Raw genomic sequence first — 576716 nt, 5'->3', positions numbered from 1 at the left:
TTTCTTAATTTTACTCTCTGACGATTTGTTATTAGTGTATAGAAACATGACTGACTTTCGTATACTCATTTTATAATCTGCAATTTACTGAACTTGTTTATTAGTTCTCCAGGGGAGTCTTTAGAGTTTTCTTTTTATACTATTAATTTATCTGCAAAAAGAAATAACTTCATTTTTTTCTGATTTAGAGGGTTTTTTATATTTAACCTTTTTTCTGCCTATTTATTCTGCCTACGACCCCAGAACTATGTTGAATGAAACACCTGATCTTAAAGGCAGATAAATCTCTCAGTTTTTCACTGTTGACCATGATGTTAGCTGTGGACTTGTACACATATGACCTTCATTATACTGAGATACCCTTCTTCTATATTATACTGATATGCCCTCCTTCAGAAAATAATGTTGAATTTTATCAAATGCTTTTTCTGCATCTATTGAGACGATCATATGATTTTTATTCTTCATTTTGTCAATGAGGTGCATCCCATTGATCGATTTGCATATGTGGAAGCTTACTTGATCATTGATCCTTTTAATGTAGTGTGAAATTTTATTTGCTAGTATTTTGTTGAAGAGCTTTATATTTACGTTCAATGGGTATACTGGTAGTTTTCTTGTAGTGTCTTTGTTTGGTTTTAGTATTAAAATAATGCTAGCCCTGTCAAAGGACTATAGAAGTATTCCTCCCTGTTCTGTTTTTTTTTTTTTTTTGGAAGAGTTTGAGAAGGATTGTATTCCTTTTTAAATATTTGTTAGAATTCACCAGTGAAGCCATCTGGTCCTGGGTTTTCTCTGTTGGAAGATTTTTAAGTAATGATTCAATCTCCTTAGTATTTAGTAACTAATTATTCAGGTTTTCTACTTCTGCATGATTAAGTCTTAGTAGATTACGTTTCTAGGAATTTATCTATTTTTTTCTGTGATTTGTTACTATATAATTGTTCAGAGTAGTTTCTTCTGATTTTAGTGTTTCTTGTTAGGACTTATAATGTCTCTTCTTTCATTTCTGGTTTTATTATTTAGGGCTACTCTCAGCCTTCCTTTGTTAGTTGATCCAGTTAAATGTTTATCCATTTTGTTTGTCTTTGAAAACTAGCTCTTAATTATATTTATCTATTTGATTGACTTTTAGTAGTTTCATTTCATTTATTCCTGCTCTGATCTTTGTTATTTTCTTCTTTCTGCTAACTTAGGGCTTATTTGTTTGGTTTTAGATCCTTCAGCTGTAAAGTTAGGTTATTTGAGATCTTTCTCTTTTCTTAATGGAAGCACCTAGCACTATAAACGTCTCTCTTAGGCCTGCTTTTTCTGTGTTCTCTAAGTTATGGTATGCTGTTTTTATTTTCATTTGTTTCAAGATTTTTCTTTAATTTCCCCTTCAACCCATTTGTTGTTTGGGAATATATTTGGGAATGTTCTAGTTTGTGAGTTTTTTTGTAATGGATAGCTACTTTTACATCATTACTCTCCACAAAGGTGGTTGATAGGATCGCTGTCTTTCTTAAATTTCATTTTATCCAACAGTAAAATAAAGATCAAGCTGAGGGGCTGGCACAGAGCAGGATCCAATGAGAAAGGGGCTGCTGGTATATATTTTTGAAATACAGTGAATACAAGTGTGTCATGAATACCTTCAACTCTCATGAATCCAATTATGTCTTTGAAAAAGAACAGAGAGGAGAGAGATGGAAAGACAGAAAGACAGAGAAACAGAGAGACAAGAGACACACACAGAGAGATTTTCAATAGCACAGGCTGTACCTGTGCCGATCTTTTTACTTCATGAATATATACCCTAGAATGAGTATGACATAGAGGACATCAAAGAAATGTCCCCAGTTGTTCTCAGTTCCTGTATGCTGTTCCAAATGTGAGCATTTTACTTTCTTAGGACTCCAGGGTTAAATGTTATACACTTTTATGTGAAAGTATAAAAATGAAGAGCAAATATTTTATTTTGAGCTCCCCCTACCCAACTAAATTCTTATAATATTTTGAAAAGAACTGTGTTGAATTTGTTGAAGAAAAATCATTTATGCACTCAAAGTTTGTATTATTATGAGATTCTCAAAAATAACATCTGATATCTACCTTGCTGGCTGACTTCAATTCTAATTCCTCAGTAGGATGTAATTTCTCGTAATACTTTACAATTTATGCCACATAAGATTCTCCAACTTAAATGCGTAGAACATAATTATAGATTCAATACACATTTACCAAAACTGGTCCTCTCTCATTTTTATTTTTAGTAAATAAAACAGGGCCCCAATCAATATAGTTGCCCTAGCTTCAGGCTAAAAACCTTAGGGTCATCTGAGATTTCTTTCTTTTTCACATATAGATCTAATCAGTCAACAGGTCATTCTACTTTCAAAATATTCCCCAAATTCAACAGTTCCCTTATCAATAACCCAAGTTTGGCATCATCAGCTTTTCCTACAGGACTTCCTATCATGACTAATTGCACAGTTTCCTCCCGCAGTCCCCAAAGTCGTCCTCTTTTCTGCCCCCAGACTCCAGATCCCTGTTCTTTCAAGTTGTAAATTTGATTAGGCAATTCTTTTGGTTAAAAATCTTCCACGTTTCTTTGCAGCAAAATAAAATCCCAAACCCTTACAATAGCTCAATTTAATGTGCCTGCTGCTTATAGTTCAAGACTTCATCTCTTTACATTACTTCCTGATATTTTGACAATCGTGCCCTGTGGACACACCAAGTTTATTCTTGCCTCAGAGATTTTGTTTTGCTGTTTTCTTGTGTCAAATTCTCCTCCTAAATGTTTTTACGTGCCCTCTGCTCCAGATGCTCATGCTCTATCACAGCACCCTGTTTTATTTTCTTTATAGCAATTAGAATTTATAGAAATTATAGTATTTGTAGCCAACACGCTATTAACTAGTATGTGAGGTCTGAGATAATAGGAAGTGGGTTTATCTTGCTCACTGTTGTAGTGTCACACATTTAGGAAAACATCTAGCAAAAATGCTGAGACTGAGCCAATCAGATGCACTGAGCCAATCAGATGCACGCAAGCTGCACTTGGACTTGGGAAGAATTTTCTGCTCCTGTCCTTCCCTCCCTCCCCTCACCCTATTTTTTTTAAATCACTTAGGATTCACAAGGTCAACCTTTTCTTTCATATATATATATATATATGAATATATATAATATATAAATATATATATATTTATGGAAGATAGAGATCTATAGATATATACCTTATAGAAATATATATCTATTGATATGTACCTTATAGAGATATACATCTCTATATTTCTATCTACCTATCTATTTATAGCTGCTCCCCAGGAATCTTTTAATACAAATACATAATATTACTGTAAATTTAAATCAATAAATTAACTCTTTTACAGAACTTTAATATTTTAAGATTTAAAAAATATAAGGCATAAAAGAACTTGAACAGAAAGAGGACACAAATGGAGGCAAAATGAGACATTTGGTAACCCTGAAAAGATCTCAGGGTTCAACAGCTTTCTTGGGAGCTCATGGACTGGTATTAGATAAATACATAATTTATATCCATTTTACTCTTGAGATATTTACTTGTCTTATGCCGGCTGTGATACAAGTCTAAGGAACCCTACAGTGCTTAGAGAGAACCCTGTAGTTCTCTCTACAGCATAATAAAGTGTTTTAGCTTGCATATTAAGAATTTAGATCACTGTTTATTTTTTAAATGTTTTATTTATTTCTGAGAGAGAGAGAGAGAGAGAGGGGCAGTGTGAGCAGGGGAGGGTCAGAGAGAGAGGGAGACACAGGATCCAAAACAGGATCCAGACTCTGAGCTAGCTGTCTGCACAGAGCCCGACGCGGGGTTGGAACCCATGAACCATGAGATCATGACCTGAGCCAAAGTTGGACGCCCAACCCACTGAGCCACCCAGGCACCCCTGGATCACTGTATTTAAAAAGTTACCATAGCATAATTCTGTAACTGTAGGAGAAAATGATATTGTCAAAAAATTCAACCACAGAGTTGTCTCTGTGGTGGAGAAAGGCAGATCAAGCATCGGTAAGTCAGTACTATGGTTCAGTACCAATATTCTCTAAATTTGAGGACAAAATGAGACTGAATCTATAATTAAACTTCCTGCTACAAAATGACATTTTTCCTTGCTATTCTTACCACTCTAAGAATGAAAATAAAAACATATCACCATAATGCAACATTACATTTGATTCTAATAATTTCTAATGCATTTATGGGGAAAAAAGGATTAAAAAGAAAAATCAAGGTAGGAGGGGCAAGATGGCAGAGAAGTAGAGGGCTCCGTGCATTGCACTCGCCCCCATATCTCACACGGAAAAGATCAGAAGCCATAGGAAACCTTACAGAACCCAAGAGACTGTGAGAAAAAGGATGCAGAATCCACTGAGAGAGCCTTCTAATGTGAGTTCGAACTGGGGAAGATAAAATCGGGCTGGATTGGACACTCCAGGGACAGGGAGTGAGAGGGGGAAGAGAGAGTCTGAATCTACTCAAGATACGGTCCCTGTCACTGGGGAACAGAAAAACCTCCGCTCGGGGCACAGAAGGACCGTGCGTGCCAGGTACCTGAGCGCCAACTTGTCCCTGAGGGGCTGCGCACCGACCCCCCTGCCCTCCGCGAAGGAGGGAAAGCGAAGGGCTTAACACTGAGAGATTTGCCTGCGAGTTTGTGTTTTCAGTGACGAGACACAGAAGGACCTGGTTTCCCACTCTCCAGCAGGCCCTGCACACCCTGCGGATAAACCCCCGCCCATGCTCGCCAACCCCACCCTGAGGAGAAGGGAGCAGTGATTCTGGCTCCAACCCCAGGGCTAGGCAAGAGGCTTAGAATTGGCCCAAGGGGATCACCCGCGAGGTTGTGTCTATGACAGTTTCAGCGGGGCCGTGGACTTGGATTTGGAAACTAGGCCTGGCCTGGGTTGAAGAGTGCAACCCACTTTGGCTGCGCCCCCGGGACGGGGAGTTTACACGCCCAAAACAGTGAGGTGCAGCGCTTGGTTCCAGAAGGGACTGGAGCGCCGCCACTCTCCTCCCCACAACCGCCGAGGCAGAGCTCCCGCCTGAGGCATTGGGTCACGCCACGCCCATCCCTGCCTGAGAGCTGCCCTCCTCCCCTTTTTTTTTTTTTCTCTTTTTTTCTGGAACACTGACCTGATTAACTCTGGTCACCGGCTTGCTTAAACAGTCACATTTAGTCCATTCTGTAGATGTAAATTCTACACCTACCGACCTTTTCATCTTTCTCTCTCAGGAGTAATTAGACTATATAGTTTCTCTGGATAATTCCAGCACCCTTCTCTCACCTAACCAACCATACTCCATCCTTTAGCTCTTTGAAAAAAGCTTCTTATCCCTTCTGCCTGTTCATTCTATTTCCAATTTTGCCTCATCCCTGCACTGTCTTCTCTCTCTTTCTCTATGCTCTTCAACCAGCACTACATACACACGGCTATTTAATTGTAGCTGGGAAATCTGGTTATGTGCCTTAAACCGTTCTTTGTCCATTGGTTTTCTTTTTTCCTTTTCTTTTCTTCTTTGACTTTTTAATGTATTTTTTATTTTCTATTATTCACCTTCCCTCCTCCGTCATTTCTCTTGTTTTCTCTCTTGGTTTGCATGTTTGTTGGATTTGTCTATGCATTTGTGTGCTTCTGCTCCCTGTGTGTTTGTATGTATGTTTTCTTCTCCAGAGCTACCTAAAGAAACAAGCCAAAGTACACATGATGGAGAGTCCCAAATATCACTATAAGTAGGAAAATAAAATAACCAAGGTCTCAACAAGAGAGACCTAGAGATACCATCCAAAAAACACTCTCTGAAAGGATAGGCCCTGGACAGTCAAAGAGTCTTTTTGGGTACAGCATGGCTCACAGGTGCAGAGAGCATAACAGGTCTTTAAAACTAACAAGAGACAGAAAGCCAACTAAGTGATGAAACTAAAGAGCTCTCCTCCAAAGATGCTGGCGAGGATATGGATAAACGGGCACCCTCCTACACTGTTGGTGGGAATGTCAACTGGTGCAGCCCCTCTGGAAAACAGTGTGGAGGTTCCTCAAAAAATTAGCAATAGAACTCCCCTAATACCTAGCAATAGCACTGCTAGGAATTTACCCAAGGGATACAGAAATGCTGAGGCATAGGAGCACATGGACCCCAATGTTCANATACAGAAATGCTGAGGCATAGGAGCACATGTACCCCAATGTTCATAGCAGCACTCTCCACAATAGCCAAAACATGGAAAGAGCCTAAGTATCATTCAACGGATGAATGGATCAAGAAGATGTGGTTCATCTATACCATGGAATACTACATGGCAATGAGAAAGAATGAAATCTGGCCATGTGTAGCAACATGGATGGACCTTGAGGGTGTTATGCTGAGCAAAATAAGTCAGGCAGAGAAAGACAAATACCATATGCTTGCACGTATAGGAGGATTAGGAGGAACTTAACAGAGGACCATGGGGGAGAAGAAGGAGGGAAATAGTGGGGGAGAGGGAGATAGGCAAACCATGAGAGATTCTTGAATGCTGAGAACTGAGGACTGATGGGTGTGGGGAGGGGATGGAAATGGAGGAGGGCACTTGTGGGGATGAGCCCTGGGTGTTATATGGAAACCAACTTGACAATAAACTATTTGTAAAAAGAAAAGAAAAATCAAATCTACTTGTATATCCAAACCTTGGGGCATTCAATGAGCTGCATAATACTAACTATGGACATCACTATAAATTACTGAATAGGATAGAAAGATATATAGAAGTCATAGTTCTTGCCCTTAACAAGTTTTCTATTATGTAAGTAGAACTCAACTTTATCCTGAGGCATCTACCAGGGCTAAACATTGACTGATTTGAATCTTATATTCAAGTGTCCCCCAAATTAAGGTAAATTAGCAATCAACAGAGGCTTGGGCAAAAGGAAGTCAGGAGGAAAAAATATGAGTCAGGGAACATAGAAATGCAATATTGAACAATCAGCCCCTGGTTACCTATAAGTATGACTTTTGGTATTGTTGCAGGAAGCCTCTAGCATGGCTTCACCTGACCCCAACTCTTTGTATTCCCTGCCTTATGTAATCATGTAATTCCTTTCTATTGAGTAACTTGCTTCTGGTCAGTAGAATATGATAATGTTGAAGAAACATTTTTTATGATTGGTCACAAAAGATGATGCTGTCTTTCTGATGCTAGACTCTTTCTTATTCTTTCTCCTCCCTTTCTCTTTGGCTTTGGTGAAGTAAGCTGGCATGTTGGAAAAGACTAGGTGTCAAGAAACTGAGAAGAGTCTCCAATACAAATCGTGCATAATTGAGGTTACACACAGTCAAATAATCCTGGAGAAATTAAATTATGTTACCAATCTTGTGAGGCTGGAGACACATCCTTCCTCAGGTGGGCCTCAGATGAGCCTTCAGCCTCGGGCATAGCCTCATGAGAGAATATTCATGATAGAGAGAGAAAGCCACCTAAGTTGTGCATGGAGTTTTGATCCACAGAAACTGACATAATATGTGACAGTTTAAGACACTAGAGGTGATTTTTAACACAGCAATAGATAAATAATGTACATATGCATAAATAGGAATTTATCTCTTCTAAGAGGTCAGATAGCTAATCTCAGGGACAAGTGGACTTCTCATTCTGCTTTTCATTCTTTTTCAACACTCTTCTGCTCGTTAGAAACAAGTTACTCAAGGGGAAGGAAGAACACAGTCAGAGGATACCTGGAGGTTGGGATAGTGTGAGGCCATCGTAGATGTATCTGCACAAGAGCAAAACTCACATTTTTAAATACTAGGGGGTTTTGGCAGTAACTATGAAGACTCATTTAAATGAAACAAGTATCAGAGGCACCTGGATGGCTCAGCTGGTTAAATGTCTGACTCTTGATATCAGCTCGGGTCATAATCTCAGGGTTGTGAACACAAGCCGCGCGTTAGGCTCTGCACTGAGCATGGAACCTTCTCTGGATTCTTGCTCTCCCTATCTCTCTCAAAATAAGTAAATAACCTTAAAATATTCAATAAAACAAGTATCAGATTTTTTAAATGTTTTACTAGTTTTCATACTGCTCAGTTGATTATCCGTCAGCACTATCTTTTTGAACACCACTGACTGTTTCCCTGAGCAGGTGACATAATGCTTTGCAGGTTCTAGTAAACTCATGTTTTTTTCCCCTTTGTTCTTGTTGTGACAGGACATTTACCTCTTGTTAACATTTTATTCCTACTTATATTTTCACTCTATATTTTATTTTACAACATTCTTCTCAAATTTCCATCTGACAGCTTTTACTTTAATTGTATATAAATATATTTCTGCATACTTGTGAGAGGTCCATGGTGCCCCAGTGAGTCCAGCACATCCAGCAAGAAGCATTCGTTGCTCTTTCCATGTTACACGACAATGCCTTAAAGGGAGCCTTAGGCATTGTGTTAAAAGAGAGTGATCACAAATAGCTCAGACATGGATTCCTGATGCAGAATGTTTAAATGATGAATAATTCTTTAGGAGAACCAATGATTTTTTTATGGGACATGGAGATATATGATGGTCACAGACGGGATATCATGTAATGTATGCCCACATCTGCTCACTGTGAAATCAACTGTTCTGTCATTTTATGAGTCAATTTTATTTGTCCAAAGATGAATGATTAAGATGCCTGGATTGCAAGAGTTTGATGTAAAATGAAGTTTAACTCTGTTATGGGAAAATAAAAATAAGCAGGAGAGATTCTCAATGACACACATTGCTTATTTTCACAGTTGATTTCATCATTTCAAATACACAACTATAAACACACGAGACCAACTAAAACATAGGAAAAGTGTCGTAAGGACATCTAAGATCTTGAGTAAAAATGCTTCTTTCTGCTGAATTATTTAGGACATGACTTATATTTCTAAAATCATTTGATGATCTATCCTTAGAGTCCATTCTTGTCAGATAGTAAACTATTGAGAGATCAACTAAATCTGTGTTAGTTTTATCTTAGTATACAATTAATTCTGATCAAAATGACTGTAAATTATCAGGATGGGGTGCCTGGGTGGCTCAGTCAGGTAAGCATCCAGCTTTGGCTTAGGTCATGATCTCACAGCTTATGGGTTTGAGCCCCACATCAGGCTCTGTCTCACTGCTCAGAGCCTGGATACTGCTTCAGATTCTATGTCTCCTTCCCTCTCTCTGCCCCTCCCCCACTTGTGCTCTGTGTCTCTGTGTCTCAGAAACAAACATTAAAAACTGTTTAAATTATCAGTATATGATAATTCATAATCTATTTTCTGCATTTGTATATATTTTAGATGATGTATGAATCATTATAAAATATGGTGCTCATAGAAATACAGGTTTCCAAAAATATGCCAAATAAGTATGTATCATAAGAGTAACAAGAATAGTGAAGTCAAATGTAATTAACGGTTATGGATAATTGTGATACCAGGTCCATAGAAATTGTCAAACAGGAAGATTGAATCATAATGATGCTAATATTTAAGTGAGAACACATGGGTTAGATTCTAGAGCAATAAATAACTATGGAATACAAAAAAAGGGAAGGGAAAAAGAAACAGAGATTGCATTTAAAATGTATTACGTCAGGGATGCCTCGGTGACTCAGTTGGTTAAGCATCTGACTCTTGATTTCAGCTCAGGTCATGATCTCACATTTCTTGAGACTGAGCCCTACTTTAGGCTTCAAGATGACAGGGTGGAGACTGCTTGGGATTCTCTCTCTCTCTCTCTCTCTGTCTCCCTCTCTGCCCCTTCCAGGCTTGTGTTTTCTCTCTCTCTCAAAATTAAGTAAATAAACTTTAACAACAAAAAGAACTTTTAAAATGTATTAGGTCAGAAAAAATCAAAAGATATTTGTGTAAATATTTAACATCTTGAGATTTATTAATTCAAACTAATTCTATACCATCAGACCATCTCAAGGGTCTGGATTAAAAAGTAGTACTGTCTTTAATGTAGAGGTAGAAGAGCCTTAGGTAATTATTAGATACTTGAAGCTTTAAAAATCATATCATAAATACTAATTTAACTTGGCAGAGAATTCTGAAAGATTCTCTGAAATCAAAATGGTCCATGAATGTGTTTAACATAGGAACCCTTTTGCTAACATACCCAAATACTCATGTAAATAAGGTTAAGGATTAAAAGTAGGAGTCACATTTGAACCTGAAGCTGCAAATGACTATGAGGATGAGCCACTTTTTAACTATGTGAATATGAATAGAATAAAAAGTCACAAAATCATTATCTTTTAAGGACAATATAGATATAGTGAATCAAAAGATAACTTTAATGAGTTAAGGTAACTAATTTGATCTGAAATACTCAGGTACTATTTTGATATTATTTCATGTCTATAAAGGAGATGCACCCGGATAGAATGAAGAACCCACAGACTGATGTTAGCAGTAATGAACGCTTATTCTGCCTGCAGAATATCCATGCCATGTATTTATCTCAATGTTTAGTATCATTGATGCATCTCATAAGTCACACTTGACTGTTAAAGAATTAGAGTTCCCTGTTGACATGTAAATATTTTAGATAAAAACATGTTGAACCATTACAAAAAAAAAATCTAGTAATGTATCAAAAGGCCGAAATGTAACAGAAGTATAATTATCAAGGAAAGAAAGCACTTTTGAGAAATACAGGGTTGGGATTTGATCTCAGGGTTCTGCAGTGACATAAAAAGGACAACAGGGCAACACAAATACCAAGGACCAAGAATTCATACACAGGTCGTGATTGTCCCTAAAGACCTAATTAATCTACTGTACTTTTTGTTAAACTGTCTAAAAAGAAATTCTCAAGTCAGTGTTATATTCTATTTTTCCATCTATAATCAACCATGCACTTTATGGGCTGTGTCTATGGGAAGCACCAGTGTCTTTACTTGAAGGCATGTTTTTAGAATCAAAGTCTGTTTTGACATTTGGAGAGAGGGACCAAGATGGTGACAGAGGAGACTCTTGGACTTCCCACCTCCCAAGGCTGTAGCAAATGTACATCTACATGTGGAGCAATTCACTGGAGAGAATTTCAGAAACTAGCTGCTGACTCCTGGACACTGGTTGAATGAGAAAGTACCCACATCAAAATGGGTAGGAAACCATTTTGGCTGTCTTAAAGGCTGAGACATAATCTCCCTATAAACCCCAAACCCTGCACAGTTCCATACAACAGGAGATAGCCCCCAAATCCAAGCTTCTCTCTTGGGAGAGGGTTTGGATCACACATGCAGCATCCCAACTTTTAAGACTCCCATGTGAGAGATGAGCCCCCAAATACCTAGCTCTGAAAGCCAATGGTAATTGAGTGTGAAAGTCCCAGGAGACTACAGCAAAGAAGTGCTTCCTAATGGGTCTCTCCAGAGCCTGGCACACAGGGAGCAAGTAAAATGCCCGTCCCCATGTCTCCAAGTCCTTTCCTGGAGGGGGTTTGTGACTTTACAAACCACTGCCTGAGGGTATGATATCTAATCAGAATACAACTTGGTGCTGACTACAATCCCTCCCTGAGTAGGAAGGAGCCAGTGTGCACTTCCCCCACCTTCTCCGCCTAGCTCTCCAACAATAAACCCAAATCACCAGTATCTTCCTAGGAGGAGCTTATCAACACATCTGGCACCCCAAAGTTTACAGATATCACTGGAGGGATGACTCCAAATCACCTAGTTCTGACCATCAATGGGGCTTGACTTCATGGGTCCCATAGGACTGTACAAAGAAGCAGTTTTAACCAGATGCAGGAGTCCTCGTGGCTATACACCCAGAATGTAATAGAGTTCTGTTTCTCTAGATGGCCACAAGCTTAATATAAAAACACATGTACACCAAACCACAAAAACAAAACAAATTCGAAAAGGTCATACATCTAAACCAATCCAAAATGAATTTCAAATAGCTTTTGAGAGTTAGAAAGTATGTAATAGGATTGTTCTGAAAAACTAGAACATGAACTTTTTCATGTTCAATTTTTTGGAATCTGATGTGTGCAATAAATTATTTGCACATATCTCTATCTATTCATCAATTGCCAAGGATTTAAATTTATAACTAATGTATGCTCTTAAGTAGAAGTGAAAAATTAATTCTCTAATATGTATGCTATTAAAAACAGTTTTCAATTAGAAATTGTAATGTAGCTAAATACTTTACTTATTTCCAATTAAGAACAAAGGAAACATTTTTTAGTGTTAGTTTCAGCATGAGAAATAGCTAGTTATTTAGCTAAAAAGGAAATTAGGTTTCATCCTAGAAATATTGGGTGAATTTAACAATGTAAGGAAACAGTATAATTTGACATTAGTAGAATGAAAAAATATCGTGGATATTTTGATACAGAAAGAAAAAAGTAATAGACTTCAACACATTTCTATTATAAAAATATGCATAATTACTTCTTCTAACAAATGGAGAATGCATGTTATTTTTAAGTATACTTGGAAAGCTCACCACCGTATGACAATTCACACACGTTTAAAAATGAAATCATGCAAAGAGTCTTCTCTGACCATAATGGAATTAAGAAGTCAATAATGGAAATATAACTGGAAAAGGTTCAAATGTTTAGAAATTAAGCAACACAGTTCTGAATAATGCATACTAACCTTCGCACTTAGCAAAAGATATTAGCAGTGTAGAAGTGGAAAAAGATTGTGTAAAATTTTTCTACTTGTACATGAGCATGTATATTTAGAACACCTAAGAAATGAACTAAAAAAAATGACCATTAGAAAATAAGTTAGTGGATATAAAATTAATATATAAAAATAAATATCATTCATATGCACAAACCATTTCACATTAGAGGAATAACGGAAGTAAAGTTTCCATTTATAGCAGTAATTATAAAGAATCTCCAAACAACTTAATAAAAAAATTGCAAAACCTGTATTATATGAGGAACATTTTGAAATAGTCCTGAAAATGCACCTGGACAAATGGACAGTATATCATATACTTGGAAGGGAAGATCCAACAAAAGAAAGATATGTTAATGTTATTCTCCAGTAAATTACAAAATACACATGATCCAATATAAATATATCCACTAATTTTTCCTCCTAATCCTACACAAATTGATTCTTAAAGTCACAGTTATAAATTTGAAGAAGGAAAATAGCCTGGAAAATTCTGAAATATAAGAACAACAAGATATACTAGCTCCATTAAATTCAGATAGTCCACAAAACCTCATTAATGAAAACAAGGCAGCATGAGAAGACACATGGTCAAAGAGACTAATATATTCAATTAGAAACTCCAGAAATAGCATCTAATATGTAAAGGAATTAGTTATAAAATAAAGATAGTACCTCAATGGGCTATTTTCCATATATGCTTTTGTGAAACAATTTTAGCTATTATAAGAGTAATCATGCAATGCATTAATTCAAATTGGCATTAGAGGGGACTTGAAAAATATCCAGTTTAAAGATAGTGAAGAAAAGTATACAAGGTATACTTTTATATAGTTTATAGTTTATACAAGGTATACATTAGACAACCAAATGCTTCACAGATATAGAAAAAGATGCTCAATATCACTAATAATTAGAAAATACTAAATATAAACAATGATGAGATACTACTTTATTCCTACTATCTGGACAAAACTAGGATATTACCAATGGCTGAATGGGGAAACTATTTTTATACACTATCGGTTTGAGTAAAAAGTGTTGCAGATGTTTTAAAGAACACTTCTGCCATAGTTGGTAAAATTCAGAATGCATACATCATATCACCCCACATCATCACTCTTGGGTACATTTCCCAGAGAAACTACAACTCTTTCTAGGGCACAGGGTCATTATGAAGATGTTCATGTCAGCATCACTTGTAGTAAGAAAGTAAATATTATATCATATCATATCAAGTGTTCATGCATATATAATATATCCTACAGCAGTTAGCAGATCTGAAAACCCTAGCATTGCACATCAGACTACTGGAGCAAATGTGTCTGGGAGGAACATGTTTTAGATTCAGAAAGGAGGGGTCAATAGGAAGGGGGCTTTCGATGACCATTAGCAGCCCATCTAATTGATGGGATAGAGTAATATAAAAACAAGAATCACTCACTGAAGTCAAGAGAGGTTGAAAGAGTCTAAGAAATTCATCAGGTCATGGGCATTAAAGGATGCTTGGTAGCATCCAAAGCAGCTAGGATCAAACTGATGAAGACAGAAATATTAAATCATACTGATGGAGAAAAGTACTACAGTTGTAGAACAGTAATACAAGAAGGGCAAAACATAGCACTCCTGGAAAGCAAGGCTTCCTACCAAAATCTTGGACAAGTCACATAACCAGAGACAGCAGGGTCTAATAGGGGACAGTCTTGAAATCAATTCATTTCAGACTTTGGGAAAATTGTGCCATTATCCTGGAATCATAGCTGGTAGGTCTACCAGTTGTCCTCAAGATAAAGGCACAATGATAATTTATAAAATACCCTAACGATTTGCCATAGGGATTTACAGAATGGGTATTAGTGTCAGGCAAAGAAGCAATGCAAGACCTAGCTTCCATGTGGCTATTTCAAAGGACAGAACACATGCATTCACATTTCCCATTTATCTAAAGACAAGCCAACCTGTTCACATGTCCTAACCCCTGCCTGTAAGCCTCTATCTCATAGGGAAAATTTCTATTTTCAGGAAACAGTGCTTAGCAGACACTTCTGCTCTAAATATTTTGCAACCTAAGCTTTTGTTTCACAGAAATTAAGCAGGTAACCAAAAATCACTCCATATTGTAATAGATCCTATAGCGTGAAAGATAATAAAAATCTCTAAGAACTGAAACAGCAGTGAACTTTAATATAAACACAATCCTCAGAGGAATAAAAAGATACCACAAGTTAAAAACACATAATTGCTTGAAAAAATGTAAGGAATATGAAAATACACTAAATAATGAGCTGGAGGAAATTCTTAGGATTTAGACTAAAAGAAGACAATGTTAATGGACACAGAGTTGAAGATTGTGGAGACAGATCTGGATAACCCTAACAGCCTAAATGGGGCTCCAAAATAAGAGAGTGAGGGAGAAGGAGAGAAAAACTTCCAGGAAGAACATTTTCCAGAAGCTGAAGCAGGATTTGAATCAACAGCCAAAGCAATATACACCAGTTGCCCTACAGGAAAACTTAACTAAGCCTGTACTTGACCGTGGCCTGGTAATATGAGAAAAGTGATTAAAAAAAAGAAAGTAGCTCATAAGAATGGAAATAAAAATATGGGTAGAAAGCCTGAATAGTCATTTTCCCAAAAAAGACATACAGATGTCCAACAGACACATGACAAGATGCTGAACATGACTCATCATCAGGGAAATACAAATCAAAACTGCAATGAGGTATCACCTCACTCACACCAGTCAGAATGACTAAAATCAACAACACAAGAAAAAAAAAAGGTGTTGGAGAGGATGTGGAGAAAGGGGAACCTTATGCACTGTTGGTGGGAATGCAAACTGGTACAACTGAGGTTCCTCAAAAAATTAACAAGTAGAGTTACATATGATCCAGTAATTCCACTACTGAGCATTTACCCAAAAAGAAACACTAATTTAGAAAGATATACACATCCCTATATTTATTGTAGCATTATTGATAATAGCCAAGATATGGAAGCAGCCCAAGTGTCCATCCACATGAAGGGAGAAAGAATAAGTAGTATGTGTTCACACACACACACACACACACACACACACACACACACAAACACACACACTAATATTAGTCATAAAAAAGAATGAGTAATTACCATTTGAAACAGCATGAGCAGACTATAAGGTATAATTCAAGTAAAGTAAGATTAATAGTATATAATTTTGGAGTGCCTGTGTGGCCCATTTGGTTAACTGTTGGACTTCAGCTCAGGTCATCATCGCACAGTTCGTGGATTCAAGCCCCGCATTGGGCTCTGTGCTGACAGCTCAGAGTTTGGAGCTTGCTTTGAATTCTATGTCTCTGTCTGTCTCTCTCTCACTCTCAAAAGTAAGTAAACATTAAAAAGTACCATCTGATTTCATTTATATGTGGAATTTAAGAAACAAAGAAAAAAGAGAAACAATATACTCTTTTTTAAAGTTTTTAATTCCAGTAAGTTAACATTAGTTTCACGTGTACAATATAGTGATTCAACACTTCCATACATCACACTTTGTTCATCATGACAAGTACACTCTTTAATCCCCATCACCTTTTTCACCCGACCCTCAACATGTCTCCTCTTTGAGACCATCAGATTGTTCTCTATAATTAAGAGTTGTTTCTTGTTTTGTCTATTATTTTTTCCCTTTGCTTATTTTCTTTTTGCTTCTTAAACTCTACATGAGTGAAATCGTATGCTAGTTGCCTTTCTCTGACTTATTTTGCTTGGCATTATACTTTTTAGCTCCATCCATGTCTGTATCCTCTAGCCTACCATATTCAAGATTTCCATTGTGGCTGGTAACCTACTGACCCTCTTGTACTGGCATTCACTCATCTTGTGATGAATTGAGGAGATAAATTGCCTAGGTGATGAAATGCAGTGACGTGTACAACCGGGCACTGTGACTAGTGTTGGACTACTAGTGACCTCCTGACCATAGGTTAGAAGGGGGAATCATCCACTTCCCCAATGCAGTTGACCACAAGAAACTGAAACCACAGAAAGCAAAAAAACATATAAGGGGTGGAGGAAATATTGTAAAGTGTAAGCTTATAAAATAATCTGATATGAGAATTACAGATTAATGTACAAAAACTGAGAAGAAATCTTTTGAGACTGAGTTAAAGCATAAGAGTGTTCTATTTTGGAGAGAGATTATTGGAAGAAAATCTACTTCTCAATACATGCATATTATTTATTTTAATTAGAAATTTGAAAATAGTCATTGGTAGGTTTACAAAAAAACAAATTTTCCTTTCGCTGGGCTACAAAAGATATAAAAAGAAATTCTGGGCAGTATAAAACAATGTATTAATACAATTTAAATGAAATATAATGAAAACAATAGGAACTAGAAATAGCTACCCAGCCCCTCAGCACATGAAACTCCTTCCCTCCAAAAGTAATCAGTGCAAAATGGTTTGGGTGCAAATTTTAGAAAATCTCAAAAAAATTCTATTATTTATATTTAGAAACTGTTTTAGAGATTAGAGATAGATAATACTGAATTTATTTCACTTGGCTAACCTAAATAACAAAAACCTAGACACATAGAAGAAAAAAAATGCTTGCCTTTATGTGTCACTATATTCACAAAGATCCAAAAAAGTTACCAGCATGTTTTAGGACATTTCAAATATACAAGATATTCAACAAACCCTTTTGTCTAACAGTAATGATTAGTTATAACTAACTATCAATTAGGAAATAGGTAATTAAATTGATTTTAAAAACTATAGCCATTTTAAAAAATGACATAGATCTGTGCATACTGATATGAATGTGTGTGGAACACATATTTTGATGGGAGACTTAGGGCATAAAACAGTAGGTATGGTATTATCCATTTTTTTATAAACTTATCTGTGCATATATATGTATATTACTTATCCATGCTAAAATGTATATAAAATAGACAAAATATTATGGTTTCCCATTGAATCATAAATGTATACACTTTCCAAATTATTTTAATTTCTTACAAATATTTGTAAATTTCAATGTTGAAAATTAAACCTTTCCCCAGAAGACTATACCAGAATAGCTATAGATTACAGAAAAAGTATTGAGCACATTCTCCTTCCCTTGAAGCAAATTTAAATGCTTAAAAATATTTCAAACTTATTCATGTGAAAACATAAATATTTTAATTTTTGTAATGTTTATTTACTTTCTGAGAGACAGAGAGACAGAACATGAGAGAGGGAGGGACAAAGAGAGAGGGAGACACAGAATCTAAAGCAGGCTACTTCCAGGCTGTGAGCTGTCAGCACAGAGCCAGACATGGGGCTTGAACTCAGGAGCTGGGAGATCATGACCTGAGCCAAAGTCAGACACTGAACCAACTAAGCCCCCTAGGCTCACCAAAAACATAAATCTCTTTTAGGGCATAACATTATTTCTGTACTTTGTTTCTTTCAATTTTTTATAATAGTCTCTCTTTTTTAAAAGAATTTTTATTTTATATTTTTGAGAGACAAAGAGAGTGAGCAAGAGAGAGAGCAAGCGAGAGAGCATGAATAGGGGAGGGGCATAGAGAGAGGGAGAGAGGGAATCCCAAGCAGGCTCCTCACTATCAGCGCAGAGCCCTACGTGGAGGTCAAAGTCACAAACTGTGAGATCATGACCTAAGCCATACTCAAGGCTGGGACACTTAACTGACTGAGTGAGCCACCCAGGCACCCCTATTTCTGCACTTTTTAAATATTAATGTCTGAGGCCTTCATGTGTGTATGACTATTACCCTTTCCAATGAGCTGAAGTGTTTTGCTAAAATTTCATCAATAGTTAAGCCAGGCCAAGATTTCTTTGAAGGACTCTATGATTTCACTGTAGATGTTCTCAACCTTGATATTAATTCCCTTGGAGGAAATAAACCTAAAATAATTAACCTTAGTTATTGAATACTTCAGAATTTACAGTAAAATTATAACACATTTTAAAAAATATTAGAATATCTGAACATAGTTGCCGTGACCTGCTTGAAGTGATCTTAATATATGTGAGATGATTACGGAGATCCCACAGAATTATGGTATAAAAATTGAAAGAGGAAATTTCCCTTAGCATACTATGTAGCAGGCAATATATTTTATTGATTTCAGGAGAACATAGGAAAGCCCTTCGCTGAGACTTTCTCTACAGCTTATGCTTTGACTTCAAAATTTAAAATATTGTTCACTAAGATCTGGGAGGTTTCCTAAAGAACAAAATCACTCAGGACATTGCCCATAAACTCTGTAATATACTATGCTTCATTTCACCTAATACTTTAGATTTCCTGGTAGCTGTTAAGCCTTTATGCTTGATAGAGAAAAGGTTTCATACCTTTACTTTGTCCTAGAGTGGCTTGCAGGTGTTCCAGAGATTACTGACCATCTTTCCTCCTCTATGTCCTCACAGGCCCTAGAATATAAAATAGAAGAAACACTCCCTGAATATAAGGTCCTTTATAAAACAGAGGTTCATTCTGAATAAGTGATTTGGTAATAGCAAAATATAATTCTTTTTCCTACAAATACATAATTTGTGAACAAAAATTATAAAAGGATTTTAATTTTTAAATTTTATTTTTTTATTTTTAAAAAACTTAATATTTTATTTTGAGGGTGAGTGGGAGAGGGGCAGAGAGAGGGAGACACAGAATCTGAAGCAGGCTCCAGACTCTGAGCTGTCAGCACAGAGCCCGATGTGGGGCTCAAACTCATGAACCATGAGATCATGACCTGAGCCAAAGTTGGACACTCAACTGACTAAGCCACCCAGGCGCCCCTTAATTTTCAAATTTTACATTCTAAACCCTAAAACAAAAGTAAACTAAAACAGCTTTGCATGGAAAACCCATTTTAGCAAAAAACTAATAAAGGGCAATAAAATGATCAAGACTTATAACCTGTATCTGTGTGCTCTTTGCAACATATCCAGTTCTGTCCACACAGTATGAATCTGTGGGCTCGAGGAATCAGGGGCATTTTCTTAGTCTTCTGCTCCTAAGCTAGCATTAGTAAGCTATATTCTAAGTGAGGAAATGTAAAATCTTGTTTTGATATTTTTATTACATTGTAATGACAAATTTTCCATAAAATGAGTTAACCATTAGTTTTAGGAGCTCTTACATTCACAGACCCACTTCCAAACTAGTAGTGGCCTACAAGGGTTCCTAAGGTCACATGTTACAAAAAAATTTAAAGGATTCAATAATTTACTGAAATTAGTAATTGTCACTGCTTTGCTCCATGCACCTCCCTCTATCATCCTTTGCTTCTGATGCTGTTGGAGTGGCCATGGGTACTTTCTGATAGGAGAAAAGTTAAGCATTTATTTAGTTTGGATTCAGGGGGATATCGTGATATGCTTCACAGCTACTACCATGCACTGTTAAGTTACTTTTAGCTGTTTCACTGTAGAAATGGCTACCACGATATCCACTATCTCCCAATGTGCCAACTCATCTAGCATTGGGACAAATAGGGGCAAGATCATATATTATTTTGTGACTTAAATGTGTCATAAGGTATGAACTACTAGAAAGAACAATTTGGGTATTAAAGGAAAAATAAGGACTGAACTACATAGAGCTGAACACTACCCTGTGGAAAATTCTTCTAAGCATCACAAGGTATAGTTGTATGTGGAGAATTTGGTTGTCATTGTCACCTAATCAAAACTGAAGTTATTTCCCAACAGCACATACTAAAAAAAATAGAGCACAATTAGAAATATGCCATAAAAATAGAAATTTCCAAGAATCCTTGTATCTGTAGGACAAAAATCTATAGCTGTACTACAAATAGTATTGTAAACATCAGGTCTCTTGGGTGTCAATAATAGATTTACATCAGCCATGCCAAATGCAGTCTACTCTAATTCCATAGAAAATATTACAAAATTATTAGCATGTGAATAAGTGAACATTTCATTGCCCAAATACCAAAATACTGAACTTTCTTCACTTTTCAATCTTTCGTCTCCAATTATTCCACTTCTAGGGAACACTGAGCTCCAGGTTCTGCCCTTTTTGGTCGTTTGTTCTTACCAACTAAACTTGGCCCTAAGTGAAGGAGAGGTTAGGCCCTTCACTGAGATTTAAAAGCATCAAGCATATGGCTTAGGCTGATCCAATCCACTGTTACAAGGGGTCCCCTTGTAGTCCTTCGCAGTGAAGAATATAAGACAATAGGTGTCAACTCTCTCAGGTTTCAAAATGAGGCACTATAGCATTATAAATGCTAGAGAGGAAGTTCTAAAAATCAATTTATGATACTAATCAGCCATCCTAAAACAATAGACGTAAAGGTTCAGAAGTCTGCCGTGGAGTTCAGAAATTAAGAAACAAAGCACATGAAGAATACTTTTGGAATATTGTGGCATTTTCTCAACATATCCTCCAACAGCGTGGGGAGAAAATTCTCCTCCCTCACCTCGATTCAGCAAGAAAGTTTTTAAGGGGTAACACAAAAGGTATAAGTAAGTCCCTGGAAATTTGGAAGTTTCACTTTCTGTTGTAATCCATACCAAGAACATTTTAAAAGACTGGCTGTTTTTGCCTATTTGGTGGAACACAGGGATTTTATATATATAATATATATATGTAAGGAATATAAACAGGACAGAATTAAGATTCTGATCAATTGATTCTGGCAAAGGTAAGCAGAATATTATTAAAATGGAAATTAAGAGCCACTAGGAATTTAAAATAGATCACATGTGAGCATACATGTTATAATAAAGAACATGTTTTTGCCCAACAATTACAGGATACAATTAAGCTTATTCATAATTTTTTAGACCGCCATCAGCCTAAAACCTAACCCCGAAGAAAGGATACTCACTGGGTAAAAGTTACTAGAGGGGATGTCAGGAATATATACATAAAAGGAAATGCTCAATTTTCTTTAGACCAGTGCCAAGTGTGTTTATCATAATGAGCAAATGGTTTGAGTCCATGTATCTGGTGACTTTGTCCAATCCTACTGTCAAAGAGACATTTAAAAGCATTAAGGCAGCTTATTTATTGGGAGAAAACATTATGATTATATGTAACTGGCAATAGGATGCTATGTATTTTAGTAGAGCTTTATAATTTCACTGACTTTCATAGAAAATGGTGACAAAAACCTTTGGCCTCAACCATCAATCAGCTTATAAAACATTATTTTTATGTGCTACAAAGTATAATTCATTATTTGCTCATAAAATCAATTTCAATGTTTATGAGTATTTTCTTAAATACTCATAGAAAATGATTAAGTCCACTTTTTAATCTTGTGAATTTTATATATGTGGAGGTTTCTGTATATTCCCACTTGTGACAAATAAAAGTACTTTGTACTGTGAGTAGCAGAAAAAATTTTAAAGGTCATTGACCTAACCTACTTAAAGGCCAAAATTGTCAATCGGATTTCTCTAAGTAGTATTTTAATTTTTCAGTAACACTAATTATAGGTGATATGTTTTATCATCACAAGCCTAGATCTAGAAACTAAAAAACAATGATGATTATTAACTCCAACATAATCAGGGATCAGAGAGTAGAACATGTAGGGAAAATATGAATTTATTTACTGGCACAAGACTGGGGAAAAATGAAGGCATTTATTACCTCATCTATTTGTGGAAAATTAAGAGAAAGCCACAAAATGCTTCAAATTCAGTTCATGGCACCTGCTTACATCTGAGCAAATTTTAGTTCATAATGTTAATCTATTTGTATCTTCTGATTTAACTGCTCTCATGAAATTAAAATCTCATTTTTTCTAAGAATCTTTTAAGTTGTTTTCACTACTGTAATTTTCAAGATTACAAATCTACCCTTAAAGTGATTAGAGGTGTCTATTTTCATTGACATGCCTGTGAAATAGTAAGTAGTCAAAGGGAAAAATAACACTGAGGCAGTCAATTCCAAGTCAGTTTTATTGTATCATGAGGTCTCTGAAACAGAAGCAATAGTAAATGCTCTAATTAAAAGACATTTCCTCAAGTGCCTAAATTACTGGATAGAATATATTTATTTTCTTAAATAATTGATATCAGAGACATTGATTGAGAGCCTACACTTTCCCAGGCCCTGGAGTAAGAGCTAGGGATTCAGAGATAAGCAATCCCACTCTCAAGATGATCTTGATTTCAGTGATACAGGTGTGAAAATTTACACTTTCAATATCGTATACTAAGCGTACAACTGCAATAAGAAAGTTTCGTTTCATGTTTATTCTGGGTGAATAAAACAAGTAGTAAAGCTACCAACAAGGAGAAAAAGGGGGGTCAATGGGTGGTGATGCTTGGAAGAAAAATTAGAACCAAATTCCAAAGGATCTTAGATATGATCTTAATATGCTTGAACCTCATTCCCAAAACATCTGGAGAACTGAAGTCTTCAGAGGAATGATTTAATCAAATTTTATTTCACAAAGTCTATTTGGGTTACAATTTGAAGAATGGAGTCAAGAGGGCAATGTTTAGTAGTGGAGAAGTGCATCAGTAAGGCCCAGTAGAAATTCTGATGCAAATGGTGTAATTATCACCTATGACACTATCAATGGTGATAAGACAATTGTCGAGTAATTCCATATATTTTGAGAAGGAGATAGGACCAATCTTCATGACCAACTTGATTCTAGTTATTAGGAACAATTTTTAAAAATTTAAACTTCTATTTATTTTGATTAGAGGACTATGACAATGGTAGCCTTCATCTAGTATAATTAAAAGTAAAGAAAAAAGTAGGTGTCCGAGTAGAATAGTAAACAATGAATTGAATTTAACTTCAATACTTTGACGTTAAGGGTGGGAATGTCCTACAGTTCACGATATGTAGCTTAAGAAGAAAAATATGTCCTTGACAGAAAAGATGGAGTTACCAATGTATAACTCTCAAATGGAAAGGATAGAAGTACCAGATAAGAAGAATACAAGTTCAGGCATAGAACAATGAGAAAAACTCACATTTAAAGCATAGTGGAAGAAGAGCTTAAGCCAGAGAATGTTAACATGTATTTAGACACATGGAAGAAAAAAAATCAGGGAAGAATGAAATGGAAGCTAAATCTTTCTGAGAGCTTGTTATTCTCAACACTATAGGTTTTATTTACCTTTAAGATCCCCCAAATGAAAAATAGCAGTCCTTAAAAAGAGATACATGAGAAGTACGATAACCAACCTGAGAATACTCTTTCAGCCTTAAATTCATGCAGACAGGATATGAATCCTGAAGAAGAATTCTATTATCAATCACCTGGAAACAGAGGAAAATTAGGATTGGTGAAGTCTAACATTTGATGATTTTTATAAATGTACTTTACATACGTACAATGTTATTTTAGTAATGGTGTAATTTTCATGTTTTATTCCTAATTTGCTTGGTCAGACTATCTGCTATGTTCATGTCTAACAATATTCTAGCTAGGCTGACCCATAAAGGCAGGCCCATATTATAGGTGTCCAGAGACCTTAATTTTATTCCAATGTGTCCTGTACTTTGGGGCATTCCTAAAATCATTCCCTGTTTTTGGCATTTTTAAACAATTCAGTCATGAGTTTTACCAGAGTAGACAAGCATGAAATGAATTTTCTATCACGGTTTATGAATGCCAGTAGAGCTCAGAGATCAGTAACATTAGTAGGCATTGGTGCTTGGTATTTAACTTTTCCTTTTTATTTAAGCAGGCAAATCCCTTCCATGATTATTTTGAAAGCCCAAGGACAGTGGTCATTCTAATTTTAGAAAGTATATTTACCTAAATAGATGACTTTTAGTCTTTGTTATTAGAAATTGTCCATCTAAGTTTTGTGATAACACTTAGCCATTATGCCATTTTTATCAATCTCAATATTGTATAATCTAGTGCCAATTCTGAAAATTATTTCATTATTTAAGGTTTGTAATACTTTAGATAACTCATTTAAAGGGTAATGGGTCATATTAGATAATTAATTACAGAGTATGGAAACAAGATTCTGTATTAAAAATTGAATATAGAAGGCAGATAAATATCTGTAAACATTTTTCATTCTGTTAAATTGACAAATTAGGATCATACTTGAAGAATACATAATTGGCCTGTATCTCTCAACTGACAACATATAAGATTGTCAAACCATACGTAGATCAGAACTTACACTGTTATTTCTCTTGCATTTACACATCCACATTAAACATTCATGACTATTATCCCAGAGGATTTAAATTCAAATTATTTGTTTAAAACCTACAAAGCAAACAAATGTTTTTATTGCTTATTTTGATTTTCAAGGGCACTTGGAAAAATTCCAAGGTCTTGATTGGAAGGAATCATTCCTTTAAGGTCATGGAAAGGGTGGGCAGATTGGTCACTGGGCATAATTACTGGGGTAGCCCCAAAACTCTATTTTCTACTCCAGTTGGCCTGAGGGATTACAAAATATACAATAGTAATAGAAGTAAAAGTAAATGTTCAGTTATTTTCTGTCATGGAACAATACAGGCCCCCTGTCCATTGGGCAGCATTTTCCTTAGTTTCTAGAAGATGAAGACAATTGTTGCAGAAGTCTGTAGAAGTGCAGCAAATTTTCTACCAGTCTGATTAAATTGCTACTACCTGAGAGGAAAAGCCAAATAGCTTAAGGCATATCTTATGCCAAAGGATTCTGTATATTAACTTTAAATGTCCCTGGATCTGTTTCCTCTGCCCTTCTGTAGAAACACAGAGCTATTCCCTGAATATTTGATTCTTCTGTAGTTACTCCTTACCCATTTATTTTATTTCTAAAACAAGATTTTTAATCATGTGGTTTCATTTTCTATTATAATCTAGAGCAACATGATAAAAGTTCCTTATTTGGATAATGATCCATTTAAGGTGGGTCAGTTGAAATTCTAAAACCATGTGGCTTAAACATTCTGCAGCTAAAATCTTTTTAATATTTGCTTTTGAATGGCATCCCAATAAGAGCACTTGACACAGTGTTCCCCAACTACCAAAGATGAAAACCAACACAATACAAAACTAGGGCACAAAAATCAAGGGAAGGGTTGGGAGAGAAAGCTCAAATTATTACTTAGGAAGCAATGTTCAATTGAAAGAAATCAATGTAGTTTTCCCTCAGGACATCCAGATAGCCTTCATGAAAGAGAAACCACTAGAAAAAAAAAAAAAAACATGAAAGAGAGATACTGAATCTATCTCATGCCTTAAAAACTAAAGTTGACAGAAATTGGAAAGATATTCCCTTACCCTGTATAACCTTGTTTTTTAGGTATCCAAAGTAGTGATCTTTTTGTTCCCCCAGCAGCCATGTTTATTAAAATTTCCAGTGAACAATGAAGAAGGAAGTTATGTGCGTAGTACTGGCGGTCGCAAGGCTAGATAGAAAGGGCACTTTTTTTACTTATTCACATGAAGTTATACATGTTATATTTTATATTGTATAAAACACAAAGAAATTAGACAACGTTCTTTCTTTCCCAAGGACTTAACATTCATATACCAGAAAGAAGGCACAGTGGTCTATATTACTCACTAAAAGTAAAGCCACAACATTCAGAGTCTACTTTAATTTTTGCAATGAAATTTTGAAGCAGGGCCATCTTTTATCAACTTTTGATAGGATAGATAAAACCATGCCATCAAAAGTTTTTATTTATAGTTTGCCTTTCTTTTGCCAGGATAAATAGCATCCCATAACAAATAATTTGCTTTCATCTTTGAACTCAAGTTCTGCAGATTTCTTTTCATTTTAAGTCTCAGAAGTACCTGCTGTGTCTTGAATATGTATTTTTTCTAGTACTAGTCTAGGAGGCTACATTAGTAATAAGAATTCTCATGATATTTTAAAGTATTCATTCTTTAATAAATATGTGTATCTAGTTCTCTAAGATACAAAAAAAAAAAAAAACAAAACAAACAAAAAAAAAACCTAAACCAAACTAAACCAAAAACAAGATACAGGGAAGTTTGACATAACAATGAAAACACTAGAAACAGTTTTATTTCTGAAACCAGAACCACAATGGAGGACTTTTCTAAGAAGTACAGGGACTTTTGTTAGTCCATTGTGTTTCAATTTATTTGCCACATAAATTCACTGAATTAGAAAGAATTCAGCTACATGTAATAGAAAAAAATAGAAGGATAAAACCCAAAAGAATTAGGATGATAATTTCTGGGCATTAAGATTTAGTCATTTTTTTCTGGCTTATCCACAGTTCAACATATTCAGAACATTCCAAAATTTCTCTTACAAGCATGTATGAACTGGAAGTATAAAAAGCAAAACAATAAAATTTAAATATTCAGCACAGAAAACCAGTGCTGTGAACCAGTACTGAACCAGTGACTAGAGTCTGAGGTAGGAGGATTATTTGTGGCTATAGAGGTTTGAAGCTATTTTTTAAAAATATTTTCTTTATTTCTAGGGGGGAGAGAGAGAGAGAGAGAGAGAGAGAGAGAGAGAGAGAGAGCGAGCGAGCGAGCAGGGGAGGGTCAGAGAGAGAGGGAGTCACAGACTGAAACAGGCTCCAGGCTCTGCGCTGGCAGTCAGAACAGAGCCCGACGCGGGGCTCAAACCCACGAACCACGAGATCATGACCCAAACGAAAGTCAGACGCCCAACCGACTAAGCCACCCAGGCGCCCCTGAAGCTATTTTTGAAGTAGCGCAGACAGAGCAGAGTGGTGGATGGGTTCATCAGCAATGTGGGTAATGGGTAGGAAAGTGTTTGGAAGAAAACATGGGAACAGATTTTAGAGTCTCATAAAAGCTTGCCTTTTGCAGAAGGGTGATTAACTGACTGTATTTTTGGGATGAGGAGTAAGCAGGTGAAACTGGTATTCAGAGTGGACAACGATGGGTTTCACGCGTGAATAAGGAAATACGTAATTGTTTTATCTTCCTCATGCTCAGAATGCCTGGGACTAGCTGTAAAATCAACAAATTAAGTGTGATAACATGCATTTTTCTATGTTCTTCCTGGCAGGGGCATGAATTAGCTTTTTACTTAAACGTTGCTCTGATTCTGTGAAACCAATGTAATTCAAAAGTTCATACCAAATAAAAGGATGCCTTTTCTAATTTTAAATTTGTTTTTAAAAAGATTTTTAGTTTTTAAATATTTTTCTTATTCTTATACAGTATAGATTTATTTTGCATAGATAAGTAGTATGTGGTTTTCACTAATGCAAATGTCAAAAGAGGGGCATTTTAATCAATCTTTGTTCAAGATTATAATTTCTTAGGTTGAAATTCATTAAATCTCTGAGCACATTTAGTTTTGATGTTTGTATTTAACAACAGACCTAGTCATACTCACAGCTTTCTGTTGCCAAACCTATGTTAAACAATGGTCATCATTTGCTGTAAGATACATAAAATGGCAATTCATAAGCTCTATGGACATTAATGCATATTCTAATATGACATATACAAGTAGTTGCAAGTATATTTATCATAAGGATTCAGTTTTCCTGAGATCCCTTGACTAAATTTATTTAGGTTCTTCCTTGATGTTTGAACTATATCCCGGTCTCTCCTCCTCTCCTTTCTGGTTCTCCTTTTCACATGTTCCTCATCTAGTTAATCAGAGGCAAGCTAGCAAGAATTTCCGTGGAAACACAGAATCTGCTAGACAGTTGCAGCAATGCTCAATGGCCTCTATACTGGAGGAGGCTCAAGGGTTATTATTAATATGAGCAGCAGCAAACATCCATGTTCGTCACAAAGACAATTCTTGCATCAAACACCATATTCACTATCTTGACATTCATAATTATTGTAGCGTCCATCATTCCTTAGCAGCATAGGAAAGTTATCATAAACATCTCCTATATATATGAACATCAATATTTATTTAACTTGATCCTTTAAAAGCTGTCAGTTTATTTCCATTTGTGACTGTCAAAAAAAAAAACCGACTAAAGCAAAAATCATTAATATGATTACTCTGTATACATTTGGTCAATGATTTTCTGAGCCTACTTCTTCAGTGTCACCTAAAAGTGGTGCTGCTGCCGTGGCTTTGTCTAAGTTATTTGAGATTTATATGAAAACTTTTAACTTGAGAAATCAACTTTTAGTTTTAGAAGATCCTAAAAGTGGATGAATTAATACATTAGCTCATGTTAATTAGAAACATTTTAAGGGGGTGCGTGGGTGGCTCAGCAACTTAAATGACTGGCTTTGGCTCAGGTCATGATCTCACAGTTCATGAGTCTGAGTCCCACGTGAGGCTCGGTGTTGACCGCTCAAAGCCTGGAGTCTGCTTTCGTTTCTGCGTCGCCCTGTCTCTGCCTTTCTCTGCCTCTCTCTGCCCAACTCATGCTCTCTTTCTCTCAAAAATAAATGAACAAGGGGCCCCTGGGTGGCTTAGTCGGTTAAGCGTCCGACTTTCACTTGGGTCATGATCTCGCGGTTCGTGGGTTCGAGCCCCGCGTCGGGCTCTGTGCTGACTGCCAGCTCAGAGCCTGGAGCCAATTTTAGAGTCTGTGATTCCCTCTCTCTCTGACCCTCCCCTGCTCATGCTGTCTCTCTCTCTCTCCTAGAAATAAATAAAACATTTAAAAAAAATAAAATAAACAAACAAAATAAATAAAATAAAAAGGAGGCACTTTTAAATAAAACATTCCTGCTGATAAAATTGATTTAACATTTTTCCTTGGAGATAGAATGTATTAAAAGAGCATATGAAGCCACTTAATTCTTAAGGGCCTTCCAAAATTATCAGTTGATATGAATATGGCTTAAATATTGAATATATTTTAATGACATGCCTATACAGGTATTAGTAGGCAAATGGAGATTTCCTTTTAGCATATTAAAGTATACCAAAGAGATTAATATTAAATAAAAACAGAATACTGCCTCAAGAAAAATAGTCACTGATATTCATGCTAGTGTTCCAAATTTAAATTTCTCCACATAACTTTTTTTCACTACAAGGCAAATTCTTTAGATATTATGAAAACATTTTCAACATACCAGTCACTGTCCATCATAGTTGAGGTCAGAACCTGACCTTTTACCGTGGCTTTCAAGGGTTCTCAACATCGTCGTTAGTATGAGAAATTTAGACCAAAATTTTTATGGTCTAAATTACTTCCTAGGAGCACTTCAGGCAAACTGTGGGGTTGGAAAAGTAGTCTTCAAAAGTTCTCTATTGAATATCTTCTGTGGGACAGAGCCACTCCCATCAAAGGTACTTCCACTGTCACCTTAGGTCAACTTCTGATCAACAAACCCACTCAGTTCAAGTCATTGTTATAACTCACTCAAACCTTACCCACACTGCACCTCATTGGTCACCAACCAGATTAGCCTCTCCTAAGGGCCGCTCAACTGACTTATATACCACTTTAATTGTTGAATTGCCTTTTTCTGAGGGGAAAATGGCTGCCAGTTCATTTCAAAACACACCTGCATATTATCAGGAACTTTCATGGCTTGGATGAATATTCTGGTTTGTCAGGGGAGATGCTTTGTGGAGAGGAGAAGGGCTCTCTGAAATTTGTCAATTTGGGTCCTCCAGGAATAAGATGCAAGGAGTCCCAAGTACGTGTTTCCTGTGGAGAATGTCTGTGAAAGACAAGGGGGAGGGGAGCAGAGTAGTCAAGACCTTTAAGTCATTAATGCAGGTCTGACACTAGTGGAAGGAGAAGAGGGAAGGGAGAGAGCAGAATTAAAGGGACCGGGGTGGGAGATGTAGCCCCGAGAATGTTTTCTGCCTGCGGGTGAGATTCAGCACAACGACAGGGCAGAAATGGCCAGGCTTCAGCCAATCCACTGTGCTCAGTCAGGTCATTGGATAGACCTGCCAAAAGAAGATACCTTTGACCTGAGCACTGTGATAGCTCCCGGTGTGCTCCTCGCAGCAGAATTGTTTCGGGAGGGAATTTGCACTGAAGGAAGTGGCTGCTGCAAATTCCTCGTGTAATACAATGTGTTCATCTAAAAGTTGCAGTGCTCAAACCAAGTTTTTTTTTTTTCGGTACAATGTCACTTTATTCCAAACCTACATATATTTGTCCGCTATTGGAGGTCTGTATTTTTGCCTGTTTTGACAAAACTATCAAATAACTTTTACCTTTATCCTTGTTGCTTTTTTGCAATCACTTTTCATTTTGTTCAGTTCTGTTACTTATTTACTTCTCAACTTGTGTTCATGATTTAACTACTTATATATATATTTAGGCAGATCATCACACATATATAAGGTAAATGAGTTATTTAAATAGGTGATATATGCACTTCACAGTGTACCCCCACTTTTATCTATAGCCTGAGACCTAGCTTCTTAAGTGATCTTAGCTTTATTCTTTCTACAAATCCACCCACCTATTCATGTAGAACAAACAACATATAGCTCATATGGTAGTCATTGGCGTGTTCATCTAATAAAAATGCTAGAATTCCATATGATTTCACTCCTATGTGGAATTTAAGAAACAAAATGAATAAGCAAAGGTGAAAAAAGACAAAGAAAACCAAGAAACAGACTCTTAACTATAGAGAACAAACTGACAGTTATCAGAGGTGAGGTAGATCAGGGTGGGGAGTGATGGGAAATGAGTGAAACAGGTGATGGGGATTAAGGAATGTACTTGTGATGAGCACCAGGTGATGTACAGAATTCTTGAATCACTGCATTTACACTTAAACTAATATATGTTAACTGGAATTAAAATAAAAACTTTAGGGGCATCTGGGTAGCTCAGTCAGTTAAGCCTCTGACTTCAGCTCAGGTCATGATCTCACGGTCTGTGAGTTCCAGCCCCACATCGTGCTCTTTGCTGACAACTTAGAGCCTGGAGCCTGCTTCGGATTCTGTATCTCCCCTCTCTCTGATCCACCTCCACTTGCTCTCTCTCTCTCAAAAATAAATAAACATTTAAAAAGATGTTTAAATAAAACTTCAGACAATTAAGAAAACAACAGAGATGCTTGGGTGGCTCAGTCGGTGAAGTGTCCAACTTCAGCCCAGGTCATGATCTCGCAGTTCATGGATTCAAGCACTCCTATGGCCTCTGCGTGACAACTCAGAGCCTGCTTCAGATTTTGTGCCTCCCCTTCTCTCTGCCCCTCCCCTGCTCACACTCCATCTCTCTCTCAAAAATAAACAAACAGGGGGGCGCCTGGGTGGCTTAGTCGGTTAAGCGTCCGCCTTTCGCTTAGGTCATGATCTCGCGGTTCGTGGGTTCGGGCCCCGCGTCGGGCTCTGTGCTGACTGCCAGCTCAGAGCCTGGAGCCTATTTCAGGGTCTGTGTTTCCCTCTCTCTCTGACCCTCCCCTGCTCACGCTGTCTCTCTCTCTCTCTCTCTCTCTCTCCTAGAAATAAATAAAAAATTAAAAAAACAAAACAAAACAAAAATAAACAAACAGGGGCACCTGGGTGGCTCAGTCAGTTAAGCATTCGACTTTGGCTCAGGTCATGATCTCACAGTTCGTGGGTTCCATCTTCGTGTTGGGCTCTGTGCTGACAGCCAGCTCAGAGCCTGGAGCCTGTTTTGGATTCTGTGTCTCCCTCTCTCTGCCCCTCCCCTGCTCACACTGTCTCTCTCTCTCTCTCAGAAATAAATAAAAACATTAAAAAATTTATAAATAAACACACACACACACATACACTCAAAATGCGGTAAGTCCTATGGACATACTGCCTGATTAGCACAGCCTGCACCTGGCACAGGTCCCAGACTCCTGATGGTGATAGGTGATTAGTATCACGCACACACAGATGGTTTGTAATATAAGCCCGCCTATAATTTTGAAAATTCTAGAGAGACACAATGTGAATGTAGGGTCTATAAGTATTATGACGACTTAGGCAAACAGAATAAAAAGAATTCCCTGCTAAATGATGCTTATCCTTATGGAGTCTTAGTGCTCAGCAGGGATTAATATGACCAAGAGGAGCAGAGGCTCAAATGTTATCACAGGTGCAATGTGGTCGGTCAGCTTACCACCCAGAAGGGGCTCTGAGCAGCCAGGAGCCTGTTTAACCCGCCTGTTATGAGACAATTTTTTTTTAATTTTTAAAAAATGTTTTCTTTATTTCTGAGAGAGAGAGAGACAGCATGAGCAGGGGAGGGTCAGAGAGGGAGGGAGACACAGAATCTGAAACAGGCTCCAGGCTCTGAGCTGGCTGTCAGCACAGAGCCCGACACGGGACTCGAACCCATGAACTGTGAGATCATGACCTGAGCCGAAGTCGGATGCTTAACCAACTGAGCCACCCAGGCGCCCCGAGACAAACTTTCTATGAAAGCTGAGAAGAATCGTATGCATGATACTAGATAAGCAGGGATCTAAAAAGAAAATGGCAACATGGAGAACAGACCAAACATACCATGAAATAGAACCACAAAAGAGTGATTGACTCAAGATCAGCTCTTGCCTCTGAGAAGTAAAGAGTTATCTTCATGTCAACACTCCATGGATGAACATCTTGGGGAGGTCACTTTTCTTGTATACACTGAATATGATTATATTTTTAATTATACATGATAATACATGTAAGATGCCTGGAACAGTGCATGGTATATGACAAGCATTCTATACAGAAATGGTACCTTTAGATAATACCAATAGGTGATATGGCTCAGAAGTTCCAGGAGGCGAGATTCACTCTAAAATAGTACAGTGCGAGGTGCCCGGGAGGCTCAGTCAGTTACCATTCGGCTCTTGATTTCAGCTCAGGTCACAATCTTACAGTTCGTGAGATTGAGCCCCACCTTAGGCTCTGCTCTGACAGGGTGAATCCTGCTTGGGATTCTCTCTTTCCCTCTCTATCCTTCTCCTGCTCATGCACACACTCATGCTCTCTCTGGCTCTCTCTCCCTCTCTCGTCTTTCTCTCAAAATAAATAAGTAAACTTTAAAAAATAAAAAATAAAATAGTGCAATGAGTCCCTACTATTTTCCCATCAAAGTGTCTTCAGGTGCACACATGCATGCATGGTCACCCGTGCGCGTGTGCACAAACACACACACACACACACACACACACACATCATACTGCTTGTAAGACCCCCAGGAGTAAACTGGAAGAGACTCAGAGCCCGAGACAAGGTTACGACTGATGAAGACAACTGGCTAGGGGTTCCAGCCACTCTACGTCTCTTCTAGATGCTCCAAGGCTGAAGGGATCTGAACATCACAAAACGCCAGTGCACTGTGGCACATCACTTGAGAGGCTCTGCAGTAATAGTACATTGACAAGTTGAGTCACTCCACTCTCTGCTGTCTAGGAAGGCATTCAACTGCAAGCTATAAAAGCCCTCAGGAAATAAGAATAAAGATGTGAACAGCCTAGGTCTTGTCTGGCAGCCCAACAATGCCCTCTCCCCACCATCCTTTCCCCCTTGTCTTTATCTCTTCTCAACATTCACAGACCTACCCACCTGTTTCAAGCACCAAGAACTCCTGCCTGGATTATTTCAGTATCTTCTAAGGTTGCTCCCTATGCCTACCCTCATTTCCCTACCTTGGAGCCTGGGGGGTCATTTTAAAACTAAGTCAGATCCGGGTGCCTGGGTGGCTTGGTTGGTTAAGCATCCCACTTCAGCTCAGGTCAAAATCTCAGGGTTCGTGAGTTTGAGCCCTGCATTGGGCTCTGTGCTGACAAGTCAGAGCCTTGAGCCTGCTTTGGATTCTGTATCTCCCTCTCTCTCTCTGACCCTCCCCTGCTCACTTTCTGTGTCTGTCTCTCTCCCTTCAAATATAAATATACATTTAAAACAAATGAAAACTACGTCAGACCACGTGCCCAAGTGTTCCTATCTCACTAAGGGAAAAGCCAAAAGTTTACAGTTGTGCAAAGACCTGCCGGACCAGCCCCTTTCTGAAGTGAACTCCCCTAATCAGTCCCCACCCAAGGACACTTAGCTTTCTTCCTTTGGCTTGATTGCTCTTCCCCTAGAAAACCACATGTTGGACCCGCTGTCCCTATCTCCTTAGGATCTTTGCATAGTTTCTTCTTTATAATTTGAGATGGTTCGTTTCATTGTCAACACATGGAAGGCTATCATGCCCAGTTGCTTGGTTTAACATCACTTTAGATGTTGCTGTGAAGGGGTCTTCCAAGAATCAGTAAACTCTAAGGAAAGCAAATTAGCCTTCATAATGTGTGTGGGTCTCATCTAATCAGAGGAAGACCCGAAGAGAAAAGACTGGAGTTCCCTGAAGAGAAAGAAATTCTGTCTCTAGTCTTGGGAAACATGACTGTAACATTGGCTTTTACTGGGATTTCCAGCCTGCCCTGCAGATTTCTAACTTGCTGGCCCCTACAATCTCTGTTCCTATGTATACACATCCTACTGGGTCTGTTTCTCTGGAGGACTTTAATACTCATTTATTCTACACACCACTAGCCTACTCTGTTCTCTGTCACTGTTTTATTTTTGTCTGTATTTATTGTCGGTCTTCTCCAACTACCAGATAAGCCATCCCAGGACAAGATTTCCACTTTGCAAACAGAGCCCAGCCCATGGTAGGTTGTCAATAAATAGGTATTGAATAAAAATAAATCATCCTGCTCTCTAGCTGCACCTAAACCCTTCATTACCCCTTCAGTGTAAGGTATAGAGATGAATGAGATTGGCAATGAGAAAGTAAAAAGAAAGAATGAGAGAAATGCAAGGAACATATAGGTGTGGAAACATTTAGGGGGTAAGGAGAGGGGAGGGTGTGTAGAGAAAAAATTCTGGGTCACACGTGATCCAAAAAGCAAGTGTTTCAGAGACAAAGAAAAATGGAAATGTAAGGAAGAGAATGCCAGCTGTATTAATTTTTCAGCAAATCCAGCGAAAAAATGAGTAAAAATTGAGAATCGCTCTGGATTTGGAAGAATACATTTTTTAGAGGAGTTTCATTAAAAATGAAAAAGGATGCCTCTAGAAATAAGCTTAAAAAGCACAGCTCTGAAAAGACAGACAGTGAGGTGAAAGTTCTGTTAAGTATAGAATTAGGAGACTTGACTTCTAATTAGCTGTGTGAATGCATGCAATGCACTAAGTGTTTAGCATTTCCCTCAGATCTAAGATGAGGATTATGATGTATGCTTTCTTTCCCTAGCACAGCTTTATTTTTCCTCCTAGACCAAATAAAATGACAGATCTAAAAACCACAAAAAATGAAATAAATAAAACTACAAGTTACTATTCTAGGGATGTTTATACTAAAAATTAATGGTGAAAAGATAATGATTTTGATGGGTATGCTTCATAAAACCCCTAAATATAAGTGGACCAAGATATCAAAATAAAAAAAGCAATATCTTGTCAAAGTAAAAGGTCAAAAGAGTGATGAAATGGGATAGCATAGTTTGCAGGATGCAAGCGAAGAATTTAATTTCTCAGAGAGAAAGAGAGAATTCCCTTTATTTGTGCCAAACACCTGAAGAAATTGATATCCTCTAGCACTTTGGAAAAAATTGGAAAGAAAACTACAAGTCTAGTTTTTCACTCTTTCTCTTATAAAAATGCATTAAGATTATTGTTCAGTTGTTTTCCCTGGAGATGTGTTAAAGTAAACAGTGTTATCTTAAATGTGTTATTCTGGCTCCCCAGTTTTGAAGGTAAACTTGACTTGAATCAAGCTGTTCACAATGGTATTGTTATTTTCCTAAAAAAGGCACATTACTCTCTACTTGAAACAAAATGAACTCGTATGATTTTTTTGACAAGCAGCACACAGTTTTATAACTTTCCACTGAGTGTAAACTTTGTAATTCTTTTGTCCCCAGAGACTTTTATTTAAAGGATTGAAAAGCATCAGCAAATATTAAAAATCACAGTAAATGTGTGAAAGAAGAATATTGAGCTACGAGATATTAGTGAGACAAAATCATTTTGCTCATAGTTTTGGAGAAAAAGAAAGGTTGGTTTCATGACAGTATAAAATTCAGACTCCATTCCAGTTTGATTAGTAAACTAAAGAGACGATTAGCCAACCTGTTCTTAAAGAGTGTGTGTCAGATCTCTTTTCCATCTAATATTGGCAAAATACATTGTTAACTATAATTCAGAAGCCTATCAAATCTTAACTTAAAATACTTCTGAACCTAAAATAGTTCAGAAATCTATCAAATCAATAAATACATTTTTTCTTGTATGTTTAAAATTCTTAGAGACATTTGGTGGCCATAGTACTATTTGGCTTGATAAGCAAACGCTGTATGCAAATGAGCTTGGTCTTTCATGACCAAGTTTGTGTCCTACACTGCCATACAATAGAGTCAAATGTCTGCAGCTCATACTAAGTGTAATAGAATGTTAATCTAGGAATGAGTCATATTTTAGCCTACCTGAATCAGAACTCACATCTAGTTAGACGATTCACAGTGGGATCTGTGCCTTTCTGAGATAAGGTAAGTATAATTACTGCAACTTTGGTTCAGAACAGAATATTCCAATTGTAGAATATTTGTGTGTAGGAAGGAAACAAGAAATTAAAGGAAGAGAGGATGGAAATTTAGGAATATGTTTATTCTGTCTCTGACTGGACACTGGCATATGTACTAAAAGGAACCATAACACTCAACAAGTTGGGCTTTTACGTTCATTGCAGAGGAATGGACAAGTACAGAACTGAGGTGATGGAATTGAGTGGCATTGCATATTGATCATTCTCATGACGGGAGGAGTTGGGATAAAAATTACTATATCAACGTCTTCCATTCTTCATGAAAACAGAATATTTAGATAGTGCTTAGAAAGTTCTTCCTGTATTACTGCATTCCAAATGTCGGACGATAATCCGAACCGTCAATGATTGCATCACAAAAAGGGAAGTTGTCCCCGGGTTATGTCCATGGGGCAAAGTGCTCTCAGTGATCAAGGCTGGATACTGAAAGAAAAAAGGGCCATAGGGAGAAACATAGGTGGGCAGCATTGGATTTGGGGAAATATAGCACATGTAAATGCAGAAAGGTAACCGCCCATGATGGCAGCAGGTACTCAAGAAGAGATGTCCAGCTCTTAGAATTTATTTTGTGGCTCAGTTGTGGGTGAAAGATCACATCAAGAAGTAAACTTTTAGGAGAGCTGTGTAGAGTTTCTAGATTCACCAAGGGAGCAGGCATGGAGAGGCAAGAGAATGACAGAGCTTGTTCTAATAGGGTATGAAACAATTTTCTTATTGGCAGCCTCAAAGGAGAGGCTAAAGACTAAGGAGACCTTATTTTTTTAAGGGGTGCCTGGGTGGCTCAGTTGGTTGGGCATCTGACTTCAGCTCAGGTCATGACTTCAGCTCACAGTTCTTTCATGGGTTTGAGCCCTGTGTTGGGCTCTGTGATGACAGCTCAGAGCCTGAAGCTTGCTTCAGATTCTATATCTCCCTCTCTCTCTCTGACCTTCCCCTGCTCCCGCTGCCTCTCTCTCTCTCTCAAAAATAAGTAAAACATTTCTAAAACAGATTCTTTTTTAAGTTTATTTATTTTGAAAGAGAGAAAACATGAGTGGCGGAGGGACAGAGAGAGAGGCGAGGCGGGTAGGAATTCCAAGCAAGACTCCTGTTGTGGGACTTGAATCTACAAACCATGAGATAATGACCTGAGCCCAGATCAAGAGTTGGACGCTTAACCGACTGAGCCACTCAGGTACTCCTATTTTTATTTTAATAATTGCTGACAATATATACAAATATTTTTGTTTCAAATTGAAAGCCAATTTTAGAATGACTGTCCTTTTCATTAAAAAGTGTTCTCAGAGAGCATTGACAGGTTTTCCAGCATTTTAGCAGTTGCTTGTGTCACCCACATTGTAGCTCTGCGTATTCAGAAGGGAGTTACAACTGGATTGTAATTTTGGATCCAATATCAAGCTTAATTTCATCACTAATGTCACAGTTTTCAAATATTTGTCACCCTTAAGGCTGTGGTAGCGCACTTAAAATGATGTTGAATTTCTTCCTTTCTGTCAAGCTTCTGTGGAAAACATTTTTCAAGTTCGTTGGGTCAAACGTGATGAGAATGGCTGACAACTGAGAACCAAACCAACTCTGTTCTCAGCATTGAGCCAAAAAGGAATAGATGATATTTTTAAACTTCCTTAAGGTGGCCTTAACGTGTAACAGTTGGAGCAAATATGAAATAAGGGCTAAAGCCATTTTACTGAATAGGCACACTGCTTTTGGAAAAATAAAACTATCTCAGTTTTTATATTTTCAAGAGCAAAAGGAAAGAAGGAATAGCAAGAAAGCATGATGAATCATACTTAAAATAGAGTTTCTGGGCTAATTCATTATAAGAGATTTTTACTAAAGATGTTTTATTGAGCCTTCCTGTAGACTAGCCTGAGTTTTAAAAAAAGAACAAGACTTACTCAAGTAAAATTTCACCCACCTGGCTTTCTCAAAGACTAAGAAATTTGGATGCATGCACATCCCAAGCATTGACTCTTTAAAATGAGGACGATATAATTATAGCAGAAACATCCATTGGCAAAAATGTGATTTAACCCTTCCTTTGGTGAATGTTCTTGCTGAGTTGTTGGGAGCCATTCTGAGCCCACTAGTTGAGAAAACTCCTGGTGAGGTTAAAGCAAGTTTGCACGGTCTCTTGTCAATCAGATGACGACCGATATCCACCCCCACTCAATTATTTCTGCTTGAGCACTGACCCCTAGTGTACCTTGTTGATCAATATCAGGAGTGACCTGTCCCCTTATTCTGGCCCTGGTATGATGATTGCACCTTGTGAAGGAACTTATTGTGGGAACTTCTTTTGATTATGGGAACAGACATCATGTCTCCAGAAGGTCCTGTTTCCCTCCATACTTTCCCTTGAGCTAGGAACAGGCTAATGACCCCTAGTCATAAAAGATTGACCTTACATGTGCAATTCTGTTTCTACTGTTGCGTTAGTCCAAGGTGTTCATACAGCTCAACATGTAAATCAACTAACCAAAAATGTCTTTCATGCCCTAGCTATTCAAGAAATCATAAAAGTAGACACAAAGGTAAATGCACTCGTAGAGGCTATTCTACGTATTGGGAAATAAGCTAAACTCTTTAAAGGTATGGTTGGCTCTCCGGTGCAATAAAGTATATAACTGGAAAATCAAGTCTTGCCCGGAGACAAAGAGCCTAACTTAGAGAAAAGGAACAGATAAGGGCAGAAGATAAGTTAGTACATACACCTATGCTAACTGATGGTGTATAGCAGCCCCTTCCCTAAGGCCTACTTTCCACAAACACCTTCCCTTACCCTGGCAGCTGTGATGAGGATGGATAAGAGTATATACAAACCTATGACTTAATCTTAGTGTTATTAAAATGTGAACACCTTGTTCTTTTCTTAGTTACTCAACCTCACTATAATTGGGGCAATTCTGCAAGAAGACTTCTGTAAAACCTGTTTCTGTACATTTTCCAAAAACATCTTATCAAAAAGAGCTCTCCATTGTAAAAATTCCATTTCCTGATGCCATGTTAACATTTGACCTATAAATAAAGACACCAAAACCGACAGGACAGAGATGCCTGCCTGGTGATCAGAAAGGATCTCGGGGCTCTCTCACTCTCTTTCGCCGACACCGTCCATCCTTCAGGGACCCCTGGACCTGTCGGAGCCGGCGTGGCCTCTGACACTGAGTAATGGCCTCTCAGCCAAGAACTATGCATTCAGATCTCTTTTGACAAAACGTGTGGCCATGTGATGTAATTCTAGCCACAGAATATTAACAGAACTTACATATTGCCTTTTCCCTTCTATGTCGATACTGGAGTCCAATAATGTAGCTTGGAGCAGGAAGATTGCTCAAGTAATTTGCACGTGAATGGTGAAAGCCCTACGTAGAGAAAACCTGGCAGGAGAAATGGAAGCGAATGTGGTAGTGACAGGGAATGGAGAGTTTTAAAATGCAGTGAGTGTTTGTTCTATTGGTAGCATGTAGCAATGATATAGGCACCAAGAAAACATCCTTTCATTCTGAAACTTGGCAATTGTAGGAACGAATTGGGAAGAACATCTTGAGATGGGTGGGGAAGCTCAAATCCTGACTGAATCTTTTGAATAAAGAAAGGGCAGACGAAATAAACCACCACAAAGTAGGCATCTCTATGGGAGGTTCAACGGAAAGGGACAGATGGGGGTTACACAGAAGGGAACACTGGGTCACAGGAGGGTCATATCTTTAGGGTAGGGAATGAGTTCAGTAGAGAAAGAGAAACAACAGGAGTGAGAGATGGGGGATTGGGTAGTTCAGTCTGGTCCTGAAGAGGAGCAGCAGATGGGATTCGGATGGTATTCAACAGGAAAAGGAGCCCCTCTGGGTCTTTCGATGAAAAGAAATTAAGGATGATCTCATATCCCCACACGGTGCTCTTCCAACCCCCATGGAGTGAAAAATCTGAAAGATAGACTGGAAGTGCTGTTGCTTGTGTCCACTCTAGTTAATCATTCAGTCAACTAAATAGTCAATCCACAAAATATGAATCTAGCATTTACTACTTTCTAGGAGCTTCAAGAATCAGCCACCAGTCTTCTCTCTCTTTACAGAGATTGTGATTAGTAGGAAATTTCACTAAATTTCAGTTGATTAAAATGTATCTCTGAAGAAAACATGGTAGTGGGTGTTAACAGTGTTTGTCAGATTGTTTCTTACTAAAATTTTAAACTAATATAAAGTATCAAACACCAGTGAGTAGATCAATTTACAGCTTGTGGTTTATATTTAACATCATTTACCATCACATTAATAGTGAACTTGAAAACTGAAATGCATTACAGAAGTAGCAATACCAGGACTTTCCTTATAATCATTAAAGTACATATTGTCAGGAATAAATGTAATTGAAATCTTTGTACTCTGGTGCTTCATAAAAGAAGTATGATCTATACCAAAGGCTTTTTGAAAATTTCAAAATATTATGAGAAAAACAGTACTTCTTTCATTATTACAATAAATCAAATCTATTTTGCAAGTCAAATCTTTTTTATTTGTGTTCCTTCTACCCCCTCTTCATTTCTCATTCCCTCCATGCCTCTTTTCTCTCAATAGTCTACAGACATATATGTATTTTCTTTAGCTACATTAGGAAGGGTAAATTTATTGCCTTAAATCTCCATTATTGACTCATTATTGACTCAATTGTCCTTACCTCAGAAATAAATGATCTAATATTAAAAGGTTCTTTATGAATTTGCCAGCTAATTTCTATAAGTTCTTAATTCTATCTTTATATTTAAAATACAATACTAAATAACCTGGAATTTATTGAAAAATGCATAGCATAAAGTTAGAATACCTTCTGGTCATAAGTTCCATTTTCCATTACAGACATTCAATTACTAGAAACACACAAAAAAGTGTTAACTATAACCATTTTTATGATGACGACCCTAAATTAGTTTACAGGGCAAAAATCTCAGGAACTAGTAAATGAAGATAATTATCCAAAGAGAATCCCCTCTTCAGTAAAGGATTCCTTTGGCTTAGTCTGTGCTGTAGGTACAAGAAATGTTTATTCTGAAATGACTAGTACCCTAGGCAGTAGTTTTTGCTACTGGAGAGATGAAACTCCTGATGTATTCTCCTTCCCTGATCAAAATACCCTTCATCTGGTGGTGTCAGGGTGGCTCAGTTGGTTAAGCGTCCAACTCTTGACTTCAGCTCAGGTCATGATTTCACCGTTTGTGAGTTTGAGCCCTGTGCTGGGCTCTGTGGTGACCTGGAAGTGCCTGCTTGGGATTCTGTCTCTCCTTCTCTCTGCCCCTCTCCTGCTCACACTCTCTCCTCTCAAAACAAACAAACAAACAAACAAACAAACAAACAGGGGTGCCTGGGTGGCTCAGTCGGTTAAGCATCCAACTTCTGCTCAGGTCATGATCTCATGGTTCATGAGTTCGAGCCCCACATCAGGTTCTGTGCTGCCAGTTCAGAGCCTGAAGCCTGCTTCAGAGTCTGTGTCTCCCTCTCTCTGCCTCTCCCCCACTCATGCTCTGTTTCTCTCTGTCTCAAAAATAACCAAACATTTAAAAATGAAAATAACTAACTAACTAAATAAATATCCCTCATCTGGACATAGTCACTTCTCTTGCATATCTGTCAGCTATCTGCTAAGTGCTTTCTGACACAGTTTTAACTAATGTGAAGATAACAGAACCTGGTGAATATTCGGGAGTGTCATTTACAAGCTACTTCCTGTTTGTCCTGTCTTCCTAAGAAGACTGTTCTTTCATGGCATTTCATCAAGTTTGTTTTCCTTTTTACAGCGCCCGGCACAATATTGGGTATTTAGATAAGTAAATATTTGTTTTTTGAATATTTTAAAGTCATAATCCTCAAGAAGCATTCTAGAAAACCACTGCAATGTTATTTGGATGCCTTCAGTTATAGTTCAAATCGTTGCTAAAATGAACAAATTATGGAATAATTATGATATCCATAATTGTATGTATTTGAAATAATTATAATTTAATGGAATAAATACAATACTTTAGATGCTTTTCTAAATTTTTTCTTGTTTCCCATCTTTAAATGATACAGTTCAACAAAGTAAATTCAATATTATTCAATATCTCATTTTGAAGTTTCTTTCTTTCTTTATTTAAGTAATCTCCATTCCCAACGTGGGGCTCGAATACATGACCCCGAGATCAAGAGTCACATGCTCTTCCAACCGACCCAGCCAGGCACCTCTCAATTTTTCAATTTGAACAAGAAAATGAAACATAGCTTAGTATTCACTTAAATTATAAATGACATCTAGGTGTCAATGTGTTAAAAAGAAACTTAAGAATTATATTAATTAATTATATCTATAAAGTGCAGTTTATAAAATATGTTCATGTACCTAAATCATTCAAAATCTGTGCTTTTTTTCCCCATAAACTAGAGTTTTTAACAACCTAGGAATGCTTTTGATTCAATGTGAAAGATATTCTGATAATGAAATTTTGCTGCCCCAAATTTGCAGTGAGTAAAACCAAAAAGGAAACCAAGCTTTATAGGGTTTAGACATTGGTCTGATGCTTCTGGAAAAACAAAACACAACACGACAAAACAAAACGAACAAAAAACTAAAAACCCAACAAATAAACAAACAAGACACAAAAAGCAAACAAAAAACAGCTTATATAGTAAAGGTCTAGAGGCATGGGTGGGGAACACTAGAAAAAGTCCTCACTGATTTCAGGAGAATTAGAATCTGGCTAGCACTAAAACAAAAACTGACTATTGAAATCCTCTTTCAAGTCCATGGCTTCCTGCTAGCAAATATTTTAATTACATTGTGATCATTTCAAAGAAAGGAGTAGGTAACATCACCCAAAATGTCCTTAAAAAGCAATTGTTGATTTTTTCCCGTAAGTTTACATTTTAAAAAGGAGCTGAAAATATTAAAATCACTGTGGAAACTGAAGTTTTTACTACAGTGTTCAGAGCTTGAGTAACTTAAATGATGTAATTACAGCAATTAAATGTAGAACAGGTAAGACACGTCTAGCATTTTATATGCCATACAGATAAATTAATAATCATTCAAGAACCTGAAATGTTGGGGCGCCCGGGTGGCTTAGTCGGTTAAGCGTTCGACTTTCGCTTAGGTCATGATCTCGCGGTTCGCAGGTCCGAGCCCCGCGTCGGGCTCTGTGCTGACTGCCAGCTCAGAGCCTGGAGCCTGTTTCAGTCTGTGACTCCCTCTCTCTCTGACCCTCCCCTGCTCACGCTGTCTCTCTCTCTCCTAGAAATAAATAAAACATTTAAAAAAAAAAAGAACCTGAAATTTTATGTGTTGAATTTTAACATATTTGAAATTGATGTCTACCTTTTTATTAGCCGAGCTTATGATATATGGCTGATAATGAACTATCTTAGGAAAAGATAGTAAAACTTCCTAGCATGTGTTCCCAGCGAAGTAGTGCTAGCTGTGAATATTCATTGGGCCATCTGGGAACATATATGGCCAGTGCTGCTCTTTAATTCAGAGCTAAGGCATGGGAAGAGAATGAAGAGATGGTGCTGTTCGCTGATTCTATGCATACATATGGGAAACGGGCTCATCAACATTAAGTTCTACAGGGCGTTGCACAAATGGATAAAATGGCCTTTCAAAATAAATCCTCCAACCAGATCCACCTAATGGGTAAACGAGGTAGTGAGGCCTAAACACATATTTAATTTCATATGAAACAAGTAAGGCAGTGATTGTTTCCAAAGTCAGCAGAAAAAAAAAAAAAAAAGTCTGCCTTGTATTTCGTAAAGGGCGTTGCCAAAAGGACATTGCCTATGTTCTAAAGTACTTTGACCATTGGTTTAGAAATTCCTCTTACCCGAGATGAGCTATGTTGGGCCAAGGCATCATATCTCCAGGAGTCTTGTTTTAAGACATAAATAACCTTTAGAAGAGGGTATACTGTGTATGGAGAGTCTGAGCAAAAGGTAACTAGTATGCAAGGAAGGAGAACTTGTGTGAGGTGTGAGCGTGGGAACAGGGGTAGAAGGGACCACTGAGCATCTAGTGATTCTGGGATCTGAGAAAGGACCTGCACTAACAGTAGGAAGGGAGGGGTGTCTGGGTGGCTCAATCTGTTACGCTGTTAATCTGTTAAACTTCCTCCTTCAGCTCAGGTCCTGATCTCAAGGTTCACGGATTCAAGCCGCACATCAGGCTCGGTGCTGTCAGCTCAGAGCCTGAAGTCTGCTTCAAATTCTGTGTCTCCCTCTCTCTCTGCCCCTCCCCTGTTCGTGCTCTGTCTCTCTCTCTCTCTCTCAAAAATAAATTTAAAAACATTAAAAAAATTAAAATAAACAGTAGAATGGGAAACGCAGAAGTCTCCAAATCAATCCTGTTTTGCTCTTTTGTCTAGCCACGTCCTGAAAACCAAATCCAGCCCACCACTTGTTTTTGTAATTAAAGTTTTATTGAAACTTTAGGCACACAAATTCATCTACATGTTGTCCTTGGCTGCTTTGGGGCTACAAATGGGAGAAGTGGAGAGTAGTGACAAGCACTTAATGGCTGACAAAGACTAAAGTAAGTTGATATTTGCTCTTTTACAGACAAAGTTTGTTGAACCTTGTAGTAGAACAAACCCATAGTCCAGTTATTCTATTTCAAAAATAATGGAGATCTAAGTAAATAAAATGGGTGGGGCAGGTATTTATCTTTATCCCTCATACTGTACTGGGTCTTTGTTTATATTTCCAGTGGAAATAGTATCCTTTCTCAGTCTCTATCGTTAATTTCTTAGCTTATTCAAGTGGACCCCACGATTGCTGATGCTTAAATGATTATCAGTTTGAAATATTATGATGAATTTACATGATGTTTCCTACTTTTAACAGAAATGATTGCATAATGGAAAAAAAATCTACAGGCTTGACTATTTCTATTTTAAATTTGATGCAAATCAAAACTAAATTTTATTCTTGAACTACAAATTTGAAAATAAAGGGACACCTGGGTGGTTCAGTCGTTAAGTGATCAGCTTCAGCTCACATCATGATTTCACCGGTTGATGAATTTGAGCACCGCACGGGCTCCTAGCTCTCAGTGTAGAGCCTGCTTTGAATCCTGTTCCCCTCTTTATGCCCCTCTCCTACTCATACTCTCTATCTTGCTCTCAAAAATAAATAAACATTTAAAAAAATTCTAGAATAAAAACTCAAGTTGATATCTGCTATTTATAAGTTAATCTTAGGGTATTTGTTGTTGTTGTTGGAAAGGAGTCAGGGAGAAATCTATTTCTGGCGCTGGCAGCCAGGACAGGTGGCAGACTGAGGCCTTTAACAATCTCTTCTCCCACAAGGTGGACACCTATAACAAGTGTGCTATAAGGAGAGGTTGTTGGCAAGGGGCATGCACAGGAGAGCATGCCAGGAGCACATGATCATGGATGGGGGTCGGAATGTGCTCAGCTCCTGATCATAGGCAGGGAAGGGGATGTGGTCTTCTAGACCTTCTATTGCTATCGATGCTTTTCCGGCCTTGAGATTGGAATGTTCTAGTCATTGCAAAACATCTTCATCAGTGCCTCTGGAAAGTGTGATAAGAAATAAGAACAACGGTTTTAGTCAGGGCGTGAGTTAAGCAGTCTTTCCTAGTTCTGATTTTAACTGTTAATCTTTTTTAAATTCTATGTTACATAAACATCCATTCCAAGCAATACATGTGCAGGAATACAGGCCAGCAGAACATTTATTTATTTATTCTGTAAATCATTTATGTGAAGTAGGCAGGTAGAGATAAACACACAAGGCTTCCCCATAAGACAGTCATGTGGACAATAGAGATGAACAGATATGACCATAACAAGGTCTGCCTGTCTTACCCTGAATCGCTGGCACCTTCGGTGGAGTAAGTGGACCCCGTGGTGCTGGAATGGGAGTGAAAGTCCTTGGCTCTTGGGTCAGAAAGTTGTGGGTTTGGTTTTTTTTGTTAAATACTATTTTAACATTTATTCATTTTTGAGAGAGAGATAGAGTGGGAGTGGGAGGGGACAGAGAGAGAGGGAGACACAATCCGAAGCAGACTCCAAGCTCTGAGCTGTCCACACCGAGTCTGACACGGGGCTATAACCCATGAGAGGTGAGATCATGGCCTGAGCCGAAGTCGGACGCTTAACTGACTGAGCCACCCAGGAGCCCCAGAAAGTTGTGGGTTTGAATCTTGCCTCTGCCACTTTCAGATGTATAACTTTGAGTTTCTTCATTTCTCATTTCTTCATTATGAAATGTGGCTAATACACAGTTGTGAAAGTTATGTATAATATTGGATTTAAGGAGTTTAGCACATGAATTAGATTCCAGAATTAGGTTAAAAACTGAAACCAAGTTGTCTATTAATGCAATTTTTATTATTGCTAATCTTTAGACTTAATCACTTTCTTTTCCTCTTACCTAGCGGCATTTAGTCAGTTAACATGTTACCATCTGCCTCTACTTAGTGTTGTAAGAACCAGATATAATAGTGAATACAACAGCAGCCAGAGTTTTTTTGTTTTGTTTTGTTTTTAGGGATTTCTTTCTCCTTAATATTGAGCAAATTGAAAAACGTCTTGGTAGGCTATACCTGGAAAAGATGATACTTGAAGAGCTCACTGCCAGCCAAAGCTATCATATCCTGTGATACGACCACAGTCCAATTATTAAGACAGCCAAATAGAAAGTGACAGAAACCAGTGTCTTAATAAGCCAATACATCACTGTCAAAGAGCATATGGAAAACTGTATCAATAAGGCCACTAGAATCAGAACAAGTTGAAACCTATTAAAAAATGTGTTGCCTAAAACTTGTCATCATTTATTATCTTTATGTCTGAACAGAGAGGGTGGGGTGTTAAAAAGAGCAAAGATGTTATCGTCAGAGACTGATTTTTGATCCCATCTACCTAACTTACTATTGTGATCCTAAAAAAGTGAATACTTGTGATTTCATACTTGCCCAGAATTGCCTCCTCCATGGTCCTCATGTGGTAATCAATTTTGTAACCAATCCTCTCACAACACTAGTAATGAGACCTAACCCCCTTCCTCCCAATAAAACCATCCTTGCAAGATTAACTCCAAAGATATGGGATTTTGGTAACACTAATTGCTCACACAGTGGGTCCAAGACAGTCTGAGATTTTTCCACGTGTCCCATATAATAGTGTCCCATTCACTCCCATATATGACCTGGTTTGGAATAATTTCTCCCTGCTCACAGCTCAGTGTCTTCTTTTTACCCACATTGAATATGTTATTAACATCTTTTCCTGCACCTGTTGGGGTCAGGCTTGAAATAAAGGACAGTCAGAAAAATTGTTAGGAAACTTAGAGGAAGGATTAAGCGATGTGAAGTTTTGGATTCTCATTTGTGTTATTTCTTTCAAACTGTAGAGTAGGGATGATCCATATAAATTGAATAGAAATATTCTTTTAGTTTTTACACTCATCAAAGCAGAATTAACAGGAGAAAGTGTATACCTAAGAACTTCCCATACAAGAAGATGAACTGTACCCTCAATAGCCTTACACAAACATCATCATGTTTTATGAGATGTGAGAAAAGCTACAAGGAGTTGCTTTTGATAATATTTCATATATTGTCAAAGCACCTGCTTAAAAGTAAATCATGCACATTGTTATGTTTAAAACAATACTACCCTTACTTACCTGTACTCTGGCGGGCTTCCCAAGGAGGAAGGGCGTACCTGCATTATGAAGGCATCTAGGTGAGATGATACTTGAATGCTGTAGCCTGTACGGGGTGCCTGTTATGGGTGTTTTAAAAAATAAGCAAATAAACATTTGGGAATAATTACCCTAAAAAAGCCATCCCACTGATTCAGATTCAAAATTCACATTTGTGTTTATCTCTTAGTAGCTAAGGTTCATCTATTTATTTTGGACTTAGAGTGTGGCAAAAGGCATACAATTTTATGTAGGTGGTATGATGATGTAGGTTTTGGATTAATTGAGGAGAGAAAATATGTAGTTTTAACCTGATCTTTCAAGAGGTGATGACCCATATAAGGAGAAAACCAGTACATGTAAGTGCACTCATTGATCTCAAGGTCACTTCTGGAGGCTAGTGAAAGGCAATGCCAAAGTCTCTGTATGAGTCAATTCCGAATGAGATCTATAATAGAACAGGTTTGCCACTTACAAATTTTGAGTATTCTTCATCCAGTTGTGAAACTAAATGATTGAACGATCTCTCAGTGTAATTAGCCAGTTTTCTTTCAATAGTAACAAACTATGAGAATTAAATATATATATATATTTTTAATGTTTTATTTATTTTTAGGAGAGAAAGAGAGACAGCGTGAGCAGGGGAGGGTCAGAGAGAGAGGGAGTCACAGGCTGAAACAGGCTCCAGGCTCCGAGCTGGCAGTCAGCACAGAGCCCGACGCGGGGCTCGAACCCGCGAACCGCGAGATCATGACCTAAGCGAAAGTCGGACGCTTAACCGACTAAGCCACCCAGGCGCCCCAAACTATGAGAATTATAATTTTCTTCTTTAAATTATGTTTTCTTTCAAGTTTTAAATATTATTGAGAGAGACAGACACAGAGAGAGAGAGAGAGAGAGAGTGAGAGAGCGAGCGAGCATAAGTCAGGGAAGGGCAGAGAGTGAGAGGGAGATAGAGAATCTGAAGCAGGCTCCAGGCTCTGAGCTCTCAGCCAGGGAGCCTGACGTGGGGCTCGAATTCATGAAACCTGTGACCTGATTCAAAGTCAGATGCTTAACTGACTGCACCACTCAGGTGCCCCTCTCATTTTCTTCTTTAGCTCTTCATTTGCCAAGTAAGCAGTGGTCTTATTTTAAATTAAACCTTCTAAAGCAAACCTTTGTTTAAAATAAAGCTTGATCTGTAAAGTATAATGCAAAATCCGCATTCAGAGCCTGATTTGCCAAATACAGTCTCTGGTTTTGTTGTTCAAACAGATGGAGAAAGCCCTGCCACACACTTCATTTCAGATGATTTCAGTTATACTCATGTCAGTGTGTGACAGAGATGGGCTCAATTCACAGGGTAATAAATGTGAGTCATTATACCCATTCTGGTCATCTAAAAGTCAATACTAGGCTGTGTCCAGAGGGACAAATCATATGCCCCTAATTTCCTGTTAACTCATATTACTATGTTATTGCTGTTCTCTTCACACAATTATCCAGCTTTTTAGATGGTTGGCAAAGAGATAAGTTAGCTATGAGCTGAACATATTTAATTACTTTTTTCTGTCATTGGAAAAAACTGATTTTCATCAAGGGAAATTAGACTTTCGGGAGCAATAATGGAGGAAGGAGTGGGATGGCCTTTGTCAAAGTTTTCCCAAATAAACATGAAAAATTGTCCTTGCTGTTATGTGAATGTTGAATATTAAAAGAGCAGAGTAAGATTATTATCGTTTAATAAAAGAAATTGGTGTTGCTATGTGCGTTTGACAGATGGTATGGTATTTTGGCACGAGCCAAGGGAGGCTATCGTCTCCTCCAATAGAGGTATTAACCATGCACCCCAGGTTTTGACAGACTTATTCTTATTTCTCATTTAATATGAGCCCTGGGGTACTGCTCACTTCAACACGAAGAATTCCCTTTCCTTGCTATCTGGCAAAAAGTCACTGCAAACTATTTAATTTGCTTCTCATTCCCCATTTCCAAATCAGTTCTAAATCAGTAATATGTGAGACTGATCTGGAGGGTTGGCATACCATACTGGTATCTCAGAATGATTTGGCAAGCTGGGAAAACAATTAAACCAAATAGATAAATCTATCAGTTTAATAAAAAAATTAATTACAAGCAAATTTGAGCCACGCTATTCAAACCTGTGTTTGCCTTGCTGTGTCCTGAAATGTGGATGCCTAGAAATAGGTTGACAGCATTTCATTCCTCACTGGAAGAAGGACACTCCCAAGTTAAAATGTAGGGAGCCCCGGGTTTTGTATGTAAGTGAAGAATCACTAATTCCACACCTGAAATTAATATTGCACTGGATGTTAACTAGCTGAAATTTTCTTTTAAGATTTATTTATTTATTTAGAGAGAGATTGTGTGTGAGTGTGGGGGACAGGGTGAGAGAGAAGAGAGAGGGAGAGAGAGAATCCCAAGTAGGCTCTGCACTGTCAGCAGAGTGCCTTGAACTCACGAACCCAACCGTGAGATCATGACCTCAGCGAAACACCAAGAGTCAAACGCTTAACTGACTGAGCCACCCAGGGGCCCCACAATTAGCTGGAATTAACATAAAAACTTGCAAGAAAAAGTAGTGATCCCACCACATTTTTCCAGTTGTTAAATTATACACACTTCTACAAAAATACAATTCAGAGAGCTTTGAAGTTGTTAAAAGATAAACTGAGGCATATTAAAAATGTTAGGTTTTAAGCAAAAGTTGATTGAAATTGGGCAGTGCAAACCATGAAGTGGTTAGGAGTGCTCCACAGACGGGCTCAGGGAAAGGTTTTTATAGAAAACAAGCAAAATAAGAAAAGTGAGGAGTAGCTTATTGATATTATTGATAGCTTAAAGTCTAGCTGGTTGTTTGTGACTCGTTGTCCTTAGGGTTTGGTTTTTTGTGACATTGGGGCTTAGGTTTTGGCTTGATTACTTAAGCCACCAGAGCAAGAGGCCACTTAAGTCTAATGGACTCCTTATTTGATTAATTTAACACGGCTAAACTCAACTCAGTCATGACTGTCAAGAGCCTTCCTGGAAAATACTTTGAATCTTGTAAATGGGTATTTCCTGGGCGAGAAAAGCTCTTTCTGGACTTTGGTCCATTGCCCTTCCAAGATCTATGTCTCTTCTAGGTAAGGACTATTAGAAGGGCAGATGGGGGTGATGTTGGGGGTGAGCATGGGGGGTGTCCAATAGCATGTTTTCTATTGTGTAATTCTGCTGGCCTCTTTTGATCTCTCATTCACTACCTTCTTAGAGAGGAAGATTTGCATATTCCAACTGGTGACCTTGAAAGGAACACCCTACCACACTTGGCCAGCACTTTTCACTTCCCTTCTTTCTGAGAGTGAGCTGCCAGGAGAGTATGCACTAGGCTGAGGTCTTCCAGGGGTTGAATGAAGAATAGAGTAGCCAGCCTTAGTGGATACAGTACTGGCTGCCTAGGTCTGGACATATGGTACTAGGAAGCCCATTTTTCTGCAAACATAAGCTTTCTCCTCTAATATCTACTTTATCATAAGGTAAAGTGGTAGTTTGACTTATACATGTTTGTGCTTTTGTCTTATTTCTGAATTGATTTAGACCTTGAATAAGAAATCAGATAGTTTTTGCCGATGGTTTCTTAGAATGCTGAATAAGGACCATTGGGTATGCCCTAGATTCTTTCCTTTCTGAGAATAGTCCCTCTTGCTAAAATTATGTATATAGACACCGAGGTTTTGGGCTGACTGAGGACAACTTAGCTCATCCCATTCTGGCTGATGTCTATGAAAATCTAGAAATAAATGTGCCCTTGTGTTTGCTGACTCTTCTTGTGACTCAACTCACCACAGTAAAATCAGTTGCTATAGTAGCCAACCCCCAGTCCTGGTTTCCTTAGGGAGGAGAGGTCAATGGTGAACAACCTATTTGTTCACACACACAAAGGCCTCATTGGAAACATCAGACTTCTCAAAGAAAAAAAATATTTACCTAATTTGCAACTGCCCAAGCCCATAATTCTCCTAGTGTATTTTCATGGTAAATAGTTATATCATCACTGAGGATTCCATGAGGGTTCTACCATCCTTCTAAAATTTACCAGAACTTTATTCTAAGTTGCTTCTATACAAAAACTGATCCATCCATAGCTTCTGTTCCAATTTTTTTATTTGGGTAGAGTTGACATACAAAGTTACATTATCTTCAGTTGTACAACTTAGTGATTTGACAAGTTAATACATGATGCTACGTTCACCACAAGTGTTGCTACCATCTGTCCCATTACATTGTTATTTCAATATCATGGACTGTGTTCCGGATGCTCTGCTTTTTATGTCCATGACTTGCTCATTTCATAACTAGACGCCTGTATCTCCCTCTCCCTTTCTCCCATTTTGACCAGACTCCCACCTCCCTCTCCTCTGGCAACCATCAGTTTGTTCTCTCTATATAGGTCTGATTCTGCTTTATTTCTTTTTTATTTTTTTAAGATCCTATTTATAAGTGTAATCACATGATTTTTATAGTATTTATCTTTCTCGGTCTGGCTTATCTCACTTAGTATAATACATTCTAGCTCCATCCATGTTGGGAGGATGAGGGGGAAAAGGAACCATCATGCACTGTTGGTAGGAGTTGGTGCAGCCATTGTGAAAAAACAATGGCAGTTCCTCAAAAAATTAAAAACAGAAATACAATATGATCCAATAATTCCATTTTTGTTCTGATCGTAACAAGGAATCTGATATGGCAGTTTTTTCAGAGGCCATGTGTTCGTAAAATTGACTGACATGGTTATAAATTTGACATAAATATTCCAAACGTCATATACTGAGCCCCATATAGGCTCTAGAACAAGAAGATATTCCTCTGCAGGAATGAGATATTAGTGGCTTTGTGTCCTGTAATGTTTAGGATTTTTCAGGTCTGAAGCTCTCTCTCCTTAATTGAGTCACCATAATTCAAAATATTCTACCCCTGTCACTGACATGGCTGTTTAGTTTCTGAAAAGGAATAACTTCAGCAGTAGTTAGAAAGCCTTTTAATTGAAATCCTACAGTAAAACTCTATCCCTGAGAAAGATATTCTCCAAAGCATAGAATTGATATTGCCTTCTTCTTGAATATAGAAAGTATACTCATTTTGTAAGAAACTGGATTTGATGGAGGGTAAAAGAAATCTTGAATTCAAGTTTATAAAGTCATGAGGGAATTTTGGTAAACTTTCACAAGGTTGAGAAAATCTAACTCTCTATGTAAGTGTGTCTTTAGGGTGTTTCTTTAACTTGGCTCTTGGTTTCTGATAATCATGACTGTTCTTATCTGCTGGACTCTCCTGTGCTTTAATATGCAATTTTGGCTTCAGTAAAGGTTGACAATCACATGAACTCCAGCTATACAGTGAAGCGGAGGTCCCAAACCCGGTACAACAGCTTTCAAAATATAATCTGCATAAGAACTGGAGAATTTCCAGGGCCTGAAACCAGCTCAGAAATGTATCCAAATAATCCTAGAACTGCAGTCAACAGTGATTATATCCTGTAAATAGGATATTTATTTTAAACATCTCAAAGAATATTGAAGGGGATCCAACATGTATGTTACAGAAAATAGTTTTTGAGAGCTCCTACGTACTCTCATCTACTGTTCTCTGACATTTTACATTTTTCCTAAAGCCTCTCACATTTCATTCCCCACCTCTCTGTAATGATGATAAGGACAATGAAAATAATGATAAGGAGTATTATGAAGTAACATTTGTTAGGTGTTTATTCTGCACCATAGATTGTTCTAAGTGATTTACATGTGTTGAACGATTTGCGTCTCAACCCAAGAAAGACTAGCTCTGTCCCTCTGCCTCTCTTTCTCCTCTCTCTTGTTCTTTCCCAAGTCTCTCTCAAATTACACATTTTATATAGCTTGACGTAGTCTTTCTGGGTGTTTTTCATCACTTCTCATTCTTTCTCATTTTAAACATCATCCACCTTCTGTATCACACACACACACCTACACACAAACAAACAGGGCTATTAAGAACTGAACTCTCGGGGCACCTGGGTGGCTCAGTCAGTTGAGCCTACAACTTCGATTCAGGTCATGACCTCACAGTTTGTGGGTTCGAGCCCCACATCAGGCTCTGTGCTGACAGCTCAGAGTCTGGAGCCTGCTTTGGATTCAGTGTCTCCCTCTCTCTTTCTCTCTCTCTCTCTCTCTGCCCCTCCCTCACTCACACTCTGTATCTCTCTCAAAAATAAATAAATATTTAAAAAAAAAAAATAAAAGAATTCTCTAAGAGACTAAATGGACCAGTGGGTGGTATAAGGGATTTATGGCAGATTGGGAATGTGTAGACTTTAGTAGCTCATGTTTCTAACATACATAGGTTTTATTTAGTTGTCCTTTGCTTAATGAACTCAAAATTTGAGGAGACTTTTTAATTAGATAAATTCATTTTCAGTAAGTACATTTATACCAGGATGTTGGTCCATGATAAAAGATCATTTCTTAAACACAACTAAACGGGTTGGAGTCATGGACCCTCATGAGAAGCTGATGGGATTATGAGCCTTTCCAGAAAGTGCCCTATGACGGTGTAGACACAGCATCATTTCTACGCAACATACTTGATTGAAGTGAAGAGATAAGTCTTGAACATAAAATATCTTGTACAAAAAGCTATTTGAAACATGTGTTTCTCATTCTTACTGTTTTTCATGTAAAATTTAATTGTTCCCCCTGACAACAAGAAATAGATTTAATTGGACAAATAAAACAAAACAGGAAGGCACATTTTAATTCTAACCAAGGCAATTTTAATAACGAGGCTCCTGTTTGGCATGAATACAATTTCGAAATTGTAACAAGCTTTCTGTTATGACACTGATCAAGTTGTTTCTGAAGCACAATCAATTTTGACTCTTCGTTGGCAAGACCATACTGAAATCTTTGACTCACAAAGCCATGTAGCAGAAAATGGAATTTGGGCTTCCATCGCTGACTCTGTTTTGCAGTGATAGGCTTGTGTCAAAAAAAAAAAAAAACAGAAAACAAACAACAGGGTTCTCAATGCATCTCGAGTCAAATTTATGTGCTAACATTTACTTTGTCCTGAAGTGAGTGAGGTCTGACTCGGCAAGGTTTCAGCCATTGACGGCTTTGTCAGCAAGAAACGATGATGAATCCATGTTTCAACGTTAAGGTTGCCTGAGATAAACGTTTGAAAGCACTCTGTATTGTGTCCAGGTATCAGAAGATTTCTGTCTGCAGCCAAGTTAATAATGCTTTGTGCCTCTCAGCCCTCCAAAGTTCTGGAAAGTTTTGCAAAGTTGCCTCCTCCAGTTTCCTCCTCCAAAATGGCACATTAGCCACACAAGCTCGTGATTTTTCTGCAGCACAATTTATGGGATTAAAATAACAAAACAAACAAAAGATTCGTTTTCAAGTTTAGCAATAAAGACCTCAAAACTGGCCTCTGAAAAGTCAACGTTATTTTGTACCTAAGAGGAAAATACTGTATTTAGTACCTATTTCCTGTGAAAACTTCTCAAAATGATGGGAGGTCAAAGGTCAATCAGATAAACTGATAACTTGTGGGCAGTAGATCAGATATATTTTAGGATTTTTAAAGACACCTTGTAGTGCCCATGCATACAAATACGTAAAGCCAATCGCTAGCATGGAGGATGTCACTATTGTCGCATATTTTGTCTTCTGGTTAAGTGGCATGGTGAAGGTTATTTAGCCACTGGCCTCCCCTAACTGAAATCCAATGCCTTTATGCTTTAAAGTATATTCATATATATTGTCATTTCTTGGAAATTTTGTTGAGAAAATAAGTCTACAATGATTCTCACTCTACATTCTGATAATTTAATCGGCAGCTCTCTTTGAAAATATATTATTTAAGATAGATAAGGAACTAATATTTATTAGTATCTACTCTGAATCAATCTACTAAGCTATATGTATATTCTTATGGATATATATATATATATATATATATATATATATGCCTGATCAATTTTATGGTTACATATTTAACCCTACATTTATATATACACACACACACATACAATTTCTTGAAAAACTATAAATTTTTAATATATATGTATATATAAATACATACACATATACTTATCTGACATAAATAATTAGATCCTCACTACAACTCTTTAAATTACTTTTATTCTCATTTCACAGACTTATTAATTCCAAAAGACATTTATTAGCCACCTACTATTACCCTGTGCAATGAATAGGATCTACATTCTAGTTGCCTTGATGAAGGTAATATACCATTTGCAGAAAAAGTAACTGAGGTCCAGAAGAACAAAAAAATAATTAAGTTCATTCAATGAGAAAAGGAAATGAAATCCAGTCATCAAAGCCAAGAAGCTCCCATTCTTGAAAATGAAGCTACATTGCTTTAATACTCATTTCCTTTTGGCTTTTCTTTATTTACTCCTTCTTGACACAGCAACCACCAAAATAGTTCAAGCACTGGGCCCTGCTGGTCCTGACTATGCACTTTTGGCTTTGCTAATATCTTCTCATTTTCAAGATTGGCTACTTTGCCACTGATGACTGATCTTATCCCTAAATAGAAACTTGATCAACCTTTTATGGTTATATAGTATTCTGTTGTTTCATTCTTTATGCACTCATTTATGGTGATTTACTTAATCGTTGATCTCCTACTAGAGTTTTATGAAGACTGGAGCAATTTCTGTTTCTTGATTTTTCCTAGTTCGATGGCTACCAAGTGTCTAGTATGGTGTATGGTTTATATCATTTCCTTAAACATGTTTGTTGAACAAGAGTAGGTATGAACATATAACCACTGGTACAGGGCATGCACCTCTAACCAACAAGGGGAGTCCTAGAGCTCTCCTATGATGTAAGGAATTGACTCCGGCTGCTGAAATGTGAAGATGTCTGAAAGGTCTGAGAGATTAGCCAATGCATTGTGGTAGCACGGGTATGGGAGCTTGTGGGCCACAGAGGGGTGGGCTTTTAACAACCAGTATAGACGTGTTTCTGTATTTTAACAATGGCTGCAGCCAGCCACAGGCTAGTTGAATGTCAGCATGAGGAAATACGTAGACTAGAGCTATGCATTAACTTCTTCCTTCACGCTTATAATACCAAAGATCTTTAAAATTTGAACAGATTCAATTATACGGCTTCATCTCCTGTCATGCCCAAATAAGACTTAACAAAGTGCAAGTATCATGTCCATTTTAATTTAGATTCAGTTTTTGTAACTTATTTCCACGGTAACCGTAATTTTTAAAAATGTTTTTAACGTTTGTTTATTTTTGAGAGAGAAAGAGACAGAGTGCAATTGGGGGAGGGGCAGAGAGAGAGGGAGACACAGAATCCGAAGCAGGCTCCAGGCTCGGAGCTGTCAGCAGAGCCCGACCATTGTGGGGCTCAAACTCACATACTGAAATCATGACCTGAGCTGAAGTCAGGGCTTAACTGACTGAGCCACTCAGGAGCCCCAGATAATCCTAATTTTTCACCAAAATGTTCACTTTTACTCCAGTGAAGTTATCATATGAATGCAAATAACTTTTGTTTAGAGAAAACCAGATGCTTTAAATATATTATATATTTTCAATATTTCAGAATAGTGCTTTTTTTCTGGTGTGTTAGCGTATTTCAAAATTCACAGTGCTTTTAAAATATGATTCAAATAAAACTTGCTGAAGTCTTTTACGATTATTGGAACCTCGTTTCTGTGCAAGACTCCAGCTGTGGCCACATGTACCGTGTATTTCTACCATGCTCCATGCCAACAATTGCCTTTTGAAATAAAAACCTAGACATATGCCAGAATTAGAGAAGGTAAAATTGTAGAAAACTTTCATAGAATAAAAGCCCCACCATAGGTATTTCTCAAACATCTTTGGATAAATTTTAATGTCTTGATAACATTACATCAATCATTTAATCTAATCTAATATTATGTAGCTTTGAAAAATTTAAGAACTATCTTTTGCTATGCAGTCACAACCTCTATCTTGTGGCATTTGTGTTTCTTTGCTACCGATGTGACTGTCAGGACTGACCATCTACCATTCTCCCCTTGCAAATATTGCTCCAACTGCCATGAAAATATGATACAATCCTTTCCAAATGTGTCTGCTGCCTAACATATTTTGCTTGGTACCATTATACCTTGAGATTTTTTTTTATATGTTTTGTTCAATACTTCTGATTCCCCAAAACAGAATCAGCCTTTCCTCTTCTGCTTTCCAGCATCATGTTGAGCAAAGTTTTATTTTGATAATTTATAGATAGTTTTCCATCTCTCATTTCTTTTACTAAACTGTGAATTCTTAAGAGCTGGTTCTATTACTTAATAATTCCACAGAAACCCAGAACCCAACCTGCTGCCTAAACTTTAGGGAGGTTTTAATAAAAATGCATGGAAACTAAGTTTTCTGACTGCATCACTATCACAGTTCTGTTTTCTTACAAATCCTAAATGTATGTAATTGTTAAGACATTTAAATTACCTTCCCTTGGGCACAGTTCAACTTTCTTTGTTATTGTTTCCGAATTATCATTAGTGCCATTTTAATTCTTCTGGTGTTCATTTTTCCTTGTCTGTTTGATAATTCCCTTTCTCCTAGCTGAGTGACAAAGAGAGAAGAAAGATATAATTCAAGAAAGAGCCTGGTTATTAAAATATACTGTCATAAACTTGTCACCCGTCACATTTGTTCTGTTTACCTTTATGCAAAGCATTATGATGCATTATTTATAATGCTTTTTCTAGCTCATTTATGAAAGGCAATTAAAACAAAAGGAGGAATAATGTGCTGCAGCTGCTTTTACCCCTAGGACCTTCTAGGAAAAGGAACAAGATGAGCTTTGGTATTTATGAAGTTTGTTGTCTGTTAGGCCTCTTAACTGAGGCTAACACAACCTTTCACACAGTCTTAATTAGATTTGATGTTTTATTTGTCTTCATTAGGAGGCAAATTAATTTTTAATTAAAAAAGAAAAGATTACTGCATCACTGGATTATTAAAAAAACAACTTTCCATTCCTTAATTCTATAAGCAAGGCATAATTATAAATGACTAATGCTTCAGGGCAATAATCTAACACATGAAATAACTCACTTCTCTGGGGACTAAGAAAAACATTCAAATAGTTTTAATTGAGATGTTTTCTAGTTTTATTTTCATAAAGATTTCATGTTAAAAACTAAAACTCTTGAAAGAATGCTTAAAGTACAGGAAGCCTAGATTTTATACAAGTACCTTCTAAAATAACTGGATTTAAGTCACAAAGTACTTAGGAGTCATGTGAATTTCTGTGCATTTACTCTTTCCTTTGTTCACATTGGCAACACTATATGGATCTAGAGAGATGGAAAAAGATATAAAAGAACCGTATTATAGGTAAACTATAAAATGATGTGTTAAAATATATAATAAATATATAATGAATGTAAACAAACACTGAAGCTTAATCCAACTGGAGAGCTCTGGAAAATGAATAGCTCTCCCTTTCAAGGTATGTTACCCAAGGCTTAAGGAAACTAGATTGTTTCTATTGATTCAGAGCTGATTGTCATTCCCTTACTCAACTGGTTTGTTAGGAATGGTGAGCACCAGATAAAGCCTTCAGGCAAAGAAATGGAGGTGATAATAGCTGCAAGTATAGAAAACCCAATTTGCAGCACCGGAAGGTGGGGGGAGCTCAGTGGAGCATCTTCCTAACTGTAAAGTCCACATAAATATGAACGTGTGTTGGGTTTATAACTGCAATTGACTTGAGACAATTAAATTCTTGCCAGTGCTTGCTATCTTATTAAATATATTTATTATAGTATTTACAGTTATTCTGTGCCTGGAATTCATTGAGAGACCACTGAAAGATTTCTGAGCTGTAACTCATATACTCGCTTTGCTTAAAGACCCCAAATGAAATCTGTTGTAAAAAAGCTGCAAGTCAGTGTGGCGTTAACCTTGTAATGATATGACAAATAGGTGCATTTGATTACATTTTGATTTGATGACATTTCAATAGTGTAAAAAGTGGCATCTAAGGGTGAGTACCTTACTAGTATTATTTATGGTAAACTGGTTTTCAGGACACAGAAAGTATACTTATAAATAAGCCAAGCTCCATTAAGAAGTCTGCATATTTTACAAATCTTGATTTGTTACTTTAAAAATAAGTAGACAGAATCTAGTCTTGTAATATTCATAAAAATGTATGGAACTCTCCGAGTAAACAGCATAAATTATATATAAGGAATATGGAGATCCATATAAATTAATTACATATATATGTGTATATGTTTATGTCTATACATATAAAGATGTATATACATATTTATTAATTATTTGACCAATATATCTCTTGACTTTTTCCTATGATTTTATTTAATGGAAATATATTTAAAAGCCCTAGAGGGCAAAGATTTAGAACTGTAACATGTTTGTATTTCTGATGCTTTGACTTGCCTTCCCTAATCAAGATATTATTATTTAAGTTAATTGCAGACTTATAAAGCAGTGCTTGTGATAGCGTCAGTATTATTAAAGACATTCCGGGTTATTATACCTTTAGTTAATGTGCAAGAAAAATCACAGTAGTAAAGAAGTGGGTTGATTAATACACATTTTAAAATAATTATCTGTGTCCTGACAGATATAGAGAAACAGGATTTTGAGTCAATGGTTACAGTAGAACAGGTCATTGAAACCAAAAGCTATTTCTTTCAGGATTTTTTAAAAATTATAAACCTCCAGTTACAGAGATCAAAAAGAAAAGAGAGCAAAGACACAAACTACCAGTATCAGGAATGATAGAGTTCAAATCACTAGAGCTCAAATATATTTAAAAGAAAATAAAGTAACACTATGCACATTAGGCTAATAAATTTGACCACTTAGAGGCAAAGAACAAATTTCTTGAAAGACACAAGCTAGCAAAGCTCACCTAGGAAGAAACAGACAACCCGATAGCCTCATATCTATTGACTAAAGAAAGAACTTATCTCTTCTTTTGCTAAATTCTTTCCTACAAAGAAAACTCCAACTCTAGCTGTTTACTACTAGAATTTCATCAAAAATGCAAGGACCAAAAATATAACGAACTCTGTACAACTTCTTTTAGAAGAGGAGGAAATACACCACAACTCATTCTATGAAGACATTATGTATTCTCTGGTACTTAAATGAGACAAAGGCATACAAGAAAAAAACAAAGCTACAGAGTAACATCCTTCATGAACATATATAAAGCATTCTTAAGAAATTTAGAAACTGAGCTCAACAATTATAACAAGCTAATAAAGCATGACCAAATAACATTTATCCCAGGAATGCAAACTTAGTTCTTAAACATTTTTAACATTAACATTCTTAAGCCAATCAATGGAATTCACCACTTTAACAATTTTTAAAAATTAAAATAGAAACAAACATATGCTCATTTCTATAACCACAGATAAGTCTTTGACAATGTTCAACACTGACTTCTAATAGAACATCCTCAGTAAGCAAGGATTATTATTAACATTTCTCAACCTGGTGAAGATCTACAAAAGAATTTATAGCAAGTATCATACTACATGGTAAAAGATTAAGCATTTTCCCTTTGAGATCAGGAACACTAAAGAATGTCCATTCTCACCAAATTTATTAAACATTGAAATTCTACCCACTACAAGAAGTTAAAAATAAACTGGTAGTTAAATGGATGATAGATGTATGGATAGATTGATTGATAGTAGATAGATAGATGGATAGGTAGATAGATAGGTAGATAAGCACACAAATAAATGGAATTCAGATCAGAGAGGAAGACATCTTTCTTTGTAGATAGCATTAAATGTTGTGTTTCTTGGATAGTAGCTGGTGTTTTCCCTGTGTCTTCACATCATCTTCCCACTGTCCTTGTGTATATTTTTATAAGGACATCAATCATATTGCATTAGGGGTCAACCTTAGATCAATATGACCTCAATTTAACCTAATTACATCTTCGATTAATCTATTTACATTTAAGTTTATATTCTGAGGTACTGAGGATTAGGAATTCAACATATGAAGGGGGGGCATAATTCCACGAATAACATACCTTAAGACTGGAGATGACACAAATATATATCAGCCAGTGAATGGACAATTGCGCTGAGTTTAAACATTGAAATACTACTCAGGAATAAAATGCCTTGATAAACTGTTAATACATGCACAATTACAAATGAACCTCAAAGTAACTACGCTGGGTGAAAAAGGCCAGAAAAAAATATATTGTATGATTTAATATATAAAACTATAGAAAATGTAAATTAATCTAGCTTAATCTAGATTAATGTTTACATGTCAATTAGGAGGGAAGTTGGTGGGGTGCAGAGAGAGTCTGGAGGGAGGAATTATAAAGGGACATGAAGAAGGTTTGGAGTGTACTGGATATGCTTATTATTGTGATTTGTGTGGTGGTTTCATGGGTATACACATATGTCAGCTCCTATCACATTATACAATTTAAACACATGCAAATTTTATTTTATGAATTTTACCTCAAGAGAAGTATTTTTTTTAATTTTAAAAGTTTCTTTTCACAGGTCATCACCTTTTTAGAAGTTTAAAAACTGACTCAATGACAAATTCTACAATTAAAAATACTGTTTATAGTAAAAAAAAAGAAAACAATCACTATTGATTATCAATGAGATTGCCAAATGATAAATAGTCAAAACAAATCAAAATTTGGGAATATAGAGTTCTGCTAAAATATATACCACAGAATCCTAAAGAAAGAGCTTTTCTCTTTTTTACCCCCCGATGATCTAATGGAAATGGATAATTTAACTATGACCTCTCATGAAAGTGAAAATGCTAACAGAAAAATATAAGCATTCATAATAAATTTATAGATACAAAAATCAAGTGGAAAAAAAACTGTTTTGACTGTTCATCCAGCTCGTACCAAAAAATGCAAACATTAAATAGTTCATTCTTTATTAGAATTTTTCTTGCAGGGCTGACAACCTCCAAAGTTGTCCAGGCCTCATCATTGCGTAAAAGGATAAGGAGGGGGAGAGCGAAACAACATTTATACTAAAGATTTGCTTTTGCACAGTACCGTTTTTCGAGGTTTGTTAACAATTTATCCAGGCCAGACATTTAACAGGCAAACGCTAGCTTCCAACGCTGCTTTAACAAGATGCTTTATTCAGAAAGAGTCATAAAAATGGTGGAGCCTTAGAGAAACCTACTCTAAATTCTCATCGTCAGAGATGGACAAACTGATACCTGGAAATAGTAAATGACTTCCCAAGGCTGTAAAACCATTTGTTAGTTTAGTCAAGACTAAACTTCTGATCTCTTAATATCTATCATAACGTCCTTAATGCTATCACATTGTTATCTAGTCCTTTTTGAGAGAAATGACAGACAGGCTTCCATATATCTGACTGTTTTGATAGAATTTATACAGAATTTATTAATTACCATTATTAAGATATTAAACCGCATCTCCAACACTGAATTAATAAGCCATTTTTTTTTTTCTGAATGGCTAAAGACATTTTTAGGCAAATGGTTAAGTTCTACAACATGTGATTTAATGCTTAGGGCCTACCTCCAGGGACTGGGAACACTGATAAATTAGCTATGGCTTCTGCCTTTGTCACCACTGTTAGTAAAACTTTAACCCATCTGGATATTATGGCCATTATACTGGTCATAGGAATGTATGTTAAATAAATATGTGCTTATGTATTTATTATATTTTAGCTAAGACTCCTAATGATTTAATGAGATGGCACTGAGAAAAAAAATGAGGTGAGAGAGACTTGAGCATCTATTGTAATTAGTGCTCCTAAACAGAGTTAATGAACATGTGAGCATTATTACATCATTTATGAAAAATGATATCTAAGCATAGTGGGTAAGCTTACAATATATGAACTTATTATCCAATGTCAAAATCTGGGGAATTAAAGGAAAAGCTGATTTATCCCAGAGAAAAGAAGGGAAACATGATTTTGAAAATAAATGAGGCTTTTGTACATCTCCCTTAATTTTTAACTCATGAAACAAAAAACTTAATGACCTTGTGACAAATTTTAAATTATTCTTATTTATGTATTTACTTATTTATCTTGCTAAGACTTTTAAACCACTTTACACTGAAAAGCACTATGCCTTCTGTGGGGGAAAATGCCTTTGTAAGCAATTTGAAAAATGTTAACAAAAACAACTTAGAACATTGAGAAAAGCTCATTATAATAAACCCTTGCCAATGTGTCTATTCATTCAGTCCTACAATGTATTTGTTTTCTATTACTGCCTTAGCAAATTATCAGACTCTGGAATGTTTGAAACAATACAAAGTTTTGATCTCACAGTTCAGTTAGTTTCTGGGCTTGCTGTTGACTTTCCGCTGGGCTTTGACTGGTGTCATATTCTTGTCCTCAAAGGCTAAAATCAAGGTTTTGGCCAGCCTGTGGAGAGAATCTGCTCACTCATGTTGTTGCAGAGTTCATTTGCACAGAGCTCTAGGATTGAGGGTCCCATGTCCTGTCTGATTTGAGGCTAAGGGTTGTTCTCAGTTTCCAGAGGCTTCCTGCGTTCTCTGGCTTATGGTCCTTCTCTTCAAAACCACACACAGCAGATTTACTTGTTCACCTGGTCTGAATCTCTCCTATCTACCCTTCTGCCATCCTCTCTGACTTCAGCTGGAGAACGTTCTTTACCCCTAACAACTGCCGTGATTGGATTGGGTCCCCTGGGATAATCCAGTGTAATCTCTCTATCTTCACGTCTGTAACGTTAACAGTTGCCATCTAAAAAACCTATTCACAGGTCCCAGGGAGTAGGGCATATTTGGGGGAGGGAGAATTTTGTAGGTCACCTACACGTTTAAGGAGAGTTCCTGCTAGTCTAACTTCGCCAAAAGCAGTCTGCACTCCATTTTACCCACTGAGGAACTTTGTTTCAGACTATTGCTAAATAGCTCATATGAAAACCAGAGGTAACAGCCTGCTTGTACAGTTTTTATTTACCTATGAAATATAAGAGCATATCACTAATTTTGTCTTTGTTACGACAAATCAAACTGTTAGCTCGTTTCACGCACTTCATTGTCTATAAATCCTTATACATGCTTTTTCACCAGCACAGTTTTGGTCTTTCTCTTTATATTAGACATAAATTGTTTCGAAAGTGATAATGCATTTAATAATCTAATATGTTGTCTGACACACAGTAGTTGCTCAATAATTATTGTTTCTCTTCCTTTGCTTTTCATTAACTTATGTTCTTCCTAACCATCTTTTACATTAAAAAAAAACATTTATTTATTTTTATGAGAGAGAGAGATAGAGCGTAAGCAGTGGAGGGGCAGAGAGAAGGAGACACAGGATCTGAGGTGGGCTCCCTGCTCTGAACTGTCAGCACAAAGCCACACGTGGGCCTCAAACCCACAAACCCTGAGATCATGACCAGAGCCTAAGTTGGAGGCTTAACCGACTGAGCCATCCAGGCATCCCATTTCCTAACCACATTTATGAATAGGCACTAAAAATCTACAGAAGTCTTTTTTCCTCAAGAAAATCTCACTTCACACGAACTCTTTTCCTCTCTGAATTACTGCATCATTTTGTAGTCCAAGAGTATACAATTTAGTAATACAATATTCTGCTTCTGTTATTGATGCATTTCTGTGCATGTTGCCATTGCCATGAAAACAGTGACAGAAGAGGGGGGGCTCAAAGTAAAATACAGAGCTGCACCTCTACCCATGTAGTTCTGAATGCATAGTAGCTATTCAATAAAACCATAGGCTGAAGTCAATTATCTTCTATGAGCAAATATATAAAGGTAGGGAGACAGGTTAGAGGATAAGGGAGTGTTATGGCAGAGACGGGGAATGTGTGATTATCTGCTTCACACTGAAGCTTAAGAAGACAAGGAAAATGATACTATGAGGTCTTTTTTTTTTTTTTTTTCAAATCATAGCTGTTTCAATGAGAAAACTTTGATCACAGAAGTTAATGAAGGTTCATAATTATTTATCTGAAACTCCAAAGCCCTAAAAGCTCTGAAAATCAAAAATGTTCCCCAAACTCATACATTGGTGGTGAGCAATAATAACTTAGTCAACAAAGAAAATAATGCATATTGTATCTATTTATGCTATTTGATGTGAGTATATTTTTTAGCAGATACTTTAGTGTGATTTAACACAGATACTGCCTCCAAAACCCAGTATGGCATGTAGTATATGCAACGCAGTACCTTTCAAAAATCTAAGAAAAAGAAAAAAATGCAAAGGAAAGAAGGAAGAAAAAGCTGAATTCTGAAGCAAATCTAACCTAAAAGTTTTGGGTGAGTAAGATATGATGAGACTTTACCTGTTTATATAAAGCAGTAAGGAGACCAAGAACAAATGAATGTTTCAGTACTTACTTCTAGGAAGATAAATGTGAAAAGGCATTTTTAAAAATATTTATTTATTTTCAAGAGACAGAGAGACAGAGCATGAGTGGGGGAAGCGCAGAGAGAGAGAGGAAGACACAGAATCTGAAGCTGTAAGCACAGAGCCTGACAGGGGGCTCGAACCCACCAACTGTGAGTTCATGACCTGAGACGAAGTCGGACACTCAACCGACTGAGCCACCTAACTACTCCTGAAAAAACATTTTAAGGTATACAAAACTTAGAATGTTTAAACCATATGTACTTATTCACTCTCTAGGTAATTTTTATGGGAATATCCATTATTGAAGAAAGTGGGAGAGTTTTTAAAATAAGAAGAGATTTATGTAGCTCAGATTTCCCAAATAGTTGTAGAATTTCCTCTATTCCTTTGAGAAGTTGTGCTCTCTGAACATACTAAAGGAGTTTGCTTTGTATACTTATTTTACCATATATCCATATTTTAAGAATACAAGAATTAAATAACATTTAAAAATGTACTCCTTAACAATTTTCACATCATTCCATTAATTATCAGCTACATGATTGTATTTGTATAATTATTCCCTTTAAGTGCTATTATGCTAGGGGGCTATTCTAGAAGAATACACTCTGTGGCAGAATATCCTATATAATTATAAGACTAATGATGATGAATTTGATGAGCAAACATGATAATTGAATAGTATAACTAGAAAACATCTGGCTGCAAAAGCCTAGGCAAAACATAATTCTACTGTGAAAAAGTAATTGGCTTCCGTTTTTATCATTACAACATTATTAATTTCTTAACTACATACTGAAATTCTGAAAGTGGTTTCTTATCTGCTGTGTGGTGGTGGTCCATCCAACACTGGAGGATGGGAATACTATAACCAATGTATTCTTGCCTTCATAATTTAATCCAGCTTTATAAAATGAATTCTTCATTGGAAGAAACAACAGTACATTTCTCCTGCAGCAGTGGTCACTGGCGACAGAGTAGAACACCGATTATTTGATCAAAAACTTACATCAGCATGTATTCACCCTTTGGGTCAAGATTCCCGGGATATGAGGAAGAGACCTGAGTTAGCCAAGGGGAAAAGTAAGGGTCGGGCCAGGAAGTGTTTTCTGAAAAGTAAATGTAATCTCTAATGTCACTGCAAGACAGGAAAGAATGAAAAGACCTGAAAATGCAATATTCTATTCATATTTACTGAATTATGAAACAGAATCATGTTCATTTTATCAAAATGAATTATTATATTACAAGTAGGGAATTTTATTTTGGAATTTGTAGGGATTCTATTTGAATAATAACAAGAATTAAAACTTTTCAGTCTTGGGGCACCACGGTGGCTCAGTTAGTTAAACATCTGACTCTTGGTTTTGGCTCAGGTCATGATCTCACAGTTCATGAGATCGAGCCCTGTGATGGGCTTCATACTGAGAGCATGGAGCCTCCTTGGAATACTCTCTCTCCCCCTCTTACTGCCCCTCCCCTGCTTATGCTTGCTCTCTCTCTCTCTCTCTCTCTCTCAAAATAAATAAATAAACTTTAAAAAACCCTTTGTTGTCTTAATTTATCTTTTCATCAAATTAATAATCAATAAATGAAATCAAAAGTTATTGTTTGGAGCCAAAGTACAAGTATCTCAAAACAAGACACAGTTTGGCAGTTTCTTAAAAAGTTAATTTTGTACTTAGTAGCATTCTCACTCCTGGGTATTAATCCAAGAGAAATGAAAATATATGTACAAGGACTTGTAAATGGCTGTTTTTAGTGACTTTTCTGGAAAAGGCAAAACTGAGAACAACCTAGAAGCGCATAAGCAGGTTGCTTGAAAAACATGTTGTGGCACATTTTGGTATATACACACAATGGGAGATTACTCAGCAATGAAAAAGAATGAACCACTGACACCCATAATGACATGAATGAATCTCAAGAACATGCTGCATGAGAGGCCACATGCAAAACACTATACGTTGTATGATTCAATTTCTGAAACCTTAAAACAAGCAAAACTAGTCTGTAATAAAGGAGAGCCGATCAGATGTCACCTGAGGCCATGTCACCAGTGAAAGGGTGAATATTTCCTTAGGGGCACGACTGAATTTTTTAAGACAATGAAAATATTCTAAATATTGATTTTCATGATTGTTACATGGTTATACATATTTGTACAACTTGGAAATTTTATGCTGAAAATGGGTACATCTTATGCATATTTTATCTCAATACAGATTAATTGAAAAATATCGATTATAGGAATGACTGTCTACCTGTTAAATTAAACAGTAGCTCACAGCAATGGAAAAGATTAAAGAGATTATACTATCTAACAACTCAATCACCACACTTTTGCAGCTGGTTATATTAGCATTTGAGCAGGTAATTCTTAAGAAATTTTCTCATTTGGTATTTTGTAGATAATAGCAGATACAATTTATCGAACATTCGGTAATGTGTTTAAGCTCATGATAACCACATGAAGCTTGGTTCTGTTATTATCTCCATTTTATGAATGAAGAATCTGAGGGTTGGGAGATTATAACTTGCAAAGCTAGTAAACGACAGACCCAACAAACCAATTCCCATCTGTTTGTTTTTAATGTTTATTTTTGAGAGAGAGCTCAAGCTCAGGAGGGGCAAAGAGAGGGGGACAGAGGATCTGAAGCGGGCTGTATGCTGACTGCGGTGAGTCCAGAGAGCCAGATGTGGGGCTCGAACTCAGGAACCGTGAGATCATGAGCTGAGCCAAAGTCCGACGCTCAACTGACTAAGCCACCCAGGCACCCATGTTCACATCTACTGTTTAGGTGGATGTTAAGTGGTAACCAGAAAACCCTGTCATTAAGAAAGTTTACTTTCCTTTGAAGTCAGAGCTCCTATTGATAGAGAATAGTTGGTAGGGTTTTAGTCAAACGATATTATAATATTTTCTGATATTCAATCTTTATTTCAACCCAGGCTTCTAGACAGAGATATAGGTGGCATTAATAACATAAATAAAAGAAACCATAGGTTGTCGCAAAGTGCCAGGCTCTTCTCCAAAAGCTTTATTTTATAATTCACTTAAATCTCAACACAACACATGAGGAGGCACTTTCTTACCCTCATTTTGTACTAGTGAACCGTGAACCGAGGGAAAACAAGAGTGACTGAATTCTCTAAGGGAAGCCATTAGGCCATGACAATCGCATTGGAATTGAGAGCCTGGCCCCTGGCTCTGTACTTTTAACCACCACATGCTCCAGTCTGGCCTCAGTTCGTGCAGTATCATCTCCATGGATTTTCCCTCGTGTGGAAATCATGCAAAGTGAGACACCATTCTGATATGCACGTATTTCTTTCAATATAGTATCATGCAAAGTGAAGACTGTCTGTATGGCTTAGGGAAAATTTAAAGAAGATTAAGAATTTCAATATGATTCCATACTGGTAGTAATCCATAATATTTATTATCTTTCTGTACATTATCTAGGGAAGTATTTCATTGAAATAAATGTCTTGGTATCTCCATTTTTAGTGGACATATATTGATGCACTTTCATTATCCATAAAACTGGGCTCGCTGTCCTTTAAATTACCTTATTCTTAATAACTTTTAATTAAAGATTTCCTTATGTAATTTTTAAAGTATCTGTGTAATAACATTTATATGAATTATATGCAGTAGGACAATATTATCTACATTTAAAAGATAGAGATTTTGCAAAAACTCTTTGCAAAGGAAAATAATTCTCTACCAGAACACGTTATTCTGGTCATATATTCAGATGAGCCACCTAGGGCAGGTAGAGGTCAGATATATTCTCTTGTGATTAAGTGAAATGCTGAAGCTAGATATTATTAAAAACACACTTTAAGCCCCTCCTGCACATGAGGGAAAATCCCTACATCTGAGGACAATGGGGTTTAGAAAGATTATTCATTCAAGGTCCACCCATAGTAGGTGGCAGCACTGAGATTTGAATCCCAATCTATCCTTAAGCCTAATTCTCCTTCCAGCAGGTCAGCCTGCTCTCTCCAGGCCACAGACAACTCACCTGTTACTTGTGCATTGCCAATTTGACTTTCTCACGATTGGACAAAGCTATTGGATTTATCTCCCATATATGTTGGCTTTTTAATTTGGAGGTTATATTCAAAAAACCTGATTGAAAAGACATTTCTTAGGGGCTGTTTACCTCCCTCTCCAAATACTGGGAAGAAGAAAAGGTTGTTTCCATTCAGCTCTAAAATATAAACTTCCCCTCCCTTGTCAATAGTATTCTCAAGGGCTTCATCTCTTCCATTATATTAGGACCACCCAGCCAATCTGAAATGTAGAAAACTAGTAATTATAAACTGAAATACATTTGGAAATCATATTGCAGAGTATATTATTTTTGTTTCCTATTATCGTGTGATTTGTTCATTTGCCATTTGTTGGGTACCTACAATATATATGCCAGATTATTAGCTAGGAATCAATGATGCAGGAAGGTGGAAACAGACAAGGTCTCCATGAGGCTTCTGCTCTAAGATGGGGGAATCAAATAATAAAAAAGAAAACAAAATGCATGTAATGAGAGGGGGACAGTGCTGTGGAGAAGAACACATCCCAGTTAAGGGAAACTAACAAGAGAGTGAGGATTGGGAGCCTGTTCTGATATTTATTTAGAGGTTTCAGGAAAGGCTCCTATAATGAAATACCATTTGAGCAGAAACATGAAGGAAGTGAGTGAGGAGAACATTTTAGGAAAAATGAACTGAAACTGTAAAATTTGCTGAACAAGAAGAAAGCATGCTATGGTCAAGAAGCAGCAAGGAGGGGGTACCTGGGTGGCTCAGTCTGTTGGTTAAATTTCCAACTTGTGATTTCGGCTCAGGTCCTGATCTCACGGTTCGTGAGTTTGAGCCCCACATCAGGCTCTGTGCTGGCAGCGTGGAGCCTGCTTGGGATTCTGTCTCTCTGCCCCTCCCTTGCTCACACTCTCTGTCTCAAAATAAATAAATAAATAAAAAAATAAATAAATAAATAAAGCATTATTTAAAAAAAAAAGCAGCAACAGCAAGGAGGGCAGTGTGGGTCAAGAAAAATGAGTGGGGGGAGATGTCAGGACATGAAACAGGAGATACAGCCAGGGCCAGACCATGTCAGGCTTGGTTGTGATTGCCCGGGCCTCACTATCCTCTCTTGATCAGAGGGTTGGAATAATGTGACTCTTTACAAGGCTTGCTGGGGCTACCACGTGCAATAGGTGGGGGCAGGGAGGGGGCAGACTGCGGGAGCGTGTTGGGTGGTTACTGGAATAATCTGGTCAAGAGACATTTCTGGCTTGCTTCAGGGTGACGTCTCTGGTGGCAGAGGATATCGGTGGTACATTTTGGGACATGTTAAGTTTGTGGTATCACTAAGCCATCCAAGAGGAAAGAGATTGGATATTCCTGGCTTCAGAGAAGGTGGACATTTAGAAATTTAAGATCTGAGGGAGCACCCGGGTGCTTCAGTTGGTTAAGCGTCTGACTCTTGGTTTTGCCTCAGCTCATGATCTCACAGTTTTGTGGGTTTGAGCTCCGCCTTGGGCTCTGTGCTGACAGTGCAGAGCCTGCTTGTGATTCTTTCTCTCTCCCTCTGTCTCTACCCCTCCCCCACTTGCACGCGCGTGCGAGCACACACACACACACTCTCTCTCTCTCTCTCTCTCTCTCAAAATAAATAAATAAGTTAAAGAAAAGAAATTTAAGATCTGAGAGATTGGATAAGTTTACCAACGGAGCAAGAGGAGAGAGAGAGAAGGAGGAGACATACAATAATAAGGAGAGAGGTAAGGAAAAGAGATCAGAAGTCAGGGAGATAAGGCAGATCTGGAAACAGAGGGAGAGTGAGAGGCAATGTTTGGAAAGGCAAGGAAGGCAGCATCTGGGAAGCCCAAGAGAAGAAGTGTTAAAAGGAGAGGGTGCTACGCCATCACAAATGCTGCTGAGATGTCAGAGAAGGACTGAAGCCTGACCCCTGGATTTGTCAACATGTGGGGCACGGTGACCTGGAAAAAGATTGTTACGTGTTTGGATTGAAAGCTTGATTGAAACCACTTCAAGACTCAATGGGACAAGAGGTATTGGACAATTCTTCCAAGATATTTTGCTGCAAATGGAAGCGGAGAAACAAGGCAATAACTCAGGAGTTTGCGGGGTCAAGATGGTTGTCATTTAGAAGCTATTTTTAAAATTTAAAATGGAAGAAATAACATGTTCGAATGCTAAAGAAAAAACGCATATGAATAATTCAGGAGAGAGAGGGGAGAATTGCTGGTGTCGTATCTTTGAAGGCTTGAAATGAGAACCCCTGTGCCTTTGGACAGCTGGTCACCCTGACATGGAAGCCAGGGAAAGCTAAGGGTGCAGGAGAAAGGGATGTTGCTGAGTGCCTGTGGGTGCATTTTCCCTTCTCTTCCCTACCCTTCCCCTTCCCCTTCCCCCTCCCCTCTTCTCCCCTCCCTTCCCTTCCCTTCCCAGTTTTATTTGGGTATAACTGACATATAACTTTGTGTTAATTTAAGGTGCATAGGGGCGGCTAGGTAGCTCAGTTCATTAACTGTTTGACTCCAGCTCGGGTCATGATCTCATGGTTTGTGAGTTCGAGCCCCGCATCGAGCTCTGTGCTGACAGCTCAGAGCCTGGAGCCTGCTTTGGATTCTGGGTCTCCCTCTCTCTCTGCCTCTTCCTCGCCTGCACTCTGTCTCTCACTCTCAAAAATAAATAAACATTTAAAAAAATTTGAGGTGCACAACATAATGGTTTGATGAAAGCATATGTTGCAAAATGATCACCATAAGTTTCGTTAACCTCCATCAATTGAAATAGTTACGATCCACCACCACTACCTCTCCCCCCATGATGAAAACTTTTATGATGCACTCCTCTTAGCAACTTTCAGATCTCTAATGCAATTGGCAACTATAGTCACCATGCAGCACATCACATTCCAGGATTTATTTATCTTGTAACCGGAAAGTTTGTACCTTTGCCCACCTTCACTCATTCCCTCTGGGCTTGAACCTTCAACCTGACTGTTCTATCAGTGAAACAGAAAAGGTCATTTGAGGGTGCAGATGTTAAAGATCTGAGGAGAAAGGGAAAGTAAGAGCTAATGACCCAGGAGAGTGAAAGGGAGAATTCGCTAGAAAATGGAGTCATTAGGCAGTTACACCTGCGATAATTACAAGAGCTAGACTTGTTTTTTATATATTTATTTATTTATTTATTTATTTATTTATATTTTGTCAGAGATATAGGGAAGGACAGAAAAAAGTGTTTCTGGCTAAGGTTGTTTTATCCCTTTTTCATTTTCTGAATCAAGTCTTTGTTCTATTTTAAAAATCAGGGTAAATGAGCACATTATTCTTACATTAGGGCAGCATTCCATAACTGTCTCAGAAGAATCATGAGCTCCACAGACTTATTTAAACCTATTGACATTGTTTCCAAACTTGTACTGATGCTAAATATAAACACATGAATGAAGTTCTAGTGAATTCTAATTAGCTTCTCGGTTCCGATCCAAATTCCAATTCCTTCTTAGATGATACTTTACAGAATGTGTTAACAAAGAAAGATTCCTTCAGCTTACTTTGTGTGAACTTACGGGAACAAGCTCTTGGGGCGAGCCAGCTATCTTTCACTTCCTTTTAATATTAAAAAAAAACAAAAACTAGTGTAAAAAAAATGAGACAACTGTCTCCTAGCTAGCAAATATGCCATTATACTATTACAAATTAATTAAGTGATTGACAGGCATGATTAGCAGAATCATAGAATGTTAGAACCAAAAAGCAACTCTGAGATCATCAAGTATGATCCATTTAATTTATACATGATAAAAATGAGACCCAAAGAGTTGGGAAATTTGCCGGTAATTTTAAAACTGCTGATGGACTTAAAGCTCACCAGTCCACTCACCACAATCTATTTTTTAAGTCTTTAATTCTTTTCTTCCTGTTTGGTTATAAATTATTATTCAACTATGTAATTTCTGACATTATTCAATTATGAATTTGACTGCATGTTAATTAAGCTGTTTATATATGCCTAGTGGAGTGGTTTGCTCTGTGGAGGTAACTGTAGGTAGTGGGTTAAATCGTGTGTCTCCAAAATTCATGTCTGCCTAGAACCTCACACTATGGCTTCATGTGGAAAATCAACCTTTACAGGTATATCCAAGGAAAGGTTAAAGATACGATCCTACTGAATTAACTTCTATCCAATGAGAGTATCCTTTTGAGAGACAGAAAGAAAATTAAAAGGACATGCAGGCACCCAGAGAAGGCCTTGGGACAGTGCTGATAGAGACGGGAAGGATACATCTACAAGCCAAGGAAAGCTGACTGCCAGCAGCCACCAGGACCTGGGACAGAGACTTGGAACTTTTTATCCCTCAGAGACTCTGGAAGGAAATAACTTCCTAACACCTTGATCTTGAACTTCCAGACCCCCTGACCTGTGAGATAACATAAACTTCTATTTTAGATCATCCAGTCGGTGGCAATGTGTGATAGCACAGCTAGAAAACTATTGCAGTGTAGAAGGAAGTATCAAACCCCAAGACCTGGAAAGGAAACAGAAAGACAAAGAAAACCCAGTGCATTTGTGTATTGCCATGATTGGGCATTACCTTGAAGTCTCCTCCCTCAGTTGACAAATGTGACCCTTCTTTGGACTTGAACTAGAAACACGAAGGGGCACCTGGGTGGCTCAGTCGGTTAAGCGTCTGCCTAGGGCTCAGGTCAGGATCTCACAGTTCGTAAGTTCAAGCCTGCATGGGGCTCTGTGCTGACATCACGGAGCCTGGAGTCTACTTTGGATTCTGTGTCTCCCTTTTTTGACCCCTCCCTCCCTCATGGTCTCTCTCTCTCAAAAATAAATAAACATTAAAAAACAAACACTGGAAACAAGAAGTGGTTTTTAAATTTTATAACAGCACCACAGTCTATGCTACAAAGACCGTGTGATACAGTGTGGGGACATTCAGTGGCAAACCTGTCAAAGTTTATATGTTTTTCATGCCAATAGCAAAGAATATTGCTTTTATAATGTTTGTTGTATACTTCCTGGGAAAGGAGGTAACATGATATGGTATGGATTTCAGAGCATTTATTTAATAAGCAGTTTCTCTGCACCCGTGTCTGTGTTAAGGGACTCTACTTAGCTCATTGAATTACAAAGCATCAGTATTAGGACCCATGTTCATTCCCTGTTGCTGCATAACACGTTATCGTAAGCTCAGCGACTTAAAACAACACACGTTTATTATCTCACAGTTTCCATGGGTCAGGAATATGGACACAACTTAGCTGGGTTCTCTGCTCAGGGTCTCAAAGCTGCGATTAGGGCGGTGTCTGTGCTGTTCTTATCTGAGGTTCTAGTTCTTGTAAGTTCATTCAGACTGTTGGTAGAATTTAGTTCTTTGCAGTTGTAGAACTGATACCTTTGTGCTGTTTTTTAGTTTAGCTTTTTGTTTTGTTTGGTCTTTGTTTTATGTTTTGCTTTGTTTTGTTTTTTCTTTCATGCTGGCTGTCAGTCGACATGGCTCTCAGCAACTAAAGGTCCCGACGCTTGGCCCCCCATATGTAGTTCACAGCGACACGGCTGTCTGTGTTCCTCCAGGCCAGCAGGAGAGCGTCTCTGTCTCTCTCACTTAGTCTCACACTTTGTCTGCCTCTGACCCAGATTTAAAGGCTTTATGAGATGAGGTCAGGGCCACTAAAAAGTCAGCCAATTAGAGACTTTAATTACATCCTTCACACAGAGTGTCCCCTAATCGTGGGGATAAAATCACATCACATCTGTAAGTCCTGCCCACACTCTAGGGGAGGGGTTATGCAGGGAGTGTACTGCAGGGGACAGGAACCCTAGGGACCAATTCAGAGTGCTCTCTCCCACAACACTGGTAACCATGAGCCTTTAGTGATTCCTAGCATGTGCTTTTTGTATATAACTTTCCTAACTTCAGAATATGAGTATTGGCAGGGGCTTCAGAGATCATTGATCTAATGCATGGTCTACTCCCTGACACTTCCTTCTTCCTTTCCTGTTCTTCGTTATTTAATATGTTTTTAGAATAACCAACTTATACATGGCCCAGTGGTCTGATGACTTTTGTTCTCACTTATTTGTCATGGAAGTGGCTCATCCTTTCTTAGATTTCACACGAGAGTAACAATATTTGGAGTAAAATGTGAGCTATATAAGTTATGAAGGGTTAAATGGTCAGAGAGGAATAATCGATTTCAGAGTTCTGGCAGTATATGTGCTTTTATCATTTTTTTAAAAGGGATTTCCCTAGCAGCTCCTACTATGACCTCTCTGAGCTTCCTACTGAAATACCCGCAGAAGATGAAAAAACAAAAATAAAAAAGATGAAAATTAACAGCAGTGTTGAACACTAGACCTAGGACTGAACCCAAGGGAGAGAGTCTACTCTCTCTGCAAGGCCACTGGACCTGACATGAATAGCGGATTGAATCATTCATGAACTCCACGCTCTTCTCAAATCCCAGAGCAAGTCCACCTACACATATATGAGTTCACAAAGGCCGACCATCCTTTCCTACTTTTTGCTGTGTGACCATTGTTTCAACAATGCAGTCTTTTCCAAAGATGAAAACTGTATGCCTACGGATTCTTGTGCCACCCAGAGTGATGTTTTTCTAACCCTGTTCCCAAAGCCAGTTTGTCAAAGCATGGGAAAAGCAAAAGAGAAGAAAGGATATTGAGAGGCAAGGAAGAAAGAGTGGGCGTTTGCGCAAGTGCCGGGAGGGCGGTGCTGCCAAGTCTCATCCCGGAAATATAATCCTTAGAAATTAAGCATCGTTAATTGTTAGGGATGATGGAGTCCAGATGAGCCTGGCCCCAAAATACTGATTCATATAAATGATAGTGGGCCAGAAATCATATCTAAGTCTAGCCGAGCCATGTGTGTTTTAGAATCCCTGCCTATAAACTGCCACTGTGAAGAGTATCAAATCAGAGCTCAAGTGCTCAAGAATGGGGTCAAGGGCAATTCACACGCTCCACTGTCAGTAAATAGCAGGAAGGAAATGATTTTCAGTCCTCTAAGCATCAGTAAACCAGAAGAAAATCAACATAGAGCTTGTGAAAAGTCTTCCAGGAAAAAAAAAGAAAGACCTTGGGAACATCATTTTAAACATTCAGAAGCAGGGACATTTGCAGGGTAAAAATATATAAATAGCTATCAGATGTCAAAAACAAAATCAATAGACAAATGAGATTTGGAAACATTTTTTAATGCAGTTAATAGACAAAGGGCTAATGTTTATGACATATGAAGACTTCTTGAAAATTGACAAGAATGGGATAAACAAAGTGTGAATAAGACACGATGAAGCAACTGTCAGAAGAGCAAATCCCACTGACAGACATAAAAAGATACTCATTGGTAGTCAGAGAAATCCAAATGCAGACAACAGTAAGCTGTGACCTGACATCGAACAGAACGGCAAGAAATGCAGAAAAGAATAACACCATTGCTGGCACACACGTGGGGTCGAGGTGCGGTGTCGGCAAAAATGGAAAAGGGTTCGATCCTTTCTGAAAAGACAGGGTGAAATAAAAAGCACCAAATGCAGACATGTGCATGTAATGTCATAATTGTAAAAGAGAGAAAAATAACTAATATTCATAGATGAGAATGAGTTAACATATATTATTATATCTACACGTGATCAGATGTGCATGAGAAAAATATGCAATCATACATAGTAAGTTTTTTGCGATGTCTTCACCCGAAAAAGGAGACAAATGAACCAGACTTGTAAACCATGAAAGAAGCAAAGGGGAAAAGGAACTTTGCCTAGAAGGAAAAGGAAAAGCATGTGAAATATTTTGAACTTCACTTTTTACTTGGTTATGATAACGCAAGGCTGTGAATGTCCCTCATCAAGCTTTTTTTTTAAATAACATTTTATATCTAGAACTAAGCATTTTCATGTAACAATGCTGAAGAATCAATGGAGAGTAAGGAATTATTCCAAAATCTTCAGTCATACCTTTCTGAGAGTGAAATTCTGTCCTTTTCATTTTCTTCCTATACATTACAGACTATATTCCTAAGATCTTGATGTTTTTTATAATGAGATTTTTATAAGAAAGGATAGATATACTAGTTCAGTCGGGTTTATATATAATAGGGTTAAAATTGAGTAAAATTTCCCCTAATAATCCCTCATTTTGTTTAAGAGAGTTAAGTGAACTTTCTCTAAAATAACACCAAGGAATGATTAGTGGTGAATATAGTACCTTGACAATTTAGCAGAAAAGTCTAAATGAGGAAATTGTGAGATCACAGTCAAATGAAGCTGTTTTGACTGTAAAGATGTTAAAACTGGCTTATGTTCTCATCTTAATGGATGATCAGATTTCTCCAGTTGACAGTGAGTCATATCAGTAGTTAAAAGAGACCCAAACTTTCTGGATTATTTGAGCATGTTCTCACTTGGAACCCTAGAGATTGATACCACTTTCGTAAGAGTAAGAACAAAATAGGAAAATTGATTACTTAAGATCTGCACACATGCCAGAAGAAACAAAGGAGATTAACACACAAGTGGGAGAATACCACACTTCAGTCTTTTGTTTTTAAAGTTTTTTAATGTTTCTTTATGTTTGAGAGTGGGGGAGGGGCAGAGAGCTAGAGAAACAGAATCAGAAGCTCCAGGCTCTGAGATGGACGGTTAACCTCCTGAGCCACCCAGGCACCTCCCACATCTTAGTCTTAAAACACTTATGTTTCCAGATTCCCTTTATGCAATATCAAGAGTTCCCTTTCCATTCACTTTCAGAAATTGCTTTAGGATCCAAAGAGGAAACCAGACCCTTTTGAAGAAATCAACAACAATTGGCTGACAATTTATGCCTAAAATTTAAGCACTACGGATAGATAGATAGTTACATAGATAGGTAGATAGATTTTGAGAACAGGTAAGAGTAAAGAAAGTAAAATAAACATCTTAACAGACAATTAAATTACATTTGAAAAGAACAGTCAGGGCATTATTTGAATAGGACAGAAGGCAGTATCTTAATGAGGGAAAAAAACATAAAATATATTTTATGTTAATTGAAATATTGACTCTGCAAATACATTTGGCTTGCAGGTGATATAATTTTGTTTTTACTATTAGGCATGCATTGAGGGCATGGATTATGAAAGGAATTTATAACTGATAACTAACATACAAACAGTCAAATGACTGCTTTCTTTTGGCCTCTGGCACCTGAAACATGTCCATCTAATTGGTCTTGAAGGAGTCAGCTTCAAGTTCAGACCAGAACTTACAGTGCACTGCTCTTTTCATTACCTCAAATCACCTGTGCTTTTTCTACCAGCAACTTTCTATGCGGCATATACATTGAGAATGGTACAGAATAAGCCCTTTGTGGTATCTAAAATAAATTCTAAGTAAAGGTAAAATTTTCCAATGAATTTGTCTGCTAAGCATTATGACCATTTTTATTGGATAATAAAAGAGTCTTTCCTTTATAAACAAAGGCTAGACACAACAGATACAGGAAATATGAGCAATCTTTGAAAAGAAAAGCTTGAACTCTACAGCTCTATCGACAGAGAGAGAAAGAGAGATGAACAGAATGGGGAGAATCAAGAGATTTCTTAAGAGTTTTGATTAGTCAAGGGAACTGATCTGGGATATATGGACTAAACTTTGGGTTACAATCAGGACGTGGGGCTCTGGAGAAGACTGGGAGGCATGGGAGGCACTGGGTGAGCTCTGCTCTGGGTCTCCTCGTTTTATTTTGCTTGGCTTTTAAATGATTGACAATTAGTGAATTCTACTGTTGTTTCTTTAGCTGGCTATCTAGGATTTAGGGTTAACCTGACTTTTTCCTCATTATCTAGAATGCGCACAGCCCCCCGGCTCCCGCTTACTGAATCTCTTCAAGGGAACTCCATTCCTGAAATTTATCTTTTGCCAACTACAGCCAAATATTTCATTACAGAATTGATTTTATTTTCTCCTCCATGGACACATCCCATAGATACTACCCACCCAGCATGACACCTGTTAAATTGTCCTATAAATCATTCTCCCCTTCAGTTTCCTTGCCACCATTCAAGAGAAACCTGGGGTAACTGATCCTGATGCAGTCTTTCCCGAAGATCTATTTCACCATCCAAAAGGGACTTTTTAACTGTCCCATTAAATTCTCCCAACAGTTTTCAGGTGATGTATGGCAACATGCTTTTCCAAGGGGAAAAAGAGTTTTGACAGTTTTAACTTCAGAAGAGAGAAATCTGTGACAAATTAGCTTTAGGCTCCTTCTATGCTTTTCTTCAGTCTGTCTCTGCAACTCGTTAGCATCACTGATTTATCTGTGAGTTCTTTGAAGGGGGTCTTGTGTCCCCTTGCCTGCTATAGACCAACCATTGATGAACACCCTTTTAGGCCAGACACTCACTGATTTCCCTTAGATCTGGCTTTCTGAATCCAGTCATGGGCCAGCACTTCATTTCACGGTTATTTAAAAAATGTTAGGGACATCATCAGTGTGTGTTTTCACTTGAAAGCCAAATTGGTACTTTTGACTTAGCACGCAAGCCTTGGATTTATCAATAAGCAATGCCTTACAGAGCTGACAGTCAGATTTAAGACCTAGAGCATATTCCAGATGCTAAGAGAGGAGTGGAAGAGCATTGCTAAATGCTAGCGTCATATCATCCGCTTTAGCACTTTGTTGGAAGATTACCAATGCACTTGAGAGTTTAGAAGCTCAGAAAAGGCAAATACTTATTATTCAACAAAGAGCAGCATGACAAGGACATTTATTCACCCAGTTTTCCATTTGTGTTCATTTTTCTCTTGTTATTGTAACGTGATCCTAAAATTACTGTGCATTCTTTAGAAAAAGAAAACCCACCCCTCCCAGCATGCTACATGAGAAGCAAATCAAAGTCAGGTCCTGGGGTTAAGAAAATAGTGTTAAAAGGCTTGTTAAGAACCTCTAAGTGCATCATTGGCATCATACTGCTTTTTTAAAACAATCAGAGAAAATTAAGAATAATGAATCAGAAACTTGAGCATTACATTTTCCTCATAAGAAATATACTTTTAAAATGAAGAAAAAGCCTCTCTGAGGGATAGATCACAAATTGAGTATACTCAGTTTCAACTCCGAGCTGTATGTTCATAAAGTATAGTTGGGTTTTGAACCCAATAATCTGAATGTTTATAATCTTAAGACTATAATACTATTAGCATGAAACACTTCTGGGATCAAGACTTCTGAATCTTCACAATGGAGAACATAGTAAGAATTTTTTGAAGATTCTTTGAAATTAAGAATCATTTTCAGTTAGATAACTCCTGTGATCCTAGCTCAACAAATATTTGTGTTATTCTCAGCTTTAACAGGATTTTCTTCAATCAGCATATAATTGTATGTAATTGGAGCCACTTATATTTCCTTAAAATTTTTGGTATAGTTCCCAAGAATAAAAAGTACTTAGCTTTCAGTACAGCATCAGTTTTGCTTATATGTTTAAATTGTGTATGTAACAGTAATGCATAAGTTTTAAAATATATCTGTCAAATGGTATGGAATTATGATTTGATCTCCAGAGAATAGTTCTCTATGTGCTAAAGAGATGACAGGGCTGAGTCCATTTCAGGTAAAGTGTTTGCCTAAGAAATACTCTTACTACATTAAGAAATATCCTGCCCCTGTGTAAAGCTCTTAGGAAAAATCTTCTTGTGCAGTTAAAATTAAAATATGAACAGATCAACAGCTTCTTTGAATGAACGTGTTTTTAGAGCAAACTACAGCCCATGAGCCAAATCCAGGGCTGTTTCTTTCTTATGTCTGGGAATGTTTTTTACAGATGAACATCTATGCTAGATTTGGTGGTAAGAAATACTAACCCGAAACTTCAGTTACCTGCAACTAATACAACACTGTGTGTTACCTCTACTGGAATTGAAATTAAAAAAAAACTTAGTAAAATTTTTTTAAAAAAGGAATTTTGTCCCCTCGTCACAAATGAACTCTACTCTTCTTACCAGGAGAGTATTATAAAATAAGTGTTCCCAATTATTATATTTTGAAATTCATGAACACAAATTCATCACAGTTATTTTACCTCTTGATAGTCAAGTACCGACATAATAGCCTCAATTTTGCCTGTTGGTCACAAGATCAACATATTTGCTTTTTAACCTTTTACAGAAACATTATGCCTACTTCTATCTGAGAACAATATGAAAATCTATAGGATAGAAAAGAAAATCTAAAGGATAGAAATTCACCATTTCTGCAAAATGGTGAATAACAGAAGCTTTTATTTTCACATAGGGCTTGACTGGATCCAGGGCCTGACATTTATTAAACTATGAGCCTGGACAAGTTGCTTCCACGCACTAAACTTTAGTTAGTTCATCTATAAACATGAGTCATTGTGATGTTATAATGGGGTTAATAATGAGATACCTACTTCATCAGGTTGCTACAAAGATTAAATTGACAGGCTCATAAGCAGGTCTGAACAATTATACATTATAGCGAAACAAATGTTTAGATGCTCACCCTGGTTTTATATTCAACCCTTGGCAACCCCCGTGACTTCTGTAAACATACAAGCAAAAACATAATAATAGAAGGCAAACCTACTCCCAAATACTTCAAGGAAGAATTTGAAGAGCGAGCCTCCTCTGTTCAGAGTTTTCCATTTGTTTGTTTGTTTGCTCGTTTTTGTCTTGTTTTTTCTCTTGGTAATGACTGGGCCTTACTTAGGTTGAACAGTCCATTGTTATCAATTCCATTCTGTGATAAACTGGAAGTATGGATAATTGGGAACCTACCAAACAAGAGGCTTATTGGAAGGAGCCCCACGGAAGCTTTGGACCTGGTTCAGGACATTTGTTCTAGAAGCTTGCTCTCTTTACCGTCCCACACCCAGGAAGTGCCAGATGGGTTTTCCCAGTAGAAGAGGTCCTAAGTTCCCGTTGCCCCATTGGAATGGAGGGTAGCCCATGAATCCACTAGCTGTCACGTGACATGATTGAGAATCCCGCTCACCTGCATCCTGGACTTGCCTGCTATTGACCTCCTAGTTTGTATGAAAAGGGAAAGGAACCCTGCACCAGGGCTGCATGGCTAACTGCCCAGCAAGAGGGTAACGGACTCTGCGCTAAGAATGAACACTGACACCATTAACGACTTCCTTGGTAGGATCCTTTTCCAAGTATCAAAGGACACTTCATGACCAAGGAGAGCAGCGAATGCCTTGGGGATAAGAAGGAGGAGATCTCGTACTGGTGCCTGGTGTCAGAAGTACCCAACAGAGGAGCGGGAGCTCCTGGAAATGGGTCTCTTTCCTCCGTCTTAAAATAGGCAAAAGGGAGGATACATAAGTGGCTTTCTCTCATGGCAGTGTCGTGTTGTGTATTCTGCAGCCCTGAGAAAGTGTTTCAGAGCCAAGCCTGCTTGGTCACAGAATAATTCTGTAGCATAAAAGTCTAATAGAATGGAGTATGCTAAATTATACATGCTTTAACCTTATGATTCGTCAGCACCTAGGAATTTTAATCTCAGTAATAACACCTATTGGAGAAAGGTTTCCATTTACAATGAAGCAATTTTTTGTCTATTGAAAATAAAATGAGGCAAGCAGTGCAAATTACCCAAAATATTTCACTTTGGCATTCCCTAACATCACAAGATACTGTATCTTCTTAAATGTAAAGAAGATTGAAGATGTGGTTGATGTGTTTTATGGTGTCTGTATTTTTCATAGATGAATAACTTGCTTTTTATGAATATTCCAAAAGCAAATGAGAAATCTATTTGCATACCTCATTAATGATCTCTTTTTAGCAAGAGCATGTTCCTAATTTTATATATTCATAAACATGTCTTTTTATCATCTGAATGAAAAATAATATATTTTCTGCCAGAATTTATACTTGGGTACTGTTGTTTGAAAAACATAAATTATACTAAAGATTTTGATATTAGAGAAGAGTAAATTACAATATTGATATTATCTGCACTGTGCTCATAGTACCCTGGATTCTCATTTTTTTGTCTCAGTCTTTACATTTCCATCTATTTGATCATCATTTGCTTTAGCTTTATTATTATACTTTCTTAGATGAATATAGGAGAGATTTGATGTTATGAAATAGTGTTTAATTTTGAGATATTTGATAAAATGTTTTTTTTTACATTTAATAATTTATACATTGGTTAAGGGTTTCTCTTATAAGTGTTTTGCCTTATGTATACTTTTGTTTTTTATGATATAACATGCCACAGTTGAGCAAAACCAGGACATACAAATGTCTCAGCTACTACCTTGAAGTTGCACACTTTTAGAAAGAGAGGAGAGGGGTGCCTGGGTGGTTCAGTGGGTTGTGTCCAACTTCGGCACAGGCCATGATCTCATGGTTTGTGGGTTCGAGCCCCACGTCGGGCTCTGTGCTGACTGCCAGCTCAGAGCCTGGAGCTACTTTGGATTCTGTGTCTCCCTCTCTTTCTCTGACCCTCCCCTGCTCGCGCTCTCTCTCTCTCTCTCTCTCTCTCTCTCTCATAAATAAATAAAACATTAAAAAAATTTTGAAAAAAAGAAAGAGGAGAGTAACTACAAGTATTAGTGAACTTCATTGAAATAATTCTTTATGTTCAAAATAAGACTAATAAAAATTACATGAAGGGGATGGACCTGACTTCACTTTTTCCCACATATTTATTTAAAGGATTTATTGAATGGCCACCAAAAATACATAAATGAACAGGCAGCTCAGCCCTTGTGAACTGAAATGAAATAAATTCAATAACTAAAAATGGGAATGTGTTATCATAGAAGTATGCATGTGGGGTACAGAGTTCATAGAGATCATTGATTTTATGATCAAAGAAGACTTCTCAGAAGAGGTGTCACATGAACTGAGCTGATAGTAAGAAGGAGTTTCCCAGAAGAGGAAGGTCATTTCCTCAGGAGCATATGTGGAGATCCAGAAAACAGCACTATTTTTAGGACTTCATATTTTGAATAGTCAACAATGAACCTGAAGGTATAGGCTGGAAACTCAAGAGTTTGCATTTGTCTTGAAATTCAGGAGAATTTTGGAGTTTAACAATGGGATAACTAATAGATATTTTTAAGTTTTGCCTCACAGTGCGATTTGTTTTATTTTTATATCATTGGTATTCTTTATTCCTTCTGGATATGTTCATAGAATTCAATATGTATGAGCGCCCTGACATTTTTTTTTTTTTAATTAGGACAATTGGACACATAGAGTTAAATGACTTAGGCCAAGATCATAATCTCAGGTGGTTAAAAGCACTAGAAACCAGAATTTCTTACTTTTTAGATAAATGTTCAATGCAGTTGAACACGGGACATTTTCTTGCACTACCTTTCTCTTTCCAAAATAATAGTGAATAGTTTAATGAGGTACTTAAATAAACCATTTACAGTTACAAAATGATGTAGAGGTCCAAACTAGAATGAATTTAGATAGTAATGTATTAAACGTGTAGCCGATACCAAAAAGTACACACACTATGCATCAGCTTCTTAGAAAGAGCGTGTCAGCTCCTTACAAGTGGTCATCAGTTAGATGATATGTCAGCTCCAAGTGGCAGCTATTTCTGTCTTGGGTGCAGCAAATCATAATGAAAATGCCCTATGTACTAGCGATCCCGTTTGACTGTGCTATTAGGAGTTTTCCTTATGAATTTGTAACTTTTAGATGTTGTCCTGTAGCAACACCTTTTTAACCAATATAAATTCAACAGGCATGTTCTATCAGAGAAAGAAAATGTCATCGAAGGAATAGATACGGTATCAATTCAATTAATTCTAATACACAAAAGTGCTTAGGTCCATACTTAGTTAACAATTTTGAAGTGGAATATTAAGCTCATTCCAAAACACTCTGCTCAAGACAGCCCTAGACAGAATGTGTTATATTTCTTCGAAGAGCAGTCAGGAAAAAAAAGTCCTAATACTTTTTAGGTATTAGGTATACAGAGAGGTATTTTAGGGGGATAAATACAAACAATATAAATTACAGTGTTAATTTCAACTGGAGAGATTTAGTGACAGTGAAGGAAAGGGAATAAGACTTCTTCACTCATCTTTTCAAAAGAAAAGATTCCCTCCTCTTCCTTTTATTTCTTATCCTTTCTTTTAGTGGTAGATTTCTTTTGCAAACTGAAATGAAGTATTACTGATAGCGCTGAACTTCCGGCCTTCCTCTTGCTCATCTCTTCTCTCCCCTGAAGTTGATGCATATTTTTGTCATGTACCTCTCCTATGTACAACATACCCAAATAAGTTTATTATCGCTATGTATCTTTTTGTCTATATATTTTTATTAAAGTATAATTAACATACAGCATCATATTAGTTTTGGGTGTACAGTATGATGATTCTACAATTCTACAAATTACTTAGTGCTCATCATGATAAGCGCATTCTTAATTCCTTTATCTACTATCCCAGTAAATTTATTATTGTTATGTATGTTTATGTCCATAAATGGTATGCTACTGTTTTATTCTTCACATTTGTGTCCTTAACTCAACATTCTACAAATTTGTTATGAGCTGATACATTTTATTGGCATATATTATTTATACATAAATGTTAGGGTGGGTTTGATCATCCTTTTCTTTACTGAGGGACAGAGTGTCACCGACACGTTTTTGCTATTAGTCATAGTGGTACTGTAGCTGTGTTGTACTGTCTCCTGTCACATGCATGTGACAGTTTCTCCAGAGAGACATCATGGCTGGAGCTAATTCATGAGACATGTTTGTGGAAATTAATAGGCATCTGTTATGCACGTGGGAAACTGCATTAATATTTTCATTGCATAAAACTATTCACAAAATGAAAGAATATACTTAAATGTCAACAGAAATAATAATGCATATGAACAAGCTGTTATTAAAGAAGAAACACAAGCTGTTGATATTCACTTAACCTGTCTTCAGGAAATGGCACATAAAACCTGAGGTGTTAACGTCTTGCTTCCCACATTAGGAAAAAAATAAGGATTAACGAGGTTATATAAGGTATGACGACAAGGTGGTTTTTTAAAAACTCAATACACTTTATATCATACAGTAAACATTCACTTAAGACTAGTTACTTATTGGTAATACCGGACGAGGATATGAATAAAATAGTTCTCATATCCAGTACTGTTAGCCATGTAAATTGCTATAGTTTGTTTTCAAAATATTCTGACTGCAATGTAGAATGAGTTGTCAGAATTGTATGCACGATTGAGAGTATTAAGGACTTTCATCAAGCCGTGTTTATGCTAGCCCCGAATTGGAAAGAATTCAAATTGTTGCGATTAGAGAATGTGGTAAAAGGAACTGGGATACTATAAACTGTTATAAATGATATTGTACATCATTTTTTGTGATTTGTTGGGATTCTCTCTCTGACCCTTACCTGTTCTCTCTCTCTCCCAAAATAAATAAATACAGAAAGAGAGAAAGAGAGAAAGAAAGAAAGAGAGAAAGAGAGAAAGAAAGAGAGAAAGAGAGAAGAAAGAAGAAAGAAAGAAAGAAAGAAAGAAAGAAAGAAAGAAAGAAAGAAAGAAAGAAATTGAAAGAAAGAAATTGAAAGAAAGAAATTGAAAGAAAGAAAGAAATTGAAAGAAAGAAAGAAAAGAAAGAAAGAAAATTACTTGTTTTCTCTCAGATCACTGCTTCAATGACATTCTATCATCTGGTCAGTGGCTTTGAATGACATTTTTGACAGATTTTTGTGCTCATGATTCCGGTTCACATCAGCAAACAGGTGTCACAATGAACATTGAAATAAAAAGGAGTTTGATAAGATGGGATTGCAGAGATAGCGGTAAGAGTAAGGAAGCCAAGAAGAGGAAATGAAGCGCTCAGGGACTGCCGATGGTGGACACCGATACCAGCGATAGGTATGCCTTCAGAGGTAAGATTTGGGAGGTGTGACTTGAACCCTTGAAGCAGGAAACCAGACCTTAGCTATGCGACTGCAAGAGTTTTCACCATGGGCAAGAAAACACACGCATTACCCGGCCCTCCCCGCTAGAGGGTGTAAGTGAAACAGAAGGTTTAAATGCTCTGATACCTGCTCCTGCGGTGCCCCCATTGGATGGACACAATCAGAAGTCAAAGGCCACGGGGGTGGGGGGGTGGGGGGGGCATTGGGGGGGCGGGAAGAGGGGCAAGGAGATGCAGTGTCCTGGGGTCAGCACTCTGGGTAAGGAACAGGGCAGAAAAGAACCAGAATGGATCAGAAAGTGCAAACCTAGAATAACCAGTATGATATAGCTTCTGGGTAAATTTCAGACAATAAAATAGTATCGTTTTCAAATTTAAAAGTCCAGTCTAATCTATAGAAAAACTTGAATCTCACATTTAGCTTAAGGCCACTCCCTTTCCACCCCTAGAGACAGAAGTGGCCGTAACATTGACAGCCTTTTTTTTTTTCTCCTCCCCTACCCATGGTGTTGCCTCTGGCTTCTCTAGAGATCGGGCAAGTTGTGGGGGGGGGGGGGGGGGGGGGGGTGGGGGAATGGTATGAATAGAAGAAAACAAGAGTTTTTTTTTTTTTTTTTTTTTTCTGTCCTCAATATTTTTCTTGTCCTTACTTGACTGAGAAATGCTTTCTGTCATGGCAAGCCTCCTAAATGATCCTTCATTTATGGGCTATTTGTGAGATCACTGGGGACCTTCACATCATGAACTGTGTTCTTTTACATGGACTATGCACTCCCCTGCTGCTGTTTTGAGATGTCCCTCAGCTTCTGTCCTTTGGTGATGTCAGAATATTAGTGGCTTTCTATATAGGTCACTCATCGGAGTCATCTATTCCTCTATTTTGAAACTCTAAGTTATAGAAATTGATAGTAAGGCTAATGATTCATGTTCATAGAAATGCAGATTGTGTCCCGAGAAGTACTATTGATTATTGCCCTCTGGGTTGTTGCCAGTTTTGCATCTATTAAGCAAATGAGTTTCAACATTTTTGTTGGGTTTCCATGTTTTTCTGTTCTTTGGGTTCTTTTTTAAACCTGTTGTAACCACTTACAGATGCCCTCATTAGCAAATGTGCTAAAATCTTTGATACCTGTTTTACATGAAAGCCAGAGTTTTACCTTTGTTTCTTTAAATATTCTTTATCAAAATGATGAGACCTTTCTTTCCTAGCATCTACTTGCTCCAACAGCCAGCTCTTGGTGGTGAGGTCCTTTCCAAATGACTTACTTATCCACTTCTGACAACTTCCTTCTGGTTTATGGGAACTCAAACACCCATGACTGACCCAAGAGCAGAAATACAGTGATGCTAACTCCTACTCTCTCTCTTCTCATTCGTAGTTCAGAAGAGCTACAGACAGGGGCGCCTGGGTGGCTCAGTCAGTTAAGCATCCGACTTTGGCTTAGGTCATGATCTCATCGTTAGTGGGTTTGAGCCCTGCATCGGGTTCTGTTCTGACGGCTAGCTCAGAACCCAGAGTCTGTTTCAGATTCTGTGTGTCTCTCTCTGACCCTCCCCTGCATGTGCTCTTTCTCTCAGAAATAAATAAAACATTAAAAAAAAAAAAAAGTAGAGTTACAGACAGGTGTGGTCCACACAGGAAACTATTCTCACAGTTTTCTTAAAGACATGCACAATTTCTCAAGCTCTTTTATCTGTTACCTTTTTTTTTTAATCTAATGGAGAGGGAAACAGAAACACTGCAGTACTGTTTATAACTTCCAAATTCCTACAATCACTCCACCTCCACCACCCTCCACAATTATTTAGTCCTTTGACTGGCTTTCAGGAACAGTTTGCAATTGTTGGAGACTGCGGTCCCTGGGAAGCAGGCTCTGGTAGGAAGAATAGTATGCAAACTTCTTGCGAGTGCTTTCAACACATAGGGAGGAGTGAAGGAAGAGGGATTTAGCTATGATGCACAGCAAAGGCCTCAACAGATTCTTTGGAGAGTTCCAAAGCTTAGAAGGCCATTTCGAGTTGTCTGAATTTGATGCAAGAAGGTCGGTCCTTTTTAAGTCCTTCATCAGCCTATGATGGGACATGGGTTGCCTCTGGGAAGGAAAAAAATGTCAACTTTGTTTAGCCAAGTACAAGTTGTGGAGAGTCACCGAGGTGGCCAAACCCCAGAATTAGGTGGAATGAGCGTTTTGGTCTTGGAGTGGGAATCTGGTTCTGGGGGCGAGGCAGGGGTGGGGTGTGGGGCAGAGTGTATATCTGCTCATGAATCATACAGCAATATACTTAACACCTTATAGAGTGTTAAAAATTAATGTGGAGGCATTTGTTAGTCTATGTTCTCAGCATCCTTGGGACTTCACCCCATATGTATCAGATAAAGGGAGCTGTCTCACTCAACATGCCACTATGAGTAATATACATACATAGGTGAGTATGTATATAACGTTTTAAAGCATATAGAGATATTTAAAAAGTATTTCCACTGTGTATTTCTATGTAGTGAAATTTTAGGAGAGTTCTTTTCTCTTGCCTTTTTTTTTTCTTTTACATTTTTTATATTCTTCATTTTCTTGAATTCTGTAAGTAAAAAATCAAGATGTAAAGGCTATGAATTAAAAAAAAATAAAGAAGCAAGCAGACAAGCACACAAATAAGAAAAATAAACCCAGAGTCCACTTTAGTTCATGAAAGAACATATTAAACTATATTCAAGAGCTCTTGGCTTCAGGGTGAAGACATCACCAGCACCGCCCCTGGGCAAAGACACCACAGTTGAATTGTTAGCACTGACTCAGGATGCCATGACTTCTGTGGCAGAATGGGTGTCTCCACCATAATACTTGCACAAAAATCGATTCTACATGAAGCAAGCCAGCAACAGTTCTGCAGAGGTGTGTTTGATCCACACAGTCGATGTTACACATCCACACCCCAGTTTTATGTCTCTATTTTCAGCGTGCAGGACTTATAAGCCAGAGAAGTCTCCAAAATAGGGAGTATTGAAAAGATGCTTTGAAAAGTAGTCAGAAAACATAACAAGTGGCCATTACCATATATCTTCAATAGAATTAGAAAAAAGTAATCTTTAATTAGAAAAGATAAAACTTCTGACACTCATGTCTAGACTTCTAACTTCCTTCCTTTAAACCTGTTGCTTATACTCCAAAAGTGATTTTTAAAATACATTTGAAATATGATTAACTAGTAAAACCAGCTGGTGTTTACAGTACTGTTTCATGTTCTAAGGCTACTTTCCCCCTCTTTGTAAAAGAAGAAGGATGATATCTGTTATGAAATGTTTGTATTCTAGAAAATGATTATGAAGTGATGGACTTGTAGTAGTCATTGCTTAAGCAGTAATTGAGTATCATTAATGTTACCTGTATCATTGTCAATGCTCTATTTGTATAAGTAGGGCAGGAAATCTCTTTCTGGTAATTATATTATCTACATACACATTTAATGTAGAGAAAAAGTGTTGACCATTTTCCTGTAGGTTTTTCTATCCTCAGATCCTTGGAATACATATTGTTATTCTTTTTTTTTCAATGTTTATTTTTGAGAGAGAGACAGCATGAGCAGGGGTGGGTCAGAAAGAAAGGGAGTCACAGAATCTGAAACAGGCTCCAGGCTCTGAGCTGTCTGCACAGAGCCTGATGCGAGGTCGATCCCGTGAACTGTGAGATCAAGACCTGAGCTGAAGTTGGACGCTTAACTGACTGAGCCACCCAGATGCCCCTATATTGTTATTCTTATAAGGCACTTTGATTTTTAGCTTCCTGAGAATGGTGTCACATCTACACATTGTCCCTGTCATTGGGCATTCTGTTCTTTGTTCATGGAACATTTCCTCATGGTTATCCTTGCAATAATTGTTAGCATTCTCTCCCCTGAACAATAATAGTTTGATCATGAAGTACTTAGTTTACAATGAGAAGAAGATCATGCCCTTGAGTAAAATTTCTAAACTAATTAAATATCATTTCTTGTTTTAAAATCTTAGAACTAAAATTTCCAAAGATCATACACCATGAAAATATTCTAGGGAGGCTTTTGTAGGACAGAGTATTCCTGTATTATATTCATCAAAGATGGCTCACTTTGTTTCACACAGAAATTCGTGTTCATCAAGTAGCTTTATAGAAACGACAGGGTTACCTGGGTGGCTCAGTCAGTTATGTGACTGACTTCGGCTCAGGTTATGATCTCATGGTTCGTGAGTTGGAGCCCCACGTGGAGCTGTGTGCTGACAGCTCAGAGCCTGGAGCCTGCTTCAGATTCTCTCCCTCTCTCTTTGCCCGTCTCCCACTTGTGCGTACGCTCTCTCGCGCTCTCTCTCTCTCTCAAAAATAAAATAAACATTAAATTTGTTTTTAAAAAAGACTACATATTTAAGTTGTATCTTTACCCAAAATCTTTCAGATTTCATTAATGAAATCATATTTTGGCAGCAGCTAAAGTGAACAGAAAAGAGGGCTCTACGAATTAAGAATTATATCTTGCTTTTCTCCTTTCATAACATTTGACACCTTGTATTAAACCAGGTGATTAACGGTTTTCCCTTCACTATAGGGTACGCTTCAGGAAGGCAGGTGGAGCTCCTGCCCACAGCCTTATCCTGGTCTCTCAGCACAGTTAAGAGTATAAAATTGACTCTAAAGAGGGTTTGAGAGGCTGCCCTGAATTGAAAATGGGTTATTTTCCAAGTTCATGGGAAATGATTGTAAATATAACTTTCAGGAATTGTCAAATATTTCTTCATTCCCATACTTTAACAATCCTTTCTCAGCTGTAGTTTGTTTTTACAGGGTAACCAGAGATTGAAAATACAGGTACGACGCTATCTTCTGAAGATCTTCCCCTAGTTCTTCCCATTTCTTTGGGAACACTTGATTATTTTCAGTGATAGTAAGTAACACTAGGATACTTCCACAGTGAAATGAGTTCTGCGGTCCCCAGGCTGGAGTTTTCTCCTCTTCCTCCACCAGGAGGTTACATCAGGCAGTCTGGAATCAAAACTTGCAGTTTACTTTCATTGGCTAAAAGAGCAAAATCAAGGAATGCAACAGGTCCGCAGTACCCGAAAAATATATTGGTTGTTCTCGTGGGATCAGCATGATTTATGCTTTGTGAGCTGGAGGCAATTCAACACTATACCTACAGCAGACTAAAATATTTCCCTTTTACTATGTTTAATGGAGTGGAAATAAAATGGGCAGAATTTCAGTTGTATGTATGAAATTGAGCATAGATCTGGGTTTGCCTTCGGTGTGTGCCATTTTGGTGAAAATCATGAATTCTATGTGTCCTGGGGAAGAAAGAAACTAACTCAAAGGCTCAAATAGTAGGCAATATTTCTTCCACCCTATGTGGCAAGATTTTGAGATGTGCAATGGGTGGCAATTGATCAAGGTTGCATTTTCTAGAATTTCTACTGCATATATATGGGTTGTTGATTATAGAAGCATCTACAATGTTTTATATATGACATATAAGTGTAGTGATATGAAAACTTTTACTGTGAACATTGTTGATGTGTTTATACACCTGACCAGAAGGACGTCCCATGTGTACATTCACACAATGCAGGATACATGCCGTAATATGCTTATTGAGCCTGTTTGAATGAGGTTTTGCTTCATAGCTGGTCATAACCATGAGAGAGGCAACATCCTTTCACATAAATACAGAGACACTAAAACTGAAGACTTCCTACGTTAGAAGGACTTCTAGCAAATGTCATGCTTAACATTAATGAATTGGAACTTGGGGGGAAAAACAAAACCAAACTCTGATTTTATGTGATGCAACAAAATTTGATAATTTGAGAAAATAACACTCCATGGTACAGAAGACACAAAAACGTGTGTCTTAGCAGAATAGTGAAGATACTGCAATGTGTGACAAATACATAATGGAATTTGTTTTTAAACATTCGAACTGTTGAAAGCTTATATGTCTGAGGTAGTTTAGGATAATGTCTGTTTTATTAATTTTAACATTTCTTTTTCTTGTTGGAACTCTGCAATTCTTGAATACATTTATCAGATCTTATCGTCATTCAACTGTTTTAAGAAAAATCAGGAAAAAAAAGTTTCAATTGTACCTCATGGGACAAATCAAACCACAAGCTAACGTGGGTGAGCGGTCAGACTAACACCAAGTATGTTAAGTTGATGAGAGAGAGTTCACTAAAAAGTGGGTCCTAGAGGGAGTTAGGACTGAGTAAAGGATACACATTTTCAAAATTCTTACTAATATCCTTGATTTCTCCCCAAATTATGATTATCTGTATTTAAAATCTTGCTGTTCCATTTTGTATTGTTTATTTTTTCACTTACCTGTTGACTCCTTAGAACTGATTTAGTGCTCAAATATATTTTTCCAAAAATCTACAATGAAGGTAAGTTTCTTGGTATCCAATATGGTGTATTATCTCCATCATTAAATCGATGTCTGCTTTTTGAGTGGGTGGTTTATAACTTACTATAGTTTATATTAATATTACATAATTTTAATTGTATTATTTACAATATACTTATGAATTACTGTCATTCATGAGTTATGTCATTTTATATTTATATAATCTGCATTAAAAGTATTTATAATTATCAGGAACATTTTAAAATACTTTAGATTTTAGATAGACGTCTTTAAGCGAATTCTAACTACAAAAATTTAAGTAATCATAAGGGAGGAAAACTCACAATACAATTATTATTCAGAATTCTTGTTCTCTTAAACATTATTAAAAATAGATGATATTGATTGGTTGAGCCGCTGAAGAAGAACTGTACACATGAGGTTATGTTATTGATGAAGGGCTACATGATAGTAGGGCAAAAGAGAAGCAAACTGCTGCATTGTTTTTCTAGGTGTCAGTATCTGAACCCAGGGTTATAGACATCAAAGTCAAAAAGACACGTTAGATGAGAAATTGCAATCATGAATGGAGTGATCAATGTAGTAACCTGTGGTTACCTGGCCATAACATAGTACGAAAGAGAATCCCATCTGTTCACTCTTAATACATGGATTTTCTGCCTAGCAGTGATTATTGGGTCTCTAAGAATATTTTAGATAGATGGGCACCTGGGTGGCTCAGTCAGTTAAGCATCTGACTTCGGCTCAGGTCCTGATCTCATAGTCTGTGGGTTCAAGCCCTGTGTCGCGTTCTGCACTGACAGTTCAGAGCCTGGAGCTTGCTTCAGAGTCTGTGTCTCATTCTCTCTCTGCTCCTCCCCAACTTGTGCTCTCTCTGTCTCTCAAAAGTAAATAAATATTTCTTTAAAAAAGTACATAAATAAAATAAAATCTTTAAAAAATATTTCAGATAGAGGTTTTCAGGGGATTCAGCTACCACTGAAACCACAAAGAAACTGGGAAGACATTTGGCAGGAAAGACTGGGGTGAGGAATTAGATCCAGAAGAATAAAGTATTAGTCTTTGTACTAAACAAGTGCTGTGTTTTAGGTTTATTTATTTACTTATTTATTGGAATTTAGATTAAGAAGTCTCCAGTGGGACACTGTTGTAGATCCTAAGCTGCACTAAAAGATTCTGTATTCTATATTTTTTTTGCAGAGGTAAGCTACTTTTGCTTATTTTTGACTCTAGTGAAAACATTTTTAACAACAGACTCAGTCTTTGGTTTTTGTCCATTGAAATATTTCTTGTAGTAATAGTAAGATAATCCTACCATAACTGTTTTGAAGGACTCTGATGTCTTTAACTTCAAATCAATCTATAATATATTTCTGATTTGGAACTATATAGATTTTTAAATTCTTTCTCACATGTTTTGTTCTTTCTGTTTTCCTACCAACACATATGCTACATTTGTTCACATATATTGATAATATGCCTTGTATTATTGTATTGATTTTTCCTCCTTTTTAAATGTAATTTCAGGGTGTTTATATTTATAACAGTTTACAATTACAAAAATTAGGAATGAGTAAATTATTTAATATGTACACTTTATGATGATGGTGAACTTTTCCTAGCTTTATCAATCTCCTTTTCTTTCTGTATCTTTTCCTTGAAATAGCATTTCTTGGATGTCATAATAATATAAATGAATTCTTTTAAAAACATTGGAGTGACTCCTGGGTGGCTCAGTGGGTTAAGTATCTGACTGTTGATTTAGGTTCAGGTCATGATCCTGGGATTGTGACATCAAGCCCCCTTACATCTGGGGGGTTTGTGCTGGGCTTGGAGCCTAGTTAAGGTTCTCTCTCTCCCTCTCCCTTTCCGTCCTCTGCTCATATGCTGCACAGGTGTGTACTTGCATGCCCTCTCTCTCTGAAAAGCACTGGAAAGTTTTTCTAAAATAAAATGATATTGCTATCTTTCTGCAAAGCATCAGGCACTCCAATTCATTAGGTATAATCTAGAGGTAATAAGATTATGTTATTAATGCTTACAAACAATGAAAAAAGAAAATACAGAAATTTGAATCTATAAATAACATTATCTAATTACTGACTTTCTGTCTCTTCAAAGCTGGTTCCATCCACATTTACCTTTTAACAGGAGAATGTTTTTATCAAAGGCTATATATTTTTATTCTCATAGATCTTTAACAAAAACCTTTGGAGATCTAAATTTGAAACACGTAAAATTAAAGGTTCTCTGGGAACAATGTGTTTTTAGAATACACTGTGTAAGAAAGCATTATGAAATGACAATAGGTTTATAGAACTGCTAGTTCTCGGTTAGGTTATTACTAAGTATACAAATGTCACACTTCTGGGGCACCTGGGTGGCTCAGTCGGTTAAGCTTCCAACTTCAACTCAGGTCATGATCTCATAGTTAGTGGGTTCCAGCCCCGCTTCGGGCTCTGTGCTGTCAGCTCAGAGCCTGGAGCCTGTTTCAGATTCTGTGTCTCCCTCTCTCTCTGACCCTCCCCCTGCTCATGCTGTCTCTCTCTCTCAGAAATAAATAAAAAACATTAAAAAAAAAACAACAACAAATGTCACACTTCTCAAGAGTCTGTAATGCTATAACCTTAGCTCACATGCAATCTGAACCCTTGTAAAAGGAGAAATGATGATCCAGGTCTAAAACAATTTTTATGTAGTATGGAATTTTATTTTCTTGTCCTCAAAACCAGGTGTGCCAAATATTTATGTCCAGAAATAGAAGCTGTCATGAATATCAATAGCCACTAAGTTAGGAGAGTCAGAATTCAAAGAGATAGGATAAATTCAACAAATGAAAACTTCTTGGGTGTAAATTAGAAAGTTTTTATTTAAAAAATATTGCCATCTGAATATTCAATGGACAGGTGGTTTGAGAGCATTTCTTTACACAATAACGTGGAGAATTTGTGTAAGTGAAATCTCAATTAACAATAAGCTCATTGCTGAAAAACCTAGAGCAGCATTTCCAAAGATATGGTTCAGTATGATACTCCCTGTTAAAAATTATGTGTTTAAGTAACTGGGAGACATGGCAAAATGTGTCTCCACATTGAAGTTACTCAATGTGTATTAAAATCTTTAAACTGAACATGTCATTCAACATGTATTAAACATGTGTATGACTTGACTTGTCCAGTCTTTCTCATGGTTTTTCTTGTTCACTTTTGTTTTGCCCATGTGACTTTTTTTTTTTTTTTACACTCTTGCTTATATTTTGTAGAACTGGTGTTTAATGAAACGTACATTTGAAGACCCTAGTTCAATGTGATATGTCTGTATTAAGAGACTTCTATCCTAGTCTGGTTTTAGGTGAATGTTGCCTATTTCCACAGGCTGGTTCTTTACAGAAAAACTAATTGAAGAAAGTGCATATTTGTAGAATATCCACTACTGATGAAAAATAAAAGACATATTATCATAGAAGAAATCAAGGATCAGTTTGTCTTCTGAGTAACTATTTCAGTCTAACACTCACTTTATTAGAGGTTTCGATGTTTATAATAATATTGATGTACTATCATTTTCCCAGAGGTGTTTCTTCTTCCTAAAATAAATGATGTGACTACAAAGGCAAAGCCTTCGTTCTAATGACACAAAGTTCTCATATCTGACTATAATTTGTACTAAATACATTTATTTATATTTACTTTTAAAAATCCAATGAATGTGCATTTAAAATATTTACAATATATTGCATGTATATAGTTTTAAATAATCCCAATAAAACAAATTTATAAAAGGATATAATACACTATTTAGAAACTTTACTGGAATGTAAATATTTTATTATAAAAAATAATTTGACTAAAGTTATATTTTAAAATTAAAATGTACAAGATTATCTTCTTAGAAGATATGCTTATACATCTTAAACTTATATAAGGACATTAGCTAAACTGATATACATTATATTGTCTCAGAAAGGGGAGTTATATGGTCAAAGTTCTTTTTTCCCCATTATCCAAAATATATGGCGATTAATTTTTTTCTTTAGATATAAAAATTTCAGTCTTTAAAAAGCATAGAATGTACTATATGAGTAAAAATTAAAAATTCATCATACTTAAAAAGTAGGGAAGATTTTAAAACAAGAGGTAAAAATAAACCTCAAAACTTAAAAATATGTGATTCCAGCACACTCTTAAGGTAGAGAACAAGTTTTTCTGCAAACAAGGCTGTTAATCATGGAAAAAACATAAAAGGACTTTCATAGATTTTTGTGAAGAGTCAACATACCACTCCCAAATTACCCAAAGGAAACTAAAGGTGTGCGTGTTAGACTATGTAAATTTGGGGTAAACATAATTGTATTATGAAGAGTTTCCTGTACATTTTGAATAATCATAAGGTCATTTCTGTGAAAAGCCTCATAATTGAGTTCATTTGAGTGGCCAATTTTTAAATAAAAATAGAGCATGTCTTTGTTAGTGTAGGATGAAAATGAGATGCAGCTAATTGAATTTTCCAGAGTTAAGCAATTACTAAGGGAATTCTACTTAAAAATTTTTCCAGTAATGCTCTTCTATTAGGAAAACCCAGTCTTTAATTTTGGAAAGCAGCTTCTTTTGTTGCAAGTGTTGCTGTTTGCAAATAGTGAATTTGGGCATTGAAGTTAAGACTATTTTCTTGAATTCTTTGAGTAAAGAAAAGTGTCCCAATTATAATAATCTATTTGATAAATGTATTTGGGGAAAAGTGCAGAGAATTAAATGAAAACTTGTAGGTACCAGATTATTACTAGCTTAAATACATATTGAGATTCAAAATGGCAACGTAGTCAAACAGTGAATAATTAATACTTTAAGCCATGTACTTTTCCTTCAGTTTATTTTTTGAGATGATCCTTCTTTTCTGAGGTCATGAAAAACCAGAATAATCCAAACACCATGGATTGAGAAGCTAAACCTGAAGAAATTGCATCACTTGAAGGATATTATGTGCCTTTTATTTTCTCAATATATTAATCAGTGTGTTGACGTCATCATGGAGGGGATCATATTTGTAAATAATGGCTTTGAGTTTAATACAAATGATGCATTTTAATGAGAATAATTGCCCTAAATCTTGGACTATTTTTTGGATATCAATCTCCCTTTAATTTTCAAAACATAATATAGTTCTAATCATTCACTCACCTTTTTGAACATTGATTATGTTTTATGGACAACGGCCAATCACTGCTCTTAGGGTAAGTAGACATCTGAATTCCCTTTGACTATCAATTTATATACCATCACAGAATTTGGAGGTATGGAAGGACAGAAACTAAAACTATTTCCTGATAATTCATATCAAGTTGTTGCCACTACACAGAATGGATTAAATATATTTCCCCACCAGAGCAGAACAATTTAACACATTGTGGCAGATAAAATGACAATTTTCTTTGACATTTTCAGTGCAGCATCTTAAATTTGAAAATATGTGGCTAAACTATATAAAAAGAACTATACTTTTTTTTTTTAATATTTTTTTAATTTATTTCTAGGAGAGAGAGAGACAGCGTGAGCAGGGGAGGGTCAGAGAGAGAGGGAGACACAGACTCTGAAACAGTCTCCAGGCTCTGAGCTGGCAGTCAGCACAGAGCCCGACGCGGGGCTCGAACCCACGAACCGCGAGATCATGACCTAAGCGAAAGTCGGACGCTTAACCGACCAAGCCACCCAGGCGCCCCAAAAGAACTATACATTTTATACAAAGTAGCCACCATGTTTAAATAGTGCTCAAGCTTATCTTGTATGTTGTCTTGTAGAGTTTATTCCAGTAACTTTTATGCCAGGAAAGATTTTAACAGTTCTTACATTTATGACAGTACCACAGTAACTAACTAGGTCCATCTTATTTCAGCTTTTAGGAATTTGGAAAGTACAGTACAATCATATATAAGCATTTGTTAAATGTGGATTAAAGTACTGATTTTAAATAATACAGAATAAAAACAGAAAGTTGAGGCTGAATAGATTAAATTAGATTTATAGTCCATTTCCTGATCTTCAGTAGGATAAATGATCATGGTTCATTTTCCTGATCATGGTCTGAATATGGACCAGTGATTATCCGGGGCCATTATTAACAACAATGACAACAACAAACTTTACTTAAATTAGATTATGAAATAATAGTTAAGGACTACCTTAAGAAATATGTATGGATTTTACAAGTCTATAGGATGTTTGTGTCTATTTGGTTTTACCCGTTTAGGGGGGTGGTGAAAATACGGTAGGTCATTTTTTTTTTTAAAGCCGTGTGAGGAAGTTAATGGATCAGTCGGGACCTCCAAATCTATTTTTAGTATCAACATTGACAATAAGTGCAGCTCCAAACTGAAATGATTTATCCTAGAAAAAAAAAGTTATCGTACAGCATATGGTAGTCACCTCCAAGTTGCTAATATTAGATACTAGTCCTGATTCAATTGTTGTTAAGTGTTCTAATTAACAAGTATTTATCACCATGCATTTTCTTTTTTTTTTTTTTTTAATGTTTTTTATTTATTTCTAGGAGAGAGAGAGAGAGATAGCATGAGCAGGGGAGGGCCAGAGAGAGAGGGAGTCACAGACTGAAACGGGCTCCAGGCTCTGAGCTGGCAGTCAGCACAGAGCCCGACGCGGGGCTCGAACCCACGAACCGCGAGATCATGACCTAAGCGAAAGTCGGACGCTTAACCGACTAAGCCACCCAGGCGCCCCTTACCATGCATTTTCTTATGCTAAGATAACCATACTGCATAATAACAAGCCATAAAGAAATGACTTGATCTGTTTACTCTTTAAAAAACAAAAAACATTAAATCTAAAGTTTCTGAATTGGAAAATTACCTGGCTCAAACTTCTCTGTATTATGTATTAACACTTTGAAAATTGAATGTTGGCGCTCTCAAAAACTGCATTGCTTTTAGGCCAATCATTATGGTTGGCATGAAGATTTATCGGACTATAGTCTCAAGACACTCTAATAATACAAAATCTTAGGACGCCTAACTAAAAAGAATAATTTACCCAAACCCCTTACATCATATAATTCTACTTTCCCTTAGGGGCAAATAACCAAGGTGTAGGTTTGTAATTCAGTGTTTTCCATGATAAATATTTTTCAAATGCCTTTAGAACAATTCAAGACCCTAAGACTGATAATCTATTACTCAATAATTAAAACTGCAGGAAAGGTAAAATCTTGTCATTCAATAGATGAGGCCCAGAGAGAGACAAAATTGCTTTAGCTTGGGGTATTTTTTGTGATCACACTCAGGTCAATTTTATAGCTGACTTATTCTAATAGACACATGAAGAGGAAAAACAACTAATAAGTCATTTGATGTAACATGAGCAACACTGAAGCTCCAAGCCCTTTTCTAAGGGCTACAATCCAGAGTAAATATGGCCTTCTGGTAGAAGGCGATTATATCATGAATTAATAATATTTTTGTATATAAAGGATTTTATTTTTTATCATTAGCATTCTGAGATGTATTTTTGAAGGGGAGATATTTCATACTGAAAAATTTTTTGTTGATACTGGATAATGTATCACACACACACAAAGAAGCATAATTTTCCACATGTAACTAGGATGTAAAATCAACAGCAATAATGATCTGTGTTAAAAGAGAGTTATGTCTGATGCTAAAACATGAAACCTTACGTGCGATTATGACCCAAACTGTGATATCAGTTTATGACTTTGAATTCTACTGTAGATTTAAAAATTGCAGCGAAATTTATTCTTGATAGTTTTAGAGACAGCGCTTGAGGAAGAAGAGGGGGAGAATCTTAATGTGCAACTCAATTCCAAACCCCTGGGATCATGACCTGAGCCAGTCTTGAGTTGGATACTCAACCAACTGAGCCACCCAGTCTACTGAAATATTGACACTAACTTCCTAGTTAGTTCTATTATGACTATGTTGCTAATTGGCATTCAGGTATTCAAGTGGTTGGCTTGGCTACAACCTACCCCAGATCACCAGATAATGTCATAAAGAAAGCCTTTGTGACTTGAAATTACACGGTTATTCTTTTTCTTCAAGTGCTTATATAAAGAGTGAGACTCACCCTGTCATTTTTTGCTTATTTTCTTCCTAGAATTTTTCATTTTATGAGATTATCTTGTTTATTTATTTTTATACTATTTGTGGTCCACATTTTCTTGCCAATCCAGAAACTCCACAAGAGTCAGGGCCTTTTCTGTCTCTGGTTGCTTGGCTACTATTTGTTTACCAATGCCTAGACTAGTAACATAGTGCCTGACGGATGCAGGTACTTGTTACTATTTATTAAATAAATGAGCAAATTAATGCCTTAAAATCAAATAAACATAAAAAGTATAACAGTTGATTTACTTAACTTCTGTGAAACACAACTTTGTCTATAAAACTGGGATTAACTAAATCTAATCCAAAAAAAGAGTTGTGATGATAATTAAAGAAGTAACATAAATTAAGTGTCTTAATTTAGTGTACAATTAACAATATACCTTAACCCGTGTTAGTTAACTTACTTCTTTCATTGAACAGTAGACTATTATGCAAAATCGTTATCCAGAGCCCAGATAATTTACATAACCCAGGCAATTCCATGGTGGACTTTGAATTACAGAATGGACCATAATTCATCAAATGCTTGATAACTTGCCACCTCTATCCCTTATGTGTTTCATTTCAGTACATTGCTTTATAGGTTAAACTCCCACCTCCCATTAAAGTAAAAGTAAATCTGAAATAGCACAGAATTAAACCTTTTAAAACTATAAAGCATATTAAGCTGATATTGATGCATTTAAAAATAGTTTGTATTTAACATCTTTACTTTACAATTTAGGAAAGTGAAGCCTAGTGTCAAGTTGAAAGAATTTGAAGATTATTTCACCGCCAAAATAGAGCAGATGTACTGTAATTAATCAATCACTCCAAAAACCCTGACATTATAAATGATCATGCCACTCTTCCTGGAGAGCTTCAACTTTGTTCTAGAATCATTCTCGATACAATGCCCCATACTGATATCCCTTTTCAGAGTTGGTGGGAGTTGGCATGCAAGGTGAAATCCATGTGCAATCACAAATGAAGTTTAAACCTCTTACTTAGATTAGACGTATGAAGATTATTGAATGACAGTCAGAGCAACAAAGGAATTAGAATCTGATTTTTTTTTGACAGATGCTCCTTTTTAAAAATCAAATCCATCTACTTGTAAGGATTGTACTGCTTTGAGATGGATAATGGAGCACAGTAAAAATAAATAATTTGTAGATGTCAAAGATGAAATGTAAAACAAAACATAATTATTTTAATATTTACTTTGAAAATTCAGTTATTATTTAATGAATTTAAGTTTTTTATATTATAGTGTTCTGCTCTGAAGCCATAACTTATTAAATTTATCTTTTGTGGGCTTTTAGATTACCTTTAAACAATGACTTCATATAATGTGCTGTACGTTCATAATATCTGAAATGCCGTTAAGTCAGCTATAAATTTAAGATAATCTATAAAATCTAATTGAGTAGTGAGATTGTCCCAAGGACACAAAGTATTATATCTCTCTGGAATTTGGGGTCTGTCTTTCTTTGGCTTTATATTTCCTTAATTAATTGTAAGAACAATAGGTAACTTTCTATATGATGTCCAAAAGCCCATAGGTGTGGTGGCCAGTGAATTCAGAATCTTCTTGCAAGTTGTAAACATTAGGAAGATACTGAGTTCACCATATTCATAAAATTTAAATTGTATGAAACTTTACCAAGACTTCTCATCTACAATACTTTCCAAACTGTCACATTCTTACGTTATAAACAAACTCATTTATAGACACTGCTATATAAGACACATAAAAATTGCATAAGAAAAACTATTTTCAAAAATATCTGGCAAGCTCTCACATGCTTTGTATCTATTCCATTTATATTTGACGTCTTACACATTTTTGGATACGTTTTATACATTTGGGGTAATCTATGCATGTCTTAATGAATAATTATGAATCAATTGAAATTCTCATGCTTTGCAACACTAAGTGATCCTATAACATCTTAACTTGTTTAACTATTAGAAGTAAATAGAGGACAAATTCTTAAATGAATTTCTTTTAAGCATTGTATTTTCTTTATTGGCCCATGGATAAATACCTAGGCTATAAGATTCTTTAGAGTTAACATAGGAAGTGTTTATACATTGTGAAGTGACATGCTGATTTTTCTCTAATGACATGGTCTATACCATTTCCTTTTGAATCTTGATTTTTCTAGAAACTTAAATATATGCTTAATATTCAACATATTAACTAATTTTAATGATTAATCTTTTTGTTCCTTCTTTCTTCTCTGTGGCTTTACTTCAATTTTATTTTTTTCTGCTTTAAGGGTTGACTATGCTGTAAGAAATCTGATATTTTTTCTGGTAACAAGTGATATATTAAAAAATAAGTGATCACTACCTAGAAAACCCGATTAGATCAGCTAAAATAGCTGCAAATGTAATTTGATCTAATATTTAATTGTAACATAACATTCTTTCTGTGCCAAGCCAATGTATTTATCTTATCTTCAAAATTTATATCCACCCCAGAAAAAAAAATGAGTGTATTGAACTATTTTTGAGGAAAAAAATGGAATATATTTGTAATGTACAATTAAATCTTTATGACATAGCATTGGCACTAAAAGGAGGAAAGATTATTTCTTTAAATAACAAAACACAAGAAGGGCAATTTGTATTTTCAATAATTTCAAGTTATTCCTTTTTTGAGTTAGAATACTTTTTAACTGGCAGAACATATTTATAATCATTAGTGATTGCTATAATAGTAAGATTTTTATTACCATGTATCTCGCTTCCATAGCAAGTAATATTTTTTATTAAAACAAAAAGAAAAAAAAATATAAAGTGCCTTCCTTGTAAAATTTGTCACATGACATGAAGAGAGGATAAGCTTCTGCCTGATAATTACAGAAAGCTACAGCAACTTTCAGGTCATACAGCGAGGGCTATTTTCTGTAGCCATTCCTTTAGTGCTATGCCATTGGAAAACACTAATATAATATTACATTGGAATTCTCTGGCTTAACACCTATCCCTAACCTGCACCCTCTAATACTGCCCTTAAGAAGAGAAAAGAGTTTGTCAAAAACCAGGTAGTGCTATGGTCAGTAAATATTCTTAGGATAGATTGGAAGTAGCTATGGACATGTCTGGTTGCTTGTTAGAAAGATCCAAAATTTTGTGGAGATAAGATAAAGTCATAGAATATATCCGACTCCCCAAAGTAAAAGCATTCATTGATTTTCTATTTAGAATTAACATTTGAAGGTTTTTGTGAAGAGTATAAAATGATTGTGTGTGTGGCTTTTTCTTTTTCCTAATATGTAGACCAGTAGGTAGAGATAATTGGATAGCAAAGGAAAAAGGCAATGATGACAAAAAAAAAGAGAAAAGAAAAGAAAAGAAAGAAAGAATAACAACACAGAATTTCCAATTGATACTGTTGCTTTTTTGGAATCTATGAAAAATAATGTCACTCCCAAAGCATTGTAAGGTGTTAGATTGGGAATTATATCTGTTAAAGATAACTAAATCCAGATTATTGTTTAGAACTAACTGGTTCTTGGTGTTTTGAGTGTAACAAGGAAATGAAGAAATACAACATGAAGTAAGTAAATGCCAGTTAGTATGCCATTGCACATGTCTGTATTTATGTGTCATGATACGGGTCTGTGTGGGGATGTACCTTTGAGCAGATAACAATTTGTTTAGTCTTAGCTCCAGAATCAAATAATGGAGACAGCAGAATGCATGAACAATATTTTAGCTAATCCTCCGGTAAAATGTAGTGACCAAGAGTTTTAAGTCAATTTGATTCCTCTAGTTTCATTGGGCATATGTTTAAGATGAACAATACGCTCAATTTTTCATAAGGGAAGTATCTTTATCAAGTATAAATATACAGATTAAACTAAAATTTCAAAAGCCTAGACCTTACTAGAATTGATATTTAAAACACATCATTGACGAAGGTCTCTAATCACTGCAATACCCACATCCCTCCTCTTCAAACTTTCTCAGGTAAATAAATGATAGCATGTAAGTTTTGATCCTCTTTGTTTTGACTATCACGTTTAATCATGGTTACACAGTAGCACCAAAATTAGGACAAAATACAAGAATTACAGGAGAGATCTTAAATTATATGAGCTCATTGCATGCTTCAAAGGTCTCATTTTTTGAGGAAAACAAGGTTTCCAACTGCCAAACTGGTGCATTTTCTCCCAAAGGAAATAGAACCCAATCCACCCCAAACTAAACAAAAGATACAATAGACTGATTTTTGAATAGATATGTTATCTACAGTTTATGGGACAGGTAGTCCATTTAAATAGAAAAAGATTGATTTTACATAAAGCAAGATAGAGTACAAAAGCACAGCTTTTGTAGTTTGGTAATATTGCAATTTTACAAACATATTGCATAGTATGTGTAAGAAAATAGTTCCATTTTTCATATATCTACATATACAAGAAACATTTACATGAAAATTACAAAACAAAATAAATGAGTAGTGGACCTGGTTTAAAGAATTGTATAAATAACGAGACACTCAAACTTGAAATTACATATCTCCATTGTTAGTGAAATGTCCTTGCACATCTTCAACCCTGTTTGGCTTTTATTCATAAATATTCAGACAAATGAGGTATTAAGACTGCAAAATCATAAAGGATCACAGTTCATTATACCTCATTTCCTTTCATGTTTTTCATGGACTTTCTCAAAGAGTGGAACCACTTCAATCAACATTTAAAAAATAGCCCTCTGGTTCTGAAAGTGTTTCAAATTAATTACCTTCTCCAAAAAATTTTTTCCAAGCAATGAAAGTTGAAACTCTGCTGAGTAAATCCATCTGGGGCCCATTTTAGGATATAGTCTTTATATACTGGTCTTATGAATACCAAGGAGCTTATGAACATAGAAAAGGTTAAGTGGACTATACTAACAGAATTTCCTTCTAAAACCAAAACAGTAATTAATGATCTACAGCTCAGAATCCTGCACGGAGGATGTTTACTACCTCATGTTATAATTATAAACCCTCCCATTCATTTGAATAAATTAGTAGAAGCAGCAGGGTTGCAGAATTAAATACAATAGAAATCCCAGTCTTTGGTCTTTGATATTTAAATAACTAATGAACTGCAGTATAAAATAATATGAATAACAGTGTTCAAGGAGGTCATTCATTAGTTTATGCTTTTAAAAGAATAAAAATACAATATCCTTTTACTTTGTGATGATATTATGCAATATACATTACTATCATATACACTACTACATAGAGAAAATACGTTCTCCAAGTATCTTTTAAATATGGTCACATGAACAATTCTAATTAGACCAAAGCTACTGGAAGAATAAGGTGATAAGACCTTTCTCATATGAAATTCAAATGTGAATTTGGCTTTGATGGCTATATAGAAAATTTGGCCATTAAGTATCTTCAACTATCTTAATTTAATAATTTAATAATTTATGATACTGACACTGTTATAAAATATAGCACTTAAATGCATTAAACACTCTCCAGCCTTCTCCCAACTGCTGCCTCATACAAAGACACCATGTTTGCAATGATCCAATTCATTAGGGGTTTTATTGTATCCAATGCCAGTTTTATAAAATGAGGCACAGTCCAATTGAGTAATTCAGATGGTAGAATATGCAGCAAACGTGAATAATTCTAAAACTTCAGCAACTGACTTTTGTGATCAAATTACCTTTTCTTCAGAAGACCAGTACTTTTTAGTCTGATGGGGATAAGTAGGAACAGAATGATCAAGAGAGTATTAATATTTGGTAAATATTTCTATTAATTTCCTAAACAGTCATTGCTAATAAGACCCAAATGTATTCTTTTTTAATATATTTGTCAACCAAAGTACTGAAGCCTGTCAACGAAGCATATTTCTAAAAGGGACATTAGTGTTTACATGATAAGAGCACGAAAGGATATAGAAAAAGGAGTAAGGGGCAGGACGCTGGAAAGATCTGCATTTCAACATTTACAAGCAACACGTTAAGGTACAGAAGGAGATCAATAATGTGAGTTTAGAGTAAGCTACTGAGCTCAAAATTGCTGAGTTTCTTCTTAAGTGCATCAGTGAAATTTAGAGACGAAAGTAACCGAAGGAAACTTTTAGTTTGGTGTTCCACTCTCACAGGTAGGTAAACGGTGGCTGAGAAAACAAAGTAGGTGTCTTAAGTACATTTCAGGAACAGACAGGGGCAGAACTAGAACAGAAACTTGTAGGCTCCATTTTCAGAGATCTGGGGGCTGGAATCTAAGTTCTCCTGATGAATGTAAAATTTGAAGTATAAACTGATCTTCAACCCTTCAATAAGCAATTATGTACCAAACCATCAAGTTTGTGGTTCCTAATAAAATGAGGGGGTCAGGGGGCTAAGACCAAGAAGTACAGGGTACAAATTTTGGAGATGTTGGGCCAAAGAAACAGGAAATTTGGAAATATATTTTTTTGAGAGTGCCTCACTTAAAATTCTAAAAGAATAAAGAATAGTTAGTGTGTTTCCTTTGCTCCCCTCCTTTACATGGCAGAACAAGAAAGGATATAGAAAAAGGAGTAAGGGGCGGGACGCTGGCAAGGTCTGCGCCTCAACGTTTACAAGCAACATGTTAAAGGAGAGAAGGGAGATCCCTGGAAACAGAACTCAAGCACTTTGGGTTTATTCATTCCCGGCTAAAAATTTAAATGCGAAGAATACTCTCAATCTCTTTCTTTACTTTTATCCTTCCTGCCTCTGGGCCTGCCTTCCTCCCTTCTTCTCTTCCTGCCTTCTGGAGCTGAACTGAAGACAGAATTTATCACCTATGTGTGACACCTTAGAGGAATTATTAAATTTAATAATGTAGGAATTAAATTTAGGAAAGATGAAATCTGCATCCAAGTAAACTACACTGTATATATGTTGTCAGGTAAAAAAGTGCTATTGGAGAAATATGATGAATCTGTCTAGTCTGCAGGTAAGGAAACTCTGTATTAGGAAAGAACCAAGCCTTCATTTATGAGGAAATGAAGGACTTTTAGGAATAGTCGTCTATGCTTTCAATAGAAGCTCACCCTTAGAGTTTGAGTCTATACTTAGATTTTCAGGAATCTAAAAGAGCCACCCAAAATTTAAACCAACCACTCAGTGTTGGATAGGAAAAGCCAGCCGTATCATTTTTTTTGGTACCAAATCGAACAGATATTTTTACATCATTCAGATATAGTCTAAATCTCTTAACATGTATTTCAAATTGTGTCTATACCATCTCAGAACATATCTGAATACGAAATTTGACAACCCGTCACTGGAATTGGGTTTTCTATCGTTTGTCTCCTCACTCTCTTTCCTCTTTTCTCCTCTTATGACATATAATTTAAAATTTCAGCGGTCCCTTCCACCTCCTAAAATATTTGCTCTTGGAATTAGAACATGTTAAAGCTGGAAGGAATCTCAAGAGACCATTTGATTCAATACTTTTGTTGTATAGTTGAGTAAACTGGAGTCTGGAGATATTCCCAGACTGCCTAAATCAGCTCACTGATTAGGAGAGGACAGAGCTGAGATTAGAAACAGTGCTAGTTACTAATCAAAAGAATTGTTCCCATTTGACTAAAAAAACTTTCTAATTGTTTTAATTTAGGGATGTTTAGAACTTGAATATGTCTCAAATTAATACAGTGTTTTCTTAAAAGGTCCATAACACAGTGATTAGCACCCATAATTTCTCAACATTTCTTGTGTTATACTTCAGGTCCTTGTCTAAACCAGTGTGAGCATTTCTCATATTAATTTCTAATGCTTTAATTTAAATAAATTGAACTCTTACGTTATGATAGGACTTTTAAGCAACAGCATAATTCTTACTTCACTATTAATTTGAATTTTATATAATAACCTCTAAACACAAGTCAAGTTCTATTGTAAAAAGTGATAAAAGTGCCTAGCTTTCTGACTTTTTGCTGAGTACAGAATGTAGTTTAGTAAAATGGAGCTTTTTCAAGCATTCAATAGGTTAGTTTATCCAAACAAGGGTATTCTGGAAAAATGGTTCACTTTGTTGCTTACATCACCCAATTTTCCTACTTTTGCTAAGTTACGTCAATAAGTTCTCCTTCCCACTTTGCTCTAGTCTATAGAGGCCTGAATTTCAAAGGTGCTACAGTCGTGAACCCCCGCATGAAGCTTCCATACACCTGCAACAGGGTACATGGGGGAAAATAAAATTGATTGACATGTAAAAATTAAGGACTTACCTTAAAGTAATCAAGTCATCTTCCCTTAATAGGAAAAACTTAATATAATTTTACATTCTTGGACTCTGTAAGTTTCAAGAATTCCAGTTAAGGAATACTGTGATCAACAACTCTGCATTATCTGGAGTTATTTATTCGTGCTACTTTACAAAAATAAGCGGTGGAGAATGGAAGGAGCTAGGACTTCTGATGCCAGGGTAGCTTAACAATCTAATAAAGATAACTGAATATTAAGAGCTGAAAGGAAATATGACCAAATTCCTTAAAATAGTAATCTAATGGAGTAAACACATTTTCAACATGTTTGTTAACATCTATATTTTTTACTGTTGAAGCAGGGATTTATAATTTACTTTCTACCATCCTTAAATCTTAATCTCCAATAAAAAATACATAGATATAATTCTGAAGATTATATTCCAATGGAAAGTGAACCCATTCTCAGCATAATGCATCACATTAGTATTTATTTATTTAGAGGAGATGTTTGGATTTTAGCAGTCAGAGTCAAATATAAAGTGAATGGAGCAAACAAAAAGTTGTACCATGAGAACCTAGCATAAAGGATAGCATGTGAATTAAAAAAAAAAAAAAAAATCTATGGATTCCATACCATCAGTAGACCCCTCTAAATCCTATCTTATATTGGAATAAATTAGATGTTTCGTTAAAAGCAAATACGTCACATGCAAAAGCCAAGTAAATACTATATAAGGCCATTCAGATCTGACAAATGACAGGATAATGGCATTTTGTTAATTCTGTAAAGACTATATTGCTGAGTGCTTCCAAAATTACCTAATGTACAAAATTCTAGACTTAGTAGACAAAGAGTAACAACACATTGAATTCAAAGAAACAAATAAAACTCAAGGTGGGACTGGTCTCGTTCTGTTTCGTTTTGTTAAAAATCATGTATCGAATTTAATTTTTAGTAAAGCAAGCATTACATAATGCTTCAAAATTGTAAAACTTGGGGATAAAAGTTTACATCCAAAAAGATGATTGGAAAATTGTGCTTTCAGACTGTCGAATTCGTTTTCTGACAGGGTCAACCATCTCATCTTGCCATTGGATACTGAGAATTTCATCTATGTAATGTATATATATGTGCAGTTCATATCCAGGTCCTGCAAAAATCTAAAACTGTGTGCTTCACTTGATGTAGCAAAGGCACCTATGTTTTTTCTCCCTTTTGAGCAAAAGTTATGATCCAGTTTTCCTGCGGAAGGTGATTTTTCCCCTGTTCTGTCACCCACACTCTCTGCGTTGAGCAGGACAGTACATCACAAGAGAAGGTGGCAGCGAATCCCTGCTTGCATTGGAGGAAGTTGCTCTGTGGACCATTTGAAGAAGCTCTGGACTGATCACAAGGGAAACCGAGCAGAACTGTGAAGCAGACGGACGAGAACAAAAGGCTATTCTGGTGTGAGGAGAAATCAGTCACTTCAGCTCCACAAGCAGATGCTGCTACTGGACTGACAAGTGGAACCTAGTCCCGCTGGAGAAAGGTACAGTTTGCCATTGGGGCAGACACACAGTTCGTACACGGTCTGCCGAGAATTTGAGGAGCTGGGTGAAGATGATGAAAAAGAGGCGCTCGGTAGATTCCCCAGCCGGATTTTCTCTGCGTTCAAAAATATCTAGGGGGAAGAGAAAGTGAATTTCAATTCATTTTAGCATTCTCCGTTCCTCAGAGCTTTACAACATGGTCTAATAGGAAAGACCAAACAACAAACAATGCGATTGGTTTAGCTGCCATGCTTTGTTGAACAAACAAATTACATTCTGACGGCACAGCCCCAAAGCTCAGCAGCTCTCTTCTCCTTTGAGACCTGGTGCGTTCTGACAGAAAGCCCTCGATCTGCAAAGCAATACTGCACAATCTGCTTAAGGGGCCAACCCACTTATTCAAACACCACAGAAAATTAATGAGTTTGACAGAGTGTCTCCCTTTAACTTCTTAATCATGCCTGGTGTAAAGAATATACATGGAAATAAGGATGTGCATGGAGAGGACGTTACTGAAAGAATGGACAATTAATAATTTTAAAAAAATTACTCTTGGCCTGAGGTTTCAAAATAGTCATAAAATCGTGTTGAGAGATAGTCTAAAGGAAATAGATAATGTGCACTATTAACAATTATTAGTGATGATCAGGTTTGAAGTCTCCATGAAACATATTACTTGTACACCACACTTCCTGTATTTTGTAATGTGCCAAATGGCTTCATTTATTCCAAACATGGACTTTCTGGACACTGATCACATGGTTTTTGACCGGCAGGGGGCAAAGTTTCAAAGAAAGAAAAGCTGGGTCGTGAATTTGAAGGAGCAAAGAAACCACTTCCTGGAGCTATTGCTTCTTTCCATTGTTATGCGGCTAATTATTGCCTACAGGCCTCTTTAAATTGACAGGAGAATCCCTTTTCCACATAAGTGCCCTCCTCCGAGTCCTACTCGGTTCTCACTGGGAACCCAGGGTAGCCCCCTAACTGGCCATCGAGGTCCCCTTAGAGCCTATTTTACATCCTGTTTAGTGAATTTCTAAAAAAATACAGATCGGATCTTGTCACCCGGAGCTCAAATTCCCTGATGGCCTCGCACCACATTTATCATGAATATGGATTCCTTCCCAAGGCTCAGGAGCCCTCAGAGACTTGGCCTCTAACTAACACCATTTCTGGTCATTGTCTTTGCTCCAGCTTTTGCATTTTCTCAAACACATCAGAAGAACTCTGGCCTCGGGTCTTGTTTCCTCCCTGTTTATTTCCTCAGCCTGGTATACTTTTTTCTCCAGATATTTACAAGTGGGAGTAGTTATTCACCAGGTGGCTAGAAAACAGGGGTAGGAAGGAGATTTCTGCTTTTTGGCCTTTTTTGTATTTATTACTATTTTATGTACGTATGTATGTGTGTATGTATGTATTTAAGTTCAAGATAGTTAATAAGGAGTGTAGTATTGGTTTCAATAATAGAATTTAGTGATTCATCACTTACATAAACACCCAGTGTTCATCCCAACAAGTGCCCTCGTTAAAGCCCATCACACATTTAGCTCATAGCCCCCACCTGCCCTCCAGCAATCCTCAGTTTGTTCTCTGTATTTAAGAATCCTTTATGGTTTTTACCTTATTTTTCTTATTTACCTTATCACTGTTTTTATCTTATTTTTCTTTCCCTTCCCCTATATTCATTTGTTTCTTAAATTTCACATGAGTGAAATCATAGGATATTTGTCTTTCTCTGACTTGTTCTGCTTAGCTTTTATTATTTTTAATAGCAGGCTCCTTTATTTTTTAATTAAAAAAGTTTTGAAACACAGGAATCTATTGAATGCTGCAAATAAGACAGAGAGTTCAGAGACCATAGACATATATATTGTAGATTACTTTAGATGTGCTCAGATCTCCACTAAAAGGTCACCTTCTATAAAAGGGCTTTCTTTTTTTATGTATTTATTTCTAGGAGAGAGAGAGAGAGTGAGTCACAGACTGAAACAGGCTCCAGGCTCTGAGCTGGCAGTCAGGACAGAGCCCGACGAGGGGCTCGAACCCACGAACCGCGAGATCATGACCTAAGCGAAAGTCTGATGCTTAACCGACTAAGCCACCCAGGCGCCCCTATAAAAGGGCTTTCTTAACCTATGAAAATAACACTAATCCATTAATCTCTTTGACAGCTTTACTTTTCTCTACAGTTCCAGTCCCTTCCTAACCTTGTATTAAATGTGTATTCCTTCATTTACTGTTTGTTTCTCTTACTTGCAAGTTTGATCTATAGGCGTCTTTGGTTCACAGCTGCAGAACAGTGCATAAAATTGTGCCAGTGCACGGTGCATAAAATAATGTTCTTCCTTCGCCAATGGGCAGGTCTCTCCTCTCTGAGGTACAAATGTCACCCTCCAGCAAAGCCCAGTGCATTCACTTCACCCTCCATAGACCTTTCCCTGATGATCCAAGGTGGAAAGGTTCCTTATTGGCTCTCCCCTTGAAATGTATTATTATTATTTTATTTCGCTCATCATTTGATGTTATTTTATAGTCTTATTTATATCTTCCTTCATCTACTAAATTATATCTTCTTTGGAGGTAGAATCATAGCTGAAATTTTTTTATAACTTCACAATGTTTGACCCTGCAACACAGCTTCCATGATATAAATGGTTGTGAAATAAATGAATAGATTGTAAAGTATATGGATGATTGAATGTACCAACAATATTCAAAGTTAAAGCAAGATTAAAACTTTTGTTTGCAGGTGTCAAATATTGAAAATTATTACCCCATAATTACTTCTTTAAAGGTTAAATGATTACTTCTGTGCTTTTGTTCTTTTTTTTTTTTTAAGGAGACCTTTTTTTCCTGATAGGAAAGTTAAAAGTACACAAAACTAAGCAAAAGGAAATGACACATTTCAGGGTACAGATGCTGGACCTCATTTCTCCTGGCTCTGTGTCCCCCTGTTAAGGGACATCAGGGAGTATAACAGTAACTATTAAGACACTCCGGGCTCTTTCACACACTTCTGCGCAGGTACCAAGGGAGGACTTCTCTACTGGTTGAGTTTAAGAGAGGAACTGGGCTTGCCCATCACACCCTCTCTTCCTCACGTCTTTATAGAAGCTGGCATGCTTTCAGAGAGCAGAAATCCCAGACTTGCCAAACACATTATGGGGCAAGCTCTGGGGACAGCGGGCTTGAGGTCTGCAAATGTGAAGATGAGTTAGCTCAGGAAATACAGGAGCTGGCGTTTCATCCAGGAAAACTTGGACAAATAGAGGATACAGAGTGGAAATGGAAAGCCAGGGAACGTGTGCTGAAGAGGCTCCTATGGGATTGATCAAATGACTGGAAGATAGTGTGAACGGTTCATTTAATAGTAAGCCCAGACATCCATGGTTAGCCCTGGCCGTTTGGTAGGCTTGCTGACACAGCGCCCTCGCGCTGGTCTCTATTGTGATGGAAATGGTCATCAGTCCCTGCGAGCAGCCTGAGCCAAGGGCTGTGGAGGGCAGCAGTCTCTGTACAGTTGTGGAAACCAGCACGGCTGTGGAGGCTCATCCACAGTCATCCTTGGAGGACTCTGGCCTGATATGAAGCAGGTGTGAGGCCAGAGCCAGGGCCTCCCCCTCTGCTCTCCATTCTCTACTCTCGGCAGCATGTCATTAGAGGACAATTCTGAAATCCGTAAACTTCTGAGATTCACACTGTACCCTCACCCATTTAAGGGGCATATCTTTTATTAATAACTTTAAATGGATGGAGCTTTTGAAAAGAAAATTATATGGTCTTGGTTAGAGGTAGAAAAATAAGGTAAAAAGAAGTGCTGCACGTTGATTCTTCCCAGCCCAGCATCCCCAGGTTTCCGCAACAGGTTTGTGACCATTGGGGACCTTGGGAACAGCCCCAGAGCACCTGGAGAACTCCCTGCTGCCTGCTGGCCATCAGCAGAGCAAAGCACCAGCTAAGAGGCACGTCCTGTCCAGGGCAAACCAGCTAGCACTAAGACGGACCGCAGTACTGAACTTTCACTGACTTCCCCCCTCATTATACAACTACAGATCATGCCCCATGGTGGTGATTTAACGTGTTAATTAAATTCACAACACTTGAGAAAGCAGGACCCTTAAGTACACAGGTGCTAATAAATCCCCGCTCTGCGCCACCCTTTTCCCACCTGTTTTTTTTTTAAATGTTTTATTTATTTGAGAGGGAAAGACAGCATGAGCAGGGGAGGGTCAGAGAGAGAGGGAGGTACAGAATCTGAAGCAGGCTCCAGGCTCTGAGCTGTCAGCACAGAGCCCGACATGGGGCCCGAACCCAGGAACTGTGAGATCATGACCTGAGCTGAAGTTGGAAGCTTAACCGACTGAGCCACCCAAGCGCCCCTTCCACCTGCTTCTTTAAAATATTCTCCCTGATCTATGAGAAACTCTTGAATGCTGAGAACAAACTGAGGACTCATGGGTGTGGGGGGAGAGGGGGGAGATGGGCATGGGGGAGGGCACTTGTGGGGATGATCACTGGGTGTTACATGGAAACCAACTGGACAATAAATTATTGTAAAAAAAAATAAAAAGTAAATAAATACAATAAAATATTCTCCCTGATGCCTCTTCAGAGAGTTAGCTGGCCATTCCTTCCTCTGTGCCACCTCCCTGCTGCTCCAGCCCCAAGAAAGACTTGCCTGTACTTTTTCATCTTGGTACTGGTCCCATTTCCACCGTTGCTGGATCCACGGACCCAAGTCCATTTGTGGACCAAGAAGGGACCCTAAGAGGAGACGGGAGCCAGGGGGACTGGGGACTGTAGACCTGGACCAACACCCACCACTGAAGGGCCGAAGGGCCACGCGGACCTCTCCGGAGTCACGGGCACTGGTGGGTCTCCAGCCTCCCTCTGCCCTCACTGCTCCTCAGGCAGTGCTCTTACCCCACCCATCCCTTCCCTCTGTGCAGGATTTTCTTTTCTTTTCTTTTTTTTTTCTCCAAAGAGTTTATTGTCAAATTGGTTTCCATATAGCACCCAGTGCTCATCCCCACAAGTGCCCTCCTCCATGCCCATCTCCCCCCTCCCCCCCACATCCATCAGTCCTCAGTTTGTTCTCAGCATTCAAGAGTCTCTCATGGTTTGCCTCCCTCCCTTTCCCCCACCATTTCCCCCCTTCTTCTCCCCCAGGGTCCTCAGTTAAGTTCCTCCTAATCCTCCTATACGATTTTCTTTTCTATCTTAGCGTTCTCGGTTTGCTCCCTGGTCTTTTCCTTCGGCGGAGTGCGCCAGGGCTCACTTGGCACAGGTGGCAGGGATCTCCCCCACCCCCACAGGTGCCCAGCCTTGGCCTTCAGGGGGTAGTAGTTGTTACCCACAGACTTGGTGCATTTGGAGCCTCCCACCCGAGCAGGAACCTCCTGGTTCTTCTCTTCGCTACAGGTACTTCTGGAGAAAGGGACTCCCATTTAGGTCCCTTCAGTGATTTGGGTAGATTCCCACCAGGACCGATCAACCTGCTAAGGGGCTAGAGTTACTGGGCTGGGGTTAGAGTCCCCGTTTTGGCTTCCTTTTCTTTGTCTCTCTCCTTTCTCACCACCTTTCCTCCCCTTTGAGAGCTCCAGGTTTTGTAGCTTTGTTTAAAAACCTGCTTACTTTTAGGGGCCCCCAAATGGCTACGTTGGTTAAGCATCAGACTCTTGATTATGACTCAAGTCACCATCTCACGGTTGGGGAGTTTGAGTCCCACGTCAGGCTCTGTGCTGGCAGTGAGGAGCCTGCTAGGGGCTCCGTCTCTCTCTCTCTTTCTCTCTCTCAAAATAAGAACTTTCAAAAACCTGTTTGTTATTTGTGTACTCAACTGTAGACTTAAATCGGCCTAATTTAAATTTTGAAACGGACTATTCCCGAAGAGTAAAACTTCTCTCGGTCCCCGCGACGCTAAAACCACACAGCCTTGCACATATCAGGAGCTTCACGCCTACAACTATCTGAAACGTCCTCTGTTTAATGATTGGTAATTTTTTAACTTCCCTTCCCTTGTAGCCCCCTCTTCTTTGTGAAGACTGTATCCCCAACAGCTACCCTAACTTGGGCTGAAATATAACTTTTTTTCCTTTCTTTTTAAAATTGTTTTTAGAGTTCATTTTGTGCCAGCCTTTTCTGGTGTAGTGGACAGGAGTTTGGAGCAGCTTGGCTAAGAACCCCCGGGGCTCCTCTGAAACTCTGCAGTGGGGAGCCAGCACCTACCCTCTGCCCCTCTGACTTCTTGACACCTCACAGGTACTTCAACGAGACTTCCTAACATCCAGACCTCCTCAAGTGGAGTGCGTGGTCCTGCTTTTATTTGAGCCGTTGAGGGTAACGCTTGTGCTCTCCAGGTGGAAAAAATTTAAGGATCATGTGAATCTCAAATGGCCCAAAAAGGCTCTTTCAACATGTCTAAATTAGTATTTTTGCATACAGAATTAGAAAAAGCTGGCTATAAGACTAAACAACCAAACCTAGGAAGCTGTTTTGTTTGATCAGGGAAGCCCACCCCCCCAACTTTTGGGGAAGGAACCAGTGTTCACAGAGCTATTTTAGGCTTCATTTCATTTATTTGTTGCTGCTGTTTTTGGTATCTTTGCACAATGCCAGCTGTGTTCTAATTGGAAAATTAAAAAAAATAACTAATGGATTCATAAATTATGCTATCTTACAATTAGATTTGTTTTAATAAAAGGATATTTAGAAATTGGGTTTGCAATGTCTTCTCCACACATATCAGTGAAACAGGCTAGATTTTGTTTGCTTATGTGTCCACATGTGTTATAAATATTTTAGATTTATATAGATATTTAGATTTATATAGATATTTTCTCTACCTCCAGATGGCATTGCTAAAATTAATTTGTAAAGGAGCTCTATGTAATTGGTTTAAAGGCAAGCACTTGTAAACACTGGACATTCTAAAACACAGATAAAACTAACCCAAATGTTTTTCAAGTTCACATGATCTGGGATAAACTTCCTTACATTCAGGCCTATGTTACTCCATAATACAGATGCCTCATGGGAAGGAACCTACTTGATGCTCCTGAGCAATAAGGATGAACAAAGACATCCAATCCCCTTTGCAATAATCAGAATACTGAGGAAAAGGAAGAGGGAGATAGGCAGCCGCTAGAAATCCTAAATCCACCTCCCCAAGTTCGAGCACCAGAACTGCTGTCCAACCTAGTACCTCCTCCTGACCTCCTCCTGGGGGCTAAAGGGCAACCAGAGAAAGAGCATGTTTTGCAGAAGGGAGAGACAAGACAGAGAGGTGGAGAAATGATTGTCCAAACCTCTGCCTCTGGCCTTGTGGGCAGCTCCCCTGTGCACCCTTCCTCCCCCTTCTCCTGCCCCTGCACCACCGCTGGGGCCACTCACATAGGCAACACTGGCTCCTATACCCTTCCTGAGGCCTCCAGCACCAACCATGGCCCAAGAGCCCCCTGGACTTAAAGCACCCACTTTGAATTTTCCCACAAGAGTACCAAGTAAAATGGACAGTGGGGAGCAAACAGATTGGCTTTTTAATGGACACAGGTGCAACATACTTGGTATTAAAGCTAATTCAAGGTTATTGGTTTAGTTAAAATAGACATGTCTTTTGGAGTTATTTAATATGTCCTGGTATAAGGTTGTCACTTGATATTTTAATTATTAAAATGTATGTCACAGAAATAACTAGATATCCTTGTCAACTGCATTATGATGAACTCTCCTTGGATCTTTAGCCATATCCATTTTTGAGTCTGGTCATTTACAGTTATTGTTCTGATGCTCTTGCAAATGTGTTTCAACCTTAAGGAGGTTCATGCAAGGAACTTTTGACACATACAGGTTTTTGATGCCCTTAATATCATGAAACTAAATTCAAGAATTCCAGAATTTCTGAAATTTTGGGAAAACTGTATTTAAGTAGAACAAAAATTAGTAATATATGACTGAATAAATAGTTTTTACAACTCTTTAAAACATTGCTGGTTCACTAACATTTGTTCTTCCAGATTTCAGGGAAAATGTTCTCCTATGACGTCTATGCCTTAGAGATATTTGATAAAACATTCCTTTTCAAACAAATTGAGGCATTTCACTTTTCTCCCTACCTCAACCCTTCAGAATTCAGAAACCGTCAGTGAGTATTCATTCTTTCATGGCAATTATAATTGTTTACATAAGTTCAGTAACAGTATAACATTGGAAACATTGATTATATTACCAAGACTTTGGAATGTCCTATTTGAGAAAAACATAGATAAAATCAGATATGACTAGACAGCTGTAAGGAGCTAAGTTTGACTTTATGGAGCCAAAAGAGCCCCTTGGAAATGTTGGCCTGGTGCCTTGCTTATAGAGTTCCCAGCAGCCTTACCAGGTGAGTAAAGAAGGTCCCTTCTTGGCAGGTGCAGGAACCTAAGGATATGTTGGGGATCACATGAAGAAGAATTCACCCAAATCTACAGGTATTGCAGGCAAATCTAATGACAAGTATCTGGCTTGACTTCTGGCCTGGAGAGGCTATTAAAAGTTCAAACTAAAATCTCCTTACAGGGGCATCTGGGTAGCCTAGTTGGTTAAGTATCCAACTTTGGCTCAAGTCATGTTCTCAGGGTCCACAGGCTTGAGCCCCTCATTGGGCTCTGCACTGACAGTGTGGAGCCTGCCTGGGATTCTCTCTCTCCCTCTCTCTTTCTCTCTCTACACTCCTTTCCCACTGTTCACTCATGCTCTCTCTTTCTCTCCCTCTCAAAAATAAATTAAAAATTAAAAAACTTAAAAAAAAATAAAAAAAAGTAAATTCCTTACAAAAGTTCAGGTAAAGTAGATATAAGAGAACTTACATGGTCAATCACTATTTTTGCTATACTTATGTAAATAATTAGGCCAAGTTTTTTAAAACTAGACTTATTTTTACAAATTAATTTTAACTTGGCTATGTTTGATGAAAATGAGGGTGATTTTAGAGAGAAAATCATGTTTCAATAACATTGCTTTTGTGGATGTTAGATTCTAGTTGTGATTAATTATCTTTCAAGTGTTTGTTGTTTGCTTAGAAGACTGTACTGGATCCCAGATTCTTCTGGTTTCCTCAACTCTCTGGCTACGTCTCTCCAAACTATGGCTTCCAATCTTCTTGCATTCTCTTGTCTTGGAATCACTAAGAAACAAAACTGTTCTTTTTCCTGAAGCCCTGCACACCGAAGCCAAACAACTTGAGGTCAGAGAATTGGCCATGGTAGCTCATGTGTAGACACTTCTCATGCCTTTTGCTCTCTGGGCCCCTCAAAAGATCACCAGAGAACTTCAACTATAAACCAGAAATAGTGCATCAGATTGCTGCCGCCTGCCCCCTTTCCATCTGACGCTGCTTTGAGCGTGACATCCAGAAATCTTCTCAGTAGAGTAATCCAGACTCAGACACTCGGTTTAGAATTTGCTCCAACTAGCAACTTGTGCATTTCTTTTGTTGTCACAGAAATAACTCTCATTAATTACCTAACTGCTGGTGGAACAAGGAGGAGTCTATGCCGTTATTAGCAAAACCTTTGGTGTCCATGTAAGTAACTCAGGAAAAATTGAGGTAAATACTTAAAGGGTTTATGAGCAGGCATTCTGGCCACATCGGCACAACTTAGGGACAAACTATATTTGGTCAACAATAAAAAATTCTCTCTCCAGTCTCTGTGTTTCTGGGTTTTTGTTTGTTTGTTGTTTTGTTGTTTGTTCATATTTTCCTCTCCTGAGTCTATTGGTGGCTAAGCTGCTGCTACTTCTTTTGAGTGTCTCTTTGACCTGTTAGTAAAGTCTGTGAGCTCCAGGCTCCAATAATTCCAAGCTAATGTAGCACAGGGTTCCACCTTGTTTCTCTACAGGAAGACTCCAGTCCTCTCAGTCAATAGGACAGTCCGTGAGAGATTTTTACCCATCCAGGGTAGCACAGGGACAATGGCCTTGTTCAGCAGGGAGCAGTTTCAGAACATGAGACCTTTCATCCCTTCTCCTGAAGAATAAGGAGGATAAAATCTCTCATGGAACTTGGGCACAAGCCCCTGTGTACATGAAAACCTCTTTGTTGCCTGCTAACTGCCATCACCTTTCTCACAGAACTCCCTACTGGCTGTTATCAATTCTCCAGGGCACAGTACCAGTTAAGGAGCAAACCCAGTCTGGTCTGCAAACCAGTCTGCACCATCATGGACCCAGTAGTGAACTTAGACCAACTTTCCCCCTCATTATAATGCTAAAAGACATGCCCAGGGGTGGAGATTTAACATGTTGATTAAACACATGATGCATGAAGAAGCATGATCTTTACGTGCACAGGTGCTAATAAATCCCCGCCTCTAGATGCTTACTGTCACCCCTTTTCCACCTAAGTTTCTTCAAATCATTCTCCCTGACCTCTCCTCAGAGAGTCAGCCTGATTATTGCTCCCTTTGCGCTGCCTTCCTGCTTCTTGAGCATCAGCCTCAGTAAAGCCTGGCCTGTGCTTTTACACTTGGGATCCAGCATCATTCCTAATGTTGCTTAGTCCAAGGACCGAGTCTGATAATGGCTTGCTCATATCTCTTTTTTGCGAAGGCAGTTAGTATGATACTGTTCACCCTTCATATTCTAAAATTGATATTTCTATTCTATATTGCCCTATAAACCATATAATCCAATCGTCCTGAAACTCTCTGTGGTACTCAGGATCACACACCTGAGATTTTATGTCACCACCCACTGTCTTCTGTGCACCAAGAATTCATTTATCCCTTTCTTATCCATTGGAATCAGGCCTCTCAGTGTTATAGAAAAATCTCGATCTATTTGCAAAATAATTTTTTTATCCGTCTCCTGTGATCTTGTAATATATTTCATTATTGCATTGCATGTGCTAATTTTTTTTTTTTTTTGGCTTGTGCTATTATAATACTTTCAAAGCTTCACCTATATTGTGATTCAGGTTGTCTTCAGAGGTGAATTTGAAATTCCTGCCATACTATGTTGAAATGCCTAAATCTTTATCAGTGTGGAATTTTGTGTGCAGTTTCATTCTTAGGCATTTGTCTATGACTTTGTTACCTCAATACCATGTTTGTTCTGATCCTAACTTCTTCAAAAAACAGTCTAAGGAAGGGACTTTATATTCTTCTACTGTGTTTAGTAAATGATCAGTCTGCCTTTTTGTGCATAGTCAGTGAAGCAAAGAGAAAGATTTTAGAGAATTTTATAGTTTTTTCTGAGGAAAATTAGATATTCTAATGTAAAGTGTTGTGCTTTCTATTGTCTTTGTTATTAATATAAAAATGACAAAGCTGAAAATCTGTGACTATGATATATTTATAGAATAATATCCAATTCACAATTAAATGCTAACCTGTAACTGAATCTAAGGATTCATTCTGCTGATACACTGAATTAAAAAAACATACGTAAAGTGGTGACTAAACAGGAACAGAACAGAGATTAATAACCACCAGTATTTATTATGAGGTGATTCATTATGAATAATTTGAATGAAATAATTATCATGATACAAGCAACTCTTTAAAAGGGATGCAAGATATTTAAGAAAGATTTCCATCTTGCTGTGGTAGACAAAGTATTGTATTCTGTAATTGTAGTAGAAGGAAATCTTGAAAGGTAATATGGATATACTCTTAAAATATTAGGAAGCATATTTCTAGATCATTTAAGTTGTAATATCCGGTAAGATGCTAATATGGTCCTGCCAGGAAGTTTGTTTATAGAAAAGTAGCAAAATTTATAATTAAAGTTTATTGTCAATCAGCAACTAACATAATGGCATAAAGAAACATCCTCCACTGATTCTACTGATTTGTGCCTTCATCTTCATATCTGACGAGGTATAAAATGCTCCAGAGCATCTTACTCAGATTATTCTTCCTTTCGTTTTCTTCTCAACTTGGCTTTTATAAACTTATAAAAAAATTAACACAAGAAGGAAGAAAATAATTTGGGATGTAATTGGTAGAAACAGTAAAAGAACTGATTTAGACTTTCAAGAACATTAAGACTTATAGTAAAAATATACACAATAGGTGCTGTGTGTAAGGACTTGAAGCACTTAAAATAGAATGAAATGCAAGCAAACAAAACAGCAGTTACTAGAATGTCCAGGCAGATTTGAAAAAAATAACAATTGAGAATCCTAAAAGGGAACAACATAATTATTAAAACTAAAATCTCAGTGGAGGGATTAAAAAAGAAATTAGTTACTGAAAAGAACCTGGGCATGTAGGTATGACTAAATAAGCAGAGTGAGGCACAGGGAGACAGAGAAATAGAAACGAGGAAGGAGAGGCTAAGAGATGTGGAGGGTAAGGGAATGGAAATACACAGCATATCTTCAGAGTTCCAAAAAAGAGTCATGGAGCATTAATGGGGAGTGGTAATACCTGAAGACCCAATGCTGAGGAACTTCCAGAACTGACAAAAATGTAATTCTGCTGACACAATAATCACAATGTAAATAAGATACATGAAATGAACGTGTGCCTCTGGAATTCCAGTAAAGATGGCAGATGGAAGACAAAAGATTCTTTATAGTAGGAAGTGAGGAGAAGTGAGTGATCTTTAAAGGAATGAGAACAGAATTAAAGGAGATTCTTGGAAGAAATAAAGTAACACGGGAGAAAAAATGGTAGCATGTGTCTATCTCCTTATCTAGGGAATGACAATATGACTAAATAGTAAAATAACCTGTTTCATTTTTCTTTTAGAAGACATATAGGAACAATTTCGACAGAAATAAATATCCCAAGTAATTTCTAGAAGAACTTTCTGGAAGACCAAAAGAGAGAGAGAGAAAAAAAAGGAAGCCTGCCTTCATTCTTGATATGATCTTGAAATTATGTTTATCTGCCAATTCTGAAACTACAGGAAGTTAGATGTCCCGCTTATAATTGACTCGTGAATGGATGTCTTTCCGTAGAAAATAAATGGGGCTCTGTTTTAAGAAAATAACATCAGGTTTACCAAATTTCATAATCAAGAAGTATTGTATTTTCACAATTTAAGCTGATTTATGAAGCAGTTCTTTATGTGTCACCTGGAGGAATATGCATCTAATTGGAGAAGCAGTCGTGGGCCTCTGTGGCCCTGGGGACTCACCTCCCCCTCTGTAGACTGCAGATGGAGCTCCTTCCTGCAGGTGGCCTTGAAGTCCCCTGCCGCAGCGCTCACCTGGACCCCTCGAGGAGCCTCCATGATCAAGGACCTGGTGGGTGATTCAAGCCTAAGGGTAGAGCAAAAGACTCCTTCATAATAAAAAGAAAACAATTATGATGGGCTGAAAGACGACATTATTAACTAACACAAACAGGTAGGCATAAATAAAAATCTTTGCCATTTCAAAAAAAAAGTCAAAATGAGTGTTAGAATCATTTTTCATTGCCTTATCTATTTTTTGGCTCTTTATTAAACTTCATTTGTTAACAACAATTATTTACTCTCATTTGTTTAATGATTTAATAACAGTTTCTTATGCTGTTTCCTTCTGCAAGGCACATAAAAAGTAGGTCGTGATAAGTTTACTTGTTTAAATCTTTTATGTATTTTCAAAATTAATGATGGAGTTTTAATAAATAAGTTGCTACCAAGTTAGCATGTAACTATCAAGATTCTCGCAAAGATGAGAGTGCTTTAATGAAAATCATTAATATTGTGAACTTTCAAGAATTCCGCAGTCAAAATTCTGTAAGCCTGAAAAGTTTCAAAGTATTCATGATACCTTTAGAAATTAATTAAGATGAAGAAATGAGACATTTTCTACATCAACTGACCTCTATTGGCCCAGGAAAATGTTCACAGAATTAATGACATTAGCCTGAGAGAGAACAAGTAAATGAGGAGTGATCCACCTCTCATTTAATTAAATATGAATAAAGATTGCATACATTTTGAGGGAAACCCCTCCAACTGCTTGTTTGTTTGAGAGAGAGAGGGAGAGAGGAAGAGAGAGAGCATGCAAGTGGGGGAGAAGGGCAGAAGGAGAGAGAAAGTCTCAGGGAGGCTCCATGCTTAGCGTGGACACCAGGCTCAATCCCACAACCCGGGGATCATGATCTGAGCTGAGATCCAGAGTTGGATACTCAACCACTGGGACACCCAGGAGCCCCCAAAATCAACTGTTTTAGAGTGTTGTGCCTGAAATAAAGATAGTTGGGAGGCAGTTTCAAAATTATCTTCAAATATAAAACTAGAGATAAGAACAAAAGAAGGCAGAACATGGAAGCTAGAATACAGTGTTAAAAAGCACTCGTGTGATAAGAGGAAGTACCCTTATATGGATAAACATTCTATTTATGGAGGAGCAACTGTGTGTCTTCCCCTTGACCACACAACTTTAGGACAAGAGTGTCCTCAGGTTCACATACCATCATCCAGAGCAACTAGTTTCCTTAGAGGCAACAGATCCAAAGCTGTTTTGCAGGGAGAAACACATCAAATAGTTTGATCTCTGAAGATCAGCTCTCTTTCAGTAGTGATGTTGAACTTAGACTTGAAAGTGATATTGAAAGAGTAGAGCCAGCATTTAGAGGAAATGATATCAACATTTGCAATGTTTTTTCACTCACCAAAGCAACTCTGCCACTTTTATCTTTAATGGACCCCTTGGGCATATTTCTAAAATCCCTGGAGGGGTTAGGTTTTTAATATATATATACACGTGTATATATATGTATAAATATACATGTGTATATATATGTATAAATATACATGTGTATATATATGTATAGATATATATATGTGTGTGTATATATGTATATGTATATATATGTATATGTATAAATATATATGTATATTTTGTAAATGTCGGTTTTTTTTTGAAAAACAAAAGTCACATATTTTCACAGAGCTTTTGAAAACTTGAAAATAAAGTAATCATTCATTTTTTTTCACTCATAATACTCATACTTTGCACATACAATCTACATTCTGTTAAAATGTGTATTTTATAATTGATTTCCTCTAATACACCCCCAAATATAGACCATCTTGAGTAGTATATCTGTGACCACTACGACTTTCATTGGTTAATTATCTGTAACATTAAATGTAATTATGTAAGTTCAGATTGATGAACCATTCAAACAGAAGTCAGATAGGTACTTAATTAAAATGAATTAATATGCATAATATTCATATTAATATTCTAAAATTATGACTCTGACTTTTAAGAAAACACAACTGAGTGAGCTTATAAGTGGAAGAAAAAGCACACTTTCTTTATCAAATAATTGATGCGATTTAGTGTGTTTCAAAGATAAGGGGTTGAGGTTCTCTCTCATATAATTGAGAGTAAGATATCCATGATATCCATATTAAATATGTACATGTTTACATTGTGTCAAATTTCTAATGTGTTTACATTTGGTACTAGAACATTAAAATGTATTATGTCTTTCTGGCCTTTTGAGTTTTTCCATTCCCATTTATTAATTATTGAATCAAAATTTTTATTATATTCATTTTCATTTTAGACCTCAGGTATCCATCACTATCCATCCAGCATAGTCATTGAGCAGAGTGCTTTGCTAACACTTAAAGCATCTCTATTCTAAGAGGTGGTAAAAACTGAGAGATGGGTTCAGGAACATTAACTAGCAGCAACAAGACTCAGTTTCAACATCTCTAAATTGTAAGTCATGATATACTTATAGGACAATAAGAAATGTCTTAGGAGAATTAATGGAGATAAATATGGGGCTGGGGTGGTATTTTGAGATATTGATGGCATTTCCTTCCCTGTGCCATCTCCTTACAATTCTGCCATTCACTGAACAGTATCTTTTGCACAAACAGTGGAAGATGGATCAGAGAAGCTGATAAAGACCTTTTGAGTTTCCTAATCTTACAGACACTTTGAGTTGTAGAAAAACCTAGCTATTTTGTATGTTGAAAATGATTCAGCACATGAACAAACACGTCAGAAGAAAACCAAAGTCAGTGAGAGCTTGTTGTGTATTTCCACCTGTTGAAGTTTTTTTTTGTTTGTTTGTTTGTTTTTTTGATTCAAGGGGTAAAGAAGATTTGGATGGGAAGTCAACAGAATTGATTTCAAATTGTTCTCTGTGTTCCTCAACCTGCAGCCAAGTCCTACATTGTAATGCCTTTATTCTTTAGGTGCTAGAGGTCAGAGGAAAGTAGGGATATCTCAGGACTAAGCTGACTGAGAACAAGAGACCAAAGATTCTCAAAGAGAAAGGGGCAGTGACCTGCAGTGAAAGAAGACTAAGTGGAGAGAAGAATGAGAACCTCTTGGTAAATGCTACCTTGGGTCACAAGGTTACCAATGGCCAAATGTTGCCCCAAATCTTTGGCACAGTGAAAGCCCTTTGGTATCCTTATACAATCCCCAGGAAAAATAAGAGAACTGAATAGACTGGAGCTGAGTTTCTAATAACAGTGCAATAGAGACCAAACATGTAAATTAAGTTTTAAAAGAATATTTTCATTTTGTGTGCAGTTGATTTGTTGGACCTCATGTATATAAATTCAATAAATATGTAAAAATACATTCAAAAAGTGATAGTAATTTTATAGTATTGCTAAATCCTTCAAGTAATGAAGTGATGAAGACTTTGAATTAAACAGGTTACAACTGTTTGCTTTGTTAATCTTGATAAAACTAAGTGTAGTAATCATTAAGGTATAATACAAATTTTATTTCCACAGCTATATGGTCAATTAATCTTCGACAAAGCAGCAAAGAGTGTCCAATGGGAAAAAAGACAGTCTCTTCAACAAGTGGTTTTAGGAAAACTGGATAGCAACATGCCAAAGAATGAAATGGTTCACTTTCTTACACCATACACAAGAGTAAATTTAAAATGGACTTAAGACCTAAAGATAAGACCTAGAACCATAAAACTACTAGAAGAGAATGTAGGCAGTAACCTCTCTGGCATTGGCTATAACAACTTTTTTAGCTATGTCTCCTGAAGCAAGAAAAACAAAACCAAAAACAAATTATTGGGATTTCATCAAAATAAAAAGTTTCTGCACAGAGAAGGAAGCAATCAACAAAACTAAAAGGCAATTTACAGAATGGGAGAATATGTTAGTAAATGACATATTTATTAAGGATTAGTATCCAAATATATAAAAAGCTTATAAAATTCAACACCCCTCTTAAAAATAATCCAATTAAAAATGGGCAGAAGACATGAACACACATTTCTCCAAAAAAAAGACATCCAGATGGCCAACAGACACATGAATAGATGTTCATAGTCACTTATCATCAGGAAATGCAAATCAAAACTACAATGGAACATCAGCTTACTGCTGTCAAGTGGCTAAAATCAACATCACAAGAAAACCACAGGTGTTGATGAGGATGTGGAGAAAAAGAAACCCTCCTGCAATGTTGGTCAGAATGCAAACTGCTGTAGCCCCTGTAGAAAACAATATGGAGTTTCCTCAAAAAGTTAAAAATAGAACTACCCTATAATCCAGTAATCACACTCCTGGGTTTTACCCAAAGAATAGAAAAACACTAACTCAAAGGGATACATGCACCCCTATGCTTATAGCAGCATTTTTTACAGTAGGCAAATAATGGAAGCTGCCTAAGTGAACAGAGATTGATGAATGGATAAAGAAGATGTATAGAAGATATATACATATATACGTGAAATCTTGCCATTTGCAATGACATGCATGTATTAAGTGAAATATGTCAGGGAAAGACAAACACTATATGATTTCATTCATATGTGGAATTTAAGAAACAAATGAGCAAAGGGAAAGAAGAGCAAGAGAAATCAAGAAATGACTCTTAATTATAGAGAACAAGCTTATAGTTAGGAGAAGGGAGGGGTACTGGGGATAGGTTAACTTGGTGATGGTATTAAGGAGTGCACTTGTGATGAGCCCAGGGTGGTGTATAGAACTGCTGAACCACTATTGTACACCTGAAAATAATATAACACTGTATGTTAACTAACTGTAAGTAAAGGAAAATTTAAAAATAAAAAAGAAATAATATAAAATTTATTAAAAATATTATTGTCTGGTTTTAATAATAGCCAGTGTTCAAGTGAGTAATATATACTAGGCACTTACATTACTCATATGGAGCATGCAGTTAAAGAGTATGCAGTTAAAGAGTATGTATGCAGTTAAGACTGTTTGGAGGATATAATAATTCTTCTTTCACATGTGGCAGTAAACTATTTCTTATGAACATGAAAATTAAAGTAAGATTGCAAACTATTTTTTACAAGCTTGCCTATCTATTTAGCATAAGTAAATTAACTTTCTGTGGGCAAAAAATCGTAACAGGACTATAATGTATATGGAGACCTAAAAACTTACACTATTGTGGATACAATAAATTCATACAACAAATAAATTTGTTAACAGTTAACAAATCTCTGTGAAGATTTACAGAGACACATAGTATATCTGAATCATTCACTATCAATTACATCTAAGTTACATTTACATATATGCACACATACACCTACCTACCGGCCATTGTACATTGTCTCAAGGTCTATCTATGCTAATAGGAAAAGAAGACATTTGTCCATAAATAGATGTAAATTTGCTCTACACCTTCATCTAAACTCCACATATTAAAGTCCATGAATTCTGACAAAAAAAACCTTTGCATTTAAGCACCATCAGGCACTTTGAAATGTCTTTGAAATTAGGTGGGCCAATGATTATAATATTATCTATCTAAAGAACTCTATGGAACAAATAGATTTAGATACAAACTTTTTAAAATATAAAACAAAAGTAGGCATCACATATTTCCAGCCATGCCAGCTTATCAAAATGGCTTGATGATTTCATTGGTTATTTTATTGGTAATATTTTATTAACACTAATAAAATTGTAATAGTATCTTCCCAAGTCCTTACTAGAAGCTGGGTGCTTCTAAAAGCTTTATTATAAACTGTGAATAATAGAAAAACATTCCCTATATTGAAAGTTTTGCTGTATACTAAAGTGATGAAAGTTATTTCTAAAAAGCAGTCTGGGAAACTGACGTATATACTCACTGAAGCTTAATTACTGTGCTTGAGATGTCCCAACCTAATGGAAGAATTAAATGCAGGACTTTGAATAAGAAACTCATACGTTCTACATGATCTTTACTCAAATTTTAAATACAGTTAACCTCCACGGGGCTCAGTTACCTGATAAATAAAATCATAGAATACGTTAAAAAGAAAATATTGTAGCCATTGACAACCACCATTAAATGTACCCTTCTTTATTAGTGAGTTGGCCATATAATTGTAATCATGTATTAAAAGCTAATGTTAATACTAGGAACTCATTCTATGTGTAAAACTTTGCATGGATTATCTTTTAATTATCTCACTAATACTGAGAAATGTACACTCTATCCACATTTTAGTTAGGAAGCAGTTGAATCTTAGTGTGGTTGAGTCATTTATCTAGGATTGTGTAGCAAATGCAAAGATCACAGAATATCCAAAACCATCTCGAAAAAGAAAACAATGTTGAACTTAAAACCTTATTGCAAAACTCTAATAATGAAAACAATGCTGAGCTGGCATAAGAATAACAAATAGAGCGGTGCCTGGGTGGCTCAGTCAGTTGAGACTTCAGCTCAGGTCATGATCTCATGGTTTGTGGGTTTGAACCCTGCGTCAGGCTCTGTGCTGACAGCTAGCTCAGAGCCTGGAACCTGTTTCGGATTCTGTGTCTCCCTCTCTCTCTGACTCTCCCCTGCTCATGCTGTCTCTCTCTCTCAAAAATAAATAAAACATTTTTAAAAAATTACAAAATCCATCAATAAAATGAATATACCCATAGACTGGGAGGCAATATCCACAAAATACAGATGTTACACATGTTACAAAGGACTGGTGCCAGGATATATAAATAATCCTCTAGCTCAAAGATAAAATACAAAAATACAAAAATAAAAATACAAAAAACATGGAGCGCTTGGGTGGCTCAGTCAGTTAAGCATCTGACTTTGGCTGAGGTCATGGTCTCACAGTTCGTGGGTTCCAGCCCTGCAATGGTCTCTGTGCTGACAGCTCAGAGCCTGGAGCCTGCCTCAGATTCTGCGTCGCCCCCTCTTGCTGCCCTCTCCCACTCATGCTCTGTCTCTTTCTCTCTCTCAAAACATGAATAAACATTAAAAAATGAAAATTAAAAGAAAAAATTCCAAAATAACCCAGAATTAAAACAAGTGGGCAATTATAAATAAATGGACACTTCACTAAACAATACATATGGTTGTTCCATATGTACATGCAAAAGTCATTAATATCATTACTCATCAAGTAATGGCAAATTAAAAACATGAAATAATGCTAAACATCCACCAGAATGGTTCAAATTCATAAGAATGCTAATGCTGAATATCAGGGAAGATGTTCAGCTACTGAAATTCTCATTCACTTTTAGAAGAAGATGATATAATCACTTTGGAAAGCTCTGGCATTTTAATATAAAGCTTAATATATGGCAGCTATATCCTAAGTGTCTATCAATTAGGAAAATGCATACATAAAATATTATATATTCTTAGAATACTAATCAGCAAGAAAGCAGGACACAGTTATTGACTGTGACCCAGTCAACAACAGGGATGGATCTCAAAAACATCATGTAAAGTGGAAGAAATTTTGCAAAGAAGAGTACGTATTGTATTGTTGATTTATATTTAGTACTAAGTCACTCTAATCTAATCCCGAGTGAAAAGGGTGAGAGAAAAGTTCCTTCCGGTGGATAGTGGTGGTGATTTCTGGGAAGGAGCATAAGAGAACTCTCTTCAGTGATGATGATGTTTTATATCTTGACAGGAATTGGGGCTACACAGGTATATGGATTTGTTAAAACTCAGGAAATGCGCCCTTAATTTTTTGAATGTCATTGTATATTTATTTTATAGTAAAAGAAAACTGTAAGTAATCTTGAAAACTAGTTAATGATACACAAGCCAAAGTGATCAGATAAAGTGTACAGATTTATACAATTTATGTTCAAATGCATAAACTTAGGATACTTAACAGATGGCTAGTAGAAGGTGTGCATATGTGATTAAAGACATAGAAGAGAAGGATAATGGAGGAATCTATCTGGGGGTAGATAGGTGGTCACTGAAAGATGCTTTCAACATTGAATATGTTTGAGAATTTTCATAATAAGGTGTGGTCTCAGATCTTATAGGAATATCCATTTCATTTGTTTTTGGTTAATATTTATAAAACGTCACCTATGCAGATCCAAATAGGAAAACTGTTAACTGATGCTAATGTTTGACTCTCCTTGACTGTATTAAATTCAATAAAGAATACTAGTGATATGTTAATCAGCTTAGATTTAAATAAAATTAAAAAATTTTAAAAAGAATACTAATGACATAAAGGGATGCTTCTAAAATATATATGATTCCATTGCTAAATTACCATATTAATATAAATGCTATAACACTCAATGTCTGTATTTTACAGCTATTTCTGGAAGAGGGATGTCTAGAAAGCACATCTGATACTATTTATCTGAAAATTCAAGAATCTGAGCTATTCTTAGATAAAACAAATCTACTTCCATATCATAAAAAATCCAATATTAAAAAAAAGAATAAGCATATGTAGTAAAATCCCAACAAGAATCTCAATAGAGTCTCTTGAAACTTAAAACATTTTGGGGATAAAAGTATGTGCAACATTTATCAGACTTTTATTTGTTATTTATTTTTTTAAACTAATAAGCAATTCCTATTTTTACCAAATTTTACTTATTCATTTATTTATTTTATTTATTTATGAGAGAGAGACAGAGAGAAAGAGCAAGGGACAGGGAGGGAGGGAGAGAGAAACCCACAAAGTGCAGAGAGAGAGGGAGAGTGAGTGCAGAGCCCAGAGCAGGGCTTGAGCTCACAAACCAAGAGATCATCAGACTGTAATTTTCAAGAGAAAATTACAAGAAAATTCAAAACATAACTTCCCACTATGTTTATTCAAAACATAAAACTAAGAAATACCTAGTGTAAATCCAAATGACAGAAAATTAAAAAGAAATACTGGAAATATCCTAATACAAAAGATGATAACCTTTGAAACAAGATGGAAAGCCCCAAATTCATACAGAAAAAGACATGATAAAATTTACTATCTAAGTCTCTTACTATCAATCTTACTATTGATTTTCTCTAGATACTCTAGACTTCTCAAAAAAGCCTAGAATTCCTATAGAAGTCCTGGCCTGAGACATTATGGAACTCAAACATTCCAAAATACTCTGGAACTCAAATTAGTCTAAAAGTGTATTCCTTTCTAGCACAATCTAGTAAGTAGACTCTTGGCAACACAGTATTAACGGTTAAATGATGCCCTGTTTCTCTCCTATATAGCAATTGTCAACCCTCCCTTGAGGAGAGTTTACAACATAGTAGAGGTTTCACTTTAATTTTTATTACAAAACATTCTCTAAAGGGGCTTGTTGAAAAATGAAACTCATGTTTATTTGTAAGCCTTGTGAATTCCTATGTGATTAGTCATTGGAATTAGTGAAGTACTACTGTGTTCATTTTGAAAGCGTTATAGCAATTATAGCAACGGATTTCAGACTAGTTTTTATAGTGGGTACCAAGAGATTATAGTAGAGAAAGCAAGTAATGTTGGTATTGAGTCACCCTGCTACCTGTTTTCTCCAAGAAATTCTGTTTTTACTGTGTTTACATTCCAAAGATGCAACAAGATGGCTTTTTTATGGTGTTATACAATTCTTAATTTGGAAACGAGTGCCCTAAGTCTCTAGAAGAATTTTCAACATTCTGAGAACAGAATTCAAACTCCTTTTAAAGTAAGTTGTGAGATGCAATTACTAAATACAAACTTAGGCAGAACTTAAGCGTCATGTTTCTTATTCTTCATAAATATTTAACACAATGTCATGCATTTAGTGGGCACTCATGAATTAGTTTTGATTTCAGTGATGGGTTGACTGGAAAATTGAACAGAAAAATGTTTTAAGGAAAAAAACCACACAAACTGTGACCTGAATATACAAGCAATTTTACTGTCTTATCACTTCAAGCTATGTTGAGTTTTCTTCAACTGCAAATCACATTGTTTCTGTGGCCTCTATTTTTTTGGTTGGTTTGTTTTCTGCCTACTTGCACCTTCAATTATGGTCTCTTCGAATTAGATCAAACAAATTTCTAGATCAATTGTTTCTCTATGTTCCCAAGATTACACACTAATGCAAGCTTCTGATAATGATAATCTGCTATTAACTAAATAAATATATAAATACAAACACAGAATGAAATAGTTAAAGGGAAGAAGAAAGAAAGAGAGGCAGAGAAGAAAGAAAAAGAAGAGAAGAGAGAGGGGAATGGAGAGGAGAACCTTTTATTGACAAAACATCTCAGTGCAAAATCCTTACTACCTTATACATGGTGGCTTTTCCTTGAACACAGTATTGACATAAATGAGAGCTATATGTTTTCGGAGATCAATTTGGATCCTGCAAAACTTAATATTTTAGTTCAAAATTATATTCACACAAGAATAAACATGATGAAAAGATTCCAGCTACATCATTAAATATTAATTCATTTTACTGATCCCAACCAGATTCATTTTTGTTTGTTTGTTTTTTCTCTTCTTGGAACAGTTAATGAAACTCAGGTCCAAACAATATTTGGGCAATAGACGGGTTTCATCACTTCTCACCATACAGTGCCGAAACTCTTTTGAACTGTGATAATATAGCTATGTTAATTTAAGAAATAAAAAAGGAAGAACGTTCACATTTGTGCTATTCTGGGCAAATACACCATTATGTCCTTATTGACTCTTTGATATACATTGTTTTAGCCTTTTTAATACATAGGCCCCTACTGAAAAAACAATACAACTTTATATAAGACATGATAGAAAATCTACATGTGTAGGTTTGAATTGCACATGGAAAGTAGCACCGAATTTGGCACATAGTGCACTCCTCAAACATTTGTTTAATACATCAATTATAGAAATTTACTTCACGTCCACACCAAAACATCCCTGATACTCTTTAACAAACTTTTTGAAATGTATCTTTCTAAAGGCTTTTGTTCTCAACAAAAACAAAATTAAAGACAGCACATCTACTTACTCCCCAAATTACCATTTGATTTACCTGGCCAACCAATCTCACCTTGTTGATTAGAATTAGGTGTCGACTAAGAGTACTTCTTACTGCCTTGAAAGGAAAATTGTCAGCAGGACTTGTAAAGATCTTCTTAGACACTCTGCTTTTAATCTTCATGTACACAAATGAATAATTGAATACCCGCATCATTACTGTGCTTTGCTTCTGTCTCAGTTTCGAATTTAGATCAGTAACACTTATCTTGGGGTTACTAATTTGCTTTTAGCACTAGCAGATAAACTCAGCTTCGTGCAGTATTTAAATAATTGATGAATAATTAGAAAATAAAAACCAGAAAGACCATACACTGATTATCATTTAATTCACATCCAAACTTATGAATTTTGAGACATGTCAGCAAGGTAATTAAAACAACATTTCTTATTTTTTTTTAGCAATAGATTTTCATAATGAAAATCATAAAATGAGTATATAATTACTAAAATGTTAGAGGCAAAAAGAAGTTTCTGTTAGAATGGTGTAAAAAGAAGTTTCTGTTAGAATGGTGTAATTTAAATAATTTTTTAATGGAATGAATGAATGAACTCTGGCATCTATATTAAAACACAGTTCAAAGGCAATTGGAGTCAATGTCAGCTGCATGGGCCCTAACAATGCGATAACTACTACCACATTCTTTATGTTACATGCACTCAGCCTTCTCATTATTGAGTTTTGCTATTACAGTAATTCACATTAACAAATGCTTATCAGACACAATTATATGTGAGATACATTTTGACTGCTATAGCACTAAAGATAAATAAAGAAGATGCAGATCCTGGTCTAAGGGAACATGCACCCTTATTAGATGAGGAGGGATAAAATAATCACACAAAATGTTGGAATTCCTAATTGAGAAAAGAGCTACAAGTTAACACCATAACACATTATGAAATGCTATTTACACATACTCTTCAACCCGTCTAAATCCTTTGGCACTGATTTGGGATTTTGGCATTGAGCAGTTGTTATTTTTGTCTAATAAAAAGTGTCTTGATCACATGAGGATCATGGTCACCTTCTTCTGTTATTGACAACTAGCTTGTTTGAATTTGAAATATTGAGATAGTGAGAAACTGCATTTCTTAGAAAATTTCATCACAGAACTTATAAAGGTCTGAAAAACTTACTGTTGTGAAAGTATGACTTTTTAAAAATTTAAATTGTTTTGCTTTATGTTTCCCCTTTCATTTGAGCAGTTTTTTCCTCTCATTCAAACAAGAAGGACTGGACCTATATTTATGAAATAATTTTGGTTTTCCTTAACATTTATATTGTGTTTTCTAAAACAAAGGCTGTCTCCCAGGTTGCTACTTCGATTCAGCTTTGAAAATGATTTCTATTATGTGATTTATTTTTAAGATATCATTATTCTTGTCTTTTTTTAATCTTATAGAAATGTATTTTGGAATGTAATTTATCTATCAGAAACTAATTGTATAAAATGTCTTTTTTTGACATATAAAGTTCTATTAGTTTTAGATGTACTACCTAATGATTTCGTATATGTAAAAGTTGTGAAATGATTACAGTGATAAGTTATATAAAATATCTTTGAACCCAAACCTTGCTTGTTGAATCAAGAACATCCATTGATTATGGATTTTACTAGATTTTACTAGTTACTAGATTTTTAACGTTTCAAATTTTATTAACAGTTGCTGTGATTATCTTGGGGAGAATTCCCTGTAAAGTTGTCATCTCACAATTTTTTGGGTAATGAGGGCTGTTACATACAACTGTGTCTCTTAGAAACACTACATTGTCAGGAAGCAGTCCATTCCATTGGAAATATTAGATTGAGGAATCCAGCATCAGGCAATTAAATTCTGCCTTTTTCTGATTACTATTTATATTTGCTTTATATTTCCCTTTACATATCATTCCCTGACCATTTATAGCTTTTTTCCTTCTCTCTGCCTCCTCTTTCTTTCTGCCTATATGTTTTATGTATTACATTGTATGTCAGATTTTCTGGAATCCTTATTTTTATCAATCCTCTTCTAAATTTCCTCTATAACTGCATTTTCCACACTCCCACTGTCTGGTATATTTATTTTTATATTCGTTGTATGTTTATTAGGGGTAAAAATATATAGGAGGTTAGAATAATAATATACATTTTCTTGCCCTCGATCAAATACTTGGCATTTACCATGTAGGCAGGGAATGTCAACTCTTTATGCACGTATGTAGCACATCTTCCATTTTACTCCTTTACATACCGAGGGTCATCAACAGTGATGGAAAGTCTGACCTTCATGGAAGAACCAAAACTTACCTGAGGTCTTGGGAGGGTTCTGCTCTGATGTGAGGTGTCTCCACAGAGTGCCCAAATACTGCTCCTTCAGTGCCTGGACAGAACATGAATCCAGTAGTCAGCGGTCGGTACAAACAAGTGGACAGACACGTTGGTTTTCATCTCTATTTTTATGCATCAAATATGCATTCAAAAATGGGACAACTAGAAACAGGAGTACAGAAAACAAAATAGAAAAATTGGAAAAAGTGTTCAAGGTAGAGAAGGGCCAAGAAGGGTAAATCTAAATGTTTCTCAGTAGACCACTTTTAAAATGACCTTATTTAGAAAAGTTTAGATTGAGTTAGATTTTTAATCTCTGATCAAAGAACAAAGATCCATCCCCTTCTCCTTTCTTTAAAAAAAAATTTTTTTTTAATGTTTTATTTGTTTCTGAGAGAGAGAGAGAGAGAGAGAGAGACAGTGTGTGCAGGGGAGGGTCAGAGAGAGAGAGGGAGACACAGACTCTGAAACAGGCTCCAGGCTCTGAGCTAGCTGCCAGCACAGAGCCCGATACGGGATCTGAACCCAGGAACCGTGAGATCATGACCTGAGCCTTAATCGGACGCTTAACCGACTGAGCCACCCACGCACAACTCCCTTTCTCCTCTCTTATTTCCCAGGTAAGTATGTTTGTGGGAGGGATGGGTCACAGTACTCAGTTCTGTCTTTATGCAAACCGTAGAGCATGAATGAAAATGTGGAGAGGAGCTCCTTTGTAGGACACGATTCATTCTTTAAAGATATAGGTCTCCTGGGACATTTGGCAGTTCTCCCCCACAAATGCCCACTTTTATGAGAGTGATTATCGAGAGCTGCTTAAGTTGACCTCTTTGGTACTAAGGCTCTGTCTAAAACCATAAACTCCTCAAAATCATTTCATTAGAGTTGACTTCATAGGAGGTAATGGTTACCTGAAGAGGTCATGCACTCTAACTCTTTGCTCAGGCAGTTGAATGATACTGTATCTGTACTTTCATTTATTGACTCCATGTGATTTTTCTGGTTCCCAGAGCTTTCCCATAATTTAACTGAGCAAAATAAAATGATCTTCCTTTTTAATAATGCAAAAAAATTTTTTTAAATGATGATGATGACAAAAATCTCTTTTTTGTTCTTTTGTAATTTCACGTAGATGTTTTAGATCATTCAGTTTGGATTAACTTTATTTTCTTTTGGCTTAATCTTCATCAAACATTTGGTGTAAAAATGTCATGTCTGCTCCTTCAATGGCCCCAACATCAGCTTCATAGTATAAATTACACAAAATAATCCAAATAATGCAAATAAAAATATAAATTTTAAACCTATAAAATAAAGCTGCTTATGCTTAATGTGAAGAATGAAAATTTATTCATTCAATATATTGAAAAATAAGCAACGATTCATTCAATAAACATCAAATTTTCATTAGAAAATTAGAGCTAACACCTAAATTCCTTAAAAATAAGGGGCTTTATAAGGAAATATACTAAGATCACCAGACAACTCCTGTACATAAAACAGCAACACAGACCTTGATCTTGAATCAGAGAGGAAGAGATTTTTTTCAAAGGCTGTAACATGGTTTCATCTATATTATGATTCTAAGGATAAATTTACAAGGTTCTGCAGTGGTAAATTCCTAAGATTACAGATTTAATTTAAAAGCTAAAAGTGATTGGCATTTGTTGACCTCTCTCACTGGGTTGGTTTTACTAGTTGCTGATGTTTTGTTTTGTTTTTCTAAAGAGACTCTGTAGGGTATGATATATACAGGCAGACTACCAGAGCAATTATTTCTTCATGGAGTTTGCTCTTCTGATATTTTATAAGGTATTTTATTTCCGTGAGTGGAAAATTCTTAGGAATAGGTCTTTGAAAATAAAATAACAGTTTTAGATAAAACCGTAATTTTGTGGTTGTGGTGAGGGTGGTATCTGAGAACACATTCCAAGGTATAAATTTTCATATTCCAAGGAGAGACTCCTTTATCATTTTAAAAGAGGATATAACTTCCAGAAAGAATAGTTACCCATCTGTAAAGTTTAAAAATTAATTTCCACTATTCTATGACCTTGAAAACTTCTGAGAAAAGATGACAAAAGTATAATTAAAGAACAGTAGCAATATTTATTTTCAAACATGGAATGGAACACATAGTAACTTAGCATAGAACATATCAGTGAAAGAAAAAGGGCAAAGCTATCATAGCTTTAATTTTTCAAGGAGGATTAAAAGCTGATAGAGGTCTTAATTCTAAGTATCAGTATAGAAAATTATTGTTAATTAAAAAACAATTTAAAAAACTTTTAATATTTATTCATTTTTGAAAGGCAGAGAGAGACAGAGCTCAAGCAGGGGTATAGGGAGGGAGAGGGAGACACAGAATCTGAAGCAAGCTCTAGGCTCTGAGCTATCAGCACAGGGCCTGACATGGGGCTCAAACTCACTAAACGTGAGATCATGACCTGAGCTGAAGTTGGATGCTTAACCGACTGAGCCACCAGGCACCCCTAAAACAAACAAACAAACAAACAAGCAAATTCTTGAAGAAATAATGTATAATCATACCCTCCTAAGGGGCTAACTTGAAAATTGAATAAAATAATATAAAATTATTAACTAACTGTAGACCTCCAGATAATGAGAAAATTACTCTCATCTTCTCCATTGTTGTCCCAGAATGAGCCAAAGGGGTAATAATTAAGAAGCAAAAATGATCATATTAAATGGAATCAGTGAAAGAGGATAAAAGCCATCTGAAGCAGGCACATACTGTCACCACATAAAAAGTCAAAATGAAAATATATATTTTTGAGGCACCTGGGTGTCTCAGTTGGTTGAGTGCTCGACACTTGATTTAGGCTCACATGATCCTGAGGTCATGAGATCAAGCTTCATGCTAAGCATGGAGCCTGCTTAAGATTCTCTATCTTTCTGTTTCTCTCCCTCATTTGTGTGCTGTCTCTCAAAAAAATTTTTAAATTAGGGGCGCCTGGGTGGTTCAGTCTGTTAAGCCCGATTTCGGCTCAGGTCATGATCTCGCGGTTCTTGGGTTTGAGCCCCGCGTTGGGCTCTGTGCTGACAGTTAGCTCAGAGCCTGGAGCCTGCTTCAGATTCTGTATCTCCCTCTCTCTCTGGCTCTCCCCTGCTCATGCTGTCTCTCTCTCAGAAATAAAAACAATAAAAATTTAAAAAAATTTTCTTAAATTAGAAAATATAAATAAAATATATATTTCCTTTGTAATTTTTTTTTTTAAAAGAGAGAACTTGAGCAGGGTTGTAGGCAGAGAGGGAGAGGGAGAAAGAGAATCCCAAGCAGGCTCCATGCTGCCAGCAAAGAGCCTGATGCAGGGCTTGAACTTACAAACTGTGAGATCATGACCTCAGCTGAAATCAAGAGTTGGACACTTAACCAAATGAGCCACCCAGTTGCCCCTAAAATATATATTTCCTTCGAACTGAGAATTTTTCCAAATGTCAGATGATTAGTAAGTTTGCCATACTTAGCAATTAAAAATATAGCGCATCACATTAATTTTGAATTTCAGGTAAGCATGAAATGATTTTTTAATATAAGTGTGAAATATTTGCAGGCAACATGTTTAGAGTAAAAATGATGTGTTGTTTATCTGAAATTAAACATTGAATGACTATATGGTACACCTGAAACTTATATTACATTGTATTTAACTAAGTGGAATTTAAATAAAAAAATAAAAAACAGTTATATTAAAAAATAAATAACTGAATTGTAATTTATTCTCAAAAAAAAAATCAACTGGGCATCATGTATTATACCTAGTAACCCTACCCATCAGGCAACATTTATTTGGTACCAAGAGTACAGATGCTATTAACTCTCACTTCAGGAAAAGAAGGAATATGTGATGGATTTTCACATTGTAAACTATAAAATCCATGGAAACCAAAAAGGAAGAGGGAAAGAAAAAGGACAAGAAGGTGCACAACACACACATTTAATTATATATAATAATGTATATAATATACATGTAACTTGTTGAGTAAATAAACTTTTTAAATTTTATTCTGTTTTGTTATTTATTTTAATTTTATTTATTTTAATGAATTAATTTTTAAGATTTATTTATTTATTTTTTAGAGAGAGCACAAGTGGGGCAGGAGCCGAGAGAGAAGGAGAGAGAATCTCAGGTAAGCTCTGTATTGTTAGCCCAGAACCTGATGCACAGCTTGAACTCACAAACTGTGAGATTATGACTTGAGCTGAAGTCAGATGAAGCTTAACTGACTGAGCCACACGGTTCCCTTTATTTATTTTAGAGAAAGAGAGAGAGCTCGCACACAAATGAGCAGGAGGAGGGACAGAGAGAGAGAGAGAGAGACAGAGAATCCCAAGCAATATCCATAATTAGCACTGGTCCCAACACAGAGCTTGATCTCACAACTCTGGGATCATGACCTGTGCTGAAATCAAGAGTCGGAACTCCACCAACCAAGCCATCTAGGCGCCCCAAACATTTGTTTACTGTTTTTTTAAGGGACCATTCAACAGGGTACAACATTCTATTCTGCTTGACTGTATAGATGCTGAAGGGTATATCAGTTTAAAGTGATGATGAGGTCTTAAGATGTCAGGAAAACAGACTGCTGAGTATTGTAATGGCCAGGAAAGATGAGACAAGTAAACTTTCAGGTCAAAAAAAGACTGGATGCCATTTAATGATCATATCTGGCTTCAAAACAAAGTAAGCACGATGGTATATTCAGCTTTGCTGGAGAGGAAAAAGAGTATATACGTGGATCGCAATTCTACTTTACAAAAGACAGTTTAAGACAGGTTAAGTAGGATGCTACTTTTTACAAATGCCCAACATAAAATGCCCCCCAAAATGAAAAAATTCCATTAAAATTAAATTTACAAATCCCTCCTAATGTGGCTATCCATACTCTAAATGCTTTCCTTGAAGTTGTTTGCTGTTTTTCAGTTAAGTCAGATGCTTAACTGACTTAGCTACCCAGGGGCCCTTCTCACAGACATTTTTAATGTAAATAGATGATATACTGTTTACACCTGAAAAATGAGGACGTTGTAGTCAGAGAAATTAAATTCCTCAGTGAGCTAGAATCTTGGCCTTGAGGCTTTCTGATGTGTACACTAGGCACTTTGAAGTCAGCAGACAGTAGGAGAAAACTCCAGCTCCTTCCTTCTTACATAAGTGACTTGAGCAAATTATTTAATCTGTCCAAACTTCAATTTCCATAGATATAAATAAAGATAGAAATACCAACCTTACAGGCTGGTTAGGTTTCTCTAAAAGAGAATATAAATGTGCCTGGTTCATTGTAAGAATTCAGTATTCCTTAATTCCCTCTGTCACTTTTATTTATAAAAATCAGCCACAGAAGACATACACATTGTGTTTGCAGAGTTAATCCCCCAACATGGGTCCAGTCATTAATACGTGAAGTCGCTGTTCACCAAATGTCAGCTTCAAGTTACACGGTCTAATGCTGAATTCTGAAATCTTAAATTTAGATTCTGTAATGAGATTCTTAAATGTTAAATAGTAAATTAATTTTATTAATCACGATTCTTTTCAGTAATCAAGGAATTCCTTAATGTAGCTGCTCAGGTACCAGATAAAATCAATCAATGCCCAAAAAACTCTGAGAAAGAAGTTTCTTCTAAATAAAAAATTATGTCCACATAATCTCCTTTTTTTTTTTAATATTTTTATTTATTTCTAGGAGAGAGAGAGAGACAGCGTGAGCAGGGGAGGGTCAGAGAGAGAGGGAGACACAGACTCTGAAATAGGCCCGAGGCTCTGAGCTGGCAGTCAGCACAGAGCCTGACGCGGGGCTCGAACCCACAAACTGCGAGATCATGACCTAAGCGAAAGTCGGACGCTTAACCGACTAAGCCACCCAGGCGCCCCGCAAAATCTCCCTTTTAACTGAACTTTATCCTAATCTTTAAGCAACTGTAGAAAAATGAATACAATAATGCATAGTAGGCCCTTTACTAACTACAGTGGGTGGCTGTGATTTTTCTGCATTCTATACTTCTCAGCTCTCTGTGTAGGATATCAGAAATTCAACATCTGAGTAACTGGAGTAGGTGACACAGTCATTACCTCCACCATGGAGTTAGCTTCCTTTTAAAAGCCAAAGGAAGGGGCACCTGGGCAGCTCAGTTGGTTAAGCTTCTAACTGTTGATTTGGGCTCCGGCATTGATCTCATGGTTGCTGAGATTGAGCTGCACTGGGTTTGTGTTCATAGCGCGGAGACTGCTTAGGATTCTGTGTCTCCTCTCTGCCCCTCCCCCACTTGTTCTATCCAGCCTCCCCCCCAATAAATAAATAAATAAAGTTTTTAAAAAATACTCAAAGGAGAAGTTAAGGAAAGAGTAGTACAGAACACCATTCCTGAGAATATTTCTCTTCTCAATGTGAAATCTCAGTCATTGAATTTATAAGAATTCCAAGCTAGCAATTAGCTCTAAGAACTTAAAGAGGAGGAATCTGACTAATGGTAGCAGCACCACCTTCAATATCCAGTCCATGGGACTGTTAGGAGACTTAAATAGTAATAATAATAAAATACACTTGAGGTGGACAGTACTTTAAATTCCTCCACTGGAACAGGGCTGGAGTCCAAGGTGAATTCGCTGAACTCTCAGGGGCAAAAATTAAAAAAAAAATAAATAAAATAATGTATTTATTATCTCCAGGTTCGAACCTGTACTATTGAATGCACATAAATTCTTTGGTTAATTATATTGAAAGGCTCTTTTAATTGTAAATTATAAATTATAAAATTATAAAATAATAATTAATTATAATTTCAAATTATAAAGTCTTTTTTTAAATTGTATTTGAGATCAGGGGCCTTTTTCACTCTGTACTGCCACTTCGTAGCACTTTATTTGGTATGAGATAGACATTCACTAACATGTCTCTCTGAAGTTGTTGGAAGTGAAATGAAGAACATTGGCAGCACATACTGTCCAGGAAGATTCTGGGCGTCCCTAGGGCCTCTGTATCAGCTGTCACAAAGGCCTTCTTAAGAGAAGGCTAAGGCCTGGCATAGAATAGTTGGTGTTCTGGAGAGTGAGAGAGAAGAAAAAAGAGAAAACCCAGATGGAGGGGGAATGAAGGAATCAGGGAAGGCTGGGACACCTCACACTCTGGGAAGGAGGCCAAAGAGAAGTAGAAACATTGAAATTCTTGGATTCTGCTTCCACCTACCATACAAGACTTTGGTTATCTGAGCCCATCCACCTGCTCAGACTTGTTTTCCTCTACTCACCTATAATATCTCTTTACTAATTTTCCCCACCTCTTCAGAGAGATGGAATCTTCATCCTCTGAACATACTTAGGGGATACTACTATCTGTCACACTCATTTGGAACCTATCATACCTATCCTGAAATTTTACATTCTAAATTATGTGTTATTTCCGATCTGAACTAAAAAATTACAGACATATTGCTCATATTCCACTGTATTCTTGTACACAGTATGGTGCCTTACATATTGGTGTATCAGTATCAATATTGATAAGGATCAATATTTCAAGGACTTCTCTTGAAAGTGTTTTTTTTTTTCTCCTGTTTTTAATGCTAGTTTAATGAATGGCACAGTCATGTCCAACACATTTAATTCAGAGACTTGGAAGTGTACTGAGATGCCCTTTTGTGTTCAATTTCAGTATTAGTTTACTTCTTTCCACAACTTTTTTTTTTTTAATGTTTTATTTATTTCTAGGAGAGAGAGAGAGACAGCGTGAGCAGGGGAGGGTCAGAGAGAGAGGGAGTCACAGACTCTGAAACAGGCTCCAGGCTCTGAGCTGGCAGTCAGCACAGAGCCCGACGCGGGGCTCGAACCCACGAACCGCGAGATCATGACCTAAGCGAAAGTCGGACGCTTAACCGACTAAGCCACCCAGGCGCACCTTCTTTCCACAACTTTAATATCACTTTTGTTTTCTCTCAGTTATTTCTCCATATCACTGTCAACTAACACTCTAAAACAAAGCTTGTTGTGTAATTCTCACTTAAAATGCTTCCAGAACCCAATCACCTACAGATGTCAAGCCCAAATGTCTTAGAATTTACCTCTTAGCAGCGCTATGCATTTTACACTCGAGGGACAATAAAACTCTTGCAGATTTTGAAATGTTTACGTATTGTCATGAATATGACTTCTTCCTTACTTACCCCTCAACCTCTCTCCCCTTAGATGGTAATCTCTACAGATTCTTGAGGAGCTGATTTTAGATTATTTTCTCTGTGAAACAAACATTTTCTGGGACCTTTCTGCTCTTCCTCCATCTGGTCAGCATCCTCGGCCGCTTGTGAATATTACTGGAATCGCGTTTATCACATTGTTCTGCTTTGAATTCTTACCAGGTAACTTACGAGTTCCTTGAACTCAAAGACTCTGTCTTAATTAATTTTGCACACTTAGCACGGGTCTTCTGATTTATAGTTGAGGTCAGTAGTCAAAGAAAGAATTGGGAATGAAAGAATGAAAGCATGAATACATTAAAAATTATTCTATTTATAATTTATGCATAAAACATGGAAACTTCCTGTATCTTAGAATATTTCTTTGCTTAATACTTCAATACAAATCAGGTGATTAATATCCTGAGGTGACTATCTGCATTTATTGAAACTGTTATTGTGAGCCTAGCCAATGTTAATTATTCCAATGACACAGGGAAACAATATTGTTAAATTGCCTGTCTAATGGAAACCAAAAAACACTATGTTGTTCATTTGAAACTGAAGAATAAGCTGCCAAGACTTCTGAAAATAAATTATTGCAAAATCTGTTTTACTTTTCAGTCAGCATTTTTTATGATTTAAAAAATATCTCAGGGCATCTGTTCCCCAATGTCGAATCATGTCCTCTCTTCCACTTCAGAAGGTTTTCAAAAGATAAAAAGAGATAATGGAAAAGATACTTAATCAGATAGAAAATACATTAGAATAAAACTAATGTCTTCAAGATGAAGTATATTTCAAAAATATTTGATTTGTCACTAATGAAAAAAAGACTTAAATATATCAGAGCTAGAAATGATATGGAGAGCTCTCTTACCCATTTTTTTATAACCTTCAAGTAGCTTGTATTTTACTAGCATTTGCTCCTCTGAAGAAGGGAGAATACTTCTTCATGTGTTAATCCCTTCTATTGGTTTCAATGAAGCAAAAATAATTGAAATTTTAAAGTATGTGTGAAGAAAACAGAAGGGAAAAGAAAATAAATTATTCTTGTATTGAATGCATATGTAGTTTGACGAAAATTACATCTAAGAAATAGATACAAAAATAACCCCTCTATCAAATTCCTTCTTCCAAAAAAAAAAAAAAAATAGAGTAGTTAAGAAGAGCTTTCCTCATTCACTCTGAAGATATATTTTTCAGAAAATAATAAGAAATCCTAAGGTCAAAAGTTACTGAGGTTGTCATTTTGACCTAAATGACACTAAAAATCATGCCCTAAGTGATTCCTAAAAATCACTAAAAGAATGAGTACCAATATACACCTGAGGCTTTTAGAAAATCCTAAATAAAAAAATGTCACCAAGAACATATCTTTAGTAAACACAATAGTCATAAGATTCTATTGTTATGGATGTATTAAAAGGCAGGAATATTTGAATTGATTTATCAGTACATTGTAAACATTCTAACAGAAATTGAAATATAAAACTATGAAATAACTTGATAACAAATGAACTACCTATATTGGAGTTTTTTGATTTTGTAAAAAAATTCATAAAACAGTAGTTCATGGTAAGATTTAGAAAATTAATAAGACCAGATCTCTTGGTGAATTATCTTTTTACCACATTAAAAACTTTTTTTAATGTTTGTTTATTTTTGGTAGACAGAGAGAACACAAGCAGGAGAGAAGAGAGAGAGGAAGACATAGAATCTGAAGTAGGCTCCAGGCTCTGAGCTGTCAGTACACAGCTCAGTGTGGGGCTAGAACCCACAGATGTGAGATCATGGACCTGAGCTGAAGTCAGATGCTTAACCAACTGAGCCACCCAGGTGCCCCCTTTTTACCACATTTAAATAACTTTTGTAAGCTTTGAAATACTTAATCTAATAGTCTATTTTGTTTTGATGTTTGGGCATTTTACTTAACATGTGGATAGTATATCTAATACTAGTTTTGCTTCTTTAAGGTCATGTTCATTTTTACACGTGCATATTTTCTGTGTAACCCTCTCCTTTAGAAACTCAATCATTACTCAATCCATATGCCATTTAAACTTTTCTGATCCTTATGGAAATTCACTTATCTAAAAATCTGCTGTCAGTTGCAAGATAAACTCATGTTTCTTTGGGGAAGAAAGGTGAACACCTTAATTCTGCCTTTTTGTCATATTTTATGCCTCAGGTGTTTCATTGCTATGTAGACTATTCTCTGAAGAGAAGATGGGCTTTCTACTGCTGTTAGTCAGAGACAGAAAGACTGTGTTTCCTCCTGGCACATTGTGCTGATCACTAACTGATGGAATGTGAGAGGATAGGGACTCATCATCCCAGCCATACTTTTATTTAATTCCTTTATTCCCTCCCCCTATGATTTTTGATATGATGTCATCAAATGAATACATTTCCATTGTTTTTTTATGGAAAATAAAAATCACTAGGGAAGTTGCACAAAACAGAGAGTACCTGATGGTCTTCATACATTGTTTATGGATTTATTTGAACTTTCTACAATCTTTTTTTTTTATTTTGAAAAGAAAAACTCTCATATGTTCAAAGGATGCTAATTCTGTAAATATCTTTATGAGCCTGAACTACATGGTTAATCTGTACAAATGGACATGTGAACAAAACTAGGACTTTTAACATGATCTCTCTCATTAAATACACCTTACACTTTCTGTATATCAAGATACCCAAATGATCCTAAAACATCACAGTTTTACCTATCATTTTCTGAGTATCTCTGTTGATGTGGACAAAGTCAGAATTTGGAATCTTTGTGCAGACAGCTTGCCTTGATATTTATGTTCTCATTCATTTAGTAATAACTGAGTTTTATACAAATTCAGGTGAAAACTGAAAGTCTCCAAAGCCTGTCCTGTAATAGCAGGATAGTGTGGCATCCACAGATAGAGCCCAAATGGGAAACAGCTAGGTATGCAGGCATTGGAAAGCAGTTGTTAGTGCCAAAATAAATTTATTTCAGCCTTTTATTTCTATGAGGTTTCTTTCTTTTTTTTTTTTTTAACGTTTTGTTGTTCCAGATTGCTCCTATGAATTTTATGTTATCACCTGCCATGTAATTCATTGTGTGCCAATAGGTAAACAAAGAGAGCTCCACTTATTTGAGTTTGTTTTTAACCCACAAGAGGACTGGTAGCATTACTTTTAATTAATGTAAAGAATAGCAAGTGTTAGGGTTTTTAAATTTTGTTTTGTTTTTTTTTTGCCAGAACTAACCCTTTTTCCTCTATAATGACATCTTCACCATGAGCACCCATCTGGGATTGCCATGAATACCTCTGCATGATACTTAGAGCAATTCCAAGCAGAGTAAACCATTAGAGTTTTATCCAAATCATAACCAGTCTGAGTATCCATAGTTTGTAGGCAACTCCAGGGATCTTCAAAATTCTTGAGGTATTATGTCACCCTGATTTTATACGTGTGGTCTGTGTGTCCCACTAAGTAGCTCTAAAGATAGTGGCCCTCTGAGCCACAAAATAGTGCTTCAGAATTTTATATAAATCTGATCTTTTTTTTATATATAAATGGGTATGTGCTGATCATTTGGGGGTAATATACAACAGAATCATGATTCATGATTTTACATTTCTGGAATACCCTGTTATACTCACCAAATGGACCTGTTAGGCAGAGACACAATATTTTCAGTATAAAGTTTCCATGTTTTTCTAGAAAGCATAAGTGGTGACACAAACATACCTCTGTGTGTGTGTGTGTGTGTGTGTGTGTGTGTGTGTGTATAGTGTATAGCATCTCACTGAAGAGTACCAGGCCCAGCTGCTTTAGTTTGTTATTCCTGACAATATTCTCCAAATAAAATTCCAATCTAATAGAAACATTTTCAGAGAGTTGGAAAAGAGAAAACATGATGCCTTAATATACCAAGGATATTTTCAATACCAAACTCAGACAAGAACAACACAAAACAGAAAATGTAAAGGTTCACATTTGTGCATGGGTATAGATACCAAGATCCTAAAGAAAATATGCTGAAACCAACAATAAAGTAAGAAGCCTTAGCGTTCTTTCTTTAGCATTTATTATAGGAATGTAATTTTTGTTTAATATCAGAAAATTAATGAAATTATCAATAGTAATATATTGCTGGAGACCATTATCTAATCACATCAAAAGATATAGACATACTACTCAAAAAGTTCAAAATTCTTCCATGATTAACAACACAGATGGCAACAATTACCACCTTTTAGGAAAATGGAGGTGAACTTTCTCCCACAGGTAAGAGCCATCTACAACGAAACCTAGAGCAACCTTAGCCTTACTGGTGACACATTAAAACATCTCATTTACAAGCAGCAGGTCTCCACTACAGTTCTTGTACTAAGGGATGAAAGAAAGCAGATACATGAAAAGCCTGTTGTTTGGGGAAAATGTAAGAAATTTCTCATGCCTCATGTATAATATGTTTTTCTACACAGAAAGCCTAACAGAACCTTCAAATAACTTAGTAAAATTAGTTAGAGAATAATTTTGACTCAAAATTTAATAAAAGTTCTGGAAGCCCTTTATAGAATAAATCATTGAATTGAACCAAAATATATTAAAGCAATTTTAATAAGAATATAATGTGATACTCAATAAGAAGATATTAATCTAAAGTTGTTAATTTTCTCCAAAACCTTGAATAGATTTATTGCAAAATCAGATCATCAGTGATATTTTCATGGAATTTGACAAGCTGATTCTAAATCTATTGGGAGAATATTGAGCCAAGAACAATAGGCAATTCTGAACCCCTTCCCCAATTCAAATAGGAAGATTTTTCCCTGCCAGATAACAAGACATATATAAGTTTCTGGTTACTAAGTTGGTGTGGCTGTGGTAAAGAGAGAAATAGACAGTGGAATAAAGAAGGCCCCAGAAACAGACCAAAGAACTTACATCAGATGGAAACTTGATTTCTGACAGTCACTATGAAAAATAAGTGAGGAACAAATGATTATTCAATAAATGATGCTAGGATCATTGTTCACACACATAGAAAAATCAAATTGTATTCATCACTTATGCAAAATAAATTCAGCAGTATTAAAAATGTGATGGGTAAAGGTACAAAATGTGTAGAAGACAATATAGGAGAATATCTTTTTGACTTCAGATTAGAGACGGATTTCTCATACAGTAAAGAAAAATGATAATATCGATATATTGAAATTAAGCATTTCTGCTGAACAAAGGGCACCATAAGAAACTGAAAGGCAAACTTTGACCAGAGGAAGATATTTGCAGCATATATAGTTGACGAAGATGAATTTCCAAATACTAAAGAACTCTAAAAAGTAATTGAGTAAAATTAAACTGATAGGAAATGACAAAGAACTTGGAGAGGCATTTCACAAAAAAGGGTAATTAATATTCAATAACCATCTGGGGAAAAAAGTTCATTTGTAATCCAATGAAACAAATTAAAACTACAATGTGGTACCAAGTTAAACCCTCCAGTCTTGCAGAAACTTTAAAGTAAAAAACAGTGGTGCCTGGGTGGCTCAGTCAGTTAAGCGTCCGACTTCAGCTCAGGTCATGATCTCATGGTTTGTGGGTTCCAGCTTCAAGCCGGGCTCTGTGCTGACAGTTAGTTCAGAGCCTGGAGCCTGCTTCGGATTCTGTGTCTCCTCCTCTCTCTGACCCTCCCCTGCTCACACTCTCTCTCTCTCTCTCAGAAATAAGTAAAAACATTAAAAAAATAAAGTGAAAAACATATTTCTTATGGGAACGTACAGATAAATACATAAGATGTTAAACATATAAAGCTTTAAGAAAACAATAAATTCAACTATATTAATATAAAATTTTTCTTAATAAAAAAACCTTAAGCAAAGTTAGATACAAAAACATATACATCGTCAACAGCAAATACAACTGATAAACAATTACCATTTAGAAAATATAAGGAACTCCTACAGATCAACAAGAAAACAACTCATTCTTAAAAATAATACTAATAAATAATACACACGCAAAGAAGCAACCTGAAGAGTCTGTGCGCTGGGGAAAAATGTTCGATGTAGGGCATTATAAATGAAAACCAAAGAGATACAATTTTATTTGAATATTTTCTAGTGACCAGGATACTAGAAAAGTCAGCCTGTCATGTTAGTTTCTATCATCTTCTTGGCTGAAATAAAACGTTATTCAGTATTTTCCACTTTAGCTCACAGCCAATGGATGCTACTATGTGGCTATTTGGAAAGTGACTAGAATATGTGTGGAATAAAGTGCATTTTTCACTGAAAATAAACCTTTTTTGGAGTCTTTTTTGAGGTAGCTGTTTTAAAATAACACATCTTGGGGCGCCTGGGTGGCTTAGTCTGTTAAGCCTCCGACTTCCGCTCAGGTCATGATATCACGGTTCGTGGGTTCGAGCCCCGCATCGGGCTTTGTGCTGACAGCTCAGAGCCTGGAGCCTGTTTCAGATTCTGTGTCTCCCTCTCTCTCTGCCCCTCCCCGACTCATGCTCTGTCTCTCTCTGTCTCAAAAAAATAAAAATTAAAAAAAGAACAAAAAAAAAAATAAAAGAACACACCTTACCAAATTTCCATGCTTGTTTCCAATTAAAAAGGTGTTGTCTTCTATTAAAATCTTACATGAATTAAGAAAATAGAAATCAAGCTCACAGATAAAGTTTACTATTCAGTTAAATCATTGTGTGGCAATATTTATTTTGTTAATTGATTACTCAAGGTATCAGGAAGTATATAGTTTCCCAGCAGGGTAACATTGAGGGGACATGCAATATCACAGAAAACATGTCAATGTGCTGTCTTGCTTGGTCTCACTAGCAATGTGGCATTCGATAAGTCATTTAACTATTTGAAATCTTAATTTTCTTATATGTAAATTTAAAAAAAACCCAAAAAGCAAACAAAAAACTCCCAAAACACCAAAACTAAAACTGTGTCTTCTCCTTCTCACAGGACTGTGATTTTTTCAAAACAGATTTTTATCCATATTATATCTGTGGTATTTATATCTGTATCTATGTCTGTGTATACTTCATGATTGCTTAGCATTCTTGATTATGTGTAAAGTCAGTTTAAAAGACTTACTGACTTACAGTGGTTCAGGAATATGAGAGTTCTTATTTACTGCTGATGAGAGGGCAAGTAATGAACACTTTCTAGAGTCCTTATACTTTGAACAAACAATTCAATTTCAGGGAATTTATCCTAAAGAGTTATCTTTGTATACAAAGATGTAGCTACAAGTAATTTGATGACAGCCCTGTTTAGGTTCATTGAATATAATCCAGATGTCCTACAACAGGGAATCAATTGGTAAATTACTATGATTCAATAAAACGGAAAACTTTTAGCCATTTAAAATATAGAACACCATTGCATGGCATGAATGAAAAATGAATATGGTTTCCATAAGATATGCATCAATAACTGTTTTTAAAGAGCCTCATAAACTCTCCACTGGTCAACATTCATCATCTGGTAAGCTTCTTCATTTCCCCTCCTCTTGTTTCCTGGCCCTTTTTTTCACTCCTTCATCCAATTAGAAACTCAAACATACTATTTAACTTGCAGAGAAACTTGGGCAGCTTTATTTCCTCTTAAAGCTTTCTACTTTAAAACAGCTTTCAAAAGTATTTTCCTAAAAAGTGAACCAGCCACCTTAAAAGAAAGCAGTATCTTAATTAGATGTCACCTTAAATAGAAGTATTTAGGTAAATGTTGTCTAAAGGTAAATCACTGCTTGAGAAGTTATGAGATTTCTGTCAATTGGTGAAAGGGAGAATGACCATAGTTCCAAGACAGAAGGGAGAAGACTTAAACTTGGTGGGAAGTTTGTAATAATTAAAATTTTGGATAATTTTTAAGGCACAGATTCCATATTTAATTCACCTATAATGCAATAAAGGATTGATGAGTAAAAAGACTGGCTGCCAAAAGTTTATTCTGATCTAGTTGTTCTAAAGTCCAAACCAACAAGGGTGATTACCAATGATTATCAGAACATAATTACTTTCATTTCTCAGTCAGGAACTTAAAAGGGGCCATGCAAGGAAACATATTCTTCATCAATTTTGTATGGGTTTTGTATTTGTACCAGGGGAAAGGAGCAATGTTGGAAGAATTGTGGATAAATGAGAAACTGATTCTATAAATAAGTTTACTTGATGTAGGAGAGATTTGCAGTGTTTATATCAGGATTAAGTTATTCCAAAACATTTCCTTCCCAATTTTATAGGTACATCACATGAGATTAATAATTTGTGTCTGGAACCATGATCAGATCCTATATATTTTATTTTCTGAATGAATTGGCAAATCTCCTTGGCTCATATCTGATTTCAACTCACAGATATGGTGGCCAGTTCTAGAGTACCTCAGACTCATATTCAGTACATCTAAATTCAAGAATGTGGTGATATGTATATGTACAATATATAATATCTCCTCTGCTTCTCAGAGCCTCAGGAAGCAGGCTCAGCACAAGCAGCACCCAAAGGTCACCTCAAAATGCACTGCCAAGGAGTCAGTACCCCTGAGGTCACCTTTAAAACAATGAGGGAAAGAGGTGATGAATAAATGCATCAGACTTATCTTTCAGTTGGACAATTATGAGAGGCATTTTGGAAATTCTATTTGTTTGACCACATTTATTTTTTCCTACTTGAAAGTCTATTTCTACTTTATCTATTTCCATAAAGCATTTTGGATGTGCACATATAGTGAAATCTAAAACATGTAATCATGGGGTGCCTGGGTGGCTCAGTCAGTTGAGTGTCTGACTTCAACTCAGGTTATGATCTTGCGGTTCGTGAGTTCAAGCCCCACATCAGGCTCTCTGCTGTCAGTGTAGAGTCCACTTCTGATCCTCTGTCCCCCTTACTCTACCCCTCCCCTGTTCATTATCTCTCTCTTTCTCTTTCCCCTCAAAAATAAACATTGAAAAAATGAAAATAAAAATAAAACATATAATCATAAACTAAAGATACAAATTTTGGATCAAGGAAATACAATTTAGAATAGAAGAGCAAGATCAGAAAAAAAACAGAATGTACACATAAAGGTCAAAATATATAAGAATGTGATTGAGCTCCCAATGTGCTCAGAACTTCCTGCTGAGAAAAGGGAAAATGGAAAGTAAAAAAAAAAAAATGACTAAAGTTTAATATGTATCCAAGAAGTTCTCATATCAGAATTAAATGGCTCCATACCTTTTTACACACGGAATACCTTACCAGACCCAGATCAAGAAATAGGACAATATTCACACCCTAAACCTTCCCCAGCCATTGTCATTTCTAGCCAGTGCTCTACCAGGACTGACAAATATCCCTTTGCCTAATAGAAACATTTTGAGAGTTGCTTTTTGACACTGAATGTTTATGAGATGAAATCCTTGAGAAAAACAGAAGCTTTCTGGCCTTTAATTCTAAGAGTACTTACTTTCCAAATCCAAGGATCATTCTCCAGCCCTGTATTGCTTGATCTTTCTGGCATTGAACATCCCAACCTCCCCAGGTTTTACCTTCAGACTGTCCCTTGTCAGACTTCCAATGCTAAATAACTACCAACCTCTGCCCTTTTGTACACTCAGTTTGGTCACATTTTGAAGAGAAAAGTGCTTAGTCCTAATTTCAAATCATGTGTATAGTGTTTCTTCATCCATAATATTACTGATCCTTAGATTAACTTTGTGAAGAGATAAGGAACTAACAGATGAAGACACTGATAACCCTACTACGTTTCCTTCTCATTCTTCTTCAATCCTCTCCTCCTCCTCCTCCTCCTCCTCCTCCTCCTCCTTCTGCAGCTGCTGCTGCTGCTAGTGATGTTGATGATGATGGAAAACATGCATTGAACACAAACTACTTCAATCATGAGCTAAGCACTGGACAAATAGCAAGTCAAATAATGTGATTCCTAGAATAAAACTCGGGGAGACATTATGAAAGAAATACCCCCATTTTGCGGTTGAACAATTGAAGCATAGAGAGGCTAAACAGCTTGTTCTAAAGCACACGCATTTAGATGACCCAGGTTTAGGGAAGGCACAAACCAATTATTGCCAGAACCAGATAAGCTCAGTCCTAGTTCCGTCGTCTTTTTCTTCCCAGTTGTGAATTCAAGAATGAAGGCAATTTATAACTATTGGTTCTATCTTCCAGGAGCTGTCAGTTTAGTGAGTAAAAATATTGTTTAGTGAAACAGTGAAATCAATTATCAATTAGTGTCATTGCAGAACTATCCTTTACCCTCACCAAAGATCCATATGCTAAACCCAGATATCTGTGAATAGGTTATCTTTAAAGCAAAGGGGAATTTATTACTTAAAAAGTTTTTTAAATGTTTTAATTTACTTTTGAGAGAGAGAGAGAGAGAGAGAGAAACAGAGCATGAGTGGGGGAAGGGCAAAGAGAGATGGAGACACAGAATGGAAGCAGGCTCCAGGCTCTGAGCTTTCAACACAGAGCCCAACGCAGGGCTCGAATCTGTGAACCAGGATATCATGACCTGAGCCAAAGTGGGATGCTTAACCATCTGAGTCATCCAGGTGTCCTAAGTCAAAGGGGAATTTAGGTGACTAACTGGAATTGTCATTGTTAATCCAGGAACCAAGGATTTGCCTAGGGCCTCCAGAAACAGGAAAAAACAAACAAATGAATGAACAAATGGATTCTCCCAGAAAGTAGCACAGCCCAGCAAACACCTTGATGTTAGTCCAGTGAGAGCCATTTCAGACTTCCAACTTCCAAAACATTAGACAATAAACTTGTGTTGTCTTTAGCCGCTCAGTTTGTGGTCATTGTCATTGCAGAAACAGGGAATTAATGCAACCAGTTAGTAATTGGCAAATGTAGGCCAACCCAGTCAAGCCTGTAACATCTTTTCCCTTTCTCCTTCCCTCTTTCTCTCCCTATCTTTATTGTGAAATGAAAGATTGTCCTCTTGATCATTTCTATGAACGTGAAAATTTTATTCACTCATGCAAAACACACCTATACAAGACTCCAAAGGTGAAATTTGGAATAAAATTTACTTTGACACACTCTAGCAAGTATCTTTTAAAGACAAAGGTCAGCCTGATTAATGAATATACAGTGGGTAAAACGAAAATTAGTTATTTCCCGAATTGCAATAGACTTTCAAAATTTCTGACCAAGATTACATTAGTGTTTTTCCACCATGACTCTAACATCAATCATTTACCTCAATCTCTTCCTTTGACGTTGTTTGGCATATCCTGAGCTTTCAATTTAGATAGCTACATGAAGATAGAGATGTTACTTCTGGAGCTCTGTATGATTTAGTTGAGGAAGTCAGAGATACAGTATTTAAATGTGCTCACTCCTCTTCACCTTAAACATTTTCCAGCCTACTAAATAAATCTGCTTGAAATAATGAGCTACTGACTAAATAAATCAGATCCTAGAAGCTCTCCTTCTATTTACAGAGATTCTTATTCAGGATCTGAATGTATTAAATACACATGCATAGATTGACACAGATAAAATTGAAGTAGAAATGAGACTGGCCTCTAGTGAGTGGACACAGCTCTACTTCCTGGTCTGCCATTGATAGCTGTGTGAATTTTGTGCCACTCACTTAACCTGAGACTCAGTTTGTGAAATGAAGATAATGGTAAACACCTCCCTAAATACTGAGGAGTAAATTAACTAATACAAGTGACTATACTTTGCCAATAGCAAAGGGTAGGCCAAAATGTTATTAATTTCATTATTTTGATTAGTTGTGATTTTTTGTTTGAAAACTTACTATGTAATACATTTCTTATGTTCATTTTTTGTTTTACTTCTATCCCATGTTGTTTTCACTTAAATATCCTGAAAGACCTATTAAAATTACTTACATTACACTAGATTGAATAATATTATTCAGTATTACATGAAGTGTTCAACATTTTCTTGTATATAGTTACATGCATGAGAGAGAGATGAACGATAAACAATTAAATTTAGAAGGTCTTTACAATAAGTGCCACCAGAGGAAAAGTGTTGTTTCATTAACACATGATATAAAGTAACGCTTTTATGTCTGTTATAATAACAACAATGATCTCTTACACTTACTGACCACTTAGTATGTGTCAGACATCATGCTTTACGGGGATCAGCTCGCACCAATTTTGTGAAAATACAATGAGGTGTTATTATTTATTATCCTCATATTTTATAGATGAGGAACTGGTCACTTTGAAACCTATGAACTAAATTGCCCATGATTACTCTTCTAGAAAGCAGTAGAATTGTAATACCTGAGGCAAAGTTCTTAATTGCTACACCTTGAATCCCTCCAGTAATTTCTGCCCAGCTTATTCCTCTCTGAATTCTATTCCTCCTTCCCCATCTGACCCTTCAAAACAGTGAGACTGTCATGGAACTGAACTTATTTGGATTCAGTGACAGGTTATCATTGCCCAAAACTTATATTGTGGAATAAGTCCCTGAGAACTAGTTTCCAGTGGGCCTAAGTTAAAAATTTCTCGTGTTTCTACTGTAATTGTGACTCAAAAATAATTGCTAAAGTCACTGTTCGTCAAAATGTGTTTAGAATCTACTGAATGAAAGCGTATTGGGATGTGATTAATTTATTTGGCTTAGAACTCCATTTTGTACATTTTCTCCTAATTTCCCTATTAGTTTTAGGACAGTTATGGCTAATGACTTTTTTGTTGTTGTTGTTTAAAGGATGCCACTATGTATTATGATGTCTGGAAGGCACAAACATTCTTATCACTTGGAAGTAATGATTAGTGTTCTTTCTTGTCTGAAATTTTACTTGATTCATGAGCAGTGTAAGTAACTGGAGACCTCTTATGTTCTGTGGAGTATTCATAATTTTGAGGGTTTTCAATATGCCTGTCCAATCAGAAAGTACATTATGATCTGAGTAATGTTCAAATCATTTACAAGGAAACAATATATATGATCCTTAATCTTGGAATAAGCTTGCCAGGCCTCATAGGATGTGAGCATGTTGCTAGGTTTCCAAAACATGTGTTTGAGAAACATCTCTTTTCTCTATTGCATTACTTATTCAGAGAACACTGGAATTTGTAGCCCCTATAATGAAGCAAGAAAAAGAAATAAAAGTCATATAGATTAAGTAGGAAGAAATGAAATTGTCTCTATTTGTGTATTGCATGATTATCTATATGGAAAAGCCCTCACATCTGCAAAAATTTTCTATAACCACTGAATCAGTAAAATCACACGATGCAAATATATGAATTCAACACATGAAAAATATAATTTTATGTATTAACAATATTCATATAAAGTGAAAAATTAAAACACTATGCCAAATACGATTACTTCAAAGAATATTAAAAAGTTTAAAAAAATGTACCAGTTACGTATGCTGAAAATAACCAAATGAATATATGCTCATGTTTATAAAATATATCTGTGAAAACGTAAGTAAATGGGGAGACATAACATTTTTTCATGGGCTGGAAGACTCAAAATAGTAAAGATGTTAATTCTCCTAATTAACTTGATTGTGATTGTGCCTTAAATGTGATTCCTTGAATGTGTGTCTTGAATGTCATTAAGTTCCAAAATTTAACCAAGTTTTTTTTTAGTACATACAAATACATATTCTGAAATTTATATGTAAAGAGACAGACCCTACAGTTATAAAAACAATGTTGAAAATAAGGTTTGTAATATGCTCTTTACCCAACGTTAAGGCCTATTTTATAGCTGTAGTAATTAAAATACTGGAATATTGTCAGAAGGATGAAAAACTCAATCAGTATAATGAAAAAGAGAATTTAGGAGTTGACACATGCCTATCTGATTTCTGACAAAGATGCAAAAGGAAATCACTGGAGAAAGGAAATGCATTGGAGCAACTGGATATTAATAGGCAACACAAACAAACAACAGACACAACCAAAACAAACAAAAGAACATTGATCTAAAATTCACATCATATTCAAAAATTAATTCAAAATGCGTCACAGACTTAAATGTAAAACATTAAACTATAAAACTTTTTGAGAAAAATTAAAATCATTGGTATGTAGGATGAGGCAAAGCATTCTTCAGTTCAATAGCAATAGTAGGAGCCATAGGAGAAAATGAACTGATGGCACCTCATCAAAATTTAAAAATTTGTTTCATTACGGGGCACCTGGGTGGCTTAGTCGGTTAAGCGTCCGACTTTCGCTTAGGTCATGATCTCGCGGTTCGTGGGTTCGAGCCCCACGTCGGGCTCTGTGCTGACTGCCAGCTCAGAGCCTGGAGCCTGTTTCAGTCTGTGACTCCCTCTCTCTCTGGCCCTCCCCTGCTCACGCTGTCTCTCTCTCTCTCTCCTAGAAATAAATAAAACATTAAAAAAATTTAAAAAAATTTTTTTGTTTCATTAAAGACCCTGCCTTTTAAAAGAATGCAAAGAGAAGTGACAGAGACAGGAGAAAATATTTGGAAACCATATATTTAACAAAGGACTACTTAGTATATAGAACATAGAAAGAATACTCAAAACAAAAGCAAAAAATACAAACAATCCAAATAGTAAATGGGCAACAGATTATGTAGAGATATTTTACTAAAATGAATGTATGGATGGAAACTAAACACAGGAAGAGATGTTGAACATCACGGGACAGAGGAGAAATGCAAATTGAAAGCACAATGAAATATTATCCAGCTATCACCATGTTACTACACAATTTTTAGATTAAAAAAATTAATGACACCAGTAAAGTTGGAGAGGATAGAAAGTGAAGTACTGATACATATTGCTAGAGAAAAACTAAAATGTTACAGCTATTCTGTAAACAATTGGGCAGTTTCTTATAAAACAACACATATATCTATCATATCACCAAGTAATTATAATCTTGGCCATTTATAGCAGATAAATGAAACCTATGTTTATACAAAATCCTGTACACACATGTTCATAGTAGTTTTATTCATAGTAGCCAAAACCTAAACAACCCAGACATTCTCCAATGGGTGAATAAATAAACTGTGGTGCATTCATACTATCAAATTCTACTCATTAACAAGAAGGAAGAAACTACTGATATATACAACAACTTGAATGGATCTCCAGGGGATTGTGCTCTGTACAAAAAAATAAATAATAATAATAAATAATTCCAAAGTGCCACTACCGAATGAGTCTATATATGATGTTCTTACAAGAGAAAATTATAGAATCAGAGAACAAATAATTGATAATCAGAGTTTGAGGTGGGTGTGCTTTAAAAAGAGCAATGAGGGATCCCTGTGGTGCTGGAAGTGTTCTGTGTCTTGACTGTATCAATGTCAGTATCCTGGTTGTGATCGTCTACTATAGTTTTGAAAGTTGTTACCATTGCGAAAACCTGTGTAAATGTTGCTTGGAATCTCTCACTATCATTTCTTACAACAGCATGTGAACTTATAGTTATTTCAAAATAAAAGTTTATAGTTAGCGTTCAATTGGTAACTTGTCTCCTAAAGTCAGAATTTGGGGGTTAACCTGAGTACTCTATTTGATATGTAAGCATATCTCAAACTTCTTCCTTAGGACAGTTGGACCTTGTCAAAAAGTCATCTGCAGCCTGTCCCGAAGCATGAGTGAGATAATAAAAGGAATTGGAGTTGTCTAACCTGACAGAGAAGTCAGAATTGAGACTCGGCGTGCCTGGGTGATTCAGTCGGTTAAGAGTCCAACTCTGGCTCAGGTCATGATACTGCTGTTCATGAGTTTGAGCTCCGCATCAGATTCTCTGCTGTCAGCATGGAGCCTGCTTAGGATCCCATGCCCTGTCTTCCTCCCCCTCCTTCACTTGCACTCTTTCTCTCAAAAACTAAATAAAAACATTACAAAAAAAAAAAAAAAGAAATTGAGACTCTATTGATGATATGATGTATTCTGTAGAGTAAGGTGATCAGAGTTTTGACTCTACTGCCAAGAAGGAACAAAAGGAGATATGAAATGGATTCAAAGGCGGGATCCCCTTTCAATCGATGGCACAGGACTGTGTTTCATTTACTTACTAGGGACTGCAGTCCTCCATTCCTTGCAAACTAGTTGCAAGACAAATGATATTCGAGAGGAAGAGACTAAGGAGCCACATAGCCCTTGTATTCAATTCTCTATTCGCCCCCTCCCGCCTGTGCTCTGTCTCTGTCTCTCTTTCTGAAAAATAAATTTAAGATATTTTAAAAATTAAAAAAAATTGCGTATATCCTTTGCTGTGTTTCCTTATTCAAATTTCACTAAATGAAATTGGTTTTAAAACATGCCTGACCATGCTTTATACTTTTTTCATGAAACTGCTTTAGAAAATTTATAAATTTTCTCTAAAGCTCTCATTTTGAGAGCTTATTTTTCAAACCCAGACACTATGACATGAGGAAACTGAGGCACATGGAGAAACCCCATATAGCTGTTCTGGTAGGCAGCCCTTTCCAAGGTCTCTGATGACAGCTATTATCACCTTCCAGTCATGTGAGTGAGCAGACCTTCAGCAGATACAGCCCCCTGAGTGTGAGTCACCTAAGCTACAGTCAAGAGAAGAAGACACCTGCTGTTTCCACTGAGCCCTGCCCAAACTGCAGGGTTTGAGCAAAGTAAGTGCGACCATTGTTTTCTCCAAAAAGCCACCGAGGTTTGGAGAGGTTTGCTACACAAAATTAGATGACTAGAACACCACCTGTCCCAGTAACGCGCTGTATTGACAAAGGAGCTGATCTAGAATCACGAGACATACCCATGTGGCAAGAATCTCATTTCCTTCAAGAGTGCCTCAGTGTTTTAGGACCTGAATATTTGGTAGAGTGGCTCTCAGTTTGAGTTTCTAACACATCTTCTTACGACCAGTCTCAGGTTATGCATTTTTGTTTGAAATAATCGAGACCAGACGTGTTCCTCAATCCTTGTAGCAGCCTGGTAAGTATAGCATGCGGCCTATTTGTACCATGACTGGTGATGCTTTGGATTAAGACGGTGACAGCCAGAGCTTACCATTGTGAAGTCACTTGTTTACCCTTTCCAAATGAATATTTTTGTTTGAAATATGCACTGAGGCTATCTAAAATTCAAGCCTCATCTCACTTTGTCCCTTACTTTTATCGTCCATTGATATTTTCCTCTGATAGTTATTACTCCACTGATTGTCAAATGGTGCCTTTCTAATTCCATAATTGCTTTCCAGTTTTAATTCACATCCCACTGTAAGAAACAGATTTATCTTTTTATTGTGTACTTATATCAATATAGATTCAGAGATTTTTATTTTATTCATTAAGCCAAAATTTTTAACTTCATTATATGCATTGATGCTCAAAATACCTTTAAGAACCTCTTCAAACTGGTTTCTGTCTTTTTGACATGTTCCTACTCTCAACTGAGTATTTACTTTCTGACATAAGAGAAGCACTTTCTCATCTTACTGTTTTTCTTGCTCAGCTCAAAAAGCCCTTAATACTTTTTATTGGAGAATGGGATTTTGGAATAAAATCTGCATTCAGTGCTACTAGAATCATCAATTCATAGCCATCCCTACAGACAGTGCTGGGAAATGCATATGTGTGTGTGCATGTATGTGTGTGTATATATATACACACACACACTCATGTGAACTCATGTTCTCATTTATATCTATTTCTTTACACTTAGGTACTGAAAATCATGAGTTCATAACAGTAATTCTGGTCCAAAAACATAGAGCTAATTCTAGCTTTCCTCCTTTCCATATCTCTACCACTTTCTCAATGAGTGAGAAACCCATCTGTCTAGATAAAAGGATATCAATATATCGAAGTATTGGCTTAAGCCCTCACATGTATCCCATCTTATAAACCTGATGGACCTCTATACCTCTCTGCTGCCCTCCTTACCTGTGCCCTTGTCCCTACCTTGCTTCCTTCCCAAGCTATACCAACATCATTCTTGCATTACCTCAAATGCCACTGACCTATTTTTGGCCTTCCACCTGCTGGCTTCTGCTGTACTGGCCTGTCTTTGACCTTGGCTGCCTGCCTTTTGGGGAAGAAAGGAAGGAAGGAAGTTAGGAAAGGATTTAGGAAAGAAAAAAAGGAAGTTTGGAAGGTAAGAAAGTAAATGAAGGCAGGATGGAAGGGAGAAAGGAAGGATGGAAAGGAAGAAGGAAGAAAAGAAATATCTGTTCTTCTGCCATCAGCCTCTTCAGTTATCTTTCTACATCTTTAACGTTAGGCCTTTGACCCATTAAGATGCAAATAGTCAGGACTGGTTTCTCCCCCTAATACAGGACAACACAATTGTTTTGTTTTTAACTTGATTTCACACAATTGTCTCCATCCAGCTCTGCAATATTGTAATCTCTAGATTCACCTCACCCATTAATTTTCTGGCCTTGATGCTTGGGATTTCCTTGGCACTCCAACAGCAGAATTCCTCTATGGATCTTACTTGACTCTTTTTCACAGCTCTAGACATTCTGAGCTGCCTAAAAGTAAAATTTTCTAACCTAACTTTTTGGTACTCAGTCCTTGACCTCAAGTATTCTGAGTTGCAGAGGGATGGAAAACTGAGTGAGTTGATTGATCCAGCTAGAATGTGTATATTGGAAAGAAATAAGAAAAATATCATACTAAAGGTTTTAAGAATCTTTATACTAGAAGTGGGGTTTTAGTTTAATAAAGATAACAACAGGGAGTGAAGATACGGCCTTGATGTACTGAATGACATGACAGTAGTGGCTTTCAGAAAATAGATATGTCAGAGTTAAATGCATGGGAATCTTCTGTAATAGGTAAAAGGGATAAGGGAGGGAGATTGTTGTGGACTGAAACAACAATCTGCTCGTTGTGGAGTGCAAATATAATGACCAGTTTGAAGGCTGATACTGTCTAATGGGTAATAACATTTTTTCTTTCTTTCCCTTTGAAGTTACATATTAGAATTCTATATTATTAAATCACTTCCTATGGCAGAAATGCTTCCTTTTCTCACTCAATCATTATTTCTTCATTAATGAAGTCTCCACCCAACGTTTTAACTAGGAACAAAGCCCAATTAGAACTAACCTTTCTCTGCTACCCTTGCACTTACCCATAAGCATATGACTGAATTTGGGCCAATATAATATTGAAATATTCTTAGAAAAGCTTTTTCCTTCTGCTCCCTCTTTTCCTTACTTCTCCCATGCTGGAATGCAGAGATGATGATAGCCTCAAATTTACGGCCAAGGGCAACCATGTGGACCAGAAGCCTGCAGGCGTGTGATTTCTAAGGAATCTGCTCACCGGATGCCTCATGGAGCCTGCCTATGTCTGCACTGTTAAATGAGAGAAACCAACATTTTGAGAATAGAAGTAGTATTATGTATCCATCTTCTATCCCTCTTTTTGCATTTTGTCCAGAAGTCTTCAAATATCTCTACATGTCCAGTAAAATATACTTTCTCATTTCTAATATTGAATATACGATTTTCACTTCATGTATTTTCACCTCCCCCTTTTTTTGGTTTCTTCCTTCATCCTTGTCTGATGTCTTTGATTTTTTTATAAGTATTTATTTAAACATTTTAAGCAGATAAGAAAAACAGTAATGCTATTTAAAAATTTTACATGGTGATATTTACTAAACACCAAATTTGTATCAGGATTGGTCCTAAGGGGTTTTCATATGTGTCTTTTACCTTCACCCAAATCCTATGTGGTGAAATTTCTCGTAATGCTCCTTTGAAGAAGTAAAAAAAAAAGCCTAGAGATTCAAAACTGATTTCAACATTTATAATTCATATCTGTCTGTGGAGGCTGTCATAACCTAATCTTTCTGCATTCAGACATCGAGACAGGTCATGGTTTACAATCTTTGCTTTTGAACTCTCTAGTTTCCTTTAAAGCACAAGTCCGTGCTTGTTTACAAATAATATTTTCATGTATATTCTGTATAGTATTATTATCATTTTTGCCAAATATGTTTTTGCATTTCAGAGGAGTAGAGAGTACTTAAAGTTACATTCATGTCACCATTTGTTGTAGTAAACCTCTCCAGTCAGCTGATAGAAATTCTCCTGTGTCCTAGTTGGTCAGTCTCCTGTGACTGTAAAAGGGGCTCCTTGGTAGTACCCCCAGCCGTAGATTTACAACAGCTGAAAAGTTCGTTAGACTCTGTGCAATAAGGCAATAGAGTATCCACAGTCTTATTTTCTCTAAGAAATTACCTATGGGTGTCATAATTATTATATATTGAACAAATATTTATACCTATGCAGCTGCATTATATTGAAAGAAAAATTTAGCATAAAAAGGGAAAAAAAGCCTTCCAGAGTTTCAGTAATTTGCATGGTATGCCCAAGCACAATACGGACTCCCCCTACCAAGAATGTTCACATCCTAAACCCTGCTGACTGTGTGAATACATTACGTGACAAAGGGATTTTACAGATGTAATTAGGGTTACTAATCAAAGACCTTAAAATAGGGAGATTATCCTGGATTACCCAGGTATCTGGGTAATGTAATAAGACAATGCAATCATATGAGCTATTAAAAGCAGATAATTTTTCTCCTGCTGTAGGCAGAAGAAATAAGAGAGATGCAAGGGGAGGGAAATTAGAGGGATTTGAATCATGAGAGGGACTCACCCAGTGTTCTTAGAGGCAGGACGCTTGGAAAGCATGAGGAGGAATATGGGTCACCTTTAGAAGCAAATACCTGCTCCTGATTGACAGCCAGCAAAGAAACAATGAAACTGCAGGCAATTCTAGTAGACAATATTCTATAAGCAATGTATTTGTAGAATGTCATCACAATGTATAAGAAACCAGACTATTCATTTACACAGTGGCAGAATAAATTAAATCTTTGGGATATTTTGTGGATTTAAGACCCATAGCTATGGGAAGAAATGTAAACATCAGTGGAAAATTTTAAAACCCACACACAGAGATATTGATTCAAGCCCCCCACCCTCTGACCTTATTTATAAAGGAGTTGTCCTCTTTCACAACTTTCTTCAGATTTCTATTATACAATTACATTTTCAGTAAGTTTTGCTTTAATCAAATTAGGAGACATTTAAACGAGAGCTTGGAAAATAAAGTAAGTCATGGAGAGGACTGTCAGTGAGATGCTCAGGGCAAATACCTTATTGTTCGAGGATGGTATAGTTCATTATTTATATGCTTCGAAACCTGTAATCCATTGTTAACCTGGAGATTTAGGGGAGGAAATAGAGTGGTGCTCATCTTTAGTGTCTATAGTACCTGTATCCTCAGTAACTTTGAAAAGCACCTAGAAAACTGAGTTGAGTGATTTACCCAAGTCCGCGGACTTGAAATGCCACACCTGAGAAAATTGAACATTACGCTTCTCAGCATCTGGTCTAATCACATTTTTTCAGGTGCTTTTCAAACTAAGCAGCTCTGTCCTGCGGGCTACATGTTACCACATTCTTGGCATTTGGACAATTTGGGGAACAATGGTCCTCTCTAATAGGAAGCTTGATTCCAGATCTGACCTCCTCACAATGTGCTAATTTAACAGACAAGAACAAGGATGGAGGAGACTAATAAAAAACAAACCAGAAAATACTGACTACCACCCAAAGCGTGGTGTTGAATCTAAAAGTCAGCTCTTCAGAAAATCCTTTCTTCTGTCATCAAACAAGCATTCGAGCTTGTCTATCTTTCCAATCATTCAATTAGAACAGGGACGAAGGAGTAATATATTCTTGCCTTTCAATCAAACATTAGGGCACAGGGTGGATGCAGGGTTGGGATCCACAATTCTTTCAGATTGCCAGTTTTAATTTCTACTCCTTGAAGAAAAAGAGATATCCTTCCTCCTTATGCATTTAGCTATTTTCCCCCTTTTCTCCTATAAACCAAACAGAGAGGTCTAAATCCAACTAATAACATTTAATTCAACATGAAGGTATTCCATGCAGCTAAAGTTTTCACTTTTGAAAGTCAAAAGACTTTACACTTGCACTTTGTTTTCTAAGTTAATATACTCCTTGGAATACCAATGGACGTGCAAATTGCAGGTGATTGATTCTACCTGAAAGCACTAAATTTAAGAGTCTTCTAAGTGTAAAGGTTTATATCTTTTAATTGTTTACCTGGTCTCAAAAGATAATTGCCGCAAGTAAGATCTTTGAGCAATATTAGGGAACACTAAATGAAAATGAAGTTTTCAAGTATGCATATGTGGGCTAGAGCGTAAAACTCCAATACATTTAGTGTTGTAGAAAGGGCATGTTAAGGTCAAATAAGCATCTTCATATTAAGATTCAAGCAAACTATTACAGAGCAAGTCAAGAAGTATCAAGAGTAAAAAATTGCAAATTTTTAGCACATGATTGCTTATCAAGGTGATGGGGTAATGAGGCATATTGGTTGTTCAGGTAACCAGCGGCCCTAGGAGTATTTGAAAGTCTGAGGTAAATGTCTGCTACTTTCTAAGTAGAGTAAATGTAAATACACTAGATCTATGAATAATTTTAGTCATAAGTGATTTCGCCTCAGGTGTATAGACACATTGTCTAAATAAATTGATCCATTACTGTCATCCTGAAAGAGAAGTCGATGTATGAAATGCCATTGCTCATGAAGTATGAAGCCTGAAAGAATCAATTGTAATTCCAACGGATATTGCTTAAATAGAAAATTCTGGGCCACAAATTTAAAATTCTGGAATCAACCTCACAAGATCTCTTGTCACATGGAACTTTGAAGTCTTGTCAGCAAAGTCACCTAATTTATAGGAAGCACCCTGGAGACAGTGCCTCTTTGCACTGTTATTTGTCAAATGATTCAAGCACTGTTTTAAAGGATATATGAGTTTCTAATCAATCCCAGTGCCTTTAAATTGTATTCTGCCCTATGAACAATTTTCTCCTCTAAGTGTATGAAATTCTAAGTTACATTTGTCTTTGATATCTCTGTTTTCCTTTATTTTATAAGTATCGCAGGAATGAAAAAAGCCACTATAAAGTGAATATTCAATATTCCGGTAAGGGAGAAAGGCCTTGGCAGGAATTTGAGAGGGTGTGTGAATGTGTGTATGCTTATGTCTCTGGGTGTGTGGGGTCTTCTGCGAGAAACAGAAATGTGACTGTTTCCTGGGGCGGGGGGGGGGAGGAGGGCAGGATTCTGATCAAATGAAAATACTTCTCAACTTAGCATTTCTTTGTTGATAATGGGGAGCCTCTTCTATATCTACATCAGATTAGAAATTGGGGTTACTTGTTCCAGGCGCTCTCTTTCCCTCATTTGAAGTGTCAGGCTTCAAACCCTTACAGAAATTTCTGCCTGGATTCTGTAGTCATGACCTCAAAATTATATTATCTTATTATTTAGGATCTTCTGGAAGCACATAGTACAGACCTCTACTAAAACAATGACTCATTTTCTGAAATAACGGAATAATAAAAATCAAAAGCAGTTTGAAGAAAAAATTGAAAGCGATGTATATATGTTTAAGACAGAAAGAAATGGATAAAGAGAGCCAGAATGAGACATATGTACTTATCCATCTATATATCCACATATACATGTTATATATACACATGCACACATTCACACATACACTGGGGGTGGTGGAGGGGGAGAGAGAGAGAGAGACTCAATCAGCAGAGCTGACTGTCTGAAAGCAGAAAAACTTTGATTTTTCAGGGAGCACTTTCTCTGCTGATTTTATAATTTAATAACTTAATAATTCCACTTAATCCAAGGATGGCAGCCAGGCTACCAAGAAAAAGAAGAAAATAAAGGTGAGTATCCATGTACCTCAAAGAAAAATTTAAAAACTAGTTAATCAGTCTAATTCTGTGAAGACACCATTTCACTGCAACTGTTACGAGACAAGTCAAGTCAGTACAAAGATCAGAGAAAGTTAAAATTCCATGAGTTCATAAAAACTGTCAAGAGCTCCAGAAATTCCTGTCACTTATGAATGCAAAGTACTCAATGGGAATATCCGAATATGGATGAAATATTTTTTAGGTAAGTGTAACAGCCTAAAAGCTATCCCAAGATTAAAACTGATAACCAGGAGGCATCAGCAAAGTTCAAAGAGTGTTAAATACTGAAATCACATCTGCTTAAACCCCCTGAGTATATTCTACCTGGTTTGCCAGCTTTCCCACTAACCAACAACTCAAATGGTAGCCCTGAGGGCCCTAAAGTCAATGTCTTATCCTATTTGTCTGTGTTCTGTGTCAATGAAAATTTTCCTGCTTTGTGTTTTGTTCCCTGCCCTCTCCCCCCTCCCCAACCACCACACACTCAAGGCTTAGGAAGGTCAACTTTTTTCCTGCTGTGGGGCTTCGTTACCTGACCTCTCCAAGGAGTCTGAAGAAAGAAAAGGAGGTGAGGGATTTGGGCAGTGTGGGGAACACTCCAAACACCAACCCAATGGTGTGGGCTCCAGCTAAGTAGAACATTCCACAAGAGAAGGGACACTTTGGGAGACAGAAGAGATGGTGGTGGCGGGATGTGACCCGGGCTGCTGAGGCCCAGTGAAGATCTCTATTAAACTACCTCTGTTGAATTTCAGTGCCATTTAATAGTATGCCTTTCTTGCAATACACACAAGCCCTCATGTCTGCAACATTAACAATATTAATATTATCCTCATTAATAAATAGAAAGAGCTAACCTGTACAACATCTTCATTATGTGCTGAAAATATTCTAAACACATATATGTATTCATAAGTGGGCACACATATACCGCTATAATTTGAGCACTAAAGTTACCATCATCATTCAATCATGTAGATTCAGGACAATTGGAGGCATAGAGTTTATTTAAATATTGAATGGTAGGGGCAAGCTTCAGCCCGAACAGACTGAGAACAAAGACTAATTCCCATGCTAACTGTTTTCACTTGGCCCACAGGGCTCAGTAGGACCTAAATAGGATAGACATCCCATGAGCTGTTCCCAAACTCAGATTTGGGAAACAACAGGTCAAATGTATCTCTCTCTCTCTTTTTTTTCTAATGTAGGCCTCTTTGGGTATTTATTAAATATATTATCAAAACAATACAGGGGCGCCTGGGTGGCTTATTCGGTTGAGCGTCTGACTTTCGCTTAGGTCATGATCTCGCGGTTCGTGGGTTCGAGCCCCGTGTCGGGCTCTGTGCTAACTGCCAGCTCAGAGCCTGGAGCCTGTTTCAGTCTGTGTCTCCCTCTCTCTCTGACCCTCCCCTGCTCACGCTATCTCTCTCTCTCTCTCCTAGAAATAAATAAAAATATTAAAAAAAAAAACAATACATATTATGACTGCAAATCAAGTAATTCGAAGAGAGTGTGCTTAAAATAGTCTTCATAAAATCCTTCCTTGCTCCCAGCTCTGCTTTTAACTTTGATTTCAGGTTTTGTTTTGCTTTTTAATTTCGGTTGGTGACTGACTTTAATAGCCCTAACATTAAAATAATGACTTTAATAACTTCTAAATAATATGTGGATAGCACTATTTCTTGATGTCTATACTTCTGAGAATAATTACAAGCTGTAAAGAAAAGAATTTAGTTTACTTATAACCTTTCCCCTACTTCAGTCTACCATTGATATTTGCATTTTAGATCTCTTTGCGTGTCTTTCACTTTTAAAAAAAAAATTAATGTGTATTTATTTTTGAGAGAGAGAGAGAGACCGACAGAGGTGAGCAGGAGAGGGGAAGAGAGGGAGGGAGACACAGAATCTGAAGGAGGCTCCAGGCTCCCAGCTGTCAGCACAGAGCCCGATGCGGGGTTCGAACTCACAAACCATGAGATCATAACCTGAGCCAAAGTTGGACACTTAACCGACTGAGTCATCCAGGTGCCCCTCTTTCACTTTTAAATAGTATCTCTGAATGTTATACATCTATCATCTTTAGTTAGCCTGTCTCAGTGTCTGCATTCTAGGTTGTCTTCCACTATCCTGACCCATTTTCCCCTGCCTCTCCTGTGCCCCTAGGACACCTAGGCTGCGCAGCTATACTTTTACATCACTGAGGCCAAGGTTTACTTATCTCCTGGCACCGCAACCTGTGCCTTCTAGTTGAAGACTACTGGAAAATCAAATGGTGTGACATCATGTTATAATGTGAACTCAATTTTAGGCGTGGGAATCGTGCATCTTTTAATGTAGCTCTGGTTCAGTTGCATGTGCTTTTGAGAAGTAAACAATGTTCCAAGACCTCAAGCTACAGTACCTGTAACTTTCAGCTTTTCAGCCCCAATGGTAATCTCATCTTCATCTGCAGAGAAGAGCACCCTGCCGTCTTCACTCGCTCTCACTTCAAATCTTTTACACTGAGCCTCCACAGCGTCAGCTCCTATGGTCAGAGGAAAGGTTTAAAAATGAAACTGGATGTAGGAAACCATTAACATGTATTTTTTTTAGAAAAAAGAGGAGAAATATATATGTGTGTGTATATATATATATATATGATGTGTGTGTATATATATATATATGATGTATCATATATATATATATATATATATATATATATATATATATATATATATGAATTTGTTTTCCCTTCCAGTAGGCTAATTTGGTAGAGTTTTCTGGGCTAGGATGTTTGGGCATACATCTGACTTCTAAATGCTTGCATGGTCCTAACAAGGTTTGTAGGTTTAGCTAATTAAAAAAACAAAACAACAACAATAACAGAACCTCAAGCAAACAAAAAAAAAAACATTTGCATAGATGCAAGGAGAGATGATGTCTACTTTGTTCTTGGTTGTAGCCTGAAGACTTGGCATGATACCTGGCACAGGTCGGATGCTCAATAAATTCTTATGGACTGAATGACTCCCCTGTTCTCTTCGTGAGTCAACAATAGTGCCTGGACTCACTACATGGCAAGGTACTTGTGAAGCCTTACTCACCTGTAAACTGTTAACTACTCTACATTTCACATACATTAATATTGAACTTTGTTCATCCTTTACTATCACACTATGTGAATGCATTTTACAGTTAATCTTGCAAATATAAATATATACATATATATGGTTTGAGTACTCCCCAATGTATTTTCTCATCAAAGATTTTCTTGATTTATTAAAATACAGTATTAAATATAGTTACATCATACAGTTGGAAATCTGTTTCTGATGTAGTGGACAAGTTTGCAGTATTAATCCATCTATGAACCACAAAGGCAGCTTCCATATTTGGAAAACATAATTTGTAAGTTTGAAGGGCTTCAACTGGTCAGAGGGTAAGGAATTGCTATTCCCTTAATATCAATTCATTTCTTTTAGCCTAACACATTTGGCATATGATACACCTTCCCCGCCTGTAAAGATCCGAGGAGTCTCTCTTCTGTCTGTTATCTACGCCAAAAACTCTTGTCAGATACAACCCAGCCCAAACATGACCAAGGCACATCACATTTGCACAAACCTCTTGTCATTGACATTGCATATGTTGTGGACTGCTTGTTTGTCTGCCCAAAATTCCTATGTTGACCTCCAAGCCCACAGTGAGATGGTATTAGGGGAGGCCATCTTTGATAGGTAATTAGGTCATGAGGGTGGAGCCCTCATGAATAAAATTAGTGACCTTATGATGACATTTGCCTTTTCTCTCTCTGCAGTCTGCTGAGTGTGGACACGGTGAGAGGCTGGAATGTGCAGGCCAGGAAGCAGCATCTCACCAGATGCTGGCTAAGCTAGTGCCTTGCTGTTGGAATTCCCAGCATGTAATAGAATATCTGAGATGCCTGGGTTGCTCAGTTTGTTGAGCATCTGACTTCGGCTCAGGTCATGATCTCATGGTTTGTGAGTTCGAGCCCCACATCAGGCTCTGTGTTGACAGCCCAGAGCCTGGAGCCTGCTTCAGATCCCGTGTCTCCCTGTCTCTCTGTCCCTCCACTGCTCATGCTCTGTCTCTCTCAAAAATAAATAAAAACATAAAAAGAGAGAATTTCTGTTGTTTAAACAACCCGCTCTATGGTATTTTGGTTATAGTAGCCCAAACAGACTAAGACAATGTACTACAATTAGTTTTTAGATATGTGACCTCCAGGAATTCAAAATATGAGTTCATCTTTGTATTCCAAAATATACTCCAAATTTAATATTGGGTCTGATTTCTAAAGGTATAGATAGGTGAGTGAATACTAGATATTAGCTTTCTTTCCCTTTCTTTGGCCCTCAGCCCCTCTTCAGCCCTGTTCCCAGGCCTAGTCCATGGGCCTTAGGATCTTAGACCTTCCCACCATCATAGCTTCTGAGGGGCACTTAACAAGATGAAAACATTAATTCCACACTCTGGTAACATGAAGGATAATTCCTCTGAAAACAAGATGTATATTTTTCTTATAATATAAGAAACTGCCTACATGTTTTCAGGTCCACATAGAAAACTTAAAAAGCTTCAACTATGACAATGCTAAGTAAGATAAAACTGACGTTAACCTTGCAGGCTGTCAAGATCCAAAAGCATGAATTTTACTTTAATGTCTGTTTCATGTATCTTTTTAAGCAAAGTACTTTTCTTATGAAATTTAATGGCAATATTGGAACCAATGGGTGCCCATTGTCCTTGTTAACAGTCTTTGCGATTGATCCGGCAAACATCATTCAGCAGCCTGTATTCAGTTGTTCAGTTGAGTGTGTCTTCTGCTAATCATGGTCTGACCTTCCTGTGTTGCGCTTTAATCTTTAAAGCATAGTAACACATAGTAACCCATAGTAACTGGGTGATGTTCAAAAATCATGCTTGGGGGTGTATAAATGTGACTTCTAAAATTGAGTTCTCTGTGTCTCAGTCTATCTTCAAGGGCACTCAGACTTACACTAAATCTGAACTGCCTGAAAGATATTCTAGATACTATACTCATAAAACCTTGTATATTACATTGTTTTCTTCAAATATACTTAATTATTGGGTGAATTGATCCACAAAATATATCAGTGACTTTAATGACATTGAAGAGGATATATATGTATATATATTATATATATAATATGTATTATATGTATATAATGTATATAATAATATGTATATAATATAATTATATGTATATAATATGTATTATATACATAATATATATACATAATATATATTTTACACACTGTATGTATATAATATATATTCTATACACATATACATACACATGCTCAATATAGATACAAGCTGATAAGACTTTTCTTGGCATAACATTTGATGTCATTATATGAAAGACAGGTTATTAACATAAGCATGCTATATTGTGTGTCACATAAACCAGTAGAAATATACGTAGAGTATCTGGATACAGCAAAGGGAGCTGAAATCTTAATTCAATAAATTTAAGTAAGCAAAAGCAATAAGCTAGTAAGAAGGAGATATACCTGGAATTTAAAAAAATGCATCGAGGTCATCAATAAATGCATGCAGAATCATTCAACTAAAAATAGATATATAAATTAGTACTGCAGACTACACTTTATTCAACATATTACTAAAATTTCGGAAGACATATTTGCAAGCAATTAGCAATACTTGACAGTAAATATTTTAAATCAGAAAACAATTTTGAATATATTGTGCTTCTGTACATTGCTTTCCTTTTCTACAAATAGCAAACAGTAATGCATGTAATTTGACCCATTTTGCATCGTTGTGGATATTTATGTTTAAAGTTAATGTATTAGACTAGATGAAACTGAACTTATTATGTGTTTTGTATCATCTTATTCTGTTTTTCATATTCCTGGCTTTATATATTTGCTGGGCTAGGTCAAGTCAGTATCTAGTTGTGATAGGAGCTAAGAAAATGCTCAGTTCCATTTTTTTTTCTCAATTAGTAATACTTCCAGAGTTGCAGGAAAGCAATATGCCTGAATGACTCTGGAGAAGGAGCTCTGATTCCTTAGCAAATAGATCATGGGGCATGGGATTATCCAGATTATCCAGACAGTTCTATATTTTACTAGTCATCTTAAACACTAACTTGCTAACTAAAGTCTCAAAACTAAATGTTTCCTTAAGAATATCTGAGGAAGCTAATGTTAGCAACTGCAAAACCAAACAAAGAACCATCAGGGATAAAATAAGTAAAGGGAATTTGCAGGAAAAAGGGGTAAATATGTAAGCAAAAGAACAGATTCCACAAAAAGACTAAACTATTTAATATATATCCAAATATTTTCTCTAGTTCACTTAATGTTCTGTAAATATTCATTAAAAGCAAATAAACAAAAGCAACAACAAAACTAATTTCTTGTTCTCCTCAGAGATGGTTTCATTGCCTTTGTGGAACATTCACATTTCTTACAGACATAGTCAGTAGCCAAAGGCATATTTGCTGACAAATAGAGAGGCTCCAATAATTTATCTACTGTCTTTGCATTTTCTACATTAAATCAGTCAAACACATGAATTGGAATATTTTCTTCAATAAAAATCTCTAGAGGAGCTCAAACAATATATTTCCAAAAAGCCTCTTGGTACTATTTAGTCCTAATTTAAAGAAAACAAGGCAAAGATCAAAATGGATATGTCTAATTATCTCCAGTGTGTTTTCCTCAAGCATATCATGATGGATCTCTCTTCCTATATAACTCTGGTTTTATATGTTGTCAATATTTTCAAGGTCTTGAAGAAGAGTATAATTAAAAGATTAGAAATCCCCACAAGAAAAATAAAAACAAGAGTCAATACAGTCAACTAAATCCAGAGTTCTCAAATTCCTCTTTTAGAATTATCACCATGTCCTCCTTCCCCCAAAAAATGAAGACGCTGAAACAGAAGAAACTGGTTTCATGAAGTACAAGTCTAAATAAGCACTATATTCATTTTACACAATGTATGTCTATGTCATGAAAAAGTCACTTGTGGAAAGTGTACTCTGAGTGTACTTGGGGGGAGAAGGAGAAGAAGCAGAATGAGGAAAAGGTCGGAGGGGCCAGGCTGGGGGGCTTATCTTAGGACAAGGGCTCTAGGGCCTTTGGCAATTGCAATCTACATTGGATCCTGTCAGAGAGTAGTACACCACCCCTCTCTCTGCGCCCCTGCAACCTAGCCCCCCACCACAGGAACTGACTTCTGTTCCAGAATTGGAATAACTAACCATTGTTTCTCTAGCAAATAAGGTAGTTACACGAACCCTGAGGTTGCATTCAGCCTTGTATCCCTACCTGGGGCTTCCTACTATCCTGTGTCTAGACCAGTGCCTTGTATACAGTAATTCCTCAATAAAAGTTTGTTTTTTATGAAACAAATGAGAAAGGGGGAAAGGAGAGACAAAGAGACACAGAGACAGAGAGAGGAGGCAAACCAAGAAACAGACTCTTAACTATAGAGTTTAAACTGGTGGTTACCAGAGGGGGAGCTGGTAGTGGGGATGGGTAAAATAGGCGTTGGGGATTAAGGAGTGCACTGTGGTGGTGAGCACCACATGACACATGGAAGTGTTGAAACACACTATATGCATACCTGAAACGAATATTACATTGCATGTTAACTATCTGGAATTTAAATTAAAACTTTAAAAAATGTTTATTTTTAAACAGAAGTGAATTCTACCACTGTCCACCCTCTGTGTTATTATGCCTTGTTTATCACCCCCTCGCCCATCTATACCATAGCTACGACCTCATACTATTATTCTCCATCTTCCTTCTTAAAAAAGTTATGGGGATGCTTGGGTGGCTCAGTCGGTTAAGCATCCGACTTCGGCTCAGGTCATGATCTCACGGTTCATGGGCTCGAGCCCCGCATCGAGCTCTGTGCTCAGAGCCAGGAGCCTGTTTCAGATTCTGTGTCTCCCATTCTCTCTGACTCTCCCCTGCTCACACTGTTTCTCTCTCTCTCAGAAATAAATAAAATATTAAAAAAATTTAAAAAGTTATGAAAAGCTTATACAGATCAAAATTGTGTACATAATGTTACCCACTGCATGGCTGAAGAAATAGCTTGTGAAGTGAAGCCTTTAGCATAATCTTTTCTTAGTCACATGCCCCCTTCATCCTATGGGAGCTCTGCATGTCAGCATTACTCTAAAATGAGTTTTTAATCACTCCCAATTTGTAACTTGACTACTTACGTATGTATCCTTAAAACATTTTTCTCAGCTTTGCATGTTTTGCAACACACACATACATATACAAATACACACACAAACACACAGCTTTATATGACTTCTATTTTTCAGCGACTAGGCTTTTACACAGTATTAGGCTTGTGAGATTCATCTCTTTTGACACACGTGGCTCTGGTTTATTCACTTTCACTGCTATCGTCTATTATATGGATATCCCAATTAGGGATGCATTTTCCACTGGTGATCTTATAGGTTTCTAGAATATTCGAGTCAGTAACAAAGATGCTATAAAAATTATCCTACAAGTCTCCTATTCTCAAGCAATTCCAGAGCTTATGTGTAGGTGTGAAATGGCTGGATCATAGAGAATGTACTTCAAGATTACTACATAATAAAAACTTACTTTCCAAACTGCTGTATCAATTTATATTCCTACCAATAGAATAGGAGAGTTCCTAGCGCTCCGCCTCACTGCCAATTCTCAGTGTTAATAGACTTTGTAGTTTTTCCGAATCTGAGTTACTAAAAGGTATGCCACAATGGTTTCAATGCATAATTCCTGGATTACTCTTGGAGGGGCCATCTTTTTTATGCCACTGCTCCTCAGTCTCCTTTGCTGACAATATCCTCCCCACAATCACTCGATAGGGGAGTGTGGGGCTGACTCTCTGTCTAGAAGTTGTTCAGTTCTCTTCAACCAAAGCAGTTAATTAGTACACAAGCACATGACTCAAACGCTCTCCTGATTTTTGCTTTACATTTTGAAGAAGAGGTGCATTCTTTTTTCCAGATCACAGATACTGAGCATGATATACACTTAAGCTTTTAAGGCTAGCTATACCCCTATGCGGAAAAAGTTGGCCTGAGAATTCAGCCTATCAGTGAAAATGAGTGGGAGGGGGGGCTAGGGGAAGGTAAGAAGGAGACTGAGAAGGAGAGAGAGGCATGCCTGAAACTATTGCTTAAAGGCTGGATCCAGTCAGAGACAAACTAGTCTAGCCCTGGGTTTGCCTGTTATATGAATCAACAAATTACTCATCCACTCCACGCAGGCTGAGGAGTTCTTAAACTCTGAAATTTCTTTTTGCATCATCCTTACTCTTTCTCTATTTTCTTCTTTAAGTTTCCATGTATCCTTCTCTCTCTCTCTGTCTCTCCCTCTCTGTCACACTTCTCTTTATTAAATAAAAGTGAGAAACCTTCCACCTTTATCAAACACTATACCTCCCACCACACACCACAATATATACATCATTAGAGTTTAATTAAAAGGGAAAAAGCTATGCACTAGGGCTTCCAAAAATGATGCTGTGGGCATGGACACCATAATATCCTGGGGCAAACTCTCTTATAGCCTTCGCATTGAGCACACTAAATTTCTACTTAGACAATTTCAACACTAGCCTTAATGGTGTAAATATAACCTGTATGCTTGTACTCTTCCCTCTTTTTGGTGATTCATAATAATACCATAATAATAATGTTTATTAATTAATCATTATCATTGTACTGTATATATATTACTATGGTATTTTCTCCTGGGCTTGGCCTCTATGAATTCTGAGAGGACCAGGTAAAATATGTTTCTCTGTCCCACTTTTGTTGACGATGTTGTCTAAGACAAGTGAAAGCATACATCCTGGACTTGTTATTTTGTTTAAAAGGACCAGTCAAACAGCGTACGCATAAAGTATTCTGTTGGATTCTTTTTGTATAGTATGCAGACATAAAGTTATAGCATTTCAAAACTATGGATGGCATAAAGTTGGTGAGTGAAATATTATCTAAATTTTTAATGTATCATGATCATTCATGTTCTTTTAATGTCTAAAGAAAAAAATTGAAACAAAAATGCATGTCACATGCAGTGAAAAAATACTATGATAGAATTATTATAGAAGAGTAGAATCAGTGAATACTTAAGTAATGAGAAGAGACTGCTTACAACTACATTTTTGCTAAGTTGTTTTTATAAGAGAGAAAGGAGAAAACAAATTCCTAATGTCCTCTGATGATCTCTCATTGCATAACTTTTAGCAGACATTAATAACGTCTAAAATGATGCAATATAATTTATGGAAGTTGTGGTAGCACATTAGAGTTGAAAACTCATTTCTTGATAACACCAACTAAAATTTTTCCCATTGTGGTGTATTATTTTTAATTTTTAACATATGTTTCATAAGAACAAGTAACTTCTCAGCATTTTTCCTTTCTTGTCAGCCTGACCTGGTGTTCTACTACATGTTGACACAACTATCAGGGCAGTTTCAAGTAGTGATTAATAATTTTATTTTTCTTCCTTTCTAATGTGCATTTTCTTTCAAATAATAATTAATATGTGGATCCATATTAGACATCAACACAAGCATGAAAATGAGTTGGTACAGTTTTCTGATAATATTTTTATGCAAATTCCCTCTAAATCACATGCAATATAACTTGTTTAGTTGTGATAGTATAATTTTGCAGATGTGTTCACTAATAATGCAGTCTCATGGACCAATTAAGTATAAATTTCATACCAAATTTCAAATTTCAAGATTACTTTTTCTCTAATATTCCAATAATTGGATGACTTTTGGCTGGGTGGTTCAGTCAGTTAAGCGTCTGACTCTTGATTTCTGTTCACGTAATGATTTCACGGTTAGTGAGATCAACCCCAGACACTGGGCTCTGCATTGACAGCACAGAGGCTGCTTGGGATTCTCTCTCTCTCTCTCTCTCTCTCTCTCTCTCTCTTTGTGTCCTTCCCCTGCTTGTGCATATTATCTCTCTCTCCCTCTCTCAAAAATAAATAAATAAACATTGTTTTAAAAATCCAACTTTGACAATTTATCACCTAATTATTATAGTGAAAGTCACCTTAACAGTACTTTTAATTAACTTTTCTAATGTAAGAGATCTTACACAGTAACCATTCCAGACAGAGAACTGTATTCTTGACAATGATATAAATAAGTAACCACCTTCACTACAGAGTAGCATTAGCATATTTATTTATATTACTTACTAACAGTTTTTAGTAAGAATATTTGAGGCGTGTTTACTGATACTTTAATCTCCAAATAAGACCCTATCTTCAAATAAGATCACATGCTTGCACAAGGGGTTAGGACTTCTTATATGAAATTTTGTTTTGGGGGGGAGACATAATTCAACATGTAAAATACATCTTCAGTGTAAAGGGGGAAATAAGAAAAAAATAACAAAAAAAAATGCCAACTTAGGATTTCAAGTCTGACAAAATTATCATCCAAGATCGAAGGCCAGAGGATATTTTCAGACTAACAAAACCTGAGAGAACTAATCACCAAATGATTAGTTCAAATTCATTTTAGGAACAAATTAGAACAAATTCATTTTAAGGAAATTGTAGGGGCATCTGGGTGGCTCAGTTGGCTGAGCGACCGACTTCTGGTCAGATAATGAACTCGTGGTTCGTGAGTTTGAGCCCTGTGTCTGGCTTTGTGCCTCTCTCAAAAATAAATAAAGATTAAAAAAAGAAAAGAAAAGAAAATTGCAAAGAATGATTTTCAAGCAAAAGGTGATGGTCCTTGATCAGTATCAGAGATACAGGAAAATTATAATTTGAAAAACCACACTCTCCTGGGTTTTCTTCTGGGTTTTTTCTGTCCCTATCTACTTATTTCCCTTTTATTTCTATTCTCTAAATATTTACATGCCCAGAGTCAGAGTAATGACTCTTAAGTAGATTCTTTGTGAAATGTCTCCAGGGCAAAGAAAAAATAAAGGATTTGAGAAAAGTCCTTCACTATTTACATCCATTCACCTACAGGTTTTCATGCCAGATCATATATTTTAACTAAAGTGTATGTAGGGGCGCCTGGGTAGCTTAGTCGGTTGAGCGTCGGACTTTCGCTTAGGTCATGATCTCGCGGTTCGCGGGTTCGAGCCCCACGTCGGGCTCTGTGCTGACTGCCAGCTCAGAGCCTGGAGTCTGTTTCAGTCTGTGACTCCCTCTCTCTCTGACCCTCCCCTGCTCACGCTGTCTCTCTCTCCTAGAAATAAATAAAACATTAAAAAAAAAATAAAGTGTATGTAAATCCGAAATTTATAACATGTGCACTCACAATTACCTTCAAATCCACATTTAAACTGTTTATAAATATCACTGTTAGCCCTCAACTTCAAGGTTAATCAATCTCAGGTTCCACTTCTGGTATGACAATGATAGTAGCTTGGCAGAATTGATCTTCAGAAAAACTGTTGAAACATATTTTATAAACAATCTGAACTCTCAGTAAATAGTTCTAAGGATACATAGTAAATGAAAAAACACAAAAAATTATGGCATGCCAAAAATATTTCAGAAAGCCTGACCCATAGATGGGAAATATCAGGCAATAAATTGCTTGCGAAAATTACAAAATGTCAGACTTAACAAAGACTTCAAATAGCTACTGAAAGTAGCCAGTATCACACATTCAAATAACTAAAGGAAACTGCATTTTTAAGAATTTTTTCAGTAATCTCTACACCCAATGTGGGGCTCAATTTTGCTACTTGGAGATCAAAGGTCGCATGCTCTGGTGACTGAGCCAGACAGGCGTCCCTAAGGGAAACTGTATTTAAAGAATTAAATGATTGTATAATAAAATGTTTCATTAAATGAAGAATATCAATACGGATACAGAAACTATAAAAGAAGCAAATAAAAATTCTGAAGCTAAGAAGTAAAATAATTGAATGAAAAATTCACTCCCGAGTTGATGTGAACTAGCAGAAGAAAGAATGAACAATTTTAAAGATAAATTAGAGTTATAAAATCTAAGAACAGAGAGGGAAAGAATGAGGAAAAATGAACAGAACCTCAGAGAGGAATGTGGGACATCACTAAACTCATGAACATATGTGTGAGAGGAATTCTAGAGGTGGATGAGTAAGAGAAAAGAACAGAAAATATTCCTTACATAATAATGCCTGAAAACTTCCTAAAAATATATTGAGAAATAATAACCTATATATCCAGGAAGCTTAATGAACTCCAAAGAGGAAAAATACAGAAAGGTCCACATACAGGCACACTGTAGTACAGATGAGGAAAGCCAAAGACAGCTGGAAACCTTGAAAACAGCAGGAGAAAAATGGCTCCTCAGTTTCCAGGAAACTCCTTAAGGTTTAGAGCTGACTTCTCTGAAAGAAGGGAGAAGTGTTCTTATTCATGCCACTACTTTTGCTCTTGTTGCCCTGCCTCCCAATGTATATCCTCCACATATAAACCAGAGTCACATTTTCAAAATGAAACTTAGACCACATGACTCATCTACTCAAATCCCTTCAGGAGCTCAGCATGGTATTCAGAATGCAACTCCATGCTTTCAACACTCAGGACTTCAGGCGTCTGCTCTCATTGCAATGGTTCTTTTACCATTTCTTAAACACACTGATTTTATCAAACACACAGGTTTTTACACATTTTCTCTCTTCTGTCTGCCATGATCTTTAGCCAGATCTTGGTGTGTTTTGCTCATGGCTATATTTGGTTCTAAAGAGTTGTTCCTTCAAATAGCTCATCCTAGACCATTCCCTAAAGGGGCACATTCCCTCTCTCTCTTCTGTTTTGTCTACAGAAACTCACCACACCCTTCACATGATTGGAGGATTTATCCCACCATTTGTTTGTAATTAATCCTGTTCCTACCATCATTTTCTTCCACTTGAACCTACTATATTTTTCTTCTTATAATTTTTGGTTGCTTGTTTATTTTCTGAACACCTCACCGTAATGTAAGCTACACTAGTTTAGGGATTTATAGCTATCTGGTTCATCCCTGAAGCTTCAGTAATTATAGTATGCAGTTTCTCACCTATTAGAGGTGTTCAAGAAATATTTCATGCATTAAAAATCTGATTATTGATTTAATAACCTCATTTAATTTTCACCTCAGTAAACATGTCAAGAATTAACATCTAGTTCCTTTATCATCTAAATAAATGCCTCATATTCTACTTAAATATATATATATATTTCTTTTTTTTTCAAATTATCTTTTACAATAAGGTTGCACCTTTAACTCTCTGGCTTCTTTTTATCTTTACCTTTCTGGCTTCTTTCAAGGTCTATTTCAGTTCCTGTCTTTCCTCCCTTTCTATATAAATGCTCTAATGTGACTTGCCCTAGCTGTTAATATGAAATACTTAACATATACTTGTGACATACATATTGATATGAGTATATTTCAAGTTCCTTACAAATATTTTGACAATGATTATTCAGCTAGTGTATGCTTACATTTGTCTGGGAGCTATCTTAAGTCTAGTTTGATAAATAGCTGTGCACTGCAAAGGAAAAAAAGAAGACTCACAAAAATTAAAAGATAGGCTTCTTCCACAAACAAAAAAAGACAACTTGTTGAATTAAAAGTTTCCTACTAATTTTAGGAGTCTACATATATATTAGAAGAATGTTCTTAATATACCTTTGAAATTGTTCTGGTTTTAGAAGGAATGCTCTAAATTTGTTACCTAAGGTTTTCAGTGCTTGAATATTAAATGCGGGAGGGGGTTGGTACATTTATATGAAGTGTAAAATTCTATTCATGAATTAATATAATTAATTTTAATGTCTATGAGACAATGTGCAGAGAGAAGGAGTATTTAAAAAGAACTTAATGAAAAACTATTTACAAAAGTGAAGACAGGGCTAAGAGGCATTCTTAAATCCCCTTTTCACTGTACCATTTTTTGCTTCCAAGTGCCTTCCTGATACAGAAGCCCAAAGAAAAAGGTAAAGAAATAAAAGATTTCTTTCCACATGGGAATAGAAAAAGCAGAGTTACTGAATTAAGATTGAGCCCTTAAATTAATACATGACATTTCAATTAAATATTTCCCTCAGAAAAGCACTGGTCTAACCAACAGCTATTTTCCAGCTTAGAAATGACTGCTTGTTTCAAAAAGGTAACAGGATTTTCAGATAAATAAAATAAATAATACTTGTCTAAGATCTATCTTTTCCCTACATTAATTTTTCTAATAACACCCTTACTTTCTCTAGTCTCCTGTAGTTTTCCTGATACCCTGAAATTTTAAAAAACATTCAAGAAGAAATGCCAAGAGCTAAAATGCCTCTTCCCCAAGCTAATGTTTGCATATACTGGTAATATTTGGGGTGAGGATCTGATGCAGTTGTGTATTTAATTAAATGTTTGAGGAGACTTCTGATATTATTATAGACAGTTCACTGTGTTTCAGCAGACAGTACTTGAATTTATAAAAAGTAATTCTCAAAATGGATTTCTAAGTTTCTTATTTCCTGATTGTCTATTTCTTTATTGGATTCAAGCATGGCCATGTTATCTCTTCATGGGCCATCTCTTCTTTCAGAATAGGTATTTATCCAGTGTGTGTGTTCACAGAGTCAGCAAAAGTAACTTCCTACATTGCTCCATGCAACTGAAATCTCTAATTATTTTCCACATATTGTCCTTCACTAGTGATTAATGTTTTTTAAAAATTCTAAGGTATTTTCTGATTAAAAGTAATGTTTGTCATCAATTATCCAGCTAAATATGAAAGAAAAAAGTAACGCTTTAAATACTTGTCTACTTTTCCTTCAAAAACATATCATCACCTATCTTTCCCTGAAACCAGCAGTTTGGTGCCCGGAGGATATAAATAATTTGATGATGAAATTAACTGGACTATCATAATAACAGTTGAAAAAAACAGGTGGCAAATTCTTTTATTATCACTTACTAATTGCAGATATTAAATGAAGACATCTACACGTTGGAAGTCTATTTCCAAAAAGTTCATTCTAGATATTACTGTATATATATCAGATTCTTGTTAGGCTGTTTTTCTTTCCAGCATATGTCTTGTATGTGCTCTGTGGTTACAATGAAAACATGAGGGCGTCCATGGCTTTCAAACTACAGCTTCCATTTTGGAGACCAACACAAGTGCTCAGGTTACTTTTATGTGTCTCATTCCAGAGAGAGGAAAGGCAAAAAAAAAAAAAAGAAAAAAGAAAAAAGAAAGGGCAGGCCCATTTCTTTTTTTAAGTTTCTATTTTCATTCTAGTTAGTTGATATGCAGTGTTTTATGAGCTTCCGGTGTACCCATTTCCTTGAAAGAAATTTACATCTGAAACAGTACATATCACCTCCACTTACATCTGATTGGCTAGAACTCAGGTACGCCTAGCTGCAGGAAAACCTGCAGCCTTCAGTTGAGTAATCAGTCACTTGCCTACCACCTGAGATGGTATTATTTAAAGAGAAGGGGAAGAATTGTCATAGGGAGAGAGCCATTAATGCTATCTACAACATCACACAAGTGGATTTACCTCAGAAATTAATCTTAACCATTCCTCAGACCTTCAAAAACCCTACAGTCAACATTTATACACATTTTCATATGGTTCTTTTGCTAGTAACAGCTGGATTCCATATTGTGTAGAATTTCTTACCTTAATTATAGTCTTGCTATTTTATCTAAAATAGCACAGACCCCTTTGCCTATAAATTAACTAAAGGAAGGCTATCAGAAGCAGAAAACTCTTAGGTCTGAGTCACACCTTGTATAAACACATTGTTTTATTAACACAAAATTTCTATGACCTACAGGAATGCTACATAATCAACGACTCTTACAAACAAATCGCATACAGAAGAGAATAATTGCTAGAAACATACTGATTTAGTGCAAATATTTCTTCCAAAAATTCTAGTTGAGTAATGTTTTGCTGTAAAGACAGAAAATAAATAATTTTATTATGTTTTAATTTGGGAAATTATTATGTTGTCATTTAGTATATAGTACATTTAATGGAAAATAAATACTAATATGGAAAAAGACTGCTTCATCTATTGCTTGGTGGTCTGCTTGATAATTACCACTAACTATTACTATTCAGTCAGAATTTCTTTCTTAACAACATATAATTTGCATATTGTTAAACACTATTTTGTATCACTAACCTCCTACTATTTCTTTCCATAATATGTATATTTTGGAAAAGTAATATCACGTTGAGATATTCAAGTGTTTTGTGACCTCCAAGCATTCATTAATAATAATTACCAGTAATAATAAATACAAAAATTGCATATAATGTTTGAGCTTTTATTCCCAAAATCTGTGTAAGCCTATGTTTAATATTCTTAGTTATTTCACCTGATTCTGTATTTCTTTTCTTCCAAGTCTCATCTTCACTATTCAGATAAGCATGAAACTGATGTCAGTACATTAGTGTCTTGATACTATTTTAATGTCTTTCCAACATATATTTAGCTATTATGATATGAACTACTGTAGAAAAGAACAGTATGTAGGCTTTATGGAGTATAGATGTGAATTTAGAATACAATATTCATTTCAAATTAAATTATCTGGGAGAGAAACCATAAAGCGTTTAATCGAATACAAAAGAATCAGTGGTATATTCCATAAGACAGTATACTTCACATACTAAAAATTATATATGACGGGTGTGTATGCCTGCAAATACTGAAAGGAGTGATAATATCATTTTAAAATTGTTACAGTTACAGATTATATTTTAATAGTTTATTCCTTTTTTATTTTTTTAATGTTTATTTATCTTTGAAGGAGAGAGATACAGAAGGGTGAATAGGGAGAGGCAGAGAGAGAGGGAGACACAGAATCCTAAACAGGCTCCAGGCTCCAAGCTGTCAGCACAGAGCCTGATGCGGGGCTTGAACTTACAAACTGCGAGATGGTGACCTGAGCTGAAGTGAGAAGCTTAACCAACTGAGACACCCAGGTAGGTACCCAACAGTTACATATATACTTTTTGGATATGTTATTTGTGGTTACAATGGCAGAAGGAATACTTATTTTCAAAAATCTCTCAATAGAAGACAATATCCAATAGGCTGTGAAAATCTTTGCTTTTGCAAGGTAATTCATTTACATAATACAAAAGTTAAAAGCATAAGATATATTGGATGAGTCTCATTTCTACCCCTGCCCTATAAATCCTTTTCTGACATTTCATTTAAATGCAACAACTTTTTTCTATTCCTTGTGAACTTTTTTATTTTTAGCAAATACAAGCACAGATAATTATATATTTTTCTTTTATTTTTATGTTTATTTATTTCTGAGAGAGAGAGTGTGTGTGTGACCAGGGGGAGGGGTAGAGAGAGAGGGAGACACAGAATCCTAATCTAGCTCTAGGCTTTGAGGTGTAGGCAGAGAGCCTGACACAGGGCCAAACCCACAAACCATGAGATCAAGACCTGACTAGAAGTTAGACCCTTAACTTACTGAGCCACCCAGGCACCCCTTATGTCTCTTTCTTCTTTCAAAATATTTTTTAAGGTTTTTTTTTTATTTTTGAAGGAGAGAGAGAGACAGAGCATGAGTGGGGGAAGGGCAGAGACAAAAGGGAGACATAATGTGAAGCAGGCTCCAGGCTCTGAGCCCGGCAGAGGGCTCGAACTCATGAGCTGTGAGATCATGACCTGAGGTGAAGTCAAGCCCTGAACCTTAACTGAGCCACCCAGGTGCCCCTTATATCTCTTTTTCTTAAACAAACACACATTTTTCGAATATTTGCCCATTGCCTTTCATGTGACAATTGTACTTCACTTTTAAATTACCTTTCAATTCATGACAGTCTAGATAAATTGGAGGTTTTACTTCAGGCACCCAAACTTGCCCAGCTTTGGTTAGCTTCAACATGTGTTTATTTTATATTTGATTACAGTTATTCTGATAAGTTGTAACTGCTTATGGTTTCGTGAGAAAACTCTTATCTGAACATATTTTATTAATCATTTTGAGGAATACAGTGATGTCATGTTAATTAAATCTTCCCACGACACTAAAAGTAGAATAGCTAAAAGTAGACAGCTAAATAGCGGAATGGGAATTCTAAAGGATCTTGACAGGTTGGCATGTTAGGAAAATCATTTTTTCAAAACACTGAAAACAATATATTTTGCATAGGAATAAAGAGACATCCTTTGAAAACCTAAACAAGAACCGTATGTGAGGGGGAAGAATTGTGAACATTTATGGGAGAAAGTGTTTTCTTGATTAGACAACCATGTCAGATGGGTTCAAGTGGTAAGTCGTAAATATTATCTTAGACTGTATAACTAGAAACACAATGCTGGTGAGCAAGAAAAATGATCTGGTTAAACTCTAGGTTGATTAATCTGTATCTGTCTGGATTATTATATGTTATTACAAGTATTTTTTGATGGCTGATGGTTGTGAATTAAAAATGCGACCAGAGGAAGACTAAACTTGTTGGTGAAGAAATATAAAACTTAGGCAACACAGTGAAATTGCTATCAGAAGTTTAGTGTAATCATAGTTTGAATGAAAAGGAGTGTCATATAAGTAGCAGAGGGTAAGTGCATCACACATTTTGGTTATGCTTTACTTGAGTGGTCAGCTCTGTTTTATGCTCGAAGGTTTAGGAAGGATGTTGACAGCCTGTAATGATAGAAAAATAAACAAAATGAGAAAAAAAGTGTCTCTGCTTCTGAAAAGATGGATGGTCTGAAATCAGATTTACCCTCTTATCTGAAACAACAAAAGGACCAAGTATATAAAACTATGGCTTCAAGACATTCTGATGTCAGGGAATGAAGAACAGTAACATCTAAGAGAAAAAGACAAACAAGATGGGATCATACATAATGCAGGTTACTCTCTCTTTTTTTTTTTTTTTTTAATATTTGTGTGTGTGTGTGAGAGAGAGAGAGAGACAGAGACAGAGACAGAGACAGAGACAGAGTGAGAACTCAAGCAGTGGAGGGGCCGGGGTGATGGTGGACAGAGGATCTAAAGCAGGCTCTGCATGGACCGCAGAGAGCCTGATGTGGGGCTCCAAGCCAGGAACTGCAAGACCATGACCTGAGCCGGTCAGACGCTCAGCCTACTGAGCCACCCAGTGGCCCCTGCAAGTTATTCCTTTAAGGGAATTCCCAGGCGATGGTGAAGAGAGGGAGAATTCAAGTGGAACCTAGAGGCTTTCTGAGATGGGGAGAAGGAGTTGAGACTCCAGGGAAACTGACATGTAAAGTTTTCAGGACATTGTACCAGAGAGAACAGAGATGCAAAGAGCGGAGAACTCTAGAGATCTTTAGAGGATCTCCCTCAAATAATCTTAGCAGATTAGCTACTATTCCAAGGATGTGAGAAAGCTGTCCTAGATCAGGGAAAGAAATAGAGAAAATAGTGTCTAGCATGTACACAGGACTAGGAATAGTACTTGCCAGGTTTGAAAAAAACAAACACAAATATCATCATTAATGGGGGTCTGGTAGAGGACTCAGGAAAATCTTGAATCACAAATCATAATGCAGAATGATTAGCTACAGACCTAGCAAAGCCACGGATCTGCCAAGAAACCTCAAATGCAGGACATTGAAGGGTGATTCCATTTTTAATTAATTGCCTCCAGAAAACAGTTTGAGAATATTTAGAGAAATAAAACAGTACACAGCACCAAGGAAAATAAAATGTACCATGCCTCACATCAAATAGTATAAGATTATGAGCCAGAAAAAGGGGAAGAACATGGCCCATAATGCAGGCAACATGTAATCAGAAGTGACTCAGAACTGACAAAATTGTTGAAATTAGCAGAAATGGATGATAAAATGATTATTATAACTGTATGCTGTATCCTCAAAAGTTAAAGACAACCCAAACCTCTAGTGATGAAATCTATCCACAATGAAATGAAAAATACATGAAATGAGATTAGCAGTTAGTAGGTTAGAGATTGCAAAAAATATATATGTTCATGAATGTGATACATGATAAAATATAGAGAATGGAATATTTTTAATGGAGAGAACATCAATGATGTTTTAAACAACTTCCTGTGGGCTCATATACTTTTCTTAAAGGAGAAGAGAAGGGGACAGAGAATAGATGAAATAATTGAAGGAATAACGAACAAGGAATTTGCAACAACAAATCCTAAACACAAAAATATTACAAAAACTATATGAAATAAAAACATTCGAAGTGCTCAAAACATGTGCTACAACAAAAATTATAAAAGTTATCATGGATAAAAGACGTTACATACAGAATAATAACAATAAGGATGGCAGAAGATTCCTACTGGAAATAACGCAATGGATAAAATAGGAGAGTGCCATCTTTGCAGTACCAACCACCTCCCCCCCCCCCCCCCCCCCCCGGGCAAACAGGACAACCTAAAACTCTACACTGAGTGAAAATAGTTTTCAGAGAAAAAAGGAAAAAAGGGTAATTACTAGATGAAAAAATGTGCATAATTTATTACCAGCAATCTGCATTAATGGAAATGTTAGATGGAGTTCTTAGGGAAAGTTAAATGACATCTGATGGAAATATGGATCTATACAGAGAAAAAAAATGGTAATGGCATCTATTTAGATAAATATGCTTTTCTTATTATTTCAACCATTTAAAACATAATTAACATTTAAACAAAAACAATAATGATGGATTGTGAATTGTGCAAATTGAATACATAAAACGTATGACTATAGTCCTCTAAAAACTGGGAGGATGAAATGAAAAGTATATTCTTGTAAGGTCTTGCTGAAGTGCTATATTAGCGCTTGAAGGTGGACTGTGAGAAATGAAAGATGTCTATTATAAGCACTAAGACATCAGAAAAATAAAAGCCGGTAGGGAGACCAAATGGCATCATACAAACATCTCAACTAGTCCAAAAGAAGATGGAAAAGGAATAAAAAGAAAACAAAGAAGCGAATAAGTAGAAAACAAACAGCAAGATGAAAGACCTAAACCTAACAGTATCTATTGAATGCAAATAATGTAAACACTGCAGTCAAAGGTAAAGACCGGTATGTTGGACCCAAAACGAGGCCCAACTATATTCCACCTACAAGGAATCAACTTTGAGTAAAAAGACACAAGGTAATAATAAAAGATGGAAAAAGACACATTATGCTAACTCTAATCCAATTAAAACAGAAGTGACTCATTCAATATTAAGGAAAACCAATTTTAATGCTAAACATATTACTAGAGATTTAAAAAACATCATTTCATATTGATAAAGAGGTCATGAGGTCTTCTAAGAACAAAACAAATTCTAAATGTTTATACACTTAAAATGAAGAGCTATGGAGGATACAAACAAATAAAATTTTATAGAACTGAAACCACCTTGGGGGCCCTGGGTGGCTCTATCAGTTAAGCATCCAACTTCAGCTCAGGTCATGATCTCACGGTTCATGAGTTTGAGCCCCACTTCGGGCTCTGTGCTGACATCTTACAGCTTGGAGCTTGCTTGAGATTCTGTGTCTCCCTCTCTCTCTCTCTCCCTATCCTCCACTTGTGCGCGATCTCTCTCTCTCTCTCTCTCTCTCTTTCTCTCACAAATAAATAAATGTTAAAAAATTTTTTAATTGAAAATAGAATTATCATAGTACTCAGCAATTCTACCACTGGGTGTTTAAAAAGATAAGACACATCTGTTCTAAGATCTTATAGATATTGTCTTGAAGGAGAGCAGATTCAAATGGAAGGAATCAAGAGGAGAGGTAAGTAAGTGTTCACAGTTGTACAAACATGAACATAAAATATCTTCAGAAATTGAACTGTGGAGTTGAAAAATTAAATGTAAAATAGTCATAATTGCATTTTCATGAATTATTAATGGGATTGCAACCCAGCAGTTTTTTACCATACACTTCTAAACCTCAAATTAGTTAGTTCTTTTAAAAATTAAGTTCAGGGGCTCCTGGGTGGCTCAGTCGGTTAAGCATCCGACTTTGGCTCAGGTCATGATCTCACAGTTCGTGAGTTCAAGTCCCACATCGTGCTCTGTGATGACAGCTCAGAGCCTGGAGTCTGCTTCAGATTCTGTGTCTCCCTCTCTCTCTGCCCCTCCTCCACTCCTGCTCTGTCTCTGTCTCTCTCAAATATAAATAAACATTTAAAAAATTTAAAAAATTGTTTGCTGATTTGTTTGATCTTCTCAGCTACAAAAGAGCAACCTATATATTTAACAATTAAAAATAAGCACAAATCAGGGAAAATATATTTTGTTTCAAAATAGTCAAATAATAATCACCAGCTTGATAGAGAACTAGGGATTAGAATCCCCTGTAATGTCCTTTTTCATCACTCTATCTTAAGTTATTTCTCATTTAAAAACCCAGACTCAAAAATAAGACTTACTGTGGAATATATAAATACTGATTCTTCCCTCATTAATAGGTCTATCATTTTCTTTTCCTTTGGGAAATAATCTTCATGACCTCAAATAGATAGGTTAAGGGAATGTGTGTGTGTGTCACTCTCTGTATGTGTGCAAGTAGGAGATGGATCGGGGAACTCTCTGGAACAAAAAAAGCCACTTAAAGGGATTACTGTTGTAAAAAAAATGTTTCTGGGAATAAAGATATTTGAGAGTTGTTTGATATTCCATTTTTAATGGTCTCTATACTAAAAGTTATACTAAAATTTATGAATAATGATTCATAAATTAATGGAACTAACACAAATTAATGAAGAGTTACACATTGATTCAGGGTGATTTGTTTTGTCCTTTGCTGAAAAATATTTTCAGCATCCAACTCATTCAAATGCTAATGAGAAAATTTATTTCTTGGCAAACCACTATTCTAGAAAAAAATTGCAGTGAAATTCATTAGTGCGATATCATTCATAAAGAAACATTTGATATGTAGCTAAAGTTCTAATATGACCTTCCCTATCAAAAGAGTAGAAACAACCCAAATCAATGTTAGGAGAATGGTTTAACAAATATTATAGAGGAATACAGTTGATTACTAAGTAGCCATTAAATAATTAAAAAATTGGTTTTGGGGCATCTGGGTGGCTCAGCAGATTAAGCGCTAGACTTGGATTCATGTCATGATCATGCAGTTCATGCGTTGGAGCCCTGTATGAGGCTCTGTTCTGTCAGCTAAGAGTCTGGAGCCTGTTTCAGATTCTTTGTCTCCCTCTCTCTCTGCTCTCCCTCACTCATACTCTTTCTCCCTCTCAAAAATAAACATTTGGGGTGCTTTGGTGGCTTAGTTGATTAAGCATCCGACTTCAGTTCAGGTGATGATCTCCCAGTTCATGGGTTCAACTCCTTGTCAGGCTCTGTGCTCACAGCTCAGAGCTTGGAGCCTGCTTCAGACTCTATGTCTCCCTCTCTTTCTGCTCCTCCCCTGCTCACACTCTGTCTTCTCTCTCTCAAAAATAAAATAAACATTAAAGAAAAATTTTAAAAATAAAACCAACTCAAAATTATAGAGATTTCAAGCCCCATTTTGCAATAATAAATATAAGGAGTCGACCAAAAATCAACAAGGCTATAATAGATTTGAGCAACACAAACTGTGCTTTCCATTTATAAAAAGATGTTACTCAAGCAAAACAGAATATACTATCTTTTCAAGTTCACATGTAACATTTTTCAAGATAGGACAAATTTTAAGCCTTTTTTTTTTAAGTTTTAAGTTGGGGTGCTTGGTTGGCTCAGTTGGTTAAGCAGCCTGCTCTTGCTTTCAGCTCTGCTCATGGTCTCAAGGTTCATGGGTGTAAGCTCCACATCAGGCTCTTCTCTACCAGCATGGAGCCTGCTTGGGATCCTCTCCCTCTCTCTGTCTGCCCTGTGCTTTCCCTCTCTCTCTCTAAAATAAATAAATAAAATTTTAAAAAGTTTCAAGTCTTACAAATTATATTAGTTTAGCAATGTCATTAAATAAGAAATAAAATTTATGGAGAGATCCCAAAAATCCCCAAATATTTGGGAACTCAGTAATACACTTCTATATAATCCATCATAAAAGAAATTGAAATAGAAAGTAAAAAGTATTTTAAAATAAAAAAAATGTAAGCTAAATATGTGAGTTTTTAAAGTTTATTTATTTTGAGAGAGAGGGAAAAAGTGCATATGCCAGTGCAAGAGTGGGGGAGGGGCAGAGAGATAGGGAGAGACAGAGTGCCAAGCAGGCTCCGTGCGGTCAGCTCCGAGCCCCACATAATGCTCGAACTCAGGAACCATGAGATCATAACCTGAGACATCAAGAGTCAGATACTTAACTGACTGAGCCATCCAGACACCCCTATATGAGTTTTTTGGATGACACCAAAATTGTACTTAGGTGTACTTAAGTTGTTAAGTACAACCAAATTTGTCCTTAAGTGTAAACTGATACCACTAAGCATCTATATAAAAAATGTGGAAAACCCTAAAATCAACGACTTCAGTTTTCACCTCAAAAAAAACTAGAAAAAAGTAAAGGAAATTAAATCCAAAGTAGCAGTAGGGAAAAACAAAAATCAAAGCAGAAATCAATGAAACGGAAAGAGAAAAACAATAGAGAATGTTAATGAAACCAAATTCTACTGTTTGAGATGCTCAACAAAACTGATAAACATCCAAAGAGGAAACATGCAAAAAAACACAAATGACGAGTATCAGTACAGGAGTCCTCCCTCGTCTGCAGTGTCAGCTTTCTGTGGTTACAGATACCCCGGATCAATTGTGGTCCAGAAGTGGATGATCCTTCTGTCATATCCTCAGGTCGACTGTGGCCTAGCATTACATCATAATGCCTACGACATTCACTCCACTTGATCTCATCACGTAGGCATTCTATCATCTCCCATCATCACAAGATGGTGGGTGAGTGCAATACCATAGGACATATATGAGGGAGAGCACATCTCCATCACTTTTATTAAAGTATATTATTATAGTTATTCTACTTTATTATTAGTTATTGTTGTTAATCTCTTACTATGCCTAATTTATAAGTTAAACTTTATCCAAGGTATGTAGGGATAGAAGAAAACAATATATGTAGAGCTCAGTAGTACCTGCTATTTCAGTATGTACTGGGGGTCTTGGAAGTTAGCCCCAGATTAGGGGGGGTCTACTCTAATGAGTAATGGGACATCATAACATATTCAAAAGATATAAAAAATTAAGAAACATACATTATAAATGACTTTATGCCTATAAATTTGATAACTTAAATGAAACGGGCATAGTTCTTGAAAGACACAAACTACCAAAGTTCACTCAAGGAGAAATAGATATATTACATGTCCTTATATTTATTAGAGACATTAATTTATGTTTAAAAACTTTCCTGTAGAATTCTAACAAGTCAATTAGAAGATAAATGACCCAATTTAAACATGGACAACATATATAAATAGACATTTCACCAAAAAAAAGAAACAAAGAATGTCTAACAAGGCTACAAAAAGATACCGAATATTAGTAAGAAAATGCGAGTTAAAACATAGTAGATGCCACTTCATATCCATTAGAATTACTGTCCCTAAAGAGAGACAATAACCAGTACTGACAAATTTATGGAGACCCTTGAAATGCAAAATATTTCAACCACTTTGAAAAACAATTTAGTAGCAGTTTAAATAAACACAAGTTCACCACATGACTCAGTAATTCCCTTCCTGTATATCCACCCAAGAAAAACAAAAACAAATATACACACAAAGATTTGCACATGGGCGTTCATAGCAGAATTATTTTTAATAGCTCTGGATTGAAAATGACCCATATATCTATGAACTGACGAATTAAGAAACAAAATGTGTTAAAGTCATATGCAATGGAATATATTCAGAAATAAAAGCAACAGACCACCTTGACACATACTACAGTATGGGTGAACCTCAAAAACTTTACACTGCATGACAGAAGCCAGGTACAAAGACCGTATATTATGTCATTCCTTTATATTAAATATCCAGAAGAGGTTTATTCCTATAGAGAGAAAATAAATTATTGGTTGGCTGGGGAGGCACATAATAAAATGGAAATGACTACAAACAGGTAATAGGTACAGTCTGGAGGTAATAGAAATGATTTAAAAATGGATTATGATAATGGTAGCACCACTCTGTAAATTTACTAGAACCATTGCAGTATGCTTTTAAAATGAATGTAGGGGTGCCTGGGTGGCTCAGTCCATCAAACGTCTGACTCAATTTTAGCTCAGGTCACGATCTCTCGGTTTGTGAGTGTGTGTCCCACACTGGTCTCTGAGCTGTTAGCCCAGAGCCTGCTTGGGATGATTTCTCTCTCTGCCCCTCCCCTGCTTGTTCCTGCTCAGTCTCTCTCTCTGTCTCTCTCTCTCCCTCCCAAAAATAGATTTAAAAAAATGAATGTATTTCATGTTATGTAAATTAAATATCAAGGAAGCTGTTAATAAAGTTTTCCTAAAGAAAACTCAAGGTCCAGATGACTTTACTTGCAAAATGGCCAATTCTACTACACATTTAGGTAGGAAATACCATTTCTAGACTAACTTCCTGAAAGCAGAAATGGAGGGATACCTCCTAACTTCTCATGAGACTGGTATTATTCTGATACTAAAGCAAAATAGATATTACAAGAACAAAAAAAGAAAAAAACTACAGGCTAATATCCTTCTTGAATAAAAACACTGTAAATCTTTATGATGGAATCACATGTATGGGCAAATCAAATCAAGCAACACTTGTAGAAAGGATAACTAATGTTGTTTACCGCAGGATAAGTACTATGGGATCAGTGTTCTGCATTTGAAAATCAATCCGTATATTTGAAGATTTTATGCCGGGGTAAATAAGAAAAACCGTATGGTCATCTCTGCTACAGAAAACGCATTTGCAAAATTCAAATTTAATTTATTTATTATAAAAACTCTTAGGAAACTGGCAATGGAAAAAAACTTCCTCACCTGATGGAGGGTACTTATAAAAATCTTACAGGGGCGCCTGCGTGGCTCAGTCGGTTAAGCGTCAACTTCAGCTCAGGTCATGATCTCATGGTTCGTGGGTTCGAGCCCTGCATCGTGCTCTGTGCTGACAGCTCAGAGCCTGGAGCCTGTTTCAGATTCTGTGTCCCTCTCTCGCTCTGCTCCTTCCCTGCTCATTCTCTGTCTCTCTCACTCTCTCAAGGATAAATAAACATTAAAAAAAAATTAAAAAAAAATCTTACAGGTAAGGAGATGTTCAAAGCCTAAACAAAGGATGTCTCTTCCCTTTCACCACTCCTACAGAAGTCCTCACCCGAACAATAAAAACAAAAAAGAAATAAATAGCATGCATTTTAGAAAGGAAGAAATGAAAGGAATTAATTTGCAGATGACATGATTCTTTACATAGGAAATCCTGAGAACATTTAAATACAGCTACTAAATTAATGTGATTTTAGCAAGTTTGCAGGTCAGCATAAAAAGAATTTATTGTACATCTTAACACTAGGCAAGATATTGTTAGCAATTTAAATTAAATGCAATCCTATTTATAATAGCACTAAAATACATTACTTGCTTAGGTTTAAATCTAACTGAACACATGCATGTTCTGTATGCTGAAAATTTTGAATTAGCCAAAAAGACAAAGATCTACTGATAAGATACACTATACTCATGTTTCAAAAGACTCACTATTATTAACATGTTATTTCTCCCCAAAGAGAGACTTGGGAATTTTATTCCAAATAAAAATCCCAGAAAGAATATTTGTAGACATTGCTAAGTGAATTCTAAATTTCTATGGGAAACCAAATCCTCTAAATAGTCAAAACTATTTTTATAAAGAACAGTGTTGGACAATTCACTCAAAGAACTAACATATATTACTCTAAAGAAACATAGATTATTACAAGCATCGTGATAGTTTGGCATTTAGGAAAGGGTAGACCCATAGATCAACGGAACTAAATAGAGAGATCGGGAATAGATCTGCATATATAAAATCAAGGATTTTTGGCACAAATTCCAATGCAATTTAAAGAAGCACAGATAGTCTTTTTAACAAAGGGTGCTAGAACATCTGGACTTCGATTAAAAACAAGAATGACCTTTGTCTGTACCACAAAACATACAGGAAAATTAGCTCAAAATGGATTATAAATTATAAGCTTTTTGAAAATTTTTAAAATGTTTTATTTATTTCTGAGAGAGAGAGACAACGTGAGCAGGGAAGGGTCAGAGAGAGAGGGAGATACAGAATCTGTAGCAGGCTCCAGGCTCTGAGCTGTCAGCATAGAGCCCGATGCGGGGCTTGAACCCACAAACCATGAAATCATGACCTGAACTGAAGTTGGACGCTTAACCGACTGAGCCACCCAGTCACCCCTAAGCTTTTTTAATAGAACATAGAAGATCTTTGTGACCTTGAGTAAATCAATGAGATTTTTACATATGACATTCAAAGTATGATCCATTTAAAAAATAGATGAATCCAAGTTCATCAAAATTAAAATATCTGCTCTTTAAAATACACTGTTAAGGAATCAGAAGACAAGCCACAGACTAGAAGAAAATATTTATGAAACATATATCTGATAAAGAACTTCTATTCAAAATGTATAAAGGACACTCAAGATTTAATAACTAGAAAAAAATACCCACACAAATACAACGTCCAAAACATTTAAACACGGTTCATCAAAGGAGATATGCATATGGAAAATAAGCACATGAAAAGAAACTCAATGTCATTAGTCGTTAGTGAAGTCCAAATTAAAATCCTTACTTACACATTAGAATGGCTAGAATTCCAAAACAAAACAGTCTGGCATGGCAATGGGGCAAGTGGAAATGGTCTTATAGGTAGATGGAAATGCAAGATGGTACCTTGGCTTTGGAAAACAGTTTGAAATGTCTTTGTAAAGTTAGTACTGCACTTCTAGCTCCTTACCCATTTCAAAGGAAAATTTATGTTCACATAAAACCCTGTAGGTACATGCTGTGGTAGCTTCATATTCACAGTCACTTAAAACCTGGGAAAGACCTAAGTGTCCCACCACTGCTGAGTGAATAAACACACTGTGGTGCATCCACATAATGGAATACTCCTTGGCAGTGAAAAGCAGCTATGCACCTTCCAGTTATGATTCTTCAGCCCCAGCAATGGTTCCTGCAAAATTTTTAGCTCATGGAGAAACCCCATTACATTGTGATTCTCTGTAACTGCTTGTTCGCTTCTGGTCTGGGGTGCGGGGATTTGTCTTGTGACTGCCTTTCTCCTGTAGATTTAAGAAGAGTGATGCTTTTTCAGTTTGTTTGGCTTTTTGCCTGTTGTTAGAATGGAGTGGTGAAATCCTAGGCATCTTAAATGTAGGCTTAGAAACTGGAAGTCCAGGTTTGGTTTCTATTTCTATTTTTGTTTCTAAGAATTGGAAAATACATTTTCTAGCACACCGCCTTTGCCTAGTAGATTCTCAATAGGTGGCTGCTATCAATTTTATATATATATATAATTTTTATTATATATATAATTTTTATTATATATATATAATTTTTATTATATATATATAATTTTTTCTTCTATTACTTTCTCAACCTTCTGTCACACATTTTTATGCTTCTAAATTTGTATAAACTAAGGGATGGTTGGCCTCTTAAAATTTACCAGCTTGCAGTTCTAATTAAGAACATTTTAAAAGCAATGTCACCTACCAAATTTTCAGAGTGGAAATTAGGGTCAAGGACCATCTGTTTGTAAGTGCATGAGCAGAGATGGGATTGAACATAACTTTGATGGCTGGACCTGTAATTCATCATAACTACATCATTCCCTTATGTGAGCGAAAGGTCTCCTTTTCATAATTTTATTTAGATGGTGGTTTTTATTTATTACTATTTAAACATTTTTTCCAGGGAATAAAACTAGTTTGAGACCTAAATCTCTTTCTCAATGCACTAGCTCAAAACTAATGTTTATGTAATCATGGCCAATTTCTTGGGCCTTAATCCAAGTACATTTGTTTTATTCCTACAATTTACAAATTGTAAATTACACATTCATTATTTTTTTCATTTATGAAAGTTGAAAATGCTCAAGAGATTTTTCTCACTAGCTCATCTATTCAAGAAATGTGTTTATGGAAAATGAGGATCCTAAAGTTATCAGAAGTAGGACTAATGAGAGCTTGTTAAAAGATATTGTTAGGTCTGTTTTGAAAAATATATTTTTTTTCTAAAGATCAAAATACATGTAACTTATTTTAGTGACCTCCAACTACTATAGGCAGAATAATGCCACTCCCTCATCCTGATCTTCAAAAATCAGGCATAATTCTGCTAATATGGCAACAATGAAAAAGGTTGTAGATGGAATTAAGACTGCTACCATCTGACCTTAAAATAGGAAGAATATCCTAGATGATCCAAACGTAATCAGAAGGGTCTTTGGACTTTAAAGAGGAAGGCAGAAGACAAGTCATGCTAGAGTAATGTGACGAGAAAAAGACTCAGCAGGCCTCTGCTGGCTTTGAGAATGGAAGGGGGTCATAAGCCAAAGAATAAGGGCAACCTCTAGGAAATGGAAAATCCAGGAAAAAGGAATCCCCCTAGAGCTGGCCAATACCTTGATTTTAGATAGCAGAAACCCATTTTGGATTTCCAATCCCTAGAACTGCATAAAAATAACTTTGTGTTGGTTTAAAACACTAAGTTTGTGATAATTTATTACAACAGCTGTAGATAATTATCAACTCTGGCTAGTTTTTATTTGGTTTCATAATGGAAAAAAAATCCATACTAGGAGAATCTTTTAATACCCTACATTGATGAAAGACAGATCAATGTAATAAGTTTTATTCTAAAGCCATGTTGATGTGAAAATAAATGAAAATATTTGATTAAGTATTTTCTATTTTATCTACTTCCAAGATATTTTATGAAAGGTTTAAAGACCCCTTGGTAATTTTGTATCATTTATCTAGTATAGGAGTTACACTGAGTTTCTTTTTTGGGTATATTAACTCATCCTCCTCCTTCCTAGAACTTGAAGTTATTGATTGCACTACCCAATGTTTTAATGATCTCTCCTGACACATTTTAAAATAGAAGAAAAGTGTATTTATCTGAAGTCTTAATACTTGTAATGATATATTTATGCCTATTTGGCTTTAAACTAAAGTTCAACCAGCAAAGATATATTAAATAGATGCTACTCATCCAAAACAAAATGATAGATGCAGTAACACCTGAAGAGAGTTGAAGGCCCTTTCTTATCTAGGTTTATAAACTAATAATTTTTTGGAGCTAAAAGTGAACTAGCCACTTACTTTGGTTAACTTAGAAATATTTCAATTTTTATACTTAATACAAATCTTGAATCCTATACAAATAATTGATAAGATTCACATGACCTTATCAAACTCTCTCCCACACACATACATATAAATTTTTATTTTCCCAGAATCAATTGGGTATCCTCAATTTTTATCTTTTGCATACTTTTTTGGGAGCTATAGTGGGATAATGTATTTTGATCAGAAAATTAGATACCTGACTCTAATATGTCAAAGCTTGAGTATTTTCAGTGAAGACAAGGTACAAGTTGTTACCATGAGAATGAAGAGACGAAGAGGTATAGAGGTCACTGGAAGTTACTGGAGGCAGGCACCAGGAAAATTAGTAGTCATTGGAGGTTACTGGAGGTAAGCACCAAGAAAATAATGCCAAAGGAAACATTGTTCTTGCCATTAAAGGCAGTATAGCCTAGCGAATGCTATAAGAAAGAATCAGGTAATTACAGCAAAATTCAATGAACACTATCAGAGGATGAATGAGAGGGCATTACTGACGCTCACAGATGGTGCTACAGAGACAGATATCACATGAGAGTGAAACGGAAAGATTATGTAAGAGTTACCTAGGAGAAGAGTTGGAAGGAAAGTATTCCAAGTAGAAAGAATAAGACTTGAGAATATACGAAGAACAGAGTCTGGTGCACACTAGAAACTGCAGTCATTCCCATTTTGATGGAGAATACAGTCCAGTCCCTGGAATTGGCTTTTGTCCTTTTTTGGCAAACTTTTAGACATTTGCCACAGCAAGGGCATGGCGTGGAAAGATATATTATGGTAAGAAAGAGACAAAGATAACTGGGTTTTCTTCTTCTTTCTGTCATTTCTGTTACTAGAAGACAGCTTGCTTTTCAGGCTCTTATTGTTTCATCCTAAACAGATATTTTTGGCTAACACCCATGTATGTCTCCGCGTTACACCAAATGCCAGTATTACTCAGACCATGGAGTTCTACATTCTGTCTACTCCTTTATCTGAAAAACAGATTATTTGAGAAGCTCAGGTGTGCCGTGGGAGAATCTGAGTTCTTTCCAAGTCTTTCAAAACTAGTATTGACCTGCTCTGCAGAAGTTAACTTAAGAATGTGATTTTTTTCCTACTTGCCTATCTGGGCTCTAAATTAAAAAATCCATTTACAAAATCACATACATAAGCATTTAATCAACATGTACAAAAGTAGTATCCTAAAAAAATTTTTTAAGAGAATCACTCTATACACAGACTACAAAATGACATTTGTCAAACAGTCACTCAAGACATCAATTGAAATAGACACCCCCTCAATATGCTAACTAGTCATTAGATGATGTTCTCATTTTTTTCCCTGTTCTTTTATGTATTTTCAAACCTTCAGAAAGCAATGTACCTGGATCATATTTTCCTAGCAACCTGATGAAATGCTTTTTAGAGTTAAAATGTAACACTGTTCTTTGACTTTCAGGCAGAGGTTATATAAAACATGTTCAGTTGATGTTTCAGCATTATATCCTGAAAATCATGGCTCAAACATTGTCTAGTATGTCACAGAATGTTCCTTTTGTAAGAATTAACAGTTTTAGGGCCTGAGGACAACTCTCTCTCCCTATTTGAGCAAATATTATTTCTTTTAATCTGCCTAAAAGAATTATATAATCAAATATAAGCATTTTTGTTTGTTTGCAGACTTGTTTCATTTTTAATCTGAGTTGCCAGGTGGCTCAGAACCAATTTTAAGGCTTAGCTGTAGCCAATAGCTTAATATAATTGAATGGCATAATAATTTTATGCTATTTTAAGTTGTAGTTTGGAAATCAATTATCCGTTTAGATGCACTGAGATAATATAAACTGTATCACATAGCATTTGGACTTTAGCAAGACACTTCCACCAAACAGTAAACTAACCTATGTTCCTAATAATGACTCAACAGCATTTTCTGTTTTGCATTATAGTAGTTTTCAGTTCAGGTAAGTTATGAAAAATAACCAGATTTCTTTACCTAAACAAATTGCATAGCTGGTGTCAAAACTCACATCTACCAAGGTTAATGCTCTCTCCATTATAGCATTATCGATTAAATATTTCTTTATAATCTAACATAACAAAAATTGTATTTTTATGTACAAATAATCCGTTTATGTTCCTAATTACATAAGGTGGCTTTAATGTTAGAAAATATTAAAGCTTTTTAATTTCGGCTAAATAATAATATCTTTATCCCAGTGATATATGCCAGCATTAGCTAATCTTTAGGGTTTATATTATGGTATAAGAGAGCTCAGAAATTACGGTTTACAACGTCAAAACTTATGTTGGAAAAATAACATTTGTTTTGAGCAATATCTATGTTATACAACCAGCCGCTTATTTAATACCTTCACCTCTTGTTGAATAAAAAATACATAAATAGTAATAAATGCACATTAACATAGACTACAAATGCACACAATTATTCATTTAAAAGTTAAATTTTTAAAACTTAGGAAAATTAGAAAATCCTAACATGTACAAAGACAAAATCTAAGCTGAAAATGAAGACATTTGTGAAGCAGTGAAAGCTGGCTTTGTTCTTATTTTATTAGAGAGTTACTTCCCAAAAGATCTGAAAACATGAACTTGAAGTTTGTGATATAACTTACAATAAATTGCATCTAAGTTTGTGATACAGCTTTTACTAAGATCTACTCTGCTCATTTCAATATGATACATTTCATGTAATAAGCTGTCAATTCTGGTTTGCTACCTATGGCATCCTACTATACCTGATACAAATTTTACTCTTAATTACCTGATTTGGGGAATGGTAGTGGCATTTTATTTCTGTAAACAAATAATCTTTCTCCAGCCCTAATTCTGTCACTGCAGGCAGTTTGGCTCGGTCTCCTAGGGCTATGTTGAATCTGAGATTCTTAGAGAGCTCTAGAATATCTGGGGGTAGCCCCAATGGTCTTCAGTCCACACCAGAGAAAGCAGATTGTTTACAATGGCGTGTGCCATGTAGACAAGTTGCTCTGGAGTTCAGTCATTCACATGTCACTTTCTGATATTTCTATGAGGTAGTATTTAAATTGAACAGGCAATTAAATACAAGTTGCATAACTGACTAGTTTAATGCTATATTTTCAAATATCAACAACAAAATTGGCTGTAATGGAGAGAATCTCCTTCCAAGAAAGGGTGGAGACTGATGACAGTTGCTTTAAAAAATAATAATTTATAAAGTATGCTATTTTTCTTTTTTTGTTTAAAGTGGTAATTTGTCTTTTTATAAATGTATTGGCTAAATTAGCCAGTTAGTATTTAACTAGTCATTTAACTTAAATGATTTGTTAAGTTTTCCAGAGCTAAATTAGAAACAAATTATCAGTTCTTTAGTTGTCTTTAAAATTACTCTGCTACTAAAGATTGGCATTAGGACTCATTGCATTCATTTTAGCCTCTTCAATCATATTGCAAATACAATGTAAGAAATATAATATAAGAATTCTGAAATAGTCACTCATCACTTTTCCTCACCAGAAGGTTTTTGGTTGAAAATTTTCTAACCTGGAGAGGGGGCAAGATGGCGGAGAAGTAAGGAGCTCCGTACTTGCACTCGCGCCCATACCTCACACGGAAAAGATCTGAAGCCATTGGAAACCTTACAAAACCTGAGAGACTGGGAGAAAAAGGACGCAGAATCCACTGAGAAAGCCTTCTAACGTGAGGGCGAACTGGGGAAGATAAAATCGGGCCGGGATCGGAGATTCCAGGGTCGGAGGCGATCCCCCTCTACCCTCTACGGGGAGTGAGAGGGGAAAATGACAGAGTCCGAAACAGAAAAACCTCCGCTTGGGGGGAAAAACCTCCTCTCGGGGCATAGAAAGACCGTACTTGCCAAATACCTGCACACCAGGTCCCCTCGCGCCAATTGGTCCCAGGGGGGCTGAGCGCACAGACTGCTGCTTTATGTGGGCTCCTGCCGGCGGGACTTCAGAGCAGCGGCGCGCCTGCCGCCATTGTCCTCCCTGGCGGCTGGGGCCCCTGAGGGAGCCGCGCGGACATCGGGCATCTGCGCTCCTGGCTGCCTGGGACTCGAGAGGGAAGGCAAAGAGCTAAAAACTGGGACATTTGCCTGTGAGTTCGTGTTTTGGGTAACGAGCCGTAGAGGGACCTGGTTTTCCTCACTCCAGCGGGCTCCGCACACCCGGCAGGCAGGCCCCCGCGCATGTGCGCCAGCCCAACCCAGGGAAGGAAGCAGCGATTCTGACTCCGCCCCCAGCGCCAGGGAGGGGGCCTGGAATTGCCCCGAGGGGGTTGCCTGGGAAGCTGTGTCTAAGGCAATGTCAGCGGGGCGCGCGGACTGGGATTTGGAGGCTGGGACTGGCCTGGGTTGAAGAGTGCAACCCACTTTGGCTGCGCCCCTGGTTCGGGGAGTTTACACGCCCAAAACAGCGAGGTGCAGCGCTTGGTTCAAGAAGGGACTGGAGCTCCGTCACTCTCCTCCCCACAACCACCAAGGCAGAGCTCCCGCCTGAGGCATTGGGTCACGCCACGCCCTTCCCTGCCTGAGAGCTGCCCTCCTCGCTTTTTTTTTCTTTCTTTTTTTCTTCTTCTTTCTCTTTTCTCTCTTTTTTCCCCAGAACACTGACCTGATTAACTCTGGTCGCCAGCTTGCTTAAACAATCACAACGAGTCCATTCTGTAGATGTAAATTCTACACCTACCGACATTTTCATCTCTTTCTCTCAGGAGTGATTAGACTATATAGTTTCTCTGGATAATACCAGCATCCTTCCCTCACCTATCCAAACATATTCTACCCTTTAGCTCTTTGAAAAAAGCTTCTTATCTCTTCTGCCTGTTCATTCTATTTCTAATTTTGCCTCATCCCCACCCTGGCTTCTCTCTCTTTCTCTATGCTCTTCAACCAGCACTGCATACACAAGGCTATTTAACTATAGCTGGGAAATCCGGTTAAATGCCTTAAACCGTTCTTTGTCCATCAGTTTTCTTCTTTTTTTCCTTTTCTTTTCTCCTTTTTGACCCTTTTATGTATTTTATACTCCCTATTATTCACCCTCCCTCCTCCGTCTTTTCTCTTAACTTTTTCCTTTTCCCACTCGCTTTGCATGTTAGTTGAATTAGCCTGTGCGTTTGTGTGCGTTTTTTTTTTTTTTTTTTTGGAGGGCATACTGACTGCCAAGATCCTTTATTCTTTGCAGGCCCCCCCTTGCCCCCTAGACACGGGGACAGCCCCGGTGTAAAGGGGATGCCATGATGCAGGGAGCTGAGTGGGGCCTGGCCAGCATTTTCCCCGAGGGCCCAACCACGGGATGGTTCTAGCCACGCTCTCCCATGCAGCCGGATAGGCCAGCGGGGCCTTCTGTAGGCTCGGCTCCGCAAGCTCTTCCTCCTGATTCTCCCTGGAGGTGGCCTCCTTTTCTTCTCCTCCTCAGTCTTCCAGGCCGCTCCCAGCCTCCTCTCCCTCTGTACCCTGCTGTTGTCGGTATTCTGCCTCACTTGCTGACATTGCTTGTGCTAAAGCTAAGTCTTCTTCCTCCTGAGAACTTGGGACCTGGGGTTTGGTCTCTGCCAGGGATAGTTCTAGGGCTCGTTGCAGAGCCTCATCCTCACTCAAGCCATTCTGCAGAGCGATCACTGGGGGGGCTGTCCCGGATGGAGACTGGGTTGTGGTTCTGCTGGGAGAGGTAGATGAAGGCAACGTCCGACTTGGGCTGGCGATGGTACTTGTAGAAGAAGCCAGACCTTGTGCTCTGGAGATGGCAGCAAGTCCTGCCCGGCTGGTTGAGTGACCCTCCCCAGAGCAATCAAGAGCCCTCCTCCAAAGAAACTCCAAGAAGAAATGACAGCTAATGAACTGCTCAAAACAGATATCAGCAGCATAACTGAACAAGATTTTAGCATAATAATGGTAAAATTAATAGCTGGGCTTGAAAAAAACATAAGGGACATCAAAGAAACTATGGCTACAGACAGAATGGAAAATAAAAATAGGCATGAAGAATTAAAAAATGAGATAAATGAGATACATAATAAATTGGAGGCCTCCAATGCACGGATTGAAGAGGCAGAAAGGATAATAAGTGATTTAGAAGACACCATTATAGAAAAACAAGAAGCTGACAAAAAAAGAGACAAACTGATCCAGGAACAGGAAAGAAGAATTCGAGAGCTCAGCGATACGGTCAAACGCAACAATATCCGTATCATAGGAATCCCAGAAGAGGAAGAGAGAGGGAAAGGTGCTGAAGGAGTCCTGGAACAAATTATAGCAGAGAACTTCCCCGACCTGGGGAAGGAAGTAAATGTGGAAGTACAAGAGGCTCAGAGGACTCCCCTCAGACGTAACCTGAATCGATCTTCTGCACGACATATCATAGTGAAAATGGCCAAATACAAGGACAAAGAGAGAATTTTGAAAGCAGCTAGGGAGAAAAGGGCCCTAACATACAAAGGGAAACCTATCAGAGTGGTGACAGACCTATCTACTGAAACTTGGCAGGCTAGAAAGGAATGGCAGGAAATCTTCAATGTGATGAACAGTAAAAATATGCAGCCAAGAATCCTCTATCCAGCAAGCCTGTCATTCAAAATAGAAGGAGAGATAAAAACCTTTCCAAATAAACAGAAATTGAAAGAATTTGTCACCACGAAGCCAGCCCTACAAGAAATCCTGAGGGGGATGCTCTGAAGGAAAGGTTGCAAGGAACAAAGATACCAGAGACACCACCACAAACATGAACCCTACAAAAGATACAAAGACTCTAAACCCACATATTTCAATAATAACACTGAATGTAAATGGGCTGAATGCTCCAATCAAAAGACATAGGGTAGCAGAATGGATTAAAAAACAAAATCCATCAATATGCTGTCTACAAGAAACTCATTTTAGACGGGAAGATACCTTCAGATTAAAAGTAAGGGGATGGAGAAATATATATCATGCTACAGGAAATCAAAAGAAAGCCGGAGTAGCGATACTTATATCAGACAAACTGGACTTTAAATTAAAGACAATCACAAGAGATGAAGAAGGGCACTACATAATAATTACAGGGTCCATCCATCAGGAAGAACTAACAATCATAAATGTCTACGCACCGAATATGGGAGCACCTAAATATCTAAAACAATTAATCACAAACAGAAACAAGCTTATAGATAAGAATGTGCTAATAGCAGGGGACTTTAATACTCCGCTTACAGCAATGGATAGGTCAACCAGACAGAAAATCACTAAAGAAATAATGGACTTGAAAGACACATTGGACCAGATGGATCTGACGGATATATTTAGAACTTTACATCCTGAGGCCAGGGAATTTACTTTCTTCTCAAGTGCGCATGGCACATTCTCCAAGATAGATCACATACTGGGACATAAAGCAGCCCTCAATAAATATAAAAGAATAGAGATCATACCATGCACACTGTCAGATCACAATGCTTTGAAACTTGAAATCAATTACAGGAAGAAGTCTGGAAAACCGCCAAAAACATGGAGGTTAAAGAACACCCTTCTAAAGAATGAATGGGCCAATCAGGCAATTAGAGAGGAAATTAAAAAATATATGGAAACAAATGAAAATGAAAACACAACAATTCAAAATCTATGGGATGCGGCCAAGGCAGTCCTAAGAGGAAAGTACATTGCTCTCCAGGCCTATTTCAAGAGATTAGAAAAAGCACAAGTCCAAAATCTAACAGCTCACCTAAAGGAGCTAGAGGCAGAGCAACAAGAACGCCCTAAACCCAGTAGAAGAAGAGAAATAGTAAAAATTAGAGCAGAAATAAACAACATAGAGACCAAAGAAACAATTGAACAGATCAATGAAACCAAGAGTTGGTTTTTTGAAAAAGTAAACAAAATTGACAAACCTCTAGCCAGGCTTATCAAAAAGAAAAGAGAGAGCACCCAAATAGACAAAATTATGAATGAAAATGGACTTATTACAACCAACCCCTCAGAAATACAAGCAATTATCAGGGAATACTATGAAAAATTATATGCCAACAAATTGGACAACTTAGAAGAAATGGACAAATTCCTAAACACACACTCACTACCAAAATTCACACGGGAAGAAATAGAAAACCTGAACAGACCCATAACGAGTGAAGAAATCGAATCAGTGATCAAAAATCTCCCAACAAATAAGAGCCCTGGACCTGATGGTTTCCCTGGGGAATTCTACCAGACATTTAAAACAGAATTAATCCCAATTCTTCTCAAGCTATTCCAAAAAATAGAAGTCGAAGGAAAACTCCCGGACTCATTTTATGAAGCCAGCATCACTCTGATTCCCAAGCCAGACAGAGATCCAACAAAAAAAGAGAACTATAGGCCAATATCCTTGATGAATACGGATGCAAAAATTCTCAACAAGATCCTTGCAAATCGAATCCAGCAGCATATCAAAAGAATCATCCACCAAGATCAAGTGGGATTCATTCCTGGGTTACAGGGCTGGTTCAACATTCGCAAATCAATCAATGTGATCCATCATATCAATAAAAGAAAAGATAAAAACCATATGATCCTGTCAATAGATGCAGAAAAAGCATTTGACAAAATACAGCATCCCTTCTTAATAAAGACTCTCGAGAAAGTTGGGATAGAAGGAACCTACTTAAACATCATCAAAGCCATCTATGAGAAGCCTTCAGCTAACATCATCCTCAACGGGGAAAAACTGAGAGCTTTCCCCCTGAGATCAGGAACACGACAGGGATGTCCACTCTCACCACTGTTGTTTAACATAGTGCTGGAAGTCCTAGCATCAGCCATCAGACAACAAAAGGAAATCAAAGGCATCAGAATTGGCAAAGAGGAAGTCAAACTTTCACTCTTCGCAGATGACATGATACTCTACATAGAAAACCCGACAGACTCCACCAGAAGCCTACTAGAACTGATCCAAGAATTCAGCCAAGTTGCAGGGTACAAAATCAACGTACAGAAATCGGTTGCATTTTTATACACCAATAATGAAGCAACAGAAAGAGAAATCAAGAAACTGATCCCATTCACAATTGCACAAAAAACCATAAAATACCTCGGAATAAACCTAACCAAGGATACAAGAGATCTGTATGATGAAAACTATAGAAAACTTATGAAGGAAATTGAAGAAGACACAAAGAAATGGAAAAACATTCCATGCTCATGGATAGGAAGAATAAATATAGTTAAGATGTCATTACTACCTAAAGCACTCTACACATTCAATGCAATTCCAATCAAAATTGCACCAGCATACTTCTCAAAACTAGAACAAACTATCCAAAAATTTGTATGGAACCACAAAAGACCCCGAATAGCCAAAGTAATACTGAAAAATAAAACCAAAACGGGAGGTATCACCATCCCAGACTTCAGCCTCTACTACAAAGCTGTCATCCTCAAGACAGTATGGTATTGGCACAAAAACAGACACATAGACCAATGGAACAGAATTGAGAACTCAGAAGTGGACCCAAAAGTATACAGCCAACTGATCTTTGACAAAGCAGGAAAGAATATCCAATGGAAAAAAGACAGCCTTTTTAACAGATGGTGTTGGGAGAACTGGACAGCAACATGCAGAAGAATGAAACTAGATCATTTTCTCACACCATGCACAAAAATCAACTCAAAATGGATAAAGGACCTGAACGTGAGACAGGAAACTATCAACACCCTAGAGGAGAAAGCAGGAAACAACCTCCTTGACCTCCACCGCAGCAACTTCTTACTTGACACATCCCCAAAAGCAAGGGAATCGAGAGCAAAAATAAACTGTTGGGACCTCATCAAGATTAAAAGCTTCTGCACAGCCAAGGAAACAACCCAGAAAATTAATAGGCAACCAACGGAATGGGAAAAGATAGTTGCAAATGACATATCAGATAAAGGGTTAATATCCAGAATCTATAAGGAACTCACCAAACTCCACGCCCGAAAAACAAACAACCCAGTGAAGAAATGGGCAGAAGACATGAACAGACACTTCTCCAAAGAGGACATCCAGATGGCCAACAGACACATGAAACGATGCTCAGCATCCCTCCTCATCAGGGAAATACAAATCAAAACCACACTGAGATACCACCTCACGCCAGTCAGAGTGGCTAAAATGAGCAAATCAGAGAACTCTAGATGCTGGCGAGGATGTGGAGAAACGGGCACCCTCCTGCACTGTTGGTGGGAATGTAAACTGGTACAGCCCCTCTGGAAAACAGTGTGGAGGTTCCTCAGGAAACTAACAATAGAACTCCCTTATGACCCAGCAATAGCACTGCTAGGAATTTACCCAAGGGATACAGAAATGCTGAGGCATAGGAGCACATGTACCCCAATGTTCATAGCAGCACTCTCCACAATAGCTAAAACATGGAAAGAGCCTAAGTGTCCATCAACAGATGAATGGATCAAGAAGATGTGGTTTATCTATACCATGGAATACTACATGGCAATGAGAAACAATGAAATCTGGGCATGTGTAGCAACATGGATGGACCTTGAGGGTGTTATGCTGAGCGAAATAAGTCAGGCAGAGAAGGACAAATATCATATGTTTGCACGTATAGGAGGATTAGGAGGAACTTGACGGAGGAACAAGGGGGAGAAGAAGGGGGCGAATGGTGGGGGAAAGGGAGAGAGGCAAACCATGAGAGACTCTTGAATGTTGACAAAAACTGAGGACTGATGGATGTGGGGGGGAGGGGAATGGGTATGGAGGAGGGCACTTTGGGGATGAGCACTGGGTGTTATGTGGAAACTAATTTGACAATAAACTGTAAAAAAGAAAAAAAAAGAAAATTTTCTAACCTAATATAGGCAACATTGGCCTAATTTTCTATATTTAAGTCTTCTACTTATAGTGTTTTTTTGTGATATATTATGTTAAAGTACCATGGCTATATTTGAAATACTCAATTTGATTCTTCTAGTTATGTGGTGGTGTTCTATTATTACACAAAAGATGTATAATCAATAATATGTCATGACAAAGAAACAGTTGCTTATGTTTAAATATTTCAAGGAAAGTTTAAATTCATTCTACCCATCACAACCGTCTGCTTTAGGTAAACAAAGAAACAAAAACTAATAAACAAACAAACAAAAACAAACAAACAACTCCTGGAGAGCAGACTAGTTCTCTTTTGACTAAACAAGCACTTGATATGCAACTTTGTTTAGCTTTGATCATGTGGATGCTGTGTGTGTAAAATGACTTGTGGTTGTGATAAGCAGAGTACTACACATCCCAGAAAGTTTTCTTTCCTTAATAAGGCAGAAAATTCTGCACTCTCTTCAAACAGTAGGATGCACTGTTACTACTTACTTCCTATGGAGAGAAAATAAAACTGATTAAAGCCAATCAACTTCACTTACTACAGTCTTAAATATTCATATTACAAGTATTTCTGACAAACCATGTTTAGTTTAACAGAAAATAAACCTGTTACTGAACTCCATTATGATGGACATCAGCCATTCAACCAATCAGCTCTACTGAAAGAATCAGACTATCAAGCTCCATGCTGATTTTAATGGAAGAAAGAAAATTTATTTTTTCTTAAATTTTTAAGTTTATTTATTTATTTTGAGAGAGCATGTGAGTGGGGGGGTACAGAGAGAGAGAGAGAGAGAGAGAGAGACAGAGACAGAGAATCCTAAGCAGACTTAGTACAGTCAGTGCACAGATCTCAACACCCGGCATCGAATTCATGAAACCCTGAAATCACAACCTAAGGTGAAATCAAGAGTCAGAAGCTTAACTGACAGCCACCTAGGCGCCCCAATGGAGGACAGATAATTTAAAGATAACATATAATTGGCATGAGTAAATAACATTTCAAAATGTGTATACCACTTATTTTAAAACAATAATTGCATTGATATTAAGTAAAAATGTAGGACTATAAGACCTTTACAGGGTGGTAATTTAAGACTTTAAATTAAGGTGAAATTACTCTTAAAACCCATAATGGAAAAGTATCTGAAACAAGTATGGAGGGATGAAAAAAATAAAACACAAAACAAAACAAATAAAAAGTTAATGTCAAAAAGTTTTAACCACATTAGCTATTTAACAATGTAAAGAAAATTGAGATATCATTTCCATCAGATTGTCAAAGTGATGTTTCCTTGTTTTTAAGAATCAAATTCAGTAATAGCAAGCATAATGGAATCCATCGCTTTTACTCATTGTTGCTATGAAGATTGTTATCACATCTATAAAGGGCAGCTGGCAGCATTTAATTACATAATAATTTATATTACTACTTGGTTCCTCCATTAAAAATATTTTAAACTTGACTTAATAATTGAGTGGGAATTTGTCCCAAGGAAACAATCTTGTATTCAAACCAAATATTATGTACAATGTTAATCATAGCATTAGCTATAATAAGACAGTTTCGGGGCAGTATATCTTTCATGATATGGGAAGTGCTTGATAATTTATGGAGCAGTCAAATAATGGAATATGATTTAAAATGTTCCATTTTAACTGTTCCATTTTAAATCATATTTTTAAAGAATATTTAATGACAGGACATTTTCATTATCCTTGTTAGCAAATGTACACAATACAATCCCATTTTGTTACATGCACCTATTCTTATATTTATATGGTATATATTTATAGAAAAAAAATAATATGGATATTTACTAATATATCAGCAGTGGGTAAATGAGAGCTGGGATGAGTTGTCACTATCATACACTCTGAATTTATATTTTCATTTAAATATTATAACTTGTATAATTAAGAAAAAATATAATTATCTCATTTATCTTATGAATTAGTTATGAAAGAAAATATTAATTTTTTCTGAATGAATATATTCCTCATTTATTTCTTTCCACTTGATTAACTACTGTATCCTCAAACTCATTATAAAACCTTCACAATGCTCCTGATGTTTGAAATAATTTCTTACTATCATTACCAAGTTTTGAAAACATCATCACTGATTTCCCAAGCCATCAGACTCAAGTCTTGGAATAACCCTTATTAGTTTTCTTTGTGGCTCATTTTAAAAAATATTATGCAATTTGTACTTTCTTCTTTTTTTAATTTCACATCTATTTTAAAGATATTACTTAGTGGTTTACTATGTGGTAGGCATTGTTCTGTATTTTCTTCTCTTTTTTTTTTTTTTTTTTTTTTACTGCCACACGTTAGGTAACTGCATTATAACGGTAGGCATGGTTTACTAAAATAATCATTAACTGCTTTTCCTCTATTCAGTATTTTTCAATCCAGTTCAACACGATTCCTGATTACATTTGGAAAGACTCACCGCATTTGAACTAAGAGAAACCCAACTTAATTATACTATCAACACAATGCTGAAACATGGTTGGGATGTTCTTGTTTCCCCAAAGGAGTGTGCCAATTATCCACTTACTGTTTCTCTGTTCTAAATTCACTCTTTTTGTCTGTTCTGTGAAAATGGATCTGGACTCTTTGCGTAATCTTCATTTGCCAGCTGGCATGATGTTATATTTTGTCAGTAGAGGGTACTAGAGCAATATGGCTGCGGGAAAATAGGTTTTGCCTCCTGGTCTGGTGTGCTAACTCTCATGCTTCTGTGTTTGCAGTCACTGCAGTGCCCAGTTCCTGCAGCAAGGGTGTCTTTTTCATACAAGATTCCTAACACATGCAGTTTCCCCAGCACCAGGCTTCTCCAGCACGCAGTGGCCAGCAGCTGCCCTAACACCCCTCTACCACTCCACAAATAATTTCATAGCAAAGGGCATCCGGTGAGATATCTCCTTGTTAAGAAAATTCTCTAGCACCTATCCCAAAGGGTACTTTTCCCACAGATCAAGAAGGAAATGTCCAAAAGTGACACCACAATGACTTCTCTCCCATCCAGTGAGCCCTCCATCAGGTTCTGGGTGTCGGTCCTGGAGCCGTGAGGGGCAAGTTCTCTTTGACGTCACCTAGCCCAGTCTGAGTATAGTGGCTGCTCCTCATATCCGTGATTTCTGTAATGTTCAGAGTCCTCTGTACTTTGTAGTAGCCATGTCTCCCCAGTCCTCCATCCTGAAGCACAAGGCCCAGCATCACCACCCAGCCCTTCCTTTACCAACAAAAGGCAACCCAGAACTGGAGTTTCTGGATCTTTCCCTAAGAAGCAGAAGGTGGCCCTCACAGGCTCTTCCTTGTCCTGGAAGGACCAGCAGAGACTAAAGGAAGAGCCTGAGAGAAACAGGCAGCTGAAACTCGGGCCAAGGGAACCGCTCTTTGTCCTGAGTGCCCGGCATCTCCAACCCCTTATGTGTGTACCCCGAGTGACCCAGAAAAGTGCTTCTCCCTGCTCAGGTGACACCATTCATGATCAAGCAAGAGATTAAGCAAAACCAAGAGAGAGAAAAAAGAAGCAGTCCAGAAAAACATTGCAAGAGCTCAGCAAACCACATTGTCATTGAAACTGTGTCCCTCAAAGTAGGTCAGAACTTACACATGAAACCTAAACAGGGTTGTTGCTTATTAAAATAGAAGATTTAAGTGGAAGCAAGAGTCTTTTAAGGTAACATACATAATGTCCAGGATGCATTTGGAAATTATTCATTATACCAAGAATCAGGGAAACTACAACTCAAATGAGAAAAGACAGTCAACTGAACTGGATGTCCAGACTAAGGGACAAGGATTCTGGAGCAGCCACAATACAACTGCTTCAACAAACAATTACAAATTCTCCTGAAACAAATAAAAATAGAAAATTGAGGCAGAGGAATACAAGTTATAAAGAACCAAATGGAAATTATAGAACTAAAAACTATGTTAATGGAAATTAAAAAAAGGAGAACGTGCTGGGTGGGCTGGGTGGAGTGGAGATGACAGAAGACATAACCAGTGAACTTGAGGATGGGCCAACGAAATTACTTAATTAGAACAACATAAAAAAAAATGGGCCAAAAGTGGTAAACAGATTCTCAGGGATTGTGGGACAATAACAAAAGATCTAACATTTGTATGATCAGAGCACTAGAGGAGAGTAGAAACAATGAGGGACTAAAAAAGTATTTAAGTGAAAAATGGATGAAATGCTCCCAAATTTGGGGAAGGAAATAAACTACAAATTAAAAAAGCTAAAATAGAATAAAAACAAAGACTTATATGAGGCATATGATAATTAAGATTTTGAAAACTAAAAACAGAGGCACCTGGGTGGCTCAGTCAGCTAAGCGTCTGACTTCAGCTCAGGTCATGATCTCACTGTTTGTGGGTTCGAGCCCTGCGACGGGCTCTGTGCTGACAGCTAGCTCGGATTCTGTTTCAGATTCTGTGTCTTCCTCTCTCTCTGACCCTCCCCTGCTCATGCTGCCTCTCTTTCTCTCTATCTCTCTCTCAGAAATAAATAAAACATTAATTTTTTTTTTAAAAAAAGAAAACTAAAAACCACCACCACCAACAAAACTCATAAGCAACCAGGGGGAAAGGATACTACCTTTAGGAAAACCAATTTTTATGACAGTGATTTCTTATCTGAAACCATGGAGAACAGAAACAAGAGGCACAACACTTTCCAAGTGCTGAAGCAAAATAACTGTCAGCCTCAAATTCTGTATCTGGTAAAACTGTATTTCAGGAGTGAAGGGGAATAAATATACTCTCAGACAAAAATAAAAACCAAAATACCAAACAAGAACCACAACAACCCAATAACAGAAAACTAGGAGACTTTGCTACCAGCAGATCTAGCCTCAACCGGAAGTATAAAAAGTGGTTTGGGACTTCAGAAAGGAGGGACACCTGGGTGGCTCAGGCAGTTAAGGTGTGACTTATGCTCAGGTCATGGTCTTGTGGTTACTGGGTTTGAACCCTGTGTTGGACTCTGTGCTGACAGTTTCGAGTTTGGAGCCTGCTTCAGATTCTGTTTCCCTCTCTCTCTGCCCCTCCCCAACTCATGCTATGTCTTTCTCTCTCAAAAATAAATAAACGTTAAAAATTTTTTTTAAATAAAAAAAGAAAGGAAGGAAAAACAGCAGAATGGATGAATACATAAGTACCTAACATTAAGCTTTTGATGGGAAAGACATCCATTTCAAAGACATTCATCTTAAAAAAATGTACTGCAAGCTATACAGCTATGTAAAGAGCCAGGCTGCCCTACCCATGACGTTTCCCCTTTTATAAAGCCCTGGCTATAAATAAATAAATAAATAAATAAATAAATAAATAAATAAATAAAAGTGACCCTGGGAGACCTAGATAACTTACCACTTGCATGATCTTGTAACCCTGGGTATGCTACGTACCATCTATCACTTGCGAATAATAAACTTTGATTCTTCAAAGTTCCTTGACGGTTGATGGTGTTGTGCATCTTGCAATTATAAGAGGCCACTCCACCCACAAAATTGGCTCTGATTTGGAAATATCTGTGGGGGCTGCCATCAGTAGTGTGGGCCCCGGTGAATGCCCCCAGGCATTCCTGTTTGATAGCATCACTATCAATAGGTTAAGATGGATGCAAAACAAAACCAACAAATTTTATTCTCTTCATGAGCTTCTTAAATCATATTTGATAGTTGAAATAATTATTTGATAATTTGATATAGTGCTCACTATATGTGTATAAAACACTGATGTTAGAAACAGAGAGGGTAACAAGACCTAAATGAAAGCAAAATTTCAATATTTTATATTAAGTGTGAAAAAATGTTGATACCGCTAGGTCCTAATAAAAGTTATGTTCATGGGGCGCCTGGGTGGCTCAGTCAGTTAAGCGACCGACTTCCACTCAAGTCATGATCTCACGATTTGTGGGTTTGAGCCCCGCGTCAGGCTCTGTGCTGCCAGCTAGCTCAGAGCCTGGAGCCTGCTTCAGATTCTGTATCTCCCTCTCTCTGTGATCCTCCCCTGCTCATGCCTCCTCTATCTCTCTCTCTCTCTCAGAAATAAATAAAAACATTAAAAAAAGTTATGTTTGTACATGGTCATATCTAGTGTAATTAATAAAATAACTTTATAGAATAATCCACTCAAAAACACTATAAATAAATCAAGATGGGATCATAAAAAATGATCAAATGACCTGTAAAAAGGTAAGAGAAGAGAAAAATAAAGGAACAGAGGCAAGAAACACAAAGTAAATAACGAAACGTTAGACTTAAAACTTGACACATCCATATTTAATTAAAATTGAAAATGGTCTAAATACACCAATTGAAAGACAGAGACTGGTACATCCTTATAATGGTATATTAGTGATAAAAAGACATGACTGTCAAACGATGAAAAGATATGGCTGACTCATAAATGCTTATTGTTATGTGAAGAGTCCAATCTGGAAGGCTACATATTCAGTTACATATTCTGGAAGGAAGCAAATCTATAGACTCATTAAACAGATAAGTGGTTGCCAAGGGTTCATGTGTGTTTGTTGGGAACATAGAACAGGAAAACTACAGGGATTTCTTAGGGCTGAAAAAATATTTTGTATGATGCTATAATGGTGAATACAAGAAATTAACAAAATATCAAATCCCATGGGACTTTATGACAAAAAGAGTAAGTTAACGTATGAAAATTTTAAAAAAATGTTTAGAAGAACGGGGGATTCTAGGATTGAAAACCTAATGCGACAAAAGAACTCACATGTACTACAAATGTATGGAACAGCCTCTGTAAAGGGGATTGGAGCATAGGTGTGATCCATGTAAGTGGAAATGAATGGAGCCTGGAAGACAAAAGGAAATGGGTCTACACATTGCACATTATTGTAGTAGATAAAGTGTTTTCCTTTGGGAGTACAGTTTAACAATCCTAAAACCACTACACATACATGTTGGAGTTGAACAATTAATAAATGGATGGCAGATATGGAAAACCAGGTCTCTCAGTGTTGGCGTGTTAGGTTACAGATTAACAAGGCAAGGAGGCTAAAGTAATCCATAAGGCTAAGGACTAGAGTGGAAGACATCAGAATGAACTCATTTTTAATTTCATATAAAGATGTTTATGTATGGACATATTTATAGATAAATGTACAACATATACCTCCGAATATTTCCCTGCTTAAAAGAACCATGACTCCTTGGAAAAATGGCTGGTTCTAGGACTAGGAAAGGAAGTAGGTGGGCCTGGAGCATCACATAGTGACTGAAAATAAGAAAGCACTCAAACAACCAAACCAAACAAACCAAAACCAAAACACACACACATTTACACAAAATGAAATCACAATTATGGGAATAGGTCAAAAGATACAGGATACAGAAGCCAACTAAAATATAATGTCAAGGGCTGACGTTGCAGCCATCTGACCAAAAAACATAATAAGAAGAAAATAGTAATATTGGATCATATTCTGAAAGAATAAAAATATAATATTCATTTGTCCATATTATTATAGATAAATGCACAAAGAGAAAGGAAAAGAATAATGTCACTATGGAAAAACCTGACAAACATTATCTCAACCAGGTGAGTAAAATTATTATCAACAGTGTTAAGACTGCTGATTGTATGTGTGCCCTTGATACGGTGTGATACTAATGGCACTTCTTTACCCCCCAACATATTACCCCAGTGTGATCATGAGAAAAATGTCAACAAACCCCAAATAAAGGACTCTCTACAAAATGGCAGAACAGTACTCCGCAAAACTGTCAAGATCATCAAAAACAAGGAAATCTGAGAAAATGATAATGACCAAGAGGAGCCTATACGGACATGATTACTAATTATTGTGTGGTATCTTTGGAGGAATCCTGGAACAGGAAAAGGGCATTAAGGAAGAATATCCCTAGTGAATTTGAATAAAATGTGTTTTTTAGGGGCACTTGGATGGGTCAGTTGGTTAAGCATCCAACTCTTGGCTTCAGCTCAGGTCATGTTCTTCTGGTTTCGAGAGATCGAACCCCATGTCAGGTTCTGTGCTGGCAGCATGGAGCCTGCTTGGGATTCTCTTTCTCTCCCCCCGCCTCACCCTGCTTTCTCTCTCTCTCTGTCCCTCTCCCAAGTGCGCTGTCTCTGTCTCTCTCAAAAAAATTAAGTAAACTTGAAACATACGATTTTTAGCTAGAGATAATTTATCTATACTAGTATGTTATTTGTAACAAAAGTACCATACTAATGTAAGGGTTCAAAATAGGAGAAGCTGAATATGCCATTTATAGGAACTCTCTGTGCTAGTTTTTTAATAATTTTGTAAATAGATAATGGTTTTAAAATTTAAAGATAGAGATTGGCAGAATGGATTTAACAAAAGATCCAACTATATGCTGTCTACAAATAAATAATTTCAAGTATAACCCCATATATAGATGGAAAGTAAAAGGATGGAAGATACATATCATGATAGCAATAATAAAACTAAAAACCAGTCATGTCCATATGAGTATCAGATAAAACTTCAGAGTAAAGACTATTGTTGGCCCAAGAAGAGATATTTTAAAATCCAGAGTGCAAACTGTAACACCATTGGGCAGGCATTAAAGAGACATTTCATAATGATAAAAGGAACCCTCCACTATGAAGACACAGAGATCACAAGCATGTTTATATCAAACAACAGATCTTCAAAATACATGAAACAAAAACTGCTAGAGTTGAGGTAGGAAATAGTTAAATCCACAAATTATAGATCAGGACTGTAACACCATGCTCCCTGCAACCGACAGACTATAGGACAGAATATTGGCAAGATGTAGAACTACTGAAGAATACTGTCAAATGGGATCTAACTGGCATATACAGAACACTTCACCAAGCAAAACTGAAACACACATTATTTTCAAGTGCCCAGGGAACCTCTACCAAAGGTATGTGCTCTTTTACCACATCCTGGGCTCTAAAATCAATCTGAACACATTTAAAGTATTTGAATAACATGGAATATGTTTTCAGTTTATAACAGAACCAAAGTAGAAATCAGTAACAGAAAGACAGCAGGGAAATTTTCAAATACTTAAAAACCAATACATTTATCAATTAATATTGGGTCAAAGAACTGTCAGAAAATTTAAAAATATATATATAGAACTGAATGGAAATAAACATAGATAAAAGAAAACATCAGCACTAAAGCAACGTTGGTAGGGAAGCTTCCTGTACCACAAACTAACTATAGCAAAAAGGAAAGTGCTGATATTATAATCTAAGTTCCTACCTAAGGGAACTAAGAAAAAAAAATAGCAAACTAATTTCAAAACGATAAGAAAGAATGAAGTAACAATGAGCAGAAATCCACAAAACTGAAAGCAGGGAAGCAAGAATCCCAAAACTGCTTCTTTGAAGAAAAAATGAAACAACACTCTTAAATACACTCTCAAAACTTAAAAAGATAAAAAAAGAGAGGAAGCACAAATCACCCATGTCAGAAATTAAAGAGGGGAAATATCACTACAGGTGCTGTAGTCATTAAAATGGTAATAAGATAACACAATGAACACATCTAATCTTATAAATTTGAGCACTTAGAAAAAAAAAAAACTTCTCAAAATCCACACACTACCAAAAGCAAAGCAAGATGAAATAGATAACCCAAATAGTCCTATGATGCTAAATGAAATTTAAAATCTCCCCAAAAAGAAATATTCTGGCCTGGATGATTCCTATACAATATTCAAAAAATTTAAAAAAAGGATAGAGTTCTTCCCAACTCATTCTATCAGCTTAGTATTTCTCTGATACCAAAATCCAACCAAAGATAGTAAACAATAGAAGGAGACAAGTAAACAACAATAACAAAATCCTAGAGGGCGATATCTCTTAGGAACTTAGTTGCAAAAAATCCTCAACAAAGTATTGGCAAACAAAATCCAACAACATTAACAAACAGTTCTGCACCATGACAAAGTGGGATTTCATTCCAGTTATGGGAAGCTATTTCAATTTTAAAAATCAATGTAATCCAATTATCTAAATAGAAAAACTCATGTCAATTGTTGCAGGAAAAATATATTTGTCAAAGTCCACCATTCACGCGTGAGAAGAACTCTCAGCAAAACAGAAGTAGAGGGAACTTTCTCAACTCAAAATAAAACCTATACCTAACATTGAGTGGTGAGAGATTAAAAATTTTTTCTTAAAATCAGTCATAAGGCAAGTATGTTGGCCCTCACCATGCAATCTCTGTGGTTCTAAATATTCTAGTTAACAAAAGAAGACAATAGAAAATTAGGAGCTATAAGAAGTAGCACAGAAGAATCCTGTAGTGGAAGAGTTGTGTTTTGATGCAGTAGAAGTTATGCAAAATTACACATGTGGTAAAATCGCATAGATGTCCATACACATACACACAAATGAGTGCATGTAAAACTGGTGAAATCTGAATAAACTCCTGTATTGTACCAACTCCATTTTCCCGGCTCTGGTATTATACAATGTAATTATACAAGATAGAACATTAGGAGGTTAGGGTGAAAGACATATGGGATCTCCTTGTACACTTCTATGAGACTTCCTGTGACTCTATGATTATTTCAAAATAAAAGTTCAAAAAATTAATGTAATTTGCCTATGGGTAGAATAAAGGAGACAGAGATATATCATTTCAACAGATGAAAAAAAAGTATTTCAGAACACTTAAAATCCACTAATGTAATTATTATAAAAAATGGTGCAAAGTTGGTAAAGAAGGTAGCTTCCTCAATCTGATTTAAAAAAAAATGTGACCATTTCAACCAACTAAAGTTGTGGGAAACAAAGAGTGAAATACATATTTGTATAAGTTATCTTGTGTTGGTGTAGATGTTCTAATCATTGAGGTAGTATATTCATTAGCATTGGGCCATGGGCAGGGAGGTCAAGAAACAAGTAGAAATAAAGGATGCATTTGGTCTGCCTCGTATAGAATAGAACATTGAATTTCAAGAAGCCCAAGATGAGGGAGCTCAGAAAATAATGAAGCTAGGAGCCTTGATAAAAAAATGCCAACAAATGAAAATGCAGTTTTCTTCTACAGACTTGAAAGGTAATGTGTAAGTAATGCCTTAATGCACATGTGTCGGTGTGTGTGTGTGTGTGTGTGTGTGTGTGTGTGTAAAACCTGAGGAAGAGGATTTGTTTACTATCAAAATGGTGGTTCTGAACTGGGAAAGTATATGTTAGAAGACTATGTATTACTAAGTGCTTTCTTTGTTCTTGTCACATTTAGATGTGATTTTTATGATTGATTCACATCTACAATTCCCACTACAGGCAACCATTGTTGTATTTGCTCACCACTGTATCTGCATTCCTGGCACAGTCCCTGATACATGGTAGCACCAAATAAATACTTGTTAAATAAATAAAACTACTGAACTAATTCACTGAAATAAAAATGATAACAGCAATAGCTAGCACAGATGGCTCTCTACTTAGTAGGTAATATGCTTTTCACATATTGATCGATTAATTCTCATGACCACCATGTAGATAGAGTCCCACAGATAGTCTGTCCAGTGTGGATTCCAACCAGAGGTGGGAGTGGGGCTTAAAACCAGAACAGCCTGGAGAAAATGTAAGTCAACAACAGGAATCCTCAAAGACACTGAGAGTGCTGATACCAGCTACTGGAAAACTTTTTCAGAGGTTCAAATGAGATAAATAGTCCCTTTCTCATACCCTCATTGAATAGAAATAATATCTATCTTATATTAAAGTATTGTAGATACATGTGTCTTTCTTGGCTCTATATCCCATTCTATTGCTCTTGATCTATCTAATCCCAAACCATGTTAATTATTGTGTTTATAAGATTTTATATATATATACAAAGTATTTTATATATATAAAGGATTTTATATATTATATACATATATACATATATAGTATATTATATATTTTATATATGTGTATATATATATAAATAAATTATTTTGGCTTTTCATTTCAATATTTTTTGAAATATTTCTCCAGCTTGTAAGTTACCCATTAGTATTTTCATTTGAATTGCTTTACATTTGTAAGTTAACTCGGGAGAACCAATAACTTCAGTTTTAAAAAGTGCACATGATATCGTTCAGATTGATTTTAATGTAGACATTCAATAAATATCAATTTAAAATAATGCACTTAATAAAAGGCATGAAACTCACTATTTTTATGTTTATCTAAAACATTCACATCAAGAACAGTACAATTTTTTACCGAAATTAATGAACTGTTGGGATGTCAGAACACTAAGAGGGAACAAATATAAAACCTTAATGTCCTGTCAGTGACTGGTTAAAGGGCCAGATGCTATGGGTAATTTAATTGTGCTTATCGCCCAGCAGCAATCTCATGAATGTCATGACACATAGAAGCACCTGCCTACACCGATAAATCAAGTGATAACACTTAATAAACTTAAGATGCTAGAATTAAATGTTACCTTGAGTGATCATCCAGGCCATCCGATATAAATTAAGGTATTCTGAGTACAGATTATCTTCTGCCTATTCTCCCACTAAGAAACTACTTCTATTACCACTAAAAGTGATAGCAACTAGCACTTCTGTAATGCTTACAATGTGCTACAAAGTTTACTTAACGTCAACTCAAGTATCAAAATAACCCTACAAGGCAAGTATTAGCATTTTGTCCACTTTACAGTTGGGAAACTCAGGCACAGAGAGGTTAAGTAACTTGCCCAAATCACACACCTGGTAAATAACATCATGCAATTTAGATTCGTGTAGTCTGGACCCAGGGCCCACGGTCCTCACTCTGATGCTTTTCTGCTTCCCAGGACACTTTGAACTAAGGCTTAACTCCTGGCAGCAGGAGTTCTTTATAGGACATTAAAGGTCAGCTTCATCTCTTCTACAGTTATTTTACCCACCTTTCTCTTCCTTTTTCGTGTGTTCTCCTATAAGCCCTCTTCTCTACACTTTCTGCACTCAGCTGGCCAGTTCTGTTTCCAGTGGACCCAAACTAAGACACATGTTAAAGATATACTTTCATGGCACCTGGGTGGTCAATCGGTTGAGCTTCTGAGTTTGGCTCATGTCATGATCTTGTAATTTTGTGAGTTCGAGCCCCACAATGGGTTCCATTATCAGCATGGAACCCAGTTCAGATCCTGCCCCCCTCTCTGCCCCTTCCTTGCTTGCACACACACTCTCTCTCATAAAAATAAACATTAAACACACACACACACACACACACATATATACATACATCTTCATACTCTAGACATATTGTCATTCATCCTTTTATTTCTAATATGTATCGCAAAGCATGCTCTTAATATTACTGTACCACATTGAGCTTAAACTTTTAAAGTGACTCTTCATCACAAATAATATCCCAAGTTTTTGGACTTACATTGAAAACAATACAATGTGAACCTAACTAGCTTGTCAAGTTTAAGCCTCGCTCTTCCATATGCCAACTATTATTCCTGACAAAGTAGATCATTACTTGTTACTTTAATATACTCATGAATAGATTTATTGCGGGATGGAAATACCATCACAGAGCAAAATCAGTGGTAATACTTCAGTAGGTTCTAGTATTTTTATCAGCAGATAAGATAGCACTAGGGACTATGGTGGATGTATACCTGGTATCAGGTGCAGAGGGAATATCTCCAGCTCTGAAGACTAGAGAGATGCAGGAACAATGAGCTGGAAAAGCATTTAACTTTCTAATAGTGCCTTGTTTGGCTTTGTGCCAAAACTGAGGGTCCATGTATAGTATATGTTATATAGCTGTATGCTTCTTCCAATATAATTATATGCAAAAGCTCAGTTACACTAAAATATTTATTATGGTTCCTCTGGCTATGTTTGCTACACAGAAAGAAAGAAAAAGTATAAATTTAAATCTACTGAGGCTCTGACACAGAAAAGGTTTTATAATGTTATTATAAAAATTACAAAATGACCAGTGGGGGGAAAGAGGCATAATATAGGCAGGAAGGAAGGAGGCCAGAAATCCCATTTATGCCCATAGTCATCAGTAAGTTATTTGTAATGTCACATAAGATTCTTTCTTTGAAACACTTTTGAGATTCTCTTTCCAAATGATTTATTCTTATTACTTATCATGACCCTACCAACATTTTCCTCAATCCATTAAATATTCTGCACGGAAAGAAAATCCTTTGGTTTTTATTTTGAAGAGGCACATTCAGTGTTAATTTCCTATGCCCAGCCAATGGCCTCGTGAACTTCTATTTGACACTAAATCAGTCTTGCAGCATCTCTTCCTTTGAAACACATTTTCCTTGGAAATTTCTTACTCTTAAGGTTTATAAATTTTATTCAGTGGAGTATGTTTAATTCCCAGTAGTTTCACATTGTTTGCACTCATCTCGTTCCCTTTGTTATCAATGTGGTTTTAACAAATACCATAGATAATTTCTATTTTCATTGAACTTTGAGGGGGTTATTCAAAAGCAGAGGTGCCCTGTTTAGTGTTGCACTGAAAAAAAAAAAAATAGTGATGGACTCTTCCAAATGATCAGTTTAGTGTGAGTGAGAAAATAAACAGGAGCCTATTTTTAAAGGGAGACTGCATTAAATTAAAACAAACAAACAAACAAACAAACCTCTACAAATAGGCAGTATTATCATTGACAGGAAACTTAGCTACCACCATTTTTTAAAACTAAAAACTATGGAGATATATATTATTTGTTAGTCTTTTGAAAGTAGTGGCAAATTTATGTTCAGTTTGCAATCAGGTAAGCAGCCAAATAGCAATTGGCTTGTTAGTTTCTTAGGCTTGAAGAAGACACAAAATGTTAGAGGGAGGGATTTGGGAATTATCTACATATATTTGATATATTAAAGAGTATATCATACAACTTAGCCAAAGAATATAGATGACATAAAAACAGATGGGGCAAGCTTTAGTGATGATGGTGCTAGCTGGAATATTCTTTTTGCAAATAATTCTAACAATCTTAAGACTGAAAATGAAATGAGACTAATCTAAACTCACTTTTATTTCTGTAGAGTTAATAAGTACCTTGGCAGCAAATGACCACTTATTAAACTTTTTCTGATATCTGAGCAAGAAATGTAGTTAGACATTTGTCAAATGCCTTATCGAAAGTTTCCTAAAGTAATTTAACAATATCTGTGTGATCTTGCTAACTTGACAGACATATATCATTTTATTGTGCTTTACTTTATTATATTTTGCAGGTATTATGGTTTTTACAAGTTAAAGGACTGTGGCAACTCTGCTTCAATTGCAAGCGTTATCAGCGCCGTTTTTCAAACAGCATTTGTTCACTTTGTGTCTCTGTCACATCTTGATAATTCTCACAATATTTCAAGCTTTTTAATTATTATATACATATTACAGTAACCTGAGATCAGGGATCTATTGTAATTGTTCTGGGCTTCCACAAGCCATGCCCATTAAGACGAAGAACTTAATAAATGTGTGTTCTGACTGTTCCACTGAGGGGCCATTCTTCCAGCCTTTTCTCTCTTCACAAGCCTCTTTATTCTCTGACACAGAGAAATACTGATATAGGGCCAATTAATGTTACAATGGCCTCTAAGTGTTACAGTGAAAGGAAAAGTCGCACATCTCCCACTTTAAATCAAGAGGTAGAAATGATTAAGCTTAGTGAGGAGCCAAGAGAGGCTGAAAGCTAGCCCTCTTGCACCAGTTAGCCAAGATATGATTGCAAAGGTAAAGTTCTTGAAAGAAGTTAAAAGTGCTACTTCAGTGAATACATTGATGATAAGAAAGCAAAACAGGGGTCCCTGGGTGGCTCAGTCTGTTAAGCGGCTGACTTCGGCTCAGGTCATGATCTCACAGCTTCTGAGTGTGAGCCCCACGTCACGCTCTGTGCTGACAGGTCAGAGCCTGGAGCCTGCTTTGGATTCTGTGTCTCCCTCTCTCTCTCTGCCCCTCCCCCACTCATGCTCTGTCTCTCAAAAGTAAATAAATGTTTAAAAAAAACAGAAAGCAAAACAGCCTTCTTGCTGATATGGAGAAAGTTTTAGTGGTCTGGACAGAAGATCAAACCAGCCACAATATTCCCTGAAGCCAAAACCTAATACAGAACTAGGTGCTAACTCTCTTTCATTCTATGAAGGCTGAGAGGGGCAAGGAAGCTGCAGAAGAAAAGGTAGAAGCCAGAAGAGTTGGTTCACGGGGTTTAAAAAAAGAAGCCGTTTATATAACACGAAAGTGCTAGGTGGAGCAGCAACTATTGATGTAGAAGCTGCAGCAAGTTGACCAGATGGCCTAACTAAGATAATTCATGAAGGTCGTAAATTCAACAACAGATTTTTTTTTTTTTTTTTTTTTTAAGCAAAGAGGAGAATTTATTTGAGGAGTAGCATTCTCTGGGATCCAAATCTATAAGGGACTGAATCAGAGATGGAAAGTCAAGGATCAAGGATACTCTCTTTATCTCTGAAATGCCATGGTCTACTTTTCTATTTTTCTTGCTCCTGAATACTAGTTTCTCAATGTTTTCAGGTTCAATGACTTTTTTAAATCTTTTTTTTTTTAACTGTAACAATCTCTTTTTATTTATTTATTTATTTATTTATTTTACAAATAGTTTGTTGTCAAATTATTTTCCACATAACACTCAGTGCTCATCCCCAAAGTGCCCTCCTCCATACCCATCCCCCCTCCCTCCCACATCCATCAGTCCTCAGTTTTTGTCAGCATTCAAGAGTCTCTCATGGTTTGCCTCTCTCCTTTTCCCCCACCATTTCCGCCCTTCTTCTCCCCCTTGTTCCTCCGTCAAGTTCCTCCTAATCCTCCTATACGTGCAAACATATGATATTTGTCCTTCTCTGCCTGACTTATTTCGCTCAGCATAACACCCTCAAGGTCCATCCATGTTGCTACACATGGCCAGATTTCATTCTTTCTCATTGCCATGTAGTATTCCATGGTATAGATAAACCACATCTTCTTGATCCATTCATCTGTTGATGGACACTTAGGCTCTTTCCATGTTTTAGCTATTGTGGAGAGTGCTGCTATGAACATTGGGGTACATGTGCTCCTATGCCTCAGCATTTCTGTATCCCTTGGGTAAATTCCTAGCAGTGCTATTGCTGGGTCCTAGGGGAGTTCTATGGTTAGTTTCCTGAGGAACCTCCACACTGTTTTCCAGAGGGGCTGTACCCGTTTACATTCCCACCAACAGTGTAGGAGGGTGCCCGTTTCTCCACATCCTCGCCAGCATCTAGAGTTCTCTGATTTGCTCATTTTAGCCACTCTGACTGGTGTGAGGTGGTATCTCAGTGTGGTTTTGATTTGTATTTCCCTGATGAGGAGGGATGCTGAGCATCTCAACAACAGATTTTCAAGGTAGATGAAAGGGCTTTCTATTGGAAGAAGGCACCATCTTGGGCTTGCATAGATAGAGAGAAATCAACACCTGGTTTCAAAGCTTCAAAGGACAAGCTGACTCTCTTGGCGGGGGCTAATGAAACTGGTGACTTTAAGTGGAAGCAAATGTTCATTTACCATTTTGTAAATACCAGGGCCCTTAAAAATTATGGCAATAACTATAATCTACTCTGTCTGGCCTCTATGAATGGAACAACAAAGCCTGAGTCATAGCATATCTGTTTGCAACATAGTTTACTGAATATATTTTATGCCCACTGTTGAGACCTATTACTTAGTAATAAATTTTTATTTCAAATATCATTCTTATTGACAATGCACCAGGTAATCCAAGAGTTATGATGGAAATAGACAATGAGATGAATGTTGTTTTCATGCCCGCTAACACAACATCCATTCTGCAGCCCAGGGATCAGGGACTCACTCAACTTTAAGTCTAATTATTTAATAACTACATTTTGTAAGGTTGTAGCTACCATACAGGATAATTCTTCTGATGGATCTGAGAAAAGTAAACTGAACATCTTCTGGAAATGATTCACGAGTCCAGCTACCATTAAGAACATTCATGATTCATGAGAAGAGGTCCAAATATTAACATGAACAAGAGTTTGGAAGAAGTGGTTTCCAACCTTCATGGATGACTCTGAGAAGTTCCAGACTGCACTAGATGTGGTGGAAACTAAAGATGTGGTGGAAACAGCAAGAGAACCAGAATTAGAAGTGGAGCTAGAAGATGGGACTGAATTCCTGCAATCTCATGACCAAACTTGAACAGATGAGGGGCTGCTGCTTATGGACACTTTCTTGAAATAGAATGTTTTACTGGTAAAGAAGCTGTGAATATTGTTGAAAGGACAACAAAGGATTCAGAATATTACATAAACTTAGCTGATAAAGCAGCAGCAGGCTTTGTGAAGATTGACTCTAACTATGAAAGCTCTACTGTGGGTAAAATGCTATCAAGCAGCATCACATGCTACAGAGAAATCCTTCATGAAAGGATGAGGCAAACTTCATTGTTGTTTTATATTAAGAAATTGCCACGGCCACCTTCACCTTTAGCAGTCACCACACTGAACAGTCAGCAGCCATCAACATCAAGGCAAGACCCATCAAGGCAAGATTATGACTTACTGAAAGCTCAGATGATGGTTTGTAGATTTTAGCAGTCAAGTCCTTTTTAAATTAAGGTGCATGCAGTGTTTTCTTAAGACATGTTATTGCATACTTAATAAACTACAAAGTAAACATAACTTTACTATGTACTGGGAAGCCAGAACATTAGTCTGACTTGGTTTATTGCAATACTCACTTAATTGCAGTCTAGAAGAGTGTTCTAGGGTGCTAGTACCTCTACATCTACTTTAGCACTTGCTATTGTCTGCACCTGTTATTTTATAGTAATTATTATGGTTTATGACTTCTCAGAGCTTTTAATATAAAAAATATGTATGAATAATATTTTATTATATAATATTGAAAGCTTTATTCTCCACACATATTTACCCACAATTTCTCCAATGTGGCTTAGATGGTTGATAAATTTGCTGATTCATTTAAAAGTGGTTCACAATGGGTAAGAAATGAACCTTCGGATGTAGGGAATAAGGAGATCCAGTCTTGAGGACTTAGGAAGACAGAGTATGGAGAAAGAAAGCTAATTCTTTCAGAACCATCTGCCTTGTCCCACCCACCCCAAAACACTTACCTAACTGGTGATGAATTAATTTGGGTAATCTCTGTAAAATGATAAAGGTTGGAAAAAGCAATGTAAGATTAAAAATGAGATTTTTTTTTCTAAATGTTATGACAGGAGAGAAGATGGGTTCCAAATATTATGAGTTAACATGTTTATTTATTTGGGAAAGATGTATGGGAGGATGCAGTATCAAAATATGTTAGACTGATGTGTTTGTGAGCATTTAGAATACAAAGCATCAGACATGTGACCTCAGAATGGAAGATTTAAAACCAACCATGCCAAAAATTGGATCAATACCTACATTAAGGGAATGCATAGAACTAGATATTCTTTTTTTTTCTTTAAATATATATTTTTTTATTTCTAGGAGAGAGAGAGAGAGAGACAGCGTGAGCAGGGGAGGGTCAGAGAGAGAGGGAGACACAAACTCTGAAATAGGCTCCAGGCTCTGAGTTGACAGTCAGCACAGAGCCCGACGCGGGGCTCGAACCCACAAACCGCGAGATCATGACCTATGCGAAAGTCGGACGCTTAACCTACTAAGCCACCCAGGCGCCTCAGAACTAGATATTCTTAATTTCAGGCAAAATATGACAAAATATCTAAAGAGAATATTATGGGAAAAGATTGCAAGTGGACTGAGCTGATTATATACTTTAACCAGAGAATGCTGATTAAGGAATTGATAGCAATCTTAAAGTAGTCTTAAGAGATTTGGTAATCCTCTTTTCTAATTATGAGGAGTATGTTGTCAGGAGTCCAATAAATACTTGGAAACAGAAGAATTGCTCTTCATTTTCCTCTCTTCCTATACTCAGTTTTCTATTCCCACCATGCTTTCTTTTTCTGTTTATGCATTACCTGACTTGTAATTTCTCCAAAACTACACATAAGAATAGGCACATAATCCTAAGTGAAACAAAAGAAAAAAGCTAATGTAGTCAATAGACCTAGGCCATCACATGTAATGGCCCTCCTTGGTATATCTCCTCTATTCCATGACCAGGCAATTAGTATTATTCTATAGTTATCTGGGCTTGGCTAAGACCTCATCTAGGGCTCCTGATACTCAAGTAAATGATCTTCTGTGTACATATGAACCCCTAAATTTTATTTAGTTTCCTACTACCAGATGTTTTTTGATAATTAGTCCCATAACCTTACATTTGTGAACAGTATGCCCCATTAACCAAATTCCTAAAGACAAGTTTCTTGTTAAGACCAACACAAAATTGCATGTTCAATAAGTCAATTATACATGAAACTCAAATGAGCCTATAATTCTGAGATTCCACGAAGGGAACTTCATTAAAAACAAAGTTTGGTTACAGTCATTAATTTCAGATAAGTCATATAGCTATAATTCTAATTACCTATATAAAATATGAAGTCAGAAACCACTCTTTTTCCGTTTGTTTACTTTATTCTAATTTTATCCTTCACAAACTCTGTAATAGGTTATTTTTATTTTCTTATAATCTTAATTTTAAAATCTAAACAATGAGCTAGAGTCGTAGCATATTTTGAGTAGCTTTATGTAATCATAGAATTAGTAAAATGGTCATTCATCTCTTTACTGCTTTCCCCTGTATTATACAGTTAGAAACACTTACTGAGTTCTTGCATTATGTTCTTTGAAAAAATCTATATTACTTCCTTTTATCGTTACATAAGGAGATGGACTGGCCCAGGCAGGGCTATAACAGGGGAGTATGCCAGGTTTACAAAATATCTTAATGGGACCACTGTATCTCACTTTGTCTTATCCCCCTCATTCTTAAATTCTCAACATTAGATGTATTTCCCAACCATATATTTTGCCTGAAAGGGGAGAAAGCTCAAAGATGTTTTCTGATCAATCAGAGCATTGGTATCCACTGACAATTTTAGCGGATTAGCTACCCATGCTCATCACCGCAGGGTGATGGTCTGTAGAATCATAACACAGAGCATTGTTAAGCAGAGCTGGCTTCAAGAGACTGCAGTGACTGGTCCCAGACTAGGACCTGGGGTACCTGGAAGGAGGGGAACAGAAACCAGGATGTGTGGGAAGTGTCTAGCCAAACTAGGTCCTCCAGGACTAAGAAAAATTCTTAGTATTCCTTGATTCCACATATCTAATTGTGCAAATACTTGAGAATTTAATGGAGTATTGGAGACAATGCATTTTTTCATTTTTAAGTTCATAACAAACAGTAACACTGCAGAAGTGGTGTAATGATTCAGGATGTTCAAACAATGACACGAATGGTTCTGTGATACAAATTTCCAAAACATGCACATTATTGTCCTTTCTTCAGACACTGTAATTCTTGGTACACCTGAGTTACACAGATTAAAGATTCTTAATTTTAAGAATGCCATCTTTCTAATTTCACAGTCATCTGCTTCAATGTACTATTTTCTTAAGTTGACTAATATTAGCTTAATTAATTAATTAATACTAATAATGAACTCAAACATCATCAATGCTTTTAATCATTTAAAAAGTTGTGCAATATTAAAACTACGTGTTTTGTTGATCTATTCTCCAAGATTTGCATGGCCTATTTTACATAAACTATTCATTCTTATTAAGTCATCCCAGACTATTACAGCATTCTTTAAGCTAAAAAAATGAGTCAATGACAAAAAACATAAATTTGGTACGTGAGAATAATCTGTAACCTTCTACTTTTTATATGTCCTACACCATCTGCAGTCAATTAAGTGATTCCCAGGTGTTCGCAGTAATTGCTTTAACGCAAGATTACATGTCACTTTAGGGGTCATTAAATATTTATTATAAAACCCTGATCTACATTTTTCTCCATTCATTTAGGGACAAAACATGCTGATGTTTAGTATTGACAAAAACGAACTGGTTGGACTTATTGGATTATTTTGTGATTAAACATCATGAAAAACATTTTTATAGGCCAAAATTTGGTAAAAAAATTAAGAACAACAACAATGTTGATTTACTTGTGCTTACATACATTCTTGATTTTAAATGAAAAATATATATTTATAATTTGTGGCTAAGATGTAAAAAAGTCCAACCAGATTGTCCTTTTACCAGGACCATGAATAGTGGGGAATTTAAGGGACCAGAGGATTCATTATCTAATTTCCTCTCCTGAAGGTAAAAATAGTTTAACTTTCAAAAAAGAATCACAGAGACAATCTAGCAAAATTCTCATTTCATAGAGAAGAAAAGTAAAACCAAGCTTGGCCAACTGTACCGAATTATTTACATAAAGATCTAATAAAAATGATAATTACTAACATATACATAATGCATTCTATGCTCCAGGAAGTATCCCATGTACTTCACATATATTCATTTATTTAATGCTCACATTTATCATATGAGATGGATATTATCCCCACGGAAACCTGGAGGAAGGAGGATGCCCAGGGTAACCTACATAAGGTCACAGTGCTGGGAAGGGACAGATCTGGGACTTAGTTGGCTCCAGAATCCAGGCTTTTACCTATTAAAATATAACTCCTATCTGAAACTAGTTTCTGAGGAAATTATGATTTCTAGGTGAATATACTCTGCTAGAACATTTTGATATATAAATCACATGATTATCCTCATAATATTGCTTAGTGAAAAGCCATGTATCCCTGTTTTATTTTATTTTTTTTTAATATTTTAATGTTTTATTTATTTCTAGGAGAGAGAGAGAGAGAGAGAGAGAGAGACAGTGTGAGCAGGTGAGGGTGTCACAGACTCTGAAACAGGCTCCAGGCTCTGAGCTGTTAGTCAGCACAGAGCCCGACGCGGGGCTCGAACCCAGGAACCGCGAGATCATGACCTAAGCGAAAGCCGGACGCTTAACCGACTAAGCCACCCAGGCGCCCCCATATATTCCTGTTTTAAAAATAGTTTTCATTGAGTTTATGTTCTGATTTTTTTTTTGGTTTTCTATAATATCTCTTAATAATTAGCTATAATCAAAGTGGCTTTCTAGCCAGCATGTTTTGTGACAGGTGTGGAATATTTGGGTATGTGGATTAACATAAATTTGTGGAACATTAAAAAATACTCATGGTTTTAACAATCTCATAAACATGATTGTATAATAAATTCCTAATAGTAACATAGTTAATATTAAAATTATGTGATTATGGGGTGCCTGGGTGGCTCAGTTGGTTAGGCATCTGACTTTAGCTCAGGTCATGATCTTTTGGTTCATGAGTTTGAGCTTTGTGCTGACAGCTCAGAGCCTGGAGCCTGCTTCACATTCTGAGTCTCCCTCTCTCTCTGTCTCTCCCCTTTTCACACCCTGTCTCTCTCTTTTTCTCTCTCTCAAAAATAAACATTTAAAAATTAAAATAATTAAAATAAAATTAGAAATTATGTGATTTTATTCACTGCTTGCATTATTGAAGGGCTATTTTGCCATGATAAGGTGACTATGAAATATTTTTGGAAAAGCTTCTAGACTGAAATTATCTTGTAGCAAATGGCACTGAATAAGATACTGATGTCTCAATCAATTTTTCTGTGTGGTAGGGGTGGACTTGAAATGTGTCTTTAAAACTTATGCTGACCCTGTTTCCCAGTACTCTCCTTACACCAATTCTGTGGGGAAGCCTGAATGCTCTGAGTGTGTGTGTGTGTGTGTGTGTGTGTGTGTGTGTGTGTGTCTTATCTGCCTGCCTGTCTGTCTGTCTGTCTGCCTGCCTGCCTGCCTTAGATGCTGGAAATATATTGAGGTGGGCAAGGGATATCAACACAGTTAAGAGTCTTGGTTAGGGTCTTTAGTTTTTACTAAACGGTACCCATTTTATCATCAATTCACTTCCCTTCTGAAATGAAAAGATCCAGCCACAAACAAGTAACATTTTGGGCTCTCATTTCATCTGGCCAATAACAAGCCCAGGAAAGGCATATATTATAAGCGATACTTAATAGACATATATATCATCTCTTTCAGGGGAGTCTAGATTTTTATCCCTGAATTAAGTTGAACCTGTAAACATGTTCTACCTCTTGCTCCCACAATTATTTTATCTAACTGCCTTTGTGGTCCTGTTCTATGCATTCTTTATACCACTGTGCTATATTAGCAGGCCCATGCCTCTTCTGACATAAAGATGCAAAAAATAGTGTACACTCTATCATCCAGCTTTCCTTCTATTAAACAATGTGTACATTTTGTTCAGTGTATGTGAGAAAAAAACCTAGTTTCCATGAAAAGCTCAGATGTTTCTCTTTAAACATAGTTGGATAATGCCATTAGTAACATTTCTCTTTACACCCAGGAAGGTCAATGTGGGTGTTTTTTTTCAATATTTATTTATTTGGAGAAAGAAAGAAAGAAAGCATGGGAGGGGAAGGAGTAGAGAGAAAGGGAGAGAGAGAATCCCAAGCAGGCGCTGTGCAGTCCATGCAGAGTCCGATGTGAGGCTCAAACCCACAAAGCAGGAAGTCAAGAACTGAGCTGAAATCAAGAGTTAGATGCTTAACTGACTGAGCCATGGAAACGCCCCAGTCAATGTGGTTTAATCAATAATTATACAGGATACAAATAGCTTCCATATGGATAAAGAATAGGCTAATTTTAATGTAATTTTGCACATATGTACCTTATAATTTTTTATCTCTTTATAAACTTACAGTATTTCATTTCATTTCATTCCATTCCATTTCATTTCAAACTCATGGTGTTTTTAAAAAATGTAATTTAGGGGAGCCTGGGTAGCACAGTTGGTGAAGCGTCCAATTCTTGATCTTGGCTCAGGTTCATGATTGTGTGGTTCATGCACTATGTGTGGAACTCTGGGCTGATGGTGCAGAGCATGTTTGGGATTCTGTCTGCTCCTCCCTGCTTGTGCCCTCTCTCTCTCTCTCTCTCTCTTCCTTCCCTCTCTCTCTCAAAATAAATAAGTAAACATTGAAAATTAAAATAAAAATGCAGTTTAAAGTTTCATCATATGGACTTTAGTATTAGCATAAATTGACTGAAAATCTTAAGAAAACAAATCAAAGAAAAATACTCTCCTTAGGGAATCCTGCTGCCTAATTTTTCTTATCAAGCATATTTTCTCTTATCATAAATAAATCAAATGTGATTGACAGGTGCTAGAAGCGGCACAGAAACAGAAGTGACGCCTCTGTTCTGGCACCTTGCTACTCAATTCTCCCCCTCCCTGACTGACTTTCTTGTAAATCCCCTCGGGTAATGAAGGAAGGCAAGCATCTAAGATCTCAAGAAACCAAAAAGTCAACTCTACTGCAGAAGCTGCCCTTAGTTGTTGTTATTTTATGTGGCGTTTAATCATCAAAATGTGAATTATGAAAAGCAAACTAGTACTAAATGCTAATATCACTTGGTTTAATGTCTTGCAAATGACACTCTGTCTTATTATGACCATATAGTAAGACTTATCTAAGGCAGCCATGGCTCTAGGCTTTGAAGAATTAATGAAGACAGAAAAATGAGAAATCACAGAATCTAATTAAGGTTTCTATATAATTTGGTTACACCATTCATTTTTGATGAATGGAAATGAAAATATCAAAGATGAGTAAATGATTCTGACAATCAAGGCTTGCAGCTCCTAGGAGTTCATTTATTCTCTAAAACTTACTGAACATTAAACAAGGGGAATGATGATGAGATATGAGATCTTATATGAAGCATAAGATCGTGACTTTCAGCAGATTTTAAAAGTAAATATTTAGAACAATTACATTCCGATTATTTCATGTCTAATTAGCATTAATATTTTACTGAGATAATGTTATAGACATGGCGTTATGGGCCTTCTTTTCATGCTTCCACCTCAGGATCACAAGGCAGCCCTCTGGAGTTTCCTAAACATGATTGCTTGAAACTGAAATTTAAACAAAGGAGACTACTGAAAAAAAATACGTACAAACAAAACTAGGGCTGCCCATGAATATTATTTCTTATTCAACTTTTCAGTTTATCCCCGTTTTATTTCTATCCTTCAGTATTCAGCTGAAGACAAGTGACCAACTTAACGATGTGAACAATGCATAAAATAAAGTTTAATTATTATAAATAAAGTACAATTATATAGTTTTGGAAATACATGTATGCTAAAGTATAATTTTCATTTTAGGCAAATAGCAGTTCAAAACAAGTTTCATAGACCTACAAAGGAAGTAGATGATCAAATCCATGTTTATATATCTCACATCTCAAATGCCCTGTTCTTGTGTAATTTAAAAAGAAATATTGGAAACGTACATTTGTTTTAAGGTATTTAATTTCTCATTAAGATAAGGATAACTCATTCCTCAAAACTGTAGTTTACTATTTATAATATATTTTTACATACACATATATATTATCAATATTACATAATTTCCCCACAGAAAAATATAGTATTCTAACGATACATTAGCATTTACACATAAATCAAATCTTATTTTTTTACATAATTAGGACTGACATTTTAGTTGTCATTTTTCTCATAATTAAGTCAAATAATGCCACATAATCTGAATCTCTAATTTCTTTACAATATGAGAAAATATTAATAATATTTTATCATTAACTTATATTTATAACTTCCAAAGCATATAAGCCTTAAAATATAGATAATCTCAATACCGAATTTATAAGCAATTGATAAATGCTAAGATTTGTTATATTTAAATACTATATCATTTCTAATTATTATTAGTAGATAATATTTATTAGGAAATGATTTACCTAAAATAAAGGATACATAGACCACATGATGTTATATCTCACATGTTTTAATCTGTTTACGATAAATTAGCACACACTACGGAGATATTTGTTAGGAAAATGGTGCATTTCATAACCTAAGAGTAATACCAGAATATATGTAATTGTCTCATAGTAATACATTGACAAGAGTAAGTGAATAAAAGAAACTATAACTAACTTACGAAATATCAAATCATGTGCAAGGTCACTGGGCTAAAAAAGGATGTTTAGTTTATATTAGAGAAATAATATGCCTTTGCTTTCCCCAATTTAAACAATCACAAAGTGTTAAATGGAGTAAGATGGTACGAGCAATCTTTACCCCGAAGCACTCACCTACGGTCAGCTGTCCAGTTAATTGCCCCATGTGATTTCTCGCATTCACTGTTACATTCCTGTCAGACTGTAAGACCAGTGGACTATCCTGGGAAACATGTATAAAATAAAGAAATCAAATAAAAAATAGAAATATAGTCAAACTTAATATATAAAACTATACTGCATTTGTTTGGGTACTACCAGAATTCTATCTCTTTCTTTTATTCTAAGCAGTTATTTTAACGTCTCAAACATTGGTTGAACAATATGATCAGAAGATACAGGTGCTTCATAATAATGACTTGACGGGGTAGGAATGTTTCCACTTTGGTAAATGGACATAAACTATTTGATGCAATTGATTTCCAAGTCTACCGATGGCTGTACAGACAAGGTGTAGTAACGCCTCCCCTCTCCATCTCCATATATTTCCAGTGGAATATATGCCTACCGTGGAGACGTTTTAGACCCTGCTCAAATGAGGAAATCCCTTTTTCAGTTGAATTTGCAACTTTCCGATGCCAGCTTAAATACCATCTCCTCAAAATTGCCTCCCCTGATCACCTTAACCACAGATTCATTCAATCCTCAAGCCCCCGGTCTCCTTTTATTTTGTTCAAAATACCTATCACAAGACAAGTTTATTTTGCATATGTATGTCTTTACTTGCTTGTTTGTTTCTGTCATAAGATGAAATGTCATTGGGACAGGGGCCATGGCAGTCATGCATATACAATTATAACCTCACTACTGAGCATGCTGCTGAGAAAACGCATTAACTAGGTATTTAGAGTGGATAAATAAATCTTCATAATAAACATGATATTAGCTTGTTTATTTACCTCATATGGAAATGCCCTGAAAACATAAAATGGCTTATGTAGGGAGGTATATAGAATATAAGAATATAAGGTATTTGCCTGGAAATTCTCATTTAGTACATATGACCTCGGCTAGATGTTTACTTTCATCACTGATTTAGGACTTAACAGTGACATAATTTATTGAAAGATTAATAGCACTGTCTTAGCAACCTGCATATTGGGCTTTTGCCACCAATGCATCACACAAGTAACTGACAATTGCCTACATTTGCATTTTTATGATCTACAACATAAGCAGGCTGATCATTTACAAACTGTCCATCTATTCATCAAGTATTTGCTGAGTGCTCACTACGAGTGCTGTAATCTTCTGGAGGCTTGAGAAATTTCAGTGATCAAAACAGAACAGTACCTGTGTTCATGGAGGTAATATTATTCTACGAGATTCCCTCCCAGTACCATCCTCACCATCCAGGTGGTAATGCCACTTCTATGTCAGTGTAGACACACAAGTGCTTTTATATACAAGCCATATAAAAATTCTTTGGAGATTAGGATTTGAGATTTGTGATTTGGATCTACATAGATGGACCTTATAGGCTTTTTCCTAAAGCCGATTTGTACATCTGACTAGATGCAATGCAGTGAGTAAAGATGTACACACACACATACACACACACGTGCACACTTTCTTTTAAAAGTGGGTTTTGCTATTATGTCTACTCTAAGATTTTATCTATCTACTATCTATCTATCTATCTATCTATCTATCTATTTTTATTTTAGAGAGAAAGTTTGTGAATGAACAGGGGAGACAAGCAAAGGGGAGAGAGAGAGAGTGAGAGAGAAAGAGAAAAAATCTTAAGCAGGCTCCACTCGCAGTGCAGAGCCCAACGTGGGACTTGATCCCACAACCCTGAGACCATGACCTGAGCTGAAATCAAGAGTCAGACACTCAACCAACTGAATCACCCAGGCACCTCAAGCTTTGAATTTTAAAAATTACTTTTCCACGTTTTGAAGAATACATTTATTCTGGAGAGTGAGACCTGATTGTACAACAACGACTATAGTTAATTTCATTCTCTGCTTCTTTTATCACAACTCATTTTTTGTGCCATAAATCACAAGTGCTCTCTGTATAGTTTCAAAAATAAATCTAGTCCTTTTTGCATAGGTACTTCTATGCTGTGAATATCCATCTTTGAAAACACCTAAAATATTTAAAATTAATTACATCTTTTTGTTGAGCAATATGTTCTAATTCTGTTTACACTATAGGTCATGGACTAAGGACTGCGTGCAATTATATCCAGTAAGGATACAACACAAAGAACATGGTTCTTAAAAGCACACAGAGGTTCCATTTGATAAAATTAATTACATGTAATTCATGTATTTAAAAAAAGGTTTTTGATTAAATAAAATCAATGTGAATGTAAGAAACAGCAGAAGCCTATAAAGTACCTTGTAGTTCAAAACATCATGAAAATATATTGGTTGAATTTTAATTCAGATCGTTACAATATTTATACAAAATAACATATATAATTAATGTTTATATTTTTAAAACCTGATGATAATATATGCCTTTATTTGGTTGGCTAAGCCTAAATTTCTGTGAACTGTAGCATAGAAAAGCATAACCATTAACATTATATAATTTCAGGACTATGTAAGTATATGAAAATAATTATTGCTTTACTAAATATTTTAAGACTAGAGAAAAATCCATTTTTTTGTTAAGATAATGACCTGCTTTTATTTTTTTAATTTTTTTATTTTTTAAAAGGCAATAAGAATTTCATCTAATTTAGTAGAGAGACATACTTGGGTTAGAAGTAAACGTTTAATCGTTATGTCTTAGTTTACAACACTTCCATCTACTTTTCTCCTACTGTAACCACAGAAACGTTGAGGTTCTCCCCCAGGCATTCATCCCTCCTCTTTCATGAGTCCACTAAATATCCCCTCAGAATTCAATTTTTATCTATCTAGATTAAAACTTTACTATGATAAAAATGGCAATCATTTTACTGAAACCAGAAACAGAGCTAGCAGGGGTAATGAACAATCGTCTATGCTGTATTCATGTAGCATTGATATATTATTATGTTATACTGATCTGTTAAAATACAATTAGGTGAGCTGAGTCAAAACAAGAAACTACTGGGGTGCCTGGCTGGGTCAGTTGGAAAAGTATACAACTCTTGATCGGGAGGTTGTGAGTTCGAGCCCCATGTTGGATGTAGAGATTACTTAAATAAACAAACAAACAAATAAACAAGATTTAAATAAAAGCAAGTAACGTTTCGTTACACAAAATGTAATGCATTTGAGTGTATCATCTTCCCTGAAAAATCACACTATCATTTCTATATTATGTATCAGCTCGTACTATATTAGTACCAAGAAACTACTTCTGTCCAAAAATGATTGACATTTAAGGCTTAATAAAGCCCCTTTCTTGTGTTCCTCTCTCCAAAGATCTGTAAATAAGACAAGCATTTCCACGAATAAATCATTGCTTTCCACTCTCTTCTCTACATGCCCTCCTTATAGTCCTTTGTATTATATTTCCATGTTCCAAGACTGAAAGTTGGTGTCTAATTTCACAACATAGCAGTATTCTCTTACAGCTTGTTCTTACTGAGAACACAAAGGGGAGAAACTTACTTGGTAAGTAGGAATAAGACCTATAAATTCTGTGTGAGGGTAAGTAAGTAGGTGTCATATAATTCTGTACCATATAGTAATATAAATATCTTTTCTTTTTGGAGGGAAAAAAACTTCATTATTGATTCAACATTTGTCCTCCAAAACAAAGAAAACCCCTGTGGCAGGTATGTCATAGTATTCTGCACTTGACCTGCATTTTGGCTGTAACTCTGGGAAACCTATTTGCCTTCTTTGCTACCCTTGAGGCAAAGCACATGGAAGACTCAGGAAGATGTTAAGTGGGCCTGAAGTCCCCTGTTTATGATATTTTCTGCACACATTCTTTTTTCCTAGGTCCTGGTTGAAACCTTGCTAATGGTTTTAGAAAAATGATGCAAAATGTCCTTATTTCGATGTTTTTGTCACAGGCAGTGCAACTGACTAGGGGAAAACAAAATCTCTTTCTTCTCATTTCTATTGTGTCAACCTTTGTTTATCCTAAATATATACTGATTATTTACGATGTACCCAGCTCTTTGCTAGTTACTGGGTGAAAAACAGAAACAAGGGAGATAAACTTTCTTTTCTTAATGAGTTCATAACCTACCACATAAAGCCAGACAATTAACCACATAAATAAAAAACACCACCAACAAAAAGCCCAGAGAATGTTACCAGTAATAAGCTACTGTAGTAGAGATTTCTCTTACAAAGCAGAAGTTAGACTGATGCGAAGATATTGCTGTTATATATATGTGTGGGTATATAAGACACGTTAGATATTCATTCTTTCACACTTACTAAGTTTAGTGGGAATAGCAGCAGCATAGGAGCATTAGCTAGCACCTGCTAGCTTAATCATGCTGGACTCTGTTCTAAACACATTACATGTATGAGTTCATCTACTTATGTGGCTTAAAATCAAACCACCCATGAAGTAATCAAGAAATAAAGTGGTTGTAAGATATAGTAAACCCCCTGTTTGAGTTCAGATAGTAAGTCTCTCAAACACTTTCTGTTTGACTTGGCAAATCACTCAGCATCTCTGTACCATGATTTCTTCATCTGCAAATAGGATAATGATACATAATTTGTGGGCTTTTTATGAGGGATTGATGAGATGATATATACAAATCGCTTAGATTAGTATCTAGCCTTTGCTAAAGGTACTCTTAGTGCTTGGTTTTATTATTTATTCCTCACTGTAATTACAGGATTCTACTAATAATAGTTCTAGCTACTATCATTTCTTTTTTACAAATGAATAAACTCTGGCAAAGAAAGTATAAGTCACTTGCTTTAAATCACACAGGTAATAAATGACAGAGCAAAAATCTGAACCCAGCAATTTGGGTCTAGAATTTCCTTGTCAACTACTATGAGATACTACCTCTCTGGTGGTGGTTAAATTCTAGGCTTTCTATAATGTCAGATCAAAATGTGACAATAAATTTGAAAGCTAGGCGAAGAAAAGATAACTTGGGGCGCCTGGGTGGTTCAGTCAGTTAAGCGTCCGACTTCGGCTCAAGTCATGATCTCAGGGTTCGTGGGTTCAAGCCTCATGTCGGGCTCTGTGCTGACTGCCAGCTCAGAGCCTGGAGCCTGCTTCAGATTCTGTGCCTCCCTCTCTCTCTGACCCTCCCCTGCTCACGCTGTCTCTCTCTCTCTCTCTCTCTCTCTCAGAAATAAATAAAGCATTTTTAAAAAGAAGAAGGAGAAAGGATAACTTGACATTTAACACTGCAGCGTCTACAAGGACTACCTGAACACACGCTGTCTTAGAGGATAAGAGGTGACCTCCACAGTCACAATGCCATCATCCACTGTTTCAGTAAGAGTCTTGTTATTTTGTTTCACTTTGTTTTCTCAGGTTCTAGACATACTCTCAAACTGCCCTCCCACACATATTTTAGAATGTATCACCTATAAGGGTCTCTCTACTTGCATTCGGGAAAGGAAACATAGTTAATGATTCCTGTTGTTCCCGTCGATGGCTTGAAGGTGGCATGGCATGTCTCAAATTGATACAGTCTTACCTGCTTGTTTTTTTAAAACAGGTAAGGTTTCTTATCCCCACTGACAGAAATTTTACAACCTTGCAATAAACTTGCACCCTCCTCAAATTCTCCACTTTCCTTTTCCTCAGTATCCAATCAGCTGTGTTAGAAGTGTCTCTTAAATATACCCTTTCCAGTCATTTCCTGAGACCACTTCCAAAATAGAGTCATAACTCACATCACAATAACCAGTTTTTCTTTACGTTGATTCTTCATGTGCAGTGTTGTATTTCTTTTTTTATTTTTTTAAAATGTTTATTTATATTTGAGACAGAGAAGGACAGAGTGAATGGGGGAGGGACAGAGAAAGAGAGGAAGACACAGAATGGGAAGCAGTCTCCAGGCTCTGAGCTGTCAGCACAGGGTCGGACGGGCTCGAGCTCACAGACCCTGAGACCATGACCTAAGCCGAAGTCAGATACTTAACCGACTGAGCCACACAAGCGCCCCTGTAGTGTTATATTTCTAAAACATTTTTTAAAATATTGGATTGCTTGAATTAAAACAAAACTAAATAAAACTTATTGATTCCTCATTCTCAGCTTGGAAAAAAATTCCCATTCATAACATAAAAGGTACTTTATAATGTGATCCAATTCTGCTTTTGTAGCTCTCTTTCCTACTATTTCACCATGCAAAAATGACACAAATGTCTCATATTTCTGAAAATATGCTTCTTTGGTGTATTCTCATCTTCTGTTCCCTAAACCTGAACTTCTTATCCACTTCTCCATAAAACTAGCAAAATTATAGGTACTTTTCAAGTTCCAGCTCAAAGCTGCAAACTCTTTTTTTAATGTTTTATTTATTTCTGAGAGAGAGAGACAGAGGCAGCATGAGCAGGGGAGGGTCAGAGAGAGAGGGAGACACAGAATTCAAAGCAGGCTCCAGGCTCTGAGCTGTCAGCACAAAGCCTGATGTGGGGCTTGAACCCATGAACCGTGAGATCATGACCTGAGCTGAAGTCTGACACTCAACCAACTGAGCCACCAGGGGCCCCAAAGTTGCATTCTTTGTGAAACATTCCTGCTCCTCCAGAATGAAAATTCCGCTCTCTGATTTCACAATGAGTGTCAATGACTATCACAGTACTTGTCACAAGATTTTTGCTTTGCTTTGCTTTGATCATTCCTTTGTTTATATCCTCCATTAGACCGAACTGTCCTGAGAGCGCAGTGTGTTGTCATTTTCTTTTAAACATGCAGCCTTTTGAAAGTCTAGTTTATGCCATGCTTGGCACCTAGTTCATGTTCAGTAAATGTCTGTTGAGTGAATGAATTGAGCTGAGCATATTTACAACATAATGCACTCAGGCTACCTATGTTTACCTGGATCTGTGTTCAGACCACACAGAATTTACCAGACTCCTTCTACTCTTTTTTTTTTTTTTTTTAATCTTGGCCTAGATCAAGGTTTCTAAAAAAGGAATGTAAGTGGATCAAGTCATATCATGACTTGATTTCTATTCTTCATCTCTTGCATGAGGCAGACTTCATTCCTTTCCTTAAACATTGGACCACTTAAGCAAAAAACAGGTTTTTTAAAATTCTGTGGTTAATAAAACAGTTACTTGAAATTTCATTTCCTTCAGAATACAAAGCATTTAACTGTTGAAATTTGTACTTTAAGGGTAGAAAGATTGATCATGGAAAGAAATATATCTACAGATGTTTAACTGACTTCTTTTAATTTTCAGTGCTTACATTTTAACCTGAATGTGAAGTAGAAAAGGGGACAGAGCAGTTATTTATTCATCAATTAGCTTTTCTGTGTTTCTATTCCAACACTTTTATTGAGAATTCCTCATTTTCATTAATTTTTTGTTATAAATTCTCAAGTCATAGAGGTCACTACATGGGATATCTTGTGAGAATGATCTATGATTTCTGATGGCCCTTCTGGCTCCTTCCTGCCTCTCTAAAGCTACATAGAAAACATCCTGGTTTGGACATACTCCACCTGAGGGCCTCCTTATCTCAATTGCTATCGATGAATGGATGAATGGGTCTTCAGAATAATGACACAGGGAGCAGTTTTTCCCACAGAGTTCCATTTTCAGGGAATCTTTGGTAATCTTCCACTTCCTATTATCATTCAAAATGCCTCAACTCAACTTTTACCCGTGTGTAGGCGTATAAAAGGAACACTTCTTGAATCAGCATCCAAAAAGGGAAAAGTATTATGCCTACCTAAATCAATAAAGAGCCAGACCAATGAAAGGCCACTGTGTTTTAACCAGATGATATTAAATTCCCAGAGATGCCTCTTTTCCTCCCAGGTCACAGAGGCTGAACTAGGGCAATAGTCTCCTCTTTCCACTTTTTCTGTTGAGTTTCCACTTTGTCCCTTCAGTCTTTCTTCAGGCTGATCTTGCCCTTGGGCTAATTTAGGGGTGCCAACCTGTTCACTCTCTGCCCAACCCGGAGCCTGAATGAGGTACACTCCGACGGATGGGATAGAGGAGACTGCACATTGCTCGTTAGAATACACGCCTCGTTAGAATACAAACATTGTACTCACTTTGATGGACAGAAAGAAACTTTAGAGTGTATGTACGTATCTTCTGTTTAACTAGTTCACGTGCCCTAAAAAACTTAAGAGATTAATTCCTTTAAATCATTCATTTAGATGGAACAAGGAATAATTTACGTCTTCCAGAAATGGAACTATGTAAACGTGATTCAGTAGGTATTTCAGAAAAGCACTGTGCAAGGCTTCTTCTACACCTTTTGTAATAAAATGCTACAGGCTATGCCATGTAAATATTTGTCTATTAAACAGACTTTGTCATATAAATGCAAGAGGTGAGGAAAAATAGAGAGGTAATCAAGGAGCTCAATTAAATTAGTTTTCTTTTAACTTGCTTGGAATTGGTGCTAGAGAAAAGATAAGAAACCTGAGGAATCTAAAATTTAAAAAGTGCAGCACACCTAACAAAAAATTCACTTTTCTCAGAGAAGATATAAGTAATTTTCCAAGAAATTCCTATGTTGAGTAAAGGAATAGGGATAGAGAAGTTAAAAGAAAAATAATTCATTGGATTATTTCCCATAGAAATATCTTCATTCATATTAGTTAAGTTTCTTCTAGTTAAAACAACAACAACAACCACAAATTTCTCTTCAAATCTAGTTGGCTTATGAAGCACTTCAAATGTCTGAAATATTAGGACCAAATTGTTAGTTGATTGTATTTCTGTATATGTGTGTGTGTGCATGTGTGTATGTATCTGTGCTGTTACTGAATTTCTGCAGAAACAGATGAGCGGAATCAGCAAGATAATGATTATGACAAAAATTATTCCATAATAACAAAAGATAATGGAATGACAAAATAGGTAATAAGAACAACAACAGGTCATAAAGTTACATAAGTACATCACGGGTATAGTACCTGTAATGGTTACTTTTATGCATCAACTTAACCAGATATTTGGTTAAACATTATTCTGGGCGTGTCTGGCAGGGTGTTTTTGAATGAGATCAAAATGAAAGTTGGTAGATTAAATAAAGCAGCTTGTCCTCCCCAGTGTGGGTTCACCTCATCCATCTGCTGAAGACCTGAGTAGAACAAAAAGAGTAAGAGGATTTGCTCTCTCTGTCTGACTGTCTGTGAGCTGCTTTCTGCTTTCACACTCAGACTAGAATTTTACTCTTGGTTCTCAGGACTTTAGACTAGCTTCTCCTGGGTCTCCAGCTTTCTGGCTGCAGATCCTAGGAGTTCTCATAACTGTGTGGATCAATAACTATATAATCATATATATATAATATTATATTATATAATATAGTATAGTATAATATTATATATGAGAGGGAGACATAGAGAAAACCTATATACAGGTAATAATTTTTGTGTAGATAATTTTTGTATTTCAGTTAACCCATGAGAAACTATATATAGATTCTCTGGAGAGCCCAAACTAGTAATATAGTACGCATATTAACTACCGAAGGAACGTGGTAAAAGTATGTATATGGATATTAAGCAATAAAATGACCCTCCAGATAACATTTACTGAGTTTGTATGACATTATCTATGATTTTCTATGCTTTGAGACATTTGGTTAATTCTCATTATATTTTTGCTGTATCTGATAAGTTAATAGTGCAAAAAGTATAAGAATAAATCCTCTCTTGATTTGTGTAATCATTACTTTGAAACAGGTAGTGGTTTTTATCCTTTCTCTGTCAATGAAATAAAAGGGTGGAAAGTATTCCTGGGATTACTTTTTCAAATAACTATAGCACTTTCAAATTTATGACTTTTTTTTCATGCTAAAATAATACAAGGAGTAATCCTTGGTCTCTTTGCAGGAAAGTCTAATGATGACAGGTTTGAGGGCTAGAAGAAATGTAGAATTCATTCTAATTTTAGCTATATCAAAATGGTAACTATAGCATCTGTGGTCAGTGAACATTTAGAATATGTCAGACCAATTAGCACTTGACATGACTGGAGAAATTACTCTAACCTGACACTTAGAAACTTGAAAAGCTCATATGAATCATCTGGGGATCTTTCTACCTGCAGACTGGGCCCGAGATGCTTCATGCCTAACAAGCTCCCAGGTGAGGTCATGGAACTTACTGGTGTGCAGGTGACTGGAAAGCATGAGGCCTGTTTGGGTGAGGTGTAAGAATGGAGAGAGACTTACACAGAACTGCTTACTAGAAGCTTCTACATCTGCAATGTGGCCTGAACCCATAGATCAAGCAGAAAATTGCAGCTGCCTGAAAAAAATATTTTTGAACTACTCCCCATAGCATGGCAAGCCTATGTTTAACCCACAGATGTATAAATTAGGATGTGTTTGCCCTCTACTTCCCAACCTCCATGGAAAATATTGTTTACCAACCCGCATCCACATTTTCCTGTGCATTCGGCAGTAAGGCTACATTTTCTAGTTTTTCTGGTAGGTAGGTCTGGCCATACAACCAAAGTTGTAGTCAAAGAAATATAGGCTGAAGTGGTATAAAAGTTTGCAGGCCTGGACTACAAAAGCCTGTCATGTGCTAACTTCTCTGTGTGTGGCCACAGGTATTGTAGAAGGACACACGGAGAGGACCTGGGCCTCTGAATGCCTGGGAGGATCCGAGACACCGGTCCTAACAGTGCCACCAGATTGCGAAGTGAGACATCAATAATTTTTGTGCCTAAACTAACCCATGAGATACTAAAGTTACCCATTACAGAAGCATGCCTATTCTGATACAATACTCTTCCTTCTCTTCCATAAGGAGGTGACTGCCCCCCGTATTTCCACCCCAGGCCTCCTCACTCTGCTGCCCTGTGCAAGGCCTCCCTCCCTGTTTTACGTTTTCACCATACTCCTCTCCTTCAATAATCATGCTGACATTTCTCATACCACTGATATACTCTGGGAACATTATTATGCTACAGATTGAACTGTTAAGTGATACACTTAAATGTGAAGATATTTAACAATGTATTTCTCTCTTAGGAGTAATTACTCAAATTGGCTTCAGCTGGAAGAGACGTCCACCAGCTTTCTCTTAAAGGGCCAGATAGATAATACTTTAGAATAATACTTTAGACTCTGTAGACCACGCAGTTGCTGTTGGAACTATTCAGCTCTGCTTCTGTAGCTTGAAAGGAGCCACAAGCAAGAGATGAATGGGCATGTCGATATTGCAGTAAAAGTTTATTTAGAAAAAAAAAGGCGCCCATTTGCATGCACAGTAAACTGACTTCTGATCTCAGGAATGAATCTCTGATGAATTTCAGACCTCAAAGTTATAGCAACTTTGCACCCGATGTTTTTCAAAATAATGTTATCATCTAAGGATTTTAGTTTTGAATGATTTTTAAATAAAGAAATATAGTGTTAACTTGATATGCACTTTTAATATAAAAAATCACTTAAAACTAATTTAAAAAGAAAAGAAGTATTATAAATCTAGGTATAAATTTCACTTTGTAAAATTGTGCTTATAATTCCTCTTAATTATAGAATCTGATGACTCCTGTGTTTTATAAACCTTGGAAAGCATCCATTATCTCTTTAATAGTACCTCTACTTCACTCTTCATATCCTTTCCATGAGGAATGTCCATTAGATATGCAATATACCTTCTTTCATTCTATATGTCTTCTTAACTCTATCTCCTATTTTCTTTCTCCCTATCTCTGCGCCACCTCAAGGCTTAGGGCTTCAGCCCTTGTGTATGGACTTCTCCTTTCAGCTGTGTAGCCATCTGTTAAGCTTTTCACTAAGTTATCAACTCATTGATATATCTTTTATTAAGAAATTTGGTATTTTTTTCACATCCCACTGGTCAATTATATTTGCTTATGTTACTGTTTTTCATTTGCTCTCTAATTATTCCGATTTGTTTCTTAAGATTTATTATACATAGTATTTTTATTATTCTGTACCTGAAATTTCCAATTGCCGGAGTAGTTTAGAGATCTAAGTTAGTGAATCATTGTTTGTGTTGAATTTGTCTTGTGTTGGCACATTCCTGCATTTCTTTTTGTTGTCTGTTGTTTAGCTCATGGTTAACATGCAAGAATTTCCAGAAGCATGGAATAAGGAAGCATCTTCTAGAGAAGATTTGTATTTGCTTCTGCTAGGCACTGGAGGACAGTACATATCTGGGAAGACATGAATTCAAGAGGCAAGACAACATATACAAATTCTCAAAGGATACAGTATTTATAGCCATAATGGCCTGATGTTCCTTATGCTATTCAGCTGGCTATTAATTCCCATGGTTTGAAGTTACATGTATTGTTAACTGTTACTTTGGGAAACTCTGATTTCAGCCTTCACATTCTACTCTTTTTTCAACTCTGTTTCATTTTGTTTGTTTCATTTTGTTTTGGGGGGATTTTTTTTTTTTGGACTTATGTTTTCTCCATTATCTTTTTCAAATGAAAAACTTCAATTATATGCATCTTTTTGAAATTTATGACCCGCAGGTTGTCAGTGGGACTTTATTTCAGAATACAAAGTCTGCTAATTTATTAGAAGTCAAATTCCTCATTATATACCATTTTTATATAAAATAAATTTATTATTCAAAAAATATAAAGAAGCTTGAAGTATAGAGATGAGGGTTGAGAAGAAAAAAGTAAGATAATTAATTATGCCTGTTTTAAGGATAGAATAGTGAGTAACCTGAAGTTAGACAAGTTAGTACCCGGACTCATATTACTGCTGAAAAGTAAGTATGCATGTGTGTGTAAATGTTAAATGTTCATGTGTGAAGAAAGTATGTTTGCAAATTCAGAGTTTGTAAGTTGCCAAATCACAGGTGAAGTCATAAACAACTATGATGCATTGCTATCTGGTAATAGTAGAGCACATACTTGTTCATTTTGGTTATTAGTCTAATCCTTAAAAATAGATTTTAATTCTATTTCCTGGAAAGATTAGTGTGATTCGTATATAAAGAAAGGAATGTTTATCGGTGTCCCAAAGTTAATCCATTCTACAAAGTATTTTATTTATTTATTTGTATTTTCGTAATAATCTTTTATTTTTATTTATTTATATTGTAAGGATTTTATTGTTTTATTATCTTCTTTTAGGTAGGCTTTACACTCAGCATTGAGTCCAATGTAGGCCTTGAACTCATGACCCTGAGATCAAGACCTGAGCTGAGATTGAAAGTTAGATGTTCCACTGACTGAGCCACTGAGGCACCCCCCAAAGAGTATTTTTTAAATGACAAAGAACAAGTTGTTTTGCAAAGTGAGCTCTCTGTATTAAACCTGTAGAAACAGCTGAAAGCTTCTAAATGTAATAAATTAACCAACTTAATATTAGTGAATATTGGACTTAAAGGAATTTTTCTATCTAGAAATCAGTGAACTCTAGTTGAGACATTATCATTGGATTTTTGGAGTCACTTTTACACATAAAAAAGCATTCCAGTTTTTCTCAGCTGTTCTATTTTCCATAAAAATAAAAGACAGATGCCATTTGAAGAACAACTGAGAAGGAAAACATAAAATATTTATGCTTTTATTAAGACTGTACTTCTTCCAAAAAGATATTAAGTATGTTATAAACTTAAACACAATGTTAAATTGGGCACTAAAATTTGTAAACAGAACTAAAGGCCTTTTAAAACATGAGAAATAAGTGTGTCCAGACACATATCTTGCTCTGTTGCAACAAGTTTGCGGTAGAGTTGAACCTTGAATTTTACTTTGACTTTTCTAGAGTTAAGGCAAAATAAAAATGTCATATTATAAAATTGCCATTGCCTGAGAAAAGCAAGCAGAGAAATATGTAGGCAGTGATATTCTCCATGACTATTAGCATTTAATCTCCCTCTAGGAAGTTTAAATGTGTTCATTTAAACTATTTGTTGCCAGGGGTGCCTGGGTGGCTCAGTTGGCTAAGTGCCCGACTCCTGATCTCAGCTCTGGTCTTGATCTCACGATGGTGACTTCAAGCCTTATAATAAATAAGTAAATACAAGTAAATAAATAAAGCATTTGTTTCCAAACTCAGGCCACTCAACTCGTGTGCTGTGCTATCTTCCCTGAGGCCTGCCCGAATTAAAGTGCAAGATGTTGAAGGAAGAAGTCAGAATTTCTACTTATGTCAGACGGTAAGTGAAGTAGTAAAAATGAATGAATGAATGAATGAATGAAGAGTGTTAAAAATAAACCAGGTTTTAAAATTGAATCCAGCTGCTACATTTTGTTTAATCTCCCAGTGATGGTATGTCAAAAATAATCTATTGGTATGCATTCATGATTTATATTAATAACACAAGATTTAAAAAGTTCTGCTTCATCATTTCTGCCAAATATATTTACAAGTAGAATGAATGTGTATACTTAACTATGTTAGAAAGTGCAAGATATAATTCAATCTTTTTATCTGTAGAGGAACTTATAATGCTGGAAATTCATTATTCTAAACATGAATGATCAATTTAATAAAGCTGTATAGAGGACTAATCTGTATTAATATCTATTCACATTTTACAGTGAAAAACTCTTCACAATTAAGGAACTATTAATTTACAGAAAGTTAAAAATAACTTCCTCATCTCTGAAGTGAGGTACTGAACTAGATTCCCAGCAATCATATACCTGTACTGAGTTCCTATTCTCTCTCCAACTACAGCTGGTTTCACTCCCAATTCCAATGGGCATGGAAATGGGGGGACTGGGGGGCATGTAATGTGACATTGTATGTGTCTCAGAGCTAGTTCTAGATAATTCTCCCTCCCCTTTCCTCCTCCATTATCTTTGAATCTCACATCACCACACTACATAATCAGTCCACAACTCTTATTTGCTCTCACTCCTGGAAATTTCCATCTTGTAGTTCACTCATAATTCTTAGTGATTTCAGTTACCATATAGATGATCTTCTGATACTCTGAACTATTTAAATTCTTGCTTTACGTTCCCATGATCTTATCACACACTTCTTGGCCCCTCTTGTGGTCATACTAAGATTGTCATTACTTAATAACTGCAACGCTTCCATTAAGCTCCACCTCAAGCATACCACACCTGTCGCTTCACCATACTTTTTCTAGTACCATACTTTTTCTAGTATCTGACATCAGATTAAAGACAAAAATTCTTCCGGATTTAAAATAAGTATTCAACTGATAAGAAACCAGTTACATTACAAATTTGCTTTATGATCATACAAAGAAAAAAAAAGGATAAATTTATCAGAAATCCTTACCACAACTAAAAATTTTTAAAAGATAATGACAAACTAAGAAGAATTTGTTGAAACTTTTTAAAAAAATGTTTTTATGTCTTTTATTTTTTATTTTGAAAGACAGAGACAGAGAGCAGTGGGGGAGGGACAGAGAGAGAGAGGGAGACACAGAATCCGAAGCAAGCTCCAGGCTCTGACCTGTCAGCACATATCCCGACGCAGGACTTGAACTCACGGACTGTGAGATCACGACCTGAGCCGAAGCCAGACGCCCAACCAACTGAGCCACCCAAGTGCCCCAATTTGTTGAAACTTTCAGAAATGTTTCTCTTAATGATTTAAGTAGTTTCTTTTCCGCAGTGAGTTTACATCTTTGTGGATAAATGTTACTTACTACTGGGATGAAAAAGGTCTCAGTAAGAAATATAATCTTCTTGTCTGATGCATGGACTGAGAGACTTACTCACATAAGTAAGTAGGTAGAAATAAGGAGATTTGGAATACAAATATTACTTATTTTTTGAAAACATTTGGAAGTCTATCTGGAAAAAGTGCATCACACTGATTTATTATCAACACTATAACTAAAACTACTGTCAGGTACACTTTCAATTGTGCAATAAAGAACTAATCAGAAACCAACTAACATAAAAAATATCCTTGTTACCTAGCCATTAGATTTATTAGAGATCACTTTGCAGGGAGCATGCTTAAGAGTCTTTACGAAAATGAATTAAATGGTTGTTTATATCTGATTCTGTCTTAAAGAGTCACTTTGTTTAACCCTCCATTTGGAATATATTGGTGAAATTGATAGATGGTTGTAACATGTGATACATAAAATGCTTTCATTTTATCACATGCTAAAGTTATATTTTTACCATTACCTTGGAGCCAAATATTTGCTTTATTCTATTCATGAAATTGTCTACAATATAGCCCTCATTCTTGGAAAAATATTAAAGATATATACATGAGACATGAATTTTCCCATACAATCATCGGCTATATTAAATAAGATGCCACAAATATCTCTTATTGTGATTCCCTTTGCTTTGCTATTATTGGATTCTCTTTTTATTTATTTTATTCATTTTTTAGAAGTTTATTTATTTATTTTGAGAAAGAGAGAAAGACAAAGACGGCACATGTGGGAGGAGGGAGGGACCAGAGAGAGGGAAAGAAAGAATCCCAAGCAGGCCCAGCCCAGAGCCCGATGCGGGGCTTGATCTCAGGAACCATGAGATCAAGACCTGAGCAAAAATATGGGGCGCCTGGGTGGCTCAGTCGGTTAAGCGTCCGACTTCGGCTCAGGTCATGATCTCACAGTTCGTGGGTTCGAGCCCCGCATAGGGCTCTGTGCTGACAGCTAGCTCACAGCCTGGAGCCTGCTTCAGATTCTGTGTCTCCCTCTCTCTCTGACCCTCCCCTGCTCACGCTGTCTCTCTCTCTCAGAAATAAACATTAAAAAATAAAAATTAAAAAAAAAAAAAAGAACTGAGCAAAAATAAAGAGCTAGATTCTTAGCCAACTGAGCCACCCAGGCATCTCATTATTGGACTCTCTTTTAAAAGAAACAGATTCAGGGGCATCTGGGTGTCTCAGCTGGTTAAGTAAGTGTTATACTCTTGGTGTCAGCTCAGGTCATGATCTTGTAGTTTGTGAGTTGGAGCCTCTCATTGGGCTCCACACTGACAGTGTAGAGTCTGCTTGGGATTCTCTCTCTCTTCTGTCTCTTTGCCATTCCCCTGCATATGTGCTCTGTCTTTCTGTCTCTCTCTCTCTTAAAATAAATAAATAAATTTAAAAAATTAAAAAATAATACAATAAAATAGATTCAATAATACTTGTGAGGGCGTGGAAAACAGGAGGTCCCTAAATGGAACTTGTTTGCACTCCAGCCACATCATTCTACAGGATAACACAACTCAGAATATATCGACTCCAAAGATAACTTCCTTCATGCTTCAGTTAATATCCTTCTATAGATCTTACAATGAGTTTTTGAAACCCAGTTTCTGAAAGTTTTTCTCTCTTTCTTTTTTGATTTCCTATAGGTCTTTTAATTCTAAAACAATGCACCGAAAGAAAGATAAAATCCATATTTTCTAATGAGGGGACCTGGGTAGCTTTTACCAACTCCTCTAAACTCCCATCAGATGAGAATCACTGTTTTCACACTGCCAACTTAACCTCAAGTTACGTTTGTCTTCTCAATCACAAGAATGCACTTAGAGAGCAAATCTGAATCGTCATTCTTTCTATGCTTACATCAGAGGCTGTACCATCACACTATCTAACATTTACTTCTACTATAATCTTATTCAAAGACATATTTACAGAAATTGTTTGAAAGTTATGTTTTTCTGGTTACTCCTTATGTGAGGATTTAGTTAGACATATATAGAAAATTATTCTTTTGTCATTCGCTCTCAAAAATCAGCTTCATTTAACTCCATTTAAAAATAGTTCTCACAATTTTTATCAGCGACACAATATAAAACCATATTAAATATATTTCTGTTTTTCCTCAAACTATTTTCACAACATTTACTATTTTGCTCCAAGAATTTATGAGATTCTATATAACAAATTTGTTTGGCCATTTATGCTAGGAACTGCTTTGTTTTCTTTAAATTTGAGGTTATATTCCTTTAAAAATTAAAATCATATAACCGTGTTTTTTCACTTTTATTCTTTTATAAGACTTTTTAAAAAGTAATCTCTACACTCAATGTGGGGCTTGAACTCAACCCTGAGATCAAGAGTCACCTGCTCCACCAACTGAGCCAGTCAGGCACACTTTCCTTTTAATTTTTGAAGTTAAAATGGAAGCTGTAAGATAAAAACTATACAAAAAACTTTATTTTTTCCTGATCTTGCCCTAGGGCAAGATCAGAAAAAAATTTTCCAGTCTTGCTTTATTTAATATTATATCTCATATGTTGCTACAGTTTTGCAAATTTTTGTTATTTCTATTATACTTTCTGAAATAAGTAAGACATGAATAGAAAAATAAAGTAATACATAACAGTCTAAATCATGCTAATATGCATATGCACATTTTTAACTCAAGATAGCATCTGCTGTGACAACTTAAATTGACCCCAAGCAATGCCAGAAGTCTAGATTTAAATACAGATAGATACATATAGATAAGGATAGACAAATATATATCTACCTAACAATTCAAGATCAATAAAAAGATGACTTGCTTCAATATCTTTTAAAGGATGAAATGGCGGAGAATTTTAGTAACTGGTGGAAATAAAAACCTTGTAGGCATTTTGCTTGAAGCTTGGCTTTTACATTATAAAACAGCCAAAATAGTGAGGTTGTATATTCATAAGAAGTACCATTAATTAGTAGATCACTTTATATTTTTGAAAGGAGTACCTGATATCCTAGCAGCAAACATGGCTATCAAACAATCACTTACATATTTTATGACTTAGGCAAAATTCTAGGTTGTCCACCTGTGAAGATTGTAATGGAAATAAGTGAAAAGTAGGTGTGTTCTTGTGACAAAGAAAATGATTTTTTTTTTCAATTCAGAGTTTCTCTGGACACCAAAGTTACATCATTAATCACTAACCTGGCATATTTCATTATGAATATGGAACAGTGCATTAATTCTCTATACATTGAAAACTTCTACCCATGCTGTCTACACCCCTAATCTCCTGGGATGCTTCTCATTATGCATTAAAACAAAGTCAAAATCATACTCAAAAGATAGCTCAGAACCTTAGACTAAGTCTAGAGACCCACTTGACATTCTGACTGAGCCAAGGTAAATTGGTTACAGATTAACACTAGGCTCACAAGTTATAGGTGCAGTAAATTAACAGGATAGAAAGAAATATAACACAAGGATTATTACTTTTACAAATAAAGTAATTGCTGAGATTATATCAACTAACAAAAAACAGCATGCCAAATTCATCTAAATATTGTGATAGCGAGCTCATACAGAGTGCATTCAAAATAACATAAAATAATATAAATGTTTCACTGGATCAATGTGATAGTCATGATTAGTGATTGTGATTAGTTTACCTGAAAGCAGGGAGAACAAGCATTAAATTAATTTCCACATATTAAGGTCATTTAGACTAACTTTTGTGTGATCTTTAGGTGTGAGCATTATGTACTGCAGGATAGAAATAAATGAGAAATAAGTCACATTATAGAAATGGTTGCAATGGCATGTCTTTGCCTTCTTCATGCTGGCAACCTAACTTCGAAAAATCATTAGACATTCTAAATAATGCAGCATAATGCAAAGGCAGAGAGCAGGTTTTTAACCTTACAAAATGTTCAATAAGCAGCTTAACCATCATCATGACATATACTTGGCTGCATCTTTGTGTTTGATTCCAGACTGTGCTAAAATCTTACCTTCTATACTTTAGTCATTTATGTTATGAAGAGTCATTTAGCCTTACATAACCTTCTGTATATAAATGTGAAATACTACATTTTACAAAGCAAACGCAAATTTTAGTTTGTCATGGGGCATTCCAATTAAACTATATATAAATGATATACTGGGTTTATTAAAAAGGATACATGAATAGAAGTAGCTCCACAGAAACGTTTAAGAAAAAGGCAAATTATATTCCTTTAGAAAACAAAACACATTTTACAAAATGAAATTTCACTAAATTCTTAAACCATCAGATATCTTGCTGATGCAGAATTTTACTCCCTTTCCTCTCTCTAACACAAAGCCAATGAAGCTGGAATCTGAAATTAGTTGAATGTTACTTAGTAAAATATTTAAAGAAGAAGGTCATTCTCTAAATAAAAAGATTCAATAATTTTTAAGGCAAATGAATATTTTGATAGTTTATGCTCTTATTGCTCTTGTTAAAGAATGACTTAATGTATTATATTTCTTTTGAAGTTGAGGATATATAGATATAGATATAGAAATAGACATAGGTATAGATATAGATATAGAGAGAGAGACAGAGAGGTGTATAATGAGTTCATTCCCTTAAAAAGTTTTGCTTTATGTTTGTGATTCATTTATTTATATATTTGGGTTTCCAAGTTGGATCCATAAATATTTATAATTGTTAGATATTTTTGGTGGACAGACCCATTAACTATGATATAATTTGCTTCTTCATCTTTTGTTATAGTCTTTGTTTTTTTAAATTTTTTTAAATGTTTTATTTATTTCTAGGAGAGAGAGAGAGAGAGAGAGACAGTGTGAGCAGGGGAGGGTCAGAGAGAGAGGGAGTTACAGACTGAAACAGGCTCCAGGCTCTGAGCTGGCAGTCAGCACAGAGCCCGACTCGGGGCTCGAACCCACGAACCGTGAGATCATGACCTAAGCGAAAGTCGGACGCTTAACCGACTAAGCCACCCAGGCGCCCCTATAGTCTTTGTTTTAAAATCTAGTTTGTCTGATATAAGTATGGCTACTCCAGCTTTCTTTTGATGTCCATTAGCAAACTCATTGATAATAATACAATAGTAGTTGGAGACTTTATACTCCACTTACAGTAATGGACAGATCATCTAAGCAGAAAACCAACAAGGAAACAATTGCTTTGAATGACACACTGGACTGGATGGACTTAACAGATATAGTCAGAACATTTCATCCTAAAGCAGCAGAATACACATTCTTCTAGAGTGCACATGGAACGTTCTCCGGAATAGATTACATACTGGGTCACAAATCAGCCCTCAACAAGTACAAAAAGATCAAGATCATACCATGCATATTTTCAGACCACAATGCTATGAAGGTTGATTTCAAGCTTCATAGAACTTCATAGATCTATCAAAGAACTGCTACAACTATTACATGAATTCAGCAAAGTCACAGATATAAAATCAACGTATCATAATCATTTGTATTTCTATACAGCAATAATGAAGCAGCAGAAAGAGAGATTAAGGAATCAGTCCCATTTACAACTGCACCAAAGCCCACAAAATACCTAGGAATAAACCAAACCAAAGAGGTAAAAGACCTATATACTGAAAGCTATAGAAAGCTTATGAAAGAAATTGAAAAAGACACAAAGAAATGGAAAAACATTCCATGCTCATGTGTTGGAAGACTAAATATTGTTAAAATGTCTACACTACCCAAAACAATCTACACATTCAATGCAATGTCTATCAAAATAACACCAGCATTCTTCCCAGAGCTAGAGCAAACAATCCTAAAATTTGTATGGAGCCAGAAAAGAGCCCGAATAGCCAAAGCCATGTTGATAAAGGAAACCAAAACCGGCAGCATCACAATTCTGGACTTTAAGCTGTAATCATCACAACGTATGGTACTGGCATAAAAACAGATACATAGATGAACAGACTAGATTAGAGAACCCAGAAATGGACCCAAAAATATATGGACAACTCATCTTCGACAGAAGAGGAAGAAGTATCCAATGGAAAAAATAGTCTTTTCAGGATATGGTGTTGGGAAAACTGACAGCGACATGCAGAAGAATGAACCTCGACCACTCTCTTCCACCACACACAAAGTAAGCTCAAAATGGATGAAAGACCTACATGTGAGACAGGAAACCATCAAAATCCTAGAGGAGAAAACAGACAACAACCTCTCTGACCTTGGCCACAGCAAGTACTTACTAGACATGTCTCAGGAGTCAAGGGAAACAAAAGCAAAAATAAGCTATTGGGACCTCAACAAGATTTAAAAACAAAAAACAAAAAACAAAAAAAAAAACCCTTCTGCATAGTAAAGGAAACAATCAACAAAACTAAAAGGCAGCTTATGGGATACGAAAAGATATTTGCAAATAACACATCAGATAAAGGGTTAGTATCCAAAAATCTATAAAGAACTTATCAAACTCAATACCCATAAAACAAATAATCCAGTGGAGAAATGGGCAAAAGACATGAACAGACACGTTTTCAAAGTACATATCCAGATGACACACAGAAACATAAAACGATGTTCAACATCACTCATCATCAAGAAAATACAAATCAAAACCACAATGAGATACCATCTCAAACCTGTCAGAATGGTTAAAATTAACAACACAAGAAACAACAGGTTTCTTGTGGCAAAGATGGAGAGAAAGGGGAACCCTTTTCCACTGCTGGTTGGAGTGCAAACTGGTGCAGTCACTCTGGAGAACAGTATAGAAGTTTTTCAAAAAATTAAAAACAGAGAGCTACCCTATGGCCCAGCAATTGCACTACTAGGTATTTATTCAGAGGATACAAAAATGCTGATTCAAAGGGTCACGTGGACCCCAATGTTTATAGCAGCACTATCAACAATAGCCAAACTATGGCAAGAGCTCAAATGTCCATTGACTGATTAATTGATAAAGAATATGTGGTGTGTGTGTGTGTGTGTGTGTGTGTGTACATACACATACATATACATTTGAATATTACTTGGCAATCAAAAGAATGACATCTCAGCATTTGCAATAATGTGGATGAGACTAGAATGTATTACGCAAAACAAAATAAGTCAATCAGAGAAAGACAAATAGCATATGGATTTGCTCATATGCTGAATTTAAGAAACAAAACAGATGGGGCGCCTGGGTGGCTTAGTCGGTTAAGCGTCCGACTTTCGCTTAGGTCATGATCTCGTGGTTCATGGGTTCGAGCCCCGCGTCAGGCTCTGTGCTGACTGCCAGCTCGGAGCCTGGAGCCTGTTTCAGAGTCTGTGACTCCCTCTCTCTCTGACCCTCCCCTGCTCATGCTGTCTCTCTCTCTCTCTCTCTCTCCTAGAAATAAATAAAACATTAAAAAAAAAAAAAAAAAAAACAAAACAGATGAACATACAGGAAGGGAAGAAAAAGTAAATTAAAAACAGAAAGGATGAATTACAAAATTCTTCTCCTGAAACCATTATTGCACTATATGTTAACTAACTTGGATTTAATTTTTTTTAATTTTTAATGTTCTATTTATTTGTGTGTGTGTGTGTGTGTGAGAGAGAGAGAGAGAGAGAGAGAGAGAGAGAGAGAGAGAAACAATGTGAGCAGGGTAGGGTTAGAGAGAGAGGGAGACACAGAATCTGAAGCAGGCTCCGGGCTCTGTGCTGACAGCTCAGGGCTCAAACCCATGGATAGTGAGATCATGATCTAGCTGAAGTCGGACGCTTAACTGACTGAGCCACCCAGGCTTCCGGATTTAAATAATTTTTTAAGAAATAAAAAAAAATATTGAACATAAAATTTTATCAGCCTCCATAGAACAATGCAAAGCTGATCTGCTCACTTGGGTCAATGTCAAGTGTAAACTGACTATTTAGATTAAGTAGATGTTTTATCATTTTTCTTCAATTTACTTGTCAATATACTGACCAAAGCGTAATGCCGAGAATATCAAACCAGCAATTTAAAGGTAGAAAACAAAATGATCAAACCATTCTCAAGTTGAGTATTCACTCTAGGATAGAGTAAGATTCTCCACAAATCATTGAATACATTATTCCATTTCATGGGAGTACAGACTCTTTCTTTAGAGTATACTAAGAATACATTAAGAGTCAACAGGAAATTTTAAGACTGTGAGAGGAGTCAGTTAAGCCCCAAAAGGGGAAAGGAAAAGTAGTATTAAAAAATTCACTGAATTTTCAAGGTAAAAATATTCCCAAAAGATATACTATATTCACACACATTGAACAAAAGAAGTAAATTATTTGTAACCTAGTCCTTTCCTAATAAATTGAAGTGTGATAAAGGGGGCACTCAGAGAATCGGACAGTTTTTGTGAGAATTCAATCTGTGATGGTATTACTCCATGATGATCACATGGTTATCAATTAATAGAAGTCTATACTAAATTCCATTACATCAACAATGAATTAAATAAACCTCCATTTTCTTGATAAAATCATTATAACTTTAAAACATATGGTAATAGGCTAAAAAATGAGAATCTTTTTGTCTTAAATATTAAATAAGCATTTCCTAAAGAATAAGATGATAGATTCATTTGGGAATTGCCAGACATTAAAACATGAATATTTTTCCTTTAGTTTTGTTTTCTGTGCTTTGTATTTAATGGAAGTCTTAATATTTTAAACACTACATGGTAAAAAAATAGTTTTTGAAACTTTTGTATAGATTTTGAAACATCTGTATCCTATCTCTGACAATGTCCATATGACAAAAAAGATATTTTTTATGTCAGTGTCTGAGTACTTAAGCTCAATCATTTCTTCCTTACCCTAAATCATCAGAACTTTCATATTTTTAAAAATTTTGCCTTAAATTTTTAAATTTTAAAAATTCAGCAGTAAGGAGTCTAAGTGGCACATTTATGACAGTTCTCAGCATACCTGAGAAGGGATGCATAGGCCAGCAAGAATCTACTGGAGTTGGGTTGGACCAGTATATATCTACCTAAGCCCCTGTCCCATGCTACTTCATCTGTCTCCTTTTGGTTGCCAACTTTGAATATATAGTAGAATTCTGAAAACAAAAGCTACTTCACTAAGGCCTTGGCATCCTCAGTTGTAACACTTTGTTAAGTCATTTGGGTTTATATCATACTTATAAAACACCTCAAGTCAACATTTAGTTGATAGAATTTACGTGCCTGCATCATTTTCTTTCTTAAAGAGGATTAAACAATTTCTTTTCTAAAATAACTGAAATTCAAATACCAAACACTCTAATTTATTTTCTGGCCAGTGCTAATACTATCAAGTACTTTGTTGGTCTTGTGATTCTTGATAAAGGCTAAAGAAAATGCTGAAGTCTGAAACACTACCAGTTTTTATAAATTGAACCAGTATACATTGATCTTTACCATAGGACAGAGACTATGATCATATAACTATAACAGGCATGGTCCTAGTCTGTAAGGGTCTTATATTTTGGTTAGTAAGACATTAACACAATAGAGTGGAAAAAATACAATGATATAAGTTTACCAAGTTCTGTAGAAGTTCTAAAATGATTCACCTAATAATACAAACAGACATGGTCAAGGAAGGAAGGTATTCTTCAAGACATGATGCTTTCACCGAGTGCTAAATAATGTGCAGGAAGTAGCCAGGAGAGTATAGGGACCCAAGAAGAAAAGGACATTGTGGTAGGGGAAAGAGACCAAAAAACAGAATAAAACAAAACACAAAAACAAAAACAAAAAACCCAGAAGAAGAACAACATGGGGAACCAAAATAAATTCAGCTCCATACACTGTAATGGAGAAAAGACTGTGACATAAAAGTAGTGAAGAGTGGGGAAGTCATGGGGGAGGTGATAGTCCATTCTAATGAGCTTGGATCTTATCCTAGGCAAACGTGAATTACCTAAAACATTTTCACTTGTCTATGGTCAAAACAACTGAGAGCAAGATTCATGATATCTGAGTAGATGAGTTAAAAATGAATTATGAGTAAACCTCAGAAGCACAGTTCTGGCATAGACCAGTGATCATGAAGAGAATATGAAGATCTATGTTATCAGTCACTAAAACTAGAGTAGGGGAAATACTGGACTACACTTAGAATTTGAAGACCTAGGGGCACCTGGGTGGCTCAGTAGGTTAAGTGTCTGACTTTGGCTTAGGTCATGATCTCACGGTTTGTGAGTTCAAGCCCTGCATTGGGCTCAGTGCTGACAGCTCAGAGCCTGAAGCCTGCTTTGTATTCTGTGCCTCCCTCTCTCTGCCTCTTCCATGTGTGCCTCTCTCTCTCCTTCTCTCTCTCTCTCTCTCACTCAAAAATAAACATTAAAAAAACCTTAAAAAAAAAAAAAAGAATATGAAGACCGAGACTGAACTTCTTTCAGTTACTATCTACAAGGCTTGTATGGAGGATCTCAGGAAAAAAAATGGAATTTAAGTGAGTTCTTAAACCTTAAAGGCTTAATAGAGCATATCATTTTATGTTTTGTCTCAAAGCGCTTTGTTTTCTTATTTAATTTGAACTTTAATGAGTGTGTTAGACAATGCCCCCTTAACCTTTTCCCATTTTCCAGGTAATTTTGATAATTTTTAGTACATTATGGACCTAAGCAATATCCTTGACAGTATGCATACTGGAGTACATGTGTCCATCAAGTGACAGTCCTGATGTTAAGCAGTTCTGAGAAGGTATTACATGCCATAAGATGATAAAAGACCTCAAAATGAATATAAGATCAATGAGCAATAGTCTCATGGGAATGGAACAGTGAACATGAGCATTGTGATTATATTTTATTCATTCAGTCTAATAGTGCTACTGCTCTGTATTATAGGATGAGTTTTGCTGACATTTTGATAGGGAAAATGATACTGAACTAGAAACAATGTGACATAGATGTTTAAGTTATATAAGCCATTTCCATTGTGCATTGCTTAGAGTTTGTCCATTACTGAAGTCCTATAATTTCATGGTGCTGTTATGCATGATAATTTCCTCAATATCTTAATATTCCTCAATATTAATTGAGGAATTAATTTCCTCAATATCTGCTGGTATGACATATTTTTATTCCTGTTTTACATTGTTATTCCTACTGCTTCAAAGAATCCATGATGATGAATTAGGAGCAATGAGACTGTAAAGATGGAATGTCTGTAAAAGCTCTTCAGAGCCTCAGTTTACTCTCTGTAGAGTGAGGAGGTTGGGTTCATTGATCAAAAGTGTTTCCATTTTAATTGTTGTATACATTTAGGAGTCTACCACAGCTTTTAGCTACATATTCATTTTGTATTTATGTCATATTCTCAGCCCAAAGTATAGTTTTTCTCTTCTTCATTTTTTTAAACGTTTTATTTATTTCTAGGAAAGAGAGAGAGCGAGCAGGGGAGTGTCAGAGAGAGAAGGAGTCACAGACTCCGAAACAGGCTCCAGGCTCTGAGCTGGCAGTCAGCACAGAGCCCGACGCGGGGCTCGAACCCACGAACCGTGAGATCATGACCTAAGCGAAAGTCGGACACTTAACCGACTAAGCCACCCAGGCGTCCCTAGGAATAGTATTTTAACAAGTATCAGTTACAAATTTGTAAAACCCATAAATTTTATCGTCTGTTTCTCAAATAATCATAACATAAATATTTTACTTTATTGTTGTGTATATGTGTTTTTTGTTAAATACTGTATATCATTTGTGTTTGTTACTCTTGTTCTGTCTTTAATCAGTAGTTATGTAATTAAATATTCTTAAACATTCTTATTGAGTGCTTGAAGTATATTAAATAATGTTTTAGAATGCAACATTTGACTATGATCTAATGAGCAGAATGTACATAATTAACCTCAATATAATGTCTATTTATTTCAAATTATTAAGTATATATCTTAAGTATATTTAGAGGTTTGCATAACTTATACAATGTAAATAGAAAATAAATAAAAGGGTATTAAAACAATAATCACACATAATTCAACTTGTATCATTAACACAATTTTGAGCATTTCATGCTTGTATATTTTCTATGAATATAGTCACCAATTTTGTGATTTCTTTTCATAACTTTGGGGTTAATTAATCTACATTAGAAATTAGTTTAAGGTTTTACCATAGCATTATATTGTAAAGACTGTTCAAACTTTAATTATTATTTGAGAATATGATATTAACAGCTCAAAAATATTTTATCACACTATATGGATTTAATCAACAAATCTAATGTTGGATATTAAAGGGTTTCCATTTTTTGCTAATCAAAGTGATTCCATTTATGCTCTTGATTCCTTTGTCTTTGGGAATGTGTCAATGTAGATGGAACTTGAGGGTGTTATGTTGAGCGAAATAAGTCAGGCAGAGAAAGACAGATACCATATGCTTCCACTTATAGGAGGATTAGGAGAAACGTAACAGAGGACCATGGGGGAGAAGAAGGGGGAAATAGTTGGGGAGAGGGAGGGAGGCAAACCATGAGAGACTCTTCAATACTGAGAACAAACTGAGGGCTAATGGGGGGGGGGAGAGGGAAGGAGGTGATGGACATGGAGGAGAGAACTTGTTGGGATGAGCACTGGGTGTTATATGGAAACCAACTTGACAATAAACTATGAAAAAAAAAGAAAACTGATACTTTTGAGTGTGTGTGTGTGTGTGTGTGTGTGTATGTGTTTATATCTGGGATCTTTGTAGTAACTACCCTTAACCCAACTTGGATTTTATAAATACATGATAATGTTAGCTATGGATGAAAACACTTTTCTTTCTTTACTTCAATCTGAACTCAATGTCTTCATTGTATATTTTAGTATTGGCTACCTTTGTTTATGTAGCTGGTGAGACCTGACATCCTTCTGTTTGTCTGTTAGGTCTGGAGAAGCAGTAGAACAAAAAATACCCCATTAAAATTAAGTATAATACTTTAAAAAACTAAAAAACAAAAAAAATAAGTGATTCCAGTACAAACATTCTTATACTATAATTATTGTGTAAATCTGTATTTCTCCATGATAAATTTCCAGAAAAAGAATCATATGGGCTTATTTGTCTTCATAATACTTTTTATTATTTCTAAACTAGGCATTCCATTAGAAATATATGCAGACCTCAGAAGATATTCCTGAACTACTGTATATTTACATAGTTCACAAGGTGACTCTGATGTACCCTCATTAGCATAACTAAACATTCAGGTTCAACTTTTAGATGATCTCCATGACACAGATTGCCTTTGGGCCACTGATCTCTCTGACAGAGAAATTTCTGATGATACTGTAGCAAGTTCTTTAAGCCAAAAATCCTGGAGGACAAGGTGTTAAGACATTATTTTGTGAACTTCATCATTCCCAGTTTGCCTACAGATAGACAAGGTTTAATGAGTAGAAGGTCATCGTACTGGGGACATAACACCCCTGGAGTCAGCCAAGGTGTGACTAGGTCAGCAATCTTCAGGCATTTTTGCTTGGGTATCCCTCCAGAAAGGATGTACTTTCTCACAGACATTTAGTTGGCATTTAAATATTTAATAATACTTTAATAAGTCTTTTTTGTTAACAGGAAAAGAAAAACAATAAACATTTTATAAGGTGAAATAAAATGAAGATTGGCTGTAAGTGGAATAAATATTTGATGATATTTCCATAAATGTTTTTCATATTTTTATTGAAATAAAGACAATTTGAAAGATGTAAAATTTTGTGTGGGTTTTTTTTCCCAAAGTATTTTGAGAAATGAGATCATCCTGAGAAATATTCCATTCCATACATACATTTATTTATTTTTAATTTTTTTAATGTTTGTTTATTTTTGAGAGAGAGAGAGCATAAGCAGCGGGGGTGGGGGAGGAGGGACAGAGAGAGAGGGAGACACAGAATCCAAAGCAGAGTCCAGCCTCTGAGCTGTCAGCACAGAGCCACATGTGTGACTCAAACTCACAGACTGTGAGATCATGACCTGAGCCGAAGGCAGACACTAATCAACAGAGCCACCCAGGCACCCCTCCAGTTATATTTTAAAACTAACCTATATTGCTTCCACTTTTCTGAATCTGGAACATCCTGATGGGGCCAGCTTCAGGTTACACAGAAATAATTATAACAAAAGACAAGATAGGAAACCAAGTGGGTTTAAAGTGTCTTGATTTGTCAATTTAAAATTTTTCTCTAAAACAGTATTTCAAATTACCCCTTTGCTTACTGTCTGAGGAGGGGTTTTTTACAACTCCTGGGCATTGTGTCAGCTAAGATTCAGCTAAATGAGGACTGTGTCTTCTGTCAAGTGGAAAAAAGGCTATTGTGTATGGAGGTGGTGGTTTCATAAGAAGTCATAAGTGGGAGTGGACTATCTAATAACTGAAAATTTTTAAGATGATTTGGAATCAGATTTCTTAGAAATTCTTCACATATTACCAGGATTATCTATATTTTGAAAACTTGTAGGTGAGATTAATTTCATTTGTTATTGATTACTATGAAGTGGCCAGCATAAACTTTAGTATATGATAAAGTCCCCTTCATGAAGACATATAGACAATTTCATAACCACCAAGGTCAGAAAAAACAAACAAACAAACAACTCCCTGAGCAGACACTTCATTTAACCAGCACAGAAGATTTAGAAACACAGATCTATCAGAGGTGGAGTTTGGAATCAATTTTGATGTTAAATACTGGAGGAAACCTGAGACTCAGGTCCCTTTTACATCACAGTTCTTTCTCTTACTTCCTGCATTGCTGTCCAATCAATAAACTGATTTTTCCCAGTTTTCTGCAAAGGATGAAACAGATCAGCTTGCTTACCCCTTAGTCCCTGGCTTGGTCTTTTAAGAACCCAGTCTCCTCTCTTTTCCCCTAGACTCTCAGCTCTCCAAAGGTAATCCTAATCCGCATTAGCTCTAAACCATGTTTACTGCTTAGAAACAAGTGAAAAACTTCTATCACCAGGAACCTTCCAATTTTATCTTCTTTCTTTTCTTTCTTTCTTTCTTTCTTTCTTTCTTTCTTTCTTTCTTTCTTTCTTTCTTTCTTTCTTTCTTTCTTTCTTTCTTTCTTTCTTCTCTTTCTCTCTTTCTTTCTTTCCTGCAAATCTGATATTGAGATCAGCTGAAGTTAAACTTTTTCATTTTCCTTTTTTTAAAGTATGGACTTGATGTAATTCCCATGGGCCAATGGAGAATTTTTCATGTCTTACATACTTTAATTCATTTACCCATGCCTTTAATGAAATTTTGACAGCTGAATTATATAAATTCCATGTTAAGTAGGGTGCCCAAATGTCATAGTTTGAGACAGTACCAATTTGCACTACTGTCCTGCATAATCACCAGTGCTTTTGGGAAAGGTTTAACAACTGGCTCTCTAGGATTGAAAACCCTGATTTGGAGTATTTGGTGATTTCTGTGGTGTAAATCATCCTACCTTGGGTGATTTCACACTAACAACATGACACCATTGAACTTGAAGTTGTCGTAAATGTACACCATCATCTCTTCCCCCCCCCAGCTTTAATGAGGTTTAGTTGACAAATACAATTTAATACATTTAAAGTGTACAATGTGATGATTCAAAATACATAAACATTGTGAAAGGATTCCCACAATGAAGTTAATTAGCAAATCATCACCTCACAAAATTACTCCTTTTTTTATTGTTGAAAATGCTTAAGATTTACCCCCTTAACAAATTTCAATTATATAACACAGCAATATCAACTATAGTTACCATGCCATATACATCATCAAAATGTATTCATCCTGAAACTGAAAGTTTTTCCCTTTCCCCATGTATCTCACCCTCCCCCTAGGCACTGGCAAGCACTTTCTCTTGTTATGGGTTTCACTTTTTTGTTGCTACATCCTATGTATAAGTGATACTATGTACTATTTGTCTCTCATGTCTGGCTTCTTTTACTTAACATAATGCTTTCCAGTTTCATCCATATTGTTGCAAATTTGCAAATGTCAGGAACTTCCTTTTTTTAAGGTTGAATAACATTCCAGTGTGTGTATGCGTGTGTGTGTGTGTATACATTTATATGCATGTATGTGTGTGTGTGTGTGTACATGTTTGTATCCATTCACCTGTCAGTGGACACTCAGGTTGTTTCCTTCCATTAGCTATCATGAATAATGTTGCTATGAACAGTGAGGTGTAAATATGCAGATATCCTTTTGAGCTAGTGATTTCATTCCTTTGAATATATGCCCAGAAATGGGACTGCAGGATCATATGACAGTTCTATTTTTAATTTTTGAAAAACATCTACACTGTTTCCCATAATGTCTATATCAATTCACACTCTACCAGCAGTGTATAAGAACTCTCTTTTCTCCACTTCTTCACCAACACTTGTCATCTCTTGACAGATGTTCTAATGTGTGTGAGACAATATCTCATTGCAGTTTTGATTTGGATTTTCTTGATGATTAGGAATGTTGGGCATATACTTTCAGGTATTTGTTGGTCATTTGCAAGTCTTTGGAGAAATGTCTCTTCAGATCCTTTCCCCATTCTGCTATTTAGTTGTATGAATCTCTTGTAAATTTTGGATATTAATCTCTTATTAGATATATATAGATATATAATTTGGAAATATTTCTTCCATTATATAAGTTATATTTTCATTTCATTCAATTTTTTTGGCTGTTCCCTTTTCTGTGTAGAAATTTGTAGTTGGATGGAAACCTACTTGTTTATTTTTGTTTTGCTGTCTTTGCTTTTGATGTCAAATCCAAAAAATCTTTGCCATGAGCCATGTCAAAGAGCTTACCCTCTGCTTTCTTCTAGCAGTTTTACAGTTTCAGCTCTTACATTCAAGTATTTAATCCATTTTGAGTTGATTTTTGTGTACAGTATAATACGGGACCCAATTTTATTTTTTGCATGTGGTTAATCAGTTTTCTCAATACTGTGTATTGATAAGACTATCCTTTCTCCACTGTATATTGTTGGCTCCTTATCAAATATTAGTTGATCATATATGCAGCAGTTTACTTCTGGGCTCTCCATTCTATTCCACTGATCTGTATGTCTGTTTTCATTCCAATACCACAGTGTTTTGATTAGGAGTGCTTTGTAATATGGTTTGGAATTGTGAAATGTGATATCTTTATCTTTGCTCTTTTTCAAGGTTGCTTTAGCTATTCCAGGACTTCTGTGGTTCCTTTGAATTTTAGAATTGCTTTTTTTATTTGCGACAAATGCACGATTATCTCTTGCAAGCCCCTAGGACTCAGTGAACACCTTGCTTTAATCTCAGCTTTGACCTTTGTTGGACACAAGAAACTGTGATAGAAATGAAATTTTACATTTGAATACTTATACCTTGGCTTGTAATTTAAGATAATATGTGGAAACTTTTGTTTCAGAAATCACTTGGATTAACTTCTAAATGGAGAGCATGATGACAATCTATTTCCCCTTCTCTATGCCAATTCAAATATATCAGTGTGTCCAATTAAAAATAAATGAAATTTACATTTAAGTAAAATGAGAGAACTATAAAACTTTCTAATTTTATTTGCGGAATATTTCCTTTGTCTTTTATACTCTTCTTGGTTGCTCAGTCTGAGGTGTAGTGTTTATATTTTATTAAAATAAATTTTATTGCATCTTGAAAATGACCTCATGCTTTCTTTCTTTATATTCTAGCAAAATATCTCTGTTTTAACTGGAAAAGTCCTCTCTCTTACTCATCTTGAAATCAGGCTCAAATGCCACACATCTGTTCCACACAAATAGCTCTAAGATGGTCATCCAATGCTCATGCAATGCATAGACTCTCCCAGAGCACTCCAACAAATTAGTGCCCATGGCATCTCCCTGTGAGTTCTCAATCCCTGAGGACACTTAAATGTAGATTTTTAATATTATCAATCAAAATGCCTAACTCCAATATTACATTACACCCAATTCTTATGTTTAAAGATGTAGAATATTTAGATATTCTATCTTGCTTCAACCAAGAAAATCCAATGATTTGGGATCAGATACAATATAACTTACCAAGTGTGTTGGATAAATTATTTCAGTACTTGTCCTTAACAAAGAAAAGAAACACAGGCAATATCAAATGCAACCTGAATACTAAGTATAAAACTAATGAGCATTATAATAGCCTCTCAAGAGATACATAAGAAAACAATTTTATTTAATATTTTATCTCAGCTCAAAAGTGTAGCAACTTTACCACCTTATGTCTTAGAAATTTGAGAGCTGTTACATTCTTTTTGATTTTACAAAATGGGATTATTTTTAGTAAATATAGCTGCAAATTCCTAACAAGAAAACAGACAGATGGCCTTCTCTCCTGATGCTATTTGTTAGAAACAGGCTTCAGGGGAAAATTCTTCAGGAAACCTTTTTTTTTTTTTTTTTTTTTTTAAATTAAGTACCCTCTTAAATACATTCTAATATCTTAATATTTGCTTGTTTTCTTGAGATTTTATTTGCATATGTTACGTGATTTTAAGCACACAATTCCTTACACTACTGCTGTTGTTTTATACTGCAGTAAAGTAAATCTTTTGACAGAAAGATTTGACAAAACAAAATAAGTACTGAAAATAATAGAAGGAGGCATTCACCAGAAATTTCAAGTGAATTCAACACTTGACTATGTTTCAGCTTCCTTGAAGTTTATGATTAATTATGCACAAAAAGGAAACAGTTGGTTTATATAAATATTTTATATTATCAAGTTATGCACAAGCCATTTGTTTCAACTTCTGATTGACTTTAATGTTTTTCAGAAATATTTGATGAGACCTAAGAGAGCTTGATTTTAGAGTACAGACTTAAGTTATAAAAAATTATAACTTTTATATGCAGTTATTTGCTTTTACTTGTGTTACCAAGATTTAATGCAGGCTTCTCTTAATTTACAAACATGTTAATAAAAATGACAATCTCCTTCAATGCATTCCAAAAACAGTTTTATTTTAAGTGATATTCATTTGGAGACTTCCTACACATCTCTTTTTCAACAACCTCAAATATGTCCTTTCTCTATCAATGTTTACTTTAAAGTAAGCTCTGTGCTCAACATGGGGCCCAAACTCATGACCCTGGGATCTAGAGTATCATGCTTCACCGACTGAGCCAGCTAGGCATTCATCCCTATCCTTCTTTGTTTTTTTATCACAAAAGCTTATTGTTCATACTTTTGAAGTCATACTTCTCAGACATTCAAGTAAGACAGACATTACTATATAAACTGCAATGCATTATAATAATAATGGTAATAATAATACTCTGAGCATTGTGTAAAATAAAAAAAAGTAGCCCCCAATTCATTTACTCCTCAGACTTTTGGCAGACCTCTATATGTATTTCAGGTTTGCCCATCGTTTAACTTTTTAACAAATGAGGTATATCAGAGCAAGCTTACTCATCTGAAGTCAGAATGAGTAAGTATTGAATTGAGTATAAGACATCATGGAGATCAGCTAGTTCAAATTCTGGATATACATAAGAGAACACAGAAACCGTGGGGTAGTGTGGTCACATGCTAACAGTTTCACAGGTAAGAGCTAACACCTATCTCTCCTGACTCCCAGTCAAAATTTCAGTTAACTAACCAAGGCCACATACAGAAACACTGTTAAACCGCAGGCTTTCTAGTCATTACAGAAACCAGATATAAACACTTAGAGTGAAATTAGTTATCAGCTTGGTCTTCCCCCATTGCCTATTCTCCCCACTCTGTATGACAACTTCTTCCCTGTCCCTTTGGATGAAATGTAGTCCACGCCCAGTACATTTTCTGGATACTTTCAGAAAATCAAAGGTCCTCTTTGCAACAATTAATATGTTTAATCCACTGTACTATTCAAATCTTCAAACCTCCTTTCTTCTCCCTTAGTTGGGGCTTGCTGACTCTAGCTGCCTTCACACTTAATGGGGACATATATTTCCTTCCTCTCCTTGGCCACCACTTCTACTCTTCCTTTTCCTCCTCCTCAGTATCAGAATACTTGAGGAGGTGTGGGGAAAAGTAATGGGAAAGAGAACACTCTTACTTCTTTAATACTCTTCTGGGCTGAAGTTTGTACTTTATGCCCATGGCGGGTGCTTCGAGGCAACTCTCTTTTACAGTTTTGACGCACTTGTTTCCTTGATTTATTGGAGACACCTCCCAACTGCCAGGATCCCTCTCTTGCAGGATCCTTCATGCAATGGAATGCTTCTCCTCCAGCTGGTAGTTCAAGACTGTTGCCTTATACCTAGGAATCCTGGTCTGGGTCACTTCATCCTCCTGATTGTCTACTTAGATATAAGACAACCCAAAGCCGGCTCTCACGCACACAGACCCAACATCTGGGTCAGGGGGAACACTGAGCATCATTAATCAGCCAGATGTCAAGAGTGAAAGCCATCCCAGTGTGCCAACCTCTCATCTTTTGAATCTCTCAGGCTTGAGTTGAACACAGTCCGCTAGGTCTCCCAAGTGCTAGGGAATATGAATCACATCCTCCAATTGGAGCTACTTGCTGGGCTGGAGCAGGCCCTGCTTCTCCCTTGGGGTACAGCAGAGCAGGGCACACATACAAAAATAAAAAGCTGTCTAAAACTTCTCTTCTATTATACAAAATTCTGTACCTGTGCATCCTCAGTTTGGTGAGCATTATGAGTAGGATAAATTATTTTCCCGAAACCTCTCTTGCAAGTCCTTCATAGTAGTCTCATACTTTACTTTGCAATGCAGTGTGTGTTTTCTTGTGTCCTCAACTGAAACTGTGTTGAAAACAATTCCATTTAATCATTTGTCATAGATTCTTAGAAAATGTGTAGCATTCATTTTTGCATTCCCAGTGCTTACCACAGTGATTGAAACATAGCAGGTATGTAATAATTGTGCTCTTTTTGAATGACTGAAGTGATTGTTAATTTAGACCCCACACGATGTGTCCTCAGAAACATGTATGTGATTCTTGATTTATTTCTCTCCTGTGAGTTTGACAAGAAAACTTTCACCAAATCTGAATAATTGTACATCTTTTCTTTTTTCTTTTTTCTTTTTTTTAATATTTTTATTTATTTCTAGGAGAAAGAGAGACAGCGTGAGCAGGGGAGGGTCAGAGAGAGAGGGAGACACAGACTCTGAAACAGGCTCCAGGCTCTGAGCTGGCAGTCAGCACAGAGCCCGACGCGGGGCTCGAACCCACAAACCGCGAGATCATGACCTAAGCAAAAGTCGGACGCTTAACCGACTAAGACACCCAGGCACCCCTGAATAATTGTACATCTTTTCTATCACTGGAATATTTGCCCCTCCCATAGGTTATCTATATCCACTAATGCAATTTAAGTACTCTTTCTCACTTGTATTGTTCTAAAACACTCACAATTATTTCTCTGTACTTTCTTCTCCTTCAAATCAGTATTTCATACTATCTTGAAGGCTATTACTCTAAAACTTTAATTTTGGTCACTTTATTCTATTCCACCACTCTGCCCTCCATTTAATCCATTTTTGGTTTCCTCTCACATGTTGACTAGAGTCCAAATTCCTCAGAATGAGATGACACAACCAACTTTTGCAATGTGGCATCTGTCTAATTCCCCATTACTGACATGTATCATTTTCCAATTTACCCTCTGGAAGTTCAACAGTACTGAACTGCAAATGGATTGCTGATTGGGCCAAGTTCCTCATAATTTTCAGCTTCTGCAAACCTGTCTCCTTTGGATAGATTATCTTCCTCTCTTAGATATCTAATGTACTTCAAGTGCCAGTGCAAATGATATTTTAAAATCTACTCAGAAACAATCACATTCTCATTTGTGCTAACTCCAGTATATACTCTTTTAATGCATATATCACTCTATATCATCTGCTAATATACTTGCCTTTTGAACTTGACTGAAGGGTAGTCTCCTTATAATCAATGAATGAATGAATAATTACAAAATCAATGAGTTAAAACTTCTTAAGTTTCTAGTATGCTGGTGGGAGGAAAAAGCATCACAAGCATGGAAACAAACACAAATAGGGAAAATGGGATGGGAAGGATTAACTGTGTAAATTATATAAAACTTACTCATTCCATTTATTTTCAAACAGCTTTTCAAAAAAAAATTAACACATTTATTTTTGAGGGAGAGACAGAGAGACATGGAGAGACATAGCACCAGCAGGGGAGAGGCAGGGAGAGAGGGAGACACAGAATCAAAAGCAGGCTCCAGGCTCTGAGCTGTCAGCACAGAGCCCAATGTGGGGCTTGATCCCATGAACCTTGAGATCATGACCTGAGCTGAAGTCAGATGCTTAACTGACTAAGCCACTCAGGCACCCTTAAAACAGCCTTTTTAAAAAGTTTATTTATTTATTTTGACAGGGAAAGAGAGAGAGATGTGTGCATAAGTGGGGAAGTGGCAGAGAAAGAGAAGGAGAGAGAGAGAGAACATCCCAAACAGGCTCCGACCTCCACACTAAGCCCAACATGGGGGCTTGATCCCATGACCATGAGATCATGACCTGAGCTGAAATCAAGCGTTAGTCACTTTATCAACTAAACCACCCAGCTATCCCTTTTTTCTAACAGTTTAATAGTCCCTAGAGCAGCTTAAAATTAAGCGATCTGCTTCTCCCCACTCAGACCTCTGAATATTTCTGTCAAGACTACAGTGAGCAATGTGACTTCAGACCTCACATGTACCACATCCGGACTGTGAGACAGGAGTGCAGTAAGGTTTTCCTGATCAGTTACTCACAGTTACTGAGTGACTCATAGCCAGCTGAAAAGATCTGAAAAGAGGATAAAAGACTGTGATATAGTGATATAGTGAAAACAGTCTCTCAGAGGTTTCTATATTTTCCTGATTCTATATTTTCCTGATTACTATTTTCCAAGCAGCATGCATCCTGCCAATGAACTCAGTTTCTATAGGTATAATCTTCCAGCAACAAAGCTGATTCTCCTAAATACCAGACCGCATCTTTGGGTTATTAACAGTAGCAACACTCCACTAAGGTATCTTAATAAAGAGGCATGATTCTTTCGGTATGATTTAGTTCTATGTGGGACTTTGTGATGTAATCAAAGTTCACCAAAAGCCCCTGAGAAATATCTTTAGTAATCCACAAGGTGTTTTTTTTTTTTTTTAATATAATTTATTGTCAAATTGGCTAACATACAGTGTGTAAAGTGTGCTCTTGGTTTGGGGGGCAGAATTCTGTGGTTCATCGCTTACATACAACACCCAGTGCTCATCCCAACAAGTGCCCTTCCCGATGTCCACCACCCACTTTCCCCTCTCCCCTACCCACCCATCAACCCTCAGTTTGTTTTCTGTATTTGAGAGTCTCTTATGCTTTGCCTCCCTCCCTCTCTGTTTGTAACTATCCCCCCCCCCCTTTTCCTTTCCCCATGGTCTTCTGTTAAGTTTTTCAAGATCCACATATGAGTGAAAACATATGATATCTGTCTTCTTCTGACTGACTTACTTCACTAAGTATAATACCTTCCAGGTCCATCCATGTTGCTGCAAATGGCATGATTTCATTCTTTCTCATTGCCAAGTGGTATTCCATTGTATACATAAACCACATCTTCTTTATCCCATTCATCAGTTGATAGACTTTAGGCTCTTTCCATAATTTGACTAGAGTTGAAAGCAGTGCTATAAACATTGGGGTACATGTGCCCCCATGAATCAGCAGTCCTGTATCCTTTGGGTAACTTCCTACTAGTGCTATTGCTGGGTCATGGGATAATCCTATTTTTAATTTTTTGAGGCACCTCCACACTGTTTTCCAGAGCAGTTGCACCAGTTTGCATCCTACCAACAGTGGAAAGAGTTCCCATTTCTCCACATCCTGCCCAGAATCTGTTGTTTCCCAAGTTGTTATTTTTAGCCACTCTGGCCAGTGTGAGGTGGTATCTCAGTGTGGTTTTGATTTGTATTTCCCTGGTGATGAGTGATGTTGAGCAGCTTTTCATGTGTCTGTTAGCCATCTGGATGTCTTCTTTGGAAAAGTGTCTATTCATGTCTTCTGTCCATTTCTTCACTGGATTATTTGTTTTTCAGGTGTTGAGTTTGGTAAGTTCTTTCTTTATAGATTTTGAATACTAAGTCTTTATCTGATATGTCATTTATAAATATCTTACCCCATTCCATCAGTTGCCTTTTAGTTTTGTTGATTGTTTCCTTTGAAGTGCAGAAGATTTTTACCTTGATGAGGTCCTAGTTTTGTCCAGTAAGAAAGGGCAGTGATGTTGAAGACATCACATAAGGAGTCACTAACGGAAATGAATCTATCTGTTTAGATGTTTGCAGTATTCTGAGGTTTTATTCTGAGGAGGTACTTGTGTAGCCCACTCACTAAGCAGTAACACAACACGTTCTTCTTTTAGCTCCTGAGCATTAAACCACAACTACCCAATTCATTTTTGAAAATGCACATTCAAGGACCTGTTTGGAGAATACACTTTAGAGCTTAAAAAGGAAAAGAAAACCGATGTCGGTTTTAGCTTTATAAAATGCATCACAGATGAGTACTATATTATGCAAACAATTCTGACTATGGCTAATTTTGAGATATATTAGTCTAAAACTTTATGTTCCATGTCCCCTTTAAACTCTATCATAAAAAATGATAATTACTTTATATAAATTAGGAAAAATAGATACTAAATAATTTAGAGTTCAACTTTTTTACTCTAGATATAAATTTAAAAATTTTCCTCATAATAAAAATACAATATGTTCATCATAGGAATAAAAAACAAGCTAGAGGAGTAACTAACTAGCACCCAAGACCTCTAACCTTGGATATAATTACTAAATTTTGGATGTATAGTTAAATAGATGGGTAGCTAGATAATGTTAACTTTTTATCCCATATCTCAAATTTTTCTAATTCTTCTTTCTTCTTCAATCATTCCTGATGACTTTAGGAAGACTTCTATGTCTGGTCTGTTTTCTGTTTGGTTTAGGGATCAAACAATTGTAGCCCACTTGACCAATCCTGCTTGCTACCTGTTTTCTACATCCCCCAAATTAAGAACAGTTTTTACTTTAAATACCTTTTAAAAATCAAGTGAAGAGTAGTATTTCATGACACGTGAAAGCATATGAAATTTAAACACATGTTCATAGATGATTTTTTATTGAAACACAGTCACATTTATTTGATAATTGTATTATCAAATTTTTCCTGCTTGGTTACAAGATTCATAAACCTCTCTTGTTTCTGAAACCTCCCTCAGGTATAATTTAAGGAAGAGAATTGGCAGTTCATATTAGTTCATCCTTTAATTCAGAATTGTACCTATATTTCTAACTTAAAGAAACCTGGGTAATTGTTGGTACTGAAAGATTCTTTGTTTAATTTTTATTATAGAAATTACAAAATATCTACATAAAGCCTCATAGCCATAATATTGACATTGATAATTATTGCTGAAATATCTTTGGGGTAGAGGTTAAAGCAGTATAGCTATGTTACAAAGGATTTATAATATTTTAATTGTACAGATATTAATAGACTTTCACTGATTATTTGAAAAGGATTTAATGGACAACCTGGCTTATTTATTAATCAGTCTTGTACATTTTATAAGGAGCGAGATGAATTTATCTTCTTGTTTATATATATCACTAGACAGTTGTTTCTCAAATTTTGATAAACTTTAATTTAATTTCCCAATTTCAGCCTCTGTAGATGGTGTATGCTTGTTATAAAAACAACAGCAACTATGTAAGGCCAGTGCAATGAAGTCCCCAGGGCATATTGAGTACAGATGCAGACAAATAATTGAAAAGCTGCAATGTATAAATGCTATTTTTCATGGAAAAGTTCGAAAACCAGACCTGTCCCTATCCGAGGTCTCCAAAACTACAGGTTACCATAACAATGCACATGCAAGGTCTGAATTCTGTACAGAAAATTCTGTACTTCTCTTTTCTTGATTAACTTTTCTTTTTAACCCACACATAATAAAGAGAACAAGCATTTTGCGGCAGGAGACTGGGTTAAATGATTCCATGAATATCTTTAATTTTTCATAATAAAAATAAATTGTGAAGCTACATAACCAAGAATAAAAAAAAACATATGGTCATGAAGAATCCTTAACTATAGCAATATTATATCACAATAGTAGATATTGCTACCCTCATTGCACAACTCTTGGCAAGTAAAGTCACATATATTATTCTGCATAGAAAAGTTCAATCTTAGATCTGCAAAGGAAACTCACAGCCTCAATGGCAATCATTGTGATATTTAATAACTCTGAAATTTCAGAAAACTGTTATTTCTAATCTGACAAATGTTGTCATATTCCATTTTTTTTCTAATTAGGTCCTGGGAGAAATATAAATATCAACCATTCCCCGGTGAAAACTTATTCTTTAACTCCATGTTAAATAACATCTTGATCTTGGTCTAAATGAACTGAGTCCAAATATTAAAGTTAATCGGCTTTGGGGTTTTGCTAAACTCATTTTTATCTGTCAATGCCTTTTTAAATTGTGGAAATCAAACGTGGACTTCTGCCTGAACATATGACTTGGGATTTTGTTCAAATGGGATTAAATGTGAATTAAGAACAAATTAATTTAATCTACTAGACAGAAGACTACACACACAATCTTCCATCATTGTCAATTATAATAACATAAAGCTATAGATGATAACGAGGATTGTTCTATTTTGTATCCATGTAAATGAATGGTCTGTGTGTTCTAATACAAAAAAGACATGGGAAATATCATGTTAACAATTGCACTTTCAAAAATAGGTAGGAATATAAATCTAGTTAATGCAATATTTATATATATATATATATATATATATATATATTACAGCAGAGTAGGAAAGAATCTGTATGATTAAATGTGTCTGTAACCTCAAGGTAAGATTTTATTCTTTTATCTGATACTACTAAATTCCTCTCTTTGAAAGGAAGGAATATTGCTATCACTAAGTTTTTTAAAAGAGTGGACTAAATGCAATTTCATCGGTGACATTATATCCATATAAAATATGACTCTAAGAAGAATACTGCTTTGGCTATTTATAGTACTCTTATTTATTCCTGAACCCTTAAATCTCACATCTCTGATGGTATTTTAATGCTACTTAGATTTTTTTATACTGTCTTACTAATTAGAAAACACCACCACTAATGATGATTATTACTGTTGATTCCTTTGTGGTTGGAAAGAAAGTTTGTGTGAAATTGATTTTGAACATCTTTCCAACCAGGAAATTATATTCTTAGGCTCCTGTTGATATTAATTTGACCCTTTCTTCAGTGTTCTGGGAAGATGAGAGAGGGAGAAAGTATGTAAGAAAAGAGAATGACATCAGTTAACATACAGAATAAAAGTAGTTCTTGGGGCGCCTGGGTGGTTCAGTCATTTAAGCAGTCAACTCTTCATTTTGGCTCAGGTCATGAGCTCACACTTTGTGAGATCTGTGCTGTCAGCATGGAACCCACTTGATATTTTCTCTCTCCCTCTCTCCCTGCTCATTCCTGCTTGCACACACACACTCTCTCTCAAAATAAATAAACTAAAAAACTAAATGGTTCTTATATTTTGATAATTATATCCTTTCTCAGATGAGATCGACGTTATTCTAGACCAAAGTTTTCCTGTGCTACTATGTATATTTTATCACAACTATAAATTTTGAGACTTTATGTGATTTTCATTACTGTAATAGGACTAAAGATTTTGCAGTCATATTCTTGGGATAAAGTCCTAGCTTCTTTTAAATGAATGTATTCAAGATAGTAATTTAAGGGGGAAAAAGGGAGTGCCTGGGTGGTTCAGTCAGTTAAGTATCTGACTTCAGCTCTGGTCATGATCTCACAGTTCCTGGGTTCGAGCCCCACTCTGGGCTGTCAAGTCAGAGCCTGGAGCCTACTTCTGATTCTGGGTCTCCTTCTCTCTCTGCCCTTCCCTTGGTCACACTTTGTCTCTCTCAAAATAAATAAACATTAAAAATATAGTGATTTAAGGTAGAGAAGTCATGAGAATTAGTTTTCTACTTAGTATAATTGGTGAAAGCATGCATATCTCATTAAATAAGGTAGTAAGTTTATATAATATTAGTAAGAATATATTTCATGAGTTTTTATGTACCAGGCCATACATAAAGGACCTTATGCATATTATTTAAAATATCTAATGTAAAATCTACCATTGCTAGGTCCATTCTCCTCCTCTATTTTTTATTTTTTTATTTTTTTAAACCTTTATTTATTTATTTATTTATTTATTTATTTATTTATTTTTACAAATAGTTTATTGTCAAATTAGTTTCCATATAACACCCAGTGCTCATCCCCACAAGTGCCCTCCTCCATGCCCATTCCTCCTCCCCCCCACATCCATCAGTCCTCAGTTTTTGTCAGCATTCAAGAGTCTCTCATGGTTTGCCTCTCTCCCTTTCCCCCACCATTTACCCCCTTCTTCTCCCGGTTGGTCCTCTGAACTTAACAGAGGTCCTCCTCTATTTTTTAATGTTCTTTTATTTGTTTTGAGAGAGAGAGGGAGGGAGAGAGAGAGAGGCATAGAGAGAGGGAGAGACATAATCCCAAACGGACAGCACAGAGCCTAATGCAGGGCTCAATCTCATGAACCTTGACTTCAAGACCTGAGCTGAAATCAGGAGTCAGGTGTTTAACCAACTGAGCCACCCTGCCACCTCTCTCCTCCTGTATCTTGAGTTTTCACCTAATTTTAATTAATAAATAGAAATAAGGTGACCATAGTCAACTCTTTTAATAAATATATGCATCAAAAAGCATTCTTATTGAATTAAAAATGCATAATCTGAGAGAGTAACAAGGAATATTTGAGTCAGTCAGGAACATATAAAGGGGATTAGGACATGACACTTTATTATAATAAAATACTTTCAAGAAATATGTATATTTATATCTAGGAATCTTTAGACATAAAAGAAGATAGTCCCTGAATCATAAAATTATTTTTGCATATAAAATTCAATGTTCCCTAAAACACACTTATTTTCCTTTTGGTCTGTTCTGTGTTTCTGAATGTCATCAATCTCATCCTACAAACACCGATATAGCTAGATGAATTTAGCTTAGTCTATATCACACCAGTTTTCAAGCTATATTGGCTCTGGTTAAAGCGAATAAACTTAGTCTTCTTTGCATTCCATCCATACTATCTAAGCAAGGAATTCAATAAATGTTGATTGTACAGTCACTATACGGAGGATCAAAGAATACTTTCAGATGTCCTGAACATTATTCAGCATATTTGAATATTTATCTCCATTTGTACTTTGATTGAATTCAGATTAACTCTTAATGGAATTGATTCCACTGCACCCACTCTATTAATTCTTAGATATCATTATCGCTCAGTGTCAGAAGGTAAATTATGTACCTTCACTCTATATTCACACTATTATTTCTCTTTCTCCTAAAAATCCAGAGTTTTGAAAATCCTGTCAATTTATTACATCCCCTTTGTGTCATCATTTATGCAATTAACCATCTCTTGATCATTTCCAGTGTGACTTCTGCACACACACACACACACTCACTCACTCACTCATATTCTTGAATATTTTGTAAAACAACTCACTCTCTTCCTTTGTATTTCTAGGATAGTTCTTGGAGTTTTGAACGTCTGGTATTTCATTTACTTTAGCCTTTTTTCCACAACACTAGGAATTGAGGGAAATAATCACACAAACTAGGAGGCGGACCCCCATTATGTGTTCACAATCACCAAACCCAAGTAGAATTTCAATATTTCCCATTAATCCTAGTAAGTATCCACAAAAGGCCCACTTTCTCATTTGGCTCAATTAAATTTTAATCTTTTATTTATTTATTTATCTTTTACTTTTAAGAAACCTTGCATCCTCTTTCCACTATCTTAACTCTGTCAGTATATTACTACAAGTTCCCTTTAAGACAATTCAAGAGAAGAGAGTACCTAACTTTTTATTGTCCAGCATATAAAATCCCCCTACTTAGAAAAGTTCCAAGTCATACTCATGTGCTCTAGGTATTTACCTTCGAATCTTCTCAATAATCTTTTCATATACAAATAAAAATTACTTCTCCTGAACCATGTGTGGGTAACTTGAGAACAGCATGTTCCTTTGCCCTAAATACTTAAGCGTGTATTTTAAAACAACATTCTCTTACATAATCATGGTAAGAGAATTCTCAAATTCAGGCTTTTTAAGAATGCTGAGATACAATTATTTATCACAAAAGTCAGGAAGCATTTTTTGCAGTTTTTTTCCCCAGAGGGCCAGATAGTAAATATTTGAGGTTTATGAGCCAGATGTTCTCTGTTACAACTACTCATCTCTTCTGTAGTAGCATACAAGCAGCCGTAGGCAACACCTAAACCAATAAACTAAATAAAACTCAATAAAAATTATACTTATATATATAAAGTGATTCATCCCAAAGATGAAATATATGAATAGCAAATGAATAAGAACTGGCTTATCAATTCATGTTAAAAAACTGAACCATGTAATTGCCAAAAGTAGATAGGAAACAAGGGTATTATAGCCACCAAAAAAAAAAAAAATTATAACCACATTAGTAGAAACATATTGTTCAGAATAAGAGACCATGTTCTACCTGTATCAGTTTTAATAGTATGAATTATTGGGTTTTAGCTGGAGTTTCAGTTAGGTTTCTCCCACAGAATGAAATCAGCCCAGAGGAAAGCAAGCCCAGATATGTTAAAAACAAACAAAGAACTTGTCTAATGGAGAATAATCTAACAAATGTATCCTAAAATTATTACTATCAGAATATTGATGTGATATAAAATATAAGTTAGATCTATTTTGTTCAACTCTTTAAAGAAAAACTCAGTCAAATAAGTTATATAAGGCTATTATAAATATGGTGAAACTACTTGTTAGAGCTGTGGAAAGATTTGCTTTATGAACAAGACTGCTGCAAGACAGCAGAAACTTCTTAGGGCTCCACCACCTCTCAGAAGGTTGGACAGATGATTAAACATTATTTTGGTCATATTTCGTATATTCACAATATTTATTGAAAACACATGGGCCCACATACAGTGCTTGATATTGGTATATTAAGAAGAAAAAGAATGATTCTTACCATTAAGGGAGGAAAAACCTAAAACTAGAGTAATGAATATTTAGTTAAAAAAAAAAGTAAAAGCCTTCCCATCTCACAGCATAGGGAGGTAGTTTCTATGTCTCTGCATTTAATGATTCTAGATCCGTGATTTGTTCGTGCGGGGGAAACAGTGCACAAGTTCTCTATCAATATGGATATATGGGTAAAGGACAGAGGTTCATGTTGCAACCGTTAGTGGTTTATATTAGGCATAAAGAACTCCTACCACTGTTGAAAATTTCATGTAAAAAAGAAGACTGTCTTCTCACAACTACAGAAGGTCCCCAACTTGGGATTTTTTGACTTTACGGTGGTGTGAAAGACACCATTCAGTGGACTTCTACATTCAGTAGAAATCACACTTCAAAGTTTGAATTTGCATCTTTTTCCTGGGCTAGTAATATGTGGTATGATCTTCTCTCATGATGTGGGGCAGCAGCGTGAGCCACAGCTTCTACTCAGCCACATGATCATGAAAGCAAAAGACCTAGACACTTACCAACAATTATATACCCCTACAACCATTCTGTTTTTCACTTTTAGTACAGTAATCAATAAATTACATGAGATATTCGATACCTTGTTATAAAATAGGCTTTGTGTTAGATGATTTTGCCCAACTGAAGGCTAACATAAGTATTCAGAAAATGTTTGAAGTAGGCTAGGCTAAGGTATGATCAACAGGTTAGGTTTCATAAATGCACTTTTGCCATGATATTTTCAGTTTACAATGGGTTTACCAGGATGAAAAGCTGAGAAGGATTTGTAGATTAAAACATTCACTGTAGAAAACACCATGTGTTGTAGATTTTGCCAAAATAATTTATTACTACTTTATTTAACATGAAGTTTATCAGGATCAGTGGTTAATAATAGAAACTATTGATTTATTTAGTATTTAACATTTTCTTCTTGGTAATGAAGTCAATCAATGTACTTTGCTTTTCTCTAAAGAGTCCAAAAATTGGCTTTCTGTGTTAAAGCTTATATGTGAATCTTTAATTTCCTTTCTTTAAAGTTTATTTATTTATTTTTTGAGAGAGGGTATGAGCAGGGGAGGAGCAGAGGAAGAGAGGGAGAGAAAGGATCTGAGACGGGCTCTGCACAGACAGCATGAGAGTCCCAAGTAGGACTTGAACTCATAAACCATGAGATCATGACCTGAGCCAAAGGCAGATGCTAACTGACTGAGCCACCCAGGCACCCCGGTAAGTCTTTAATCTTCTATAATGAATCCTTCACTCCCTTGCACAGTATCTTCCCTGAAGAATACTAAAGTGTCCTGCTAATTCCTAGAAGTTGCCTTCTCTTTAGCATATTGTTCTAATCATATTTCTACCTACTAGTATTTTACTCATCTGGGCAGAACCTTCATTACTGTTACAGTCTTCAGAGTACAGGTCTTTCTCTTCTTCGGTTAGGTTTATTATGAGGTATTTATTGTTTTTAGTGCAATTGTAAACTGGATTTGTTTCTTAATTTCTCTTTCTGAATCTTCATTATTAGTGTATAAAAAATGTCACAGACTTATTTCTTTCTCTTCCTTCATTCCTTCCTTCTTTCCTTCCTTCCTTCCTTCTCTGAAACAGATTTCTTTATGTTGATTTTGTAACCTGAAACTTTGCCGAATTTGTGTGTCAGTTCTAGCGTTTTTTGTTTGTTTGTTTGTTTGTTTGTTTGTTTGTTTGTTTTTGGTGGAGTCTTTCTGGTTCTGTATATAGTATCATGTCATCTGCAAATAGTGAAACTTTTACTTTTTCCTTGTCAATTTGGATGCCTCATATTTCTTTTTGTTGTCTGATTGTTGTGGCTAGGACTTCCAGTACTATGTTAAATAACAGTGGTGAGAGTGGACAATCTTGTCTTCTTCACCATAGAGGAAAAGTTCTCAGTTTTTCCCCACTGAGGATGATATTAGCTGTAGGTGTTTCGTATATGGTCTTTACGATGTTGGGGTATGTCTTCTCTAAACCTCCTTTGTTGAGGGTTTTTAACATAAATGGATGCACTGTGTCAAATGATGTTTCTGCCTCTAATGAAATGATCAGGTGGTTCTTATCCTTTCTTTTAATAATGTGGTGTACCATGTTGATTGACTTGCAAATATTGAACCACCCTGGAAACCCAGGAATATATCCCATATGATTGTGGCCATTTGAAAAAATTTATTGTTGGATTTGGGTTGCTAGTACTTTATTGAGAAATTTTGCATCCATGTTCATCAGCAATATTGTCCTGTATTTCTATTTTTCAGTGGTGTGTTTACCTGGATTGGTATCAGGGTAATGCTGGCCTCATAGAATGAATTTGGAAGTTTTCCTCCCTTTGATATATTTTGGAAATGTTTGGGAAGAAAATTAATTCTACTTTAAATGTCTGGTATGATTTCCCTTGAAGCCATCTGACCCTGGGCTTTTATTTGTTAGGAGTTTTTGGATTATTGATTCAATTTCTTTGCTGGTTTTCAGTCTGCTCAAGGTTTATATTTATTACTGTTTCACTTTTGGTAGTTTATATATTTCTAGGAATTAAACGATTTATTCAAGATTTCCCAATTTGTTGACATATAGTGTTTCATAATATTCTCTTAGAACTGCTTATACTTCTGTGGTGTTGGTTATTATTTCTTCTCCTTCATTCGTGATTTTATTTATTTGGGTCCTTTCTCTTTCTTCTTCTTGATGAGACTAGCTAGAAGTTTGCCAATTTTATTTATTATTTTCAAAGAACCAATTCTTGGTTTCACTGACCTATTCTATTGTTTTGTTGGGCGTTTTTGTTTTTGTTTTTTTTTAGTTCTTTATCACTTATTTCTGCTCTAACCTTCATTATGCCCTTCCTTTTGCTGCTTCAGGCTTCATTTGTTTTTCTTTTTCTAGCTCCTTTTTCTAGATAAGGTTAGGTTGTTTATTTCAGATTTTTATTGCTTCTCAATATAGGCCTGTATTGCTATATACTTCCCTCTTAGGACCACTTTTGCTGCATTCCAAGATTGGGTTGTTGTGTTTCCATTTTCACTTGTATCCATGTATTTTAAAATTTCTTCCTTGATTTCTGTTTGAGCCTTTTATTGTTTGGTAGAAAATAAAAATAAAATTTATTGTTTAGTAGTAAATTTGTGATCTTTCCAATTTTTTTCTTGTGGTCAACTTCTAGTATCATAGCATTGTGGTCAGAAAAGGTGCACAGTATGATTTCAACATTTTTGTGTTTGTTGAGGCCTGATTTGTGACCAAATATTTGATCTTTTTGGAGAACGCCCATTGTTCACTTGAAAAAAAAAAATGTGTACTCTGCTGTTTTGGGATGGAATGTTCTGAACACAGTTGTTAAGTCTGTCTGGTCCAGTGTGAAAAATAGAGGGAACATGACAGTACAGTTGGAGTAGTCTAGGCTCATCTCCTCTGATGAACACAACTAGATAACTATCAAATCTTCCTAAGCACCCCCAAATTGACCTGAAAACTGACAGAACAAACTCCACAACTAAAAGGACAGAACAAGCCACATTGAAGAAGATGTGGGTTAGGAGAGGAATGAACTGTGGGTGCTATGGAGGGGTGGTCACAGAAAAGGGCAAGTAAGAAAGAGCACACAGCGGATACACCAGAAGAACATTTCCCCAAAGCCATTGGCTTGGAAATCAAGAAGGGCTAATTTTCATGTCTTCTTGCAACCAGTGGGCCTTAAATCCTGGAGTTTTAAACTGAGTGGGCTTTGTTCGGATCGAACCTGGAGGTCACTGCACTGCTTCCAGAGAGAAGGCTGACAAACAACATGGGGGGGGGTGGTATGGAAATAGCAATTTGAAGAACCCCTGGGGCACACAGGGAGGAGCTTATTCACTCTTCTTGGAGAGCTTCCCTGAGAGGTAGCCTCTTTGAGAACAAAATAGCTGGTTGGCACCAATTCCTCCCCTACTCCCACCCCTCCCAGCATAAACACAGAGCTACCTTCAAGAAGCAGCAGAGTGCAGACACAGGCTGCCTCACATGCAGACACCAAGCCCCACCCCCATGCTCTCTGGCAGGGCTGCTCTTCTCAGGCAAGCCTGCCTCAGCCCCAGAATGGCGGGGCCTCCCCCTGAAGACCAGCAGAAAAGTCCGCTCACACCACATCTCCTGACCAGAGAGTTGTGCAGGGCCTCAGTTCTCTTAGAAGTAGTATCAGGTCTCATTTCACCAGCAGACCAGAGCACCCCTAGTTAAACCTTGCCACATTCATGCCAAGGACCAAATACTGCCCACAGCAGGCAAGAAACGCCTCTGGAGGTGCCTCTGGAGACAACGGGACTAAAGAACAGAGAAGCCAAAACACCAGAGCAAAGCACATGCATTACACATCAGAGGCACTACCTGAAGTGCCAGGCTGTGGACACTACATGTTCTCTTCTTCATATGGCTGTCACTTCTAGTAACAGGAAACATAAATAGTGTTTCTAACACAGAGAAGACAGATACTTGGACAAAGGGCCAAAACAGAGGAATTTATCCCAAATGAAAGAACAAGATAAGGCCACAGACAGATCTAAGTGAAACCGATATAAGTAATGTGCCTGATGGGAGATTTTAAAGCAACAATCATACTCACTGGTCTTGAGAAAAGCATAGATCACATCAGGGAGACCCTTACCACAGAGATAAATGAGTTAAAAAAGTATCAATCAGCGATGAAGAGCACAATAAATGAGATTGGAAACAGGCCTGATGCAATGAAGAGCAGGCTAGAAAAAGTAGAGGGATGAATTAATGACATAGAAGATAAAATAATGAAGAAAGTGAAGGTGAAACAGAAGAGAGAAAGAAGAATTATAGAAATAGACTTAGAAAACTCCTCAACAAAATAGCATTCTTATTATAGGAGTCCCAGAAAGAGAGAGAGAGAGAAAAGGGGGCAGAAAATTTATTTTAAGAAATAATAGCCAAAAACTTCCCTAATTAGAAGAGGAGACAGACATCCAGATCCAGGAGGCACAGAGAATTTCCATCAAAATCAACAAAAGGAGGCCAGGACTGATACATACTGTAATCAAATTTGCAAAATATACCAGTACAGAAGAAATCTTAAAATCAGCAGGACAAAAGAAGTCCTTAACTAACGAGGAAGACCTATAAGGCTACCTGGAAATTTCTCAACAGAAACTTGGCAGGACAGAAAGAGGTGTCATGATATATTCAAAGTGCTGAGTAGGAAAAATCTGCAACAAAGAATAGTATATACAGCAAGGCTATCATTCAGAATAGAAGGAGAGAGAAAGAGTTTTCCAGACAAGCAAAAAATAGAGGAGTTCATAACCACTGAACCAGCCCTTTAAGAAATATTAGAGGGCACTCTTTAAGTGAAAAGGAAAGATCAAAAATGACAAACACAAAAAAGCATCAGAGAAAATCTCCAGAAGTAATGAGAAAACAGTATAAAATGGTAATAAATATATACCTATCAATTATTACTTTGAATATAAGTGGACTAAATGCTCCAATCAAAATCATAGGGTGTCAGAATGAATTAAAAAATAACAAGACCCATTTATATGCTGCCTACAAGAGACTCATTTTAGAAAGAAAGACACTTGCAGATTGAGAGTGGGGATGGAGAAACATATATCACACAAATGAATATTAAAAAAAAGATGGAGTAACAGTAACAATACTTATATTGGACAAACTATGCCTTATTTTTTCATGTTTATTTTTAAGAGAGAGAGACAGAGAGTGTGTGTAGGGGAGGGTCAGAAAGAAAGGGGGATAGAGGATCCAAATTGAGCTATGCGCTGACAGCAGAGAGCCTGATGCAGGGCTCACACTTACAAACAGTGAGATCATGACCTGAACTGAAGTTGGACGCTTAGCCGACTGAACACCCAGGTACCCCAGACAAACTAGACTTTAAAACAAAGACTGTAAAAAGAAATGAAGAAAGGTACTATATCATAATAAAGGGGATAATCCAAAAAGGAGTTCTAGCAATTGTAATTATTTATGCACCCAACATGGAAGTACCCAAATACATAAAACAATATCACACATAAAGGAACTAATTGATAATAACACTATAATAGTAGGAAACTTCAACACCCCACTTACATCAATGGACAGATCATCTAAATAGAAAATAAACAATAGCTTTTTATATTTTCCTTCTTGTATATTATTTTCAAAATTTGCTTTTAGAATATTATAATTATTCATTCATTGTATTCTTAGGACATATTTCCAGAAATAAATCTGTTACAGAGCACTCTTTGAAAATTTTTAAAAAGCTATTAAGACATACATAAAATTGCTCCTAGAAAGACTGAAGTCATTTATATTCCCATTAGCATTTTGAGAGTATCTGAATCAGAACAAAACTGTCATCAAAATTTTTGTTTGGAAAGTTAACAAATGTATGCTATTATAGTTTTAGTATGCATTTCTTGATTACCAGAGAGTTTGGTTTTTTCCTTTTGTGTTAGCAATGTTTTTGTGAATCAATTGTTATTTCTTTGCCAAGTTTTTGATTTCTCTAATAGAATATTTATGCTTTCTCTTAAATATATAAGTAACTGCTACATCAGAAATATATAAACTTTTTCAGACAGAAATCACATAAGCTTTTTACAAAGTATATAAGCATTTTTAATTGTTGCAAATTATTTCCTGGCTTGCTAATTGTCTTAATTTCTTAACTACCATTGAATTTTTCCCCAATGTATATACTGTCCAATAATGTTAAAAAATGATCAAACGGGGAGATAAGGCAACATGGTAGGCACCAGGTCCTTTCAATGTCATATTAAAACATGATGTAACTGGCTTAACCCAGCATTATTTAATTATCTAGGGGAGTGTACCTTGATTTGACTTTACTATTTACTAGTAATTAAGGGCTTAGGCTCTGTGAGGAGACACATTAAATTATAGATCTCTACCCAGTGGAAAAAAATAGCCCAAAAGGTTACAGTTTTATTGCTATGGAAGATATTAATGAGTTTGGTCTCTAACTCAGTAAATTTATTTCAATATTTCTTCCTTAGTGCACTATTAAAATCCTCGTTTTACAAAATGCTCTTTGAACTAGCATAACATTTAAATGGTCATAGGACTAATGAGTTAATATATCTTTGACATGTTTATTTTTATGTTTTCATGATAATCATACTTTTCAATTTTTTATATTTTGAACAGTATTTGTAGAGTCTACCAATATTCCCAATTAGACTCAGTTGTCAGAGTACATAAGCAACATAGACTGAGAGGTATACCTCACAGGCTATTTAATCATTCAAACAGATATTCTCTTGATTTCTGAGGTGATTCCCAAGCAGCACTAGAGTTTTATTTTTGTGGAACACTCATCCGTAGTGATTAGAATCTGGTTTTATAGTCTGAGAATTTGGTGATATTTTTTAAAGGGCTAATGGAATTTATTCTCTCTTTAGTGAGCAATGATGAAAAGTATGGTTTGTTAATTGTTTTTGTTTTTTTTTTGTTTCAGCTATTTGTGAAAAGAAAATATATATGCCCCTTGGAAAGCAGAGCCACTTTCTGAGATAAGCATTATGGATTTCTGTATATCTGTTTACTTTTGACTGATGAATGAGATTGTCCAATCGAAGCTGCAGGATCTCTTTCTGTCTATATGTGAGAATCTTTTCCTCTCATTGTGTGAGTATGGAATGTTTTCTTCTGAAGTGTATTATTAAAGTTTATTATAATCTCAAATTAACATAGCTCTGTATTAGTTGCTTTATTATTATGGTAAAATGCACATAACATAAAATTTGCCATTTTAAATACCTTAAATGTATATTCAAATCCATTTAGTATATCAACATTGCTGTGGAACAATCATCACTATATAGTCGCAAAACTTTTCATGACTTCCCCCCAAAACTCCTGTACCCTTTCATCAGTCACTCCCCAGTTCTTCATTCCTCAGCCCCTGGTAACCTCTAATCTGCTCTCAGTCTCCCAGATTTGCCTCTTTGGGATTTTGTAGTTCATCTCAATTAGCATAATGTTTTCAAGGTTTATCCATGCTGCAGCATGCAGGACTATTTCATTCTTTTTTTTTTTTTTTCTGTGTGACATCCCATTGTATGGATTTAAAATATTTTATCTACCCCTTCATTGATGGACACTGGGTTGTTCCCACCTTTGATAATTGTCAATAGTGCTAGTGTTATCATTCATGTACAAGTTTTTGCTTGGCTACCTGTTTTCAGTCCTCTAGGTATATACCTAGGATTTGAATTGCTGGACCATATTCTAATTCTTTTTAAACCTTTGAGGATTGCCACACTGTTTTCTACAGTGATTATACTGTGGAATGTTGCATTCCTAACAGCAATGTGTAGGTGTTCTAATTTTCTCCACATTTTCACAATTGTGTCATTGATTATAACCATTGTAAGGCATGTGAAATCATACCTGACTGTGTGTGTTGGTGTTTGTATATGTGTGGGTGTGTGTTTGTATTTAACTGATGGCTAATGATGCTTCTTTTACCATGCTTCTTATTAATTTGTATATATATTTTTTGAGAGATGTACAATCAAATTCTTTACTCATTTTTTAATTCTATTGTTGGAATTTCTGTTGTTAAGTTGTAGGGATTCTTTATATATTCTGGCTATTAAAGCCCTACTGATACATGGTTTGGAAATATTTTGTCAATATATTGTGTGATTTTTTTTTAAGTTTACTTATGTATTTTGAGAAAGCGACAGTGAGCAAGCAAGAGAGGGACAGAGAGAGAGAGGGAGAGAGAGAGAATCCTAAACAAGCTCCGCACTGTCAGCGCAGAGCCTGATGCAGGGCTCTAAGTCACCAACTGTGAGAAAATGACCTGAGCCAAAATCAAGAGTCAGACTCTTAACTGACTGAGTCATCCGGGTACCATGATTTTTTTTGTTTTTTTTTACTTTTCTGTTAGTGTCCTTTGATGCACAATCTTTTGAAATTCTGCTGAAATCTAATTTATCTATTTTTTGTCATTCTTCCTTATGTTTTTGATGCTGTATCTTTAAACCATTGCCAAAACCTAAGATTTACCTGTATGTTTTCTTCAAATAATTTTATTGATTTATCTCTTACGTTTAGGCTTCTGATTCTTTATGAGGTAATTTCTGTATATGGCATAGGTAAGGGTTCACTTCATCTTTTTGCATGTGGATATCTAGTTATTCCAGCATCATTTTGTTCAGAAGCCTATTATTTCCCCATTGAATACTCTTGGCACTCATGTTACTCATCATAGATTCATGGGTTTATTTATGGACTTTCAATTCTGTTCCACTGATGTATGTGTCTATTTTTATGTCAGTGCCATACTCTTGGTTATGTAACTTTATAGTAAGGTTTGAAATCGTAAATGTGAGTCATACAACTTTGCTTTTCTTTTTCAAGATAGTTTTCACACTTCCAATCATAAGTTGGTTTACTAACAAATTGGATTTAAATATCTCTTACATTGTAAAATATGCACAAAATTAAGAAAGGAAAAAGAATTTTTATCCTAGTTTCAGGAAAGCAGTTTTCTACATAGAACATGCCACTAACATATATTTTAACTTTGCACTCTCTCTGTGGAGTCACATGATGACTCTTACTGTGAAAATTTCTCCATTTCTCTCTTTATGTAAGATTCAAAGAGGGGCACCTGGGTGGTTCAGTCGGTTGAGCGTCGGACTCGGCTCAGGTCATGATCTCGCAGTTCGTGGGTTCAAGCCCTGTGTCCGGCTCTGTGTTGACAGCTCAGAGTCTGGGGTCTGCTTCAGATTCTGTGTCTCCCTCTCACCCCTCCCCTGCCTGTACTCTCACTCACTATTCTCTCTCTCTCAAAAATAAATAAACATTGAAAAAAAATTTTTTTAACAGATTCAAAGAAAACTTGCCTACATGAGAATTGTTTATCACTGGTATTTTCATAAGAAAACACACAAGTCAGTCCTATCCTTTTTGGGATTTTCCAATATACCAAGAATAGGGACTCTATTGTGTAATCTAGGCCCTTATTTTCTGTCTATAAGCCCCAACTGCTTGAATAACACAGGCAGAAGAAAAGCTTTTCCAATACTCCATCCATTATCTTAAGAGAGAATATATAATTTTTCTGGCCAATTCAATAGGCAAAAGAAGGTTTTTTTTTTGTTTCAGGGCTCAAGACTTACTGATACATAGATTTCTAAATTACACGTTTCATATTATGAAACATCATTAACTAATACATTAATTTTATAAAACTTCATCAAGTATAAAAAATAAGTATCAGAGATTATGTATTTTTCTTTAATGTTTTACTCAGGAAATGGAGAAATGAACAATTATATGTACAAGTGCCGTGCAGATTTGCAGAAACTTCCATGGGACAGACATGATGCCAGTGAGGTAAGTATAGATAAAAAAAGATGCTAAGGAAAATCTATTGAAGGATATGTCTCTTAAGCTCATTATTAATGTAACAAACAATGATGATTCAGGTGCAGTTTAAGAAAGAATTAAAGGGGGTGCTGGGTGGTTTATTCAGTAGAGCATCCCAGTCTTGATTTCGGCTCAGGTCATGGTCATGGGATCAAGCCCCATATGGGCTCTGTGCTGGGCATGGAGCCTGCTTAAGATTCTCTCTCCCTCTCCCTCTGCCCCTTTCTCTCTCTCTCTCTCTCTCTCTCTCTCAAAAAAGAAAAAAAAAGTAAGCATTAAGGGAAGAAGCAGCAGCAACACATGCAAATGTGTTGATTCAATAGAGCATACTAACCCAGGGATCAGTAAGAAATTCAGCATATCCTGAAGATGAGAAACAGGATAGTGAGTAAGAAGACATGCTGTTGTCGATGAATGAGAACACTGCTTATGTGTGTTAGCTCCTAAATTATTTTATTTTCATGTCATTTCTCCAGCAATGTGGTCTGGTAGTTTAGAGCATGTTACTGAAGACCACTAGACCTTTCTTTACTTGGGTCAAATTCTAATTCTAACTCTTACTGGGTATGTGGCTTTAGACAAATTACTTAACAATTTTGGGCCTCGATTTGCAAATTATATGAATTACCTTAAAAACATAAGTAACATTATGTTATGCACACATTACTCAATAAATAGTAGGAGGCATCATTAGGATATTACTATTGGTACTGCTAGCCCAGTATTAGTTGGAATCATTATTAGGACAGTACTATTGCTAGCCCAGTATTAATACACAAAGAACACATTTATTGGAATGTATTGATATATAATACAACTTTAAAAGTCTTTCATGATTCTTGAAGTTTTAGGATACAAAAGAATGGTCACCTTTATACCCCTGGAGAAAAGTAAACATAATGATTTACTAAAGATATATTGACCTATTGAGTTTTCAGAAGCAATCTAAAATGTGCAGACAAAAATATCCTTTTAAGATTAAAAAGAATCTAAAGAAGAACGTTTTTCATTTTAAGAAAAGGAAAATCAAAAGAATATGGAACAAACCATAATTTAGCTACACACATCTAATTCAAATGAAGGAAAATCCCTGCAGACAATGAATGTGATATATGTAAAATGAATGCATTCAAATTTTAACCCAGATTCTACTACACTTGCCACACATAAGTGCCAAAATTTTTTTTCTTGCTTCTTGTCTTTTCATCTGTGTAGAAAAATGAAATAGGATTCTATAAGACAGAGATATTTCAGGTTTAACAAAGAAAAATCTTTGAAAATAATGAAATACCTAGGGTTTTAACTAAATAACTCATGTCTACCTATGGTCAACTAGTGATTTCACATTAACATTACACATTATGTAGAAACGTCATCAGTAATTTTTACTTGTAACCCCAAAAGAAATGTGTCAATTTTGATATAAGTTATGCCAATGATGTTTTAATAGTGTAAAGAATGGCTCAATCTTAAAAATATAAAATAATGTGTTTCAATAATTCTCCCATCTATATAAAATCTTTAGACTGGTTAATGCAAATTGAATAAGGCCAATGAGCTAGTGAAGTTCATTAACCTCTGCAAGTATGCTGAAATTATAGGGAATTTATTGATCTGAGGTGTAGAAATTTTTCTAAGAGAATTATAATTAAGTATTTTCCCACTTTCTATGTATCTCCACCCCTTGAGAGGATTTGAAATAGATATTGAACACTTCATTAAGCCCAATCATTAATTAAAATGCTGCACTGCCTCATTATTGACTCACACGGAGAGCAGAACACCAAAACAAACAAATCCTAGTTAGGCCCCGCATCAATTTTTATAATAGCCCTTGGATTTGGATTACAAGGCCCATGCCTCTCAAGACTCCGGTATTTTGGCTTAAAGTTTACAATATGACACCAAAATAGTTTTTCTCAAATTTAAGAACAGCAAAAGATTCTTTACAACACTGCCGCCCCGATAGCTGCCCCAGTGCTCTTGCTCCTATGGCTGCTGAGGTCCCAGCCAAGTTTGAAGCAAAGGAGAGTCAGGGGGGTTATTGGATGTGGTCTCTGACTAATCACCCCAAAGCAAGGAACCAAGCCAACTTTGTTTGTAAAACAGGAAATAATAGCTTGCTTCTCAAAAAAAAAAAAAAGTTCTAAGAAGGAAGGACTCCACTAAAAGAATGTTAGTACATTTGGTCACTTGTTGCAGAGGCAAATTGCCTCAAAATGGAAACGAGTAAGGTCGGAAAAAATGAGAGATCCTTTGTGGCTACTGTGGATTCTAACTGCAGACTGGAATGAGAAGAGGGGAGTTGGACCCCACAGAAGCAGGATCTGCCTGAAATGGCTACAGTTTCACCACATAAATCATTTTTTAAAAAATTGTTTAAAGTTTATTCATTTTTTCGAGAGAGACAGAGTTGGGGAGAGGGGCAGAGAGAGAAGGAGACACAGAATCTGAAGCAGGCCCCAGGCTCTGAGCTGTCAGCACAGAGCCTGATGCGGGGCTAGACCCCATGAGCCATGAGATCATGACCTGAGCCAAAATTGGACAGTTAACCAACTGAGCCCCTCACCATGTAAATCTTAAAGGCAATCAGAACAACATGGATCTGAAAGGGAACGTTCAAGAGTGGAAGTAAAGTGCAGAAGCGGCTGGTGCTGAACCAGGAAAGAGAACAGCCAGCAAGTCTCTGTCCCACTGTTGATGAGGGAATCAACCTAGATATTCAAGGAAATCATCTTCATCATCACCACTGATGAGAGGGCAAAAGGCACCTGAGGGCGAAATGGGAGCTGACACCCTCCAAAGCTCCTCCCCTTAAGGAAGAATACTGGTAACACTCCTCAGGCACTTGTGACTGCATTAGAAGAAAGGCAGGGAGAAGCAAATGGTCAACTGATAAAGACCACAGTCCTGTAGGACTGGAAAATCCAGTATCATTTGTAAGTATCTTAATGATTTACAAGTAAAATGTAGTCTTGATAATAGCTAGACCACCAAGAACCTATAGACTCCATTTCCTGGAGCCTTAATGTCACTTTCACCATCATAGGTTAGAAAACCCTATATCATCAGTCACTCCTCACAATCATAGGGCAGCTCTATGGGCCCAAGGGTCCTGCCCCTGTGCTGTAATAAAGACACCTGTATCACTGTAAAACATCTCAAGAATTCCTTTTTGACCACTGAGCTCAAAGACTGTATTATCATCATCATCCATTTAATGGACACTTTCTATATGCTCAGACATTGTGTGTAGTTTATCTGGTTTTGCCCCTTCAATTACCTTGTGAAGATCTATGTATAACCACCCCTCCCCCAAGTACACATTATTTCAACTGAGTCTAATGTGCCTTTCTTTAGGGCCTTCCTCCTTCTGCATGGTGCTGACTCATGCTATCTGACAGAAGAAGGGACAGCATTCTGGAAATGTGTATTACAATCTCTACCTGAAAAAGGGTTCAAATATCACAAAGATAACTCTTAAAAAGTCTACCAACTCCTTTTCTGGAGGTAACTATAAAAATGTTGCCTGTTTACACTTGGATTCATCTTTGTCTTCTTTTTAATTTTGATATTTCTAGAACAAATTTCGTAGAAAACTTTTACCAAAAGAATAAAATTTAGACTTTCTAAAGAGGTTTAATATGGAATCTAGAGAGAAAGAGATTATTTTTTAGCGTTTCTATTTTAGCTTCTTCAAAATGAGAATAATTTTATTTGACATAACTTTATTTTATTGGATGCTGCTATCCATTCACTGTAATATGACTGAATGTTAGAAAAGGAAAAATGCTTTGAGGTGAATGACTTAAAACTTTTGGGAAAAGTTTTGAAAATGATTTAAATATTTATTTGATTATCATGTTATACTCTGCACATAGATTCTAAGTTATAACTTTATTTTGTTGTTCATCTTTCTCCTTTAAAAAAATATTTTTAAACTCAAAGCATGAACAGAGTATTTTCAGATGAAAGTGATCATTATGTAGCTATTTGAACATTTTCAAATTCCTCTTTTCAAAGGATGCCTTTCATTTAGATTTTATTGATGTTTCCCCAAAGTTTTTAGAAATATATGTCAACTTCACTATAAACACTAATTAAATGAAGTCACTGATATACAAAGGTGATTTTTCAGACACCTGGGTACACACACACACAAAGTATCCAGGGAGTAGAAAAAGTGAAGTTATGGGTCTAAAATGTCTTCTCTTTCCCTAAGATTACAATTTAAAGGCACATGCATCACTGTAATTGGACCGAAATGTGAGGAAAGACAGTATCTATTACACTATCTTAATAACTGTTTTTTTTTTTAATTTTAAGTTAAATCCAGCTCTTAAAATTTAGAAAGCATCTTACATAACTTCTCCCAAAAGGAAAACAAAATAACTTATTTTCTGACATGAAATGTAAACACTTCTCTAAATATACTGAGCCAACTATTTGGAATTTTTTCTTCAATTGATGGGATATACGATCTAACTGATCCAGATTGCCCTTATAATAGGTGGATAGCTTTTCAATTTATCAAACAGGTATATTTTATTTGCCTAGCACTTTTTCAGAGAAGCCTCTGCCAAATACATTGAAAACATTTATATTTTGTTTGGTTATTTATTTCATACTTTTAATTTCCCTACTTCTTTAAACACTGGCCCATATGGACATCTTTCTCTCTGACAATAAAACATCATTTGCAGATTTGTGACCTTTATCAGGTGTTTCCAACTCTCTCCCATTTCATTCAGTTGCCATTTACTTAAAAGAGCTTGTCCTCTCCTCATGTGCTGGCTTCTTCATCTGCCCCCCCCCCCCCGCCCCTTTATGTTTCACTGAGCTTCTATTTGCCAAAGGCCTGCTGAATATTTCTATCAAAATGTCTCTCTGGGAACTCAAGCTTCACCTATCCCAAACTAATACTATTTTTTTTTAAGTTTATTTATTTTACAGAGAGAGAGAGAGAGAACGAATGGGGGAAGGGCATGGGAGGGAGAATCCCAGGCAGGCTCCATGCTGTCAGCACAGAGCCCGTCCATCACAGGGGTCTATCGTGAATTGTGAGATCATAATGTGAGCTGAAATCAAGAGTAGGATGCTTAGCCAGCTGAGCCACTCAGGGACCCCACAAATGCTGTTTTGTAACAAATATTTCCCCCTAATATTTTCCCCTGCATCAAATTCATTCTGTATATAACTACTAAAATCCATTCTTAAATAAAATTCTAAGATACCTAAGTGATTGAAAAGCATTTAATGGCTCTCTATCTTTCAGTAAGTAAAATCTAAATTCTTGATTCAAGTTCAGAGAGACATTAAACATGACCCCAAACTTTCTTTCCTGTTTCAGCCATGTTTGCACTTCTTTCTCTGGCTACTAATTCAAGCCATCCCTCTGTCTAGCCATGCCCCTTTGTCTGTCATCTTACAAGATCCTCATCAAAGGCCATTAAGTGCATGAGATATTCAATGGGCACTTTTGTCGGAGATAATTTTGGAAATAAAACATCTTAAATATAAAATAAAGCAAATCTACTTAAAATTTCCAAATGTATTGTGGAACCAGTTTCTGCAAGGAATAATTTACTGAAATGTATTCTCAAATTATCTGAAAAGCAAAATCATAATAAGAAATTATGTATAAGGGAAACTAATTCTAACTAAAAAAATATGGAACACATCCCATAAACACAGAAGACAGAGTTATTTTAAAAATAAAAAATTTCACTTATTCTATAAAAAATAAATATCAACATTAGAAATTCTAAATGTAAAGGACATAGATATATGTAAACACCAACATTGCATGTGCACACACACGCACGTGTGCACACACACACGCACACACACACGAGCTAGAAGTTCACAGCCCAGAGATCCTCTTATTTAAATACTTGTACAGAAAATCAAACATTGCTTCAGTGAACAAAGAGTCAGTGGATTCACAGAAGTGTCAAACTAAAATTACATACCCTAAATATATATTTTTCTTACAACTGAATGACTCAAAAAACCTTCCAATGAAGCATAACACAAAGACAATGACATATTGAAACATCAGAGTATATTGGATTGTCAGTGGAAATAATTGATAACCAATTACATTAAGTCTCAAAATATCAATCAATATAATATTTTGCATTCAAAAATAAAGTATTGCTTTATGTACATTTCATTAGTAACTCAGTCTTTTTTGGGAATTACAATAATGTCAGACTTTTATTTTTTATTACTAGAATAATAAATGGAGGTGCATTATATCTACAGAGGTTAGAGGGAAATTATTCCCTTAGTTGGCCAAACACACTCCAAATATCATTTATTCTCTTCCCAATTTATTTCTCTGAAACCCTATAAAGAAAATAATGACTCATAGTGTCTGCTATAGTTTCTTTTATTCTGCTATACATTTAACATGGTATTACATATATGAGGAAGGAATAACAAAAACATAAAGTCACCTAAAAATGTCATAGCATCATTTTCAAATAAAAATATGAGTGCATTTTTATATCAGAAAAAAACTAAAACTCATATATCTCATAACTATATGGCTCTATAGCCTGTTGCTATGGTAAATCCACCTTTCTGGGAGATTTATTTCACTTTCTGAATAAGTGGCCAAAATGAAAATTGTGTGTTCTATTTCTGTGAAAACTGTCACTGGAATTTTAACAGGAATTTCCCTGAATCTGTACATTGTTTTCAGTAATATGAACATTATAATAATATTCATTCTTCCAATATATGAGCATGACATATCTTTCCATTTATTTGCATCTTCTCCAATTCCTTTCATCAGTGTCTTATAGTTTTCAATGTACAAATCTGTCACCTCTTTGGTTAAGTTTACTCCTAGGTATTTTATTCTTTTTGATGTAATTGCAAAGGGAATTTTCTTAATTTCTCTGATACTTCATTGTTGCTATATTAAAATGCAACAGATTTTGTATATTGATTTTGTACCCTACAACTTTACTGAATTCATTTATTAGTTTCCAGCAGTTTTTTGGTGGAGTCTTTAGATTTTCTATATAGAAAAACATGTCATCTGCAATTAGTAACGGTTTTACTTCCTACCAAGATAAATGTCTTCTTTCTTTTCCCCTCCTAACTGCTCTGCTAGGGATTTATCAATCTTAAGGAAAAGCTTTCAGCTTTTAGTTGAGTATGTTAGTTGTGAGCTTGTCATCTATATTATGTCAAAGTATGTCCCATCTACATCCACTTTGTCAAGAGTTTTTATTATAAATGGAGGTTAAATTTTCTCAAATGTTTTTTCTGCATCTATTGAGATGATCGTCTTTTTTTATCTTTTATATTGTTAATGTGTGTATCACATGGACTTCTTGATGTTGAACCATCTTTGCATTCCTGAAATAAATCCCACTTGATCATGGTGTATGATCCTTATAATGTACTGTTAAATTTGGTTTGTTGATATTGAGGATTTTGGTTTCAAATCTATGTTCATTTGTGATATTGGCCAGTAGTTGTGTATGTGTGTGTGCATGCGTGTGTGTGTGTGTTGTTCTTGTCTAGTTTTAGTATTATCATAATATTGGCCCACTGAAATGACTTTGTAAGTGTTCTCTTGTCTTTAGTTTTTTTGGAAGAGTTTGAGGATAGTTAGTAAATCTTGTCCTTTACTTTTGTTTGTTGGGAATTTTTAATTGCTGATTTAATCTTATTAGTAATTAGTAATTAGTAATTCATAAAAATATTATCTTCTAAGACCGAAACATGAGGAAATAGAAAATCATTAATGCTGTATACTTGAAACTAATATAATGTTGTATCTCAATTATACTTTAATAAAAAATAGAAAGTGTAGACATTCAATTCTAAGTCTGGAAATAGCACTCTTATTTTCGCATTAATTATAGATACAATTTGGTTATACTATAGCAGCAAGACATGGCTTGTTATAGAAAATAAAAGAGAACCCAGTTTAGAGTTTTGTACCCTTAGTAAAATTATCAGTTAATAACAATTAGGAAAGATAGACTATTGTAATTACATCAAAATCTATAATATTCATTTAAATCAAGTATTGAGGCAAATAGCACCTATGAAGCATTATAATAATGTATTCTAGCTTAGTGTGCTTTATTATGTAAAGAATCTAGATCAAATAGATTGACACAAAACTTATGTTTGCTAGTGTTTATTTTAATATAATATAAAGCCAAGCTATAAATCTTCATAGGACAATCAATCTCAACAACTAACCACTAATATTATTTTCCTAAGAACAATATAATCACATAAATTCAAAGAGATGGGTAATGATTAGCATGATAGATGCCTTATAAATCATAGTAATGCCACATAAGTTACAATTGTTGATATGATCACAACATCCTAGAATTCGAATATTTATATTGCTTAGTTTAAAATTGCAGAAAAGATTCAATGTCCCCAAACCGAAATTTCTAAAGCAATTTGATAAGCAGGTTTTCCATATCTTTAAAGGCCATTCAAAGTTCTGTCATAAACATAGAATAGCAAAAATCTAGGAATCTTATCTGACTTTAAGTGAAAATATTCATTCTATTAAGTGCAATTTAAATTTTAACTTTTAAAACAAATATATAAGTACCTAATTCAATCTTTTAAAGAAAATGTTCTTGATAAACTACAAAATAAAAAAAGTGCTATAAAATTATTAAGACCAGAAAAAATGATAGCCTCTGTAGTATCTTATAGAGTGACTATAAATTTCTCCCTTTGTAAACTGACTCTACTTTTTAGCATCAGGAAATAGAGTCAATTTCACCAATGCATTTGGGCTCAGTCTTGTGACTTGTACTGGCTAGTGAGGCATGGGCAAATGGACCATAAGCAGAGGCTCGAGATACATTTGCAGATGGGGGATGCCTTCTTTAGCTGCTGGGAACCAGTGTACTATCATGTGATCAAGCTGGGAGTAACCTACAGGATGGGAGACCATTTGCAATGTCATCTTGGCCATCCTGGCCAACTGTAACATGCCTCTGGGGACATTCCAGATTTTTCAGCTCTACGCCAGTTAGTACAAACTAGAAAAATGAACTGGCTATGCACTGATTTGAGGGGAATAATAAATGCTTAGTTTTAAGGTATTAAGTTTGGGGCAAAACGGTTTTTTTTTGGGTTTTTTTATTTTTTTTTAGCAAAAGCTATCTAAATCAGTCTTCACATATTGCTTTGATACAACTAAACTATTTCTCATAACTATCAGAAAAACAAAAACGTCTAGAAAACAACATGATTAAAGCAAAAACAACTTTAATGTGACAATATAATTAGCATGACATAACATTCTTAATTGACCAAAATTAATAGTTTATATACTTCCCTATTAAAACCACATACCTGTCCATTAATTTCAAGAATTTTGAAATAACATAAAAGGTTAGATGTTTGATTCACTATTCAGCTAATTAAATATCATTCCAAATAAAATGTAAAGCACTTGGAAATTTTAGAATTACTTTCGCTGAAAAAGTTTTTGGCTATATTAGATTAATTTCCCAAGTTCTCTCTGATAAGCTCTGTTATCTGTCATATTCAAGAGTATTCTGACTTTATTTCCCTGATATAGATTTTCATGATCAAAAGAAGGAGCCAGTATGGTGAAACTATAGTTAGCTGAGTGAAATGCAACATGAAATGCTGATTGCAAATCATAGATAGATGAAGAGGGCAAGAAGGAAATGGTGTTACATCAGCACTGGTCTTAAAAGATAAAAAAGCAATATGCGGGGGTGCCTGGGTGGCTCAGTCGGTTGGGCTTCCAACTTCGGCTCAGGTCATGATCTCACAGTTCATGGGTTTGAGCCCCGCGTCGGGCTCTGTGCTGACTGCCAGCTCAGAGCCTGGAGCCTCTTTCAGATTCTGTATCTCCCTCTCTCTCTCTGACCCTCCCCTGCTCACACTCTCTCTCCCTAAGAAATAAATAAAACATTTTAAAAAAGCAATATACGCAGATATTTGTTTAAATTATGTTAAATTCCTCCTTTCCTACTTCAGGATAAAAAAATAATAAAAGTTTAAAAATCTATTTCACTTCCCAAACACTGCCTACCAAGAAATGGAATGGCAGACAATTGCTAATTACACCTAAGGTTACTGAAGGGAACTATTTGCACAGAAACAGGAAAGAGACAGAGTAAGTGAACTTAACCTAAATATTTCATCAGAAAAAAAAATACTGCTACAATAATTTTTACTCAACTAATAACTAGTGCATAGGTAGGCATGACAGTGAATATAGGGCATACAAGAGCTATGACATTTAATTAACTATTCCTCTTATTGTCTCCTTTCTTATTTTCCAGTCATTGAAGTTTCTAAATTAATACTTTTGTGACCTGGTTAAAGACTAGAACCATGTAATTCAGCCTTAGAGTGGTGTCAGGGTCAAAGAAACAGTTCACAGCACAAAGTAAATTTTAACAGTTCAAAACCTTCATTTGCATATCACAAAAATCTATGAAAAGAATTTGAATACATAATGATTTTTCTGCCCCAACCATCTTTATAGAATCTGACAAATGCCTCTAGTACTTCCCAGTTTTTTTTCTCCCTCTCTCCACTCTTTTTCTCCCTTCCTGATTTATGTAGTGTGACCTAGCCTTTTTTTTCTCTTTTTCCTTTTTTTTGTTTTAGTGTAAAACCTCTTTCTTCTAGGTTTTTAACGAAAGAGAAAACAGAGGAAATTACAATATTTTCTGGGTCCTGAAAACCAGGGCCTTGAAATGAGTTCAAAATTTTGTCCTGATACATATGCTTGTTTTAATAATTTAAAAACACAGAAGTGTCTAAATTAAATTATTAATCTATTCTCATGTTTCATTTAATTATTTAATGTAAATTTTATTAACAAATTAGTGGGCATTTTTCCATCATATTTTCCTTTTTCAAATGAAAATACATGAACATATATTTACATAGAAATAATTTTTTCATTGATGCCTGTGAAAGGGAGGAAAAGAGAAAAATAAGAATGACTGCAATATGATAAATGTTTTTATAAAATAGGATGTCTAATCAAAATGTAAAGACTCCATATCCTTAAAACTTTTGTGAGGTAATTACAAAATTTAAATATATATGTGTGTGTGTGTGTGTGTGTGTGTGTGTGAGAATATATCTGTTCATTTTAGAGGATTAATCCAGGAAATGACAGAAATCCAAATCTATGTAAATGTTATGACAGAAGTAGGAACTTTCCTATGATGCAAGGGGAAAATAAACCAAAACAGTCAACAAATGTTGAATTGGAGTCAGAGGACCTAAGTTCCCTGGAAATCTGCAGAAATCTTATAACCATATTGGATCATCCATAGAATATAAAGCAAAGGTTGAAGCTATATGTAAAAAACCTTAAAGATTCAAACAAAAAAAAAACTGTTGGAACCAATCAACAAATTTGTAAAGGTTCAGGATATAAATTTAAATTTCTAAACAGCAGAATGATCAAAGGCAACATATGGATTTGTTGTAATTAAATTTTTACAATTTTCAATTCAATGTTACAACTGAAAAAAGATTTCGGGGGTGCTGGGTGGCTCAGTAGGTTAAGTGTCTAACTTCGGCTCAGGTCATGATCTCACGGTTAGTGAGTTTGAACCCCGTGTCAGGCTCTCTGCTGGCAGCTCAGAGCCTGGAACCTGCTTTGGATTCTGTGTCTCCCTGTCTCTCTGCTCCTCCCCTGCTCATGCTGTCTCTCTCTCTCTCTCTTTCACTCTCTCAAAAAAAAAAAATAGTGTTAAGAAAAAGAAAAAAGATTTCAATTGCTATGGAGATAGAATATGAATAAGTAGAGATTTTACTCTAAATCTTTCCATTATTTTATTAATGCAAATCAGAGAAGTAGGAAGAAGTCCATGAAAAAGCAAAGTGTGACTATAATAAATTATGAGCTTTTACAGTGATGAGGAAGCATACTGTGATAAAATATGGACAGAAAGGTAGTTGTATATGATATTTTATCATTGGATTTTATTTTGATAGCTCTCCTGAGTGTACAATGAGAAAAGTGTAGGATGACACTGAAACTATGGGTCAAAACCCATGTTTTTCAAGGTGAAATGTTTTGAAAAACCAGTGTTTTTCAAGGAGTAACAGAGGTCCAACCGATTCCTGTCATGGTGAGCCAGATCTCCATATTCATTTGCTTTATATCGTTTTTGTTTGGTAGAAGATTCCATTTGAAGGAAGAATCTCATACCTAAAGTCATTTTTAAACTGTCAATTGAGTAAATACAAGTACTGAAATTTGTAATAATTAAGAGTAATGGATTTTACTATTAAATTATTGAGGATTTCTGGGGCACATGGGTGGCTCAGTCAGTTGAATGGTTGACTTTTTATTTTGGCTCAAGTCATGGTCTCATGGTTTGTGAGTTTGAGCCACATGTGGGGCTCTGCACAGATAGCACAGAGTCTGCTTGGGATTCTGTCTCCCTCCACCTCTGCTCCATCTCTCTCTCTCTTGCTCTCAAAAATAAATAAATAGACATTAAAAAAGAGATTATTTTTAAAAAATTTTTTAAAAGAGATTGCTGACTATTTCTGTTTAAAAAAATATAGCTGTGGCTCCGTATAATGACTTTAAATAAAATTTCTAACATTCTAAGTCTTAGAATTACTAAAAAGAATGCTCAACACATTAAAATACAGCAACCCAAAATAATGGGTAGGAATAAAGAGCTTTTTCAGTTAATAAAATCTGTTTATTATTTTTAAAGAAATGCATTTTATTAATTTGAAATATAGCATACTTAGCAAAAGTAAGATAACATACACAGTTTACAGTATCAATACTTTAAGGATAAATTTCAAATTTGTTATCATTCAAACCCTGCATGTGTAGAGCCCTAAGCTGCATTCCAAATCCATGTTTCTCTGCTCCTTTATATCTTTGTTCTTCAGATATTTTTTGCTCACCCATTTCCCTAAAGTATCTTTTTTTTTTTTTTTTAATTTCTGAGAGAGAGAGAGGCAGCGTGAGCAGGAGAGGGTCAGAGAGAGAGGGAGATACAGAATCTGAAGCAGGCTCCAGGCTCTGAGCTGGCTGTCAGCACAGAGACCGACAAGGGGCCCCATCCCACAAACCGTAAGATCATGACCTGAGCTGAAGTCGGATGCTTAACCGACTCAGTCACCCAGGCGCCCCCTAAAATATTTGAAATATTTTTGGCATTTGATGTTTAATTTACAGGGGATAAACTATCTGACACTACCTAGTGTATATGTATTTTAAATGTATTTTGTGGCATGCTCCAATTTTATCAAACTCTACTTTGAACTTATATAAAGGATAGAACACGTCTGCCATATAACCTAAATCATCAGTAAAACTAGCCTTACTTTCTATCAGAAAAGTATTTGAATGTGTCATTTCAAATATGTTAATATTATTTCATCAAAAGTAACTTATTTTTGACTTATAATTCTAAAAGAGAGAGAGATTTTTCACCATGAGTTTATGGCCTGGATGAATGTATATGCTTCCCTTCCAACAGTTCTTACCTAGCCACTGACATTTTCCAGTCTCTATATGTTTTACATTTATTTATTGGCTCTATCTATCATCTATCAACTTTTTCCTTCAAATGAAATGTATCCTCAAACTCTTTTATGTTGTTGTTTAGCCAGCCACTTCTCCCCTACTCTAAATTTCTTATGTAACCAACAATATTTTTAAAAATGTATATTAAAAAAAAAGACTGATGACAATCTTTTCCTTTTGTAAAATATGAAAAAAAAAGTGGTAGATGGTAGGGAATCAGGAAAAAGAGAAGTAGTAGCTAAAGTGTCATTCTCAGGCAGATAAAATTTAGGAAAGAGTGCACTGGAAACTTGAAAGCCTGGAAACAGATCACCCTGTCTTCATACCTCCTGGAAAGTCTTAGAACACCCTTAGTCTACACCTGCCTGGGTTTGAGACTGTTGACTTAGAGGATTCTTCTTATCAAACCAAACTGTTCTATTTACTGTTTTCTAAACAATGGGTTTTAAGTTATTTTCTTGCACATAAAAAATACACAATTTGAAATTCAAGTCCCAATCATTCTTTAAAGCCTAGCTGAAATTCTTTAATATGGATACATATAAGCTTGATCTATGGAAACTTATCTTGTGTGCAAGACCCAAATTAAAGTGAAAATACTGTCCCTAAGCTTTTTCCCAAACTCAGTTCCCAGGCCTGACTTCTAACAATAAAGCACTAAAGAAAAAAAAATATTTTGTAAACTAAGAAAAACAATGTAATCAAGCAACAACACACTAATAAGGAACAGAAGGCAGATCATTTTGTGGCTCAAGTACAGAAAGGATCATAATAAGTCCATAAAGGTCTTAAAATGCAAAGCTAGATCTTCTTTTCTCTTTAATTCTTTTTAGTGAATGCAAGCAAGACCTGCTTTGTCTCTTTATAAGTTAATGTGACCACTATTTCTTATGCGATATATGACAATTCTAGGATCTAATTCACCATATGTGCTTATATTGGTAAAAAACTTGTAGAACAAATACCAAATATTAGGGGTAATACAGATACCTCTTCCATTTATCTAATGTGACAGAGAAACATCTTTTTGAGTGGTTTCAATATATATTTTTGGAATACAGAGACCAGTCATTCTCTCAATAAAATAAATATTCACTGAGATGTATGTATTTTTTGTATACACATATACTAATAAAAAGATTAAAAATTTCCCTGGACATTTAATCTACCAGGAGCAGCTGGAGGAAGTGGTCAAAACACATGGTTGTCACTTTCATGGTATTCACACCTTGTGTACTTTGTCCTTTGAAATTCAAATAAAGTGTTACATATTCCCCACTGCAGAATCCATTACATCTGAGACACTTGAGAGAAAAGAGAAAATAACTTGCCAAAAATTCATTGACCATACCATTTGAGTAGCTACTAGCGAGAGTCATTGTTTTCAAGTCACACACATGACAGGGCCATTAAATCAATGTCATGGGTTGCAACAAATATATAAATATATGTTGTACAACACAATATATTGTTAATATAATGACAATTTATATTAATGATGAATAATTCTAGTATGTAATATCATAATATAATACATTCTATTATTCATATTTTAATTAATTATCATAATTAATATCAATATATTATTAATTCAAATGAAATTAAAATAGGATGGCCTTGCTAGAATATATTAGATTAAGAAAACATCAGAGTGTATCTCATGCTACAATGTAAAATTTCTTTCTTCCTGTGGCTCATATCAAAGAAGTTTGAAAAACACTGAGCTAATGTATGTGTTGCTAACATAGTCTCTGTAGTCTACTCCCAGAAATTTGGACATTTTCAGAGAATCCCTCACTTCACCATGACCACAATGATCCTGTATATCAATAGTGCACCCACACGCTCAGGTAGATATGCAAGTTTGGGGGTAATGAAGTAATCAACTAGCTGGAGAATAATTTCTTTAGGTCCATTATATGAAATGATACTGATGGCTCATTAAAATCACATTCATTATGGGGCGTCTGACTTTGGCTCAGGTCATGATCTCATGGTTCATGGATTCGAGCCCCACATCAGGCTCTGTGCTGACAGCCAACTCAGAGCCTGGAGCCTCTTTCAGATTCTGTATCTCCCTCTCTCTCTCTGACCCTCCCCTGCTCATGCTCTCTCTCTCTCAGAAATAAATAAAAAATATTTTAAAAAAATAAAATAAAAAATAAACTCCATAGCAAGGATACTAGAAAAATACTTTATAGAAAGTATGGAATGTTTCAGAGAACAATCATCATCATCATAATAATTGAATTCTGAAAAAATCCCCTTCACTTCAGTCCTGACAAGACTTTGCTTGTTCCACTCACTGATGTAGAGATTCCATGGCAGTTAAAAAAGGGCATGGGTTACAAGAGTGTGACACACCCAGATTTGACCTATGTCCACAACTTTTTGTGATACTCAGGTAAGTTATATAACTTCTTTGGGCTACATGCTTTTTCTCATCTGTAAAATGAATGTAATATTGTCTCTTTCATTTGAGTTGCTGTGAGAATTGGATAAGAATGCATACCAGGCCCTTCACATAGCAGTTAGCATATGGAAGGAACTTAACAACTGGTAGCAGGAGCTTATCAAGATGAATTAGCAGGTATTTGAAGCTTATTATTTGTGCTCCTTGAGGCGGGTAATTCCTAACACTGACTCATAATGTTATATCAGATTATTGTAAAGCATTAAAAGATGTGCAATACTTATTAGCATCTCTGTTTTACTCTATGTTTAATATAACTCCGTCCCAGGCTCTCTGCAACAGATTGTAAAAAGATAAGCTTTTGATACTGTACATACCAGCAACCTGAGCTAATGGGTGTTTCTCTTTTGTTCTAAGTTTGCTATTTCATTACCTCACATATTTTCTTGGAAAGTAGTAAATGTAGGGCCATGTGAGTGTGTGTGTGTGTGTGTGTGTGTGTGTGTGTGTGTGCATATGTGTGTGTGTGTTGGTGGAGAAGAGAAACTATGGGCAATTTGTTTACATGTTTATTTATAGAGGTAGCTGATTAAATACTGAAGTCTGTAAGGTTTCAGTGCTGTCTTAGAGACCATGCTACTGAGAGGACAATCACCATCTTTAGAAAAAAACACAGGAAGTAAAACTCCTTTGGAGTTTCCTTATAGTGTTGTTGTTGTTGTTGTTTAGTCCAAGGAATATTACCCCTAGGCAACTAATTTCACCTATCTTTATATATTCAGCACTTTCATGGTGTCTAACAGCTTAATGAAGATTTCCTATCACGGAATTATGATTTTTTTCTCTCATCCCTAAGCAAGGTCCACCACCCACTATGCTCAAACTGTCCCCATAGCTTCTTCTGTTGGTCTAGACAAGCACTTCACACACATAAATAGAAACATGGATTTCCTGGAGAACATTTTAAAAGTGATTAATTTGGAGAGTCTGATGAATTGTTAAAAGCAGTGAATCAAGATAGGAAAATGGAGATTCTAGTCATGGTATTAAGACTCAAGTTACATAATTTAAGGCAGCTGGATTGCCATATGCAAATAAAGATAAGAGCCCCTCGTGGATAGCAGTATGGATTATGTAAGGTAATAGGTACAAAAATGCTTTTTAAAGTGCAAATTTAATTTCAGAATTGTTTATTAAAAATTGCTATCTTGTGAATTAAAAAAAGATTGTCCCAAGGAATAAAAGTATACTTTGATAATCGGATACCTTTTCATGAAATTCAATAAATACATTAAATATAAAAATAAAACTCCTATAAATAGATATATTCAAATGTGACAAAAACTATTTCTTTTTTTTATTTTTTTGATGTTTTATTTATTTCTGAGAGAAAGAGATACAGTGTGAACAGGGGAGGGTCAGAGAGAGAGAGAGGGAGATACAGAATCTGAAGCAGGCTCCAGGTTCTGAGCTGGCTGTCATCACAGAGCCCAATGCAGGGCTGAACCATGAGATCATGACCTGAGCCAAAGTCGGATGCTCAACCAACTGAGCCACCCAGGCACCCCAACAAAAACTATTTTTGGCTAGAGTATAATCAAACTAATAATCGAAGGATAAATTTTCAATCTTCATGTTACTTGGCTTATAAGAAACAATTCTTCATGCTATCAACCTTAAAACACTTTCTTCTTTCTGCTTCTAGGATACTACATTGTTTTGGTTTTCCTCCCACTCAATCTCCTTTCCTTCTTAATTTCTGTTTGGTTCTTACACTTTTTCAAAACTATTCAATTTTGGATACTCAAGTATTCATTCAATAAACCTCTTTATGTTTTCTATTTATACCCATTTATATTGATAAGTGATATTCTTGTCTAATCTCATGTATTGAAATTAGATAGATAGATAGATAGATGGATAGATAGATGGATACACAGACAGACAATGTCTCTAATTTATATTTCTAGCCTGAACCTCTAACATGAAATCTAGATTCATGGATCCACCTGTCTAACTTGAAATCCATTCTCTTCTAATAGGCAGATTAACAGTTTCAAAAATGTGCTCACAATTTTCCCCAACTCCCTACTTTCCCCCAATTGGTTAAGAGCAACTACTCAGAACAAGAACAAGAAATTAATATCATATTAGATTATTTCTTATTCTCACATCCTAGTTATAATGTTCCAGCAAATTCTTAAACTCTTTCAAAATACAGTCTTTGACAACAGTACATATCACATAGTAAGGACTGAATAAGCTATAATTTAATATAGCATTTAATATAATGTTTGACTTTCATTAAAAATAATAATATTTCTCAGGTTGGATACTACTATTATTTTAGTAATAAAAACATTAGGGTCTACTATGAACTTTACTTTACCTATGATAAAAGTTAGGCACAGAGAAGTTAAATAAGGTCATTTAGTCACAACTGCTAATTGACAGAGACAGGATTTGAAACCAGGAATTTGATTCCAAAGCTATACTTCAAGCTGAATGTTAGCTGTTATTATTAAAACTCATTGTCTAAATGACCATAAGGATGATTTTAAATATAAGAGAAATAATCATATTTTAAGAAAATGGCCAGAATATATCCATACCAAAAGAACAGCTTTTTTTTTTTTTTTTTACATGAGCACAAAGGCCAATGAGAAAAGTAAATGGAAAAGGCATTCCTGTGTGCAGTAAGAACCATAATATGATTGACAACAAATCTATAATGATTATATAAAAAGGAATATTAAGTAATGTTCCTGAGCAATGCAAGTTACGTTTTTAAAAACATCAAAAGAGAAGCCATGTTCCTAGATAGGAAAACTCAAAATATAAAGATGTCAATTTCCCACAAATTAAATTAACCATAATTAAGTTCTCAACAGGAATTTTTATGAAACTTGACAGCTGATTATTAAGTTCATTTGGAACAGAAAATGCACAATAGGCAAAAACTTTGAAAAAGAGCAATATAAAAGAACTGCTTTCACAGTTATAAAAAATATTCCTTAAAGTTTGATTTTAGTCTAAGTATGTCAATAGAATGGAACTGAGGGACCAGAACTAAATCTATATACATTTAGGAATGCAGTATATGAGCAAAGTCATATTTCAGATTAGCGATGGAAAATGGACTATTTAAATTATAGTATTAAGGGCTATTGGCCATGAGTTGGGGGAGGAAGAGAAAGTGAGAGGGGAAGGAAAAGGAAGGAAAGAAGGAGGAAAGGCAAGATCTTACCTAATACTATACATCAACTAGAAATGTTTTCAAAAACTCTCTCCTTCACTACGTAATAAATTAAACTACAATTATTTTGTTTAAATCATTTTTTTTCTTGGAACAGTCAGTGATATATTGATGTAAGCATATGCCATAAACTTGAAAGAGTGGAATCCAAGAAAATAGATTTTTGCTTGCTATTTCATAGCAGCTTGTAAGAGCTACCCATCTCCTACGTTCATCTATATCTCTAGAAGAAAAGAAGGAGCGTTAATATGTTTCAGAGAAGTCTAACCTAAATAAATTGGTGTGGATAGAGGAAAAGAGGGTGGTAAAGAGATGGTACTAAGAAAGTCTACCAAGAATTTATATACCACTGGAAGAATTCTGCAGAGGCAGAAAGGGCCACTAAGACCCAGGGAATTAAAATAGTCCACATCTAGCTGGCACGTGAGTTAGTAGCACTTCAGGCAGGGAAAGCAGTCCCCAACTATCTTCCCCTTCCCAACAATCATTTCTCTGGGGAAACAGACTAACTAGACCATAATACCCCTGCCTCAAGTTGTGACTCATTGGAGACTATTCAAATGAGGTCAGGTAAGTGCTTTAAGTTTTAGAATTATAAATTTTTAATTTTATTGAAACCATAGCTCAAAGACATTAAAAAAAAAACCTAATATGATTTACAAAGAGACTATGAATCTATGGAAAAGTCTGAGAATCAGAACAAACCCCCCCCCATACATAAAATAAAAGAATTAGAGAGGGCAAGGGCAAAATTCATATGGAGAAACATCAATTCATGACATGGAAGAAAAACTGTAGATTATGACAGTTACTTGCACGTGAAGGAAAAATAAAAAGTTTAAGAGTAATTCAAGAAACTATGACAGGTGTGGATGACGAAGATGATGCAACACAAGAATGGTTGCTTTCTCTGCAGGGAAGACCTGAACAAATGAAAATGAAAGATACTGATATGATAGACAATATTTCCCTAAAATGAAATGGCAAAAATGTATTGCACATTTAGGCAGAACATTCATGTCATCAGCAGAAGAAACATCCATCCTAGGCTGCCCTCAGACTCTTTATGGCAATGCTCAGTGGTTGAATTTGATAGAGCAATTAGTTAACAGGAGAAGAAGGGATGAACCATTAATAATATTCCCAGAAAAGATAAAGACAACAGTCAGGCACCTTCTGCATGAAATATTTCAAGGATTAGCAAACAAACCTCATTAGCAATGAAATATAAATAAGGAAGGGATGATTGGAATAATGAACTCGGTCATGAAGACACCATAATAAAAGGAGTTGGTGGTTAATACTGCAGCCCATCTATCTGTAGAATTAAGACCAATGTGCCAGCGCAATTAAAGTTGCAGAACAGAATGTAAATATTATGAACTGTGACAAAGTTAAAATAATATAATTATCAAAAAAATCCCTGAAAATGAAGAGGAGTAAGGACAAATTGGAGAGGAGCTAATCACCTCCAATTGCACTGCAGGGAGTTAATGAACACTGTCTGAAATTAAAACATGGAGCCAATGCATCCAGCTTCTTAATGATATTCATAGTCTTTTATTCTTAACCATAAAAACAAATTTTTCAAAGACACTCTTGTGGTGAAGAAATATTTAAGCTTAGCAATTCTTTCCCATTTATTTCAGATTTTTCTTCTATTAAATCATGTATGACATATTAAATGTAAATAGCATGTACATGCCTCTATACTTACCCTTTTATCGGTGCAGATGTGTAATTGTATAGTTTGGTGATGTTTACCACATGTTAATAGTTTTTTTAATGGAAAGATTTTTGAATGATAAGTGTTCTTAACTTGAAGATGTTATAGTAAAATTATAAACACTCAATTAAACACTTAGTAAAATGATAATGATAAAAATGATGATGATAAAAGGGTTATAGAAGGCTGCAGATATCTATTTATATGAATTGGTTTGTATAGAGGAGATTTACCAAAGTACCTGAAGGATACAGGGTCAGGAGATCAACATCATTGTATAAACAGGAAAGAGGTTTGCTGTATGTGCCTGGTGTATATATATATATATATATATATATATATATATATATATATATANTATATATATATATATATATATATATATATATATAAATTATATATATTTATTTATATAATTTATATATAATATAATATTATAAAATATAATATATATAATAATATTATATATATTTATATTATTTATTATAATAATATATACTATATATTATTATATATTAATAATTAATTAATTATATATATTATATATATAATTAGAGCACAGCCTTACTCGCAGCCTGGCTAAAATGAGAGTCCCAAGAGCTCAAATTTTAACTTTGCTTTGCTGAAGAGTTAATGCAATTGGAATTATCTGGTGGCAGTTTGCCTAGCACAATTATTAGTTGCTCATGCAAGATGCTGGGATAGGGGTCAATGGTAAGGTACTGCTTAATTAAGGATCCTTGAAAGAAAACAAAAACAAAAACAAGATAAGTGTTCAGTTACCATTAGGTGAGTAACACAAAAAGTTCTAGAGAATGGAATGATGCAAAATTTTGAGGCAATCATCAGTGCAATGTTAGATACTTTAATCACCTTAGTTCTCCAGGCTCATAAAACCTTGGGAAATACTCTCTAATTACATTTTAAAAAAATCCTAGTGATTACATGTCTAATTTCCTGATAGTTCAAAGATTCTGACCTAATGTTACATCATGTGGATTGAAGCCTGGCTCAAAATCTTACTCTCACTTGTTGTTATCAATTATGTAAGGTAACCTCAAATCCCGTATCCTTCATACTTTTCCTATCTGAAGAAAACTAGGTATTTAACTTCACAAATGTTCAGTAAGTACTTTCTCCCTGAAAACAATGTTGCTAATTCTGAAAGATGCATTGAATTCTGAGATATTTCAAGCATAGAATGTAATATGTTTTTCTGTGTACTGATAATAATGGACTAGTCAAAAAGGCTGATTTTTTAAAAGCATGGAGAAGAGAGTAAACCGTGAAGTATAACAGTAAACTTCAAATATTTATAATGGTGAGAGAAGGGGACCAGTTAACATAGAGTGGAAACAGCCCATGGTTTACTATTCTAGGAAACTAGATGTGTGTGTCTGTGGGTGACTGAGTTGTTTGATTAATAGAAATCTCTGTGTGTAGAAGTATGAAATTAAATACCTACATACCCAGGAAGTTACTTTAAATAAGAAAATTCTTTATTTCGGAGTAGCATACTAATAAAATATAAAAAAAAGGTACCCACTGGCATTAATGCAGGAAAACACACAAACAAACAGATGGAAATCAAAACTCCAGGTAAAAAATTCATATAAATTAAAATTGTTACATACAGTAGCATATAGTGTATAGTATTTTTCTCATCTTAATTGAATCTTTATTTTTTTTAATTTAATGTTTTATTTATTTCTGAAAGAGAGAGAGAGAGACAGCGTGAGCACGGGAGGATCAGAGAGAGAGGAAGATACAGATTCTGAAGGAGGTTCCAGGCTCTGAGCCAGCAGTCAGTACAGAGCCCGACGCGGGGCTTGAACCCACGAACCGTGAGATCAAGACCTGAGCCGAAGTCGGAAGCTCAACCGACTGAGCCACCCAAGTGCCCCCTTAATTGAATCTTTATAAGTACCTTTTGAATTTAATAGATTTCCTTAACTTAGACCTATGAGGGACTTTGATATTTTATCATAAAAATATTCAAAGCCACAAAAGTGTGTGCAAGTCCTGAAATGTATAATGAGGTTTATAAAAATCTCATTTCTACTAGTATTACTGGAATTTTTGTATTCATTCTTCACCTAAGAAGTAAGTATTTTGATACATTTCTATGAAAGTCACTATATTAATGAGAAAACTCAGGCTCAGGGAAACTGCGGCTGACATTTTAAAACAGCAAATAGGCTTTATGGCAGAGAATGAATCACTGCCTGTGATCATGGGCAAGAGAATCCTAATGTGGGGACTGCTTATAATGGATATGTTTTTCACTTAATTTTAAATACTTATTTTTGTAGTGTGTGTGTAGAGAAAGGTTCACAGAGGAAATGAGTCTATATTTTCTTCTGTCACACCAGGCCCCCTCTCCGACTGAAGACAGTCCAAGCTCCCACCTGTGTGTGCTGTGCTGGCATTTGCCTTCACTGGGAGATGGAGGACAGAAGGCGAGACAGGAAGACAAGAAACAGGTCTGGGATGTGAAAGGGAGCACAGAGGTCTCAATTAGCACAGTGGGTCTGGGAAATGTTTATGAACTTGAGGTTGCAAACTTCCCTAGGGTAAAGGTCAGGAAGCCTGACTGCCACCACCTCCCCCTTCGAAGCTATCACCTTGGTGGGCTCTTTCTTATTTGGTCCACTGATGGAGTAAACATAGATTACGATTTCCCAGGAGACTCCTGGTGAAGAGCTGCTGTTATATTCTCAAAACTGTTCAGGCTAGGAAGATAAATACTATGACCTGCCTGCTGGCAAAGGGCTCACAAATCCTTCTGTAAGTTACATTCCGGGGCAGCCACTCTGAGTGGATCTAAATGGCTTCAAAGATCAATCTTTGCTGTCCCTGAACTTAACAAAGATGCATTTTCAAAGAAGTTCCTGCCTGTGATTATTCTCACCTTCCTGTGTTCAGTGATTTCTTGGTTTCCATGGATAAGTTTTCATTTCTTCAAATACTAAACTGTTGAGTAATATCGAACCCAAGAAACAAACAATAAGTGATTGAGTGGTGGTAACGTCCAAGTTACCAAGGCGCTAACTTGGGCATGCACGCTATTCTTTTTAGGGTTCAAAAAAGAAAATAATACAGAAATTCAACTTGTCATGCACCTGTATGGCTCAGTGGGTTAAGCATGTGACTTCAGCTCAGGTCATGATCTCACAGTTCATGGGTTCTACCCCCATGTTGGGCTCTGTGCTGACAGCTCGCTCAGAGTCTGGAGACTGTTTCGGATTCTGTGTCTCCTTCTCTCTCTGACCCTCCCCTGCTCACGATGTCTCTCTCTCACAGAAATAAATAAAACACTAAAACAATACAACTTGTATATTTTAAATTTAAGGAGTTTTTATAGTAGGGTCAGGTGTTCATACTCATGTCTTTTGTATTATTTACCTGCCCAAAAATTTATCAGGTAAGGTGATCTCAGTGATAAATTTCTAGTACCCAAGGTAGCAGTCAATATAATGCACTTGTGAAGCTCTGAAGGTTCATATATAATAACAAAATAAAATATAAACTTAATATAATTCACCTAATTAGAAGTTTTATGGAAAATAATCCTCTGTTCTGTTTTCACTTTGAGATTTAAAGGAAAAAATAGCTTTGTAGCAAATGATCAAATTACGGCTTACTATGAAACCCATTTGCTAATATATTACATTGGTAATAGTTAAAGATTATCCTAGTTTAAAATAGACTTTCATATTTATGAAGGTTAAAAATATTTCCACATTTTATGTAATAACAAGCATGTCATTTTTTCCTGTCTTACTAGATTTCCACACATACATACATATGCCTAATAGATTGAACGTTTCTAGTTATATTTTTTTGGTATCCAATAATACTTACTATTTCTTGAAAAGTAACACACATAAGCCAAAATGTGTAATTGCTCAACTATAATCTTGATTTTGAGCATGGTGCTAAATGATAAAGTACCCATAAGGCACACATACACACAACCACACATTTGAAAGGCTAAATGTTCGTGCTTGTTTTAAATACTGTTCATCCAGAAATAACTTTAATTTCTATAGTAAGACTGTCCTTATCGTTTTTAGAAAATGCACATTTATTTAAGCTGAAAAGATCTATAATATATTGAAATAAGGTCATTTATTCAAGTCAACGTTTCCTGCAAAAATTACTCATGATGTATCAAATGCCCCTTTTGAAATTACCATAAGGTTATATTTTTAACTTCTGTTGAAAATAGAGAGGCAAATTTGTAGACTAAGAAAAGCAACACTGCAATTTAATTCAAAATGGTTCTCCAATTTGTCTGTTTAAAACTAAACTTCACTGGGTTTTCTACTGTTTCATTGTTTTCATTTTTTCAAATAAACCTTTAGCTTAAGGATACTAAATACATACTGAAGAGATAAGGGGGTTCTATGCTCCTATTTCAAGCTAAAACATAACTTCTAAATTATCTTTTACAGTAAGCCAAAGCCAGTATCACATACCTTTCGGGAATGAATTTCTTTCACATACAATGGAAGTAGAAACTCAGATATACCTTCAAGTCGGATTCCCTTCTTGGTGACTCTCAGATTTCCCATACCATCCTACAAGCAATGAAATATAGTTCACTTTTAGGTTAATTAGAGAAAGAATAACTGGCCATAATTTTCTTAGGGCTAAATTGAGAAAACAGTAAGCTCAAATCAGTGATGATTTAAGGAAAATGAGAGATTGAATCTACTTAATGAATGATTGCAGCAGTTTGCATGCATATAGAGAGCCCTATTTAAAATGAAAAGACCTGGTATCTTTTCATACCTCTATCGGAGACTAGGATTTACCTATGAATAAACCCTGTATTTTCTTCATGCATCAGCCAGTTTAACTCTTTTTTGGGGTAGAATGATACTTGCTACCTAACTATTGGAAACAAATTTTGTTTGCAGAGAATTCTAGTAATATTTTAACATTACAGTTATACACATATTTCTACAATATTCAAATAGTCACATTTGAACAATGGTTTCAGCAAGTCCTTAATAATTGCCTAGTAGGGGCGCTTAGTCGCCGGCTTAGTCGGTTAAGCGTCCAACTTTCGCTTAGGTCATGATCTCGCGGTTCGTGGGTTCAAGCCCCGCATCGGGCTCTGTGCTGACCGCCAGCTCAGAGCCTGAAGCCTGTTTCAGAGTCTGTGACTCCCTCTCTCTCTGACCCTCCCCTGCTCACGCTGTCTCTCTCTCTCTCTCCTAGAAATAAAACATTTAAAAAAAAAAGGAAAAAAATAAAAAAAAAAATTGCCTAGCATAAGGAAGCATGTGTTTCTGTATCCAAATATAAGTAAAGCTTATATCCTCTCCTTTAGAAAACAACTCTATAAGGAGGAATAAAACAGTATATAAATAACACTCATGAGCCAGAATAAAATAAATTTAAAAAGTAAGAACACAGTACCACAGGAATTAAAGAAAGGTTTCAAATTTGCTAAGAGAATAAATAATTTCTCATGGAAGAGATGGACTATGAGAAGGACCTTAAGAATATGGAGTTACAACAGGAGATGTCCATAGAGGAAGAAACAGAATAAACATCTTGTAACATTATGAAAGGGCATGCCATCCAATCTGGCAAATGTATGGAATACCATAAGAGAAAACAGCTGGAGTATGTTTTGAAGCCAGAGAAAGGAAAGCCATGAATGCAAAGGTAAGAAGTCTATACTTACGTTAAACTCCAGAAGAAAAAGCATAAAAAGTTCTTGAATAAATAGCTCAATGGCTTGGAATGATCAGAGTTAAGCTTTAAGATTAATCTGGCAGAGGCACCATGTGGGGCTGACAGAGAAGCAGTAATAAGGCACAACTCAATAATAAGTGTAAGAAATATGGTGGAAGAAAAGCCTATGAGATTGGATGACTAATTTTATCTGGAAATACTGAAAACAGGGACATTTATGACTAATCCTGGGTTTCATGACTATGACTAAATAAGGAAATGTGGTGATATTTTAAAGTAGAATAATGAATTTTGTAGACTCAAGGGCAAACATGATTTTAGCTTTGGACTTTCTAACTTGGAGGTATCATTGAAAATTCAGACACTGATCCATCAACTGGCCCATCTGTAAAAAGTGGATTGGAGAGTGACAATTGTTTAAGACGTGTTTGAATCTACTATGATGGATGAGCAAGTTCTCTCTGGGAAAATATCTACAAAACCAAGGAGAAACTCTTAGATAATAACTAGTCTATGGGTTGGAAAGAAGTATTTCATACATGAAATAAGTATATGATCAGTATAAGAAGAAAGCCAAGAAATTATCATGACTTCAGTCTGCCACCTGCCTCTATCCCCCACCCCAAAAGAAAGCCGATGAAGTAGTATAGCAATGAATAAAAATTTGACTAAGAATCAAAGCACTTTTTTTAAAGTTGCATAGAGAAAGAGAGATTTTGAGGTGGTAGGGTCTCAATGCTTTAACAGAAAGACAGAGTAATAATTTCCGTTTGAAATAAACTTGGGGTGGGATGAAGGAATTTATTTATTGAGACTCAAGCTTATAGCTGACACTAGAGGGGCGCCTGGGTGGCTCAGTCAGTTAAGCGTCCGACTTCGGCTCAGGTCATGATCTCACGGTTTGTGGGTTCGGGCCCTGTGTCAGGCTCTGTGCTCGCAACTGGCTCACGGCCTGGAGCGCGCTTCGGATTCTGTATCTCCCTCTCTCTCACCCTCCCCTGCTTTCTCTCGCTCTCTCTCTCTCTCTCAGAAATAAATTTTTAAAAAACATTAAAAAAATAAAGCTGACACTGGAAATGTCTAACACGGAATTATTTATTTATTTATTTATTTATTTATTTATTTTTTTAATGTTTTATTTATTTCTAGTAGAGAGAGAGAGAGAGACAGACAGCGTGAGCAGGGGAGGGTCAGAGAGAGAGGGAGTCACAGACTCTGAAACAGGCTCCAGGCTCTGAGCTGGCAGTCAGCACAGAGCCCGACGCGGGGCTCAAACCCACGAACTGTGAGATCATGATCTAAGCGAAAGTTGGACGCTTAACCGACTAAGCCACCCAGGTGCCCCTTATTTATTAAAAAGAAAGAGAGATTTTCAAGCTTCACTGAAGACTTATTCTAGGAGATAGTCGATCTACTTTTGTACTGAGACACTGCTGGTTTATACCAGTTTTATAGTATCCTCTTTCACTTATCAAAAGTGAAAAGTGTTTCTGATTTAGACAACTACATGGTCACCCATTTACTGGCTCTAATTAGTATCAGTTTGCAACATTCCAGCTATCTAAGAACAGGAACTGGCAAAACTAACAGGAAAAGAGACTCAAAAATGAGGATTTGCCAAGCACAAACGGCGAAAGTCCTAAGTATGGGCTTTGCCAAAGTAGCAAAAAATGATGCTCCTCAAATGCCTGACCATCATGTTTCTCATTGGGTAGAGACAAGTAAAGCCAGTACAACAATGTTGGACACTAGAAATAGCACAGGGTCAAGGAAAGGCAACTGATGACCCATTAACGATTGAATTCAGTAGGAGTTAAGAAACATGAGGATTGTTAAGGCAGGTTTATTGCCAGAAAACGGAACTTCAAATTTTGAGATCTTGAAGGTTGACAAAAATTCCAGGCACCATGAAGCCTAAAGAACATTTGAGCGGTGGTGGCAGAAGCAGAGTGGAGGCCGAACTCTTTCTAATTCAGAAGGAATGTTCAAAGTGACATGTGGCTTCAAAATATTACTTTGTCCCTGAGGGATTTTCTTGACTAAATCTCACACGGTGACTGTCCACATATATTCTCAAATATCTGCCGGAAGGAAGTGTTTTGAAATGTTCCCCATGAAGTTGCTATGGAAACATCTAATGCAACTTTCAGTCTAACTCAGAACAGCAGCAATAAATTCTATCATAAACATAATCCCCAATTCAACACCAATCTTAAAAAAAAAATCATAAGACAACCATCTTAAATAAAATAACTGGACATCCAAAGTTAGCTGTGATATTACTGATGCCATATGCATATTTAATTTTGGAAAGCTTTGAATCTTAAGTTCAATGTTTTCTTCTTATATTTTCTATCTAATACGTAATTTGGGACATATAAATATATTTCACTTAAATTAGACGAAATAGATATGCTCTGTATAAATATAAGACTGTTATGGTAGTAACGGTTTTTTGAACCTAAGTTCACTCCACCATGTCCATTTGTCCCTCCTTTGATTTCTCCTGTTTTGTCTTTTAAAAAAAATGAATATTCAAGTTCTTCCATAGTATCTACGTGTAGATATGAAATACATAAGAATGCATCACATATTTACAGTATGTAATCATCCTGTCCTCACAGGCATGTACCAAGTCCATTAATAATTTATGAGATGGTTTCCCTTCTGCAGGAGCATTAGAAAGTGAATTTTATTCTTACTGTCACTATACTCTCCTGATTCACTCTATTCTTGGTGCCTTCCACAGCTAAAAGGGAAAAAATAACTTCTGTGTTTGCTGTTAAGGGATGACATTGCCCAGGCACCAGAAAATAGAGAATTGAACATATGTATGGCTCAGGCCTCACCCTTGGCTCTGTCACCTTCATCCTATGTAAGCTTGAAACACTTAACTAATTTCTTTGTGCCTTAAATTTGTCATCAGTAAATGCAGTAAAAACACAACTTAATGTACTTATGGCAAGGGCTGAATGAGGATATAAAATAATGCCTAATTTATATAGCAGTACTCAACAGCTTTAGCCATTATTAACATTTTACTAAAATAATTCAAATTTTTGTCCCATCATTACAGTAAAATTCATATTGTTTATTTTCAGAGAGATTATTTTTGAATTTTAGTAGTCTCTACATCAAGCTTTATTATCCTTAGAGCTATGATGCAGTTATTTGTTATCTACTAATCTCACGAATCACTTAGCTACTTTTGACAGAAGTGTAGTGTCATTTTAGAAGGGAGTGTGGAGCAGGCCACCTGAGTGGCTCAGTTAGTTAAGCTTCCAGCTCGGCTCAGGTCATGACCTCGCGTTTTGTGAGTTTGAGCCTCGTGTCAGGCTCTGTGGTGACAGCTCAAAGCTTAGAGCCTACTTCATATTCTGTGCCCCCCACTCCTTTACCCCTCGCATGTTCATACTCTGTGTCTCTCTGTCTCTCAATAATAAGTAAATGTTTTTTTTTAAAAAAAAAACTTTTCTAAAAGAAGGAAATGTGGAGCCAGACAGCTTGAATTTGAACTCTGAATATCCAAAATGCTATATTTGTATTTTTTCATAAAATGTATCACATTCTGCTTACAGTTTTAGTTCACTATGTATACATTTTTATCTCTTCTTGAAAGGTTAATTATTTCATTTCTGTATGTACTTGCTCTTTCTTCTAGCATAGTACTTCCAACAATGGTTCGTATGAAGTATGTGGTCATTAAACGGATGAGTATTTAACTTATCAGTAGAATTTAGATCTTTACTTGATAAAAATTAAAACAAAAATTGAAGTGATATCCTTATAAAAATCAAATCATCACTAAAATTTGTAGAATTTATCTTTAGAAACTGCAGACAATCTTTATTATAGTTTTCATGGATTTGATATTTTTTTGGACAAGGAGGAAGATACTTGTTTGAGAAACATTATTTTTGGAATTATGAAATATTGACATTAAAGTAAACTATAGATATGAAAGAAAAGAAAGAACATTGATCACACAACATATTAATTTAAAATCCACGCTCATAACTTTGCAATGTTCTTAACCTTAGTGTAGTCTGTCCTCATGCAAGATTCTTTTCAACTCTTGGCTGATTGGTATTAAAAGAGCTGTTTAAACAGGATTTGTATTATGCCTTAACAGGCAAATGTAACTTCCAAAGTAATGAGCATATTGACATGAATTGAGAAAAAAATTTTAAATTGGTATGATCATTAAATAATAGAGAAAATCTAGGATTTGGTTATTATTATTGTCATTATTATAACTATTATTATTAATAATAATATTTTGAGAGAGAGAGAAGAACAAGTTAGAGAGGGGCAGAGAGAGAGGGAGACAGGATTCTAAGTGAGCTCCTCACTGACAGCAGAGAGCATGATGCAGGGCTCGAACTCACAAACCATGAGATCATGACCAGAGCTGAAGTCAGACACTCAGCCAACTGAGCCTCCCAGGTGCCCCTATTATTTAAAGTTTTCGAAGAAAGTTGAAAGAATCCAGTAGCCAGGAGATAACTACATTGATTATATAACTATATATATTTTCTGGTTAAAACCAAAAATATTTTTTTTCTAAATTACTAGGATCATCTCAAAAGAAACTGTTTAGAAAGGAAGACAAATACACATACTTATATGGCTTTGATTATTTAATGATACTTATTCTATACTTCAACTTGCATGAGGAAATGACCTTAAAGAGGCTATTTAGAGATAAATTGAAGTCTAGTAAGATAAATTATTTGTAAGACCTTGGGAATTAAATATTTTTAATAAATTAAAGAACCATACAAAGAAATGGCACTACTAGTTTATTTAAAAAAAAAATTACAAACGATTTTTGAATGTCTTTTATTATTGATTCTTTATTATATTCCAATTTCCCTTAAAAACTGTTTAATTCCCAACTCCTAATTAGAGAAGAAATTCTCTTTAAAATATCTAAGCAATTTTCTATCTTTTTTGTACCTGCTTTAAGCTGGTGTTATTTATAATTTATAATGAGTTGTTTTTCCCCAAGCACAAGAGAAAGAACAAACAAAATGTAAGTTGACAGCCTGTTTTATATGTACGTTTTTACTGTGTTTGCTATAAGGCTGTATTTTATTTTCAGTTTAATTGGCCTCCCTTATTCCTATCCATTATTAGAAAATAAACTCTACAGTGATAAGAACTGACAGACCTAGGAATCTGACCTCAAATTCAGCATGTATAGAAGCAGCTTTAGGAATTGTTCTTAATAACATAACTTTTATCATCTGGAGCATTTATTACCTTTGTTCATAGCCAATAGTTGTTCAAGCTTCATAATTTATATATGGTTGTTAGCATTGTGAAAAGGTTTTAACATATTCATATTTAAATACAACAATAAATGTTGCACTTTGTATCTCTTATTTTTGTTGGTGTTCTTTTAACTATGTGAGTTATTTTTAAAAAATAATTAAAATAAAATTCAACTTGTTTTCCAAATTTTCCTCTACGGATAATAGAATTCTTTGACAAGCATTTCCTTTTTTTTCTAACAATCTACATATCAGTAACCTCATAAAACATATGTAATCGCTTAATAACAAAACCATCAGAATGAAAATGTGCTGAAACAAAATAAAACCAAAAATATGTTCATCTGTCATGGCAAATATGAATCACAATCACCCAGTAAATGGAAGAAAGAATGGATGAGTTCAATAAATCCAATGAAACTATATGTAAGAGACCAGCAATATACATTTTTAATATATACATATTTACATAAAAATAGAGAATAGATTATAGTTATATTTATGTGGAAACAGATCATAGTAGGAACATTTGGAACACAGAAGCATTTTATGTTCAATATTCTTTTTTTTTTAATGTTTTTTTTTTTTTTCTTTTTCTAGGAGAGAGAGAAAGACAGCGTGAGCAGGGAGGGTCAGAGAGAGAGGGAGTCACAGACTCTGAAACAGGCTCCAGGCTCTGAGCTGGCAGTCAGCACAGAGCCCGACGCGGGGCTCGAACTCACGAACCGCGAGATCATGACCTAAGCGAAAGTCGGACGCTTAACCGACTAAGCCACCCAGGCGCCCCTATGTTCAATATTCTTGAGAGAAATGTTTTCCTATAGAATATGTCTTGGAATCAGTATCTGGAGAAAACTATTGGTGTGGCTCAATCTAATATTGTAATATTAATTGTATAAAAGAGATTTAAATGTGTGTGGAAGCACCTGTTTGTTCTACCTTAACTTGAAATCAAGATCAAACACAAAGAATGTAATAAGCAACTATGGCAAAATACAGACACTTGCTAATGAAGAGCGTTTTGGAAAACCCAACCTATTACTATACAGAAATCATATTTCTTGGTGGTAAATTGAGGCAACTGGAAAGAACCTCAGACATTTGACTTAAAGAAAATAATAAATATGGAATTAGTAGTAATGCTATGCTCCCTAAAGACTGTCATCTGTACACAGTGACAGAACATCCATATTTTAATCTTTGTCACAGGGTACAAAGCCTACACGTTCAATGCTAACATTCCTGTCTTCCCAAAAATATACAAAGAATACTAGTAGGATTATAATAAACCCAAAGGAAAGAAAAACTCCATGTTCAGTTAAATTTAGGAAACTACTAAATGATATATTCCCACACAAATTCATAATACACATTAGCATACTAAAGACTCTGAGAAGTCTGGGGTAACAGAACATATTTATTTCATTCAATACAGAGTTCACTAAATACTGTGTTCAATAAGTCCCACACTCATCTGCCCACAGGTGGAAAAATGTCCCTTTGAACATACTGTGCATATACTGGTCAAATCCTTTATATTTTATAAAGTCTGAAGGAAGATCTATTAAGAAAGAGGTGCACTGATAAGCATACAAGCGATTAAAAAGTTTGGGGTGTCTGGGTGGGTGGCTCAGTTGGTTAAGCACCCTTCATCGGTTCAGGTCATGATTGCACAGTTCATGAGTTCAAGCTCCACATCCGGTTCTGTGCTGACGGCTCAGAGCCTGGAGCCTATTATGAATTCTGTGTCTCCTTCTCTCTCTGCCTTGCCTCTGCTTCCCTCCTCTCTCGTCTCTCTCCCTCTCTCTCAAAAAATGAATAAACATTTTAAAAAAGTTAAAAGCCATGGTATCTCCAAAAATATTTATTGAGAGCCTATATATAGCACCACTGAACTCCGTTTATAATTTGGCTTCCCAGCTCTTTTTAAATACTGGGGAGAATATGCTGAACACTGCTAGGAATCTGGTCTGCTTCATAGATGCAATTTCTTAATGTTTATAAAAAATGTGGAAGAGAGGGAATGCTGAGCACAAGCCTGGTCTTGGCATATATTTGTCAGTTACCATAAGCATAATTTATTTCCTTAAAGAAAGATCCCTTTTGCCTTAAATAAAATCACATCATTGGATGTATAAATTAAGAGCAAAACCATAGGGTATGGCAACTCTCCTTGGTAGTCCCATGGTAAGGTGTTACCTAATAATTTCTTCCAAACTTCCAAGACAACATCTTTAATATCCACCTTCACTATGGGATTCATGATAATAACTTGGTTCATAGAGCACTTTAGTAGACCATGTGCCAACAGCACATTGCAACAACCTGTTCTCATTTTATTGAAAACACCAATGAGAGAGAGAGAGAGAGAGAGAGAGAGAGAGAGAGAGATCTTATCCAGCTAGTAACTTTACCCAAAGTCTATTCCTCCTACTTTTATTGTTTTTATTTTTTTTTAATTTTTTTTAAGGTTTTATTTATTTCTGAGAGAGAGAGAGAGACAGCGTGAGCAGGGGAGGGTCAGAGAGAGAGGGAGTCACAGACTGAAACAGGCTTCAGGCTCTGAGCTGGCAGTCAGCACAGAGCCCGATGCGGGGCTCGAACCCACGAACCGTGAGATCATGACCTGAGCCGAAGTCGGATGCTTAACCGACTGAGCCACCCAGGCGTCCCTATTCCTCCTACTTTTAATCCATCTAGACAACAGTAGGAATAAAAACTGAGACTTATATTTACTTTATCATATAACTCCATAAGGATGTCCCAATACTTTTCATTATTATTTGAATTAACTGATATCTGTTCTTGTTTCTGAAATTGTATGCCGTTTTATTTTTGAAACTTTCCTTCTCTAACTGACTTCATTTACCAGCATACATTTCTCTTTTGGCTCATACCTGAATCGTGATATTCTGGAAGAAGTTCAGGTTAAGAGAAAACTTTGGTTCAGTAAATAAAACATTCATCACTTGACATTCTTCCTATGAATTGTTTTGTGATTACCCTCATCCTATAAAAGTAAGTTATGCATGCGCGTGTGTGTGTGTGTGTGTGTAGAAGACGTTAGTTCACGGGGGGAACAGGTAAAATCAATCTCTCTCTTAAAATTAAAACTGTAGTTATCCTACTAGCCTGGAACTAATGGGTGACCCTCATTAGAGTCAGGAAAGAAATCCCATGATACAGATGGGGAAAGTGATGCTCTCCGTGGGACCAGACAATGGGACCAGACAATGGGACCATTGGAAAGAATTGTCTGACTTTGGATTGCTTTATGGCTTACACATCTTCTAATCCACATAGCAGCGGGCAAGCACAATTCTCAATTTATAGCTTTAACATTTGGCGTCTTAAACTAACGATGTAACTTAGGTTTTATATCTGAAGATTCTTCTCACCATCAGTGAGAACTTTTCATACAGAAATGCAATAAGTCATCTCTCAGTCCAAACTTAAGAGATAATATAAGCTTCCTTGAAGGATACTACAGGTTTCCATTTCTTTCATTCTCACATTTTGAGGATGGATTATTTTTGTCTACAGCATGTAGTCTAGTGTCACATTTTTATATAAGTTCCATTATGAATACTATGAACTATCCATTTGGAAAATATTTAATGAGTTTTTATCCTTCTACTTTTTATTTATTATACTTTATTAAAGCTCCAAATCACATCCTTTTCAAGTTTTGTTTGTTTGTTTGTTATACCACAGGCAGGCATGATGGACTTCTGATGGAAGCCTTCCTGTGAGAACCGCTTCCTTCTGCCTTTGCCAATCCCACCTGGTTCTGATGTGCTTGCTACAGATGATATAAGCAACAGTCAATCACTAAACCCAAGCCGGGCCAATCAGATATTTTACTAGTACCTTTTGAACTCAATATCAGGAACAACAACCAATTAAACAAAATATCTTTGAACGTAAAAACGGGAGTTTACTGTAACCATACGTTCAGTTATGTAGTGAAAAGCAGAATATGCCTAGGTTAAGAGAGGCCAAGAGAAAATAGAAGCTAATCTGACTTGGCAAACATATCTATGTTTCTTGCTGTTCCTGAGGCCTAAATATATAACTATCCTTCTCAGAGTGTATTGCTTTTTTCCAAACACTTCCTTAAGTATCATGACCTCACAAATTATCTTTTCCTCTTTTTCTTTCTTTCACTCTTTCTCCCTCCTGCTTTCCACCCCTCTCCTCCTCTCTCTCTTCCCTCTTCCTAACTATATACTAGTTTCCTAAGGGAACAATTAAATCCATCCCAATGGATTCTCTGCTCTATATGTTCACACTCATTCCATAACCAAAATTCTTTTAGTTAAATCAAGCTTCTGCCCTGGAACTTTGCATACCCTTTTCCTTCTCTCCATCCCTCTTCTCTCTTCACTTGGTTATCTCTGTCAAATCCTTTGTATAGCAGTTCAAACATGTCTTACTGAAGGCATTTTACCCCGAGGCTTCTGCCCATACAAGCTTGGAACTGTCTCTTTTATGAACCACAGCACCATACACATTTCCTTCAAGAGCCTTACCAGACTTTACTCCAGCTGACATCCTTTTTGTGTTAATATTTGATTATACCTGCCATCAGACTGAAAGTTTATTTTAGGAAGGTGCTGCATCTTTTGCCTCATCATTGATTCCATGATTTATTTCTACAACCAGATTTTTACAACTTGAATTTGTCTTTTGAATTCTAGACAGAGGTATTCATTTACTTACTTCCTCTATTTCCTGGAATATCACGACAATCTCAAACCAAACATATCCGTCCCAAAAAAGTGATAATTTTCCAACATGAACTACTTCTTATGATGTGTCCTTTATCTCAAAGAATTATTATCGTCTCTATTTAACAGAAATCTGTGTCTCATCCTGGACTCTGTAGTTCTACTTCTCGTTATGGATCAGTTACCAACCCCTACCCACTTGCTTTCCTTCAGGCATTGCTCTGACACACAGTGTATGTGCTACACAAATAGCCCTTACATGAAAGACTTATTGCCTTGATGGCTGGAAGGGAGGAGAGTATGTAATCTTTAACGGTAAGACATTTCAGAGATTGTGCTTATCCCCTGAAACCTCTGAGCTTCTGGAAGTAGGCCATCCTTCCTGATTTAGGATGGAACTTCCCATTTGACTGGTTGGACACATGTAGAGTCTCTTCTCAAATCTATATTTGTCCCTCTCTGGATTTTCTCTCCTAATCTCCTGGCCACTTTATGCATGCATCCAAGGATTTAGCTGAAACATACACTAGATGAGGTAAAAGAAGAGGGACTGATAAGAAAAAAGACACTACATTTCAAAGGAGTGGCAAGATGCAGCCAGCTAGCATGTACCAGCAAGAGGAAGGCAAGTGGTTTCTAAGGATGTTTTATCATGTGGTCAGAATACAAAGATGGATTAGGGATACAGAATATCACTCCTGGAAAGGCTTCTCACAGATTGTGCAAACTCATTTCTAGGATAATTCCTAGAAGCATGCTAAATGGAATGACCCATGTCAAATAACCTGAGACCTGGATTTTGATGGCAGATGTTGAAAGAGGGGACTAAATGTCTCAGGGAAGTAAATATGCTGGACTGCATGAATGACTCATGAAATAAATACCACCTATGGGCAGACCCACAGGGATGTACTGTTTATCAAGGTACAGGAAGTCACTGTTGAGAGGTATACAAGATTCATTAATTTCAGTGGTAGCTCTCTTCTGTTGGTCAGGACTAATAATAGAAGAGACCATTATAAAACTAGTTTTACTGATAGCAATGGAGATGACAGAGCCCTAAGACAATAAATGGCAAATGGTAGCCTAAAGCCAGGTTAACACAATTTGCTAATGAGGGGCCAGGTTAGAGGAGCAATCAGGGCACAACTCCATAATGTTATGAAGATGGTGGCCACAGAGGCAAAAATGAGGGTTACACAATAAGGGGACTATTCAATTTGTAGTATCAAGGTGAATCAAAGGTGAATGAGTCATAGGCTGAAGGCAGTTGTCCAAATAAATCATTCATGATTCCTCACCCAATTTCAGTCATGAGTCAGTTTTCTGACCCAGAATCCATGGGTCTCTCTTGCCAAATTTTGACAGTAACTAAACAAGTGCCATTACTTTAGTGTGAGACCCCTGAGAAAGGAATATTTTTGTCATTCTACCAGGTAAGCCACCACATCCGGCAAAAGTCAGGTCCTACTTCAGTAAAAGGTTTGCCCCATTTGCCATGACCACTGATGGCAGCAAACCTTTAGCTGTTAGTCTTGTTAAGAAATGCTTCAAATGCAAAAAGCCATCAAGTCCATGATCAAGTAATCAATATGAAGATTTAAAGGCTCAGCTATTATATCCCCACTTTAGACAACTCACAGGATTATTCTAGTATTGGAACTCCCTGTTAGGTCGGTCAAGGCTGCCATTCCTCTGCATTGCAGTTTGACTTCTCTCCTCTCTCTTCTCAATCTGGCTCCCTTGATGTAATTCTATTATTTCATTATTGAGAAATCATTTTATCAAAGAGAAATAAGTCCATTATACTTTTTAAATTAAAATTAAATTAAAAATTGAATTAAATCTTAGGGCAAGGATAAAACTGATGTTAAAAATGAAAATGAACTATAATGTATATTAGAGAAATAAGAACATTAATATTTCTGCCTGGTGGGGAAACAAGATGATATTCATATTAACCACTCAAACATATGATAATTTTTATTCCTCCACAGAGTGCTTTATTAATGTACCATCAACACCAGAAAAGCTCTTTTGTTTTTAATGTGTGCACTGAAAACTTTTCTCTATGGTAATTCAATTATCACAGACTTTCTTCAAATATTTGATGACAAAAAAAGGAAATTCATGTAATCACACAGGTCCAGATAAATGATGCAGATTTAAGTTAGTTTCTACTGACCTGGGAGCCAGAGAAGGACTATCTCTTCTCTACATGCACAGTAATCAAAATTTAGAACTGTTGTTTTCCAAAAATTTAAACATATACACGTAGAAAACTTTTAAGAGATGAAATATAATGTTTGGTGGAATACTGGTTGACAAGATATGGTAGGTAGTGATTCTCTTCTCCTCCTTCTTTCTTGGTTTTAGTACAAAATTCAGAGTCATGGTCAGCGTTTGTTTATTTCCAATGACACAATAAATACTCCAATGAATCATTTCCCATACCCTAAGAATATGTTGGAGGATAGGCTCGTGTAGAGTTTTTGTGTATATGTGTGGTCTTCTTTTGTGTGGGGGTGGAGGGGGTTATGGCGGTTGTACTTGGATATAAAATCTAAGCATCCATCCCTGAAAAGGTGCATGAGTGAAATCTAGTGCATGCACACCATGGAGCCTCATTCAATGTGCAGCAAATGAGTAGATGTACCCTTAGCAAAGGTAGTTAGAAAATTAGAAGAGATAAAATAATTATATTATTTAAGAATGTGGGTATAAAACCAATGAAATCCATTTGTCAGAGCACAGGAATAAAATTGTCCTTGAAAAGAACAGAATGGCTGACTACAAAGAGAGGGCAAGTGCTAATAATGGAGTGGATTGGAGATATACATTTAAAAATGAAAAAAAATAATGAGTAAACAACAAATGGTAAACAGTAAGTGACAGTATTTGCAGGGGCTAATGATGACAATGTTCCATAAATTGATGGGCATAACTCTCTCAATCTTCTGCGCTTGCATTTAAAAACAAAGTAAGGGGTACCTGGATGGCTCAGCCAGTTAAGTATCTGACTTTTGATTTCTGCTTAGGTTATGATCTCATGGTTCATGGGATCGAGGCCCTTGTCAGGCTCTGGACTAATAGCAAAGAGCGTTCTTGGGATTTTTCTTTCTCCCTCTCTCACGGCTCCTCCCTCCCTCTCTTTCTCTCTCAAAATAAATAAATAAACTTAAAAAAATAAAAAGAAAGTAAAATCTGCTACAGAATGGTCAATTCTATCTATCCCCTTTGTTTTATCCTCATTGCTACTTTTTAATTCAGTTTTTTTCACTTTCTGCTTATACAATGATATCAGTTTCCTAAAGGTTCTCATTATCATCAATGCAGCCTATTAATTATTTTTAAAATTGTTGATGCTCTTACTCTCTTATAAAGTGAAGCTTATTTTATCTGTGTTCAAGGATAAAATCAACTTGAAAATTGTGAACTATATTCTGGAAAGTTATGATTCAATAGGAATAGTTGTATTATTTTACAAACAGTCCCATAATGTATCCTATTACTTTTTCTTTGTTTCCATAACAACTATTCTTTTATTCAAGTATTTACGGCAATGTGTTATCCTTCATTGTTTACTGGAAACTCTTTCCCTGTGGTCTGACTTTACTGAGAGAACACATTATGTCTTCTGAGTAGGAAAAAAAAACCACTCCTGTATTTTTCTTTTACTTTATACTCATGACGTTTCTGACACTAGATATGTAGTTTTTTCACACATCATACAATTTTCTAAGATGCCAGCTGTGTACCCTTCAATTTAAGTCAATTCTGACACTATTTACCTGGACATAAATCCCACAGGTTGAGTTCATTCCCATGAATTGCTACCCCAGCCCCATTTCAGATGCCAAATGAGATTCCAGATGTTACCTGTGTTTCTTCCTTCCTTCCTCCCTCCTTCCCTCCTTCCAACTCTCTCTCTCTCTCTTTCTTTCTTTCTTTCTTTCTTTCTTTCTTTCTTTCTTTCTTTCTTTCATTCTTTCTTTCTTTCTTTCTTTCTTTCTTTCATTTAAGGAGAGGGAGAGGAAGACAGAGAGAGAATCTTAAGCAGGCTCCACATCTAGTTAAGGTCTCAATCTCACAATCGTGAGTGGAAATCAAGAGTTGGATGTTTAACCAATTGAACCAACCAGGTGCCCATGACTTTTTTTTTTTTTTTTTAGGTAGGCTCCATGCCCAGCGTGGAGCCCAGTGTGCAGCTTGAACTTAGGATCATGAAATCAAAACCTAAGCTGAGATAAGAGTTGGTGCTCAACCAATTGAGCCACCCAAGTACTCCAAACTGCTGAATCGAAGGTTCCTATGACTTCCTCAGGTTTGTTAACTTGCCAGAGTGGCTCACAGAACTCAAAGAAACACTTTTCTTATTAGATTACTTGCTTATTATAACAGTATCTAACTAAGGGACAGCCAGTCAGAGGAGATGCACACAGTTAGGTATGTGGGAAGGGTAGAGAGACTTCATACCTCAGAAGGTACTGCTCTTCCAGTACCTCCACATGTTCATCAACCCAGAGCTCTCAAAACTCTGTACTTTGGGGTTTTTTATACAGGCATTATCATATAAATATGATCAATGATTAACTTAGTCCCCAGGCCCTGTTCCATTCTCTGGAGAGGTGGATGGGGCTGAAAGTTCCAAGCTTCTCATCAGGGCTTGGTCTTTTCAGTAACAAGCTCCATCCTGAAGCTCTCCAGGAGCCCAAGAAGAGTCCCCTCATTAGGAAAGATACCTCTGCCACCTAGGAAATTCCAAGAGATTTAGGGGTTCTGTGTCAGGAACCAGAATCAAAGAGCACAGAGGATAAATGATGTTCCTAATGCTCTTATTACTTAGGAAATTTTAAGAGTTTTATGAGCTTTGTGCTAGGAACTGAGAGCAGAGACCAATATGTGTATATTTTTTCTATTATTTTGCTTCTTCCTCCTCTTTTTTTCTAGAATTTATCAGAAAGACTTGTGTATATATATATATACACAAAATACTTGCAAACTCTTGATAAACATCAACTGAGGTTTTAAAATGCATCTTTAGAACATCTGAGAGTAATAAGAATGCCTATGTCAGAGTAGCTCATAGCAGACTAATGCATCCACTGAAAATATCTATAAAATGTGTCATAAAATAATAAAGTGCAAAACCAATTGTCTTTGAAAGTAATATGTTTTCATTGTGATGATATATACATAACTTTTACTACCTTAACCATTTTTAAATGTATAGTTCAGTGGCATTAAGTACACTGTTATACAACCATCAACATTCTATGTCACCAGAAATTTACATCATTCTGAACTACACCCATTATATAATGACTCCCCACGACCCCATCCCCCAGGCCCTGGTACCGACTATTCTACTTTCTGTCTCTAACTTGACAACACCAGGTGCCTCAGATAAGTGTAATTATACAATATTTGTCCTGGGTCTGGCTTAGTTTGCTAAGCATGATATCTTTAAAGTTCATCCATGCTGTAGCATGTGTCAAATTTTCCTTCCTTTCTTAGGTTGAATAATATTCTATTGTATGCATATACCACATTTTGTTTACCCATTTATCTGTTGATGGACACTTGGGTTGCTTCCACCTTTAGCTAATTACGAATAACGCTGCTATGAATATGGGTGTGCAAATATCTCTGGGACACCACTTTCAATTCTTTGGAATATATACCTGGAAGTGGAAATGTTAGATCATATGATAAGTCTATATTTAATTTTCTGAGTAACCCTACATTATTTTCCTCAAAGCTGATACTATTCTACATCCCTTTTTGCAATGCCAGAGATTCCAATTTGCCCACACCCTCGTCAACACACTTTTTCTTGTCTTATTTTGATTTTTGTTTTAATATGACAGTGATCCTAATGGGTGTGAAGAGGAGTAACATATGTTGAAGCAGTTAGACCTGAAGGGCCAGGATGCCAGAAGAATGCACGGTTTATGGCTTTGCAGCCTATTTAGTGGTTTTCCTTTCAAAGCACTTGCCAACTTAAACAGCTCTAGACATGGGGCTGAGGTTAAGAAGCTAGTAGAAAGTGGATAAATGATGGAGAAGCAAGGATGCTCTCTGTAATCTCACAGTCCTGGGGAGACAAAAATTTAAATTCAGTCTTCTCAAAGTGGCTAGTACTTGAGGAACTAACACACTGGAGAAAAGGTAGGTGAAGAAAAGTAAAACTTGGATTCTGTACAGGATTTTCCTCAAGTCATTTGCTGGCTATTAAGCTGCTTAGGGAGGCTAAGAAGCTGGACTAAAAACACCCAAGAATTTCACAAAACCTTGCAGTAGTGGGATAGTGCTGGAAAACAAAACTCAGACTTTATTACTCACTAAAAACAGAAGGCTAGTAAACACTTTAAAGTTCATTTGGGGGCCATAGAGGGCTATATCCTACAGAGGGTATAAACCATCTTCAGAAGAGACTTAAGTCATCTAAATCTTGGCATCGAATTATCTCCCACCTTGATTTTATTCAGTAGAGGGTTTAGAATCCTCTGTAGACAAAAACAGCACCACCTAAAGCCTCTCTAATTTTTCAAACATCAAGTCTAGAATTGACTGAAAATTACCAATCGTACTAGGAATAAGTACCAAAGGGAAAAAATGAATGCAAACAGACAGCAGATGATCCAATTGCTTGAGACTGCAGATATATATTGAAAACAATTATCATTCAGATAGTCAAGAAAATATATGATTAGATAAAAATTATATTGAGGAACTGAATGCCACAAAAAAAGACTGGACTAGAAATTCTAGAATGGAAAAATTCTATAATGGATATTAAGAACTTGGTAGATGGGCACAAGAGAACATTGGAAACAGCTGTAGAGAGAACCAACGGAGTAAGAGGTCACTAGCAATATTCACATTGAAGTAAAATAATGATAATAATAGTAATAAAATAATAAGTTCAGAAAATAACAAAACAAGTGGACGATGGATAGAATGTGTAACATACTTTAATTGAAGCATATGGATGACAAATTTACCAAAGAAATATCCAGTAATAGATGAAAGAAAATCTATGAAACTCAATCAGGGAAAAATACAAAGAAAGGCACAATAGAGACAGCATAGTAAAACTTCTGGAAAACAAAATGAAAGAGAAAATCTTCATACCAGTAATAATAAAAGAAGATAACTATCATTAAAATACGCAAAAGTAACATCTCAAAGATACAAAACAAAAACACAAACAAATGTCCAACTTACAATTTCTAAAAAATGAAAGTAGAGCCCTAGAGGAGTTTGGAAGAAAAATAAAATTTGCAATATGCAGATGGCATAATTATATACGTAAATAATCCAAGTAACGTACAGACAATTTTTGGAAATAGTGACTATAGATAAATTGCTGGCTAAAACAGTCAATTGCATTTTTATGGGTTAGAACAACTAGAAATGCTAATTAAGACCACAATAGGATAACAGTGTGAACCCAGCAGAATGGCTAAAACTACAAAATTCGATAATGTTAAGTTTAGGAGAGATATGTAATAATTAGAATTTTTATACCTTGCTGGTTAGAGTATAAAATGTACTCTAGAAATTAGAGGAAATTTTTATAGGAATTTCACATGTAGGCAATAGTAAAAGTGTCAGCAAAACCGAAACATAAGTATAAGCACACGCACACACATACATTACATCCAGAATCTATAAAGAATCCCTACAAAATAGTAAAACAGTCAATACAATAAAAAAATGGGCAATTGAACAGAATCTACAGAGAAGAGCATGTCCAAATGTTCATAAAGTTATGAAAAGGTGCTTAATTTCATCAGTTATTGGAAACATGACAGGATTTATCAGTGTACATTCATTGGTGTGGGGGTAAAAAGTAAATGGCAATACCGAGAGTTTGCAAGAATATAAGGTCCCTAGAACTTCTGTATATGGCTGCTAGGAGAGTACATCTGTACAATCATTTTGGGTAAATGTTGGTATATCCACTTATGCTGAAAATATATACATCCTCTGATTCAGAATTATACTCCTAGGAACACACTGAGAAAAGTGGATAAATGTTACCTACAAATGGCAAAGGAAAGCATAAGACAAAAACAGAGGTATCCAGGTATCCAGCTTTTTCTCTATGAGGACAGGTCTTACTCGTCGCTCTTGGTTCTAGAAGCTCTGTTTAATGATGTACATTAAACATATTGCACCAAGTTCCTACTTTTCCAGACTTCTCAGAATTTTCAGTGCATTGCTTGGTTCATAACAGCTTCTTACAAAAGGGGGAAAAGTTCAAAACAATCCTAGGCTAAGCTACCAGATATTGCAAGGTTTAGTATCACTGGCTTGAGTGGAAGGAAGAAAATTATTGCAGCCTAAGGAACCGGGATTCTAGAAGGAAATCTCTCTGAACCTCAAATTTCTTGACTTGTTAGTTACGGAATAGGAGTAAACAGCTTTTGTACCTCATTTCCTACTCGAACTTCCTATTACTCCATGATCTGTTTTTCAGGGTCAGACAGAACTGTACTGCTATTCTTCAAATGATAATTACGTCTTTTCTCTTGCTCTTTATCTCTTATTAAACATCCGTCACCACCTCACCTAACCCTGGCTTTGTTTGACTTATATTTGGTTTTACCTGTGCTAGCTAGAGAGCTTATTTCCTTAATAAAAACACTTGAAAATTATATCTGGCCCTTTAAAATATAATAAATATCTGCAGGATTAGACATTTAAGGCATATTTTTTCCTTAGGTATACTAGGGAATCTGAGAAACTTGCTTAATCCCAAATATTGCTGAATAATGACATAAAAATTCTACTATCGGAACAAGTCAAAGTGAAATGATTACATACCATATGATTCATGATACTATAACAGTATGGAAAAGATAAAACTATGGAGACCATAAAAAGATCAGTGGCTTCCAGGAATTCAGGGAAGGAGGGAAGGGATGAATAGAGCACTGAGAATTTTTAGGGCAGTGAAACTATTCTATATGATACTGTAAGAGGTGGATACATATTATATATTTGTCAATATTCATGGACATTAATATGAACTATGCAGTTTGGTTAGTAATGTATCAATATTGGCTTATCAATAGTAACAAATGCACTACCCTAATGTGAAATGTTAATAAAAGGGAGAGCTGGGATGGGCAGAGAGCTGGTTTATGGAAATTTTAGAGCAGGTACATGAAAACTTCCTGTACTTTATCCTTAGTTTTCTGTAAGTCTAAAACAAGGCAAAAATTTCAATCCCTTATTTAGAGGAAAATACACTCTAGTATTTTAATATATTTGACAGTTAAAAGAAATTAGATTAGGAAATAAGTGCCATACATATCTGATAAAGAACTGTTACTCAGAGTATATAAAGAACTTCTAAAACTTAACAATAATTAAAATAAAAACAATAAAAAATATATTGAGAAACACACTTCAAGGAAGAGGACCATAGACATTGGCAGACACTTCACCAGAGAACATATATATCTGCATATCTATACCTATATCTGCATATACATTTTTGCCATATATATGTATATATGCCATATATATGGCAAATAAACACATGAAAAGATGCTCCACATTACATAGCATCAGGGAAATAAAAATTGAAAGCAGTTTTACTCATAATTGCCAAAATTAGAAGCAACCAAGATATCCTTCAGTAGCTGAATGTATTATAGAAAACAGTCTGTTACATCCAGGCAATGGAATATTACTCAGCAATAAAAAGAAATGAGCTATCAAAAGACATAGAAAAAACTTAAATACATGTTACTAAGTGAAAGAGGCCAATCAGAAAAGGCTATATAATGCATGATTCCAACTATGTGATGATATTCTAGAAAAGTTAAAACTATTGAGACACATTAATGAGTGGTTACCAAGGGCTGTGTTAGAAGGGAAGATGAACAGGCAGAGAGCACAAGAGAATTTTTTTAGGGCTACAAAGCTGTTTGTATGATACTATCATGATGAATACATGGCATCACTCATTTTTCCAAGTCCATAGAATGTACAACATTCAGAATGAACCTTAGTGTAAAGTATAGGCTTTGGGTGCCAATAAAGGTTCACTGATTATAACAAATGTATGTCTCTGGTGGAGATATTCATAATGGGAAGGAGTATGCATATGTGGAGGCAGGGGTTATATGGGAAGGCTCTGTAGTTTCTGCTCTTTTGCTGTGAACCTAAAGAGCTCTAAAGAAGAGTCCATTAAAACAAAAAGATATGGAAATGAAAAGTGAAATTAGTATATTAAGTAGAATGTCAGGTAAGTATATTGACTATTTTAAGCCATAGAGTTATATCATTTATTTTGCATGAAACATTTTTTAAGTGTATTTATCTATTTTGAGAGAGAGACAGAGAGTGTGAGGAGGGGTAGGGCAGAGAGAGAGAATCCCAATCAGGCTCTGTGTTGCCAGTGAAGAGCCCAATGTGGGGCCCAAAACCAGAAACTGCAAGATCATGATCAGAGCCAAAATCGAGTCAGAAACTTAACCCACTGAGCCACCCAGTCACCCCTTGCATGAAACATTTTTAATGCAGGCATATGCCAAATAATTAAGTAATAAATCCATCATGTATCTTAGTATAAAGCATTATATCACGTGAAGTTTCACAACTAAAATAAAACAATCCATTTTAGATTAAAAGGGAAGAATAGAGCTTACAAAAAATAAGAAACAGAACATTTTAATACATTTAGTATTTTTTATGAGTAATGGTCTAGTGAAAATAATATTTTATCCTCTTACATGATATGTGCATGTATGTGCACAAGCATATAACTTTTTTAAATTTTTTTTTTAATGTTTTATTTATTTCTAGGAGAGAGAGAGAGAGACAGCGTGAGCAGGGGAGGGTCAGAGAGAGAGGGAGTCACAGACTGAAACAGGCTCCAGGCTCTGAGCTGGCAGTCAGCACAGAGCCCGACGCGGGGCTCGAACCCACAAACCACGGGATCATGACCTAAGCGAAAGTCGGATGCCCAACCGACTAAGCCACCCAGGCGCCCCGATATTACATTATTTTAAAGAACACAGTATTTTTTTTAAAAAACTATTCATTTTTCTTAGAAGGCTATATTCTATCATTTGATAGAGTCTGGCAGCAGAAAGATTCCATATTGAGATAATATGAGTATAGCCACTGGCAGAATTCCCACACTGAAGTGAACATCAGTGCAATGTCTTGAATTTTTATTGAGGATTCCTAAAATAACCTGCCACACAAAGTCCACTTCTTAAAGTGCCATAAAATGTTTACTGAGAGTACCTTCCATGACATCATTGTTCTTCATATGTAGGTGATTTTCTTAGGAACTCAGTAATTAAAAACAAAAACAAACAAAAACTGTGTTCCTTAGGGAATGGTATGCTCCCTTTTATCATATTTGAATTATCACATTTTCCTCATTTTTTACTTTTTTTTTTTTAATTCTGAAGCAGATTAGTGAACTTTAGTTTAAGATACATTCTTCATGATAACGTGACTGGGATATTAGAACAATAAAACATGATTGATTAGAAGAATATACTGGAGCTAAGAATATAACATTTCTGGTGATGATAATTTCTAGGATAATTATTTGATGTAGATATTCTCTTATTTTCTGATAAGTCGACAAAAATTCTAAGGAATTAACTTTCTTTTGGAAAAATAACTTCTTGAATATTTTATTAGACTGATGCCTAATACTATTAACTTACTCTGTAACCTACTTTTACCATTGTTTTGGAGTCTCAGATCTATCTTGTCTAGTAAGTTAGATGCTTCTTCAAGGTACCCAATTCCTTCATCTCCTTATTTTTTAAGTTTATTTTTTTTTTTATTTTGAGAGAGAAAGAGCACAAGCATGTGTGCAAGGGGTAGGGGTAGAAAGAGAGAGAGAGAGAGAGAGAGAGAGAGAATCCCAAGCAGGATCCCCACCATCAGCACAGAGCATGATGCAGGGCTCTAACCCATGAACCAGGAGATCATGACCAGAGACAAAATCAAGAGTTAGACACTCAACCAACTGAGCCCTAAGGTGCCCCCAGGTGCCCATTTCAATCACCATCAATAGCACTGCTAGTCAGGTACTTTGATTAACACAAAGATACAAGAATGTGTAAACAAATTCTGCCCCTTTTTGTAAATCATATAAAGAATTACTATGCTTTCACTGAGATTTAAAAATTAAATATAATTAGTTACTAGTTTGGAGGCAACTTTTTCAACTCTGGTGTTCACATACATTAAAAACAGATACAAAATGGTTCTATTTAATAAAGAAGGTGTACTTTTAAAGAGTAAAATAAAAACCAATCTAAATAAGTTGAAAAAAGATATTTTCTTTTAGTAAATTATCCTCATTGCATTTTAATGTTATTTTAAACACACACACACACACCCATAAAGTTCATAAAAAGCATCGTATAATAATTTATTTTAACAGTGAATATTGGTACAATCACTACCCGGGTTTAGAAACAGATCATTACAGCACTCCAGAAGTTGTTTATTTTTAATGCTTATTTATTTTTGAGAGAGAGAGAGAGGGAGAGAGGGCACACGACAGAGCGCGAGTGGAGGAGGGGCAGAGAGAGGGAGACACGGAATCCAAAGCAGGCTCTAGGCTCTCAGTTCTCAGCATAGCGCCCAACCCGAGATCATGACCTGAACCAAACCACGAGATCATGACCTCAACCAAAGTCGGAAGCTCAACCTACTGAGTCATCCAGGTGCCCCAGGAGTTCTTTGTAGATCCCTTCAACTTCAAAACCTCTCCATCTGCACTAAAGGCTACCACAAATAAGATTCTTTTTTTAAAAATGTTATTTATTTTAGTTGAGAGAGAGTTGGAGCAGGGTAGAAGGAGAGAGAGAGAGAGAGAGAGAGAGAGAGAGAGAGAATATTAAGTAGGCTTCATGTTCAGCGCAGAGGTCAATGCAGGACTTGATTACACCACCCTGGGATCATGACCTGAGCCAAAACCAAGAGTCAGATGCTCAATCAACTGAGCCACCAGGTGCCCCATGATTCTTTCTTTTCTTTTCTTTTTTTTTAATTTTTAATTTTTTAAAATTTATTTCTGAGAGAGAGAGAGAGCGAGCATGAGCAGCGGAGGATCAGAAAGAGATGGAGACACAGAACCTGAAGTAGGCTCTAGGCTCTGAACTAGCTGTCAGCACAGAGCCTGACATGGAGCTCAAACCCACGAACTGTGAGATCATGACCTGAGCCGAAGTTAGACACTTAACCGACTGAGCTATCCAGGCGCCTCATGGCGCCCCATAATTCTATGGGACCATTTTTTTGTTTTGTTTTGCATTATAATTTTACCAGCTAAAATTTCATCTGAAAACATAATAGTCACGTATCTGAACATTAGGTAAATGCATAATAAGGTATGGATTTTTCAAGTCTGTATTCTTTTACTCAATATTGTACTTTTAATTCAATCATATTAAATTCATAAGAAGTCCATAAGATACTTATTCATTCTACTCCTGATGGATTTTTTAGTTGTTTCCAAATTTCAGCTATTAAGAATGGTACTTCCATGAGCAATCAGAATACTTCTGCTAGTACAAAAGTAAATGCACATTAGGAGACATATAATTATATCCTTAGAAATTGATAGTTTCTAACAACAATAAAATTCACATCAATCAATAAACCACATTACACCAATTTGCAGTCAATTGCCAGGCTCTACCATCTTTTTCCCACTTCTTTCTCAGCCAGGTCAGGAAACAGAACACTGTTAGGGCCCCAGATACCACCTATCGATCTCTTTGTAAACAGCTCTCTCTTTTCCACTCCTGACTAAATATAATTACAACATTATGTTTTGGTATTTTATGATTTTCATAATCTTCTATAACCATTTGATTATAGCATTCAATAGATTGCACCTCGTGTATCTACAAAAATAATCCCATCCTGCTCATTCATATGGCACAGCCATAATTAAAAACTTGTATTTTGCAGTAGGTTTCTGACATGTTTTTCTGACTTCATTCAGTCTCCTGTGTTATTCACCTTCCAAACACTATCCAGAACTTATTTTTCAGTGCTTACTAGAATGATGTCATGGTACTCTAAGTTTGAAATCATTCAGCGGCTCTTCGTAAGACAAAAGATAAAAATCAAAATCTTTAACAAAGATCATAACACTGTTTTATGCTAGACATGATATTCTTTCCTCCATTTCTCCTGATCCAGAGTTTTATGTCTCCTCACCTTCCAACAACTCCACCTGTGTGAGATGTCTTCTTTGAAAGCTTAGAACCCACCTAAACCCACTTACAACCCACAGAAAATTGTGTATTTACTTTAAATCTAAGTAATATTACTACTACTATTAATAACAATAAATATTCATTAACAAAAGCACATAAGATACAATACAATGTACCCAGATTACAATGTATCCAAAACAAAGAGAAATGTCTACCTACAATCAATCACGTTGCATTTTAGTTAATAATTCTAATTTCTGTCTATTCAGATAGACTAAAATGTTTTTGAGACAGACACAATATATTTTTCATCAATCAATCCTCACTGTCAGCATAATACTTAGCATATAATGAAGCTGAGCCTGTATTTGATGAATGAATAAATGGTTAATAAATCAAAGGCATGACATATTCCCTCAAGGAGCTCACAATATATTTAGGGAGATAAATCTAAGACAAATGAAAATTCAAAACCTGACTTGGTATAAAAAGTGTATAATCTTTTGTATTTCAAGACACTGAGATGGCTTTCAATATGTCTTTCAGTCTATAACAAGTTAAAGTATTGATTTTCTCTAACAAGTTCATGAAATACAAACATTGTTTTCTAAACTTCTGCAGACTCTTAATTGAATTCTTCTTTTTAATTTTAACTAATGAGATTTCAGGAGTCCATGAAGCTATACAAAGATATGCATTCATTGCATTTTAAGAAATTTATTTAATGAGTTCAATTTTACCATGTTGGGAAAATCAATAAAACTTAGTACTGAGTAATGTATCAAATTAATAATTATTATCAAAAGTTTCTTTTAATTTTACAAAGAATGCTAAGTACATTTTGCCATAGAAACAACAATGCAAATTGTGGTTAGATTCCAGAGTGTATGGTAAGATAAGAAACTCATTTAATTCAGGACAGAATTACAGTACTCCCCCAAAATATCATGCTTCCTTTTCATTATGTAGGGTGTGGCTTGGAAACAGTTACGCAGGTGAGGATTAGATTCTCCTCATGTTCTCTCCTGCATCAAAGAGTGATTTGGGGACTAGCTCTCACCAAGGAATATAAGTAGAAAAGGGATTTGTCAATCTCAGAAGTTTGGAGAAACTTGTGTGTCTTTGAATAATGGAAGGGAAGGACCCTGAGATCCTAGTGAAGACACAGTAACAAGGCTGAAAGACCCTGTGGCCATGATTTACCATGTGGAGGAAAACTATACATCGAATAAGAAAATATCCACAGAAGCCCGAAAGGATATAAAAGTAAACTTTGTTGTGTTCAATCTCTGAAATTGTAAGGTTTGAGTCTACAAATAGCTAATATGATTCTAATACATGTAGCATTTCTTATAGCATATCTTCTGGAATAATAGTCAATTATATATGCCATGAAATGTTCTAAGAACAGATATATTGGAAATTCTATGTCCTTTGTAGAGATGGGTAATGTCTATATGATTATTAACAAAAGCTCTGCAAATCTGTATGGATTAAAAGATAACTTTCCCAAACATACCAATAAATTTAAGTAATATTATTATCCTATATAAGTAGTATTAGTCAGAAAACAAAACCAAAAGCAAAAACCAAACCTTCGGAAACTCCTTCACCAAATCACTGATAAGGTCTCCCATGAGCTGGCAATGAATTTTAAAATATTTTAAATATTTGTTGGGGAAAGTCCTTAGGGCTAGACATGAATAGTTGGGGGCGTGAGTGTATTTACTAAGGAACCAGGGTTTATGATAGGGGGGAACTGGGATTTATGAGTGCCAGAGGGGATGTGGACATAGTTGTTTCTGAGAAACTGATGTGAAGAGACAAGTTTGATTATCTCAAAGCAGAGAGAAAACTAACAGCATCAAATAAGCAAGTGAAGGGATAGAAGCAGTTTGACCAACATATAGTTATACATGTAAGTGTTAAAAGGCCGAGGGAGACATTTCTCCATATCATCCCATTATCCAAGGCACACCGTCACTCTGCCCTGGGTAACACATTTTGTTTTGCTGGCTCCACTTAGCCCCTTATTTTTTTCATAAAGTTTGTTTGTTTGTTTGTTTGTTTAGAACGAGAACATGCATGAGTGGGAAAGGGGCAGAGAGAGAAGAGAGAGAATCCTAAGCAGGCCCTGCACTGTCAGTGTGGATCTTGACACGGGACTCAAATCCACCAACCATGAGATCATGACCTGAGCTGAAACCACGAGTTAGATGCTTAACCGACTGAGCTACTCAGGCACCCCCCCACTTAGACCCTTCTAAAGAACACTTTCTTGTCATGATCTGAGAAGGGGCGTTTCTGTATAAGGCATGACAAAATTTTCTCTTCTCTTTGATTATCATGGCTGATGATACACAATAGGGCACAGGGCAGCCAAGTCATTGCCTGAAGAGATGCTCAATGAATTTGTAAAGTACATAGAGAGGAGCAGGGGTGGGGGGTGGGGGGTGGTCGTGGGAGGGAGAATGGAAGTGCTGGGGAGGGGCAGGTACTGTAAGGCACGGGGAGGGGACAGTCATTTGGAGTCATGTATAAATTGAGGAAATAAGTCAAGAGAGACTGAGAGATGAAAGACATCAGGTAGCCCCAGGGTACAGCTCAGTTTCTTGTAACACAGAACTTTTGAATAAGGCCCTACTTCATAAACCAAAGAATCAGTATTTGACCTCTGAGTAAAGGCTGGAAATTTTTGTCAGTAATACACTTAAAAGTGAAATCTTAATAAAACCTTAAGAAATAATGAGGTTTCACTCGATTTAGAAGTATTTGAATTATCATAAGGGAAAATTATTGTTTCAAAGAAGTCATAGTGAGATTTAGTTTTGGCTTATTTACTAATAAACTGCTTATTTTCAATAATGTGTTAACATTAAGCCCTAAAAATTAATACAAGAGCCTCTTATACTAAGGTCAGTCCCTTGTCCTCAAGTGAATCCACCTAATTGGGGGCATTTTGTTTAATTACCATGAGGCAGCAAAATGTACATCTGTCTCCATATTTATCTATCTATACAATTGGTAAGGCATGGGCCCTCTATCTAAGGAATTAGGAATCTGAATGCTGTTATTAAAGTGTATAAAAACAATATATTTGAAGTTTTTGCAAAGTAGTTTATAAAGGAATCAATGGAACAGAGAAGGATGGAGTTAACCAAATTATTGTCTCATTGTCCATAAGAGACCAATATAAATATAAATATCTAATATTTTTATAAATAAAATAATACAATATGATATAAATATTTTTCTTTCAATTCTTTGAAGGTACATTTTATAAATTTTATAAATTAATTTTATTATTACATTATATTATTATTTATTATCCATTTATTTCATAAATTTGTTATAATGGTTATAATTTTTATAAATTTATTCTGTTGGTTCTTAGGAATATTTTGTATCTGGGGAAATGTTTTATCTGGGAAAAATTTTTACAAATTGCAGAATCCTAAGATTTCCTAGAACTTTTAAAATGCATTTTACCTTTTCCCATTAAACCTTAGAAGATCAACTAAAAAATAATATCTTGCCCCATTATGACCAACATTGTAAGCAACAGATAAAGGTATATAAGTGGATTGTTTTTGTTTAAAGTTTTTCATCCCTGCGGGAAGTTGAAGCAAAAAGGCAAAAAAATATTGTTAGGACACAAAAAGTTGAATTTCACTTTTCAAATATCTCAAAAATTTTGGTGTACCATTGTTTAAAATGCAGTTAACTTCAAAAAAAGGACAAACAAGAACTTAACCGAGCTAGAGAGCACTGTGATCATTTATTTTAAATATGATGTCCTCGGAAAGACTAGAATGGATGAGAAGATTCATCACATTGAAGTAAGATCATTTCTGAATTTTCATAACTTTGAGCTAGATGTGTGAATGGAGAAAATAAAGCAGCAACAATCACAACAAAGACAGCATTGAAAAGAAAATAATCCTCTTGCAGTGTAAGGAAAGGAAAACCACTAGGGATAATGCCATTTCAACTGAGCAGGAATAGGCACAGCTAATTGGTAAACCCAAACCCAAAAAACAGCAGAACTCCTAGAGGGCAGATAAGAAAGCTGAATGCCTACAACAATCTGAAAAGAGATATCCCTTTTAAGTGGTTATATATTCTATGGCCTCTCACTTAGGTTAACTCTGCTGTTTGTAAATAAGGAAGATAGCAGTGATGGTAATAAGCCAAAGGAAAGATCATTTTTAAAAAATCACTTAGGAGTTTCACTGGTAATATGTGAGATGGGGTAGACTCTGATCAGTAGATTCTGATCTTCTGATGCTGGCTCTGTGGTGAGTAGAGCTGGCATCCATCTCCCTATAAGGGTAAAATTAATACATTTCTTACCCTTACAGAGAGGGAGATGTGTGTGTTAAAAGTAGAAGCTAACACAGAGTAGGTCGGCTGGTCTTGGAGGGATGAGGAGATGAACAGGAAACCCAGCTGTCGTCCCTGAAGCTAAGGACTGCGGTGAAATCCCAGCCATTGCACAGGAGATAAGGCTTTAGTTTGGTGTGAAGCAAGGAGAACGGAGGGGTCTAAATTCAGCTGGAACCCTGGAAATCACAACCTTTGTGAAACCAGGACTAACAATTGGCCCGGGGAAGCTACGTGGGGATTTGTCTCTGCCTGAGCCTCTTGGGTGGAATCCTGGGCGCTTGCATGCGAGTGTGCAGGCCTGCGTGGGTAGAGTGCCTTCAAATGGAGGCTGAAAAATCCCAAGTAGGTCCGGGACTTTGATATTAGAAGCTTATCCCTTTCCTGATACCGGCAGATATGCAGCAAGCTTTCTTGCCATCTCCTTGAACTGGTTGTCAGATCTCTTTTCCTAGTTCAGTTCCTTTGCCCTCCCCCCCCCCCCCCAGAAACGTACCCTTCCTAGGACTTAAGCTTTGTTGCAGTGAGGTCGGCTGCAACCCTTTCATGGGGATCCATAGGCTCCTCCAGTTATCTGGTGAGTCTTAAAATGTTGCTGAGGCAGCTCCTCTTTCTTTCTCTTTATTGAGAAATTCCTTTCCTCATTTATGATTTAATGATGGGTTTAACGCCTTTTTTTCCCACTTGTTATCCAACATTTGCAGATGTTAGAGCCAGAATAAGTTTTCATCTTATTTTTATCTTATTATCCTGCCAGAACTGATATCAGATCAAGAATTTCTTTCATTTCTTTTTATTGATTAAATTATTTTTTACTTAACAGGACTGTATATCCCTTTTCCCTGTCCACCAATGGGGATTAAATACAAAATTAACATTGTGTTGTATGAGAACAATGGCAATGACCATAAACCATGGATAGCTTTTATAAGATCGCCTCTCAGATTATGGATCACAACCAAACGAAGGATATGCAGAGAATTAGCTTGAAACAGAATCGTTTTTGAGAACTATTCTAAATGTCTAATCAGCTTCTATGTAATAATCTTAAATAGCATATATACACATATACATACATACATATACATGCATATATACACATACACATATACATACATATACATGCATATACATATGCACATATATACACATATATACATATATATGTGTGTATATATATATATATACACACATATATATATATTTACCCCCAGACATGGTTTTCAAGTACTTTAGATTTGAGTTGTAGTAAGTACTGTGAAACAGAACCCGGATCATTCCTTTAGGATGGAAGCCTTCATTTTCCCTGCTGCTGAGAGTGTTGGGGTCTGGAGACTCTCCACTGAGCCCTTCCTAGTCTATTTTAAATAAAAAATTCATTTAACTTCTATTAACAGTGAATTCCAACTGTCAGAGTGAAGAGCCTAAAATTAAGTCCTCCATTAAGAGCAACCTCAGGCTGCACATAGCCCCAGTTCCTGGAAAAGCCTCAGATTGCTCACGGCTAAAGCCATCCTCGGACCGCCCTCAGGTCAGCTAATCAAAAAACATTCCTGTGGTCTGAGTCAAGGCTGGGAACTGCAAATAGTTATTTTATACAAACTAGCCAATTTCTCACCGCTTGCCTGAACCCCACGTGGGCCCTTTGAACTCACCTCATAATTGGTCATTTTCAAAGGATTCTCAAAAGTCATGATTGGGTCCCGCCAAAAGTAATGAACACCTCACAGATACTGAATGGTCAAAGCTGTTACCATAGGTGCTGTACAACTGTAATTGGTGCTTATGTGATGATGCTACACGTACTGTAATACCCCCTGACCCTGACCCCATAAAAACAGTGTTCACTATTGTTTTTGGCTTCACCTTGCTGCCACTACACCGGTAGGCAGGTGAGCCCCTGCTCGGGCTTGTAATAAAGACCCTTTTGTACTTGCATCGGTGTCGGCTCCTTGGGGGTCTCAGGGGACTCACGAATCGGGCACAACAAGGGCTATTTCCTTAACGTTTCTTTCCTTGTTTGTTTTCTTTTGGCAGTGATGATTTCTGTAAGTGACTGGAATATATTCTTCTCCAGGATATATAGAACCTTGTCACTCCTTGTCTGTGAATAAGCAAAACACTTCTCTAGGAGAGGCCAAAGGCTCTCAGGCCATTCTCATGCCATGTAAGAACATGTTAATTTTTAGGACAATACTAGTTTTCACTAGAATTTTAAAAATACCAGAATTAAACTGTTTCTTATTGCTACTGAAATATTTATACGGTTATCCATTCTGGAAAATCAGTTATAATGTAAGATGAGAGTTTCTTCATCTACATATTCATAATAAAGAACCTAATACTTGAAAAAAGTTTCTGGGAGGAAACATCTAATATGTACTGTGGTATAAAGTGCTTCAGCTACCCTTAGAAATCTATCCACCTATCCATCAACACATATATCCATAAATTGTGAATTCTGCAGATTTCTCACTGCCAAAAGGCATCTTAATTTGTTTAGAGTTCTGAAGAGAAAGTAGGTAAATAATGAATCTCCAGCATAGAAGATTTTGACATGGGAACCTAATTAGTCATCTGCTTAATTAGAGGTAAGTGTCAAGTTAACTACATTCAGCTTCTCATTCTTCTGTTCCCTGGAATAAAATATTTTCAATCACTTTATTGATACTGAAATTTACTTACAAATCTGTTCCTATTTTTAATTACCTGTCACACAGCACCATAGAAATAAAATACTAATTTAAAAACATACTAATTTATGAAAATAGGCTTAGAAATGACTTCAAATTGAATTTGTTAATTTTATCTTAAATTTATTGTGACTTAAACCTAGTCACTTTGAGTGGTGACATTTTTAACTTGATTTTAAAAGGCTCGATATGCAGCATATATTTAATTAAACCTGCAGAATTTTAACTATGTGGGGGAGGGGAGAGGGGCTACTTCAGAACTTGTTTGTAAAATTTATTTCTGATAAGCATATTTTGCTAATCAAAAAATATCTATTAAATTTGTCCCTCTAAAATTCTCATTTTTAAATCAAGATAAATAATTCTGATGCTTCCTAAAAAATCCTTTCAATGTACTTGGAAAGTCATTCATGATTTACTGTGTACATATGAAATGAGTGAGACAAATGACACTTGAAATACATCTAAATTATTGTTATAAAATGCCTGGGTAGTGTGTTGCTGTTTTGTTTTTTTTTTTATCTTTTTTTTTTTTTTTTTTCTAGGAGAGAGAGAGAGAGACAGCGTGAGCAGGGGAGGATCAGAGGGAGAGGGAGTCACAGACTCTGAAACAGGCTCCAGGCTCTGAGCGGGCAGTCAGCACAGAGCCCGACGCGGGGCTCGAACCCACGAACCACGAGATCATGACTTAAGCGAAAGTCGGACGCTTAACCGACTAAGCCACCCAGGCGCCCCTGGGTAGTGTGTTTTATCTGTTGAATAGATCGTAGTATAAACCAACAGTAATAAACTTAAGTCCATTCTGGCCGACTTATTACATTGTAAATAATTATTTTAAATTTTCTCAAAATATTTATTCTGTGGTGTTCACTGAGTTAGTCACACATTTACATTTTGTTCATTGACTCTCTCTGGACTTGAGCTACAAGAACATAGGATAAAAATATATACTCAGAAATTTTGCAAAATGTAACTCATTCAAAGAGTTATATTCCTTATCTATTACAGTAAACTACAGAGACCAGAGGCACAGGTACAAGTGGGTGAAAATAATAATAATTAAATGAAATAAGAATATGAACAGAGAATTCAAAGAAGCAGAAATACAAGCAGCCAGTAAACTTAAAGACATACTATCCCCTTATCATTGAGTAAATTGATATTTTTGAAGTAACGAATCTAAAAACCTTTTACCTACCAAATTGATAAACAGAATAAAGTTTCAGCATGAAGCGTGCTAGAGATTTTGGTGGGATAGTTCTCTTACATGCTTCTGATAAAGTATATTTGGAACAATCAGTCTGGAATGAAGTCATTGTCATCTATCAACACTGAAGATAGACTTGGTCTATTTAAAAAAAATCTAAAAAGTATACTTAAATAAATTACCACACAGTTTTAAAAGTAGAATTGCTCAAGAATGTGTTTGAAAGATGGTTCATAATTGGGAAAAGTTGTAAATAACTCCATATACAACAGTAAGGGAATGGATAAATCAGATGTGGTATATTTGAAAATAGAATTTTTAAAGCTATGGTTAAATTCATAAAATTGATCTTTTTATTAACATAACTAAAAGATATTATGGCATAAATAAAGAAGGTTGTAAAAAAGACAGATATAATTCATATGTAATTTACTTCATATAGAATTAAAGCTCTATTCTAAGTTTAATATATTTTTTAAAAAAGAGTCTGGAAGGATACCACACTCATTACAACAATTCACTTTTGATTAGAAGAAGGAGTAAAAAGTGGAGGTTCACTGAGATCACGGCACAAGTTGTTAAAATAAGTTAGGCATGGTTAGATGGGAAACTACATTTGAGTTGATGTAGCATAGATGGGTAAGAGACAGACTTGAAATCAGCAGATATTACTATTGAGATTAGATGAGTAGAGAATGGAAAAGGAAACGTGTACATATGCCAGATATATGCTAGCTGCCACAGTATTAAAGGGCAATATGGACTCTCCCTTCTCAAAGTTTGCATTTAGTAGGAGGAGGATAGACTAGGGCATAGAATGAGGAGTGTAAATGAAAATAATTTTATGAATAGAGGTTAATACAAGGATTAAAATATAAGGTAAAAGCAAAAGAAAATATTCAAGAGAACTCAAGTAAGAAGACTTGATTAAAAATACAATTTTAAGAATTTCCAGCCTGAAGTTAATTATTTGATCTAGGAATCAATATCAGCTACTGGGTAAAGGGAGTTCAGGAAGCATAGAAAAACAGTGCATATAGGAGATAGAGCATAAAAATGAGAAATTAATCTGACAGCATGACCGCCTCCCCCCACCCCCAAATCTATCTGGCCTACTTGCTCTCAAATACCCATGTTGTTAGCTTTCCTCCCTACATTAACTGATCTCTCCATGTAATGTAACATTTGATAGATACCACATTTTGAAATACCTGGCTTCTATGCTAAAACATTCTCTTGGTTTCCAAATAACTATCCTGACCATTCTCTGGGCATTTTGAACTTTATGGACAATCCAAGGTTAATAGAGAATAGTGTTTAAAGATCATGGGCTCTGAAGCCATATTGCCTGAATTTGAAATCTCATTCTTACACAAATTATTTCCATGACCTGGGGCAAGTTACTCAACTTCTCTGTGACTCAGTTTCTTCATCTGCAAAATTCTGTTAAGAATAGCTTTCTCTTCATGAAATTAGTGAGAGGGTTTTATTATTAAAAGCAAAAAATTTAGAAAATTTGCTGACAGTGAGAAACCAATAAATTCATATTAGGTATTATTATTCTACGACCATACTTTAAAAACAGAATTCCCTAGGATTCAATCTTTGGCCTTCTTGTCTTTGATTTCATATATCTACTTAGTGATGTAACCTCTGTTCAATTTTATTTAAAAAATTACCTCTTTCTATCTACAACTCTCATTACAACTCAGGCTTCTATGTTCAACTGTCCACAAGATAGCTCCCCTGAAATGTTCCACTGGTATTACCAATTCAACATGTCTAAAGGGAAACAATAAATATTTGCTAAATAACTACACAGTGTTGAGTTTAAGAAGATAATCTGAACTTAATGTTATTAGAAAATAATATTTTACTTTTGTTCTGAAATTAATGTTTAATTGTGCAAATATCGAAAATGTATGAAAGCATAAAAAAGAAAATAATTTCTATAATGCTATCATTCACATATGAACACAAGACTTTTTCTAGTGGAAATTGGGTAAAATATAATAAAAATCAGTCTTTCAAGTTAAGAATAATCGATCTTACTCTTAGGAAAGTGATAATATTCTGACACACTACTACTCTAATATTTAGGGTACGCCAATATTATAACACACTAAGAAGACAAACATACCAGAAGACTCTATCAGCCAGGACAAAACAAACTAAATAGGTAAATCATGATATACAGTGTGTATGTACAATCAAATTCCTAAGCATATAAGCATCACTGTTACATAAATATATGTATACATATATATGTATATATTTATGTAAGCCAAAATATGTGTCTATATTATATAAAACATTATGTGGAATGATTACTTTTTAAAATTTCTAAAAAATGTTTTGCCATGAACTTCTTCTGAAACTAAAGAACATTACTTTAAATTCTCATAGAAGTTCTATTTATTGACCAATTCCTAGCACTTATATGTTTAAATATTTTTAATTATAATTAAATATAATATGATGATAATATTTTAATTATCATTATCTAAATGATAAAATTGCATTTTTCACAAAAGTTGACATATTAAGCTGTATCTAGATTTATTCCCAAGCATTTTTCTATAGAACAACATTGATAACAAAAATGTTTGCTTAATGTTTTCAAAAATTATAGGTATATTTCAATTTCAATTTGGCAAGCTAGCATTCTTTTGCTACAAATAAGGCATTTGTCCTAACATTGTTCTTGAATCCAAATATGTTATTATATCTAACTTATGATGTCAATATATTCAATCTTTACTGCACATTTTACTTATTCCCCAAGTGTTTGTATACTTTGTTGGTTTATAAACTACAAGCAGATGTTTTGTTATAACCATGTCAAGAATACAAGATAATTTATATATTCAATCAGCAGTAAAACAGGAACATATTTTTTATTTGTAGTAAAAAGTTCAAAGTCTATACGCCCTATATTCTTGATTCAAAATAAATTCATAATTTAATTGCTAATCATGCCAAGAGTAGTGGCAAGGTTGCTTTGTCTTATTTGTGAAGATTAAGATCACAAATATAACAAAACTGAGAATTTCATTTATTCTTCAGCAAAAATTAGCATATTCATCTGACTTACGTGCAGATTTTCTGAATCTCTGGATGCAACATTTTAAGATATTGGTAAAGACATTTTGTCTGAAATTAATTTATTAATTTATAAAACTTAATAACTTTGTATGTCCATTCTACTTGACAGACTTGATAAAAGGGTAAAATTGGATAGTATATCAAGAACTTTGGAAACTATTGAACATTGTAAAGGCTTGTGAAAATAACAAAATCATTAACAGAAACTATTAATTAAAATGATCTCTTTGGAAGTTCTGGGCCAATAAGCCAATGTCGTGGACATTCAGTGGAATCAGTTGAGGGAGAGACCATAGAAAGATATGTATTATATCTAAGAGTGAAAAACAGTAAATTGCCCAACTTCAGGGTCAGATCTTCTCCATTTTGATGTATGAGAAGGTTTGAATAGTGCCATTAACTGTATATATCAGTTATCCCAAATCTTTTACAAGCTACTGGTATTTGTCAATAGAGTAAAATATTGATAAGCTCCCCAAATTCCTAGATCCTGGAGGAAAACTAACAGACTAAAGAGAAAGATGAAGATGAACATATGGAATTACTGCATATTAAGAAACAGGAAATAGTGCAATAAAGAGATAATAATATTAGTGGGTTAATCTTTATGTTTTCTAGAAGAAAACAGATTTTATTTAATAATATTCTGATGTAAAAGATTTGGATGTTCCTGATGATGAGATATAATCAAATGTTTGTGGAGGTTTTACTTTTTAAAATTTTTGCTCACAAGTATAAAGATAACCTGGGAAAAAAGAAAAAATATATATATGGCCATCTGCATAGTAACTCAAGGCATGATGTTGAGCATTTGATAGAGCTTATAAAAATAATACTTCTTTGACCATGATGTTTTGAATATCATCTTTGCAATGGCACAATATTAATAAAATGATATTATATAACTGCTCTGTAAGCCCAATAATGACTTGATTTTTAATAAGAATTAACATATAAGTAAAATATATTTTCATCCTTATTAATATTTAATTTTTAGAAGTAATCCTATACAATTTTAACAATGTGTAAATATTATCAAACCTGACCATATATATGTATATGACATAATAGCAGGAATTGGGAGATAGAGGTTGGGAAAGAATAAACGAAGGTAAAACTTTAGTGGTTTATCATACTGCCTGAGAGGGAATAAAGTGATATCTATAGGAGCTGCGAACAGGAGTAGGAGAACCTTAGGCTCACCTCATCTTAGGAACAAACAAAATAACTATCAAATCACCTCCAATATCCCAGAAATTGACCTGAAGACTGGCGGAATGAACTCCACAACTCTAGGGAGAGAGAAAGTCCCATTTAAGAAGGTAGAACATTTAGTGATGTGGTTTAGGGAGAAATGGATCAAGGGTGCTATGGAGGGGAGGGAGGCCCTGGTCACAGAAAAAGGAAAGAGAGAGAAGAGTGAACAGGGAAACCCATAAGGAGAACATTTCCCCAAAAGGATTGGCCTTGAAAAACAAATGGGCTGAATTTAATGAGTCCTTGCAACCAGTCAGCCAATGGGGCTTAAAGACAGGAGTTTTTTTTTTTTAATTTTTTTTTTATTTTTTTTTTACAAATAGTTTATTGTCAAATTAGTTTCTACATAACACTCAGTGCTCATCCCCAAAGTGCCCATCTCCATGCCCATCCCCCCCTCCCCCCCACATCCATCAGTCCTCAGTTTTTGTCAGCATTCAAGAGTCTCTCATGGTTTGCCTCTCTCCCTTTCCCCCACCATTTCCGCCCTTCTTCTCCCCCTTGTTCCTCCGTCAAGTTCCTCCTAATCCTCCTATACGTGCAAACATATGATATTTGTCCTTCTCTGCCTGACTTATTTCGCTCAGCATAACACCCTCAAGGTCCATCCATGTTGCTACACATGGCCAGATTTCATTGTTTCTCATTGCCATGTAGTATTCCATGGTATAGATAAACCACATCTTCTTGATCCATTCATCTGTTGATGGACACTTAGGCTCTTTCCATGTTTTAGCTATTGTGGAGAGTGCTGCTATGAACATTGGGGTACATGTGCTCCTATGCCTCAGCATTTCTGTATCCCTTGGGTAAATTCCTAGCAGTGCTATTGCTGGGTCATAAGGGAGTTCTATTGTTAGTTTCCTGAGGAACCTCCACACTGTTTTCCAGAGGGGCTGTACCAGTTTACATTCCCACCAACAGTGTAGGAGGGTGCCCGTTTCTCCACATCCTCGCCAGCATCTAGAGTTCTCTGATTTGCTCATTTTAGCCACTCTGACTGGCGTGAGGTGGTATCTCAGTGTGGTTTTGATTTGTATTTCCCTGATGAGGAGGGATGCTGAGCATCGTTTCATGTGTCTGTTGGCCATCTGGATGTCCTCTTTGGAGAAGTGTCTGTTCATGTCTTCTGCCCATTTCTTCACTGGGTTGTTTGTTTTTCGGGCGTGTAGTTTGGTGAGTTCCTTATAGATTCTGGATATTAACCCTTTATCTGATATGTCATTTGCAACTATCTTTTCCCATTCCGTTGGTTGCCTATTAATTTTCTGGGTTGTTTCCTTGGCTGTGCAGAAGCTTTTAATCTTGATGAGGTCCCAACAGTTTATTTTTGCTCTTGATTCCCTTGCTTTTGGGGATGAAGACAGGAGTTTTAAAAGTTGGGGAGGGGGGAGTCAGCAGGTGTGACTCACTGCACAGCTCCTGGAGAGAAGGCAGGCAAATAATCAAGGGGCAAAACAGCAATATGAAGAATCCTGGGGGTACACAATGGGGAGATTATTTGTTCTTTTCACAGTGTATCCTTAGAAGGCAGCCTTCAGGGAGATGCGTCTCTAGGAACAAAGGAGGTGTCCTAGGCCATTTCCTTCCCATCCCCCTCAGCATAAACACAAAGCCACCTACTGGAAGCAGCCCTGGGGGTGACACTGGCTGCCTAACTTGCCTACACCAAGCTCCACCACCTGTGCTCTAGTGGAACTACCTTCCCAGTCACCCCTGCCTCAGCCCCACCTTGGCAGGGCCCTCCTCCAACCATAGGTAAAATCTGGAAAGATCCCCAAATACATGGAGGTTTAACATGTTACTAAACAATGGATGGTTTTGGCAAAAACCAAGAAATCAAAGAAGAAATTTAAAAATACATGGAAACATGAGAAAATGAAAACGCAAAGTTCCAAAGTCTTTGGGATCCATTAAAAGCAGTGTGAAAGGGAAGTACACAGCATCACAGGCCTAACTTAAGATGTAAGAAGAATATCTAATAAACAACCTAACCAACACCTAAAGGAACTAGAAAAAGACCAATAAAGACCAAAGCCAGTCGAAGGAAGAAAATAAGAAAGATTGTAGCAGAAATAAATGATAAAGAAAAACAGAAACAAAAAAACCCAATAGAACAGATTAATGAAAACTAGGAGCTTGTTCTTTGAAAAAAAATAATAAAATTGATAAACCTTAAGGCAGACTTATCAAAAAGTAAAAAAAAAAGAAGAAACTCAAATAAATAAAATCACAAATGAGAGAGGTGAAATAACAACCAATACCACAGAAATACAAACAATTATAAGAGAATATTATGAAAAACTATATGCTAACAAATTGGACAACCAGGAAGAAATGGATAAAGTCTTAGAAATGTATAAACTAACGGGGCACCTGGGTGGCTCAGTGTGTTAAGTGTCTGACTTTAGCTCAGGTCATGATCTCACAATATGTGAGTTCGAGCCCCATGTAGGGCTCTGTGCTGACTGCTCAGAGCCTGGAGCCTGTTTCAGATTCTGTGTCTCCCTCTCTCTCTGACCCTCCCCCACTCTTACTCTGTCTCTCCTTCCCACCAACAGTGTAGGAGGGTGCCCATTTCTCCACATCCTCGCCAGTATCTAGAGTCTCCTGATTTGTTCATTTTAGTCACTCTGACCAGCGTGAGGTGGTACCTCAGTGTGGTTTTGATTTGTATTTCCCAGATCAGGGCCGCTGAGCATCGTTTCTTGTGTCTGTTGGCCATCTGGATGTCCTCTTTGGAGAAGCGTCTGTTCATGCCTTCTGCCCATTTCTTCACTGGATTATTTGTTTTTCAGGTGTGGAGTTTGGTGAGTTCCTTATAGATTTTGGATACTAGCCCTTTATCTGATCTGTCATTTGCAACTATTTTTTCCCATTCTGTCAGTTGTCAATTAGTTTTATTAATTGTTTCCTTTGCTGTGCAGAAGCTTTTTATCTTGATGAGGTCCCAATAGTTCAGTTTTACTCTTGATTCCCTTTCCTTTGGGGATGTGTGAAGTAAGATATTGCCGTGGTTGAACTCAAAGAGGTTTTAAGTAAACAGTAAAAAAAGAGTATAAACTATCAAAACAAACAGGAAGAAATAGAAAACTTGAACACAATGATAATCAGGAAAGAAATCGAATCAGTAATTAAAAAAAACAAAAACAAAACAAAACAAAAAAGTTCCCAACAAAGGAAAGTCCAGGGTCATAGAGATCTATAGGAAAAATTTACCAAACATTTAAAGAAGAGTTAAGGGTACCTGGCTAGCTCTGTCAGTTAAGTATCCAACTTACTGTGGTCTGTGAGTTTGAGCCATGTGTTGGGCTCTGTGCTGACAGCTCAGAGACTGAAGCCTGCTTCAGATTCTGCGTCTCCCCCTCTCTGTCTCCACTGCCCTTACCCCACTCACACTCTGTCTCTCTCTCTCTCAAAAGTAAACATTATTTTTTTAATAAAGAAGAGTTAATATGTAATTTCAAACTGTTCCAAAAAATAGAAAAGGATGGAGTACTTCCAAATTCATTCTATGAGGACAGCATTACCCTGATACCAAAACCAGATAAAGACTCCTAAAAAAGAGAACTACAGGCCATATCCTTGATGAACACAGATGTAAAAATTTTAAAGAAAATACTAGCAAACCAAGTTCAATAATACATAAAATAATCATTCATCATGATCAAATGGGATTTATTCCTGGGTTGCCAAGGTGGTTCCATATTTGCAAATCAATCAATGTGATATATCACATTAATAAAAGAAAGGATAAGAACCATATGATTATTTCATTGGATGCAGAAAAAGCATTTGACAGAGTATAACATTTATTCATGATTAAAAAAAAAAACCCTCAACAAAGTATTTAGAGGGAACATACCTCAACATAATAAAGGCCATATATGAAAAACCCGCCGCTAATATCATCCTTAAAGGGAAAAAACTGAGATGTTCTCCTTTATGGTCAGGAACAAGACAGGGATGTCCACTCTCACCACTTTTATTCAACATAGTGCTGGAAGTCCTAGCACAGCAATCAGACAACAAAGAGAAATAAAAGGCATCCAAATCAGCAAGGATGAAGTAAAAATTTGACTATGTGCAGATGACATGCTATCTACATAGAAAACAAAGCAAAACAAAAAAACTCCACCTTAAAACTGTGAGAATTGATCATTGGATTCAGCGAAGTCCCAGGATACAAAATCAACTTACAGAAATCTGTTGGATTTGTATACACCAATGATGAAGTAGCAGAAAGAGAATTTGACAAATAAGTCCAATCTGTAATTGCACCAAAATCATAAGATACCTAGAAATAAACCTAACCAAAGAGGTGAAAGACCTGTAGTCTGAAAACTATAAAATACGCTGACAAATTTAAGATGACACAAGATTTGGAATGATAGTCCATGCTCATGGATTAGAAGGACAAATATGGTTAAAACGTCTCTACTACCCAAAGCAATCTGTACTTTTTACTGCAATCTGTATCAAAATACCAATAGTATGCTTCGGATTCTGTGTCTCCCTCTCTCTCTGTTCTTCCCCAATTCATGATTTCTCTTTCTCTCTCTCTCAAAATAAATAAACATTAAAAAATTAAAAACAAAAAAAACCACCCCAAAATACCAATAGCATGTTTCACAGAGCTAGAACAAGCAATCCTAAAATCTGTATGGAACCACAAAAGACCCTGAATAGCCAAAGCAATCTTGAAAAAAGGATAGCAAAGTTGGAAGCATCACAGTTCTGGTCTTCAAGTTATATTACAAAGCTGGAGTGATCAAGACAGTATGGTACTGGCACAGATAGACACACAGATCAATAGAACAGAATAGAAAACCCAGAAAGGAACCCATAATTATATGGTCAATTAATTTTTGACAAAGCAGGAAAAAAAACACTTTTAACAAATGATGTTGAGAAAACTAGACAGCAACATGCAGAAGAATGAAACTGGACCACTTTCTCACACCATACACAAAAATAAATTCAAAATGTATAAAAGGCCTAAATATGAGGCCAAAACCATAAAAATCCTACAAGACAACACAAGCGGTAACTTCTTTGACATCAACCATAGCAACTTCTTTCTATTTAGGTCTCCTGAGGCAAGGGAAACAAAAGCAAAAATAAACTATTGGGACTATGTCAAAATAAAAAGCTCCTGCACAGCAAAAGAAACAATAAACAAAACTAAAAGACAACTTTCAGGGGGTGCCTGAGTGGGTCAGTTGGTGACGTGGCTAACTCTTGGTTTCTGCTCAGGTCATGATCTCATGGCTTTGTGGGTTCAAGACTCACATTGGCTCTGTGAGGGTAGTGCAGAGCCTGCTTGGGATTCTCTCTGTCTCCTCTCTCTACCCCTCTCCTACTTGTGCTGTCTCTGTCTCTCTCAAAATAAACAAATAAAAAAATACTGAAAGGCAACCTTCAGAATAGAAGACATTTGTACATGATATATTTGTTACAGGGTTAATATCCAAAATATATTTGGATATATTCAAGCTCAACACCTGAGAAATGAATAATCCAATTTAAAAATGGGTAGAAGACATGAAAAAATATTTTTCCAAAGAAGACATCTAAATGGCCAACAGACACATGAAAAGATGCTCAATACCCCTCATCATCAAGGAAATACAATCAAAACTACAATGGGATATCACCTCACATCTGTCAGAATGGCTAAAATCAACAACACAAGAAACAAGTGTTGGTAAGGATGTAGAGAAAAGGGAGCCCTCTTGGTTGGTGGGAATGCAAACTGATGCAGCCACCGTGAAAAGGTTAAAAAAAAAACCCTACCTCATAAAGTTAAAAATAGAACTACCCTGTGATCCAGCAATCATACTACTAGGTATTTATTCAAAGAGTACAACAATATGAATTCAAAGGAATATACGAACACCGATATTTATAGCAGTATTATCAACAATAGCCAAATTATGAAAGCAACTCAAGTGTCTATCGATTGACGAATGGATAAAGAAGATGTGGTCTATATATACAATGGGATATTACTCAGCTATTAAAAAGAATGAAATCTTGCCATTTGTAAAGACATAGATGGAGCTAGAATGTATTATGCTAAGCAAAATAAGTCAGTCAGAGAAAGACAAATACCATATGACTTCATTCATTTGTGGGATTTAATAAACCAAACAAATGAGCAAAGAGAGAGAGAGAAAGATATATATAGAGAGAGAGAAATGAATAAACAGACTCTTTACTACAGAGAACAAACTGAAGGTTACCAGAGGGGAGGGGGATGGATGGATGTGCTAAATAGGTGATAGGGATTGAGGAGGCACTTGTGATGAATACTGGTGATGTATGGAAGCGCTGAATCACTATACTGTACACCCGAAACAAAAATATTACACTATATGTTAACTAAATACAATTTAAATTTAAAAAAAGTATGATCTAGAACTGATTAAGTAAGAAATAAGTATACAATGTAAAGTTGCAAGGGCAAGTGCTGGAAAATATTAAAAATAATTGTAGTAGAAATGTAACAAAGTGAAATAAACAAGAGGTAGTGTAGATCAATTAAATTCCTTTACAGTGAAAAGTCTATATATGCAAATATGTTTGACGCAGGAAATACCTATTTTAAAAAATCATGGTGACAACTATTTTAAAAACTAATAATAAATAAAGCATTTAACAGCTCTTACCTTTGGTGATTAGAATTGGGCTATTGGCATGGAAAATGGGCAATTTATTTCATTGATACGTTAAGGGTTAATTCTGGAGCTACATCACATTAATACGATGAGTTATTGTGTTGGCTTCAATTTTTTTCATAAATTAAACTTTAAGGTGCCTTAACAACTTATGCCATCTAGATTTCGAATGACAGAAATATTTTCAACATTTCCATGAAATTGTGCCTTGGTTCTTGAACTTTATTAAGATACAGTATACACTTTGAAAGAAATCATTATAATCCTAATATTTACCACAATATGATTTAAATATGCTGTCTTCAGTAAAATTCATTTTAAATCCCAAGTACACAGCCTGTGTAAGAAATCACAGTTTTTGAAATAGTTACATTTGTTACCACTGATACAATAGAGCAATAGAGTAATGACAAAATAAAAGAGTTGCTCGTACCTCCACTGTATTTTGACATCAGTTTGAAAATATAACCCTGAAGATATTTTATGTAAATAATGCACTGACTTATGGTTTTCTGAGGTCAGGAATATAACATTCATGCTACTATATCTCCCTTTCAAAAATCACTTAATTACAGTCCAAATATATTATAAATGTGACTTTTTTTAAATTGAACCTACAGTGCTTTCACAATTATTTCTGTGAGCAATGTTATAATGGATATAAGACAAATTTCCAAACGAAGGCCATACTCTACATTTATATTCATTATTTCCAGGCAGAAAGTCTCAATAGATCCTCAGTGATGATTCCAGATTGTAACCGAACCCCTGTCCTGTGCTTGTGTCTGTACAGATACACATTTTTAAATTCTTCTGTTCATGTATTTGATGTGATTGTTTCATTCAAAAAGGAATTTTGGTTGTTTAACATTTACCTTTCTTAAAATGACATGGGTTTATGGTATCAGTAACAATGGAGAAAATACATGTTACTTAAAGCCAAACATCAGTGTGTTATCAATTTAAAAGATGATGAAAGTAGGTTAGGTTTTATGAAGTCATTGACTATATCTTAGTGTATTCATGAGATAACATAATTCAGTTTTGTCAGATCACTGAGGACTTTGTATTTCCTCCCCAAGCCTAGATTGTTTTCAAGTAGCTATATTTCAAATTTAATAAGTTTGTAACTGTCTTTTGTTGCCAGTGTTATAGTACTAGAGTATATAAATATATCATTTCCCATGCAACACTGATTAGTCTGAAATTAATCTTGGTAACTTTATCTGATGGCTAAATTAAGTAGCTATAATAGTAATATCCCTTAATATGCTTAATCAACCTCCATATTTTATAAAACAGAGACATCCCAATTAAAATTAACATAATTTTAATACATGTGGACACTAGCTTGGTTACGACTTTTTTTTCTCTCTTTAGTCTCATTTAGAGTGACTCCACAAAAAGAGATAATAATATAGATACTTAATTTGATTCAGACAAACCTGAGCTCTGTTATAAGCTGTATTCATATGCACTATATGCATTTAATACTTGAAAAAATCCTGGAAGTTGAATTCCAGTTCAGAATATGTAAATGACATCACCTAAGTAAGAAAGGTAAAAATTGGTAGAGCTGTTTGAATCCAAACTGGAATGAATCTGAGGTCTATGCTATTGACACTATGCTATAGTGTAATAATAACAATAATAGCAAATAAGAATAATAACAAATAATAATAGCAATAATAATGGGAAATAATAGCAAAACAATAAAAGTAGCAAATAATAGCAAAAATAATAACTGGCTTAGATTGTCCATAGTAGGCATTTGGGAAAACAAAGGAGGATTTTACATACATATATCCACACACCCATACAACCACACACACATAAATACAGACGTGTGCACATAGTCATTTGTTTAAGGTGAAAGTTAACATGAATAAGAAACAATCAGAAGGCAGATGGTGGCTTTTGTGCCTGTGTTAGACATAATACTTTGAGAAAACTTCACACTCTATCATAGGTCCCTTTCTAAGTAAGTTGCCAAAGTAGTTCCTTAAAACGACTATTACAGGGGGACCTGAGTGCTCAGTCAGTTGAGTGTCTGACTTTGGTTCAAGTCATGATCTTGAGGTTCCAGAGTTTGAGCCCCATGTCAGGCTCTGAGCCTGGAGCCTGCTTCAGATTCTGCATCTCCCTCTCTCTCTGCCCCCTCCCCCCGACTCTTGTTGTCTCTCTCTCTCTCTCAAAAATAAACATTGAAAAAAATTTAAATGACTATGATAGGGATGCCTCGGTGGCTCAATGGGTTAAGCATCCAACTTTGGCTCAGGTCATGATCTCATGGTTCATGAGTTCAAGTACCGCATGGGGCTCTGGGCTGACAGCTGGGAGCCTGGAGCCTGTTGGGATTCTGTCTCCCTCTCTTTCTCTCTCTGCCTGTCCCCCGCTTCCCTCCTTCAAAAATAAATGAATAAACTTTTTAAAAAATGGTTACTATAACAGAAACCATACTATCTTGCTATAAAAGCTTGGCCCGCATAAACTGGAAATCTTTTGTAGTTCAACGACAGAAATGTATGGTTTTCCAGAACCTTGTAGGTTATACTTCCATGAGAATTCTACTTTCTAGGGGTTAGAATCATATAATCTGAATCATATTTTAATACAATAAAATAATGTCTAATAGGGAGTTTAAATGCAATGTATATAGAGAGTTAACAAAAAGTAAAATTGTGAAAAGCAGAAAAATATGGAGACCAATGACAAGAAGCAGAAGCAATGGAAGCATTGAGCCAGAAGAAATGACGAAGAGAGAGATGAGAGGGAATGAAGATAGTGAGCAACAGTCAAAAAGGAGTGACAGAGACAGAATAGCCAAATAACTACAGAGGCAGAGCACTGAAGTAGGAAGCAACAGAACTCTCCCCTCTACCCCACGCCTGAGATGATGACGAATTAGTCAAGCTACTAGAGCAAAGATAAATTCTGAGAAATGCTTTTGTACCCTATAAAGCTTGACTGGGCATACTTTCAAGATTGTACCGAGTAAGTGTGAGAGAACCAAGACACTACAGAGTTCAACACTCTACTTGAAATCCTTACCTCTACTGCTTATTAAATGGGAAAAGTAGAAATTGATGAAATAGTCACTTAACTCATTCAAGTTCTAAAAAAAAAATAAAATTCACGAACTAAGTGTTGACATAGTATGTTGAAGGAATAAATCCAAAGAAATAAAAAAAAAAACAAGAAATAACAAAGAATAAAATGATAACAAGATATGGAAACTTTAAAGAGAAAAATATTTTAAAAATCTTATTGAAGAGAGTGACACAGGGCTTCTTCTGACCATGGTAAGGGGATAGCCGTAAACAATTATAAAATTAGACAAAAACTTGAAATGATCAAACAGTAGACAACAGGGAAAACTCTGGTATCAACATGGATATCCTGTTGAGTTTTTAACTAAATAGGAACCTGCACATTTGCAGGAGAAGACACTGAGGCCAATCTAAGTGCAATTGATAAAGAGAGGACAACTACCAGGGAACTATACATTGGACAATGGCTGGGAATCACATAGAGATGAGACACATGTGAGGTTTAATCAGTCAGAATGGAGACACATTGTTGATACCATGACAATCAGTATAGACTCCCAGAAAGTCATGGCTTAGGGTAAGCATAGGATAGGCCTAGAGCAAATGCATTTTCTAGACGCATTCAAAATAAACAAAAATATTTAAAAGCCCTAAGAGCGAGCCTTGAAAGAATCAAGATGATCTACATGTAAATTAACTGTCATCTAAGGAAGACTCGACATTTTAATAAGGAAAACAGTAAAACCCAGACAATCTGCAATATAGTATTCATAGTATCTAACATAATATCAACTTGAAGAAACGAACAAATATGATCTGGAAATCACATAGATGATGGGTTAGGAAACATAGGCTTTAAAACAGCACTTCTAAATGCTTTAAAGGATTTAAAAGGAAATGTGTTTGTAAGGAATGATGGGAGGAAACTTAATACAGAAATAGATAATAGGCAAAAAAAAAAAATAACCCCTCAAAGTGTAAATTCTAGAAATAAACAAAACAAAACTAACAAAAAACCCTTAGGAAAACAATTAGTAGATGGTAAATGGATAGTGATATATGGTGCTGTTGTGTGATCCAGTATGTAAACAGAGTACCAGGAAAAGAAGAGAATTGGGAAAGAACCAAATATTTGAAAAAAATAATACAAATTTAAAAAATTATAATATATGCATCTGGAAGTTCTAGAAGCTCAACGAACCTCAAGCAGGATAAACACAAAGAAAACCACACCAAGATATATATTAGGTAGAACATAAGCTAATTAAGCACAATGTAGAGTGTTTTAAATTATAGTTATTTGCTAAATAAAATGTATAAGTCTACTAATAAATTAAAAGTCTACATGTTAGTAAGAGATCACATCTTTCAAATTTATTTAACTTTTCTCTTTGTTTCCTATTTGCCTCAAGTAGATAATTCTCATAGAGTTAGTCCTAACATGTGATAAAAGAAAATATCAGGTTGATTTTTTTAATTGTAGTAATTTCTAATACTTCATAATTATCAAAATAACAGGAAAAATATATTTTACATATACAATGTTTATATGTAACAGAGAAATATATAATACCATACATACCATAATTTTGATATAAATATGCAAATTCATAAAATATGGACAATGCATTTGAGAAAAACATTCAGAAACGCCATAGTAAAATATTATGCCAAAAGAAATTATGAGTTAGAAGAAATAAAATTATTTATAACTGGAAAATGATTTATACAGGTCAATTAAATATAAAATTATTAAAAAGTACATTTAAAATTAATAAAATATTAGTGATGCCACATCCACCTTGGTATGTTAACATTTAACATATGAGTTAAAGCTATATAAAAATCACAAATGTTCACAAACATCACTAGATCATATAACACATCACAGCAGATATGCTAGAACATCATTAAGAAGATATACATTCTAGACACAGCTCCACTACTTAGTAGCAAAGCTTATTTTCATAAATATATTCATGTACTAAAAGTGTCAATATTTTTTATCTTGAAAATAGTATAATAGTGTCCAAGACTCTAGGGTTGTGAAAATATAAAATTCCATTATCAGTAACAATAATTATAACATTGTTATTTTAATTGTTTCATTTATTTTGCCACTTTTAAATAGAATGCTATTGTAGTATGCAGAACCATATACTGTGGACTCAGTGAAATTGGTTAGAAGTGCCAAAATCAGATAAGGTGTAGGACAATAGACGCTTGCAACAGCTACACAATATACATTAAATGCAAAATAGTTACTATGTAACATTATTATAGTAACTACTTATCATGTTTCCCAGGGAGGTGTAAGGATAAACTGCCACATGCATTGAGTTTTAATCATGAGTCAAACACTTTATATGTATTATCTTATTCAATTCTCACAACTCTAGCAAATGGGTACTTAATTATCTCCAATTTACAATTGGCAAAATTAAAGTTAATGGAAGATGAGAAACATGTCCCAAGTCATAAATTACAAAGCAGAAGAGCTAGTATCTACTTGATATTACCTGGAAACTTAATCAGTCAGCCACTACCCTCTGGAAAGAGTGACTAAATGCTCACTTAATTTTCCTCAATAATCACAAAAAAATGCTTTCTGGATCACAAAAGAAAATAACCGCAAAGTCAATGCCCTGCCAACCTTTACTATGAATACATTAACAACTCATAAATTGAAAATGGTCCATGTGCACGCACATATTAATTCATTTGCTCACTTACCCAGTTCTGTGTCCCCCACTGGACTACACGGTCTACAAATGCATATCCTAAGAATTTGGGGGGGTGTCTTTATTTCCGTACTGTCAGCCATAGTACAGTTATCTGACTTGGGCTATACATTCAATAAGTGTGCCAAAGGAATGGATCTATAAACATTAAATATATTATCACATTTTATACTACCAATATTTTTAGGTTTGTGCTATTTTCATTCTGAAATGGGATTGCCAATGCAGAAAGAGATTTAATGAGTTCTGTTCATGTCATAAAATTAGTAAGTAGCAAATTGGGCATCAAACCTATATTATATCATCAGGACACTTGGGTATCTCAGTCAGTTAAGCATCCAACTCTTGGTTTTGGTTCATGTCATGACCTAGCAGTTTATGAGTTTGAGCCCCGTAACAGGCTCTGGGCTGACAGTGCAGAGCCTGCTTGGGACTCTCTTTCCCTCTCTCTCTGACCCTCCCCTGCTCATGCTCTCTCTCTCTCTTCCTCAAATAAATAAATAAATTTAAAAATAAACTATGTCATCAATACCCAAATTTCATGATTTTTCAGTACATTGACATTTATCATCTTTCTAAAGCTCTCCTTTATATGCTAGTTGTATCAATGGAAACATATATTTTGACTCTTTCAAGAATGCAAGTAAAACACAGAAACAAATTTAAAACAATTTGTTCTGATGGTAGAGTTAACCCATAAACAGATGCTTGACTCTCTACTGCTGATGATTTTATAAGAAGTCTTATTGTCATCAGAAGGCACTGAAATGTACAGTAATATGTCAGTTACTATATGAATATCGTATCTGTCCAAAGTAGTGGGTTATTTTATTTTATTTTTTGTTATTTGTTTATTTGTTTATTTATTTATTTATTTATTTATTTTTACAAATAGTTTATGGTCAAATTAGTTTCCATATAACACTCAGTGCTCATCCCCACAAGTGTCCTCCTCCATGCCCATCCCTCCTCCCCCCTACATCCATCAGTCCTCAGTTTTTATCAGCATTCAAGAGTCTCTCACGGTTTGCCTCTCTCCCTTTCTCCCACCATTTCCCCCCTTCTCCTCCCCCTTGTTCCTCAGTTAAGTTCCTCCTAATCCTCCTATATGTGCAAACATATGATATTTGTCCTTCTCTGCCTGACTTATTTCACTCAGCATAACACCCTCTAGGTCTATCCATGTTGCTACACATGGCCAGATTTCATTTTTTCTCATTGCCATGTAGTATTCCATGGTATAGATAAACCACATCTTCTTGATCCATTCGTCCATGGATGGACACTCAGGCTCTTTCCATGTTTTGGCTGTTGTTGAGAGTGCTGCTATGAACATTGGGGTACATGTGCTCCTATGTCTCAGCATTTCTATATCCCTTGGGTAAATTCCTAGCAGTGCTATTGCTGGGTCATAGGGGAGTTCTATTGTTAATTTTTTGAGGAACCTCCACACTGTTTTCCAGAGGGGCTGTACCAGTTTACATTCAGTAGTGGGTTATTTTAGATTAAAAAGTAAATTATTATAAATATAAATATTAACTTGGAAAATTTTGAGTTAGAAAGCATCATGTAAGATAAAAGTATTTGTTAATTAAGAGAAACTAAAATTGATATTTTCATATGAATTTTACCTGTCCTTTTGTCTTTGAAAAATAATTTAATCTGAAATGTATGCCTTTCTTTTCATTAGGATGTGTCTTACTTAACATTTTGTTCTTTATTATATTAAAATGTGCTGATACACATTTGCAAATATAATATTTGTATTTGTACATAACTGAATCTATTTGTGCCTGATACCTTTCATTATCGAAAAAACCCAAAGAATCATTTACTTTAAACACAAAATAACGAAATGAGATGCCAAATGAAGTTATAGATTCTAAACAGTCTTACAGGAAAAATGCGTAATATTAAAAATTCATGTTTCTAAAATTTGCCAAGTAATACTAAGGCATTAATACAAATTAGTTGTAATCTACCTTGTGCCAGGCTATATACCCCAATCTGTATTTAGTATGCCCACTTAACTCTCAAACAACAGCGTAGAATGTCTATATTAAATGTTTTATAAAATAATAAGCAAACTATTTGATATTCAGTAGGAATTCTTTTTTTAACAATTAGATCTTATTCTGAGTTAACAAAAAATACTCTATTAATAATTTTTAAAGACAAGTTTCTAAAATGATTATTGATAAAAAGACATTTTTACAAATTGATACTTTTGTATGGATTCAGTGACACCAAAAATAAAACCCTACTACCAGAGGAAGATATGGGAGATCGCACTCTTGAGAACGGCAGGATACAAATCTCACCAAGAGCCTAAAGCACTCTGATACTTCACTATGAAATGTATTTATAGGATTGTAGCATTTTGGTAATTTGTTAAAGCAACATAAATGAGATGAAGACATCAAAATACATTTTGGAACATAGGCATAAAGAATCCCAAAATGATAACTCACTTATTAAACCTATGTCTTTCTGGGATAAAATACATTTTAATTAAGTTATGAATACTTTGGGCTTAATCTTCTCATTAATCAGAAAATTGTGTGATTTGTAGAAACACACAAATACCTTGTCTCCTGCGATGTTAATACAGTTTGTATAAAGTAGCTGGTGATCTAATTAACCTGCTATGCAGAACAATAACCACTTTCTCTTGTCAAAATGAGCTTGGTAAACCAAGGGCAGGAAATATATATATTCATTCTCTCTCTCATCGTATATATGTGTGTGTATGTGTGTGTGTGTTGTATATGTGTGTGTGTGTGTGTGTGTGTGTGTATAAAATCTTATTTCCTTATGTAATGTGAGATAATAGAGAAGAGTTAATAACAAAAAATAACTGAAAATCCTGCATATACTTTGAATCTATGTCTTCCTCTGAAATAAATTTAGAACAATTAAACTACATTTTTGTTTAACTCATTTTCAGAAAGCAAATTTTAAGTATGTAGAGATTATTTTATTCATTATAGAATAAAACATTTAAGCCCTATATTTGATGATGATTCATTCCCAAAGTTCTGATCCAACTGGGGAAGCGGAGGTGATTTTTAAAGCCTCAGCAATTTCAATCGACTGTGGCTGTTGAAGATATCTGGGAGCAGAGAGAGGGAAAAAGAGAAAAAGGAGGAAAAGAGAGAAAAGCAAGAAGTGCAGGAGAGAAAAGAGGGGAGGAGAAGAGAAAGAGAGGAAAAGGAGGAAGGAAGGAGGAGAGAGAGAAACAAAAAATTATAGATAAACCAAAATGTACCTTTCACAGAATCTACTTTAAAGCAACAGAGAAAAATACAAAACTTCTACATCCCACAAACCCTAACAAAATGAGAGGTCATGAAGAGAATATTCACAGGGGAGGAAAAAGAAAGAGAAATGGCCAATATACATAAGAAAAATAAAGTTTGGTGTCAGCAGTAAAGACAATTATGTTGAAAATGCTTGCCTATTAAAGTAGCAATATTACTAATAGAAACAATACTTGAAAAAGAATATAAAATAGGCTCCCTAATCATCTCCTGTTTAGAAATGTAACCTCCCTCGAAAGCAATACAAGGACATTTAAATAAGTTTTTAAAAACTATTTCTAACAACATGAAGAAACAGACAAAAATTGATTATAGGAAACCAGCTACATGGAACCTAAATTTGCATGTTATAGGTGTTTTGTTTTGTTTTGTTTTGGTTTTGGTTTTTTAAGATTGCCTAATTTTCAGCATGTCAAAATTTTAAAAGCTTTTAATCTTTCCAAAGGTACAACTGGATAAAGAGAGTATGCCTTTGTATAAAACAAAATAAGGTGGTGAAGCACATTCATATTTTTTGAGAAGATCAACACTCTTGGTCTTAACTCTGTATTGCTAGTTAATGTTTTTTATTGAAGCATAATTGACATACAACATTACATTAGTTTGAGGCATACAATATAATGATTCTCTATTTGCAGATATTGTGAAATGGCCCCAAGTCTACATGACTTCCATCACCATACACAGTTACCTAATTTTTTCTTGTGATAAGACTTTGAAGATCTGCTTTCTTAGCAACTTTCAATTCTGCAATACAGTATTATTGACTAGAGTTGCCATACTATATATCACATCCCTAGGACATTTTTATTTCAAAACTGGAAGTTTGTACCTTTTGACGTGCTTCACTCATTTCCCCCACTCTCTACCCTCTGCCTCTGGTAATCAACAATCTTTTTTCTGTATCTGTGAGCTTGTCTCCTCTTCCCCTCCTCCTCCTCTTCCTCTCCTCTTCCTCCTCTTTCCCTTGTTCCTTCTTTTTAGATTCCACATATAAGAAGGTCATATGGGTTTTGTCTTTCTCTGTCTGACCTATTTTACTTAGCTTAATGCCCTCGAAGTCCATCTAAGTTGTCACAATTGGCAATATTTCATTCTTCTTTATGGCTGAGTAACATTCCATTGTATATATACCACATTTTCTTTACCCATTTATCCATGGATTCACACTTGGGTTTCATATCTTGGCTATTGTAAATAATGCTGCAATGAACACTGGGATGCACATATCTCTTCAAGTTAGTGGGTTTTTTTTGGTTTGTTTTGTTTTGTTTTCATTGGATAAATATGTAAAAGTGGAATTGCTGGATTATTTGGCAGTTCCATTTTTAATTTTTTTTTGGAATTTTCATAGTGGCTGTGCCAATGTACATTCCCACTAACAGTGCATAAGTGTTTCTTTTTCTCCACATCCTTAACTGCATTTGTTATCTCTTGTCTTTTGGGAGATTGTTTGTTTGTTTTGTTTTTTTAAAGAGGTCCCATGCCTAACATGGGCTTGAACTCAGGACTATCAAGAGTCACATGCTCTACTGATTGATCTGGTAGGCACCCTTATTATCTCTGGTCTTTTGATGATAGCCATTCTAACAGATGTGAAGTGATATCTCATTGTGGTTTTGCCTTGCATTTCCCTGATTATTAGTGATATTGAGAATCTTTACATATACCTGTTGACCATTTGTATATCTTCTTTGAAAAAAAAAAGTCTATTTAGATCCTCTGCCCTTTTTTAAAAAAACAGGATTCTTTCTTTGCTGTTGAGTTGTGTGTGTATGTATATCTCCAATACCTTAGATATGTGTCAAATATATGATTTGAAAATATTTTAAACATTTTAATTAATACTCATATGTGATTTTAAGAATAAATATAGAATGATTCCATGAACTCTCAGCTCAGCTCTCACAGTATTAACACCATGTAAAATTATAGAAAATCACAACCATGATATTGCCATTTATAAAATCCTTTGATACTTTTCAGATTCCTCGGTTTTACATGTATGCATTTGTGTATGTGTGTGCCTTTGTGTATTTAAGTGTTCATGAAGTTTTAGCACATGTGTAGGTTGATTTATCCATTACCACAGTCAAAATGCTGAACAGTTCATTACAAGGATACTTCATGTTGCCCTTTTTGAACTACATCTGTCTACCACCTGCTCCCTCCACCATCCCACTGTCAAATAACCAAACTCCTGACAAGCACTAGTCTGTTCTCAATTTTTCCCTAATGTCATTTTAAGAAAATTACATAAAATAGAATCATACATTATTACAGGATTGAGGATTGAGGTATGTTTTTTCTTAGCATAATTCCCTTGCGATTCTTTCAAGTTGTAGCACTCATCAATAATTTGCTTTAATTGCCGAGTAGTATTCCATGGTATCGATGGCCAACAATTTGTTTCATCAGCAACATATTAAAAAACATCTAGGTTTTCAGTTTTTGGCTGTTACACAAGCCTGCTATGAATATTCATGTACCAATTTTTCAGTGGACACAAATTTGTATTGCTCTGGTAAAATGTCTAAAATTGCAATTCTTTGTTTTCAGTTTTTTCTTTTGTTTTAAGAAATTGCCCAACTTTTTTCCAGAATGGCTGCAACATTTTGTATTCCCACCAACAATGTTTGAGTGATCCAGTTTTACTCCCTCTTCACCAGTATTTGATGTTGCCATTATTTTTTATTTTAGCCATTCTGATAACTGTGTAGTCATAACTCATTGAGGTCTCAGTTTGCATAGTCTGATAGATAATCACATTGAAAAATTTCATCATGTGCTTATTTGCAATGGTCATATGCTCTTTGGTGAACTTTCCATGTATTGTGTCCATCTTCTAATCAGATTTTTTTGTTTAATTGTTAAATTTTAAGAATTCCTTATGTATTCCATATACTAGTATTTAATTAAATGTGTAGTTTGAACATGTTTTAGCCCACTCTGGTTTGTCTTTTATGCTTTAGCTTTTTTTTTATGGAGCATGTTTTTAATGTCAAGTCTTATTCCATATCTTTAAGATATTCTCTTTTTATCCTAAATCTTTTATAGTTATATATTTTACATTTAAGTCCATTATCTACTTTGATCTAATATTTACATGGTGTGAGATTCAGGTCAAGGTTTGTTTTTATGGCTATATTCTATGGCTTGACACAATTTTTGAATAGGCTTTCCTTTCTCCATTGAGTTGCTTTTTCAAAAATCAGTTGAGCATATATCTGTGGGTCTAATAGGGTTCTCTATTCTGTTCCATTGCTCCCTGTTTCCTTCTTGATTGCTGTAGCTATATAGTAAACCTTAATATGAAGTAGAGTGATTTCTTCTACTGTATTCTTCTTTTACATTGCTTTCGCTATTCTAGGGCCTATGTCTTTCCATATAAATTTTAGAATAAGCTTGTCTGCATTTACAAAGAATCTTGCTGGAGTTTATAAGAATGGCATTATACCTATAGAGCAGTATAGTTTGCTCACGAAAGACATTTCAATGCAATTCTTTTGCACAAACAACACAACAATAACAAAACCTCTGTTTCCATGTTTAGTCGCATACCTCAGCTAGGGATCTTTACCTAAGCCGCAGCCTGATGTTCAGGAAGTGTCTCTGCCCTGTAGGGTATCCAACAGAGCCCTTGCATTTGGCTGCTCCCAGAGTCGGTTCGAGGTCCAAATCAAGTATCTTTCATCTACCTCCTATAATCACTGTAACGAAACACACACCTAAATATCTAACTAAAGAACACTGAAGAATATAGACTTCTTCTCCTAGAATCATTCCCAGTGAATATTAACTCAATCTCTTAGTGTGCTCAGCTTATTTCCTAGCTTTATTATTTAAATATTCCTGCTCTGAAACTGCCCTTCATTTAGCTGAGTATTTTTTTTATTTTGCCAAATTTTTGTTTTACTTTTGTAGTTTATGCCCCTTTGTACACAAACTTTTAGATGCCAAACTTTTTCTTCCATTGACTATTTTATTTTCTTACTTTGAAAAGTAACTTAAGAGATATACACAGTTCCTTAAAAATGCAAATTTTCATCTAAAAATGTGTAACAAATATGGTAATATTAAGAAAATCTATTTAAGTAAATATTTATATATAACATTGTATATAGTACAAGCTGGTAAAATGTGAGCTTTTGAAATTATTTTATAGGTTCTTTAAAATGTTTTTATATAGCAGAGTTATGTGGCTGCCAATTTTGCATATTATCTTCAAGGCTACTTACAAAGTGACAGTCGGGAAAAGAGGAAATGTGAGAAAGTGTTCCTAGTCTGGTGTCTAAATGCAAAAGCATTCTTTATTGCCTTTCTATCTCCATAGGACTAAAGACATATGAAATCAGCAATGTGACTGACAGTTGACATATTGTATCTTTGATGTAGGCAGGTACTATAATGACAATATGAAATATATGAGACCTTTCATACTATGTCATTTTTCTCTCATTCTGTATTCATTGGCAGTCATATACATTGTGAACATCCAGAGCAGGTAATAAGGGAAAAATATTGACTTTCACGCTGAGACTAAACTTCTCTGGTTCCAATCTAAAGATGGCATCTTTCTGTCCAGAAGCTATAATACAGCACTATTTAATTTTGGATCGGTTGTAAGCAGCACTTTGGCATTTTGTTTTATGCCCAGAGGTTACCAGACGAGACATGTCAATAGAACAGAAGGGTATCTGTGGCCAGATAGCATCATTCTTTTCCTTTTCCTTCTTCTTCTTTTCTTCCTCAAGCAATAGTCTAAACCATAAAGAAGATCTGATACTTCGGGGCTTTCACCAAATCTCACCTTACCAACTGGCTCACAAAATTCAGGAAGTATTCAGTCATTTATTCCTTTTTATTCAGCTAACACTTCTTGCACAATTGTTTTGTGGCAGCTGCTAGACCAGATATAGGCTGCACAAATCTCGTTTGCAAATGGCACCGTTCTCTTTTGTGCAATATTTCCTGTCGGAAGATGTTCAGACTTATCTGGTATTCTAATTTCATGAACTACATTTCTCCAATATCATTCATAGTTGACAGATATATTTCCTCTTTAATCACTGTTTGTTTAGAAAATACTTACCTATTTTACATATCAGTATGTCCCTCTTTGCCTTTTCATTTTCCTTTTTTGGAATTCACTGCAGGACTGAGACTATCCTACTCTTAAATTCATGGCATACAATCATCAGCAATCGTTATTTCCTCCTATAAATATAATTTCCAATTATTTTCTCTCTATACCATAGGCACTATAGATTATTTTCTACATGTCCTTTCAAAATATATGGTGTAGACTTTTGTGTAAATGTATTTTATATCTATATACATCCTATCTTTCACACTTGTTTTGGAGATCTTTCCATATTGTTTTGGGCCCAAATAATTGAGTGCTTTTAATATTATACAGATACTGCAAAAAATACCTTGCTCATTTTATTTACATTTTATTTATGGATGAACTCTTAGGTACTTTCACCTGCTAACAAAAAGAAAGCTGAGCATTTCGGTACATTCCCTTCTGTAATTTTAAGGTCTCTCTAAATAAAATAGTTACTAATGGATCTTTGGAATGTATACATATCCTTTGTCATTGACTAATGACTGATGACCCTGCAGGATAGCTCTGCAGGTTTTAATTTGTAGGAGCAATGCTTGACGATTTTTATACATTATCAACCATTAAGAATGTGTGATATTTTTCCTTTCTGTTCCTTAGCAAACTGAGGATGTAAATAATTGCTTTTATTTAGCATTCTATGGCCACTCAAGAGGTTGTACAACTCATTACTTTTTCATGAGACTCTAAGACTCTCCTTGTCTAAATTTATTTTGTATCCTTTTCCCCATTATTTTATTAGATTTCTTGTCATTTTCTTATTGATTTGTGGAGTTATTTATATCATTCACTTGTATACTTTGTCTATTTTGATACATTTTCCCTACCTGCCAACCCTCTGTTAACTTTGACCACAGTGTTCTTCATCAAAGAATAGATATTCATACCTATATTCAATACTGTCAAACCTAACATATAAAATATATGGTTCTTTGGAATCTTGTTTATGAATTTCTTCAACAGCCTAATCTCACAAAATATTTCCCTAAATTTTCTTTCAATAACCCTTAATTTTCATCTCTCAAATGTATTCTAACATTTATTTGACCTTCATCATTTTATATAGTAAAAAGTAGAGATGTAACATTTTTTATGTAGTAAGCCATTTTCCTGTCTCTTCTTAATAACATATATGTCCTTTCCATTTTTCTTTTTAATATATGTTATTATATCATAATGCTATATACTCTAACCGAATAAATACCCTCTTGATTTTTTAATACAAATGGTCTTACCAGCATAGAGATTTTATACTTTAATATACATTTTAAAATTGATTGAATATCATGAGTGAAGGGGAGTAGAAGGTATAGGCTTTCAGTTATGCAATGAGTAAGTCCCAGAGATAAAAGTTACAGCATAGGGAATATAGCCAAAGTTATTTTGACTATAGCATTGTACGGGGACAGATTATAGCTACATTTGTAGTGAACATGCATAATGTATAGACTTGTGAAATCACTATGTTGTACAGATGAGATTAATGTAAACTTGTGTGTCAACTCTACTTCAATAATAAATGTAAATAAATAGGGGTGCCTGGGTGGTTCCATAGGTTAAGTGTGCATTTTCCACTCAGGTCATAATCTTGTGGTTTAGGCTTTTAAATATTAAAATACATCATAGTAAATTCAAAATATAAGGCTCAGTATTACTAAAAATGTCATATATATTTATAATTTTATATATTCTTTTACTTTTATTTAATTTTATATTAAAATATTTAAAAAGGTGAAATACAGCTTTGTAATCAACAAAAATTATGTAAATATACATATATAGTTGATTACAAAGCAATATTATAATTACATATATTTATATAATTTTAGTTGATTACAAAGCAGTATTTCATCTTTTTAAATCTTTTTTCCTCAATCAAGTTTTTTCCTTAGCTTTCTGTAAGATCTCACTAAATGTCAACAATCAAAGCAAAAGTAACTGTCTATAATTTAAGAGCACTCAAATTATAGATTATAGATTTGATCACTGAATTAGTTATATTGGGGAGGATACTTGAGTGTATCAGTTATCTTGGCTTTATTTGCATTAAAATTGAACACTGGATTACTTTTTAAAAGAAAGTATAGTCTAGTATTTAAAAATATGGATTTTGAAGTCACATAACACTAGATTTCCACCATGCTTCTATCATTATCTGGGTATGTAACTGCACACAATTAAATTTATCTAAACTTTTTAATCCTATAGTAGGCAGGGCGATTTTCAATTTAAATTAGATAGTACACAAAAAGCATCTTACAATGTCCCACATGGGGTAAACACTCAAAACAGTAGCTATAGTCCAAGAAAATACAAAAGGATAACCATAAAAATTTATTGTATTGATTGAATTAATCTGTGTGTTTTTATAAGCTCACAAGTTTTTTTTTTAAACTTAGACCTATATGAGTTTAAGTCATATTTATAATATGAGTAGTACAATGAACTATATAAATTTAAATATTATATAACTTCTAAATTATGTTTAGGAACACATTTGATGTTAGGACTCTTAGGGACTTCTTTACATCATGACTTTGAATCAGTTCTGATCTGTTCAAAATCTGTTATGATGTTTGACAATTTTTTTTTGAAAAAGACAAGTAAAGACACATTCAGGATATACTTCTTATGATATAAGTTAGGTTCCAAATCTAAATTACTGACATATCCTTGTCTCTACATACAATTAAGGATCATTACAAAGTAATTCAGAGGATGTTCAGCTCCCACAGTTGCGGGTAACAAACTCATTTCAGAGCTCTGTTGAGGAATTAAAAAGACTCTTCATTCTAATGAGGTGACAGGTTTGACACAGAGCTACCACAAAGAAGAATAAAGGAGAATTTTAAATGGCAAAGAATGAGTTGGCATAGAAACACTAACGTCTCAGTTCTCTGTAAGTCAAATGCTTTCCAGCAGATCCTAGACAAAGGCAGGTTTTATCAAGTGGCTATTAAACGTAAAAAGTGTCAGATCAGTCATCTGATATTCCTCAATGTAAATGTCTTATAGTAAATTGCTTTATTTTCTTTATTTTTTTACAAATAGTTTATTGTCAAGTTGGTTTCCATATAACACCCAGTGCTCATGGATAGGAAGAATAAATTATAGTTAAAATGTCATTACTACCCAAAGCAATCTACACACTCAATGTAATTCCAATCAAAATTGCACCAGCATACTTCTCAAAACTAGAACAAACTATCTTGTAGTAAACTGCTTTAATTGGCTTTATCTTTATTATTTTTTTCATAAATATAGTGACTACTAAAAATTAGATACTCTGCCAAACACAACACATAAATTCATTTAGCTACTTAAAGTTTCTGAAACAGGCATGCCGGGTGGCTCTGACTCTTGACTTTGGCTCAGGTCATGATCTCATGGGTCGGTGGGATCCAGGCCCATGTTGAGCACTGGGCTGACAGCACAGAGCCAGCTTGGAATTCTCTCTCTCTGCCCCCCTACCCCCACTCATGAGCTTTCCTTCTTCATCTGTCTCAAAATAAATAAACTTAAAAAAAGAAAGTAAAGTTCCTTAATCAAATAGGTTATATATAATTAACCAAATTCTAAATATGAAATATATAAACTTCTGAGAATTTATATAATTCAATTAAAAGAGAGCTAGATTTGAATAAACTCAGATTCTTTACTCATGCTCTCTTTTCATCACTAAATTATCCTCCATGTATATCTTTATTAAAAATAAGAATTTATTTATGTGATTAATAAAGAGTACCTTAGAAATTCCATTAGGCATACTAGTTATACAGGTAGGCTTCATGGTTTTTTGTTTTCATTTGGATTTTGGGTTTGTTTGTTTTCTGTTGTTGATTTTTGTTGTTTTTGCTTATTAAGTAACAAACACCTGGGGTGAAGACTAGCATATAGTAGTCACTGAATAAGTATATATAAATTACATTTATGAATAAACTCATATGTATTAGCTAATTAGCTAATACAGATTTATTGTACTAGGCATGCAATACAAATGTAAGAAGGAAGCCACACAGAATGAATAACTTCAAAATGCATGTCTAAGCATTTTTGCCACTCACAATCATGAATATATCATTCCACAGAAGTTATAAAAGAAACACAGGAATGAATATCTTGGCATGGGAAAGAAGATGTATAACTTTTACACTGTGGAAGCCAAATAAAATTACTCTTCTTGTTCTTTTGTTTTATATAAAAAAGTTTAAAATACTAAAAGAAATGATAAGATTCCTCCCAGATGGTAAGTACCTTCAGGAAATCTCTGGCATTTATCAAATTTGGAATTTAAAGTAAACTCTGCCTTCAAAGAATCCAGATGTCCACAGAAGAAGATAATTTGCTGTAACATATTCATGAGACAATTAATGACTAAGTCTCCTGAATAAGAGATCAAAAACAAGTGCATTAGATTCATTAAGAAGTCTTTTGGTATGAAAGTCAGCTCTGTTAAGTGATAGTATTTTCTGGTTTTGAAAAGAAACCTTAATTATAACAATTATTTAAACTCTGTGTTTTATGAATATATTAATTAAAATTGGACACTTGAAGTGTCCACATTGATTTTATTCTGATAGATAGACTGGTAGATATACATATTTTAAAAATTTCTAATATTTTGAAGCATTCAAGGATCATCTCTCTTTTAAAAAAATGTTTTAGTTTCTATTTATTTTTGAGAGGGATAGTGACAGAGCACAAGTGGGGGAGTGGCAGAGGGAGAGGGAGACACAGAATTGGATGCAGGCTTGAGGCTAGGAGCTGGCAGCACAGAGCCTGATGTAGGGCTCCAACTCACGGTCCGCGAGATCATGAACTGAGAATAAATGGGGTGCTTAATCAACGGAGCCACCGGGCGCAACTGGATCATTTCTGTCTTAATTATTCTTCCACCTTTCTTTCCTAGGTGAAAAAAAAAAAATCCTCACACTGTCACATGATCTGCCCTTCACCCTATCAATCAATCAACCAATCAATCAATCTATCTATCAATCAGGCAGTCAGCAGTCAGGGAATAGTTAACCTGCAAGTTATACACTGCCAGTTATATACCCATCATAATGATAGGGTTAAGGTGATACATAAAAAATTAAGAAATGCTGTCTTTACCCTTATATGTTCTGCATTTGTATAAATTAGGCTTATGTATAGAATAGAACACACAAACTAAATTTATAAAGTAATCTTTACATGCCATGAGGGTTCAAAGGGAATACAGCCCAATATAAGCTAGAATATGGCAAAAATTAGTAGAGGAGAATCTCAAAGGCCTTCAAGGGATTTTAGAATACATAACAAGTTAGAGGATGAAACTCTAATGATCCCAAAGATATTTGTGGAATTTCCCAAAACAAATAGTTCCAGAATGAGTATAAAAAATGATATGAAAACTGCCAATATGGAAAGAAAGTGTCTGTTAGTATTAACCTGTGCCTTAAGTTGAATATTTTATGGTGAAAATATATATCCTATCTCTCTATATATTCTATATATATGGTGATATATATATATATTTTTTTCTACCTATGGATATTTTTAAAAATATCAGAAAATTAATTCCAAACGAATATTTACTATCTATTCTGTGCCAGATAATTTTCTATGGCCTAGGACTAAAGGAGTGACCAAAAAGAAAACCTGTATCTTTACAGAACTTACCTTTTAGTGACGTAAGACAGGAAACTCATGAATCAAATTAGTATGTCGTATATCATGCTGGCTGGTGAAAAGTGCTGTGAGTAAGAATGGAAAGAGGATGGGGTTACAAGTGGATTTGGTGCACTTTTAAGCAGGTTGGGAGGAATAGCCTACCTGACTAGGTTGCATTTCAAGCAAATACTTAAAGGAGACAAGGGAGTGAAACTTGAAGAATTTTGGAGATAACTGGAATTTTAAAAAAAGACAAAAAACCAACGAAATAAAAATCCATTAAAGCAGAGTAACAAGAAGAGAAAAGGCCCGATGCAGGAAACTGTTTAGAGTATCTGGGGAACAGCAAGGAGATTTATGGAAATTAAGTCAAAAGTGTGTTTGAAAATGAGTAGAAAATGACGCCAGTGAGGTAATGAGGTGAGCTGTGGAGGTAGTTCATGAGGGACCTAACTGTTAACTGTAAAGGCTGTTACTTTTATTCTAATGAGACAGAGAGCTATGATAAATTTTTGAGCACAGGAGTGACATTATGACATTATCTGACTTGTATTAGAGAACGCCACGGACTAACACGTTGAACAGAAGCTTTAGCTGGCAAAGAATGAGAGCAGAAAGATCACTGAAGGCTTTTGGAATCATCTAGGGAAGAGAAAATGATGGCTTGTAAAAGAACGATAGAAGTATATTTGATAAGAGATCACGTCTAGTATGTAGTACTTGTTGACCTATTGCACAAGGTTAAGCAAGCCAGGAGAGATGGCTTCCAGATTTTCATCCTAGCAACTAGAAAGACAGAGTTCACATTTAATGAAATGGAAAGGGTTCATTGAAACATGAAAGTAAGATCATGAGTTCCTTCTGGACCTGTTAAATTTGAAATTTATATATGAATATTAAGTGGTTATTTTGAGTCTAAGTTGGATATATAATTCTAGAATTCACAAGAGTGGTCTGGACTAGAGATATTAATTTCTGAGTACTCAACCTATAAATGGGGATTTAAGCCGTGGAACCCAGTGAAACAATGAATCCTCAGGACCGTCCCACAGAGGATCACAACATCATTAGGCCCAATGAGTGAAATCAGCTCTGAAAGATTAGACTTAGACAGACATAAAGCAAAGAAGGGTGGTATTTTGTCAATCAAAGTAAAAAGCAAACACTTTTCAAGGAAGGAATGAATAGCTGAGGACTCAAAACGGTTGGATTTTGCATAGTAACTAAATGATTTAAAAAAACAAATTTAGTGATGTAATGGGGCAAAAATAGAATGATAGACATCAAGAGAAAATGAGATGAGAAGAATTATAAAGTTGGGTTTAGACAATTTTTTAAAGAAGTTTTCATGTAAATGTTAGTAGAGAACTGTAAATGGAAGCTGGAGGGGGTGTTTTTTAGACCAGAAAACTGATGACACATAATGGAGGATAGAGAAGACACAGGCTGAATTTCTTAGCTAAAATGGGGACATGGGACATTGTGCATATAAGGATCTTCTTCGGGAATTAAAGGGCAGGCACATACACACATGTGTTCATTAATCTGGTAGGAAGAATTTAATGAAATTCTTAACTAAATGAATTTATTTTTTTTTCCTGTGACATAAGGATGGACCTCTGCTGCGAGTGAGAATAAGAACAAGTACCAGATAATTGGGTAAAGAAAGCAAATGATAAAATAAAATAATCTTTTAGTTGAAAAGAAATTAGACTCATTGGACTTTTGGACACTAATGGTAACTTTAGGATTAATGATCATGAATTTATAACAGGCCACATAATGCCCTGTTTTCCCTCAAACAAATTCATCTGATTGGGAGTAGAGATTCAGTAGCCAGAAAATTAGTTTTCCCACGGCAGCACAAGCAATCAAAAGAAGGATAAGGTCATTGAAGGTGTTATGAATGGATCACGGAATTTAAGGAAAGGACCGGGGAAAAACACTATGGAGTATGAGAAGCTGAAAAGATGGTATCAGAATCAGATTGTGAATCCTAGTGAAGTCAAAGTATTGTTACAGTTTTGGAACAAGAAAGAACAAACTGCAATAGTAAGTGTTGAAATTTAAAAAGGGTGTTGCTTGAAGTAGAAATTACAAATGTTTCAGTTTTTAGCAATGACAAGTTCTATGGATGATCATGAGAGTGAATCACTGAGTTTGGGCTGAGAAGAAAAATTATTGGAGAAGAAGAAATAAAGGAATTGAGAAGCCAAAATATGGGGGAAATGACCTATATGGATATTTGGCATGGATTATGACAGAAGTATGATGAACTAGAAGGATGAAATTTAGTGCTAAAAGATACAAATAAAAATGTAAATATATCAGTCATATACTGAATAATAGTACACACTCTTTGTAAAGCAAGAGACTCTAGGAAATACAAAGAGATATAGGTAGAAACACACTAATAATTAGATATCCTAACACACTACTCTCAGCATAACAAAGGTCAAATGGCTAAATATATGTGTGAGGATAAATAAAACTTAACCTACATAATTAATAACATAATCATTAAGGAGAATGCCTATCTATCTATCCATTCAACTATCATCATTCATAAGATCATATCACTAAAAAGGTTAAGTGCCAAAAGCAGAATCATTAAAATCAAACTCTCTGATTATACTGAAATAAAATCAAGACTGATAATAAAAATTTAAAAGGCTGTCAATATGGAAATTTTAAACATTTGCCTATTATATAACACCTGGGAATCTGGCTAAAAAGGAATATATGCAAGCTTTATATGTTACATTAACATCCTATGTGTCAACTTATTGTGAATATTTTCTCCTGCCTGTGGTTTGCAGTTATGTCACATACATTGTTTAATACATTGACCTTTACTTTCTTCCATTGTTTTGATGCTTTGTTAAAAGTCTCTCTTGAATCAATATTACATAATCACTAATATTTTTCTAAGACATTTGGATATCAGAGTTTTAGCTTTAACACTAATATATTTGGAATTTATTTTGGACTATAATATGATGAACTGTTGTCAAAATGTACTTTCCAAGTGACCTGAAAATGTTGCCATTTTAATATATTCAAAAATATATACATTGCTTATTAATTTTGTTTGTAGTTTACTTTAATTGAAAAAACAGCCATCTAAATTCAAACAATAAAGAATTGTATAATGTAAATTTAAGACCACGCTTCATGCTCCCAATTCTAATCTCCAGGTCAATATTTAAAAATTTATTATTGTTAGTGTGTGTTCCCCATTACTGCTTGACACATTTTTCCTGCACATAAATTTCTTTCTTCTCATAACTACAGTCAGTTTCTGACCCACACTATTTTTTAAACTGACCTAGTGGTGAGCAAAAGAGGTAAAAAATACAGATATACACACCCTTTAATATTTAATAAAAAATTTAACCAGGCTGGAGATTCATAAGATTTAGATATATGATGGCTGTGTTAATTATTAATGGACAAGTCTGAACTCCAACAATTTTGGCCAGAGGCCATACAAAGCTTCTTAAATAAAGATCTATATTGTCTTCAGACATAACTATAAAGGTTTAGAGAGGGCAGAGTTAGAAACAGGTTCGGAATATAAAATTATGTAATGTGCCATAGTCAGAAATGGTTTAGGCCTGGCCACCATGATAGCAATGATGGGGTCCCATAATGAATAATATTCCATATTTTACTATGTCTTGCTCCATTGTTCTCACATGAGTCTATCCTCTGAGAGCACCTCCAAACCATACTCAAGCTCCAGAGTTTACCCACCCAAACTTTATAGTTTCACTAGTCAATCATTCTCTCAAAGATGCTTCTACCTCTCTGCTGAGCATTCCAGCTTCTGCTGACACTTCACTAGCCTTCCTAGAGCCTGGGAACAAGCATTCCTTCAGTGTCATACCTGCTTACTGTAAAGCGTTACCCCCTTTGGAGCTTTACCATGTTAATATCTGGAGAAATGCATCGTAAAGAGACTGAGTAAAGGTGACAGGAGAAATGAATACTTCACACTGATGGAGGTTTTCTTACCTCACACTGATGAAAGAGACTATAGGCATATTTTGTTTGCGGAACTGATTCTTCCTGCTAAAACAGAGCTAAACACCCGCTGAGCTGACAATGGAATTAGGTATCACTATCCCCTTTAGGTCTTCTATGTAGTTGGAGTAGAAGAGCGTCCTAATTCTAGACCATTTACAGAACTTCTCTATACCCCAGAGGTTTCTGTAACAATAGAAATTATTTCGCATGAGGACCAAGACTTGTGGAAAAGAACTTAAACCAAAGACACAGGGCTCAAAAAAACCCAAAATGAAACAAAAACCAAAGAAACCCAAAGAATACAGACCTGTCTAACAGTTACCAACTAAAGATATATACCATGATATCACAGCACATAGGCCAATGCTTGGCATACAGTAGGTCTAAGCTGAATGTGAGATGTTATATATGAGTCAGTTAGTCCTTCTCCTGGGACTCCTAATACACACATCAGCTCACATAGGACTCTTAAAGTGATGAGAAATAGGTGACACAGTCATTGTCAGAGATGTTCAAGAATATTAGAGGAGGATTTTCCAAGAGAAAAACAAACAAACTTTTTGCTTGGTGACAAGATAAATGTTCACAGGATAAGGATGTATAAATGTGACACATTAGTACTTACCAGTGGTCAATGTGCTGAATACCTAAGTAAGTTTAATGAACCAGTTTTGTAATGTTTACTTATGGCCCTCTCATTCCGCCAGACACGGGAGGTCTTCACCAGAGACCAAATGCAAATCAAACAGCTAGAAACCTATACTAAGATGCATTGCTCTCCTCCAGTGCCTAATGCTTTGATAGCGGGTATAACTCATCATGCTTGGCTCTTCTTCTCTTAGGCTCATTTCTCTCCCAGAAAGTTGTTGTATTCCCTGAGAGGGAAACTTATATGGAATCATCTCATCATTTCATATACTGTGATACAGACCAGCAAAGGTGGAGTTTATGTTTAATTTCCAGAATTTTCCCCCAAATTCATGAAGAACAGAATGATACCTGGTGGGTCTTGTCCAACCATCCTCCAAATATAATCCTTCAGTAGACATAAGGAGTCTCTAAATCATGCTAAAGTCGCATTCAATAAATATGTATGGAATCTCTATTTGTTGATTTCGCCACTACTAAAGAAGTTTACGATTATGGGAAAGAATCCTAAAGATAGGCTCATTACATGCCTCTTTTTGCCCCACCCTGTGGAGTCCCAAGTTACACATGATGTTCTAGGGTAACTAATAAGAACATTCCTTGTCAGCCTCAAAAGTCTCCCACTCTAAATAATAAGCAGTATGGTCTTCCCAGATAAAGGACAGGTACAAAGCAACATGATCACTGGCAGATATTAAATATCAAAGGAAAATGAGGATCACCGGTTAAGGGAGTTCCCCAGAGGGAAAGATCACCTCATGGTAACATTACATCACTGAAACTAAATGTCAACAGGTAAAGTAGGGTAAAACGTGTTGCAGGCAGAAAGACCTCTAAGAACAAGCACTTGGTTGGGCAAAAGAAAAAAGCATATTCAGGGAAAAAATGGACCCTATAGTTTTTAGAAAATATTAGGAAGGTATTAATAACAGACCCAATTCAGTTGAGCATAGACCTGACTACTGAGGACCTTCAAAATCAGGTTAAGAAGTTTCAGCATTGTTTTATAAAAAGTTAAAGAATTTAGAGGCATTAAATGCCATCTTTTGAATTTGTATGAGAAATTTAATTTGGAAGAAAGTTTGAGAATAGATTGGAAGAGAAATAGATGATATGGGGCAACATCTCATTTTTAAAACAACCTACTAGACATGTCTAATTAACTTGTATTATTTTTACTCTGAAATTCCCTATTTATGAGTCTCAAGTGAGAAAAATTAACTAACTAATCCCATCTTGGAATATCTTATGTGAGAGGACCTGTGCTAGAGAAAACATAATAAAGACTCATGAATTTTTCAAGGGGAATGAAGAGAGTAAGAACAAAGACTTCTGATAGATTTCATGCAGAAATGGTTTAAGTTAGCATGTGCTGATCAATGGTTACCAGTTGTCTGTGGGGGTAAATCCCTGGCTGTATCATTTGCCAATTTACGTGTAAATACTCCACCATAAATTTCAGGCTATCTGCATGAACTCATTGAATATAGAATTGGAAGAGGTGTGCACCATTGGTCACATGACCCAGTATGAACCACCTCCAGCACACCAGGGCAGCAAACCAGTTAAGTATATAAAGTTTGCCCTGTGTGGCACTTTCTAGTTGCAAGTTAACTAAGTCACTTTAGGAACATGCATGCTGCATGTAGTTGTAGATATAGAGCAAGTAAAATGCTCTAGAATACATGGTTTTATGGTCAACTAATTAAAACCATTCTTTTTCAAGAAGTAGTGAAAGAAGTATATGACACTGATGCCCTCACTGGCCACTTGGCATATCAGCTATTTGTGCCATGGTCCACATCACAGACTTCAGGGTTCACAAAGTTGTCATCAATGTAAGGAAAGTAGAAAACTTAAAGACTTAAATACATAAGGGGAATCAATACTCAGAATGTAAGAATAGTCTATGAGTTCTTGCTGCTGTGGTTTTATCACTTACACTACAGAGTATACCAACATTTATTTATCTTGTTGTTTGATAAATCTTTTTTTCTTTTGCAGTATGTCATTTGAAAGAAGCATATTAAAAAAAAGGGAGGGAGGAAGAAATTCTAGAATACATTTTTAATGACAAATTAAGTGCTACACTTACATATCTCAAGAAAGTTAATGATGAACATGGAGTTGAAACAACACTTTTATTGGAAGTTAAAAAGCTGATGTAATTGCAAATGCTATTGTAAATTTAGTTAAAAACAACATTATTAAAGATGAAAAACTTTTTCAATACATTATGATAAAAAGTAATATTTTTATCACTTGTAAAATATATGAAAGATAAATTCACATAGAATTGGTTTAGGGCATAAAAAGTTAATATTTGCATCTAAAAAAGCTTTGTAATTCTAGCAAGTGAAACAGAAGTTATAGTTGCTACAACCTACAGAACTTTTATATTGGGGCAAATAAGTTATTGAGCACACGGGCGCGTGCGCACATGCGCGCGCGCACACACACACACACACAATACTTTTGAATGGCAGTCCATACTTCATTTCTTTGATAATCGTCATCACACAGTGTTTAGAAATATTGTAATCACTAAATAAATAATAATCATTATTATATAAGTCATAATAAAATTATAATCTTTATTATATAAAAAGAATGCCACAAGTTCATCCTTCAAGCCTTTTAACTTACTACAAATATTGAAAATGGAGGTATATTGAAATGTATGCCTACAAATGCAAAGGTAAATGAGATGATGACATTTTAAATAGTGTTTATATTTTAATATTACAATTCTAAAACTATGTTTTGGAATATTTTGAATTTTGGTTAAAATATTCTGATGAATCATGTATGTGAATAAAATAACTCATATCCTGTATAATAATGGAATAAAAAAAAGAAGCCATGATTTCAAAGAATTAGAATTTGATGAAAGTTTCCAAAAAATGCAAATAAGTGACATGTGATGACATTTGCCGGGAACAAATGTTTACTAATGAAGGACAGTTTGAATGGAAATGAAAATTTGGAATGACATATTCACATTTTAAATAAAACTAAAACTGAAATTGAAATTGTCCACCATATAATAGAATTTACTCTTAAGCTCAGCAGTTACTTCAGAACTTCAAAAAATTATTATTTTATTAAAAATCAACTTAAAGTGTCAATAATTTCAAATCCATTAATCATAAAAATAACAATTAGAAGATGATTGCACACAATTTTATGAATAATAAAAATACATTATGCTTCCTTTATAATTACTTAATAACCAGACAATAAGATATTTTCATTTTGTGTTTTATATGGATATTTGTGATTTTAATTTCTGTGGGTGATACCTTATTTAAAAAATAGTTTCTGAATAAGACTGTTTTATAAAATCAGAAATACAATAAATCTGATCAAATAATATTTTATATATATTTTTATTATTTTTAATTATTATTAAATACATAAATATTCCATTTGTTCACACTCTCTATATTACTGCAACTCATAGACTTCACCCAACTCAAAGACTTCAGCTTTTGCATTTTTAGATATTAACACAAGGATCATTCTAGAATACAAATGTAAAGTTATCACAACTCTAAGATGAGAATTAAAGAGGGTAGAAGAGAGAGAAGCAGAATGAAAGAAATTGAAGAATAGAGGAGGCATATGGAACAAATAGAAATTCCTGACTGGTTATAGTCCACAGAATAATGGTAGCAAACAGATAGAAGATCAATATAAAATGTCATTGTAAAAGAAATAGGGAATTCAGAAAAAGAAACAATTTATATGTTTCTCCAAAAGGAAAGATAATGAACCTGAAGTAAAATGCTTCATTTAGGAACTGAAAAATCTGGACCCAAAGAAGAAAATAATAAACATAACACTGGCACCCATCCAAGAAAAGCAGTATTAGCCTTTAAATAAATGCTTGAGTGTTAAAGAACTTCTCTGTAAAAAGTATGAAAGAAGGGTAAGTAAAAATCCTTTGTGTTGGAGTGGAAAATCATGAGAAATCTCTCTATTCATCTCATAGCTTTAATTTAAAAATAAATACAGGGGCACCTGTATGGCTCAGGCAGTTAAGCATCTGACATGATTACTGCTCAGGTCATGATCTCACAGATTGTGTGATCTAGTACCATGTCAGGCTCTGTGCTGACAACATGAAGTTTGCTTGGTGTTCTCTCCTGCATTTTCTCTGCCCTTCCTCTTCTGCTTCTCTCTTTCTCAAATTAAATAAATAAACTTTAAAAATAAAAATATGTAAAGATACACAGCAAGAACATATACACATTGATATTAAAAACTCAGTGGGCCAGGTATATGGCAGATTAAAAACAGTTTAAGAGATAATCAGAAAACTAGACTTGGGGCAATCCCTTCCAGTGTAGACAGACACATATAAAGACATAAAAATATTACTGACCGGGAAAATTAATGGAGAATATAATAGAAAGGATCCCATTAAGAGTGTAGGAGAAAATAAAGAAAAAGAAAGAAAAACAATATTTAAAAAATAACACCTTGGAATTTTTGAGAATTAAAGAGAAAATACAAGTACTCAGCTTAAAACAGCATATTATGTGCAAAGTAGGAATCACGGAAGCAAATGCAGAGTAGACATCATGGTGAAACTGCTGAACAATAGCTAATGAAAGATATAGAGAAAATCATAAAACTCCCTGGCAGAAAAAATAATAGATTAACAAAAGTAATAATAATTACAAACACAAACACACTATTTTTTTGACGACTGAAAGACAATGGAATGCAATTTCAGAGTGGATACAAAATACCTATCAAGTTAGAATTCTAAAACCATTGTCCCTGAGACTCCAGAATGAGTGGAAACTGATTTTTAGACAAAGGCTTGGAGAATTTGTCTCTACAGACCCTTACAAAAACAAAAAGGTTATACTTATGTAAAAAGAAAATTACGCTCAGGGGGAAATATTAAGATACAAAAGGGAATGGAAATAAAAGAAACTAGTAAACATCTGGCAAAAACTGGGTAAGTATTGAATGTTAAAATAACAACTCATATGACTACTGTTGTCTACTGTGTTAGTTTTCTAAAATTTATCTGTTCAGACATACTGAAAGTAATCATGAAGCAATGTCAAGTGCATAAGAACCAATAAGGAATCAAGGGAAGGATAAGTTGACCTGGATGTTAGTATTGACAGGCTGAAAGACTAATGTTTTTACAGTTGAGGTGGTTTCAGTTCTTTCTTTTCTACGAAATTGAAGGAATACCAAATTAAGATGTCAGTTTGTAGAACATCAAAAAATGACTTTGATGATAGATGCATCTTATGAGTGTTATTACTATTAATAAAAAATTCATTCCCATCCGTTTATTTAGGATTTTAGGGAGCACTTGTAGCCATAAAATATAATGACTTAATACTGAAATCTATTCTATTCTAGCAATAAGCAATATTCATCCTTGAATACACGACAAGTTGGAGAGGCAATAATATAATCTCACTAAGTCTATTTCTAATAAAGTATTTGGTTTATTAAAAGATATATATCTACTATATTGATACAGCTTCAATGGCTTTAATTATAATTTCAATAATAAATCAATCAAGAAGAAAATGTTAAGAGCTTTATGTTGACAAATTATTAAAAAATTTAAGGTAAATTTACACATTTTTGTTGAAATATATGATAATTTTAGCATAATTACTATATGTTAGGATAATTTCTATGAGGGGAAATAAAATTTAAAAATAATAAAAACATTGAAAATTTCTGTTAAAATATTTATATTTTAAATAGATGATGGTAACCATTGAATTATTAGTTATGTAGATTGTATTATGTCCATTTAAAATAGGTTGTGGGCCATCTGGGTGGCTCAGCTGGTTGAGCATCCAAGTTCAGCTCAGGTCATCATCTCATGGTTCACGGTCTCACAGTTCATGGGCTCACTGTGTCAGTGCAGAGCCTGCTTTGGATCCTCTGTACCCCTCTTTCTCTGCCCTCCCTCATTTGCTCTCCCTCTCTCTTTCTCTTAAAAATAAACATTTACAAAATGAAAATAAAAATAAAACAAAATAAAATAGGTTTGTAATAGTGTTGCGTGGTGACAGATGGTAGTGACACGTGTAAGCAGAACAAAACATACAGAGATAATGAACTGCTATGTTGTACGCCTGAAACAAATGTAACATTGTGTATCAAATATACTCAATACATACATACATGCATGCATACATATATAAGGTTTGTAGTCATATATTTACCTAAAGTACATCTTTTGAAGCTATTTATTTATCTACTTGTTTATTTGAAGCTACTGAAATGTGAAAATGTTTGTATGCTGATGATATTCTAGAAATGCATTTTTTAGTAATTCTCTTTGTAGTGTATTAGCAAAAGAATTATTAAGCATTATTCTAAAGAGTCTATATCTACAAGAAGATGCAGATCATCATTAACTTTAAACTTCTTAATGACAGCTATGAAAACAGTAACATAGGATCTAACTTTCAAGCCACTGGGGAGAAATGAGAAAAATAGGGTGAACACAAGGAATCCAGAACAAAGAAAAGTTGGAGGAAAAAAACAAACAAACAAAGAGCAATGAGAAAGGATGACAAGTAAAATAAACTTCTCGCCTACCTGCAGATGCATAGAACTAAATAAATCGTAAGTGTCCTCTATCTCTAACGTTATCCAATAACAAGTCTCTGGGGCTAAAGAAACTCCAGGAAATATGTCCTTAATTGAGGCTCTAGGAATGATCTGGAAATGGATTTATAAAACACCTGGCTTGAGACTGGAAACACGAAGACTGACCAAGCAAAATGTTCTGTTATCACTGGAAGCATCGTTGATGTGGTCAATCTCCTGATAGAAGATGCTTTGTCTTTGTTTTTAAATGAAAACTTTATTCCTTATAAAAAGTAGCATGCAACTATTATAGATATAAATATCAAGAACAAAGACAAAACTTCATGCACAACCCTACAACATAGAAGGAGTCATTGTTAAACCTTTAATCTATGCCCTACACGTATATATTAAGAGATTCCATGTATATCCAAAAAGATGAATGTTATATGCCAGATTTGCCTTAAAGCCCATGGGGAGCTACTAAGAGATTTCAAGCAGGGAGTACTATGCTAAGTGATACAACTGGAAAGGGTAGATAGGAAAGAAGCCAGCCTACTTGGAGGGGGACCAGTTAGGAGACCACTCCAGTACTGCAGAGAGATAGATAGGAGTTAGTATAGTAAGAGGCAGTGTGAAAGATATTTTATGATTCACTGCACTTAAGTCTGTAGTGGCAAAGAAGGGAAAGATAAATTTTAAATGACGGTCAGGGTTCTAGCTTTATTAATCTCTTAAATTTATTATTTTGGATAAATCACCTTTTCTTGTCTTTTCTTATCTTCTCTTTTCTTATCTTAGAGCTAATTTTCTACCAAAAGTTTACTTGATAACCATTTTCTCTTATTCTAGCTAAACAAATATAGTTAGACTTATAGCTTTCAGATGGTATGGAGAATTCATTTTAAACCTAGTAAGAACATCTAGATAGCAGACCGAGTTGTGGAAGTCGATGTAATTAAAATAATGTGGATGAATTTAAGATCTGTTACTGTCACAACAGGATAAGAGTAGAAAAGATGTTTACTGATTTGGAAAATTTGAATGCCCAGAGTTCCTAGAGCAAATTGGACTGCATTTATTTCAGAACTAAGAGTTCATGAGGAACCAAACCTTAGATTAATCCTGGTTTTCACACTGGTATCGATTTAAGATCTATTTGTATCAAATTAATAATATCAGTAAATAGAATATGATTAATAAGTACAGTGAGTGAATGTGTGTGTGTGTGTATACATACACACCTTATAATAAAAATATAGGTAACTCATTATCATGCATATTTATCATGAATTTTCTTTAATAATGCATATATATTTAATGCTTTCAGCCTTAAAAAAATGAAACTTTACCATACAAAATGTCTGAGATTTATACATGGGCTCTACCTTTGTAAATTATTATTTTTTTAACGTTTTATTTATTTCTGAGAGAGAGAGAGACAGCATGAATAGGGGAGGGTCAGAGAGAGAGGGTGATACAGAATCTGAAACAGGCTCCAGGCTCTGAGCTGGCTGTCAGCACAGAGCCCGATGTGGGGCTCAAACCCACGAACCATGAGATCATGACCTGAGCCGAAGTCAGACGCTTAACCAACTCAGCCACCCTAGTGCCCCTACTTTTGTGAATTATTTTCATGCTTTAATTTAAAAAAAGTTACAGATAGCACCTATGCCCTTTACATTAGAAAATTTCTGTCATATTAGTTTACTTTTTGCTATACTCTATACATTGCATATTTTTAGGAGATATACCTTTAAGAACAAAACTCAAACCCCATTTCTAACAATCTCATCATTATTCTAGGTAGTGATTTCTGTGGGGGCCCAGTAGAGGGAAGAAATAATGACATTATCTTGACTCGGTTGCCTTTCTAAATTTTAATATCTGTTTCCTCCAGTCCAACATATTTGTCTCCCATAAAGAGATAAAGTCGTATTATTTCCTATATTTATAAACAAGGACAAATATTTCTTGTGGTTTTAGATGCTCACAGAAATTACTCAAGTTAATTGTATTGATGTACAGATCCTAATGAACTATAAATGTTCTATACAGCATAAGATCTTAGGAGAGAATTTCTTATTGCCACCTCTGTATAAATAAATTTTCACCTCTGTGTATATTAAATTTTATATGCATTAATTTCCCGGCCTTGTGCCTTAATTAATACATAGGCTTTAACTAAAATTACCTCTCCTTAAAATAAATATTGGGGCACCTGGGTGGGTCAATTGGTTAAGCACCCGACTTCAGCTCAGGTCATGATCTCACTATTGGTGGATTCAAGCCCCATGTAGGGCTCTGAGCTGACATCTCAGAACCTGGAGCCTGCTTCAGATTCTGTCTCCCTCTCTCTGCCTCTCCCCAGCTAGTGCTCTCTCCTTCTCAAAAATAAAAAAATAAAAGCTAAAAAAACACCCAAATATTAATGTATCCATTCTTTCAGAGTTTTAAGATATTTTACAAGTTTAGTATGAAAACAGAAGTAAAATGTAAATGTACACTCTTATATTCTGAACTACTCCAATATCTTCAAAGCGCATATTGATATTTAAGAAAAAAAAGCTTTGTAAGATGACACATGTAATACTCGAGTCAAACTCAAATATTTGATGTCATGTCTGGCTCAAGTGCCTAGTCTAAGATTCTCACCCATTCATTCATGTGGATTTCTGACCCTCTCAAAGATTTCTGTGAGTAAATTAACAATGGCCTAAACATGCACCATGATAATACAGATAACGTAGAAATATTTAGGGGCGCCTGGGTGGCTCAGTCGATTGGGCATCTGACTTCTGCTCAGGTCATGATCTCATGGTTCATGGGTTCGAGTCCCACGCCAGGCTCTGTGCTGACAGGAAGCTCAGAGCCTGGAGCCTGTTTCAGATTCTGTATCTCCCTCTCTCTCTGACCCTCCCCTGCTCATACTCTCTCTCTCTCTCTCTTTCAGAAATAAATAAAATATTTAAAAAAATAAAGTGGAAACATTTAGAGATAGAGAAGGGGTCAGGATTTCAGTTTTGGTGATTCGGAGGAGACCTCAATTTAAACAGACAAGGAAGAAGACAGAGAAGCTAAATAATGAACATCTGTAGGATAAGGCATTTGTTGGACTGGCTGGAGCTGTTCATGTTTCCAGGTGTTCAATCGGGGTTGGGACCTTCTTTTCACACTACTTGGCTTTTCAGTCTGTTCCTACTGTTTACAAGGTGGTGACAGGGACAGGTTGTTTAATCACTCGGGACCTTCACTTTCTATGTTGTAAAATTGGCAAACTAATAATATTTAGCTCCAAGAATTCTGAGGATGAAAGCAAATTAAATAACAAAAGCACTCCGAAAATGTAAGGGACTAGGGTGTGCTCAGTGAATGCTAGCTCTAACTATTCTGCCATACCAGCCTTTCTGTCACAGTCTATGTAATCTCTCTAGGTCCTTTTATCCATTGCAATAGTCTCCAATATCACCCCATGATTCAAAACTCTCCATATCAATCAGGGCACACTGCAGTGTGCCCTGGAGGTCCACCTTCACCGTCACACATTCAACTAGAGGGTATGGTCATGGGAATGACAAAGAAAAGGAAGCAAGGAAAGAGAGGAGTAGGATTTTGAAAGAGGATGCACTGTTTATCCGTATTTATATATTATATATATAAAAGGAGAGGGTAAGTACAAAAAAGTGTTTTGTTGTTTTTTTTTTAAGTTAAGACCAGTGTATAGGCATTGTTTGCTTACTTTTTCTGGCAATTTTTACCCCTGCCATTGCAGTTGCCTATAACTTGACAACATTCTCGCCATTACTCATGAGATCTAGCTGGAAAGATTACCTATGTCATCGGTGAGTAGCTTTATTCTCTACTTCTTTTAGTTTCCAGGCAATGTACTTTCAGTTTGGTGTAAGATGAGGACTTCAAATGGATATATTTTCTGAACAAGAGAAGTGAATATTCTTATAACGTTTCCCTTTATTGATCTAACTTCCTATTGCCGATTGTAACCTTTGACACTTGAGGAAATGGGAGTGAATACCGGGCAATTCACATGGGTTGAAATCCCTGTTTGAAAACAAATTTTCCTGAGCAACAGCTAGAATGTCAATGGCTCGGGGACTTGGAAATATTATCCAACTTATTCCCTCTAGTTTCGAATATGTTCACATATATTCATCCATCCAATATTCAATACATACCTATTGAGAACTTTCTCTTTGTAGGCCTTTTTCTTGGTGCTAGGGATTTTGAAGTAGACCAGATAGACAAGGCTTCCATTCTCACTAGATATCGCATCTAAAGTAGCTGATAGTAATATAATGATTGATAGATAAATCTTTCCTGCAAATTCCTTAGGGTTTTCTTAAGAATGACTTTCATGCATAGGCTTATTTTTGACATCAGGTGAGGGGAGTCAGAAGATGGTGGGCTTTGGAGATGGACTCTGGTCATCTTGTCTCTTCCCTTCTGCTCAGGTTCAGCTGGAAGGGATAACATGGCAATATTGTGCTTTTTGAAGGAAGCCAGAGGAACAGCCTGGTGCCTTGCAGAGCTCACATTTTACCCAAGGGGGATTTGCTTAACCACTTGCAGAAGCATCTCCCTCATTTGTAACATGGTCACATGCATCCTCCCTCAGAAGGTCATTGAGAATTAATGACTGTATGTGGAAGGGTTCCAACACAAGTTGTTGGTAAATATTTAAAAAGTTAGTTGAACTTTCTATGAATCATTTTTTTTCATCTTTAAAATGAAAATAAGGTTACCCCTACCTATTAAGATTAAAAGTCTGGGCTTTAGTTTTTCTAATGGGATGCACACAATTGTGACTGACTTCTCATCTGTCCTTGAGAGATGCTATTCTGCATACGCTTTTATGATATGTCAGAAACATGGAAGGCTATCAGTTTTTTATGTTGATAAGAGAAGCTAGTAATATTAGAATAAAATAACACTTCTGATGCAGAGAAGAAACATGAAAACTAAAAAGACAATTTACTAGGTCAAATTGCATAAATCTCTTTCCATTTTTGTGTGTGTGTGTGTTGCTATTCTCAATTAAAATAACCATCACAGGTTCTAATAAGCATTCAACACTGTAAATGGAGAAGGTAATTGCTTCATTGGAATTTTTCCTTCTTTTTTTCTTTTGCACCAACATTCGATATTTCTAATCAAAATGTAGTAGGGCCTACCTTAACTTTAATATAAAGAATGGAGAGAACTACCTGTTTCATGATATTGAAAAGCTCAGAATATTATTGTGCATAACAAATATGTAGCGCCATTTCGTAAATTCTAACATATGAAATATAACATTAATTTTTCCAATTCAGGCAGTCAGAGATGAGCATACTCTCATTTTTACTTAAAATGATCAGAATTTCTCCTTGAGGTTGAAAATAGAGGACATGCAAAATTATTTGGTATCCAAAGAAACACCTTAGGGACCCCCTCTACCATCTGTCACCAATATCTTCAACTGAAGTTCTGGCACATCAAAGGTCTTTTACTGGGACACTTCATTTAAGGTTGTTTACCTTGAACAAAACTTTGAACGCTTACGGGTCCCCTTGTTTTCATCAAAACACACTCACCCTGCATTTCACTGCCCCGAGCCCTAGTCTCTACTGGCAGACAATCTGATAAATTCCTTTTTTCTATGAAATTGTCTTCCTCTAAGAATGCCTATTTAAGTTAATTCAGTCTGTGACCCTCCATTCATATCATGTAGTCTGGGCTGTCCTTGACTAGAAAAGAGACAAAGAACAAGATGTTGTAGTCAGATAGACCTGCTTCTCTTAGATGTGAGAAGGTGTACAAGTTGTTTCAATGTTCTGAGATTCAAATTTCTCATCTTCAGAATGAGAATATCATGTATCTGTTAGGATTGCTTTTAGATTATATGAAAATTTACCTTTAAAGTGCCCTGATTGTTAATAGTTCTCTCATGTATCTCTGCCTCCTAGAAGTGAACCTGGTCCTGTTCTTTTCACTTTTACCTCCAAAGATCTAGTTTAGGGCCATCTAGTATATGCTAACCTCTGGCCATCAATTATAGAACTTAATTTCAACAAGTGTAAATGCTTATAGTAATAAATAAGATTTAAATAGTACATGTGATTATTGTTATAAAACTTCAGTGTTTATTTGTGATTATTAACTAATTCTAACAGCAACATTTCTTTTTCTGAGCCCTAAATATCCCAGACTAGGGTTCAGGAACTTAGTTTGATCATTCTTGATTTGAGATAGGAGAAGAACGTGTCTCTTCCATTGCTTTTGGTGTTTCAGAACTTAAAATTTTGCTGATTATAAATGTATTCTATATTATTTTCTGGTTATGTAGCAGACTTCTTTGGATATTCCTTTTGTTAAGATTTTACATAATTTTTATTACAAAATAATCTATGTATAATTGCTTAGATTACTGGTAAATCAAAATTCACTTATTACCAATTTTTTACTTAACTGGTAGAATCCTATAGGTTGGGCATCCACTTCCTTTTTGATGGTGCCTACAATGCACTTGTCCAATGATGCTCAATTAAATTTGACTGGCTGAACATTTTTTAAGGTCTTTTCATGAGTTGATAATTTATGCTCTGGATATATAGGTTGTTTCCCAGTTAACAGATGACATTAATAGGGAAAAAATTCTTAGCCTTTCTAGCTGAAATTAGATTTACCTTCTTTTAAAGAGACATTTTGCAGTACGTTTTCAGCACGTTGCAAATTCAAAATTATATGTCCTTCTTTCAACTGTATAATGAAGTATTTGAATATAAGAGCATATCCTATTAATTGTTTTTAACTTGTTCAGAGCCCCTTACCATACATTGAGCTTAATATTTTTCAACTACAGTTGACCTTTGAATAACACTGGTTGGAACTCTGTGGCTCCATTTATATGTGGAATTTTTACATTATAGCACAGTGAATGTATATTCTATTCCTTGTGCTTTTCTTATGTAACATTTTCTTTTCTCTATCTTACTTTATTGTAAGAATACAGTGTATAAAGCATATAATACACAAAATTGTGTTGACTGTTTATGTTATCAGTAAGGCTTCTGGTCAATAGTGGGCTATTTGTAGTTAAGTTGTGTGTGTGGGGGGGGTAAAAGGCATATTCATTTTTTCAACTACATGGGGATCAGTGCCTTAATCCCTGAACTGTCCAAGGGTCAGCTGAATTGGTGATATGTTTTATATTACTTAATAAGTCCCTTTTAAGCACTAACAACTAATAGCTGATAATCTTTGTCTACAACTTAATTTTAACAGTTTTATTGAGCTATAATACATCTACCGTAAAATCCATCTCTTTAAGGTATGCAACTCAACATTCTTTAGGGTATGTACAAAGTTGTGCAACCATCAACAAAATCTAACTGTAGAACATTTCCATCATTGAATACAGAAATGCTGTGCCCATTAACTATCAGTTCCCATTTCCTCTCTGTTTTTCCCATGCCCCCTTCACCAATCAGCCCTAGACAATTACTACTCTACTTTATGTCTCTATTTGTTTGCATATTCTGAACATTTCCTATGCTAAGTAGTATTGCATAGTATTTGGTATTTTGTGACTAGCTTCTTTCACTTGGCATACTCTTTTGGAGATAGTGCAACCAAGTAATGGCATTCTTTTTATTTTATCCATTGTATAGATACACCACATTTTGTTTACCCATTAGTCCATTCCTAAAAAAATCAATTGTTCACATTTTCGCTATTATATGTAACACTGCCATTAGCACACATGTACAAGTTTCTTTCTTTGCATTTATCTTTGGTAGAGACCTACAAATGGAATTGCTAGATCATATTGCGTCTTTCATTCCAAGCAAAAGTATCTGTAATATGATAGAAACATTCTGTAAACTAGCATATTCACTTGTTTTATACCAAGACTTTACTACTATACACCTAGACCATGTACTGGATATGTGAACTTTGCATGTCTTAATTCCAAATGTGTTATTGTGTTATTCGTGCATTTTTTAAGGGTGATCATTCTCACGTGTGTATTTTTAAAAGTGCAAAGCTATACCTTCCTAATCAATAAGTTACAGAAAAGTAAAATATATGCACAGAAATGAAAAATGGACTGAACCAATTGAATACTTAACAATGAGCTAGGCTGGCAGCACAAGTTAATTTGTTTGTTGATCTTCAAAGAGTTCAAATCAATTTATGTAATTGAATATGCTTGGCAATTATAGTTCTGTTTTGTTATGTTAAATATGTCCCTAACAGTGAAAAATCTAACCACAAATTTGCATAATATCTCAAGTCCTAGCAGCCAGTAGAACATGATTTAAAAAACAATGTTAACTAACTTGAATTTAAATAAATTTAAAAAATAAAACATATAACAATGATTCACTACAAGCAGGCCGATCCACTTTCTGCACTCATCTCTCTTTATTGTTAATAGCCCTGACATACTCTTCCTTCTATTCCACCAATCCAAGTCACTTAAGATACACCTCATTTCACACCTACAGGTAACTTTACAGGATTCATTTTGCCCATAATTATGTAACAACTAATGTAATGAATATTGCAATTGTACTATTTCTCACCTTCTTTGATTTATCATCAAATCAATAAAATTCCTAGCCTGAGGTCAATAATAACTCTCATGAAAAGCATGTTGATTTTTCTTCCCATATTGTTGCCTTATTCTCTCAACAGGTTAGAAGCAACATAGGTTAAGAAAACAAGATCTTACAAAAAGTGTTCTTGTTCTTACATACAAAGTACATTCTTATATTGATGAGGGAGAGTGACAGAGAGAGTCAGTGGTGAGAGTCTCCAGTAACTTGCATTTTGGATCAGAGAATTTTTACAAAACCTTTGTTTTGTTTTTTAACTCTGTTGGACTGTCAATGATTATTTCAGAAAAAAAAATAGACATTTCCACTTATAAAATAAAACTATTTTTGCAGTAATAAATCATAATTACTATTTATCTAAGCTTCTATAGAAAACCTTAATTTCATAAGTCTAGATTTCTCAAAGTGGCATGCTTTTTCCCCCTAAAAGAGGTCTGTGCATTATTCAAGCTTAAGAAAAAATATACATACAATATTCCTATAAACGATATCTTTAAAAGCTATTTAGCAGGGGCTAAAACACTGTTATATTTGTCTCTGTTATAATTGTCACTAATATATTTTTCTTTTTTACGAATATACTTTTTAATGTGTAGAGCTCTGACAATCAGCAGACTTATTAAAAAGTCTAGATATCAGTTGGGAGAAGTATTAGATAGGAATTTGAAGGAAGAGAAATGAGTATTCTGGCAACTGGCTGTGTGCCATGCATAAATCTCAAAGAAGAAGGCACGGAAGGAGACAGAAAAGATGGATGGGGAGACTAATAAATGATGTACCTGAGTACCAGGCAGGAGAGACCATAGACAATACGAGATTAGAGGAGGGATGATGAGGGGGGTGGAGATGCATTACCTTTCGCTCAACTTTAAATTTCACTCTCATGTTATAATAATCATATACTTAGGCCTGCTGTAAACACCCCATCTATTTGTTTTATCTACTGCAATTTTTTTAATCACATAAAACTTCCACAGTGCTCAGTGTGTGTAAAACTGTGCTAGAAAATCTTTAACATTACACTATACTAAATAAATGACCTAGTAAATGCTAGGCAAACGTCCATTTTTATGAAACATGGGCATTGATGGAATAGCAACTCATCCTCTTAAAAGGCACTGTAATTTAGAGTCTGTGGGCATTTATGAGCCTTGCAAGAGGTGGGGGAAATGGTTAGGAGGAGATTCAGAGAATCTTATAAGTTCTTTTCATACTCAGAAATAATGGAAAATGATTAAAATGACATTTAGATTTTTCAAATTAGGTGAGGAAGTTCAGACCTGAGGCTGTCATTTCAAATTAGATGTTGTGCTATTTCTCTTTAATCTTTAGAAAAGATCTTTCCGATTCGGCACCACTGAGAATTCATGTGGATATTTGTCTTTGATTATGAAGGGAAATACAGATTTTTCTGGCTAGCACTGTCTCCCATCCTGCATTTACATCATTACAAATGAACTACGCGCCTGTCATTTTCCTGTTTGTGTTCACACCTGTGCCTTCTTTTCATTTCACTCTGCTCATATATCAAGGAACTGATAACGAAACACGGTATCATCTGGGTTTCTCTTCCTCCAGTGTTTTGAATTAGTTTTGGCCCATGGGAGGCGCTGAAGTGAGATTGGAGGACAAGAGGAAAGGGGAGTATAACTAAGTCCTTGCTTTGTGAGCATAATTCGTTCTGAAAGATGCTTGCAATCCGAAGCGCTTGTGTATCAAAGCGAATTTCAAGAACCATTGGCTCAGCTATGATCATGTGACATTTGGTGTCACGTGCTGCTCCTATCGCATGATACCGCTCCTTTATCAAATAATGTATGAGAAATGTTTGCTCCTCTTGCGGAACACTCGCAGAACAAGTTACTCATAATCCGAGGTTCTACTCTCTTTGCTTCCTCCTTGGCAGCACCACACTGAACTTCCAGTGGTGGCTTTAAATTCTCCAGAAAACAGGTCTGGCCCAGTGGACTCTTCATGACTTAAAGTCCAGCCTGGTGGGCTTAGCTGCCTAAATCCTGAAGGGTCCCCTCCCCTTCTTTCCACTGGATGGCGCTGGCTCCTGGACTCTGGCATTACCACCTCCTTAGATTGATAAGCATTGTCTACAAGTGTTAAGTCTGAGTTGCCTCATTTCCCCTTACTCCTCCGTAATTAGCTTTCCCTGCTAAATCCCCTCTTTTGAAATATATGACACAGATTCCATTTTTCTGACAGGAGGCTGACAGATAAAATGTAGTTTAGCTGAATATTTAAGCTCTGGAAGTTATTTCACTATTTTAAGGTTATGATGTGAGTTATTATTGCTTCACATAGGCTCCCCATGAAACTATTATTTTTTCTCACACATATTCCATTAAGATTTAAACTAAAATGCACTCGTAAAATTCAGTGCCATCAGATAAATTTTTTTTGACTTGTGAGCTATTTTTACCCACCTCAATATGCACATCATTGGTTATTTAATACATCCTCTTCCACAGAATATCAAAAAACATGACGCAAATCAATTTGTTTTTAATATGCCCTTATGTTGAGAATCACACTAGCTTAATTTATGGCTATTTGTACATTTAAAAAACAGATGAAGTATAAAATTAAATGTGATGGAAATGTTGAAGTAATTCTGCCTTAAGAATCTGTATACGTGGCCATAGCAGAGTCTTAAAATTTCTGATTTTTAACACTGATTTCCAACTATATTGTATCCACAGCTGCGATGTGTGTCAAGTAATTTACTACTTGTAACGATTAAGTACTAATGTAGGTAAATAATATAGTGTTAATTTATTTTTAAATTTTGAAGTTTATTTATTTATTTTTGAGAGAGACAGTGTGAGTGGGAGAGGAGCAGAGAGAGAGAGGGAGAGAGAGAATCTTAAGCAGGCTCAGCACGCTGTCCACACAGAGCCTGGTGTGGTGCTCCAGCTCCCGAAATCTTGAGATCATGACCTGAGCTGAAACAGAGTCAGATGCTTAACTGACTGAGCCACCCTGGCACCCCAATAATATATTTTTTAATAGATTAGAGTACTTGCAGTATTATATCTAGAACAATTTCTTGATCACTGACATTTTAGTAAGATTTCCTTTTCTGTGGGAGCTAAGCAGGTAACTTTAAATGTGGGCACAAGCAAGTGTGGAGCAGCCTACTTAGCCCACCATTGTGCTATTTGTATTCACATGACTAGCTGTTCAGGTGTTGTTACCCCTTGTCCATTTGTTGTTACAGTTTTCTGAATCCTTGCTATGGCGAATTTAAACACTAAACTGTTATCATATTGCCTGTGATATTTTTCAGACAGACACTTTCAAATTTAGAAAATTTAAGATGGTCACCACACTTTACCCAAATATGTAGTAGTGAATTCAGGAGTAAGACAAAGATCTCCACACAACTATTTCCACATTTCCTCCTATTACTTACTGTCTCTCTTAAGTATCACAAAATGTTAATTAACATTAGATATATAAATCAAAGTGACATGGAAAATTACAGGCATGGGATATATGGAAGTGTAATTCACATATGTCGTTCCTATTAAATATTGAGTAAAATCTGATATTGTCTCAACGTCAAGAACTGAGAAAGGGTCTCATCAAAGATGAAAAAAAAAATCCGACTAGTCACTGAAGAATCATTTCAAAAAGTTTCAGCTGGTGGCATTTTGTTTCCCTTTAATATATACCCTTGTATCAAACAGAGACTTTCAAAATGGTAACTTTGTCCATTCTTTCTAAAGAACCTCCCAAATCACTAAAATATGCTTATATGCTTAAATTCTAAGTGTTGGGAAAGACATGGCCTCTTAAATCTTTTGCTCTCATTTTCCTCTTATCTGTTTTTGTCTTAAGAGCAGGTATCAACATAGGCAGCAGGTGGAGTAAAGAGTTATTTAAAGGCAGAATGTGATATGGGCAAATAAGGGGTCAACAAATGGATGTTGCATTTTAGAGAATTTTAATTATTGTAAATGTACTTCCTGTTCACATTCCTTGCCTACCTTTCTTACTTCAGTACCCCTTGTGTAGCATAGGTACAATATTAAAAAAATTAAAAGAAGTAGAAATCAAGAAGACCAATTTAGGGATCATTTCGACATCCTGGGGTTATGGATGCTATGAAAGGTAAGTCATCACAGTGCAGAGATCCGAAGAGAAGAAGTGAATTTGCTTTTTTGGTACTTGGAGCATCAGCTATATGGACTTTTCACTTAATGAACTTTATGACCAAAGGATCTACTCAAACAAAAGCTGCTACTTACAGATATGTCCTGCTGTTACAAGCAACATCTTTTAGGCCCCTGCGAGTTGTTTTATTACACATCTTCCCTCCAACCTTCCTATTGGTAATGTCCAATGGGTCACTACGCAGGTCCTCACTCCTAATAGCCTAACTGCTACCACAGTCTTCACCAGCCACACTCCACCTCTGTCCTGGACTTTCGGACACATGTTCTGATTATCCTACACTTTCAAATTTACTTGTCCCCAATTGTTTTTAATTCCTTTCTTCTTTTTCTGGCCACAGCGACTTCTATATAAATCAGCTTACATCACTTCCCTATTTAAAACTCTTAGTAACATCTCATTGCATTTAGATGGTCACAAAAAACTAGGTTATTAGATCTACCACTCAGACCTTATCTAGTCCTATGTGGCAACTTGCTTACCAGACTCTGTCATTTGTTCATATTCTTGAATTTCTCATGTTTTTGTCTGCTTTAGGGTCTTTTCTATTCTTCTCAGTCTTCAGATAGCTAAGAATGCTCCGATTTTAGTTAAATATTTACTTCATGATTGAGATTTTCCCTGACCTTCTAGCCTATTCAAAACTATTCTTCCTGCTATTCTCTTTTGTGAGAAAATATATTATATATTCCTTCATAGAACATAATACAAGTTTAAATTATATAATTACACATGTATTGATTTGGTTAATGACTGCCTCATTAACTAGGTTTTAAGCTCCAGGATCATTTTGGTCTTTTATACACAACATGGAGCAGTGTTTAGCACATAATGAGTTCTCACTAAGACGTAATGATTTAAGTTTCCAAATTGACCATTTCAGAGATACAGTGGTAAAAATCAATCAGTCACTTATTCAAACAACCAACATACATTCATTCAGCACTTATCTATACCAGAAATTCAAATGAACCTTTATAATATATAGCTTTAAAATAGTTACTCTCAAAGTATTCTTCCTCCTTAGAAATTCTGATGTGTGGCTTTAGGAGGGAATCTTATAAAATAAAAAACTTTAAAAAATATATGGTTTGGAAATGAACACGGTTTATACAATCAAATAAATAAATATTTCTGTGCCCTCTCTTTTGATCAGTTTAGATATCCAGGCTTTGGTAATCAAGGATATCTGGCTTAGAACTTCAGATAAAAAGGAGTGGATGAACTTTCATGAAAAATATTCTACATGTAACCTCAAAGAATTTGTCAGAATGAGAGATAAGAAATACTATTAAACAACAAAAAGAAAGAAAGAAAGAAAGAAAGAAAGAAAGAAAGAAAGAAAGAAAGAAAGAAAGAACAAGAAATATTGTTTAACTTTTACTTTGTATGGAGATGCCAGATCCAAAAATTTGCATTGATTTTAATAATAATATGTATGTTATTTAAGACACTTCTGCTATTATATGTAAGTGAAAATAGTTAGAGGTGACCAACATATTTTTCAAAATGTTAATGATCACTGGGGCGCCTGAGTGGCTCAGTTGATTAAGCATCTGACTTTAGCTCTGGTCATGATCTCATGGTTCGTGGGTTCGAGCCCTGTGTCGGACTCTGTGCTGACTGCCAGCTCAGAGCCTGGAGCCTGTTTCAGATTCCATGTCTTCCTCTCTATCTGACCCTCCCCTGCTCATGCTGTCTCTCTCTCTTTCTCTCAGAAATAAATAAAAGATTTAAAAAAAATTTTTTAAATGTTAATGATCACTTGTGGAGAACTTTGATTCAATCTAAACTTCTAGTCTTACATAAATGAACTATATTGATATGTTTATACAAGTCATATGTGGATATATGCTGATATGCAAAGTAGGTGACCAGTATATATTGCTATGTCATTTCCAAATATGATCAATTATTTTTAGTCATGGCAAATATGACTCAGAATATGGAAGGGGAGAAAAGTCATTCACCCTGAAAGTGAGTTTATAGTTCTCACCAGAGGTAGAGTATAAGTTAATAAATTAACTAAAAGATACTTTTTTGGATATGTCAGCTTTCACTATATTGGTTTGATGACTATGGAAGGGAAAATTGACTTTTATTTAACAACAGGGGGAAAGATATGACAGGATTGATTTTTAATAATCCAAGTGGATCTCTAAGTATAATTGTCCTCTAAAAATTTTTGTAAAAGGACAAAACTAGATTTGGGGATTGTAACATGGGTATTCTGTGTGATTCTAAGTTAATATAAAAAATAAGCAAGTTTCAATTAAGCTTCCCTAGCAAGCATATCTTTTCAAACTGAACATGGCTTCTAAGAAAAAAAAAAAAATGAAACAGTTTATTTTGTCATTTTAAAACAAATGATGGTGCTGACATTTTATTCAAGGTTTGCCCCTTTTCTTTTTATAAAGCAATATTTAAAAAGTCATAAAGTTCCTGTGTTCTTCTAAACTATTATAATTTTTGATGAGAATGTTTTAAAAAGATAGAGAATATTTAGATTGTATACTGCTGTATTGTGCAATTAAAATAATAATAGGTTTTTTCTATTCTTAATTTACTTTTTAAATTAGAAATATTTTATATTTAATAATTTTAAGTAATAATATAATGATAAGAACATAATAATAAGGACATAAACTATCCCCTTAGAAACCACTCTGCAATTCTTAAATAGCATGAAGCACTCTTCCTTAAAATACTATTTGTGCTCTTAAAAAAAAACTTAAAAATTTTTGCAATAACATTGTCATAAAAAAACATTGTGTTTAGCCATAAGACATATAAAATACATTAGCATTCTTTTACTTAGGGAAATTCTTAAGTTAGTGACCACTTTAATATAGAAAGCTCCTGCTTCATTACACATAGTGCCTAATTATGTTGAAACCAAGATCAAGTCTCTAATGAGAACCAAGGAAAGATGAAGAATATAATGTTTCACTTTGATGCCTATGGCATACAAAGTCCAAGTTAACACAAGAATAATTATATATTTCTTCAATTACTTCCCTCAAATTCTAACCTTTCTGAGGGTATGGGCCATATCAAGTATTTTATATTTTTATTTTATTTTATTTATTTTACTTATTTTATTTTATTTTATTTTATTTTTTATGTGTATTTATTTTTTGAGAGAGAGAGACAAAACGCCTGTGGGGGAGGAGCAGAGAGAGAGGGAGACATAATCCAAAGCAGGCTCCAGGCTTTGAGTGTCAGCACAGAGCTTGCTGCAGGGCTTGAACCCACGAGCTGTAAGATCAGGACCTGAGCCAAAGTCAGATGTTTAACCAACTGAGCAACCCAGGCGCCCTGTTATTTTAAGCCATTGTATACCCACCATCTAATAAAACATCTAGCACATTGTCAATCTTCATTAAATACTTGTCTCTTGAATAAATTCTATTTTAATAGAAGCATTCTATAATTACATGATTATACATAAATACATTCAATATTAATCATCAATGAAACACATTCACTCAACCAAGTCTTAGAACTGTGGTCTCTTCAGTGCAAAGACTCCCACACATTCCCATGTGATCTCAGGGGAAGAGAGCCAGCAAATACTATTTCCATCATATAGTTCCGCTGGAGAAATATGAAAGAGGCTGATATAAGGAGGTGCATACATGGAAAGAAAATGATCAGGAAGAATATACTGCAGTCTCCTCAAAGGCAGGAACACGTGTTCTTAATCATAACCACAAGCTCATCCCTCTTCTAAGCCAGTGTTGAGCTTAGTGCTGACATTCAAATATCCATTTTCCGAAAATAATGATGTGCACGGTATGGTATTATCAAATTCTAATTGATGTTGAGGAGTAGTAATGAAAACAATAACATAGGCTGTGGCCTCATAGACCTGGACTCAATTCCTGATGCTTAAGATTGAGAAACTTAGCCTCAGTTTGCTGTTCTTTAAAATTCAAATAGCTCAGATCCCCATGTATATTTTTAGGGTTAAAGATAATGTATGTGAAGCATCTACTAAAGAGTCTGGTCCACAGTTTGTATCTAGTATATGTGCTGCCGAAGCGAGCACTCCACAGTTTGTATCTAATAAACAGCAGCTATTATAATTATGTCTGGTTCCCTTTGGATCGCTTGGTATGTGTACCTAAGAATGTCTAATTCATACGGATGCAAAAATGTGGTGAAATATTCAAATGAATTGCATTCCCAATTTAAATAGATAATTTCAGCATAAATGCTGCCAGGCCTTGCCTTTTGCAGCTGTTCTGTTTAAATAATTCACCTAGTCATCAGGTAAAAACACATACTCTGCATTAACTTTAAAGAAGTGCACAACAGTGAGCATCTTAATGAGGAACCTAACCTTTTACTCAGCCTCATTTTCTTGAGCTATTCATTTTAATCAACTATTACAGCCAACCACGGTGGGAATCTCTCACAGGGCTAATGTATTCAATCTGCACCTATGCTGCTATTAAATAGCTCACTAAGGATGTGCACATGAGAAGGTAGCAAAATTCCCAGCCACGACTACAAGGATGACACAATTTTAATTAAAAGAGTTGCATTTGAAGAGTATTTGACATTTGGAACCTTGATGGGTGTGGATGAAAAATAAAAAAATACTTTTATCATGTGAATTACTATTTAAGTTGTGGCATTTAATCAGGCATATTACATGAGAAAAGTAAAATCGAGGGGCGCCTGGGTGGCTCAGTCGGTTGGGCATCCGACTTCGGCTCAGGTCATAATCTCATGGTTCGTGGGTTCAAGCCCCTCATAGGGCTCTGTGCTGACAGCTAGCTCAGAGCCTGGAGCCTGTTTCGGATTCTGTGTCTCCCTTTCTTTCTGACCCTCCCCTGCTCACGCTCTCTTTCTCTCTCTCTCTTTCTCAGAAATAAATAAAAAACATTTAAAAAAGAAAAGTAACATCATAACAGACAAATAGCATTTACAGCTTGTATGTGAAGTTCTTACTATAAACTGTAAAAGTCAAACTTTGCCTAAAAATTTTAAAATAATTTTAGAAATTATTATGTTTTGCATAAAATCAATACATTAAAAATCAACCAAGGTCTTACTATTAATAGTAGGTTCTCCCCAATGATTACTTACTATTTAACTTTAGCATATGTATCAACAACTTTTTGAGTTGATAAGATCATGAGTTAGTATCTTTAACCAGAGCAACATAGTAATTTGAAAATATGCTAAAAGGGTATTGTTTTGACAATCTACAGGTTATTATTACTTTATACAAATCCAAAAATGGTACAGATAACTTGAAGGAAGTTCAGAACATATTTTGTAGGGTCAAGATTAGCTATCCTCTCTTGGGGTGCCTACGTGGCTCAGTATGTTCAGTGTGCAACTTCAGCTCAGGTCATCATCTCACAGTTTGTGAGTATGAACCCCACATCGGACTCTGCTCTCAGTGCAGAGCCCACGTCAGATCCTCTGTCTCCATTTCTCTGCCCACCCCCCACCTCTCTTTCTTGTGTGTACTCTCTGTCTCTCTCTTTTAAAAATAATCATTAAAATTAAAAAAAAAACAGATTAGCTTTCCTTTCATAAATCAGTTATCCTTTCTTTTTAAGCTTTATATATATGTACTTATATATAATATTCACTTATATATATGTAAATATATATTCACTGTTTGATGATTTTGTTACTTTTATCTCTTTCTACTTTCTTTGCAAAAAATAAAAAAAAACGAAAACAATGGTCTTTCTTATTTTTTAAGATTTCTATCACAGGTGAATCATATGGACCCTGTTGGACACAATGATATTGTTTAAGGTAAATGGATACATCAAGAATACATAGTAAAATGTGTTAGATCTCTGGATGTTATCATATTATGATGCTAGGTTAAGTATTTTTCCAATCCATGCTGGCGATGTTGATTCCTTAGGTTTCAGTCAGTCTTTAAATTGCTTAATGTTCTAAAGATAATGCCCACTATACCTCTCTCTGCCTATCTCCTTTTTTTCAGCACTAAAATCACATTTCCTCTCTCTCCAGCTGCTTAATTGTCCTCTGCAACCCTATAAGAACACACCTGCATACTAAACACAGAATCTGTCTTATAAATCCATTCGTACATACATCTTTTAGATAGATGATATGCCCCAGGAAAGAGAATCTTATCTTTGGTCCATTTTGTTCTCTAATATATCTAGACGCCTAGTACTTTGCAAATTTACAGTAAAAGTGTGCTGAGCGGACTCATCATTTACTCTTCTCCAGCAAGACTGGTTTCTACTCCAATTGTCCCTTAGGCATTTAATCTAGTCTTTTTCCTTAATTCATAACACATGAAAATAAATTGGCATGATTTGATTTTACATGTTTCACAATAGCTGGTCCCTAAGATTGTTATTTTTAATATCCAATGAATGTTTGCGATCTTAATATTTAGTGGGACTTACATATGAACTTTAAGAGACTAAAAAGGAAAAAAAAAGAGAAGACTAAAAACAATAGAGCATATAGAAATAAACACACACACACACACACACACACACACACACCCATACATACACACACACACAAATCTTTTAAACCAAAAATTTGCTTTTATATTCCTAACCTGTTATCAGTTTCTTATTTTGCTGTTGTTTAGTTTAGATATGTGATACCTTTGTGACACTCTGGTCCTCATGTCCTTAAATCAGTGTTGCTCACGTCTGAGTGTGCCCAGGAACTCCCTAGAGTTCAAGATGGATTCCTGGGCGCCACTCTCAGAGATTCTAATGTGTAAGTCTAGTGTGGGGCCTGAGGGTTTTTAAATGTTAAACTTTGAAACCTGCCTGAGATACATTTAGGCAAATAAAGAGGTCATCATTAGTTCACAGATTATATGACAACTTTATAACACATGTCAAGTATATCAATAGGTCATGCATTCAAAAGGGATTTCGTTTAAGAACATGAAAAACCTGTGATATGCTACCTCAAACCAATGCTGTAGGCACAGACATAAACCTTGACTAATCTACTGAAATAGCATAACAAGAATTTTGGCCACTAATGCTCAAAAGTGTTGTACTTTCAGGCACATTTTGGAACTGGAGAGAGGTGCCTTTCTGGTCAGTGTGTGGAGAGGTAGGTAAGTAAATACATATGTTAGTATTTGAAACATTTCATAACAATTGTTACAATAAAGCACTTGTGAAATTATGATCATACAATTGAAATTGGAAGACTTAATATCATTGAGAATCTAATTTGAAATACTATCTTGAAAAATGCTTAATGCTGATTAAGGAGACACTTCAAATTAGGAATGAACTTCAAGAAAATCACTGTTAATTCAATCTAGGTTCATTTAATAATATTTTGGAAAACTGTGCTAAATGGGGTTCTTGAAGATCTTATAAATTTATGTCACTTTTTTTTATCAAGAGTATTTTAACAATGGCCAAGAAATTTTTTAATAATTTCTAATAAATAACACTTGATTCATTGTGTCCTTTGATATTAATGAAAAGGGGAGCATTAAATAATGTTTCATAAGTGCTCATGAGTCATTTAAATGTAAATACAAGTTTTCAACCATATAATCACCAAAATTACATTACAATGGATATGTCTTTAAATTAATTTAAAAATCAGTTTACTGCAACATAATATGAGTATTTCCAGAAATACTAAGAGTATATTATGCTTTTCTAACTATAAAAGAATATATGGGAAAATTACTGAGAAATAGAAATGAGCCATGGAGGTAACTATTTCAATATGTAATATTTTTGAAAGCATATCTGAATAAAAATTACTCTCCTTGTTTCTGAAAATAGCAAAGATGAAATAATCAAGCATTACTGAGTCAAGAAAATGTGCATGTGGGCATAGAAATCACACTACCCTACTGAACAAGAAAATGAATGTAAATAAATTAATTGATATCTTCCATGGAACTTCTCACCTGATTTAGGTCCAGTCTTAACACTTCTGAATAGCTCCTTAAGAAGAAAGTGGATTTATTAAAGATATATTTTGTTTAGATTTTTTTTTTCTTGAGGGAATGGGTGAGTGTGTATCTTGCAGTTTAAAGAAAAGGTTCAGATAAGCTACTTCTACATCTTTGACAGACAAGAGAGTGCGTGAATTTGCCCACACTGCATTACACAGAGAAGCAGTAGACACAGTGACTATAAACTGGCCAGTGTGGCTCGTTGGATTCAGAACTGCCCTGATTGCCAAAAACATTATTTCCTGAATTGCTTCAATATAAGAAAACCTAAACATTATAACCACTTTTTTTTTGCAATAATGGAAACATGCTTATTTGTTTTACAGTTTGCAAAGAACTTTCCAATATATAATTTTATTGCCAGAAAAGCCCTGAGTTAGGGAAGGTAATTTCTGTTAATATATTAATTCTACTTGGGGAGATTACATAGCATGTCCACAGAGTAAGCATGGGAACTGGCTTTAGACCTGACCTTCTAGGGGCATCTGGGTGGCTCAGTCAGTTAAGTGACCGACTTCAGCTCGGGTCATGATCTCACAGTTTGTGGGTTTGAGCCCCACGTCAGGCTCTGTGCTGACAGCTAGCACAGAGACTGGAGCCCGTTACAGATACTATATCTCCCTCTCTCTCTGAGCCTCCCCTGCTCATGCTGTTTCTCTCTCAGAAATAAATAAAACATTAAAAAAAAATTTAGACCATACCTTCTAATTAGTGTACACCTTTAAACCTACATGAGGAAATATTTCCAGAAGTCTTCGTTTAAGATAGAGATTTTCTGTGAGAATTAACATATCTAGAAATTGAATTAGATACGTATATATTTAGAAGACTGAGCAACTTTTAGTTGTTCTATATAAAAACATATATTTAGTTTCTCTTTAGTGTTTCACGTCAACATAGAATTTCCACACTATGAATGAATGATCTCATAAGATTAGGAGAATGAAGAGGAACATAGGAAAGATGTGTTCTGGAAAACGGGAGAGGACTTGGAATTACCTCAAGCCCACAGTGACACCCATGAGGAGTTGCCTTTGTAGCTACTGTGAATAGCCTACAGGCAGGGTGAAAGGTACAGTGAGTAGGAGAAAGAAAGATTGAGACAGAAAGTAAAATCATCCCTTGTTTACAATGCTGTCCATGGGTTATTGTTCAAAAATGGTAAAAGGTTAAGTGGATATTACTGACACCTTACTTGGGCTCAAAAATCAAATACCATGATTTTTTGTATTAAAATCATGGCTAATAACTTTCTATTACATTCTTATAATAGGCATTTTGCATCATTACTACAAGTGGCATGTTGATGTTATTAAAAAAACATTTTATAGTAGGCACATCGGGCTAATTTATTAGCTTGGTGGCATTATATACATCATTTAGTCTGCCTGGGTTTCAATTTCCTTCTTTGTAATATGGGAGAACAAGAACCATCTTATAGCTTATTGAAAATTAAACAGAACAATGCATGTAGAAGTGATTACACATGATACATAAAGTATTATTATGAGGGGGAAAAAAGCACATTTGGATGACACCATTTTCAAGTCCCCAATGATGTCCAAAATAGTTGAGGGTTATGGAAGGCATATGAAGAAGGCTCAGTTGTGAGTTCAGGTCTGTTTGTTTATTTTTATGTTTTCCACACTCAGGGTCAAGCTGGTTGCTTTGAATTTCCTCAAGAAGATCATGAAACTGAGGAAGACATAGGAAGAGCTCTTACTTTACATTCAACCCTTTTTTGAGATCATATCATAAGAGGCCATCTTTGAATCTTCTGAGAGATGAAAATGAGGGTAGCTGGGAAAGTAATTCTAAGGTGCCAGATGTTTAAATATTGACCTAAGGAATCTTCAACTCAGTTCTTGGTGCTATTGGCAAGTATGGCCCCAAATGAAACACATAATCAATTTCTTCCTTCAGTAACTCTAGGCAGTGAGGCATATATTCTTTTTTTATATATACATTTTAAGTATTTCAAGTTTGAACTCCTCTGGTGGTTACGTTAATAGACTTATAACTCAGTATTTTTGTTCATAAGAGTGCAGATATATCACTCTTACCACCATCCTTCCTCTCAGTAATTTCTGGAACAATCATTCCTTTGTTGACCTGTTGATTTTTTCAACTTTGAAAAAAATGTATATATTGGGTTCTGTAGATACATCAGATGTGATCATTATCTTTTTTTGTCTCTCTCTCAATTTCACCTCCTCCATTCTGCCAGCTAAACTTATTCCAATGTCACAATCATAAACAGCTATATTCTTTCCAAAACCAAAATAAAGCTACAGTTCTTGGTCTACACATTGGCAAAAAAAAAAAAAAAAGTTGAAAAACAATGAGGTTAAATTACAGTAGTAAAAATGTACAAAATTTGATTAATGTTAAGTCTGATGTGCTTCCTTATTATTTCAAAGCCAATATTCTTGGTCCACTAAGAGGAAAATATTTCCATCATTAGAGGCCAGTAATTTTTTTCTTTTTATATAGTCAAATAACTCTTTAAAATTATGTTCCACTTTTAATTCTCTCCAGACCTCAACCACAATTTTAGTGTTTCTTTGAATTTTGAACTGGCATTTTAATTTTTTTTGTTTCACTGCAGATTACATTTTTTCCATCATACATTTAATATTTTTGTTGAAGAAATGTATTTTCCTTCATAATCCTGTCAGATTTCCTTCCTGAATCTCTTAGTCTTGAGTACCAGCTATTCTGTGAACTATGCCTACCATGTACTGGGCGCTTTGCTAGGGGGTATGGATTTAAGGGTGCATAAGGACAGACACATGCCCTGCTTTCATCGTCATTTTATTCTGGGGGAGAAAAGAACTTGCTATATTGAGGAAATCAGTTTAAGTGTATGTATACCATGAAGGCATTTGCCATCACATTAAAAGCATTCAATCATGGGGCGCCTGGGTGGCTTAGTCGGTTAAGCGTCTGACTTTCGCTTAGGTCATGATCTCGCGGTTCATGGGTTCGAGTCCCGTGTCGGGCCCTGTGCTGACTGCCAGTTTCAGTCTGTGACTCCCTCTCTCTCTGACCCTCCCCTTCTCTCTCTCTCTCTCCTAGAAATAAATAAAACATTAAAAAAAAAAAAAAGCATTCAATCATGATTTGGGCCCTAAGGGTTCTTCTAAAGGGCAGAGAAAGGAGAGTTCATGTTTAACAGCTGTGAACAATAGAAAACTGTCTAGATCTAAGGAGTTGTTTGAGGAAGCATTAGTCCTAAAAGAGAAAACTATTACAGAAAAGGGGCTCCTTAAAGATATGCAGAAAAGAGGATTACTTTGAGAGAGCAGAGCAATAGTGACTGCCAGTAATCAGATTACATGAACCTTGCTATGAGGAGGCATTCACATATTGCCTCAAAAACTGCTTTTGCAGAAAGGAAATAATTTGTAGCCTCTTTTTGGCTTATGAGATGGTTTGTTTCATTGTTCTACCTGCTACTATTCAAGTGTGGTTCACAAACTGGTACTGATCTTTAAGTGGACAAACTTGATTAATGACCATCAGTAAGATAAATATAAAAGTGGAAACTACATAATGAGAAATTTTTGTGAAAATCTGACTTTGTCACGACAAATTTATTGTATTTTATAAAAGTGTTGGTCTATAAGGAACTGGAAGAAAAAGAAAAACACATAAGAAGCATTCCTAACCATACATAGTTTGGGAAGCAGATCCTTGCTGCTATACATAACCAAGAACACATTGAAATTGGACATAATGCAATCCAAAGTTTTGTGGGTTCAAATCACTTTAATCAGAAATCTATTGGGTGCCTCAAAATGAACTCCATAACTGCAGACTTGGAATAAAGTTAAATAGATATTAACGGTAACACTCTGCTGGTGCTTTTGATTTGGCTGCATGGCAATACCATCTAAATGTTAATATTAAGTATTTATTGGCATGTTTGGTGTCAATTCCATCACAGCCCAAGAAGCCCAGAAATAGACCAAGAATAAATAGAGTAAAACTTTGGTTTGTGAGCATAATTTGTGCTGGAAACGTGCTTGTAATCCAAAGTACTGTATATCAAAACGAAGTTCCCTATGAGAAATAATGGAAATTCAGATTATTTGTTCCACAAAATTTTGTCACCCAAAAATGAGGGCAATACTGTGATATAATACAAAATAATAAAGAAAATACAAAATATAAAGAAAATAAGTTAACCTGCATATACCTTTGTGACTTTTGTGGCTGATATGAGGGAGACCGGAGAGAAGAGGGTTATTGTGTCAGTTGGCATTCACTTACACTAACAGATGTTGACTCTAGTACAGTATTAATAAACTCTTGTCATATACTGTATTTAATGTTACTGGCAATAAGGCAGCAGAGGAAAAGGTCTATATCTGCAGGCAGCCTGGCCTACAATGAAGCAAAGCATTCCTAAGCTTACACTTGTATGGAAAAGCAAAGGACTGTCCACAGGTACTTTGAAATGAGAAAAAAATACACTAGTGTCAGTTGTGGGCACCTTTCAACATTCTGAAAAATCACCAATTTTTGCCAAACACCACAACTTTAGACTCAGCGTCCGTGCATGGGAGAGGATCACCCACAGTCCCGCAGCAAGCGAGAAAGACAAGAACCATTGGCTCATTTGTGATCCTGTGACATTTAGCATCACATTGCAAGACACTGCTCATTCATCAAGTTAAAATTTATTAGAAATTTTGCTTGTCTTGCACAGTACTTTCAGAACAAGTGACTCACAATCCAAAGTTTTACTGAACTTTAAATTTTAAGAACAGCGTAATAAAAATATTTACTATATTGTTAACCTCATAAAATAACAAAGATGACTTAAATAAAATTTACCGAAATTCATTAAAAACCTAAAAGGAAATGGAGAGGCAAAAGGTATAGTGAGTGAGCTAAAGTTATATCCATCCGTGTTTTGGGTCACAGATAAATATCCTACCAGCTGGGCAAGGTGAATTACGTAATTTATCTTTTTCCACTCATTTGACTGTTAAGAAGGAAGAAATAATATTTGGTAACCTTATTTACAGTTGTTGATATAATTTTCTCTCCACCTATGTATCAATTTATTTTCAGTGTTTGTCCTATTTGAGATTTTTATCTCATACTTTCTTTTCTTTTAATGTTTTATTTATTTCTAAGAGAGAAAGAGAGAGAGAGAGAGAGAAACAGCGTGAGCAGGGGAGGTTTCATAGAGACAGGGAGATGCAGAATCTGAAACAGTCTCCAGGCTCTGAGCTAGCTGTCAGCACAAAGCCTGATGTGGGGCTTGAACCCATGAACCATGAAATCATGACCTGAGCCGAAGTTGGACGCTCAACCGACTGAGCCACCCAGGTGCCCCTCATACTTTCCTTATTAGTCTAAACTATTTCATCTCCTTTATGAACATAATCACCATTAAAAAATAGATTTCAATTACTTACTCCCCTCTTTGCTTAAGTGATATAGAAATGACATTTTTAAAAATTATTTCTTAATCTAATGGTAGCTGTAATGGTTGTTTAATGAACATAAAATCTCAGCTACCCATCTCTATGTTACCCCAGTTTACAACAAATAGGAAAAACCTGAATTGGAGTAATGTGTGCTTGATTTCCATTTCTGTTACACTTCCAATTTAGAATTAAGAATACTGAATTTATTGAATTCAAAGTCCAGCTGTTATGCTGAAATGACTAGCAGTTGTTTCCATAGTGATAGAGAGCATTTACCTTTCTCAACCTCAATATGATTATAGAACAATCGTTTATTTTCTGCTTCACAATTCATGGGACTGAGTACCAAATATGATTTGTTGGAAGTGTATTTTCTTCATTTGCTGTTAACAATCCCTTCAAACATCGCTACTCTACAGATCATATCCATCTTATTATATTTATTGCATTCACATTCTACACTATAATCCAGCCTGTTAAGCTGCATTGAATAGCTTATGATTCTGAACCTGTAATAATTCTATATTTTATACCATGTATTATGCACTAATTTGACTCCCTAAATTTTTCAATCTTATTTTTTTGCTGTTGTTCTCAGAGTTCTCTCAAAGGTGGCTGAAACAATAGAAGAGGAAAGAAAAACACATCTTCACAGTCATTTAGTATATGCCTTAGCACAAAACAGACTAGTCACCATTATTAATTATCACTATTCACAATTACCACATTGGTATTTACAACAAAATGTTTGATTGCATCTCAACTCATCTACTCGACTTTGTGTATTGTTTCCTTGATTTTGCCCTTCATTTTGGCTTTAGTGTTTTTCAGTTTTGCATTGTGGGTTCACTAATTTTCAGGAACCCTAATGTTTTCTTCACCATTTTTTTCTATCTTCTTACATGTGTTCCTTTTTATCCGTTCAGTTGTCTGACAGATACCAAATTGATCAACAGACTTGAAGTCCTAAACTTGGACACCCGTTTGCCCAACACAGAGAGGTGGAGCTCCACTTACCGGAAGAACCATGCATGGAAAACACAGGTGATGGGCACACCAAACAATAGCAAGTGCGAAATCCTTCCAAGGTGGTTGATGGAGTATGTTTGTGCAAGCCATTCCCCAGTGAATGTTTCTTTATTTTTCTTTTCCTCATGAAAAAAAGTTTTTGAGAATTTTACTGTAACTCTCTTAGAAGAAGGACTAGTCACTTAATACTTACAGACAGTTCTTTCCAGATTTAATGAAATGGTCTGTAGATCTTTCCTGATCATTTTTTTTTTCTACTTTGAAATATATCTTTTAGAGGTTGACCAGACTATTTAAAAAGACATCTGCATAGCACTTTGAGATCTTTGGAATTAAAAAGATTTTTAAAAATTATTATCAGTTGTGATTTCCTTTTCCATTTTCCCTCATTCACTTAATCAAAAATATATGTTTAAAAAACGTGAGAGAATCTTGTCATGACTATTTCCTGTAAGTAGTCTAACATTCTTCTATTTGAAATTGTATCACATATACCAAAATATTGACAAATGCTGGTGTCACTTTTCCCTCCCTTCTCCTAAACCACTAAATCAGGCCAGCATTACATCACTCTGTCTATTTAAAGGACCCTACTCTTCATTCCATCTTCCTCCCCTGCACCCTATAGAACAATATCAGGAAATTTATAGCTTTTTCTAAAATTTTAAATAGAATTCCCCATGTCAGAAGAGTCACTGTTTTTTTTAAATAAAAGTATAATTCATCTTGGAACATCCAAGGCAATTTCAAAACATTTCTATTCCCATGTCCAAATTTAAATTTCCTAGACTTCTCATATTCACCTAAGTCACCTACATATGAGGCAAGGACATAACAGTCTATGGTGAAGTGCCCAGAAAACTAGGATGTGTGGTCAGACAGGACCACAGATTTGTTCTATTTTTTCCAAGCTTTGAAACCAAAGACTCTAGAGGGGTTCCAGTCTAATATGGTGACATTAGGAAGCCCCTGAACCACTTTCCCATGGACTTACTGAATCTACAGTCCCATAAGAAACAACTTCTTCTGAAAGAAATCTAGAAACTACCTGAACAACTCCTAACACATTAGGCAAATGGGAAAAGAGCCACATTACTATGGGTAGGAAAGACTGAGACACACTTCGCAGCCCTGGCACGGCAACATATAATTGGGAGGGAACTCACAACCCCCAGTTTCTCCCTGAAAAAAGATTACAGATCCAACATCTGTTACCACAGCTATTACTCCACGTGAGAGATGGACCCCCAAAATCCTACCTCTGAAAGGCAACAGGATTTGTGTCCACAAGACCCATAACTCTACAAAAAAAAACAAAGAAATATTTTTAAATGGGCTCATAGGGACTAAACATGGCGATTCCTCAGGACTCACCCTGGAGGAAGCAGAGAGAAATGCACAACTCCTAGACTTTTCTTGAAAGAGGCCTACTTACACACTCCAGTAGATGCTGCCTGAGGGTCAGGCTACTAAGTTGGGACACATCTGGAGCTGACTGTGACCCCACCCCCCACCCCCCTTGAGAATGGAGAGGCAGGCGAGCATTGTCTCCACATTGTACCTCTGGCGTGGCCCACCGCGCCCGTGCCTCCCTGGAAAGAGCTTTTTCACAGGACTGCAGTCTCCGCCTTTGCAGCTGCCACCCAGGGACACAGCCACTAGCCACTTGTCTCAAGTGGACAGTGAGGCTTGCATTTATGAATCCCAGAGGACTTTAACAAACAAAGTAACAGTTTTTAGTGAGCTGCGCCCTGGAGTTCAGCACAGAGGGAACAGTGAAAAACACTCACTCCCAGTCTTTCCCTGAATGAGGTTTATTTGCATGCTTTAAAAACTGCTTGTCTAGGGGCTCCTGGGTGACTCAGTCAGTTGAGCATCCGACTTCGGCTCAGGTCATGATCTCGAGGTTCGTGGGTTCGAGCCCTGTGTTGGGGGCTCTGTGCTGACAGCTAGCTCAGAGCCTGGAGCCTGTTTCAGAGTCTGTGTCTCCCTCTCTCTCTGACCTTCCCCTGCTCACGCTGTCTCTCTCTCTTTCTCTCAGAAATAAATAAAACATTAAAAACAAACAAACAAACAAAAACCCTGTTTGTTTGTCTGGGGGCACATTGTTGGCTCAGTGGGTTAAGCGTCTAACTCAGCTCAGATCATGAGCTCATGGTTCCTGGGTTCAAACCTCACATCCAGCTCTGTGCTAATAGCTCAGAGCCTGGAGCCTGGAGCCTGCTTTGGAGTCTATGTCTCCCTCTCTCTCTGCTCCTCCACCCAATCAATCTCTCTCTCTCTCTCTCTCTCTCTCAAAAATAATAAGCATTTAAAAAGGCTTTTAAATTAAAAAAAAAAATCAATGAAAACTGATGTCTGAAGGTCTAGCTTTCAATTAGCCTGAGCTACAGTGCTGATAGCTGATGGAGATCTTGCCCTTTGGGACAATGACAGGTTGGGACACAGCATCAACTACAAAAGGCCACTAAGAACATAGGAAGCAGCTTGGACAACCCAGAGGTTTGAAAGATAACAAGACTGGGACCAGTGGATGCAAGTGCAGAAACCAACAGAGAGTCAGAAGGAAGGAAGGAAGGAAGGAAGGGAAAAAGACAAAGAACATGCACTGAACAAAATGACAAGATAAAACTCCAGAAACAGACTTCAATGAAATGGATATAAGTTGTTTATCTGTGATGTGGAGATCAAACCACATGCTAATGAATAAACAATGGGTCAAAGAAGAAATCAAAAGAGAAACTTAATAAATATTAAGACAAATGAAAATGGAAAGAGAACACCTCTAAAGCTTTTGTAGTAGAGTAAAAGCAGTTCAAAGAGGGAAGTTCATAGCGATAAATGGCTACAGTAAGAAAAAAATAAATCTCAAATAATGTAACATTATACCTGAAGGAACTACAAAAAGAACAACAAACTAAGTCCAAAGTTAGTAGAAACAAAGCAGTTACAAAGGTCAGGGTGGATACAAATAAAACAGAGATTAAAACAGCAATAGAAAAGAGCAATGAAACTAAGAGTTGGTTTTTAGAAAAAAATAAAAGAAAAAATAATAAGCTTCTACTAGACCCTACAGAGAAAAACAGGGCTCAAATAAAATTATAAAGTTTTAAAAATAATAAAGTTAGAAATGAAAGAGGTGACATTCCAACTGATACCACACAAACACAAAGATCATAAGACACTTCTACATACAATTATACAGCAACAAATTGTATAACCTAGAATAAATGGATATGTTCCAAGAAACATACAACCTACCAAGACTGAATTGTAAATACATAATAATAAAAAAATAATAACAATAATTCCTAATTAGGAGAATGAGTCAGTAATCAAAAAACTTCCAATAAAAAACAAGTCCAGACAAAGATAACTTCACTGGTAAATTCTCCCAAATTTGTAAAGAAAGTTTAATGCCAGTCCTCAAATACTTCCAAAAATTGAAGAGGAAGAAATACTTCCAAGCTCATTTTACAGAGCCCGCATTACCCTGATACCAAAACCAGACAAGGATACTAGAAGAAAAGAAAGTTACAGGCAGTATCCCCAATGGATATAGATACAAAAATCACAACAAAATATTAGCAAACTGAATTCAATAACACATTAAAAATATTACGCACAATGATAAAGTGGATGTAAGAATGGTTCACTATCAACAAATCAATGAATGTGATATATCACATTAATAAATTAGGGGATATAACTCATATGTTCATCCTCAATATGTGCAGAAAAACCATTTGATAAAATTCAACATCCATTTATTTTTTTAATTAATTTATTTTGAGTTAGAGGGACAGGACATCTGGGAGAGGGGCAGAGAGAGAGAGAGGCGGGGAGAGAGAGAATTGGAGGCAGGCTCTGTACCACCAGCATAGACCCCGATGCGCGGCTTGAACTCATGAAATGTGAGATCATGTCCTGGGCTGAAATCAAGAGTCGGACACTTAAACAACTGAGCCACCCCCAAGTGCCTGTCAGTATCATTTATGATAAACATTCTCAACAAATTTGGAATAGAGAGAACATGTCAGAAGCTCAGAACTAACATGTATAAGAAGCTCAGAACTAAGAAAATACTCAACATTGAAAAGCTAAAAGCTTTACCTCTAAGATGAGGAGAAATACAAGGATGACCACTCTCCCCAGTTTTACCCAACATAGTACTGGAAGTCCTAGACAAAGCAATTAGGCAAGAAAAAGAAATACGAGACACTCAAATTGGAAAGGAAAAAGTAAAACAGTTTTCAATTGCAGATGACTATATATTAGATACAAAAATCCCTAAAGATCACACACACACACACACACACACAAACTGCTAGGGCTAATAAATGTATTCAGTAAAGTTGCAGATACATAATTAAGATACAAAAATCAGTGTACTTCTATACATTAAAAATGAACTATAAGAAAGAGTGATTTAAGAAATAAACAATCCCAATCACAATTGCATCAAGAAAAATAACATACTTAGGAATAAATGTAGCCAATATATAAAATATATGGTATGTATAAAAACCATGGCACTTATGAAAGAAACTGAATAAGACACAAATGATGAAAGGGATCCTCTGCTCCTGCATTGGAAGAATTGATATTGTGAAGATGACCATACGACTCAACGTGATCTGCAGATTCAATGAAATCCCTATCAAAATTTCAATGACACATTTTACAAAAATAAAACAATACTAAAATTTTTATGGAATCACAAAGACCCCCAATAGCTAAAGCACTCTTAAAGAACACAGCTGGTGGCATCCCATGCCTTGATTTCAAACTGCATTATGAATCTATAGTAACCAAACAGTATGATACTGGCATAAAAAAAGGCACTAAGATTCGTGGAACAGAACTGACACACCAAAAATAAATGCATGCAAACATGGTTAATCAATTTACAACAAAGGAGCCAAGGATATACAATGAGGAAGGACAGACTATTCAATAATGATGTTGGGAACACTGGGCAGCCACACTCAAAAGGGTGAAACTGGACCATTATCTTACATCATAAACAAAAATCAACTCAAAATGGACTAAAGACTTGAATGGAAATTAGAACCATAAAATTCATAATAGACTAAAGACATGGTTGTAAACCAGAACCATAAAACTCCTAGAGGAACAAACATAGGCTATAAGCTTCTTGACATTGGTCTTGGTGATAACTTTTTTGACAATACACCAAGATCAAAGACAACAAAAGCAAAAACAAAAACACAGGATTGTATCCAGGTAAAAAAGCATCTGCACAACATTGGAAACAACCAACCAAGTGGAATGGCAACTTGTAGAATGGGACAAAATATTTACACAGTATATATTTAATAAGGGGTTAGTGCTCAAAATATGTAAAGAGTTCATACAACTCGATAGCAAAATGCACACACACACAACAAAAATCAATTGAGAAATGGGCAGATGATCTGAAGAGATATTTCTCCAAAGAAGGCATACAAATAGCCAACAAGTAGAAGAGAAAGTACTCAGCATTACCAATCATGAGGGAAATGCAAATCAAAACTACAATAAAATATGACCCCACACCTGTGAGGATGGCTGTCATCAAAAAGACAAGATAACAAGTGTTAACCAGGATGTGGAGAAAAGAGAATCATTTTACACTATTAGCCGGAATTCAGATTAGTACAGCAACTATAGAAAACATTATGAAGACTCCTCAAAAAATTTTTTATAAATGTTTACTTATTTATTTTGAGATAGAGAGAAAGAGAGAGAGTGGGGGAGGAACATAGAGATAGAGAGAGAATCCCAATCAGGGTCCTTGATGTCAGCACAGAGTTCCATGCAGGGCTCAATCTCATGAATCGTGAGATCATGACCTGAACTGAAATCAAGGGTCAGTTGCTTAACCAACTGAGCCACCCAGGTGTCCCAAGAAATTTTTATAATCTATTACATGATCCAGCAACCCTACTTCTGTGTATATATTCAAAAGAAATAAAGATAGGACATTGAAAAGATATCCCATGTTTATTGCAGCATTATTGACAATAGCCACAAGATGTGAAAACAACCTAAATATTTGTCAATGGATGAATGGATAAAGAAAATGTTACATATATCTCCATATATATGTGTGCATTGTGTATAAAACTACAACAAAATACATATATAAAATGGAATATTATTTAGTCATGAGAAGGAAGGAAATCTTACCATTTACAAAATCATGCATAAGTCTAGAGGACATAAATGCTAAGTGAAATAAGCTGGACAGAGGAAGACAAATAGAACATGGTGTCACTTATATGTAGATATTAAAAGAAAAAAAGAATCACACTCAAAGTAGAAAAGTGGTTGCCAGGGGGAATTAGGGAACTAAGGAAAGTTTAATAAAAGGATACAAACTTTTAGCTATAATAAAAAGGTCTGAGGATCTGATATAAAACATAGTGACTATAGTTGACAATACTGTACTGTATAATTGAAATTTGCTAAATGGTAGAACTTAAATATTCATGCCAAAAAAAATAAAAAGATATCTGAGGTGACGAATATGTTAATTAATTAGATGGGGGAATGCTCTCACAGTATATACATATATCAAATCACCACAGGGGCACCTGGGTGGCTCAGTTGATCAAGTGTCCAACTTTGGCTCAGGTCATGATCTCACAGCTTGTGAGTTCGAGCCCCGCATCAGGCTCTGTGCTGACAGCTCAGAGCTGCTTCAGATTCTGTGTCTCCCTTCTCTCTGCCCCTCCTCTGCCCTCTTTCTCTCCCTCTCCCCCCCCTCTCAAAAATAAATAAACATTTTAAAAAATCCTATACATAAAAAAATTATGACAATGTTCAAATATCTTGGTATTTTATAGGTAAATCATACCTCCATAAAGGTGCATTTATTTTTTTAATGTTTATTTTATTTTTGAGACAGAGAGAGTTTGAGTGGGGCAGGAGCAGAGAGAAAGGGAATCACAGAATTCAAAGCAGGCTTCAGGCTCTGAGCTGTCAGTACAGAGCCCAATGCGGGGCTCGAACCCACAGACTGTGAGATCATGACCTGAGCCGAAATCAGCTGCCCAGCTGACTGAGACACCCAGGTGCCTCCATAAAGGTGCATTTAAAGAAAAAGTAAAATACAAAAGCTTCTGGAAATTAGTGTGTAAGAATGAACCCTAGGGAAAGGGTTTATTGTCTATCTTGTGTCCTCGTATCTTTAAGAGCCTAGAATAGAGCTTGATACATAGTAAGTAAGCAGTCTATAAAATATCTCTTAAATTAAAAAGTCTGAAGGAAAAAATGGGTTACATTAAGAGGAAAATTTTTTAGAACTCAGACTTTTACAATACGCATTTTAAGAATTTTGGAGGGAATTGTATGGACCAAGATTTTCTTTTAACCAAAACGATATTAGTCTTGCTTTAATATAGTAAAATAAAATTTTGATATTGCCAAAAGTTGCATTCCATATATATGTATTTAATTATTCAATTTCCCTTGATATAGATACAACTGCAAAGATTTAACACCCATCTGATTTTCATAGTTATTCAAAAAAATTTTAAATGAGAAGACATAAATCTGTTTGAAGTGTATTGTTAGGCAACAGTCCAATATATGGGAAAGTTACATGAGATTTATGTTTCATCTAGAATTACTAGATTAAATAAAACAAATGTTTATGGAATAAGTATTTAACTTTAGCAATAAGATCAGTTTTCTGTTTGTTTAATAATTGGAAACTGCCAGGCTATGTTTATGGTGAATATGTATACTAAATACAACTAAATATATAGACATATAGTTGATGATGCTGATGATGCTGATAATGATTTAATAGGCAAGACTTAGTGAGGCTGTTACTTCCCTTGATGGAAACTGTTTTGCAGGCAATTTCAGACTACTTAATGTAAACACTGAAAATCTCATTCTGAATTTCAGCTTCAAGGATGTCATGGAGGCCTCAGACAGTCAGTGGTGCAAAGCAAAGTGAAATACTGTAATTGAAAACTATAAAGAAAACTCACATTTAGGTTGAGTTATTTTTCTGCATAATGTAAAAAAAATTACTTGTATAAAAAAGAATGGCTTAAACAAGGACAATAGACTTACTGGATTTGCTGAATAAGAACGGCCTGTGGGGAGACATAGATGAGCTAGTATTGTTTTCAAGACCTGCCAGCACAAATTCAGAAATACATAAGAATTGCTTTTGTCACCCCAGATCTTTCCTAGTCATCACCACTACTAAATTTCACCTTTTGGAGACCTTCAGTGCCCGTATATTTTTAAAAATATTTTTATTTATTTTTGAGAGAGAGAGAGAGAGAGAGAGAGAGAGAGTGAGCAGGGGAGGGTCAGAGAGAGAGGGAGACACAGAATCTGAAGCAGGCTCCAGGCTCTGAGCTGTCAGCACAGAGCCCTACACAGGGCTCGAACCCATGAACTGTGAGATCATGACCCGAGCTGAAGTCGGAAGCTTAACCGACTTAGCCACCCAGGCGCCCCTCAGTGTCCTTATTTTAAGCCCTTTCCTTCTTGTCAGTATCATGGGTGTCAGAATTTTTCTGAGTACAAATGCTATCTTCCTAAATTGCCACAAAAACATTGTTAATTGCAAAATGTTTTCAATGAATACACTGCCAGAGTCAATATTCCATTTTACTTCTCCTACCCTCCTTTCTGTCCTTCCTCCCTGCCCCCCTGGCTACTCACCTTCCCTGACTCCTTTTCCTCATCTCCCTCCCTCCCTGCTAAAGATCAGACATATTCACATTCGGGTAACTCGTGAATAATTAAAGTATAATATATGGAAAATAGAAACCTACAGGGTATAATATAAATTAGAAAATAGTGTGAATTAGTGTTGGTTTAGAGAATTAATGGAAGGCTTCAAGGCAGCAGAGATATGAAACAATGTAACTCATCACAAATTCCACAGAACTTAGAGATCTGAATGTGAAGAGAGAGGAGGGTAGCAATAAAAAGAATGGAAGACACTGTGATCAGATCATGAGCAGGCTTCTATACAGTGTTAGGTAGGAAAGCTTGTTCTTCTCACTGTAATGAAGAAAATACGTGTGAAATATTCAAACATTCTGGATTAAGAGAGATAATATATGCAAAGCTTCTGAAGAGGTGATTGATACTCAGTAACGTTTAGTGAACATTGTGTGCTCCCATAAAATGCTAATGAGAAATTCAAAGTTCTATCTGAAAAAAAAACAAAAAATAACCGTATCATCCCATTATAAAAACAATTTGGTTCATATTTCTTTTGACTATACTGAAATACACACACACAAGCGCGCGCGCGCACGTGGGCGCGTGCGCGTATCTTTCCCAAAGAGCATCATAGTATCCATTCGATATGTGGAACTATTATATCATTCCATAATTTATTCTTTTACTTAAAATACTCTATAGACATTTTACATGTTAGGGTGCATTTACACGTATGTCGATATTTTCACATATCATTTAACCAATCACTTACTGATAAATATCTGAATTACTTCCAAATTTTTACCCTTTTAATCAGTGCCAAAACTGAAATTTCTAATACTGTAAAGGACAAAAACCTTTTTAAAATGTTCTTAACTTCCTGAACACTTATAATTAGGTGATATACAGACTGTTTTCCTGGATGTTGAATGAGTGGTAGAAATAAATTAGCTTTTTATTTTATTTATTTTATTTTATTATTTTTTTTAATTTTATTTAAGTTTTATTTGTTTCTTTTGAGACAGACAGATATAGTATGAACAGGGAACGGGTAGACAGAGAGGGAGAGAGAATCCCAAGCAGGCTCCACGCTCAGCCCAGCCCCCAACGCGGGGCTTGAACTCACAAAACCATGAGATCATGATCTAAGCCTAAACTGACAGTTAGACGCTTAAACGACTGAGTCACTGAGGTGGTCCAGTCAGCAATTTTAATATTAACACATATTATCAGTGTAGCCACTCATAGTAACACCAGTATATTTTCAAAAAGTTTCTCATCTATTTTCCCATGTTCTGATATATTATTTTTTCTAATTACTTATTTATATTTACATAATTATTTATTTCTAATGCATTTGCACACTCTCTTCCTATGGCAAGAATATTAGCCAGAGCTTTCTAACAAGTGACCTGAATGCCGAGTCCCTTAATCCTCGTGGTGGCTGGTTAAAGACTGGGTCAGCTGTAGTGCCAGCCCATCACTTCCGGATGAGTGTGAGATCCTCTGTTTGTCCCAGCTTGGCACATATATCATTATTCAAGTGTGTAATGATGTGAAAAAGCCTGAGAAGTACATCTTGCAACCATATTTGCAAATAGGGCTCTTATTCTCTAGTTCTTCATTTATTTAGTTTATAAGATTTACTGGATATTTTCCGGTTTCTGTAGTTATATTTATCATATTTCCCTTTATAATTTTAAAAAGAAGTAAAAGTAAAAGTAAAAAGGAGATCTAAGCCAAAAAATGTGTCACTATGGTATAAATGAAGAGTAAAGAATAATACTAAAATAAAGAATACAGGGGTATCTAGGTGGCTCATCGGTTAAGTAACCAACTCTTAATTTCAGCTCAGGTCATGACCTTGTGGTTCATGAGTTTGAGCCCTACATCAGGCTCTGTGCTGACAGCATGGAGCCTGCCTGGGATTCTCTCTCTTCCTCTTTCTCTGCCTCCCTCTCCTCTCTGAAAATAAATAAACATTAAAAAAAGATATTGCTAGCAGTTACTATTTATTAAAGAAAGGTCAAAAACACTAGAAGGGCAAGGACAGAATAAGGTTATGAAACCAAAAGAAGGACCCAGATTCAGACATTTAAAAAAACCAAAAGAAGGTCCCAGATTCAGACATTTAAAGCAGATATGTATCTAAATACTATTAACTCCAATTGCAAATTAATAAATAATTTCATTTGTTTTTTCCATGTAAAAAAGGCCAAAGTTCATCATCTGTTTATTCAAAAATAACTTATTATTTTGCAGGCACTGTTCTACATTCAAGAATTTCAGCCATAAAGAAAAGGAGAAAATCTCTCATGAAGCTTAAACTCTAGAAAATAAAGGTATATTACAAAAGGATATTAAATAAAATTTGAGATACATCAGATGGTGATGAATGGGACTGTGGATAATTGGCAAAGTGTGGGAAGAGAGTGGGAATGTCATTTTTAAAAAGAGTGATAAGGGGACATATGTGCCCACACATTTGGTTAATAGAAGGTAGTTCATGACCTTCATAAAAGAAATGTATTATGTGTTGGTAGTGCAAGTGAATGGCAGCGGGCTGAAGTATAGTTAGAGAAACAGAGCGGGGAGAATACATACTTTTTAGAGTTTTGGTTATGGAAAGGAGAGGGATGGCAAAAGAAATGAAAGGGATCTTAAGGCTGAGAGGAGATCTTGCTTATTTCTGTTTTAGTTTAATTTAGGAAAACTTTAGCATCTTTCTGAGCTGAGGAAAAAAGTCAAAGAATGAATAATTAATGCAAACTGGACTCCCGATGCAATGTGAGAACACAGGATAAGGAACATTACCCCCTAAGAGGAGGAAACCAGTGATAATGAAATGTATATGCATACAAAAGTGTACAGGGTGGTTGCTGAAATAAATAAAGAGAGTAGCAAAGATTGAAAATATATCCTGAAGGGAATGAATGGATTCTGAGGAGAATGAAAAAACTAAGATAAAATAGGATTGTAGTTGGTTGGCTCTAACACTGCCTTTGATAATTATTACTATGTTTTCTATTGAAGTAGGTATTTTATTATTTATTTTAAAGACCTTGACTTAGTACTGTCTATTATCAACCCAGTAATGTTAAAATGAATGAATAGAGGTGCCAGGGTGGTTCATTCAGTTAAGCATCTGACTTTTCATCTTAGCTCAGGTATTGATCCCAGGGTCATGGGTTCAAGCCCTGCATTGGGCTCTGCACTGGAGATGAACCCTGATTAAAAACAATTCAAGATACAAAACAGATGAACCAAAGGCAAGGGAAGCAAAAATAATATAAAAACAGGGAAGGAGACAAAACATAAGAGACTATTCAACATAGAGAACAAACCGAGAGTTGCTGGAGGGGTTGTGGGTGAGGGGATGGGCTAAATGGGTAAGGGACATTGAAGAATCTACTCCCGAAATCATTGTTGCACTCTATGCTAACTAACTTGGTTGTAAATTAAAAGTTAAATTAAAAAAAGAAAACAAATGAATGAATGAAGGACAGTATGAATGCAGTAACTATACGTATATGAAAGTCTCTTTGCCAAAGGCATTTTTCTACTCTGAGGCTTCACATCAAAAAGAATGAAGACATTTTTGGACCAGATAAGTTATCTGAATGCTTCAGATCAACCATAGGAAATTTTTTCCCTTCATCTGGAATATGTTAGGGAGTTTCCTGCTCCCACTCATTATGTTGCCATGAAGAACCTCTTCTTTCCTCCCCCGGAAATTAGAATATTGATATGATCTCCATCCTACTTCCCCCACTTCTACCTAGTCTTCTCTTTTTCTGTCACCACTATTAGTGTTTTACAGTTATTTGGCAGTAATTTCTTCTTGGAGCTAGCCATATAGCTATCTGCTTTAAAATCTTTCCATTAGGAGAAAGATATAACAAAGATTAGAGGGTAAATTCAAAGAAGACTGAATCTGGCTACAGGACAAGCCAAGTACATTTCACTTTTAACAGCAATTAACCTAATATTTATACATAAATTTACCTAATATATAATACACGAATAATATATGAGGCAAATATATCCATATAATAAAAATTTACTTACTGTATCTATAGGTATCTGCACTTTTTATTCATCATTTTAACTTCAGTGCATATTTTTCGGTTAGTTCTCAAGTCAGAGAAGTTGCGAGAGGTTTGATCGATCTACAGTGTTACTTTTCCAATCACATGGTTTCTTTCTCTCCAGTCTTACAAAGAGACATAAATCTGTAGTATTCATATCTTTGTACATCATTGTGATAATAGATTATTTTTAAATGTAGAAGCAATTAATGATACCAGGTTTTTGTGTATTGTGCCAGCATTTAGTGGGTTTTCAATAAGAAACACAATTTTAAGAATTGGTTGAACTATTAGATCATTAGCGATTTTGTTTAAAATTTGTTAACTGGGATGCTAGAGTTGAAAATGGGGTTCAAGGATAGTTGCAATTTGAAAAATGCTTGTCAGGGTAGGAGGTAAAATTTGAGTAAAGACTCAAAGGAAGTGAAAGAATGAGGCACATGGCCATCAGGGGGGTGTTCCAGCAGAGGCAACAGCCTGATCAAAGTCCTGAAGGCAAGCACTATAAGATCCTTTCTAGAAACAGAAAGACACCAGAAGCACAACGGGGGCAGAGAGAGGAAGAAGAATGGAAGTGGAATGAGGGAAGGGTGAACTAACTCACACAGGCCCTTATAAGCCATGTACTGAGTTAAGGAGTGGCCCGCAAATGACTTTTCCACCCAGAACTATGAGTGTGAACTTATTTGTAAAATGGTTTTTGCAAATGTCATTATGTTAAAGATTTTGAAATGAGATCACATTGGATCTGGCATGGACTCGAAATCCAATGAGTAGTGTCCTTTTGAGAAAAGAAGACTTGGGGTGCCGGGGTGGCTCAGTCAGTTGAATGCTCAATTTTGGCTCAGGTCATGATCCAGGGTCATGGGATCCAGCCCTGAGTTCCACTCTATGCTGTATGTGTGGAGTCTCCTTAGGATTCTCCTTCTCTTTCTCTCAAATTAAAAGAAGAAGAAGGAGAAGGAGGAGGAGGGGTGGGGAGGAGAGGAGGAAGAATAAGAGGAAGAGGAGGAAGAAGATGACAACAATGATGACTCAGTTCTACTATATAACTGTGACATTTAAACCAATGAGTTCTTTCATCATTGGTCCAATTAACATATGCAGTAATTGAATATCTACTCTGTGCTCCACACTAGTGCTACAGGGGAAAATAAGGAGCTGTGCCTTCCACTGAGGGCCAGCACAGTAAACCATGGATTGCAGTGGCAAAGGCAAGTGCCAAAACTACCTTATGTGAAAGGCATATGGGTGACACAATGGAAAAATCCATCTACATTACTGTGTTGAAATACTGAGAAAATTCTACTTCAAGGACAAATAGAATTAACCCCAAAATAAGTCAACAATAGCCCTACCGAGATGTTCACTACAACCTTCCATCACTGAAACTAATTTATTGACAAATAATTCACTTAAATCTAATATTTCATATGTTACTACCATATTACCATATATATTATTACTATCACTCATGGTGGTCCTTTTACCTAGAATGTCTTTACTGTGAATACTCAGAACTCTGCTTTGTCAGTGGATTAAAATCCCAGTCAGTGTTCAGGGTCTGGTGTGATCATCCTGTTCTCCCAGCAGAACTGAGCGGCCACCTTTGGCTCCCCAAAGCATTGGCATAACTGAAGCAATAAAACCATATTAGTTTTCATGGTTTACACCTGGCTTCTCTCTGTTCTTGTTGTTGTTGTTTTTTTTTTTGTTTTTTAATACTCCTGTTTATTACTGTAGCATTTTTACTTTAAGCATATAAAAACAATACATTTCTGTTGAAATGAGAATACTGGAGATTTTGTTTTTCAATAGAGCAACTTCCAAGCCATGATGGCAAGTCAGCACAAATATAGCATTGTTTATATGTAGAAGGGCTAGATGGCACATATGTGAAAACGTTAACTCATTGGTTTGGATGTACACAAGTTAATACTCAGTTAATTATAATCTTTGTTTAACTGACAACCTTATTCTCTAGTTAATTGAAAAAAATGTTTTAGTGTATTATTAAAACATATTTCCTGTACAAAATATTTGGTAAATTCCAAAGTGCAACTACAGAGAGTGTGATGAGGGTCTAGTTATCAAAAGGGTTTCCAGTTTGCTAGAACCTGCAAGGTATAGTGAAATATTAAAGAAGCATTAACACTGGGAGAGCATTATTACTCCTAATCTTGAGTAACCACATTGGGTGGTGTGGCTTTGGGCAGAGAATGGTAGCAATGATTAAACTGTTGCCTAGAAGAAAGGGAGCGGTAATAAACCCACTGATAGTTTTGTCCTCTTTACTTCGGTCTGCTGCCAATGTTTCCTTTGGTCAAACTCAACTGGAAGCCAAGGAACAAAGTACCTCTGGTGATGCAGTCCATGAACAGCCACTAGAGGCATGGAACAGAGGAGGAAGAAGAAAGCAGGGCAAAGAAAACTACCCAGCAGATATTTCATCTATAAATATTTTTAAGTAATTAAATCCAAAGAGTGCATTCTTACTGTTCATTTTGTTTGAATTAGCTATCTTCTAAAACTTAAGATAGTCTACCCAGTGTAGTCAAAGTATAGTCATGGACTCCTAGTATCTAGCATACATTCAGGGGTTCTGTGAGGGCAAAACAATCTTCATAAATCTAGTAAGACTTCATTTGCCTTTTAATTGGGTCCATATTGGCACTGATGATACAAAAGCAAAGGTGCTAATACCTTCATATGAATCAAGGCAGAGGCACCAAATTACCCTAGTTCGCTTTAGACTGTCTTTCATTAAGCAATACAAGTTATTAATTTCATTAATCTCAACCTCTGCTTACACATGTTTTTAATGACAAATAGGAAGTACCCTTACAAAATTTCTGCTTCATTTGGTCTCTGGGGCAAAAGCGTTTTGACGGAGCTGTGAACTGAGCTAGCCATTGTTTTAAGAAAACTACTTTTTACTTTAAAGAAAAACTGACAGAGTATCTGGAATTTACTAGATATTTTTTCCAGACATGAATAAAGTTACCCTGGTATTCAGGGTGAAAAAAAGCTGACAGCATTTACTGATGGGCATAAAATTCAATCTTTTAAGTAAAAATGAGAATTTTGGAAAATATGTATCTAATACCAGTAACTTAATAGCTTCCTAATACTTAATGACTTTTTAAATGAAATTTTTAAATGAAATTTAAATGAAATCATAATGGCATGTGATTTTTGATATTGTATAATTAAACCTATCAACATTGGTAAGTTCTATATAACTTAAGAAACTAATATTTTCAACATGAACGTTGCATGGCATTACATGAGAACAGGTGTACAAATGATCAAAATGAAGCACAAGACAGACCAATGGATTTAAATGAAATTGATTAGAAACTTTTGTTGATGTGATTTCCTATGCCATATTGAGAACACTTGTCAATTTTTGCTACAGTAGTCTCAAAGAATATCCACAATTATCTGAAAACTACTCCTTCAAGCTTTCTCCATTCACCTCAATCGAAGCAATATATTGCCAAGAGAAGCAGATGTGTCATCTATTAAACCATATATTAAGAGATTTTCTATGGTTTACTGATATTCTTCTCAGTAAACATTTTTTAAAGACATAGTTGTTTTTCATAAAATACATTATTTAAGTTACTGGACACAGGTTTTCTTATAGTTATGTTTAAGTGTACTAATACATGAGTAAATTCATAATAAAAATATATACAACCTCCCCAATTTAAAGTGAATCTGCATTTTCAATAACATTTAAGAATATGAAAGGTATATCAAAGGGACCTCAGACTACAATGTTTAGAATAGCTTAACAAATGTTAAGGGTCTATATAACAACATTATACTGTTGTTATGTAAAATTTTACATTTTATATAACAACCAACTTTTACTGTCATTTGCCAAAAAACCATTCTCATCATAATTCTACATTTTGTACATTTTACTAAAATAAAAATACAACCCTAATATAAGAATCTGTGCCTTTGGACCACAGTACATAAAGTTACATCTCAGAAATCAGTGACCTATTTCATAGAACTGCAGCTATTTCAAACTATGGACATGTATTTTATAAATCGTTTGGCATCTAAACATAATCTATTCAATTAAATAACCTACTATAAAGTTTGTGAGAATTATAATTAAGGATTAATTAAACCAGATATTCTTTCTCAAGTAGTTACACATGATAACCACATTTTATTATGTACCTTACCCTCTTAAGCTACTAGTTTAAGAGCTAATGTAATATTCTTCCCTAAGTATTTAAAGGGAAATGAACTTCAAACAATAGCATTCTTTAAGATAAGCTGTATGGAACATTTACATGTATTTCTAATCTCTAAAAGTATCAATTCTGTGGGTGCCTAGGTGGGTCAGTTGGTTAAGTGTCCAACTCTTGATCTCAGCTGAGGTCATGATCTCAAGTTTGTAAGACCAAGCCCACATCTGGCTCTATATTGATAGCATGGAGCCTGCTTGGGGCTCTCTCTGCCCTCCTCTGCTTGTGCTCTCTCTAAAAATAAATAAATAAACTTAAAAAAATAAAAATCAACTCTAAGTGATTAAATTTTAGAAGGAATAATTGGATGCTATGTTCATCACTTTAGAAAGTAAGGTGAATAGGGTATATATATGCCATAAATCATATTTATTCCAAAATTTTTTTAATGTTTTATTTATTTCTAGGAGAGAGAGAGAGACAGACAGACAGCGTGAGCAGGGGAGGGTCAGAGAGAGAGGGAGTTACAGACTGAAACAGGCTCCAGGCTCTGAGCTGGCAGTCAGCATAGAGCCCGACGCGGGGCTTGAACCCACGAACCGCGAGATCATGACCTAAGCGAAAGTCAGACACTTAACCGACTAAGCCACCCAGGCGCCCCTATTCCAAATATTTTTATCAAATGGTCTTCAGACTACTTGATCTTGAATTTCATAATTCTGTGTGTATTTTCACACCCAAATTATGGCATTTATCACTAATTTTCTAGAGAGAACAATTTTAGTTTTATTCCTTACATAATTAGGAAGAACTCAAGTGATTGTGGCCTTCCCATTTAATTTAATTCTAGACTTGTACATGCCTGGAAAGCCTGTGGGATCAAATACATGAAAAAGTATAAAATATGTTCCTGAGAGAGTATGGAAGGAAGGGTAAATTTATAATTCAGGTCCGGAATAATAAATTTGTATTAGTTTTGTATTAACATATAAGAAATACTGAAGAAAGCTCTTCAAGCTCAAATGGAAGGATGTTCATTAACAGCATGGAATCATATAAGTGTTTAATAACTCATCAGTAAAGTGAAACTTATGGCCAGTATAAAATGTTCTAATGTTGTAATGGTGGGGTACATAAATCTCTTTCAATTCTATTTTTATAGAAAAGTTACATGTGTGTAAATTTTATGTATTATATATTAAAATAACTATATGTATTTAAATGTATTAAAATAACTATAATCATAATAATTTGTTATTGGGTATGCAATGTACAAATATGTAAAATATAACATTAATAATCAAAAATGTGTGTCATGGTTTAGAAGGTAAGAATACAATGTGTTGATATGCTATTCAAACCATGTTGGTATCACCTTGAAATTGGATGCTATAACTATAAGCTATTTAAAGTAAGACTTATGTTAACTATAAAGGAAAAACCTGCAGTAGATATAGAAAAGATTAAGAGAAAAGAATCAAAGAACACCATTAAAAAAGTCATTAAATGACAGAGAAAAAGAGCAAGAGAAGACAAAAGGAACAGAGGAACCATAAAAGAGTCAGAAAATATTTAACAATATGTAAGTCCTTACTTATCAACAATTATTTTAAGTGTAAATGGATAAAAATCTCAGAACAAAGAAAGTAGTGTGGCTGAAATGATAGCAAAAGAAGTTCAAATGATATATTATCTACAAGAAAATCATTTTAGGGGCTCCTGGGTGGCTCAGGTGGTTAAGCGTCCAACTCCTGATTTCAGCTCAGGTCATGATCTCACAGTTCAGGAGTTGAGTCCCCCTTCGGGCTGTGCAATGACAGCTGAAGCCTGCTTGGGACTTTGTCTCTCTTTCTCTCTGCCCCTCCCCCACTCACGTTCTATCTTTCTCTTTCAAAACTAAATAAATAAACATAAAAAAATAAATCACTGGGGCACCTGAGTGGCTCAGTCAGTTAAGCTGCCAACTTAGGCCCAAGTCAAGATCTCAAGGTTTGTGAGTTCAAGCCCCACATTGGGCTCTGTGCTGACAGCTTGGAGCCTGGAGCCTGCTTCCATTCCATGTCTCCTTCTCTCTCTCCCCCTCCCCTGTTCATGCTCTGTCTCTCAAAAATAAATGTTTTCTTTTCTTTTCTTTTTTTTTTTTTTAAGAAATCATTGTAGCTTTAAGTACACAGATTGAAGTAAAGAGACAGAAAGATATTATAAGAAAATGGTAATCAATGAGAGCAGAGGTGGCTGTATTTATATGGGACAATTTAGACTTAAAATAAGAAATTATCACAAGAAACAAGATAATTATATAATTTTAAAGTGGTCAATTTTTCAAAAATATATAGCAATTATAAATATTTAGGCACCTAACACCAGAGGGCCTAATTATATAAAGCAAATACTAAAAGAACTAAAAGGAGACATGAACAGCAATATAAAAATAGTAGGAGACCTTAATAACCCACTCTCGATAATGGATAGACCACCTAGACAGAAAATCAATAAGGGAACAGATTTGAGCAACAGTTTAGACCAAATGGACTTAACAGATACATAGAACATTTCATCCAGCAGCAGCAAAATATAAATTCTTCTCAGGTGCACACAGAACCTTCCTCAGGATAGATCATATGTTAGACTCCAAAACAAGACATAACAAATTTAAGAAGACTGAAATCATGTCAATTATTTTTTCTGAATACAAAAGTATGAAACTACAGATCAATAACAGAAGGAAAATTGGAAATTTCACAAATATGTGGAAATTAAACATCAACCTCCTGAATACTCAATAGGTGGTCAAAGACGACATCAAAGGAGAAATTTAAAAAAAATACCCGAGACAAATGAAAATGGAAAGACAGCATACTAAATCTTTTGGGATACAGCAAAAGCAGTTCTAAAAGGGATGTTTAGGGGTGTCTGGGTGGCTCAGTCGGTTAAGCGTCTGACTTCAGCTCAGGGCATCATCTCACAGTTTGTGGGTTCGAGCCCCATGTCAGGCTCTGTGCTGACAGCTCAGAGCATAAAGCCTGTTTCAGATTCTGTGTCTCCCTCTCTCCCTGACCCTCCCCTGCTCATGCTGTTTCTTTTTCTCTCTCTCTCAGAAATGAAAGAAAGCAAGAAAGCAAGAAAGCAAGGAAGCAAGGAAGCAAGGAAGCAAGGAAGCAAGGAAGCAAGGAAGCAATGAGGCAAGGAAGCAAGGAAGCAAGGAAGCAAGGAAGCAAGGAAGCAATGAGGCAAGGAAGAAAGAAAGAAAGAAAGAAAGAAAGAAAGAAAGAAAGAAAGAAAGAAAGAAAGCAAGCAAGAAAGCAAGAAGGAAAGAAGGAAAGAAAAAGGATAATAAGAGATTGCTGTGAATAATTATAGTCCAAGAACATGGGCAACCTAAAAGAAATGGTTAAATACCTACAAACGTACAACTCATTAAAACTAAATTATTAAGAAATAGAAATTTTGAACAAATCAATAATAACAAAGGCCATGTAATCAGTAAACAAACACCTCCCAACAAAGAAAAGCCCATGATCAGATAGCTTCACTGGTGTATTATACCAAACATTTAATGTTTTTCTTGTTTTTTATTATTTATTTCTGAGAGAGAGAGTGGTAGCTTAACTGATTGAGCCACCCAGGTACCCCTCTACCAAATATTTATTTATTTATTTATTTATTTTTTTTTTAATTATTTATTTCTAGGAGAGAGAGAGAGAGACAGCGTGAGCAGGGGAGGGTCAGAGAGAGAGGGAGTCACAGACTTTGAAACAGGCTCCAGGCTCTGGGCTGGCAGTCAGCACAGAGCCCGATGCGGGGCTCGAACCCACGAACCGTGAGATCATGACCTAAGCGAAAGTCGGACGCTTAACCGACTAAGCCACCCAGGCGCCCCAGCAAACATTTAAATATGAAGTAATGCTAACCTTTCTCAAGCTCTTTCAAAAAATTGAAGAGAAAAGAACACTTCTTAACACATTTTATGAGGTCAGCACTATACTGATAATAAAACCAGATAAGGACAGTGTAAGAAAAGAACATTACAGGCCAATATCCCTGATAACAGTAAATGCAAATGTATTCAATATAATACTAACTAACCAATTTTAGCATTATATTAAAAAGGATTATACCCCATATCAAATAGGATCAAATCCTGGTATGATGTAAGAATGATTCAACATAGGAAAAACAGTAAAAGTCAATACCATATTAATAAAATGGAGGATTAAAATCATATGGTTAACTCAGTTCATGCAGCAGAAAAGCATTTGACAAAATTCAAGATCTTTTCAAGATAAAATCTCAAAAAAAATAGGTATAGAAGGAATCTACCACAACATAATAAAGACCTTACATGACAAGCCCACAACTAACATCATATTCAATATCATAATTCATCACCTAAAGTCAAAAGTTTTCAGTTTTCCTTCTAAGATCAGAAAGAAGACAAGAGATATCCAATCCTACAACTGCCACTCAATGGAATGTTGGAAGGCTTAGCCAGAACAACTAGGCATAAAAAAGAAATAAAATATATCCAAACTGAAAAGGAAGAAGTAAAACTGTCTTGCAGATGACATGATATTATATACAGAAAACCCTACTCTCCACGATAAAAGCATTATTAATAATAAAATTCTGTAAAATTGCAGGAAACAAAAGAAACATCAAAATGAGCTACTTTTCTCTAAATTAAGTATGAAGTATCTCAAAAAGAGACTTAAAAATTCCATTTATAATAACATTAAAGACAATACATCTATAGGAATAAATTAATAAATTTAAAAAAGAGATAATGTATTAATCATTGAAATCATAATTTTAAATAAAATTCTAAACTTTAAATAAATTTAACAGAGATGAAACATCTCTATATTTCTCAATATAGTTTTTACTATAAATATTGATGAAGTAAAAAAAAGATAAACATTTTTTCCATGTTCATGGATCAGAAGAATAAATATTGTAAAAATGTCTGTACTATCCAAAACCATCTTTAGAGTCAAGATAGTCCTTATAAAAATTCCAATGGCATTTTTACTGATACATAAAAAATAATCCTAAAATTCATATCACCCACAAAAGACCCAAAATAGCCAAAGCAATCTTAAGAAAGAACACAGCGGAAGTCATCATGCCTAAGGATTTCAAATTATATTACAAAGCTATCATAATAAAAAAAGTATGGTTTTGGAACAAAAATAGACATGCACATCAATGGAACAGATCTGAAGTTCAAAGATAGATCCATGCATACATGGTCAACTAATACTTGACAAAGGAGCCAAGAATACTCAAGAAGGGAAAGACAGTCTCTTCAATGTATGGTGCTGGGAAAATTAAATATCCACCTGCAAAAGAATAAAGTTGGACCCTTATCTTACAGCTTTCACAAAAATTAAATCAGCATGTATTAAAGACTTGAATGCAAGACCTGAAACCATAAAACTCCTTTAAGGAAATATATGAGGGGAAAAAAAACTTTACATTTTCTTGGCAATAATTTGTTTGGATATAACAAAAGCATAGGCAACAAAAGTAAAAATAAGCAAATGGCAGCTACGTCAAACTAAAATATTTCTATATATCAAAGGAAACAATTGAAATGAAAAGGCAACCTATGGAACAGAAGAAAATACTTATAAGCTATATATCTGATAAGGAGTTAATGTCCAAAATATATAAGAAATTCATACAACTCAAGAGCAAAAAGTAAATAATCTGATTAAAATATGGGCAAATGTTCTTGGGGCACCTGGGTGGCTCAGTCTGTTGAGTGTCTGACTTCAGCTCAGGTCATGATCTATGCTTTATGAGTTCGAGCCTCACATCAGGCTCTGTACTGACAGGCCAGAGCCTGGAGCCTATTTCAAGTTCTGTCTTCCTCTCTCTCTGTCCCTCCCCTGCTCATGCTCTATCTCTCTCTCTCTCTCTCAAAGTTAAATAAACATTAAAATTTTTCTAAAAAATATATAGATAAAATATGGGAAAATGATCTTAATAAATATTTTCCCAAAAGAACATACAAATTGTCAACAGGTACATGAAAAGGTGCTCAGCATCACTAATCATTGGACAAATGCAAATCAAAACCGCAATTAGGTATCACCTCACACCTGGTACAGTGGCCATTCTCAAAAGGACAAGAGATAACAAGTGTTGGCAAGGATGTGGAGCAAGAGAATATAAAACTCACTGTTGAGGGGAACGCAAATTGGTACAATACATTTTGGAAAGCAGTATGGAAGCTTCTCAAAAATATTAAAAATAGAACTTCCATACAATGCAGCAATCCCACTTCTCACTTTACACCCAAAGGAAATGAAATTACTGTCTCAGAGATATCTGCATCTCATAGTTGTTGCAGCATTATTTACAATATCCAAGACCTGGAAACAACCTAAGTGTCTGTTGAAAGATAAGTGGATATATGGAAATTGAATGTTAGTCAACCATAAAAAAATAAGAAAATCCTGCCATTTGCAACAACAAAGATGAACCTATGAGCATTAAACTAATGAAATAAGTTAGAGGAAGACAAATACTATAAAATCTTAATTTTGTGTGCTATTTGAAAATGTTAAACTCACCAACAGAGTCATATTGTGATTGTCAAGGACTGAGGAGTTGGGGAAAAGAAAAGATGTTGGTCAAAGTGTACAGACTTTCTATGACACAATAAATAAGGTCTGGTGTCTAATGTATAACTTGATGACTATAGTAATAATGTATTGGAAACTTGAAATTTGCCAACTGAGTCAATCTTAAATGTTCTTACCACCTGTACATACAAAAGGTAACTATGTGAGATGATAGATGTATTAACTGACTTTATTGTGATAATCAATTAAGAGTATATAAATATATCAAATAATCACATTGTATACCTTACATTTATATAATTTAATCTGTCGATCATACCCCAATAAGCTTAAAAAAATAGAAACCACTATTGCACCAGATATTTCAAGAGACTGAAACAAAATTTTTCATCAATACTAGACTGTTTAAAAATTAAATAAATTTCTCTGAGAAATAGTCTAGAATATCACTGCAATTCTAAATTAATTAATAATTATAAAACCTTGGCTGTAATACCTTAACACTATAGTCTCTATCACAAAACTATTTGCTTATCATTTGTTATAAAAGAAACATTTTTTTAATGACAAAGATGGTATTGTAATGAACTTCCAAAAGAGACATCCTCTTTTTCTTTTAATAATACCTTTATAATCCAAAAAGAATTTTTGTAAATCTCAACAGACAAGAGATAATTAAGACAGAGGACCTTTTATAAATCATCCTCTGCAGGGGTTTATAGATGTCAAGGATTAATCCTGCCTAGTGGCATGATGATCCGCTGGGTGACATCAAGGATGAAGAGATTTGTACCCGCCCCCCTCCCCCCGACTGTGGGCTCTACCTGTAACCATTACACATTTGTTAAAGGGAAAAATTCTTAATGAGAAAATGTGTTTAAAAATACAGAGTTATGATTTTTATAAGCTTTTGGAAATTTTTGCCCTGATAGTTCCTTGACCTAGGAATTTATATCATATTATAGAAGATTGAGAATATGTATATATATATACATATATATATATATAATTAGGAATATATGTATAATCAGGAATATCATATTATATTACATTATACTATATTATAATTTAGCAGACCAATTGATTTGCTGCTGCTTAAGGGATAAAGGTTAGGAATATACTCTTTTATTGGTGTGTTGACAATTTCGATGTAAATCAAGGTATATCTATAATTTGAAAATATAAAAAAAGGAAAAAGCCCTCAAACTATGGATAACTGAACGGGCGCTGAAAGGCAATTATGCAGCACATGGACGAAATGTGTGTGTCTATGTGCAGTGTACAGGATTATTTAAGGAGAAAATGTGTGTGTCTGTGCACACTGTCCAGGATTATTTAAGGGGGAAATGTGTGTGTCTGTGCGCACTGTCCAGGAGTATTTAAGGAGGAAATGTGTGTGTCTGTGCGCACTGTATGAGATTATTTAAGGAGGAAATGTGTGTGTCTGTGCGCACTGTCCAGGATTATTTAAGGAGGAAATGTGTGTGTCTGTGCGCACTGTCCAGGAGTATTTAAGGAGGAAATGTGTGTGTCTGTGCGCACTGTATGAGGTTTTTTAAGGAGGAAATGTGTGTGTCTGTGTGCATTGTACAGGGTTATTTAAGGAGGAAATGTGTGTGTCTGTGCTTACTGTACGGGATTATTTAAGGCAAAATTGTTAGAGCCAACTTGCAGGAGAAATTGCTAAGAATTGCAAATGCTGCCTAAAATCCTTTAATAATATTGTGTAAAAGCATGACTCAAATGCTGAAGATGACCTCTCACACTGCAAGCTGACCACTCTACTCTGGCTGCCCTTGTCATTTCAAAGCTCTTCATTTTAAAATCCAAGACATTGCTTTAACATAAAATGCAACACTTTCAAATATCACTGGTATGAACACTACTTTACCTCAGACATTACTTTATTTTCCAGGTATTTCTAGCTTAAAAAAAAAACATTTTGGTATTACTTGACATTTAATATCTAAATGATTTATATAAAAAGGCAGCTGTGAACAGAAAGTATTTCCAAAATATTCTGCCCTATACCCAAAGGACTAGCAAGTGAGAAAAAATTAGGGAATAATATCTCTACTCCAGTAAGTCACACACACACACACACACACACACACATAAACACTGTGGTGACACTCATCCATGGCAGCAAAGGCCGAGTGGGGAGGCCAGAATTTCCACCTATACCAGACCTTAGTGACACAATTACCACCTCCTTTCCTTCCTGCTGTGTGGTATGAGAAAAGGTCATGTAGAGAGCCAAGGCTCACCACAAGCAGGAACAAGTTCCTCCCTCCCCATTCCCTCAGCCCACAAGCAAAATCTGGAGAGACTACATAGAGAGCCTGGACTTCTATGCCTATCTGACAGTAATGAAGATTCTCTGCCTTTCCCAACTTAGGTTGTGTCAAAGGAGACTTAGAGAAAGTCAGGGCTTAGAGCATCACCCAGTAAAAAAAAAAAAAAAAAAAAGATTACCCCTATGATCCAAACAAAAGCTAGGTGGGGAACCAGAACATCTATCCCAACCGGCAGTAACAAAGTACCCACCCACCTCATCCTTTTCCTGACAGGATAGTTTAAAAGGAAACTAGCTGAAATAGAAAGTTTAAATCATATCCACAGTTCTATCACATAATACCCAAAATGCCCAGGATTCAGCAGAAAATATATATCATACCAAGAACCAATAAGTTGTCAAATTGAATGAAAAACAAACATGCTGACACTGAGATGACAGAGCTGTCAGAATTATCTGACAAAGATTTTAAAGTATGAATCATAAATCTGCTTAAATGAGCATATATATAGTTTCAAACATATATATTTCAAATATATATGTATATATATACACATATATACATTTGAAACAAATGAATGAAAGTCTCTGAAGGAAACAAGATATAAGGAAGGATCTGATGGAAATTTCAGAACTAAAAAAATATAATAAGCGAAATAAAAACTCAGTGCCAGGGCTTTACAGCAAAATTAAGGGATCAAATGAAAGAATCGGTGAACTGTAATAAAAACAACAAAAATTACTGAATCTAAACAAGAGAGAGTGAATACACTACAAAAAAAAATTTAACATAGTCCAGGGATTAGAATAATTTAAAAAAATGAATTATTTGTATTATTGGAGTCCTTGAAGGAAATGAGAGCTTAAAAAGTACACAGTAATGATGCCTAAAAATTCTCAAATTTGATCAAACATAAACTTAAAGATTCAGGAAGCTAAATCCTGAAACTAGGACCTCCCCCGCCCCCAACCAAATCTCCACCAAGACTCAAATTACACAAACTTCTGAAAGCTAAAGACAAAGAAAAGAAAAAACAGTAATGCAGTGAGAGAGAAATGACCCCTTATCTATAAGGGAAAAATAATTCAAAGAATTTCTCATCAGAAACCAAAGAGGCAGAAAGAAGTGACACAAATATTTTAACTTGCCAAGAGGAAAAGAAAAAACAAAACACAAAACTGTCAATCCAGAACCCATACCTAGTGAAACTATCCTTCAGTAAAGAAGGAAAAATAAAGAACGATTCGGAAGAAGGGAAAAGGAGGGAATTTGTCAACATCAAATTTCTCTAAAAGAATGGCTAAAGGAAGTTATTTTAAAAAAATGAAATAATGAGGGGCGCCTAGGTGGCTCAGTCGGTTAAGCCTCAGACTTCAGCTAAGGTCACGATCTCGCAGTTTAGTTTGTGGGTTTGAGCCCCGAGTAGGCTCTGGGCTGACTGCCAGCTCAGAGCTGGAGACTGTTCCTTTTCTGTGTCTCCCTCTCTCTCTGACCCTCCCCTGCGCACACTCTCTTTCTCTCGGAAATAAATAAATGAGAGAAAACTTGATACGATAACCTGAGGAACATCAAGAAAGAAGAAAAAAATGGCAGGCAAAATATGAGTAAATGCAGTAGACCTCCCCATCCTTTTCAGGATTCCAAATCATGCTTGATTGCTACAGCAAAAATTATAATCCACCTAATATGATTCCAAACCATCTAATATGGTCCTAGAGAAATATATTTGAGATGGTTATATTAAAAATGAGAGAAACTAAGCAGAAGATAAGAGAGGCAACATTTCTACACATCACTCTAATTGGTAAAATAACATCAAAAGTATATTGTAAACACTTACACTAACATAATGTATTACCAAGAGTAACCATTAAAAAGTGCTACACAAAGAGATAGTTAGACAGTATTGATAAACCAAAAGGAAATTCTAAGAAAAAATTAAGTCAGCTACAGGAATACAGGAAGAAGCTAAGAAGGAAAAAAAAAGAGAACGGGGAAAAATTAAATAAACAGATGTAAGCACTAACATATTAACTATTACATTAAATGTAAATTGTCTGAATATACCTATTAAAAGACACAGATCAGCAGAGCAAATTAAAAAAAATTCTCGACTGTGTGCCTACAAGAAACTCACTGAAATTATAATATGGTCAATTGGAAAATAAAAGATGGAAAAGATATATCATGTAAACATTACTGAGAAGAGCTACAGAGGCTAAATCCCTATCAGTGAAAGTAGATTTCAAGGAAAATTACCAGAGATAAAAGGGGGAATTATATAATTATATAAATGGGTCAATGTACCCAAAAGGCATTGCAATCTGAGATATGCATGCATAAAACAACAGATTTAAAATATATGAGGTTAAAATTTTGAGAACTGAAAAGAGAAATAGACAAATCCCAATTATTTTTGGCAATTTCTATAACTCTCTCAACAGTTGATAGAACAATTACACAGAATATCCAGCAATATATGAAGAAACCGAACAACATCATCAAGCAAAGGTATTCGACATTTATTTATATGACTCGCCAACCAAAAACAAAATATATATTCTTTCAAGTGCCCACAGAACAGATACCCATTTAGCTATATCCTGGATCATAACAAAATTTACTAATTTTTTAAAACATTTATTTATTTTTGAGAGAGAGAGAGAGCGAGCAATTGTGTAAAAGAGCACAATTTAAATAATCCATCGGTCAAAGATTAATTTCCAAGCGAAAGCTAAAAACACACTGACCATAATGAAAAAGAAAATACAACATATCAAAGTTTGTGAGACACTGCTAACACACTGCTGAAAGGGAAATTTATGGGACTATAGATGTCTATCAGAAAAGAGAACAATTATCAATCAATATCTAAGTTCTCAACTCAAGAATTTAGAAGAAGAAGAAAAATTTCATGGAGCAAAACAGAAATACTAACAGTAAGAGAAGACAGGAATGAAAATGTAAAAAGAAAAACAATTGAAAAAGAGCTGACTCTTTGAAAATATCAATAAAATTGTCACTGCAGGCATCAAAATAATTAAAAAAAGAACACCAGGGTAACTTAATCATATTATAATATGATATGCTATCACATATAAACATGAAAACCCAGTTAAAATAGACACTCTATAAAATTAATATGATGCAATATTTATATTTATAGGAATTATAAACTATGCAATGTTAAATATACTAATGACATTGAATTCATAATTTTTAAACTTTAAAAATTATAGTGGGTTCAGTGGGAAATTTTACTAAGCACATAAAGAGGAATTAACATAAAAGTGACACAATTTCTATCAGGAAGTAGAAGAAAAACACTTGCCAATTTATTTTATGACTCTAATAACAGCGTGGTATGAAAATCAATGACAATAAAAAAGAAAAGAAAATGAAAACAACTGTTCAATAGTCCTCTAAATATATAAAACTAAGTAAATGTAATATTTAACAAAATATTTGAAAGTAGAATTAGCAATATATAAAAAGATATATATGCCAGGACCAAGCAAAGTTTACTCTCTAGAGTAAATTTTTTCCATATTTGAAAATCAATGTAATCTATAATATTAACTACAGAAGAATTATAGGATAATGTGAATTGATACAGAAAAAAATTTAAAAAAATAAAAAAGAAAGCAATTGGCAAAATTTAACACATGTTCATGATTATACCCCTCAAAAAAAAAAAAAAAGAATGTATAGGTGGCTACCTTAACTTGATAAACAGTATATAAAGAAAAACTCAATGTTGAAAAACTGCTTTATTTCAAAAATGTAGAATGTGGAAAAATTTTCCACTCTCACATTTTTATTCAAAATAGTGCTGGACACTGCACCTTAACCAGTGCAATACAAAAGACAAGTAAATAAAGTCCTAAAGATGGGAAAAGAAGAAACCATTTCTATTTGGAGATGACATGATTGCCTATGTAGAAAAGTTGAAGAAATTTTAAAAAATGATAACACCAATATATTGTATCTTGCAGTATTTAGCAAAGTTTTAGGATATAAAACAAACATTTAAAAATAATATTTCTATGTATTGGCTATGAATATACAGATGCTAAAAATTAAAAATATAGTATGACTTAATAATCACTAAACAAAAATGGAAATACCTGGTTGTAAATCGAACAAATCATGTACTGGATTTCTATGATGATAAATACAAAAGTGCTGACGAAGAAAATTAAGACAAATCTACATAATTGGGGAGATATGTCCTATTTATAAATAAAAAGACTGAACATGTTAAATATGTAAATGTTCCACAAAATTAGTATACAGATTTACCACAATTCTTGTCAAAATTCTGGCAAGATTTGTGGAGATATACACAGGATTATTCTAAAGTACATATGCAACACAAGCTTTAGAATAATTAAAGCAATTCTGATGGAGAAGAATAAACTGGGAGGAATCAGTTTATCTGATTTAAGACTATTATATAGCTATAGTAACAAAGACTGACTGGTCTCAGTGGAGGGATGGAACAATAAATCAAAGAAACATAATAGAGAACCCAGAAATAAAGCTACACAAACCTGTCTGATTTTTAAACAAAGGTGAAAGGCAATTAGATGGAGAAAAGGTAACCTTTCCAACAAATGTTGCTCCAGCAATTGAACATCTATAGGCTACATAAGTAAAAAAAATTTTTTTTTGTTTAGTTTTTTTTTTTTTTTTTCTTTTGAGAGAGACAAAGACCGTGCAAGCTGGGATGAGGCAGAAAGAGGGAGAATCCCAAGCAGGTCCCATGCCATTGACATAGAGCTTGATCTCATGAACTGAACCATGAGATCAGGACCTGAGCTGAAATCAAGAGTCAGTCACTTAATCAACTGAACCACCCAGAGACCCCTAAATGAATTAATTTTTAAAAATTGACCTAAGTCTCATACCTTATACGAGATACCTTATTAACACATAATGGATCACAGACTTAAATGTAAAATGTAAAACAACAAAACTTTAAATAAAGGCACAGGAAACCTCCTGACAGGAGATTAGAAAATGAAATTCTTAAATTTGACAACAAAAGCACAATCCATAAAGGAAAATTGATAAATTGGATCTCACTAAAATAAAAAAAAACTTTTGTTCTGTGAAAGATTCTGTTAAATAGCATAAAAGATACTCAGGGACTGGTAGAAATATTTGCAAACTGCCTATCCAACAAAAGACTAAATGTGTAGCATATATAAAGACCTCAAACTCACTAGCATAGAAACAATCCAATTAGAAAATATGCAAACCACATGAACAGATATTTCTCTGCAGAAGATATACAGAAAGCGAATGAACATATGAGAGGTGATCAACATCATTAGCCATGGCACAAATTAAAATTACAATGAGATATTACTTCACACCAATTTAGAAAAGCTACAGACAAAATAATGAACACCAAATGTTGGTGAGAATGAAGAAGAAATAAAATACACATTACAGGTGGGAATGTAATGATCATGCCACTCTAAAAAAAAGTTTGGTACTTCTTATAACACTCAACATGTAATGATCATACAACCCAACAAGTATAGTCTTGGGTGTTCATCCCAGAGAAATAAAAGCTTACCTTCACATACAAACTGTACATGAATGTTTATGACAGCTTTATTCATAATAGCAAAGAGTAGGGGCAACTCAGATCTCCTTCAGTGGGTAACTGGTTAAACAAAGTGTGATATACCCATACCACTTAATACTACCCATCAATAATAAATTTTAAAAAGCCCGCTACTGATACATACAATAACTTATATAAATCACCAGAGAATTATGCTAAGTAAAAAAATGCCAATCCCAACAGTTACTTACCATCTAATTCCATTTATATTCTTGAAGTGATAAAATTATTAAAATGGAGAAAAGATCAAGGGTAAATGGGGGTATAGAAATCTGCAGGTATAACGGTGCAAAATAAAAATCCTTATCTTGATGGAAATGTTCTGCAGTGTGACTGAATCAATGTAAATGCCCTAATGAGATATTTATAAATTTCAAAGATGCTACAATTGATGGGGACTGGGTAGAGAACACAAGAATTGTCTACATACTGTTTCTTTAAACCGCATGAGAATCTACAATGGTCTCAAAATAAAGTGTTTAATTTTAAGAAGTCTTTACCAAGAATCAGCACTTATTTGATCTTATTGGGTCTACATGATTGTAATTTTACAGGATGTCTACATCAACAAAACTGCAATCTAATTTATTATTTGTCACAGAATTTTCAATTTTTTAATATATATACATATGATAGGATGCATAGAATTTAATTGCATATATTACTGAATTTTTACAAAATTGTATTCTCATGTAACTACCACTCTAAACAAAGTATTTCTCTCATCATGAAAATATTTTATGTAATTTAATAGATATAAAACAAAATTTTAATTTCCCTTTTTTGGTAGACCTTAGATTTCACGCACTTAACTCCTAAATCTAGATGTGTTTGGGACTGATTAATTCATCTTAATTGTCTATTAGATCCTATGATGGATGCACAAAAATTTGAAAGCCTAAGAAATGAAGCAAATGAAAGAGACTGTGGGAACCAATCCACAGATTTATCTTAATCTCTTTCATATTTTCTAGCATGTCAACCACTTGCATTGATGTTTGGATTTGGATTTCTTTTTCCAATGCAATGTATACATTAAGAAATACCAGGGGCACCGGGGTGGCTCAGTCGGTTAAGCGTCGGACTTCAGCTCAGGTCGTGATCTTATAGTTTGTGAGTTCAAGCCCCCCGTCAGGCTCTTTGCTGACAGCTCAGAGCCTAGAGCCTGCTTTGGATTCTGTGTCTCCTTCTCTCTCTGCCCCTCCCCAACTCATGTTCTGTCTCTCTCTGTCTCTCAAAAATAAATAAATACATTAAAAAAAGGAATTCCATGTTTATTATTTTTGTGAGGTTTCAAAGCAGACAATAAAGACAGGCATTTTTGCTTTCTTTTTAACGGTTTATTCATTTAAATTCTTCTGGGATGGGGACACCTGGGTGGCTCAGTTGGCTGAGCATCCAACTTCAGCTCAGGTCATGATCTTGTGGTTCCTGAGTTCAAGCCCCACATTGGGCTCTGTGCTGACAGCTCAGAGCTTGGAGCCTGCTTCAGATTCTGTGTCTCCTTCTCTCTCTGCCCCTCTCCCACTCGTGTTCTGTCTCTCTGTTTCTCAAAAATAAATTAAAACATTAAAAAAAAGAAATTCCATGTTTATCATTTTTGTGAGGTTTTGAAGCAGTTAATAAAGATAGGAATGTTTACTTTCTTTTTAACTGTTTTTTCATCTAAATTATTCTGGGATGGGGACTCCTGGGTGGCTCAGTTGGTTAAGCATTCAACTTTGGCTCAGGTCATGATCTCGTGGTTTGTGGGTTTGAGCCCCACATTGGGTTCTGTGCTGAGAGCTCAGAGCCTGGCGCCTGTTTCATATTCTGTGTCCCCCTCTCTCTCTGCCCCTCCCCTGCTCGTGCTCTGTCTCTCTCTGTCTCAAAAATAAACAAACCAAAAAATTAAAAAAAATAAATTCTTCTGGGATGTAAACTTTGATATAAATATATAAATTATAATATTACACCATTAGAAATGATTAGCTGTATATTATCTTATATGATGAATACCAACATTTATTCTTCAGCATGTGGTAAATAAATACTATCCCCAGCTACAATATTGCCCAGTTACACAATAAATTCTACTTCTATTCCTTTACTCCTAATTTGAAACACAGTTCAAGTAAATCATGTGAAACAAATGTAATAGTTTTGAAATATTCCAATTTCAACTCAGTAATAGCAAATTATAAAATAGGATTTACTCTAATAATAGTATATGTTAGCTTTTGATATCCAGAAACCTATTATCTCTAAAAATTATTTCTGAAACAATAATGACAAATACTATAGTTTCCACATACATTGTTTTATAATGTAAAGATTCCAAATTATTAGTGGTGGGGACAAACTTTGATACAATATTCAGGAAGTATATTTTCCATAACAACATTGTCAACTTAGAAATGCATTTCACTATGCTATAAAATGCTTAATTTTTCTTCTTTACCCATTTTATATATGAATCAGTTATTAATGTGTAATAATTTAAGGAATCTTTACCTTCATATGTGATTTACATTCAATATATTATAAAGTAAAAGAAAGCTCCATTTTTTCATTCGCACTGTGCTAACTCAGGCAGTATTTCTTTTATTGTTTGTTTTATTTTCTTGTGTGTGTGTGTATGTACTTCAAGTTTTTCTTTAAATTTGAGTTTGTTAATATTGAGTGTAATATTGGTTTCAGGAGTAGAATTTAGTGATTCGTCATTTACATACAACACCCAGTGCTCACCCCAACAAGTGTCCACCTTCATACCCATCATTCATTTAACCTATCCCCTGTCCACCTCCCCTCCAGCAACCCTGTTTATTATAGAATGTCTCTTATGGTTTACCTCCTTCTTTTTTTTTTTTTTCCTCTTCCCCTTCTGTTCATTTTCTTCCTTCCCCACTATTTTGTTTCTTAAATTCCACACATGAGTAAATCGTATGGTATTTGGCTTTCTTTGACTTATTTCACCTAGAAAAATATACTGTAGCTCCATCTACATCATTGCAAATGGCAAGATTTCATTCTTTTTGATGGCTGAGTAATATTTCATTGCACGTGTGTGCACGTATACCACATATTCTTTATCCATTCATTACTCGATGGGCATTTGGGTTCTTTCCGTAAGTTTGCTATTGTTGATAATGTTGCTATAAACATCACGGCACATGTGCTCCTTCAAATCAGTATTTTTGTATCCTTTGGCTAAATACCCAGTAGTACAATTACTGGGTACTGAGGTTTTAAATTTGAGGAAGCTCCACACTGTTTTCCAGAGTAGCTCTACCAGTCTGCATAACCATCAATGGTGTAAGAGTGTATTTTTCTCCTCCTTACCAACACCTGTTGTTTCCTGGGTTAATTTTAGCCATTCTGGCAGGTGTTAGGTGGTATCTCATCATGGTTCTGATTTGTATTTCCCTGCTGATGAGTGATGTTGAGCATCTTTTCATGTGTTTTTTTAGTCATCTGTATGCCTTCTTTGGAAAACTGTGTATTCAAATCTTCTGCCCATTTTTAACTGAATTATTATTTTTTGAGTACTGAGTTGGAGAAGTTCTTTACAGATTTTGAAGACTAACCCTTTATCCTATATGCCATTTTCAAATAACTTCTCCCATTGTGTAAGTTGCCTTTTAGTTTTGTTGATTGTTTCCTTTGCTGTGCAGAAACTTTTTTTTTTTAAATATTTTTATTTATTTCTAGGAGAGAGAGAGAGAGAGACAGCGTGAGCAGGGGAGGGTCAGAGAGAGAGGGAGTCACAGACTGAAACAGGCTCCAGACTCCGAGCTGGTAGTCAGCACAGAGCCCGACGCGGGGCTTGAACCCACAAACCGCGAGATCATGACCCAAGTGAAAGCCGGACGCCCAACCGACTAAGCCACCCAGGCGCCCCTTGTGCAGAAACATTTTATCTTGATGAAGTCCCAAAAGTTCAAATTTGCTTTTGTTTCCATCTTCAGAGATGTGTCTGGTAAGAAGTTGCTATGGCCAATATCAAAGAGGTTTCTGCCTGTTTTCTGTAGAATTTTGGTGGTTTCCTATCTGACATTTAAATCTGTCATTCATTTTGAATTTATTTTTGAGTATAATTTGTGTATGGTGTAAAAGAGTGGTTTCATCCTTTTGCATGTTGCCATCCAGTTTTCCAGTTTTCCAGTTTTTCAAAGCCAGTTGATTTTTCTAACTACACCATGTAAAACTAATCAACATTACAACTTATTAGATGTCCTTTTAAATTTCCCCAAATCTAAACATATTCAACCATTTATTTACTCACACACATGACTCACAATGAAAGATAAGTTACAACATTCAAAGGGATTAATTGAAGAAGGGCAATATTTGGTGCTGTACCAACAAGAAAAAAAAGAAAAAAGCAGCTGGTAGAGTTAAAAACTCCTTTCAGGCTTTATCTTGATAATGTTTTGAACTGTGTATAATAAAAGTCTTCACACTATGTCATAATCATTGACAGCCATCTCTCTTTGAGAATTGTAATTGACAAGATCCATCATGCATACTGAGGTCCATATGCAAGGTCCATATTCGCGAGGATTAATTCCTTTACACATACAGAAAATGCACTTGTATCTATTTGCACCATTTCAACTTCCAAAACACTTACGTATTCATTGAAGTATTTTTTTTTGATGTTAGAATAGTTGCATATGGGTGAAAAAGAATTTAGAAAGGGAACCTACAAATAACAATAAAGTGATTTCATTCCAAATGAAAGTTAGAAGCTCTATGGAATGAGTAGCAGTTACAACAGTAAAGAAGAAATGGACTGTAGATGCTAAGAAGATGTCAATAAGGAAAGCACAAGACTCCAGATGCTCTTGTTATTAAAAACCAGATTGAGGGTTCACCATCTGCAATAGTCTCTTGCCAAGTACATCTTGTATATAGCCACTGATACTGGTTAAAATGAGGATCCATATTAATAAAGCATCAAAGAGGACCACATGGCAGACACTTTTCTGATGTCAGGAGACCAGTTTAACTACAGTTATCTACAAGGTGCCAAATTCCTCTGGAGTAAAAGTGTCACACTGGATCTCATGCATCAGTTAGTGTATTCAAACCACCTTTAAATTACTGCATAATCCATCTAAAATGTCTGGACTATGAGTCTTGGCTTTGAAAAACAGAGTACAAATGTAATGAACAGGATAGTGACATTACCTTTTCCATGAGAATTGGTGAGTCTCTTAAGTAATAAAGACTATATATGTCATATTTATATTTAATAATAATATAATATAATTTTTTATATTATATATATGGAAAATATAACTCCATGGCATACTGGCTATTTATATCAATGAGGTAGTAATGATAACAACAGTACTTTAAATCTCCTCAACTTTCTTAGACTTTTTTCTTAGTGTCTTTGATAATCAGAGACATGGTATCACCTACGCTTATCATCTTTCTTCTACTCTTTCTGGATGCTGCCTTGTCCATCCACTGCCTCTTAGGCACTGCTTTTCCGCCAGGCCCTGCATTGGCCTCTTAGAACTGTGGTCTCCCCAAACTTGGATATGACTCCATGATCTCCCTTGATGAAGCGGCAGACACCACAGTCTCCTCTATTGCTCTATGACTATTTTACCAGTCTGGTCAGCCCCCACCCCTTCCCTATACTCCTATATACGCTCTTGAGGTCTAATCTGACAAAACTGAGCCCTGTAAGTATTGATTAGAATATCTCTTCCTGCTTAGAGTACCCCAGAACAAAAAGGCTCATCTGTGTGCAAACATTCATAACAATGACCACTTGCATCTTATTGAAGGCTGATTTTTATTTGTCATGCAAACACAGATGCATTATATCTCACACTAACAGATATAAGTGAGGGGACGTATTCCCTGGTGCCTCCTTGGCTCTTCACAGGGTGCAAAATAAGTCCTGTCAGCAGCCAAACAGAGAAGAGGACTGCCAGGCAGGAAACGTGCTATGCAACGAATCTTGCTATCCCATTAAGCAACACTCAGGGGTCTGCTTACAGCCGTTTAAGCAAATCCACATTAAACTGCAGTAAGAGACTCCTTTGTTCTATCGCTACTACATGTTCAGGAATTCTTGGTTGGTGCCACATTCACGTTCACTGCTATTTCTACAACTACTTCTACTTCAGATAATCTAATACTTCTATTATATGACATGAAGAAGATATTTTCATATAAGAGAGATTTTATTCCTTTTATGTCATTACTAGACAGGGATAAAATAACTTAGAGGTCCTTTTATCCATATATCAGCTTCTAAAGGGAGAGAGGAAAAATCACTTTTTTTGAGAGAAAGCAGAGAAAAGGGGCAGAGGGGGAAAAAATGAGAACCTTAAGCAGACTTCTAGCTCAGTGCAGAGCCTCATGTGGGGCTCAATCCCACTACTGTGGGATTATGCCCTCAGCCGATATCAAGAGTCAGACACTCAACCAACTGAGCCACCCAGGCATTCTTCCCCCCTCCAAATCATTAATATTCACTCATGGAGTTTATAGATTTAGGACAAATTTACACTCAGATTATAGACCTTTTGGATAGGTTAAGTTGTAGCCTCCAAAAACAATGCTGAGTTTCTAACTCCCAATATCTTATTTGGACCTTATTTGCAAATAGGGGCTTTGCAGATGATCAAGTCAAGATAAGGTCATTAGAGTTGCCACAAATCAATATGACTGGTATCTTTATCAAAGGGGAAATCTGGAATAAAGACATGAATGTATATAGAGAGGAGAAAACACTATTATAAGGAAGTCTAAAAGGTGGGAAGAGCATAGAATAGATTCTATCCCACAACCCCCAGAAGGAAATAACCCTTGAAGAAGAAAAAGGACGAGGAGGAGGGGAAGAAAGAAAAGGAAGAGAAGGAGGAAAAGAAGAAAAGAGGTAGAAGTAAGAAGAAAGAGAAGAAGGAGGAGGAGGTGGAAGAGAAGAAGAAGAAAACCATCCTGGTGATACCATGATTTTAGACTGGTAGCCTCCAAAATTGTGAGACAATGAATTTCTCTCCATTAAGCTACCTTGGAATGGTACATTGTTACAACAGTCCCAGTAAAGGCATACATTCTTTGCTTGCTACACATATCCTTCCCTACATAGCCACAGATGAGAGTCTTTTTTTTCTGAAAGTATTCAACCTAAGAAGTTTTTGTTAATTATGTCTTTATTAAAATATTTTAAGAGAGGTCCCTGAGTGGCTCAGTTAATTGAGCATCTGACTCTCCTTTTCGACTCAGTTTGTGGATATGAGCCCTGCATAGTGGGGCTCTGAGCTGACAGTACAGAGCCTGTTTGGGATTCTCTCTCCCTCTCTCCATGCCCGTACCCTCCCTCTCTCTCTCCCTCTTTCTCTCTCTCTCTCTCCCTCCTTCTCAAAATAAATAAATAAAATTAAGATAATTTTCATATCAATAGATTCACATAAAATATAAACTAATAAGATTTAATATCTTTCATAACTTAGTGTTTGAATGGTAGAATGTTCTGGCAATTATTAAATCTTTAGGAAAAATATATGCCAGAATTTTCTTCAGTATTGTCTCTTAGAATGGGGATTTCATTCAAGATGATATTTCTTGAGTATATTTTATACAGATACATTCCTAGAATAGACAATAAGCAATTAAGCAGCCAACATTTACACTTCACTTTGCTTGATTTTAGAACATTGACTTTTTATAAGGTACTATTTCATTGACAGTTAAAAATATCATATGCAATGTAGAAAAAATGATTTCAGGAATAATCTCTTTCATGCCAGAAAGACTTGCACATACTAAATTAAAAGCTGATATCATTCTCAGAGTACCAGACTCTGTTGCGTTTGGGCAGTTAAGGTAAATTCTCCAGGATTCAGTTCTTCCTGTAGAGACTCAGAAAATAACTTTGGAGGCGCCTGGGTAGCTCAGTTGGTTAAGTGTCCAACTTCAGCTCAGGTCATGATCTCAAGGTCAGTGAGTCTGAGCGCCTCATTTGGTTCTGTGCTGACAGCCTGCTTTGGGTTCTGTTTCTCCCTCACTCTCTGCTCCTCCCCCACTCAACACTCATGTCTCTCTCTGTCTCTCAAAAATGAATAAATGTTTAAAAAAATTTTAAAAAGAAAATAATTGACGTGTATTTAACACTGAGGATCAAAATCCTCATCATAGTAAAGAGAGTAAAAATTTCTTTTATTATATACAAAAGTGAATAATGCAATGTGGACAATACAATGTGGGTGATATCACATATTATATAATGTTATGTATATAAATAATATAATATAACTTAATGTAATGTAATATATTAGTAGAGGGCTCTTTTGGAGCAAACCAAACAAACAAAAAACCCTGAAAATATGAAAAGTGAAGCGACATATTTAACAAGAGCAACAATAAAGCAGAAAGGAAACAATAATCTGCGATCACCATGAACAAAGGTTCCACTGCAAGTCCAGAGTAAGGTCATGGTTATACGAAGAAGCCAAAATACACAGAACCCAAGTCCCCAATAAGGATCTTTACTAACAACCTCATGCTTTGTCAATGAGAGTGGTTCGGCTCACAAGCAATTATGGTGATATTGTCTACAAAGGCATTCACAAAGATTTCTTAGCTATGCTTGTTTAATTTCAATCTCCACAAGGGTAAAAAAGAAAAAAGAGTTGAAGAGAGAGAAAGAAATGTAGAAATAGGCTTTCGAGTTGGCATAACCTAACATAAAGAGTCAGAAGGGTAATGAGCAGTATTGAAAGCATAGTGGAAAATGTCTGTGTAGAAATACTGTCATCTGCCTTATCAAGAGTGTACCAGTATCACTGGTAGTAATTTGAAAGCAGGCATAATTTTAGTTAAATGCATCATCAGGAAATCACAACCTCCAGTAACCACTGCTACTTTATAGAATCAGAAGAGTCCTTTCATATGTGAGGAAGTATGCCAGTCAGTAGACCCGTACCACAGTGACCACTTAGATTTTAATTTAACCTATTTTAAGATTCTCAGAAAGTTTAAACCTCTCATTTCTGTCATTACAATGGATTTCTGTGCCATTGCTACAGGGCAAAATCATTTGGAGGATTGCTCTGAAGAGCACACTAAGGACAGAATTACCTGGGCTCCAGCTCTGTTTTCCCCGATATGTGTATTCTTTTCAAGGATACTACAAAAGTGATATTTCAAATCCCTCTAGCAGCATCCACTGGAATCATTCGGGGCAGACAGAATATGGTAGCTTTATGAATATTCATAGCAGCACATGGCCCATTATGATTCAGTGTGCTGTGCAAAATACAGCTGCTTTGCTCCAACCCCACCAGGAGAGCAGAGGGTACTTGTTTTAAGTGGTCCCCAAGGTCAAAAACCAGTTAGCAATTTCATAGTTAGAAAATTACCCATCTCGCTATACATGTTAAAAGCAAAGTATCTTTTAAAGCATTCAGGGATCTATAAACTGGCTTCGCTCTTTGTTACTACAAGGGAACTATTTGAAGACTGATGAAAACAAAAATAGAATCCATAGGAAATTTAGCTCCCTTCATGTCTTTATGTTATCTGTCCTATGTTTATTTCTGATGAATATGTACATGATGACAGGTTCAGTGATTTTAGACGAGAAAAGATGCAATCTGTTAGGAATTTATTGTTAACAGTGAAATTCAATCATGTGTCAGGGTACAGGGTATAGTGTGACCTAGTGGAAATATCATTAAACTAAGAAACAGACAGTTTTCTTTATAGTCTATGTTTTTGCTTTTTATTTGAGAAAGTTACTCTTTTACTATGAGATAAAAAAATACTCATGGCTAAATTTTTTAAAGATACTTATCAACAGGATGAGAAATAAGCCATAGTTTGGGAGGAAATGTTTATAAAAGACATATCAGATAAAGGACTGTTATCCAAAATATACACAGAATCTTAAACAACTAACCTAACTAAAAAGAAGAAAATGAGGAAAGACCTAAATGGACACTTCATCAAAGAAAATATACAGATGACAAATAAGCACATAAAGACATTCAAATCACATGTCATTAGGGAGTTGCAAATGTACTCAATGAGATATCATTACATACCTATTAGAATGACCCACATCCAAAACAATGACAGCATGAAACACTGGAGAAAATGTGGAACAGCAAGAACCATCATTCATTGCTGATAGAAATGCAAAACGGTCCAGCTGCTGTAGAAAACCATTTGGTAGTGTCTTGCAAAACTAAACCTATCCTTACCCTAAAATCGTACTCCTTGATATTTCCCCAAATGACATGAAAACTTATGTTCACAAGAAAACCTGCACATGGTTGTTTATAGAAGCTTTATTCACAATTGTCAAAACTTGGAAACAACCAAGATGTTCTTCAGTAGGTAAATGGATAAACTGTAGTACATCTCGACAATGGAATATACTCAGAAAATTTTAAAAAGGATCTCTATAAAAGTGATGGAAAGACATGGAACAACTTTTGAGTAAGTGAAATAAGCCAATCTAAAAAGTCTCTCTACTATATGATTCCAACTATACGGCACTCTGGAAAAGACTATGGAGACAGTAAAAAAACAAACAAAAACAAAAACAACAACGAAAACCAAAAACAAAAACAAAGGTTACCAGGGGCTGAGGGCAGAGAGGGTAGATAGGTGATTCACAGAGCATCTGTAGGCTAGTGAAACTATTCAGTATGATACTACAATGGTAGGTATATGTCCTTATGCATTTGTCAATCCCATAGAATGTACAACGTCAAGAGCAAACTCTACTGTAAACTAGGGACTCTGGGTGATAAAAGTTGAGTCAATGTAGGTTCATCTACTGTAGTAAATGTACAACTTTAGGATAGAATGTCAATAGTGGGAGGGCGGGGATTATTCATGCGTGGGAACAGAGGGTAAATGGGAACTTTCTGTACTTTCTGCTAAAGTTTTCTATGAACCTAAAACTGCTCTAAAAAATTAAGTGCTTAGGAAGAGAAAAAGAAACAGGAAGTATGAACCTGCCTGTGATATTTATATATATACTTTACAAGTTGTTCTCTCTTTCAAAAGTGTTTGTAAGACTGAAACCATACAAGTACTAGGAGGACAAAAAAAAAAAAAAAAAAAGGAGTGCATTCTTCACTGAACTTATGGGAAAAGTCTTCCTAGGAACAAGTCAAATAAAGATGGGGTAAAAGATTGATATATCTGGCTACAAAATTTTTGAAATACATGCCTAAAAGCACTATAAGCAAAAACAAAAACAAAAAACAAAACAAAAGCAACAACTGGAAACAGGAAAAATATATGTAACATATATCATGGTAAAGGAAGTCCCCCATTTTGTCCCCTCATTAGGTAAGGAATTCCTAAAAATTAAAGAGAGTAATAAATTTGAAAAAATGCATTAACAGAGAATTCATACATAAATATTTTAATGTGACCCTCGAACAGGTAAAAAGTTCAAATTCAGTCTCAATTAGAAAATATAATTTAAAACAACACTAAAATAACATCTCTCTTCTATCAGACAGGCAAAAATGAAGAGTATGATGTTGGTGAGTCTAAAGAAATAGACTGCCTTATATATTGCTGGTGGAAATAATCATTATCTTAAAAGTTCTGGAAGGAAATTTGCCAATACCTATTGAACTGTGTATAAATCATCTTGCTTTTTGACCCAGATTCCCACTTCTAGGAATCTACCCTAAAGGTATACCTCCAACAACATGAAGATTATACATGGAAGATTATTTGTGTAATGTTTATAACTGAAAAAATTTGGAAACAATCTAAAGGCCGATACTTAGGAGAGTGGTTGAATAAGTTATGGCACATCCACACAATGGAGTTTTGAGTGCTGTAAACAGACTGAAGATAAGTTCCATGTATTGGTAAAAGAAAAGCAAACTGGAAGAGAATTTATACTGTGCCATCTTCTATGTAAGAAAGAAGAGAATCCATCTTATGTAAGAAAGAAATGATACCATTTATGTGAAGTGCCCAAATTAGTCAAATTTATAAAGACACGCAGTAGATTACTAGCTGCCTGCGAGTAGAGTGGAAAGGGTGAGCTGTGACTGCTAATGGGTAGAAGAGGATATTTTAGGGCAATGGGAATGTTCTAATGTTAGATCGTGAGGATGATTGCTCATCTCTGCAAATACACTGAAATCGTCTGAAGTGTACAATTTGCAGAGGTGAACTTCATGACATATAAATTATGTATCAATAAAGTCATTCAATTTTTTAAAATGAAAGAAAATCTAAAAGCACATACATATGTTTTATCATTTGTGCCAAAGACATACAGGGAGGATTATAATTAGCTATGACAAAAGAAAGGTCTGGAAAAGGGGAATAGGAACACAGTCGTAGGGAAGAGAGCAATCGTACTTTTCTGGATAAATGTTGTAGAGTTTTGATTTTTAGAACTATGGTTCCTGTACCCAGAATGTGATTAAATAATAAAAATCAACCATGATGTGTAGACAATACAAAATTAAATATAAATAATAAGAGATTAATTTTACTGTATTACAAATGAAAAGCATAACTACACTGAAAAATTTGGGGTAAAAATAAACTAGTTTTAACTAACTCCAGAAAGCACCATCTCGACTGAATATTTTTGCTAAAGACAAAAATGTAACTTTACATAAATATAATAATTTATAGTAAATTGTTTCTTACAACATTATGTGTAGGGAATTCTAAAACCACTTTATTTATTTAGGTATTTCACTACTGAGAAAAGAGGTTATAAATAAAGTAAAGAGCAAAACACAGAAGAAACCCAATACTGGTGGACTGGAATCAAAAATATCAGAAAGAATTCTTGGTTTTTGATACATAGGCACATAGATACACAGATACATATAACAACAAATATAATTGAATAACTGCATATTCATATCCACACATGTATTTGCTGGCTCCACTCTCTGAGAGTGCTTGGAACAATGGTACCCCGGGAGGAAGGAGCATATTTAGCACAGAGATCTTAATTTCTAAATACCATTCTGCAATGTAAAAAAAAAAAAAAAAGCCTTCTTAGAGAAGTGGTTGATCTGGAGCTAAGGGAGGGAAAACACAAGGTGAGCCTAGACTATCTTGTGGTGCCAGAAAGTAAAGAAGCACTCAGAAAAAGGTGAGGGAATGTCAAGAGGACATAAGAGCCAGTGTGTCCCAAAATGGAGAACATTAAAGGGACACAACTATATTTATGGATGACATGATACTCTATGTAGAAAACCCAAAAAACTCCACCAAAAAACTGCTAGAACAGATACACGAATTCAGCAAAGCTGCAGAATATAAAATCAACGTACAGAAATCTGTTGCATTTCTATACACCAATAATGAAGCAGCAGAAAGAAAAATCAAGGAATTAATCTCATTTATGAATGAACCAAAAATCATGAGATACCTGGGAATAAGTCTAACCAAAATGTAAAATCTCTGTACTCTGAAAACTATAAAACACAGATGAAAGAAATGTAAGACGACATGAAGAAATGGGGGAGAAAATCATTGGAAGAACAAACACTGTTAAAATGTATATTCTTCCCAAAGCAATCTACATACTTAAAGCAATCCTTTTAAAAATTACACTAGCATTTTTCACAGAGCTAGAACAAGCTATTCTATAATTTGTATGGAACCACAAAAGACCCTAATAGCCAAAGTGATCTTGAAAAAGAAAACTAAGCAGGAGCCATCACAATTCCATACTTCAAGCTATATTACAAAACTGTAGGGATCAAGACAGTATGGAACTGGCACAAAAATAGACACATAGACCAATGGAAGAGAACAGAATACCCATAAATGGACTCACAACTGCATGGTCACCTAGTCTTTGACAAAGCAGAAAAGGATATCCAATAGAAAAGACAGTTTCTTCAACAAATGGTGTTGGAAACACTGGATAGCAACATGCAGAAGAATTAAACTTGACCACTTTCTTACATCATCCACAAAAATAAATTAAAAATGGATGAAAGACTTAAATGTGAGACAGGAAATCATTAAAATTCTAGAGGATAACACAGGCAGCAACCTCTTTGACATCAACCATAGCAACTTCTTACTAGACATGTTTCCAGAAGCAAGAGACACAAAAGAAAAACTAAACTATATCAAGATAAAAAGCTTGTGCACAAAGGAAAAAAAGTAAAAAAAAAAAAATTAAAGGCAACTGATGGAATGGGGGAATATATTTAAAAATGACACATTTGATAAAAATGGCTGTGCCCCAAGACATCTGAAGAACTTGTAAAACTCAACACTCCAAAAAACAAATAATCCATTTAAAAAATGGGCAAAAGAGATGAATAGACAGTTTTCCAAAGAAGAGATACAGATGGTTAATAGACACATGAAATGATGCTCAGCAGCACTCATCATCAGAGAAATATACATCAAAATCATGATGAGTTACCACCTCATACCTGCCAAAATGGCTAAAATTAACAACCCAGGAAACAACAGGTATTAGTGAGGATGCAGAGAAAAGGGAACCCTCTTATACTGTTGATGAGGATGCAAACTGGTGTGCCCACTGGAAAACAGTTTGGAGGTTCCTCAGAAAGTTCAAAATATAATTATCCTATGACACAGCAACTGCACTGCTAGGTATTTACCCAAAAGACACAAAAATCCTGATTTGAAGGGATGCATGCACCTGATATTTATAGCAGCATTAACTACAATAGCCAAACCAGGGAAGGAGTCCAAATGCCCAGCAGGTGATGACTAGACAAAGAAGATGTGGTATATGTACAATGGAATTTTTACTCAGCCATCAGAAAGAATCAAATCTTGAGTTGTTGCAACAACATGGATGGAGCTAGATAGTACAAGGCAAAACAAATAAATAAATTAGAAAAGGTGAATACCATATGATTTCAATGATATGTGGAAGTTAAGAAACAGAACAAATGTACAAAGAGAAAAAAAAAAAGAAAGAGAGAGAGAAGCAAACCATAAGGCAGACTCTGGACTATAGAGAACAAACTGGGAGTTGTTGCGGGGGAGGTGCATGAGGGTAGGTTAAATGGATGATGGATAATAAGGACATTTTTGATGCGCACTGGGTATTATATGTAAGTGATGAATCACTAAATCCTATACCTCAAACTAATATTACACTGCATGTTAAATAACTAGAATTTAAATAAAGCCTTGGAAGAACAAAAGAGAAAGACACAACTAAATGCTACCTGGGATGCTGATTTATATCCTGGGACAGAAACAGATCTTAGTGAAAAAGGTGGTAACATTCAAATTGTAGTAATTAGCAGGTTTAGTTAATAGTACTATACAAATATTAATTTCTTAAGTTGGATAAGTATGTCAATTCTTATGTAAAATTTTAACATTAGGAGGAGCTGGGCAAAGGGTACACATGAACTATTTTTACTAGTTATGCAACTTTTCTGTGAGTCTAAAATTGTCTGAAAGTAAGACACTAAAAGTAGTATGAGATAATTTTTAATCAACACTTAAGATTTGGAAATTGAGCAAGAAAAGGTAATGCAAATTGCCTAAGGTCACACAGTGGCACCCCCAGGCATAATTAAAAACTTAGAAGTCTCAATTTTGAAAATACATGCTAAAATATTTATACAATGTTTAGAATATTATAGGTTGTCAATCAACATGGAGAATTCATAAATTAAAAAACCCAGAACTACATAGACATTTTGTACTAACTACAGAATGGCTGTCAGTGGGTGTCAGTACTCACTCGGAGTGGGTGGAAACCAGAATCGGGAGGTGCCCCCAAATTACTTGGATCATTGATATGAAGTGGGCGGGCCCAGGGATGCTAATAGCTCTGTAGTTTGTAGGAAAGTTTTATACAGTAACAACTGATATTTCCAAACCAATAGTACACTCACTCACTGAGAAACACTGAGGGGAATTTAAAAAGGCCTTGTATGTCTGAAGGAGTAGATTTTCTCACTACTTGGTCCTGTTCATTAGATTTAGAAAGGGAAAACTGTACAGTGTTTCAAAAGGTACAATGTCAGAGTGCTGACATCTTGCTTAACTCTATATATAGCTAAAGCTCAGAAGCTGAAGTTGTGAATCCAAAGTTCTTATTCAATTCAGAAACATTTTCAATATGGTATTATTAATTATTTAAATTTGTATTTAATATGTTGATAAAGTGGTAACACTTTTATTCAGTCCATATCCTCGTGTTAAAACCAGAAGCTTCTATGAGTCAGATAGCCAATGTGAAATTTGATTAATCTCAGTATGTTTGCCAGTAGGGACAGGTTACTTTTGTTCTTCATTATTTAGCATATTGAAAAATCAACATGGTACCCTGATAACAGATGAGGAAAGGGACTCACTGTACACTGGTGGATTGGAATGCTATCTTTATACAATAAGGCCTCCTTAGCAGGCATGCTGGCTGTGGAATTCACCTTCAGCCCCCAGTAACAGTGAGCCCCCTTGTTCCTTGTAGATGGTTCTCTCAATGGTGATAACTTGTCTTGGCAGCTATACTCAACACCTAGTCCCATAGGATATATTGTCTCCAATTGGAATAGCTTTCATTCAGAGCAACTCTGAGTTTTAGCATTCTGTCCTTTCTAGAATGAATATAGCTTTTCCCGGCTAGTGCTCATAGCTGCATTTGTAATATCCCCAGTGACTCTCACCAGCTAACATGCATGTATTTTTTTTTTTTTTTTTGTCTTTCATAGCTAGCTCTTACTACTCACAGTGTAGACTGGAGAGCCTGTTGGAAATACAGAATCCCAGGCCGTTCTCAGACATACTAAATCAAAAACTGCATTTAGTAAGATCCCCAGATGTTTCATTTACTGTTAAAATCTAAGATGCACTGGCCCAGATGAGTCAGTATGGCAGTTTAAGTACCATATTTAAAGGCCGGTTGACACCAGGCTCCCTGAGGAATTTTCCATCAAGAGCTTGCTTCAGAACTCTTCTGCAAACTATACATAAAGGGTTGAGAGATACCAGATTCAATGTAAAGTTCTAATAACTATAGCTCCTGTATGCCTTTTTAAAAATTTGCTTGTCAAGATATTTTTAAAAATATCTATGGCTTTACTTCTTGTGAACATTTTCTGAAAGACGTCCTAACAAAACATGCCTCCATGCACACCGTCCGCTTGATAATAAGCTCTTCAGGGTCAGGGCAAAGGAATTATTGACGTAGATGACATAGCATAACATTTTGCAAATATCTTCAGTGAGAATCTTCTATGTGATTTCTCCTTATTGAAAATATTTTGACACTGAAAGGGTACTTGGCCATAATTTTTCTACTGTTTATAACACTGAATTGTCAATTACTTCATTTATACAATAAGTTTATTTGTAGCTAGCCATAATTTTATTAGCTCTTTAAAAATCTTTCCATATTATCCAGAACAATTCTCTCTTTTCCTAAAGGCCCAGTTTAAACCTTTAACACTGTGACATTCATTTGACTTCTATATGATTAGAATGATGCTTAGCGTTTGACCTCAAGAAATTTACAAACATTTGAAAAGACATAAATGTAAATGAGTAGCTAAACCAACTTGAATAGATATATGGAGGTGTATGCAGAGTAGATCACATAGGCGATTGTACATTTAAAAAGTTTCTGTGTGCTTTTAATATGTAAAGAGCACATAACACGATATTTTAAAAATACTTAACTAGACTTTAATCAAAATGGCATCCCCTTATTTCAGATGCTACGGAGCAGTTATTCTCGGAGTGCAAATGGAGCACATATTGAAGAGATATAATTCCATTTTCTGGAAAATAGAAAACATACATAATTACTAGTTTGAGTTCAATAAACTATTAGGTCAAAAATAGTCTACTATTGGCCATTTCATCTGGGTCATGTTTATGTAATTATGATAATTTAAAACCTATGAAAATTAAAAAACCCACCTGAACTTATTTACATTTCATTCACAACAAATGGTCACTTTACTTTTTTTTCAAAGAGGTGGCCCACCACACAGTTTTGGCTTCAGGTAGACTGTATCATTATTCTGAATCTGTCACTTTCTAGCCACGTTATACTGCATGCATGTAATATATTGTACAAGGTTATACAAATCAAATGAACTATTTTATGTAAAGTTCTTGGCCTTGAATTTGAGCAGGGTAGATGCTAAATAAGTGGTAGTAAAAGCGCCTGTGCTACTATGGTTCCCGGTGGCTGTCTATACTAGGTTATAAGCATCAGTAGACATCTGCAGCATTTATGAGATCCACAAAGAATTCCAACAAAAACCACACTAAAATCACCATCCGTTTTTAAAACATAAAGCGTACAAGAGTCACCTTTCATGATGTACTTAATGTTAGGTTACTTTATAATATCTTGTCTCAATAATCAGCAGATGTTACGTTTCAAAATTTTTGTGTACATTTTTTTTCTCGGGCTCTGTGCTGAAGACACTGGGGCTCAGAGCCTGCAGCCTGCTTCGGATTGTGTCTCTCTCTCTCTCTCTGCCCCTCCCCTGCTCGTGCTCTGTCTCTCTGTCCCTCAAAATATAATAAAACAAAAATAAATAAACACCAAGACAAATTTTTTTTTAAAAAAAGGTTTGGGGCAACTGGGTGGCTCAGTTGGTTGGGCGTCTGACTTAGGATCAGGTTCGAGCCCTCATCGGGCTCTGTGCTGACAGCTCATAGCCTGGAGCCTGCTTTGGAGTATGTATCTCCTCCTTTCTCTGCCCATTCCCTGCTTGTTCTCTGTCAATCTCTCTCTCAAAAGGAAATAAACATTTTTTTTTTAATTTTTAAAGGTTTTTTTGTCAATGTCACTTCCTAAAATGCCTGATAATTATTTTCATACATGTCTGCCCTCATCTTCTCCTTTATTCGTTCTTGTGAACAAAGGCAGTGCCTCATCTAATTCTACAGCGGAAAATGTGCAACAGATGTTTTACATCACTGAAGTTTAAACTAACTAGGAGTTAAATAAGTATCTATTTCATTTTTTTTTAAATTTCAGGAATAAATAAACTCTAGGCTATAAGAGCTTAAGTAATCTTTTTAATTTCATGCAGATCTTTAAAGAAAATGAAATGAGGTCTTTCTAGATTTTTCAGTAACTTTCCATTAAATCGGTCTGCTGTTTTGCAAAATAAAATGTTGTAGTGGTCCTGGCTGGCTCAGTCTGTTAAGTGTCTGACTCTTGATTCAGGCTCAGATCATGATCTCATGGTTCCCGAGATCAAGGGCAGAGTCAGGCTCTGGGCTGACAGCACAGAGCCTGCTTGGGATTCATTCTCTCTCTCTGTCTCTCTCTCTCTCTGTTTCTGTCTCTTTCTTTCTCTCCATCCTCTCTCTGATAGTGTACTCTCTGTCAAAATAAATAAACATTAAAAGTAATAAATTGTTGTATAACAAGCATATCAACTCAAATTACCAGCTCAAATACCTCAATAAAATCAAACATTCCATCACCTGACAATGCATGAAATACAATGCTAATTAGCACATTTAATATATCTAGACCATGTGTATGTACTGACTTCATATGCAATCCACTGTCACCCTAATTCAATCTATCATTATCCTGTGTTGTTTCCACTGTAATAACTTATCCCCTGGTCTCATACTGCATCCCACATTCTCCCATTCGGTTCTCCACCCCCTAATGAAAGGTCACTTCTAAATGAACATGTGACCAAATCACCACCACCACTGTCCCTACTCCTCCAGTTTTTCCTTAAAACCTTTCAGTGACTCTCTGTCTTTCCCAGGGAAAGACAAAACTCCTTGTGGTGACTTGGGAAGCCCATACCTTACTACCTATAGTAGGGTTTCTCAACCTCAGTGCTAGTCATCATTAGACCCAACAATTCTTTCTTGTGTGGAGGGTTGTCGACATTGTAACATGTTGAGCAACATCCTTGGCACCTATCCACTAGACGCCAGTGATACCCAACTGTGACAATCAAAAATGTCTCCAGGTATTAATTACCAAACATCCCATAGCAGGCAAAATTGCTCCCAGTGAGAATCAGGGAGGCCTTGGAGTTTAAATACCCAGGTTCAAGTTTTTACTCCATCCACTCCCTCTAATATTTTTACTCTGCAGTACAGTTCTGGTTTCTCCATTTGGCTGATGTGTTTGGTCGTCTTGCATTTTCCTATTTCACTTTTACCCATTTTTCAGATCTGAGTTTAAATATCACTTACTCAGGGGATATCTTATTTGACTTTCTTAATTCTCCCAAAGACCTCTCCTATCTGCATGGAAAAAAGCAGTAATATTTCCTTCAGAGCATTTGCCACAAGGGCAAATCTACAATGGATTGTGTGACTATTTGATGAATGAATGTATTCCTAAGGGTCAGTTCTTGGTTTTTGTTTTCCTCTTACTGTTTTATGATCACTGGTATTTAGCAAAGTTGCTGGCACAGAGTAGGTGCTCAATGAATATACACTGGAGGAATCTAAGAACATAATTTAATTTCCTATATGAGGTAGATACTATTATTAATTTAATTGTTTAATGCTTATTTACTTTGGAGAGAGACAGAGACAGAGTGTGAGTGGCAAAGGAGCAGAGAGAGAGGGAAACACAGAATCCAAAGGAGGTTCCAGGCTCTGAGCTATCAGGACAGAGACTGACACAAGACTTGAACTCAAAACTGCAAGATCATGACCTGAGCTGAAATTGGACACATTACTGACTGAGCCACCCGGGTGCCTCTAATTTAATTTTAAAAGTGAAGGGACAAACTCTTCTATAATTTAGGAATACATGTCAGAAGTCACATCTAAAATGTGCCAGAGCAAAAAATTAAAGTCAATCAATTCTAGATCCAGTGCTCTTAGCCCCTGCATTCTTAGATAATCACTTGGAAAATCACTTTTAGGAGGCTACCTCTGATATATCTACTCTATTTTCTGCCTGAGGGTATTTCTGACCACATAATGAGGCACAAGCATATGATGATGGGGGATAATCAGTAATTAAACTGAGAACCATTCAGATATAGGAGAGCTGAGGATAGGAAGGTGTGTATTAAAAGTGCTAAGGATAAAATCATCCTCCCTACAAGAGCTCAACAGAAAGTCATTTGGACAGAGAAATGACAAAAGATGGGTTGCTATAGCACTCCATTGATACCAAAATCGTCAATCCTCCAATATATTTAGATGGTTCCACTAACAAGTAATAAGTAGTCCTAACAATCCCATTCACTTATTCAGTCTTTAATGATCTAGGTCTCCAGTACAATGATCATTTCACCAGTGCCAGTAAGAGAAACAACCAGAGATAGACTGATGGGGTGCCTTTAGAAAAAAAAAGACAACAAACTGCTTTCATTTCTTTAAATTCCTATTAAATCCCTTTTAAATAATTTTAGATTAAAAAAAATTTTTAAGTAATAAATAAAAATATCATTCTCAGACAGATGTTTACCTTTTAATTAATTTTTAATCTAAACCTTTAAATAGAACATATATATCCTGTTTTAATGGAATAAATTTTTTATAACTTGTGTTTTTGTTAAAAATGTATCAGACTAAAGCATACAAATTAATATTTCCCAAATTATTAAATGATTCAAAATGGAGACTATCTGTGAAATGTAGAATGTTATTATACTCAACTCATTTAGTGTATTGGGTATCACAGAAAAGTGACTAATTTGCAGTGACAATAAATACAGTAATTAGCATATGTTCATGATCCTTACATTTGGTGATAAGACTTTATTATCAAAGATGTTCAGTTAAACCCCTAAAATAGATACTATTTCTCTGGCAGCAGCCACACATATCAATCCAAACTAACATTTAATATATGATACAAACTTCAATTATTTTAATGACATATAAAATGACGACCTAATTTTGGACTATCTCAATGGAGATTATGCCTCCCATATAAATTCCCTCAAATGAAAATCCCTTTTCTAATAAATCATTCAACACATCCTTTAATTCTTACTAACTCACTTGAAAAGTAATTTGTCACAATGACACACCCTCTACAAATTTGAAAGCCAATTAAATATTTACTAAATATTGTAAATAAACAAATAAATAAAAGTAACCATGTAAGTGCCATTTAACAGTGTTGAAATCAATACTTGTTCCACATATTAATATGTCAATAATTGCTGGTATAATGATTCTAAATAAGTGAATAATTCTACATTGTAGGTAAGTAAATTACAAAGGGTTCTAATTAATATATCCATGTCAAAATAATTATTCTGAATAAATGTGTCTAAAATAATTAGAATGCCCATGATCTTTTCCAAATATAAGCTAAATCTCCAGATGTGGTGATTTACTTCTCTATCTATGATGCTGTTATGAGAAAAATAGTGATATTCTTACTTGTTCTAAGATATCAGGAATTTATTTGTGTTAAGAGTGGATAAATCAGAGAAAATAAAATGTGGCTTACCTTTTGCACAACAGTATAGTAAATCTGAAATATAGTCATTTCTCTTAAGTTACAGTAATGTTCTATAAGATCACTGTGAACACTCAGTTTGTGAATTCAATAGCATTGCTCCTAGGGGAAATTCAGGGATAAGTTCCTGAAAGCTCTGGCTGCAATATTTTCATCAAGCTCTCAGTTTATAACCTTGTTTATGTGTGTTTCTCTTTTTAATGCACCATAACAAATGTGTATTTTTAATTCATTAACGTTGTATCATGACCAGCAGCAGTATAACTCATTCCTGAATAAAACTTATCTAACAAACATGTATTTTGTCTGTAAGTCACATCACTGTCTTCCTGTCTTTAGGAAGCAATTCAGCACTAGGTCATTTTAAATGGCTTCATTACCAAAAAAAGTATGTGCGCTCTTTCTCTCTCTCTCCTTCCCTCCCTCCCTAACACACACACACACACACACACACACACACACACACACACTAAATAGATCACAAAAAGGACACATATTTACACTATGAGAGCTACGACACTGAGACAAAGAGTTCCCCCTGTTCTACCTCAGCCAGGAACATGAACACAGAGACATAAATTCTCCCCACTCTGCACCTGTCTGTGAATGACTGCAAAGGCACTGTGTATACTGATTTGGGAGTTTACAAATATGACTTTACAAAAATGATTCACAAATATGGAATCCAGCAGTAACGTGAATTGACAATTCATTATTTAAGATGTGCAAAAATATTTGGCTAACTTTCATTTTAATGACCCTGTGCTTTCTTACGGGCTTACAATGATTCAGGATGAACTAAGGAAAGTAATCTTTTACAATCTACTTCATCCATAATTAAATCTATAGTAAAATTCCCACCTACTTTCATACATATTAGATTATATTGCAATGGTTTATGAAGTACTTTCTTTATATCTTCTTACACAAATAAAGTTCTATTTCACTAAGATAATAGCTTAGAATCATAACTATTTTCAAATTATATTTTTATGTATAAGATAATTAGGAATAAGAAAACTTTCCCCTAATCTACTATTGACCTCATGTTAAACCAAAGTTCTTTAATTTTATTATCACATTATACATATGAGATAACTTCACTAAGAACACTGCCAATTTCTTAACCTCAACTCTGAAATAAATAGTAGGCAAAAAAAAAAAAATACAACAGGAAAATAACAAATTCACTATATGAACAAATATCTCTGACAAAACTAATACTGATTTTCTACCCATATTTTCAACTACATAAATGTCAGTGAATACATTTGATGAAAATCCATAAATGAATAGAATTTACTTTTCCTAATTATATTTCAGCATAAGTAAAAATGCCTTCTATGAAAAATAATATCTTTGAGTAATTTCCTCATCTGTAGCATTCATTGTCAAGCTTTGAGTTTTGTGTGTGTGTGGGGGGAATTTTCAGAAATAAGAAATCATTATGGAAAGAATGAAGGATATCAGTTATGGGAAGAATCACATCTAACAACATGACTTAATGTTACCTAAATAAACTTATTTTGCACACAAAACTGACGTATTAAAGATACTCTGTAAAATACAAGTCTTAGCTAATCAGATTTTTTTTCAACTCAGATCATTATCATACCTAATATACCTCCTGCACGTATTAATATCTGAACTTCTGAATCATTTTTCAAGCCTTCCAAATTTAGTGTATATGATTAAGATGTTCTTTTTAAATATAAACTCTTAAATCTACAGGCACACACACATGAATATACATATAAACTCATGTATTCACACAGAAAGAGATGCTAGAAATTAGTTTTTAAATCTATTTGATTAATATCTGAAGTATATTTTGCAGTAATAGTTATCATCATTCTCTTTCAATGTTTAGGCATATTTTTACTTTATAGAGAGTTCTATGGATTAATTTCAAGAATGGAAAAGATAAATCATCCTAGGTAGCCTTTCACACAAAATTAAAATATATCTGTCCATTAGAGACAAAAGAATAATTTTATAAATTATATATCACAGAAATTCTCCTCTAAAGAACTTTGAAACTATATTCAGAGGCTAAAATACTTAAATTTACTGCTAGATTTTGATTCACATCAAAAAATCAATTACCTGCCCTTGACAAAACCTTTTATTATATCCAAATGATTTTAGCCAATGAATATATATTGAAATTTTTTTAAGTCACAGACAGTTTTAATCTTGCAAATGCATCATTCCAAAATATATGGGATAAATTTGAAAAGGCCAAAACTTCTATACTAAATGTTCTTTGGACCTCTTTATAGTGGAAGCCGCCAAATATCTGAGCTAAATGCCAGAAGAGTTAAGTGTTCAGATATATTTTTTTCTTCACCAATCTGACATCATAATGCAAACTTATTCAATGAGCTATTATGCCATTGCCTTTGAAATGGAATAATTCCATAAAAGAACTCAGTGGTAGAGCTCTACATTTTATGTTACAAAAATATATTACAAATTATATTACTCAATTTTATGGCATTAAATATCATACTTTAATAATATCACCAATAAAATAGTTTTATTTTCTTTTTTAGTTTCATGTAATATCAATGTCTAAGTATTATATTCATATATAAATGCAATGTTTTCCCATATAAAAGGTATAGTAATTAGGGGATAAGTGCCAGACTAGAAATGGAAAAATGGATACTTAATTGCAAAAGTAATAAAACTCAAATATAAAGTACAAGTGTAGCAATAATTACTAAATTAAGAATTTTTTATATACAAATATCATTCTCTTGTCATTTAAACCACTGCCTTCTCCATGAATGATTCATTTTAATAAGTGGCTGTTATTAAAACAGAAGGAAATGCATCTGGTTGAAAATGTATTATTAAGATTAATTTTCATTGATGGCTTACAATAAACCTAATATTTAACTTATTTCATACAGTCATTGCTTGGTTTCTATGTACAAAAACAGTTTTCTGTCAAAAATTGTTGAAATTACAATAAAACCAAAATCCCAGTCTTCCAGTATTTTATAATCAGGACCTAAACTAGAGGACATACTAATCAGAAATAATTCCAGTTTAAGGAAGTGAATAGTAACATCCATATGTGTGATATATGCACAAACAGTACATTAATTTAGATGATGTAATACTGGATATTCATGTACATGTATGTATGTATATAATTTATTGCAGTAATTAAAAAAATAATAAAAGAACAACATACTCTCTCGAACGAATAATTACAACAAAGCTCATAGGATACCAAATCTCTATCTGCCTCTTGAGAGGACTTCTACCTCTCTATGGCTAGTGGTCATTCAGAGTTTAAGAAGAAGACTATGCTTCCGTTTACTGAATATTTTCTATAGTCTGAACCTTGCACAAATCTCATTATGAATGCCAGTACATTGGCTCCTGCAGCTTCGGGTAGTAGTTACTAAGAGCCACTCTCAGATGACATCATGGAGTTGTAACAAGTTACCTGCCAGAGTCTATAGCCAGAACTAAACTCCAGTCCATTGGATGACTGCCTTCATACTTCTTGCTTTGTGCCTCACTGTCCTGGACTATCAGTCTCCAAACTCTTCTATACACTTTCAAAAGGACACAAAAACTAATCTATTCTTTAACAATCTATTATGTTCTCCTAATTGTGCTTTCCAAAATATGTAAAAATATCAGGTAACCTAAGCAGATTTCATTCCCATTGGAAAATCTCTGAAGACCTGCAGCTAGTGGCAAAGCTCACTCCTCTAATTAATGACTTGGGTTTGTTCAGTTTATTCTACTGTACATAATATTTCATTCTTTTCAAGTTCACCCTTTGCTTCTTTCCACTTCTGTAAATAATTTACAGTAATAAATTAGAAACTTATTATTAATGTGTAACTCCATAAAATGTCTCTCTATAAAATCACTTGTATGAACTTCTACTGGCATGCTACTTTAGCATTTCATTAATAAGAAAAAGCCCAAACCTGCTGGCAAATCCTTTAAAACAAACTTTGAGATACTGAAGTACTTTGGTTTAAAGCATTTGATTTTATGAGCTCATTAATGAATGTTAATAATCTTCGTTGAGATTTATTACCTATATTTTTGTGCTTCTTACCACTGTGAATTGTTTTACATACTAGTGATTTTTATTACCCTATTAGTATTCTAAATTGAGTTTGGGTAGCAGAAATGACACAATTACCTTATTTTTATTAGATACCTCTTATAGTAGTTTTACACTGTTTTATTTTCCTTCGTAAGTTTATCATCTACTAAACCTGTCTAAAACAATATGTACAACTAACAGATGGTTCTGTTTAGCAAAGTCTCTGGTTTAATAACATGAAATTGTTAGGCCTAAATGTCTCACATTTTTAAACATTATAGCATTTTTTTGAAGAGTTCTAATTTTTATTACAGTACAGAATACTCCAGATTATCTTATATTTAAAAATGTAAAGGAGGAGGGGCGCCTGGGTGGCTTAGTCGGTTGAGCGTCCGACTTTCGCTTAGGTCATGATCTCGCGGTTTGTGGATTCGAGCCCGGCGTCTGGCTCTATGCTGACTGCCACCTCAGAGCCTGGAGCCTGTTACAGTCTGTGACTCCCTCTCTCTCTGACCCTTCCCTGCTCACGCTCTCTCTCTCCTAGAAATAAATCAAACATTAAAAAAATTTTAAAAATAAAAAAAGTAAAAAATTAAAAATGTACAGGAGGGGCACCTGGGTGGCTCAGTCAGTTAATGTTTTCAGTTCATGTCATGATCTTAATGTTTGTGAGTTCAAGCCGCATGTTGGGCTCCATGCTGACAGTGGGAAGACTGCTTGAGATTCTCTCTAGCCATCTCTCTCTCTACCCCTCCTTTGCTTGTGCTCTGTCTCTGTCTCTCTCTCTCTCAAAATAAAAAAAATACTTTTGAAAATTTAAAAAATAAAAATATAAAAGAGAAGGAAATGTAGATTCTAGCTAATGAGGTTTCATAGCAACACAAATTTACTATTATTTCTTTACTCTGCAATCCTTGGCTCTTAATATATGCTTAACACCTTTTTTGTCTTTTTTTCTTGGAGTTTTGTGTTTTTTTGTGTGTTTTGTTTTGTTCTTTTTTTTTTTTTATGATTTCAAGGATCTCACTCTAGAGTGTTCATAAAGACAATCTTGTTGAAGACATTCATGTGAAGAATATGTTCAGAGAAATGATTGAGAAAGAGCCAGATGAAAATGAAGGGAAAAACAACACATAATGCTGGCAAGGATATGCGACAGCAGAAACTATCATCTACTGCTGGTGGAAATCACAAAGTGGTACAGACACTTTGGAAGACAGTTTGGCAGTTTCACATAAAACTAAACATATTCCTACCATACAATTTTTCAGTCACATTCCTTGATATTTACCCAAATTGAAAACTATGTCCACACAAAATCCTGTACTTAGTTGTTTACAGCAGCTTTGTTCATAATTGCCAGAACTTAGAAGCAACTAGGGATATCCATCAGAAAGTAAATGGATATATAAATCATAGGTCATCCAGATAAGAAATATTATCCCACACTAAAAACAGATGAACATTAAGCCATGAAAAGACAGAGAAGAACTTCAAATATATACAATTAAGCAAGATAATTCAATCTAAAAAGGTTTTATCCTATGTGATTCCAACCATATGATATATCGAGCAGCTGAAACTATGCAGACAGTAAGAAAATTCATGCTTCCTAATGGTTCAAGTAGGGGATGGGATGAATAAATGGTACAAAGAAGTTTTTGGTTAGGGAAACTCCTTTGCATAATGCCATAATGGTGGAAATATATCATTGTACACTTATCTAAACCAACAGAATGTACAGCACCAAGGATGAACCCTCCTGAAAGCTATGGACTTTGGGTGAAAATAATGAATCAATGTAGGTTCATGGAATGTAACCAATGTGGGAAGGTTGGGCATGTGTGGAGATAGAGGGCAACCAATTTTGCAGTGAACCTAAACTGTCGTAGGATATAAAGTCTACTTTTAAAGAAAAGAAGGTGCACAAACCACTGTATTACATTTCCAGCTTGCTAAGATTGGAAATGGAAGCCTCTTCTAAAATCCAAGAAAGAAGGAAAGAGTTCTTAGCAATGTCCTTCAGGATCCCAGCTAGAAATATATTTAGCTATTCTCTTGGTCTCTGCTTCTTTGAATGTGTTGCTTCTTTTGCTACTGAGAGCCACATGTTCAACTTCCTGACCATTCTATATTTTCTCTATTTATGGGCTTCTGATTTATAAAGGCCTTGGCATAATTATGAATTCAGATTATTCATAAATGTCTACATAATAACTGCTTTGGTCTCCGTTATCTCCCTACCTTTCAGCTTTTGCTCTCGTTAACAAATGGTCACATTGTTTTTGTGGTTATTTCCAAACAAAATTCTAGAGAACAGGAATATTATTTTCCAGATAATTGGGCTCTCCATTTTGGCAGAGCTTTTTCTTTTTTGTTTTTGTTTGTTTTGTTTTGTTGTTGGTCATGACATCTCAAGTGATAAAGCAGACTGAACATCATTAAATCATCAGGATCAAAATATATATGAATGCTAAGGAAAATATAGTAGATGAAAGAAGAAGATGAAGAAGGAGAAGGAGTTAAAATAATGCCTACATGGGCAAGACTCATCCAATGTGACAACCATATCCACAAATACTTTAGACATGGGAATTATCAGCTACAAGTGAATAAACAATGTTCAGAATTTTTTAAAATAAAACTGAGATTTAAAGTAGAAATAAGGATTCAAGCTGATCTGTTTCACCTTAAATTTATGAGCACAAAACCTAAGTATCTTTTTTTTTTTAATTCCCAGATTAAATTTCCAGTAAAAAAAAAAATAAATAACGTTCTCTATTCCATTTATCCTCAAACTTGCTCAGAGCAAAATTTCACAAATTCTTTTTTCTTCTCATCATTTTCACTCTCATTCAGTGACCTTAGCTTCTATTTCACTTATAAAATAAGCCTTCTAAAATTTCCTGTCACTATTCCTGTTCACCTCAACCTACATACACCCACATTCACTGTTATCTCATCTCTTAGTAGGACAAATTGTTTTTCCTCCTAACCAGCATCCGCTCCTCTACCTGTGTCCATCTCCTGTCTCTTCTCATTTAATTAAGGACTTTTTCTGCTAGTTTTTTGCTTTTCTGCCTACATGAACAATTTTTTCTTCCTCTGATAGACAGTTTTCATCAATAGAAAAACATGGTGTTACTTCACTTATATGAAAAAAAAATCTTTACTCCACTTGGTATCTACTTATCACTCTATTTCTCCACTTTTCATAGAAAAGTTTCATGGCATGTTTTTCTCATCTCTGTAATTTTTCTCTTCCCATTTTCTCTTGAGGCTACTTCACCAAAGTTTGTTCTTTTCCCCACTGTTTCACCAAAACTGCTGTTTTCAAGGTGACTAACAATTTTTTATTTCTTTATTTAACAGTTAATTATTTGGTCTCATTTTTCTTGACTTACTAATAGAATTTGACATATATGATTACTGTTCCATGAAATATTTTTCTCTTGTCTTCAGAACACCACACTCTCTTAGTTTTTCTCCCTGTTTCCCTGGATAATCCTTATTCTCCTTTAGTGAATCTTCCTTATCTTCCTCCCTAAATTTGTCATACCTCAAATTTCTTCATTAGGTAGAACTTCTTTCTTTGCTATGTATATGCGCACACTCTTTAAAGCAGTATCATGGCTTTATTATGCTTATAACTACCAAATTGTTTTTATCTCCAATTTGGATATTCTTTTTTATTATTGTGTTGATTCCTTCTTACCACACAGACTTCTTAAGTAACTGAGCTACCATCTTGAAATTCTTGACTTAAAAATATCTATACTTATTCCACACTACATACATTTTTAAAAATCTCAAAAATTAAGACTTATATAGGATAAAATCTCTATGACTTCAGTGTAAAGAATATTTTTCTATTTAAAAAATATCCCAGGAGCATCCTGTTGGCTCAGTCAATTGACTGTCTGACTTCAGCCCAGGTCATGATTGCATGGTTCATGATTAAGAGCCCCGTGTGGAGCCCTGTGCTGATAGCTCAGAGGCTGGAGCCTGCTTGGATGTTGTGTCTCCCCCTCTCTCCCTGCCCCTCACCCACTTGTGCTTTGTTTCTCTCACTCTCAAATACAAATAAACATTTAAAAAATATTACAAAGGGCTAGTGATGAAATCTTGAGAGACTGTAACAAGAGATGAAGGGCATTATATCATGACTAAGGGGTCTAACTACCAAGTAGATATAACAATTGTAAACTATGCTCTTAAAGTGGGAACACCCAGGGGCGCCTGGGTGGCTTAGTCGGTTAAGCGTCCGACTTTCGCTTAGGTCATGATCTCGCGGTTTGTGGGTTCTAGCCCCGCGTCGGGCTCCGTGCTGACTGCCAGCTCAGAGCCTGGAGCCTGTTTCAGAGTCTGTGTCGCCCTCTCTCTGACCCTCCCCTGCTCACTCTGTCTGTCTGTCTGTCTCTCTCTCTCCTAGAAATAAAAAAAAAAAGTGGGAACACCCAAATGTATAAATCAGTTAATCACAAACATAAACTCATTGATAATAATCCCATAAAAGTAGGGGACTTCAACAGCCCATTTACAGCAATGGGCAGATCATCTAAACAGAAAATCAATAAGGAAAAAATGGTTTTGAATGACACACTGGACCATATGGACTTAACAGATATATTCAGAACACTTCATCCTAAAGCAGTGAAATACACATTCTTTTCCAGGGCACATGGAACGTTTTCCAGAATAGATCACATCTGAGACACAAATCAGAACTCAACAAGTACAAAAAGATTGAATTTATACTGTGCAATTTTCAGACCACAATGCTACGAAACTCAAAATCAACCACAAGAAAAAATGTGGAAAGATAAGAAATACTTGGAGACTAAAGCCCATCCTAGGAAAGAATGAATGGACAAACCAAGAAGTTAAAGAGGAAATTAAAAAGTACTTGGTAGCCAATGAAAATGATAATACCACAGCCTAAAACCTCTGGGACACAGGAAAGGCAGTTATAAGAGGGAAATATATAGCAATCCAGGCCTTCTTAAAGAAGGAAGAAAGGTCTCAGATACACAATCTAACCTTACATCTCAAAGGCCTGGAAAAAGAACAATAAATAAAACCCCAAACTAGCAGAAGACAGGAAATAATAGATTTTAGAGCAGAAATCAATGCTATCGAAACAAAAAAAAAAAGAAAGAAAAGAAAAAAAGAAAAAAAAAAGCCACCAACCAAACAAACAAACAAAAAAACACAATAGTAGAACAGATCAATAAAACCAGAAACTGGTCCTTTTAAAGAATTAATAAAATTGATAAACGGCTAGCCAGTTTGATCAAAAAGAAAAATTAAAGGACCCAAATAAATCAAAGAATGAAAGAGGAGAGATCACAACAAACACAGCAGAAATAAAAACAATAATAAGAGAATATTATTAGCAATTATATTCCAATAAAATGAAAAATCTGGAAAAAATGGACAAATTCCTAGAAACATATAAACTACCAAAACTGAAGCAGGAAGAAATAGAAAATTTGAACAGACACATAATCAGTAAAGAAATTGAATTAGTAATCAAAAATTCTAAAAAACAAGAGTCCAGGGCCAGATGGCTTTCCAGGGGAATTCTACCAAACATTTAAAGAACAGTTAACACTATTCTCTTGAATCTGTTCCAAAAAATAGAAATGAAACAGAAAACTGTTTCTATGAAGCCAGCATAACATTGATTCCAAAACCAGACAAAGACCCCACTAAAAAGGAGAACTACAGACCAATTTCTCTGATGAACATGGATGCAAAAATCCTCACAAGATACTAGCCAACAGGATCCAACAATATATTAAAAAAATAATTGACCACAACCAATTGGGATTTACACCTGGGATGTAGGGCTGGTTCAATATCCACAAAACAATGTGATACATCGCATCAATAAAATAAAAGACAAGAATCACATGATCCTCTCAATAGATGCAGAGAAAGCATTTGACAAAATGCAGCATTCTTTCTTGATAAAAACCCTCAAGAAAGTAGGGATAGAAGGATTATACCTTAAAATCATAAAAGCCATATATGAAAGATCCAAAGCTAGTATCATACTCAATGGGGAAAAACTGAGAGCTTTCCCCCTAAGGAAAGGAACAAGACAGAGATGTCCAGTCTTGCCACTGTTATTCAACATAGTATTTGAAGTCTTATCCTCAGACAACACAAAGAAATAAAAGGCATCCAAATCAGCCAGGAGGAGGTCAAACCTTCGCTCTTGATCTAGAGAAGTGATCACTACTATAGAAGTGATCCATGTATACAGCAAAGTTTCAGGACATAAAATCAATGCACAGAAATCAGTTGCATTCTTATACACCAATAATGAAGCAATACAAAGAGAAATCAGGGAATCGGTCACATTTACAACTGCACCAAAAACCATAAAATGCCTAGAAATAAATCTAACCAAAGAGGTGAAAAATCCATACACTGAAAAGTATAGGAAGATTATGGACGAAATTGAAGACACAAAAAATGGAAAAATATTCCATGCTCCTGGATAGGAAGAACATTGTTAAAATGTCAGTACTATTCAAAGTAATCTACCTATTCAATGCAATCCCTATCAAAATAACACCAGCGTTCTTCACAAAGGTAGAACAAACAATTCTAATATTTGTAAAGAACCAGAAAAGACCCCGAATAGCCAAAGCAATCTTGAAAAAGAAAACCAAACAGGAGGCATCACAATCCCAGACTTCAGGCTGAATTACAAAGCTGTAATTATCAAGACAGTATGGTACTGGCAGAAAAACAGACACTCAGATAAATGGAAAAGAATAGAGAACCCAGAAATGGACCCACAAATGTACGGCTAACTAATGTTTGACAAAGCAGGAAAGAATATTCAATCAAATAAAGACAGTCCCTTCAGCAAGTGGTGCTGGGAAAACTGGACAGCAACATGCAGAAAAATGAACCTGAACCACTTTCTTACACCAAAAATAAATTCAAAATGGATGAAAGACCTCAACATAAGACAGGACGCCATCAGAATCCTCAAGGAGACAGCAGACAAAAACCTCTTTGACTTCGGCTGCAGTAACTTCTTACTCAACATGTCTCCAGAGGCAAGGGAAAGAAAAGCAACAATGAATTACTGGGATCTCATCAAGATAAAAAGCTTCTGCACAGCAAAGGAAACAATCAACAGAATAAAAAGGAAACCTATGGAATGGGAGAAGATATTTGCAAATGGTATATCAAATAAAGGGGGCTAGTATCCAAAATCTATAAAGAATTTATCTAACTCAACACCCCAAAAGTAAATAATGCAATTAAGGAACAGGCAGAAGACATAGACATTTCTCCAAAGACATACAAATGGCTAACAGACACATGATAAAATGCTCAACAATACTCATCATCAGGGAAATACAAATCAATACCTCAATGAGATACTGCCTCTCATTTGTCAGAATGGCTAAAATTAACAACCCAGGAAACAACAAATGTTAGCAAAGATGCAGAAATATAGAGAAACCCTCTTTCACTGTTGGTAGGAGTAAAATCTGGTGGAGCCACTCTGGAAAAGAGTGTGGAGGTTCCTCAGAAACTTGAAGATAGAATTACCCTATGGTCTAGCAATTTCACTACTAGGTACTATCCAAAGAAGACAAAAACACTAATTTGAAGGGGGCACTCCGATGTTTATGGCATCATTATCAACAATAGCCAAATATAGAAAGAGTCCAAATGTCCATTGAGTGATAAGTTGATAAAGAAGATGTGGTATATGTAAAAAGAGAGAGAGGTAAACCTTTAGAGACTCTGAAATATAAAGAACAAACTGAGGGTTCCTGGAAGGGCTATGGGTGGGGGAATGGGCCAAATTAGTGATAGGTCTTAAGGAGGGCACTTGTAATGATCACTGGATGATATATGTAAGTGAGGAATCACTAAAATATTCCTGAAATACTATACTATATGTTAACTAACTTGAATTTAAATAAAATCTTGGAAGAGAAAAAAATAGGATCTTAGTGTTTTATCCTCCTATCTAATTAATTTGTGTATTTTGCTTTGCTTTTGCCTTCCCACCAACAGTGCAAAAGGGTTCCTTTTTCTCCACATCCTCACTAGCACCTGTTGTTTCTTGAGTTATTGATTTTAGGCATTCTCACACTTATGAGGTAACATTACATTGTTGTTTTGATTTGCATTTCCCTGATGGTTAGTGATGATGAACACCTTTTCATGTATCTATTGACCATCTGTATATAATCTTTGGAAAGATGTCTATTCATGTCTTCTGACCATTTTCAATTGGATTCTTTCTTCTTTGGGAGTTAAGTTGAAAATCTCTTTCTACTTTTTGGATACTAACCCTTTATCAGACATCTCATTTTCTAACACTCTCTTTCTCTCATTCGGTAGGTTGCCTTTTAATTTTGTTGATAATTTCCTTCTCTGTGCAGAAGCTTTTTACTTTGATGTGGTTCCAATAGTTTACTTTTTGCTTTTGTTTCCCTTGCCTCCAGAGACAGGTCTAGTAAGAAGTTGCAATGGCCAATGTGAAAGAAATTACTGTCTGTTTTCTCTAGGGTTTTTATGGGTTCAGTTCTCACATTTAGGCCTTACATCCATTTTGAATTTATTTTTGTCTATTGTATAAGAAAGTGGTCCAATTTCTTTCTTTTGCATGTTTCTCTCCAGTTTTTCCAACACCATCTGTTGAAGATATTATCTTCTTCCCATTGGATATTCTTTCCTGCTTTGTTGAAGATTAATTGCCCATATAGCCATGGTTCATTTCTGGGTTTCTATTCTGTTCTAGTGATCTATGTGTCTATTTCTGTGCCAGTACTGCTTTGATTACTACAATTTTGTAATATAACTAGAAGTCTATAATTGTGATGCCTCCAGCTTTGCTTTCCTTTTTCAAGATCGCTTGGCTATGTGGGGTCTTTTATGGTTACACACAAATTTTAGAACTGTTTCTTCTAGCTCTGTGAAAACTATTATCAGTATTTAGATAGGGATTTAATTAAATCTGGAGATTGCCTTGGGTGATATAGACATTTTAACAAGATGTGTTCTTATTTTAAATTTTTTAACGTTTATTCATTTTTGAGAGACAGAGTGAGACAAAACATGAACAGGGAAAGGGGAGAGAGGGAGAGGGAGAGAGACAGAATTTGAAGGAGGCTTCAGGCTCTGAGCTGTCAGCATGCTTGACATGGGCTCAATCTCACAAACCATGAGATCATGACCTTAGCCAAAGTCAGTCTCTCAATCAACTGAGCCACCCAGAAGCTGCCACAATATTTGTTCTTCAAATCCACAAATATAGAATGACTTTCCATTTCTTTATGCCATCTTGAATTACTTTCATTGGTATCTTACAGTTATCAGAGTAGAGATCTTTCAACTCTTTGGTGAGCTATATTCCTGGGTATCTTGTTATTTTGGGTGCAATTATAAATGGGGTTGTTTTATTAGTTTTTCTATCTGCTGCTTCATTATTGGTATATAGAAATGCAACAGATTTCTGTCAGTCGATTTTGTATCCTGAAACTTAACTGAATTTGTTTACCAGTTATAGCAGGTTTTTTAGGAGAGTCTTTAGGATTTTCTATACAGAGTATCATGTCATCTGCAAATAGGGAAAGTTTCACTTCTTCCTTAACAATCTGGATGACTTATACTTATTTTTGTGAATTTCTGTGACTAAAACTTCCAGTACTGCGTTGAATAAAGGTGGTGAGAATGGATATTCCTGTTTTGTTCCTGACCTTAGGGGAAAAGATCTCAGTTTTCTACAATTGAGTATGATGTTCACTGTGAGCTTTTCATAGACGACCTTTGTTATGTTGAGGTATGTTCCCTCCAAACCTACTTTGTTGAGGGTTTGTATTATGGATGAACGCTGCATTTGTCAAACGCTTTTTCTGCATTTACTAAAATAATTGATTTGCAATTATTGAACCACTCTTGCAACCCAGGAATAAATCCCACTGGATTGTGGTGAATGATTTCTTTTATGTATTGCTGGGTTCGGTTTGCTGGTATTTTATTGAGAATTTTTGTATCTATGTTCATCAGTAGTATTGACCTGTAGTTCTCTTGTTAGTGGTGTCTTTGTTATTAAGGTAATGTTGGCCTCATAGAATTAATTTGGAAGTTTTCATTCCTTTTCTATATTTTGGGGTAGTTTGAGAATAATAGGTTTCATCTCTTCTTTAAATGTTTGGTAGAATTTGCCTATGAAGACATCTGGTCCTGGACTTTGTTTGTTCGGAGTTTTTTGATTAATGATTCCATTTCATTGCTGGTTATTGGTATGTTCAAATTTTCTATTTCCTCCTGTTTCAGTGTTGAATAAAAGTGTTGAATAAACATAAACATTCCTATATGTTTCTAGGAATTTATCAATTTCTTTTAGGTAATCCTGTTTGTTAGAATATAATTTTTCATAATATCTTACAATTGTATATTTCTGTGGTATGGTTATTTCTCCTCACTCCTTTGTGACTTTATTTATTTGACTCCCTTTTCTTTTTTTCTTGATTTTTTTCCCATTCAGCACTAGAGGCTTATCTACATAATTTATTTTTATAAAAGAATCAGCTCCTGGTTTCATTGATCTTTTCTGCTGTTTTTTTTCTATATCACTTATATCTGCTCTGATTTTTATTATTTCTTTCCTGCTGCTGGTTTCAGGTTTTGTTAGTTTTTCTGTACTAGCTCCTTTAGGTTGTACGGTTAGATTATTTATTTGAAAGTTTTCTTGGTTCTTGATGTAGGCCTGTATTGCTACATACTTCCCTAACAACCTTTTCTGCATTCCAGAGATTTTGGGCAGTTTTGTTTTCATTTTCATTTGTTTCTATGTACACTTTTATTTCTTCTTTTACTTCCTCATTGCTTCATTCATTGTTTAGTGGTATGTTACTTAACCTCCGTCTACTTCTGGTCTTTCCAAAAATTTTCACGTGGTTGAATTCTAGTTCCATAGCATTGTGATTAGAAAAGGTTCATGGTATGACTTTGATCTTCTTGAATTTGTTTAGGCTGGTTTTGTGGACTGATACGTGATCTATTCAAGAATGTGTTCTTTTATGTTGAAATGTTGTGAACATATCTGCCAAATCCATCTGTTCCAGTGTGTCATTCAAAGACATTCTTTCCTTGTTGATTTTCTGTTTAGATGATGTGTCCACTGATGTTAAGTGTGATGTTAAATCCACTACTAATATTATTATACATTGGCTCCTTGATGTTTACTATTAACTTTTATGTTTTTAGGCATTTCTATGCTGGGTGCACAGATTTATTACAACAATAAATCTTCTTATTGAATTACCCCCTTCGTTACTATATAGTGTCCTTCTTAGTCTGTTGTAGAATCTTTGTTTTAAAGTCTTCTTACCCAACATAAGTACTGCTACTCCAGTTTTCTTTTGACATCCCCTTTCATGAGAGTTGTTTCTGCATTCTCTCACTTTCAATCTGCAGGTATCTTTGGGTCTATAATGAGTCTCTTCTGAGCAGGAGATAGATGGCTATTGCTTTTTTTATCCATTCTGTCAACTATGTCTTTTGATTGAAACATTATGTCTATTAACATTCAGAGTAATTATTGATATATATTTATTACCATTTTATTATTTGTTTGGTGGTTGTATCTGAATATTTCTCCTAATCCTTTCTTGTCTGTATGTGTTTCATGGACTGCTAATTTTCCTTAATAAAATATTCATATTTCTTTCTATTTATACTTTGTATGTTTACTACTGATTTTTGATAGATGGTTACCTTTAACTTATATGTTAGGTTTTACATGTACATTAGATCATACAAATCTCTTGCACATATAGCAGTCTACATTAAGTTGAAGGTTGTTTAAGTTTGAACCAATTCTTTGTTCCTCTCCTATCCACTTTTTAGGTATATGCTGTTATATTTTATATACTTTTATTTTGTGAGATTTTTACTGATTTTTAAATAAATATTTTTTACTGCTTTTTTATTTTCTACCTTTATACTGTCACTTTTGGTCTCTCCTTTCTACTCAAAGTTTCCCCTTTAATATTTTTTGCAGGGTTGGTTTAGTGACCATGAACTCATTTAGTCTTTATTTATCTAGAATAGTCTTTATCTTTCCTTCTATTCTGAATGATAGCCCTGCTGGATAGAATATTCTTGGCTGCCGATTTTTCCCATTCAGCACTTTGAATATCTCATGCCATTCCTTTCTGACTTGGAAAGTTTCTGTTGAAAAATCTGTCAGGCTTATGGCCTTATAAGTTGCCTTATAAGTTACTGTTTTCTTTTGTCTTGCTGCTTTAAAAAAATTTATCACTGTATTTTGCCAATTGAATTACAATGTGTGTTGGTATAGGTCTGTCTTGTTGATTTTGATGTGAGTTCTCTGTGCCTCCTGGATCTGGATATCTGTTTCCTTCCCTGGATCAAGGGATTATTCAGCTATTATCTCTTCAAATTTCAGCTCCCTTTTCTCTTCTCCTTCTTCTGCTGTTGCTGCTGCTGCTTCTTGGACTCAAAATACGAATGTTATTACATGTGATGGAGTCAATGAATTCGTTAAGTCAATTCTCATTTTGCATACGTGCTCAGAAAACAACTTTTCATATTTTGTAAAAAATTTTTAGATATAGGATATATATCATATATTAGAGCATCTGCCTATATTAGGGGATAAGGAATAAAAGGAAATAAATATATAAGTAAAACCAGATAGAAACGTATAGGAAGAAATGATGATAACATTTCCTGAACTAAGGAGTTCAATCACTTGCAACTCTTATACAAAACTAGAGTTACACCTACAGTTTAGGTCAATCATTCTGTGTATACCCATAATCTGATTTTCAGAAAAAACTGAATAAATGCATAAAGAACAGTTTAGATGTTTTCATAGTATCCCAAATTAGAGATGATGATGGACTTGAATCCATTGATGATGATGAAGGTAGAAGGAGAAAAATAGATTCAAGAAATATAGAGAGGGTAAACCTGTAAGACTAGTGACACAATTGGAACGTGAGGGAGAAGGAAATGTGAAGGATGACTCTTCAATGTCTGATGTGGGAGATGTTGGTACCATCCAGGAAAAAAAAAATAGAAAGAAAAAAAAGAAGATGGGATGAATACAAACTTCAGAGAAAGAAAAAGTCATCTGATCTGGACTGGTTAAATTATCACAAAGAGATCCCCCCCCTCCCAATCTACTAAATAAAATTAGCAGGGTTGAGTCTTGAAGAAGAAGAGAGATGATGGTAACAATATGACATCAGAACTGTTCATGACTGACCCTGGGAAGTTGACTTTGGCTTGGAGTAGACAAAGAATGGAATATTTGAATGAAAAGAGCTTTCTTATTTCACCCTGGTATCTTACTCAACTTGAAGAATTAAATGTTTGGGCCTTTTCATATTTGCAAACTTAGGTATGCCCCCAAATGAATAGGAAATAGTGTAAAATGAAAGCAATTTCCCTAAATTACCTCTGCTTAATTTTATTCACTACACATTTGTTGAATTTCTATGAGGTTTAAGTAATATGATAGTCATTATATGGAAATCATTTTATTAAACTTTTATGTATTTGTATTAATATATGAAGTATAATTTTGTATGTAATATTGCTTTTAGTTTATGCCAATCTTTATTCAGTACTCCAATTCATTACATTAACATTTCAGTTAGGTTGTATTTTGAAATTAACACGATGTTTAAAAGGCTGTATGAAATCTTGCCATTTGCAATGAGGTGGATGGAGCTAGTGAGTAATATGCTTAGCAAAATAAGTCAGGGAAAGACAAATACTGTATGATTTTATTCATATATGGAATTAAGTAAACAAGGCAGATTAACATGGGAGAAGGGGAAAGAAAGACAAACCAGAAAACAGACTCTCAATCATAGAGAACAAACTAATAGTTACCAGAGGGGAGGTGGGTAAGCATGGGTTAAATGGATGATGAGGATTAACAGGGGCACTTGTGATGAATACTGGGTGTTGTATGTAATTGATGAATAGCTAAATTCTATACCTGAAACTAATTTCACACTGTATGTAAACTAACTGGAATTTAAATTAAAAATTGAAGGGGGAAAAAGACATACAGATTTACAAAAAAATTAAAATAATATAATATAAAAGTCTCTAAGGATACAATTGCTGATGTAGTCTACAAAACACACACTTAAGTCAAATTTTCCTGAACAATTCCATAATAAAATCTTAGAATAAACATTTTTATATATCTCTTATTATATTCACTTGATTTATGAAAAATTTAACTATTTCTATCAAAGTAAGTTCATATCTAGTTTTTCATTCTTAAATAGAAATGATTGTATTAATTTTTACAAATATTAATGATGAACCATACTCACCCATGACTATTTATGTCCAAATTGGCTTAGATTTGTTGAATAATTACTAATTACCTGATGGCTAGAGTTTTATCATTCCATGATAAAAAAGGATTTATAGTATCCAGGCTTCTGACATATTATTGAAAATTCATTTCTGTATGAGTCAGAATTTAAATGTTAGTGATACATGATACCATCAAATATATTCTGCAAGATGAGCTATTAAAATTAAATACCAAAGAGGTACTCCAAGACACTATTTTATAATCTGTATATGCAGCACTGGGTTAACCAGTGTTAGACCAAAGTGCAAGCGTAAAGATGAGTACTTTATTTCTTGACTTCTTTTCCCTAAGAGTTTTCTTTTTACTTCTAGTAACCTAAAGAAAAAGTGTATCTCATAGGAAAATGAAAAAATAGATATAAAATTAAAATATATTCATATTAATATCAGCTTTGCTTTACTGATTACAAAGTATATAACAAACTTGAATTTTTTAGGATCCTATAACTCCTTTTTCATTGGAAAGTACATATATTACTAAAAAAGCCCAAGAAGACTATTTAGTGTATTAATAAAGTAGTGTCCAGCCACCAGTTAGATAGCATGGTTCTCAAATAACCTTACAAATCTCTGTACACTCACCTCGACTAAATACTCCTAAAAATTTATAGAACATGTAGTGCACTAAGAGATCCTTGATGTATAGTGTCTTTTTCCTTAAAAGTACTTTATCTTTTAATCCATTAGTGTGTGTGTGTGTTAGTGTGTGTGTGTGTGTGTGTGTGTTTTTGAGAGAGAGAGAGAGAGAGAGAGAGAGAGACCTCACATCTTCCTTAGACATTCCTCTACTGATACATACTTAGGTTGCTCGCATATCTTGGCTATTGCAAATAATGCTTCAATAAACATAGGGGTGCGTATATCTTTTCAAATTAGTATCTTCCATTGCTTTGGGTAAATACTCAGTAGTGGAATTATTGGGTTATATGGTATACATATTTTTACTTTTTTGAGGAAACTCTACTATTTTCCACAATGACTGCACCAATTTCACTCATTCTCACCAAAATTCTGAGAATGTCCTTTGTCTCCACATCCTTGCCAACACTTATTCTTTCTTTCTTTCTTTTTTAAGTTTATTGGAGCACCTTGATGGCTCAATCACTTAAGTCTCTTAATCTCGATCTCAGCTTAGGTCATAATCTCATCGGTCATGAGATCGAGCCCCACATAAGGCTCTGCACTGTCAGCATGTAGCCTACTTGAGATTCTTTTTCTCCCTCTCTCTCCCCTGCTCATGCTCACTCTTTCTTGCCCTCAAAAGAAATGAATATACTTGAAAAAAAAAATTCAGCGATAACTATTGAGAACTTCTGTGCTAAGGCATTTACTCTCTCATGTACCCATGTGACCATATACCCTTCTCAAGCTTCCAAACTTGCTTCATCATATTTTATTCTCTGTTTCAATAAAAAGTAATTTAAAAAGTTCTCCTGCCACCAATTTCCTACCACATCTACCACATAAAAGCACAGGTGATCATATCCTCTACCTTCTCTCTTGTTAATACCTCTGGTCAAGGTCAACTCTTCCATTGGTGCATTAAATCCTATCCATTCCTACCTACTCAAGGTCATAGCTCCAGATAAGCTCCTATCCTTTCTACATTATCATTTTCTGTCTCTATTGTATTAAACAAACAAACAAAATAATCTCTTAAAAAGCATGTCACTCTCCCTATTCCACATCTCTTTCCAGGTATACTAGTATACCCAATTCTCTCTTCCCCCATGCAGACAATATCCTTGAGAGAACTCCCTTTCCCTTCTGCCTCAAATGTCTATTTTCCTATTCTCTTTTGAATCTATTCTAATCAGGCTTTTGTCTGTCCTCCATTTAAACTACTTTTATCAAGGAGACCCAAGTCTTCTATGTTGCTGAATTTAAAGGTCAATTCCAAATTTTCTTCTTGTTTAGATGAATAGCAGCAGTTGATATATGTGCATCTCTCCTCCTTTGCAAAACTGTTGATTTGACTTTCAGCAAACCATATAATCTTAGTTTTCCTGTTTAGGTCAACCATATCTCAGTGTCTTTGCAGGATTTCTGCATCATCTTTCCCCCTTAAACCTAAGTGTTTACTGGGGCTCAGTTTATTGCTGTCCATCAACAGCCTCACCCCGATCAGTCTTTTCTAGACTTAAAACTTTAGAAATCAATATGCAAAGGACTGCCAACTCTGAATACGTAGTATGAGTGTCTGATCTCTAGATAGCTTCACTTGAAATTCGAATGAGCACTTCATAATGAACATGCTAAACACTAACACTCCCTATCCCCCCAAATTGTCCTTCCAATTTCTCAGGACTGAAATTCTGTATTCCTCCTTGACTCTTCTCTTTCCCACACTGCATTGGATCAGCAAATCAAGTAAGCTCTGTATTCAAAGTATATCTGGTATGTACTGTCTGCTCACCAGCTCCACTGCTGCCTGCCTGATAAAAGTCAACATCTTTCTTACGTTTCATTAGCATTTTTCATCCTCAGCATTCTGTCAAATATCTATTAGAGGTGTATAGTATTGAGAAAACTATCCTTTAATTAAGACCTACTAATTTGTCTTTTTACTTTCTCCTTCATCCATTAGAGTTTATTTGTAATGCAAGAGTGACAGTGATTCTACAAAAATGTTACCTACTTTTAAGAAAAATAGATATCTAATGTCATCCAAATTCAAAATAAAGGCTAAAGCTCAATATGAATGTCTTCTATGTATTCTATGATCCCATGTCTCAATCTTTACCATTCTCTCACTGTTTGAGCAGCATTTGTATCCTTGTACCTAGAATGTAGCAGAGAGGTTCCTATTTCAGGTCTTTGCTAATGTTCCTTCTGAATGCAATGCAATCTCCCCAAGTTTTCCCTATGGATCCTTATATCCGTTCTTCTAGCTCTTCATGCATACATTAATGTTTTAGTCATACCAGTCCTTCAACTGCAACCCATTCTTATCTTCATTTTCCTAAAAATTTCTGAGCATCTACCATACTATATAATTTACCTATTTGTCTTATGATCTGTCCACATAACTAAATGTCTTGAGACCAAGGATATCTGACTCTTACTTACTGTTCTATCTCCAGCATATGGAACAGCATCTGGTACATATTAGGACTACAGGAGGTATTTTTGTTGAATGAGTGAATGAATGAAATAGAAAACTCCTATTAAGAACTGAAAAATATTATCAGTGACTAAAGGAATTTGAACACTGTCTTTTTAAGAGAAATAATTTTAAAGACAGAGAAGAAACATCTACCCATCACAACTAAGCCTCCAGAGATAGAACCCATAGGGCCGTCAGGATGCTAATAGTTTTCATTCTACTACTTCAGCAGTACATAATCATTTTTATGAGAGCTATGAATTAATTTCTCCAAATCTTTGGGGAAAATTAAAATGCCAGAAATATGCCATAGTGGGTCTATAGCTTTCCTCTTGGGTGGCATGATATCAAATATCTGTTTGAGAAGCATGGCACTGAGCAAAGTATCTTTCTAGATAAAACTGGTTACATTGGAATGCCAGCAAACTTGATTATCAAGTTTTGGATTAAATTAATTTTAACAGATTTCCTCCTAGTTCAAGTATTTATTTGAAGAATATTAATATTCTTCAGGGGCAACAGGGTGGCTCAGTTGGTTAAGCGTCTGACTCTTGGTTTTGGCTCAGGTCATGATTTCGTGGTTCACGGGATCAAGTCCCATGACAGGCTTCATGGTTACCACACAGAGCCTGTTTGGGATTCTCTCTCCCTCTCTCTCTGCCCCTTACCAGCTCATGCATGCATCCTTTCTCTCTCTCAAAATAAATAAACTTTAAAATGTATTCTTCAATTACTCTGACTTAAGAATAAAATGAAAACAGGTTCACTGTGCTATGTGAGTGAATACATTTTTGTATGCTTAAACATAGTTAGGACTAAGAAAATAAATATAGAGTCAATAAGGTAGTTTAATTTGCCTTACATTTCACAAATTTAAAAAAAATACAAAGTACATATTGGAAACAAACACATATTTAAATCTGAATATAAGTTTTCTAAGTGTTAACATAGCATGTTCAAAACCTTTGTGCACTGTGATTAGATCTGGGATTAATATCACTGACAAAAGGATTAATTTATAGCAAATAAAAACTAAAAAAATAAACATGATATAATTAAGCATTACTATTTTTTTTCTGTATGTGCTACCTTAAAGCTTCTACATTCCATAGAATGATATGGAATTTATTGTTAGCAAAATTTTTATTAGACAACACTTGACATTGTAAACACAGTTATTGTCAATAATTGACTTTTGTTTCTTTATTTAAATAATAAAAGATAGAAAATGTTATTATTGAATCAAGTTTCTCTCTGATCCTGTCTGAAATATAAATGCAACTTTTGCATTTTGAGTTAAAATGGCAAAAAATAACATAAATAACTTTAAAACTTTGTCATAATAGCTTTGGATATGGTTTTTACTTTTGCTGCCAGAAGAATACGACATATCAAAATTTAAATGATTTGATTTGCTTGCCTCTGAAGCATTAATCCCTACTTCCAAACACAACAGTCATCTGGTCGAGGTAGGCTAATAGACTTGAAATTTATAAGTGAAAGTAATTTCTCACCAGAGAAACATCAACAGCCATCTCCAAGGAGGGATAGCTCTTGAGGCCTTTTGAGTCTCACAGAACTTGTAAGTGACTAAATTAGATTCAATGCATAGGAAATGTGCAATCAGACTAAACTCCTTGACAGAATAAACATTAAACTCAAAACATAAGGAATTGCAGCTATACATCTTAATACATTTAAAATATGTAAAATATTTACATATGTAAATATGTAAAATACATATGTAAAATATGTAGAATAAAGATACATAAATCATTTTTTCTCTCTGCTGGCATTCAAAATTAAAAGCAGAGAAAGATAGCCCTAATGTGATAGCCATTTAGGTTTCAAGTCTTTATTATCAATAGTGTTTAAATGTTCTCCTGGTAGGAGAATTCATTGGATTATTTTTGAAGTAAATGTAAGGTTGCTGCATTCAGAAGATGATGAATGGGAAAATTTTAATCCAGTGGAGAGATATTATAAAAATGGAGTAATACAGGATTCAAATTTTATATGTATTATATCATAAACATAAAATTCAGCAACTGTCAAGAGCATAAAGTAATGACAGGGCAAGAAAGGCTATGATTCTTCGCAGGAGGTATGTCAATGTTATCTAATCCCAAAACTGAAGCTTTTCAGAGTTTATCAAAATGTAGGAAATGCAAAAGTAATCAGATGAACACCTACAGAAAGAAACTTATTGTGTGAATTTGGCTAAAACCTTCACATTTAAAACTTGGGATTTATTTGCATATGAACTGTGAGAATATTACATTTCGCTAGGAGGATTGTATATTTCCAGTGACTAGTACTGCAATATTACAAATTTTCCTAACAGTTAGGTAAATATTATAACTTTTCCAATATCAGAGAGTATTTCTACAGTTGTGACAAGTGTATTATTTCTAGCTTGATGCCCAATAAAATAAGTTCCCATACAATTAGGAATATAGGCCAAACAGTTTTAGTCAGATAAATTCCCTTCGGAACGCCGAGAAAATATTATTTTATATTCAATATGCCTAAGAAGTTTGGGGGTTATCATCATGAATATCCTCCTTTATAGGAAACTATACTCCTATAAAGGTAAAATAAGAGGCAGAAAGTTGTAATAGAAAGTGGATTGATAATTAAAAGGCTCCAGTGCCAGTTCAAGTTTTGTTACTAACTAGGTATGTTCATTTATCTCACACCCAAAATAAAAGCTTTGGCTTTGCTAATTTGTAAAGGTTTCTCAGTTTCAAACCTTTAAAGCCTATCTTTGTATTCTGGGGAAAAAAGGGCTAAAATTACTTCTTTGTGATAACAGACGCTAGAGATATTGGAACCTGGTTAACCTAATGGTAATCCATTAACAGAAAAAACATGGAATTTAAACTACAACCATTTCTAGCCACCTTTGCCTCCTGTGATTATCCCATAATATGGCTTTCATCAGTAAAACACATTGATAGACCATTTTGAAGGGTGAGGCCTGTAAGGACAAATCCAAATTAAAACTAAGAAAACTAAGGGACATGTGGCTGGCTCAGTCAGAAGAGCATTTGACTACTGATTTCAGGGTCGTGAGTTCAAACTCCAAGTTGGGTGTAGAGATTACTTAAATAAATTTTAAAAAGGGGCATCAGGGGACACCTTGGCAGCTCAGTTGGTTAAGCGTCCTACTTTGGCTAAGGTCATGAGCTCACGGTTTGTGAGTTTGAGCCCTGCATCAACCTCTCTGCTATCAGCACAGAGCCTGTTTTGGAGCCTCTGTTCCCATTTCTGTCTGCTCCTCCTCCGCTCATGCTGTCTTTCCTCAAAAATAAAGACACATTTATGAAAGGGGGTGGACGCCTGAGTGGTTCAGTCCCTTAAGCGTCAGTCTCTTGATTTTAGCTCAGGTCACAATCACACGGTTTGTGGGTTGGAGGCCTACGTCAGGCTTGGTGCCGACGCTGCCTAGCCTGCTTGGGTTTCTCTCTCTCTCTCTCTCTCTCTCTCTCTCTCTCTGCCCTTCTCCTGCCTGCTCTCTCGCTCTCTCTCAAAATATATAAACTTAAAAAATAAGACTTTTAAAAATAAGAAAATTAAATATTTATTTCTCCCTGGTTCAAAAAAGGAAAGAAATGCTCCATTTTGCTAAGCACTTACTTAAGAAAAACTGCAGTTGTGAAATCTTTTCTGCTCCTTTGAGAAATATGTAAATCATTTTATAAGCTAAATAAACTTGCCGGCTTTACTACCATAACACTGTCTTTTTCTTAAGGACTTAGGAGCCATCTCTCTGAGATGTAAATGTCAAGGAAGACAGCACCGTAAGCCCCATTTTCTGTGGGGAGATAAATGCCTAATGATAAGTGTTTCCTGGCTCCAAGTTGCAAACCTACCCCATTACAAATGGAGAAATGTATTTTTGCTTTGAATAAGGCAGTTAGCAAACACACATGGTTGCCCAAATTAGCAGGTGGATTTAGGGTGAAATATCCATGCCAAACGCTGCCGCTGTCTTCCTTGAGGACTAGGTATTGCCTATCTTGAGAAAATATATGGAGTGTGCTCTATCTGCATGGCTATGTAAGAGGCTGAGATTTCTTTGGTCTCTGCAGTCCCTTTAGTGGGTTCCCTGTGAGGCACATCATATGGTAGGGTAATGTGTATTCGGTAATAAAACTTTTCTTGACCTTCTACTTTTTGGAGAGGTTTTTGTTGTTGTTTGCTTGTTTTGTTTTAGAGAGAGAGAGAGAGAGCGCACAGGAGCAGCAGGGAGGAGAGGGAGAGAGAGAATCTTAAGCAGGTTCCACGCCCAGTGCAGAGCCAGCACATGGCGGTTGATCTCATGGCCTTGAGATCATGGTCTGGGCCAAAATCAAGAGTTGGACACTTAACCTACTGAGCAACCCAGGTGCCCCTGTTTGTTTGTTTTTCAAGTTGAAAGGATATTTTGATTTTTCTTCTATTTCCTTAAAGGGCTCCTAGGTCCCACTGTAATGAGACTGCCCAACAAAGAGATAGAGTCTCAGTTCTGCGTAACTGCCTAAGAAAAACTGAGAACAAATTTCAAGAGAAGAGTAAGTCTGAGAGGACCAGCAAATATGGTAGGATGCCAGAACTCGCTTAAAATTTTGGCTCCAGAGAAACTTCCAGGGGGCTGATAGTCTAAAATACAACAGGGCTATCTATCCTAATTACATTTTAAGTTGTTCAAGATTTCAAAATCTTTATATTTGGATTTATTGAAATGAAAACAACCCTGCAGTGATTCTATTTTAGGAAGTAAAAAATTGAGAAAAATGCCATATGAAAGAATTTAGGATAGAAAAGGGGACATTAAAACTACTGTAGTGAACTTAATCCATGTTCTTAAACAATATGTCGGAGCCAAAAGATAACATATTTCCCCACCACGAGTCCTAGGATTTTAGGAGGGATGCTTGAATTGGTCCATTTTTCTGGACTCCTAAAGGACGGAGCATTCCGGGATTCTATCTAGGTCCATCGCCATTGTCTACATATTAGTAATCATGATTTTAAAATTTGGGGAGGCTATCATCTTGTGTAAAAGAGCTGGAACAATTGCTAAACTTTTGGGGATAAATGAAAGCATCTGTGAAACTGGAATTCTTATCAAAGGGCAACACTCGCAGAATGTTGAACTGTCTAGACTGTAAAGCACCCATGAACTTAGTAGTAAGCTATGCCATGGCAACTAAAACTCAGCTTTGGTTTCAAGCTCTCTAGGTAGTTTGCATGCTGTTGGGAAACAGGACTGACCCTTAACTATCTCAGTAAGATAGGTGCTTGGGAAGTGGAAAGTGGGCTTTGAAAGAGAGATCTGGAATACCTATTAATCTAAACAAGCAAGTGGAAACTGAATGATTAATTACACAAATGTAAGAAGATGTATTTATACATCAAGCAGGTCCCATGAGTCACATATGTGCAGGCCTCCATTTAAATCAAAACTCCCTGTCGCTTACCAATATATCTTACTTTGTTATTTGTTGGATGTTTCCTGCTCACTAATAATTCCTTGTGTAATATGTAGACCATAGCTGATGCTCAAATTTAATATTTAGATTTTTAGAATTTAAGAATTTTAAGAAACTTTAGGAATTATCTTTACTGGTGCTGCTTCTCAAATTTCACTAAAGACTTTTCTAGGTGCTTCTTAGACATGGATATTCCCAGCTCTCTTTCCTGAGGATGATGAGCCTGTAAATGAAGCCTGGGAATTTATATTCTTTATAAGTATCCCTAGTAATTCTTATCATCAGGGATATACAAGGAAAAGCTGACCAAGTCTAAATTCCTCTTTTCACACAAAGCCCTGTCTGAATTTACACAGTAAGTCTCATCGTAATGAATAGAACCTCATTTCTGTATGGATATTCATATTAGAAGTTTATCAGAAGATATACAACTTGCCTTGTTAATGCACATGGAGTTTATATCTAATAATTGTATTATAAACAATTATCCAATAAACATTATTATAGAAATGTCTTTGTGCTCATTTGTGAGTTTATGTGTGAGAAGCAAAATCTCTGGGTCATTGTGATATGTGTTTTCTTTTAAAATATTGATGAGTGGGTCACCTGGGTGGCTCAGTCGGTTAAGTGGCTGACTTTGGCTCAGGTCACAATCTCGCAGTTTGTAGTTGTTTCAGCCCTGTATGCGGCTCTGTGGTGACAGCTCAGATCCTGGAGCCTGCTTTGGATTCTGTGTCTCCCTCTCTCTCTGTTCCTTCCCCTCTCACACCCTGTCTTTCTCTGTCTCTCTCAAAAATAAATAAACATAAAAAATTTTAAAAATATATTGATGAACATTGTCCATTGGAATTCATGGTGGGGATATTAATTTATACATACAATAATGATAGATGAGTGGGCCAACTTCCCAACACTTTAGCTAATATTACCTATTAAAAATATTGGTCTTTTTCAATTAAATAAGCGCTTTGATAAGATTTGCTTGGAAAATTAATGATTTTGAATATATTTTAATATGTCATTACATCATTTGTTAGTTTTAAATCTAATTCTATTGCCCAGGAACCCAATAAGGGATAGTTCTTTTTACTTAAGAATAGATATGTCCAATTCTCCATCTCATGGATTACTGCTTGAAATAATGTGAATGGATTTTAAAATGGCACCTCCTAGATGCTCATGATGGAATTTCCTTTCTTTTCCCACTACATTGTCTATGAAGGCCAAGAAAGAAGTGAAAGCAACAGTAAAATTTAAAACTTATGTTACCAATCAACTTAATGAAAGAATCAGAATTTTCTCAAACTACAGGGCTAATAAAATGGACTTGAAAATATTGGTTTTTCTGGGTTTTCCTTATTTACCTGCTTCATTTTGCTCCAAAGGAAACTTTGCACTAGCTCTCAGAGAAATTAGTTTGATCCAGGTACTAAATGAAATAGCATAGAGTAAATCTGCTATACTGGTTTCTATATGAATTAACATCTTGTTTACCGATGACTTACTTTCTCCAGTATTAGTATGGAGACTGTGCCAATATATATGTATAAAGTGACCGATGGCCAACACTTAGGGACCTTTTAAATGGCTGACATCTTTTGAATCTATGCCACTCGTGGGTAATAATTTTGAGAAAGTTTGTTCACCATTAAGCCCTTATAAATTGAAAAAAAAATTTGTTGAATATTGTAACTATCTTATGTAAAAACTGAAACCTGAGATTCAGGATTTGGAAACGCTGCTGTCTCTGAAATGGCTGGAGGGTTTGCCCATGGTTATTAAAGTCTCAGGAAAGAGAAAGTATTTAGAGGAAGGAGAAAGCCAGGAATTAGGAGACTGGAGTGTACTGTGGGCCACTATTCCTATAACCACTATAGTTTCAGGAAATACTGATATATTACAAAATATTTATGGAAGTACATTTTTTTTTGTGTACAAACCAATAAAAGGACTCGGTTCTGACCCAAGGGCATCACATGAGAAATAACGAATAAAGATGACATGTGAGTGCTGGACATGTGAGTGCTGGAGGTCTGACATGTGGTGATATCTGGAAACTAACACGAAAATCCTAAGAAAGCAAGGAACAGAAATGTATCAAAAGAAGACTTTGATGGCACAGACTTAAAATTGAATTTAGGCAAGAATCTGAAGGGCTTCTGTTGACATCAGGGCTATATAACCTGTTTTATTTGAGTGCAGAAAACATTATATCAACTAACAAGTCAGATTTGAACACCTTTTAATATATATATTTAATAATGTATATTTAATAATATAATATGTACATATAATTATATACATAATATTTATGTATGTATATTTTATTTTATTTTTTTAAATGTTTTATTTATTTCTAGGAGAGAGAGAGACAGCGCAAGCAAAGGAGGGTCAGAGAGAGAGGGAGACACAGAATCTGAAGCAGGCTCCAGGCTCTGAGCTGGCAGTCAGCACAGAGCTTGACGCGGGGCTCGAACCGACGAACTGCGAGATCATGACCTAAGTGAAAGTCGGACGCTTAACCGACTAAGCCACCCAGGCGCCCCTATGTATGTATATTTTAGAGACTCTGTCTCAGGTCCACACAAACAACCTTTGTAAACCTAGAATAATCACTATTTGATCATAATGTATAACCATTTTAACAAAGTGCTGGATTATTAAACAGTATGACTGAATCTGTGAGAATATGCTTTAGTTTTTTCCTATGTGCAAGAATGAATTAAGAAGATGGTATTTTTCATAGACTCCATAAAATATTATAAAACACAGCAATTAACTACTCTTTGAAAATTCTGGTAAAATCCTAAATATTTTGTAAACATTTTCTTACATATGCCTTTTGTGTCTGTTTTCATTCTGACCATAATAGTGGTATAATCATGTTTTTGACTTTATCATATGGTTATGACATCTGTATTTTCCTAGCAAAATGCTTTCCACTTACATTTGAAATTAATTGGCTAAATTATATGTAATATTCTGAAAACATTATTTTTTCATAATTAACATACATTATGTTTTGTAATGAAATCTATTTGATTTTTCCCTCTAACTAGAATTTCCTAAAGTTTATTTATTATTTTAACATTATTGTTCAAGTCTACTGGTTGTCTATGTATTCTTTTAATATGCTTTGAATGTTATATTATGTTATGTATTAGGAACATATAAATCCAAGGAAATAGCCTGGTATATTTTTAGGCACTAGAATTAATTTTACTAAAAATACATAATCTAAAGACTGTAATTAGGGGTACCTGGGTGACTCAGTCGATTGAGCAGCTGACTTCTGTTAAGGTCATGATCTCACAGTTCCTGAGTTCAAGACGGACCTCGGGGCTCTGCCGACAGCTCAGAGCCTGGAGCCTACTTTGGATTCTGTGTCTCCCCGTTTCTCTGCCCATCCCCTGCTCATGCTATGTCTTTCCCTCTCTCAAAAATAAGTAAACATTTAAAAATACCCTGTAATTTGATACAGGTGTTCTGCTTCAAAGGGGCACATACACTCCAATGTTTATAGCAGCACTGTTGACAATAGCCAAAGTATGCAAAGAGCCCAAATGTCCATCAATGGGTGACTGGATAAAGAAGATAGGATACAATGCAATAGGGTATTACTCAGCAATCAACAACAATGAAATCTTGCCATTTGCAACTATGTGGATGGAACTAAAGAGTATTCTGTTAAGGGAAATTAGAGAAAGACAATATCATATGACCTCACTCCTATGAGGAATTTAAGATACAAAACAAATGAACATAATGGATGGGAAGCAAAAATAATATGAAAACATGGAGGGGAACAAGACATAAGTGATTTTTAAATACAGAGAACAAACAGAAGGTTAACAGAGGGCTTGTGGGACGGGGGAATGGGCAAAATGGGTTAGGGGCATTAAGGAATCTACTCCTGAAATCACTGTTGCACCATATGCTAACTAACTTGGATGGAAAATAAATAAATAAATAAATAAATAAATAAACAAACAAACAAATAAATATATTTTAAGAAAACACTTGTATGGGGCACCTGGGTGGCTTAGTCGGTTAAGCGTCCGACTTTCGCTTAGGTCATGATCTCGCGGTTCGTGGGTTCGAGCCCCGCGTCAGGCTCTGTGCTGACTGCCAGCTCAGAGCCTGGAGCCTGTTTCAATCTGTGACTCCCTCTCTCTCTGACCCTCCCTTGCTCACGCTGTCTCTCTCTCTCTCCTAGAAATAAACAAAACATTAAAAAAAAAATTAAAAAAAAAAAAGAAAACACTTGTAATTATAATTACTAATAGAATTTTTCTGTCTCTCTCCATAAAAACTATATTTAATCCTGGAAACATATTTCACAAAAGCAAACAGATTTTTTAATAAAACTTTTACCTATTAATATAAAGCTTGCTGTTCCTGTTTTCCATGCATTACTATTGAATTTAAAAATAAGAATTGTATGGGGTGCCTGGGTGGCTCAGTCGGTTAAGCATCCAACTTTGGCTCAGGTCATGCACTCACAGTTGGTTCCTGAGTTCAAGCCCTGTGTCGGGCTCTGTGCTGACAGCTAGCTCAGAGCCTGTTGCCTGTCTTTGGATTCTGTGTCTCCCTCTCTCTCTGACTCTCCCGTGCTTGCACTGTCTGTCTTTGACTCTCAAAAATAAATAAAAAATATAAAAAATAAGAATTGTAAAAAACATTAATAATAAATAAATAATAAAATTTCAAATATGTTAATTTGCAAGGAAAAAACCACAAATATAATATTTATATGTTACTGCTGGCCTAAATGTGTGTGTGTGTGTGTGTGTGTGTGTGTGTGTACATAGTACTCTTAGACTGTGAATACTATACACTGAAAAATATTGGTCCATTTCAGATAAAAATGCTTAAAATTAACACTTTGTTTCAATAAAGCCGATCTTAAAAGGTGTTATAGTAGTAGATTACAGAAGTTACAAAATTCACTTAAGATCCTGTAAAAGTTATTGTGGAATAGAACACAACTATTCCTAAAATTTCTCTTCATGTTGAAACTGAAATCCCCCATTAAGTTCCCAATGCATTTTTTAAACACTGATTTATAGTTTGAATATTTACCATAATAATGTTGTCCATGTAGCATTAGGTACAATTCAGTTGCAGCAGGTCAAAAGAAATGGTAGCCCACTCTCTTTAATTCTGAGTATTTGCTTATCTCTCAACAAGTATATATGGTATTGGGTCTGCTTTCCCGCATGATTTAGTTGTTATAAACTAACCACATCAATTAAGCCCCAAAATAAAAACAAACAAAAAAAAAATGTTTAATTAGTGTAGTATCCATAGAATGCTACTTGATTCTTGTTCTTCAGGAGGCTTTTTTTTTTTCCCCCTGATAAACCTTACCTACAAGTAGGGAGAAGCATTACTACAGTAACAAATTAATCTCTTACCTGAATCCATGTTCAGCACAGCAGAAAGCATAAAATAGATGGTATTCAAGAAATCAAAATAAAACTTCATAATGGAAAAAGCATAGATGCTTTTTTGATGTGGAGAATAAAAAAATAAATGTAGTATAATATTTTTAGTTAATCTAATTGTAATCAAATAAACTTTAATAAGATATATTTAGAAAATCAAGAGGGTATATATTTTAATTCTTATGTTAGAAAACAAATGTTATATCTTTTAAATATAGTAATTTTCTGTCAAAAATCATCTATGGTGTTCTAGAATGTTAGGGATAATCACTAGGCTAAGAACTGATGGAGGACTAAACATTTCATGGCTTACTCTATTTTTCTTCATGCATTTTCATATCTTAAAATGCAGTCTTTGCTGTCCCTACATCTACAATAATCTTCCTCTTGTGTTTCTCTACTTACTTTCTCAAGCCTTGCCTTAGAATATACTGGTTTTGTTTTTGACTCTCCATAAGCATAATCAGCTATTTCATGAACTCTGTATACAAACTTTTTATTTATTTATTTATTTATTTATTTATTTATTTATTTTACATTTATTTATTATCGAGAAACAGAGAGAGAAAGAGAGAGAGAGAGAGAGCATGAGCAGGAGAGGGGCAAGAGAGAAGGGGAGACACAGAATCTGAAGCAGGCTCCAGGCTCTGAGCTGTCAGCACAGAGCCCCACATGAGGCTCGAACCCACAAACTGCGAGATCATGACTTGAGCTGAAGTCGACCCTTAACCAACTGAGCCTCCCAGGTGACCCTATAAACATTTTAAAGCAAACTATGGCATAGCATTATTTCGTGCTTATATATAAGCTTATATATAATATATAAGCATATATACATATATATTTCATGTGTCTTGCGCCCTTCAAAATTAGCTCCTTGTGCACTGGTCACGACCTACTTCCTGTTACCAACATATGTCACAGTGTTTAAAATATTGCATTCACTCCAGATGTGCCACTTGTGAGGACAATATTGAATTCATTTCCCTTTAAGAAACTTTAAAACAAAGGGGTGATGATAAATTTTATCATAAGAAGGAATTCGTCATGACAAATACTTGAATAACAGTCATTTTACGATGACAAGTTATACCCCTGGAAGTTTATAGTGTTACCTGAAAAATCCTTTATGGGATATTAGCAAGTTGTAAACTGGTTCACATTATTTCACAATGTGTTGGAACTACAGAGTCAAAGTTGGATTTTGTCTTGACAGAACACTGGGGATTGACATACTGAAGGCTCTCTGGCAGTCATACGGTTTCTAATGACAGCCTCCCCACAGGGATCTTCTGTTCTTGAAAACAGCTATTACCATTCTCAGTTGTTGTATCTCATGCCAGCCCAGTGAAACTTGTGAATGTTGTAGTCAATGGTAATTGAAAATGTTAATAACACTAAAATTTAATTTGGACAGAGGTGTCAGACATCAGCGCTTTAGATAACGTCTCTTGGCACATTGCTGGCACAGGCTAAACATCCAAGTATGTTAACAAATGAATGCTGACTCAGGTAAAAACACGATTCGGCAGGGAAAATAATAACACGAAACACATCAGTCTCCTTCCTAGATGCAACAGTTCTGAAACAAAAAATCGTCATGTAACAGTCACTTAACAAAATGAATGAAGCAAGAATGAGGGCATAATGTTTTTGTATGAAAATAAGAGATGCGACACAAAAGGATTGAGAGCACGAAAAATATATATTGGGATGAACTATTTTCAATCTGACACATTCAAAAGGAATCTTCTGCTAATTTTAGCCTTCTTTGGACCTTATCATTTATTGTATTCAGAAATGTTATTTTGGTATATTCTCTTGTACTCATTTTCTCTGCCTCTGTCTCTCTCCTAATAATTAGCATACATTTTTGAGTTCTACTTTCAAAAATCAACATTATATAATAAGCATGTTTGCACTTGCTAAAAAACATAGTTAAATTTAGAGATAGTAAAATAAAAGCAAACAAATATTTTCTCTAGCATATAACAATTAATTAAAGTTTTACTTTGAGGTAATTGAAGATTCACACACAGGTTTGTAAAAAATAATGCAGAAAGTTCCTGTGTGCCCTACACTCAGCTTCCCCCAGTGGTAATATCTTATAAAACTATTATATCACAATCAGGATCCTGACATAGAACAGTCAAGGTGCAGGAACATTTCCATTATTAGAAGAATCTTGAACGTCGCCCATGTTAGCAACATATGTTTCTCTACTGACTGCCTCCTCTGTAAACACCTGGCCACCTCAATTTCTTCAGTTTTCTATAATTTTGTCATTTCAGGAATATTATATACAGGGAATAATACAGAATAAAACATTAGGTCCTTTTTTTGTTTGTTTGCTTCACTCAGTATAATTTCCTGAGATTTCATCCAGGTTTTTGTGTACATCAATAATTTATTTTACTCCTTTTCATTGGTGAGTAGTATTCCACAGTATGGCAGTACTCTGGCTTGTTTAACTATCAACGTGTTGAAAGATATTTGGGCTGTTTTCTGGCCAATACAAATAAAGCTACTATAAACCTTTATGTATAAGTTTCATGTGAACCTAAGTCTTCAGGTCTCTGGAATATATGCCCAGGAGTGCAATTACTGCATTATTTGACAGATACTTAATTTTATATTAAAATCAGCCAGATTAACTTCCAGAGTGGCTGTCCCACTTTTGCTTTCCACCAGCAGTGAGGGAGTGATCTGACTTCTTTACATTCTCATCAACTTTGGTAGTGACATTATTTTTTTTTTTACATTAGCCATCCAACAATGTAGCGATAAGTCATTACGGCTTTCATTGCATTTCCCTAAGAGAAAATAGCACTGAACATCTTTCCATGTTCAATGAGAGAAAATAACATTGAACATCTTTCCATATTTCCTTCTATATAGTTCACTCAGTGAAATGTTTTGGTTTTCATGTGTTGTCCTTGATCTAATTTGTGGGTGTGTGTATACGTGTATGTATTGGTGAGTTTTGAGAATGCTACATATATTTCAGGTATTTCTCATTTGTCAGGTACACGCTATGGGACTATCTTCTTCCAATCTGCAGATTCTCTTCTGCTTCGCTGTACAGAGTCTTCTGAAGAGCAGTTTTTTAATTCTGATGATCGTGCTTTTGGTGACAAGTCTAAAGACCAGTCCTAAGTCCTGAATATTTTCTTTTTTTCCTAGAAGTTTTACAATTTTACATCTGATATTTAAATATGACCTATTTAAAAACGAGGTCTATGATCTCACCACATTTTATAAAGTTTGAAACTTCAGTCTAGGTTCTTTTTGTTGGTCGTGTTCTATGAATGTTTAATTACTCCAACACTATCGGTAGAAAAGCATATCTATCTTCTAATAACTTGCCTTTGCATCCTTGTCAAAATCACTCAGGCATATTTTGTGGAGGTCTATTTCTGGGTTCTCTTTCTCACTGCATTAATGCATCCATCTATCCTTATGTAAATACCACACTGCCCTGATTACGGTAGCTTAGCTATTTAAGTCTAAAAAGTAAGTAGATTGATTCCTCTCATTTATTATTCTTTGGCAAAATTGTAGCTATTATATTTCTTTTGCTTTCCTATATCCACTTTAAAAGAATCTTAACTATATATCCAAGAATTCTTTTTGAAATTTTCAGAGAAGTTTTGTTAAAATACATATCAATGTGGGGAAGATTGACATATTTACTATTGTTTATTCCAATCCATTAATAACAGGTCTCTCCTTTATTTAGATATTTTAATTATTTTCATTATCACTTTGTCAGCACCAAATGCTGTACATTTTTAAAAATTTGTTTAGCATTTTATTTATTTTTGAGAAGACAGAGAGATAGAGACAGGCAGAGCATGAGTGGGGGGGAGGCAGAGAGAGGGAAATAAATAATACTAAGCAGGCTCCAGACTCTAAGCGGTTGGCACAGAGCCTGACGCAGGGCTTAAACGTGGGAACGGTGAGATCATGACCTGAGCCAAAGTTGGACGCTTAACCACTGACCCACTCAGGCATCTCTGCTGTACATTTTTTTTCAGTGCGCTCTACACCCAATGTGGAACTTGAACTCATGACACAAGATCAAGAGTAGCATGTTCTACCAGCTGACCCAGCCAGGTGCCCCAAGTGCTGTGTATTAAAAAAATATATATATATATATAGGTAAGTGTTTCATTTTTGAGCCATGATAATTGATATATTTTAAATTTTCATGTAAACATATCCACTTGCTGGTATAAAAATATTATGATTTTATAAAGCTTATCTTATATCCTGTAACCTTTCTGGACTCATATATTAGTTCTAGGAGTTTTTAAGATTTCTTGGGATTTTCTTCATAGACATTCATGTGATTTAAAAATGACAGTTTTATTTCTTCTTTTGCAATTGGCCTAATCTTTTATTTCCTTTTCTTGCCTTGCTAGACAGGCTACACCTTCCAACATTATGTTAAATAGGAGTGGTGAGTGAACATCACTGCCTTGTTCCTGATCTGCGGGAGAAAGTATTAAGTCTTTCATATTTATGTGTACTTTTAGCTAAAGGTTTATCATAGATGTTCTTTATCAAGCTGAAGAAGTTCCTCATTATTTCTATTTTTCTGAGAGGTTTAATCATGTGTTGAATTTTGTCAAATGTTTGTTTTGCATTGATAGCATCATGTGATATTTCATCTCTAGTCTTAGTGGATTACATCATTTGATTTTCAAATATTGAAACAGTTTTGGGCCCTTTGTATAAACCCTACTTGGTCATGGTGTATAATGCTTTTTAATTATTACTGTATTTGCTAATATTTAGTTGAGGATTTTAAGGTCAATATTCATGAAGAATACTGGTCCCTAGTTTTATATTTTGACACTGTCCTTGTCTAGTTTGGTATCAGATTAATAATAGAATCATAAAATAAATTTACATGTGTTCCCTCTTCTATTTTCTAGAGGTGATAATGTAGAATTAGTGTTAATTCTTATTTAAATCTTTGGTATAATTCTCCAGTGAAAACATCTTGGACAAAACATATAATTCTACAAAGTTTCAAACTAAAAAAAATTAATCTCCTTAATAGTTACAGATCTACTCAAATATATTATTTTAATTTGGGTGAATTGTAGTAGCTTGAGTTTTAAATAATTGGTCTATTTCAACTAAGTTGTGTGGAGAGGTGTCCATATTATTTCTCTTTATATACTTTTGGTGTCTGCAGAGTCTAGAATGTTCCCTGTTGTTTCAGTCCTTATATTGGTAATCTGTGTCTTTTCTCTTTTTTTCCTGCATTAGTCTTATTAGAAGTTTTCAATTTTATCAATATTTTCAAAGAACCAACTTTTAATTTTTTCTAATTTTCCATTTTTTTCCCACTGATTTCTTCTATCTCCATTAGATCTCTTCTGCTTCTTTGTGTTTATTTTGCTTTTCTTTTTCTAGGATCTTAAGGTGGGAGGTATACTTTTGGATATCAATGATACTTTTTTTTAAGTTTATTTTTATTTATTTTGTGGCGGGGACAGAAAGAGAGGGAGAGAGAGAATCCCAAGCATGACTCATTCTGTCAGTGCAAAGCCCCGTGCAGGATTCAATCTCACCAACCATGAGATCATGACCTGAGAAGAAATCAAGAGTCAGATGCTTAACAGACTGAGCCACCCAGGTGTCCCATCGGTGATACTTTCTAACGTAGTCACTTGTGCTGTAAGTTTTCATCTCAATAGTGTTTTACTTGACTTCCAGACAATGTGATGTTGTATTTTCATTTTTAGAATTCTGTTTTGATTTATCTGTATTGAATTGGAGTCCCTGTGTAGTGTTTTTTTTGTTTTTGTTTTTTTTTTAGTGGCCGTTCTAGGTATTACAATATATACATAATTTATCCCATTTTAATACTGTAATTTTTCTTTCACACATTAAATATAATTTAAACTCAAGAAGAGAGAAGTCAGTTACAGTAACCTACAGTATTGGTTATCATATTCCTTCTTTATGTTCCAAATTTCCTTCTTTTATGTTACCTTTCTGTTTAGGGCATTTCTTTAGGATAGATAGAGAAACAAGCCTTTTGTAGAAAGATCTTTCTGTTATTCCATCTGACAATGCCTTTATTTACCCTTCTTTTCTAAATAGCACTTTCACTCAAAATAGGAATCCAGGTATTTTTGGTGGTTTGTTCATCCTTCCTCTGCCCACCCCCGCTGCCAGAACTTAAAAAATATTGTAGCACTTCATTATTTCCTCCATGGTTTCTGGTTAAAAAAAAATATGTCATTCCATTTATCCCTTTTTCTATAGATAGGATTTCTCTTCAGTGCTTTCATTTTTCTTTGCTTTAGATTTTAGAAGTTTGACTATAATGTGTCCAGGTATGGATTTCTTTGGATATCTCCAGTTTTTAATTCATTAGCTTTTTGAATCTTGAAATATATGTATATATATTTAAAGTGTAATAAATTTTTAATCATAAAGTGCCTGGGTGGCTCAGTTGCTTAAAAGCCTGGCATTTGATTTCAGCTCAGTTATGATCTCAAGGTTCCTGAGTTCGAGTCCCATGTCAGGCTCTGTGCTGACAGTGCAGAGACTGATTGGGATTGTCTTTCTCCCTCTCTCTCTGCCCTTCCTCTGCTCATGCTCACTCTCTCTTAAATAAATCAACTTTAGAAAAGAAGGTTTTAGTCATTTCTCCAACTAATTTTTCACCCCACTTTCTCCTCTTCCTCCAGGAATAGTGATGAGACAAACAGCAAATGTATTGTTTTAACGGAACAAGTCCCTGTGCCTCTTATTTTTTCCACTTGATTTTTCTTTCTATTTCTTCTACTGGGTAATTTCTATTTTGTCTCTAAGTTTACCAGTTCTTTTCCAATTCTCCTTCATTCTTCCACCTTTGAATTTACTGAGTCTTTCCTATGTTCTGTCCATTCTGCTGTGAAGCTATTCATTGACTTTCTATTATTTCTTTTTTTTAATGCTAAAATTTCCATTTTGATTCTTTTCATGTCTTTTAATTCATTACTGAGGCTTTTTATTTCTTTGTTGAAACTATTTTGTGTCTGTTTTTTGTTCATATTTGCTCATTTAACCATGTTTATTTGTCTGTTTTTATATATTTGTCAGGTAACTCCAACATACACGTAATATCAAAATTATCATCTATTGACTGTCTTTTAACTTTAGTTTAATATCTTCCTGATTATCAGTATGTTGAGTGACCTCTAACACCTTTATTTAATGTTTGTTTATTTTTGAGAGATCGAGAGCATAAGGTGGGAAGGGACAGAGACACACACAGAATCTGTAGCAGGCTCCAGGCTCCAAGCTGTCAGCACAAAGAGCCTGATGTGGGACTCAAATGGACCAACCTTGAGATCGTGACCTGAGCTGAAATCAGACACTTAACCTACTGAGCCACTCAGGCGCCCTGAGTGATCTCTGATTAAAACCTGGTCATTTTCACAGTATTGTGTTATGAGATTTGGGGTTTCTGTTTAAACCTATTTTAGTGAGCTTCCTCTGACACCACACCATCAAGATAAAAGGCATGTGCTGCCTCATTACTTTCAGGCAAGCATGACAGCCCAGGTTTTCTTCGACTGACACTGGGGGCAGGGCCTCATTCCTGAGAAGGGATAGAGATTCTATTTTTCCATTAGGTCTCCACTGAAACCTCCACTGCGTTAGAGGGCTTGGAGACCCTCCGAGGCGTCATCATACCTTCACGGACACTAGAGCCGAAGTCTCCCTCTGACCTGGCTATTATGAAAGCCCCAGCACCCCACTGCATCTTCTATAATACCATCCTTCAAGATTTTAAGTTGTACTTAATTACAGTACTACGTAAAAGGTAAAATCCTCCCAGAAGTGGATATCTACATAATTATGTTTAATAATCATTATATATCTACTTTTTGTTTTGCAAAGCATATAACATAGTTGGTCTGAAAGTAATATAATTTGGGGGGCACCTGGTTAGCATAGCTGGTTAAGCGTCAGACTGGCTCAGGTCATGATCCTGCGGATCAGGAGATCAAGTCCCACGTTGAGCTCTGTGCTGACAGTGTGGAGCCTGGAGCTTGCTTTGAGTTCTGTGTCTCCCTCTCTCTCTGCCCCTCCCCTGCTCGCTCTCTCTCTCTCTCTCTCTCTGTCTCTCTGTCTCTCTCTTTTTCTCTTTCTCTCTCAAAAATGAATAAACATTCAAAAAAAGTAACAGAATTCTGACCTGACACAACAAGATTCTCTTCTGGTCCCAATGTGGGTCCATTACCAAGCTTTCTCCTCAGATAGTTTAAGAAATCAATTATTTCTCCACATCTATGTTTGACTCAGTATCATTCTGCTTGGGGTTTTTGCCTTTTTTCAGATAGACAGGTAGGTAGGTAGGTAGGTAGATCGATCGATCGATAGATAGATAGATAATCCTTGCTCCCTGCTTCTTGACATAGATAGTCCTACTATTTTGTGTTCTGAAATACATGGACTAAAATTAATGTCCTCCTCTGGAAAATAAAGTATTCTTCCTACATCTTATTAGAAAATGATTCCAACAGTTCTGAAACAACTCAGAAGATTTTCTTTTTTTTAATTTTTTAAATTTTTTTACATTTATTTAATTTTTGAGAGACAGAGAGAGCCAGAGCATGAGCAGAAAAGGGTCAGAGAGAGGGAGACACAGAATTCGAAGCAGGCTCCAGGCTCTAAGCTGTTAGCACAGAGCCCAGCGTGGGGCTCAACCCCACAACCGTGAGATCATGACCTGAGCTGAAGTTGGCTGCTCAACTGACTGAGCCATCCAGGCGCCATAGAAGGTATTTTTTAAGTGTACCCTTATTTTGTACTTTACTTTCATCTTTCTAGCACACTCCTAACATGTAACTATTAATTGAGCAAAATAAAGTTCTGCTTACATGTAAGGATAATTGTCATATATCATGAGAAAGTTTCAACTTTTTAAAAAATTATTTCAGATCTATTTATAATTGCGTTTGCACATATCTCCATTTATGTATGTTTACTTATATGGTTACCTGGTCAAAACATAAAGAAAAAATATTAACTGACACGTTAAAAAACAAATATATCGGGCATCTGGGTGGCTCATACGGTTAAGTGTCTGACTCTTGATTTTAGCTCATGTCATGATCTCATGGTTGGTGGAATCAAGCCCTGCCTTAGGCTTTGTGTGGACAGTTTGGAACCTGCTAGGAACTCTCCCTCTCTCTGTCCCTCCTTTGCTCTCTCTCTCTCTCTCGTTCTCTCTCTGAAAATAAACATTTTCTAAAAAGCTATTATAACCCGAATTAGTGGACTTTTTCAAGAGAAAAAATTATGTCCTCTAGCGAATTAAAAATCTTGAAGAGTTTAATCACTATTTGATTAGCTGGTTTTGAGTAACAATCAGCCCTAAGAGAGGTTGCAAGCTGTACCCACGTGCCAGACAGGCACAAGACATAAAACAACATAAGTTGCTCCAGAAATCCTGGACATGTAGTCTTGGGACATTATTTTCCACAGAAAACACGGGATATAGAGTATTTTCTTAGCCTCTAACTAGTAATACCCTAAAAAGAATCAAGCCAAAGTTAGAGGCGGCCAAGGTAAAGTATCCAGTTACACTTTCACATAATCCTGATATGTTGCATCTCTTCTCTATTTCTAGAGCTGTTAGTATATGGCAAAATTTTAGTAATTGACATACAATAGCCATAATTGTTTTCTCTTTGAGGCTAGATGTCCGAGAATTCAGAACGGTTGATTAAAGAAACTAATAAAAACTTACTGCTGCACAAAGAGTTCAAGTATATGGAGATGTTGTAAACCTCAATTTAGAAATATCGTTTATGCCAATGTTACCTTAGAATTACAGTATTGGCCGACTTCAAATATACTTTGTGTCTTCTTTCTCTGATTGTATTTATTTACACACACTTGATGAAAAAATTATTTTCCTTTGAGTAAAAGATACATATCTGTTTGTCAAGCCAGTTAGTGCATTTCTTGATTTCTTATAACCTTTGTTACCCAGGGAATACTTTAGTAAAGTTGTTGACTGTTGCTGGTAATTTCATTGCTCTGGGGATGTGAAATGCATATCACATAAATTCCTAGTATCTGAAGTCTTTGTTCTCGAGATGTCTGTATCCTTTCTCTTTAACATTGAGACTGGAAAATGTCTCTGTGAGAGGTTCATACCACATACAACTAATCTGAGCTTCTAGCAAGTTCTACCATGTGATCATCATTAGTAAAATTAGTAAAACAAAAATATTGAGAGAGAGAGAGAGAGACTATTCAGGAATACACTGTGAGCAGCAGCACTTGCAAGGCTATTGATTGCAGAAGAGAGGTGACTCCTCCTTCCTTAAATTATCTAATTTCTCAGTATCACAAAATTGATTCAAATCTACCCGTATGTTGCTGCTGCACGTGATGCTTCTATTCAGAGTCCCCTCTGTTTTGTGTTTTCATAGAGAATAGAAACCTAGGCAACAGACTGAATTATGCCATCTGCCCTTTTTGCTTTCCTTCACACAGGTTGCTTTCTTGGGGCAGGAGAAGGCAGAGAGCAGATGACAAGATAGGATGGACTTTAGTAACATGGTTATATTGAGATCGTAGCTGATATATGTGTGTCAGTCCCCTCCAAACCACTTCTTTCTCTCAGTTTAGGATCTCAAAAAGATTCAAAGAGCCACTGTTGGACAGAGCAACATTTGCCAAATTAATGTCATACAAACTCTGGATGTGTTGCCATCTAGCTTTGGGACGGCTAGTTATCTGGAGCCTTAGTTCTTATTCCAACTAAACTTTCTCAGTGGTTATCAGTTTTATTTCCCCCACTCCCTACTCTAAGCACGACCACACCACAAGAAAGACTTCCATTAATAACTTGTATGAGAAAATTGACACTTATAGTGGGAAAAGGATGACAATGCCCCACCTCTCTGGTCTAAATACTTTTTCTGTGCTGTCTCCTTTCTCCAAGTTGATAACCACTAGGTTAACTGCATCCCTGTCTAATGTAACAAAACAAGAACCAACCAACCAAATAAATACATAAAAATAACACAGCCAACTCTACAATCTTGAGATTTATAAAATAGTCATTGTTTTTTCCACCTATGGAAGGGATCTTTGAATCTAGATATCATCCGTTCCAATATCCTAATTTTATAGGTTAATAAATTGAGACCTTAAAAGCCAGAACCATTTAAACAAAAAATGACTGATAATCAAAACTGAATTCCTTGCCATCAACATCTTTTCTTGTTTTAGATTGATGTATTTTTTATGAATAATCATTTAGATTTTTAAAGAAACATTAAAATTAACTTCCATGTATGTTTAGTCCAACAAACATGTATATTTCACATTCAACATGTATAAAGCCTTTACTGGTTGCATTATTTGGATTAAATTATCTAACCATTAACTTTTCCCCTATGATCCTACAGCCATATGCTGAAGGGCAAGTAAGACACACCTGGGGAAAACCCACATCGAACTCATTTCAGCACACCTGCTTGGCTCCTTCTACTTATATGCCCTGTGTTCCTGCTGGCTGCAATTTTACTAATCCTCTGACCTCATAAAGACTGCCAGGGGCTGGCATGCGTGAGCAGCATGAAATCAAATGTGCCATATTGTTTAGCATCTGTTCCTAACTCCCCATGAAGTTTTCCTTGCAAACATCACAGGGCTGTCAGCTTCAATCAGCTCGGTAGAGAACCCCACTCAGATGCATTAGCCTTCATCTAGGATTTACTCTTCATATGGTCAGGCCTACACACAAGGCACTAAGTATACAATACAGACATTTAATGATAATATGTCCATGTTACCAAAAGAAAAATCTCCTTACTTTTACCATAAGATTTCTACGTGTTTCATGAGGTGTGTGTATTAAATATACCTCCCGGAGGAATAGCACAATTTTAGCATCTACTGTAGGTCTATCTTTCTTCCTGAAATGCTTTGCTTGAAGCTTTGAAAAATGCTTTTGACATTAACTCCTCAAGCATCCCCTTAATTTCATCTTCTTTGCAGACAATAATAACATTTAAGCATATTAATGCCCCTTTGCAGAAACGTATTTTCAAAATTTGCAATGCACATGTAAATGGGATCTTTTCAGTTTCCTGTCAGGAATAGTAATTAAAGAAAAATTATTTTATAAATTAGGAATGCATAAGTGCTGCATAATAGGGAATGCCAGATTTTAGGCTTTCTACCCCATAAACACATTTAAATATTTAAACATCCTTAATCTGCCAGATGCTTAACCTGAAAGATTCTAAACAAGTATCTTCACCTTTCTCAGTAGACAAAATCCATTCATTTGCATAATATGCTATTACAGATAATCATTTGAACTCTCATAAAAATGACATGCCTATTCTAAAGATATCTAAGGAAAAAATAATTATGGGGATAAAAGAAACCATATTTTATTAACCTAAAACATAGTACTGCCTTTTCTTCTAATTGGTCCCAAAATATCAGTAATCTAATATATACATTATTTGTTTATAACTTATGATTCCTCACAGATCATTCAATAAATTAATAACTATTATTTCTAACTTCAAGTTTTATGTATTCTCTTTTTTGTCAAAAAATCATTTGACTCACTTTGACATGTTTCTATTTATTAATAGCTTAAGTTGAATTGATCAAATATTTTTGAGCATTCTGTCCCTTCACACTCACATTTCAGAGCATTCTTGAATGTCTGGCATTTAGCAGGTATCATTTAAATGTGCCAGTTACAGAAGAGCTCTTGTGATTTCTCTGAAGGGACAAGGAGGTTCACGTACATCTGTACTCCTGTGTGGTATACCACTGAATTTTTAATAATGAAAAGGAATCATCAAAAATAGTTGAACTACTTTGGAATTATGTTAAAATATGTCCATCAAGAATTTTTTAATAGGACATGAATGGCAATAACATTGTTAAGCATATGTGCTTATGTGGAAAAATCAATTTCTTGGACCATAATGGAAAACGAAGATCTACTATATGTGTATAGATGTGACCTCTCTAAATACCACAATAGTGGGGCACCCAGTGGCTCCAAAGAATACAAGAATCCCGAAACAACCCTGACTGTTATGGAGAGGATGCAAAGATTGGGCACAAAGATAATGAGAAGGAATCTAACGTATATAAATTAATAGATGATCTTCTTTTTGTGTTTACTTTCCAGTCCCAAATATTGTCTCCCTCCCTCACTTATTTCCTTTCTTACTTACACTATAATCACATCCAAAACTTCTAATCACCATAATCTATAGCTACCAAATTGAATGGGTCTAGTTACTAGATTCATTAATGCAATTAATAATCTCTTATGTGAGGAAGCTTAAGGTTAAATAATGTTAGAAGGTAAAAGGTATTGAGATCGCCGAGGAAGAACTTTCTAGGCCCTATAAAACAAGTTCTATATGAAAAAATGCCACAGTTAATCTCCAGGATAAAATATGATTTAAAATACAATAAATTTTACCACACAAATAAACAAATGCAGAAGTAATTAATTGTTGCATAATTTTTTTTTTCTCTAGAAAACAGTATATTTCACAAACCTTGCCAGGTAAGTTTCAATGAAAATTTAAGGAATACTTTGAATATATTGTGGAAATAGCTTAGTGGCATTATATAAGGGTCCTGTAGACACAGATGTGCCTGAGTATCTGAAGTACAGCATCAAAATTCACAGAAGCATCCAGATCATGAATAAGAACATTATTTCTGCCTCATAATCTTAAATAAAAACACTACTACAAGAGTATATTTACTTTTAAGCAGCACAATGGTGCTAGAATAAATGTCCAAGTCAAGCTAACTGAATTATTAGCAGTTTTCAGTAGATAGTTAAATAAATAGAGAATGAACAGCCATGGAGTAATCACCTCTTACTTCAGTAACTATGCCAACTCAGAGGATGAATGAGACAGACCTTGAATTGGCTGAGAATTTTTAAACTGTGGCATTTTGAATGAAGAATCTGAAATGAAACAGCTAATGGTTGTTAAACTTTGTGAAAGTAAGTGGAAGAGCATCCCCTCCACAAAAAAAAAAAGGGGGGGGGGTCATGTAGAAAAATACAAGGAAAACCAGTCATAAACTGACTTCCAGTGCAAATTTGTAGTCTGTACGTGTGTGGGTGTAGTGGAGTGTTTGCATATAGTATAATACAAGAGGAAGACTAAACTCTTCCCCTTAAATTGATTTTAACAGCATGGAGTAAATTCAGATTCATTAACGATAATGTCAAATGCCAGACAATGTAATTTCACAAATAGCTCAATTTACAGTTTTGAAGGACTGCTAGGTCCCAGAGCAAGTATTCCAAATAAATAAATGATAAAATGCAGTACTTTCTCTTCAAAATAGTATTTGTGTATATCTAATGCATCCTGGTAAAGTTTGAAAGCTAAATGATGATTACATCTAAATTAACCACACTAGGAAATAAATCAACTTATTTTGGAATAATTAAAATATTAATGAGGATCTTGGGGTGCCTGAGTGGCTCAGTCAGTTAAGCATCTGACTCTTCATCTCGGCTCAGATCATGATTTCATGGTTAGTTAGATTGAGTCCCATGTGAGGCTCTGCACTGACAGTGGAGAGCCTGCTTGGGATTCCCTGTCTCCCCCTCTCTCTCTCTGCTCCTACTCCACTCACACATGTGCACTCTCTCACTCTTTCTCTCAAAATAAATGAATACACACTAAAAATACAGTAATGAGGATATTATATGATAGAGCTTACTTAACACAAGCTTATGGTTTATTTTTGATTCAATCAATAGAGTCAATCAGTTTATTTTTAATTCTATGCTTGTAAGTAATGCATAGTAGAAATAAATTTAAAATGTCTTCAGATAAGATAGTTAATTTATAAATACAAAATGAATGTAGTTATCTCTTCAAAGAAACTCATGATGACATAATTGTGTATCTCTATATGCCAAAAGTGAAGGAATACAGGCCATGGAGAATAATCCAACCCATAGATCAGCTAGACTCACCCAGGTATCTAAATGTACTGCTTTATTGATCACTATGTTTTTCTCCCTTTACACTATAGTTGTTATAGTTCATAGAAGATGATTCATTTTAACCACATCAATCAAAAATAGATCTCCTCTATGAATAATGATAATTATTGAATTAATTTGAGTGGCTCTCAGAAAAGTTCCATAAGAATTTCTATGCAGTATATGGCTACATGGCCCTTGAGTTTTCAATTTCTCATGGTGACTCTTACCAAAATGACATTATGTTATCAGAGTTCATGAAAACAAAAGTGAGACCCAGTACAGAGGACAAAGGGCAGCTGAAAAGTAGAAAGACGCCCTGGGGCATATGAACAAGGCTGGAGAGACACAGCTTATTCTGTCAGGAGCGGGGGTTCAACACAGTGAACCCATGAGCACTGCAGCAGCAAACTGAATAATGCATTGAGACCAACATGAGTGGCGATCAAGAGACCCAACTGCATGCCAAGTACATCAGGCCACTAGTGTTAGAAACCACAGATGAGATGCCAAGCCCAGAGGGGTTCTGGAAATTCCAGATGAAAGCTGCAGTTTCAAGGTAGCTGCAACTACCAAGGAACAGAGAACACTTGTTGGCCGAGTTGAATCAAGCAGGGGCGTGGCAAGAAGCAGGGGTAATTAGAGGACTATAAAAAAGATGGAACAGAAACTGTTTTCTAGAGCTGTTTTATTCCTGACTGTCAAATGCTCTTGAATTTTTAATGTTTGAGATGAGAGGAGTGACTTTTTCCTTGTACTTAAAAGTTCTTAAGTGGAACAGTCATGCATTCTGTTAGAACGGTTATCTTGCAGTCGTTGCCTGCCTTCCTTCATTCTTCCTTTCTTCATCCAATTAAAAAGTAAATATTTATTGATCATTTAATACATGTGGGATACTTTGCAGTGACAGGGAAGGAAACATGAAAACGTTTTATTTCTGAGGCATTCATTCTTTTATACACGGGATTGGTAAGCAAAGAGCTGATTATTGCACACAAGGGAGCAGAAGCCTCAATCTAAAATTGACCATTTTTATGCCTTTTCCAATACCCAGTGAATATCACAGAACACTGAATATTTTAGGCTGATATTACTGACAGCTACTGCAATTCTGAAATATTTTCTCGGGCCATCTACCACTGTGCACTCTTATGAATAAACATGGAATTTAGTTGCTAAGATCAACAAAACTGTTCTTAGTTATTTTATAGTTAAAGTTAAATCAACAAAGTGAGAATAGTGTATCATATTTCTTCAGAAAAGCCTTTGTGACCTCTAGGTTTGCTCAGAAATATTCTGTGATTTGTGTTAAGAGTTCAGGATCCAAGGGCACCTGGGTGGCTCCATCGGTTAAGCGTCCGACTTTGGCTCAGGTCATGATCTCGTGGTCTGTGAGTTTGAGCCCTGCATCGGGCTCTGTGCTGACAGCTCAGAGCCTGGAGCCTGCTTCAGATTCAGTGTCTCCCCTTCTCTCTCTACCCCTCTCCCGCTTGTACTCTGTCTCTCTTGTTCTCAAAAGTAAATAAAACATTTAAAAAATTTTTTAAAGAGTTCAGGATCCAAACTTTATCCTGTAATTTGTACCCAATCTTTGGCATCAGTCTAAACACTAATTGTGCTGTTGTTGACTACAAACTGAAACAACTGAGTCACTTAAAGTGATGTAAACAATTTATTTAGGGCTCAAGTGACATTTATTAAAATAAATTACTTAAATTTGATTATTTAAATTCCATTATGATACAGTCCAAGTGTTCTGCCTGAACAAAAAGAGAACTAATGCATTTTATTTTTTTTAATTTTAGGCAATCCATATGGGTTGTAAGAAAGTTTAATATATTTCAATGAATAGGAACAAAAATCTTTCTTTCTCCTAAAAAAACTATGTAATTAGTTAGCATGCATCTAATAATAATTTAGTAATGTCAATGCAGTGGGTCATAATAGGAAAAATAATCCATCTGGTAGACAAATTTATCAGGGTTATCACTTTATTAGCAATGACATTCTCTACTCTATTCCCTCTCCAAATGAACTGTAATTAAAATTATTCCTTCTACCAAAAAATAGTATTTAAACACGTAGGAAAGAAATACTACTATAACTAAGTTTGTTTTGAAGTGTCAAGTGCTAATAATTTTTTTCTAAAAAGGAAAGTATAATCTATTAGGATTATATAACTCACTTATTATTTTTCCTTTTTAAAAAAATTAGCAGAGTTAATACTCATTGTTACATTAGTTTCAGGTATATAACATAGTGATTTAACAAGTTTATATGTTATGCTATGCTAACCACAAGTGTAGCTACCCTCTGTCTCCATACAACACAATACAATGGACTGTATTCCCTGGGTCAGACCTTTATTTCTGTGATTTATTCATCCCATAACCAGGATTCTGAATCTCCCACTCCTCTTTACACATTTTAACCATCCCCTTCCCATTCTGCTCCCTTCTGTAAACTATCATTTTGTTTTCTGTATTTATAGGTCTAATTCAGCTCTTTGTTTGTTTATTCATTTGCTTTCTGTTTTAGATTTCATATACAGGTGAAATCATATGGTATTTGTTTTCTCTGTGTCAGACTTAGACTTTCGTTAATAAATATCATCAGATAATTCAATGCTTTCGGGATTACTCTGTATCTCTTTAAAAAAGATCTACAGTGATAGTGAAATTTCAAGATACTTCTGGGGATATTTTAAGGATGGTCTAGAGATATAAAGAAATGCAATGCAATGGATTAGATAAAATTATGATAATCTAGGGGGAAGAAAAATTCCTGAAGATTTTCTAAGAGTAACCAGTGAAATGATTATGAAGATATTATAATTGGCAGACACTAGATGACAAGTATATAAGGATTCTAAAATATTTTTACTAATTCTTGTGAGGTTTTAACTATTTCAATATAAAAAGTTATAATAAACAAAATAAATAGATAGTAAAAAATAATTTTGACACATATGAGTTAAAAATGACTAGAAAACTAGACTAGAAAACAACTAGAAAAATACAGTTAAACCTCAGTATTGATTCTTATTATCTTGAGAACAAACTGTATCAAAACATCTTACCAGTCCTATAATTGATCTATAGTAAATTTGTGAAAACTGTGATATATGAGTAGATTCTATTTTTCTTGTTGAAATTATACACTAATTGAAAGGTACATTTCATACAAGGACCTAGTGTCTAATAAATTATAGACAAGAGTATCAAATCATCACATATGTCAATAAGAAAAAGTGTCCATGCATTAAGTATTAAAAATCATTAAATTATGCTAAAATTAGTGATGAAGTCAGAAAAAGTGACTTAGTAATTCAATAACTTAATAAGTCAGAAAATAATTTTATGAATGGTCCGTCTGTGTTATGTAAACATATAAACATATAAAATGCATTAGTATCAAACATTGTCTAAATTTGATCTAAAAGTAAGGATTTGCTATTTAAAGACAAGATTTACGTCTATTTCCTGATGTGTATATACACAGAGCCGACTCCTTGACACACAGTGGTCACATTATTTCAATTTTCTGAATGAATGAGTGAAATTTTGAAGAAATTGTTTCTATGATGCAAGCAAGTTGAAAGTTTCTAAAAGAAAAAAATGTAAAGCAAAAAAAAAAAAGAAAAAAAGAAAAAAACAAAGTTTCTAAAAGATGTGAACTGATGAATTTTTGTTTTGGGTAAAAGATTACTATGAGAATCAAAAGCCTTTAAAACCATTCCTTTCACTTAGCATAATACACTCTTGTTCCATCCACATCATTGTAAATGGCAAGATTTCATTCTTTTGATGACTGAGTAACATTCCATTATCTATAGATAGATAGATATATGCATACATACATCTTCTTTGTCAACTCATTAATCAATGGACATTTGTGCCCTTTCCATAATTTGGCTATTGTAAGCTGCTATAAACATTGGGGTGTATGTGCCTTTTCTAATCAGTACTTTTGTAACCTTTGGGTAAATACCTAGTAGTAAAATTGGTGGGTCATAGGGTAGTTATGAGGGAAGCAAGCCATTCGAGCAGAGAAGTGACTCGTAAAGGATGTCAGTTACTGGGAAGCTAGAAAATTATGATGTAGTTCATAAGTCAAAATCCTATAAAAGTATATTTAAAATATCCCATTATCACTTCCTCAACAATGGGATCATTAATTGAGCAATGATTGAAAACCGTAATGTGTAGCTCTTTATTAGGTATCAATAACTAAAGCTTAATAAAAGTTAATGAGCATCTGCTATTTGCCAAGCATGGGGAGAGGAATCTGTTCAAACAATATTTTATTTAGTATTTATTGAGAGTTCACCACAGCTCTATTTGGTAGTTATTATTAGTTACATTTAACAAGAAATAACTAGGACTCACAGAGGCTAACCTGTTTACAGTTACATTTGTAATTTGTTGTCAAAACAAAATTTGAAGTCAGATCTGTTTCTTACAGGCCCAGACTCTAAAGCAGCCCCCTGACCAAGTTTTTGGAGGTAGAGAATGTCTCACAGAAGATATTCTGGTAAACTACTGTATCAGAGAAACCAAAGGTGTTCATATTCAGGATCTAAAAAAACATCATGAGAATGTATCTGGTATAGAGTACAGACAACATTAGCTCATAAGCTGTAGGGAAGATTGGCAATCATTACTCTAAGCCTCCTCCTTCTTTGACCTTTGGTCATTAGGTTTCTTTCTAAATTTCCCATTTCGCAACAAAATGCTGTACCCTGATGCTTTGTTCATTGCTTATCTGCTCACTAGAACTGGGGAAGAAATACGCACTTCTAGAAAAATAAGAAGTCAATGGAGAAGCTAAGAGAGAATGAGCAGAAGACTCCTCATTCATTCATTCAACATACATTTATTCAGCTCCTATTCTAATCAGTCCAAATTAAATATTATTAGGAATTTTTAATCCACTATTAAAAATAAGTGCTATTTGTTTCATCCACTTGATCAAGAACAAAATATTTATAATATAAAAATGAAACTCATGTAACATGGAGCAAAAAGATATACAAACATAAAATAGACAGAACATGGTCCCTTTTGTAATAACGTGTAATTATAGACAAGATATTTTTATAATGTGTGATTATATGCCAAATATTTTTGAAATGATATGTATACAATACAGAAGTTGAAATTTTCTTTTTTTTTTAATTTTTTTTTTTTAATTTATTTCTAGGAGAGAGAGACAGTGTGAGCAGGGGAGGGTCGGAGAGAGAGGGAGACACAGACTGAAACAGGCTCCAGGCTCTGAGCTGGCAGTCAGCACAGAGCCCGACGCGGGGCATGAACCCACGAACCGCGAGATCATGACCTAAGCGAAAGTCAGACGCTTAACCAACTAAGCCACCCAGGCGCCCCAAGAAGTTGAAATTTTCTAGTCATTTTCTACTTATTTTAAGTTAGTGTATTAAAAATGATATTCTATTATTTCTTTATTTTAATTGACTTATAAAATTATTTTTATCACAATAATGTTGATTATTAATTTGCCATAAAAGTTTGTTCACCTTGAGCTGCCTTTTGGATCATCCAATTTAATTATAAGTCAGAGTACAAAAAACAATAAAAAACACAGGGATATATATTGTATTAATATCCTTGATTACAAAAGTACCTAATAATAATTATAGCATCAATCTTTAAAACCTATCAAAATATGTTTTTGTTTACTTTATGAATTAAGCACCTAATTTAATCACTAGTTATTCTAAGACTAGAATGCACTGACATGCATTAAACTAAAAAGAATAGGAATTATAAATTGATTCTGGATTTTCTTAGAAGTCTAAACTGAACAACAATATCCCAGTAAAAATAATTATATTATATTGCTATTTTCTGAAAATTAAAAAAAAAAAACAATTATAAAGATGGAAGGAAATCTAATAAGAGTAGCTGGGAAAATAGCTTTTAGGGCAGTTATTAATAATCAGGGCAGTGTGTTTGAGAATAGTTTATTAATACATGTAAAGATAAAAATACCTTTAATTCCAAATGCAAAGCTTTTGGAGTAGTCAAAGATACCAAACCTAGAATAATTTTACAATAAATCATAAGATACAAGGTATGGCCTATTACACATTTGCCTAATATCAGAATACTATGAATAGTTCCAACAGTCAAGAAATAGTCAAATTTTGGGGCGCCTGGGTGGCTTAGTCGGTTAAGCGTCCGACTTTCGCTTAGGTCATGATCTCGCGGTTCATGGGCTCGAGCCCCGCGTCGGGCTCTGTGCTGACTGCCAGCTCAGAGCCTGGAGCCTGTTTCAGAGTCTGTATCTCCCTCTCTCTCTGACCCTCCCCTGCTCATGCTGTCTCTCTCTCTCTCTCCTAGAAATAAATAAAAATATTTAAAAAAAAAAGATATAGTCAAATTTCAAATACTCCCCTCAATTCAGTAGCAAAATAAGGAATCAATTTTTTAAAGGATATTAAACAAATTTCCATTGTTTCAGAATACACTCAGACTATGTGGAAATAGTGCCTTTACAACAACAACAATAAAAACTGAAATATCTGACAATACTGTTACTATTTGGCCAAATGCTAAATTTCTAGAATGTCCATTCCCAAACAGTCAAGAATCAGAAAATATTAACACAGTGCTAAACCAGTAGTGTTGAATCCGAACCTCTATTCTACATTAATAATTTCTTCGTAACTGAGCAATACCTCTTTGTCAGGCTTTGCTTCATGCTGTATTGTGTCTTACAGATTGCAATTAACCTAGTGGTAAACAGGGACCATTCCAACATTAGAAACCAAACTGCAGTAAAGTCAACTCCAGATAAAGTAGGAAAAAATGACAGAAAATATCACAAAAATCATCAGCACTCTAGGATGACTTTGGTTCGAGTCTTTACCATATTGTACTGATACTACTCTGATCATGGCACCTGCTCTCTTAATGTCCTCAAGGGTGGGAACTCATCTTATTCATTTAGATATTCTTTTGACCTAACCTTGCGTGTAACATGTAGTGGAGTTGCAGTAAATATTTATGAAGAGGTGAACAATTTTATAACAGAACGCTTGAGATCTAGCCACACTACTCACTGAAGGATAGATAGATTTCAAAAGTTATTACTGTTGCTCTTATACCCTGGATTTGACTCTTTTTAATTATATCTATTGGGCTTCTTTTGAGATTGGTGCTTCATGCATGTGTGTGCACTTTATTACAGCCTAATGTACAAAAGCAATGAGTCAAAACACTAGGCAAAGATTTTTTTTTAATTTAATTCTTTTTATTTTAGAGAGAGAGGGAGAGAGTGTGAGTGGTGGAGAGGGAGAGAGAGAGAGTCTCAAGCAGGCTCTAACGTGTGGCTTGATGCCACAACTGTGAGATCATGACCTGAGCCAAAATCAAGCATCAGGTGCTCATCTGACTGAGCCACCCAGGCGACCCCAAAGACATTTTTAAACCTTAGTTTACTTCAAATGTAAAAAGTTCTAAGATTTTATGTATTTTTAAAATATTGATAATATTCTATTATGTAGCAATACTTTATCAATCCGTATGGATGTTCTTTTGCGATGATGTACATGAGCAATATCCCATTTATAAATTATGATTTTCATAATTATTGAGAAATCTAGTGGGTAGAAATGTCTGGTGATGCAAATTTTATAATTTACATTTACCTTTTTTAGAATTATGAAAATGTTAATTGAAAACATAGCAATATTTTAAATTATAGTCATAAATATATTGACCTTCCCTATAACACATAACAGTAGCCAGATATTCATTTTAGGCATTCACATGTGTAAATTCATGTTTATGTCCATTCTTGAGAAATCTAAACAAAAATCCTTAGAAAATTCTTTGCTACTTTATTTCTGGTTATGGGGGCATGGAAACAAGCAACATCAGTAAGAAAAGTGGCAGAGTATATAAAGCTTAAATAATTAGTTATCCAGCAAGACAATTATGTTTCATACCCTCCATGAAGATAATGCAGTTACATATGTGCACAACACATGTGTTAAAGGCAGAACATTTGCATCTACCATCAAAGAGATCTATATTCTAAACACATTCTATTACTAAAAATATATTACAGTGGAAGTAGCTTGAGAACAAGGTAATGGCTTTTTGAAAAGGTTAATAAATGTAAGAACCAAGTTCTAGTTTACTTACAGATTTTTTTTTCGAATCATAGAATGTAATAGCACTTTCTCATTTGGGTAAAAGAGCGGACTTCAATCTACTGACCCCAAATTTCCTCACTGCAGTGAAGTCTTCCTGATTCCTACTCTGTTATGCATTTGTATCTAGCCACTTAATACCAATATAATTTTTTGCCATTTGAATTTACATGAAAGGAAACTAAGTTTCAGAAACGTTTAGCATCATGTCAAGTATCCTGGACATGTCAAGGCCAGTTAATGAACTCAGGGCATCTGAATGCAAACCTGGTGCTTTTAACGTGTTGGCAGTACTGCCCACAGAAATGTCTTAGCTTCCAAGATTTACTAATTCCCAGGTTGAATATATTAGCTTATCTGAAAGAAGACTGGGTCATTCAGAAACTACTGTGCATTGCTATGAAAATGCAAAGAAGAGAACACCCAGAGGAAAACTTTGGTAACATGGATCCATGTGGCGGAGCATTAGTCTAGTTGCAAATGTTTCAGGTAATTTTATCCTAATGACTTAAGCAGTGAATTAATTTTACTCCTCTAGGTTAGTTCCTATGGTCATTATATAACATTTTGAGTATTATTTGCCTATTTGCCTACCAAGAGAAACAGCAGTAGACACAGAGTCTTCTGTTACCAAAGACAGCTGTATTTGTCACCTGTTAATAAGTCTGCATTTCAAGTGTAAGCATCAAGGGCATAAGACAGTGAATGTGAGTTTAATATTGAGAAACGGATTCCCTCTAGGTCTGATAAAAAGTCACTTTTCTAAGCTTGCAAGGCTGAAGCCCAAACCTTAGACTAAGGTAAATTCATGAAATCCCAAATAGTATTTTGTGAGAAAACTAGAGAGATAGTTTTAAGACAAACATGTTTTACACTACATAGGTGCAACACACACAGACCTGCACTATAACATAACACATAGAAAGAATAAAAATAAAGTTTCTGTTCTAGCATTCCACAAAGCCTCATCTCAAAGCCTGGGTTTACAACCATTGTTAATGATCAAACGCATGTTTGCAGGCAACGTCATAGTAACAAAAGACATACTGTTGTTATTAATGATTTAAATATTTTTTCAAAGCCCCTAAATTTATTGTCTTAACATCAAAATTTATATGATAATCTGTTACTTCTAGCTGCAAAAATCAGATTTCATGTAAAAAGTGATTTAAATGTAATGTGTCATATTTGAAAATCTACATATAACTTGCCCACAAAGCATTTATGAAAGCAATTCTAATTTCTTTCAACTGTTATCAGTAAGCAGCTGACAATGCTCCTCCTCATTATGACTCTCAATTCATTCTTGGGACAGAAGTGTTTAATCGCCAAGCCTTATATTTAGATCAGAAGAGTTGATTTTCTTACCAAAACAAGAAAGAAAGAAGTCTCTGAATTCAAGTTGAACATGACTCATTTAGATTACCTTAAGAAGTAGAAACGTTTAGCCAAGTTGCCTTCAAAATTTGAGGGCATTTTTGAAAATATTTCTATTTCCAATTCCATTGACTACTAGACAACAAAGTATGAAAGTACGCTATAGTTAGAAAAGTTATGTATTAAATTGCGTTTCCAGTTAAATGTAATCATTATTAATTACCTCCCTATTCTGCTGTTTCATTTTATTTCACTTTATTTATTTTGTATTGTGTTACCTCATCTTATCTTATTTTTTGACCTTCAGCTCATGTTTTCCATATGAACAGATATTGATTACCATGGTACCTTCTTGAGAATATGGGTTATGCATCAAATTTGGACTACTTGCATATTGGAAACTTCTTTATTTTTTAAATAAACTCTGTAGTTTATTAGATCTATAAACCCTATAAAGCCAGTGAAATTTACTGAAGTACAGGAAAGATACTGAAATTTTAGCTTATGAAAGTAAGTATGTTCAAAGAATATAGAATCTGCAGTGTTAAACTCTGGAAAACATTCCCAATTACCTAATTTGAAACTTCATGTGCTTTCCACCAACAGTTGGAAAGAAGTATCTTGTCCTTCCCACCTACAAGTAACCTCATGGTATATAATGTCAAACCCCTTAGACACTGAGGAGCTCTGAGTAAAGATATGTCTAGGAAGAACTAATTCCTAGCCACACACCTTTTCTATAGAAATGTAAATGTAAACATGATGATACTCTTCTTATACATCCAGAGGATCTGGGGTTTTTTTTTGTTTTTTTGTGTTTTTTTTTTGCTGTTATTTTTATTAATGACTCTGAAAAAAAGATCCTGGTGCCTTTTTATCTCTCAGCAAAGTAATCATACACCACTCAAATTAATAAACTTTACCAGCTCATTTGATCCATTAGGCAGTCGGAAACTCACAAGTCAGTTTGTAAACTGATACTGTGCTGGTTGGTTACATAAAAATGTCATTTGTTGCTTTATGTAAAGAATTATAACAAAACTCTAGACTTCCATTGCTTTACTTTTTTTGTTTTCTGGGTTTTTTTTTTTCTTTTTGGTTTATGGATTTCAGAGACAACCATTTCTCTACATTTACATTTACACAAAGTATATGTTGTGGGCATACAGTGTGCAAGTTAGAAAAAAGTCAAAAGGACCACAACAAAGTCTGGAGAATGGCCCATCCTTTTGTTTTTAAAACAAATCCCTTTACAACAAATGGCTTTGTGAAGCTGTAGACACAGGTTAGCTGACATAAATGCATTTTTAAAAATGAAAATTTGAAACATCTAGTTAAATATGCATTAAGATGATTGAAAGGAATAAAAACAATGGATAAATGGTAAATGGACAGCATAAATTGTGTGTGTGTATTTGTGTGCATGAAATAGAAAAAAAACAGAATTTGAAAGAAAGGAGATACTTTTTGAAAGAACAGATTATAGACAACAGTGGAATATAATAGAATAAGTGAAGAGAAAGAGGGCTAAAGTTGGCAGAATATATCTTGGTGTAGGGTCTAAGTGTTCAAATATTCTGGATACGGAATAAGATAAAGCAACCAACTCACATTTTCAACTTTTGCTTACATCTCTTTCCAAAAGTTATTTTTAATGTGTTGTATGATAAAAATGTAGATTCTAAGACATAGATATGAAAAAATGTTTTCTGATTTTCCAACATTGCATTAAACTTCTTCATGAGTGCCAATATCTACTGATGATCTTGAGATGGAAGAGAGTGAAGAAAAGTAAGGAACCTATGCTTTCAATTAAAGTCATCTTAATTTCCCAGTTTAAACAGGTTAATGTGAGGTCAGGATTACTCAGTCCATTCATAGTTCTACTTGTATCAAAGCCATTTCTTGTAATGCTATTTGGTTTCCCTTGAGGGGAGCTTAAGTGGCCATACAGAGTTTGAGATAGAGGGCCTACCATGTACTTACTGATCATTTTGGTATCTTTTTGTTCCTTTCTGGCCCACCATCACCATGACATTTTTCTGCCTTGTTTCTGGATGTCCTACTGGCATCAAATACCAAACTTCACTCTTAGTGAACTATAATTGTGATTCTGGCACAAACCAGACAGTGCTAATTGCTCGTGCTGCTGACATTCTTCCAACATGGCTCCCACAGATCTTCTGAGTCCCAAGCAATATCCATGATCCACTTAACGATCTCTACTCTGCAAGCTCTGCACTAGGGTTGCCTCATCTAGGGAATCAGAAGGGCAGTGGAAGCCATATACACTCTCAACATGCTAATTTCCCTTCTGTGCGGAGCCTCCAAGAACTCCTAGGTTTCTTCAAGATCACATAATTGTTCAATGGGATTTAGAAGAGTATCTTTATATATTTCTCTTTAAACATGTCGGTAATTAAGAGGTAAGAAAAGTATCACTGGTTTTTAGCTGTCTCCTCTATACAGATGGGATTTCAATAGTCTGTCCTCCTTCAGTTTGACCCCATGATGAGGATTAGAAGTAAAATATTTTTTTGTGAGTTCAAATTCTAAATCTTGTTTACCTAGCACTTAAAAATATAGTTTAGGTGTAAGCAAAAGAGAAAGCTTGGTTTGGGCTGGGCTAGTAGGAATTGGTGCATATAGTCATGTGTATTTGCATGGGAAGGTGAAAAGACCATCTACTGAAGAGCAAGTTGTTAAATAATTTGGATCTGTGGGGATTTTAAAACTCAAGCCATCTGGTCTTTTTCTGAGAAAAAATCGATTAAAAATACCCACTTTAGGAAAATTAAGTGTTTTTATAGATAAAAAGGAAGATACCATTAGACTAAATGAGATGCTTGTTACTCTATATGTGAATAGCCTTTGACAGTAATTTCTTAGCAATGCCTGGGATGTGTGAGGTTTCCTCTTTGTTAATGGTCCCTGACCTGCTTACGTGATGTAGATGGAATCACTTATTAATACCAAATGGTTAACATTGGATGTACTAAAGCTTTGACTTTGAGAAATAAAGACATATATTTTTTTAAATGGCTAAGAGCCCTAGCCTCTGAGTTTCTCTTACTAACTTTTCTTTCACTTTTTGAGCCCTCCTCCTAGAACTTGTAGAATTCTCTTTACCTTCTTTCTGTCCCCCAGAAATCTGTTATGCTATTTTTTAAATGTCTATATATTTTAGAGAGAGAGAGAGCAAGCGAGCATGTGTGTGGGCACGCTAGTGGGGGAGGGACGGGGGGGGGGACAGAGAATCCCAAGTGGGTTCCTGTGCTGACAGCAGAGAGAGACTAATGGGGGGCTGGAACTCACAAGCTGCCGGATCATGACCTGAGTTGAAGTTGGGCGCTTACCCAACTGAGCCACCCGGATGCCCCTGTTACACTTCTTTTTCACCATACATTATTGAAAGAATCATTTAATAGGGGACAATATATCTAAATTATGTCAAATGAGAAATCAAACATTACTCTGAACTTGAACATATTCAGTTGTGTCACTAAAAAGTTGCATGATTTAGGATTTGTACAGAGAGGTTACATAAGAAAAAGTGTTTTTGAATCCTAAAAAGCTGTTATACTTTCTATGGAGGAGGGCAACATAGGAAGCCAAGTAATATTTCCTTGTCAGGAAAGAAAGAACATGTAGACATGAGCAGATAAAAATATAGAGAGAACATACTTACAAGTGCAACTGCTTTATTTTTCTTCCATCATAGGCACTGTGAGGTTAGTCGTAAATCCACCTCCTATATTTCTCTCTTTTCTAAATGGTTCATGAGGGATACCCTTAAAAGTAATTAGGCTAAATACATGTCTTTCATTGTAAGAGAACAGTTTTAAGTTATATTTCTAGACGTTCTACCTTATCTTGTAAGTATCTTCAAATATGCATTCCTTTTGTTTTAAAAGTTATAACTATTAAAACGTATCAGCCTGTCCCCTATACCATATTTGCATTTGGTATTTTTTACTTATTTATAACTATTTTTCTGTCTGATTTAAATGGGTAGTTGAAGTAATTTTCTTTTAAAAAGATTTATTGTGCACAATTTTATGTGAAGCTATGCTTAAATGACTGAGAATCTAAATATAAATGATAAGCAGGCCTTGCCTTTAGGAATTCCACAGTCTAGTGGCAGAGAACAAACATTAACAGGTACACTCCACATAATGATATTAATAGAGCAAGAGTGGGACCATGAGAGCACAAAGAAAGGCATTAACCCAGCCCCTGGAAGTGAAGAATGTAGCCCAGGGGGCTGGTGTCAGAACAAAGGTTAGAGGATGATTAACATCTTATGCTTAGACATTACCTAGAAACACCTTCCAGGAGGGGGGAATAATAAAAGTAAAAGCATTTATCAGCAGTAGTTCATTCCAAGAGCACAAGGTGTTGGAGATTCAGTGGCATCTGGGAGGCAGGGAAGTTATACAGGATTAGGCTGTAAAAGATGTCATCCCATGTTAAGGAGCCACTTGGACTTCCGCTATTAGGCAATGAGGACTCTTTAAAGTATTCTAAGATCAGGGTCACCTGGGTGGCTCTGTCAGTTAAACAGGCGACATCAGCTCAGGTCTGATCTTACAGCTCCTGGGTTCCAGCCCTGCGTCGGGCTCTGTGCTGACAGCTCAGAGCCTGGAGCCTTCTTCAGATTCTGTGTCTCCCTCTCTCACTGCCCCTCCTGACTTGCTCATGCTCTCGCTCTCTCTCATTCTCTCTCTGAAACATAAGTAAACATTAAAAAACTAAATAAAATATTTTAGGAACGACCAAGTATGCATTTTAGGTGGTTTTCTCTGACTACAGTAGGAAGGGTGGATTTGAAGTGGGTCAGTCAGGGAGTTATTTGAAGAACATGATGATTAAGTTCATGTGTCATCCTGGCTAGGTCACAGCATCCAGACATTTGGTCAAACATTGTTCTAGATGTGGCTTTGAAGATATTTTTAGGTGAGATTGACATTGAAGTTGTTAGACTTTATAGAAAGCAGATGACTTTCCATAGTGCCCGTGGGCCTCATTCAATCATTTAAAGACCTTGAGAGAAAAATGGACCAACTTCTCCAGAGGAAGAGGGAAATTCTGTCATAGGATTGCATTTGGACTTTGGCTGCAACACCAACTGCTCCAGAAGTGTCTAGCCTGATGGTCTACACTGAAAATAATATACCCTGAAAATAATATACGTGCCAGCCTCCGTAATTGGGAGAGCCAGTGTCTCTCTCTTTCTCTCTTCACATACATAGTATGGTTCTGCTCCTGTGGAGACACTGATACAAAACAGTATAAGGGAGATCACTGCAAATGTCCTCCACAAAATAAGGAACTCTGAGATCGACAAGACTCTGTAAGCAAATCAGTGAGTCCATCCCGCAGGTGTCATTTTATATCAGTCTGGACCTCCGAGTGTCAGGTAAAGGTCCTTTGTTGTTGTTGGCTTTGATTCCAGAACAGAGGTGAACTCATTGATGAGATCACCCAGGAAGAACATGTAGAGTGAGGAGGGCAAAGGCTGAACATAAAACCCTGAGACAAAATTCATGAAGCCTGACAGGAAGGGAGCCTATGAAGTCAACTATAAAGAGTACACAACATAATGAAAGAAAACCAGGAGAAAATGACTAAGAAAAACTGTGTTACCAGTTAGAGAAGTTACTTCACATAATATGACTCAGTGTAACGTGCAATGCTTTTCCTTTTTCTTTCTTTTCTTTTTTTTTTTTTTTTTAATTTTCTTTTAGAGAGGGGCGCCTGGGTGGCTTAGTCGGTTAAGCGTCCGACTTTCGCTTAGGTCATGATCTCGCGTTCGTGGGCTCGAGCCCCGTGTCGGGCTCTGTGCTGACTGCCAGCTCAGAGCCTGGAGCCTGTTTCAGAGTCTGTGACTCCCTCTCTCTCTGACCCTCTCCTGCTCACGCTGTCTCTCTCTCTCCTAGAAATAAATAAAAATATTTTAAAAAAATGTTTTAAATTTTCTTTTAGAGAGAGAGTGAGTGACAGTGGGGGAGGGGGAAGAGAGAGAGAAAGCGAGATTTCCAAGCAAGCGCCAACCACACTCGGCACAGGGTCCAATTTGGGGTTCAATCCAACGCCCCTGGGATCATCCTTAACCTGAGCCAAAATCAAAAGTTAGTCGTTCAACTGAGTCACCCACAAGAGCCTCACTCAAAACCTAGCAATCAATCCTCCGACTTACTTTAACAGAGGAAAACTTTTTGTGACTAATACGTTTTTTATTTCTAGTAAAAGAACTGTCCCTACTGAAGTTTCTCACAATTTTCTTTGACTTAAAATTTGTAAATTGCTATCGGACTGTGTTTTAATGCTGATCCATTTTCATTAGACCACCATGAGCATTATTTTCTACTACAAAAAATCTGCATGGCTGAATATTATAGCCTTACTATAAACTTTTATCTGCCTTTGACCTCTTTACACTGTTTTTTATTTGATAAGAATTATTATCTGTAGGCTGGAGATCAGTTGCATTATGTTTATAGCCCTTTCCTCTTTACCATATTCATATATATGACTTCCCAGATATTCCGGACTCTTTCCATGGTTTGTGCTCTATCTCACTGAGTTCATTTGTCTACCCATGTATCTATATATTCTGATGTTTCCAATGTGTCTGCTGTTCAGTTTCTACTTAACTACTTTGTCTAATTTCATAGCATTCTTTCCTTGGTGACCATTCATCTTATTTATTAGCAAATTCCTTTTCCTTTTTTGTTGAAAATAGTAACAGTTTATAAGATACACTTCCATTTTATAACATAATTATTGTAGCTCATGGAAATAACTCCTAATAGGTAGGGAAATGCTCTTCCTGTATGAAATAAGACTTTGCCTGCCACATGTTGACCTTTTTGGCTTTTCTTATCCATGAACAAAGAGACAGCTGTAGATGTCTAGGCTCTTCTTGCTTGTCTGTGGTGCCTGTTTAGATGCCATTAATTGTATCTGTCCACAGTGACATCAAAACACCAAGCAATGTCAATGTTCTCTGCTAGATATGGAAGAGATGCTTGCTCTTCTTTCTAATACCATCACCCTCACGCATTTACCTCCTGTAATGCAGAGATCATTTTTGCCTCTTTCATCTGGTCATCACCAGGGCAAAGAGCATTTTTGGAAAACTTCAGTAGTCTATAATAAGATAAAAAAGATAATGGCTCTTTTATTCATTAATACCTTTTTAGGATATAATGGCACAGAAAAAAATTTTAAATTGTGTAGAGATACGTGAGCCCACATTTTTCTAACCTGCATCAATATTTGGCCTTAAGCGGTGCATAGTTGACTCAGGCAGTTAAGCATCCAGCTTCATCTCAGTTCATGATCTCCCAGTTCTGGAGTTTAAGCCCTGCATGGGTCTCTGTGCTGACAGCTTGGAGCCTAGAGCCTGCTTCAGATACCTGTGTCTCCCTCTCTATCTCTGTACCTCCCCCACCTGTACTCTGTCTCTGTCGTTCTGTCAAAAATAAATAAAGATTTTTTAAAAAAACTAAAAAAACATATTTGGCCATCAAAGTATAAAGGTGAGTTTATCTTTTCACTGAGAACACTGTAACTGTTTACAGACAGGCTTTCTTTCATGTTTCTGAGTCAGAGCAGTAAAGGAAGTAGAATGAAGATTCTATTCAACCTGGTTGGTATTTCTGGCACAGAGCTATAAAAGCTGTTTCATCATCGCTCTCCATTAATTAGACCATTATAGAAACTTTCGCAGGATTTTGGTTATGGGTTTTTATTTCCACTATTATGGATTGTTACCACAGATTCTCTATTTGGTAAATTTCATGAGCAACTGTTTTCAGAAAATATGGGGGCGCCTGGGTGGTTCAGTCGGTTGAGCTTCCAACTTTGGCTCAGAGCATAATCTCACCGTTCCTGAGTTCGAGCCCTGCATTGGGCTCTGTGCTGACAGCTTGGGGCCTGGATCCTGCTTTAGATTCTGTCTCTCTCTCTTTCTGTCCCTCCCCTACTCAGTCTCTCTCTCTCTCAAAAATAAACAAACATTAAAAAAAAAAGAAAGCATGGACAACAGTCATGGTTACATCTTTAGGTTAACACTGTTGTTCTCACTTAATCATCAAAACATCCAACTAGTTAGCTGCTAATATCCTTATTTTACAAATGAAGAAAATGAGACTAACACATGAGGTCAAGTAACTTGTTCAAATTCATTCAACTAATAAAGGCAGAAACCAGTGATTTAAAACAAACTTACAAATATTAAGTTCTCACACATTATCCTGACTGGTTTTGCTTTAACGTGTCTATTCTGCTTGTAGATTTTATCTTAAAACATTTGATATATGCGTCACAATCATTCTAGATATGATTAAAATAAAATTATATTATAATTTAAGAAAGCTTTGATTTCTTGTCCCTAATCCTATATTCACTTTGATTAGATACTGATTTATTTCAGACTTGCTATATTCAAACTCCTAGAAACTTGTTCAAAAATTCTTTCTCATCTTTTATTTGACTATCAAAATTGGGATGCATATAATTGCAGTCCGGACATTCTTAGTATTCTTTATGTCTCAGCTGAATTCTTAAAACATATTGAACCTTTTGTTAAAGTAACTAGTTAATGATGCGGTAAAAATAGAGTCTAGGTCTTTATCCGGGGAATGTAATTAAAAATAGATTGCTTACACACAAGCTACACTAGCATGAAACATTATGTAATGAGACCAAATCTCCATTTCTAGCTCTCTTTAATGTCACTTAACATGAATTTCTTAGGTTTGATCACTGGCAAAATGTGAGAAATCACAGAATATACTTGGCCATTTTAGTTGAGAAAATGCTTAGCTAAAATGTAAAGTCCAAAATAATTTGTAAAAAAAAAATATATATACATATATATATATATATACACACACACACACAAGTATGGGGGTGCCAGGGTGGCTCAGTAGGTTGAGCATCTGACTTCGACTCAAGTCATGATCTCTGTGCCGACGACTCAGAGCCTGGAGCCTGCTTTGGATTCTGTGTCTCCCTCTTTCACTGCCCCTCCCCTGCTCATGTTGTGCCTCTCTCAAAAATAAATAAATATAAAGCTTTTTAAATACAAAAAATTAAAAAATATGTAAACATGGTAAATATTTATCTAATTAGTTATTTCATTGATTTATATTAGAAATTTATATTAGAAATCAATGTTATCAGTGATCACTGATATCAGTCTCCTACTCTTTGCTGTGATGATCCTTTATTCATGTGCTTCTATGTTTCTAAAAAAATTCTGTTCCCTGATATTTTCCAACATACCTTTTCAGTAATCGATTGTTAATCCTCTCCAAAATCTCTTGTCACAAATTATGGCCTGTTTTCATGTCATTGTGTATTTCTCATTCTCTACTTTTCAGCCAGTCTGAGAGGTGGATTTGCCCTTCCCAGTAGATGTGCTTCGTTGGCAAATAGGAATTCTGTTTATCCCTAACAGAAAATGTCCATGTATTTTCAGTCTTCAAATCTTATACTAGGCATAAATAGGTAAATACGTTTGAATCCAATCTAAGTAAATATTTTATACTAATTTTTCCACCTATATAACATACTGACAATTTAGATGTATTCAGTACTAATCAAATTAAAAACTTGAACAAGACAAATTTTCTATTATGTTACTAGAGAACTATATCATTCAGCAAATTCTTCAGGATTTTAAAAGTATGATTCTTTTTAAGTAGTGAATGCTGCACTCTTGTAAGGAAGGTTAAACTCTAATCCAAGCACACAATCTTAAGGAAAAATATGTTGTCAGTGAAAATAAATCCTTAGGGGCGCCTGGGTGGCTTAGTCGGTTAAGCATCCGACTTTCGCTTAGGTCATGATCTCGTGGTTCGTGGGTTCAAGCCCCGTGTCGGGCTCTGTGCTGACAGCTCAGAGCCTGGAGCCTGTTTCAGAGTCTGTGTCTCCCTCTCTCTCTGACCCTCCCCTGCTCACGCTCTCTCTCTCTCTCCTAGAAATGAATAAAACATTAAAAAAATAATAAAAAAAAAAAAGAAAAGAAATCCTTAGCTTAATCACTGAGATGAAAATAATAAATGCTAAGTCAGGTAGCTCAGATAATTTTCCAGAACATTTTTGTGGGAAATAAGAATGGTTAAATCAAGAATAATGTGTAGTGTCAATTAATAAATGAAGCTACAGATTCATTAAAGAAAAACATATATTTCATTTTGGTTTTCAAAATGTTTTAGATTTCAACTTTAATTTTATGATCGCTGGGAAATATGTTAGTATCACTATCATAAAAGAATCTTTTCCATTAATTTTACAGATTTTAGGAAACAGTTTATAAATAATTTCAATGTTGTATTTCCCAAGAAAATTTTGTAAATAATTAATGAATGACTACTTTAGAATCAATAATCTCTGATTAAGATAGCTTATTATTAATATTTAATATCAAAAAGTTCACTTTCTATAGCACTGCTTGTTGATTTCAGTTGAATTTCCTAGACTTTTCTTGAATGGATTCATTTTTCCTATACTCAATGTACTTATTGAATTAATGACTCCATGGATAGGTATATAATAAAATGAAGGTGAAATTTAAAAATAGGATTGTATGAAGCTAGACGCCATACAAAGTAAACACCTTTAAAATATTAACCATATCCAAAATAACAATGAGCACTTCCCATTCCCATTTTTACTAATTTAATGTGATGTTTTACATTCAAAACTGATCCGACTCAATTTTATTAACACTCAGATTTAACTGAGGGCTAAATTCCATGCAGGTCCTAATTTACATAAAATAAGCATAAAAAGCAGTGAAAGTCAAAAACTATTTAAGGCACCTACAGTTTAGAGTATACACAATATATATTGTTCTTCCCTTCCTTCCTCCCAACCACAAACACTGACCAATTAGTCCTGTGTTTTACTTGAGAGACCAAGTTAAGAACAAAAGGTCAGGAGAGGTCCTGACTGCTGACAGTGTTAAATTCTGCTTGGAGTTTCAGAATTTAGACTTAGGTCACCAATTGAAATATAGCATGATTGCCTAAAATATCTGATTTTGCCATATATTAAGTGAAGGGTTTTTTCTATTGTTTGTGTGTTTGTTTACATATGAGTGTGACTGTGAGCACACACTGCTTGTGTACTACCAAGACCCTCTTATAACTGTACTGGAATTCAAGGACAGATGATGTGCAATTACAAATTTTCTACTCAACTACAACCACCAGTATTCAGATAAGCATTCTGTAAACTAATGTCTAATATATTGTCTCCAATACCTTGAAGAAGGGATGCAAAGAGTCATGGTTACAAAATTTAATGTGAAAATTTTCATATCTGTGTATACTTTTTTAATGTTTATTTTTGAGAGAGCATCTGCACATGAGTCGGGGGGGGTGGGCAGAGGGAGAATGGGACAGAGATTTGACGGAGGCTCTGTGTTAACAGCAGAAAGCCAACATAGGGATTGAATCCATAAACCGTGATATGACCTGAGCCGAACTTGTATGCTTAACTAACTGTGTATAATTTTTTTTATATTTTTTTATTTATTTCTAGGAGAGAGAGACAGCGTGAGTAGGGGAGGGTCAGAGAGAGAGAGAGATACTGACTCTGAAATTGGCTCCAGGCTCTGAGCTGGCAGTCAGCACAGAGCCCTACGCGGGGCTCGAACCCACAAACCTCGAGATCATGACCTAAGCGAAAGTCGGACGCTTAACCAACTAAGCCACCAACTGTGTATAATTTTTTTAAATAAAACAAAAGTTTTATAAAACAAAATTTATCAACAAGTATTTATAAAATAAATTAAGGTGACATGACTTGGATAAAACTGCCAGTTGGATATCCCATTGAATATACGACTTCTTTGAGAATCTAGAGCTATACATATAATCAGAAACCTCAAAGGCTTGTGCAGTTAAAGAATACAAATGACATTAAATAAGAGTGTCAGTTGCCTTTGGTAGAAAGTTGCTATGATGCAATTTTGGGTTTTTTTTTTCTAGAAACAAAAAAGAGCAAAGTGAGCATTTGCATATTGGCTGCAGGGGAAAATGAGAAAAAATATGAATCACAAATTAACTTCTTTCAATAGCTTATACAATTTAGAAAGCTAGAACTGTATTGTTATAGCTTACCACATTCCAAAGTAGACCTCTCCTTTGTATAGACTTATTTCACAAAGCTTTGAATTAAAGAGGTAGAGAAAAATTTTGGGGGTATTATTCAATATGGAGAATGACAACAAATATAGGACCAACTTTTTCATAGCTATTTCTTTCACGTGACATGCTGATACCTAAACTGTCAACAAGTCACTAGAAAATATTCAGAATACATTTTCTTTACCTAAAGAATAGAGAATTCAGTCAATTACACTCTACATGGTCTCTAAAATCATATAAATAGTTGTACTGAATTGACTTAAAGAATATTAAAATCCCTACAATAACTCAACTCATAATTTAGTGAAGAAATCAAGGAAATATATTTATTCTTCACTGCATATGTGACTAAGCAAGACATTCTGTATTGGATGTTCTCAAAAGAGAAGGCCAGATCTCTCTTAAGCATACAAATTTGGTTTTGCTTGAATTTTTTAATGTTTACATATATGTGTATAAGTATATACACATATATATACACACACATACATATTCATACATATATAATGTTAATAGACCTTCTTTTCTTTTAATGTTTTACTTATCTTTGAGAGAAAGGGGGAGAGAGAGAGAGAGAGAGAGAGAGAGAGAAAGTGAGCAGGGAGGGGAACAGAAGATCTGAAGTGGGCTATGTGCTGACAGCAGTGAACGGATGTGGGGCTCGAACTCATGAACCATGACATCATAACCTGAGCCGAAGTCAGATGCTCAACCAACTGAGCCAACCAGGTCACCTGTAGACCTTATTTTCATAACAACTTGAGGTCTACACTAACATTAAATGCAAGATACCAAGATTTCCATATACCCTCTGCCCCCAAACATGTGTGGCATTCTTCATTATCAGCATCCTAAACAGAGCGGTAAATTTATTATAACTGATGAACCTGTTTTAAGACCTCATTATCACCCAAAGTTCATGGCTGTTTGGTTTTTTGATTGCTGAAACTCTGTAAGGCATCAGTAACTTTTCTCTGCCTTAAATCTCAGTATTTTTCCATTTGGGTGAGGGGACCTTAAAAAGGTTAAGCCAAATGAGTATGGCTACTGAAGTACTAGGAAAATTAACAGTAGGAGATTTCGTAGGCCTTGAGATAAATGATCCCTAGAAGAATATTTATCCATAATTATAATGAAATATACCTGAGTTATTTCCTTTTAGAAGAGAGGATTTCCAGATAAAAGTGTTCAGTTAATGAAAACCTTGTTATCTTTCACTACTTTTATTGAAAATAAAGTTACAATTCAAAACGTTTCGACCTTGCATTTCCTGTTTAAACATAATCTTTAGGAATAACTCAGTGTATATAGTTTGACCTCATGAAGACATTTCTTCATGCAAAACATAAATTCTAAATAGGAATCTTGATTTGGTAGAATACATCAGAAAAGTAAGTGAAGGAGGTTGTTCATATAATGGTTATGGAGCCTACATGAGTTTTGCTATTTTATAAGAATTATACATTTATTTTGTGTTTAAGCAAAAGAAAAAATATTCACAACAAAATTATCAGGTCAAGTTACTTTAATAAAACTATCAACTGCTCCATTTGAGAATATTCATATATATGACAGCAGGTGCAAAAATCAGACCTAGTTAGTCACAGGGCAAGGCAAGTACTTTCACCATTAAGAAAAACATAATCAAGTTTCGCTTATTCCCACTCAATGGGAAAGGAGAGGTCATAAGAGTTTTTAGTCACTCAGTTTATCTTGTTTCCCAGACTAAATTCACTCTAATATAAAAATCCACTGAGGACAAAAATTAAAATATTTCTTGATCTAATATTCAATGGCTCATAACTAAAGATTAGAATCCTATATAGGTATTTCTAAGTCAGCAAGGCTTTTCTGATGCACTTGACATTATTTTTAGAGGACAGACATTACAGAACAAGAAAGTGTTGCTGATCTACGATCAGGGGTGTCTTTTGTAAATTATAGTCTGATCCTATCTTGTCAGGTTTCAAAGTCTCAGTTAATTACATAAAAAAATTTTGTTGGCTTTGAAAATTGAATACCTATTTCTGCATTCTCTTAAGTACAACAGGGCAATTGCCATAGTACTATTTTAAGTATTCAATATGTATTAGCGTATACGGCTTTAAAAACATTTAGGATTTCACTGATAACTCATATTTTTGTATTTAATTGCAGAAAACAATCAAAGTCATTTGATAGCAAATGAAGTGGATTCACTATGATTCATGTGGGTTCCCACTGATTATAAAATACATTAAATAAAGAATCCAAAAAAAGTGTAATAAAAAGAGCACTTCTGATAGATAATTGCGATTTAATATTTTGCTTTTTACTTAATATCATTTCTCATGTAATTCTTTTTAAAATTTTGATCTAACATTGCATTTATTATTTAAATATCTTTTTCACCTAATGCTGTACTATAAAATTTATTCAGAATCGTTATTACTTGATAAATATTTTTATAATTAATATTACATATATTTATTATTACAGATTTAACTTCTCTAGTGTAGACTTCATGTTGCTTCATATAAACAAAAGATATACTTCTTTGAGCATAATTTTTTTCTCCATATCTCTGATTCTTTTAGGGCACATACTTCATTTTAAATTACTCTAAAGACCTGGAATTCTAAAGAATGATACAGATTTCAAGTTATTCTGTAGAGAGAAAAAGAAAACCCATTTTTTGCTGCCAAGTATGGCTTTGCGATCATTTTGTATTGTTATTACTTTTAAAAAACTTTAAATAATGATTACTAAGTGGTAGTTTACAGGTGATCAACCAAGATTGCTGTATATTTGTATGTAAATATAAATATATATATTCACATGCATATTATATTTAAGATATGTTTAAGATATATTTATTTAAGATGCATCTTGAAGCATATATCATTATGTTCTTAACACCAATATAAAAAGAAAAAAAGAAGAAAATGTATGCTAAGTTTAAAAATGGTATTTTTTTTTTTTACACATAGTTTATTGTCAAGTTGGTTTCCATATAACATCCAGTGCTCATACCCACAAGTGTCCTCCTCCACGCCCATCTCCTCCCTCCCACCCACACCCATCAGTCCTTAGTTTGTTTTCAGCATTCAAGAGTCTCTCATGGTTTGCCTCTCTCCCTCTCCTCCACCAGTTCCTCTCTTCTTCTCCCCCATGGTCCTCCGTTAAGTTTCTCCTAATGCTCCTATACATGCAAACATATGATATTTGTCCTTCTTTGCCTGACTTATTTCACTCAGCATAACACCCTCAAGGTCCATCCATGTTGCTATACATGGCCAGATTTCATTTTTTCTCATTGCCATGTAGTATTCCATCGTATAGATAAACTACATCTTCTTGATCCATTCATCAGTTGATGGACACTTAGGCTCTTTCCATGTTTTGGCGACTGTTGAGAGTGCTGCTATGAACACTGGGGTACATGTGCTCCTATGCCTCAGCATTTCTGTATCCTTTTGGTAAATTCCTAGTAGTGCTATTGCTGGGTCATAGAGGAGTTCTATTGTTAGTTTCCTGAGGAACCTCCACACTGTTTTCCAGAGGGGCTGTACCCGTTTACATTCCACCAACAGTGTAGGAGGGTGCCCGTTTCTCCACATCCTCGCCAGCATCTAGAGTTCTCTGATTTGCTCATTTTAGCCACTCTGACTGGCGTGAGGTGGTATCTCAGTGTGGTTTTGAATTGTATTTCCCTGATGAGGAGGGACACTGAGCATCCTTTCATGTGTCTGTTGGCCATCTGGATGTCCTCTTTGAAGAAGTGTCTGTTCATATGTTCTGCCCATTTCTTCACTGGGTTGTTTGTTTTTCTGGTGTGGAGTTTGGTGAGTTCCTTATAGATTTTGGATACTAATCTTTTATCTGATATGTCAATTGCAACTATCTTTTCCCATTTTGTTGGTTGCCTATTAGTTTTGTCGATTGTTTCCTTTGCCGTGCAGAAGCTTTTAATCTCGATGAGGTCCCAATAGTTCATTTTTGCTCTTGTTTCCCTTGCTTTTGGGGATGTGTCAAGTAAGAAGCTGCTGCGGTGGAGGTCAAGGAGGCTGTTTCCTGCTTTCTCCTCTAGGGCTTTGATGGTTTCCTGTCTCACGTTCAGGTCTCTTATCCATTTTGAGTTTATTTTGGTGTACGGTGTGAGAAATTGACCTGGTTTCAATCTTCTGCATGTTGCTGCCCAGTTCTCCCAACACCATCTGTTAAAAAGGCTGTCTTTTTTCCATTGGATGTTCTTTCCTGCTTTGTCAAAGATTAGTTGGCTGTATACCTTTGGGTCTAGCTCTGAGTTCTCAATTCTGTTCCATTTGTCTATGTGTCTGTTTCTGTTCCAATACCATACTGTCTTGATGATGACAGCTTTGTAGTAGAGGTTAAAGTCTGGGATGGTGATACTTCCCATTTTGGTTTTATTCTTCAATATTACTTTGGCTATTCAGGGTCTTTTTGTGGTTCCATACAAATTTTAGGATAGTTTGTTCTAGTTTTAAGAAGTATGCCGGTACAATTCTGTTTGAAATTGCACTGAATGTGCAGATTGCTTTGGGTAGTAATGACATTTTAACTATATTTATTCTTCCTATCCATGAGCATGGAATGTAAAAACGGTATTTTAAAACACTGACAATATCAGGGTGCCTGGGCGGCCCAGTCAGTTAAGCATCCGACTTGGCTCAGGTCATGATCTCGCAGTTTGTGAGTTCAAGCCCTGTGTTAGGCTCTGTGCTGACAGCTCAGAGCCTGGGGACTGCTTCGGGTTGTGTCTCCCTCTCTCTCTACTCCTCCCCTGCTCATGCTCTGTCTCTCTCTCTCTCAAAATTAAACAAACATTAAAAAAATTTTTTAAACCCTGACAACACCAACTAGTTATAAAAATGTGGAACAAGAATGTACATTCATTGTTATTGGGAATACAAAATGGCACAGCCCCTTTGGAAAATGATTTAGTTTCTCATAAAATTAAACATACTCTTGCACTTGACCTAGGAATCATGCTCCTTGGTATTTACCCAAAGGCATTAAAAACTCATGTCCACACAAAAACCTACATACACGTTTACAGCAGCTTTATTCATGATTGCCAAAACCTGAAAGCAATCACATTCAGCAGGTGAATGGGTAAGAGAACTGTGACACACCCAGACAAGTATTTAGCACTAAAAAGAAACAGGCTATCAAGCCATGAAAAGACATGGAGAAAGCTTAAATGCATATTACTAAATTAAAGAAGCCAATCTGAAAAGGTGACAGACTGTATAATTCCAACTCTACAACATTCTAGAAAAAGAGGTATGGAGACAGTAAAAGGGTAAGAAGTTGTCAGGTGTTGAGGCAGAAAGAGGAATACATAGATGGAACACAGAGAATTTTATGGCAGTGAGATTGCTCTGTACGACAGCATAATGGTAGACACACATTATACGTTTGTCCAAACCCACAGAACGTACACCACCACAAGTGAACCCTAATGTAAACTATGGACTTCGAGCGGTAATGATGGCAATGTAGGTGCATCCAAAGTAATAGATGAGCCACTCCGGTGAGAGATTTTACTGGTGAGGGAGGCTGCACATGTGGGGTGGTGAGGGGCGGAGGGTACACGGGAACTGTATTTACTGTGAGCCTAAAACTACTCTAAAAAATAAAGCCTGTTTAAACCCCCCCCCAAAAAAAAGGGTTTAACTCTTGTTTTAATTGCATTTCTTAGGATATTATTGAGGTGGAGTCTATTTCTCCTATGAATCTTGACCGCTTTGAGACTTTGGCTAATGGAATACTCAGCTATGAACAATGAAAGCTAGCTGGTTTTGCAGCTTAGATGTCTAAAAGTCTTTCATATATCTACACTCTTCCTTGGAACTTCTAACCTGTTTAAAAATGACTAATGTACTGGAAAATGAAAGACATGTGATCCAATCGCCCAGCCCATAGTGAAATAACTCTTACGTAGGGGAATGAGACATACTAAACCAGCCAGCTACACCATGGCCATACAGTTTGCTGCGTTTATATGAGGAAGTTATGCCAACATCAGACGATGGAACTGCCAGCTCAATCCACAGACACCTGAGTTAACTGAATGTTTATTATTTTAAGCTACTGGGATGTGTGTCTGTAACAAGAGATCACTGATAACATCACTTACCTCTTTAAAATGTCTGTGAAACATAAAAAATTGAGCATAAGTATAATTTCTTAGAAGAAAACAGCGCTCATGTTAGGGACCACTTTTTATTTGTACAGATGACATAAAAAGTTTAAGAAAGTGTCATTATTCTGTAGTTTGGTCATAATGAATACACTATGAATATAATGAATCAAAAGAAAAAAAAAGAGAGTAGCAGAATATAAATTAACAGATGTCAAACTAATAACCTTATCCTATTGTAAAATTAAGTAGAAACTATTCAAAATCATGTCCTATAAAACTGTACTGAAGACTTAAATGGGAACTTACTAAATATTGTCAAAGAGTAGAATACTGCCTATACAAAAAATTATCTTTTTGCTCCAAGGGCTTGTGAATAATATCAACAGTAGCATGATTCCTGAGTAGGTGGAGCACATTTTATCTGTTGTTACCTAAACAAATATTCACATATTAACTCAGTCACTTTTAAATTACAGGAAATTGGGCAAGAATTTTTCTTTAAAAACAGAGGTAATAATATATGCTTCATAGGAACATCATATTTTGTAAGACAAAATATGTACAGCACCTAACATACTGTCACATGAATAATTTTCCCCTGTCCTTCTTCACTAACACCGATTTCTATTTTCTTTGAAGACCTAGGTATTCACATTTAAGTCACCAATCAGAAATGAAGCATAATAGAAAAAAAAAATAAAGTAGGTGAACTGAAAAACAGAATTCAATTTATAAGATTGTAATTTACCATGGGCTACAGTAAAATGAATATTATAGTGGAGATATACACAATATAAACATGTTTAAGTAACTTGTATTGCTTTTTCTGTCATATTTTAGAGACTAATGAATATTGAAAATAAATACTGGGACACCTGGGTGGCTCAGTTGGTTAAGCGTCTGACTTTGGCTCAGGGGATGATCTCATGGCTTGTGAGTTCGAGCCCCGTTTCAGGCTCTGTGTTGACAGCTCAGAGCGTGGAGCCTGCTTGAGATTCTGTATCTCCCTCTCTCTCTGCCCCTCCCCCGCTCACACTCTGTCTCTCTCTCCCTTGAAAATAAATAAACATTAAAAAATAAAGGAAATAAATATTTCTTTTGGTAGTGCACACACACATACATGCATATGTAGGATACATTTGTACTTATGTTTCCCTCCTCTGACTAAAACTGACATCATGACAAAAACTTGGTTAGTTTATATAAAACTTTTAACAAATGCACAGTGCTGCTGTAGTTTGGTTTAAGTCAACCCTGAGATCAAAAAGGAATAAAGGAGATATGAGACGTAACAGGGGCTTAGCATATTTCAAAATCTCTTAAACCCAGAAATGCACAAAAATAATGGATGACAAAAATATGTGAATTGTAAGAAAACTGGTATTGGTATTTTACTCTCTAATGACACTATTCAGTTACAGAATTTATAAGGCACATTGAAGTACAGTTGGACACACTTGGAGATATTTTATGAGCTATCACTCCTGCTTTGGGAAGAACTTAGTTGGCTACCCCAAAGCTGATAACCATTGCCTAATATAAATAGTTACCAACACAGTGTAATTATATGCAAGGGCACTTGAATTTCCACAAGTATTGAAAACAATTAAACTATTTATTTAGCAATTTATTATGTAGTATGAATATATATTTGGTCTGTGGATAAGCTTACAAACTAGTGAGTAGAAAGTTTATGGTGATATTATTTAAATTAATAAATCCATATGATTCCCTGCCAATAAGATTACTTTTATGAAAATAATATTTTATTTGCTTGGAAATAACAAATATGACATTTCAAGGATGCTTTTGAAAAGAAAATGGTTTTTTTTTGTTACAAAATAGCAAAGCGTTAAACCTTAAGGTAATTGCCATTATTTCATTTCTTTATATTTTTCAAATGTGCATTTATTTTTGAGAAGGAAGAGCACACGTGTGCAAGCAAGTAGGAGAGGGTCAGAGAGAGAGAAAAGGAGACAGAAGACCTGAAACAGGTTCTGCCTTGACAGCACATAGGTGGATGCGGGGCTCGAACTCATGAAGCACAAGATCAGGACCTGAGCTAAAATCAGGTACTTATCCCCATTATTTCATTTTTACTTTAAATCATCCCCAAATTTCTCACTAAAGGAGTCAAGTTATATAATACATACCATGTGCCATTATTTGTGAGAATAAGCACACATATGAAACATACTACCTTAAATTCAATCTGATCTAACACATACTACCTTAAGTTCAATCTGATCTGTTCTGGCTGTGAGTGACCCACATGGGTGAATGATTTTATCTTTCTGGACTTCCATTTTCTCCATGTAAAATTAGGATTCTGAACTAAAGTCATTTCCAGCTCTCTAGAATTACAGTTTATTAAACATATAAACTCACAAGTCTGTACTTTCTTCAACGTTTCATTTGATAACTAATTTTCTTAATTCCTTATTTTCTCCTGCAAAATATCTAGCATTCTAGTGTAATTTTGCATGTGATACACATAATTTATGATTTATGCTGTGTCACAGTTTTTGTAGTTTATTTCATTAAAAAGAACTATTACTTGGTACTTGTTTGAACTTGGACAAAAATGACTAAATTCTTCTTTATAAAGTCAGGTATAGAAAATGTACTGCTGGGCTAAGACTAAGCATGAAAGATTCCATCTGAGAGGGACAATTTGTCAGAAAATTATGAGGAGGTACAAACAGAGGGTTATAATGGAAACAGTCTTGCAACATTAACTATATCATTCACTCTCATCAATTCTGTAATAAATCCACACACCGCACTGAGGAGTGGTGCAGGCTGGATGCTTCTCCAGCCGACAGTCTCCCATCGCTGGTCCTCCCCCTCGGGGTGACCATGCTGCCACAGAAGGTAGCAGCCCATCATGGCTTGGGAGGGTACCATGATTCAGGCACAGAGGGTTAATTGGGAAAATGCAAATGGCAGCCCCAAAAGGTAGACAAAAGCGGTAACCCTAAATCACCTTCAGAGTGGTGTCTTCATGTTACTTACTCATCAGCAACATATAGTTTAAGCAGAGCAAAGACTGGAGCACAGTCACGAAACTGCCTTTATGAAAATCATTGCCTCTTTTATAAAGGTCCCATTGATAAGCATCATCGCTCTATCTAGAAATTAAACCTCAGGCTCGCTCTGCCAAAATCAAAAGTGCAGGCATGTTCAGAAGTTACAGAGGAATTTTTCACTGTTCTAATTACTGACTATGAGAGACTTGGTATGCTCCTCCATTAAATTAATAAGAGTTTAGGGAATTGAGGTACCTTTGGTCTGATGGATTCAAAATGTAATTAACAAGCCATGATGTCATAGCTATATATTTAATAGTGTTGTATGAATGCACTGAGGTAGACAGAGAAGTAAATCATTTAGGGAAAGAACACTGAACTAATTTTAATTTTAATTTGATAACAGTAATGCAATGAAAGGTGGTGAAAAGAACATGAGCTTTAAAACTGTAAAGCTCATCCCTCTAACCTTGCTCATCAATGTGACCTTTGGGAAGTTTACATAATTTCCCTAAGCCCTCTAACCTTGCTCATCACTGTGACCTTTGGGAAGTTTAAATAATTTCCCTAAGCCTATGTGTCTTTCACTGTCAAAGGGAATAGAGTATCTATTCTACAGAGTTGCTGTTTAATTCCTTAAGGACTGGTCTATATAGCATAACATCTTGCTGAATACAAACTACATATTAAATAAATAAATACCTTAATTTCACTCTCCTATCTAAAGGTATGGCCTAAGGTTATAACTCTGAACATAAAAGACACTCAGGACATTTAGGATTAAGAACAGACATCCTGTTAGTGTTAATTAAAATTATTTCTTTCCCCAAATTGTTCAAAAAGTTTAGCTCTTTCTGGTAAATGAGTTCCCACTTTAAGGTAATGCAGGTTTTCTTTCTTTTTTTTTTTTTAACATTTTAAATTTATTTCTGAGAGAGAGAGAAACACAGTATGAGCAGGGGAGGATCAGAGAGAGAGGGAAATACAGAATCTGAATTCCCCAGACTCCGAGCTAGCTGTCAGCACAGAGCCCGATGCAGGGCACGGACCCATGAACCGCAAGATCATGACCTGAGCCAAAGTCAGGCGCTCAACCTACTGAGCCACCCAGGCTTCCCAGGAATGCAGGTTTTCAAAACACGAAAACAAAAACAAAAAAGAAACAGCTTAAGGTCACCAAAATAACTATGATGTTTGACAGCTGAACAGGTCTTCCTGTAAGTTTTAAAAATACTTTTTTAATCTCAGCATTAAATCATAATTTAAAAAAAGAAATCTTTATTTTCCCTTCATCGTCGTAAGGAAATAAGGCATTTTCTCTGATAAAATAGACCATATAAAATAACCTTAATTATAGGTCAACACCATGGACCATTTTACAGATGAAGAAACTGGAGTTAAAAGGCTTAGTAACTTGCACAAGTTACTTGCACAAGGTCATCCCACTGACCAGCAGGATGTGAATGTGAACCAGCCTTGCTTAATTAAGGCTCATGCTCTTAGCCTCTGTGCATATCATTAGCATGAATAAAATGATAAACACCATCACTTATACTATTTATTTATGAACACACTCTCTGGAGTCAAGCTCCTTTTATCTTTCTAGGACGGCTTTAGACTCAACTTTAACAGACAGAATTGAGTTGACCCACATGATTGCTCGAAGAACTGAGAAGCTGGAACAGCAGGAATGACTAAGGGTCACGAGACCAGCAAACCGTTAGAGAGCTGTCAGGATGTGCCAGGAATTTCTAAAGAACTGTTGTTATTTTTATGGTTTTGATGTCTACAATAATCTAATGGAAAAAAGAATAATGTTGTCTCCATTTGACAGAGTATGCAACTGAATCACAGTTTAGATAACTTGCCAGAGGCGACATGGCTAATACGTGCCCAAAGCAGCCTTTGGGCCCAAAGTTCATTCCTTCCACCGGCCTGACGGATGATGCGCGGTATATGGGCGGTGCTCGCAGTCTAAGGACATCCTGCTATTGACACCAGTTTTTCTATGGGAAAATACCTCACTGGCAGGTAGCAGAGACTCAAGTTTTTTCCCTGGTTATGTAACACTTATGAATAAAAAACAAATTAATTCGATGGTCTTAAGTGTCATATACAAAACTGTATGCAGGTTTTGAGAGGAATGAACAATTACTGGAAAGAGCATAAGGTTCAGTCTTATTTTTAGTTAATTTTTTTTTCAAAATCTGATTGTGAGTCCATGTTTTAGGACAATTCTGTGAGAAATGCACATGACAACACCCACATCCCCTACTTTTGCCCTGTGGGCCGCTTGAATAAAAACAAAAACTATCGCCTTTTTCTGCTTTCTGCTTTTACTGATTCCTGCCCTCTTTCTTTCAGTAGCTGGACATTGGATTAAAATTAGAAAATGTGGGGGCGCCTGGGTGGCTTAGTCGGTTAAGCGTCCGACTTTCGCTTAGGTCAGGATCTCGCGGTTCGTGGGTTTGAGCCCCGCGTCGGGCTCTGTGCTGACTGCCAGCTCAGAGCCCGGAGCCTGTTTCAGTCTGTGACTCCCTCTCTCTCTGACCCTCCCCTGCTCACGCTCTCTCTCTCTCTCTCTCCTAGAAATAAATAAAACATTAAAAAAATAAAATAAAATTAGAAAATGTGTATTTTGTTTGTTGTGCTTATGTGTTTTTTTTAATCAAATTCAGAAAATCATGAGTATCCTAAACATAACACCAAGCTGGATGAACAAATGTCTCTAGGAAATCTTAATGTTCCATTGATTTCAACTGTTCAGTGAAGAGGCATTTGGGGCCTTTATGTGTGATTACGGTGAGCAGGTCCAGGCTTGTGCCCACCCACCCCAAAGAGGAAGTCAGGAAACACACAGTCATTTTCTCTCAAGCCTGAAGGTCTGATTACCTTTTCTAGAGGGACTATAAACAAATGATGGCACAAAAGGTCGGGGATTCAGTAGTAATATACAAGTAACTGCCAGCCCATGGTCCCTCTTCATTACCGACACATCAAAGACGATGAAGTAGGGTAGTATAGAAACAGAGTATTTCTAAATAAAACCCAAGGTTTCTTTTTTCCATGAAAAAGGAAACAATGGGATTGTTACTGCAGTCAATACTGAAGGAGTCGGTCAGAACTTGTATCAGAGCTTTAAGGGACTTTCCCTGAAAAAAACATCTTCTTACCTCAGGGCCTTGGGGTTCTGGGAGAAAGAGTGCTATGCTGGTCTTCCTTTCAGGAGAAGCTGGCCACCATAGCTGAAAGATGTGAAAAGACCTGAGGAATACCACTCTCTTAATGGGGGAGGCGGAGATTTCAGCTACAAACAAAAGCCTGCGAGACCAACCAGGATCTGATGCAGTCTTAACAGAGAGAACAAGTGGAAACATTAAGACACTCAGTTTGAGGCTCCCTCTACACGAAGTGAATCTAGACTTTTTAGAGTTACAAAAAGTCAACCAAAAATAGTGTATCACCACCTACTATGTGCCTGGCCATGCCACTCAGACAAATAAGACCAGAAAACCAGCTCTGCTCTTTGAGAGATCCCCACGTTAATGGGACCGAAATAGGGACCTTTTCCAAAGGCTCCGTCTCTGCTTGTTTTTCTGCTAGGTCCATTTCCCCATGTTCCATATTTTGTCTCTGAATAAGCCAAAGGGGCTATGTTCCCACTTCAAGTGGGAAGCAAAAAAGGTAAACATTCTCTGGGGTTGGACCTAGGTCCCAAACACCTGATGACCTCTACGAAGCGCCAGACAAATCTGAGCTGATGCTGGCATCCTTGCCTCTGCCTTTGGTAATTTATGGAATACTGCCTACTCACTTGACACTCACCTTTGACCGGGCCCTATCCTGAACTCCTAGAGGAGCACGTACCCTAGAGCCTTTTCTAATATAAACCGTGAACCCCAAGCACTGACAACACTCATTCTTTTCTCCTTTTCCAGTCTCCCAGACACTCTGTCCACTATTCTCTACTTATCATTCATGCTGTTCAATAAACTCTGTTTTCCCTTTCCCTAGCTCACATCTGATTTCTATCCTGCGTGAGGCCAACAATCTTCTTGTTTGATCCTGTGGGACCCTCCTCTGGGTTCTTGGACCCAGCCTGCCTGCATCAGAACTTGGGGAAAATTGGTAGAAGAGAAGTGTCTATATTGAGATGATCCATGATTATATATCTAAGGCAACGTAGTAAGTACTATCACAGAGATAAGACACATGAATAAAAAAGATACAGAAATAAATCTGTCAGGAAGGGATACCTAAACAAACGAATAAATAAGGAGGATCTTTATCAGATAGTTGGGTGTCAGATTTGTAGCTTAAGAAGTAGCAATTTAGCTGGCACATCTCTGCTAAGAGGCGAGGGGAACAAAAGAACCCCTTCCAGGGTGCTGGCGATAATATAAACTGATGCAATCACTTTGGGGAAAAATGATTTAAAAGTCAATATTCATAGACATACACTCTAGACTCTAGAATCTGCAGAAAAACCCGTGTATGTGAGCAACTACAGTTATCAATATACAAGGCTGTTCAGAGGATCACTGTGCGAGCAAATTAAACCACAACCAAAATCACTGAAAACAGCTTAAAAAGATAATTTGTAAATAAAATAAATAAGGTATGTTCATTCAGTGAAATCTGTAGCAGTAAATAAGCACACTGCAGTTATACACACCAACAGAGATAAATCTCACAAGCATATTGTTAAGGTAAAACAGTTTGAGGTTTATGCATACATATACACACATGAAACTAAATAAAAGTGAAAAAAACACTTAGAAATCATAGATCTTTCTTTTGTGTCTTTTTTTTCTTTTTTCTTTTTAATTTTTTTTTTTTTATGTTTTATTTATTTCTAGGAGAGAGAGACAGCGTGAGCAGGGGAGGGTCAGAGAGAGAGGGAGTCACAGACCGAAAGAGGCTCCAGGCTCTGAGCTGGCAGTCAGCACAGAGCCCGACGCGGGGCTCGAACCCACGAACCGCGAGATCATGACCTAAGCGAAAGTCGGACGCTTAACCGACTAAGCCACCCAGGCGCCCCAGATCTTTCTAGATAGAATTTACTTTTCCAGCTGGGTGATGTTGGCACAGGTATCCATTTTATTGTTTATTTTTGCTATTGCTATTATTATTAATGGTGTGGATACATATTATATGTATATTCTCTTGTAGGATAAAACATTTCATAACAAATAAAGTACTAGTAATGGCAATTCTCTGTAGTACGGATACGGATAATCAAGATTGGACTTGTCTCCCTTAAATGTTGGAGCTTAAATTCAGGGGCTGCAGGGAATTATTAAACTTGCTGCTCAGAACACAAAACTGCTTTTCCAATGTAGGCTTTAATAAAAACCCTTCAACAGTCCATGGAACCATATCAGGTACTCATGAGACCTGAAACAGCAGCAGAGACTTAGGATAACTCACAGTCTTTTATCAATTCTTTCCAGCGAGAGCAGGTTTTTGGAGGGGCACAAATCACAGTGGAGAGAGAGCTAAGTAGCTTTCAATGCAGGTAATGTTGAAGATGGAAATTCATTCCACACAAACATATTAAAAGTTAATTATCTGTCAGGCACTGCCCTCTGCCTTGGGAATACAGCAATGCAAAAAAGGTCAAAAACCCTGAGCCCTATGAAGCTTATATTCTATCTTTGGGGAAGAAAAAAAGACAATAAACATAGTCACATACAGAGAAACAATCTGTGAGAAGTATGGTAAGGAGAGAATAGGAAAGCAATGAAACATCAATTTAATGTTTCGTATTTAAGCTTCCCACATATGTTGTAAATGTCCATAGATTCTGAGTAAGAAATAAAATACATTTGGTGTGGGGACACAGCTCTGATAAATAAGAGATGTGGCTAGAAATATAGAGATGGAAAAGTTTATTCTGACCCAACGGTCCCACTGAAGAGTAAAATGAAGAAAACTGTGGAGTAACAAGTTTGGTGATGGACACACAGACAAATGATAGTGTACTGCAAATGTCCTTTAGCCATCTTAGGTAAATCAATAATGGTTACGGATGATATGCCACTGGGGTAATGATGACGATTAAAAAAAAAAAAAAAAAAGAATAGTCACACCAGTGAAATGGGAATATGTGACACTTCATTTACCAAGGTAGTAGAGCACAGGATTGGAGACTTAGCAAATGTATATTGTTTCATATTTCCCAAATTATCTTTTAGAGTTTTTTGCTGTAAAAACAGTAGAGAGCAGAAAACTAAATACAGTGATACATGCTCTCTCTCTTAACTTTAGAAAGTTACGCTATAAGAAAATATAATAAAAGATGTCAGTAACTGGCCAATGGCTATAAAGAGAAAGATACCTTCTAAAGGTTGATAGTCTTATAAACATATAATGATAATAATGTAGTAGGGATAATATTTGAAATAAAGGCAAATGGCAGCTAAAGAAAACAAAGTTATTGCATAGAATTTCTCCTACTTATTCTGATGTTTAGATATTAAAAGAAAAAATGTATATGACATAGAGAGACAATGTATATCTATTTTTAATAGATATTAGAATATTTACCTATATGGAATATATACCCTAGATGTGAATATGTATATGTTTATGTATACGTATACTGCATGTGTATTTGTATATGTACATATACAATGTGTGTATTTGTGTATGTACATATGTATATGCATGTTTGTATTAGAACAAACTGTACTTCTTGATAAAATAATGAGTTCATGTCAGATTGAAAGAATGGAACTAGCATCTTATGATTGGAGTATATATGGGGAGACTGAAACAAAATATCAAGATATTAATTAGCAGTAAACTACCCAGTGATTTAATGGCATGGTCTGTTTATCCAATGGAGGGTTTAAGCAGATGCTGAGTGACCAAACTGAGGGATTATATAGAGTGACCCCTAATAGTGTGTGGATGGCTGAACTAAAAATCTCTCGGTTCCTTTTTAATCCTAAGAGACTATGATACTCAGTCTTACTTCTTGTGGGATCTCCTTTCAGCTACTATTCATCCCCACTGATCATACAATTGTTCAACTGATTGATTGTTTCAATTACTACCCATATCTGGGTATTCATGAGTTCTCAGTCACACATTCATGACTGTCCTAACCCTCTTTGCTCAATAAGTGCATTTACTTTTCCACTCTTCTTTTGATGGCTAGTTAACATAGCTAGTCAAATGAAGTTGCAGCTGAGGCCACCAACATTTATTTGGTACTCATGATTAAAATGAATATTATATCAATTTTCAAATATAGAACAAACTTACTTAAGATGAGCACTTGAACCAAGAAAAGAATAGGCTTAGCTGGATGCCTAGATTCAATAGATCTTCTAAACTAGTCCATTTATATTGAACCACATAGCTATTGTACCAACCAACCAACCAACCAACCATGAACACACGTAATTGGGTTATACTGATCTTGAGAGAATGAAGTTTCACAATCTCTTTCTTCAAGTCATTCCTATATTTATCAACTCTCACAGACAGGAAATTGTGGTGTATATCTATCCTAAGCCTTTCACCCTGTAGTAAAAACTAATTTCCTCTTTCTTGATTCTCTGCACCTGGGTATCTCAATAGCTGTGTGATCTTATTATCCACAAAATAAGAAACAGAATAAGGTCATATCAACAATACAGATCATGTATAATACTAGTCAGAATGATGGACTCCAAGAAGCATCATGAAATAGGCTGGCAGCTACCCTTGTTGTGCAAAAAAACAAAAAAAAAAAAACAAAAAACCCCCACAATATTTTGATAACAATAACGTGCCCAGTTTGCTGAAATAAAAGATGTTAACAGCCACATGTATCCATGGATGTATGGAAACAGTTATAATGAAAGATAAATACATTTTGTGTAAATCAATAATACTCCCTAAACAATTTATACATCATTTACTACTTCTTATGATGGTATGGCAAACGGTGTCTGGTATTAACTCTAGAGATAGATGTAACCATAATGTACCAGTGAAAACATAAAATTGATTTTGTTGCTGCTCTAATGTAAGAGGACTACAAAGTATTTCACACTTTTCAAATTCATACAACTTAATCTGGTGTATAGTATTCAGAACTGCTCAACTCAGCAACTATTTAAGTAAATCAGACTTTCACTGGACAATTATGAATTACTATACTGAGATGCAGAATATATTACCTTACAAAGATGATCTTGACTCAATAATTCCTTCATGTTTCCATTTATTTCACTTACATACAAATGGCATATATAGCTGAAGAAAATATAGCCTTCTATTTTGATTATTAAATAGTAACAATGTGATAAGAAGAGAAAGAAAGAAGGAAAGAGAAAGAAAAAGAAAGAGGAAAGATCCCAAATTGATCCCAAATTAAATAAATAAATAGATAAATAAATAAATTAAGTAAGTAAGTGCCAAAACTCATATGAAAATAAATTCCTTTTCATTATCCCCAGGAATATGTTGACATACATTTTGGCCAGCTGAGGTTCAAATTAGATAGCACCACGTGTGACAGAAACCCTGAGGCCTGCATGCATCCTGACGACAAAGGTGATTGTTTCAATTATTTCCCTTGAATGACTTCTCCAGCCTTGATCTCAGCATGAGGCAAGGTATTGGGAGCCTGATGCATGCAGCCATGTAATTATGCATTTCAGTTTATTTTCTTAATTAATTTAAATGTGTCTGAGAAATATACAGGGCTTGGATCTGAAAACTCCCATGGCCTGGTCACTGGATAGAAACAAGACTCCTGAAGTGACAGAGTTGACCGCAACTTTCATGAGCTTTAGAAAGAAGCTCTTTGGAAGAGGTGATCAAACACTTGAAACTTCAAATCTTGGAGAAAGTTATTCTCTTTAAAAGTGGTTTTTGTTTGTTTTCTTTTGTTAAGAAAAATGAGGTTGAAGAAATTGCTGTCAGCAACTGCATTTGGCTGATAGTCAAAACCACATAAGAGAATCTTCAGGGGTATACCACTGCCCCCAATATGCGGTAAATGAATCACTAATGAAGTACAGACATTAGTAAAGGAGGGCAGGAGCAGAGCTCAGAACAAAAAGACTAGGAGTAGAATTGGTATAATCTATGCTAAAATATTCCTAATTGTGGGGGTGGGGGACACTAAGCCAATTCTAGGGACAAAGGAATGTTTCAGATGTACTACCAGAGAGTCTCTTAAAGCAATAATTTGCGCAGGAGGCCCCAATTCCAAATCTAGCCACCCACAGACTCACAGACCTTGATTAGTGACCCTGAACACATGTCCATCGCTAGGATATAGTAATTTTCTCTAATCCAGGAACATACTGAGTTCTGCTCAACTTTTGTCTTATATATATATATTTTTATATATATATATTATTTTTTGATGAGTACCCTTCAAATTTTGCTCTGTATCAGAGAAATGGAACCCTTGCTCAGCTTATTTTTCTCCGTGAGCATATGCTCTTCTGTCATGATTTGCACCATTATAGTTTTTCCTCTCCGGAAGGTTAGGCCACCTGCTTTCCCAGGGTCCTTGCACACGACAGCAGTGTCCTATGCTATGGACAGATGCTGGGCTCATTTTCCCTTTTGAGATTCTGTTTCAAGTTAGAATTCCATGTTAGTGAATTCAGAAAGAAACTATTCTTGCTAAATCAATACACTGTAGAGTTAAAATAAAAAAGTGCCAGGACCAGCCCAGTACACGCAGATCAGTGAAGTTAAAGTCAGCTGTATGCTTGCCCCTGAGGATGCAGAGTTCTAAAGAATAATAGCAGTCTGGTCAGCAAGTGTAAGATACCTGCTTAAATGGGAAGACATCTGAAGTCTTTAAGCAAAGGCAGAAAGCTTTAAAGGCAGAGTCAAGAAATGTAAGAATTTAGCCAGAAAATATAAAGTGAGCTAAACTAGATTTTGCTGAAGCAGCTAGTTTTTCTGAGATAAGTCATGCTCATAGGCTTCAGGTACATATTCAATAAATTAAAGCAAAATTCATCAACGAGTTACACAATTATTTTATAGTATTACTTTTCATGAAAGAGTGCTTTAATTTCTGGTTTTATATTTACGATGGCTGTGCTCCAAAAATGAGATCACCATTTGTTGACAATAATAGATATTTCCCATGTGGCTAGGAGAAATTCCAGGGTTTATATTTGATCATGCAGTATGTTATACAGAGAGTTTAGAGAGGGAGGTAAATACTCCATGCAAAGTATTTTAAAGGTACTTGTGATATCTACTATTAATTTTAATATGAAATATCATCCCTAAAAAACAACTAATTTCCTACATTACCAGGTTGAGTAAGCAATAGTTCAAGGTTATAGGTTAAAAGTTTTCTAACTTGCTAATGAATCTATGTCTTGTGCTATCTCATGATCTCAAATTCCCATACTTAAATGGCAGGTAGTAATATCATACATGTGTCATGAATACATACTGAATGCGGTCTTAAAATAATACATGACACTCTTTGGAATTTCAAGACACATACTTGTAAAGATTAAGATAAATAAATTATGATTAAAACATAAAAAGAACACTGCTGTATCATCTTTGAACCAAGAGCAGTAAGTATAAAATCACGGTTGTACTTACCACAGTGAAATTCATCACTTTCAATATCCATATTGTCATGGCTAAGTTAACTATCATGGTAACCAACAGCAGAAGGACAAAGAAGTATAAGCACCTCTTTCGCCATCCATAAATCCCCACTGGGTAAAGTTGTGCATTCTCGGCCCTCGGTAGGTTGTTTTGTTGTGTTGCTAGTATGTATTGTTCTCGGGTCATCTGAAAAAAAAAGGAAAGGAAAAGAAAGAAAGAAAGAAAAGAAGCATTCAAAACTAAAACCAATGTTTTTTTTTTTTTTAATTTAAATCAAAAGACATAACATACCTACAAATGGGTAGTCAAGTTTTCAAAGAACTATTGTTGTGTAATTAAAATTAAATAATTCAATTAAAATCTTACAAAATGCCTCCTATCACATCATCGATGCTGAGTTTTAGAGCTGTCCACCTAACTGTGGTATTTCTAAGATGTATATTATTTTCAGTTATATTTGCCCAATTCTGAGAACTTTTCCTCTCGAGAGCATCTGATGATGGCGCAGCTCTACCCCCATGTGTCTATGACTTAAAATTCGATCCACATCCTATTTACTCTTGGAATAAGTGTCACCTGTTTTTTGGTGCGGACAGAGACCAACTGGATCTCAAGACATTTCTACACCTTTATCTAAAAATACAGGATATCAGTGGCTCAGTGTATATGTTTTAATAAAAGGTAAGTCATTTGAAAGAACGTATGGGAAGAAAATACACTTTCATTTAGAATTATATAGATTTGCTATTTGGTTAATGCTTTTACTTAGGATGTTGTTGGTTATTTAGTTTAGTTGTATTCAGTGAGTTCTGGAAATAAAATTGATCTGTAAAAAACACAAAACATTATACTGTACTATACTATTATATAATATTATATAACATATTGATATATGCAGAAGTCCATTTTGGGAAAGAGGAGATGGTATTCCTTGATCATGTATAAATCTAGGTTCAAAGTTAATGCTTTCATAAAGTTAGTATGTTATTTTCTGCCTCACACAACCAAGAAGTATGGTTAAGAAAAGTCAAAGAACATGTACTAGGTATACAATTTTTAGAATAACATATTTATTACCTGAAGGATAAAAAACATAATTTCTATAAAATATAATTTTCTCCAAAGCAGTAAGTTTCCTTAGGTTAGTGTTTTTAGGTTTCATCAGATTTCTCTTATTGTGCATGCCCATTAAACAATTAATACAATGGAAATAATGCTGAATAAATATACCAAAATAAAAACAACATCGGTGAAGAATTACAATTACCTGTCAAGTAACATAAAATACAGGTATATCACAATGCAAGGGGCTTCATTGTATGGTGCTTTGCAGATTCTGTGTTATTCACAAATTGAAGATTTATGGCATCCCTGGAGTAAGCAAGTCAACTGGTGCTTTTTCAAACAGCATTTGTTCATTTTGAATCTGTATTTCACATTTTAGTAATTATCCCAATGTTTCAAACGTTCATTACAATTATATGTGCTATAGTGATCTGTGACCAGTGATCTTTGATGTTATTAACAATTATTTTGGCACCATGAACCACACCCATATAAGATGATGGCTTAATTGATAATTGAATATTTTTGACTGTTGCACCAAGTGGCCATTCCCTCTCTCTCTCCTTCTCTTCAGACCTGCGTTTTACCCAAGACACAACAATACTGAAATTAGACCGATTAAAAAGCCCTACAATGACTTGGTGTGATGAACACGAGATATTGTATGGAAGTGTTGAATCACTGTATTATATACCTGAAACTGATGCTACATTTGTTAACTAACTGGAATTGAAATACAAACTTAGCAAATGAACAAAAAACCCTGCAATGGCCTCTAAGTGTTCAAATGAAAGGAAGAGTTGCATGTCTCACTTTAAATCAAAAGCTAGAAATGATTAAGTTTAGTGACAAAGCCTTGTTTTCTTGGGCCAATTAGCCAAGATGTGAATACAAAGAAATAGTTCTTGAGGGAAATGTAAAGTGCTACTCTCACAAACACACAAGGGATAAGAAAGTGAAACAGCCTTCTTATTGATAATGGTGAAAGTCTTAGTGGTCTGGATAAAAAAAAAAAAAAAAAATCAAACCAGCCACAACATTCCTTTAAGCCAATGCCTAATCCAGAGCAATGCCCTAACTCTCTTCAGTTCTATGAGAGTTGAGACAAGTGAGAAAGCTGGAGAAGAAAAGCTGGAGCTAGCAGAAGTTAGGTCAAGAGATGTAAATAAAAAGCCATTTCCCAACACAAAAGTCTGTAAGGTGAACAGCCACGTCTGATGTAGAAGCTGTGGCAAGTTATCCAGGCCTAAGATAATTCATAAAACTACACTCAACTAAAGATTTTCAATGTAGATGGAATAGGCTTCTATTGGAAGAAGATACTATCTAGGACTTTCATATCTAAAGTGATTTATAGTGATTTTAAGTGATTCATATCTAAAATCACTCTAAAGAGTGATTCTCCTCATATCTAAAGAGGAGAAGTCAAAGACGGGCTTCAAAAGCTTCAAAGGACCATCCCGTTAGGGATTAATGCAGCTGATGACTTCAAGTTGAAATCAATGGTCATTTACCATTCCAAAAGTCATAGGGCCCTAAAGAATTATGTTAAATCCACTCTGCAAATGCTCTACAAATTGAACAATAAAGCCTGGATGATGGCATATCTGTTTACAACATGGTTTAGGGACTATTTTAAGTCTACTGTTGAGAACTATTGCTCATGGAAAGATTATTTTCCAAATATTACTACTCACTGCCAATACACGTGGTCATCCAAGTGCTCTGATGAAGATGTGTACAACCAGATTAATGTTGTTTTCATGCCTGATCCATTCTGCAGTCCATGGATCAATGAGTAATTCTGACTTCCAAGTAGAAATACATTTCTTAAGGCTAGGTGCCGTAGATAGTGATTCTTCTGATAGTTCTGGGCAAAATAAATTGAAAACCCAGAAAGGATTCACTACTCTAAATGCCATAAAGAACATTCATGATTCATGAGAAGAGGTCAAAATAACATAAACAGGAGCTTGGAAGAAGTGACTTCCAACTCTCCTGGATGACTTTGAGAAGTTCCAGACTGCAGCAGAGGAAAAAACTGCCGAGGTGGTAGGAAAAGCAAGTGAACGGAGATTTGTTCAGGGACTGAATTGCTGCAACCTCATGATCAAACTTGAACAAATGAGGGGTTGCTTCTCATGTTTATGGATGGACAAAGAAAGTGGTTTATTGAGATGGAATCTATTCCTGGTGAAGATGCTGTTAAGATTCTTGAAATGACAAAAAAAAAAAAAAAAGTGAGAATATTCCAGAAACTTAGTTGATAGAGCAATACCAGGGTTTGTGAGGATCGACTTCAATTGTGTGTGTTTTTTTTTTTTTAATGTTTTATTTATTTCTAGGAGAGAGAGAGAGACAGCGTGAGCAAGGGAGGGTCAGAGAGAGGGAGTCATAGACTCTGAAACAGGCTCCAGGCTCTGAGCTGGCAGTCAGCACAGAGCCCGACGCGGGGCTCGAACCCACGAACCGCGAGACCATGACCTAAGTGAACGTCGGACGCTTAACCGACTAAGCCACCCAGGCGTCCCAGATCGACTCCAATTGTGAAAGAAGTTTTAGTGTAGGTAAAGTGCCATCAAATAACACTGCATGCTACAGAGAAATCATTTGTGAAAGGAAGAGTCAACTGATGCAACAATATTCAGCATTGCCTAGTGTTAAGAAATTGTCACAGCTACTCTTTCCTTCAGCAACAACCACCAGAAGCAGTGAGCTGCGATCAACCTCTAAGACCCTTCACCACCAAAAAGATCACAACTCAGTGTAAGCTCAGATGATGTTTAACATATTTTAGCAGTAAAGTATTTTTTCATTGAGGTATGTACCTTGTTCTCTTAGATATAATGTTAATGCACACTTAATAGACTACAGTATAGTAGTATAAGCATAACTTTTATATGCATTGGGAAACCAAAAACTTTAGTTGATTCACTTTATCAAAATATTTGCTTTATTGTTATGGTCTGGAATGGAACCTGCAACATATCTGAGGGATACCCATATATGTTATATAAAACATGTAACATAAGAGTATAAATTATAGTGTTCATTCAACCAATCCTACGCTAAGTAAAATGTGGAACTGTATATTGATAAATGCTAATATCCAAACATTTTGTTGGTTTTTCCCAAATGTGTTTTAATTTTAGAGCTGTAACTTGAAATTATTTTGAAATTATATTGAAAAATATTGAGCATTAAATATTTTGCTTTATTTTTTAATGAAGAGTATTATGCTTCATCTAGTAAACATCCTTTTATACCTTATGCAGAATTTTAAATGAATTAGAAATGCTAATACTAGATAACCAAGAGCAAAGTATTTCATGATATAAAGAATTACTTGTTTGCTTACTGTTGTTTTTATTAAGGTTAATACTTCATGATTCCTTGAAACTAGCCAAAATCTTTAGTCTTTACTGAGATTCCTATTTAGAGCGGAGATACACAACATATTAACTGCTCTGTACTATGTGTTATAACAGGTGACAGCACACCAGCGGAGGTTACTTTCGTAAGGATTGCAGTGGAGAGTTTATATTTCTAACAACAGTTATGACTACCAAATAGAAAGTGTATTATAGAAGATGAAAGGAACTCTAGGGATCACCACCACTGAAGGAAGACTAAGAAAGGGCCTAAGAAAAGGAAGCACATAGATGTCGGAAGAGAGCTGGAGATAGCAGAAGCCTGGCTATGCCTGACTGGCCAGTAGGGACTGTTCCTCTTACAGCTCATCTGGGAAAAGGCACAAATGCTGTGACTACTTAGCTCAGCATTGCTTTTCATCTCATAGTAAAGCAATGTTCTTTTTTAGAATATTCTCTCTCTACAAATTCTACTAAGACATGAATGAGGGAAGGTGAGATTAATGTGCCTTAGAGCACATTAGGCATAAAAGGAATGAGAACTTAGTTAAGTCCCTGAGATAAAACAAACACAAATTACAGAGAAAATGGTCTTTTGAGCAATAATATTTTTTGTAAAGCAATAGAAATTCTGTACATATATCAAATGCCACTAACAATTTTGTAAAGCAAATGGGATAACAAAAGGGTAAGAGGAAACATTGTTAATAACCCTCAAAAATCTGTTATTTAACAAAAGCTATTTTTAATCATCTCAAGAAATTCAATGGTGTTTTCTTAAAGATGAGCCCAACACTATTACTTTATAAACCTTCTTCAAATACTTTATAGAGTATCCAAACTGCAAAAAGACTAGTACAGAATTTGCTTTAAAAAGTTCATTTTGGGTGTGGCACCCAGGTGGTTCAGTTGCGTAAGTGTCTGACTCTTGGTTTTGGCTCAGATCATGATCTCAGAGTCCATGTGATTAAGCCCTGCATCGGGTTCTGGGCGGACAGCACAGAGCCTGCTTGGGATTCAGTCTCTTCCTGTCTCTCTGCCTCTCCTCCACTATCACACACGGGCTCTTGCTCTCTCTCTCCCTCTCAAAATAAATGAATAAACATTAAAAAAAACACTGCATTTTTTTCTTAAACCTCACAGACCTACATGATTTTTAGGATCACAAAACGTTTCAGTAGTTGTTACATTACAGAAGTAGTACTAGCAAACAAGAATAACAATGTACTCTCCTAGTAAACTTACCCTAGATTTGAAACTTTTATAGCCTTTGTCTAAAATGTTAAGTGTTGATCCATTTTCAAGTATTAAAAATATTCTGAAATATCTTGGTTCTCTAGGCATTCTGAGAATTCTATAAACAAAACAGAAAATTGTTTCACTAAATGGTATCATCATTCTAAAGTAATCTATC

At 35.6% G+C, this 576716-nt stretch overlaps 1 protein-coding gene across 1 annotated transcript; it reads right to left on the bottom strand.

Annotated features, from left to right (window-relative positions):
- Window positions 1-112041: 112041 nt before the first annotated feature.
- On the bottom strand, window positions 112042-571052 carry SGCZ (sarcoglycan zeta). Its single transcript, XM_039221153.1, has 7 exons — window positions 570858-571052; window positions 324703-324804; window positions 242195-242282; window positions 174311-174433; window positions 139924-139996; window positions 126609-126732; window positions 112042-113611 (listed from the first exon to the last, which is right to left on the bottom strand). The coding sequence occupies exons 1-7, from the start codon at window positions 571050-571052 to the stop codon at window positions 113417-113419; spliced, it is 900 nt and encodes a 299-aa protein (XP_039077084.1). The 3' UTR covers window positions 112042-113416.
- Between the last annotated feature and the right edge of the window lie 5664 nt (window positions 571053-576716).

The sequence above is a fragment of the Hyaena hyaena genome, unplaced genomic scaffold (genome assembly GCF_003009895.1).
Source record: "Hyaena hyaena isolate Hyena2069 unplaced genomic scaffold, ASM300989v1 scaffold_17, whole genome shotgun sequence".
In the NCBI taxonomy this organism is placed as follows: domain Eukaryota; kingdom Metazoa; phylum Chordata; class Mammalia; order Carnivora; family Hyaenidae; genus Hyaena; species Hyaena hyaena.
This window is presented reverse-complemented; position numbering and strand designations above follow the sequence as displayed.

Bases quoted from the DNA above. Each gene is read 5' to 3' on its own strand.
- SGCZ (XM_039221153.1), bottom strand. From the start codon at position 571,052: ATGACCCGAGAACAATACATACTAGCAACACAACAAAACAACCTACCG. The intron at 242,283-324,702 runs GTATGTGATACT...CATGTTTCCCAG, and splicing joins AAGAAATTCATTCCCGAAAG to GATAGTCCACTGGTCTTACA. The intron at 126,733-139,923 runs GTAAGTTTTGGT...CTCTACCCTTAG, and splicing joins GAACCCTCCCAAGACCTCAG to GCTTGAATCACCCACCAGGT.